At 46.4% G+C, this 576,716-nt stretch overlaps 1 protein-coding gene across 1 annotated transcript; it reads left to right on the top strand.

Moving 5' to 3' along the window:
* The first annotated feature begins 126,731 nt into the window (after window positions 1–126,731).
* On the top strand, window positions 126,732–405,043 carry PATL1 (PAT1 homolog 1, processing body mRNA decay factor). The gene is made up of 19 exons (XM_085651893.1): window positions 126,732–126,948; window positions 156,158–156,266; window positions 196,424–196,668; window positions 206,642–206,719; window positions 221,554–221,757; window positions 223,955–224,059; window positions 234,735–234,824; window positions 235,063–235,280; window positions 249,554–249,640; window positions 253,326–253,506; window positions 272,237–272,360; window positions 275,775–275,872; window positions 301,134–301,193; window positions 340,161–340,309; window positions 361,285–361,444; window positions 362,235–362,399; window positions 398,552–398,643; window positions 402,511–402,660; window positions 403,281–405,043. The coding sequence occupies exons 1-19, from the start codon at window positions 126,934–126,936 to the stop codon at window positions 403,300–403,302; spliced, it is 2,352 nt and encodes a 783-aa protein (XP_085508019.1). The 5' UTR covers window positions 126,732–126,933; the 3' UTR covers window positions 403,303–405,043.
* The last annotated feature ends 171,673 nt before the right edge of the window (window positions 405,044–576,716 follow it).

The following is a 576,716-nucleotide window of genomic DNA, read 5'->3' as shown; positions in this document are numbered from 1 at the left end:
TGAGTCTGGCTGAGGCGTTCTGGATCCGCTGGAGTCTCTTCTGGAGCTTGGCGGTGGTACCGGCGTAGAGGGCGTTGCCGTAGTCCAGTCGGCTGGTGACGAGGGCCTGGGTGACGGTCTTCCTGGTCTCGGTGGGGATCCACCAGAAGATCTTCCGTAGCATGCGTAGGATGTTGAAGCACGCCGAGGAGACGTTGTTGACTTGCCTGGTCATGGAGAGGGAGGAGTCCAGGAGGAAGCCCAGGTTGCGTGCATGGTCTGTCGGTTTGGGTGCGGTGCCCAGGGCGGGAGGCCACCAGGAGTCGTCCCAGGCGGAGGGTGAGGAGCCCAGGATGAGGACCTCCGTCTTGTCCGAGTTCAGTTTCAGGCGGCTGGTCGTCATCCACTCGGCTACCTCTTTCATCCCTTCGTGCAGGTTGGATCTGGCGGCGGCGGGGTCGTTGGTCAGGGAGAGGATCAGTTGGGTGTCGTCGGCGTAGGAGATTATGCTGAGGTTGTGTTTGCGTACGATGGCCGCGAGGGGGCTCATGTAGACGTTGAAGAGGGTGGGGCTCAGAGATGATCCTTGAGGGACGCCGCAGGTGACTTCGGAGGCCTCTGACTTGTACGGTGGTAGGCGGACTCTCTGTGTTCTTCCGTCGAGGAAGGAGATGATCCAGTCCAGCGCCTTGTCCTGGATTCCGATGTTGCTGAGGCGCCGTACTAGGGTGCGGTGGCAGACCGTGTCGAATGCCGCAGAGAGGTCTAGGAGGATGAGGGCCGCTGTTTCTCCATTGTCCATCAGGGCTCGGATGTCATCGGTGGCGGCGATGAGGGCGGTCTCGGTGCTGTGATTGGCTCGGAAGCCGGACTGTGAGGGGTCGAGGGATCCGTTTGTCTCGAGGAAGGCGGCCATCTGCTTGTTGACGGTCTTCTCGATGACTTTGGCTGGAAACGGGAGGAGCAAGATGGGGCGGTAATTCTTGAGGTCGGTGGGGTCCGCTGTAGGTTTCTTTAGTAGGGCGCTGAGTTCGGCGTGCTTCCAGCTCTCAGGGAAGATGGTGGTGTCGAAGGAAGTGTTGATGATGTCTCGCAGGTGGGGTGCGATGACAGCGTCGGCTTTGTTGAAGACGTGGTGAGGGCAGGGGTCGGTCGGTGATCCGGAGTGGATGGAGTTCATCGTGCGGATGGTGTCTTCGGTGCTGATCGGGGTCCAGGCGTGGAGGGTGGTGGTGGGGGGTGGTTGTTCGGTCATGGTGTGCGTTGGTTGGTTGTTGAAGCTGTTATGTATGTCCGCGATCTTGTTGTGGAAGTATGAAGCGAGGGAGTTGCAGAGGTCTTGCGATGGGGTGATGTCGTTGTTTCCTGCGCTGGGGTTGGAAAGCTCTTTCACGATGTTGAAGAGTTCCTTGCAGTTGTGTGCGTTGTTGTCCAACCGGTCTTTGAATGCTGTTTTCTTGGCGGCGCGGATCAGCTGGTGGTGTTTCCGGGTGGCAAGTTTGAGGGAGGTCCTGTTGTCTGGTGTCGGTTCCCTTCTCCAGACTTTCTCGAGGGCTCGGCAGTTCTTCTTGGAGCTCTTGAGTTCGTCGGTGAACCATGGGGCCTTCTTGCTGCCGGGTCTGCTAGGCGGGGTCCTCAGTGGGGCGAGTTCGTCCGCGCAGTTGCTGATCCACTTCGTGAGGTTGTCGGCGGCTTGGCTGGGGTTCGCTGAGCTGGCAGGAGGGTGCTGGTTCAGGGAGGTGGCGAGCTGGTCTGCTGTGATCTTGTTCCAGCTTCTGCGGGCTGCCTGTTGCTGGTGTTGGTGGGTCGTCGTTCTCTTGAAGGTGAAGTGGACGCAGCTGTGGTCCGTCCATTGAAGCTCTGTGGCGTGGCTGAAGTCTATGTCTGTGCTGGATGAGAAGACTGCGTCGAGTGTGTGTCCGGCGAGGTGGGTGGGGGTGGACACCAGTTGCTTGAGTCCCAGGTTGGCGAGGTTGTCGAGCAGGGTGCTGGTGTTGCGGTCGTTGTTGTTCTCCAGATGGAAGTTGAGGTCTCCCAGGAGGATGTAGTCGGCGGAGGGGAGGGCATGCGGGCTGACGAAGTCGGCGATGTCCTCGCTGAATTGTGTGCGTGGTCCAGGGGGTCGGTAGATCAGGGGGCCTCTGAGGGTGGTGTTCGGGTTGGTGTGGATCTGGAAATGCAGGTGTTCGGCGCTGGTCAGGGTGTTGTCGGTGCTGGTCGTGAGACGGATGGTGTTCCTGTGGATGATGGCGATGCCTCCTCCCATCTGGTTGGCGTTTCGGTCCCTCCGGACGACCTTGTAGCCCTCTGGGATAGCGATGGCGATGTCGGGAGCTGAAGAGGCGTTCATCCAGGTCTCCGTGAGGAAGGCGACGTCAGGGGCTGTGGCGTCTAGAAGGTTCCAGAGTTCGATGGCGTGTCTGTGGACGGAGCGGGTGTTGAGCAGGATGCACTTGAGGTGGGTGCTGCTGGTGTTCGACTTGGTGGGTGCTGGTGCGAGGCTGGTCCGGATGCAGGTGAACTTGCAGGCGTGGCAGCTGAAAGGTCCTTGGGTACGTCGTGGAGTGGCTTGATGGCATTCTGGGAGTCGGCCGGTGTTGAGTGCGGTGAGGGTGGCGGCGGAGTACGTCAGGCGGGTCGGTCGGGATCTTCGTTGGCCAGGGGTCCTGGCGCTGGGCGCGGTCCGGTCGCGGACGGGCGCAGACGGGCTTGCCTTTGGCGCGCCTTCGGCGCACAATCGGCGCGCCCGCTGCGCGTGACCGCTGCGCGTTCGCACGGTCGCCATATAAGGTGCGTCACGTCGTGTGACTACCTGTGTTCACGAGGTGCGCCACGTCGTGTAACTACCTGTGTTTGCTTAATTGTCGAGCGCTGGTGCATGCTTCTCTACGTACCGTCGCGGTACATCTTCAGTGTCGCGTTGCTCCTTGCGCCGTGTGGTTTCTTATTGTGGTGGCTTCTTCGCGCCACTGCATCCTTGCCCGTCAGTGTCGGATACTTGCTGCGCCCATCCTCTTCAGTGGGTTCCTCTCCTGTAGGCGCTGCTGTGTACCTTCCGCGTCCGGGGTACATCTGCGCTGAGTCCGTTCGCTCTCTCGAGGGTTCGCTCCACTTGATGCGGCGACAGCGCAGTCCTTGCTGGGGTGGATGTGGCTTGACACCGTTTTTCTTTCGTCCTCCTTGTCACTGTGGGATGGCGCTGCATCCGTGGCACACTGTCTCTTCTTCCTTGCGCCGCAATCCGTCGGACTCCTGTGGCTGCTGGATTTCCTTGGCTTGCTGCAGGCTTGTTTATTTCTCTATCGCTGCAGTACCACTAGTGGCCACTAGATGGCAGTGTTGCTTTCATCTCCATGCAGCAGCACCCTTCTTGGCTGCCAGAACTTTCTGCCCTGTTGTCTTCCCTTTTTTTTCCAGGCTTCAACTCGGATAGTGGAGGGGAGCTGGAGCCAGACAGAACAGTGGAGTGCAGGACACCACCAGCCAGCAGGTAAGTCTCTTTTGCATTTATTTATTTGAAGGCAGGGGGACACAGGCATTGTCAGTTAGCTGCAGAGGTCCAGGCATTTCTTTGTGTGTGCACGAGTTGGGGGACACTGCTCCAGGGTCACGCTGGGTTTCCCAGCACATTTGGGACTTTTGGGGGCATGGTGGCAGTCAGTGCCGTCGCGCACATAGTTTAGTTGACTTTCGGCGGCGCTGGCCGCTTGCCTCTCTTGTGGGCGCTGCTGGGGGTCCTGCGAGGTGGGGCATGACCCTGCATGGCCGGCGGCGGCCATTGTTTATTTTGGAGATTGCCCTCCCTGCCCGCGGCAGCTTCCTTCAGTCCTCGCGCGGCAGGGAGGGGGCGGGGGTTCACTCGCGGTGCTCGCTCCTCACTGTGTCTATTTATTTCGTAGTGTGAGCGGCGCTGGCCGCATACAGTTCCTGGGCATCTCCCTCCCTCCCGCGGCAGCCTCGCTCACTTCTCCTGCTGCGCGGGCAGGGAGGGGAGGAAGAGTAGAACCGGTGTCTTGTGCTGCGGGTGGGCTCCGCTTTTGCTTCCACATCGATACCGCCCCCTCCCTGCAGCCGGTCTCCGCACTTCGCGGGCTGCGCGGGGAGGGGGTGCTGGTACCTCGCTCTTCTCTGGCCGCGGGGTGAGCACCCACTGGCCGGACTTTTCCTTTTCGCTGGTGTACGCAGGGTGGCCTCCCGCGGACTGTGCCACTCCCTGGGCAGGCCGCGCTTAGCTGCGGGGACTGGAGGCGCGGGGTGAGCTCCCGCTGGCTTCCTTGCACTTGGGGTTCTTCGTGGACCCCACAGCTCCTCCCTCACTCACTGGGCTCGTCGCGGCCGATGCGGGTGGGCTCCGATCGGTGCAGGCTGTTCCGGGGCACTTCCCCTCGCCGGGAATCACAGCGGCAGGCTTCCGGTCACTACTGGACATGCTGCGGGCTCCGCCTCGCCCTGCAGGCTTCTCGGCGCGTTCCATGCAGAGGGAGGGTGTCCTCACTGAGGGCAGTCCTCTCTCCCTCTTTGTTTTTTTCCTTCGTTGCGCAGATCGGGGGCTGCACACGCAGGTGGAAGTACCCGCCTCATCGCCAGTGTAATGTTGGGTGCTAGGCCCTCATGCTGGGTAAAGGACTGACACAGGACACCTGGCTAGTGTAGTGAGAATGGCCACGAGCACGTGCGCTCAGCCCTTTTATTAACAGCGTCACCTGACCCAGTGACGTCTGTGGTGGGTGGGTGTATAGTGTGATACACACATGTTAGAACACTAGAACGTGTCCATGCTAGGACACTACAATCCGTCACGCGCGCTCTCTTCCTCTGATCACAGCAACAGGCACTGATAACAGTGATTAAAAATTGTATTTCCGTTTCTGATTTATCTCCAAACTGCCCCCAACACCTCGCATTCTCACTTCAAACAAATTAGTTACTTTAACCCCTTGTGTGCCACGCCCTTTCCCCGCCCTGTGCCGGCCGTTGTATTAGCGGGCGGGGTTTATGACGAGCTGGACTCGTCATGGGCACAGCGCAACCGCGGCCCATGACGAGTCCAGCTCGTCATGGGCACAGAAGGGGTTAAGGCTCCGCTCCCCTTTGACTTCCGTTACAAACAAGCATTGAAAATGCTATAGGTCTCGCCTTTGATTAAGTTCAAGACATTTGCTTTGCTAATGGTATTGTATAGCACAGCAAATGGCTTTAACTTAATGAAAGGTGAGACCTATTGCATTTTTAATGCTTGTTATTTAGGCTGTTAGCGTAGAGCTCACAGGACAGTCGGGTCGTTATTATTATTTACGCTTTCCGCATAGAACTCCTGTCTAAAAAAGGAGCATGCTGCTGGGGTGTTATTAATATTTACGCTTTCAGCGTAGAGCTCACGCGAAAGAAACAGCAGGTAGCCAGGCTGTTATCATTATTTACACTTTCAGCATGGATCGCAGGTCCCAGAAAGCAGAAGACGGACGGTATGTTATTAAAAGTGGAACTTCACGGGCGCCGATATTTTGCGCTTTGCTTTTAGTGAGACAGATTAGCAGAGCCGCACTGTTCAAGCTTTCCTGATCATCTTTAATTAAATGCGGAGTCGGGGGGGGGGTGGGATTCTCAGAAGGCGTTTAGAGAAGCTGCAGTGAGCCAAAGTCATGCTGCTGTGTCAGAGTGGCATTTTTATTAATGAGAATACAAAAAGCTGACATATCTTAGCCCGGCTTGCATTTAGTTACCAGACATCCAGTGTATGGTAATTCATCCGCGAAATTTAAATCTTTGCGAGGGGAGCAGGCGTTGCGCAGAATGGTTGTGACCACGAGGAAAACAACCTGTGGGACCTGCTGAGGCGACTACCAGGCTGGGTGGGTCGGATGGGGAACCCGGGGGAGAGAGGAGGTAAAGAGAGGGAGAGACAGGCTGCAGAGAGCACTGGAGACAGAGACTGCTGCATGAGAAAGTGAGAGCGAGAGAGAAATGGCAGACACAGGAATATAGGAGGAAGAGTGAGGAGGTGAGAGGAGAGTGAGAGACAGGATATCCCAGGGAGAGAGAGGTGAGAGAGAGGCTGAATAGGGCAAATAAGAGGAGAGAGAGAGGTGGTGTTAAGTGAGGAACCACAGGAAGAAAAGATAGCTAAAGCCATAGAGTAATAGAGAGAAAGAGAGATTAAGAGGAGGATGGAGCCAGAGAGAAAGACGGTGAGAAGGGAGAGAAGATGTAAAAGGAAAAAGAGAGAGAGCGAGAAAAAGATAACAAGAAAACAATAAAGAGTTAAAGAGTATGAATGCGAAAAAGAGAAAGGGAGAGAGGGTAAGAGTGAGAGGCTGGCGAGAGAGAGAGAGAAAAGGACGGAGAGAAAAAAGCAAGTAAGAGCAGTAGAAGACAAAGCAGAGATTAAAAAAGCAAAAATAGAACAGGTAGCGAGAGGGGGTGACAGAGATCTAGGAGAGAGAGACAGGAGGTGAGAGAGGCTGATCGTGTGGGAGCGAGGAAAAGCGAGGAAAATAGGGCTTTGGGGGGCGGCCGACCAGCGGGAGGCTCGCCCTCCCGGGGGTTTTGGGCCGGGGGGGGGGGGGGGGGGCAGCCGGAGCACGGGGGGCGGACTTCCGGGACTTTGGCTCCTTGGGCGTTTTGGGCTGGTTGGGCTCCTTTTGGGCTGGTGGGGTTTATAGCCGGTCATTTTGTGTGGCGACACACCATTTCGGTGGATCGTGACACAACGGCCGGCTGGGTTTGGGTGCTGCGAGCTTTGTGGTCTCCCTATAGTGTTTAGTGTTTCCTTCATACTAAAGTCAGTAGGTGCTTCAGGGGCATAGGCTCTGTTCGGTTCCCTCCGCGGCTTGGGTCACAGATTTCCAGCGTGCGGTGAATACCGGCGATGGCGCGGCAAGACGATCCGAGGGTGGTGGAGGCCCTCCGCCTCCTCGCTGAAGCGGGCTGCACGGATTTGTTGCGGCCCGACGCTAAGGTGAGGCCTCAATGGCGCGCGGCGAGCGGAGTCGCCGTGGCGATCATCGCGTGCTTGGGGGGTACCGGGGGGTGGGGTGGGGGGATGGGTGTGGAGCGGGGGTGCGGGGCGGTACGGCGAGAATTGGAGGCACTGGAGTGGAGTGAGGGGGAGGAGGGTGCGGGATGGGGGGGTGGGAACTGGGGGCATGGCGGTCGTCCCCTGCGCGGCGGAGAGCTGCATGTGGCTCCAATCCGCCGAGGGGATGGGCCGGCTCTGTCTCATGCGGGCGGTCGCGCTCCAGCGAGGGACCTGGCAGCGGGGGCGCGAGAAAGGCGGGGCGGCAGGTCACCGCCAGCCCCACCCCAACGGGTAGATGCGGCCACTGGGCCACTGGGGGACGGGGGCAGCGGTCCGTCCGATTAGATCGGGACCCAGAAGATCGGCATACCAAGCGGCGGAGAGAGAGTGTGGACCTTAGTGAGCTGCTGCACACGTGTAGGGAGCGGGCTGGTCTGAGCAGGCTGGAGCCCGCGGAGCGCGGCCTGTGGCAGGACCGCGGGGTGGATGACGAAGATGGGAGAGTGTCACTGGATAATGAGGATGAGAGTAAATAGGAGGGGGAAATCCGGGAGCGGGGCGAGGAGCGGGGGGGAAGAGCGGAGTAATGCCTTGTCTAATACATTTCGCCAGGTAAGGCGGAGAACGGGGCAGGGAGGGGTTCCAGGGGGGACATGCGCACGTTAGCGATTGGCACGGAGGCGGGGGGGTGCGTCTGAACAAGGGCATGTACGTGTGCGACGCGGGGGTGGGAACGGACAGTGCGGTTCCAGCGGGAGGCTCCGCTGCTCCGGACAAGGATTGGGAAAAGGGGAAGGGTGGTAAGGAGGGGAAAGAGAGCCATGAGCTGCCGGTGCGTAAGCTGCCCTATATGGGCATTACGAAACCCTTGGAGGCGCATTTGTCGTTGGCCACTAAAGAAAAGATTTGGAAAGGGGACTACGTGGACATCCTGAAGCTCTTGCATAGGGAGCTGATGGCGAAGGAGGGGTCCAAAGAGGAGGAACAGGAGTTAGCCAAGCGGCCAAGAGTGCCCATGAATATAGAGAATTGGTCCGCGGGGTTTTTGATATTCGCCAGTGTTTACTGCGAAAAATATCCAGAATGGTCCGTTGCCCTTTTTAAGTACATGGATGTAGTCTGGAGGGCACAAGTTACCTATGGGGGTTATGCGTGGTCACATTACGATGAGGAGTTTCGGGCGCGTTTGGCCTGGGATCCGTAGGCGAAATGGGGGGAGATCGATTCGGATCTGTACCAGCAGACCATGGGGGGGCCAAGTTTGACAAGACGATCTATACGGCGAGCGGGTTGCCCCTGGCACCCCGCCCCTTTCCCAGCCGCCCCACCCGGGGGGGGGGCAAGGCGACAGTACCGGCGGGACCCCGGTGGGGGCATGCTGGGACTTCAACAAAGGTCTTTGTACGTGGCAATATTGCAAGTTCAGGCATGAATGCTCGAAATGTGGGAAACGTCACCCGGTGGTGCAATGCTGGGGGACGGGAGGCCACCAAGGCCAGCAGCCCGCTCCGGGGGGACAGCAGGCGGTCAGTCGGGGAGGTCAGGGAGGACAAGGGACTGTGGGAAAGGGCTCGTACGCCGGTTAGACTGGATCGGTTGGAACCCCTGCTGGCGTCTTATCCACGGACCGAGGACGCGAGGCTGTTACGGCGGGGTTTCCGTGAGGGTTTTCGGCTGGGCTACGAGGGTCCGCGCATCGCCCGGTGGGCTGAAAACTTGAAATCGGTCGCGGCACAGAAGTCGGTGGTCCGGGAGAAATTGGACAGGGCGGTACGGGAGGGGCGGATGGCGGAGCCGTTTGGTGGGGCGCCCATCCGGGATCTGATAATCTCGCCCATTGGAGTGGTGCCAAAGAAGGAGCCGGGACAGTTTCGACTGATCCAGCATCTGTCATGGCCGGAGGGGGCGTAGATCAACGATTATATTGCGACGGAATTGTCATCAGTTTCGTACGCATCAGTGGACGTGGCGCGGCGTTTGGTGACAGCGGTGGGTCCCGGCGCACTCATGGCGAAGTGCGATATAAAGTCGGCGTTCCGGTTGTTGCCCGTCCACCCGGATGACTATCAACTGTTGGGTATACAGTTCGACGGCGCCATTTTTGTGGACAAAGCACTGCCAATGGGGTGTTCGATATCTTGTGCTTTGTTTGAGCGCTTCAGTACCTTCTTACAGTGGGCATTTGCATGGCACACGGGGAAGGCGACGATGACACACCACCTGGATGACTTTTTCCTGGTGGGATTGCCCGGTTCGGCGGACTGCCAGCAGCAGCTGGACAGTTTTACAGAGCTCATGGGCTGCCTGGGTGTGCCCCTGGCGCCAGAGAAGACACAAGGTCCCAGCACGGTGCTGTCATTTTTCGGCATTGAGCTAGACTCGGTGGCCATGGAGGCCCGGTTACCGGAGGAGAAGAAGTTGGGCATGCTGGGTTTGGTGGACGACATGTTGGGGCAGCGGAAGGTGACGGTGCGGGAGGTGCAGGTTATTTTGGGACATTTGAATTTCGCTTGCCGGGTGGTGCGGGCAGGTCGTACGTTTTGTAGGCGGTTGGGGCGGGCCCTGGCGGGAGGTACATTGCCGCATCATCATATGAGATTGTCTGCGGGCACGAAAGAGGACCTACGTATGTGGCGGGCGTTCCTGGCGCAGTTTAATGGGATCCCGATGGCTCCCCCAGAGGATTGGGAGTGGGATGTCACCATCTCGTCGGATGCGGCGGGAGTGGGTGGTTTCGGTCTTTTTTGGCAGGGGAGGTGGTGCGCAGAGGAATGGCTGCCGCATTGCCAGGGCGGAGGGAGGAGCATTGCGTTTTTGGAATTGTTCCCGATGGTGGTGGCGGTGACGGTGTGGGCGCGGGAGTTGGCGCACAAACGCGTGATTTTCAAGGTGGACAACATGTCAGTGGTGCATGTCGTCAATCGGCAGTCCGCTAGAGATCCGCAGGTGCTCAAGTTGTTGCGGGTGTTTGTGCTGCGTTGTTTGGAGCATGATATCTTGTTTCAGGCACGGCATGTGCCGAGGGTGGACAATGACATTGCGGATGCTTTGTCTCGTTCACAGTGGCAGAGGTTCCATGGGCTAGCCACGGAGGCGGATGACTGCAAGACGCCAGTGCCAGAGGGGATGTGGTCGGTAGGAAAGAAAGGGTCGTACAACTGGTAAGAGGGTCGGTGGCCAGGTCGACGTGGAGGGCATACGAGCAGGCGTGGTGGGAGTTTGTGGACAGTGGGGCAGGGTGGCAGGGGGATCGGGGGGTTCGGTGTGAGCAGGTGGTGCAGTTCATGTTGACATTGATGGACAAGGGCATGTCAAAAGCGACAATTGCGGGAAAGTTGTCGGCCATAGCGTTCATGGGGAAGTTGTGGTGGGGCTATGCGCCGTCGGCGGGGGAGTTGGGCGCACGCTTACTGGAGGGTTGGGTGCGAGAACGGGGGGCCACGGCTCGTCAGCGTCGGCCTATCACAGGGAGCATGCTGAGAGGGGTGCTTCAGCACCTGCCTGCTTTCTGCCACAATCGGGAGGAGATTCTCTTGTTTCCACCCTTATGTCGTGGATGTATTTTGGGGCGTTCAGGGTGTCCGAGCTGGTGGGGCACAGGGGGAAGTCGGGGGTGTGCTGGGAGGCGGTGGAACTGCGGGCCGGGGAGGTGGCGGTTCGCTTGCAGCGCTCAAAGACAGATCAGCGGGGTGAGGGGACCTGGGTGTTTCTGGGGCCCGCGTTGGAGCAGGACATCTGCCCGGCGGTGTGGGGGCGGCGGTTGGCATCTCGGTTGCGGTCGGTGGAGGGTGAAATATTTCGCCGGGTCGCGGGGGGGAACGGGTGACGGCGGCCCAGTTGCTGTGGACCCTACGGCACGCCCTGCTTGGCATGGGGGTGGAGCCGAAATTGTTCGGGACACATTCCTTTCGGATCGGGGCGGCCACGGATGCGGCTCGCCAAGGGTGGGGGAGGGAGGACATTATGTGTCTGGGGAGGAGGAGGTCGGACTGTTACCAGACATACGTTCGGCCACAGGCTGCAGGGGGGGGGGAAGAGTAGGCGGGGTACTCCCTTTGTGCTGACATGTGTCTCTTTCCAGGTGCGGTGGCGGGGCCGGACGTGGCCGGGTTGTCCATCCTCATCCTGGGCCACTCTTTCATCAAGCAAGCGGAGCAATATGAATGGGACAAGAGCAGGAACCTGAATTTAGAGTTGGATCCTAGGTTGTTTCGATGTCAGTGGCAGGGGCAAGGGGGTATGAGATGGCATGAACTTTTTCCGGTATTGAACAGGTTTGTCAAGGGGGAGTGTGTCCTGATGTTTTGGTAGTGCATTTAGGGGAGAATGATTTGGTGCAGTGCTAGGGCCTGGCGTTGTTGAAGCAGATGAAAAGGGATCTGCTGGAGATTCGGTCACAGTGGTCAGGTTGCTGCGTAATTTGGTCAGAATTCATTCTGCGGAGAATCTGGAGGGGGGCTGCGCGCCCGTCAGCCATAGATAGGGCGCGTCGGAAGATTAATAGGGACATGCGGGTTTTTTGTGACAGGGAGGGGATAGGAAGGATGGAACACCCGGAATTGCGCTATGCGGCAGTGTACTTCTTTAGAGAAGACGGGTTGCATTTGTCTCGGTATGGCATGGAGCTATATATTATTCAGATGAAGGAGGCATTGGACAGGGCAATGGGTGTGTGCAGGTACCCGAGACATCAGGAGGCCTAAAGGGGGGCTCGAAAGCCGGCAGTTCCGACTTTCGAGTGGCGTTTTCCTAGGTCATGGGGGACATATACTGAGTTATGGTTACGGTGGGGTAGGACATAAGAAGTTACCTAGTTAGGTAGGGTAGGAAAGTTAGGAATTGTAAGTTGTGTTATGATTGTTGCAGGGGGGGGAACAATTTTAGGGGAGGGGGTGGGGGGTCAGATAGGAAGGCTATATTTAGTGAGGATTAGTTTTGTACGGCACAGGCCAAGGGATGTTTTTATGTAAGGTGCACCTGTTTCCAATAAAGTGGCCTTTTTCACCAACAAGCTAGCCTGTGGTCTGTGCTGCCCCCCCGGTAGGGCCCAATAGGGCTTTGGGGGGGCGGTCGACCAGCGGGAGGCTCGCCCTCCCGGGGGGTTTTGGGCCGGGGGGGGGGGCAGCCGGAGCACAGGGGGGCGGACTTCCAGGACTTGGGCTCCTTGGGCGTTTTGGGCTGGTTGGGCTCCTTTTGGGCTGGTGGGGTTTATAGCCGGCCATTTTGTGTGGCGACCCACCATTTCGGTGGATCGTGACACTACGGCCGGCTGGGTTTGGGTGCTGCAAGCTTTTCCCGGCCTCCCTCCCTATGAGCTGGTGGGCGCCCACCCCTCTTTTAGGGGTTGGGGGGGGTGTCGTTTTGGTTGGAAGCCGGGGTGGTTTTCTTGGGGACAGTTCATCGGGGGGGATGCTTTGTTGGGGATTTGTCGCTGGAACAGGTGCTGGTGTGCTGCGCTAGGATTTGGGGGCGTTTTCCTAGGTCATGGGGGACATATACTGAGTTATGGTTACGGTGGGGTAGGACATAAGAAGTTACCTAGTTAGGTAGGGTAGGAAAGTTGGGAATTGTAAGTTGTGTTATGATTGTTGCAGGGGGGGAAACAATTTTAGGGGAGGGGGTGGGGGGTCAGATAGGAAGGCTATATTTAGTGAGGATTAGTTTTGTACGGCACAGGCCAAGGGATGTTTTTATGTAAGGTGCACCTGTTTCCAATAAAGCGGCGTTTTTCACACCAACAAGCTAGCCTGTGGTCTGTGATGCCCCCTCCCCCCCCCGCCCTACGACCAAAGAAAAGGGAGCGAGGAAGGTTGGGAGACAGAAAGAAACCTAATGGGGTTATAAAACAGCAAGATGAAAAGAGAGAGCGCGCACTTGAAGATGAGATGAGAGGTGAGACATATAAAGGAGGGAGGAGAGACATTGAGCAAGAGAAAGAGAGGGACATCGAGAGAGGTGGATTTGAGGAGAGCGGAAGCCGGGGAGAGAGAATGTAAGAAACGTAGACGGAATCAATGAAGCAAGGGGAAGAGAGAGAGTGATGATGAAAGAGATGCAGAATGAGCGAGAATGAGGTCGTGAATGAAAATTAAATGAGAAATATTGCAGGAAAGAAAGAGAACAGCCCAACGAGTGAGAAGGTGTATAATCGATCACAGGCAACCACACATTTGAGCCAGCAAACACCAGTGAAAGCACACTTATACCTACTTTCAGGAAATGTGCAGTCCTTAACATTCACTAATAGTACTTAATCCCCAAGAAACGCAGAAACTTCGTGCGGATGAGGGAGCGGGTCGCGAATGGCGCGCACGCTGATGTGGAGCGAGTCGCTAAAGCCGCGCACGCTGAATATATGTAAAAGAACAATCATGCAAACACTCGCTCCTATGAGCACTATCAAAGATTGCCGACTCTTTTTTTTCAATATTTGAAGCTTTTAGTAAGCAGCGCAGCATGCCGCGTTGGTTATTAAAAGCATAAAATATTGAAAAATACAGTTTGACGAGCCCCCAAAAAAAGTCCCCAGAGTGTCACGCCACCAGTGAAGCATCCATTCCTACGCGTGCACATCTTCTGTCCGTCCGCGTGCACATCTAGCTTGGAAGCCGTATTGATTCAAAAAGGCCTCGCATGGCGAGGGCAGAGCATGATGCTAGGCGAGACCTAAAAAAAACGTACTGGCAATGATCACAATTGTGGAGAGAGGCGGCCCAGGCTTAAGCCACTTCGCATTAGTGAAAAACAAGCGTCATTGTGAAGGCACTTGTGAACAGGAATGACAGGCTGGTTGTGTGTCGTGAGTGTGGCACCCTCCAAGGAATGCGGCTGAATCTGTGTTCATGGATTAAACAGAGCTGCAGAATTATTTATATAAAGAAAATTAACACAAGTCTCATTTCTATCTTGTTATGACAGCACAAAACAAAAACCCAAGAAAGGCGTGAACTGTATTATTTTCTTCACTTCTTTTGAATGTACAGATCTGAAACAGCATCAGTGAGTGGGTGGCATGAATGTTCGTTTCTCTGATAAGACACTGCCGCCTTCTACTGCTTTTAACTAGTCACAAATATTGCAGGGGCAATGCAAGGCCAGTAGCCTAAGGGGTATGATAAAGAACCATTTCCAGAAAACACATTACTAAGGTTGTACACCTTTTCAAAGTGGGAGAAGGAAAAGGCTCGTAAAATAAAACATTCAAAACATGAAAATTGTGCTGGTAAACAAGCCCATGTTTTTTCCATAGTAAAGGTTGGGAGGTAAGCGTAGGAGGGGGAAAAGAGATGGAAAAAAAACCGAGTAAACCAGCCAGTGACTGTTGTATGCTTAATCACACAAAAGTGACGAGGTGGGGGCTTGAGGGGAGACGTCTCATCAATATGTAAAATTGAATGATGGGATGGAGCCGGTCACAGAAAGAACAAGCATTTGCAATGCAATAGGTCTCGCATGTACACAAGTTTGAGCTATTGACATTACAAATAACAATGCCTTGTATTTTAGTTTTAGTTTTTAAAACATAAATAAAAGGCATTGTCATTTATAATGCCAACAGCTTAAACTCGCATGAATGCGAGACCTATTGCATTGCAAATGCTTCTTCTCTCTCCCGTCTTGGACTGCCTCCCCGGAAGTCGACTTATGGCTTTGAGGCTACTGAAAGCATAAAGTTGCAAGGTACATTTAAAATAATTTTTCTACGCTAATTCTGATAGTGTTACATTTCTCAAACCCAGAAAACATGATAGAAAGCATTTTGTGAAAGTTTGGGCCACAATGGGCGTCGTGCACAACTGATGCATGCGTATAACATACAGGACACTGTGCTGCGAATAAACGTTTAGAACAACGCCTCCCTCTAGAGAGCTTCTTGCATGTACCCGGAAAACGGTCCTGGGCTGAATGTACTTTGCACAATGTATATATCCCCACAAAGCTTCACTCTCTCAAGCTTTTCCCAGGCAGTCGATTACATATCTCGGAGTGAAACGATGAGCCAAATGTATAAAACGTGCGATTCAATTAGAAAGCGCTATTTCCTGCAATGGTACCAAGGGCGCCCTAATGCAAGAAAGGAACACGTCTCCCTGTCATCTGGTTTGGTAAAAACAAAACAGCTATGAGTGGGATGCAGGGGGCCCCTAAAACCCCTGAGCCTCGGTGCTCTTGCACCTGCTGCGCAATTGATAGCTACACCGTAGAACAGAGGGCTTCCGAGGCCCCAGTACCCTAAGTGATGGAGAACACCATAACCACCCGTCATACAGCGCTGCCAATTTGCTTTGCCCGCTGCTCCAGGGCTGGCTTATGTGCAGGCACTGATACCGCCGGTCCGCTCTGCCGAGGTCATTGTAGTCCACTCAGAGACCCACGTCCTTGGGTCTTCCGGTGGGCCAGTGCCGGGTGGACACTGTGCTGTGTTTGGCGTAGAGCCGCAGGGCCCGGCCCTGCTGGAGGAGAGAGAGCAGACAGCAAAGGGCAAGAGCATCCAACATGACACGGCACAGAGGGCAGTGAGTGGGTGAAATGCAGTTTGTGAGGCGGCATAACATAACCCAGCATGTTCAGTGCCCGTAAAAACTGGTCCTACAAAAATAACAAAGAAATAACAACTAATCCACTAATTAAAATATGGAGGTTGGCAGCCGCGTCGTGCACAACAAAAGAAACGCGCTGCTGACATACTTAACGAAAAAGAGTATCGCGTGCTGCAGATGCAACAATTAGGGGGGAGGGTGTGGGGGAGGGCAGGGGGTAGCATTGCGGTCTGGGAGGCGGCATAATGTAGCATGAGCAGTGCTCGTAAAAACCGCTCCGAAAGAAATAATACCGAGCTAAACTTAAAGCGCGGCGCGCATATTGTGATTTAAATGCGGGCGCTGTGCTTTACATAATGTGCTATGCCTGTACATGTCAAAGCTATGAAGCGTCTGCTGGTGCTAAATCGTTACCATGAAATAAAATAAGTAGTCCTCAAAGGAACTAATAAACAAGTACAGCGTAAGTAAACTGTACTTAGTCGGTGCTGCCTCTGCAGAAAACGGAAATTACATGACTGATCGCCAGCCAACAATCAGCCACATAAGAAGGGCAATGCCAGAAAGACCCAATGGCAAGTGGCAGGACAAATGACCCTCCATATTTTGTTTACTACAGGTCTTGCGACAGCGCATGCGCTGTCCAGGCTCGACCTAAAAACATATCCGCCCCTGTGAATCTGCTATCGGAGGCCAGGGTGCAGCAGAGTTTAAATAAATATCTCAGAAAACCTCAGTATTCCATGCAATGCTTACGCCAAAGAAACCAGTAGGAAAACAAGCACTGACGACCGCCGGCCACGGCGGAAAGTAAAACATTCTCTTAAACAACAGAATAAAACAAGCAAGCGAAGGAACAAAGTAAACATTAAAAAAAGAACAATGGCGACGGCGCAAAGTAAATATTTAAAAGAGTTATTCCACACAACAGTTGAAGAACCAAAGCGCAGGGAAACTGTACTTTACTGGTGCGCCACAGCCTTGAAGGGAAGTGACGTATAGGCAAAGCTAACCAGCTAGGAGGCAGCAAAGGAGAAGGGCAGTGGAGTGAACCAAGGGTAAGTATGCGGTAAATAGCAGCGGGAAAAAAGTCAGAATTTTGATGACAGCAGGTCTTGCAGACAGCGCATGCGCTGTAGCTCGCCCTAAAAATAGCTACCCTAGCTGGAGACAGGCCAAACATCATATGATTAGCATGCTTGGCTGCTCTCATACCAAACAAATACATACTATCCCTCGTTCTTGAACACAAAAGACCCATAGTAATGCAAGTCCATCATGCCCTGCAAATCATGCTGTAGTCCAAATTGAATGTTACTGAGTTTATTGATGATTGTAAAAATCCTGGCCTTTAAAAAACAATAATAATACATGAAGGCTAAGTCATTTACAGAGAGGGCCTAGGAAATAAAACCGCAATTATTTGAATTATGGGAAATTTTGTAACTCTGTGGTGCGTTGATCAAAGGAAACAAGACCCTTTTCGTTTCCTGCGCCACGAGAAACTTCCCACAACAAACAATTACAAAAATAATTTGATCCGCACACACTACATGCAAGAAATTAGTTCCTCCAGGTGAAATAGTTCACATGATTCTTTATTCTTTGAGTCTTTATTTTCTTCTCTTTACAGTAGCCAACGCGTTTCGTCCTATTAAAAGACTTCTTCAGTGCTCATCAATCTTAATTCTTAGTCCAAATGGGTGTTCCCTCTCCTCTTGTAGAGCATACCTTATGGTCCTTCTTCTTGGCTTCCTCAGTCTGAAGTCATTGGTCGAAATGTTGTTATTGGAAAGTTCCTTGTATAATATATGGTCAATGTTGACACATGCCTCTTAACAGTATATCACCAGCGTGGCGTCCTTCACTGATTTACTACACCGTCCCGGTGTTATACGGGTGATATACTGTTAAGAGGCATGTGTCAACATTGAGCGTTTATTATAACAAGGAACTTTTCCAATAACAACATTTCGACTAATGACTTCAGACTGAGGAAGCCAAGAAGAAGACCATAAGGTATGCTCCACGTGAGGAGAGGGAACACCCATTTGGACTAAGAATTAAGAGCCCTGAAGAAGTCCTTTAATAGGACGAAATGCATTGGCTACTGTAAAGAGAAGAAAATAAAGACTCAAAGAATAAAGAATCATGTGAACTATTTCACCTGGTGGAACTAATTTCTTGCATGTAGTGTGTGCGGATCAAATTATTTTTGTAATACATGAAGGCTGCAGGGATCTAAAATTTCCCATCTCCATGTGTGACAATTCCGGTCAGATTTTTCCTTTACATTCGGGGATTTATAGTCTTGTTTCTCCCATTAAATAGTTGTATTTGCAGATCTCAGGATGAAAAGAAAAATCTTTGACAGGAGGAGCCACTTACGCAGGGACCAACAAATCTTGAAAGCTCTGTGGTTAAATATGAATTGGACCTTTCATCTGAGGGTGTGTTGCGACCAATACTGTAAAGGTCAAGGCAGAGCTCCATCTGACCTAAAGAGATTAGAACAAACTTGAACTGTTCTTGTCCAAGCAGGGTAACACTGCCATAGCAGTTTTGTCTTGTGAGCTGTCACCAACCCTCAGTTCTACTATCCAGTTTTTAGCCTCTTTACACACATGGGATTCCAGATATGTCAACCCTGGCAAAGTAAAGGTCACAGTGCTATGCTTGGGCAAGTGCCGTATACATACAAAAACCCTGTTCGGGTCTCTGCACCAGTCTCTTCACCATGACTATGCCCGCTGATGGCTGCCTGCTGGTGGCCGCCCATGGTGTGAACCGCTAGAGCCCAAAAGATGGTAATAAAGGATGCCATGGATGGGGACAAGGGCTTGAATAGGACACCAATACATGGCATGGCACATGATGGAGGGGTAGCAATCAGAGTGAAGATGGCTTGTAATGCTGGATCTTGGCTCCTGCAGCTGGGCTGTTGTTGCCCTCCTCCACAGACTCAGGCAGGATAGTGAAGAGCTCTTTATTGCTGCATTAGGTGAAGGAGGAGGTCCAGAAAACGTTACCTGGTGCAGGTGATTACATTTACCACGAAGCATTGGTCAAGAAGCACTATGCTGCACAAGAAAACTCAGACTATGAGAAGTAAGAACTTTTTCAAGCCAGGGCAACCCACAAGATGTCAACTCTGCAACACTGCATTATCTACTATCAAAGAATGACCTCCATAGATGGCAGGTATGGGTACACACCAAGAGGACTTACCGTGCCCCAGGCCAAGGGCATATAACACAAAAGAGTGGCCTTTCTGGTGCCCCAATGATCAACAAGCTTAGGCTGGTCGAATCAGAAGAGGGCCCAAATCCCATTAGGATGGGGACAAATACACTACTGCTTGCTGGTGAAGAATGTCTAAAAGCCCATCAAAGTACATCTTAAGTTAAAAAAAATCTAGTTTAAGGGCCAGGCGTCATTACTCTAGTTGATGCTGGAGTGCAATAGTAAACGTCATGGTGCTAGAGCAGTAATGCTGCTGCCCAAACTACAACTGCCAGATACCCGAAAATATGCCTATGGTGTCCTCTCATCCTTCCCACTACAGGACTGTTTTCATATCACTGTCTGCCAAGAACAAATAGAAGACCAGGCACTAATATTCTTCAAAAAAGCTGGTTCGGATATTATGCTGAGCTAGATCATGGCAGATGAACCGCCACCGCAAGGTGGGCGTTCATTAGGCAGGAGCTATGGTGGCTCAAGAAGAAGCAGATGAAACTTCACATCCACAGTACTGTGCAACTGGTGGTGCTCTGGAACTGAAGAATACATTTCAACATTAACCAATAGGTCGAGTGGAGGTGCCACACTTCAAGAGCCAGAGTAATTGAAAAGGTTCAAGACCACACTCCTTAGATTCCCCCCTTGGTTGTCAGCTTGAATGCCAAACAGAAAAATTAGAATAACTCTAAATGGATTTTAGAACTCCCAACTGAGTCATCTGCAGGGAGAAGCATGTCACTCTACTGTTAGATTAGAGCCAGGCAGATTACAATTGGCCACATGGTACTCGAAGTTGAAACCCTGTGCAAGGTATCACCAGTTTGAAATGCCCCATATTAGAGAAACATCACCACATTTTATAGCCACTTTGGGCTCCAGTGGCATTGAATACTCAGATTTGGACTACAATTTACAGCTGAGGTGTTCCAAAACATTAAGAAGGCCATGCAAGAAGTGTTAGCAGGACTCACAGGAGTCTTCAAGATAAGTTACAATATCTTGATTAATGGCACCATAAAGCATGACCAACCGCTATGGCTGAAGAGAACTCTGTAGCACCTTCAAAATTATGGTCTAAACCTCCTCCTGATAAATACAAATGTTTCTGATTCCAAATGGAATTCTTTGGACATGCCTTCTCAGAAAACTTCAAGGTCCACCCGTGGAAGATAAAGAACATCATAACAGCAGCAGAGTGTCTCTGAACTGCACAGTTCTCGCAGTGGCCAGTTACTGCAGACAGTTTATCCATAACTCAGCGGCCACAGTCACTGAAGGGCCCTCATTAAAAACAACATGGAGCGTATGTATAGACCTGTCAATAGGAATTATTCAAAAAGAAAGCCGCTCCCGTACACTAACGTTTTGCCTTCCCCTTCCTACTTCTTTTTTTGACCTTGTGTTTGCTGGCCTTAGGACTCTGAGCACTTTACTACTTCTAACCAGTGCTAAAGTGCATACTCTCTCCCTAAAACTTGGTAATATTGGTTCATCCCCAATTGGCATATTTCATTTAGTTATAAGTCCTAGTAAAGAGCACTACATGTGCCCATGGCCTGTACATTAAATGAAACTAGTGGGTCTCAGCACTTATTGTGTCACCCACTTAAGTAGCTCTCTAATTATGACTCACTCAATCAATCAATCAATCAATGAATTTGTAGAGCGCGCTACTCACCCGTAGGGTCTCAAGGTGCTGGGGGGAGGGGGATCCGCTACTGCTCGAAGAGCCAGGTCTTGAGCTGTTTCCTGAAGGAGAGATGGTTCTGGGTCAGTCGTAGGTGGGTGGGGAGGGAGTTCCATGTCTTGGCCGCCAGGTAGGAGAAGGATCTTCCTCCGGCGGTGGTCTTGCGGATGCGCGGGACGGTGGCGAGGGCGAGGCTGGCGGAGCGGAGGTGGCGGGTGGGTGTGTAGAATGTGAGGCGGTTTTTGAGGTATGTGGGTCCCATGTTGTGGAGAGCCTTGTGTGCATGGGTGAGGAGTCTGAACGTGATCCTCTTGCTGATGGGGAGTCAGTGCAGGTCTCTCAGCTGGGGAGAGATGTGGCTGAAGCGGGGGGTGTCCAGGATAAGTCGTGCAGAGGCGTTCTGTATGCGCTGGAGTCTTTTCTGTAGTTTGGCTGTGGTTCCAGCGTAGAGGGTGTTTCCGTAGTCCAGTCGGCTGGTGACGAGGGCCTGGGTGACCGTCTTCCTGGTGTCGGTGGGGATCCACCGGAAGATCTTTCGGAGCATGCGCAGGGTGTTGAAGCAGGATGACGAGACGGCGTTGACTTGCTTGGTCATCGTGAGGGAGGTGTTCAGGATGAAGCCCAGGTTGCGAGCATGGTCCGTTGGCTTTGGAGCAGAGCCCAGGGCAGGGGGCCACCAGGAGTCGTCCCAGGCAGAGGGGGATGTTCCCAGGATAAGGACTTCCGTCTTATCTGAGTTCAGTTTCAGCCGGCTGAGCTTCATCCATTCCGCGATGTCTTTCATTCCTTCCTGGAGGTTGGCTCTGGCTGTGGCGGGGTCGTTGGTGAGGTAGAGGATCAGCTGGGTGTCATCGGCGTAGGAGATGATGTTGAGGTTGTGTTGGCGTGCGATGGCTGCGAGGGGGCTCATGTAGACGTTGAAGAGGGTGGGGCTGAGCGAGGATCCTTGCGGGACGCCGCAGATGACTTCGGTGGCCACGGACCGGAATGGGGGAAGGCGGACTCTCTGGGTTCTGCCGGCGAGGAACGAGATGATCCATTCCAAGGCCTTTCCTTGGATTCCGATGTTGCTGAGGCGCTGTATCAGGGTGCGGTGGCATACGGTGTCGAAGGCTGCCGAGAGGTCCAGGAGGATGAGGGCAGCTGTTTCCCCGTTGTCGAGCAGGGACCTGATGTCGTCGGTGGCTGCGATGAGGGCGGTCTCGGTGCTGTGCTCGGAAGCCGGACTGCGAGGGGTCGAGGGATCCGTTGGTCTCGAGGAAGGCGGAGAGTTGTTTGTTGACGATCTTCTCGATGACTTTGGCCGGAAAGTGTAGGAGCGAGATGGGGCGGAAGTTCTTGAGGTCCATCGGGTCCGCGGTGGGTTTCTTCAAGAGGGCGCTGAGCTCGGCGTGTTTCCAGCTCTCTGGGAAGGTAGCGGATGCGAAGGAGCTGTTGATGAAGTTCCGGAGTTGGGGTGCAATGATGGAGTCGGCTTTGTTGAAGATGTGGTGTGGGCAGGGGTCGGTTGGGGAGCCGGAGTGGATGGTGTTCATCGTGTGGGTGGTATCTTCGGTGCTGACCGTCGTCCAGGTGCGGAGGGTGGTGGTGGGGGGCGCCGGATCGGTGGTAGGGTGGTAGGGTCTGTGCGCCGAAACTGTTGTGTATGTCGGCAATCTTGCCGTGAAAGAACGAGGCGAGTGAGTCGCAGAGGTCCTGCGAGGGTGTGATGTCGCTGTTGCAGGCGCTGGGGCTGGAGAGCTCTTTGACGATGCTGAAGAGTTCCTTGCTGTTGTGGGAGTTGTTGTCCAGTCGTTCTTTGAATGTGGTCCTTTTGGTGGTGCGGATCAGTTGGTGGTGTTTACGGGTGGCGTTCTTGAGGGCTGTCATGTTTTCTGTAGTCTGGTCGTGGCGCCAGGCTGTCTCGAGGGTACGGCAGGTTTTCTTGGAGTTTTTGAGGACGTTGGTGAACCAGGAGGTTTTCTTGCTGCTGTGTCTGCTGGGGGGGTTCTTCAGTGGTGCGAGGTCATCGGCGCAGTTGGTGAGCCACTGTGTGAGGTTGCAGGCTGCTTCGTTGGGGTCCGTCGTGTTGGTGGGGGGGTTCTGGCTGAGGGAGGTGGTGAGCTGGTCGGCGGTGATCTTGCTCCAGCTTCTGCGGGGAACCTGTTGAGGGTGGTTGCAGGTCGTGGTTCTCCTGAAGTTGAAGTGGACGCAGCTGTGGTCTGTCCAGTGCAGTCCGGTGGAGTGGCTGAAGGAGATGTGCTTGCTGGAGGAGAAGATGGGGTCAAGCGTGTGGCCGGCGATGTGGGTGGGGGTGTTCACCAGTTGCTTGAGTCCGAGGTTGGCGAGGTTGTCCAGCAGGGTGGCGGTGTTGCTGTCATTGTTGTTCTCCAGGTGGAAGTTGAGGTCTCCTAGGAGGAAGTAGTCTGAGGAGGTAAGGGCGTGTGGGCTGACGAAGTCTGCGATGGCTTTGCTAAATTGTGTGCATGGTCCCGGGGGTCTGTAGACGAGGGTGCCTCTGAGGGTGGTCTTGGGGTCGGTGTGTATCTGGAAGTGAAGGTGTTCGGCGGCGGTGAGGGTGTCGTCAGAGTTGGTCGTGATTCGGATGGTGTTTCTGTGGACGATGGCGATGCCTCCTCCGGCTTGGTTGACGCGGTCCTTCTGGGTGATCTTGTAGCCATCCGGGATGGCTATGGCGATGTCGGGAGCTGAGGAGGCGTTCATCCATGTTTCTGTGAGGAAGGCGACGTCTGGTGATGTTGTGTCGAGAAGGTTCCAGAGTTCGACGGCGTGCCTGTGGATGGAGCGGGTGTTGAGCAAGATGCACTTGAGGTGGTCGTTGCTGGAGCCTGGCTTGGTGGGTGCGGTGCAGGATCGGGTGCAGGTGAAGTTGCAGGCGTGGCAGGTGAATGCTCCGTGGGTGCGTTTCGGGTTGGCTTGGTAGCAGGCTGGCTGTCGGCCGGTGTTGAGTGCGTGGAGGGTGGCGGCGTCGTATCTCTGTCGGGTTGCCTGGCTCCGGCGGGGTCCAGGGGTTCTGGCGCTGGGCGCGGTCCAGGCGTGGACGGGCGTATACGGGCTTGCCTTTGGCGCGCATTCGGCGCGCCTGCTGCGCGTGGCCGCTGTGCGTACGCGCGGTCCCCGCCATATATGGCGAAGTGGGAGGGAGGAGCAGCTGGGAGGCGGGAGCGGGGCTGCGAATGGGGAGCGGGTGCCAAGAGAAGGGGGCGGGGCCACAGGAGAGCAGCGGCGGGGAGAGGAAGGGGGGGTGGAAAGACCGGGAAGACGGAGCGGGAGAGCGAGGGCAAGCCTGGGCAAGCCTGGAGAGCAGGGGCCTTAAGGAGAGGCGGCAGCAAGAGAGGCCAAGAAGGCAGCAGCAGCAGAATCTGGGCACACGGGGGCCGTGCGGAGTGGAGTGACCGGGTCAAGAGATTGCAGAGACTGTGTGAGCAGTTTATACTACCATTTTGACCTGGCAAAATAGAACTCTTGCCAGGCCCAAACTTTCCCTTTTTATACATATAAGTCACCCCTAAGGTAGGCCCTGGACAACCCAGAGGACAGCGTGCAATGTATTTAAAAGGCAGGACATGCACTTTTAAGTTTCACATGTTTTTGAAGAGATAGACTTTCCAAGTTTGGTGACTCTGGAATCCTAATTTAAAATCCTAATTTCATGGTGAAGTCGGATTCTAAAATACAGTCCTAAAAATGCCACTTTTAGGAAGTTGCAAAAAGAACAATTAATGGACAGAATGCAGAACAATGTTATACATTCACCCCAGTACAGAGATCTGGGCCTAAATCCATCGTTTTTTGCTCCCCATGCCATTCCAGTTTATACCCAGCCATATTCACATCAGTCTTAACCCTTCTCCCCATGGGAACAGTCCAGCCCTTACTGCCAAGTCATGTCCTCCCTGGCCTGGAAACAAGCATCCTAGACCGGTTTCAGGGTTTCACCCCTCATCAGCCAGAATAGCTTGACTCCAGTGGCATGGAGAGCATGCCTGGGCTTACCCGTCCCACTTGGGATGACAAATGCAAACAGAACAATTGATGGACAGAATGCATAACAATGCATCCATTCACCCCAGTACTTTTAGAAAGTTGGCATTTTCCTACTTTAGCCATTTAGTACCTGCTGCCTAGCTCTGGTCGCATGTCTGATGTGTGTGGCAGTCGGGCTTTGTGCAATCCCCCTAGTCAACCACACACAATGGGAAACAGGTGTGACCTGATGGGTTATCCTGGCAGGATGGGAGGGAGGAGCTAGAACCAGCATCACTTACACCTGAATAGGCTGTGTTCTGTCCTCACATAAAGGGCTGCATACCCCTTTTTAGTAAGTCTGGAGCAAAGGAAGGAAGGGAGGACCCCTGTGCACTTCAAAGGCATGTGTTTAAAACCTGCTCCACTTCAAAGGCGCAACTGTGTATACGCACTGGACCTCAGACACCACCACTTCAGTACACTTCTGGACCTGTGACAACTCTGCCAGGCAGAAGGACTGCTGTGCTGCTAAACGACACCCTCTTTGCTGCCTTGCAGCCTTGTTGCCTGCTGTTCTCCTGCCTGGGTGCGAAGAACTGGACCTAAATCACTTGAACCCAGAGTGACTTCAAGACTAGCTGGCTGGCATCCTGATCTGAAGGCTCAGGGACATAAAGACTTCTGCTTCTGCCATCTGTGAGTCTGTCCTGCCAAGTGGTACCACCCCAGTCCTGGACCCTTGGAAGTGGAACTATGGTGCTTGCTCTAGCGGAACCAAAGTATCCTCTGTCATAGGCAGTTCCTCCGTGGGAGCGGAGGAGTGTTCCATTTTATTTTTGACACTTTCTGTCAGTAAATGGAGTGCGAGGGCAGGGCGATGAGGGCCAATGATTGGTAGCAGTGAGGAGTGGCTACTTAAGTTTGCATTGCGCATGTTGGTTTGGCCGGCTACATTGCTATGGTCAAACCGACATGTGCAATTCAAACCTCTCCATCCCGGCTGTCTTGGACAGCTGGGTTGGAGAGTAGGCAGAAGCCTACAGTGACTTTTGGAGCGTGAAGCCAGCCCGCTCCAGCAAATCAAGGCGCCTTAGAACAGCGTCTTGATTGGGTGAGAGAGTCGGCTGTGGGCTTCATGCTCAGAGGACGTGCTCCAGAACAACGAGGACATACTGCAGAAAATAGAGTGGTAGTGTAAGGTAAGTGATTTTGTTTATTATTTGTATGTTAATATGTGTATTATTATGTATTTGTTATGTGTATTATCTGTTTGTTGCTGCTGAATGCATCAGATTCGACACATTGCTTTTGAACGACTACTCCTGATGCTTTTCCTGGTGCAAAGTATTTGCATGCTCATCAATGGCAGCCTCGACAATGATGCCTAAACTCCGCATAGCAGCTTCCCCACTCATCAGAGCTGTTGCCTCGCCTAGCCTACACAGTGCATCCTCGACAATAGTCTTTGCCCAGTTGATAGGATCCTTGATGTCAATGCATAAGGATCTCGCACCATAACCTGACTGCATCTCGGATCTGGTGCATTGCCTCTACTGCGGGGCGCATCCTCGACCCGAACCCATGCAATGCTTGGCAGCCTCGAATTAAGGTACTTTTGTTTAGCGGGCCTAACTAGGTCCCTGTATCTAGCCCAGACTCCATCGAGGTCAACCTGAACTCTTGACTTTTTACCTATCCAGCATTTTAGCTCTTTACACTTCTTAGCAATATTTTCGTTTAAAGATCAATATCACAAGTTCTACTTATTGGAGTTTTGTTGTTTTGGTCTTGTTTGATCTATTAAAGTTAGGACTATTTATCTAACTTGGTGTAGTATCTTTTTCTGTGCTGTTTTCACTGTTTTACTGTTTAAAGTGTTGCACAAATACGTTACACATTGCCTCTAAGTTAAGCCTGACTGCTCTGTGCCAAGCTACCAGAGGGTGAGAAGAGGTTAATTTAGGGTTGCCTGACACTTACCCTGACTAGGGTTGCGGCTGCTGTTTGACTAAGAGTCCCACCCTAGTCAACCAACAACCTAATTTCTAACAAATGGGCGTCTGGTAGATGCCAGTGCCTGAATTAGGAGTCCTCCAAAACCAAAGGATAGTACTGGAAGGATTTGCCCATTGTCTATGCTAGCTCTACCCTCACATAGATAGAGAAACAATACCCCTAAATAGAGAAGGAGATAGTCCCCATTCAATGGAAATACTGACATTTTCACATAGGACATGTACCAGGTAGAGACTGTCCTCATAACACTAGGCCCTTCACACACCTTCATCAATTCAGAATTGATACTACAACTTCAGCAATGTTAATTTGCCACACACTCTCAACCATAAGGGAAATATCCAGCTATCAACCTATCCCGACAACTCTGGCCAGCCATAGAGCAGGAGCAGCTGGAGGTCAAGATGAAGGAAGTGCACATGAGGATGATGATGGCCACAACAATACTGGCAAGTAGCAGTACGGAGGTGATTTCTGAAAACAACATCGACCCCCATCTTTCAACTAATAAACAAGGACTAAAAGCTGTTCTCAAAAACATTGCAATCCAAATGTGGAACACGACCTGGCTGTATTGCTTAATAAACACCAGGATATATTGTCGCAGATGAGAGTCTGATATTGAGTGGAAACAGAATGGGGCTACCAAGCTTTCTGTTGAAGAGCAGCTTCAAACCCACCACACATCAGTCACACAGGGATTGTGAAGATTAATGCCTGACTCTGGAAGATAGCAAATACAAGGAAATGATGGACGGAGCGCTGAAACTTTTCAGACACTCGGCCCCAATCACAGATCTGGGTTGAATCCATCATGGCTCTTTAGCTCACTTCGCCACCTCAGTTCAGATCCAGCTATATGCAAATCAGTCTTGACCCTGTGCCTCATGGGAAAAGACCAGCCCAAACTGCCAAGCTAGGTCTTCCCTGAACCGGAAACAAACATCTGGGGACTGGATTCAGGGTAACACCCCTCTTCAGCCAGGCTAGCTTGAATCCAGTGGCAAAGTGAGCAAGGGGCCCACGTCTGGGCATACCCTGCCAACTTAGGGCAAACAAAGAAAACACTAGGAAACGATAGACGGAGCACTGAAACTTTTCAGACACTCAGCCCCAAACACAGATCAGGGTTGAATCCATCATCATTCTTTAGCTCACTTTGCCACCTCAGCTCAGACCCAGCTCTATGCAAATCAGTCTTGACCCTGTGCCTCATGGGAACAGTCCAGCCCGAACTGCCAAGCCAGGTCTTCCCTGAACTAGAAACAAGCATCCTGGAACCAGTTTCGGGGTAACACCCCTCTTCAGCCGGGCTAGATAGAATCTAGTGGCAAAGTGAGCAAGGGACCCACTTCTGGGCATACACTGCCAACTTAGTGCGAACAAAGCAAACACTGGGAAATGATGGATAGAGCGCTGAAACTTTTCAGACACTCACCCCCAGTCACAGATCTGGGTTGAATCCATCATCGTTCTTTAGCTCACTTCGCCACCTCAGTTCAGACCCAGCTATATGCAAATCAGTCTTGACCCTGTGCCTCATTGGAACAGTCCAGCCAGAACTGCCAAGCCAGGTCTTCCCTGAACCGGAAACAAGCATCCTTGTAACATTTTCGGGGTAACACCCCTCTTCAGCCAGGCTAGCTTGAATCCAGTGGCAAAGTGAGCAAGGGACCCACGTCTGGGCATACCCTGCCAACTTAGGATGAACAAAGCAAAACACAAGGAAATGAGGGACGGAGCGCTGAAACTTTTCAGACACTCGGCCCCAATCACAGATCAGGGTTGAATCCATCATCGTTCTTTAGCTCTCTTCGCCACCTCAGTTCAGACCCAGCTATATGCAAATCAGTCTTGACCTTGTACCTCATGGGAAAAGTCCAGCCGAACTGCCAAGCCAGGTCTTCGCTGAACCAGAAACAAGCATCCTGGGACTGGTTTTTGGGTAACACCCCTCTGCATCCAGGATAGCTTGAACGCAGTAGCAAAGTGAGCAAGGGACCCACTTCTGGGCATACCCTGACAACTTAGGGCGAACAAAGCAAACAGAGGGAAATGATGGATGGAGCGCTGAAACTTTTCAGACACTCACCCCCAGTCACAGATCTGGGTTGAATCCATCATCGTTCTTTAGCTCACTTTGCCACCTCAATTCAGACCCAGCTATATGCAAATCAGTCTTGACCATGTGCCTCATGGGAAAAGTCCAGCAGAACTGCCAAGCCAGGTCTTCCCTGAACCGTAAACAAGCATCCCGGGACCTTTTTCAGGGTATCACCCCTCTTCAGTCAGGCAAGCTTGAATCCAGTGGCAGAGCGAGCAAGGGTCCCACATCTGGGCATACCCTGCCAAATTAGGGTGAACAAAGCAAACACAAGGAAATGATGGACGGAGTGCTGAAACTTATCAGACACTCCCCCCGGTGATAGATCTGGGTTGATTCCATCATCGTTCTTTAGCTCACTTTGCCACCTCAGTTCAGACCCAACTATGTGCAAATCAGTCTTGACCCTGTGCCTCATGGGAATAATTCAGCCCGAACTGTCAAGCCAGGTCTTCCCTGAACCGGAAATAAGCATCCTGGGACCGGTTTCGCTGTAACACCCCTCTTCAGTCAGGCTAACTTGAATCCAGTGGCAAAGTGAGCAAGGGACCCATGTATGGGCATATCCTGCCAACTCAGGCGGAACAAACCAAACAGAAGGAAATGATGGACGGAGCGCTGAAACTTTTCAGACACTCACCCCCAGTCACAGATCTGGGTTGAATCCATCATCGTTCTTTAGCTCACTTCGCCACCTCAGTTGAGGCCCAGCTATATGCAAATCAGTCTTGACCCTGTGCCTCATTGGAACAGTCAAGTCAGAACTGCCAAGCCAGTTCTTCTCTGAATCGTAAACAAGCATCCTTGTAACAGTTTTGGGGTAACACCCCTCTTCAGCCAGGCTAGCTTGAATCCAGTGGCAAAGTGAGCAAGGGACCAACGTCTGGGCATACCCTGCCAACTTAGGGCGAACAAAGCAAACAGAAGGAAATGATGGACAGAGCACTGAAACGTTTCAGACACTCACCCCCAGTCACAGATCTGGGTTGAATCCATCATCGTTCTTTAGCTCACTTTGCCACCTCAGTTCAGACCCAGCTATACGCAAATCAGTCTTGACCCTGTGCCTCATGGGAACAGTCCAGCCCGAACTGCCAAGCCAGATCTTCCCTGAACTAGAAACAAGCATCCTGGAACCAGTTTCGGGGTAACCCCACTTTTCAGCAAGGCTAGCTTGAATCTAGTGGCAAAGTGAGCAAGGGACCCACTTCTGGGCATACACTGCCAACTTAGTGCATACAAAGCAAACACTAGGAAATGATGGACGGAGCACTGAAACTTTTCAGACACTCACCCTCAGTCATAGATCTGAGTTAAATCCATTATCGTTCTTTAGCTCACTTCTCCACCTCAGTTCAAACCCAGCTATATGCAAATCTGTCTTGACCCTGTGCCTTATGGGAACAGTCCAGCCCGAACTGCCAACCCAGGTCTTCCCTGAACTGGAAACAAGCATCCTGGGAACGGTTTCGGGGTAACACCCCTCTTCAGCCAGGCTAACTTGAATCCAGTGGCAAAGTGAGCTACGGACCCACATATGGGGATCCCATGACAACTTAGGGCGAACAGAGCAAACACAAGGAAATGATGGATGGAGCGCTGAAACTATTCAGACACTCCCCCCAAGTCACAGATCTGGGTTGAATCCATCATCATTTCTTAGTTCACTTCGCCACCTCAGTTCAGACCCAGCTATATGCAAATCAGTCTTGACCCTGTGCCTCATGGGAACAGTCCAGCCCGAACTGCCAACCCAGGTCTTCCCTGAACTGGAAACAAGCATCCTGGGACCGGTTTCGGGGTAACACCCCTCTTCAGCCAGGCAAGCTTGAATCCAGTGGCAAAGTGAGCAAGGGACCCACGTCTGGCTTGGCAGTTCGGGCTGGACTTTTCCCACAAGGAACAGGGTCAAGACTGATTTGCATAAGGCTGGGTCCAAACTGGGGTGGTGTGGTGAGCAAAAGAATTATGGATTAAATCAGCATCCTTGTGACTGGGGGAATGTTTGCATTGTCCAGCATTCCGTCCATCAATTATTTCTTTTACATATGTTGCCCTAATTGGGAAGGGTATGCCCAGACGTGGGTCCCATGCTCACTACACCACTGGATTCAAGCTAGCCTGGCTGATGAAGGGTTATGCCCTGAAACTGGTCCAAGGATGCTTGTTTCCGGTCCAGGGAGGACCTGGCTTGGCAGCTTGGGCTAGACTATTCCCACAAGGAACAGGGTCAAGACTGATTTGCATATGGCTGGGTCCAAACACGTGTGCTGTGTTGAGCAAAAGAATGATGGATTAAACCCAGATCCTTGTGACTGGGGGGGGGGGATGTTTACATTGTCCAGCATTGCGTCCATCAGTTGTTTCTTTTGCATATGTTGCCCCTAGTGGGAAGGGTATGCCCAGACATGGATCCCATGATCTCTACACCACTGGATTCTAGCTAGCCTGGCTGATGAAGGGTGATGCCCTGAAACAGGTCCCAGGATGCGTGTTTCCGGTCCAGGGAGGACCTGGCTTGGCAGTTTGGGCTGGACTGTACCCACAAGGAACAGGGTCAAGACTGATTTACATATGGCTGGGTCCAAACTGGGGTGGTGCAGTGAGCAAAAGGATGATGGATTAAACCCAGATCCTTGTGACTGGGGGGGAATGTTTGCATTGTGCAGCATTGCGTCCATCAATTGTTTCTTTTGCATATGTCGACCTAAGTGGGAACGGTATGCCCAGACGAGGGTTCCATGCTCACTACACCACTGGATTCAAGCTAGCCCGGCTGATGAAGAGCCATGCCCTGAAATCGGTCCCAAGATGCTTGTTTCCGGTCCAGGGAGGACCTGGCTTGGCAGCTCGGGCTGGACTGTTCCCACAAGGAACAGGGTCAAGAATGATTTGCATATGGCTGGGTCCAAACCGGGGTGGTGTGGTGAGCAAAAGAATGATGGATTAAACCTAGATCCTTGTGACGGGGGGGGGATGTTTGCATTGTGCAGCATTCCGTCCATCAATTGTTTCTTTTGCATATGACTCTGGAAGATGGCATCGTTTCTCAGCATGGACCAGATAGTGAAACGAGTCAGAATCTGTCTCATCCATCAGGATGCACTAAAAAGACCAGTTCTACATCATTGATGAACCTCTATGCACCTCACCAGTGCTGACTTTTACTTATCTCCTGATAGAAGACACATTATGTTGATAGTTTCCACAATCTTGCTATTCAAGCTTGTCAGAACCACTGTCATGTTACTAAAATCAGAAAATCGACTGATGTGGGACCTATTAAAACTGGAGACAAGTAGCATCATGTCATTCCAGGGATTGGAAAGGCATCCATTAATTGAGCAGAAGAGCATCCACCACTGACTGAGCACCCTCTGGCTGCAGGGCAATGAGGAAGCGAAGTGCTTTATGCGCACCCTGAATAATAAGAATGACAGAATGATAAGAAACTCCACTGAACCGCAACAGGACCTGGAACAGGCAGTATACCAGTTCTTCAAGAGCACCCCAAAGCACCCCTTAGAAATCCCAGTAGAGGGCCATGGTGAGATTGGCAAAAAATGTGATGAGTAAACAAACCACTGGCCCTAAAAGCCTTCCTTACAGGGGGAGTCGATGAGGTACCCCATAACTTCCTGAGAGGTGTGTCTACCCTTGGGAGAACAGCCACAGGGAACAAACTGTTATTCCTGCAAGCTGAGACTTAACTTGATACTCTATGGGCCTGAAATGCATTGTGGGCTAAAGAACAGAATCAGAGACTGGTGCCTGGACATTGGTTCCCCTGCCCCTGTGTGACCTTGTCCCCCTGGTATCCTACAAGCCGAAGCCACTATGAATCCCAAGTTTTACTTTCTGGTGACAGGCACTCTCCTGCAGAGCCAGGTGTGGAGACCTGAGAGAATCTACTGGATGATCCTATGCTCCAGCAGGTGTCCAAAGTGCCAGGTTCCCACCCACAGTCTATTTACTGTCACCAGGCTCATCCGCGCCTGGCCCCACTGTGATCCCTTACAACCCAACAAGTATTTGCATGGTGCATTAATTGTATAATGATATTAATCTGTATAACAGTACCATAATGGATTTAGTACTACTGCCCCAGTGTTTCCAAAGAAACTGTCAGCAAACATACCTGGTTACTGACAATTGGACTTGGATGTAGTCTACAGTCATGACCAGAGGTTAGGATAGCATCAACAGTGCACAGATCTGCTTGCCCATAGCTGCTTTATATGTTCAAGGGGGTTTGGTAGTGGGAAATGATTTACCCATGTAAAGTACCTTGAATTTATTTTTACCAAGAAAAGGTCAAATACTTAGCTGCAAAGCACAGCTTAACTCTAGAGGGTGGAAGACATTAAAAGTTTCTTATACTAATTGTCAAAAACGGTCTCTCTCTTGGAAGTGCTTCCTGCAAATGGTTCTAGTGTGAACTGCGAGGTGTTATATTATTATGGCATGCTGCTAAGAGCTATAGTGGTTCTTAAAAGACCTAAACTTGAATATACAATGAAGGCAAAGGCCTTTAAGAATTGTTACAGCCCAAGGCAGAAGGGCTATAACCAGGGGTTCAGGTTTGTCTGTAAGATTGTGGGGTGTAAGCTTCAGATTTCACAGCAATCAAGCTGGAATATCTTGTTAAAATATATATTAAGAGGCAAGACATGAGGGGGGTTTAAGAGGGATTGGAAAGAGAAAGGAGTGTGGCTTGTTAGGACTACTTAAAGCACAACAGTTTTCAAACTAAGCAAGTTTGGAGGTGTGTGTGTGTTTGTTTTTGTAAGTGTGGCACGTACAAATCAAAGGTGAAACCCGACAGAGACCTCACCGTACCCGACTGGGGCACCGGCACCCAACTATTTACTACAGATTACATTTTGTAGGGGGGGTGTAACACCCAATACTTCCTTCTCCCTCCCAAAGCTATGCCCCTGACTATAATGCTATTAGAACATTCAACCCGGCGGAGGGTAGAATGTTCTAAATTGAAAAAAGAGAAACAGAAAGACAAAAATCTGAATGTTGGAGCAGAAGATCTATTCCATCCATTATTGGTCCTGAGACACTCCATTGTCTTCAATGTAACTTCCAAAATTCTAGTGTCCTGATATTAGTAATGTGTGCCATCGTCTGCCCTACCAACACTATCAAGAAGTCCCCTGGCAGGCAGTGGGGCTTGTGCCCTGAGATCAGAATTCCACACCGCCCACAGAGTATCCTTGTAGAGACCAACCCATTGCTCTGTTGTCTCCCAGTTAGGATTGCGATATAAAATTACCAATACAAACATACACTGAATGTAAGCTTCACTCACCTTCAGTAGCCTGAGGAAAAAGTGTGAATTCAATAACTAATAAAGAACTTAAAATATCCACACAAGTTTCAAATATAGTATAACATTCATGTTAAAGACACAACTAAAGTGGAACAAATTAGTTGGGTGATGCAAAATGATGACATCTGAATCTGATAGTGGTGATGGGACAAAGGAAAAAATGTAAGGTTCTTGTCACCTGCTGGGTTCTTGGTCCCTCCTACTGTCATTGCTCAATCCAATATCACCCTCCACACTCGCTACAGTCTTCCTTAGCTAACCTGTTGATCCAGGTTCCGTAAGACTAGAGCTGGAGACCGAGCCTTCAATCATGCTGTATTTGTAGAGCGCAGCTTATCACAAATGAGGGCATCCAGGTGCTGGTCTGCAGTTTTTAGTCGAAAAGCCAGGTCTTGAGCTTATTCCTGAAGTCAGTCAGTGAGGGTGATGTTAAGAGGTGTAGGGGGAGAGCGTTCCTGGACTTGGCCGCGAGGTGGGAGAAGAAGCATCCTCCGGTGCGGCAGCGGCGGATGCGCGGGGTATGTGCAAGGGCAAGGTGGGCGAAGCAGAGGTTCCTGGAAGGTTGGTGGAAGTTTAATTTGTGGTTCATTTATGCAGGTCCTTCGTCGTGAAGGGCTTTGCAGGCGTGGGTCAGGAGTTTGAAAAGGCATCTTTTCTAGATGGAGAGCCAGTGGAGGTCTGTCAGGTGCTGGGTGATGTAGGTCCTTTTGGGCAGGTTGAGGGTCGGTCTGGTTGCCTTGTTCTGTATCGTCTGAAGGCTTCTCATGAGTTTGCTGTGGTGCCTGTCAGGGTATGTTGCTGTAGTCTAGACGGCTGGTGATAAGGGCCTGCACCACTGTTTTCCTTCTGCTGATGGGGAACCTACGCAATCCTCGCACCAAAATTATGGAATTCTTTGCCATTCTACCTTCGATCTTTCACAACATAATGGCGTTCAGAAGAGCACTAAAAACCTGGCTGATGGCGTAGAGCTGCATTAGTGCTGTGCCTCTCTCCTAGCTTCATGAGTACTGTGCCTCTCTTCTAGCGCCGGGACGCCATCCTAAATAACCGCGTTCTGTATAAATTCATTATCCAAGCTGTCTTAGCAGACCTTCATGAGGTGTTTTGGCTGGTTACTTACTCCTAGTGATGGCAATGGTTCAAATTCTCTTCAAAGGCTTTAGAGAGAGTTACAAAGATAGAGTCTCCCGCAGTGCCAAACACAATCTGCTTTAAAAATCCAAAATGTGGTCATTCTTTCACATGAGCCAAATGTATTGGAATTTGCAAAAAAATATTTCCGCTTGGATTTGGTCTCTCCTGAGAACACTCTATGCCAGTGATACTCAAAGTACGGCCTAGGGGCCGCATGCAGCCCACCTGACCTTTACATGCACTGGACCACTGTTTAATCGACTCAGCACTTACATTTAAAAAGCATTTGTTTAAAGGTTAAGTGAAGTTAAAGAAAGGAAATAACTAGGGTGTCCTTCACCTCTTAACTTTAGGAACATTTTCATTTTTAAAACACACCTTGCAGAAAAAGTGTAAACACTTTATAAAGTCTCTTCAGTATTCAAAAAGTGTATTTCATTAATATGCAGAACCGTTTCTCCTTAGCACATCAGATTATATCAATGTGTTCAGTAGTATTTTTTGTTTAAAGTGATAATTTTCAAACATAAATTTAAAAACATTCATTCTCCCCCCACCCTGATGACAAACAATGCCAATATTGACCTAAAAGTTAAGTCAAATGTTATGTGCATCCTCGAAGTAGCCTGGGTTCCTTTTATACAAGAACCACATAATAATTTATTACAACAAACACAGCAGAGGATTTTGTAAGGCTCACATCCTGAAGTCATAAATGAATGTATAAAAGATCTTTATTTTATATCAAAGATATCCACATACAATATAAGACACACAATGAAGAATAAAAAAAGTTCAAATAAATAAAATTTGGCAGCAATCGGGTTAAGAACTTCACAACCCCAAGGTTAGAGTAGATAAAAAACTTTTATACTTCAGAAAAAAAAATCAACCCTCAGTTTAAAGACACTGCCGCACATTAAAAATTCATAGCTATGTTCCAGTATAAGGCGCTTTTCAAAAAGGAAGCAATCGCAAAAGATACAGGGGCATATGCACGAGGATGTAACGCCACCGCAGTGCCAATTTTTTGACTTTATGGCGGCTTTTTCTAATCGCCATTTCTACAAGTTGCCGCGAACCGCAGTAAGTGACAGTTTTCTGGCGAAAACGTTAATTTCCACGATCGCCCCTTCTGTTAGCAATAGCTAACGAAAATGAGATGCAAGGTAGGCGTTCCCATGCAAAATTGGCTGCTAACCCCAATTTGCAATATTTACAATGATTTCCCGGTCCGACGATACCTTCCAAAAACAGCGCGAAGGCCTGAGGGTGGCTGGTTTTTAAGACCAGAAAATAGCTGGTCTAAAAATGGTGCTAAGAAGACCAGTACATAAGGTAGACTACCCCAGACCCTCATTTGCTTACCTACTGATGCCATGGAGGTACTACTCTTGCAGCTTGGAGCCCCAAGAAGACCACAACCGCCACCAGGGCCACCACAGAGACAACTGCAAAGAAGAGAGTAGGTTTACTGCCAACGCATCCCCCTGATAGACCTCACGCCAGAGGATGTGATAGCCCTACTATAGGCTGAAAAGGATCTCCATCCTATGCATACTGACCCAGATAGCTCCCAGGCTGCAGGGACCATCACAGCATAGCACTAACATTCCTCCGCAGACAAAGCTACTAGCAGTACTGCACATGTTGGCCTCTGGTACCTTCCAACCAACCACTGCCAGAGTTGGTGGAGTCTCCCAGTCATCCTTCTCAAGGTTCCTCCCAACTGTCTTGGATGCTATTATCAGCCTGATGCCATAGCACCTACACTTCCTCAACACTGCACAGGAACAACTTGTGAACAAGCAAGGATTCTATGACATTGCTGGATTTCCGCATGTGTTGGTAGCAATTGACTGCACCCATGTTCTACTTGTGCCTCCTGCGGACACTGCACATATCAACAGGAAGCACACACACTCAATGAACACGCAGGCACTCGTGGACCACCGGGGCTCGTTCATCAATGTTTTTGCAGTTTCCAGGGAGTGTGCATGACTCCTACATCTTTGGAAATGCATCATCAATCAGCGGTTTGAGAATGGCACATATGGAAATGGACTGCTTGTTGGTAACTACTAACTGAACACACCACACACCTCAAGTCCCCAATCATGTAGCTCAAATATGTGATTATGCACATGTAGCATTCTTGAAGGATTCCCTTATTTAGAGTTGTAGCTGGTTTCTTTGCACATAAATTTTTTTTGTGTTTAGGTAGACCTATACAGACCCACGGACTCTGTTGTTGTCCTATTCATAGTACTTGGGGATTTGTCCGCGCTGGTCTCTAAACTCCCTTAGACCCTCTACTTACTTTTGTATGTCGGTATCTTGTGCAGCCACGGCTGCGGGTCGTGTGTGATTTACCACGCAGAAGTTCTGTCGTGTGTTCATTTGTGTACTTTAGCCTTCTGTCGGACTTTTCCGGATTGGCACTCTTACGGGATCAATATGGCTGAACTTACAGGGTTAGCTTTCGATGATGATATTGCCAGACTGATCTTAACTACTACCCCTAGTATTCTTGAAAATGTGGCTACCCCGGGAGGGGGAACAGGTGATGATTGGGCTCAACTCCTTATCTTGAAGAAGTCACACACTCGTACTGGTATCCATGGTGCTATTATGACCGAATATTTACGTAGTAATTGTGCACCAACTGGTCTCATTGTTACCAACACACCTCACCTCTTCCTACAAGACAATACCTTTTTAAGAGACTGGTCATTGATAGCTTGGCGGTGCACACGCGACTGGTTGATTTTAATCATCAGTACAGCGAAGCGCATCGCCGATGCTATCTTGATTGAGATCCAAGTACTGGAGGGTCAGATTAAGACCACTCTGTCTAACTCCCTCTATAAGAAAAATCTAGATGAGAGCAATAAATCAAATAAAGATTTTAGGGATGGTATTCTCTCTTCCAAAATCGAGAAATTTAAGAAAGACTTAGCTAAGTTCTCTATGGAGAAAGTGTATCCCTACACTCAAGAGAACTATGTACCACCAGCTTTCAATAGGAAAGGGAGACGCTATGGTTCCAATTACTCTTCCTCGGGGTCTGAGGATTGGTCCAGTGATTCCGATTCAAACACTCATGAACCATCCCATCCAAGAGGTAGAGGTTATAATTCCAGACGTAATTGGCGTGGCAGTCAACAGCCCCAATGGTGGCAACCTCCACTATGGCAATATCCCAACCCCCCCTTTCTTCCCAACATGATGCCCTTTAATCCACCACCACAGTTTTTTCATAACCAGCCTTTTTTAGAGGTCAAAACAATCAATCCCTGAACCAGGTACGGGTCCACTGGAGCCCTCCAACATCACCTCGCAATCTCCGCAGTGCAACGAAAGCACAGGCAGCGGCAGGACCAAGCAGCAGCTAGTGGTTAATCTGAGTTCACATACCCTGACGGACATGGAAAGTCCTGAATAGAGGCTTAGGTTTTGTGCCGACCAGTGCAGGAGATCCCTTTACCTTACAATCTGAGTTGGCCAATTTCTTCCGAAAAATCAGGCTACACTTCTTTTTTAAAGAAAAAGATGACGTCACCACAGATGCAGAACATGGTGAGAGTGATAGTGGTTTGAGGAAGAAATCCACTTTCAATCCACCGGTCCATCTGGTACCTGCGCATGTTTTGGCATTTGAGACAGCAGTGAATAAAGACACTGTGGCTCTCATGAGCGAACCTACGAGACACTATGTCAACTTACCCAACTCTGAGAAACAGGCTCTCACTGCCCTCTCTAAAAATCCCCATATCATCATTAAGCCCGCCGACAAGGGTGGTGCTACTGTGATCCTTAACATCCAGGATTACAGAACAGAATGTTTGAGGCAGCTCAGCAATGAGAGATTTTACAAGCGTCTGGAGGTAGACCCAACACCACGTATTAAAAAAGAAATCCTTGAGCTGGTCAATGAAGCCAAATTGGAGGGTTGGATTACAGTACGCGAAGCAGAATATTTGGTGACTGAACATCCGATCACCCCCTATTTTTATGTCCTACCCAAAATTCATAAGGAGCAGCGTCCCCCACCGGGTAGACCTATCATCTCTGGTTTGGGTTCACTCCTTGAACCTTTGTCCACCTTTGTTGACATCTTTCTCAGGCCTCTGGTGAGAACCATGCCTACTTTTTTGCAGGACACCAAAGATGTATTGCAGCTGCTTCCTGGTTTGGATTTCAACACTGACACTGATTTCCTTGTCAGTTTTGACGTAGAATCATTGTATACCTGCATTCCCCAGACAGAGACCCTTGAAGCCATCAGAGGGCTCCTCGAAGCTAACACTACTGGGTTGAGTTCGCCAGTGGCCTTTATTATGAATTGTGACTGAGAACTTTTTTAAGTTCGAGAATCAGTTTTACCTCCAAACATTGGGTACTTCTATGGGCAGTGTTTTCGCCCCCAGCCTGGCCAATCTTTATGTCCATCTATTCGAACAAGGTTCTGTTCTCAATGCCACTAATCCCTTTCGCGACAGGATAGTCGTATGGAAACGCTATATTGACGACATTTTTGTCATTTGGCAAGGGGATTTAGCCACCCTTAACACCTTTCACTGTTGGCTCAATGAACAAAACACTTTTCTTAATTTTACCATGGAGGCTAGCAAACTCAGCCTACCTTTCCTTGACCTTCGGGTCTTTCCTTCGGATGAAGGCCTGGCTAGCGAGTTGTACACGAAGCCGATGGCAAGGAACTCTCTTCTGTCCTTCGACAGCTTTCATCCCAAATCACTCCGTACAGGTCTACCCTTTGGGCAATTATTGAGACTTAGGCGCAACTGTTCCACCACTGACAATTTCAAGCAGCATGCGGCTGTCCTGTCTCGGAATTTGAAGGCCCGCCAGTATCCTAAAAGTCTGATTCGCCGTTCATTCAAACGGGCTATTAACAACAACCGAGAGGCTTTGCTTGAGCCCTCCATACCCACGCCCCCTATGGACAGACTTACGTGTGTACAGACGTTCAGTACCCGGTCGAACCAACTGCAGAAGATAATACGCAAACAATGACGTATTCTGAACGTAGGGCAGGTACATCTAGCCCCCCACTTTTTTCATTCAAGAGAAGCGCCAATTTGCGCGACACCCTGGTTCATACACGCCCAAGGGGCATACCGGCCCCCACAGCCAATACACTTTGGGGTTTGCCACCCGTCCAAGGCCATTATGCGTGTGGGAACTGTGGGGCTTGCGCTCACACACAACATACTACTGAAATTGATATCGACAGCAATAAACCCTGGAGACAACTGAAACATACTAATTGTAACAGTGAGAGAGTAATTTACCTGATCACCTGCCTTTGTCATAAGAAGTACGTGGGCATGACCATCAGGAAGGTCAAAATACGGATAATGGAGCATAAAAGCACCATAAGATGCCAGAGACAGGCGACGCGTCTAACCAAACACTTTCTGGACCTTCAACACAGCCCTGATGACATCAGGTGGACAGTACTGGAACAACCTCTGATTCCCCCTCATGTCACAGATGTTTCCAAATTCCTGTTTAGAATCGAACAGCGTTGGGTTTTCAAACTGAGTAGTGACCAGTCAGGACTTAACGATGCTATCCTGTGGACCTCACTGTGACTTGATTATGTTTTGGCCACTTTGATACACTAGGATGCCTCTCCTGTGTATGCCCGTTTGCCTTGTCTGACGCCGAATTATTGTTCATTGGCACTATTGTTATCTTCCTGCGCTGTTATTCTACTCGCATGATTAGAATATAATGTCTTCCATGCTTAGTGGCCGCGTTTGACTATGTACGGGATGGTCTGTCTTTTCTCTTGGTTATAATTAGGGATTTTGCAAATATCTGGCTCCCTACATCATGAGAACCACTGAACGCCTATTGGGGGCGCCTTACACTCTGTTACACTGACAAATTCCTGTCAATGACTGCCAGTGAGGTTGTGACCGCATTGCAAGCACAACCGGCATCTCTTCTCTTTGCGACTTTGCGGTGAATCGCAGTACGATCTACTTTGAGCGGCTCCGGGTGTTTGCCGACTACATTACCCGACACGCTCCGCTTTCCGCTGCTAACCTCACGCTTGGTGTTGAACACTCTCATATCACGTGTTTGGGGTCAGATACGCGATTGGTTTACACTTGAGGGCGTGTTTGTCTAGGCTTCAAAGGGTTTACGCTGACACGGTTCCGGCTACCACTCGTGACATTCAGGAAGGAGGTCCGGGGTAGCGACGGACAAGTAAGCGCACCCTGAAGTACTCAGTAGTTGTTCAGCTTCCTGTCGTTTTGATTTGCCTTCGGTGTGTAGACATGCATGCTGTTCAGTTTCGCGTAGCCAGTACGCAATCTGCCTTTTGTACTAGTTGGGGTTTGATGTCTGTTAGCGGTATCTTTTCATACCGAGCGACCTAGTGCCAAGTCTGCTACTTGCCTCCTTAGTCCATCTACATGAGCACATCCGCAGCATGAGGTTATCTACTCAGACAATTTGGCACCCGTGGCGCTGACTTGACACTTAAGCTCCAGTCTATATGGTCCGAATTGGGCTGGATTTTCAGTCACCGTGTGGGCGGGTTAACACCCGGACCCGCTTTAATTTAATTTTCTACATTTACCACCTTATAGATGATTTACCTACTAGTCAAAATGCTAACCTGGACTAGTCCTCGATACCCAGGTCTTTTTCAAATGTACTTGAGTTAGGTACTGGGCTTGCTTGTGGTCTTTGCCTCTAGTTATCGCAGGGCCCAATAACAATGACCCCCTACTAGGGATTTGTACATTCTTTGATCCACAGTCAGTTTATAAATAGTTTTACAATGTCAGAGTTCGTATAGCTGACCCTTTTTTACATCGACATCAGTGAGCAGATAATACCTTGCCGTATCTGTTCCTTTTGTCTTTTAGAGCGCTGCCTCACGCCCTGAGTTGTGACCAGGAGTGTGGGACGCTCCCCGATCTCTTGACGGGTAAGGAGGTACTTTATACCCTTTCCATGCAGACGTTTACTTGTATAACGTGTGTAATTGGTCTACCTTTATTTTTTATTTTCTATTTTGCCCAGCTCTTTCTATTTTGAACACTTGCCCCTGTTAAAAGCTGATATAAGTAGAAATTATTTTGTTTCTTTTAACAGGTGACCTTTATACTTCCCGACGGTGCTGTACATCTACCGTTAAGCAGGTACCACTGTTGGTTGTATCGTTCCCTTTATGTCCCTTAATACACTTGATCACATTGCAGTAGTGTGTTATGGTCCTGAAGAAAGCCATGGTCATCTTCTTGAGACGTTAGTTGGCTGAAACATGTAGACCCAAACTTAGAGTGCGTGTTCCTTATCTTTTGGTGTACACGTTTCACTCTATCATTTCTGCTTTTTTAATGTTGATATCACTGGATATTCAATAAAGCATTTTTTCCAGTGTTAATCAATTTTAACATCACGTTTTCACACACTGCACCTTATTTCACTACACTATAGGCAGCTTCCTCCTATTTTGGGAGTGATTCCCTCCTAGTTGTATTAGCTTAAACATCCTTGAGCTCCTCCTTCTTATAGTAACCTAAGGAGTTGTAGCTCTTTAACCGCACCAGGTGCAGTTAAGGGAGGTCCCAGATGATGAAGCATGCCATCTCGGTGGGTGATGGGACTCGGTCCTTCTTGAAGGATTCCCTTATTTAGAGTTGTAGCTGGTTTCTTTGCACATAAATTTTTTTTGTGTTTAGGTAGACCTATACAGACCCACGGACTCTGTTGTTGTCCTATTCATAGTATTTGGGGATTTGTCCGCGCTGGTCTCTAAACTCCCTTAGACCCTCTACTTACTTTTGTATGTCGCTAATGTAATACGACATGCCCTGTAACAGGTCCACCTACTATACACAAGCACACAATGCCAAATGATCAAGACATATGTCAGGCAGCACAACAAGGGAGTAGCCTACAAAATCCTACACAAACCAGTATGGCACACATGGAATATAGATTTTGCTGAACTCACTTGATAATGTTTCTCAAAAATATATGCAGCACGTGACACAGAACATGTGCTCCTGCTGTGCTACATAAACGTTGAAATAAACACATGTGCTATATGTACAAGAAGATGACAAATCCCCTGCACTCACATGTGAGTGTGCACAATTAGCTGACATGCAAAAACATAGTTAGCCAGCCATGTACCATGCATCATGTGTTTCTGCATCATGGTATTGCAAGTAGTGCTGCATGAGGGGAGCACCAACTGCACACAAATATTCTCCTAAGTATATTAAACATCACTCTGTGTCGACGCAGAATGGAGCATGCAATGGAAGAGCATGCAAACAATGCAAATCACAATCTCACTATATGTTCTGCATGCATATAACTACCAATTTGTGTGGATTTAATGTGCCTCAAGGGTCTGCAGTTAGTGGGGGTAGCCTTGTAGACAAACTTTCCTCAAAGGTCCTGCCCCTCCATCACACATTTGCAATGCCGGGAGAGGCGGGAACCAAGTAGGTGTGAGGGTGGATCAGGACCCTTGAGGAAAGTGTGAAAACAAGGCTACCCCCACTAACTGCAGTCCCTTGAGACACATTCAATCTGCATGAATAATGCGCACATAAAACACAACAGAACTGGATGTGAGATGAGTATACCTTCCACCTTTTCACAAGAGTGCAGCTGTCTGCACCGTCAATTGAGGACAAGATAGGGAAACACCCCAATTGAAGACCCAGGGAGGGCACTCCCTTTTGCCCTGAAGAAAAACCACGACCCATGTGGGCCACCTAATAGGGGGGAAACATGTTGGCATGGCATTAGGGTAATAGGACCATCATCTCCTAATGACACCAGTTTATTTTCTTTTTCCATATCTCCTGCAACTCCATTATTAAAGGGATACCTGGAGACGGAGGAGGATTTGTAATCTTCAGACCCCCTGGCCTATCTCTCTTAGGTGCACCCTGAAATATGTTTGATCCCACCCTGACCTTTAGGAGTCAGGGTGAACCCGATGATGAAGCATGAGCCTACTAGAGTGTATGAGGGATATTTAACAAAAATTAATTGCTTCCTACATAGCATTGGAGAAGTTGACACCAAAAGAGTTCAGTGTCGAGCTTTCATTACACTGGATGGGACACCTCTGGTGAATTGTATTTGATTTGGGAGGCCGTATACACATCCCGGAATACCTCTCTACCCTTGCGGCTTAGGTGAAGGGCTCTTCTACCTTAGCCTAGTATTACATGCATATGTCTACCCCGGTGAGGTGCAGCAATATGATGCACAAAAGCTGAAATAACAATGTGTGTTGATTGTAAACTGACACACACTGAAATGTTGATTTGCAGTGATGCTGGTCAAATATCTGAAGGTACACATGACACATATGACTATACACACTAACACAAATCACACATACCAAAATAGACACTCTGCAAACACAGCAGGCACAAATACTAATAGACACATCTCTCCATTATATGTTTCAGGTGATCAAGGATATGCACTCACTCCATGGCTATTGACGCCCCTTAGAGCAACACACAAACAGGCACAGAGAGAGTACAACGTTGCCCTTGGACTCACCAGGTCCATTGTTGAAAGGACATTAGGAGTGCTCAAGTCAAGGTTACGGTGCCTCGATGTATCAGGCGGCAGACTGCTGTACAGCCCTGAACTTGCCTGCAAAATCATCATGACATGTTGCATTTTGCACAACATATGTGTACGCATAAACACGCCATGGGCTGAAGAGCCGGAGGATCCAGACAATCCAGCAGATGACCAGGAAGAAGAGGCAGATGCTGTACACACCACAGCTTCAGTTTCTGCAACAGCACAGAGGGATCTAATAATCACACATTTCTTCACCTAATCACAATGTCCAAAAATGAACATGTGTACATTTGTTCATAAAAAGCACATTGTGAAACCTTAAAATCTGAATCTCTCATTTTCTAATTCAGCTGTGCTTCATCCATGCTCACCTTTGACCTGTTTTCAGCCTGACTCTATCCTTGACACCACACTTGCATAAACATTAGGTCACGATTCTAAGTTGAGACATTGTAGGCTGCGTAAACATGCAAAGTCAGCACAAAAGAACAGCTGGTGTCTGCACTGTGGTTTTCGTGTGTATTTTAAACAATGATAAAGCTTAGACAAAGTTTGTTTAGATAAGCCTATCTTGTTATGCAGCTTCAAAACGCGATAGTTACACAATGCACCAAGGTTGTTGATTCTTACCGATTGTCTCAATTGTGTGTTCTTCCCAGAGCTCTATGTATCTCTGGGCGTTCCTTGTCTGTGTTTTTCCCTATATAAACCCATGTAACCATTGCTTAGTGTGTTCTCTCCTTGGGTATCTTGATGGTATTTGTCGGATGGAGACCCATTCATGAATGATTAAAATAAATGACCTGTGATTTGACTTCACTCCAGTGTCCTTTCCTCCTTACTTGATAAGAACCCGTGGCGAAGTGGTGTGACCCTGCACCAGCAGATTATTAATAATTTGCTCCACAACATAAGCCTATTTGTTTTTGCGTTTTGTACCAAACCTTGTCGGGTGTCTGTCCAAGGGGTAAATTTACATTATTAATAGTTTCTGGGGTATAAATTTCGGCATAATTTATTTAGTAGTGGCTTTAGGTGTGTTAGGGGAGATGGTGAGTGTGGGTAGGGAGGGCAGGATATCAGAGAGGGCATTCGGAGGCTTCCTCTGGCTGGTAAAATTCTACCTGCCCTTGATGATTGAGAGTGGGGGCAGAATCCTGCAGGGATATTCCGCACGTGTGCAGAAGGTGAGGTGGGAGCATGTAAGGAGTTAGATGCTGAGGATCCTCGGTGTGGACAGAACTGTCCGACAATAATAGCACCGATGGCAGGATTGTGTGGGTCGAGAGGGTGACATGTTGGACCACCTCGGAGTCATCATTGGCTTACACGGTGGTAAGTACAACCTCATAATTGTTAAATGAAAAACTTTTGTAACAAATTGTAAATTGCAGTCTCTAACACAATGGGGGATATTCACACAACTGTGGAATGCACCATCAACATCAAGAAATGATTATGTCCATCCACTGTCCTTTTTGTAGAAACAAATTCTTTATTCTTCACAATCAGTAAAATAACCGCCAAACAGCCGACGCATTTCGTCCATCCATTGTGGACTTCATCAGGGCTTTGCAAATCATTCTAAATCCTATAGTATAGTGGATAGTGACCCGGATCACTATCTACGGAAGACACTGACTTGACCAGTCGTGTTCTCGTACTTGTCACGGCACAGGAGCCTCTTATTCTCAACTGTCCCTGGATCCAGGAGGGAACAGTTTTTCTTGATCATACGAACTGAACATCCTTCACAGATATCCCATTGAGCCAAGACTTCAAGTGCAGCCGCACTCGGGATAAGGCCAATACCAGAACAGTCCCACTCATGGGCCACTAAGGGACCCATTAGCTCGTCGAAATCCGGGTCTGAACATGACGTAATCGAGAGGCATAAATCCAACGCCCAAGTAAACGGACATTGTAGACACCAAAAGACTGGTTGCACGCAAGTGAAATATGCAAAGCAGAAGGACAACCCATAAGACACACTGAGAGTTGCCACAGGTAGTGTACCGAAGCATCCAAGCATATGGTCACGGAGCAATTGCAGTCGGCCTGGTCTGTGCAGCACTATAAGAGGAGCAGCCATTGTGCAGCAGACGCAGTAGAAGCAGGATTCCAGCAGCTACTGCCAGTATTAAAGGGAATCCACCAAAGACGCTGGAAAAGATAGAATGAATGAATGCAGGTATAACACTAAATATTGTCTGAAAAGAAGTCACAAGGCCAGAGCCAACAGCTTTAAAAGAATGTGCAAGGCCTCTTGTATCAGACGCATTAAATATGCGGTGTTTTAACTCCCCAAAATGTATTGGGAGGTTAGTATTTAAAAGCGTTTAAATTTCGCTAGCAGCGCTAGCCACCTACAGGCTGAAGGTTTCTCGTGCAGAAGTAAGACCGACTTCTTGTTGGGTGAAAAGCGACTTTAATCTGCTCAACTTGTTTAAATTTGCTTTCAAAGTTGGTATTGAAGGGCAAATTGAGCTATCGAGCTGCCCACGCAGGGAGGAGAAAGCACATTTTTACAACAAATTACAGGCTGTGAAACCGTTACTATGTATGGTATGCCAGCCAGTAAGCCGCATCATTCTTGGTTATTTAGAATAATTTAACTACCGTTAGTAAGCAGAGTGAATGTGGGAATTATTGCGGGAACTGGATTACCTTTTAAAACACATGCCAGGTTTGGAGCTGACATATTACATGCTCAGTGCAACTTTATATTTTTGCAATCAAGGGAATGACCTACTGTAGAATCACAGTCCTCCCCTGTAAGGAATACTTCTTTTTCTTCCCGCAAACATCGGTAGGTAAAAGGCAAAGACCACAGTTCATGCAGAAAAGCGCTACCCAGGGGTTCAAAGCGGCCTAGCGGGTAATGTTTCATACAGCTGCTGAATTGAAACAGTGAGAAAGGCAAAGATATAACCCCATGAATTAGCCAAACAGCAGAATCTCTGTTTCAGCTATAGAAAAGGGCAAAGGGTCTATTTTTTCTATATATAGGAGAGTGTATATTGCATCTTTCATGGACATAAACTGCTGGTGCTCAGTTAAATTAAACGGTAAAAACAAAGCAGAGACATTCAAATAATCCCATGGCACCTTCCCCATTTTCAGAGTTTGCAAAGTCCATGCAAATTGCACCACAGAACGCAATTGATTTTGTCCATGATATAATAGAGATACATCTTCTTGTACAATAGCTATAACAGAAGAAACAATATTATCTAAAGTGTAAATGTTGTCGACAACAGCAAGAACCTTTTCCAAGTTTGCTTGGTCAATTTCCCGCAAACGAGACACAGCCTCAATTTGGGAAATTTTCCATATTTCATTGTAAGTTGCGTAAATGATTCTCTTTGTTCTAGGAACTCTGGGTCCCAAGACAAAGTCGGCCAAATTAATGTTATTGGACAACAATGATAAATGTTGTTTAACAGACGATAGTGTAAAGTGCTGCGACCACTGTTGACATACTTTACCAACCGAATAGGTTGTTACCGAATGGATATCTGGAAACCTTGGGTCGGGTCTGTCTTGCATATCACCTAAGTTAGTGTTGTGAAAACGTAGTTGGCAGGCATTTAAATTTGTCTGCCAAACTAACCAACCCAATGGATCCAGTTCAGACGTATTAAACGTGTTATTTTTAAATACATTTTGTAATGTATCAAGGGTATAATTTGTGCATGAGCACCAATTGTTATATTCAGCTAAAGTGGGAATAGCAGGGGCGTTCATTTTCTTTGCAGTGGCCAAGCCAAAACAAGTTGTTTGGTACACTGTATCATTTAAAAACAAACTTTGTGCTGGTATAAGGCAGGCATGATGTAAGGCTTCAGTGCCTCACACCTGCCAGTTTTTTGAACCCCAGATCGATTTCAAATCAATAGTGGCCTTCCAATGATCATAACCCCTTACTGACAGCTCATGTCGGAAAGAATTAGAATAAATTAATTTAGTATGGGTTAACATGACCTTGGGAATTGAAGAAATATTCATTTTAAAATAATAGGACTCAGGAGCAGACATGTCAAAGTCTGTGAAGTATGTAAATTTACGTCTAAGTGTTTTCGAGCTTCCTTTCAACGGAGTAGAATAATGTTACTTACTGTGTGTAATTCACAACAGGTTGTAATGTATTTGTCCTATGTAGGAAATGATGCCCATAGTGTTGATAACAGAACAAAGCGATACAATTGGCAGAATTCAAATATAAATCTTCAGTATTAAAAGCAGTATAATACTTCAAATCTGACAACAATGCTTGTACTGCATGCACACCCCAATCATCTGAACGTATGTCCTGTGTTACCACATCAACCATGGAGACACGAAAAACGTATGGAACGTTGACGATTTCCATCTGCCCATGTACCTGGAAATCTACTTTATCCCAGATGATGCCATCAGCAACAGGAAACGCTGAAATGTTAACAAGAGTCTGGTCACGTTTCATGACGTGGGAAGATGAGTGGAGGGTCAAAATACCATCAACAAAGTTCACAGCATAGCGTTCGGACAAATAGTGCCCATTGATGAGCAGAATAAACACTGTGACAAAGCCAATTGTCATGAAGAGAAACATCAGGATGAGGAACAACCAGATGTATGTCCAAGGAGGGACCGAATAAGTCTGTTTAAACCAGGAGACAAAAACAGTGAATTTTGCAGGGCCAATTGAGGAGGTGGAGGAGGAGTCATAAGAAAAACTGCCATGGTGTAAAGGATTGTCGGACAATCTATGCAAAGACTCACTTGTGGGATATGCATATTCAACTTCCGCATTGCAGGAGGCAGCTGGGGGAACAGGCAAATGGTCAACAACAGGGTCCATCTAGATGAAAGTGTTGTTTGGTGAAGTGGAAGTTGCACCATCCCCAGGATTCCTAGAAATTGTGGGGCAAGAAACAGCAGGCGTCACACTATTCAGAATCGGCCAGATGTTGTAGCTTGACATTGTCAATGGAGATGTAGCGGTAGTCTATGCGACCAGGAAGTAGCGGTAAAATTACTATACGAGTACCCTTTAAGCCAAGCACAGAAACCGTTGCACGATAAGAGGGACCAAATTCTTTTTTGGTCTCCTACTTCTCTTGGACCAGATCTCCATCTTTCAGAAGCCAGCCGGCCACCGGAATCAGCAGTGCAGCATATGTTTCCGGAGGCAAATGTTCGGTAGCAAGACTGGCACGGGTCTCTTGTAGGTCCTGTAACATTGTAGAATGATTATATACGTCAAAGGTCGTGGCTGCCGCCACAATGTCTAGACCATCAAGGTCTGGCACAAACATTTTGATGCCAAAGAGCATCTCGTATGGGGTCCGCTCACCCAGAGGTCTTCTAGGAAGATTATTAAGTGCACGTTGGACTCCATACAAATGGGCTAGCCAGTTCCTGCCAGCACCTAAGACACAAGCTGTCAAAGATTGCTTTAAGTCACGGTTCATTCGCTCCACAATCGAGTTGCCCTCAGGCCTATATATAGACGAAAACTGCACCAGCACCCCCAAAGACTTCATTGCGTCCTTGTACACCCTAGAGGTGAATGCTGGACCTTGGTCAGAATGAAAGTTGCCACAGGCAAAAATCCCTACAAAGACGCAAATCCCTGACGTCATTTCGAGTGTCAGCACTGTGTTCTGGCCAAACCCAAAGGAATCTAGTGAACGAATCAACTGCAACCATAATGTATTTATATGCAGTATCTAAAGAAAATGGACCGCAGTGATCAAGATATACACAAGCAAAAGGGCAATCTGCAATGTAAAGCTGTGTTTGTGGTGGACGTGTTACCGTAGAAGGCTTGATTTTTTGACAGATGTCACAAGAAAGTACATAATTACGTGTCTGTTTATATAAACCACGCCACCAATAAGGTTTCTGCAATATAGAAACAGTCGCGGACACTCCAGCATGGGACGAAGCCATACCTTCGTGTGCGGCTTTGATTAAAGTGTGTCCGCGGTCCACGTTGGGAATCAGTCAATCTCCAACATCAGGTATTCTAGCAAAAGGAACTTGTTCGGGAGTTAACTGATAAGAATACTTTGAAGGAAACCCTGTGGATAATTAGAGCCCTCCGCAGTTGCAGTTATTACTGCCAAAATGTAATTATCAATCTTAGTCATGGACCTTGTAACAGCTGCTACTGAACACGTGGCTACTGCAAATTTGGCCGCTTCATCAGCCAAACAATTACCAAGAGTGTGTGCTCCCACACGCTGATGGCCAAGAGAATGTATAACATGTGTGAGTGGCGGACGGTGTTTCCTTTCCAAACCAAACATACACTAGGAGCACCCACTCTAGAGCTAATTCTCTTTGATAAAAGATCCGCCACTCGAACCCAAAGCGTTTTATGCTTATTTGTGCTGCCTTTACAATCTCGATAATCATTTTGAGCCCAAAAGAATAAGTTGTAATTGTAAGACTGAACACAGTAATAGGATTCACACACAATGAGTGTAGAAACACTCAGATCTGCAAACTCGAGAGCTAGAACCAGAGCGTGCAGCTTGGCCAATTGGGCGGTACAGTCTCCTAGCGCCTGTGTATGCACCATATTAGACTTGAACTCTCCATTCACCATTGTACCCGCCACAATAGCACAAGACGCTGAATAAGCATGATTAGAACCAGTGGTGGGTTGCGCCGAACCATCGTGTAGATCATAGGTCTTCAATTTTTTTACTCTGACCCCCCCCCCCCCCCTTTCCCCCTAAGCAAAATGTTTTGATATCGGGCCCCCCTCCAAAACGTTTTGGCAAGGATTGGGGGAGCGGGAGGGACATGGCTGCATGCAGAGAGCGGGGCTTATGAGATGATTTCAGGAATACTTTTTCTATAGTATATGAACCGCACTAAATATGAGACTTTTAAAACAGCAAATGCATCAAACAAAAACAGATATTATCCCAAAGAAACTGCTCCCCATAATTGGGGTGTTGTGAGCCCCTCATACTCTTTGATGTCAATCCAACCATACCTGCTGCACAAATGATAACTGCAGTCCTGAGTAGCAGGCTATCGCCCCTGCATCTTTTACCTCTTCCTCACCATGACGGATCATCACCTCGGGCCCTATGCTGGAAAGGAAAATAAGCTCCGATGCCCCTTTTTTGAAGTTAGACAGTCATAATTGTGATGCAGTGGGTCCTCAAATCCCTGGGCCCCAGTCCTGCTGCATCTGCTTCCTAATGATAACCAGCAGTGGCCACTTACACGCTTGGTAGCAGTACCAGCTTCACTAATGAATATCCCTTTAAAAAAAGCAAAAAAACACTTATATTGGCCCCTTCTTTGGGGTATCTCTCTGAAGAAGCTGCAGTTTCTGCAGCAGCAGCGTTTTCCACATAATTATCAGTTTACGGCATTTGCTACATAATCTGTAGATTTCAACAACAAAAAACTTGATTCTAGCTCAAACGGAACAAAAGTTACTTAATGCATGACAAAGTGTTCCAGAGTAGTGGAAGTTCCCTTGCACAGATTGACTGGTAATCTCGTAGTTGCTTACTGCTGTATTTGGGTGTTAAACTGATACTAATGAGGTGAAATATTTCCCCTAACAGTGTTACCTTGAGTAAAAATGACAAAATTATGAAGTAATGCTAACCACAAAATGTGGACCATTGTGCCGCATGTTTTAGTCAAACCCGCCGAATAATGTTGTCCTCTTATGCTGAATAATTCCAGTGGCTCTGCTTGAAGCTTCATGGTGGCAAAGATCTATTCTTTTTGAGATGTAATGTGAGGGTGTTATCAGCTAAGATCTGGAATAGTGGAGACACTTACAAAAATGTCTGCATTAGATACAGTTTGATTACTTATTACTAAAAAGTGTATTTTGTTTTATCTCAATCACTGCATCATTTTGCAGCAGCCAAGCTTTGAGTATGTAAATACTGTTTTAAAATAACGACTTACATACTTACAGTGTTTTCTGCCACAGACTGGGAGCTCATAGCACTACAAAGAGGGCCATTGGAATTATGCGGCAGGAGAAGGACAAATTATGCAAAATGGTTGACTACATTCTGCAGCAAGCAAAGGCGAATTATGCTGCACAATGCTGCATATTTTGTGATAGCATTACTGCATTATTTTACTATTTTTACACTTGTTAACACTGTTCTTGCCTTTATTGCCCCTCATAAGTACCACTTTAACACCCACTTCTAGCAATAAGCAACAGAAAGGTGACCAGTCAACCTTTAGAAAGGGCCTTCCACTGCGAGGTAACATGTGTTGCTGCATTTTTAGTAACTTTTGAACCGTTTGAGCTAGAAAAGAGTTTTTTTTTTAAATCTGCAAAATATGCAGCAGATGACAGATTATGTGGCAAATGTGGGAAATCCATAACTATGCGCTGTGAGTGCAAGGTGAGCGTAAAAGTGAAGTGTGAGAATGGAGTGAGTTGTCTGAATGCACTGTGCATTCCCAGACACTTGAAGTAAATCAGCATGTTATTGACGGGGGCGTAAGGTTTCAGATATAAGTTAAACTATTGCTATTATGGCATTATTCAGGGATGAAGGGTGAAGGAAATAATGTGCTGATCCTCCAACAAATTTCCAGTTTTATGATTAGGATTGCCAGCTCATTATTTTGATGTCCCAGATAGTACAATAATAAACAGTCACCTAAATCCATATTTTCAGCACTTATCTGTGCGTACTTCGAACAGCAAATATAAATAGGAAGCACTTTTAATTGTGCTCTAGGGTGGCCTGAATGATTCACAACAGAAAAGCCGCATTACAAATGAATACATACTTTTTTATTTATAACCCTATTTAGTGTGAAGACAAGGTCTTTGCAGGCTCTTTAAACGTACATGGCTTGTATTTTTGCTACTGGCAACCCTACTTATATTCCTTTTCGTGAAATGCATTTTCACACTACAGCAGTAAATACAAATGTAAGGAATAGGCAGAGTGGAGGCCCAGGGGGTAATGGAAACAGAAAAAAAACTAAGCCTCGGTAACCAGTTTACATAGGTATGCAAATGGTCTTTAAAGACCTGTGAAAAACTCGGGCATCGAGCGGAGATAAGACCTCCAGACACTGCCCAGCCGAGCCCACAGCAGCCCACTCACTGACCTCTAGCCCCACATAAATGAAGAGAGCCTTGAAGTGCAACAAATAAACATCACCGCACTTCCAGGCCATCTTCATTTACATGTACATGCAGAGGCCTTTGCACCCCCCTGGGAACCCATCCATGACCCCCCAGGAGGGCGCCCCCCACAGTTTGAAGACCTCTGGTGTAGATGATACATGCGTACTCCTCCAAGGGAAGCAAAGACAGAGGAGGTGGATGAACATGTTTGTACTGCAAGAACCCCTGTGTCTGAAGAGAGGGTCAAAAATAAAAGTGACATCCGGAGACATCAAAGAAGCGGCCCATTGTATCCAACGGGGATGTAATACTTTAGAGTTTGGTACACTCGCCTTTGTCACTGCTTCTAAGACAGGGTAAGGTGTAACCACCAGAATGTACTTCCCCTGTGCTAGTGCGCGTTCCTTCAGGTCTGCCATTTGCACAGTTGTCAAAAACTTTTCAACAGCGGATAATCGTATTTCGGCTGAAGTGTACAAATGCGATTTGTATGCAATAGGCACTGTGTCGCCTTAATTGTACGTCAAGTAAGTGAAACCCACTGCGCCCGGCACAATTCTTATCGCCAGGTTTGTGTGGTTATCACGTGCCAACAAGTATTTAGATTCAAGCAAATCAGACTGTAAAGAATGCAAAATAGCAGAACGTTACGGGAGCCAGCTGGCTTTTGAAAAGGTAGGTTGCATCAAAGCATAAAGAGGCTTGATATGCTGGGCATACTCGGGAATGTAAGATCTCCCGAAATTTTAAAATCCAAGCAAAGACTGAAGTTTTTTCAGGGTAGTTTGAGATTGAAAGCGTGCTCATTTCTCCAGAAAGTGGGGTGCCAAGCCCTGACCTTCATTATTGAGCTCATAGCCCAAAAAAAGCACCGCATAGCAAGCGATGTGTGATTTAGCAAAATTAAATTTGTATCCGTAGACCGCAAACTCAAGGATTATGCGGTCAACACGGCATAGATGTGGCCATAATTTTTTGTTTGTGAGATAAATATCGTCAACGTACGAGTATGCATCTGGGTCTATGCTGTGTAACAAAGAGACAACACGCACGGCGAAAACCATGGGGCTATTCTTGTACCCCATAGGTAAACGCCGTAATGTTTTCTGTTTTCCACCGGTGTGAATGCGGTACATTGACTGCATACAGGGGACAAGTTATGACTGTAAAAGCCATTGGAAATGTCAGATGTCGTTTTATATTTTTTACGAACAATACTGTCCACAAGGGCAGAGCTATGGGTATTCTGTACCGCAAAAGTACGACAATGAGAGTTCAAATGCCGGTAATCCAAAACTATGCCATAAAACCCATCAGATTTAGACACAGTAAAAAGAGGATTATTAATCGGTGACACATGTCTCAAACACTCCTTGATACTCCAACTCATTTAGAAACGGAACCTTTGTCTTCCCGCCGGATGGGATATTGAGGTTGAGGTTGAGGCATAGACCGCAATGGAATCTCATGTGGCGGAGAATCTTTACCCCAGCCAACTTGATTACGGTACACTGCTAGCGCCAGGGCCAAAGCCCACTCAGCTTCAAAAACCTCTGCATGCTCCTTGGGGACGTAACGCGGAAAACACGGAAGTATCATGTCCTCCCCCCTCGATGCAGCCAGTACAAACTGTGGGGGCCAATCTTCCTCTCCTAACAAAATGTCATAGGAAGCGGTCAGATTCTCCCCAAATATCCCTTTGATTACACGCACAATGTCACCTTCGATCCGAAGAACTATGTTATACAACCTATCCGGGGGGGCAACCCGGGTGTCAGCTGTCTCAACTGTAATGAAAGTTTCAAATGCTGTCACCTCCAAACAAGGACGCAGTGCCTCCCGCACTATGGTAACTTCCGATGTGCTGTCGAGCAGAGTCACTGCCCAAGTCCAATCCAGCAGTCGGGTTCTCACCCTCTGAAGCATATCTCGCTGTCAAAGTGGCAACCTTTTTCTTTTGAAACAAGACACGGAAGTGTGGCAGCTCCTCTTGTTTCTCCTTGCCGTCAAATTGACGAGGCTGATCAAGTCCCTGTGGCGCACGATGACTCTTGCCACGATCCTGGCAATCCCCACCACCTGCTTGAGAGCCAGATATGTTCTGTGAAGAACGAGGAGAATGCCGATCCGGGATCTGAAATCTATCAGGAGTCTTCATTTTCACGCGGTCGTGCAAGTCATAAGTACGCTCAGAAGTGTCAGGTGTCGGTGAACCAGCACACGAACCCTGCTTCTGTTGTTGCTGCCCCTGTTTTTTATTGTTCCAGTTCTTTTTAGGAAAGACTGGATGCCCATCCTTATCAGAATGAGCTTTCTGTTGTGTTTGAGATTGTGTTTGCGTTTGAGTAAAAGGCTTAACTCCCAAACTATTGCGGCCTATTGTTTTATAAGCTTTTGCAATAATCTTCGGTAATTCGAGTGATTTGTCTGCATCAGGTACAGCCTCCAAGCATTTAGCTACTTGAAAGCTTACTGCATCACCCTTGACATTGGCAAGGATCATATCAGCAACCACATCGAACACCCCCACCAGTCTCATCCCCAGCTCTACAGCTGCTTCAGCACCGTGTTCATCTTGAACACGTTTAATCACGGAGGGGATTACAGTCATCGAGGGAGTGCCGAAACACTTTGAATATACGGCTGCAAACACCCTGCCCCAGGTGTTACAAACAGCCATCTCATGAAGTAAGTCTTTAGGCAAACTAATCGTCAATATCCTGTGTTTCTCTACAGGACTTGTATTGGGAAAAACAGCTTCAAGCTGTCCAAAATTTTCAGCAAGCCAATAAGGTAAATCATCCTTATTTTGTGGGCACTTGCCCATTACGGAATTATCCATGACAGGGCTGATGGTTATACCAGCAGGTCCAGCAGGTTGCGCAGCAATGCCAGGTGGTTCCACCTGGTAGTTGCGCAACATGAACTGAATAATAGCTCTATGCACACGTATTAAAGAAGTGTGTAACACACGTAGTTCTGGCAGCATAGCTGTCGTAAGCCCACGCGGGTGAGGGGCGTATCCTGCCAAAACGGGCCATGTGGCCGCAACAATTGATAAGGGGCCCAAACGGACCGGCGTGAATGCGTGAGGAAGGGTGCCATTAAACCAAATTTGGTGTTGCCAAGCTGTGAGCGGAACCTCTAGAGCCCTATAGGGCTGATACTCATTAGGAACAGCCGTGGCAGTGTAGCTGTGAAACAGATTATATGCTTCGTCCACCGCCGGAAAGGTGACCCAAGAGTAAAACACTTCAAAGCGGTATGCTGGATCCGCTTCTACTACAAAAAGCAGCGCCACACCCGCATCAGGGACCCCATGTAGAGTCAAATATACCCTAAGCGGTGAGTGATTAGGTGGCAAAATATTAACCACCATCACAATAAGCAAAGAAGAACAACTCAAGAAGAGGCAGCGCAACAATGGGTTAAGAATAAAGAGAGAGAAACCTTTTTTAAAACTTCAAGCTTGAAAGAACCTATAAAAACATCAATATAGGAGGTTACACCATCACAGATATCTCCGGAGACAGAAGTGAGGGTATTGTGGACAAGCACAAGCACTACTCAAGCATCTCGTAGATAAGAACCAGACGAAAACGTTGGCGGCGCCATGTTGCAGGGATTCTGCACATATACAGAACTATACGCAGGAAAACAGGACCTCAGTGAATAGGGTAGTACCAACCTACCACACCAGTACCCAAAATCCCAAACCGACTAGCTATAGTGTCTCATTCGTTCTTTGACTAACAGCGAAGCTACCAATGATTACACAACCCAGAACATGTCACTCTCTCTTGGGAATCGCAGGAGCTAGACACTCTTTCGCGCACTCACTCATACTTGCCCACAGTGCAAGTAATCAGAGCCGCAGTTTAGTTTAAAATATTTATTTTAACTAACGCGTTCTATGGTACAGTACACATGCCGTTACTATCAGCAAAATGCATAAACACAATATAGCCAGCATTGTCACAATTCCATAGAATACAAACGGTGATATCATTTTATAAAGACAGTGGAAAAGGGCTACAATACCGAACCACCCTCCGCATTGTAAGAAATAGTTTATTATAAAAAAAGAAGACCTCTGGCCTTCGTCAGCAGACCCCATACCTCAAGGCCTAGATGAAAGGTTTATATCTCGGGACAAGCACAGCTCTTCTCTCCGGAAAGGTGTGTCTCCAAGTGTGTGAACAATATGATTAGCTTGCAATCTTAAAGCACACGATTTCCAGTAGTGCAGCTGTGTGTGTCATGTTATGTCTGGGTGTGTGGGACTGACCAGAACAGAATAACAAGTGGCATTGTTGATCGACCTTGTACATTGTGTGCAGACTAAACCTCAGAGCACTGCAGAAAATGCGAAAAGCAGACAGTTCTCATGTGAAAAGGACACAAACAGAGTCTTGCGAAATATATGCATGCAGTGTTGTGCGCAAAAGCAGCCTCATGTCAGCAAAGCTCATGCTAACTTACCAGATGTCGATAATGGACCTACTATCTGTACTACAACATGTACCTTGCCTCCAGTGTGATGATGTTTCAAAGAAGTGTGAAGTGTGAACAAATCAGTAAGTGAAGATGGAGCAATGCATATGTCTTCCGGATGTAACTTTGCACATCCCCAGTCTGTGGTACCCATGCAGGAAATATCAATGGGGTATGTCACTCCAGCACCTGCATGTGGATTACACACCAACCAGACAGGGGAGGAGACATGTGAGTTGTTTTGGTGATGACTATGACCAGACATGAAATGCGTGTACATCCTTGACTGAGATGACTGTCGATGATCAAATCTTTGTTGGACCAGGCGTCATTCACAGAAACCACTACAAAAGAGTCCGTCACAGCCACAATATGTAAGCTTGTGTCAGTGATTACAATTGTTTTGCTGCAGGATCCAGAGTCACACCTACTTTGTATGTGATGACATCACCGTAATGTAAAGTTAGGTCACAAGCTAAGATTGCTGCCAATAGTGATTGTCTTCCATCTGATGTGTCATATCTTTGCCATGTTGGTGCATATCGCAAGCACAGCATTTAATTATCAACGTCACATTTACAGCATTGTTGGAGCACGATTGCCTTAGCGTAGGTCACAATGCAGCGTTTAGCTGGCTGCCTGGGAATGAAGCACAAAAGGGCTCTACACCATCTTTTCACATCATATTTTGTGTGCCAAGGTTGGGCGTTGAATAAATGCACAAATAAACCTTTAGAAGTCTGGACACTCTCTCCAAGGCCAGCTAGAATGTTTTGGAGTGCGCAATGTGCGATACCCTTGGCATATTGTAGCAGTTCATGCACAGTGGTGAGGTTTCTTGATTTGGTTCAGAAACATGCTTGTCGAAAGTGCTCTGCGTTGTGCGGTACACCTGGAGAGAACAGGACGCCATTGATTGTTCGAGTGCTTGAAGGTACAACTTACATCACATGAACAATCATTGTTGATAATGTCATCATGTGAATTAAACATGTGCTGCATGAGGCAGCACGCTTTCCAGAAGTTGCAGGGCATAGCATTAAGCCAAGAATACCAATGGCACGCTCCCCAACCACCTACCAAAGATGGCCATAGATATGTAAGTGTTACGAGGCACTCACCTGTGCTCCAGATTGTTTCACCTTGATGACGATGCGAACGATGAGAGGAAAGGTCCCCAATCCCTCTAGAAACTAGCAGCGTGATACCAAGATATAACTTAGGATCAGTCGTTAGTATCAGGGGGGAAAAGGGGTTGGGATAACAAGAGAAGAGAAGAAGATTCCAGCGGTCTTCTTTTAGGGGGACCAGGGCTTCTGGGGGCTTGAGTACTCACAGGATACAATAAACAGGAATGTAACTGGATAGTGGCTTGAGTTTTCTACTAGACTCCTAAGTACAAAACACAGAAGATAAACAATGTGTATATCTGTGAGGCAGTATCTTCTTACAGTTATCATAAACTTGCAACCAAAAATGTCCAATAATTCTTACCTACAGACTACGTAGGTTTCAACAGAATTTTGGGTTGATCTAACAATCTACTTGTCGATTTATGCAATCTGCAATAAACAATACAATCATTAACATACTGTCAAATAAGTTTAACAATCATGATAGCATTTAGTTATGTTCATCAGCATAGGTACCTGAATCCTTATATGTCCAGCTTAGGATCAGATGCCTTGAGTGCACAGAAGTTTAAATGCTGCCAAAACAACCTTCTGCCATAAAGGAACAAAATACTGCATACAAAATAATAGTAGTCAAAACCACATCTGTGCTGTTGTGATTCTTAACCTCTTGTGTGCCACGCCCTTTCCCGCCCTGTGCCGGCCGTTACATTAGCGGGCGGGGTTCATGACGAGCTGGACTCGTCATGGGCACAGCGCAATCGTGGCCCATGACGAGTCCAGCTCGTCATGGGCACTGAAGGGGTTAAGGCTAACTTTGCTTTGTGATAACTATTTTCACACTTTTAAAAAGGCACAATCTTCTTTGTTTTATAAATGTCAATAGTTTCTGGGTACTACGGGAAAACTCGCCGTAACACTCGAGATGAAGTGTTTTCCTTCTGTCCAAGAAATGTAGTTCTAATATAATGCGCAGTTCAAAGAGCAATGTTCCAAGTTCTAAAACAAATGTTCCAAGTTCTAATGTAAACAGACTCACCGTGGGATAGTTGTCTTCCCAAAAATACCTTAAAGCATGTTTTCTCTGTGAGCTTCTTTTCAGGGAACACGACACGGAAGAAGACGTCGGACCGGAGACTCAGCCCGGAACCAGGAAGCCAGGAAATTGCTGATTCAAGGCTGTCAAGCAGGAGATGCCGATCAGAAAAGCTGGAGCCAGGTAAGTGTGTTGAAGCAACGAGGCCAAGCACTGACTAGTGAAGGGGAGTGGTTTAAATAGGCTCCTAAGCAGGTGCTTCCAACTGTCTTTCAGGCCCAGGGATTGCTGGGTGTGGTCCTGGGTGTGGCCCAACTGTCTTTTAGGCCCAGGGTTTGCACAGAATAACTACACATTATTCTATTACTTATGGCATGATAGAGCCACATTTTAAGAACATGACATGATACATGAAGATAATTTACAGTAAACACATATATGAACAGGATGGTATTCCATGAGTTGGAATGGAAGAAATCCATACATTAACAGGATGCCTTCTACAACATACCAGTGTTATATTACCATTTACTCTGTTTCTGCTGATATGTGTTCAAATCAAGGTGGACAGGGAAGGAGACGTGCATGGGACAATGCACCTGTAACAGTTCCCCCCGCAAAGGCCGCCTAACTGGACGTGGTTTATCAGGATGGAGGTCATGAAACCGTCTGATTGATCGATCAGCATGTACATGAGAAGCGGATTCCCATGATCGTTCAGAGGCATCATAACCCTTCCAATCAATAAGATAATGTAACTTTCCCTGTATTCTTTTTTAATCAAGGATACACCAAATCTCAAATTCTGGATGATTATTTATGATAATTGGAGGTGGAGGGGTATCTTTCCTTGTTGAGGGATGGTGTTGTTTCACTAAGGACACATGAAAAGTGGGATGAATTGTGAGATCATCTGGTAACTGTAATTGTATGGTGACTGGGTTTATAACCTGCTTCACTAAGAATGGTCCAATAAATCTGGGCTGTAATTTTCTAGGACCTTCTAACTATATATTTCGCGTGGACAACCAGACTAGGTCTCCTACTTTGTACACAGGCTTGGGTGACCTATGTTTATCTGCTTGGACTTTGGCCTGTATTTTATGCTTAGCAAGACATAATTTAGCTTTCTCCTGCATGGTTTGTAGTTGAGCGAGACGCTCTGAGACTGATGGTAGAGTTATCGTGGATGGCAAAGATAAGGTAGGAAGGGACCATGGATGCTGACCAGTTAAAAACATAAAATGGTGAACACCCTAGTGCAGAATGAATACTATTATTGTACGCGAACTCTGCTAACTGGAGGGCTTCCTCCCAACTTGACGTCAGAGTAGATGTTAAACAACGTAAACTTTGCTCCAAGTACTGATTAACCTTTTCAGTCTGTCCATCGGTTTGTGGATGGAAAGAGGAACTTAATGCCACATCAATTCCTAATTGAGTACACAGGGTTTTCCAGAATTTGGAGTTAAACTTGGGGCCTCGATCGGATATAATTTTACTGGGCAGACCATGCAACTTACCACGTGATTTAAGAAAATAGTACAAAATTCCACGGCTGTGGGTAATTTAGTGAGTGGAACAAAATGACTCATTTTGGATAGTATGTCTACAATTGCCAGGATGGTTGTGCATTTATTTACTTTGGGTAGGTCAGTGACAAAATCCACGCTAATAGTGTGCCCGGATACCGGTGGAATGGGTAAGGAATGTAGCAAACCCGCAGGTGCAATATCTTGGGTTCTATTTCGTGCACAAGTTGGACATGATTTGACAAATTCGTGGACATCCTCTTGAATGTTTTCCCACCAAAAGTTTCTTGTGCATAACTCCAACGTCTTGTGTGAACCTGGATGTCCTGCTAAACCTGAATCATGGTGCCAGGCAATGATTTGTTGTCTCAATTCTTTTAATGGAATAAACAACTTATTATTATGAAATAGATAGCCATTTGTTTTGGAATTCCTGGTGTTTTGCAACCATTTTTGTATATCAATTGTTTGAGATGCTGTCCGAATGTCTTGAAAGAACGAATCAACCTGAGTCAGGGCAACTATCTTGTTTTCAGGTATGATGCTAGGTGCCGTGGTGGAATTTCCTTAATTTTCTATTTTACTAATTCTGGACAGCGTGTCAGATAGCAATTGGTGTATACCAGGACGATAGGTCATAATAAAATCAAGCTCACTAAAGAATAGTAACCATCTCATCTGTCTGGGAGTTAGGGCCTTAACAGAAGTAAAAAATTGGAGATTCTTATGATCTGTGAATATGGTTATCGTAGGTTTGGCCCCTAGAAGATGATGTCGCCATTCAGTGAAAACAGCCTTAATAGCTAACAGTTCGCGCTCTGCTATTGTATAGTTTTGTTCTGCCTATAATAACTTTCTGGAGTAGTATGCTATTGGATGTAGGTGTCCTGTGTTAGGATTCTTTTGTAACAGAACTCCTCCCAAAGCAGTCTGGAAAGCATCCGCTTCCACAAAGAATGGATGATCAGGATCTGGATGACACAGAATAGGGGCTGAGGTGAATGCTTGTTTTAATTTTTTGAAAGCAGTTTCAGCATTGTCAGTCCAGCAAAATGTTTTTCCTTTTTTCAATAACTGGGTTATAGGTGAGACAATTTCAGAAAATTGGGCAATAAACCGTCTGTAAAAGTTTGCGAAACCCAACACTCGTTGAATATCTTTTATTGATTTAGGGGATGGCCAATTAAGAATAGCGTCTACCTTTTTTGGATCCATAGTGATCCCTTTAGGGGACAAGAAATAAAACAAAAAATCTACTGTGTTGGTGTGAAATATGCATTTTTCTAATTTAGCATATAGAGAATGTTCATGCAGTCTTTGTAGGATGGCGCACACATGTTGGATGTATTCTTCTTCATTCTTAGAGTAAATTAAAATATCATCTCTATAGACGATGGCGCAGACATCCAGAAAATCATGTAGCACTTTGTTAATAAAATATTGGGATGCCGCCGGAGCATTACACAATCCGAACGGCATTACTGTGTACTCGAAAAGTCCAAATTTTGTGCGGAAGGCGGTTTTCCACTCGTCGCCTTGTTTGACGCGGATGAGGTGATAGGCCTCCCGCAAATCCAATTTAGTATAAATGGTGGACCCCTTGACTTGGTTTAACAATACAGGGATCAGGAGCAAAGGATAACGATTTTTTATCGTAGCCTTATTTACTGCGCGGTAATCAATATATGCGCGGAGATCTCCAGATGTTTTTGCCACGAAAAAGAGTGGTGATGAGACAGGTGATGTGGAGTATCTAATAAAACCTAGTTGCAAAACTTTGTCTAAATATTTTTTAACATATTGCGTCTCAGGGTCAGTTAGGGCGTATATCCGACCACGAGGCAAAACTGCCCCTGGCACTAGATCTATTCTGCAATCATACACCCTGTGGGGTGGCAATTGCTTGGCCTGAACTGGGTCGAATAATGCAGAGAAGTCTCTATACTGTTCTGGTAGAGTAGTAATTTGTTCCTGCGTGGAAGCACAATATAATGGATGGATGAGGTTGTGTGTCTCTTTATAACAAAGTGTTCTACAGAAAGCAGAATCCAAAGTTACAGTCCTTTGGACCCAATCAATCTTTGGATTGTGCAATTCTAACCAAGGAATTCCTAGAATGACTGCAAATGTAGGGGTGTCAATAAGGTCAAACGTGGTTTGCTTAGTATGACCATTTTCTTCAACAAGTATCAAAGGCGGGGTATGGAAACAAATCAAACCAGAGGACATGGCAGAGCCATCAACTGCCCTTACAGGCTCTGGTTCTGCTTTTTGAATGGATTGGATGCCAAATTTTTTGGCCACGGCTATGTCCAAAAAGTTCCCTGTAGCACCAGAATCAATTAAAACAGACAAACTATACCTTTGTGGGTCATAAATAATAACAGTAAGTCGTATAGTCATATGGTGAGGGACACGATTAATGGTGTTTGCAGCATATTGAGAGATCTTGATGTCATCACTTCCCAAAGGCGCGATCTCTACATCCTTTGAGACATTTAGTTTTCCGCTTTTTAGGTCTCGCTGAGCCCCAGCGCTTGCGCTGGCTCGGAGAGACATTTTGTATTTGGGATTTTTAAAGTGCTGCCTGTGGCCTAAAGCTTGAGTGCACGCGAGCGTGCACGCGCGCAGCCGGCAATCACTGCTGCGCGCGCACCACTCGAGTGCTTGCCACACAGCGCGTCCCGTCCTAGCGATCGTGATCACTTTTGCTTTGACCGCGATCGCTATTACTTTCGCTTTCACGGCCGCGCGGCCGTTACTTTCACGGCCGCGCGGCCAATGCTTGTTTTTTATTAATTTAAGTTCCCATACTCCACTGCGCTTTAAACTGTGTGTACAGACGATAAAATTATATTTATGGGTATACAATTTGAAGTAATATGCCACACAAGCAGCGATTGTACGCTTTGCATTTGTTAGATAACCTGATTGAAAAAAAACCTCTGCTCTTGAAAGATGCCATATAATGTCACGCATATGAAACGTTAGGTAGAAAAAGGCATCAGTATGAGAAACCCATTTTCCCCAGCATATGCTTATTTGCACTTTTCTGCAGATGGACTGAGAAAAAGTTGAAATGCGAATCTTTTGTAAAAACAAATGTCATTCCACTTTGAGAAGGGCTTTTAAAATGTGACAGGATTTTCTGCAGGTTATTTCGTTCATGTGTTATCGGATACAGAAGCACCGCTGTAATTCGCTCGCTGCTCACTGACTGTAGTTTAAATTTTACACCCAGTCATGAGGGCTGCTCCTCCTACCACGGGGACTAAGAAGCCATAAAACTCTTCCCCGTGACCCTAAACCCTCGACTCAGACATCAACTGTTCAACAGCATTCCCTCCCTGGGCAGCCATGACAGACTAGAAACCTCCCGCGCCACCCCCCCCCCCCCCACTCTGTCAGACTGGTGACCTCCCACTCAATCTTTTAAACAATCCAAGGCTCACCTTTCTCGACAATTCCTGGACGAGGCGCTGTAAAAAAACTTTGGACTTAAAGCTAACCTGTTACGGCCAAGGCGAGTTTCAAAGTGATCTGCCCCCGCCCCCTCCCCCCCTCAATGTGATCGGTCCCTTGACAACACTGGTGTAATGTATAGCGCCTGGTGACAGCCGGTGCACGGGCGCTATATCAATGGATGAATCGATAATGAACAATAAATACATGCACCCAGCTCAGTTGGTGCTACATACTTTCCTAAAGATATATATGCGTCATCAATGATGGTGTCGGTGATCTAATATGTGACGTCATGAGCTGTGTGCGCACTCCAGGTCAAAAGGTACAATGGTGAATATATTAACTTTTACCTTTGATGTCGTTTTAAGTTTTGAGTTGTAAACGGACGGACAGACAGATAGACAGCGAGATAGATAGACAGACAGACAGACATACATACATACATGTTGGATGGATAGATGGATGGATAGATATGTAGATAGGTGGACGGACGGAGGCCCTCAAACGCTACAGGAGTTAAGGGATGAAAAACCCTCTAATTAAGCGCCCTCTCTTCACCTCCCCCAGACGTCTCCACACAGCCCAGGGTTGTGGAACTGTTTACTGAGGCTGTTTACACAGCAGGGTGACATCTCTCTGAGCTCCAGCGCTCTTAGTTCCTTTAAATGGCTGCGAGCGCACTGTGTGCTCCTCTGCAAGCTCCTCGCTGGTGATCGTACAGGTTTCTATGGGTAACCCTGTACGCTTTGCCCCGCCTGGGTAAACAGGCCTTCAGGAGCCTCTGTGAGGGATAGCTCGGCTGTGTGAAGCACTGACTAACATCTGGGTCACAGGGAGGTCACAGCAGGGATCCCCAGGAGAGACGCCCTCCATCTGTAGAGATGGTGTCGTTACTGGTGTGGCATTCATGACATGAACAGCAGGGTCCACAGAGTGGGGGGACAGCTCTTGAGACTGCTTACCTACCCATAGTGCACTGCTGCCCACGACACAAGAGGTGCCCTGCAAACACGACATCGGCGATGCGCAACAACACTGTAAACGCTGTGTAATACAGGCGCGGAACAATTATTCACCCTTCCTTTGTCGATATACCTGATTCACGCATTCATTCAGACCCTGCAGTGTAGAGTGTTTCCACCCCAGCTGCGCTGTCCTCCAGTACTGAGACCACCACCTCCATATCCCCAGGCCATGAACATCCCATTCAAGCCACTGCCAGCCTGTGACCTGCTAGAAATCATATCCAGTACGGGGAAGGTGAGGGGGGGGTTACTGGTAACCATATCCAGTGCCCTGAGACTGCCAGGAGTGAACCCCTAGAGGGCCAGCTCCCAATAATGGACTCTGCCCCCCCAAGGTCTCTGAGAGGCCTGTGGTTTGCAGCTCAGCTCAGCTCAGCTGCAGACACAAGCTCAGAATAACCAGTATATTATGGTCTGGATGGACAGTGCAGGGGTCACCAGACGTTTATGTGAGCATCACTAGACAGGGGCTCTGGCTCCGCCCACACGTTGGTAACAGGAATACATGTTCAGATTGGGCAGAAGTTGTGTGCTTCCACTAAACAAGCATTTGCAATGCAATAGGTCTCGCATTTGCTAGCGTTTGAGCTATTAGTATTGTAAATAACAATGCCTTTTATTTATATGTTTTGAAAACCCGCAAGCGGTGCGTAAACATGCACATTTCCAACTAGTCCTTGCTTACAAGAAGCAATGCTGGCAGTAAAAGAGGCGCAGTTACTGCCAGCTTTGCTTCTCGTAAGCAAGGACCATAAGTAGAAAGTGCATGTTTATGCACCGCTTGTAGGTTTTCAAACATAATTAATAAGCATTGCCATTTATAATGCCAATAGCTCAAAATCTCGCAAATGCGAGACCTATTGCATTGCAAATGCTTGTTTCTTTTGGGGTTTTATTGGGCACTCTCGAGCAAAGTGCCCTGCTTTGCCGCAATAAAGACAAAGATTTCCTATTCTTCGTCTATCTTTCTCTTCTGCAGTCAATGGGCCTTTAAGACCTCCTATTTGCATGGGTTCTGATTTGTCGTCAACATCTTTTTTCTCAGGCTTGATTGAAATGAGTCTTGTGTCAAATCGGGGTTTGTCGTGTTTTCTTTCTCCAAGTCTGTGATCTAGTATTACCACCAAATCCAATAATTCAGAGTAATCATCAGGTAAGTTTACAATATGGGCTAAAGAGTCTTTTAGATCATCTCTTAAACCTCTATAAAAAAGAGAAATATGTTTCTCTTCGGGCCAATGAGTTTCAGATAAGAGGCGATTAAAGGTGGTCATGTAAGTAATGAGGTCCTTAGAACCCTGTCTCAGAATTAAAAGTTTGTTGTCACTAGCTTGAATGAACGTATGATGTGCAAAGGGGCGGGACATGGCATCTTTAAACCGAGTGTAAAAGGGGATCATCATTTTCTATTAAGGGTATTGTCCAATTTGCGGCTACACCACCTAGGTAAGAAATAATAAATGCTATTTTCTCAGTATCAGATGGGAAAACCTGCGGCTTACATAAGAAATGCAACTGACACTGACTCATGAATGAAGCAAACCGGGAAGTATCACCTAAAAAAAGCTCAGGGTTAGCCAGGGGAACTGGACTTGGTGTAACCATTGTTACCTGGATATTTTGATCAGGACGTTGAGGACTAAAACCTATTGCTGCTACAGGAGTTTGACCAAATCTAGTTGGCGCTATGAATGGGCAAGGGTCGGTCTCTTCGGGTTCTCTCCATTGTGTGAAGCTTGCTCTACTCTTTAATAATTCCTCTCTCAGTGTATGATTTTCCTGTTTTATTTGCTGCCTTTCTTCTTGGAATTTTCTAATGATTTCTGCTAACTGCGCTGTTTGATCTGGGAGTTCCATACTGAATCGTTATCAGGATGAAACACAAGTGAGTGTTACGAGGCACTCACTTGTGCTCTAGATTGTTTCACCTTGATGACGATGTGAACGATGAGAGGAAAGGTCCCCAATCCCTCTAGAAACTAGCAGCGTGATACCAAGATATAACTTAGGATCAGTCCGGTAGTATCAGGGGGAAAAGGGGTTGGGATGACAAGAGAAGAGAAACAAGAAGATTCCAGCAGTCTTCTTTTAGGGGGACCAGGGCTTCTGGGGGCTTGAGTATTCACAGGATACAATAAACAGGAATGTAACTGGATAGTGGCGTTGAGTTTTCCACTAGACTCCTAAGTACAAAACACTGAAGATAAATAATGTGTATATCTGTGAGGCAGTATCTTCTTACAGTTATCATAAACTTGTAACCAAAAGTCTCCAATAATTCTTACCTACAGACTACGTAGGTTTCAACAGAATTTTGGGTTGATTTAACAATCTACTTGTCGATTTATGCAATCTGCAATAAACAATACAATCATTAACATACTGTCAAATAAGTTTAACAATCATGATAGCATTTAGTTATGTTCATCAGCATAGGTACCTGAATCCTTATATGCCCAGCTTAGGATCAGCTGCCTTGAGTGCACAGAAGTTCAAATGCTGCCAAAACAACCTTCTGCCATAAAGGAACAAAATACTGCATACACAATAATAGTAGTCAAAACCACATCTGTGCTGTTGTGATTCTTAAGGTTAACTTTGCTTTGCGATAACTATTTTCACACTTTTAAAAAGGCACAATCTTCTTTGTTTTATAAATGTCAATAGTTTCTGGGTACTAAGGGAAAACTCGCCGTAACACTCGAGATGAAGTGTTTTCCTTCTGTCCAAGAAATATAGTTTTAATAATTTGCGCAGTTCAAAGAGCAATGTTCCAAGTTCTAAACCAAATGTTCCAAGTTCTTATGTAAGCAGACTCACCGTGGGCTAGTTGTCTTCCAAAAAATACCTTAAAGCATGTTTTCTCTGTGTGCTTCTTTTCAGGGAACAAGACACGGAAGAAGACGTCGGACCGGAGACTCAGCCCGGAACCAGGAAGCCAGGAAATTGCTGATGCAAGGCTGTCAAGCAGGATATGCCGATCGGAAAAGCTGGAGCCAGGTAAGTGTGTTGAAGCAACGAGGCCAAGCACTGAATAGTGAAGGAGAGTGGTTTAAATAGACTCCTAAGCAGGTGCTGGGTGTGGTCCTGGGTGTGGCCCAATTGTCTTTCAGGCCCAGGGTTTGTGGCAAACCGGGTGTGGCTTCCAACTGTCTTTCAGGCCCAGGGATTGCTGGGTGTGGTCCTGGGTGTGGCCCAACTGTCGTTCAGGCCCAGGGTTTGCACAGAATAACTACACATTATTCTATTACTTATGGCATGATAGAGCCACAGTTTAAGAACATGACATAATACATGAACATAATTTATAGTAAACACATATATGAACAGGATGGTACTCCATGAGTTGAAATGGAAGAAATCCATACATTAACAGGATGCCTTCTACAAGATACCTGTGTTATATTACCATTTACTCTGCTGATATGTGTTCAAATCAAGGTGGACAGGGAAGGAGACGTGCATGGGACAATGCACCTGTATCAGTAATTGCCATGTTTTGGGTCTGCAATGGTGTTGTCAAGCTGTCACCTTGGGCTTATTATTCTGGTAGACTCAGGGGCAAATGTACAAGCCCCTCCCGCCACCACAACGTTACCCATTGTGAAGTTGTGGTGGCGAGAGCGGCTGTGACTCATGTGCAGGTCAGTGTTCAGCCACCTGAGGTTTTTAATGTGTGCTGCTTTGTGCAGCACCAATTGAAAAATACCAATTGTATTATTTCTTCCTGTACAGGAAGGTGTTCCTTCCTGTGCATGTACAAATAATTGGGGAAATGCAAGTTTGTTGCTTCAATGTGGGCTGCATGATGCAGCACGCATGAAAGTGACAGAAGGGTTTTTTCAGGATTGTCCATGTGCAGGGAAACCTTCCTGCACATGAAGAATTCTCCCCTGCACACAGACACCCTTGCACTCTTGTGCAAGGGTGCCTGTGTTGGTGCTGAGTTGATAAACTCAGTGCCATGGCAGGAGGACACGCAGGGCTGCTCCACATTACTGTTCATATAGTGCAGCCTTGTGTTTCAGAAGTGAAGAAGCAAGGCGCCATACCCAGAGGACTAATGCCTCTCTCCTCCACTTCCTTGTACATGTCCCCCTCAGTCAGGGTATGTGACAGCACCATCATTTGACATTGACAGTCTCATTGTGTTGTGACACTACATGTCACATGCCATGCACTGTCATGTCAGAGTCACCATCATGTTGTAGCTGATCCATAATTCAACATTGCATTGTCCATGGCACTTTTGAACTTCACAATCTTTTGTTAGAGTGTGGGCTCACATGTTTTACTGACCTTGTGTTTCATAGTTAAATGGAGAACATTGACATAGTCATCTGGACTCGCATATTGTCACTGCTTACAAACAACATGTCGCCTGAGGAGGCCCACACATTTCAGGTCCAGAAAGAACGATACCTGCACATAAGCTGGGTGGCCAAGGGTTATTGTACCATGGCTAGGAGGTACAGAGCTGACCGGGCAGCTGGGAGAGGGAAGTCTCTGACCCAAGTTCCACTGCAAAGTTGGCAGAGGGACACACAGGCCATACCTGGCCCTTCGGATGACAGATGTGAGTCCAGACATGGCCGAAGATCTGCCCATCAGACACAGACACCACACAGCCAACCTGCTGCTACAGAATCCGGCACACAGGCAGTTGCCCTCTCACAGCCAAGCGGACAGGGGACTGCCACAGTGCCATCTGCAGCACCGACTCATGCTGTGGGATTCAAAATAAGGGACTGTCAGTGCATGATAAACATGAATGTCAGACTGGACAGGATATAAAGGGAATGTCGGAGCAGAGCACCCACCTCCAGGACATCAAGGCTGCCCTGGGTCTCCCATTTTTACATGGACAAGTAGTGACCCATCCCCCATTTCGCCAGTCCCCCAATGTTTTTTTATATTTCTAATTAGTAACTGTGTAGGTTTTTAAGTGTTAGGTAGTGTAGTTGTAGTATAAGAATAGGTAGTGTAAGATTTTAGATTTTTTTTTCCCTCGACGTAGTATTCGGGGCTAAGTTTCCTTTTCCTTTGGGTGAAGGGTTGAGTATTTGTTGTTATATAAAAAATATATATTTGTGTAGGATAAATTTGTAGTTAGTTTATGTTTAGCTAAGATGTAAGGGTGGGGGGGTTGATGTCTCAGATATGTTGTTGCGTGTTTAGGAATAGTTAAGGTAGATAGTTTAGAGTAGCATACACTTAGTTCCAGTTAGTTAAGATTAGGTTTGTTGTAGTTGTGCTTAGTGTTAGTATAGGGTAGTTAATTTTGTGACGTTCTAATACATTTTTACTGTTTTTGAATTGAGGTTGCACTTATGTTGGAAGTGCATTGGTGGAGTGGTGCTTTTTGGCTTGAATACTATGTATTCAATCACAGAACAATCATGTGAATGTGTACCTGGTGTCATGACATGTAATTTAGCTGGACAGATAGTGTCAGGATTGAGTTGATTTGTACACAGGAAACATGCATGGATTACAGGATGGCTAATAGGAGTTATGCCCTAGGCTAGGGACACTTGTTTTAAAATGTTTAGGTCGAGCCTAGCGTTGCAGCGCATGCGCTGATCGCTTTGCGAGGTATGCAGTATTGAGTATGGCGTGGAAGCTCCGTGTAAGCTCCGCCCACTCTCCGCCCATCTTTTTTAAATGCTGCCTTCTCATTGGTTTTAGGCTTAATAGTTCCTCCTCCTGACGGCCATGTCGTCATTTGTATCCTTCCATGGCTACTTGCCCCTTTACTTTCAACACTATTTGTTCCTCTGCCTCCCCCCTCCCCTAACGCAGTCCGGGACTTCTCGGCCCACCACCACCCCCCCGCACTCCAGTTTGTGCCTTTTTGCCAGCCCACACTCCTGTTTCCAATGCAATAGGTCTTGTGTAAATGCAAGTCCTATTGCATTGCAAATGCTTGTGTTTATGGGGGAGATGTTTCATGACTGGCGAGTGTTTTTGTAGTAGATTGTGGTACATTTTTCTGGGGTGAAGTTGTGCAGTCGTTGGCAGGGGAACCAAACAGTTTTCAACCGCTGAACGGCTACTCCAACAATTCGACTGATGTCCCAGGAATGCACACAATCGGTTCCAGCGCAATGTGCTGCTATCTTGAAGAAAGAAATTGCGCGTCTTTCAAGTCTATTTGCAACCCACATGTGTCTACGCACGGAAGCCTGCGTACGTGCCACCATCTTCGGAGAAGAATTGGCATGCAATTTTTGTGAATTCGGCATTCTATGTGTGACACTTGGCACACGTTACGGACCATTTTTTCCCCAGCATCAGCTATTCATGCTGTTCACAGGGAAAATCTTCAGAGGCATTGAAGTGTCTCGTGCATCGATGGAACTGTTTGAGACTTTCTGGGCAATGTAGGTATTATTGAAAGATACATGATTAGTGACAGCGTTAGTCGAGCTATCAGCTGTTCCCTCCATAACCAACTTCATGTTTCCCATTGCCCTGCTCAGGAAGGAACTTTGTTTGGGTTCTGTTTCACTGCCTAGCACACACGGATGTGTGTTCCTCAAAATCTGATCCCTCCTCAGCTTTTCAACACCATGAGTGGGTTCCCACTTCCTGACCTCCTGCAAAATAGTTCTGGTGCATGTATCTGTTGATAGCCCTAATTCTAAACAAATTGTGACCACGACTCACTGATGTGGGCATGCGTGCCTCTCTTGCTGTGCTTCTTTAGTGCCATATTTCTTTGCTAGGCCCATTTCCTCAAACCATAAGGAAAACAAGCATTTGCAATGCAATAGGTCTCGCATTAACAAGCGTTTACGCTATTGGCTATGCAATAGCTTTAACTCTCACAAATGTGAGACCTATTGCATTGCAAATGCTTGTTCCATCTTATGTGTGACTCACAGACTTGTACACCACAATGTCGAACATTTGCAACACAATGTAGGGACATGGGCTTGAGCAAACATTGACATTGCAACTCTTATCCATCATGAAAATGGATGTATGTGCTGTGCTCCCCAGATTACAGCCTCACCCTGCATTTCACATGAGCCTGGCGCAGAGTCCATCTACCATGCACAGACACAGGCACACTTGCTATGTAGTGCAAGTGTATCTAAAGCAATGGGGTAACGCAGTATCCTTCAGAACCTGGGCATCTATGATACAAGTAACAATTGGTTCTGTGGGTTCAGACAATTTCTTTGTGGTTTTCAATACACAATGTAAATAAGGTAATTGAAATACAGTATGCACTTGAATAGAGAAAGAACTAATTAATCTCATTAGAAAAATATTTTACTTCATATTTGCAAAACATTTTTTTTAACAAAGATGAAGTTTGTGATGACATGAAGACTGTCCGATAACTTAATTAGGACAACAGCGCATGTGGGCGTGATTATTGTGACATGGTGAGTAATGTGACAGAGTGACAAAATTGGTGTCTTATACAAGAACGTGAACAAATACTGTACAATGAGTTACACAAAAATTATTGAAACAAAGGTCCAATTATCATGAAAGTCACCCTAGCATGGTAAGTGAATTACATACATTAATATATTAGGGAACTTAATGTATGGACACAGAAGCTGTCGACGTTTCGACCCTGACAATCTGCATTAGTTGAAGATGTCAAAGTGGGTCTTCTTTAGGACAAAATGACAAGAATGGACAGCCGATAATCTTGGAAATTCTACCACGTAGGTGAACCTCAACCCCACAAGACTTGGGGAGAGTGTTTCATAGGAACAGTGCAATAAATGGAAGGGCTGGGTAACCTGTTTACAAATTACAAGCAGCCGCGGAATTTCAATTCGTTCAGGGATTCTCAGTAATATCCTGGAGCGGCAAAATTAATTCCAGACAAGGTGTTCGGACACCAGGTGCATCGTTGTGGAAGCTCAAGGCTGCATGATGACTTTGATCATAAAAGTATCAGCCCAGTGTCAAATAGAGGACAATGAGAATGTCGTATAAGTGAAGGCAAGCGCCACTTCGAGATAAATCAGGGCTGCATTTGACTTGTGGGATAAATGCTGCCTGCCGCGGAAGGCAGCATTTATCCTTAGCGCGTCTGTTTCCGCAGCCCCGAATTCATTCCACGGATTACAGCCGTCAATCGGCTCCCACAAGTCAAATGTGTTAAAGGTTTACGACATCCTGTAAAACTTATTACATTGTTAGATTATTTAGATAGCAATAAAGCAGATATTTGCTTCATAGAAGAGACGCATATTGAAGATGAGGTTTTACATTTTATGAAAAAAGTGGGTTGATTCTATTACATCTTCTCCTGCTAAGGGTAAAAAAGGGTCAAAATGAATGGTGTTGCTATTCTTTTTTCAAAAAGGTTGCAATGTCAAATATTAAGTAAATCTTTGGATGCAGAAGGTAGATATGTCATAGCGAAAGTTAAAATTCAAGATACAGTAGTGTTTTTAATTAATGTGCATAGCCCAACAATTGATGACCCTAATTTCTGGTCCATTTTAACTGCTGAAGTTGGCTAATGTCCCACTTATAGTTGGAGGGGATTTCAACCTTGAGCATTTTTTACTCTAAAATCTTTTTTTTAAACGACTAAATTGGTGAATATTGACGATTACATTATCCTGCTGAAAATGTTGTCACTTTTTTCTCAAACCCTCACAACTCATACTCAAGACTAGATTATTTATTAGTTTCTCGGCAATTAATTAATTCAGCTGTTACTCCTAATATCTATAATATTGTTATCTCTGATCATGCTTTGATGTCTATGGTATTACAACTCAACTCAAACATTAAAGCTCAATCCAGATGGTGCATAACTACTAACATTGTTCTGAATGAGGAAAATAAGCCAAAAATGTTGTCTGCACTTCAAGAATTCTTCCAACTTAACCCAGAGAGATCTACGGCTATGGTGAATTGATGGGATGCTTTCAAAGCCTATATTAGAGGGACTTCCATTTCTCTTATAGCACATGAAAACAAAACTTTCAAAGTAAAAATTAAAGAATTGGACAAACAAATTGAAATATTTGAGAGGCTTTTTATTACTTTTAACGAACCCCAATTTAAAATAAAACTACCAAAGCTGTGAAATGAGTTAAACTAGATTTTAAGTAAAAGAGCTGGTATACAACTTTCTAATTCTAACGCCAAATTTAGTTTTAATGCTAACAGATCTGGTCGACTTTTAGCCAACTATTCATGTATAAAAAAAGATAAAACACAAATAAATTCAATCAATGCCCCAATGGAAAAATTGCATTGTCTCAAATAGATATTAATGAATTTATAAATTATTACTCTACCTTACATAATAAACCGCAACTTGATGATCCTTTCTTGATTGATTCCTTTTTATATAAATGTGGATTACCTAAAATTCCTCAGTTAACCAAAGATAAATTAGATTTACCTATTACTGAGGAAGAAATTCAATTAGCTATTAAATCCCTTAAACTAAATAAATCCCCAGGTCCTGATGGAATTCCAGCAGAATTTTATACAGAATTTAATTTTCAACCTTTTCCCCATTTGTTTTAACTTTTTATCTTTTTTAGTGCTACAGGATCAACTTCAGGTTTTTTTACTGAAGCTTCTATAGTAGTTATTCCTAAACCTAACAAAGACCCGACACTTGTTTCAAATTATCACCCTATTTCCTTAATAAATCAGGATTGTAAACTTTACGCTAAAATACTTGCATCCAGACTGACCTCCGTATTGGATTCCCTTTTCCATCCTGACCAATCTGATTTCATGAAAGATAGATATTCTGTCAACAACACAAGAGTTTTACTACATGCTACTGAACAGGGATCGACTCTATCCCTTCCATCTGGAGTACTCGCATTGGATGCTGAAAAAGCTTTAGACAAAGTACATTGTCAATTTCTATTTTGTACTTTAGCAGCATTTAATTTCGGTGATTTGTTTATTCGTATGATATCTGCTCTCTACTCTATCCCTACCGCTCGTTTATTTATTAATGGTCAAATTTCCAATAAATTTTTTCTTTTTAGAGGTACGAGACAAGGTTGTCCACTATCCCCGCTGCTATTTCTTCTGGATATTAAACCTTTGCTTGTTTCCTTTAGAAAATGTAATGATATCACAGGGATTAATATTAAAGAGGTCACCATTAAAACATTAGCATATGCAGATGATGTACTTTTGTTTATTAGTAATCCTGAATCCTCACTTTCTCCGTTATTAGAAATTATCTCTTCATATTCCCTGATTTCTGGTTATATGTTAAACACCAATAAAACTTATTATTTTCCTTTAAATCCTCATTGTACCCCAGATATGTTGCCCATAAAAGAAATATTTTGGCAAAGAGATAAGATCAAGTACCGTGGCATTATGTTCTCTTCGTCTATGAAAAAAACAATTACATTAAATTGTGAAAATATTGTAAACTACATTAAAGATAAATTATCTAAATGGTCTTCGCTTCACCTTTCATGGTGGGGGAGAATAGACTCAATAAAAATGACTATAGCGCCAATTTATTTTTATTTTCTAGCTATGATTCCTAGTCAATTCCCTTATAAAATTGTTGATCAGCATCTTTCTAAGTTTCTTTGGAATAATAAGTCAGCTTGTATTGCCAATAAAAAAATTAAAATGACTAAGTGTAATGGAAGATTTGGTTTACCAGGCTTTTTTAACTATCATAAAGCATTTATCTTCTCTTTGGTCTAATCATTCTCACCTTAATAATCTTCCTACATGGCTTCTTATAAAAAAGAGTTTGGTAACTCCATTTCCATCGTCTACCCTGTTAACCATGTCTAACAAGACAATTTTATTAAATAAGTCTATTATTTTGAAATCCACAAAGTTAATATTAAATGATTTAGACTCACTTTTTCAATCTACAATTTCAAATACTGTAGATATGTAATTATGGTACAATCCACGACTAAAACTTTCTTGAACTGTTACATTTTGGAATTCATGGATTAACATTGGTATATTTTTCCTAAAAGATATTTACCATAGTAACACTTTTATATCGTTTGATGTATTACAGGGAAAATTCCACTTACCCTCTTCAGATTTTCTCAAATATGAACTTTTATGTAATTCTATACTAGATTCCTTTCCTAATATTCCTTCAAATACAAATTCAGATTTAACAATGTATATTCAAATAGTTGCCTCTTCACCTCATGCTGTTTCATTAATTTATAAGAAGCTGAATGCATTTCAAGGTAACAATATTGATGTGATCTCAACATTCTGGAATAATGAACTCTCAATTTCTTTCTCATATGATACATGGAAAAAAATATGGAAGAATAATGTTTCAGGATGGTTACCTGTTTCACTTTATTAAACAAATTCTTACATTCTGTTTAATTGCTTAAACGTCTATTACAACTTGTTGGAAAGATGTGTCACTATTATCTGCTCATGCTTGGTGGTCATGGATTATTTTCACTAGAAGGGCTGTCAATTTATCTTTGTCTGGTATTACTCATAATTGTGACTCTTATCATTCATTTTGGAAACCGATTGATCATTATTTATCTTCTTAGCTATATTCCCTTATATTTATTGCCTACATTATACATTGCACATGTTTCAACTTATAGTAGCTCTACTCAAAATTGCTTTTTACGATATTAACTGCTTGTCTCTTCCATTCCCTTTTATTTTATGATTACTATTTTCATATTATATTGTACCTGTTTTATATTTAAGTATTGTTCTCTATAGATAAGTTTCCTATATGGATACTATATACGGTGCTCTTTTTTGTAATGTCTTTGCTTATTATTATAAAATCAATAACATATTTTGAACACAAAAAAAGAGAACTGTTAAGTTAGCATGATTGTGGGCCTTAAGATTACAGTCGATACATTTAATACTAATATGACTAATATGAAAGTTGTTTTTCTGCATGTTTTCTCCTCTGCAGGTGCAGACCAAAAGCGTTCATTAGTTAGTAAAAAGCACATTGTAGTTCTGAGATAGTGAGGCGAGGGAGAACTGGCAAGGTCAAATAATTTTAATGAAGAACAAAGGAAGTGTTACCAGTTGGTAGTATCAGACGAAGGGAGGAAATCTAGGATGCTTCTGAAGCAAAGACTGGGATATGGGAGTAGTGTTCAAGGCGCCAAGTTCTTTCTTGGGAACTGGAAAAGTACTGTAATGTGCATGAGGTCATATTGCTTGAATGTTCTTTGTGCATTTTAATTAGAGAACTCACCTTGGGGGTTAGTCAGATTCCCTTTAGACTTTGAGAGGTGCAGACCTCTCTTGACATCTCTTATTGTGTGGCTTTATGCTATACATGATTCCTTACCTGTAGAACTTCTCCATAGGTTCTGATGCTGACACCTTTCTTGCTTCCTTGATTAAATAGGGATTTCCCTATCCTTAGTTTAGTGTAGGGTTTATTATATTTTAGAAATGTTTTCCATGTATGGGGAGAAAGATAGAAACCATACGTCTAGTCATCAAATCCTTTTCCTTATTTTCTACATTGCTGTCAAAGAAATTCTTATAAGCTCTCTGCTGTTGAGGACAATATTGTATGACGCATTGGTCTTCTTTTGACAATTTTGCATTTTTATAGTATGTCTCTGAGATTGATTTATATTAGTCTGGCTTTGAGTTTGTAATACATTTTCTTACTTCAAGTTATTGACTCAGATTTTTATTGTGTGGTCTTAAGGGTCACACTGTACCTTGAGATCTAAATTGTTGTTAACCCCTTTTCCTCTCAGGCTACTACAAAGATGTATTGACGGGAGTTAGATTGGAAGAGACGGCCCAGAGCACTCTCAATCGGCAAGTGACCAAGCAGCCTCCTCCCTGAGCATCTCCACTAGACGGTGAGATTTGTCAGAGATTCCAAGGGCCTCCAGCCCTCCACCCGATGCTGAGCCAGGAGGTAGTAAAACATGACTCCACTGACTGTTCCCTGCTACACCCACTGTTCCTCTTCTGACTTTAGAACTAGGGAAACATGTTTGAGTCTCAGCGTTGGCGCAACATGCTGTGATTCTAGGCAAATCACGTAATCTATTCATGCCTAAAAAATGAATGTGACCTTGTGTAATGTTACTGGTGCACATGTAAACCGCTCAAATCCCTTCTGGTCGAGTTTGTGCTATATAAAACTGCAACAACAAAAAATAACCTGCCTCGGTCCCAACCCCCAAAAACGCTCTTAGTGGTTAAACACATATGACAAGCAATGCAGCACTCAAACAGTAGCTCCCAAGCAGTAGCCTGTTCCGTGGAATGAGGAGAGGAGGGTCAGGCACTAATAAACAGAATCCCCTCAGTGGCCTCACCAGTTATCACTAGTCCCCTTTCACACCCTCCAACCGAAAAGTCCTATTGGTGGGAGCCTGTTATGCCTCTGTGGCTCTGAACAGGGGGGCAGCAAACTAGCCCTTGGAGTCACTTTTTGTCGTCCTGGGTGCAGATGTAGATGCAGGGCCCAATAGTAGGGCTGGCGTCTGAGGGTTCAATGCTGGCTCCAGGCAGCAAAGCAGGCCTTCTAGGTACAGCAGCAGTCTGGCAGAGTGCCCAGCAGGTCACAGCAGCTGACAGTCCTCGGAGAGTATTTCCACAGGTCCAGTAGTGAACTGAAGAGTGGGTTTGAAGGTACTATTTTTATACCCTGGTGCCCTTCGAGTGGAAAATGGGAGAAGTTTCTTTGAAGTGCTTGGAATTTCCTGACTCCCCTGCCCCCAAGCTGGTTGCAGTGGCAATACAGTGTTGTTAGGCCTATTGTGAGAAGACAGGAAATAGCGTATTTAGCTGCAAGTGGGGCTGTGCTCAGCTCCACCCTCCCCCAGCTCCCAATCCTGCCTGTTTATGGCTAATTGAGGCAAACCTAAGCCCATTATTGTGTGACTGTCTGGGAGGAATTCATAAAGTCTGTCAGCTACACACAGTCATGTCACCCAAGGCTGCAGGCACAAAAGGCTAATCGCAGGAAAATACCAGCTTTCTAAAAGTAGCATTTTCAAAATTGTAATGAAAAATCTGACTTAAAGAGGGTTTAACATTACAATCCCATAGGTACCAAACATGATATATCAATCTCCTCTCAACTAGGAATTGATGGCTTAGTGGATTAATGTGTCCACTGTAGGGGCCTGTGTTCGACCTCATGGTCACAGGTTCAAATCCTGGCAGGTCCCCTCAGTCTTTCATCCTTCTGAGGCCAATAAAATGAGTACCATTGAGGTGGATAGCAATAAACATCTGTTATTGAGCGCCAAGATGCCCTTGGGTGAACATCTGCTTTACAAATACATGTTATGTTAATTACAGCTGATTAAATGAAATAACACATTCCCAATGTTATACTATGAGACGGGTAGGCCTCACATTAGTAAAAAACTAATTTAGGAGTTTTTCACTATGAGGACATGTAAAACTTAGAAGTTCATGTCCTACCTTTTAACTACAGAGTGCCCTGCCCTATGGGCTACCTAGGGCCTACCTTAGGGGTGACTTATATGTAATAAAAGGGGAGTTTAAGACTTGGCAAGGGGTTTTAAATGCCAAGTCGACATGGCAGTGTGACACTGCATTCAAGCTGCAATGGCAGGCCTGGGTCATGTTGTAAGGTGCTACTTAAGTGGGTGGCACAATAAATGCTGCAGGCCCTGGGTATAAGCTATGCCACTCTACGAGGGACTTATAAGACAATTAAATCTGCCATTTAGGGATATGCCAATCGAACCATGTTTAGGTGAGTGAGCACAAGCTCATTAGCACTGGTTAGCAGTGGCAAAATGCACAGAGTTCCAAGGCCAACAAAAACAAATTCATCAAAAAACGGCAAAGAAAAAGGCAAAAGAATTTAGGGGTGACCCTGCAGACAGAACCAGATCCAACAATGGAAGTGGGTACTGTGCACATGCGAGATTCCAGTTTCTTCTGCCCACATTATTTAAAGCGGCTTAATGGCATCAGTAGGTGTGTTGAGATCCTGCTAATGTTGATACCTGCTTGTACAGTGAGAATGGAGAACATTCTGAAAAAATGAGGCATATCTCCTCCCCTTCCTCCTAATTAGATTCATATGGAAGGTCCTGATCACATTCTCTATCCACCCATCCATCCAAGAAGAGGGATATGGAAGAGGAGAGAATTAAGAAGGTGATTTTGGAAACTTTTGCTTCTTTGAAAGGGAAGAAGAGTGAAGGATACACTGGATGCTGGCATGGATTCTGATGTTTCAAACTCTGAGGAATCATATGACTCTTCTGCTCTGGCACCTAATTTGAAAGGCAAGTACACTTCTAGAGAAGTACTTCCTGAATCATGTTAAAGAGAATATGGGGTTTCCAGTGGAAGAAACTCGTAGTTCATTTTTTAAGGCAATCAAGAAACCACCATGTGTATGAATGCCAATTCATGATTATGTGATGGACGTAAATCTGAACGAATGGAAAGATCCTGACAAAATTAATTTGCCACGATTTATGGCAAAACTTTAACCTTTTGAAAAAATGTAGAAGATTCTATTCACGCTCCGGTGGCAAATTTGGCAGGTAAATCCTCAATGGAGGAGAACATCGTAAAGGATCAATTGAGGAGAACCAGGATGTGTCTGGTGTTTTGGAACAAGCTTTAAGGCAGATTGAGCTAGTGTCAGATATTTCATTTAACAGTTAGGCCTTCTGATTTAGCTTGTAGTGCTTCGGTTGCGGATTATTGAAACTTGTTTTTGAATGAATAAAAAAATGGAAGCAACACAAAGAGCCTTTTGAGGGAAAAAGATTGTTTGGATCTTCATTGGAGGAAGAATTACACAAATGTTTTAAACAAGGAAAACATTCTTGCTCTTTTAGGAAGCAACACTCTAAATCATCTGGTTCTTCTTCTTCATCATTCTTCAAGAATATCAATTCCTTTCAACAGCCTTCAAGAAGACAGAATTACGATAGGGAACAGTCAGAAACTTTCCAGAGATAACCAAAGAATAGCAGGATAAGAGTGGGAATGTAAACGATCAGCGATTCTGTCTATGCCGGGGCCCAGGAGGTGGTTGGGCAGGATTTGCCAGTTGAGGGAAGGATCCAAACTTTTCCTGTATGCATGGACAATAACAACAAGAGATGCCTAGATTCTCAACATAGCAAAGCACAGTTACCAAACCAAGTTAATCTCCTGAGCCAAATAATCAAGGACAATTACAACTCCTGTCCCTCAGTCTTCGGAGAAGAACCTCCTTGCCTTGTTGTAAGGAGTACAGGCATACATGAACAGTGGGTGTTTGTTCCATTACCACCATCCTACAGGGGGTAAGGGGTGTACTCAATTGTCTTCCAGGTCCCATAGGTATCCAGGGGGTTCCGCTTAGTGATTGATTTAAAAGTCTTTTACAAATGCCTACGGACAATTCTGTTCAACATGGAGATATTACAGAGAATCATCCCCTTGGGTCAAAGGAGTCATTATATGATCACAATAGACTCGGTGGATTCATCAAAAATACCTCCAGTTTTGCATCCAGAGCAATATTTAGCCATTTTGGGTGCTACCCTTTAGACTTCACTCAGCCCCACGGGTGTTAACAAAAGCGGTGACACTATTGGTGGCCTCTCTGCACATCTAAGGGATTTCAGTCTATCTGTATTTAGTTGACTGGTTGATTTATGCCCAGTCACAGCAATTGTATTGCAAGTATTACAAGAGACAATTCTTACACTAAAATGCCATGGTATTTAGTTGAATCTTTTCAAATGCCACGACTCCAGAAAATTATTTGGTATTGATAGGAGCAAGGTTCCATACAGACTTGGACAAGGTATTTCTTCCACAGTAAAGAATGTTGCGACTCCAACATTTGTTAAATATTCTTTGTCATCAGAGGAAAGCTCCGATAAGGAACTGGATACAGATTTAAGGCCATATGGCTTCCTGTGTACTCACAGTCCCTTGGGCAAGATTTAGTCTCTGTCCTCTTGTATGTCCCTTGAACAAGTACAAGCAGCAAGGTGGTCAGAATTTGGAAACCCTTATTCTTCTACTCTGGAAATCGAGGAGAGTCAGCAGTGGTAGTTGAAGCCAAAGAACCTACTCTGTGGAGTTCTAATGCATTTCCCCAGCCAAGGGTTGTGACAACAAGTGTGAGCAGGAGAGGTTGTGGAGGAGTATGCATTACAAGGTAAATGGAATCTGATAGAAGCTGCTAGATTCTCGAATCGTAGAGAGCTTCCAGCAGTGTTTTGAGCCCTTCTCAAGTTCCAACCTTTTGTCAAGAAATACAATGTCATGGTAAGATCCAACATAACAGTAACAGAGGCATATATAAATCACCAGGGCAGAACACATTCACATTCAACAAAGTAGCTTGCTCTCTGGGAGTTTGGGTGGAGGAACATCTAGCAATTTCAGTGATTCATATCAGAGAGGAAAACAATGTAGATGCGGCTCACGTAAGCAGAGTGTTTTTTTCTTGCCAGAACATTCAACTTTCAAGGAAGATTTTTCAGAAGATCTGCAGGAGATTTGGTGTTCTGTATTTGGACTTCAAGAAAGACCATCTACTTCGAAAGTTCTGCTCCAGGTTTCTGGAAGCAGGGGCATGGGGAATGGATGCCTTTTTGATTCAGTGGTGAAAGAAGCTTCTCTACGCTTTCCTCTGTTTCTTAAGATTCCAAAGTTGTTGTTGAAAATCCAGAAGAAAGGGTGAATATGATCCTGGTGGATCCTTTCTATATGCACAGAATATGGTTTCCCCCTACTGAAGAGGATGGCCCTGTATCCTCCTTAGATTTGGATTCTTCTGTTGTTTCCTGAGTCATTGAGGGTAGCGAAGACTGGCAAGAATCTGAAGGCCACCCTCTCTTTTGGAGGTTGAGAGACTGAAGCTTTTACAGAATGTTCTACCCTCAAAGGTAGTTGACGCTATGCAAGTTCGAGAAGACCTTCAACTTTGAAGTCATTATCTAGGCATTAGTCTAACTTTAACTCTTGGTGTATACCTCACGATATCTCTGCAACTTCTTGTGACCTTTCTTCAATTCTGGAGATTTTTTAGAAGGGTTGCACAAAGGCATCTCCTTAGGAGCCCTTAAACTACAATGGTTTTCAATTAAGTCTTTTGGGGAGATGACCTTTCTTCTTTTGGTTCTGAGTCTCTTTTTTCCCGACTTTTCAGAATCTTCTCTATTTCTAGGCTTTTGTCTCGGAATAGGTCTCCTTCTTGGGATCTCCTGCTTGTTTTGAAATGTTTACAGCATCATCTTTTTGAACCTTTAGACACAGTGGATTTGAAATTTCTCTCTATTAAGGTGTCTTTTCTTGTGGCCATCACGTCTCTCCCATAATGCATTTGACAAAGCACACTATAAATTGGCTTCATCTAAATATCATAAAAATATAAAATATGCTAAAAAAAAACACATATTATTTCACTAATGGAGCAGGCTGGGAATTCTCCCAAAACTCTCCATTTGATACTTAAAACTTTTACTCACCCGGAGGCATGTAATAATGAGCTGGCATCATCGCAAGCCTTATGCCACAAAATAGCGATGCATTTCACAAAGAAAATAGATCTGATCTACGATACAATCACCCGAAATGGAAGTGGCCAACTCAACGCATCTGTCGATATCTCACCCACTCGAGCCCCCCTCCAGAAGCTGGAATACTTCCCTTTGGTTACACCCGATGCAGTGGAGACTCTACTCGCTACTGTTAAATCAGGCTCACCCCTCAATATAATCCCGGCCAGGACTACCACATTACTATCCAAACAGCTGGCTATCCCTATTTGCTCCATTCTTAACCTCTCACTAAATAAAGGTCATGTTCCTGATGAATGGAAGGCAGCACAAATCATCCCTATACAGAGAATCTTAAGGCCCCTATGGATGATTTAACTAATTATCGTCCTATCTCACTGTTACCTCTCCTGAGCAAGTTGTTAGAAAAATCCCTTAATAAACATTTTTCAGACTTTGTCGAGGAATCTGGCTGCTTTGATTCATCTCAGTCTGGTTTCAGACCCAGACACTGCACTGAGTCAGCCTTGATTGACGTCACAGATAATATCAGACAGGCTCTAGCCAATGGACAGGCAGTTATACTAGTGCTGCTTGACTTGTCTCACATCGAACTTTGCTCAGGAGACTCAGTGAGATTGGGATACAAGGAACAGCCTTACAATGGATGATGAGTTTCCTCTTGCATAGAACCTAGACAGTCAATCTGGGTCCCTTCCGTTCAGAGACTATGGAACTAACCAAAGGAGTACCTCAGGGATCCTGTCTCAGTCCCACTTTATTTAACGTCTATGTTGCCCCTTTGGCAGGTTTACTCAGGAAGCTAGGTTTTACACCTATTTCCTAATCTGATGACACTCAGCTCCTGCTATCCTTTGACAAACAAGATCCTAATGCCCAGTCCACCCTCTCAGAAGGTATGAACACCACTGCCAGCTGGATGAGACAAAATTTCCTCCAGCTTAACGCGGGCAAAACGAAAATTATGCTGTTTGGTGATGCTCCTTCGAGATGGTCTCCGAGCTGGTGGCCTACAGAATTGGGACCGGAACCCAAGACTGTGGTCTAATATCAAGGGGTTCGATTGGACCAGAAACTAATTATGAAGGAGCAGGTTTCTACCACCATTGGTGCTTGCTTCCATGCACTAGGTTGCTTGCGAAGTTGTATTTCCCTTCCTCCCTCTGTCCATTCGTAAAACCTTGATCCAGGCACTAGTCTTGAGTCGACTTGACTACTGCAATGCGCTGCTGATCTCAGCCAGCGAAGCATCACTGAACAAATTGCAAGTGGTCCAAAATACCGCTGCAAGACTGGTCTCGAATGCTCCGGCCCTCATCCCCTCTCTTGCAGAAACTGCATTGGTTACCTGCACGGAAGCGAATCCGCTTCAAGATCTGCTAGATTGTGCATAAAGCCCTAAACGGCAAGGGCCCCAGTTATTTAGCAGAGAAATTAAAAAAATATCTGCCTCCCAGGACACTACGCTCAGGGGCCAAATCTCTACTTGTGGTTCCACGCTGCAAGAAAGTTCGGCTAGGCGGGAAAGCCTTTTTCCACTTAGCCCCTACCTTCTGGAACCAACTTCCAATTCATTTGCGTGAATGCTCTGACCTCCTGAGATTTCGCAAGCTTTTGAAGAACTTATTGTTCTAAATTACTCCCTGTTTCTGTCCAACTATGCAGTTCGCAAGCATGGGGATACCCTTTAGGGGGTGATTCAGGAGCTTTATAAATCCTAAATCAAGTCAAATCAAATTTGCACATCATTTGGGTGATCTTTCAGCTCTTCTGTGTCACCCTCCCTTTTTGTGATTTTTGGATGATGAAGTAGTTCTAAAGCCTGATCCCTATTTCATTGCTAAGGTTCATTCAAGTTTTAACTTATCTCAGGAAGTGGTCCTTCCTTTCTTTTTTTCTCCTCCTGTTTCTGAACATGGAAAACATTACATTTACTGGATGTCAAACATGCTTTGTTTGTTTACATCGACATATACAGTCAGTACAGAAAATCAGACTCTCTCTTGTTCTCTTTCGGTTTACCTGATCAAGGTAAGAAAGCATCACAGATAACTATAAGCCGATGAATCAATGAGGCAATTTGTTTGGTTTATTCAACCCAAAATCTTCAGTGTCCCTGTAGCATTCAGGGTTGCTCTCCCAGAGGAATGGGGGCTCCTTGGGCAGAATTTCAAAGGGTTGCACTAGAGGAAATATGCAGAGCTGGAACTAGGACATGTGAACACATATTTGTTAGACACTATTGATTTCAAAATATGCCCAGAAGGGAAAGGGTTTGGTGATGGAGTTTTGCAAAAAGTTAAAGGTAAATCAATGTTGGTGCCTTTCCATTATATCTTGATTTTCGTTTATTTAATTTGTTTTCATGCATCTCATTAAACCACCAGGTTTTGCATCATATCTCTATTTTGTTATAGTCTGTATTTAAAGGTGTATGTTGGGTTTATATATAAAAAAAAAGAAAAACAAAGGAGAGTAAAGGAAATAGTAAAGTCAAAGAGTCTTTTTGTTGTTAAAGGCCTTGTTAGCTTGGTTATACCTTATCAAGTGATGACTGGGACGGGGATGAGGAGTGTAGAAGTAATGGCCTGTGCTAGAACAGGGGTTTCTGGTTGGCAGTTAGTTTGCAACCAGTCCAAGTAGGGACCCTCTCTCTAGTCAGAATAAGGGGATCACACAGCTAATATAAACCCTGCTCGCCCCCTTGGTAGCTTGGCATGAGCAGTCAGGCTTATCTCAGAGGCAATGTGTAAAGCATTTGTACATACACACATAGTAACACAATGAAACACTACAAAAGGAGTCCACCCCAGTTCAGAAAAATAGCCCACATCTGAATAAAACAAGACCAAAACGACAAAAATCCAACAATGGATTGCTGGTAGGGATGGTGATGCATTGGAATCCGGGCACGCAGCCTTGGTTCTTTCGGTGCCGTTTCGATGAAGAATCAGCACCGAGGGACGATGCATTGAAAAACCAGATGCGCTGCATCGATGCGGCAGCAGTGAAGCAGGTGCTGCGTCATTCCCACAGCAGCACACAGGTGACACGTTGAAGTCGGAGCAGGTGTCACGGACGTCAGTGACACAGGGCTCAGGTCTCAGCGATTTTGCAGCCGCACTGCAGGCACTGCATCGATTCTTTGGCGACATAGCAACGATGCAGCGATCTTGGGTCGCATCGATAAAACAGGCGGTGGGAGCTAATGCATGGATTTTCGTCTTAGATCACCAAATTCTACTTTCAAGGGCCCAGGAACTGGATTTGGCACCACTTGGCAATCAGGTTTCTCAGCAGAAGAGCCTAAGCACTGGTTAGTGAAGTCTTTAATGCCCCTGAGACTTCTCAACAGGAGGCACGCACACACAAGCCCTTAGAAAACCTTGAAATCTGGATACAGAAAGCTAAGTTCACTCCTTTCACTCCCAGGACAGAAGCAGCAAGCAGCAGGCCAGCACAACAAAGCAACAAGCAGAGTGTTAGTCCCTTCTACAGCATCCAGATCTTCTTCCTGACAGAATTTCCTTTAGTCCAGAAAAGTCCTGATCTGAGAGTATCAGAGGTCCAACATTTATACCTCTTTCAGACTTTGAAGTAGGCAAACTTCGAAGGAACGCCTTTGTAGTGCACAAGACCCTGTCCCTGCACTGGAACCAGACGCACTACAGGGGGTGCAGACATCTTTGTGTAAGGATACGCGCAGCCCTATTCAGGTGTCAGTGACAACTCCTCCTAACACTCTAGCTCTGGAAGGCCCATCAACCTGGTGATGGCCCATCGGGATATGCAAGGCACACCTCAGCTCCCTTTGTATGACCGTCTAGAGTGAATGCACAAGAGCCCAACTGTCATCCTAACCCAGACGTGAATTCCACAGTTAGGCAGAGGCCCAGAATGGTTGAGAGAGAAAATGCTCACTTTCTAAAAGTAATAGCTAGAAAGGGGTGTGGCGCAAGGTAGCTGGACTGGGCCTAATCGTTAAACAAGAGAAAAATGTCCTAGCCGTCACATTTATTTGCTGTTAAAGTGATTTAACAGACTAAAGACCATTAACATAATTAAACTGGACTTGACGCATTTATTTGCTAAGTCATTCACTTTTATGTAGAGACGTAAAACCCCATTATTTCTTTAGTCAGACACAAGTGGAAATGTATGAATTAGTATAGTATTGGTGATACATGTAAAAACACATGAAAAAAAGGATGAAACTTAAATCGACAATGTGATGTAACAGCACAACAATACATAGTGACAATAATAAACAAGTGTGCGAGAAAGCCAGTCGAAGTTCATGATACAATAGCAGCAACTTGACAATCATTAACCGTCTAATTGTCTACATTTTCAGTGCTGCTAAACACAGGGAAGAAGCTGTTATGCTAGTAGTTAAGAGTTTTGAAACATTTCTACTAGGGCAAATTTAATTAAATGAAAACAATCCCTGCGTTGTGTAGTGCAGACATGTTTCGACTCCTAGAGTTATTTACGGGATTCTCTTCAGGGCTTGGACTGGGTTATCTAAATAGAAAGGGTTGTGAAACATTAAGAAGAGGAAATTGATCTCTATTTCTCCTATGTAAAAAGCATACAGGTTTGCTCTCTTCTAAAAGTACCTGTTCATGAGAGAAAGATATTCCTAGGGTGCGAGGAAGTTGCGAAAAGCTCAGTCTGTAATAAAGAATGAGGTTTGTATCAATGTATTTGCTGATGATGTTTGAAACACACTGTTGCCAGGGATGAGAAGGTGTAACTTACTTTTAACGAGTCTTTGAGCACTTTCGTTTGTTAGTTGAAAATGACTGCTCGCATACAAATTCAAAGTTCAGTTTGGATCAAGGGCCTCCTGTGTGTAACAAACCGGAACAATGTAACTAGGGAAGGACCGTGAAAGGGTCTGCCAGTGTATAATTAGCGCCTTGTGAAAAATGAAGCTTACTTAGTTTATAGATCTTACTGGCGTATTTCAAGTCTGCTTCTCGTCGCACTGTAAGAAGAAAAATAAATGTTAATTTCAAGCGCATCTGGATGCTGTCGCAAGAAAAGATGAAAGTCAGGCGGCCCGTTAGGTTTACTTAGTTCAAGGAGGCGAGGAGCATAATCCCATCTTGTTTTCTCTTTGGAAATGCATGTCACTTCCGGGCTTCAGCCGTTAAAAAGCTTCTCCCGATCAGATGCATTCTGGAAAAGTGAGTTAACAGCTATATGTGTTGGTTAAAACGGTGAAAACGGCCTAACATAGTGGCCAGAGGAGAGTCTCCGCTAAATTTTTGAGGAAATGGCACAAGGCAGTGTCCCAGGTCAAATTATCATGATGAATACAGAAAACTGTTGTAGATTCCTTCCTCGGCTTGCCAGGTAAAACGAGCTGCATTCTGGATAATGGAGTTCAGATATTGAATGGACCAACAATTTCAATGTCTACCCAGTTCCGACATTTCATTAAGCCCTTTTGTGATGCTATTAAATCCTGCAATCCTATATGCCTCATTTCTAAGTAGCATTGAATCAGTGTCACCACCCCTCAGAGCTAGGCAAAAATTCAAGCGTCATTAATAGAGACCAATACTCGGTTCAAAGCTGAAACACAATTAGTTGGAATGTTCTTTGTAAAAACAATTTAGGTGCTAAAAAAAACTCACACACCAGCACCTGGATCCAGCAAAACCTATTTCTAACTGGTGAACTTGAATTTCATCTGGAGAGAAGAGTCCCTGCTTCTTGGTCTGCACCCACTGCCTGAGTTGTGGAGCTGATGAGTCTGTCCCACTCCATCAACATTACAAGGTTATTAAAAGTTCAACTTGTCATCTGACTGCTGCCCCACAACCAGCAGCAGAGGGAGCTGCGCAGCCCGGCTGGAAGGACACGAGCAGCAGGGAGAGGGAAGAGAGCGTGGAGACCACACGGCAGAAGCAGAGCAGGAATATCAGGATGGACTTCCTTGTACCTTTGGATTTGTGCGCATGTGGTATTTTTAACACATAGGATTGCACCACATCATCATGAATATGGTGATCGCTTACCTAAAGGGAAACCACGCGATCTGAGAAGGGCAACAATGGGTGTATGTGACCATCAGTCACACATTGGGAAAGGAGTGATTTAAACAAAACACAGCAGAGCGCTGTTTTAGGGAGCACTCTCTTTGGAATAATGCACAACTATTTTCTGGGAGTATTTCAGTGTTATTAACTTTCTTTATTTCAATTCGGATCCCATCAAATCTGCATGCTCCTAATTTAACATGTATGTTATATTTATGACATTCATCAATCATGACAGCAATAAATCTCTATTCATCGTTCCTAGAATTAGGCACACCCGCATGAGCGGTCGCGCCTTCGCTCTTGTAGCGCCAAAGTTATGGAACGCGCTCCCGGAATCTCTGCGATGCTGCACCGCTCTGCTCACCTTTCGGAAGGAGCTGAAAACCTGGTTATTCAGAGCTGCTCCTTAATCTGTCTTGCCCACTGCTCAGCGCTGGGAGACCCTCCAGGTAGCCATGCGCTCTACAAGATCTAAATAATAAAACATATTTGGAGTGTGGTAGACCTGAACTATTCGCAGTGCCGGCACAAGCTACTGTTTTGCCCGACTTGAGATTATTGGGGCACCCTTAATGAGGCTCTAAGCCTAAGGCCTTTAGCACGCCTGCCTTGGAGGGGTATCTGCAATTCAAAGCATTTATTAAAATCCTTCTCCTTGGGGTTTGAGACTTATCAGGTCAAAAAAACTGTACCTGTTCAGAGTTTTTGGGGAACAACATGAAGATTTATCAGCATGACAAAGTAACTACCATATTATGTTCCTCTGTTACAAATCTGGCAGATGCGTGTGGAGCTGTGTGGCTTTGAGTCGCTTCTGGCAGGGGATAACGTCCTTCCTTGGGGAGGTTCTTTCCAGTGTCGTCGCATTAGATCTTACATTACTTTTGCTTCATAGTTCTGAGGAATAAGAGGTAACCAATGTCAAAGACGTATTACTTTTGGGGCTCTGGTTAGCGAAAAGAGATGTTGCCACACTGTGGAGAGACACCGCATCACCCTCAGTGGAGGCCTGGAAAAGAGGGATGGACCACTGCATGGGGCTAGACGTTGTAGTTTTTCGGGCGCCAGGGTGCCCGCAAAAACACTCAAAGATCTGGCAACGGTGGGCCACTTACAGGGATCCTTTCCTGGCCTGTTTCCACCATGGGGTCCCAACTTGACGCTGAAATACACCAATTTGTTACCAGGTCTTTAGGATTTGCAGGGGGTGGTCCTGTGCTGTATTTAAACGATGATGTTATTGTTGAACTGTCGAGGCGGAGTGGTTGGGGCTTCGCTTCCATACTCCACTACAGTAGTCTCGCAGAGCAGCGCATGCACATGCGTGATGACTCAGGCTCGATCTAAAAAGGTATGTGAGCTCCAGCTTTAACCACAACCACCAATAGTTAGTCTCCACCTAGACTGCATAGTAAGGTCTTCCATACTTTATTAATATTACTAATATTAAATTACACATAAGGGTGCTCTATGCAATGTTTGTTAATTCCATTTTCTATTTCTTGTCAATTGCTACAAACATTTGGCTTGTGTCCAACTTTGAGAATTCCTTTGTAAATCGTTGTTCAAACTATTATATTAGTAAAAACTTATGACCACTGTCCGACTGGACAAGTCTCTGGAAAATAAGCACTGATTGGGTCCTTATTTACTCCCTTCTCTATCTTATTTATGCCTAGGGACCTTTGTTGTTTATAATCACTTGATTCCCATGGTCCCTGGTCGACCTTATATGGGTGCTCTTGTTGTCAATTATACAATGGAAAACAAAAGCATAGAATATAGCAGACTTTACAACAGACCGCATTGCAGGCAGTTATGCTACCCTAGATGTCGATGTGAGGACATGATTGAATCTGGCAAGCTTTTATTTAGTCCCTGTTCACTACAGTGGTTGCCATGACTCTTTTATGCTTATAGAGAAGCAAGATGGCCACCAGCAAGAAAGGTACTCACTCTCAAAAGAAACCATGTGAACCTATGTAATAACTCCACATTCAACATTCAAGCATAGCAAGATGGCAACTTTGCAGAACCACCTGGGGGACTTGTGTGACTGGTGTTTCTTTCACAAGCAAATATACACTGTCTATTTACTACATCCCTGAGCCCTGGTGTGCTACTGACAGCAAGGCCGGCCTCTCAAAATACAGTAAAATCTAGATTGATAGAAATGTTTACTTTTAAACTTTCATTTCCGATATTGTCTCAACCCTGTGGCCGCAGAGCCAATACCACAGTCATTGTTCGGTTTCAAACATAACCCGAAAATGTCAAGTAAAATCTGTTGGAAACCTGAATCATATCAGAGATGCATCTAGCTTCAATTTATTTGAACCTTTTCATACCAAATGATTTACAATTCTGTTTACTATACTTACCTTTTTATCATGAGTTGCCAGGATTTATTTTACAAAAATGTATTTATCGCAGTTATGCATTTCATCTACCTACATGTACAAGCACATTGTTTTTAAAGGAGAGCCATTTGCGAATCTTAATAGTGTGATTCCAAAGTTTATAATTGGAAGAAGGAAGTAGGCTTTCAAACACTCTTTCCCAGGTAAACGTGCAACTGTTTATTTGTCTTTTAATGCAAATAAGTCTCATATGAAATAAGGATATCCTTGAAATATGTTTGTTTGCACATTAGCGCACCCTTATTGCAGTTAGTTGCACCTGCAGGCCCTTTTAAACCATAGCACATACCTGAGTTTCAGGGTGGTATTCCGCTAAAGAACTTACTTTATCCCTCTGAAATGTACAGCGTGTGTTCTTTGAAGATGCCACCAGAGACAGCACCATCCATTCCCAAAGAGATGAGCGGAAGGCACTCCATTTGAAAAACAAACCACAATAATAAATATATAAAGTGGTTGCTGCGTTGTGTAGTGAACTCTCGTGTGTAGCATGAGGAAGCAGCATTTACACTGTTTAAAATAAACGTAATTCCTTATGTTAATTAGTACGGAAATAGTGAAGCCCGATCAAGAATAGCAGATATTCGCACCTTAGCCTCTGCCTGCGGCTGCTGAACGTCCAACTCTTGATTCCCAGACAACACTCACCCTCCATCACATTCCACACAGGCCTGGAGTAACACACAAAGCACAAGGGTCCACTCATTGGCGTAACGAAACTCGAGGGGGGCAGGGGGCCTCCCTGCAAGGGACGTGGAGGGGCCCCCTCCGGGCTCAATCAGAAGGTCTGCAGCCCGAGTGATGTGCTGAGGGGGCCCGTGGAGCTTGGGGCCCACCCGCACCGCGGGGGCAGCGGGGGCCTGTGTTACACCCCTGGGTCCACTCATTCTTCCCCTGACAAAACAACAGAGACAAACTATCCGCCTGAACAAACCAAATAAAACACGCCAGCTTCCCAAAATCCTTTTCACAACGTCAAGCTCACACAGATGTCAGGACCAAACAGAAAGTGAACTACACATATTAGACTACCCATTACCGGCTACTTCTCCTCGTCGCTTGGCTTCTTTTCATTGTGAGGCCTCCTGTGCCTACCCCAACATCCCTTTTCCCAAATAATTTCAGCAGAGCCTTATATTTCAGTTATAATGGCGCATGGTCCAGCGGCCGCGGTGCGGTGAGTGGGGCAGTGGCAGGGCCCTTCAACTGCTTGGTGCTGCAACCGGTTGTCTTAGAATTTTTTTAAACTTGATGTCACTAACGTGCATTTTTTTATTACGCTGCAAATTCTATGAGAGGAGTGTTGGGGGCATTTTAGTGGCTTACCCGTAGAAGAGGCTCACGGAGGCCTGGCCTCAGTCTTGATTCCTTCCCGCCCCGGTCCGACGCGGTAACCAGTACCGTTGCGCGGAGGGTGGGGAAGGTGAGAGCCAGGCACTTCCGGTCGACCGGTTAGCAGTCTAGTTGTGGGGATCAGGCAGTTATAAAGTCACATGCCTCAGCGACTACGCAGCGGACCTGTGCTGCCGGCACGCCAAAGGCAAGCCTGTCTGCGCCCGTCTGCGGCCGAACGGGGCCTGGGGCCACAGCCCCTGGGTGTTCTGGAGTAAAACTACAGTATAGCTCCCAGGAACTGCATGCTCTGTGCCCCGCAATGGCAGAGCTGTGCAAACACAGCATGGAAGGAGGAAGTATGAGATGGGACTGTAGGTATTGCCCATTTAAGTCTAGTGCGGGGAGGGGGGTGAAGGAGGCAAGCTCTGCTCTGCAATGTTGCCTGCTGAATTGTCGATCACTCAGGAAGCATAGATTAGAGATCTTCGACCTGCTTTTAGATGGTCAGATAGATGTGATGTTTCTCTCTGAGACTTGGCTGGATGAGGACTCCAGAGATCCTTGAGGCATTACCCAGTGGTTACGCGATCACTAGGATAGATAGGGATTCCGGAAGAGGAGGGGGAGTGGCAATCATATTTAAACACTCCATCCAAAGCTTCCTCGAGCCTGTCTTCATTGCTGATAGCGAGGCTGGCCTTTTTACGATTAGAGTGGCTACTAACTATATCGTGAAAGGGCTTCTGGTCTACAGACCTCCTGGATCCCCCACTCGCTTCTCTCCTAGCTTGATAGATTGTCTCACTCAACCAGCACTGTGTTATGATAAACTCTTAGTGCTTGGGGACTTCAATCTGTATTTTGAGGATGCTAAGAGTGCGGTGGCGGGTGAGTTATGTCAGGAAATGGCTACCTTACAACTCAGGCTAAAATCTGACTCCCCTACCCATCAGCAGGGCCATCTGCTTGACCCCATTTTCACGAACTGGGAGGACATAGCTGTTAACCCACCTCTCCCTATTGTATGGACAGACCATTTTCTGGTCCCGTTTGTTATGATGCTGCCTGGGCCAAAGGTACAGGAGGAATCTAAGAGGGGAAAAACATGCCGGAAGTGGGCTGGCTTCTCGCGGGAAAAGTTTAACAGTGCCCTTTCGCAGGGTGGGTTATCAGGAATAGATGCCGAAAGTGCTTGCGTAAATTTGGACAGGAGGATTGCGGAGGCACTAGATAGCACTGCCCCCTGGTCACAGAAAATACCAGGTAGAGCACAAAAATCTGCTCCATGGTATAACGCCACCTTGAGAATGGCGAAAGCAGACTGTAAACGCATGGAAAAGCGGTGGAGGAAAGACTTTTCGGATCAGGGGAGGAGGGAGTATAAAGATACGTTGAAGAGCTATCATGGGCTCATTAGAAGGGCTAAGGCATTTTACTATCTGGAAAGAATTGGGTCGACGGAAAATTCGACAAGGGAACTATTTAGGGTTTACAAGGAGATATCTTCCCTAGCTACAGCGGCAGTACCTACAACGGGCTCAGAAGAGCTATGTAACCGCGTGGCAGATTTCTTTTCAGACAAGGTGGAGAAAATCTATTCCACCTTCCCGGACTCCGCCTAGTAGGCTATGAAACATTGGAGGAGGCAGGGCGTGCCCGGGAGAGTGAAGGGTTGGATAGCTTCACCGTTCCCCCTCCAGAGCTGCTAACTAAAATCTGTTTGAGTGTTAAGTCGGGCTCTCCTAGAGACCCGGCCTCCCCTAAAGTGCTTAGAGGGAGCATAGAAATATTGGAGCCATACATTAGACATCTCGTGGAGGTTTCATTTAGGACATGCACAGTGCCAGGAAGATGGAAGGAAGCAGTGGTCCTTTGGTCTGCCACCCAAGAAACCGCACATAGGCCCAGACGAACTTGACAATCTGCGCCCAATCTCTTTACTGCCGTACTTCGCAAAGATTGCGGGGAAAGTGGTAAACATGCAACTTATGACGCATATTGGGAAATGTAACCTCCTGCATTCCACTCAGTCTGGATTCCGGGCGTTTCACTCCACAGAATCTGCCCTGCTTCTCGCCACGGAAACCATCAGGCAATATGCGGATGCGGGACAGACGGCGGCCTTGATCCTGTTGGATTTAAGTGCCGCCTTTGACACTGTTGCCCATCACACTCTGTTGCAGTGTCTGAGGAAAGGAGGTATGTCTGGCAGGGCATTCAGCTGGATGAATTCATTTTTGTCGGAGCGCAGTTTTCAGGTGAGGCTGACTATTCTAAATTCATCAAACTGAAACAGGGGGTGCCGCAGGGTTTGGCCCTGAGCCCGACCCTGTTCAATCTTTATGTGGCTCCACTGGCGGAGATTGCTGACAGTTTTGGGATCAGGGTCGTGTCCTATGCCGATGACACTCAGTTGGTGGTCTCCCTGACACAGGCACAGGATACGGCAGCCTCCAATTTCATGGCATGCTTGCAAGAGCTGGCATCTTGGATGGCTAACAACTGCCTGAAGTTGAATGACGATAAGACCGAGGTGCTTGTGGTGGGGAGAGCCCCGTCGGTGTGGTCGTCGGCTTGGTGGCCCCAGAGCTTGAGATCCACCCCGACGCCCTGCGCCCAGGCAAAAAACCTGGGGGTGTGGCTGGACACAAAGCTCTCCTTTGAGTACCATACCAGGCGGGTTGCAGGCGCCTGTTTTGGAGTTCTGAGGGGTCTTCGTAAAACTCTGGATATGCTGCCTAAATTTGAAAACTCATCTATTCCCTCCGGGATAATCAGGACTGGCTAGGTTAGGGTGTAGCATTCAGTGCAGTTTGCACCGCAGCGCGGGAACACACTGGCCGAGTGTAACCATGCGCTTTATAAATGTGCCTATTATTATTATTATTAGGGCAATCTACGGTGCACGCCCGCGATTAATGTGAAAAATACAAGCGCGGAGTGGGTGCACTTTTGAAAACAATTTCTTTGTTCATGTAAATACGGGAACCTATAAATAAAGGCCTGTAGTTGACAAAGTAAAAGTGCAGCATGGGTGCATTTAAAAAAAAAAAAATGCATTTGCAATGCAATAGGACTCTCATTTACACAATACCTATTGCATTGCAAACGGGAGTGCGGGCGGGCATGGGGTGAGAAAGCACGAACAACGGGAGTGCAAGGGGGGCGAGAAGGCACAGACTGCACGGGGGAGAAGGAATGGGCAACCTTATATTAAGAAAATAGTGCTCACAATCTATATAACAGATACTGTGCAAAACTCGAAGTATAGGGGCCAGTAGCCATGGACGGATCCAATGACAACATGGCCATAATAAGGAGGGACTATCAAGCCTCATAATCAGTCAGAAGGCAGCATTTACGAAGGACAATGGCACGAGCCAAATAAAAACATAGGCGGAGACTGGGCGGAGCTTCCACTCCATACTCCATTACTGCATGCCTCGCAGAGTGAGCAGCGCATGTGCGCTGCCGCTATAGGCTCGACCTAAAAAGGGGGATGCCCAGTTTATTCACTTTGAGATTTTCCCAGACATACTGAAGTGTGGGAACCCCTGGGTTTCTTCCGGTGCAGCCTTAGCTGAGAGCCTTGACCCGGAAGTCCATCTGCCACATCACTGTGGGGAGACAGTGACAGTCGCCACACCCACACTGTACTAAAGGTACAGTGATCATCCCTGGTGGGGACTGCCAAGCAAGGCAGGGAAAACAAACAGTGGACCTGACGCGGAGAAAACGCCAAGGCCATTATTTTTCTTTGTTTTTGTGTAACCTACTCACACTTTGGGAAAATTAAAAAATTGAGAGGATACATTGAGCAGACAGTTTATAATGTTGCCTGCATCCAGACAGACAAGATGGAAATATATTTCCCTTGATTCCAAATTGTTTAATATGAAGACTGCAAAACAGATGGTTATTTAGCTGAATCCTTAATACTGAGGTAAGTGTTTTATCAGATTAACTTTTTTTACTTAGAATATAATTAAACTACTTTAATTATTTCTATACATCACTCAATAATTATTGATGCATAATAAAAAAATACTGTATGTGGGAATATATTTTTTAATTCAAACTTCAGAGGAATATTGTAATTTTAATATGTTTAAATAAATAAAGATGAAATTCAAAATTAATTTACTACTGCTGTAGCATTTTTCGTTTGGTCTACATTTAAGATAAATATAATACAATTCATTTATAATACCATAAACCATAGAAATGTTTTTCTAAATTATTATACAGTTTAATAAACTTTTCTTAATGTTCACTATACTTTACCAAATGGATTTCTCCAACCCAACTGTGCCGTCTCTCTGTATTAAAGTAAAAAGAAAAGTGTTTTTCCCTTGAAAAAAAAACAGTCAAAATATATGCATGTTAAATATTAATGTAAATTATTGTTACATTATTTTTATAAATTCAAAAGAAGTTTGTTAAAATGTTTATAATTAAATAATAAATGTTTTATTTCTAGAGTTTTTTTAACCTAAATTATATTTATTTATATTTGTAACAATTCTAAGTAAATTCATAAAATTTAACATTATTTCCTATGCAATTTTACCCACCCTACTTCCGTTATTTTCTATGAGAGGGTGTTGCAGTACCAGTGGTAAGCCATGTCTGGTGCTGGACTTACTCCGGCTCTCAGCTGGAATAGTTTGCTATCATTTTGGGTCCCTTTTTGGTTGAAGTACTTTAGAAGGGCAGTTTGTGAATAGCAATAGGCTTACTCTTTTGCTCTGTACACCCCTCCTTATTTCTTCCTAATCCATATCCATTTAGTATAAACTTTATCTAGCCACTTATACTGTTTTATCAGCCTGGAGTTAATTTATTTATCTGTTAAATTATATCAGGATAGCGTCCATGTTATTCTTATTTTTATTTTCCCATGATATTTTTCTTGTAAGATCCTCTTTTTCTCTCACTGTGTGTATTTAATGGTCTATATGTATATACATGACTTTTATTCATTTATTTATTATTAATATAGCTATCACATTTATTTGCATGCTCAATAAAGCTGCCCAGATGAAACACGTCAGCTGCTCGGCTTTGTATTAACACGATATTGCAATATTAGGTAATATGTAATATACATTTATATAATGAGTGAAATATATGCTGCATTGCTTGAATTTGACTTTAATGTACTCTGTAATTTTGTTATAGTGAGTGCAGCCCATCAACCAAACTTCCCCCCTTTCAGACTTCTTAAAATTGAGCTTTTCAAGAGTTTGCCTAAGATCCACTCCTTTGGGAAGCGTGATCAAAGAATGCAGATTGACAGTCTTCACCTCATCCTGCTGGTCTCTAATCACTGTTTGCTGTATGCTGTTTGGTAGTATTTGACATCTCCAAAAAATGCTACAAAGTTATAGAAGAATGACAGCCAGCGATTTGCAAAGCATCTAAACAATTGGAACCATATGTTTTTTCCTTCATTGTTAATGTTCTGCATTTTGCCGTTTTAAATAAAGAGGTACAATTGGCTGCTGGCAAATTGGACTAATGCATCTACCCTAGGTATCTGTGTTTGACTTCAAGGTTGAAGGTTCAGCCCCTGGCAAGTTCACTCAGCCTTTCATTCTTCTGAGTTTAATAAAATGAGTGCCATTTAGTTGGGTAACAGCGAACATCTGTTATTCAGCGCCAACTTATTCCAAGGGGTGAACATGCACTTTGCAATTACATGTTATGTTTAAAGACATAGATTACACTCCTAGGGCCAGATGCACGTCCCACCAATTTCCGACTTGCAAATTGGGATGTATAACAGTGTTCCAGACACTGTTTGCGATTCCTAATGGGGTCTCAAATTGTAAGCCTCATGAATATTAATGAGTCAGGCGCAATTTGCGACCCCTTTAGGAATGGCTGGCACTCCCAGGGATGGTGGCCTGCTGGGGTCAGCAGACCACCATGTCTAGCACTGATTTTCAATAAAGCAGTCTTTTTTTTTTTTTTAATGCAGCCCATTTTTCTTGAAGGAAAACGGGATGCATTTAAAAAAGAAAAATGAAACTTTTTTTTTTTTTTTTTAAGGGAAGGGACCACTGCCTGTTCTTAAAATTATTTTCTCACATACTCACAGACCCCTTCCCATTTGTGATGGTTTTGCCACCTACTTGAAGTAGGTGGTAAGCTGCAAGTGTTTTGCGGCCGCAAATGCGGTGGCAAAACAATTGTACATGGCATGGTGACTCGCTATTAGGAAGGGATGCTCCTTCCTAATAGCATGAGTCGTAAATGCTATTTTACGAGTCAGTGACTCGCACAGTAGCATGTGTACATTCCATTACCCTTTTTTGCTGTCGCAAACGGGAGGGATCTCCTGATTGCAGCCGCAAAAAAGGGTCGTTCATCTGGACCTTAAACTTGTATCAGCAATCATGTAACTATTGCTCTTTTTACTCTTACTTCCTTCTATAATGTATAACGATGCGCCAATTCCAAATAAAGGTTTTAAAAAACAAAACCTTGCCACTGCTGTACATCAAAAATATTGTATTTCGGTTGTGCATATCATAGAGTATGTAGGCCTGCAAGTGAGCCAGGAATCACATCTACCAGGGCTTCTTAGAGACTTAATAGACATGCATACATGTGGCCCAGCTACCTACCAGGCTGCAAAAGAGTGAAAGAAGGAAGAGATAAAGAGGAAGCGAGAGACAGGAGAGGTTGAGGGCAGGGATTAAAAACAAAAGAAAAAGAGAACAATAGGGAGAGGCAGAGTCTGAAAAAGAGACAGCGAGAAGAGAAAATAGAGAGACAGGGAGATTGGATAAAAAAATACAGAGAGAGATAGAAAGGTGAAGACGTAGGGAAAGACAGCAGAGAGAAAAAACATGGAAAGGCAGAAAGAAGATGAGGTGGAGAGATACATCAGAAGAGACATGAAACAGCAGAGCCAGAAAAAAACTGGAAGAGAAAGTGAGATAAAGAAAGAGAGAGAGTGAAAGAAAGAGAAAGACATGTGGACAGAGATGAAGATCGGGAGAGACAGATAAAGGTGGAGTAAGATAAGGGGGAGGGAGAAATACGGGAGACCTAATAGTCAGACAGATATGACAAGAAAAAGAAAGACAGTTGTTAAACACGGGGACAGAGACATATGTGGAAGGCAAAGAGAAACAGAATGTGAGACCTGGAGAGACAAAAAGTGAGAGGGAGAGTCAATGATATAGACAAAGAAGGAGATGGAGAGACAACAGCAAGATTGAGGAAGAAACAGGAAGAGACATTTGTTTCCATCTTTATCTAGTTATTCTACTATCTAGAATATATCTACCTATCATTATTTGTTAATATAGGTCTGTATCTCTATCTTTGTCTATGTCTGTTCCGTTGTCGGCGCCTGTATCTATATCTATCTTTCTGTCTTTCCATCTATCCATCACTATCTGTCTACCTATGTATATGAGCCTGTTCATCATAATGATAGCCCCCAAACAACCCTCCAAGCTTTACCATTGTCAGGGCCACTAGATTTATTGGCAAGGTTATCTAAATTATTAAGCAAATAAGGTGAATTAATCTGCACATTTCTGTCAGAAATATTTTCACGCTTTGAGCGAAAAACAATTCTTGTGAAATATGCAAATTGGGTAAGTATGTAGCAAATTAAGTGCCAAAAATGGTAAATCTATAATTGTAAAAGCTGCTGCCACAGAATCGCAAAACTCCACTGGCCCTTCCAATTGTCTTATTAAGACTTTATTCATGAACTGTAAAACTTAGCATTTTATTTCCAATCAGTGCTTGCTGTTATATGCATTTTGAATCAAACAGATATTTCAAACTAACTCCCCAAAATATATAAGTGGTAACATGAGTAATATGGTCCTCTTTTACCATTGCAGGGTTCTGATGACATTTACAAGCCACTAGGCCTTCAACGTTGTGGTTTATGATGTTACCAGAACCCCTCAATACCAATATTGGCCCATATTACACGTTTCCCCCATATATATCCAAAAAAGGAAGCAGGGGAGTCAGGCCAGTTCCCATGCTTAGATGGAGATGTCTGTTTTCTAACAGTTTTTTAAGCATAGGATTAGCATAGTGCCATCCACAACAAGCTAAAAAGTGACAAGGCCTTTTGCCATTTTTACAGCAAAGTCTTTAAGCATAGGAGTAGCTAGTGCCATCCATGCCAATATAAAAAATGATAAAAGCCTTTTTCCACTGAAGGCACACATTTATAGCTATGGATTGGTAAAATACCATCCAAGCCAACCTGAAATTAATAAATGCAACCCCTTACAAGCGTTTCGCTCTTGTTACAACTATTCACTTCCCCCTTCCCCCTTCCTCTGTCTCTCTAAAGCATCATCTGCCGTAATATCTGTGTTCTGGGCATAATTTGCCCTCAGACCCCACACCTACGGTAACCGTAGTCTTGGTCTAACACAACTCAGGAGAAAAGATAGAGTGAATTGGTGACTGACTCCCATGTTTCAAATAATCTGCTTCCATCCTCATCCAGTGCATGGACTACGGTCTGGATTCAGGGACCAGTGTTCAGTCTTAGTGTTTAGGGCCCAAACAGGAGAGGATTTCCAGTCTTTAGAGGACACCTCTAGCATATTGTGTTTCAATCTGGTGACTAAACCACCTTTTGTCTTTTGTAGTACAAATCTAGAGTGTTTTTCAAGTTATAAGGGCCACGTATGATTTTTTTGTCCAGTTGCAAAGATCACCTCTGTCGCGTTTTGTCTCGGGACAATCTGAAGTATTGTTTCATGAGCCTGAAAGGATGCTTGGAACGATGGATGGATGGTGACAACAGACAATTCGGAATGATGTTGTGTGTGGTGAATTAATGTTAAATTAATGGATGCCTAATTGTGGGTCATGATTTGATGGATTGTGGACAGCCATCTGGTATGCATTATGGGCCATCAGTCAGATAGCATTGCCTCTCAGCACATACTCCATGATGCACAAAGCTCTCTCTGCTCATTGTGACTGTACAGATACCACTTGGTATTACTATTTGCTTACTGAATCTTCTAGCCCTCTGAAGCAACCACACAGTGACATGTTAGAGCTATGTAAAACAACTAATGAAAATAAAATGGTTGTGCCCTATGAAGGAGCAGAGTACTGGGTTTTAGCAGAACTCACTGTACAATATGGCAAATGAAAATGCCATGTAGGGTGACCAGATGTTGAAGATTTGCTGGGATAGTACTTTTTTCCAATTACATCTGTACTAGTATCCTGAAATGTTTCACTAAATGGTTTTCTGAGGTCTGAGGAGCACAAACTGGATGAGTCTCACACATCTATCAGGCCTGATCTCATATTCAGCAAGGAACAAAGACAGGTATCCCTCTACCAAAGCCCTACCTAGTTTCCCAAGTCTATGTTTGACAAGCTGCTCCAGTCTTTGTTTTTTCTTCGAATTCTGGTACTTTTAGTCCTGCTGATCCTTTTATAAACTGAGGGCTAGAAGTCCAAGAATGAAAAGGCAAAAACTGGTGTGTAGCGCCTAGTCACATCTGGACCCAGCAAACTTGACAGCTATGGTACGAGCAGAGATGCTTCCTTTTGTTACCATTGCTGCAAAAGAAGTGTAAAAGCTGAGCCTGTCTTACATTTGTGTCTATGCCTTTTTAAGTAATCCAATTGCAATGATGTTTTTGTTTCATGCTATGTTTGCAGCTTTCATTGCTATTTTGTAAAGTGAAGTGTCTAATGTGTATTGTCTTCGATGCACTACTAAGATGGCCAATATCGGGGATCTTCAAGACTGGAGAATTGTAGGAACAAACCAAATCTGAAACAGGTGTTTATTTTAGTTGATGAAAAAGGCAGGTGGGTGCCACCAAGGTTCACGCTCAAAAGGACAAGACCCAAATAGTAGCTCGTGACACAACCCAACTGGTGGTTACACCCAAGGACCACCTGGAATGAGACAAGTGTTTGCAGAAAGGAAGGGTTTGGTGCCTTCAAGATTTACTTCAATCTTAAGGTTGGTGTAATCTCAAAGGTTGAGTTGATATCAAAGCGACTTGACATGGTCTGTCATTGTGGTGTGCAGGAAGGAAGCAAAAATGTTGCTGTAATTTTAGTCCTTTTTAGGTCTCGGCTAGCGAAGGCTGCGCTTGCGCAGTCTCGCTCGCGAGATTTAATGACTTGGAGAAGAGGGGCTTGAACCCGCCCCTCTTCTCTCCTCTTCTCCATTGGCTGGCCTCTTAAATGCTGGCCAGCCATTGGAGAAGAGGTTTGTCTCGCAAAACAAGCCCCGTCCTTTTCGGATTCGGGGGCGTGTTTTTTCCGAGGTTTTCTCTGGGCGTGTTTTTCTCTCCTCCAGCCAATGGCAAGAGGAGAGAAAAAGAAAAACACGCCCCCGAATCCGAAAACGCCACTGCACTTCTCCGAGGCATTTCTGCTTCACCTCGGAGAAAGGCGGTGGTGTCTTCCGGTGCCCTCGGCTTGTAAACAGACTCCGTGTCACTTTCCCTTGCTCGGACATCACAGGGCGGCCTGTGTCTGCGTTTTTTTTCCCTCCACATTTGTTTTTTAATAAAAGAATCCACAAAAGGTAGGCCATGTGAGCTGTGGCGGAGTCAGTTGTGTGTGGCCCGACGCCAGCCTGCCTTCAAGAGGGCTATTCTGTGAAGTCTCCGGTTTCCCCGTCATACCCCAGATTGCATCTGCTCTGGTACACTGCGTGTAGTGTACCCAGTTCCCCTTCTGTCGCTTTCTTGCCTTCGTTTCCACCCCGTGTGCATCTGTCCAATATGCCAAGTCTGCATAATTAGGCGATCACACGTGGGCGTTGGATGTCATGTTCACCTGAATTGCTAATTTCAGGCAGGATACAGTGCGCGCCCTTTCCACCAGCTCGTGCGGCTTCTGTGGCAAACAGGAAGTACTCGGAGGCCTTCTCTTGAGTCCCAGCCAGCAAAACGTTCTTCTGAAATGAATGGCTCTGAGAGCTATTCATCAGAGCGCTGTGGGAAAACTTCACATGAGAGGCCTGCACAACCTGAGTGAGCAGAGGGCCCCAGGGCGAGGGGAGCTGCGGGGGCGCGTGGTCAAGAGCGTGCAGGGATAGTGTGCCTGTGCACAGCAGGAATTCTGGTAGCAAAGGTGGGTTCAGCACAGATGCTTCTGAGAGGAATGTTGCAAACTGTGTATCTTGTAGAGCGATGGAAGGCGAGCACCATATGTTCAGGGCCACAGCAATTATGCGGCCCTGGCGTTTTTTGCATAATTATGGACCTGTCGCTTTTGCCACGTAATCCGAAATCTGCATAATCTGCAGATTTTAACATAAAAATATGTTTCTAGGTTAAGCGGTTCAACAGTTACTAAAAACGCAGCAACATGTGTTGCTACACAGTATAGGTCCCTTTGCAAATGTTTAATTACTGCTCACCTTTCTGTAGCCTTTTCGGATTCGGGGGCGTGTTTTTTCCGAGGTTTTCTCTGGGCGTGTTTTTCTCTCCTCCAGCCAATGGCAAGAGGAGAGAAAAAGAAAAACACGCCCCCGAATCCGAAAACGCCACTGCGTTTCTCCGAGGCATTTCTGCTTCACCTCGGAGAAAGGCGGCAGGGGGCCTTCCGGTGCCCTCGGCTTGTAAACAGACTCCGTGTAACTTTCCCTTGCTCGGACATCACAGAGCGGCCTGTGTCTGCGTTTTGTTTCCCTCCACATTTTTTTTTAATAAAAGAATCCACAAAAGGTAGGCCATGTGAGCTGTGGCGGAGTCAGTTGTGTGTGGCCCGACACCAGCCTGCCTTTAAGAGCGCTATTGTGTGAAGTCTCCGGTTTCCCCTGCATACCCCAGATTGCATCTGCTCTGGTACACTGCGTGTAGTGTACCCAGTTCCCCTTCTGTCGCTTTCTTGCCTTCGTTTCCACCCCGTGTGCATCTGTCCAATATGCCAGGTCTGCATAATTAGGCGATCACACGTGGGCGTTGGTTGTCATGTTCACCTGAACTGCTAATTTCAGGCAGGATACAGTGCGCGCCCTTTCCACCAGCTCGTGCGGCTTCTGTGGCAAACAGGAAGTACTCGGAGGCCTTATCTTGAATCCCAGCCAGCAAAACGTTCTTCTGAAATGAATGGCTTTGAGAGCTATTCATCAGAGCGCTGTGGGAAAACTTCACGTGAGAGGCCTGCACAACCTGAGTGAGCAGAGGGCCCCAGGGCGAGGGGAGCTGCGGGGGCGCGTGGCCAAGAGCGTGCAGGGATAGCGTGCTTGTGCACAGCAGGACTTCCGGTAGCAAAGGTGGGTTCAGCACAGATGCTTCTTAGAGGAATGTTGCAAACTGTGTATCTTGTAGAGCGATGGAAGGCGAGCACCATATGTTCAGGGCCACAGCAATTATGCGGCCCTGGCGTTTTTTGCATGATTATGGACTTGTCGCTTTTGCCACGTAATCCAAAATCTGCATAATCTGCAGATTTTAACAAAAAAATATGTTTCTAGGTTAAGCGGTTCAACAGTTACTTAAAACGCAGCAACATGTGTTGCTACACAGTATAGGGCCCTTTGCAAATGTTTAATTACTGCTCACCTTTCTGTAGTTTATTGCTGTTTGGGTGTTAAACTGTTACTAAATAGGTGCAACCAATGAACAGTGTTAACAACTGTTCAAATGGCAAAATAATGGAGCAATACTATCACAAAATGCTGAATTGTGCTTGGCTTTTCTTGCCACATAATTTAGTCAACCATGCCGCATAATTTGTCTCTGCCCTGCTGCATAATTCCAGTGGCCCTTTTCTCCTCCCTTTCTCACCACTCATCCCCTTACTCTCTTCACCATGCTTTTCTTTGCCTCCTTCGGCTTTATTTATCTCTTTCCTCCCTCTCTGTGCCACACGGGCCTGTGCCTCCTAGAAAGGGCCCTGCTTGACACACGGTTCTTCCGGTTGCAACACACAAAACCTTTCCCTTTCAGTGGCAAAGACTTCGGTTTTGTTCCTGAAGCAAAGGTCTTGGGGGAGGGAGTGTTTGGGGGGGGGGCGGTGTTTGTGTGTTTTTGTCTCCAATCTGTATTATGTCGCTTTTATTTTTTTCAAGCTCTTCGAGCCAGCGGGGTGCGGAGACGCCGGCATCCTAAAAACGGGCCCTGAAATGATAGCTATAGAATAATGTCATGAGCAATGCCAATAGCTCTAACTTTAACAATGCAGAGACCGTTGCATTGTAAATGCTTGTTATTTATATTTTGCTCAAGGTGAGGGTAAGAACTGAAACAGTTGACACGTGTTTCGCCCGGTGGCCTGCTGGCCAGGGCTTCTTCAAGGCCAAGTGGTCATGGTAAAAGATTCGGCCTTAACATCCAAAAGTCATAGCAAATGGTTCAGACTAAACGTCAATTCTGTCATAGGATAAATCCTGGATCCCTCGGCGGTATGACAAAGGAGAAAAGTGCGAAAAATGCAAGCTGAGTTGGGTGGTATGCAAGACACCTACATTGAACTTGGTATACAAATTGTTTTGTTTTATGTTAGGCTCACATGATTAGTTTTTGTTTGTGGCCTTCGTTAAGTTTTTTGCATATTTTAATGTCTATTTCTCTTCGTATTCTGTGCTGCTTTAAGAAGGCAGACCTTTAGGCTCTCAGCGAATACTCATATGCATTGACGTAGCATATGGATAATCTCACGATGGTTTCTTGTAAGTATTTAATTGATGCTTGGACGAAATCTGGGTTTCGATATTGCCGAATACGCCGGGATTTCGGCAGTCCAGTTTAAATCAAACTGCAGAGGTATGACACTTGTACTGAAAAACTGTTGATTTTGTGCAAGTGTGCTTTCCACTCTCGAATGATGCAATATATTTAAGAGGGTGATATGGTGTATTCTTTGAATTATTCTTGAGTATGTAGAGAATTTTGTAAATTGTGATGTTATCCTGCTCCCTACTTTGGCTTCCTACTTCGAGTAACAATGCTGACATTGTCTTTAATAGTTTACTAGCAGCCTTGGTCAATTTGTGTGGGGGCTGGCCTCCATAAGAAGAAGAATGGCAGCATTGGGCCAGATGCTACTGCGAGCCTCGCCATTCTGGCATTAACTGTATAACTTTTCTCTAATCTTCTCCTAGAAAAGCCTGAGAGCTATCTTAACCACTTTACTATGGTTGTTGAAATGTAGCCCTTGTGGGTTTCTTTGGTTTTTACTTATTTGCCCTTTTTTTAAATGGATATGTATGGAAGTATAACTTTTCACTTGGTTATTTTTATTACCTATCACGGCCTAGGTCTCTACAGTTACCTGTGGGATAGATATTGTCTTGAGACATACTTGAAGTCTCTCTCTTCTGACCGCTGCCTAATATGGTACTATGATGGTACGCTGTCGTTCAGTAGCTAGATAAAGTACGAGAGGCCAGCGTTTGACAATTTTGGAGCGTGCGAAATAGTTTGAGCATTTCCCTTCTTGCAGATACACTGCTATGACTGAAAACTTGGGACTCTTTCTAACTGAACTGGGATTCTTTTCCCGTATGGCCAAAAAAACATTTGGTTAGTGACATTGGTCTTGTACTAGCAGGAACTAACTTTTTCGAAAAGTTTTAATTGTGTGTGTTATTCTGAAGTCCCGTATTTAGATTTTATTTGAGGAAAATTAATAAATACCAACTAACTCACGCATTTGATTGATGATTAATGAGGGGAGACTCAATATGTCTCATTATCGTTAGTTGGTCACCAAAAATGTTGTGCATAAAATAAGCTGCGTCTTTTATTTCTTTTGTTTTATCTATATGTGCTTTTCCTCCTTGTCCCCTATACATTCTTGTTTATCTACATTCAATAGATGAAATTCTCAGTGTACTATATTTAGATATACTGTTACATGAAATGTTCAGTTTTGTTTCAATCTTTGAATTGATGTACTGTCATTTTGTTATATACAATGTTGTTCTTTTTAACATTGTATGTTTGTGATTATAAATCTGTTTGTCAATATGGTTTGTATGTCTTTGTTTTGTATCTCTTTTTAACAACCCTGAAGAAGCCCCTATGTGCTGGTACGAAACACGCTTGCTGTACTTGTGTGTCCTTAATGTGAAAACATCATTAAAGGAAAGAATATAATAAACATACAAGTCAATTTGATGTCTTATATTGTTTGTTTCTCTCTAACATACTGTCTTTCTGATGGTTTCATTGACATTGAACAAGAAGTGACTTAAGAGATCTAGTTTGTCCTATTGATCATTTACTACTTTAATATAGTACTCCTTGCACTATTTGTTTTGTGATATGTTTACAGAGTGTTAGATGGCTGGTGAAAATGGCTAAATGTGAGCACACGAAAAGCCAGCTCTGATATACTATCCCAGGTTCAGTAGATCTCCTTAGCCCAGGTTCAATTACAACCTCATATGTCTGTGCTGAAATGAGCAATTTTGAAGCGGAGCCCCACATTTCCATTTAATTCTACTATTTCATTGCCACAAAAACAATAGCAATGTCTTTGGAGCTGTGTAATAACATAGTGCTGTCAGTGACTCATCTTTCTATTCCTATGCTAACACGTACTGCCAATCCTGGTTTTAAGAACATGGTGATCCTACATTTAGCAGAAATTAAATGAGATCTAGCCCTTCTGAGAGAGTCAATAACAAGATTGCGACAGGCAAACTCACCATACTTGTGCAACTTCTCCCTCACCAAGTGCGCAGGCATGAACCAGTCAGTGCTTAATTTGAGCCAGTGGTTGTAGCCTGGGCTCCCCAGTGCCATATCTGGTGACTGCCACGTATTTTCCCTCAACAGATTTTGACCCAGGCCAAGAGAAAGAAAAACACAAAAGTGCGAAAGAAGGATGAGATCAAAGATGGAAGAAGCAGGGATAAATAGAACTGACAAGAGTAGGGAGGGTCAGCTGGAGAATTAAAGAGGCATAAGATACAATCAAGACTACACAGCCTTTCGTATTAAGCACTCCAACCTGTGATAATGCCAGCTGTGGGCTTCTGAGCAAAACGTTGGTCCCCAGAACGTATTCATTTACAAATGATGCACTGGATTGAGCTAATATCAAAGAATTTATTTTGCTATACTTTTATAGCTGTACACACCACACTGAACACTTTGAAAATTGCACCAGTTAAGAAAATAGCAGAGTAAGCCATGGTGGGGCTGGACTTTGGCAAACAAGTCAGTGACACTACCTGTCGCTTCTGGTTGTAGTGGTGAGAAAATAGATGTGGCTGAGCCACTGAAAGTTTAAGCCAGATTTGTGCTGGATGACCTTTATTGTAGGTTCTACCAGCCACCCCTGCTCCAAGCCAGTCACCATGAATTAAAGTCAAAGTATTAGCCTTTACTGTAAATCTTGTGGGATAAACAAATACCTATTTAGTGGCTAATGTGAAACTACTCAGCATGTAAAGAATCTAAGCTTCCTCACCTGCCCAAATTAAGTGATTCTAGGCAAAGTCTTTGTTCACCATGCCAATTTTTTATTTATTATCACATATCAGAACACCTTCAAATATGTGAGCTCAGGATGTGTGCTGTATAAAAAGCTACTGTGCTAGATTGAATAGACTCTAATGCTGCTCCACACACAATAGGAATATAGGGCACACTTGACAACTGACCTACCTCTTAGTGTGAACTAATGGTATTGTCATCTGAGCATGGAGCAGGAATGTTTTTACGCTGACGTTTTAAAACTGTCAGTTTTAATAAATGTCTCTCAATCCAGTGATATAATCTGATATTCTGGTGGGAATCTCTTCCGCTGTCTAGAATTAAGAATGAAAGTCAAAGCATCAACCATTGATGTAAAACAGATATATGAGAGAAAGAGATTTCCATCTAGCTTATAAAGTGTACAATGTAAAACTATGAAACCTGAGATCAATCCCAGCTTTCCCGCTTGACCAAACTATGTGATTCTAGGTAAATATTTTATTTCCCCATGCCGCCTTAGTCTTCTTTATCATATATGAAAATCCCTTCAAAAATGTGAGCTCAGGTTGTGCACTGTACAAAAACCTCTTGTGTTAGATTTAATAGGCCATAATTTTGCTGCAATTAACTTGCCGCTTATAATTCACTAATGGCATTGTTGTGTTGGAGGGGGCAGGAATGTTTTTAAGTTGAAGTTTAACACGTTTTTCTAAATGCTTCTCAATGAAATGATATAATCTGACATTTTAAAATAAAACTCTTCTGCTTTCATGAATTCTTAAGTAGCAAAGTCAAATTGCTAACCTTTGATGAAAAACAGGAGTTAAAGACATTACCATCTAGTGAATAACTTCAATTGCGCATTGTGAAAAAATAAACCACAGGACAAATCCCAGCTTCCCCACTAAATAAATTGTGTGAGTCTAAGCAAAGGTTTTATTTCCTTGTACTTTCTTGTCTACAATATTGCATCTGAGAACACCTTTAAATATGAGAGTTTAGGGTGTGTGTTCTACAAAAACGTCACATGTTTGATTTAATGGGCTATGATGTTCTACACATAAAATTATAATATAGGGTACCCATCACAATTGACTTGCTGGTTTGTGTTCACTAATTGCATTGCCTAAGCGGGGTGCATGAATTTTTCTAGCCTGAAGTTTAAAACCACAAGTTTTAATAAATTCCTCTCAATGCAGTGATATAGTCTGATCATTTTAAGCTGAACCAGTTGTGCTTTCAGCATGTTTAAGAGATGTATGTTTTTGAAATTTGAAGAAAACTTATCATATTATTACATTGCTGCAGATATTTTCATGGCTCTCTTCTGCTAATTTATTGGCTCGCCACCTTTTATGAGAAAGTGGTTCTTTCTCGTTTTATGTGTTCATGACTTACTCGAAGAGCAGCAGACGACATCTGCTCACCAGTCGTACAGTACTGAGGACCTAGATACAGATTCTTTGTTCGGCTGGAGTGTCCTGGCCACCCATAGCTGCCCGGGTCATTGGAGCTCCAAGCAATACCATGCAGGTGCAGAGCGGGGTGCTGTAATTACTACAATGCCATGTCCTGTATCACTTAAGGGGTTCAGGCTTTGGCTGCTCTGCAGCTCTATGCCAGCAGAAAGCGATGCAGGGATGGCACATGCTGCACGGATAGCGGGCTCTGGCACTGGCAGGCTGGTGGAAGGTGGTGTGCTCCAAATGTGGGCCAGGTCACAGGTGCATTAAAAAGCAGCACCGACTTTGGGTTCTACAGGGAAGCTTATGGAACCTGTTCCTGAGCTCTGCAGCAGACTTGTACAGGTGTTGCCCCTCCAGGATGATGATATCATTGCAGGCTGGCAGAGTCGAGCAAGGGTCAGGAAGGGCGCGCCCCACGGCCCCTCCTCAGCCTCTCATCAGTTTTTATTCCATTCTTGGTCCAAAGGGAATTATTCGTGGTTGCACTGACCTTCCTCCACTGTCGGAGGCCAGTTCCCACCCAGCCTGGCCCCTTACCTAATACACAGAGAGCAATCTAGGAACAGGTCCCAAACCAAAGATAAAAATCATCTTGAGGCAAACAAACGAAAAGCAAGAACAAAGCCTGTATTTTTTGGGGCCACAGAAACATATTGCCGTGGCCGCCATAGCTAGTAACAGGGTGTTAATAGGATAGAAAAACACACACACATATATCTGCAACACATAAATTACTGCCACTTCAAAATGCCATTAGTTGGTTCCACACAAACTTCTTCAGCAGGGGCGCTCAGATGCCTAACTTACTGACACCGGAAAGTGTCACCTGCCGGTGACACTTACACATAGCTTTTGCAGTTTATTTAAACTGAAATAGAATCTTACTGGAATTAAAACTTGTGACCTATTGGTTACACAGACTCACACTAATTGACCTATCAGCTTAGTCCCCTTAGTATATGTTCCGAGGACTAGATATCAATGCACAGAGCGGATGTGAGAGTTGGTGCACTGTATGAGCTTTACTGTTGCCTTAGTGATTAGAGGGGACATCTATGCATTTTGGAGGTCGGATTAAATGCACATTCTAGGCTCGGAGGAGGTTTCATTTCTGGGATTTGGGCCAAAGTCAAAACAGATGATTTAACTATTTATTGGATATAAATTAGGATATGGATTTAGGGTTATCATTGCAATGCACCCATGGCATCACTGATGACTCCCATGCTGCAGCCCGCAACTGGTGGCATGAAGCAGAAGGTAGGGGGCCGGCTAGCACCTTCTCAGACTCGGACTCAAAAAGACCTCATAGCAGAGCAAATGCGATCGGACTCACTCCTGCAATGTTTCATATCTTTCTGCAACTGGACCAGCAGCTTACTGGTGTCTGTATACATAACAATAATATGCAAGATAGGATTCCTACTTAATTGCTCAAGTTCTGATGCTCATTCGCCTGCACATAGATAAAAATATCAAGCCTGTGGCTCAACACTTCAAAGGAATACCTTTCAACATTCAAAAGCAAACGTAAGTACAAATCAACAAGAAATCAACAACCTTTTTCAGCAGGATATCACTGAACCTGAGACGTGGCTGAACCCAAGGGTAACCCCCGTGGTGCCTGTTCCCAAAAGACAGTATGGGGTCCAAATCTGCATCTCTGTAAACATGCTTCAGAAAAAACTTACAGTATATAGAAAGCGACACTAAGCTCCCAGAATCGAAGACATAATTCACCCCCTCGATGCTCCTAAGGTTTCTCCAAGATTGACTTAAACAAGGGATGCTGTCAGCTCAGTTCTCAATAGATATCACCATGATTCAGTTGCAACTGGTTGAGCAGTGGCTTATTGTCTGCAGCTGAGGCGTTTCAGGAGGAGATGCACAAAGCGATTCATCAGAGTACTCTTAATACCCTGAAGTATAGCAAGGACACTTTATTTTTGACTGGGCACAGTAAGACCAATGTGAAGCGCTCATTGATGTTTTCAAGGACCTTGCTACTGCAAATCTTATCACCAAGCCAGAAAATTGCAGTCTGCTTCATTCCAAGACGAAACTCCGCCAAGACATGTTCTCTTGTGTAGGCAGTAAACTTGGCCAAGATAGTGCAGACCGCACTTTACTTCAACTTTCTTTGATGCATGGCATAGCCAGATGCTTTGCTATGTACATTTGAGATTTTGACACTATCAGTGCTTCCATGAGGGATTAGACCAGTAAGAAACATGATATCTGGTGTTACTGTCTTAACAATCTGGACACCATCAAGCACTGTATTGCTGAGTAGCAACGTGGACTTATTTGACTCGTCTCTGCAATCCACTGTTTTGTCGATGCCGGACAAGATAAATTGAGTGCGTTTTAGCTCAATGTCAAAGAAACACTCAGCTACATATTACAGTTACTGTTTATACCAGATACAGCCTTCCTAAACTGGAACTGGCATACTCTCAGGTTAAGAGTCTCTTGCTATTGTCTGGGCAGCAAAACTATTAGTTTCTGTATAGTACATATTTCACAGTTGTTACTTACCACTAAGCCCATGCCACTGTTTTTGACAAAACCAAAGGGAGAATGATGCTGTTCATCAAAATGCGAGGTTTTAACCTTCAGAACTATTGTTTCTGTGACATGCACAAATCTGGGGGAGAACTGAACCCATCTGACTTCTTCTAATGCCTGCTTTGGCCTGGCTTCTCCCTTTGCAGGGGAATATCTTTACTCTGCGGCTCAGCAGGCGCACCCAGTGGATCTAAAAGTGAAAACCATAATTTGTGTTGTCACTGGACTCACTGCTCCCCAAAGAAAGAGTAATAAGGGTGAACAGAAAGGGTCACCTTCGGGAACTGAAATCCTTTAAAAATACATTACAGCAAACTTTCTCAGAGCTAATTAGGCCTCATTCTAAGAGGAACTCGCTTAATAATTCCCAAGTTGCTGAGGAAACACGTGATTGCGCTTGCAAACAAGGGTTATAGAGGGACTGAAGCCACTTGTAGACTGATTTGCTGGTAGTGCGGTTCTCTTTTCTAACTCTCAGGTGAAACAAATGCTTGGTAACTGACAAATTTGTCAACCATATTCAAACACAGTCCTTCTGAACCTCACCTTTCTAGTCATCTTAATGATTTCTGGCCGACAGAAGATGGTTCAATTCTTGTATAGGCAGATTCCGTACGAGTTATGAAAGTACAACTAGACTTCAAATAGTAGATCGTGCAAAGAAAACATCTAATATCTTCTCTGCTCTTATGAGAGCTTTATGTAAAATCCTTCCACTGTCTCCAACCAGCTGGCATTCCTGCATCATCCATAGTACCATCATAAGCTAGATTGATTATTGTAATGCCCTTTTCATCGCTGCACCTGATAAGACAATAAAATGTCTGTCGCAAATTCAAGCTGCAGCTGCTAAACTGGTCCAATTTCTGCTTCGCTCTTATGAGAGCTTTACGTAAAATCCTTCCACTTTCTCTGACCAGCTGTCACTCCTGCATCATCCATAGTACCATCATAAGCCTGATTAATTATTGTAATACCCTTTTCATTGGCGCACCTGAGAAGACAATAAAGTGTCTGTCACAAATTCAAGCTGCAGCTGCTAAACTGGTGTTCGGATAGAACTGGAGTTCCTCCACCTGTACGACCCTTGAAAAAGAGAATGTCTTTTAAAGTAGCATGCTTGGTGCACAAGACGGTCTACCAACAGGCACCTTGCATCCTGGCAGTTAGGATTACTTTGTATCAACGAGGTAGATTATTCCGCTCAGCCGCAGTGCCTAAACTTTAGATTCCTAGGTAAAAGAAAGCGAGATCCGGAGGCAGAGCCTACTCAATTCAGGGACTCAAACTGTGGAATAGTATACCAACACACAATTGACTGACCCAGGACCAGTTATCTTTTTGGAAACTCCTGAAAACGTGGATTTACAGGCAGTACTTTCCCCTCTGGATGGTCAGGCTTGTGTCCCGCAGCGCCAGGATACCTGTGGGGTTGCAGTTGTTCTTAACAAATGTTTTATAATAATATTGGAGAAGTAGAGGGAACTGGGTTCGAGTCTCGGTAATGACGCTGAACATCCTGTGATTCTGGGCAAATCACTTTATCTCCCCGTGCCTAACAAAAAATGAATGTGTGTCCTCATGTAACGTGTGCTATGTAAAGCGCTCTAATACCTGATTGGATTCAGGGGTCAAGTTCGCGCTATATAAAACTCTGCAAAAAAAATTGTAGACATTGATTTCTTTGGTTCCATTCACTCATTACAGAAACTGTAGTCATGGATGGGTACTCCAGATTTGTGTCTTTGCCTCTGCCAAGCATAGCTGTTGACATCATGATACCTGCTGTACATTGCATATTCTTAACATATTGCCTTCTTGTTGTTGTCAGATCAGACAATGGCCCTGCATTCATTAGAAAAGTTTTCCATGATGTAGCCTAATACACAGCTTTCCAAAACAACAAGATAACGTTTTTATGTACTCAAACAAATGGCATAGTGGTGTCCTTAAACCGAAAATACAGAGATACTCCTCACATGATAGAACCCGAAAGCCCCACTCTTGAGCTGCTGTTCGGAAGGAATATAAGGATCGGAATTAAATTGAACTCCACATATCTCTTCATGGCCATATATTAAGGTCGTTTTTTTTATAATACTCACTTCCTGTGTTGAGCCTATTTCTAAGCTTTCCAAATTTTTCCATATAACAATAGACCTGACAACCCAAGAATATTTTTCACCATGGGAGCGTACCGGGGGAAAGGGTATTGGAAATGGGCAAAACGATTGCGATTGAAGCTTTGGGCCCCCTGCTGTGCTTAAAAATCCTCAGCTAGCCTCTCCTAAGCAATAATGAACTCATCTGGTAGCTGCCTCCCATGTCCTAGGGAGGATTTAATAGGACTCCAGCTGTGCAGTGTGTTCACATCTGCATACATGCCATTTAAGAACAGGACAGTGGGAGTTTAAAAACAAAATCTGGTGAATCCCCATTGACCTCTATTGACGAAGATGCGATTTTAGACAGGAGACAGCTAGACTCACACCATGTTTAGGTCGAGCTAGGGCAACGCATGCGCTGGTATGCGAGGCATGGTATGGAATAGAAACTCTGCCCATTTCCCGCCCATCTTTTCAATTGGTTCCTGTTACTGTACTATCAAAATTGCTGCTTTTGATTGATAAATAGGCTTAGTAGTCCCTCCTTGGTATCGCCGTGTCTGCATTTGTAACCTCCCATAAGGACTGGACTTTTTACTTGTGTTGTGACACGGTCTGCATTATCTTCTCTGTGAGCACTATTTTCTTTAATGATCTCCTAGTATTCTACCCATGACGTGCTTTCCTACAAGGCAGCACAGCACCCACTTTTATATTTTTAATAGTAATAGCTGCGGGTCCTCTTTAACTATAGCGGCCACACTTATTTATTTATCTAATTTACAGCGTGATCTTCTTTAAGTATAGCGGACGCGCTTTTTTATTTAATTTTCTAGCAGCTGGGCTACAGAACCTTTATGGTTAATATGTTTTTTTTTTCACTTTAATGTTGGCCGTGCCCCTTTCTTTAGACGCTGCTCACCAGAGGCGCAAATAGAGCCAAATTTCGGGGGGGGGGGGCTGAGCAAAAATTTCGGGGGGGGGGCTGAACTTTAAACAATAGGCAGAGTGGAGCTGCAGGGGCACTTAGAAGGGGTGAGCAATATGCAGAGTGGAGCTGCAGGGGCGCTTAGAAGGGGTGAAACAACAGCAAGGCCTCATTAACATGCAAATGGTCTTTTAAAGACCTGTGAAGTGCTCGGGTGCGGCTGCTTTTTCGCGCAATAAGACAGACCACACCAAATTTTGACTTAGCAAAAAAGGTCACTTTATTAGGACAGGTAACTAAGAACCACTTATTGATACAATGTAAATATTATCAAATTGCTTCCCAAACATTTTTGCCACAAACAATTCCAAAAATACCCCAACCAAAATTTACCATAAATTACCCCATGTACTGCCCCAATGGCATCATTTCCTTTTTGACCATTTTGGTTTACCTGTCCAGCTTTTCCTCCACCCTCCCCCCGCCCCAGAGGGAAGGATAAGCCCGCTCCAGACTATCCAAACCCTCAAAAAACCGCATGAAAGAAAAACACATGAACAGAAACAAAATGTCACCTGTCCTAAACGTGACTTAAGATCAAAAAATTCATCAATATATATTATATATATATATATATATATATATATATTTTTTTTTTTTTTATATATATATTTTTTTTTTTTTTTTATTTTTTTTATTATTACATTTTTTTTTTTTTTTTTTTTTTTTTTTTTATACAGAAAAAAGAGGGTGGGAGGGAGGGTCACAAAAAACGACCGTCTCCCTGCCTCAGCGATCGTTTCCCGCCTAAACGCCTTCCCAACGGTGAAAACCCTAAGCCCCGCCCCCTACCTAACACGTGATTCGCTGCGTGGTCTGTACCATCGCGCGAACCTTCCCAGGGGGACACCCGGCTCGCGCCGCGGTCCCCCCGGGTCCCATCGCGCAATAAGACAGACCACACCAAATTTTGACTTAGCAAAAAAGGTCACTTTATTAGGACAGGTAACTAAGAACCACTTATTGATACAATGTAAATATTATCAAATTGCTTCCCAAACATTTTTGCCACAAACAATTCCAAAAATACCCCAACCAAAATTTACCATAAATTACCCCATGTACTGCCCCAATGGCATCATTTCCTTTTTGACCATTTTGGTTTACCTGTCCAGCTTTTCCTCCACCCTCCCCCCGCCCCAGAGGGAAGGATAAGCCCGCTCCAGACTATCCAAACCCTCAAAAAACCGCCACCCAGGAAAACCCAAAGAGTTTTCCTGGCCCACCCCCAAAAACAAATATGCTCAAAAAAAAAAACAACATACTCTACTTTAAAAGATGATCACACCAAAGATTCTCATTCCAAAAACCCGCCAGCAAGTCCCGTAATTCCATCATATAGTAGGCTTGACCTAACTGGGATAAATGAACCCCATCCTCCTGAAAAAGATGATACTCGACACTGGTAATGTTATCATGAGACAACACCTGAATACCCATTGCATTGCAAAAAATCTTCATCGCACGGTTTAATTTTTTTGCGAGCTTTTTCCATGGCTGAATGATTGCGGGCCCCCCTCCACTGTTGTCTATAAATAAATTCGGTCCACACCAGAGACGTACCCACCCAATTGTTCTTGATGACTGCTAGATCCAATTGCATTTGTTTCAAGAGCGATAAACCAGATAAAGGTACAAGATCATTCTCACCTAAATGTATGATTAACAAATCTGGAAAACCTCTATCAGTTGATAATTCAGATAGCGTAGAAAACAACTTGCTCCACCTCATCCCACCGTTACCCTTCCATAGAACTTCGTGGCCTTTGCTAGGAAGTCCGAGCGACCTGCCGTAGATCTGACGTTCTGCAAAAACAGCAGACCACTTGACGAAGGAATGACCTATGATCCAAGTACGCATTTTTGAGGAAAAAGAATTGATGGCACGACCTAGGTAGAAAAGTAAAAATTAGCCTGTATCAAAGCAAACGGATAAGCCATCATAGTCTGACATAACGAGAACAACATGCAGACTTCCACCTACCAATCCTCTTAATGTCCTCCCAGTCCCAGCCCAATTTAGCCGCTTCCGTAGCTGCCCCGATCCTAAATGAGTGAGTCCCAAAAAGTAAGGGGTCCCTCCCAATCTTCTTCAAGGATTTGCGTAAAACAGCCAATAAATGAGCATCAGTAATTTTTGACCCATCTTGATGCAAAAATATGGGCCCATGTATGAACTCAGGGGAACCTACAAATGAATCCCATTCCCCAATCGGACAACATCCTTGAACCCCACTCCCACTCAACTTAACCCAAACACCTTTACCCAACTGGTCAGTTTTAGACTTTTTCAAAAATAACTTGATTGACACCCCACGTTGAAAATCAATTTCACTGGACCGAATCCCCATTTGTCCTCGCAGCCCCAATAATTCTGAAACCCGAAAGGCACCAAAAAACAGCCAAATCATACATAGACGAAAGCGCGACACTTCCCAATGGTCATAACAACAAAAAGGCAATTGAACTAGTAACTGCTGTAACAATCCAAAAGTAATAGGTTCTCGTAAAGGCCCGGACTGTGTCCGCTCCCTGCTCAAACCTTTGAGCATCCGCCGCAACACAACATCCCCAACTAAATCTTGACCCCACCATAGCTGACCATAAAAAGAAATCCCAGCCAATTTGCCAGAAATGGTTGTGTGTGATAAACCTTTATTGACTAAAGATAAAACAAACTGTAACATACAAAACTTGGAATCCAATAAAGGACCTTCAAAACAGTGTGATCTCATAAAAGTTAAAAATTCAGACCAAGCCTGCAGATAAGTGCGTCTAGTAGCAGGGGCTATCGATTTCTCGACCAAATCGATGATTCTCATTCCCCCAGCACCCAGATGTCTTGCGGGATTGGAGTTTTGTAGGTGTCTGCACCAGGCGCCAAGTTGCGGAATTTCTGCCAATTAGAACGAGACAAGGCGTCTGCAATTGAATTATTGACACCTGGAATGTGCTTTGCACGAAAAACAATATTGCATTTTAAGCTGAGCAACATGAAAAAACGCAAAAGCCTCAACACCCTTAGATCTTTGGCCTTCTGATTATTTATGAGCTGAACCACAGCCATGTTATCAATGTGGAACATTACACATCTGTTACTGAATTCCACACCCCAAACCATCAGGGCCACAATTAATGGAAACAACTCAAGGAAAGCAATACTGCGCCCTTGTGATAACCAATGGCGTGGCCATGCCTCCGCACACCAACGACCCTCCCAAAAAAGACCAAAACCGTGTGCTCCAGAGGCATCCGAAAAAATCTGTATCTGCCAAATAGTATTGTCACCAAGAAAATATAAAGAAACTCCATTGAAATCTGACAAAAAGGTTAACCACACCCGAAGATCTTCCTTGATGGCTTTGGTAAGACGAATTCTGTGGTGAGGAAGGTAGGCTCCGGACATCGCAAAACCCAACCTTCTGCAAAAAGTCCTGCCTGCCCTAACAACTCGACAAGCAAAATTCAAATAGCCCAACAGCCGTTGGACTTGCCGAAGCTCAATCTTATCCTTACCCAGCACCTCCAAAAGAAAAGACCTGATCTCTTCTACCTTTGCAGTTGGCAAACTAGCCATCATAGCTACTGTGTCTATCTCTATGCCCAAAAATACGAGCTTAGTGCAAGGACCTTCCGTTTTTTCAGGAGCCAGCGGAACACCAAACTCCTCAGCCAAGTCCTGAAAGAATTCGAGACCTTTAAGGCATTGTTTTAGTTGTGCATCGCCAATGAACATAAAATCGTCCAAGTAATGACAGACATGTGTGTGGCCACTCCTCACCGAAAAACACCATTGTAGGAACGTGCTAAACGTTTCAAACAAGGCACAAGACACTGAGCACCCCATAGGAAGTACTTTGTCAACGTAAAAAGCTCCATTAAAAAACATACCTAGCAATTCAAAATCCGATGGATGGATAGGAAGTAAACGGAAGGCCGATTGAATATCACATTTTGCTAATTCTGCACCAACCCCTACCTCCCGTACCAATCTCAAAGCGTCATCCACGGACGCATAAGAGACATTGGAATCCTCAGGGGAAATGAAATCGTTAATAGATTGGCCTTCCGGCCATGACAGGTGTAAAATCATTCTGAACTCACCAACCCGTTTTTTAGGGACTACCCCCAACGGAGATATTATCAAATTCTCCAAGGGGCATTGAATAAAAGGCCCAGCTACACGACCAGCTTTAATTTCAGCCTCCAATTTCCGTTGCACCACTTGAGGCAGTTCCTTAGCAGATTTTAGATTGTCAGCCCAACGGTGATCACGAGGCCCTTGGTAGCCAATGCGAAAACCTTCTTTAAAACCCCAAAACAGTTTGGACGCAGCTTCATAATCAGGATAAGCTTCCAACCAAGGCAGCAAACGCATCAGATTAATTGGGGTATGAGCCCTTTGACATAAGTTGAGGGAATCCCCCTCCACCCCTTGGAAAACTCCCTGAACCCCCTTGAGGCTGTTTAGCGAAGCATTGGGTGATGGCATGTCTACCGCCACATTGGGAGCACTCGTGTTTGAACCTACAGAATTGCCTAGTGCATGAGCCCCGGTTAAAATTCCAGCAGGCCCCTGGCATCGGCAATTGACCCCTTCCTGTAACCCCCGCCCCGACTGGAGCGGGGCGAGGCAGAAAGGGCCGATATATAATCGGCAGACCACTTGCAGTGTGCGTTGACGCAACCGGCTGAGCAGAGGACATCCACTGCAGCCAAAGCTCTTGATCTACTTCACCCCACGGTTTATCTTTAAACATACTGATCCTCGCTCTAAATTCTTCATCATAATTAAGCCATGCATAGCCCCCAAACTGCAAATGTGCCTTACGAATGGTGTCCATGTATTTAAACAATGAAATAGCCCTGTCCGGATACCTCTCACAATACACGCTAGCATATATCAAAAAAGCTGCAGTCCAATTTTCTATAGACTTTGGGACCCTGGGCCGCCTAGAAAGTTCCCACTCCTCCTCCTTGGACCCCTCTCTGGCTTGAATATCCCTATGAAGGAGTTTAAAAATATCGACAAATTCATGAAGCCAAATCTTATTCTTGGTGTTAACTGACAGATGTATGCCTAATGGCATGGCAAGACCCATATAAGGAAGCTTCTGCCGAGTCCCAGCAGTAGCCTTCACCTGACTTGAACCAGCAGGACCAACCTCAGCAACCCCACTACCCAACGAAGACCTTTTGCTGGATCCATCCGCATTACCTGAAATAGATGTTCGAAAAGCCTTGTCCCTTGTATCCCCACCAAAACCAACCCCCAACACCTTAGATGTATTTAACTCGTCCACCCCCACTGAGCCTGGCAAAATTTTGCCTACCCAAGGTTGAGACCAAGCAGCCCACCAATGAGGCTTACCTGACGTTAGTTGTGCAGCACGCTTCTGAAATTCCCGAGGATCATCACGACGCTGACAATCGCGATGCCGCTCTTGGTCCGCCGTGAAATCCGCACTTGACTTCTGTAAGACACTAGCAGAATTGGTTGCCCCCGCACCCGTTGAAGGCACGAAAGGAACATGTTCGGAACAACAATCATTACCCCCACGATCCTTTTCTGAAAAAACATCTTCAGTACCATCAAAATAACCCAGACCTTGAATACCCTGCACCTCTGGAGCTTCACAAACATCCTTGCTTGTACTTGGCATTTCGCCATCTCCCACCCCACCATCGTAAAACTCCCAATTGGTCACAGGCCTCCGAATAGAGAGCCCGGCCGCTATATTAAGATCCGCACCTGATCCGCTTGACGAAAATGGCACGTTACCAAAAGGCGAAACCTGTTTCTGAATTGCTTTTCGAGGAAAAACTTGAGCTGTCTGCTGGACTGAATAACCTACCGCCTCCTCGCCGCTCGTGCCAGAATGCGATAACTTACCATGACCAGAGACATGATTATAAGCATCCGCCTCCGAAGAGTCAGGAACAGCATGCTCAACCCAAATCCATTGACCACGTTGAGGACCAAAAGGAGAATCAAAATCCACCTGCGGGTGACAAGGAGGGGGGCGAGAAGCCGGGAAAATGGAGACAATGTCTGAAGAATTAATAACAGTATCTTCCTGTAAAGGCCCAGCATCTTCCGATGACCTCTGTATCACCGTAGCCACATTCTCTGACACATCTTCACCCAAAGGGAGACAAGAAGGAGTAACTTGCTCCAAGCCAACTGCTGATGTGAGAGCATACACACCTTTGGACCCAGGGGGGCCCCTAGGTAAAGGGGACACCCCAGAAACTGACAAACGCTTACCGCAATAGTTTCCCTTCTCTAGGCGTCCCCCACAAGCCTCAGAAGGGATAGAAAAAGATGACCTGTCTAGACAAACCTCCTCCTCCCCACCACTATCGCTGGGATAGTCCACCAAAGCTGCAGAGCGTCCCAATGACAAAACAGGAGGATCAATGTCAATATTATGCCCAGAAAAGTAACCGGGTCTGTTCAAAAAATACTCTGCGCCCTTCAAAGACGCCCGTTTTGCAGGAGAAGGGGACTCAATAAACATAATGTCAGCACCCTCACTAGACATTCCCCTCCCCTTCCCACCTGTACCTCTACGTGATGATGCAGGCAGGCTTCTAGAAACCGCGCCTCCCCTGGCGCTGACTCGACGACGGGCTCGTCCCACCCGAGTCACAGAGACCTCCCCAGACTCCCTCACCGTGACTGTTGGTGCAGAGGCGCAGCGCGCTGTCAGGAGCCGGGAATGGGAGCTCAAACGAGCAGGCCTGCCGCGTGGATCCTTAGCTGAAAAAGGGGCGAGTTCACCTCTGGTGGCCATCTCCTGCACACGTCCTTTGGCAGGAAGACAAGCTGCCACTGCGTCGCTCACACCTTTCGCCGCCAATCTCTTCGGGCGCCTCACAGCTGAAGACATTAAGTCAGGAACACCAGGGGCCAGTAAGTCAACCCGGCCTGCCTCATACAGAACACGGAGCGCATTCTGAACAGCTGGGTCGTCAGCCATGACCAGCTACTTTAGTTAAAAACCAATTAAATAAATAATGAGGCAAAAAACGGCACAAAAAACGACCGTCTCCCTGCCTCAGCGATCGTTTCCCGCCTAAACGCCTTCCCAACGGTGAAAACCCTAAGCCCCGCCCCCTACCTAACACGTGATTCGCTGCGTGGTCTGTACCATCGCGCGAACCTTCCCAGGGGGACACCCGGCTCGCGCCGCGGTCCCCCCGGGTCCCATTTGCCCGGGAAGGTGTCTCATCCCGGGCTGCCACACACGACGGGGGGGGGCTGAAGCCCTGTGAGTCCAATGGGTGTTGCGCGCCTGCTGCTCACTATAACCTGAATACTGCGAGCAGCGATTAAGAAAGGGGCATGACCATTAAAGTGGTCTCGCATTTGCGAAAGTTTTAGCTATTGGCATTATAAATATCAATGACTTTTATATGTGCGTTGGGTTTAACAACACATAAATAAAAGGCATTGTCATTTACAATGCCAATAACTTACCTCTCGAAATGCGAGACCTATTGGATTGAAAATGCTTGTTACTTACAACAATCCCTTCAAGACTCCTTCCTTAATCGGGTACTTTGGCATGTATGCATCTGAGCCAGAAACGCCTGCTATGCAAGGGTTTCCAGCTCATCGTGCCTCTTCACTCTGTGGCCGTGCTATGAAGCCTGAAACCATCTCATACAGTGGCACCTTATGAGTTGGCAGCTATGACGGGAAAAAGAAGTTGGATTTGCAACCTTTAAAAGCATCCGAGGCAGTACTTGGTTACTGGGCAGTATCCGTGGTGGAAATGATTATTAACCAATGGTGATTCGGGCCATAGCCCATTCCATTCAAATTGCGTTTATATAGTGCTTACTAACCCTGACGAATCGTTGTTAAAACACTTTGCAAAACTTTTATCTTCAAGGTGGCGAAAACAGCACAACGCTAACTACAAGAGCTAGTAAACAAACTCGAATATACTAAAACACTCTTGAATTTCAACGGATCCAGTCCATTTATGTCGAATAAACTCACCCTGCACCCAAGCAATGATGTTCTGGGGTCTAATTTGGATACTACCGCTGGGGGTAAACGGTCAGTTTATTCCATAAAAAGCATTGTATTCTCTTGTAGAATGATCGGAGTAGAAAATGCACATAAAATATGCCGCACAACCTTACTAACAATACCATAACATCAGTGTATGCCAGGATGTACCACTTAAAAATCTACGTAGGCTCTTAAAATAAAGTTATATTTTATTAAAAAAAAAAAACACGATGACTTGTTTACTGCCCTTTAACACCTTCTTTTATTTCTTTGACCAGAGGTGCCTCCCAGAGAGACAAGCTCATGAACTTCTAAAAAACACAATCACTGACATAGAAGACGGACCAAGAATGCCAACATTCTGACGTTGCGTGCGTCGTACGTCACCTTCACGCGCCGAAGAAGGGCGGGGCTATAGCCGCGGATGGTGATAGTGGTTGGTGCAGGACTCGAAAAGGGGTAGCCATCCACAGCTTCAACCGACGTGATTTTGCGCCTGCGCGGCAAAGGGACCGCGAGCCGCGCCCCGAGAACGTATCAGCGGCGCGAGCCACCGCCGCGCGGACTGGGGCCCTGCGCCCTTCAGGAAGACAATGTTCCGATACGAGGTAAGCGCATGCGCGCAGCCGTTCATCTCCCGCGAGGGCGGGAAAGAAGGGAGGGAGTGGCGTGTCTCTACGGCAACGGCAGAGCATAGAGTGGAGGTATAGGGAAGTGCAATAGTAGGATTTTAAGGGTTGGCCATGGAGTGACTAATAGAAGTAAAACAATTTGAGGAAGAAGCGAAAGTCTGTAGAAGTTTTCTGTGTGCACCTGTGTACCATTTTCATGACTTTGTGTGTGACATGTGTAGTTACGCTTATTACTACTGGAAGGAAGCTGTTGTGCACCCACGGCCCCCTTTTTACGTAGATCGCTGGCTTCTTCTTCGCAATTTCGTCTGAAAAGACTTTTGTAGTATTCAATCCCGTGGCATTTACTCTGTGCAAAACATAAGCGGTTTATCTTCTCTCACTTTGCTTAACGTCTGATAAAGTGTTCTTAATAATTCCTTCAGAAGCATCTGACACATCCTTTGCTATTTTCTTACTTTTTTTATTTATAATTTTTAAGTGGTGATGGAAACCAAGTACTTTTCTAACTGCTGAAATAGACTTTGAAATGTGTGCACTGTTCATTTAGAAGCTATTTAAATGTTGAGTGTAAGGGGAAAAAAATGACAGCCTACACACAGTTGTCAGTTAACTTTACTTGTCTTTATCGAACTACAAACATAGAGGAGTTTGTAAACGTTTTTGCCAAGTACCACGCATCGGGCGTTAGACTAACGCATTTCAGTATGGTGGTGCGTATCACTGCACTGAAATGGAAAGTCAAACATTATAGTGCCTCCTCATTCATCAAAGCGGGAGCGCTGTTGATGTACCATTACTATCTGAATTTAAACTGGAATGGAAGCACGTGGTCCAGGTGTGATTGCTGAGGTCTCCTTGCAGACTTGGGGGCTATCTTAGCTCCTCGCAGCTCTAGCTGCTGCTACAATCTAATACAGTCACCCACACCACACGCTGCCGCATTACTCATGCAACTCGAGACACATTTTGCAGGCAGGTTCAACTGCGCTGAGCGGGTGGCGTCACCAGTTCAGGAAAACGTTTTTGCTGCTGGCGGCAATGAATGGAATTGAGTGCAGCTCGCACCCCGGTGGAAAAAAAATTAGAATTAATTTTGGAAACTGACTTACCTAAGTCGATGACCCCACACCTGAGCAGCTTAGAGTGAAGCTAGCTGTCGTGTCAGCCTGTCCAGAGTACAACAGCAGCCCTCAGAATCTATCATGCCCAGAAGGTTGCGGGCGATGCTGCTGGGAGCGTCCGAGTGAGTCAGTTCTTGTAAACTGCAGCTACCAGCAGGCGCTATATCGTAATCGCCATTCGCTGCTAAGAGGTGGAGTGAGGTTTGTTACCTAAAGCGTATGCTTCTATTAATGTTTTGGTCACAGTCTAGCAGGGCACTAACTCTTTTTTGGGTTGGTGAGCCGCTGTCCACTGTGGTGCCCACTACCTGTCCAACAATCGAACTTCACTTTCTTGCAGCTCCGACCCGAACGCCTGCCTCACTTCAGCAGAGCTGCTCTGTACTAGTTCTGTGACAGGCTGGCTAGACCGTGCAGCTGGTATGATCGCCGGTAAGTGCTCAGCTCGTTAGAATTGAATTCATTTAGAGTAGTTAAAAAGTTGAAAGTAAAGCTTAAACTAGTCTAGTGTTTTTGAAATAATACAGGCAGGCCTGGCTGTGATCTATGTGTGCCTCAGTCTCCTGAGGAGTACCCTGAAGATAAATGCCCGGTTCTGTAGTCGACTGAGGCGGGTTGAGTCAGCTGAGTCATACTGTTGAGTTGACTCTCTATTTAATTTAATATATGCAGCTGAGAAGAGATCCATGTTTGGGGCCTATCACATTCTGTTTTGGGAGGCTCAAGTTGGCCGGGGATAGGCCCCGCATGGGACAGAGAGCGGACTTGAGTCCAAACTGATGTTCTGCAGCATGCTAATAATTGATTTTCAGAGCTTGGGGAGTCGGCGTAGGCTGGCTGAGGCAGGATGATTTGTTAATTGTTTTTCATTCCGGCCGCCTGGCAACACAGGTGTTTATCCTGCCTCAGCATGTGCCCCAACCCCTGGAATTGTTGCTTTCTCCTTACAACACTATACCACTCAAGCATAATTACTCTTGCACCATCAGTGAGCCTTGTTTGCATTATATTTAGCATCTATATATTGTTAAAATAATCTGGGTAGCAGCTAGTTCATTTGCAGTGACAGATTTACATAACCAATCTTTAAAAAAATCTACATTTTCAAAAAAAGGAATTGTTTTCTCTTTGGAAAGAGCTCAGTACTTAGATGACCACAACATGTCATAAATCAAAACCTTCTTTCTCTGAATATGTGCAAAACCAGTATAATATAATGTCCAACTGTTTTTAGGACTTCGCTTTACACCTTTGTGATAGTGCAATTTGTATTTATTTGCCCTATTGCATGTTTAGAGCAAAACACCTCCGGGTTTTGCGCTGGCACTTCCCAGCATTCTTTTTTACCTTATTGCATTAGCAACCAATAATGCATGAGACTGAGTGATGGTATAACCTCCTATTTGCACTTGCTATGCTATAAACCTTGCTTTTTTAGGCAAGTGCAGGTCCTGAATGAGCAGATCAATGAGATCATCTTAGCAGCTGCTGTGCTCTGATACTGAGAACTGAAGTCACACAGTCTGTCTCTGGTTAGTGTCCTTCAATTTCTGGTGCATTACAGAAGTTTTAAGATCTTCTTAGGGTTTCTTGTTGTTCTAATGGGGGTCATTTCTGATATTTAAATGTTTTCCTTGTCTTCATTGTTTGACTTTGCTCGTGAGAAAGTGTCACTCATAGTTGGAATGTCGCTCATAATTACTCTGAAATTATGACAATGTCACACATAGCAATCTGAAACCTTGGCAGCTATGTAAACACCAATCTCCAAGATAAAATAAGCAATTTGTAAGAAGACAAGCTGACATTTGACCTCTGTCTTTCAACACACAGCAAATGTGACCAGATATAAACAAGAATTAAAGGTATCTTTATTGCGCATTCACTTACAGATCACCTGCTCTTTGTCAGGAGCTCTCTCGCCAGAACAAACCAGTAGGCCCTTTAAAATAGCTTGCCCATAAAAAAAATCTGACTCGTCATAGCTAGTGAGCAAGCAGAATTATCGTGGCCTGGTATTGATGGTTATTGTTAAAGTACTCTTGGATTGTCCATTATAGGGGGACTAATGCAGTTTGAAGTGGCATTATATCTTCTTGGTATCGCTTATCCTGTGAACTACTGTATAAAAAAGTAGAACACTACATGGTATAAGCAACTTGGAGACTAGAGTGGTGCCCTGCTTTGGAATGTGGCTACTATGTGAGCAAGACAAATGGTGTTAAAGTTCTTCCTATATCGTGTCAAGACCTTTGGCACAGGGTAGAACAGTGATTTACAGCGAGTGGCATAGAAATTATTGTGAACAAGTACAAATTAGGTCATAAAAATAGAAGTTTCAGTATGGGTGTCAATCAAGCCATTTGGCAAACTATTACTTTGCAGGTCTCAAGGTCCGGGTATGTTCTTGATGAATAAAAGTCATATTCAGTACATTAAGGTTACCGCTAGGATAGGGTGTTGTGAACGACCCAATCAAAGAAATATATTTTAAAAAAAAGGCACAGTTTTAGAGAAAAAATAATCTCAGGCGGGGTTTCTAAGGCCAGATAATGTCCAACTGAGACGTGGAATTGGAGGTCATTTTGTGCAGACCATTTAGCCTCCCCCCTCCAGTCAGCTTATTGTTAATATTTATGCACCTCTTGTGCTTTTTTTAGTTTCTGATAATCTCTGCCAAAGAAGTGTGCATTTTTTCTCCAGTTGCAATCTTCTTCCATCTTGTTGTTACATTACAGCGACTCTAATTAAAGAGTTAGTATGGCTTGCTATTGACAGCAAATAACCTTGTAGAAGAGGTCATAGCATTTACTTGTTATTCACTACAAACCCACAAACCATGCCCAGCCCCCATCTCTCCTCTGTCTACCTTCAATACTTGGGTAAGGGCTTCTGAAAAGTATTGGTTGTCGTAAGCATCTTGGCAGTATTTGTAGGTGAAATATATAAATACTGTGACTAAACGTTCGAGTAGGTCGACCTCTTCATACAAAACCAAATGTTTATGGTATCAGGAATGAACAGCCTGTATGTATTGGTTGAGAGAGACGGTTACAGAGCATGCATATTTTTAATAAATTCTTATGGCAGTTTGGCCCTGAACTATTTTGTAATAATTCATTTTCAGTATTTGATAATTACTCCAAGTTGTTTTGAAAAAATAAATGTATTTCTTTGTTTAAACATTTTTTTTTAATTGATATTTTGATAAACCATACAGATCAGTTCATTTATAACGTTTATGATTTTATTTCTTATAATCGAATAAAGAATATTGATTGGGTGGTGTCTTTATCTTTCTCTCTCTCTCTTTCTCTCTCTCTTTCTCTTCTCTTCTCTCTCTTTCTCTTCCAATCACCTTTAATATCCTGTATTTTTAAGTCCTGTTGCTTGATCAAGGTTTGCAATTGAGGATTTCACAATTATGCATATTAGGTCTGAGTTTCAACCAAGTAGTGTACAGTTGACTTTCTCAAAAATCTAACCATATAAATATAATTAACGATCCATCACAAAAAAGCACACAGGCTAATTTGAACAAGTATATATGTACACTTGGAAAAAGATGACTATTGAACGTGAGTAAATATTTCTGTGTGTGTGGATAGTGACCTCCACATAATCCGGTAGCTCACATATATAACACCCCAAAAGACCTGTACTATTCAAAGCTATGTTCATTTTGCAGGGTATGAGCAAACCACTGGAAAGATTGTAATTGTGACCCTGCTGTGATTCATATAGACAAACACCTTTATACCCCTTCATCATTGGTTCAATTCATAACACCAATTGCATTTATTATCATGTGTTTGGATTACACGAGCAAGATGCTTTTTAATTCACAAAGGTTGTCTTGTGGACTGTTAGATTACAGCTACAGAGGATGTATTTCAAGGAGTAGTCTTCATTTTCTTATGAGAATTCCATTTTCCCTTGAACAAGCTTAAATGCTTAGATTTTTAGAAATATTCTAAAACAAGTAGAAGTAATAACATGTGAAAAACATTTTCCCCTATTGAATAATCCCTTCATCTACGCCGTCTCCAATTTTTAGTCTGATGCCTTCCACTTCCCACCCTTGAAACAGATTTAATCCGGCACTTGTTAGAAGTGAATCTCAGATTGTTCCCTGTGTTGGAATGGACTGAAGAAATGTTTGTATACAGTTACAATGCAACACATTTGCAGGCACACACATACTTTGCAGAGCAACAAAGCTCTGTGAAGGTCACTATCAACACACACACACAAATATTTACTCACGTTCAATAGTCATCTTTTTCCACGTGTACATATATACTTGTTCACATTAGCCGCTGTGCTTTTTTGTGATGGATCGTTGGATGGATGATGCATGTCCTATTGACCAGGCTGTATAGAACCGTTATTGGGATGGATAAGTGCACACATTTCCAAGGTACAATACGATATAGTTTTTTTTAGTTACTTAAGATCATACACATTACTAATACACAGAATAATGTCAATGGAGCTTTCTGTTACAGGAATATGTGATAACAGTAATTCACATTAATGTGGTCCTTTTAATGATGGCTAGATTAATATGCAGTTGTTCAATACAACATGATGTTACTGTGTGATAGACGAAACACACTTGTCTAAAATGCACCAAAATGTGTTGGATGAAAACACACAGTTATGACACACATCTTGATACGGTCCTCTCTGTGCTGGATAAAAACACTTTACTAATAAACAGCATAATGTTAAAAGAGTGTACTGTTAACTCCTTCCACGCGGGGGTAATTCCCCCGCAGGGCGTGAGGGCGGCGACGCTGTGCTCGTGACGAGCCCAGCTCGTCATGAGGCACAGTGGAGCTGTGCTCATGACGAGCTGAGCGAGTCACGACCCTGCCCACTGATTGATTCTCCCGCACAGGCGGGGAATCAACTGCGCGTGGGCGGGCCAGCTCCACTGTGCCTCATGACGAGCTGGGCTCGTCATGAGCACCGAAGCGGTTAAAGGAATATGCGATAACACTAAATCACATTAATATGGTACTTTGGGTGTTTACAGAGTCCAGAACAGACATTCATATGCTTGATACACACACAAAGTTGTGGCAGTGTCTATTATATGTTAAGAATCTCAACACAATTCTGTAACATGCACCATGATGTTCTCTTTTTTGCAATGCATAGAAGCTCACATACTATACACATGGTCACATGAATTGCCTACCACAATGTCCTCAATCTGGTGGATAAAAACACGCCAGTGATTTTTTTTTTTTTTTCAGAGTGCAGGTGAATAGCACACAGAGTTAAAACATGCACTTTGATGCTGTAATGAGTTTGATGGACTACAATTCATAAACAATTCATATTTACTGACACCAGAGGGGACCAGTCTCTCACTGGAACAAGTTTAGAGGCTTAGGTTTTTGGGACTATTCTGAAGCAAGTAGAAGTAACAACATTTTAAAAACATTTTCACCTATGGAATAATCCCTTCATCTATGCCATTTCCAATTTTTAGTCTGATTGTTTCCACTTCCAACCTTGGAAACAGATTTAATCCGGCACTTGTTAGAAATGAATCTCAGATTGTGGACAGTTACAAAGTAGCACATTTGCAAGCACACCAATAATTTGCAGAGCAACAAAGCCCTCTGAAGATCACTACCCCCACACACAGAAGTATTTACTCACATTCAGTAGTCCTCTTTTTGCAAGTATACATGTATACTTGTGCACATTAGCACCTGTGCTTTTTTTATGATGGATGATGCATGTCCTATGAACCAGGCCTGTATAGAGCCCTCATTGTGATGGATGAGTGCACACATTTCCAAGATACAATACAATATCGTTTTTTAGGTCTCGCCTGACCCAGCGCATGCGCTGGTCTGGCGAGACTTATTGAGAGGGCTCCAAAAAGTGCTACCAGGCCAGCCTAGAGCTACAGTTCATGTGCGCGGGCGCTGCGCTTTACCGCGATTACTTTCACTTTCGCGGCTGCTTGGCATAGCTAATAGGTCTCGCTTTTGGGACCATATATAATATTTAGTTATGCAACTGTTGCATGGCTAAACATTTATAAGGTCCCAAAGGCGAGTCCTACTGGCTATGCCAATGCTTGTTTTAGTTATCTAAGATCATACACAACTAATACACAGCATAATGTCATAGGAGCTTTCTGTTAAAAGAATATGTGATAACACTAATTCACATTAATGTTGTACTTTTAATGATGGCTAAATTAACATGAACTTGTTCAATTCAACATGATGTGACTGTGTGATAGAAGAACCACACTTGTCTAAAATGCACCAAAAGGTGTCCTCATTGTATTGGATAAAAACACAAAGTTGTTTACACATCTTGATACAGTCCTCATTGTGATGGATAAAAACACTTTACTAATACACAACATAATGTTAATGAAGCTTACTGTTAAAGGAATTTGCAATAACACTAAATCACATTAATATAGTACTTTTAATGAAGCTACATTAATATGAACGTGTTCAATGCAACATGATGTGACTGTGATAGAAGAAGTGCCGCTCGCAGGCTTTGGCATTCTTCTTCACCGGCTGGGCTTTTAATTGAGGACCTGATCGGCGGCTGCGGGCGACGACACGCTGCTCTCAGAGGAAACGGTGTTTTTAGTTTGAACCTTTCACATTCGGGACTGCGAGGACCAGGGCGCCTTGCGTACCACTCACCTGCTGCACCTGGTTCCTCTTCCCGACTCCTCCCCTGTCATCTACATCATGCCTAAAATGCACCAAAGTGTGGTCCTCATTGTGTTGGATAAAAACACACAATTTTGACAATCATCTTGATACAGTCTTCAGTGTGATAGATAAAAACACCACCATCTGTAATAGGCACCATAATATTTCTTGTGGCAGATAAAGGCACACAAACCTGTCTCACACAATTTAACATGGTCCTCAGTTTGACCTATAAAGTCCAAATAGGAGCATAAGCCACATTTATGCTTTACAATTGCTGCTATATAAAAGAGCACATTCTTGGGACACACAAATGAAGTGGTTTTCAGTGTCCAGAAGAAAGGTTCATATGCTTGATACACATGTAAAGTTGTGGCAGTGTCTATTACATGTTAGAAACACAAAAGAAAACTGTAACATATGCTTTGCTATGCTCCTTTTTGCAATGTATAAAAGCTCACAAGCTATACACATGGTCATCTGAATTGCATACCACAATGTAGTCCTCATTTTGATGGATAAAACACGCATGTGTTTTTTTTCCATCAGAGTGTGGTGTAATATCACATAGAGTTAAAACATACACTGTGATGTCGTTATGAGTTTGATGGACTAAAATTCTTAAACAATTCATATTTATTGACACCAGAGGGGACCAATCTCACATGAATACAGTCATAATGAGGAATTGGTCTACTTCTATTAAGAATCTTACGCTAGCCATATTATGGTATGCCAGCACATCACAAAGTCTCTGCAATGAATTACAAATGAGATAAACCAACATGCAGTTGTAGTGTACTGCATGAAATTGCCCTCCTGGTGATATTTAAAACATGCACATCCATGTAAAACACTATATGAAATTGTCTTCTATGATAAATAGATAGCATGATGTGCTCCTTAATGTGATGTATCAAAGCAAGCGATCTTGAAACCCGTCATGGCATCTAGTGCTTATTGCACTTGATAAACCCAAATTAATTTGTTACATACAATGATATAATCCTATTTATTATGGAAATATGTTAATTCTTGGTAACAGTACTTTAGGTACTAGCACAACTTTGCAACAGACCTAGTGGTGTGGTCATCACAGTGATAGGAAAAAGCTCAGATGTGTAACACACAACATCATGCGGTCCTCATTGTGATGGCTAAAATAAAACTGCTGTGATGCACACCATGACTTGATCCAAAGTATGATAATAGTAGCTCACATATATAACATATCAAAACACCTGTAACACTCAAAGCTACTGTCATTTTACAGGGCAGGAGCAAACCACTGGCAAGATTGTGATTGTGACCCTGCTGGTATTTTATTTTTTTTAAGGTTTGCAAAGAAAGTTTTATTCGGTTAACACGTTTCGACCAAACTGGTATTTCTCAAAACCAATACATAAGTGGTGATTGTGCCCTATCACCTATAAACACCAAGCTCACACCTGAGTAAACATAGTGAAAAGGCTTTGTTGGACCTTGTACGATGCCCAGAACCTTGGAAGAAAAACTGGCATTAACCGGTCTAGGCAACGTAGATAAATTAACATAATTGCATGATTTACCTTATGCGTTCACATGATCACAAAATATATATGGTCATAAAAAATATATAAAAATATCTTAACAGATAAACATTTAAGATCTAAGTTTCTAAACTTGCATAATTAATGAAAAGCACACACGACATGGGTACATCGTGAAATGCCACCCGAAAATAACAAATCCAATGCCTGTCATCTCAGCACACCCTGCGCAGCCGCCACGCCGCTCTGCAACCATGACCCTGTTGTGATTCATGAAGCTTTTTCAATAAAGGATTTAATAGCGCACAAAGTTGCAATATGAAATGTGATATAATCATTTTAATGGTCTAAACTATCAAAAACAACTCCTGCTTATCAGCACCTGAGGGGAACAATCTTTCAGGAGTGCACTCAGAATGGGGTACAGTTCTGCCTCTATCAAGCATCTTAAGGCAGCCTTATGACATTTCTGTGCAGTGTAATGCCGGCGGTGGGGAACGCGAGTCTTACAATGAAGGGCTCAGCTTCTCGAATTATGTATCAGTTCCCGATCGCGTTCCTCCTCTGCTGCCTCGTCTCTCCCTGGTATGCCAACAATGCGGAAGTCATGTTATGTTATGTTATGTTACGACTATTTATTGTGCGCACAGATACTCCAGCCAAGGAGCGTCCTGGCGCAGAGACAAGGTAGCACGTAACACAACCACAGGCTAAAAACAGAAACTAAGAAACAGCTAAAACAAGAAGGTTTTTATAGCCCTCCGAAAGGTCAGAAGGTCCTCCAGCAAGCGGATTTCAACAGGCAAGGAGTTCCATGCTGACGCAGCCATTGCCCTAAACGAGCGGCCTCCCATGCGGCTAAGCCTGAATCTGGGAACCACCGCAAGGGCCAGACCCTGAGAGCGAAGGCTACGGGCAGGGACATACAAAGACAGACAACTCGACAGGATTTCCGGGCCTGTACCTCTCAAGATTTTAAAAGCAAGGCACAAAACCTTGAAGAGGATGCGCTTCCTGACCGGAAGCCAGTGTAGGGAGCGAAGGACACCTGTCACTGAGCAGAATCTGGGCAAGCCAACAATCGCCCTCGCCGCATCATTCTGAACCCGTTGTAAGCGGGTTAGTTCAGCCTGGTTAGCCCCAGCCAGGAGAGAGCTGGCGTAATCCAGGCGGGAGATGATAGTAGCCTGGATCACCAGCTGCCTGGTCGGGGCGTCAAAGAACTTGAGAACAGGTCTCAAGCCCCTCAGGAGACCGAAACAACAGGCCGCGGTTCTTTTAGTATGGCCTACAAAGGAGAGGCCCGCATCCAGCCATACCCCCAGATTTTTCACTTCCGATACCGGAATCGGAGTAGGTCCCAACTCTGAGGGCCACCAGTGGTCACCCCACAGCTCCACTCCCTTCCCGACGACCATCACCTCTGTTTTAGTGGCGTTTAGCTGAAGGCAATTGCCTGTCAGCCAGCTAGCCACCGCCTTCAGTCCGGACTGAAACCTGGGGGCCTCAATCTCCGCATCCCCACTGAGAGTAACCGCCAGCTGAGTGTCGTCAGCATATGAGACCAAAGTAAGGCCCCACTGCCTAGCGACATCAGCCAGCGGTCTCACGTAAAGATTGAACAACGTGGGGCTCAGCGAGGACCCTTGCGGAACCCCCATGGCCAGTGGTTGGTAGTTGGACTTGAAGGGAGGGATGGCAACACAGAAGGAGCGGTCATCTAAAAAGGAGCGGAACAATTGCAACACCTGACCGCCAATGCCAGTCTCCTCGAGCCGACGCAGGAGGATGCTGTGGTCTACCGTATCAAAGGCGGCGCTAAGATCTAACAAAATAAGCGCCGCCGTTTGACCAGCATCCAACCTTGCCCGGAGATGTTCCACCATCACAAGTAGCGCAGTTTCCGTACTGTGCCCAGCACGGAATCCGTTTTGTGTGGGGTCGAGGGCATTGGTCCGAGTCAGATGTTCAGACAGGGCCAGGTTGACGTGGGCCTCCGTGATCTTGGCTGGCCAGGGTAACAACGAGATGGGGCGATAGCTTTCAGGCTTGGAAGGGTCCAGGGTGGGCTTTTTAATGATCGGGGACACCACAGCTTGTTTCCACTTAGATGGAACAGTTCCCGTTTCCAAGGAGAGGTTGACAAGGGAGCATACGGCTGTACGCCCCATAAAAGCTTGGTCTCGGAAGAGAGCAGGCCTTACTGGATCGGATGGGGACCCAGATTTGACTTGCAGCGCAAGTTTGTCAAAACCATCCAAGGTGAGGGGGGGAAAAACAAGCAGTGTAGTCTGATGGTGGACCCCATTTATACTTTCCTCAGTGAACCCTATGCTAGGGAATGTCCTATATATAGCTTGGACCTTCCCCAAGAAGTAACATGCAAGGGATTCACAATGGGAAAGGGAGCTCACGGTCGTAGAGGTAGTCCGCTTCGCTGTGAGATCTTTTACGGCCTTAAAGATAGCTTTTGACGGATTCGGACTGTTCCGGAATTCGGTGGCATAAAAAGCCGCACGGGCTCGGCAGATAGCTCGATGGTAGAGCTTAACGGACTTGGCGTATGCAGCTTTTAGATCAGCCCCATAGGTTTTCCTCCAAGCCCTCTCTGCTCGTCTACAGGCACCCTTTAGGGCCCGGAGAGTGCCATCATACCAGGGACTCGACTCTCTGGGATTGATTTTAGTTGAAAGACTCGTGTTCCCCACCGCCGGCATTACACTGTACAAAAATTTCAATACATCACGCATTCTGCCAGAAATCATCCGCTTCACATGGGATGTACATCGTACGTGAGGAGAAGAACCATGTGAGGCCCCCACGAGAACCATTCACAAAGCTCCGGATTGAAAGCCATTAACAAGTCCCCCCCCTGTCATCACCAAATTATTTTGAAGCGTGAATATCATATTAAAGCATAAGCAACCGCCACAGGCGTTTCTGGACACAAGAGAAAAAGGACCACACCTCTTGCGTTCATAAGGCATCATCAGCCGCGAGAATTCCCTCACCTCAAATGTGAATGACCAAGTCCTGGTCCTGAGGAGAACCCTGAAATCAAATAGGGTTCTGAAACGCGTTGACCCCACCCAGCTAGTAGCAATTACCACCAATGAACCGACCCATACCGAGTACAAACAGGACATTTAAGCCTGGTGTAACTGTTTAACTGCTTTGCTGGTTATGGCAGGTGTATGTATTGAAACACATAACTGAATTGTACCGCCATTGTTCTTTATGTTAAAATAAGGACTGGTCTATTGTTTTGTCATGTTTGTTCGTTTCCTAAGTATTTGTTATATGTCCAAAGTACTGTTACCATTGTGTTGTTGATATATGTTTGTACTAATTGTTCTTCTTTAAGACATGAAAGAAATGTCCATCTTGTTTGTTCCACAAATAAATGAACAAATAACAAGTGTAATGAAAACACTATAACTACTTGAGAATCTAAGGTGGTTATTTAGGAATGCATTTATTCCAAAACGTACGTCCAGACCTTTTTCTTGTTTCCAACTGTCTAAAAGTGGCACTTTAAAAATTGAGGCTTGAAATATGAATTTACCATTCAAGATGGTTTTAAATTACTGATACCATTCATGACTTTCCTACCTGCTCCCAATCAAAAATTAACACTTATTAAATGTAATAAGGTACCCAATGTTATGCTATGAAAGAGGCAGGCCTTGCAATAGTGACTACCAGGACATGTCAAATTAAAAACTACATGTCCAACTTTTTTTGTTAAATAATCTGCACCCTGCCCTATGTGCTTTTGAGGGCCTACCCTAAAGGTGGCTTATATGTACGCAAAAGAATGGTTTAGGCTTGGTAAAAGGTTTATTTTGACAGGTGGAAATGGCAGTTTACAATTGCACCCATAAGCTGCAATGGCAGACCAGGACAGATTCAAAAAAGGCTACTTAAGTGGGTGGCTCAATAAGTGCTGCAGGGACACTAATAGCATTTAATTTATAGGCCCTGGGTACATGCAGTATCACTTCACTAGGTACTTGCAAATAAATTAAATGTGACAATGGGGTGTGTAGTCTAATTTTATCATGTTTTAGGGGATGTGAACAAGCACTTTAGCACTCCTAAGGCCACCAAAAGCAAATTCAGAAATATAGTGGGGGTGAAGGCAAAAAGCTTTGGGGACGACTACCCTAAGGCTGACTGGTCTAACAAGCATTGACTTGTAACGCACTCTGTGATACTTTTCTCCTGGTAATGTTTAAAGCATGCACAACCCTGCAACACACAGTATGAAAATGTCCTCTGTGATGAATAGGCACTCGCTCATATTACTAACAAACACCATGATGTGGCCCTCAATGTGATGTATCGAAGAACAAAACCTTGTAACATGCCACATTATCTGTTTCTCAGTGTGAATGGTAAAACCACATGCAATTGTAATATACTAGATGATATAGTCCTTATTGAATAGAAAAAAATGTCATGCTTCATAACAGTAGCATTGATAACAGCACACATTTGCATCAGACCTAACGGTGAGGTCATTGTTATGATAGGAGAAAAGGTCAGATGTTTAACACACAATATCATATGGTGCTTGTTGTGATGGATAACAGATCACACTTTTTTGACACACACTAAGATATGATCCATAGGATGGTAATAGAAGCACAGACCTATCGGGCACCTAAACATATGTAAAACTCATAGATACAGAAAGACAAACACCTATGTATCCCCCTTTTAGAGGTCAAAATAGGTTCAGCTCTACTCTTACCTTCCAGGTCTTATCTGAGCGACCTCAAGTTCTTATGTTGAATTTGACGTTTAACCAGCTTTTCACAATTTATGGACAGAATTTACTTACAAATTGTCAAATGCGATGATAAGAGTTGGATGAATGGGATACTCTATCACAAACGAGATGGAGATCCCGTCTGCAGTTTTACAAGTGCTACAATGCCTAATCCGGGCCCTACATTTTTACCGCTTTAAGAATATAGCACATGTGGCTGGAAACTGAAAAGCAGCTCTTCACTTCGCAAATGTCCAAATTACCAACTGAATTGAGGATGCAGATCTACACAAATTCAAAGGGAAACACAGTGAAAGATGGATATTATAGCAGTCAGCAACTATTTTTTAAAGGTATTTTGTATATAATACACTATTTTAAATCCAGTATGGTCAGGTAAAAAAATATATGCTGGATGAAATAAGAAAGCCGTGTTTGCTAAATGCATATGTTTTTTTAACAAATATATACTGTACCAAATAGGAAGACGCTATATGTAAAATATAATCTGGTCCTCATAAGCAGACCTGTATAAAAAAACACACCGGTCCTGGTAAAGCTGTTTGCTGTCTTTATGTAGTGTGTAAATATAGTCTTCATAACTCTTGGATACGGGAAATATGCGGTCCTCATAAGGGGGTTATGTCAGAAAGTCTCAAAACGATTCCCATTATCGTTTATTGAAAATCTGATAACTTTCATACTGTCATTAAAGTATAAACATAAAATGTATGATCATTTTGATTCTCTGATGATCAGAAAGAGTGGCCCTCATAATGTAGGTTTTTTCACTGTTTTTCATAGAGTGATATAAACGTGTGTGTGTGTGTGTGTGTTTGTTACGTGTACGTGTGTGTGGGTTACGTGTACAAAGAACTGTAAAGTTGTGTACCCTGCCAATGCTTCCAGGCAGACTTCTAGCCTTCCCAGATGTCTGACCTTTCATTCACGGCTTAGGATACATTGCACTGACTCAGCATCTTATTTTTAACACTGCACCCACTCTGTCTCACATGTAATTTGACGGCATAATATGTGATTAAACTTCAGAAGGATATACTGTTGTCCAACAATTCAAAATGGCATGCTATTCTAAAGCACCAGATAATTTGTTAAATAGGTATTCATCTGCTTGTGCAGAAAATGATCGCCCAGGAATTGTTTCATTTTAACAAAGACTGTCCTCCCACTTATGAATTATTGATAAAATAGAAACGTTGCGTTGGAAAAAAATATTCTGGTTATAGGTAGTAGGTTTCAATTTATACAAAATGCTTAACAAGCAACATCAGTGCTAACTTCTGTCAGACACCAAACAGGCATAGCATGAGTTGCAGCAGTACAAGAGTTACTTAAACTCTTGGCTGATACAGTATGTAGAGCAGCAGAAGAAAAATCTCACACCTGCCCCTACTGTGTAACACATTAGCTTCTGTTATGTGGGCACGGTAGATAATGCAGGACGATCAGCTGTAGTGCAGGTTACAAATCTAAGGGCCAATTCAGAAAGGTATTTATGAGCATGTGTAGTAGTACTGCTTCACATACTCCATAAATGCAATTTACAAAGCTGTGGATATAGGCTTACAGTCCTATCCCTGATGTGCAGAGTTCTCTGTCACAAATACATGGAACTCTGCACTAGCAGTTGCATGTTTTAATTGTAGATGTGGCAATTGGAAGTTACTGGAAAGCAGGTAATACCTACTCAAATGTGGGTGGAGAAAATGGACAATTAAATCGCAGCACAGGACGGGACATACAAATTAAATAAAAACATACAAAAGAGTGAGTTGCAATTCAAAAAAGTTACACCAAAATCAGTATTGCAGCCCAAACAGGCTCCAATCTATTCCAGCCAATCAATTCTTTGAGTAAATTGCACATGGCCACTCACAATTAGTGCAAAGGAATCACACTTAAACCAAGGGAAGCAGGAAATAAAACTACCATCATAAATCCTAAAACCTTGAAAATATAAATAAAGAAAAGTCGTATGTCTTTAAACATTGCAGACACGCATATAAATCACATTGTACATTTGTTAAACGTTTACAAAATAAATAAACAGTATATAGCTTTAAACATTGCTGACACACACATCACACTGTACAAATGTAAGAAAAAAATATTAGAGTTGTTCCTGTATAAATTGCAGCCACCTATACAAATCACTTTGTAAAAATAACAGAGAAACATACTTGGAAAATTATAAATAGACATACAAGCAGTGAAGCACAACTGTAGCTGAGGTCTTGCTCCTCTGTGTCTGGTAGCACAATGGGGTGGGAGCAGAGACCCGAGTGTGGCTGCATCTGTCTGCTTTCCCTTATGATGATTGTCAGTTTGAACTTATTTTCTTTAAGTGATACTTGTTCCCCTGTTTTTTTTTTTCTTTTTTCTTGTTTTTTTTTTCTCGTAGTTCTTTATACTGTAAACAGAGATCTCTGCCTGCACTATATAGAATTACCTTTGTGTGGATATGGGCCTAAAATATTCTCTGGCAGGACGGTCACAGAAAGGTGTTAATTTTATCAGAGATCTATACAAGGGCACCTCTCCTAAACCCTTCACCGAACTACTAGCAGAAAAGGAGAATGAGCTGACCAACGTTGACATGTCCAATTATTTTAAACTTACAGTCCGAATATCTAAGCATTCAACAAAACTAGTTGACCCCTCTCTACCCCTCAGACTATCCCAGCTGCTCAAGAGCTGCCACATAGTGTCAAGCATATATAAACTTCTCCTGTCCAAACCGTATAAGAACCTTACAGTCAACGAGAAGTGGGAAGCAGACCCCAACACCCCTTTTATTGAAATTGATTGGGAACGCATACATATGACTCCCTTTAGGAATAAAGACTTGCATACACTCTCAAAAACAAGATTTATGATTCTAAATAGGGCCTACAGGACACCAGCGAAGCTCCACCAGCTTTTTTCTCATCCACTCTCCCCAATCCTGGAACAGTGACTCTCACACAGGAGATCTACCTACCACAAACGCCAATTCACTGCCCAATTTTGCAATCATTCTGGGACAGGGTCTTCGAATATAAAATACATATAATGCATATCACACCAAATAGAGATCTCATATATTTTGCTTTGATACCCAGATCCACAAATACAAAACTTCAGTGAAAGGGATTTACTTGATTTAATACTCACTCTGGCATGCAAAATAATCCTAGATAACTGGAAACCTTCAAGTTAGTCTCTTTCAAGATGTCGCAGGAGTAGCTAATCTTTTTAGGAGGCGTCAACAACTTACCCCGTGGCGTCCAGCCCACAGGAAAATGTGGAACGCTATGGACTCTTCCTCCTTCATCCTTAAACCCCCATGACCACCTTTAACATTCAATCCACCAAGGGACACATATGAGGGCTACCGTATTTTAGCAGAACAGTACACTATAACTGCCTCAAATGCACATCTCAGGCGCCCCTCAGTGCATCTTTCCGTCAATAGCACGAGCCATTAGTCTTATTATTTTCATTATTATTATTATTATTTGCTATAATTTAATGATGGTATAGAAAGAGCTAACTTTAAGTAAAATGTCTTATTTACTCACTAATAGGCACTTGTACTACAGTACCTCTGCATATGCAAATATTTATTTTACGATTTCTATTTCTAACGGGTCTGCCAACACATGTAGGACTCTGTCTTGATGTTACAATTGTATAGAATGACAGATTTGTGCACTAGTGTCCACCTGCTTTTTATTTCTTTTGTCAATTTTGTTAACCGTCTTCTTATTTCCTTTTGTTTGTATTTCTCTTAAATTCAATTAAAATTATTTGAACAAAAATATTCTTGCAAAGTTACTAGTCACCCTGTGAGAAAGTGCCATCTTTCTTGCATGGTATGCCACACTTTTTGCTGAATGTACTTTGACTGAGTGTGCCCTGGACTCCTGCCAATCAGGTGCCCAGGGCCTATGTTCCTTCCCTAAAACCCAAATTGGCAAACCCTGGCAACATGTCAGCCCCTGGTAAATGGTACCTTAGGTACCCAGGGCCTTGTGACCATGCCGCCTTTGTGAGCTTCTCCAGGCCACTTGCTGTACTCAGCAACTGGCCTCCACCGGTTCTGACTCCCACTCTGGCGGGAAGACTGGCCGGAAACCCCAAGTAAGGACAGGGGATGTGCCAGCCTCTGCCAACACCACCCCTCAGGTGGGGGAGGCGAGGTGAAGCGCATCTCCGGGCTCTCCCCATCTTGAAGATGGGAAGCCCTGCCCAATCAGGACTAGGCTACTGCCCCCCCCACCCCCACAGGAGAGTGGCAGGATAGGGGATGTACCCACCCCAGGGCAGGGACCCAATGGGTCCCTGCCCTTTACCTACCTGTAACGCCCCTAAAACTAGTATTTAGGGGCACCCTGAACCTTTCTTCTTTAGATTCCAGATTCCGAAAAAGCAAAGAAGAGCAAGAAGAAAGAAGACCTGCTATGCAGCTGCTAAGAAGAGGAAGACCCCAACTGCTTTGGCCCCAGCCCTACCAACCCTCGAACCTGCTCCTGCTGAATCCACACACCTCTTGTGGCCAGCAACCTCACAAACCTGGAAGACCTGGCTACCTTGTGACTCTGAGCACCTGGGACTCCCATGAGTAGTGGTACTGGGGGTGCCGTTCGCAGGCTGGGACTTTGCTCGTTTTAACTTTTTACATCTTCTTACTACCGAGGAGCTGGCCGGATAGTGGGGCGAAACGGACAGGTGCGCTCACCGCGGAAGGCTGCCATTGTGTAGGGACTGCGAGGACCAGGGTGCCTTGGGCAAAAATCATCGAACGCACCTGGTCCTCTTCCCGGACACACCTCCTTCTGCCTCCAACTGCTACAAAACGCCTAACGGCCCCCGCTTCGCGGGTGCCGTTCGCAGGCTGGGACTTTGCTCGTTTTAACTTTTTACATCTTCTTACTACCGAGGAGCTGGCCGGATAGTGGGGCGAAACGGACAGGTGCGCTCACCGCGGAAGGCTGCCATTGTGTAGGGACTGCGAGGACCAGGGTGCCTTGGGCAAAAATCATCGAACGCACCTGGTCCTCTTCCCGGACACACCTCCTTCCGCTACTTAATTCTTCTCAGTTCACGCGTGAGCGGGACGCGTGCGGGGCGCAGTCCGGGGCGAAGCACGGTCAAGACCGGACCGGGCCCCCTCTCTTGATTGTTTTGCCTGTGAGGAGAAATTATGGCCACACGGTCGAGAACACAGTCATCAACCTCAATGATTTCAGGTACACTGGACAATTTTCTTATTAGGGCAAACTCGGTGGTTAATAATGAATTGGTAATGTTGGAACAACGACTCTCGGAAGGCATTGAAAGTGCCAGGAGATCTTCTCTCGGCCTACTAGCAGCTGTAAGAACCCCGGAGAGATTGGATAACTCTCATACTGCCCTAATGAACAGCATTGATCAAACAATAGATTCGGTACTACATGATTTAAGATTTAGTTCAACTGTGGCACCGGATGTTCCTACAGACCAGGGGAAGGAAATACCTCCAACTGTAGCTCATGGTTCACGGGAGGGGGCGATACCCAAAAGGAAAAGTGTGAGGAAGTTGAAGGGTGGTAAAAAGCCTAGGCTAGATACTGACGCCTCATCTACTGAGTTATCAGGTATTATTGAAAACCAGACTCTAGCACCCACAATAAGTTGTAATCAAACTCCTCAACCCCCCCCCACCCCTCAACAGAGTTGTTGGATCAGAGCGAGACAGTGAATTGCTTGTTAGCTCACTAGTTAATGCGCTAAAAGTTTTAATTCAGCCCCTTTTGGCTAGATTTGATTCCATCAATGACACGCTTATAGAAATAAAAAAAGCTACTGGAACTATTACTAACTGTTTGTTAAACAAAGGAAGTTCTATCCCCAAAATGAATAATGATGCCCAAAAACAATTACCTGAGTCCTTGTCCCTTAGGGGGGAAAGTTCAGGAGCTCCACCCAAAAAAGCAGGAGGGGGGGTGGTTACTGACCAACAGGCCTTGGCTCAATCTACGAATCCCCAACAGACTTCTGTCGCTCCCCCCTACCCCATCCAGAATTGTTTATCTGCTCAATCTAGGCCTGTGGACAATGCTGAAGAATCGAATGCCTATAGTGGCATAATTGGAAACAACACCAGTGCGCAGGGTAAGCTGAGTAGGAAGGATGTGATTAATTTACCCCCCGAGGCGGCCCCTTATGTACTTGTGTTGGCTGGAATTCCTAAGTATACCAACTCTGATGTAGAAACCTATGACTCTCTTAAAAACAAAGTCACAAGTTGGTTAAATACCCACAGGCCACTTCCGCATTTTGTAACCACGGCTGTTTTGATGGTTAGGAGGATTAATTGGTTGGGAAATTCACCTAAACGTTATAAGGGCGATTGTGTCCTGGTGAACTTCAGAGACCCTAATATAGTAGCATACATCCTCAATTGGAGGGGAAAACACCGAGAGACCTGTATTCAACCTTTACCACTCTCCTATTTCTACCCCCCCTTAAATAACAATGCATATGCTGAGAATGCAGAGGGATGGACTAGGGTGGGCTCACTCTCTTCTGCTCCTCGTAATTGTGATAATTCCTGGCCATATCAGCCTACTGCTTATACTGTTCCATGCCACAATAGGTTTAGTCCACTCGAAGAGGTGGACTGACTGCAGGCTGGATCTACCTCTATTGTAGATGAATGTGATTCCGTATTTGTGCAGACTGAGGAGATTCCACCAATTGATATTACCAACAACGATCTCCGATGTATTTCAGTTAACGCTGGTATATCTGCCGACCACCCACGTCCTAGTTCATCACTAAAGATCCTTTCCTGGAATATAGCGGGTCTTAACAATAAACTTGATTGCCCCGAATGGGGCCTTTTTATAGATCAACATGACATATGTTGTTTCCAGGAAACATGTGCTAGGATTAATTATCATCGAGTAGGATTTGCCTCCTTTTTTATCCCGGCAATTTGGGGAGGTAGAGGCCGACCGTCTGGTGGCCTCATCATTTGGGTGGCATCTCATTTGGGTTGTACCGTTACCCCCATTAGTACTGGATCTGATGATGTTCAAGCCATAATAGTGAAATGGCACAGCAGGGTACAGATGGCCCTGGTTAATATCTACTCCAGACCGACTAGTATTTCTACAGAATCAAAAGCTGTGGAGGTTTTATCAACGGTACTGGCAGAGCTACCTGAGGGTATTCCTCTTGTGGTGGGTGGGGACTTCAATTCCCACTTTGAACCCTTAGAGGGTTTATTAGATCCCATAAACCAAGAAGAGGATGATTCCTGGGACATCCCACAAGTAGCTGGTCCCATAGTAAGATCATGGACCCCATTGGCACTTCAAATTACCTCTCTATCGTTGGCCCATTCCATCAGAGCGTGTAACGGACGCTCCAAATCCGATAATCCCCCGAAGTCGACCTTTAATGTATCGGGCAGAGAAGCCCATCTCGATTACATCTTTGTTAAGTGCAAGGAATGGAATCGAGTTTTGGACTTTCTGGTGTTTCCAAGGAGGGAAAGTGATCACAACCCTTTAATTTTGGATTATGCTCTGTCCGGTTTGGGTCCTATTGAACCCTTGATGACTCCAGACAGAACTGAGAATCTTGCCCTCTCCAATAATAGACGGAGGGTGAAATGGTCGAAATTGGTCAGCAATCCGGAGGACATCTCCAAAATTTATGGGAAGGTTAGCTTAGCTTTGGAACAAATTGCTGACCGTATTGAGTCCCAATTAGTTTTGGATATTAATAGTGAGATTGCTGTACATAATGATGCACTCTATGCAAGTTTAGGAGATATCTTGAATCCTGTAGTTCCCCTAAAGAAACACCAACCCAGGAAACATGCATGGTATAATCGAGCTTGTAGACTCGCAAAAGCTGATTTAATGACAGCATTAAAGGAAAATGCTGAGCGAGATCTAATCAAATACAAAAGGCGTGTGTATTGTTATTTGATTCACCACGCCAAACTTGAGTGGGCCAGTCAGAACTGGGCCGATCTAACATCTGCTTTGGCGGAACGAGACTCCTTTAGATTTTGGAAAATTGTCACCACCGGTTCCACTGATATGGTCTCTGCTATTAGCCCGAATATTGCCCCGCAAGTCTGGCAGGATCATTTTACACTTTTGTACAACAACCCAGCCCCTCGCCCAACTCCTCTTTTATCTGAATCACCACTGATTGATGATTCCACTTTTAATCCAATTACTTTTACTATATCTGAAGTCCTGACTGCTATCGCCGCACTCCCAGCAGGGAAGGCTCCAGGCCTTGACAAGGTCCCTGGCGACCTTTATAAACATGAACCAGAAGTCTGGGCTCCTTATCTTTTAATTATATATAATGGGATCGCAAGGGGTATGAAGATTCCTTCTACTTGGCTGGGCGCGGAGGTAGTCCCTATCTATAAGAAGGGATCGCCTCTCCTCCCAGTCAATTACCGGCCTATCAGCCTTATCGACGTAGCCCAAAAACTGTTTGCCAGACTAATTATCAATCGTATACTGGACTGGATTGATGAGGAGGAGATCCTAAGCCATTATCAGGCTGGCTTTAGGAAATCTGTATCTACTATTGATCAGATTTTTAGGTTTAACATGCTCTACTGGAAAACTGTCATGGTTGAAGGTGGATCCCTATACACAGTTTTTGTAGATCTTCGATCAGCCTTTGACTTGGTCCCACGTACCAAGCTATGGGCTGTTCTTCGTGAATTAGGAATTCCACCTTCCCTTCTGGACATCATAATCCGATTACACACTGAAAACTATGCTAAGGTTAGATGTGGGAGAGAGGGAAAATTATCAGCTAGTTTCCCTGTCAACAGAGGTGTCCGCCAGGGCTGTGTCCTGGCTCCCACTCTTTTCTGCCTATACGTAAATGGAGTTATCTCCTACCTAAACAAGGTTCCAAACAGAGATGCCCCAAAGCTGGCTGGAGTGGGGATTTCGGCAATTATGTTTGCTGATGACACCTTGCTACTTGCCAAATCCCCTATGGGTATCCAGCGGGTATTGGATGGGTTTGTTTCCTTTTGCCAGGACAGGGGCTTGGAAATCAATACTTCAAAAACAAAATTTATGATTCTGAACCCCCCAAAAAAATCCCGGCCAAACCCAACCATTGACGGAATTGGTTTGGAGAGAGTCCGTGTGTTTGAGTACTTAGGAGTGACAATAAATGAAAACTTCACATGGACTCAACACCAAACCAAATCACGATTAAAATTAACACAGAAAACTGGGGCGATTGGCAAACTTTGGAAAAACTCCTACATAAAACCAATTGGCCCACCTTTAGAAATTTATAAGGTACAGGCCAGAGCGGCAGTAATCTATGGGGCGGAACTATGGGGCAATAATTGCCTGCAATCATTTATGGTCGTGGAAAATAATTTTCTACGACAATTATCATCTCTACCGGCTAGCACCCCACTTCTTCCCCTTAGGCTGGACCTAGGAATTAGATCCATTAAGGAGGAATTAGCCTTAAAGCCTCTAACCTTTTGGCGACGTTTATGGGCAACCGCGGAACTCAATACCTATAGACAAGAACTTTCAGATTTACTGAAGTACCAAACTATACAAAACCTTCCTTGGTTAAGGTATATCAAGACAGAGTGTGATAGGTTGGGTTGCCCCTCCCTATGGAGTTCTCCAGAAACTGCATCCAAGGCCATATCACGTAAAGCCCTGGTAACATTGTTTTATGAAAGAAATTGCTCGGTCTGGCTGACCTCTGATAATTTGGGCTCTATGACAAGATCATTCATTTTAATGAAAGATTATTATAGGTTGGAGATGGTCTTGGATGATATTTACCCCACAACCTTAAGAAAAATGTATCTACAATGGAGATATAATTCCCTTCCCATCCGCGCTCTTACGAATAGATGGCGCCCCTCAACTGATCTTAATTGTCCCTCTTGCACCACTCACCCTGAAAATGACCTCCATGTAATTTTCTTTTGTCCTCTATACATAGAATCCAGGAAAAAATGGATTATCCCCCTATGTAAAAAATGGGGTTTTAGAAAACACATGGAGGCATATCGATTATTAAAAACGGATCTATCGCCTCTAACCGTTTTTGCAGTTAGCAAATTTTTAGATGCAATGTGGAAAATAAGGAGAAAGCATTGTAAATATGATACCATCTAGTTTTACACTTCTCTGCTAGAACGAATGATGCAAACTATGTCTGTTAACGTGATTAGTGGCTTTTCCAATCATAACTGTATGATGGATATACTCTTTTCTTTTTTCTTGATTGTAAAAACTATGAAATTTTATGTCCAATTGTGTTATAATTGTGGAATTTATGTTTTTTGTGTTATCTTTTATGACTCATCGTAGTCGAAATAAAGATTAAAGAAGAAAGTACTGCTCAAAACAAGTTTCTAACCCCTGGCATCAGCCTGGAACCGCGAACCCTGCACACTCTGCACCCGCCAAGCCTGGCCTGTGCCGGAGTGAACAAGACCCAGAGGACGTCATCCCCGGCGACTGTGACCCCGAATCCGGCACCCAAGGACTCACCTCGACGCTCCTGACGACACCTGCAGCCTCAGAACCAGGTACCCCCCAACCGCGATCAACAGAGGGAAAGATTTCCCGACATCAAAAGGCACCCCGGCGTCCTGCAGCCCACTGTGCCCAACTTCTGGGTACCTACCTATCATCCAACTACCCAGCTTACCTCTAAAAGTGGTGGTGGCACCTGAAGAATCTTCGTCCCGAGCTTGCAGCCTTTGTTCATCCTGGAGCTTTCCCATTGTGCACCCAGCCGCCCGAATAGACCTGGCAGTGTAACTTCTACTCCTACCTACTTCCCCATTTGCCCTGAGCAAGTGACCAGGAGCCCAGCTCCCAAAGCCGCGTGGCCTGCTAGTCAGCAGCCACCAACCAAGGCCCCCCTGCCTCCCATAGGATAACATTGGGCCTAACTCTCTCTGCACCCGGCTTCCCCTGTGCCGCTGAGGGTGTAACAACTGTACTTGCATGACCCTGGGAGACCCCTGAGTCTGTGCCCAGAACCTTAACTCTGCCAGTCGAGTACTTACCCAAAAGCCGATAACCAAATTTTCTTCCATAGGGTAACATTGACAGGTTTCTTCTGAAATTTCTTCTAGGTGTGGAGTTTCTAAAACTTAAAATATTCACCTAAAATCAACCGAGTAACGAAAACGAAAATACTCACCTACTATTAGGAGAGATCCCAGTGCTGGATCTTGGTGCCCAGCACTGACCCTGAAAAGTACTCACAACCGTACTTACCATTAACCCAATTTTCTTACGTAGGAAATCAGTGACTGTTTTTCTGTGAAATTTCTTCTAAGTGTTGATTTTTGCAAACTACAAATATTCTTTAAAAATCGTGCCAACTGTGAAAATGTAACTACTTACCTGTTTTATATAGAGGTCCCGGTACTTAGCCTAGGAGCCCAGTACTGGATTACAAAAGTAACGAGAACCAACTATACCTGTAACTTGAATTTTCTTCCATAGGGAATCATTGATTGTTTTTCTATGAAATTTCTTCTGTCAACTTTAAAATAGCAAAATATTGCCTAAAAATCACAACAGTAACTAAGTCGACTTTACTCGCTTGTCTCCAAGAACTGTCCCAGGACTGAATCTAGGATCCAGTCCTGGAGTTACAAAAGTAATCTATTACAAATAGCTTGAAACTTCCATTAAACTCAATGTATTATTGTGTTTGAAATTGTGTTGCCTATTGCAACAACCTGTACCTACTACCTACAAAAGTCAATTGCATACTGCAAAAGTATTTAATTAAAGCATCTCATTCTGAGAAAGTATATTTTAATACCTATTGTTGGTTCTAAAATAAAACAACCATATATTTTTATATACAAACCATTGGCCTAGAGTTCAGTTCTTGAGTGTGTGAGACCATTTGCTGACTGAGTGTGTACAATAAATGCTTTACACTGTCCTCTGATACTGCCTTCCTGCTCGACCAAGCTACCACTTTAGAGAGGTTATATCTAACTTTAACCTTTGCCAAACCTCTGGGGACTGTGGACTCGTGTACCTATTTGGGAACAGTATATACAGAACCACTTTCTCACACACCCTGAATGCAAAGACTGCCAAACCAGTGTCGGACCCAGACTGCCTCCATGAAGGAAAGTGTCATTCATTGAACGATTACACACATCATCACAGTGACTATCTGTCACTCTTCTTCACCCATTGGCTACGCAAAGCTACATTTTGTTTCAATATTACTGGGCACATTTCAGGTCTTAGTGTCAAGACTAAAGTACTTGTCACTTAGGCCGCTCTGTGAGCCAACATTGTTACACCGTGTAAAAGAAATGGAATGCTATGGGTGCTATACCAATGTCAGAATCTGCATGACACTTGCACTCTGCATTATATTGGCACCCCTGCATGTACCATTATCCACTCAATCTGCTGGCCCTTAATCTACATTGATATTCAGGAACAGATGTCTCAGTCTTCCTCCCAGCGGTAAAGCAGTTCCATCCATTCAGCGATGTGGTCATATTACATAGTCACAGAACCAGGTTTGTGTGTTCCAGCTATTTGGTAGCAACTTTTCCCCTGCACAACATACATTTACCTTCCATGCCTATTGAACTTCAGAGAGAGTTCATCCATTAAAGGCCAAATCATTTATTGTGGCTTGTAGGTATGCCACTTGATAATTGGAAATATGAGTGCTGTGGTATCAGTGTTTGAAATGAAATTCTGGGCAAACCATCATCTCAGAGCAGCGACCAAACAATTGCATTCCACTTCTGGAAAGAATTGTTGGAGACGCAGAACCGGATGTTCTGTAAAACATAAAGGACATTTGGATGCATAATGATTTTAGATACACCTTCTTACTCGGGAGTGACGGGGCGGTAGCCTCTTTGAGAGCTTCAAATAATTAGAAAACCTCGGTCTTACAATCGGTTTGTCCTTTGTTATCATAAATGACTTGGTATCTAAATTCCTGTTGTGTTATCTGCAAAGGACAATATAATAACAGTGATGGAAACCAGTCTGTCACCGAACTGATTTGTTACAAATAATTCGGAAAACTGAATATGTACCATACTCGCTGAAGATGTAGTCTATGAATCATTTGGTCAAGGTATGTGAAGCACTGACTTCTCTTCCCACAAGTTTGAGGTTTACGAGACTGGGTGAGTTAAAAAGGGGAAGGAGACATTCCTTTTGTGTACCCCCTTTTTTGGTGAAATTTGCGTGACCATATCCCATTCACCATGAACCTCACCAGTTGACTATTGTATAGCTAATTCATCTAATGTAATTCATCCTAGTTAATATGATCCAAAGTACATCACTTCAAAGACCCTAAACAGAAAAGGCTATTTCAGAGATTTTTGTTGCAGCTACAGCATGTCTGTACTAGCATTGGAGACAGTCTAAGCATATTCTATACAGTTATGAAGACAACAGAAATTCTTTCTCCGTGACCTGTTTGTTATTCATTGTGACCGGTGTGGGTATATGAGCCTTTTAGTGTTCCACTCGAGCCAAATTCCTTTGCAAATAATTAAACATTATTATCCAGTGCATTTCTTCTGATTTATCCCCACCTCCTTGTGTATGAGAGTCAGAACTGTCAAGAACATAGCTAGCATGTGTTTTACTTTAAACTTTAAAACATAAAACACCGGCTTGAATCCTTTAGGGCCCAGTTCTTTAACCAACTATAGGAGGATCAGGGCTTCTTTAACTTCATCCTTTGTCACCTCTTTCTGTAATGCATTACTTTCCTCTCCACTCAGCCTCATAAGTGTGAGCTCTTTAATAATTTCTTCCATTTGTTTACACCATCGTTGCAGTTTGCCTGGAAATCAGAATATTTTAAAGGGTTTAGTGAAAAATCTTTTATCTGCATGCACATCATGTAACGCTCTCTCTCTGTGGATGCACCCTTTACCTAACCCATCTGTGTCCTCCTTTCCTCCTGCTATGTCACTCAGCACTTACTAAATGTAATAATGAAACCAAATGTTATCCTGTGGGAGAGCTAGGTCCAAAAGTAGTGAAAAACTAATTTGTGGGTTTTCACTACCAAGATATGTAAAATTATGTACCCTGCCCATTGGGCTGCTTAGGGCCTTTCTCAGGCAGTGACTTGCGTGTATTAAAAGGGGAGTTTTAGGCTTGGCAAAGTGGTTATATTGGCAAGTCAAATTGGCAGTTTAAAACTGCAGTTTTACATGTTTTACAGAGATACTTAAGTGTGTGGCGCAACAAGTCCTGCAGGCCCACTATTAGCATTTGATTTACAGGCCCTGGGTGTATGGTATACCACTTTACTATGGACACATAATTAAATAATGCCAATCAGGTGTAAGCTAATGTTTTAGGGAGTGAGAACAAGCACTTTAGCACTGGTTAGCAGTGATAAAGTGCACATAGTCCTAAGGCAACAAAAACGATTTCAGGAAAATAGGGATGAAGGCAAAAGCTTGGATGTGACCTGCAGAGAGGGCCAAGTCTAACACTTTTAGTCTAAGGGCCCCAGTTAGCAATTCCACTTTCACAGACCAGCCCTGGGGCCTTTCCAGAACTCCAGTCTGGTGAATGTTGTTGCACCTGGAACGCCATTCTGACAGACTGGGATTGTGTAATTTGTTAGTGTTTTCGCTTCAGGCTTTAAACATATTTACATCAGCATTGATATTTGAGATCTCCTTCTCAGTGGTGCCATCCCTATCTGAGATGTTATTAAAGTCAACCATCCAAAACTTCACTACACATTGACCCCATCAGTCTTGCTTTCAAGTGCTTCCTTAGACTTGCACCACTGTAAACATGCTTCCGGCTTCCTTCAGAAATGCCTATTTAACAAGCATGCTATGCTGTTGCCTCTTTGTTAAGCCACGAAGGTTGGAACTAAGTATCCACCAAATGTTGACAGCAGCAGACTGCTTGCAGCCTTTCGAGGAAGAATGGTTGCTGTTCCTTTAATAGGAGGTTAAAGTTATGTTTTTGTTTATTCTAGTCCCTAGAGGACTGTCCTCTGGATGAAGAAGAAACATTTCAGGTGCTTGGAGAAGAAGATGACGAGATCGATCAGTTCAACGATGACACCTTTGGAGCTGGTGCTATTGGTGAGTGTTGTATTAAGTTCCTCTCTTCTTTGGGGCTCGGGCTGTTCATAGAGTACTACAGTACCAATGCTTGGACCTAGAGCTGGACTGAAAGCCAAAAGCTAGCCTGGCAAACATGTTTGAACCAGTCACACACTACAGGAAGTCTCGACTAGAATGAGGCCATAGGGGCTTATATGGCTGTCACAGCAGCCCGTCCTGCTCTAAAAGCAGCTCCCTAGCTTGCATCCTATAGTTTAAATGCCAGATGGCCATCATGTCTACCCCTAGTTGGCACAAACTAATGTCTGATGCAAAACCCACTGAAAGAAATGTAATGGTAGCTACGTTAGGACTGACCAGAGTCAAAATATTTATCTTGACACATTCATAGTGCTACATACAAAATGAAGAGAAATATAAACACCTACAAAAGTTAGTGTTGCACCGTACAAAATTGTGACGATCCACTGTTCATGAATCTGTATATCTATCTTCACTGAACCTTTCTCTTTCCACTGGTTATACCTCCTCCGCTTAATTCCCCATTCACTAAGTTCTTCCCAAGGATCGACAATGAGTGTGAAGACCCCCAAAAATGTCTGCTTATGTGTGTGCTTTAAGTAACCGGTCCTTGTTCATGAACCGCAAATCTTCAGATTATACCTCCCTCCTCACAGGAGTTTTTTGTGGCCCACCGTAAAATCATTATCACACCTCTTCTATAGAAACCAGTGGCAGACTTGAATGCTTTGCCTCCTTGCCAGCAACTGCTTAAAATACTGCTTAGCAATAGTATCTTGTAAAAGGCGTTCACTAGACACGTGATCAGGTTGCCATAGGTTCTATTTTATATCCAGCCTGGACTTTGTAATTGGTATGACCTAGGAGCAGCAGCATGTTTATTAAGCAAACTCTAAAGGATTCAAACCACTTTTTCCAGACTATTATTGCACTTTTATGCCTCTTGCCATATTTCTCTGCTAAAATAGGCTCTACATTGACTTCCAGCTGGCAAGCGGAGCTCCTTTAATTTTTTCAGCAGCCAGAAATTCAACAAGGGAGTTACGTAATATGCAGGACCATAAGTCCGAATGTGTAATTCATTACTGGTAGGTAATTGGAAGTTACCAGATTTTTCTATTTGATCTACTGTCAAAAGCTTAGTCTTCCCTCCACCATAGGCACTTAATTGTGATCTCTCACTATAAACCACCGCTGGAGTCTTTGATGCTGCATTCATGCACAAATAACTATATTCTTGGTTTATGCCTAAAAAACCAAAATGCCCTCTCTCGTCCACCCTATTTTTACAATGAACAGACTTCTCTTACACCAAACATTAACCTCCACATATCCAGCTTACTTAGGGTTTCCTGGCATAACAGTTGTTGTCCTTGATCCAACATTCAAGCATCCAAGATACCTCAACACAAATCGATTTTCAAGTAACATTTTTAGAGTCTCCTCTCTTCCAGCTAAGCCTCTGTCCCTCAACACCCACATTCTGATTGCCTGATAGAAAATGAGTTGCATGCTTTGGATGCATGTGTACTTCACACAAAGCTAGGTTGATGGATCTTCCTCTTTGTACTGTTAATAGATCCTCATCCGTGGAAGGGTTTGCATTGATGCTGTGAGACGTCTAATCCGGCTGCTAGCAGCTCAACCAACAATTGCCAGACTGTTATTAAACCGAGGTATGCCTAGCACCTCTATTTACAGAACAGGTACCAAACTCCCTGTCCAATAAGGCACAATCTTCTTTAAATGTTATCACGCTTACCGTAAATCTTGTCACAGAATGTGGGTGAAACCGGTCCTGGATTGCTTGTGTTCTGGCTCAGGGAGTGCCAGACTTGGCAGTTCAGGCTGGATTGTTTCCATGAGTAGCAGAGTCAAGACTGATTTACATATGGCTGGGTCCATATTGAGGTGACACATTGAGCAAAAGAACTATGGGTTGGAGTGCTATCTGGAGCGATTGCCAGTGGATCGAGTTATTGCAAGCAACCTTCCATCACCTTTTGTGTGTTTCGCTTATGCCTCCTAACAGCATGTATCCATAGTATTATAAATGTCCAGAGACTATGGAACCTGACTACAGTCAACTACCTGAATGCTATTTAGCTTACAACTGGCAGTGACTGCATAGGCACCCCACACACCCTTGGAAGCCACAAGCAACTACAAGTGGCATTTGATCATGCCACCGGTTTCTGTTTTGTTACCCATTATCCAACATCCAGGTATGCAGATGGCACTTAGTCATAAAAAGAAACCAAGGAACTAGTGTGCATTCAGCCACCTAGGGTTACATAAGAGTCAATCTAACCAGCTTGTCCCTTTGCAATTGCACACAGATGACCAATTCAGGTCACAGGGTAAGCTGGCAAAGCATCTACAATACTGCTCACTAATACCCTATATAAATACAAGCTGCTAAATCACTAATCAGTCAAACCATGCACAGTAGGCACTACGAAATAGTAAACTTATGCCTTGCGTATGCTACATTGGATGTATCTGGGGGTGTAGATTTATTTATGGCACTCATTGGCATACAAGTGTTGCTTGAATATGAATTGACCTTTAAAAAACAAAAGACGAGGCGTTTGGCAAAACATGACAGTTGGTTTAATCAAACACTTTGGCCGGTAGGACAGTTACAGAAGCGGGTTTGAGGACTGTCTCAAAGTAAAATCAATGTGAACACATTTGTATACACTTCTCTGGGTAGCATAAAGTAATTCTGTTGATCCTTCTTAGGTCTTGCCTTGGCAGTGCTTGCGCAGTCTCTGCGAGACATGCTGTATTCAGGATATGTGATTAATTCTCCTCTGATCTTGACTGTACCAAACAGAAGCTGAATGAATCTCTGCTTCTCCCTCCTTTTGATTAAACGAGTATTCAGGATATAGGCATGAAGCTCCACCCTTCTTTTTAATTGGCTCCTGTCACTGTCCTTTGTAAATGCTTAATCGTTAGTCAATACGCTTAGTAGTCCCTCCTTAGTACCATCTTTTCTCTTCTTGTACCCTCACATGAGAATACCCTCTGTTATATGTGTTGTTACTCTGTACGTTTTAATTACAGCATCGGAGCACTATTTTCTGAAATGGCTTTCTCCTGCCCACTGTTGCAGGCAGAACACGCTCTCCTGTAGCACTTTTTAATTTTTTATTTACCCAGCGCGGCATGCCTCAGCTGCAAAAATGGCAAACTGCGCTTTTCTTTTGTTCGTTGCCGAACGCGGTCGCATGCCTTTTTTTTTTTCTGTTTCTTTACTTTTCTTACAATGGCAGCATGCCCTGCTCTAGCTAAAAAAAAATGAATAAATGCGTCCCCACAGTTTTTTTTTTTCTCCAATTTCTTTACTTTTGAGACACTCGTGGCATCCGCGCTTTAGCTTAAGATGTTTAAAGCGAAAGTGTGGTTCCGCCATTGTAACAAAAGTAAATAAATAGGGAAAAAATGACAGCCAAATATTTTATTTTTCTATTTGTTCGCTTTTGTTACTAGCGCGACACCCGTGCTTTAGCTTTAAACATCTTAAGCTAAAGCGTGGGGGGTGCAATTGCTTCACAAGTAAAGAATTATACAAAAATGTTTTTGTCTATTTCATTTCTTTTGAAGCAATTGCAGCACCCCTGCTTTAGCTTAAGATGTTTAAAGCTAAAGCACGGGTGCTGCGTTTGATTTGCAATGCAATAAGGTCCCTGATAACAAATGCACATGGGCCTCGACCTTGGGTGGACGCAATGGGGGCCATTGAGTAATGTGTCCAGATGTCCTGCATGAGGGGCGCGTGATCACTGTGTGTGCTGTGTCCTGATTGGCTGTGTGTTCCTAACTTCATGGGGCATCTGACTTTATGGTGTTGTGGGAACGCGTGCACCCCTCCGGCCATGTGTGCTTTATTTGGACCAATCTCCCTGGACCATTGTGGTGTTTCTGCGCTTATCTGGGGTTTGACCTGAGTTTCCTATTCATGCGTTTGTCTGCCGGCTACATGCCATCCCACCTGTGACCTGTCAATCAGTGTCCATGGGCCTGATTCTCAGAGCCTGCCTGATCACGTATTTCTGAGTTAGGATTGATGGAGAGTTTGATTGGGCAAATTTGATAATAGTGATGCAAGTTTGTTCGTGTATGCGAGTACATCAATGTGCATGTTGACATTGAGTTTATCAGATTTAACATTAGCACATCCAATCACATCGTCCATCTACACACTTACAAGGAACCCATGTTATAAGATTTTGGGCCTAAAATGTTCTAAGTGTTGAACTGATGTTTGTACAGAGGTAAGAGAACTAAACTGCAAAGTATTAAAATTCTTACTTGCCGTGTATTGTAAGAACCCTAGGTGTGGTACTCAAAGTAATCCAAAAGTAATTAAAAAGTATTCTAAAAGTACTTGCGGTGTAATTCAAACTGCATTTTGAAGTGATATAAATCTGTAATAACTGCAAATCCGTCCTCAATTGCATTTCTGTGTAAAAGTTTATAATTGAAAGTATATGTTACCTACCTGTACCAAGTCCTGCTTGGTTCTAGAAATAAAATACAAGTATACCTTATTTGTACTTGCCCAATTGGTTTGGATTCCGAATCTGAGTGTGTGGATCAGTCTTGATTGAGTGAATCTAATAAATGTTTAACACACCCTCTGTATAAGCCTAACTGCTCGCCCACGCTACCACAAAGAGAGCTGTTAGTACTTATAATTGAGAAACAAATAGTATATTCTTTCCTTTAATGATTGTCATCAAAATGCATACAAGATAGTTGAACCTCCCTCAGTTTTAATATGGTCGTGAGTTTTGTGTTAATTGTGAGGTGAATATCGCATGTAGAGAAGCTGGCTGAATATATGATAGCTGACTTAGGAGTATATAATAGTACCCAAGCAAATGGAAAGCATGAAGAAAACGGCAAAAAATCTGAGTTTTGGAAAATGAGATTACAAAAGTGTGCATGGGGATGCTACAGAATAACAATGTAATTGTACTCTCATGAGGAGGTGGAATTGTGGGCTGTAGAGAAGGGGATGGAATTACAAGCTTATAGTGAGGGGGTAGATAAGGGACAAAGTAAGTAGGAGCTGGAAATGGCACATGGTCTTATTTTGTAGCTTCAGAAAATGGCTGGAATTGTGAGTCATGGAGTAGGACCTAGAATTGGAAGTGTCAAAGGAATAGCTGGGCAACAAATGAGAATTTCGATATTGAGCACATCGAGGTGGGGTTGAAAATAGCACACTTTAATTAATGGAAGTAATTTGCAGCTTTTGAATTGGCTCTAAAATTAGGCATTTGAAGGGTGGATTACAACTTTTTGATTGGGACTTAAAACGTCACAAGAAAGGCCACTCATTTAAAAAAAAGTCTATGTACCTTTGAAATCAACAGTTAAGTTCAGTCTAGGTGAGTCACAGCTGCTAGAAATTCCAGCAGCTCTTAATTCAGGACTAAATAACTGCTACGTCTTTCAACCACCCACTGCATATTCTGACTTGTAAAGAGAGGTAGCATTTTTAGGTATGTTTTTCAACAAATGGTTTGCTACTTTTTGTAATAAACATTTGTAAATATTTTGACAATCTCTGTTGCCCACAACGTTTTACTTTATTTTTGGCGACTTGCAATTACCTTGAATTCCTAATATCTTATTACCAGCACTCTGTATCCACATAGCCAGTATTTACAAATGCCTGAATCTTTTTTTCTTTTTCACAACAAGCTTTGAGTTTCGTGCCACAGCAAGGCCCAGAAGTGCAACGTAGAAATGCAAATACATACGTAAGCATGGGGCGTGGCTAACCGCCAAGCATGGAGGCCGCATCTTAACAGAGCTCCCGGCTGGGGCCCGTAATATCCTGTCTTTACAGAGGAACCTGGTGGCAGCCTACTGTAACTTCCCCTATACGACATTGGGGCAGCAGGGATCGATTGGCTGCACTACCAACCCTGTGGAGCACCGCCATCACCGGGAAAAGCCTTGAAAATCTGACTTTGCACTCCCTGGCCTAGCGAAGCTGAGGGTTACGGCCTACTAGGAGACGGCACCTGGAGGCCGCTCACCAATCGCGGTACTGAGCGGCTCTGCTCGACGGCGTAGTCTGCCCCCTGCGGACCGTGGACCTGCCCGAAGATGTCTGCACCATTGGCTGGCGGCGGGTGCCCCTGTACCGGACGGACCTTAGCGTTCCACCCGTGCAGTGTGACGCACTTTCCCTATTGTGTGGGGGACTGCTCCGAGGGTCACTGACTGAACACGGGGCCTACAGGCGGAAAACAATTGCTGATCCATCTTTGCCGGAGCCGCTGACTCCCCAGAGGTGCCTGCACATAGCCCGGTGACGTGCTGCCATCACACGCCACAGCAGCGGTGTGTTTCCTGCCTCCCCGCGGGCATTGGGGCCTGCGCACCAATACTGCCGGTTGGTCCTCCTTGAGGGGCAGGTCTGTCCTCTCTCGGCCCTTGCTCCTGGATTGCAGCGGCACACAAACGGAGTATACTCATTCACTGGCACTGAGATGAGGCAGTAAGTGTGAATGAAACACAAGGCGGGGTCTGGAATCCTTTGAAATGTAACTGCCGCTCTGGCCCCTACTATCGAAGCAGTTAGGTCCGGGTCCTCGTAATCTACTTGAAAAGTGGGCAGACTGAGACAAAGGATCTACCGCCTCATCCTTTAATCCGCAGCAGACTGCAGCGGTAATGACTGTGTCCCCATGCTTGGATTGACTGTTGGAATGCTTCTCTTGCCTCGGCCCCTTCAGGCTCTGTTCCACTACCGATCGGCGCTGTATGGCTGGCTGCTTGCCAACCCTGAATGGCCTGAGCAACGTGTCCCTCAGTAAAGCACATTCCTGACTATGTTGGCTATTGTCTGGGGTTATTTGGATCACCCGTTGTGGCGCTGTGGCCCCCTCTTGTTATTGCAAGGGACTCTTAGTGTATACCTGAGGAGTCGTTTGAGTGGATAACTGAAAGCATTGTGGTTCATGGTGCAGCACGTGGGCCGTTAGCTGACTGCTCTCCACCGGACCTGCCCTCCAGACTGGGTCTGACCGACTTCTGACATAGCAGCACGAGTGAGGTTCTCGTAGCCTAGTGTGTTATTTCCAGTGGCTGGTTGGAGCAACAAGTTAAATAGGTAGGTCACGGCCCTGTCTCTCCTGACCCTTAAGGACTACACCAGTTAGAGTATATGGCTTAACTCTTGTCACCCATCTACGGCCACACCGCCACTCTAGCTTGGCTCATTGACACAATCACTAGATCAGCCTCTCTGCCTTAAGACCGCAACTGGGCGGCCCTTCTTACTCTAGTACTGCACCACAAGTATCGTGATGGGACGTATAAAGGGGAAGCAACCTGACGTGCCTGCCACGGAAACACCACTTCAGGGGGATTCCGACTCGGCCTCTCAAACATCATCAATAAGTTGTGTCCCACCGACGGCCATGTCACCCCATCCTGATAAGTTGGACCAAATTCACCTTGAAATCAGGGACTGGGGCCAGTCTATCAAGCAACAACTTGGCACTCTCACCTCTGGCCTTACCCTCCTGCGTGCAGATCATAATAAACTCTCTGACACGGTCAAAGATCATGCACAGACACTTCTGGACCTCGTACCACAACATAAGGAACACTGTTTAGTTGTCACAAATGCAAAAGCAGGTGACTACTCTGCTCGACAGAGTTGAGGATGCAGAAGGGCAAGCCAGACGCAATAATGTTCGCATTATTGGTCTGCCGGAACGTTCAGAAGGCCCCAATGCGACCCAGTTTGTTGAAAAATGGCTGAAGGATCATGTAGCCCCAGAAAGTCTTTCTACCTTCTTCTGTGTGGAACTTGCATATCGAATCCCTACGGGCAGGCCAACTGCTGGAAGGCCACTTGTAGACTATATCCTTAATTATAGGGACTGTGACCACTTACTACAAAATGCCCAAGAAAATGCTCCTATTCAGTATGGTCTCTCTTTACCCAGACTATACAGTGCAAGTGCAACATCAAAGAGCTTCCTATCAACCACTCAAACGGAAACTTCAGGCCTGCAATCTGAAATATGCCCTTTTGTTCCCGGCACGATTGAAGATTTTTAACGATCAGAAAGCCCAATTTTTTGATTGCCCAGAGACAGCAAATGCTTGGCTTGAATCCACTCTACCCTCCCAGGCTCTGGACAATATATAACAACAACTACGATAAGTTCAGACACAAACAAACAAGCCTGGATCCCTTCACAGAAAGACAACGCAGACACTGTCTGCTAAAAAACCATCACCGGAGCAGGCCCTAATGAAACAGGAGTCGGTGCTGGCGGTGGTGGCCTCCATGCGTGACCCCACACAAGTCACATCCCCGGAACAATCTGATGATAACACGATGCCGTTGGACTCTGAGAGCAATGATATCCTGTTTCCCTCGATTACCCCCGCAAATTGTAAAGGACTTACTTGGCTGAAGTTGCAGATCGATCCCTGTGGATCTCCCGCGATTATGGCCTTATCTTGACCTGATGATGGGAAGTATGACATTAATAATGTACTGATTACAATTGTTTTTTCTTTTTCTCCCTAGGTTTGTTTAGTTTAACATACTACAGAGTCCCACCATGAGTGTACCTCTGTATGTAATTTTTAGGGCATGCACCGTATAGGACCCAACCCCTGCAGTTACTGCATTGTATGAGCGTTTGGAATTCGTACATTTCGGCATATGTTTGGACCAACGTAAGTTGATTGTTGGCCCTAGTATTGGATGTTATAGTTCATGGAGGGATTTTTGGTTTCTGGTCCACCCTATGTCACGCAATGTATTGTATTCCTCTAGGGCACTCCTTTGTATCAGTTTGATGCGGTATGGCAGTGCTAGGTAAATCCAAAATATTGACAATGAATGTGCGGAGAATGGGATCAGTCCACAAACGTCACAGAATTTATGCCCAGCTGAATAGGCGAAAAGTCCAAATAACTCTTATTCAGGAAACACATTTAACTAATTCAGAAGTCAGCAAAATGTGCAAAAAATGGAAAGGACAAATTTTTAACACCTCTTACTCAGCCTTTGCCAGAGGCCCACTTGTTTGGTTTCGGAATGGAGTTCCCTTTGTGTTAATGGAACAATGGATAGATACAGCAGGGTGTTATGTACTTTTACTAGGCAAACTAGATGGTGTCCCAATAGTAATTTGCAGTGTGTATGTCCCAAATTATGAACAGAATACTTACCTCGCTAACCTAAGCCCGATGTTAATGGATTGGGTAGGATACCCTTGGATCATTGGCGGAGACTTTAACTCTGTCTTGGAGGTCCACTTAGATTGTTCTCACCCTCCCCCCACCCCCACACACCGGTCAGAGGTGCGGTAACCACCAAAAAATGCAGAGTTTCTACATGCTTGGGCCATGGGTTGGACAATACAAGATGTATGGTGTTCACAACATCCTAGTGGTCGGGAATATTCATTCTACTCCCCACCACCAGTTGCACACTAGAATTGATAGAATCTTTTGTTCCATGTCCCTGTTGTCCCAGATTGTTGAGTCTACGTACCTCGGAAAAACATTGTCTGACCATAACCTGCTTGAAATAATACTTGAATAGGGGATGGTTCCTACTCCGGTCCCAACTTGGCGGCTATGGCCACAAACTCTGGAGGACGGGGTTTTCGACACACACTAGGTACAGCTATTAATTATTACTTTGCGGAAAATGACGAATCCGCATCCTCCAGCTTAGTCGAACGAGATGCATTTAAAACAGTGATTAGAGACACGGCTATAGGGGCCGCCATGGGAGCTCGGCAGGAAATGCACAAGAACCTAGCTTTAGTAGAAGACTCTCTCCATAAACTAGAAAACTTGGCTATTAGTCATCCATCTCAACAAGCACAGCTACAAGAAGCCAGAATTAAACCTGCTAAACTCCTTGAACAACTTTGCCTAATAGACTATAGTGCATACACTCAGTATAGTCATAAAGAAACAGATAAATCTGGGACCCTTCTGGCTCGCCTTATACGTGATGTTCCCTCCGCTTCCCCGATAACAGAAATTTCTCTCCCGCATGGTACCTTTGTTTCTACTCCAGCAGATATCAATTTGGCATTCTGTACATATTACAAAAGCCTTTACAGTGCTCCAACTGTTGTATCACATGAATACTTAGCTGTCTTTTTGGATGACCTTACATATCCTAAACTAACAGCTGCTCAATCAGAATTAGAAGCCCCTATCACTAAAACTGACATTGAAGAAGCCATCCAGGAATGCCCCAGAAATAAAAACTCCTGGTCTGGATGGTTTACCTGCTGAATATTATTCGGCGTATGCTGAGCAACTGACCCCACATTTAGAGAACCTTTTACAAGACGGCGCTAGAGAGGCGCACGCTTCCCTTGACAACCATGCAAGCGCTAGTTCCTTCTCGCCCCAAACCGAATAGAGATCCCTGTGACATGTCAGGCTACCGCCCCCTTTCTTCATTATCTACGGAGTATAAAATACTCAGTAAAATATTGACTAAGCGCCTCCTCCCCTACCTTCCAAAACGTATTCACACGGATCAATGTGGTTTTATACCGGGCCACAGTACCTCCCTAAATATCAGACGCCTCCACTATATAATGGAAGCTGCAGCGGACCTTTCTTGTAAAACTGGGTGCATCTCTCTTGATACGCAACAAACGTTTGATACACTGGATTGGACTTGCATGCTGGCTTCTATGGAAACATTTGATATTCCAAGAGGTTATTTGAGGTGGGTAGAACTATTATATTCCACTCCTACGGCTCGGACCAGGACTGGCTCTCGTATATCTTCTGTTTATTCTATAGCCAGGGGTACCCGGCAGGGATGCCCCCTGTCGCCGCTGCTGTTTGTATTAGCATTAGAACCCCTACTCATTAGGCTCTGCAAAGAGGCCATAGATCTGGGTATCCAAATTAATAATACCACACACATAGTGTCCGCATCTGCGGATGACATTATTCTGTATTTTAACTATCTCACTACAAACCTGGAACCCATCCCAACTATATATAAACAATTTGAATAGATATCGGGACTGGCCATTAATGCGTATAAATCATATGCTTTTGATATGTGCCATAAAGATACCCCAGACTCGGTAACCTTCCCCCGTCTTTTATATTTTTTTTTTAGTAATATACCAGTCATCATCCCAGCTCACATTTTTCGTACACTTGATTCACTCCTGTCAGAACTTATTTGGGGTAGAGGACGTAGGAGTGTGGGCCTTGCCAAATTGCAGCTGTGACCTGAAGAGGGAGGACTTTGAGCCCCAGATTTTCTAGCTTATTGCATGGCCAGTCAACTTCAGTGGGTATCTTATTGGCTAGCGGGACGACACATCCAGGAAATTGGTTATACACCTCAGCTTTTTAACCAGGGCACTCTTCACACATTACTCTTGCCACACGCCAAGATTCCACTCTCCGTTCCCCCTTTGCTCAAGACAGCATTAATGTACTGGAAGAAGGCCCTGCAATACACCAAAAGGGCCCCCCATACTCTCTCAATACCCCCTTGCTTGGGATACCAACTACGAATGGGTTAACCTCGGAGAGTTGTATCCCCATGGATACAGGAAGGTGTGTCATCAATTGGAGCACTCTTCATTGAAGGCACACTAGCAGATCATAATAATTGTATCCGTACTCAGGGGGTCCCCCCCGATATTGTTTCTTCTTCATGCCACTATCTTTCATTATGTCAAACTCCGTTGGTCCCCTGATGGGACTGAACACCCTAAGCATGAACTAGTATATGCCATATACCTAATGGGAGAGGGATGCCACCTTACCCGCTGGCTATATAGGGGTATTCAGGCACAGTGAGGAATACTGCTAACTTCACTCCGAGCAAAATGGTCGCTGGAGTTGGGGAGGGAAGTGACAGATAAGGAATGGGCCTGTATTTTAGAATTTCCTAAGTGTCCCGTACGCTAAATTCAAGTACATACAGTATATGATATTACATAGGGCATACCTCACACCGCACCACCTTAATCGCATATTCCCTAACACACAGCTTTCCTGCCCTAGGTGTTAGGAGGCAGACGCGGACCTACTCCATATGTTGTGGGGGTGCCCGCGCTTACGGGTGTACTGGCAAACAATCAGTTATAGAGTGCTGCAAGTTACTGGTATGGCTGTTTGATCTTCGGCGGACAATTGTCTATTGGGCCTGCATAAGCTCCCCAAGAGACAGAAGGTCCAGTAACTTGGCCGTGCTCGTAGCAGAACGTTCCATCACAATGAGGTGGAAGTCTTCTTCTCCCCCTACACCACTTTCTTGGAAAACTGAAATGATCCGATGGGGTACTGCAGAGAGTGCGACCGACTGTTAGGCAAGAAGAATTCCGAGGGCTGCGTAGGATTCCTATCTCTCTGGAATGGGACCAAATCCTAGAAACATTTAAAGCCATAGATACACTAACTCCTCCGACATCGCAGGTCGGGTCCATTCCACCCACATCTCCCACATCCCCTTTAGTTAATCTGACCGCGACTGAGTAACGCCGTGCTACTCCACGTCTCTTATTGCCTAGGGATTTATAAATGTTTATGCGCTATACTTATCTGTTTTTCATTGAATGAATACAATCTTTTGATATGTTACACTGTACAGTAGTGGACCAGTGAACCGTGGGGGGGGGTGAGTTCCAATTTTTTTTATAGTGTGGTAAGGTTTAGATAATACAAGTTTTCTAATATTCGGATATTCATTTTTACTAGTGAATTGTCAATTTCCTTTTATTTTTCTTAGGCCATATGGCAATGCATTATTTGGAGTTATGTACGATTATCCATCCGGTTGCTAAAAATTTGGATAAAACATTTGTATTCATGACTGTTACCTCTTCACTTGTACTGAATATGAATCATTTGTGTTATGACGGTAAAAAAAACTCAATACAAATTATCAGCATATTATAAGCATTACCATGTCATTTTGTCTGAGAATTAGAAGACAAAACAATTCAACATACTGCGTTATAACCCATCTGTGTGTCCCTCACCGGCAGCACTCATCACATCTAGTTAGTGGTGTGTGCATTGTGCCGTGCATCGTGGCTATATGATCTCATTTCCGCCTCTATGGAGTCGGTTATCTTCAACGGGGGCTCCAGAGTCCGACCCCTATAATCTCCCACTGCTGCCAAATTTTCTTGTTTCTGGGGGCATCCCAGGCATGACAAACTGGTATTTTAAGACCAAGATCAACCTGCCAGGCTGCCCTCAGAGCCTCAAAGGTTGTAGTACTGTTTGTATTAAGAAATTGATATATCTCTTAGATTTTATGATTCCCCCTAAGTCGCCCATCAGCAGTTTGCCTTCCAGCAGGTCGGACACCGGGAGAGCTACGAGATTGTTTATGTAAGGCATGATAGCATGCCAAAACTGAAGATATTTGTAAAACTGACATCGAGGCATGGAAAATCGGATTGTTGTTCCTGGAAGGATCATTGGGTGTGGCCATGCATAACATTCCCCCAAAGAGTAGATACCAGTTTGCTCCCAGCCATTAAAGCCCCGAAGTGTGGCCAGCTGGGGGAGAAGCCTTTTATGCCACAGCTGGGACTGACGTGTATGGTGGCCCCACCACCCCATCCTGCCAAGGGACTGACACCATTTCAAGATCCCAACTCTAGTGGCCGGAGGGAGATCCTAGACATTTAACCCGCCCGGAAGAGGCTGGGCTTGGCCACCCCTTTGACATCTGCTTCTGAAGATTAGCTCGTGGAGCTACGGGGGCTGGACAAGTAACCCTAAGGTACAGCATTTTGTGCTGTATTCTTTTTCGCCACACTAAGCAAAGCTAACATTAAGTGTTGAGGATCTTGCCCGGCTCTCTAGCTGGGATGGGTGTTAGTGTAGGTTGTACCTCCACTGAATAGCATTGCGCAGATGTAGTGTTGACTGCTAACTCCAAGCACCTTGCAACACCGGGGAAACGGTTATGTCAGGATAAACAGCAAACTCTTCCCCAGCAACATCCCTCAACACTGCCTCCCAACTTCAATTGATAGGATGGCGATAGGAGCAGTGGCAACCGAAATCGAACTTACTAAAAGGCGGTTGTCATGAACTCCTGACCTTAATCTTTCTAAGACTGGCTTGGACTCCCTCCCCCTCACCACCACCCCCACCCTCCCCCTCCCCCTGTTTTGGAAATCAACCCTCCCAAGTCACAGCCTGCTAACTGCGTAAAGGCGAGTGACGCACCAAAAGTCTACCTCCATAAAGGGGATGCTGTGGTGTAGGCCCTGCTAAAAACGGGAACCTCAAGCAAGCGACTAGGGCAGGGGCAAAACGGAAGAAGCTCAATGATGGGACTTCGACACTGGAGAGCACTGGGGCGACACAGACTTGAATGTAGACTACACTGGCAGTACTTGAGTAGCCTTGGACTACCCAGTTTGGGTGACGAAACGTGTGGTGGACCTACCGGTCCAGTTTGGATCTATTGTAAAAGATTAGCTCAGCTCCTTGGTAGAACGGGTAGACAAGCTGGCAGAACTGTTCGAACTTAGGGTGGGAAAGCAAGTTCAGATCATGGGTGGGGGAGACTGATGCTAGCTGCCAGGTAGACCGATACTGGAACATTTGGAATAAGGCTTGAACCCCCACATGCCCACAATTCTATTCACACCACAGATGTCAACAAGGATAATATTGAGACTAGGAAGGGAGATCAGTACATCCCGATCTGGCAACTAAACAAGATAGTGTGCACCTGCAGGTGCCTAGACACAGGAGGGAATGGGCTGGGTATGAATCTGGATTAGGGCCCAGGGAAGAGTGGAGTGCTTTGCCCTCCATCAACCTCCCGCATGCCTCATCCCCGTAAGTCATTATCTTAGGTGTACCCGAGCTTACACAAGGGCAGGGGGAAACCCATTTTGATCTTGAGAATAAATGTTTGTTTTGGCTGGTTAAACAGAGGCAATTTGCTTATGAAGATGCAGATGAGATCCTCATGACTCGCAGGGTCAGATGGGTGGGCAGCAGGCCGAAAAATGTGCAAGCAGATTGCACAGTGATCAACTTTAAAAATCCAATGACTGCCCAAAACCTTCTGTGCTCAAACCATCATAGACAGGATGCAGGAATAAGGCCCCTAGGCTACTTCTACACCCCCTGTCAAGTACCAGCAACCAGAGCGCCAGCGAGTCATGGACAGGGGCTGTGGAATCGGAACCATCAGCAAATGAGACGGTGGTACCAACCCCCCGGACCCCTGATACACAGCATTCCCACTGAGAACAGATTTGTGGTCCTAGAAGAGGTTCATTGACTCAAAGTATTGCATCATTCAGAACAGTCAAACAATTATAAGGAGAAACCCAGGAAGAGGGACCTCTCAATCAGGTAGCCCCCCTACTCAAGTACTACATCAGGGTTGGGGCTGGTTGAGCAAGGGAGCGCACTAACAAAACTCGTATGAGACAAGCGTGTAAGTAGTGAAGGGTGCACCCTTGTGTCGCAGCCATTTGATGATACTTTAATATGGGATCGCCGCAAACTGTGGTGCAGGCTAATGTTTTCGTAACCACTGGGGACCCAAACCACCCTCTGTACACAGTAGTCAGTGTTGATGTCTCTATTAGACCCTCGCAAAGTGCGTAAATGGCCCCCTGTTCTGCTTGGGTCTTCGGATCAGATAGAACCCGCTCAGCAGAGCCTCTCTAACCCAAACCAGAACGTTACCCCCTCCCTAGGGCCTATTTACACCTAAATAACCACATATATGTACCACCTAAGGACAGGGAATTCCTACTATATATACCAAGACCTACAAGTCACAGCCTCGCGGTCCCAAACGGACCCAGGACTTCCTGCCCAGACGGCAGCCACAGACTTCCTGCCCAGACGGCAGTCACAGCCTCGCGGTCCCAAATGGACCCAGGACTTCCTGCCCAGACGGCAGTCACAGCCTCGCGGTCCCAAACGGACCCAGGACTTCCTGCCCAGACGGCAGCCACAGCCTCGCGGTCCCAAACGGACCCAGGACTTCCTGCCCAGACGGCAGCCACAGCCTCGCGGTCCCAAACGGACCCAGGACTTCCTGCCCAGACGGCAGCCACAGCCTCGCGGTCCCAAACGGACCCAGGACTTCCTGCCCAGACGGCAGCCTTAGCACAGCCTCGCGGTCCCAAACGGACCCAGGACTTCCTGCCCAGACGGCAGCCACAGACTTCCTGCCCAGACGGCAGTCACAGCCTCGCGGTCCCAAACGGACCCAGGACTTCCTGCCCAGACGGCAGCCTTAGCACAAGTTCATCCTATAATTACCACGACATCAGTGTTACTATATATCAGATCACACAAAGACAGCTAGTTGAGCACAACTTGTTCCCTAGTTCGAAGGGCTCCTTTCTCCCTTACTCAGTTACCACCTACCTGATCAGGATTAACATCTGTTCATGTCAAGTCACAGCTGACTAGAAGAATAGGTTACCCTCTTACACAAGAACACGTAGCACATATTGCTTTACTACAAACTGAATACTTTATTTAGTTATTACATGCATACTCACGGAACATAATACATATCACATAACCTGCAAAGAAAAGTGAAAGATTAAGTTGTACACTCTAATAGTAAGGGGTTGACATCACCTTGGTCGTATGTAGCCTGCACTCAATGGTCATCTAGGTTCCCTTCTCGTCTGCGCCTCGGCTTCGCCTGGAAGTCACACCTCCGCAATCACGGGTTTACTCCCGTCTCCCTCTCCGAGTCACTGGGACCTCTTCCTCATCGACTACTCTCTTCTCTTTGGAATATCTATTTCTCGGTTTTTCTCCACCTCCAAGTTTGTCATCTGTCTTCCCTGGAATAAGTAGCAGCTTTACTACTAACTGCCAGGTGCCGCCTATGGACTAGAAGCAAGTGCCAGTATCTGCCTCAAACTTTTACTAATATAGACGTGCATTTCCTCATGGAAAATTCCAGCCCGTAACCTGCCGCCCACCAAATTCTTGTACCTCCCCGTGCCAAGGACACGTTCCCAGCCGGCCGGACTGATGTAGTGTCTTCGGCATGAAGAAAAATACAATCCTTCGATAAGGGCCGGCCTGAACCGGTTCTCTCCAAGCGAATAACACCTCCTAACTAAAACACTGCCTATGACCTAGAAACATCCAAGCTGCCAGAGCAGGAGGAAAGATGGAGTCTCTCCCGTTTAAGGCCTACCAGGCCTGCATTCAGCACGGCTCCATGAAATACCCTCACTACAGGACAGGTTATCCCTAATACTAACGAATCTATCCCCTAGGCTATATGTGCAAGCCCTGATCTATGGGGAAGAGCACAGAATCATGTCGAAGTGCCTAGTAAATAGGCTCCATTCACTACCCTAACCCTTAGACTTGAATGGAAAGAGACTGAAGTCACCTAAATCACCCTTCAACACAATAAGACCGGAAAAATCGAGCAGTACATTTCACCCTTGACTTCAGTCTATTATACATTCATTAAATGGAGCTAACATCTGTGGAAGAATAATATGAAACAAAGCTAACTGATCTATGTCTAGTACCAAGTGTGCAGAATTGAAATAATGAAGGAATACACTGAATAAAGCAACAGATAGAAATCAAAACAGCAACAGCAATCAAAATACCACCTAATATTTGGCGTAGCAAGTGTATATCAGGTAACCAATTAAAGAGCCAGTCAAACCAGCCCTGGTCAATGTGTTTTCTAACTTCTTCTGTTAAGTCACGCAACTTGTCGATGTGAGCACGAATGGATTGTGTATGGTCAGACAAGTTAAAACAACAGAGACCTTCAAAGTCCGAGCAATCATGTCCATGTTTAAGCAAAAGATAATCAATGGCTGCTCTATTTTGCAAAATGGCCCTACGTTCACCCTGGGCGTCTAATAGCATGTCAGACAAAATTGTAGAAGTATGATTAATAGATTTCACCATCCAGCAGGCCATTTTCCCAATAGATTTGGCATTATAAACCGCCAAAGCAGGAACACCAATAATTGAAACAGCTAAGCTAAGGTATTCAGACTTGGAATATAAATGCAAAGATGGGTCACAATCCTCCTGTAACATTACAGTATCTCGAAGCACACGAGAGTTGGCATTCGGATGCGATGCGAACATCAACAAACTGAGTCTCGTAATGGCACAAGGGCCTCCGGAAATGTTTGCAGGGACAAATGGCCAGGAAGTATTACCACATGAGAAAAGCCATCCGGCAGGTAGTAACATTGTGCGATAGTGACTGGGGGTAACTACCAAACTATTACAAGTCATATTGTTCTGAACTGAAACACATGTGGCCGGTGTCCTTTGAAAGCACAAAGTCCGTTCGTGGGTTGTAAACGAAGTGGCGCCTTTTAGTTTTAGGCGCAGACATTCAGAGATCGCACTAGGATTACACGTAAGAAAGAAGCACAAATCACCTTGTGTGATATTATAAGTAAGTATTTGGGACTGGATGGGCGTTTGCTCGTTCGGCAATTCAATACATAGGGAGCAATATACATGGGTAGCAAAATCACCCAGGAGAATATTGGGACGGGCCTTCGAGACATTAAAAATATGAGTTAAAGTTTCCAATGAGGCGGGGACAGCAACCAGGCAGGTCGCCAGAATGTCATGAACAGATCTCATCGGTGTCAAACAGAAGTGAGGGGCGTCAGTCACCCTCTTAGCGAGTGCGGTCCAAAAGTTCGATGATGAATCCCATGCAGCGAAGGAACGCAACACTCGGGTTCCCAGTTCATCCCGGGTTGATAGGATCCCTCCTTTCTCGTCGTACCAGTCCGAAAACAGTCCGGCTCCGACACATCCTGCAGCAACAATCCAAAGAATGATCTGAAAGAGAACCAAATACAGGCATTAATCATTCTCGTAAATAACATTTATCAGCCGGGACCGCTTCCCAGCTATCTTTCCCTGGTCTCATAACCAAAATGGTATTATCCTGACCGGTGGCAATGACCTCTGCTTGTTCAGGGGGATTCTTAGGCGACTGCACCCAAACTCTGGCCCCAGGATTATCCGTGGAGCCAAAACCTTTCTGGCCACGTACAGTTAGCAACGTTGGAGCAGTGCCTTTCATTAATACGCCACTGAAAACAGGCATTATGAGTAATTGAGCCACTCGGTCAGTGCGATGTATCAGTAAGTCAACCTCACTGCTATTTAGCAGGAGCACCTTAATCTCTCCCTGATAATCACTGTCGATAATTCCTCCAAGCACCTGAATGCCTTTTACAGCCAGCCCCGATCTAGGGGCGATCAATCCGAAATTTCCAGGTGGTATCTGAACACCAACACCTGTCTCTATGATGACTCGATCTCTACTTTTTATAACCATGTCATCCATAGCATGCAAGTCTAAACCTGCCGACCCTGGGGTCGCTCTACATGGAGCCAAAGCTCCGGGAGTAATTTCCCAATACATCACAGTTTCTCTGATTTCATTAGGCATAGCCTCAGCATTCGGGGGAAACAAACGCATAAGTGGAGATTCAGCATTTAAAAAAGGACGATTATTCAAAATCAATAGTGCTTGGGGCAAAAAATCTCGCCAATTTTTATACTTGTCATCCGTTAACTTACGCAGCTGGTCCTTTAGCAGGCCATTCAATCTCTCCACCAGGCCCGAGGCCTGTGGGTAGTAGGGGATATGGAATATCCATTCAATATTGTTTTCCGCACAGAATTCCTGTACCAATCTTCCACGAAAATGGGATGCATTGTCAGATTGAATTTGGAATGGCACACCATAGTACATCATAATTAATTCTAATGTTTTAATGTTATTCAATTGGGTAGCTTGCTTACAGGGAAGGGCTACCAGCAGGCCACTGTATGTATCAACAATAGTGCAAACATATTGACAATTCCTACTCATGGGAAGTGGACCAATGTAATCGATCTGCCAAATTTGAGCGGGCAGTTTGCCGCGATGTAGATGACCTTTAACAATTTGGGGCAACTTACGCCGTCTGATATGCTGACAAACGGGGCAGTGTAAAATAACATTTTTGATCAAATCTAAGGGAATATAAATTCCTCGATCAGCAGCCCACCTGCTAGTGGCCTTCTCTCCAAAATGTCCTGCCTTCTGGTGTGCCCATTTCGCCAATCCCGCAATATCAGAATCTTGCCTGTCCACCACTGCCTCAGCAATTTTAGACTTCTCATCTGCAATGTTATGAAAAAATTTGTCAAGAGAATCTATCGGGGTGTGAGCGTCCACATGGAAGATTGTAACAGTACTCTGTGGGAGCATCTCCCAAATTTCTTGCCATAACTCTTTTCCCCATAATTCTTTGGAATGTAACTTCCAATTATGGGAATGCCAAGTTGGCAACCAAACAGCCAGTCCATTGGCAGTAGACCAAGAATCAGTGAAAATATGACATGTACCAGGTAACTCTTGTTTCAAAACTTGGTAAACAGCGTAAAGCTCGGCAAATTGGCTGCTTTTACCTTCACCAGTTGTGCTCAACAATTTTTGTGTGATCGGATTATAGGACACCGCCTTCCAGTGCCGTGTCATCCCTATAAACCTCGCTGAACCATCAGTGAACCAAACATGGTTTCTTTCCGCTGCGGACAAATCATCAAAAGGCTTACCCCACTTGACAGGAGACTCCTGTGCTAAAGGTACGGAACATTCACTCTCAGTCTCAGTCGATGGCGCTCGCGCCACCTGCTCATGTAAAGAAGCAACTCCTTTCGGGCCCACACGTGCCCTGTCTTGTATGTACCATTTCCATTTAATCACACTCGCCTCTTGAGCGTGTCCAATTCGGTGAGATTTCGGCGAACTCAGAACCCACTGCATGATAGGAATCTCAGGTCGCAAAACTATATCATGTCCCAAAGTCAATTGCTCGGTATCCACCAGAGCCCAATAACAAGCAAGTAACTGTTTCTCAAAGGGTGTGTAACGCTCACCAGCATCAGGTAACTTTTTGGTCCAAAAACCTAACGGTACTTTACTCCTGCCTTGTTTCTGCCACAAACTCCAATTTGCATAAAGGCCCTGTACAGACACATTCAAATCCACGTCACCATCACGTACAGGCCATAAATCCAGAGCATGTTGAATTGCCTCTTTTGCCAGACTAAACGCATCTTGCTGTGGTTTATCCCATTCAAATGCATTCTTTTTACGCGTGACCCGGTACAAGGGGGCCAATATTTGACTCAAATGAGGAATATGCTGGCGCCAAAAGCCAAACAGACCAATGAAGCTCTGGGCTTCTTTCCTATTTCTAGGAACTGCAAAATCAAGAATCTTCTGTTTAACCTGAGGGATCACTTCACGGTGCCCTTCATGCCAATTAATACCCAAAAATTTTACAGCCTGGGACGGACCTTGCAATTTATCTGGGTTGATTTCCCAACCTTTCTCACGCAGGCACTCAATGACTCTGTCTAATTGGGTCTGAACTTCCTCTTGTGTTTCGCCTTGGATCAAAACATCATCAATATAATGACATATCTGAATTTGGGGATGAACCGGTACCTCAGCCAAATGCTCTGCCACCAGCCGGTGACATATCGTAGGACTATGCACATAGCCCTGGGGAAGACTTCTAAACGTCATCTGACGCCCGTTCCACGTAAAACTGAATTGTTCCTGACACTCTGGGGCAATCAGAATTGAAAAGAAAGCATTAGCAATATCAATGGACGCTTACCATGTACCTGGATGCTTTTGGATTCTCTCAATTAGTGTAATAACATCCGGTACTGCAACAGTCAAAGAGGGTGTGTGCTTGTTCAATTCTCGATAATCAACGGTCATGCGCCAAGAGTTATCACTCTTACGCACCGGCCAAACAGGATTATTCCAAGCAGAAGTAACTGGGGTTATGACTCCTGCATCCACTAACTCCTGAATAGTGGTACTAATCTCCTCATGACCACCTGGAATACGATACTGCTTCTGACAAACCACTTTTGTCGCATGGGGAACTTGTATGGGGGGCATTCTTAAACGACCAACCCGTATAGGTCTGGACGATATATAATGCGTTGTTCCAAATTGGTAACATCCGTCATCTAGATGCAAAGTCATTCCTCTCAAAATATCAATCCCAATTATGAATTCTAGAAGTGGCACTACTAGTACAGAATACTCTTTTCTAGGAATTCTACCTATTCTCATTTCAAGCAAAGTTTGAACTGCAGGGGTTTCTTTTCCACCTAATCCGGTAATAGTAAAAGGCTGACCTTTAAACTTCTTCGATTTTCCATGAATAAGAGTGGCCTCCGCTCCTGTATCTACCAATGCTCGGGCCCTTTGGATATTACGATGTCTCCAATAAATGTCAATATCTACATAGGGTCTATTATCTCTGTGAGCCCATCTGTGTACCGGAGCTTGACCTCTTTCCTAATCATTCTTACTGCATTCTGTATACCAGGATAAATCAGGATAAAGACTCTCACGCTTCTTAGGTATCGGTACCTCCTGTTCATATCCATTCCCAGTACGGAACGGATTCGTATCTTCTGCATTGTACTGCGGGTTACGATCGACCAAACTGTGACGATCCTCTCTCCTCCTCAACTCAGGGGATTGATCCCTATCATCTCTACGTCTGCTGTGAACATAGTCAGTTCTCCCCCTTTCTCTTTCCCCCTCTCTCTCCCTGTCTCTCTCTCGACGGGGGGACACATCACGTGCAGAACGTCGATCATCACGATGAACAGAGCGCCCACGGCGGTCGTCATCACCGCTACCGTCAGAACCACCACGATCACACTCAGTGGTCCGAACACGCCGGGCACCCTCCTTTCGATCCAAGCCACGTTTGCGAAACAACTCCCACAAACGAGCGGTAGTCTCACCATCAATGTCCTCCCTCCGCACACCATCAGCCAGAAGACCAGAAAAAATATCACGTCTAGTAAGTTTATTTTCACCAGGAGTACGAGTGTCAGGCCGGGACTGACGTTCAGGTTTAAACCACTCACCCAACTCACCGAGTTGGCGCACCGATTCCAAAACCGTAGATAACACGTTACCAGTCTGATTAATCAATAAAGTCATCATGACCTGCTTATAGGCAACAGGGGAAGATCGAATGATACGGTTCCGCACAGAATATGTCAACGAACCATCAAGCAACCTGTCAGCAGTACCCAGAAAAATTGCCGTTTTCATCACCTCCTCTTTGAGCCGTTGAGCAGCATCACGCAAAGTATACCACGGCTTGTCATTCACAGGCCAGTCAGATTCAGTAGGATATTTTAGATTACAACCCTCAGTCGCCAATTGGAGTAAAGAAATCTGACCAACACCATTATAGTTACGAAAATGATCCTGCACAGTAGAATCCAAACTCAAGGAACAGAACTTTAAACAATCGCCAGTATCCAACATAATACCAGCAGCGCCCAGTTCATAAAGGCGCACCATCCATGTGAGCAAGGACTCACCAGCTCGCTGCCGAAATCGCTGCAAAATATCACTAATTTCCTGCTGAGTAAAGTCTTCTAAACAGTCCAAAGAAATACCCTGCGGAGCATTGGGAGACTGCTCCAACTTCCGACGGAAAACTGGATGCGCAGAAACCGCGGGACGAGCATCACAAGGAGCCCGATCAGTACTCGTAGAGGGACAATCAGTGTAAGAAGCATTGATCCCACTCGAAGAACGAGCGTAATCACGGGGTGCACCATCAAAGGTGCGAGAAGCAGACTTACAATCATGGCGGGAGCGAGAAGACTCGCGCTTGGTAGACTCCTCACCCGAGGAACAAGAATCAGTTGAGTTCCAGATATTACCATCCCATTCATCAGGATTCCAATCCAGCCCGGCTGTCGCCACGACCAGACGCACCTTTCGCGTCGACACCCGACCGCGCCTGTTCTTGTATTTATAACGAGCAATTCGCACAGCCGCCCGTTCGGCAATAGTTTGGTAAGTCTCCAGTTTATCAGCAAGCAACTTATTTTGACACCGCAACAAAGTATGAGAATTCTGAATCTCAACAAAGTGCGCTTCCACATCTTTAAGAGATATCTGTAATTTCAACAATCTCTCATGCAGAATCCTGTATGCAGACAAAAGAATCCAACCTCTGCGCCCCAAAATGGGAATCTCCTCACCCTTCGATACGGGTGCCTTCTGCAAACAAGCAATCACATTAGCCGGCTCTGCCAGCTCCAAAGAAGAATTCCAATTCTCACTCAAACCAGTAGAATCAGCCCACTCACGGGCCAAGGCTTCATAAGGCGTTGAATCCCATCCGGGAATATCAACGGGCAACTTAAAAGTAGATTTAGACCTTTTGGAAAACATCGTGAAAAAGGAAAAAGAAGAAAAGAAGAAAAAGAAAAGAAGGAAGAAAAATAAAAACTATACACAGAAATATACAAAAATAAAATGCAAACAAAACCACGCACGCGCCGAAAGCAAACACAAGACAACCACAACGCACACAGGTTTCGTAAACGGTTCGTGACGCCAAATGTTCTGCTTGGGTCTTCGGATCAGATAGAACCCGCTCAGCAGAGCCTCTCTAACCCAAACCAGAACGTTACCCCCTCCCTAGGGCCTATTTACACCTAAATAACCACATATATGTACCACCTAAGGACAGGGAATTCCTACTATATATACCAAGACCTACAAGTCACAGCCTCGCGGTCCCAAACGGACCCAGGACTTCCTGCCCAGACGGCAGCCACAGACTTCCTGCCCAGACGGCAGTCACAGCCTCGCGGTCCCAAATGGACCCAGGACTTCCTGCCCAGACGGCAGCCACAGCCTCGCGGTCCCAAACGGACCCAGGACTTCCTGCCCAGACGGCAGCCACAGCCTCGCGGTCCCAAACGGACCCAGGACTTCCTGCCCAGACGGCAGCCACAGCCTCGCGGTCCCAAACGGACCCAGGACTTCCTGCCCAGACGGCAGCCACAGCCTCGCGGTCCCAAACGGACCCAGGACTTCCTGCCCAGACGGCAGCCACAGCCTCGCGGTCCCACACGGACCCAGGACTTCCTGCCCAGACGGCAGCCTTAGCACAGCCTCGCGGTCCCAAACGGACCCAGGACTTCCTGCCCAGACGGCAGCCACAGACTTCCTGCCCAGACGGCAGTCACAGCCTCGCGGTCCCAAACGGACCCAGGACTTCCTGCCCAGACGGCAGCCTTAGCACGAGTTCATCCTATAATTACCACGACATCAGTGTTACTATATATCAGATCACACAAAGACAGCTAGTTGAGCACAACTTGTTCCCTAGTTCGAAGGGCTCCTTTCTCCCTTACTCAGTTACCACCTACCTGATCAGGATTAACATCTGTTCATGTCAAGTCACAGCTGACTAGAAGAATAGGTTACCCTCTTACACAAGAACACGTAGCACATATTGCTTTACTACAAACTGAATACTTTATTTAGTTATTACATGCACACTCACGGAACATAATACATATCACATAACCTGCAAAGAAAAGTGAAAGATTAAGTTGTACACTCTAATAGTAAGGGGTTGACATCACCTTGGTCGTATGTAGCCTGCACTCAATGGTCATCTAGGTTCCCTTCTCGTCTGCGCCTCGGCTTCGCCTGGAAGTCACACCTCCGCAATCACGGGTTTACTCCCGTCTCCCTCTCCAAGTCACTGGGACCTCTTCCTCATCGACTACTCTCTTCTCTTTGGAATATCTATTTCTCGGTTTTTCTCCACCTCCAAGTTTGTCATCTGTCTTCCCTGGAATAAGTAGCAGCTTTACTACTAACGGCCAGGTGCCGCCTATGGACTAGAAGCAAGTGCCAGTATCTGCCTCAAACTTTTACTAATATAGACGTGCATTTCCTCATGGAAAATTCCAGCCCGTAACCTGCCGCCCACCAAATTCTTGTACCTCCCCGTGCCAAGGACACGTTCCCAGCCGGCCGGACTGATGTAGTGTCTTCGGCATGAAGAAAAATACAATCCTTCGATAAGGGCCGGCCTGAACCGGTTCTCTCCAAGCGAATAACACCTCCTAACTAAAACACTGCCTATGACCTAGAAACATCCAAGCTGCCAGAGCAGGAGGAAAGATGGAGTCTCTCCCGTTTAAGGCCTACCAGGCCTGCATTCAGCACGGCTCCATGAAATACCCTCACTACAGGACAGGTTATCCCTAATACTAACGAATCTATCCCCTAGGCTATATGTGCAAGCCCTGATCTATGGGGAAGAGCACAGAATCATGTCGAAGTGCCTAGTAAATAGGCTCCATTCACTACCCTAACCCTTAGACTTGAATGGAAAGAGACTGAAGTCACCTAAATCACCCTTCAACACAATAAGACCGGAAAAATCGAGCAGTACACCCCCCGAGAGAAATGTGCCCCCCCCAGCGATGATATTCCGACTCCCAATCCAGTCAAACATATTATGGGTTCCCGGAGTAGCGTGCTACTCGCCGAAAAAGTACTTGGACGCTTCGTCGGGTGTAGTAAGAGCTATATAAATGCAATTATAATAAAATACAGTATAGAACCAACTAAGCAGAGGGTCCTGTCATGGAATGTCGCTGGCCTCAGAAAAAATTGGACAACTCTGACTGAGGGGTATTTGTTGTCCAATTTGATGTCTGCATGTTTCAGGAAACTTGGGCTAGAGAGGCTATCCAGCGGTTTTGGTTTTCTCATTTAGAATACCCGCCATCACCAGGGGCAAGGGTAGGCCATCGGGTGGTCTCTATTTGGGTAGGCTCTCATTTCGGCTGTATAACTAAGCAGCTGGAGTTCTCCTTAAGTGATATTCAGTGCATTCTTCTTACATTCACATCAAAGACCAGAATTCGGTCTGGTTAATGTTTATTTCAGGCCCGTAAGCAACAGCCAAGAATCACCGACCATTGACCAACTATCTGCTTTTATATCCACCATTCCCAGCAATTTTTGGTTGGTTAATGGTGGAGATTTTAACTTCCAGTTTGAGCCCTTGAATGGTCTTCATGGAGGAATCCCTAGCAAAGAAGATTTGCACTGGGCAATTCCTGAGCCAAATATTTCACCAACCAGGGCCAGGACAACGCTGGTGCTTCAGCTCCACTCCTTCGCCCTAAACCACACCCTAAGGGCATGAAATGTCCTGTCAAAATCCGATTCACCAGGGAGCCTACTTTCAATAGAATTGGACATTATGCTATTCTACATTTCATCCTGGTAGACACCAGATGTAGTATAGGGTGACTGATTCTGTTGTTATGTCCCGTTGAGATAGCGATCATAATGCCCTGATTGTGGAAAAGGAGCTGCTGATCTTTGAGGTAGTATCTGGCTCAAAAACACCTCCAGATGACGGACTCATACTTACAAAACAACAGAAGAAGATTTCAGTGGTCAGCCATACCCCAATCCCATGATAGGCTGGCCTCCTAATATGAATCTGTCATCCCGTTTTTATTTGTAGCGGATTAGTCTATCTCCAGTGTTGGCTTACTCACTTCCCTTATGAGTATTGCTGAAACCCATGAAGTGCTGACATCCACTCTGGCCGATATATTCTTTCCATCTAATTGCTCAAGAGGGCATAAAAAGGCAAAGCACTCCTGGTTCACCAATAGTTGTCGGATGGCCAAGCTAGCTTTGCTAGATGCAATTAAAACCAAGGATAAACCCGTAATCAAACAAAAGAGGGCATTATACAAAGTTAGCACCACCGAAGCAAAAAAAGTGTGGGAGATGGACAAGTGGTATTCTCTAAAACAGGCCCCATCTACTCACAACTTGAAGGATTTTTGGAATATCAGCAACACAAGAACCAGTGAAGGGAAGCAGGCCATTGAACATAATATTGTGTCTGATGTCTGGAAGAAACGTTTTAAGGCCCTTTACGCAGGAACGGAGGTCGAGGGTACCTCTATAGCCAAAAATAACTCTATTGCAGAATGCTGAGACCGAGTCCCCTGATATAACCCTTGCAGAAATAGCCAGTGTCATAATTAAAATGGGCTGTGAAAAGCTCCTGGGTTAGACCAGATTCCAGGGAATCTTTTTCGCATTGAGCTAACCATTTGGGGCCTCCATTTGTGGATCTTATTCAACACTGTTCTGCAGGGAGTGGTGATCCCTGCAACCTGGGCTGGAGCGGAAATCCTGCCGATCTACAAGAAGAGGTCAACACTCATTCCCGTCAACTACAGACCCATAAGTTTAATCGATTTTAGCCAGAAAGTCTTTACCCGGGTATTGTTGGACCGTCTTCAGACCTGGATGGATGAACACAAAACTCTGAGTCCATATCAAGCCGGTTTTAGGACAAACACGTCCCTATTGACCAAATATTCAGGCTCAAACTCCTGTATTGGAAAAATGGTGATTATAGAGGGTGGAGGCCTCCATTTGATCTTTGTGGATCTAAAATCTGCATTTGATTTGGTACCAAGAGGTAAACTGTAGGCTGTTTTAAGTGATTTGGGTGTCCTGACCTATCTCTGCCACACTCCTAGGCCGTTACATGTACGCAAATATGCCCAAATCAGGTTTGGTTAACATGGAGAACTAACCACACCTATAGCAATAGACAGGGAGGTAAGACAAGGTTGCATCCTCGCGGCTACTCTTTTGTCCATTCATAAATGCACTTGTTGAGACATTGAATGCAGGGAAGGATATTGAGGCGCCCAGGATGGCGAATAGTAAAGTGCTGGCAATGATGTTTGCGGTTGATACTCCCTTGCTCTCAAAAATACCTATGAGCATACAGAGGATTCTTGACAACTTCAGTGCCTTTTGTAATAGCCGGGGACTCGAGAGTAACATCCAGAAGACAAAATATATGGCCTTCAATTAAATAAGCTCATATCGCCCAAATCTCTGCCTGCAATGCACCCCACTTGAGGGTGTCTGTATTCGAGTACCTTGGGGTCACTGTAACTAAAAAAAAAATGGATCAGAGGGCACTAATCGACAAAAGAAGCCTAAAGTTAACACAAACCATTGGGGGGGGGGGGGTGCTGACTAAGCTATTTAGGAACTCCATGTATAACCAATTGGGTCCTCATGGAAGTTTACACAGTGTAAACAAGGGGTGCTACAATGTACGGGGCTGAACTCTGGGGGCACTGTTCTCTTAGAAATATCATTAGAAATAACTTTTTTGTTAGCTGTTTCGTTCCCCCCAGCTCCCCCTTACACCGCTCTGCCTGGACCTAGGGGTAAGGCCTATTGCAGAGGAAACTGCTCTTAGACCCCTAACCCTCTGACACCGCTTATGGGTAACCCCAGAGCTGGCAGTATACATGGTTGAGCTAAAAGAGGTCTTGAGCTTGCATGGTGTTGGGAAACTACCTTGGCTAGCCCATGTCAGGGACGCACTTTTGGATATGGGTAGACCAAGCCTATGGCATAACCCTGATGAAGCCTGCCCCATAATCTCTTTCTATTGAAAGCTCAGCAACAGGTACATTAACAGTTATGTTCATGAGAATTAAAGACCAGTATATCCTAGAATCTGCCCTGGATGACATACAACCCACACTAGTGAGGAAACTGTACATACAATTCAGGCATTGGGTCCTGCCGCCTCGGGCATTTTCTAACAAATGGGCAGGCACACTCTCCGTAGGCTGTCCGGCCTGTATCAATGTAGAGGAGTTGGAGCTGCGTGTATTCTTTTTCTGCCCGGGTTATGCAAAATCCAGACACCATTGTCTGACTCATCTAACAGTGTCTCTAAGGGTGTAAGTTCATGGTCAGTTTTATCAGTAGCACAATTAATTGCTAGGAGCACAAGGGGTAAACGGGGAGAAAATGATTCAGAATGACAACAAAAATTTGTTGTATATATTACTTCATATATTTAGAAGAAAGACATGAAAAAGCACTGTGTTACATTCACTGGCATGTAACCTGTGTGATACTGTGTACAAGTGCTCGTGAAGTAGTGAACGTTGCAAGTGACACGTGAGGAAGTATATACAACGACAGGGAAGGGCGCAAAAACAAAACAATTAGTGTGCAGAATGGTAGATGGCAGAATGGATGGTAGAGAAGTAGAAACTGAAGAAATAGCTGGCTCTATAGGGTATATGAGCTACCTCCTGTAGTCTGATACTGGCTTACTCATCTATGCAGAAATCTGGGGATAAAGCATTGTGTAGAGGCATTTAGGCTGTTGAAATACGACACACAAACGCCTATTGTATTCATGGTGTTGCGTTTTTTATCATCCATGCAGTGTGTGCGTAAAACACTTCTGAATATTAACCCACAGGTCAAAGCTGATTTAAAAAAAATTATCTTTTTTTAGGACATGGACCACCTTCTATTAATCATTTTATATCTGGTTTCAAAGTGCGCTCTTTTAGAGTTTTACAAATATGAAATGCATTAATTTTATTCTTGCACAACACTGTATACATTTTTAACATGGCGTTTTGTATGTACTGTTGTGATTCTTGTTTATATAACGGGGTGTTGGTGCATAAATTGTAATAGTAAAACAGGATACTGAGTTATTGAGTAAGTGTACTGGTGGATTGTTTTAATGTATTGTTAGTTTATTGCATTGGCACTTTTATGGTCCATCGACCGAAATAAAGTATTTGAAGTGAAATGACCCGCCATACAAGTAAGTGTATAGAGTAGAGTCCCCCAGTAACCAGTGTGAGAAAGTGCCCTCTTTCTGCATGGTAGCACCCACCTTTTGCTGAACTGCTCATGTGCTTAGACTGAGTGTGCCCTGGGCTCCTGCAAAACAGGTGCCCAGTGCCTATGTTCTTTCCCTAAACCTGCATTAAAATCAAAACCCAATTGGCATCTCTGCCCACAGGTCAGACCCTGGTAAATGGTACCAGAGGTACCCAGGGCACTGAACAGGGAAGACCTCTAAGGGCTGCAACACTTATTGTGCCACCCTTAGAGGCCCTGTACCATTGCACTCACACACTGCCTTTGCAGGCTGCGTGTTTTGGTGCAGAACCAAGTGAAGAGTCGACATGGCACACATCCCTGTGTGCCATGCCTACAACCCACTGCCCTGGCATAGATCAGTCACCCCTCTAGCTGGGTACACTATACCTGTGGTGAGGTTACACGTGCATGAGCCCTGTACTCCTATAGTGTCTTTGTCCATTCTTAGACATTGAAAGTGCAGTGCTGCCATTAAGAGTATATGGTGCTGGGAGTATGTCATTACGAACTCCACAGCACTATAATGGCTACACTGGAAACTGAGAAGTTTAGTATCAAACTTCTCAGCACATTAAACCCACACTGATGCCAGTGTGGGATTTAATGACAAATGCACACAGAGGGTATCTTAGAGATGCCCCTTGAAAAACAACCTACCACTAGTGTCCAGGGTGAGTGGCTGCTTTCAACTGCCACCACCAGGCTTGTTTTTGGACCCCTGGGTCAAGAGCCTGCTGCTCTCGGAGGCCTGAAACAATGCACATCCTGGGACGAGGTGCCAAGCCTCCTCCCACAGGATGGGCCGGGTTCACGAAGGGGAAGCTTCAAAGGTTTGCTGCCTTTGTGAGCTTCCCCAGGCCACTTGCTGATTTCAACAGCTGGTCCCCACTGGTTCTGACCTTTACTTTGGGCAGGAGAGCCCAAGTGAGGAAGAGAGGTGTGCCCACTTCTGCCACTCCATCCCTCAGGTGGGGGAGGCGAGGTGAAGCACAACAGATTGGGGGACTCTACCAACCAGGGAAAGGCTTATGCCCCCTCCCACTGGAAGGTGGCATAATAAGGGGTGGGGAAGGGACTCATTGGTGTGGGAACTTTTTACCTACCTGTAACATCCCTAAATCTGGTATTTAGGGGCACCCCTGAACCTTGCTTCCTCAGACAAGAACCTGCAAGAAGAAAAGAAGGACCGAACAGCCTTGCCGAAGCTAACAAGAGGAGGATGCCCACTGACTTGGCTCCAGCCCTACTGGCCTGTCCCCACCTCAAACCTGCTCCTGCGAAATCCCAGTGTGTCCTGCAGCCAGCAACCTTGAATAACCCAGAGAATCTGCCTGCCTTCAATCCCCAAAACTCTGTTGTTTGAACAAATCCGGTGTTCACAGGAGACAGACTCCAGTTCTGCACTATTCTGCACCCGAAGGCCAGGACCTGAGTTCCACTGGCCCAACACCAAGAGGAGGTCCCCCCCAGAGATCCTGACCTGCGATCCGGCGACCCCTGACCTGCCTCCAGCTGACACCTGCAGCCTCAAACAGGAAGGGCCCCTCCCCAACCGCGACCAGGAGCTGGTAAGAAGATCCCAACTTGCCTCTAAAAGTGGTGGTCCCCGAGCCTGCAGTGCTTTTGCAAACCGGAGACTCCCCATTGAAAGCTACAGGACTTCTGTCGCCATAACAGCACTCTGCACCCGGACGCCCCAGTGCCGCAGAGGGTTCATCTTTTGTGCAGGGCCTCAACCCCCATTTGCCCTGAGCTTTAGTTCAGCAGCTTTGCTCCCGCAACCCAGTGGCCTGCTCGTCAGCAGCCACCAACCGGAGGCCCCCTATCCCCCATTGGATAACATTGGGCATCAGCACTCTGTACCCAGCCGCCCTAGTGCTGCTGACGGTGCATCAAGAGTGCACCCTTGACCCTGGGGGACCCCTGAGTCTAACCCCAGAACCCCAACTCCCACAACAAAGTACTTGCCTTTAAACCGATAACACTATTTACCTCCATTTGATAATATTAACTGTTTTTCTATGAAAAGTTTGGAGTTTGAACACCTAAAGAAATTCTTTAAAACTGTGCTAATTAACAAAAACGCTTTTACCTGTTTACAGGAAATGTCCCAGTGCAGTGTCCAGGCATACTGCACTGTGTAAGAAAAGTAATCTCAAAAGTAACTTACCTGTAATTTTACCAATCATCCTATACAAAGTATATGTACTGTATTCTGAAAAGCATTGCATTATCAGTAACACTACTATAATCAAAGTACATTTACAAATGCAATTCAAACTATTTACAAACTGCATTACTTCTGTAAAGTATTTATTGCCTACCTATGCCAGGCTTGCTTGGTTCTAGAAAATAAAATAACTAAAAGTATTTTTATACAAAACCAATTGGTCTGAAGTTCAGTCTTTGAGTGTGTGAATTCATTTGCTGACTGAGTGTGTACAACAAATGCTTAACATTGTCCTCTGATAAAGCCTTACTGCTCGACCACACTTCCACAAATAGAGTGAGGTGCTATCTACTTTACCTCTGCGTACCTTTTGGGTTCCACTGGACTCTGTGCACACTATACCTCACTTAGGTATAGTATATACAGAACCAGCTCCATAGAGCCAGTGCTTAACCAAGTATGCAGAGTCCTTTCTGGAGTCATACCACCACTCATTCAGCACTAAAAGGCGTGCTGCTGCATGATAGGACTGGAACTTTGCTGCTGCAATTGCTCCGCAATGGGTTGATTGAAAACAGGCACGCAGGGATACCCTAGGCGCAACCTCCCCCCCCCCCCCCCCCCCCCCTACACACATACACACACAAATACAGTCCCAGCATTGCATTTATCTGTCTGAATCACAACAGGGGGACAGGAAAGGGGTGATTTTGTAGGCGGGGAAGAGACACCATCTTAAAAATGACTGAACGCCCGTAGAGAGAGTGTGGTAGACCCGCCCATGATTTTATTTCACCCTTTACCCTCTCAGTCATGGATGCCAAATGGTGCTCCCAGGAGACGATTATTGGACAGGAATACACCTAGGTACTGCAGGCCAATTGTGGCTGTGGAAACCTCTGCTGTCCATTTGCCGCTGCCGAACGTCCCTCTCAGTGGCCATATAGTGGATTTCCCACATTCATGTGTAGGCTTGACGTCTCGCCGAATATCTTCATTATCTGGAGGACCCTAGGACCCGATCTATGGGGGTCTGTAAGAAAGAATGACATCTGTGTACAGGGCGATGTGGCCGTAGATCTCCATGGACCATTCAAAACTCCATACCAAAGCATCTACACGAACCCAGGTGGTTGAAGGCTTGATGGAAAGAGCAAGTAGGAAGGGGGACAGGGAACATCCCTGATGGGTTCCACGTCAGACAGGAAATGGGGGCGTGATGCTGCCTGCCACCTGCACCGATGCTGTCAAGTCTGTATCGAGTAGCTGGAGATAAGCCAAGAATCACGGACCCAGGTTCAGACGACATAGAAGTATGAAAAGATGCATACTACTAATCAAATATATTGTCTATATCGGGCGTGCCCACTGGGCATCAGGGTGGATTAGGTCCCCCATTGTTTGGGACATTACTTTATTTCTCAGCGCCTTAGCCAGTAGCATAACCTCCGTATTTAGTAGGGAGATCGGACGGTACAAAGAATGTTGTTCTGGTGGGCAACCCAGTTTCAAAAGCACCACTATTTCAGCATGTCTCCAGTCTGCAGGCATGCAAGACTTCTCGACTGCTGCCTGAACTGTTGCGAGATAATACAGACCCAATAAAGACGCATAGGCTTTAGAGAATTTGGGTGGGAACCCATAGGGGCCCACAGCCCCCCAGGGCCTCTGACAATGCAGCTGTCAATTTCTCAACCATGAGAGGGGCCTCCAGGGATTCCCGAGCCTTAGCTTACAGGACGCTCGGGGGCATATCCTCAAAGAATATTACGATCTGCGAGGCTGTAAGCACCTCCCGTTGGGCGTATAATGTCTGGTAGAACCCAGCAAACCTGCTTGCCACAGCGGCCGGATCAGTGAGCACTACACCATCTACCCCACAGATCTCAGGAATATGGGTATTGTCTTGGCCGGTTGAGACAGTCTATGAAACAATCTCCCTAATTTATCGCCCCATTGATAAATGCGATTCTGAGTGGCCAGCCACACGCAGCGTGCCTCCTCCATTAATTCCCCTTGATATTGCGGTTGGGTGAGGCTCAGTTGCCTGCGTGCCCAGCTGCCAGCCTCCGTCTGCCCCAGCCCCTCCAGCTCCATATTGCGGGCCTCTGCTCATATTAAATTCTGTTTGCGTCTCTTTGCTGCACAAAAACTGTCTACCCCATGGATGGGGGGCTTCATTACCTCCTACAGGATGTTAACCGAAGGGGCTGTGGCAATATTAAAGGTAAAGTAATCAGTCAAGGCTTTATGAATGTGGGTTCAATAGGACTGATCTTGTAGATGCCATGGAGACAGTCACCACAGGAGCGGCGGCCGGCATGGGCTGATCACGAGCCAGATAGCGACGGGGTATGGATCATGGCCTCTAATACCCTGTGTGCAAAGCCACACGGAATGAAGATGTAATCAAGCCTGGGAAAGACTCATGGGGCTGGGAGTATAAAGTAAACTGCTTCGTTAGGGTGATGCGACTTCCAAATGTCCGCCCACCCCACTAATTCTACTAGTGATTTCAGGCAGGATTCCCTTATGCTTCCTGGCACCCCAGAGGCCCGCTATCTGTCTATATCCGGATACAATACACCGCTCCACTCCCCACCAACAACCGCCAACACCTCTGTCAAGTGACCCCACACATCCACCACATAACTCTGACTGAGGTGCATAAATGCTGCCGATTACTACCTGTGTCCCATTGATCGTCCTGTGAACCAAGATATACCTACCATGTGGATCTGCCGACCGCTGCACCAATGTGAAGGGAAGTTTACGGTGCATCAGAATGCATCAGAATGGCCACCCACCTGGAGCCCCTTGTACAACCTGCATGGAATACCTGTGTGTACCCATAACAAGTCAAACATGGGGTCTTGGTACCCATAAGATGTCTTTTGTAAGAGCAGGATATCCGCCCCCAAGTGTTTTGCCTGTCGAAGCACTGCCCCCCACGCTTTACCTTATCCAACATTCCCTGTACATTCCAACTCACTATACGCAGTCAACCCGAGGCGGCTTCTACAACATTACTGGTCATTTTAGCACAGAAGTAGCACTGTTGGAATACACAGATCACGCAGTGAGTTCGAAAGTAAACCATAACTATAAAACATTCCCCCTCCCCGCTCAAAACTGTGTTGTGGTGGAAGCTCCATACCCACCCCAACAGGAGGCAGGGGTGGTGTCCGACCAATGGATCCCCACTCACCCCAACGTCATAATTCCAAACCAGGAAGGACTAGGTAAACCTCACCGGCTATCCAGCCCTTGAAACACATGTGGAAATATTCCTCCCCAAATGCTGCAGAGTTTGAGGGAAACAAGGGCCTCATGGCCCAAGAGCTGTGGCGCCCGCCATCCGAACACTAAAGAATTATCCTTTTGGGCTCTCTGTCTGCTCCCTGTTGCTTGGCTTAGAACACCACAATGACCAGGAACGATGCCTACGCTTCTCCTTCTGTTTGTTCAGCAGTTGTTGGGTTCGCCCGAAGAAGAGTCTGAGTCCCGAGGTGACAGCGTATGTGGCTTCAGGTGTCTGTGAGAAAGTGCCATATTTCTTGCATGGTATGCCCCCACATTTTGCTGAATTGCTGAATGTACTTTGACTGAGTGTGCCCTGGACTCCTGCCAACATGTGCCCAGGGCCTATGTTCCTGGGCGAGGTGCTAGGTCTCCTCCCCCAGGATGGACAGGGGGAAGCTTCAAAGGCATGCCGCCTCTGTGAGCTTCCCCAGGCCACTTGCAACCCCCTCTCTGGAGGGAAGCCTGGCTGGAAACCCCAAATAAGGACTGGGGATGTGCCAGCCTGCCAACCCCCACCCCTCAGGTGGGGGAGGCGAGGTGAAGCACATCTCCGGGCGCTCGCCATCTTGAAGATGGGAGGCCCTACCCAATCAGGACTAGGCGACTGCCCCCCTCCCACAGGAGAGTGGCAGAATAGGGGGTGTACCCACCCCAGGACAGGGACCCATTGGTCCCTGCCCTTTACCTACCTGTAATGCCCCTAAATCTAGTATTTAGGGGCACCCTGAACTTTCCGTCCCCAGATTCCAGATTCCGAAATACAAAGAAGAGCAAGAAGAAAGCAGACCTGCCCTGCAGCTGCTAAGAAGAGGAAGACACCAACTGCTTTGCCCCCAGCCCTACCGGCCTGTCGACCCTGGAACCTGCTCCTGCTGCAACCCGGGACCTCTTGTGGCCAGCAACCTCACAAACCCCAGAGGATCTGGCTACCTTCTGGCTCTAAGCACCTGGGACTGCCATGACCAGAGGCTCTGCTCAAACTCAGCATCTAATCCCTGGCATCAGCCCGGAACTGCGAACCCTGCACACTCTGCATCCGCCAAGCCTGGCCTGTGCCGGAGTGAACAAAGACTACGAAGGCGACCTCCCGGCGACTGTGACCCCGAGTCTGGCACCCAAGGACTTCCCTCGATGCTCCTGACGATGCCTGCAGCCTCAGAACCAGGTACCCCCCCAACCGCGATCAACAGAGGGTAAGATTTCCAGACACCAAAAGGCACCCTGGCGCCTTGCAGCCCCCTATGCCCAACTCCTGGGTACCTACCTATCCTCCAACTACCCAACTTACCTCTCGAAGTGGTGGTGGCACCTGAAGAATCTTCGTCCCCGAGCTTGCAGTCTTTTTCTAAACTGGAGCTTTCTCATCGAAATCAATTGAGCGCCCGACGGCTCAAAAGCACCCAGCACCCAGCCGCCCGAGTGACCCTGGCAGTGTGTCCTTTGCACCTATCAACTTCCCCATTTACCCTGAGCAAGTGACCAGGAGCCCAGCTCCTGTGCCGCTGAGGGTGTAACTACTGTACCTACCTGACCCTGGGAGACCCCGGAGTCTGTGCCAAGGACCTTAACTTTGCCAGTCGAGTACTTACCTCAAGCCGATAACTCAATTTTCTCCATAGGGTAACATTGACTGGTTTCTTCTGAAATTTCTTCTAAGTGTGGAGTTTTCAAAACTTAAAATATTCACCAAAAATCAGCCGAGTAACGAAAACGAAAATACTCGCCTGCTATTAGGTGAGCTCCCAGTGCTCTTGGTGCCCAGCACTGAGCCTGAAAAATATTCATAACCGTACTTACCAGTGACCCAATTTTCTTCTATAGGAAATCATTGATTGTTTTTCTGTGAAATTTCTTCTAAGTGTCGATTTTTGCAAACTTTAAATATTCCTTAAAAATTGTAAAAACGTAATTACTTACCTGTTTAGGATAAAGGTTCCAGTCCTGAGTCTAGGTACCCAGTACTGGATTACAAAAGTAACGAGAACATACTGGAACAGGAGCAGGAGCATGTACGGGATCTTAAGGTCTCAGATCCATGCTTAAGATCTGGCCAAATTGAAGATAGTGTCCTAGTCGTGGTAATTTCTGATCCTGGCAATAACCGTTCGCAGCCGAGCTCCCGTAGTTGGCCGCTGAAGTAGGTGTTTGTGGGTGCTCAATCACAAAACGGGGAGATAAGGCGTCTGATAGGATCCACGATGCGAGCCAGCGAGCTAGGATTTTCCCTATATCTTCACCCTGGTAGTTTTCTGGAAAACCCACGACTTGGAGATTATTCTTGCGGGCACGCCCCTCCGCATCTTCATCACACACGCCCAGGCTCCTGGTCAGTATCTCTAAGGTGTCTACTTAGCCTTAATAGTAGATAGTGTGTCCTAAACGCCATAGACCCTGGTCTCAGCCTCAGCGATGCGCTCCACTGTATTGCGAAGAGCCTGTCTCACTAAGGTCACGTCTGAGCCCACAGTGCCAATCCTAGCCTCTAGCATATCTCTGGACTACATAGTCACCGCCAGCAGGGCTGCGCTATCCGGCAGTGCCCCAGGGCCCCCTCCAGCTTCCGCGGCCTGGAACCCTGGCCCCCTGAAGCCATTCATTTGCTGTGTTTTGACATGGCAAAAGACACATAATTGATGGAAGGAATGCAGAACAAATCAAAACGTTCATCTCCAGTCAAGAGATCTGGGTTAAATCCATCATTCTTTTGTACTCTATGCCACCCCAGACCTGGCCATATGCAAATCAGTCTTGACCCTGTGATTCATGGGAACAGTCCAGCCCGAACTGCCAAGCCAGGTCCTCCCTGGACCGGAAACAAACATCCTAGGACCAATTTCGGGGGTTCACCCCTCATCAGCCAGCATAGCTTGAATCCAGTGGCACAGTGAGCCCGGACCCACATCTTGGCAAACACGGCGCACTTAGGGCGAGAAAGCAAAAGACACACACTTGATTGATGGAATGCAGAACAAATCAAAACATTCACCCCCAGTCAAGAGATCTGGGTTAAATCCATAATTCTTATGTTCACTCCGCCACCCCAGTTTAGACCTGGCCATATGCAAATCAGTTTTGACCCTGTGACTCATGTGAACAGTCCAGCCCGAACTACCAAGCCAGGTCCTCCCTGGACCGGAAACAAGCATCTTAGGACTGGTCTGCTGCTTTGAGATGGAGCCCTGCGAGGACAAGTTCTTCAGTCGGCCCGTGCACTGCCACAACGACTGCCTGGCTCTCCAAGGGCGCTGCACCGCCCCTCAGTACCACAATGCTGTTGAGTGCCGCTTGCATCACAGGAACGCCAGGTCTTGGTCACGGGGAGACAGCAACGCCCAGTGCTCAGCTCCAGATGCTTGCGTCCGCCGTGCGACCCTTTAGTCATGTTGGACAGCTAGACCACAACCTCCATGCTTGAATCTTTTAGAGTATTTAGAAGAGGGTTTACATGCCTATTCCACCATCTCTTCCTTTGTCTTCCAGAGTTTCATTTAAGCATAGATAGACTCTGCTAGTAAATATTGGAGAACTATCCCAATTGTTGGTTTGTGATTACTGCTAGTTTGTTAGTCACTTGGAGATTAAACTCTGTTAGTCCCATTCATGCAAACTTAATGTGCTGGAACAGAGAACAAACAGTGCAAAACCAGTAATTTCTATGCTACTTTTGTATGAAACTATTAGGGTACAAAGGCTGGAAGACATAAGTTATGCGCTATATTCAGATGCTCAGTCAGATTTCTTTATCCTGTTTGTCTTCACTTGTCGCATTGGTTATCTCATTGTTCTCTTTGTGCTGGAATAGGCTAATGGGGTTCACATTGGACTGTGACTGGTCTTCCACAAGTTTTCGCTACATCTGTGTTAGTATCAATCAATCAATCAGTGACACTTGTAAAGCGCGCTACATACCCGTAGGGTCTCAAGTATGGAGGTTTTGTTGCAAAGCTTATAATTACCCTCTCACCCCCACCTCTCTTCACCACCAAAGGAAACTCTCACCCTTCTTTTTCTCTTTTCTAGATGACGACTGGCGCGAGGAACACGAAAGGATGGCGGAGATGGAGGATAAGCCTTCAACAGTGGAGGTCATGGCTCCTCCCACCTTGAAGAGCGGAAGTGTCCCGATCCGTGAGGAGTCCGGAGGTCTGCTAGGGGGCCGAGGTGAAAACCTAGCCCAGAGTCTGCGTAAGCTTGTGATTGACAGTGACCTGGAAGATCCAGCCGTCATGAGTGCCATTCAGTCACGTTCCCGCCCTCCCATGCAGGTAAGCTCCACTCTGTAAGATTCTCCCTTAGATCTTCTGTTGTTCTACAAAGGTGAGCTGAATTGGCCACCCAATCAATCAAACCGGATTTGTAGAGCGCACTAATCACCTGTGAGAGTATCCAGAGGCAAGGTCCAGGCTGGTCAGGGGTTCAGTCGAAAAGCCAGGTCTTGAGTCCCCTTCTGAATACCTGAAGGGAGGGCAAGGTCCGAAGGTGGTCTGGGAGGACTTCTCGGGGAGGTAGGAGAAGGAACGACCTCTGCTGTTGCTGCCGTGGATTCAGGGGGCAGTGAGCGAGGGAAAATGAGGCAGAGTGCAGGGGTCTTTAGGGTAAGTGTAAGCTCAGGTGGTGGTTGAAGTACGCTGGTCCTTGCTTGTGGAGTGCTTTGTCGGCGTGCGTCCGAATCTTCAATTGACATCTATGCGGATGGGGAGCCAGCTGAGTTTTTTCATGTGGGTGTGATGTGGGTCTGTCTGGAGAGGTCAAAGATGAGTCTGGCTGCCGAGTTCTGGATGGTCTGAAGTCTCCTAAAGGGGATGTGATGTGATTCCCGTGTAAAGTGCATTGCCATAGTCCAGGTGGATTTTGAGGATGGATTGTGTGATGGTTTGGCTGGTTGAGACTGGAAGCCATTTGGAGATGTTTCAAAGCATGTGGAGGGTGAGGAAGCATGCAGAGAAGACTAGGTTGATCTGGCTCTTCATGGTGAGTTCACTCTCCAAGATGATATTTTGATTCTGGTTAGGTCCATGAGGGTCTGCAGAGGTCCTAGGTTGGTGCCCCACCAGGAGTTGTCCCCCGATGAGGCAGAGTTCTCAGAGACCAGGACTTTCTCTTGTCTGTGCTGAGTCCAAGGCAGTTATCTTACATCCAGTTGGCAACCCTGGTCCTGCGGAGGTGGACGTTTCCCTTAGTGGTGGAGGGTCTTTGGATAGCAAGAGGATGAGCTGGGCATTCTCTGCCTAGGAGATGATGTTCAGTCTGTGGTTACTGACAGTGTGTGCTGGGGTGTGGGGGGGCATGTCCTGTAGGTGTTGAAAAGGGTGGGGCTGAGGGATGATCCTTGAGAGATGCCAAAGATGATGCTCTTTGGCTCGGAGTTGACGGGAGGGATGAAGACCCTCTGATTTCTTCCGGAGAGGAAAGATGCGATCCATTTGCGGGCATTCTCAGGATACCGATCTGATGAAGCCTCTTGATCAGGATGTGGTGGGAAACCGTGCTGAAAGTCACAGAGTTCGATCAGGACGGCTGAGTCTTCTCGGTCAAGGAGGGTTCTGATTTTGTCTATGGCAGTGATAAGGGTGGTTTTGGTGCTGTGGTGGAGTAGAATCCGGATTGGGATGTGTGCAAAAGATCATTGTTCTCTAGGTATTCTGTGAGTTACTGGTTGTTGGAGTTTTCGAGGACTTGGGCAGGAAAGGGGAGCAGAGAGTCCGTGTTTTAGCTCATTGGGGTCGGCGGAAGGTTTCTTGAGGAGGGGTTGGATCTTGGCGTGTTTCCAATCCTCTGGATGGGTGGCTCATGTGATGAATGTCTTGAGTATGTCTTTGAGCTTGCTGCTGATGGTGTTGTTGCGGAAGTTGAATACCTGGTGTGGGCAGGGGTCTGTGGGAGTCCCAGAGTTGGCGGATTGCAAGGTGTAGGTGTTCTGTGTGGTGAATTGGTTCTGGATGGGGATCCTGTTGTTGGCGGGGGCGTTTTAGGTGTCTAGGCGGCTGAGGGGGTTGGCGGTGGTGGGTCGGGTTTTGACGTTCCTATTGATGGTGGATATTTTGCCATGGAAAAAGTCAGCTTGGGTGTCGCAGAGTTACTGGGAGAGTGTGATGATGTTTTCAGTTGCTGAGGAGCTGGAGAACTCCATGACGATGCTGAAGAGTATTTTGTTGTGGTTGGAGCGGACTTCGATGCAAATGGCTAGGGCATTCTTTCTGGTGTCTTTCACAAGTCTGTGGTACTGGCTGAGTGATGTCTTGAAGGTGGTCCGGTCAATAGGCTCCTTGGTGATTAGCCATTTCCTTTCTAGTTGTCTGCAGTTGAGTTACGAGGGTCTTTGTTGCGGGGTTTAACAGCTGGCTTGCTTAGCAGTTCTGTTGGGTTTAGAAGGTTTGCTGGGAGCGACTCTGTCTGCGCAGTTGGAGATCCAAGTGGTGGCATTTTTTATGGCTTTTTAGAGGTGTTGAGGGGTGGGGTTGAGGGTTTCAGTCCATTGGCTCTCTGATGCTCTGTTCCAGCTGTGGTGTGAGGTTCTGACCGGTCTGGTGACTTGCCTGGGGGCTGCTGTGTAGGTTAAGTGGAAAATTGCATGGCCTGTCCAGGGGAGCTAGTTGTGTGGCTGTTTTTGACTCTTGCTGGTGGTGAAAATCGTATCTAGCGTGGGTCCTGCTACACACGTGGGGTTGGTGACTATCTGAGTGAGGCCGATGTTGTTCATGCTGTCCAGAAGGTTGACTGTCTTGGTGTCGTCGAGGTTCAAATTAGGGTCTCAGAGGAAAATGCAGTGTTTGGTGTCGATGGCTAGGGGCGATGAATTTGGGGATGGCATTACAGAAGCTGGGGTGGGGCCTGGAGGTCTGTAGGCCAAGGTGCCTCTTATAGTTGTTTTGCCATTTATTCTGAGCTGGAAGTTGAGGTGTTCCATGGACGCGATGTTGTCGTCAGTAGTGGTGGTGCAGTGGACGGATTCCTTGTGGATGACTGCGATTCCACCCCTGTGTTTGGTAATGCGGTCTCGGTGAACAATCTTGTAGCTGAGGGACGTGGCCCTGGTGATGTTTGGTGCGGAGGCACAGTTGAGCCAGGTCTCGGTGAAGAAGACTCCATTGGGGGTGAGGGCATTGATAAGTAAGGAATTCCATCCTTTCTCCTCACTTCTGTTAATGCTGGTGAGCTAAATGCTGCCATACCCTTCTCAAAGCTCTACTGTGCCACATCTGTGGCAAATTAGTTCTGTCCTGCTCTTTTCACATCTACAATATACTTGATATTACATTTCACTGGAATTCTCATCTTAGTCCTCCATGTGTTCCTTGCACATTGTGACCTTTTCTTTCCTCCCCAGAGCTGTTTATAGGCCCTTATGGAGTAGAAACCAAATGTGCCATTTTTTTGTTGATAGATTCAAAATGACCATATTGATGGTCTTAGCACAAGCTGGGGAAATCAGTAAGTGTCCAAAATGATGATACTACCTTCTTTTTGGTATCCTAAAAAAGATTGCACAGATCTGGACAAACGCCTGTGCATCGTTGGTCTGGGTAGCCCATCACAACCAGCATTGGCTGGACAGAATATTACAATGCCCTGAATGTTCTGCCAAGGTGACAAGCCAAATTTTGTGACGTGTCTACCACTTTGCTACAACAAGTGTAGCTGTGTTTTAGTAACTTTTGATCTCTTTGATCTAGAAACAGAAGTTTTATTGTTAGTCTGCAGATTATAATGTTTATATGCGTTTAATTCAGTTTATTGCATATTCCCTCCTGCGACAATTGTATATTGTAAACAATGGCATATATACCACTTCTATGATGTGTACAAATGCTGCCCATGTTGTCTGTAAACAATAAAAATTAGTTGTGAAAAAAGAAAAGTCTGCAGATTAAGCCTCAAATTATAAATTGTGTAGCAAATGTGGCACATCCACAACTATGCAGAGAATGCAGTGGTCGCACATTTCCAAAATTCCAGTGGCCCTTATTATATAGAAAACATTCAACATATCAATGGCACAGTAACTTTATATTCCCAGTCAGTCATGCGACTGGGCTTTTTCCTAATAACAATTGTAGTTGTTAATGCTGCACAACTTCGGATTCTGATCAGAACCCAAGGTTCACACAAGATGTGCTTATAACACAGCAAGGCCCAAAAGAAATTTGTTACAGCACAGCTTTGAGGATGATAAATGTTCGCAGTACATAGGCGTAGGGTATACTATAGGAGCCCAACAGGAGTTCCATAATCCAAACAATATCGAAGTCTCCCTAGTTATCAATAGGATACAAGGAAAATTATACTGCAGAAGGAATTTTAAGAATGCCTCAGTGTATGTCTGGAGATCATGTTCTTTAGGTATGTCTAGAAGATAATCTCAATTGGAGAGCCAGGGATACAAGCAAATGGCGAAGTCCAAGCAGAGGCACATGGGTGAAGAGCACATCTCAAGCTGAAGAACACAGGTGAACTGCAGTGCCCTAGCAGAAGCTTCCTCTCATCAACAGGGGGGAAATCTAGTCACCTCAAAATGCCCTTAACTCTTAAAGTAGATCATTGAATCCTGAAGTAGATCCTCAAATCCACTGTCTTCAGCCTCCGAGGGACCAGGAGGAAGTTAGCCTTCCAACGTCCCAGTCATTGAGTTTGTTTCCACTGGCAGTCTGGCCTGATTATAGATGTATTATGGAAATACTGCAGAATGTGCCACTATTTCCTTCAATTCATTTGAAAGCCTAGGGAGAAGTTGTTGTTTTATGTGTAGTTTTAAGTGCTCCATCTTGCTTACCTGACCTGTCATACTATTTTCTTTTGAATAAAGTTTTTGAATAAAGTAAAGTACTGGTTGGACACTAATGTTATAATATGTTTACTGTGGTATACTGAATCTGAACTTATTTCCTCACCTACTTAGTATGTTGACTGCTTGCCCTCACTACGCCGCAAGTCAGTTACCTGAAGGAAGTAATTTAGCTATTCAATTCAAAGTTCACCAGTATTGTGACCTTTAGGATACCGGTGCCTAACAGTACATACAAAGGTTACTGTCAAGTAACCACTCACAGCCCAGGGGCCATACAAAACAGCTTCATAGTTGCAATAGAGGGGTTGTAAAAGAAACCTTAAAGAAAACAAGCATTTGCAATGCAACAGGTCTCACATTTGCGAGAGTTTGAGCTATTGGAATTGCAAATGACTGCCTTTTATTTATGTGTTGTTTTTCAAAACGGCTAAATAAAAGACATTGTCATGCCAATACCTTAAACTCTCACAAATGCGAGAACTATTGCATTGCAAATGCTTGTTACTTTTTTTAGTCCGTGTATATAAGTGCACGCACTTTAAGAATGTCAGATGGGTGGGGTCTGTCCCAGTATTTACACAAAAACACTATAAATAGCACTATTGTATTTTTTTTTTTTTATAGTGCTACTCCTCTTAATGCAGAGTCTTCAGTAAGGTCACCTCGTGGGATGTCATGCATCGTGAGGTCATGTGCTGTGTTGGCAAGCGTTATGTCACTTGCATACTGCCTAACTTGGTCAGTCTCCCCACTTCTTCTTATAGGACTTGTGCCCTGGAGAGGGGTGATGGATGGTGGACTGTAGATGTGAATTTATTTGGTTATGGAAGTGCGCCCATTGATGTATGCCAACTATCAAATGTGTTTGCTGAACTGGGAAGTCGGATGGGGAGGGGGGTGGCGAGGTCGATGTATGCCAGCTATGGATTTTGATTGGGCGGAGGGTCAGTGTTTGCACTTCTTGTTATTCCTATTGGCAGCTGTGTGTTCTTTTGCGGGAGTGCAGACACTTGGTGATACATTCCAGATATAGATTTTGTTGCAGGGGTGTGTGGAGAGGGGGTTTGTTTGTATGTGAACATTGATACGTAAAAGTGGTGGATTTCGTTGGGTGGGGGGTGGAATCAGGATAATAATGAATGCTAGCGAGAGATTTTTCTTGGGAGGAGGTATGGGTGATGTGGGCGCTATAGATTTTTGGAGGGAGGGCAGAGGACAACTGACTGTGTGAGCCAGCTGTGGATTTTCCTACACTCTGATAGCAGTGAGTTAATGAACAAATATGCGAAGCCAATGCTTGGGGGTATGCCATTATCCACATTTGCTAAACATTCTGGGTAATGGAGGTTACTGGGACTCCAGCTGAGCACACAGAGAAGGACGGGCATGGCAGAACCTCTCAGCCTGCAGAGGAGAGAGGAGGGCACTGCACGTGAAGTGCGATTTAAAAAAAAAAAATACTCAATGAAAGAGAGAGGCTGAAAGACAAACAGCAACAGAGTGCGCGAGACAATGTTGGGGAAATGTACGTAGGAAGGAAAGAGACTAAGACCGTGCACGTTAGAAACCATAAGCTAGAGAATTACCAAAAAAGATAACGAATGGGAGAAAAATTGAGTTAAAGGGAGGTAGAGAGGAAAGAAAGAAAGACCACGTGAAACGCAATGACAAAGGGAAGGAAGACACAGTGGGCATAAGGTCTATAATGTATCAAAGGGATTTGCGGTCGTAAAACTTGCGGTTTGCAAAACCACAGATTCTGAAACTAAAAACCCTAATCCACAGTGTGCAAAACGTTCATTATTAGTTCAAATGTCTTTGCATCTGTATATAGTATGAATCCTTGTATTTGAAAGGTGGAAGGGCATGACGAATCATAAGAAAATATACCAGTGCTTTGAGAATGCAATTGTAGTAACAAACGATTGATGATAGAGGGACGCCTGGAAGGGGGTGGGATTGCATTTACAAAATGGAAGCTGCTCATGAGTCACTCGTACATTGTGATAGCAGGCGCGGGCATTGGAAAGATAAAACGCTCCCACAGTGCACTTGACATTATTTGAACCGTCTTTTTCTTTCCAGCCCTTGTTTCTTTGATAGGCAGCGACTGCAGTTGAAAAAACAAAATAAAACAAGCATGGAGTTGTTATTGAGAGAGGGAGACAGAGACTTGGGAACGCTGAGATCCCGAAGGGGGGGGGGGGGGAGGAGGGGCAGGAGACCACGGAAGAGAGAGTCCAAGCGAGAGGGGAAAGTTAAGAAAGATGCGCCGGACTAGCAAGAATAGAGAAAGGGTGAAGGGAGGAGACCCGGACACGGAAGGGCAGGGAAAGAAGGGAGACATTGACAGCTGTTGAAAGGGAGAGTAGATGAGAAGATTGGGAGGCAAAGGATACGAGAAAGTGGCATATAACGAGAACAGGGAGACATAGACGAGAAGGAAGAGACAGGAGAAGACCAACATTGAAAATGTTGTTGATTAAGTCAGGTGCTGTTGCTGCCCTGAAGATTGTCATGAGTCCACTAGAGGGCAGCACATCATAAGTTAATCTGCATTCAAGTAAATTCTGGGCCGAAATTTAAACAAAATGGCATCTGCCTGTCCACATCTGCGTGCACATCTCTGTCCATCCGTACGCGTGCATATTCAGCTTTGGCTGAATCGATTTCAAAAGGCCCTCGCATGAGCTGCTATCGCCAGGCGAGACCTAAAAAGGTGTACATCTATATTTGCTTCTATTCTGATTCCTCAACGGCTCCCAGATCCCTGGTGCCTGAGAAGCCAGTAGTTGTATTATGTTTGTATATTTGAAATTGGAAGGTGAAGTATTCTTATAGTTTGAGTCAGACATGCGAGGGAGGACACTTCACCATGCCTGAGAAAGTGCCTCTTTTGACATGGATAACCCCTACTTTTTGCCTGGTATTTGATATGGTTTTGATTGTAGTGCACAGGGTCCTTGCCAACCAGGTCTCCTGTGCCAGTGCTTCTTCCCTAAAAATGTTCCATAATTGGCCCTTCAGGCACCTGCAAGTCCCTAGTAAATGGAACCGGGTTACCTAGGGCATTGGGACTGAAGTGGGTCCCCTATGAAACCCTCACCTAGGCCATGCAGACTGTCACTGCAGCATGTATGGCCTGGTGCAGACTAAACAACAAAGTCGAAATAGCACACTTCCTGTGCGCCATGCAAAATAGCATTGCCCAAGTTATAGGTAAGTCACCCCTCTCGCAGGCCTTCCAGCCCTAGAGCAGGGTTGCACTATTACACAGGTGTGGGCATATCCGCATGAGCAGATATTCCCCTACAGTATTTAAGTCCATTCTTCGATATTGTAAGTGGCAGGTAAGCCTTAGAGAGTGCATGGGCTGGAAACTAGACAACTCTAGTTCCCCAGCACCATGATGGCTTCTCTGAGCCCAGGAGTGTTTGTTACCAAACTACTCCTCTTAATAAAAGCACACTGAGGCTAGTGTGGGATTTATTGACACGTACTCAGAATGCACCTCAGAGGTGCCCCCTGAAAACCTACCAACCCAGGTGTGGCCACAGACTGGCTTTAGGCAGCCTGCCACCACTAGACATGTGTCTGGACCCCTGGGTCGAGAGCCTCTGCGCTCTCGGACCAGAAACAAAGCACATCCTAGGCGGAGGTTTCACAGTTAGTGCTTGAGAGGGAAGCTTTACAGGCCTGCTGCCTTTGTTTTGCGACCTCTAGCCTCTGCTGCTAGCAGCAGATGGCAGCTCCGGACTTACTCATCCACTTTGGGTGGGAAAACCTAGGAAGAATGGGAGGTGTGTCCACCTCAGCCAACTCCACCCCTAAGGTGAAGGAGGCGAGGTAAAGTACACCTTGAGGTCCCTGCCATCTTGAAGATCGAGGACTCCTCCAATCAGGGCTAGGACTATACCCCCTCCGCCAGGAGGTGTGGCATAATTGAGGATGTAGTCACCCCAGGTAAGGTGCCCATTGGCCCTAAATTTCACTCCTTTGAAACACCCCTAAATATAGTATGTAGGTGGCTCCCCCAGACCCTAAAACTAGTTCCAACGGACCTAAGAAGAAAGACGAAGAAGACGTTGTGCAGAAGAAGACTGAAGACGCCTACTGACTGAGCCCCAGCCCTACCGGCCTGTCTGCAGCCCTCGAAAATCTTGCAAAGAAACAAAGCCTGTCCAGCAGTCAACGACCCCAACAAGCCTTTGGAGGACTGCCTGCCTCTGAAGAAGACCAGAACTCCGGATGACAGTAGCTCTGTCCAGAAATAAAACACCACCAAGGACTCTGGTGCCCTCCAGATCCGCGATCCTTGACCTCACTGCACCGACGCCTCTAGCCTATGTCCAGATGGCTCACTGATCCAGAAAAGGTTCACCAGCGATCCTTAGTCTAAGTCCAGCATTGGCTGACCCCTCTTGAACTCCACTACGAGGCCTGGAGTGTGAATCCAAAGGCCCCCCCCGTCCGCGACTGGCTCTGTTAAGAAGAATTTGGCATCAAAGGACACCCCTGCACCCAAAGCTCCTGGGCCTTGGGGAGCTACCGACTGTGTCCCTACGACCCTCAACTTACCTCTGCTGTTGCTGGTTTCCTTCATGTAGCCCCTGGTTCCATGCCTGCAGCTTGTATGTCCAACCAAGTTCCTACATTAAAAAGTATTGGGCGCCCGACGCTGTATTTTTACCCTGCACCGGGCTGCCCCTGGGCCACTGGTGGTGTATGTTTGGTGAGATCTTGTGGACCCTCCACCCTCTCCCCTTATGAGCTTGCTCTAACCCCCGAAACTTGACACTTGCAACTGATCTACTTACCTGCAAGTAGCGTGGCTTTAAGCACCCACCGTTGGCATTAAAATGCATTGGGCCTATCTTCTAATTTGACCTCTACACCCGGTTCCCTCTGTGCCGCTGGTGGTGCTGACTTTATGCTTACCTGAACCTTGCCCTCTGCTTACCCTAAACCCCGAAGACTGGAACTGTAAGTTGGGTACTTACCGGTGAAACCGCATTGTTGTTTTCCTCCATAGCTTAACATTGTACTTTTTAAAGTGTGCCAGTTATTGGTCAAGATGTGAGCAATCAATGTCTTACACTGTTCTCTGTTAGGCCTAAGGCTGCTCGCCCACACTACCACTAAGGGAGTACTTTGGGATCACATTGAGCCCTGTACACTTCTGGGGAATCTCTGTACTCTCTGCACGGTATAACCAGCTAGTGGTATACCATATACAGAGCCAGTTTCCTACATCATGGTATTTTTTGTAATGCTGAATTCTATTTCCCATCCTACAATAGGGTTGTGCACCCTGTTCCCATTTAATTGATGATAGAAAGGAGTTTGTGTCACTGAAGATATTAGATCAGCCTCAGGAGAATTACTAACCTGAAACGTAGTCTGGAGCATAATTATGAAAATCCTCTGCTTATTTGTAGTTTTAATTTCCACAGCTCTCACGAAGCCTCAATTCCAGCATTTGGGACAGTCCAGCAATCCTCCGGCATATGAGAGCCCCAATGCTTTCTGAGGTATGAAGCCGTCTTTCTTTTCTGCAATATTTACTTCTTGTTGCACAAACTGAAAAAGCAAGACACAAGTTCCACATGGTGTAGGAAAGGAATGTTTAATTCTGAAAGCAGTAGTAATGTTTTGTAGACTGAAGAGTGTGAATTAGATTGCTTAGACATAAAGTTGATATTGCAGCTTTTACATGTCCATGCAATGAACTGAATTTACAGAAGGGGATGAAAAAAAAAGAGAAGAATGTAAAGCTAACAGGAAAGATGTTTTAAATATTGTCCTTGTTTCACTGCAAATCAAAAATTGCCCTGGTATGAGAAAATAATTTTTCACCCAGCCCCAGCAGAAAACATACATTTTACATCTATGTATCAATAATCAAATTAATTTGGTGCCATGCTTAAGTGGCATTGGGATCGAAATTGTGAACATAGATAAGCAGAAGTTCTCCTCCCATTAAAGCATGTCTATCTATATTGGAGTGTATTGCTTTTTAATAAGAGTTGTAAAAACCTGAATTTGAAGAGAAAGATTTTGGGAAAATTATTCTTGGCTCCTGAGGGGAAATTTGGTTACTCAAAAGAATATTAGGATGTTCTTTTTAGCGCACTTCTACCAGAAATAAGTGGTTTATGCTCTAAATATATAAAATGGCTGCACTAATACAGGCCCACTCAAACGCATTTCCTTAAACCTTAGTGGGGGACAGTTCCAGTTTACCTGGTTGGGCCTCCTGTCTATGTTGCTTTTAAAGTAAATGATGTTTTATGTTTTCATTTTACTCTTTTCAGCTCGGGAACAGAGCCTAGACCTTTTGTCACCTTGCTGGGCAAAGTTAATAAGCAGAAAGAACAAAAACCTTTCCACACAAAGGGAGCAATTAAGCGCTTCACTTGATTCCTAAGAAAGGTGTGGGAAAGAAGATCTGCATCTGTTAATAAGTTGTCACACTGTACCCGGGTTGAACATCCCAGGCCCACTGAACAAAAGAGGGAGCCCAGACCTCGTAAGCCAACACAGGAGGGGGCTCCTTTTTGACGATTTTATGGTAAAGGCCTTGTCAATGAGGGGCAGAGCTGAGGCCCCCAGAGGAGATTTAACCAGTGGCTCCTGGATGGGAACTTCTGAAATTGTCCCAGCATGCTGTGCAGGAGGGTTGGGACTGGGTGGGGAGGTAGTGTTGCTCCCTAGGGTGGGCCAGGGCTGTGTTGGTTCTGGAAGTTTCCGCCCCAACTTCACTGGTGCTCAAGGGGTAGAGAGTTTTTTTTTTTTTGTTGGAGCTGCATCCTGGGTCTGGACTGTGGCAGCCATAGACAACTGGGAGAAGGAACCCCTGATGCCCTCTTGGACTAAGGACACTGTCTACAGTTGACCCCAGGATCAGTGGTTCACTTTTCAGGACCAGGGAGACTTTAAAACTCCTAAGGACCAGTTGGGGAAAGAACTGGTGTTCTGGGCCCACACAGGAGGAGCGAAGCGCCAGAGGACAAGCAAAATGAGAAATACTGCCGCAGGAAGCAAGTGGAAGCAGCTCCCTGCAAAGTGTTCCGTCTTAGAGGCTAGGAGTCCTGAGAAAAAGCCTCTAGGTGGCTCGCCCCCAGGAGCAAAATGAACTAAGCATCGCACCAAACGGCCCAGTGGGGCCCTTTATATCGCTGGGAGATGTCCCCCCTCACCCCCCCAACCTCTGACCCCCCCCGTCCCCCTCCACCACCGCCAGCCGAGCACTAAAGCGAGCAGAGCTCTGCTCCATATCCTCAAGAAACCCTGAGGGTGAGCCAGGGCCGGGGGGGTGGGGTGGGGGTGAGTCAATGTAGGAGAGTAGGGTCTGCTATCCTATGGTCACCCCAAATTTTTGCTTCACTGGTTTTTGACATATTGAGGCTGTGGGCCTGCTAATCGGACCCCCAGCCTGCTGTTCTCTCTGCTAAATTGACACTATGCACTTTAGGTGCATAACCCATTGGAACTGGATCACCCTGTGAGCCCCTGTACCAGTGTACACTAGGTACCCAGGGCATTGGTGTATCTAAGGCCTACCAGGGGCTGAAGCATGTATTGTGCCACCCCTGGCCTGGCCTAGCAATTTGACACAATTGGCTGATCACTCAGCTGGGGTAAGTTGGTGTATCCACCTCTTACTTAGGTGTAGTATACCTATACCTAACCATGTTAATCTATAAGTCACTCCTATGGCAGGCCTTAACAATCCTGAAGGCAGAGTGCTTGGTTTCATGTGAGATGGTGCTCTGGCATGAGCTGAGCCTGTCTGCAGTGGTCGGAACAACTTCCTTCTACCGTTTCCCGATATCGCCATACCATATACTCTTAAGTGCATTATGAACCTCGCGGTTAAATGTTATCTTTGGTTTGGCTTTATCAAAACATGTCGAGTAAGGTGTCATACGAATTGGAATACTAACCCCTCGCCAATTCTGGCGACGGGGTTAGCATTGCACCCTTCTAGAGGGACACGACATGTACAGAACCTGAAACCCGGGTAAAATCAGACATAGCCTCAGCTCCACCAAATGGATGCTGCCACCACAGACACAAGTCTGCCCTCCTGCTGCTGGGAGTCCTTCCAGCTTGGGAGACGTGGACAAAGGGTTTCCTGCCAGGGGAGGTGCGAGCACCACCCCAGACAGGATTTTGTGTATTGGTCAGGTAGGGCTTGAAAAGAAACAGACATGCCTGAGGCTCACAAGGAGCCTCGGTGCATATGCCAGTTCAAACCGGTCCTGGGGCACACCAGCCCCAGACCTGGGGCGAGCTGGACAAAGGATTGGGGGTGTAACCACCCCCTTCCTGGTCCCACCCTCTGGGAGGGACCTAGCAGGTAGTCCAGCCCCTAGAATCCGCTTAAAGGTAGGAGCTGTGTCCTAAGACTTCAGACATCCTGGAATCAACTTGAAACTAATAAGAAGACGGGAACTTCGACGTTCTGCTGCACAGAAGACTGAAGGAAATCTCCCCTATGGTCAGGGAGTGACCATCTTGCTCACGCAAGCACCAACCAGCAAATCGACGTCTGCTTTGCCGCCACCTCCCGCCGGAGCCCGAGCCCAGAGACCGACAAGACCTGGACCTCCAGACCTCTCGCAGCCCGATCCACAGTCCCTGCAAAGAAGGAACCCGTGGAGGCACCGAGACACGTGGAGCCAGTCATCTTGGAAGACACTCGACAAGCTGCAAGCGCGACAACAGAGGCTCCCTCCGAGTTGTGCTTTGGGTCCTGAGAAGCCCAACATCCGAGCAGCATCTGCACCAAAGGTGAGCCCTCCAGCATCTCCACGATCTGCGTGGGGCCCCTCTGCACTTTGCGACTCGACGCGCCTGCCCGGTCCCTGGCCCGTTGGCTAGTGGCCATCTTGGCGACCTACTTTGAAAACTACGACGCTGGTCTGGTTGCTCCAGACTGGCCCCTGCTTCCCTCCAAAGGAGCAGCCCCTCTGACCTTGCTGGTCAGAGCTAACAGCTTTCTTCGATTCCTGCGACTCCTGCTTTTGCCAAGGCTTGTTTGCTTCTTTTGAGTCGCCGACACCGCCGACAGCGAGAGCCTGCGTGGGACAGCTCGTGAACCGACTCCTGGACGTCGTCGACCTTCAGGGACCACGTGGCTGCAGAGACAAGCTACACCTCTTCACCTGTTTGCACCCGACATCGCCTGGTACCTACCTGGTGCCACGCCGGTCACTGGCTAGTGACTGTGAACACTGTCCCCTCTGCTTACAGGTCTTCTACAACTCCGATCCATCCTTGGATCCACCGCATCTCTTCTGGACCGACCGCCTGCAGCATCTTTGTCATCAGGCTCCATTGAACAGATAGACGAAACCCGACGCACTTCGAGACCTATGCACCCGCTTCCTGTGGGTGAGGTAAAGCTTGCACTCCGGTGCACAAGTGTAGAGTAACATCTCTAATGTCTAGGTTTGAAGTCTTAAGTTCGTAGTCCATCCAGAAGACCCTTCTAGCAGTAACTTTTGAACATTTACGCACCCATTGAAAACCTATGGGAGCCCGCGTGTAACTTTCCTCACTGCACACGCGACCCGTGGACCTCCTGGTCACTAACTGAAGTTAGCTCATTGTAGGCCCAGCGATTCTAGAGTCCCTAGGCCTTTTCCCTTTCCTGTTCGTGGTACTTATACCACTATTTTAGTATATGGTTTGAGCGGCCACCAGGGCCTATCCATATAAAGTGCAACTTCTGTATATTGTGATACTTTCTTGTTTAACGATTTGTGCTCCTGTGCTCATAAAGAGTCTAGGGGATACTTTGAGTAATAAATACATATATATTTTGAATATATCTGTGTGGTGTCCTTTCATTGGTATAAAAGGGGGTTACATATGGTTAAACAGCTTGCTTCACATGCCTAAACGAGTTTAGCCTGAAAGACTGCTTAGCCTACGCTACCACTAGGGCAGCTGGTCCGAAAAGGTTGACTTACAACCACACCATAAGGGTAGCTTGGCATGGTACAAGGTGGTCACTTTAATTAGTGAACATCATATACCAGGCCAACTTCTCACAGTCAACAAAGGTGGCATTCCAAATTTGTGAGCCCTAGGAGGGGGTGTGCGTGGGGCCCCCTCGCCAGAGCTTCAGTGGCTTGGCATTTTCAACCCTTGAAGGGTTTATGTTCAAGGGGGGGGGGGTCCGGGAACCCTTCCAAGGGCCCCTGCCACAACAAGGAACCGAACACCCTATCTCCGGCTTAGTATATGGTGCACACTTAAAGGAGTGAAGCACATTGCACTAATCCAGTAAATGCTCCTCAATATCACCTGCGTACCATCTAGTGTTCCACGTACTAAATTATACCGGCCCTGCGGGTCAATGCATTGCTCCAGAGCTTTAAATGGGATCACGCCTCTGACCCAAATTGTCGCCCCCTGGCGAAGGCAGAATATGATGTGGAAAAGATTTGACCCTTCCACTTACGCATCTTTGTGGTTTCAGAGTCAGTAAGGTGGGATTCCTGTAGTAACACTATGTGAGCCCAGCACCTGTTTAATTGGGCATAAATTAGCAGCCTTCAGGCTTATCTTGTAAAGCAGCTTGATTTACCACATTTAATCAGTATTGGAGATTAGGTGAGAAAGAACCACATAATGTTTGTGAAAAATGTCTGTTTATTGACACCGCACAATCACCATAACTTGCTATGCCTCTTATTTGGAGATATCAAAAATACACATAATAATGACTTCAAATAAATCCGGTAAGTAGCACAAATATACACTGGTCTTCAGTGGGAGACCAAACCATATACTAAATAAGTTGAATGCAAACTGCAAAGGAGACCAGGACTTGGACCAAAGGACTTAAGAGCTTGGAGAACCAGGAACCACCCAAGGTAAGTACCCAGGAACCCCAAGGAGGTTGTGTGCAGAGTGGATACACAGCCTCGTGTTCAATAGAAGTCGCAGTTGCAGTTTTAAAGAAAAAGGACCCTTCCCAGAAGACCCTGAAGAAACCTTTTGGAGGACGGATGGTTGGAGAGCTACCCCACCCGTGGATGCACCAGGAACCAGGTTACCTGCACCGGTGAAACCGGGTGTATAGGGGTGAAGTGATGTCGGAACCTCTAATAGATGACAATGGGCGACTCGGGAAGAAAGGCCTCTGATTCCACCAGACATCTTCACAGACTTCATCAAAGGGTAGATTCTTGAAGAGGAGAACTTGTCAGCTGAGGTGACGGACTCTCTGCCACACTGAGGTGACTGGGAGGCACGGAAGCGCAATGCCACCCCTTGGCAGGAAGTTGAGAAGAGTTCAGGAGGACCTTGTTGCTGCAGCTGTGGGGACCCGGTAATGCTGTGGAAGACCAGGAGCTGCACACAAGCTGTCCCATGTCAGTATCCAGGTGGTCAGTGTCCGGCACCAACAAGCCTTGGTAGCCGCAGCTGGTGTGGAAAACGAAAAAGATACAATCTTTGGGACCAGCAAGGTCCAAACAAATGACTGCATGCAGGAGAGTCAGAGAAGGCCCCGAACAGGCAGGGGAGCCCATTCAAGCAGTAGAAGACCCAAAAGGACCCACAGGTCAACGAAGCAAGGAGGGCGCTTATCTTCAAGGAATGAGGTGCTGGAAGCTTGTGCTCCTTGTAGCCCATTGATCTCGGGAGTGCAGAGCCAACAAGCCTTAGCAACAGCAAGTCGACGCGGTTCACAGGGGTTTATTCCCAGCGGCTCTGATGAGGGATACTGTCCTTCAAGTTGCAGCGAAGACCGTTCAGACCTCGGGAGAACCACAGGACCACCACCTGTGTTGCTGAGTCTCGGGACGTCTGTAGGATGACAGGGGCAGCAGACAAGTCTGCTTCGATGCGGTGCCTGCAGATGCAGGAGAGTGACTCCTTCACTCCAAGGGAGATTACTTTGGATGTCCTTGATGCACACAGGTCCTTGGAGATCCTGACGAGGCAGAATACTTGAAAAACAGCAAGACCAGGAGCAGCATGAGTCTTCCTTGATGCAATCTAGGTTCCAGACAAAGTCCAAGTGTACAGACGGTCGAAGAGTGTCTTGGTTTCAGAGGTGAGTCTTGTTCCACTGTGAATCTGAGGACCCACCCACGGGGGGCCTTAACTACCCAAGGAAAGGGTTGGAAGGACTCTGTTATCCATCCCAGAGTTGGTGCTGGACAGAGGGGAGGATACTGCCCTGTCCTTTGTCCAGTTTTGCGCCAGAGCGGGAACCAAGGGTTCCTGAACTGGCTCAAACCAATGTATGCAAGGAGGGCACCAAATGTGCCCTTCAATGCAGCCTGGTAGTGCCGAAAAGCGCCCCCACCCATTATGCTAAGTCCTGTCTGGGAGGTGGTCACACCTCCCTATGACAGGAAACCTCTTCTTCTACCTTCCCCTGCTCATGCTTCGCTCAGCAGCCGGGAGGGAGTGGGGTGGGCGGTGAGAGAACAGTATCTGTGGTTGACGAAGAACTAGCTTTCTAGCAGACCATGAAAGGCTGTAACTGGGAGTGCAGGGAGCTCCTCTAAGGAGCTCCCCAGTACATAGGATCATACCTCCCAACACCAGAATCGGAGTATGATTTCAACATGTCTGATACGTAATATGACCACAAAACCATTCAAACAACAGTTTGAGCAAAGGCGCACTATCCTCCCGCCCTTTAAGGTGCGAATATTTAAATAAGTTTCAACAATACAGCTGTGCTTGATGTGGAATTATAAACGAACATCAATTGTTCCAAAAGAAACCAACACTTAGTAACAGTGTCAAGAGCAAATCAGTTATTTCAAGAGAATCGAATGTGAACCGAAAATGAAAATGAAGAAGTAAATATATCATCAATGCGGTTGAAATTGCTAATGCATATCAATGTTCTTCAACATTAACAGCAGAAATGGCTGTGAGGCTGAAATCAGAAAAAGGTCTTCTTTATTTTCTTATGCAAAAAGCATGGTGTGTTTTCATAAACCTCATGGAATCCCAATGCATTTCGGTGACGGGACCTTCATCAGGGGATTTCTGTAAGAGTATATATATGTATAATATTGTACAACTGTCATCTTCAAAGATGCAAAATAATTAAAGTAAACAGAACATATATCATATTGCTTGTGTGACATGGTTTAAACGGTTAACATCCAGTATTTTAACCAGCCAATAGCGTGTTACAATATAAATTGAACGGTAGTGTATACCAGAGCAAAAATGAAATTCACGTAGTGCAACCAATATATTTTTTGTCAAAAGGTAGGGATACACAGTGAGGGAGCACCGAAACCAAATAGATGAAACCGAAGTAAACGTGTAGTAAAAGCATAATCGTCTGCGCGCCTACTCTTTCAAGTGTCGAACTCATCAAGATAAGGAGGACTCACCTCCAAACATCTTTACATGCTTGAAAACATCAAAACGCGAGTGGATTATCCGTACAACAGCTGACATAAAACAAAAAAGATAAAAAGATAAGAGTTTATGACCCAACGTGACCGGACAATTAGTAGTGCGCAACAACGTCGTTAGATTTTGCAAAACGACCCAAAGGTAAAAGGCTTCCACTTACGTAACCGCTGTGCATTTGGCGTCTACATCCAAAACAGCTTAACACGAAGGTACGTAACGGCATTCGCCATTAAGTATCTGTGTAAAGGACGTATGAGACGTACTAAGTATGCGGATTAAAAACGCTCTATGCAGCAAAATAAATGAATCGTGTCCAGCGACTCAATTACCTGCATGCCAATAATTGTGCAGAGCCTCGACGGGGTTCAAAGTTCCAGCAACGACGGTGATTCATTATACAAGCACCATGTCGGAGTTAGTTTAAAAAGACGCACCATGTGACCTATAGGCTTAACATAGAAAGCGGACTAACAGAAACAGTATGAATGGGTAGGGAGTACTACACTATTGGAACTAATGGAAAGAAAGGACAGACACCACTAGAACCCCGTGAATTGAACAAGCGAACAAAAGCTCAAAATCATATGATATGACAACAACCTCAACAATACAATGCTATATAAAGGTTTTTACGTGAACATATAAAAACTCAGGCACATCATTCTATACCAGTATGTAAAAACAGAACAAGGAAAAGGTGCATGTTATACCAATAGTTTACACAATATAAGGTATACATGAACGTGTGACATTTTATGCAACCACATTGCATCACAAAAAATGAATTAATTCAATTTTGTCATTTAAACCTTCTGGATTCAGGGTTTTCAGGAAACGTATCCAGAAAGTCTCTCTTTGAGCCAAATGTCTGTTTGGGTCAACATGTGCAGGACACGACACTTGTTCAATCACTGTAAATTGTAGTTGAGGTATGGTATGTTTATGTGTGTGCCAGTGTGCTGCTAAACAAGATTTCATGTTTGCTGTACGAATTGCACTTTTGTGTTCAGTTACCCTTACTTTTACTTTCCTGGTTGTCCGCCCAACATAAACCAGTCCACAGGGACATTTAATGGCGTATATAACCATTGAAGTGTTGCAACCAAACAAACACCTTTTTTAGAACTGGGACGAACTTCCAATCACCCACCAGAAGGATTACCTGCAGACAGCATCGACGCACCAGGAGGGGACAAGGCTCCAAAAAAAAACAAATGGAAGTCGTCGGAACCCCAGGCGGAATTAGTCATGAACATTTCCAATGTCAAGCTGCAACCCAATGAACAAGCATTACTCAACAAAGGCATGTCCTTTGTCCCTACTTATCGGACCAACGCACTTGAAACTGAGATCTCTTTATTTAAATTCACACGAAAATTGAGATTACGGTGGTTTTTCCACCATATAATGCAAGATCAAACTAATGAACCTGCTACAGACACATCATCTCACACGTTTAGACCTAAAAGTAATTTCATGTCACCGATTACCCATAAAGCCATCGATCTCTTTGAAATACTGGTTAAGAAAGACCTTGCAAATATTCACCAAAGAGCAAGTAACAAAAGCAACCTAACTAGGAAGGAACAGGCAATACTTTTCAATCTAGCTTCCAGCAAGCATTTAACCTTTCAACCAGCTGACAAGGGCGGTGCTTTAGTGGTCATGGATACCACATATTACGAAGCCAAAGTGGATCAACATGTCTCAGACACTGATACCTACATGCTTTTGGATACAGATCCCACCGACATTTTTCAGAGGACTCTTTCCCTCATTTTGACCAAAGCCAAAGATCTCAACTGGATCAATGAGAACACATACAAATTTCTCACTAATGATTACCCACGAAGACCACATATATACATGCTTCCGAAGATGCATAAAGATATGGTGAACCCCCCTTTCCGCCCCATTGTGGCAGGTTGCGGGTCCTTGCACGAACCGTTGGGTAAATTCATAGATTATTTCCTACAACCCTTGGTCCAACAATGGGTCACATATGTACAGGACACCACTGACTGTTTGAATAAATTACAACACATTTCTCTACCCAGCACCGATGATGTACTGCTAGGTACCATAGATGTCACAGCCCTGTACACCTCAATCCCACATGGTGAAGGGATTGAAGCAGTTGAATGGATGCTTCTCAGACATAATTATGAAGAATCCCTAAATATTTTTTTGTTGGAACTGCTTCAATTCAGCCTATATCACAGCTATTTTTCATGAAAAGAACAATTTTACTTACAGAAGACTGGTACTTCTATGGGTTTTACCGGGGCACCCACGTACGCCAATATCTTTATGGCAAAGTTTGAGGAAACATACATTTTGCACAACAAGGTGTGGACTGATCATCTACTTCTATACCTTCGGTATATTGATGGTATCTTGATCCTGTGGAGAGGCACACAAGAGTCTTTGGAAAATGCCATTGCAACTTTGAATGACTGTCACCCACATATTAAGTTTACATTCACGATTAACTCTTCCATCATCAACTACCTGGATATTCAGATTGAGAAAAAAGGCTCCACCTTAACAACTCGGATTTTCAAAAAACCCACAGACAGAAATAATGTACTCCATTATCAGAGTTTTCACGCCCACACTCTGAAAAATCATTTACCCTTGTCTCAATTTATTAGGGTACGCAGAATCAGTTCGGATGATGCACAAGGTAAACTAGACACAGAGACTATGTTCCAAGAATACTTGGAGAGAGGATATCCACCATCAGTTTTAGAAACTGCCAAACTGAAAGCATACAGCATGGAGAGATCACAGCTTCTCAGAAAAACTGAAAAACCTGTGTCTACACGGTAAGTTTGCGTTCTAAAATACTCCACAGCCTCCATGGCAATTAAACGCAGCATTTTAAAAAGATGGGAAATCATAGAAAAAGAACATGATTTCAAAGATGTTTTTTCTGCAACACCTATTTTTGCATTTTCTAGGTCTAAAAACAAAGAGATCCTAGCTAAGAAAAACCAAGATTTGGTTACATCCAAAAAAACAGGGATGCATAAATGTTATAACTGTGGACACTGTGGGAATGTGATGGTTGGTGATACATTCAGACACCCGCACACGGGCAAATCAATTAAGCTCAAACATTCAGCAGATTGCAACACTTCAATGGTTATATACGCCATTAAATGTCCCTGTGGACTGGTTTATGTTGGGCGGACAACCAGGAAAGTAAAAGTAAGGGTAACTGAACACAAAAGTGCAATTCGTACAGCAAACATGAAATCTTGTTTAGCAGCACACTGGCACACACATAAACATACCATACCTCAACTACAATTTACAGTGATTGAACAAGTGTCGTGTCCTGCACATGTTGACCCAAACAGACATTTGGCTCAAAGAGAGACTTTCTGGATACGTTTCCTGAAAACCCTGAATCCAGAAGGTTTAAATGACAAAATTGAATTAATTCATTTTTTGTGATGCAATGTGGTTGCATAAAATGTCACACGTTCATGTATACCTTATATTGTGTAAACTATTGGTATAACATGCACCTTTTCCTTGTTCTGTTTTTACATACTGGTATAGAATGATGTGCCTGAGTTTTTATATGTTCACGTAAAAACCTTTATATAGCATTGTATTGTTGAGGTTGTTGTCATATCATATGATTTTGAGCTTTTGTTCGCTTGTTCAATTCACGGGGTTCTAGTGGTGTCTGTCCTTTCTTTCCATTAGTTCCAATAGTGTAGTACTCCCTACCCATTCATACTGTTTCTGTTAGTCCGCTTTCTATGTTAAGCCTATAGGTCACATGGTGCGTCTTTTTAAACTAACTCCGGCATGGTGCTTGTATAATGAATCACCGTCGTTGCTGGAACTTTGAACCCCGTCGAGGCTCTGCACAATTATTGGCATGCAGGTAATTGAGTAGCTGGACACGATTCATTTATTTTGCTGCATAGAGCGTTTTTAATCCGCATACTTAGTACGTCTCATACGTCCTTTACACAGATTCTTAATGGCTAATGCCGTTACGTACCTTCGTGTTAAGCTGTTTTGGATGTAGACGCCAAATGCACAGCGGTTAAGTAAGTGGAAGCCTTTTACCTTTGGGTCGTTTTGCAAAATCTAACGACGTTGTTGCGCACTACTAATTGTCCGGTCACGTTGGGTCATAAACTCTTATCTTTTTATCTTTTTTGTTTTATGTCAGCTGTTGTACGGATAATCCACTCGCGTTTTGATGTTTTCAAGCATGTAAAGATGTTTGGAGGTGAGTCCTCCTTATCTTGATGAGTTCGACACTTGAAAGAGTAGGCGCGCAGACGATTATGCTTTTACTACACGTTCACTTCGGTTTCATCTATTTGGTTTCGGTGCTCCCTCACTGTGTATCCCTACCTTTTGACAAAAAATATATTGGTTGCACTACGTGAATTTCATTTTTGCTCTGGTATACACTACCGTTCGTTTTATATTGTAACACGCTATTGGCTGGTTAAAATACTGGATGTTAACCGTTTAAACCATGTCACACAAGCAATATGAAATATGTTCTGTTTACTTTAATTGTTTTGCATCTTTGAAGATGACAGTTGTACAATATTATACATATATATATACTCTTACAGAAATCCCCTGATGAAGGTCCCGTCACCGAAATGCATTGGGATTCCATGATGTTTATGAAAACACACCATGCTTTTTGCATAAGAAAATAAAGAAGACCTTTTTCTGATTTCAGCCTCACAGCCATTTCTGCTGTTAATGTTGAAGAACATTGATATGCATTAGCAATTTCAACCGCATTGATGATATATTTACTTCTTCATTTTCGGTTCACATTCGATTCTCTTGAAAAAACTGATTTGCTTTTGACACTGTTACTAAGTGTTGGTTTCTTTTGGAACAATTGATGTTCGTTTATAATTCCACATCAAGCACAGCTGTATTGTTGAAACTTATTTAAATATTCGCACCTTAAAGGGCGGGAGGATAGTGCGCCTTTGCTCAAACTGTTGTTTGAATGGTTTTGTGGTCATATTTTGTAGCCTGTTCAGGGGTTGTACAGGAACAAAGGCAGCACCATTGATTATAGCAAGATTTACTGTACTTTAGTCGTTTCTAGACACATTTGAATATTGTATTCGGAGTGCAGGTTGTCCAACCCCCCCTTTTTTTCGTGATACGTAATATGACCAGATTCGATGCAGCCGCTATATAGTTAAACATCTTGTAATGACTGATGTTTACTATATGTTTTTAAAATGGCTGACCGCACTTACAAAGCCTGGAGAATCGACTCTGGGATTTGTAGGGGTGTCCTGCTCATGCAGGGGCACCCTCACACCTATAACCAATCACCCAGCCCTCCGGACTGAAGGGGCTACCATAGAGGTAACTAAGTTTTTAAGTGCTGTGACCTTAGATATAAGGAAATGTATCTCTCGTGAGGGGTGCAAGCGCCATCTCGCACAGGCTTCAGTGGCAGGCCCGTAGTCAGAGTTTAAGTGTACTCTCATGGGTGGCACAGTACATGCTTTAGCCCATGGGAGACCCTTGGTGTACCTACTCCCTGGACACCTTAGTACCGTTACTAGGGACTTATAAGGGTACATCAGTAGACAATTGTGAAGGTACTTATCAAAGCCATTTTCGGAGAGAGAGCACAGATGCTGATTAGCAGGATCCTAGCAAACTAAAGTCAAAACATACTGACAACAAGCAAAAAGTGGGGGTAACCATAATAGAAGGAACCTACTTTTCTACAACACCCCTAATATAGCAAAAAAGGAACAAAGGCGAAAAAGGAAGCTGCATGGCAACAACAAAGGAGTGCAGCCAGTCGCTCTTGAGATGTTCGCACTCACTCGACGGAGCACCTCACAATGACCTCTGGGGCTTAAAATTTACAATGTTTCTGGCTGTTAGTGGTGGCCTTATGATGGCAGGGGCCTCACCAATGAGAGAGTGTGACAGAGCTGCAGGAGTGCACCCTCTTCCCTCAAGGAAACCCTAAAAACGTACTGACCCACAGACTTCAGGGTCAGATAATTATGACCACCCTAGGATTTACATTCATCGTTCAGCAGTCCCAATGCTAGAGCTTTTGCTCTACAGCTGGGAGAGCTGCACCCTCTAGGGACTTGTTCTGTGGCTGCATTCTGTGTGGCCTAAGTTTGTTTAAGAAAGGCACAGACACAAGGTTTGTTTGTACAATGCTTTAGTTGCAAGTGTTATTTATAATGCATTATTTAGAGGTGTTATATTGATTTTCCTGAAAGGATGCAAGGTCTTCTTAAATATAATGCTCTCATGTCGGTGCAATGCTTTATTACTTATTTCGATTACATATTGATTATGGCTACTAAAATCAGTGATGGAGTGATGTATTATGATATGTGATTCTGGTCTTTAAGTGTGGTAATATTGACAGGATTTGAAGTGACGCCTTCCTAAATGGTTAGGAGCTACATTGTATGTGATTGTAAAGTCATGGCCCTTCAGGGGTCAACTGTTGTATTATTAAAGGTGATTTCCAACAGCCTTATGTACATTTTTAAATTGTGTTGCATTAAGGGGTGTGTGCATAATAAATGTTCTAAAGAAAAAGCACATAGCGGTCAATTATTTATTGAGTGTTATTATTGAGTGCTAGTGAATGGTGATTACTATCTCACTCTAGCTCTCCTGAGTATACCTTGGACTGCACTGCTTCGCTACTTTGAGAAAGTCCAGCGCTACATTGAGCTGTTTGATTCCCATAGAGGGGGGTAATTGTGAACCCATTACTTGTGCAGGCCACACTACTAATGGCCCTTTTCCTTACAGTATTGAAGTGGAAGACTATTTGATTATTCTTGGATATTAACCATGCATGACCATAACCAGCCAAAAGTCATTCCACAACGAAAACAAAGCTAAACTGTTGATTATGATTATCCCCCCCCCCCCCCCCCCCCCCCCGCAGGACATGGCCCCCTCATCTATCATGCAGGAGTACGACTTGGCCCATAAACTGCAGCAAAGCAGAGAGGAGCCGGAACGAGAACTGTCAGAGCGAGCATTGCCCAGGCGCTCGACTTCTCCAGTTATAGGAAGTCCCCCAGTACGAGCAGTGCCCATCGGAACCCCTCCCAAACAGGCAGCAATGGGACATTTCAGTCAGCAACAGGTATGTCATAGCAGAGGGTTGGTTTGCGTGTTTGAAGACATTATGAAAAGGGAGCAATGGCTGCTTACATAATAGGCTTTTGGTCTATTTTTCAGTGTATTTCACAGTTGTTTAACGTTTGTGGTCTATGATGCTATGTTATGTAGATTTTTATAGATCGATCAACACCAGTGAGGGTATCCAGGTGCTTGCCGATGGAGAGGCTGGGCGTGCCTGAAGATTATCGAGGTGCCAGGTCTTTAGCTTCTTGCAGAATTCGAGGAGCGACCTAGGGACCTGATATTGGGGGAGGTCATTCCAAATCTAGGGGCGATGTGTGAGAACATGGTCTGATCTCGTGTGTGTGCGGGGTGTGCACCAGTGATAGACAGGCTGAGCAGGGATGCCTGAGGGTTGGTTGAAGTGGATGCATGTGTTGAAGTAAGCAAGACCTATGTTGTGTAGAACCTTGTAGGTGTGTGTGAGGAGCTTGAAGTATGAATGGGAAGCCTGTGGAGTTCATTAAGATGTGGAGTAGTGTGGGCTTAATTGAGGGAGGTTGTGGACAAGCGTTAATCTTAAAGGTGTATCCAAGAACTCATTTTAATGTGGAAGTGACTTCCTAATGTCACACACGACACTTGTGCTAAGATAATTATTTACGCTTTCATTGTACATAGGCAACCAATAGAAAATGTAGTGTAGATTCATTTCAGATCAACACTAACATCGATCAAATTTGCAGTATGATTTGTTGGCTATTTAATGGTCGTCTCTGGCCTGTTTCATGTGCCTTTGGACAAAGAAAATCTGGCAATATTTTGTGTTCCATTATGATTGTTTGCAGCAGGTTATTTTCAATTGAGGAATCTGTCTGACCTGATTCATTGCTAAGCCTGATGTTTGAAATGTCATTTTCTCCCTTTAACAGTTACAACAATGTTAGTTTATTTGCCTAGTTGTAAATTGAGCTGCAGTAAGAGGTGGTTTAGGGCGTATGCTCAAGTTAGAAAATGTAAATGCACTTAAGATACAAAGATTGAGTAGAGTGGGGATGAAGTTTGTTGAATAGACTGTTTTATAGGTTCTTTTTGTATCGAAAGATGTCTGGTTTGCCTTAAAACCTGGGTATTCATAGTGTCTGGCTGTTGTCCCCTACACTCTACCTGCAGAATTGCTAAAAGTCCAGGTAGCTGTTGGAGGATCACTGGGTGTTTTGCTGGATGTGTTGAGTGATGTTTGGCTGGAAGTAGAATTGTTTTTTCTCAATGGAGGCCGAGAGGGTTGTTTGTGTGAGCCAGTGATATGCTAATTAGTGTGCTCTTTACATTGTAATATTTTGCTTAACAGTGTTGTCTTTAACCCTAAAACGCAGTTGAAATTGTATTCATTGACTTTGAGGTGATTGTGAAATAAAAAAAACATATTTGTATGAATTTGCAAGGGAAGAACCTTAGCAAATTTGTGCAATTGTAATGAAGACTCTGGCACTTATGAAGCCACCTAGTTCCTCTAAATGCTCATAGGGCCAATTGCCAGGCCACAAACGTTTTTGTTACGGAAATTGTTTTTCTTCCTGTGGGAATTCTAGTATTCTAATCTGTTCCCTGGACTAGGGACTTGATAACCATTCCCCTAAAATCCTTCATAAATCAGTCTGCATACAAAACAGTGCCACTAGAACACAATCTTAACATATTGTATACTTTCCAACTACGCCAGCAGTATTGATAATGTGCAAACGATATGCGGCTCCACAGCCCAAATGGCTTGGCATCAAGTGTCGCAAAACGTGCTCCAGCCATGCTTCATAATGTACTGAGGTTTGAGACTTGATTTGTTTGGTTTTACCCCTGTCCAAATCTTAAAACCTTTCTTTAATGACTTATTGTGATTTGCACCTTGTTCAGTGTGAAAGTCACAGACATCACTATGCTGTTTCTGTAACTTCTTATGTTGCTGTGCAGTTCTGTTTTATGCTCTATATTTAATGGGTATTCTTTTCAAAACCTAGCTTAACAGCAAAATCACCAAAAGGCCTTTGTTTGAAATACATTTTATAATGGTTTCTTCTGATGAAACTGCAATTGAACTTAATTGAGTGCATTAGAAATGTGTTGGTTTATATTAGGGAAGGTCATACTATCTGATGTTTGTGTGATCTATAATCTGGTTCTTAAACACCTATGCAATTGATGTACCTTTTCACTCTCTTTAGATCCTTTGTCCGAAAGCTGTTCATGTCCGTGCTCCTGTACAGCAGCGTTTCACCCCCACGTCATACAACGACCAGATGTCCCCAAACCCATTATGTGGCATCTCAGTAAGTTGCTTAGTACCACTTACACCTAAGCTACGTTTAAGGTCTTAGAAGTGATAGTTAAACTAGACCTACCTTAAATCCAGTGTCCTTCAATGACGATTGGTATGCCTTCAGTAGAACATTTATTTTCAGACATAACTTTCGTCCTCTGATCCACACTCAGGGCCTGATTATGAGCTCAGGCGTTATTTATCGCCCTGGATAAATAACAATCCCCATGTGTACATTATTTATTGGTGCAATAAATAACTCCTATTACGAGTTCATGGAGAATAGCATGTAGATTGTGGTGTTTAACTCCTCAAATTCCACATGTGTTTGGTAAATACCGTTTGTTTTCCCCTTTTAAATTTCGCCAGCTTTGACCTGCCGAAATTTAAAGAGGGTTGAGTTATTTGATGCATATGATAAATATCGGATGCGCTAAATACCTTCAAACTCGTAAGTCTGGCCCATGCGTAAGCAGGAATTTACACGTGGGCTGGAATATTATGAGGAACTTGTAATCAGGCCCTTGTATTCAGCAGCACCTCTCTATGTAGTGCTAATTACCACATATGAATTCCAGGAAATTCTTCCTCTCTAAGGAGCATGATACAGTGGTAAAGACCACATGATCATATATTTCTTGAACTCCAAAATGTTTAACTAGGGTGATGACAGTGGGGTTCAGGCCATTTATTCATTACTTGATCCATACTTTGTTTGCTACCTTGAATGAATCTGCACTAAATGTGCTAATGAATAATGTGTTCAGAGTTATAATTAATCCTCAAACTCCAAAGGCCTTGATTTCAGCGGTCAGTGAGCAACTTAGTTTCACTTCCACTGAGTTCTTTGTGTATATGTAGATGGCTCACTTCTGGTGCCAAGCGAGAAGTCTTTCTTGAAGTGTTTCAATGTTTGTGGAGGTCTCATCTTTGCCTCTGTTATTCTTACGCTTTCTAGAGAGCTTGTACTTGATGTGAGGGAAAGTAAATCTGTGCATATTCAGTTTTTGTTCGTTTAAAAATATATATTAGCAGTGGTTAAATGTCTGTAATTTCTCATTCACTCCTTTTGACTATTTTTACTGAGCTTATCCCTTGGCGTGAGGTGATGCGCTCTGTCTCTCTCGTTTTGCAGTACTTCCTTGGCCAGAGAAATTCCTTGACCTACATACTAACTCACTCTTTGCTTTCTTTACAAAATTAACCCCTTAACTGCTGCCCCCCCCTACTTATAAGGTCCCAAAAGCGAGACCTATTGGCTATGCCAATGCTTGTTCAAAATTACTTCTTTTTTTATCCATTGTCTTTCATTTGGAAGACAAAAATGCATTGAGAGCCAACCGGTAATAACAGTTGCTCTACAATCCTGCGTTACCCTAAGTCTCCCGATAAAAATGGTACCTCACTTGTGTGGGTAGGCCTAGTGCCCGCGACAGGAAACAGCTCAAAACGCAATGTGGACACACTTTAATTTTACAGTGAAAACTGACCCATTTTTTGTAAAATGCCTAGCTGTAGATTTTGAACTCTTGCTCTGCCGGCACCTAGGGAAACCTATCAAACCTATACATTTTTAAAACTAGACACCCAGGGAAATCCAGGATGGGGTGACTTGTCTGGCTCTCACCAGGTTCTGTTACCCAGAATCCCTTGCAAACCTAAAAAATTGTTTACAAAACCCCCAAAAAACAAATTTTCCTCACATTTCTGTGGTGGAAAGTTCTGCAATCTGCGTAGATCCGCAAAATTCCACCCACCCAGCGTTCCCCAAAGTCTTCCGAGAAAAATGGTACCTCGCTTGTGTGGGAGGCCCAAGTACCCGTGACAGGAAACAGCCCAGAACGTATTGAGGGTACATCAAAATTGCCTATCACAAAACAACCTTGTTTTGCAAGGGGGGTCAGCTGGGTTTTTGACCCCGTGCTCGGCGGCAAGCTAGGGAAACCTACCAAACCCACATATTTCTGAAAACTAGACACCCGGGCGTTCCAAGGAGGTATGGCTTGCGTGGGTCTCCCAACGTTTTCTTACCCAGAATCCCCTGCAAACCTCAACTTTAGCTGAAAAAATCACTTTTTCCACACATTTGTGTTGGAAAGTTGTGGCATCACCGGGCTGTCACGAATTTCCTACCACCCAGCGTTCCCCCAGGTCGCCCAATAAAAATGGTGCCTCACTCGTGTGGGAGGCCCAAGTACCCGTGACAGGAAACGGCCCAATTAACATCATCAATTAACATCATAAACTTTGAACGGATGAATGTGAAAGACGAGTAGTCCCTGACAACGTAGCATATGTCCAATCCACCGTTATGTGCAGTGACTGTAATGCACTTATCATACAGCAAACTGACCATCTACTAAGTTCTAATGGAGAATGAACATGGCAAGCAGCATTGACCCATAAGTACTATGTAAATTCAGTGTGAATGTGGCAGCAATGGATTTGAATCCATGGGTGAAGATGAATTCTGGACGTGTATCTATACTACCTTTACTATCTGCCTTCTACCTTTGCAATATTCCTCGGAAAGCGCACCTACCGTAAGTTGTTCTAACCCGTTCGTGTGTCTGTCCCCAGAGTCCTGACTAATCCTATCCAATTTTTAAGAGACCCTATACTAATGCCTTCCATCTCTAGCTACTTGAAGCTTGAGTGAACATTTCTGTCACGTGCTATCAATGCTCTCACAATGGTCTATCCAACTCCTTCCAGTTTGTGGATGCAAGTTGGGGGGTGCCCGAGTATGCCGCAAAAACATTCCTCGAGCTGAGCAAGCATATCTACCTTTGGAACTAAGGCAAACATGCTGGAAATTTTCATAAGCTTCCTAAAGAGAACATCATAAACTATGAAGAACAATTGAATGTGAAACACGGCTACTCCATGACAACGTGGCATATGTTCTGTCCACCAGTATGTGCAGTGTGGGGACTATAATGCACTTGTCAATGGGCGAACAGAACACCTACCACGTTCTGAAAGCAGATAAAGGTGTTGAAGTCCATGATTTCCTGAAGTAGAGGAAGAAATATTTTGCAGCTGCTTGCGTAGTGAAGGAGTGGCCCACAGACAGTAGGTATCCATTCACACCAATTGAAAGGTTTACCTATTGGCAGCTCCACCTCAGTCAATTTCCCAGTTTTTTGCTTTAGTGTGATACAACATAAAAAAAGTAGGAAAACAGAAGGCAGGCTTACTTGGGCACTGGGGACAGTAAACACGAGTCTACTGCCTCTTTCCCTGCATCGAGCACACTTTACAGACCCCCCAGGATATAGCGGCATGGATTAGCAAATTTAGCGGCACAAATATGGAAATTTAGCGGCACAAATATGGAAATTTAGCGGCAATTTAGCGGCGTTTTATTTGGCAGTTTATCCTACAACAAACGCAGATCTTTGTTTTTTGAGTTATTTAACCCCTTCGATGCTGCGCAGATTCCGCCGCTGTGCTGACGGAATCTTGCGCGGGTGTGCTCATGACGGAATGGTTCCGTCATGAGCACAGCTCAACCGTGGGTCATGACGGAACCATTCCGTCATGAGCACCGAAGGGGTTAACACCATGAAGCTATGTATATTTGGTTTATTTACAATGTAGAGACTTTGTTTGTCTTCAAGACTACAAATAGGACACAAACCTGTTACTGAATAAATGCCCAGGGTACCTGTATGCTTGTCGTGTTAATCTTGCAGTTCTTCTGAGCAGTCCAAATGTAGCCCAATATTGTGCTGCTGATTATAATGCAGGAACAATAATGCCCGGATGGATTGCTCTGAGAGGGACCGTCGTCTGGCTGACAAAATAATTTTGTAGATGCTGTTGCTCCTTTCAGCATCTGCAGAACTGGTCACACAGTCCTTGTACACAGCTGCAAGCTGTGAAAGGACTGGAATGCGGTCAGCCATCCCACACCAAAAAAGGTCAGTGTCAATCACCCCAGAAACAGATGCCTGTACTGCTTCTGGGCCTACATGTTCAAAGTAGAGGCAAAGCTCCTGATCGGGGACTTCGCTGAAACCAGGGATGGCAGAATATGCACTCTTGTCCTTAGGCAGGATGCAGAGTCGTGCAGGATTGAAAAGGCGCACTTGCTTCAAGAACCCTATGCCCGGTTGGGCCTCCCCCATGTATTTGCCCGCCTTTTCCAGAGAATTTTCAAAAGCTTCATTGAGCTGGGCTGTTATCTTTTTTTTTTGTCAGAGTTAATTTAGCCCCTGCAGTCGTCTGCAGAAATGGTTGTAGTGACTCCAGAGTGAGGACTGAATTGTTTGTTAGGTCTATGTGAAGGTCCTCCAAATAATCATACACCTTCATTGTCACTGGTGTCTGACTCTGGAATAAGTCCATCAGATGCAAAATGTTTTGGCATTTTTCGGCCACAATGTCCAATTGCACTTTTATGCAGTTTCTTTCGTCGCTGTTCAAAATCCTTTGCAGATTTTCAAGGGAATCTGGGGGGGACTTGCTGAGTTGCATCTCAGACTCAACAAACCCAGCATAGGCCTCAAAATGCTTGCAATGGTACTGGACAGCAGCAAACCAAGAATTCCACCGGGTACTGCAAGGATCAGGCGCCATCCGTGGTTTCATCCCATGGTTCTCAGCAAGATGGTGCAGGTACCTTCTCTTTCTGCTCCCGGCCATGTAAAAGATGCGCGAGAAGTACAGGAGGAAAGCATTTAGCTCCACAAAAGGCTTCCTAAATGACTCTCCAATAAGGTTCATTATGTGTGCCAAGCAGGTGATATGTATGGAGTTTGTGTACAGATTTCTCAAAACAGTGTTGTATGCCTTGAGCATGTATGCCGCATTGTCAGTGTTAAAGGAAATAACGTCCTGAAAGGCTATGTTGTACTATGTGAGCACCTTCACAACTGCTTGCGCTACAGTCCCATGGTTGCACTGTGAGAGGAACACTGTGTCCGCTAGGTGGGTGTGGATCTTACGGCCACCCTGCGCAGAGACAACCGCAAATAACACATTCAATACACACCGCCCTTCAACATCAGGTGTTTCATCAAATATAACACTGATCTTCTGATCTTGCAAGTGTTCTTTCAGCTCGTTCTTTGCTACTATATATCTCTCTGGGAGATAACGTTCTTGAAGCTGATGACTTCCAGGTATTGCTCCACCATTTCGCACTCGCTCATGGAGAAACTTGCGCAGCACAGGGTGGTCGGTTTTGCTCAGCGGAATGTTCAGCGCTGTGCAGACATTGACCCACTCACCTATAATTTCCTGGTTTGAGGCACCGGCAGCTGTACTCTTTGTGAAAAGTGCGTTGACAGTCATCTGACGGGCATGTTTTGGCGAAGAGTGAGGGTCTGGATCATCTGAACAGCGCTTCAAGTGTTTTTGGGACTTCACATGCATATCAACAGTGTGTTTCCGGATGTGATCCACCGCCACATTGCACACACTGCAAAACAGCACACCACCATCCGCATGCATCACAGCGCTGTACTCTTTGGCCCGATCTGCTGCAGTTATATGGGTGGGTAGATGTGATCGGTGCTTCACAGTCTTCAAAGGCTGCATAAACTTCTCCATCGGGCTTTTGTTGTGGTGGCTTGCTGGCCGCTTGGAATGCAAAAGATCTCTGGCTTGTGGCACACTCGCGTTACTCACCTACAAATATATTTGTTGTTACTAGATGTGTTCCAAAGGGGAAAATGACATTGCAGTTGTTGGGTGGAAAGTTAAGCAAGCATAGGGTAAACGTGGTTAGAAATGCATGGGACTCTGAAGCAAAGTTGCATACATGGCGCGTTAACATACAGGTAGGCAGAGGTCCTTCGAAGGGAAATGGCACACTTGTGTGGTCCCGCTCGCCAACTTTTAGTCTGTGGAGGGCAGTGGGGGTGCGAGATAAACATAAAAAACATAAGCATCACTTTTGGGCAAAAATGGGAAGAAGGGGAAGGAGCCACCTGCAAAGAAAGTGAAACCTAACCGCGCGAAACAAATTTGTACAAGTTTAGTTGCAGGAGCATCTCCCCGGAAGTATACAGAAACCAAAACTTAGTCTTACCAGTTCTGTGCAGCAGGAAGCAGATGTTAGTTGCCAGACTGCCCAATGACTCTTGAACCAGCAGCTCCTTGCCTCCGGGACTCTACAAAAGAAGAAAAAGGAGTTACAGCTGGATTTGCTAGCCCTTCCCATGGCACACCCCCCACTACGCTGCTCTAAAAACCACAGCACCCCCTTGTGCCCCTGGGCCCGCATAACCAGCTGGCCTCAAAAGAATGGCACCTGGACCTGCCGCACACCTTGTGCGCGGCGGGCCCCCAAGACCCCCAATGACAAAAATGCCCACTTTTCCCCCCACAGCCCTCCTTAGGTGGTTCAGGCTCGCTCGCTATTCTCGCTGGCTGGATAACACTTGGCGTCCAAGACCTTTATCGATTATGTTTGAAGTTGTAAAACAGAGATACCAGACAAGCATATCTCTTTTCCTGATGTGTGACACAGGTTACGTCATTAGGAATACTGCGACAGACCTGCCAAAGGTTTGGAAGGGATTTCTACAGGGATCTCGCAAAAGGTTTCAAAAGTAAGAATACAAGGTATATATTAAATATGTTTATTTTACATTATCCTATCATATGGAAACACCAATAACCAATATAGTTTTAGTTCAGAGACAACACAGGCAAACATGAAAACTGAATAAAGAGTACCTGTTTTCTGTAAGATCAGCCTCACTAAAACCACATTCTGTTAGACTGTAGGGAGGAAAACATCCCAAAGAATTCCACATCTTCGTCTTACGCAGTTTGCTTATATCTTACCCTCACATTCTATGTAGTCGAAGGTGCAGGGCATTAACTCATTTGCATTTTGTAGGCAGGCCCCACATAAATATCTCTGAATTGTGGACTTTTTGTGATGTTGCAAAATGGAGAAAAAAAAGACTAGTCCATGATCCCCAAGATGCTGTCGAGAATTCGTTGTGAAAATTGCACATGCATGAAAAAATGTATAAATGCAAATATAATGTAAATGCAGGGAAATTCTTCACACGGGAGCTGTGTATATGGTAGTATTACACAATATGAATGAACACGTGCACCCAGAAAACGAGTCATGGCAAGGCTATACTTTGTAGCTCTACTGTGCTCTTGCTGCAAAGACAAAAAGGTAAAGTCAGGTATTGGGATCCCCGAATTACAGGTCATAATGGTGAATTAATGACACAAACTGACAGGTTTGGATGTCTGGGCGAAGTTTCAAGGAGACGCCAGTAATTCGTTTTGAGGAACTTACAGACTGTGTCTTCGTGTCAGTGTTACAACCACTGGCATAGGTGTGGGAAGCTATTGTTAGTGGACAGTGCTGTGGACTGGAAAGTGTCTGAATTTTGGGCTCCAGGTCCTTATTGAAAGTAATTACCTGGGGGTCTCACGTTACAATTTCGAGGTGGGAAGTCCGAGAAGAGGGCAGAGACTCCTTTGGAGGTGGGCAGGGTGCATTGGACCGCATCTAGAGTTCCAGGTGCAAAAATCCTGGGGCTAGAAAGGACCATATCAGGGAGAAATGGTGATAAACGTTGCTGATAGCAGCTTTCGAGATCCGTAAAATAGCTTCTCACTAAAAGAACACGTAGGGTTGAATACACAATATGATCAGCAAGTTTAGTCCAACATATTACTCCTATTTCTCAAATATTGACATAGTTGAACTGTACTGCGCTGAATTGCATCTTAGAAAAGGCTCACGTGAGAGACTTTTAATTTGTGACCTTTATGTTCACCCGCAGCAGGCAATTTTACAAAATGAACTTTCAATCCGACCTCTACATTATCATGACCTGATCTTTAAAACCTGTATTCGGAGATAATGATTTAAGGCAGGGTACATTTAAAATTAGCAAATTTTAAGGGCGAGAGACGCCTCCCAGCTCACAGCAGCTTACCTGTGCCTCTGGGCCTCCCGAGACGACGATCCGACGATCCACCACCAGCACCAGCCACAACGATACGATGACGATCCAGACCAGCAGCGCTGCTCCAGACCAGGTGAGTCGCGTCGTCATCGAGTCGTCAGCACTGCCTGCTGTGAGGACCCCCTACCCCCCTTCTATTGGTCTATTGGACCCGTGGCAAGAGCCACTGGCCCAATAGAACAATAGAAGAGGAAGAGAGGCGGGTGATCTGCTGTCTGCTGCTGGATGGGGGTGGGATGATGCCAGGATTTCGCGGGCACTTTTGTAAAAATCGCGGCATTTTTACAAAAGTGCCGATTTCGCGATTTTTTTGCAAGTCACGAAATCCTGGAGGGTCTGACTTTACAACGACAACATGGTCGCTCCTTTTTGGGTGTTGTAGGAATTTTATCAGCAAAGTGTCGCTCCCGCAGCCTTGCCACGTCCTCCAGAACACATGAAGTGGAGGCTGCTGCTTCTGTAGCAGTGAGACTTTCAATCACAGACAACTGAAAGTCAAGGAAAGACATGAGTCTTCCTGTGGTGGTCTCACGATAAACAACATACACATTGTATGTTGCCATCTGGATCAGGTGCGTAAACAATTTCTTATACCAAGTGCGAGTTTTACGACTCTCATTGTATGGCTGAAGAACCTGGTTTTTCTTGTCCACTCCACCCATGTACTTGTTGTAATCAAGTATACGGGTGGGCTTGTGGACTTAGGCCATCTTACCCCAAACCGTGACAGGGGAAGTACTCTCAGCATGAATTGTAGAGAGCACATACACGTCACACCTATCTGAGAACTTGACTGCGAGCAGTTTGTTGGAACGCAACGCAGCGCTCTGGGATTTCTGGAGCTTCTTGCAAACAAGCTCCTGCGAGAATCCTTTGCGGCGACAACGAATTGTACCGTGAGCCATGGTGCCAGCTTTGTAGAACTCACTGAACAGCTCTACTCCTGTATAGAAATTGTCAACAAAAAGGTTATAACCTTTGTGAAGAAGTGGCTGGACAAGCTCCCATACGATCTTTCCTGTGACCCCTAGCGTGGGAGGGCAACCTACAGGGTTAAGAGTTGTGTCCTTCCCTGTATACACTCTCAAGCTGTACACATAGCCAGTCAAGCTCTCACACAGCATGTGCAGCTTGATGCCATAGTGAGCACGTTTGCTCGGAATGTACTGCCTAAACAGCAACCGCCCTTTATACAAAATCAAGGACTCATCAATGGCTATATTCTTTCCAGGAGTATAAACCTCTGGAAACCTGGCAGACAAACGTTCCACGACCGGCCGAATTTTGAACAACCTGTCATGGTCTGGATGGTCCCGGGGCAGTGCAGCAGAATTGTCATTGAAATGCAGCATGCGCTGCAATAGCAAAAAACAATCTCTGCTCATGTATGGTGCGAAGATAGGGGTTAACCAAACTGTGCGAGTAGACCAGTAGGATAGCAAGGTTGGTTTATGCACTACCCCAATTTTAAGCGTGAGGCACCAAAAAATCTTCAACTCCCCTAAAGTAGTGGGAGTCCACTTCCGCGCCCTAGAATGAGGGCCAAGAGTGCCTCCTTGCACCCTTAGAAATTGTTCGGCACGTAAATTTGTTGGCTGCACAATTTCGTCAAGGAAGTCAACAAACCCAAAAAGAGATGGACGTAGTCAATTGGTAAAAAATTTGCCGGATCAACTTTATATCCAGCGTCACCAGTGAAAGGCAGAATTTGGGGCTGAACTAAATTGGGAGGCTGCCAAGACAGCACTCAGTCTGTGCTTGCGGCCTCACGTGCTTGCACTCTGGGTTGCTCTAACCTGTTACTGGTGTCCTGCTGCACAGACTGTGATGGCAAAGGGACAGCACGACTGACATCGTCTCCTTCAGAATTGCTTGACGATGAGTCGTCGGATGGAACTGCGCCGACTGAAAAATCACTTCCAGATTCGGCTCCATTGTCCTCTCCCTCAGAAGCTGTCTCAGTATCTGCTTTCTCAGTCTCTGATCCTGCCTCAGAGCTGGACTCCAGAACCAGACTTAGGGCCTGGGCAGCAGTCATCCAACAATACGCCATCTCTGCTAGTGCCTAAAACTATCCTTTTAAAACACTATCCTACGTAGAAGGCAGATAGGTTGTTGGTGGGTTTTAAAGTGTAGGTGGGTGTGCGTGAGTGAAGTGTTTAACAGTCAATAATGACAGTCACCTTACCTTTGCGAAATCTGTACGCTCTCCAAAAAGACTAAGAAAGAGAAAAAAGACACAGTATTACTTTACCTTGCCACATACCCATCATCGCAGCCTTTTAGCGCTCGTGGCAGGATTTTCTCTTTGTACTCTGCAGCAGAACCAAACTTTACTGCCTTTCATGTAACTTCAAAGAGACTCAATATAGTTCTTTCACAGTCTCATATTTTCAGCACTGGGAAATCTCTCTGTAAATATATATATTTGGCTGAAGCAAGCACCAAAGGGGTTAAATTTGCCTGAATGGCCTGTGATGATAACTATGGAGCTTTAATTCATTTATGACCCTAGTTGATGGCTAGCATAGCATTAGTTCGCCCTGTGTGAGAGCTGAAGATGAGATACTGAGGTAAATGTATCCCCTTGTAACTTCTTGCTTAACACTGATTAATCCTGCCCTCTCCCTTACTACTGCACTTTACTGTCAGGTGAATGATTATATGAGTTAAGAGATACAGCAACTCCTGACCCCCTGGTTTGGTAACAAATGCTTTTCTCTTCCTTAGAATTCCTCGCTTCTAGGTCACCCATTCTCTGGCAGTGTTGCCCCTGTTCTCACATCGCTTCAGCGTGCACAGCTGTTAGGTGGTGCACAAGTAAGAATTCTGATATTGTTTTTCTTATCCTTGTTTCTGTCCCCTATTTTATTTCTCCATCCTTCTCATCTGTTCTCTGCAATGATTTTATCCTCTTTCTTTACTTATATGAGCTATTCCCATTTTTTTTTATTTTTGCTCCACCTTTCCTTGACTCCATTTTATGTTATTTTGCTTCTTTTCTGTTGACATATATAAGCTGTGTTTTTCTCACTTGTTTCCTTTGCATCTTTTCCAGCAACAGGCAGCAGTTGCAGCAGCTGGACGGATGTCGCCTAGCCAGTATGCTCGTGTTTCAGGAATGATGGGCACACCTCTTGCCTCTGTCAACCCTAAGCTTCTGCAGTCCAGAGTTGGGCAGATGATGGGACCAGCCCCTGGATTCCGGGCTTTCTTTGGTGCTCCCCCTCCACCTACTCCGTTGGCCCCTCCCCCATCTCACCTACAGAACTTGAGGTACTTCTGGCAGACGTATCACAAACTATCACTTTGCAGGGATATACTCTCAATGACTGTTCATTGGTCTACACAAGAGCACTGTGCTCATCTGTAGGATGGAAATTTATAAAGGAAGGAGTCTGCCTACTCTTCAAAACAAATGACTCTAAAGGACATGTTTGATATCGTACATAAGACGGAGAGCTTTGTGCATCAACATTATTAGCCATAAATATGCTGATGGTCATGATAGTGGAATAAGTATTTTACCAAATAGCTGTGTATTCCTTATAACTAGTCATAGTAAGAATGGCCTTCTAGTGATGGTCCTATATATGGATTCATAGTCTGGTTTAGAACACATCAGCAGTTGTGGTCAATAATGGCTGTCTCCTTTCTTTTCTGATTCTTGGGGCACTCTTGTGTTGTCTTCTGCTTCTAGTTTTCTGAATGGGTTAAGCCATTTTCTGAATTAATTTGTTTTGTTATTTGTGGTGCAAGAATTCTGGTTCCATGTGTTTACCATGATGGCTAAATGGCGCAACGCCTCTGAGATTTCCTGGTAGTAAACGTAAAGGCATTCCTGACCCCCTATACAACCATAAAGTACATATATGTAAAAACACTAAGTCGTTTGCATTGTTATAATCTTGTTGTGACTCTATATGATTAAGTGCATAGATTATCCAGCATGAATCCTGCTTAGATTTCCTGGTTTAGAACATTCTTCGTAATCTGGAAGCATTTTTTTTTGTAAACTTTAAGCGGACTTCAGCATGGCTTTGTTCTATTAAAGATCCAAGCTTTGCGGCTTAATGTTCCAAGATGCCAAACACCAACTGCAGTATTTTACATCCACCCCCTTTGTACTTTGTTTGAAAAACTCAGAAAAGTACTGTGCATTGTTTGCCTTTTTGTTGATTTCTTTATTGCCTTCTTCTTGTCAGCTTACAAACTCTACCACACCTGCTTTCTTTTTTTCGTTATAGACTGTTCAGTTATGCTGCCATTTGACATGCTTCAGAAAGAAAAATGCTATATTCTTGGAGTGGCATAGACCTGTTTTCCATTCAGTGCTCTGACCATTCTCTGTGCCCTCCTTAAACAAAATTCTACGAAAAATTGAAAATGGGAATGTAGACTGATTTTCCAGGAGTCCTAAACATGCTTGGAGATCTTAAAGACACATTCTTCTTCTTTTTTACCACCTTACTGCCTACTCTGTTTCTCCATCTTCCTCAACTCATCTTTCTTTTTTGCTGTAGGGTGCCCTAAACCCAGTTTCAACCTTTATCCTGCTTGTGTCTACTTGGTAGGACAAGCTGAATGAATAATACAACAGACTACCCAGAAATGTGCATTAGGCCTCACAAGCAGTATGGAAATACTTTGTAAGGCCCTGTACAGTAAAATATTCAAGTACTCGCTGTAGGAAAGCGCCCCTTTTAGACATGGGCACCCCCACTTTTTGCCTGATATTTGATGCAGTTTTGACTGAAGTGCACTGGTTTCCTGCTAACCGGGTCCCCAGTGCCAGTGCTCTTTACCTAGAACAAGGTAACTGTTCAATTGTACCCCAATTGGCAACACCTTTAGCATTTCTGTAAGTCCCTAGTAAATAGTGCCTAGGGCATGGGTAATAAAGAGGGCCCCTAAGGTCTCCAGCATGTATTGTGCCACCCTAAAGACCCACCTCCATACTCCTGCAGACTGCCATTGCAGGCTCAGTGAAATGGCCAAACAGTAGTGAAAACACGACTTGGCACGCACCCTGTGTGCCATACCCACAGACACTGAATGCAATATATGCAAGTCAGCCCTATAGCAGGCCTTCTAGCCCTAAGGCAGGGTGCATTATATTACATGTCAGGACATAGATCCATGAGCAGATATGCCCCTGTACTGTCTAGTGCAGCTACTCGATAGTGCAAGTGAACAGGGAAGCCATCTTAAGTATATGTACTAGGCACTGGTCATTACGAGTTCCCCGGCTACATGATGGCTTTACTGAAACCTATGGTGTTTGGTATCAAGCATCTTCTCTCATTAAATCCATACTGATGCCTGTAGTAAATTTATTAAAACATGCACCAAGGTGCCCCCTGAAAACCTACCGGCCTCTTTGTGCTGGCTGACTTGTTTTTGATCCAGTCTGCCACCACAGACATTTTTCTGACCCCATGCAGGCGAGAGCCGACGCTCTCTGATGCCGGAAATAATAAGGTGTCCTAATGCAGGATAGCTAGTCAGTCAGTCAAAAAAACTTTATTCGATTGTAAACAACAATCATAAAAGTGTACATAGAGGAAAAAACATTAAATCATAACAACTGCAATGTAAAAGTTTCATATTATCCAAGAATTACAGAAAAATACATTATAAAATACATTATAAAATCATCCTTTTCCTGATAAATATCACTTTTTTCAAGTACAGGGTAATTGTTGCAACACAAAGATGATTATCCAGGCGTTGAATATCATACATGGCACGGCGACATTGCCGATGCCCAATCACCCTTAAAAACGGCAATAAAATAGTTTGTCTAACTTGATGATAAAATTTACAAAACATGCATGGCACTTTGGGGAGAAGATTCATCACAAGGACAGGGAGACAATTCTTAAGACCCATCGTTGATTGTGGGAAAACTAACCAATCTATGAAACAGTCCAAATCTAAAACGGGATAATAGAAATCTATCATAGTTACCCGGGACATGACTCAAGTAGGGTTGAATATTAAAAGATGTTAAAATTAATTGATGATGTAAAACAGTGGGATTTAAGACCTCCACAGCGCCTCTTGTTGATTCTAAAAAAGCCAGACCCTCTTTTTTAAACTCTTTCCGTGATATGGCTGAGATAGTAAGGGGATTTAAAAAATAATCTAGCTTATCCATATCAGTCAAAAACTTTCGTACACATCTCAGCCAAGGTATCCTCATATATCCTTCTAACTTTAAGACATCTGACAATATATCTCTGTTAAGCTTAGGTTCTTCTTTTGACCACACCCTGTGCCATAATAGCACGGGTTCTAGCTTAATAAGGTCCGATATAAAGGAGAGTCCCAATTCTGCATGACCATTATAGTTCGAGGAACTCTTGGGAACTGCGAGGATAAACTTCAGGAATGAGTTCTCAACTACCTGGAGCAGGATAGGATCCACAAACCCCCAGATCCCACTACCATACATTGCACCAGATACACATTTAGCCTTGTAAATTTTAATTAATTCTGCAGGTGGTCTGGTGCCTAATTTTCCCGAGAAGGACCTAAGGGCAGCAGTCGAGTGTATCATCGCCTGTTTTTTTGCTTCCATTGACTCACCCCATACGTCCTTCTGGTTAAACAAAATACCTAGGTAGGAGAATTGCTTGGTTAGAACCAACCGCTGTCCTTCAATAAAAATGGCCTTCTTAGTTTTTACATTTCTACCACAGTGCATGATGAAAGTTTTTGCAATATTAACTCTTAAGCCCAATTCTTTCTAAAGAGGGCAACACTAACCACCACGCGCTGTAGACCCACTTGCGTGCGAGACATTAGGACTGCATCGTCCGCGTACATTAATAGTGGAATTGGGCGACCAGCTACGTATGGGGGATCAAAACTCTTGTTGCACAAGGCTTTCTCCAAACCATTAATATACAAATTAAAAAGGAAAGGGGCTAGGACACAACCTTGCCTAACCCCACTCCTGATTGGGATTTTACCAGTGCATCCCCCTTTGCGACCATAACATACGCGACAAAAGCTCCACTATAAAAGCGTTTAAGAAAATAAATAATATTTTCTTCAACCCCAATTTGTTCCAATAACAACCATAGTTTGGAATGAATCACACAATCAAAGGCGGCTGAAAGGTCAACAAAAGCCACAAACAAATTCTCCCTCTTAGCCCTAGTATACTTCCCAGTCAACATCAGGAAGTTTAAACCTTGTTCCACTGTTCCTAAACCAGAGCGGAAACCATATTGTAAATCAGATAAAATAGAGTTATCTTCAGCCCACAATAATAGGCGGTCCAGAATTATTCGCCCAGCTATTTTTGTAAAAGAATCTAAGAGGGAAATAGGTCTATAACAGCCCGGGTCATGTCTATCCCCTTTTTTATATATTGGGACAATTATGGACTCCACCCAAGTGGGCAATAATTCCGATGCACAACTGGCATTTAACACTTGTACCAGAAGGGGGGCCCACAGAGGCATAGTTGACTTGAATACGTCTATGGGTACACCGTCTGGGCCAGGGGCCTTCCCGCCCTTACTTGCGTATATTGCCTTTTCAACCTCTGGCAAAGAAAACTGCATATTTTTCAGAGATAAATAGTCAGCGGGATTACAAGGGGAGAGAGACATCTATCTCCCTCATACACTCTAGAAAAGTGATTGATCCACTCGACCTCAGGGATAGCTATTTCCAGAGTCGGACAGGTCTCTTCTCTAAATAAGGGATTTCTAATGATCTTCCAGAAACCTGCACAATCGTTAGATACCGACGCTTGATGCAGCGCTTCCCAGGGTTCTTTCCTTAACTCATCTTTTCTATCTTTCACAGCGAGCGTGTACTCTTTCCTAGATCTACGAACGTCTTCTATACACCTAGGTTGGTTATGCAATGCTTTCTTTAAAAGAGAGTATGCTTTAGTACATCTAGTATTAAACCAACCACCCCGCTGAACTTTATTATTTCTACGCTGTCTTGTTAAGGAAATTCTAATCTCGTTACAAATTGACAAGAAGGATGCGAGTATGTTTTCAGAAGTGGCATCCTCCGCCAGACACGTTGAAAAATCAGAGGCACAGTTATTAATCGCACTATTAAGCATATTATTTTGATCTACCTTATCCCATCTAAGCGTATAGCCATTTGTACTTCCAATTGCAAGATTTTCCCATAGTCTGTCTCTATCAGTACTATTTTTTGAGGCAGACCTCTTTGGGATAAAAATGGCTAAGCAAAGAGGAAAATGATCACGTAAAGCGATATCAGATACGTTAAAGGTGGCGATACTTTCAGCGTGCCTGTTTGTAATTAGAGCAAAATCAATAGTAGAGGTACAACCTCGCCCATTAAAAGTTGGAGGAAGAGAAAAAGGTGTTGGGCAAACCTCGTTTATAAAACCCAAATCGAGTTGACCAATTAGTTCATTAAATTGTTCACCCAAAGTAGAATGATTAAAGTGTGACTGATTCACTCCATCTTCTCGTCCCATACTACATCTATTATGTGCAGACATGTTACAGAGAGTGCAATTGAAATCTCCCAAAAGAAGTGTCATCATGGTAAATCCCCAAAATTTTTCTTGTGAGAACATTACTTTGGCCACTTTCTTAAAGACAGTAGAGAGTTCTCCAGGGGGGATGTTGTTGTATAGATTGAGCAAAGCAATCGGGGTGGCTAGATCTAAAACTATTATCAAAATCTGAAAATAGGGATCTTTAACTGGCTCCATTATCTTTATAAGATTTAGTTTATTAGATGCGTAAGTCATCAGTCCCCCTTTAGCTCTTCCATGAGAGGTATCCACAGCTGGAGTATGGAACGTTTTAAACCCGTTTAGATGAACCGGGTCACTGGTCCAAGTTTCTTGTAAACAAATAAGGTCTTGCATTTGAATAAAGTCTTGCCAGAGTGGATTACCAATTTTGGATTTAATGCCAGCAATGTTCCATGAACATATGTTACAAGGCAGAGTACCAAATGGGGGACAGCCAGGAGGAACTGAAGAGGAATCTACCAACAAAGGCAGAGATCTACTCTCTCTCTTCTCCACTAGTCCTACCTCAGATACCACCAACCCCCATGCGTTACCCTCAGTCTCTAATAGGCAACTGACTGGCCTCTTACCTCCCTTAATATTATCCGAAAGAACACTAATCGGCGTAGGCTCTGAGACAAAAATTGAAGTGTTTAGGGAAGAATAAATTTGCTGTCAGTCATTATTATCTAGGCCACTAAGAATATCAAACTGATTGGATGTTGGTATACTATATCTTTCTCCCTCAAGACGCCCCTGCTTGGACAATTGGGAAGAAAAACCCCACAGCCTTTGCTGTCGTAAGGGGTAATTAAAGAAATCAAGGGGAACAATGTTAACATAATCAGTAGCTAAATGGCCAGTATAACATTTCTCAAGTATATCATTAACCAATAAGGGAGACCGAAACGATACGATCACACAGTCCCCTCTTAATGATTTAACTGTAGAACCAAGCCAACCAACTCTTCTAACCATCTTAAAATTTGCGAACAAAGCACTATTCTGGCCAAATTTAATAGACAAAAAATGAAGGGCCTTATTCCTCAGGGTTGTCCAATGCTCATAAGCATTAGGAGAGAGAGATGGAACGTTTGCTAACGCCACAGTGTAAGGTAGAGCCTCGGGGGGTAAATTAAACGTTGGTAAACTAGGTTTAATATTAACCTCCCTAGTGTCAGCACCAATAATTAGAGTAGTTAAGTTTTTATTTGAAGTTGAAACAGAGGGACCTAATACATTAATTCCCACAGATTTTATGCCTCTTGAGCCACTTGATTCCTGCTGATCACAACTGCCAGATACCTCTGATACTTGTTTTGGATTTCTTTTCGGATCAGGCAAAATTATTTGTGATACAGCAGGGGGTAGGGTAAGTAGTGCATTACCATGTGAACTGTGTGAATTGCCCACAACTTGTTCTTCCATATTATTAACCCTAGTTTCGATGTTTGTTAATTTTTTCATGATGGGTACAAGAAGAGTAGTTAGCATGTTCTCCATTTTTCCCCAAAAGGACTTTCCTATTAACGAGTCCAAAGGGGCAGGTAGTGATTTATTATCCTTTTTCCCTTGATCCACATTAGGTTTACTAGTGGTTTTGCTAGATTTATAGGATCTCTTTCCTTTAGCTGTAGATAATTGTGGCCCTTCTTTGTTATTATATTTTTGTTTACATTTAGCCTTCTGGCCTCTGGTTGTCATTTGGGGTGTATCATTATTGATACTTTGCACTGAACCAGTGATGGAAATTAGGCTTGAAGGTGAATCTAGTCCCACCTCTACTGTGGGGTTTTCAGGCAAAGGTGGAAACTGAGGTAAACTATTACGGGAAAAGATGTCCGGGGACAGAGATAATCTAGATCGTGTTGACGTAGAGTTTCCATCTGACTGTTGCTGAGGAATTACAATTTTCCCTATTTCTTGTAATGTTCGAACCCCTGGGAGACCAATAAAAGATGGTGCCATTAAAGAATCCTGGGAGTTGGTGGTAAGAATCGAAGCATTATTAATAGATAGAGGGGGGGAGGGCATACCTGCTGGAAGCGAGAGACGCCTTTCAGTACTTTCAATGGCAGATACAACCACCCCAATAGTTTTTTGCAGCATACGATCGATTGCTGTCAAGGTTGGTAGTGAAGTATTGGCAACATTAGTTTGCTTTGGATCATTATGAACCTGAGCGATCGTATGCTTCCCCATATCTAATATCAAGCAAAAACAACGATGACTATCTTAGTGAGAGAACAATACCATACACAAATATAACACCGAGGATACAAGAATAACAAATGAAATAAGACAAAACCAGAAAAACAACGTTACATATAGTATTAGCTATCGGGGCACAAGCGGCTTGTACGAGTTCAATGTCACCACCAAGAGATGGGGCCCAGCCCAGCCACGTCCAGCCCCGGACGGCCACAGACGGCCCGCCCTTTGCCCGGGCTTAGCCCGCGCGCGTCCCGCAACGCGGAGGGAGCCTCCTTCTCTTAAGCGCCTCCGGGCGCGAAGATTCGTATCAGCTGGGGAGCGCTAAGCCCACTGGGAGCTGTAGTCTCCCCCTGTGATGGCCGCAGTCTCCCCCTGCGATGGCCGCGCGGTGTCAGATAGCGGCAGCAGGGGAGACACACAGCGTCAGGGACCCAGGAGCGAGATGGCAGGTAAGACTGAACTGCTCGTATTCCCTTCAAAGCAAAGACAGCATCTGAGTTGGATAGCTAGTCATTTAGCATATCAATACCAGGGACTTAAGAGGCCCCTACTGCCTATTATATGCAAGTCTTGCTTCCCCCAGACCTGGGAGATGCCACCCCCAGCCCTGAGGCCCATTTGGTGACAGGAAAGGCGGGAAATTAGCTATTCAAGTAGGCGTGTTACACTACCACGCCAGTCACACCCCTAAGGAGGACTTCATTATGTGCTCCACGGAAGAAGGATTCCACAGTCTTGTTTTTGGTGGAATTAGGAACTCTTGGAGAGGGTTCTGCCCTCTTCCCACAGGAAGTGGTCCAATAGGGGGTGGAGCGACCCCAAGGATAAGTAGCACATTGGCTACTATCCTTCACTCCCCTTAAAGCCCCTAAATTCAGTATTGAGGTGGTCCCCTTACACCAAGAACTCCGTTTAGGCAGACTCCAAAGGAAGGACCAGGAAGAGCTGAAGAGCGCAAGAACAGAGAATTAGCTGTGGACTTTGGTGCCAAACTTTGCCAGCCTGCTCCTGTCCCGACAATCGCCCCAACCTGACTCTTCCTGCAGCTGCGCATCTTCCAAAGCCTCAGAAGACTGCTAGCACTTCGTCAACCAGCTGGCATCTCCCTTGAAGTTAAGGAGTCACTTGCTCAGGCACTGACCGTGACGTTCGGTAAACCTATCTGCTGACTATCGGGTCCACCGACTCCGCAACCATCCAGGAAGTGGTTACTATGCTCCAGGAGGTCAGCTTCATCTCCCAACCAAGTTTGGAGATGCCAGGAGGCGCCCTACACCAATACCTGGGGTGCCGGAGCCTGTAGCAAGCACCAAGGCTTGTATGTATTCAGTCCGAACTCCACCGCCGTTAAATCCGACATGCACGTCGCAGGACTTACCCAGAGTCCAACTCCACGCCAGAAGTAGTCTTGCTGTGTTTCTTCTCCCTCTTCTGCAATGCACCGAGAACCGTGGGAGCCTCAAACTCAACGACCCGCTGAACAAAACACCTATGCACCCAAGCCCCCCCAGCCCAAGTCCATTGAAACTGATGGTGTCTCTATGGCCCCAAGACCCCCAAGAATGTAACCCCCTTTTGGGTTCTGCCGGATTGGCCCCCCCAGCACCCCCAGCAGCCTCTTTCCTACAAGTGCTTTTCCCATTGACTACAGTGTGTAGCGTACGAGGCTACCACCTCTGGAAGCACTTCTGCACCGGGACTGCACAGGGCAGGTAAATTGTCTCTTGTTGCTTTCTTGGACCTTGGCCCCCTACTCACCTTAAGTCCAGAAGAACAGTCCTGTAAGTCGTTTGCAAGTGATCCTATGCAGTGAATGTTTCTCCATTGGATAACATTACTGCCTTCTATGCTCAGTCTCAAATCTGACAGCTGTCATTTTCTATTGTTTTACTGTAAAATGTGAATATATTCTAAAGTATTTACCCAATTACGAAGTTCTTGGCGTCTAAAATTCTATAATAATGATTTTCTAAATTGGTCTTGTGCTTCTTCTTGTGTGTGTCTCATTTAATGACTGTGAGTGCAACAAATGCTTAACACTGTGAGAAGCTGTGTTTCTGTTGCAGTAACCCCCCCCCCCCCCCCCCTTTTTGCCAGACTACTGATGCACCTTTGACTTGATGTGCCCTGGGTCCCTGCCAATCAGGTTCCCAGGGCCTGTGTTCTTTCCGCAAAACTGTACCCTAACCCAATTGGCATCTCTGGCCAGAGGTCAACACCTGGTAAATGTTACCACTTGTACCCAGGGCATTGTGACCAGGGAAGACCTCTAAGGGCTGCCACACTTATTGTGCCACCCTTAGAGGCCCTGTACCTTTACACACTCGCACTGCCATTGCAGGCTGCGTGTTTGGTGCAAAACAGTGAAGAGTTGACATGGCACACATCCCTGTGTGGCCTGCCTACAACCCACTGCTCTGGCATAGGTCCGCCATCCCTCTAGCTGGGTGCACTATACCAGTGGTGAGGGTACATGTGCACGAGCCCTGTACCCCTACAGTGTCTAAGTCAATTCTTAGACATTGTAAGTGCAGTGGTGCCATAAAGAGTATATGGTGCTGGGAGTTTGTCATTACGAACTCCACAGTACCACAATGGCTGCACTGAAAACTGAGAAGTTTGGTATCCCACTTCTCAGCACATGAAACCCATCCTGATGTCAGTGTGGGATTTAATGAAAAATGCACTCTGAGATTATTTTAGAGATGCCCCCTGAAAAACGACCAGCCTCTGGTGGGTTCCCTGACTGGTGCACACCAGCCTGCCACCACAAGACATGTTTCTGGAATCCTAGGGTGGGAGTCTGAGCTCCCTGAGCCCAGAAACAAAGCCTTTCCTGGGCAGAGGTGTTCATACTTCCCCCAGGCCAGGAAGAGCCATCTGTGACAGGGGAGCTTCAAAGCCCTGGCAGCCTTTGTAATGCGACCCCGAGCCTTTCCTGCTGTCAAGAGCAGGCCCCCTTCCTGTCTCCCCTCCTTTTCGGCGGGAAGAATGGCGGGGAAAACTAGCCAGCCCAGAAGGTGTGCCCACCTCTGCCAACTCCACCCCTCAGGTGGGGAGGCGAGGTGAAGCCCACTCTTCAGTGCCCGCCTCTTGTAGATGGCAGGCACTCCCCAATCTAGATTAGGGATTGTGCTCTCTCCCTCACGTGGGGTGAGCACACCAAGGGTGTAGTCACCCTATGGTCAGTAGCCCATTGGCTATTGACCTCGAGACCCCTAAACTGCCTTCTAAATACAGTATTTAGTGGGCAGCCCGTAACCAAGAAGGTAGACCAGAAGAAACTACAAGAAAAGGAGGACAGAACAGCTGTGCCAAAACTTACAAGAGGAAGATGCCCACTGACTTGGCCCCAGTCCAACCAGCCTGTCTCCACCTCGAACCTGCTCCTGTGAAATCCCGATGTGTCCGGCAGCCAGCAACCTCAAACCCCGAAGGACCTGCCTGCCTTCAACCACAAAGACTGTCTCCTGTCAACACCGGATTAGTTCATCTCCAACCTCTGGCTCTGGCCGGACACAGCAAATCCGCACCACTCTGCACCCGCCGTCCACGACCCGAGCGGGCAAACACCACGAGGAGGGCCCCCCCCCCGGCTATCATGACCCGAGATCTGGCAACCCCTGACGTGCCTCAAACCTCCAGCCAACGCCTGCAGCCAAAATCCGAAAGGTCCCTTCAACCGTGACCAGGAGCTGGAAAGAAGATCTGACCCTAAAAGACACCCCTGCACCCGACGACCTACGGCCTTTGGTGGTCCAAAGGACAGTGCCAGGCTTGCTTGGCTTTAGGAAATAAAATAAATAAAAAATATTTTTTTTTTATACCAAAACAATTGGTCTGAAGTTCAGTGTTAGAATGAATTTGCTGCCTGAGTGTGTACAACAAATGCTTAACACTGTACTCTGATAAAGCCTTACTGCTTGACCACACTACCACAAATAGAGAGTGAGGTGCTATCTACTTTACCTCTGCCTACATTTTGGGTTCCTCTAGACTATGTGCACACTATACCTCACTTCGGTATAGTATATTCAGAGCCAGATTCCTACTCTGAGTTAACTGTTCTAGGAGATTGCAGATTCCACAAATTGCAGACTTCCTGATAGACTCAAACTCCTCTGGAGTTGCTTATTTCCCTGTGAGATTGTGTTAAATCTTCCTCATGGCTGTGTATTCTCTGATCTGTAGTTCTACCTGGGTTAGTAATCTGGTGGAGATTTTGTTGATTTCTTTCCTATGGAACTGACCCTCCCGTCCATACTCGTCAATTTAACTTGTGATAATATTGGAATTTTCAGGAAGTAAAAGTGGAAAGAGGGTAAAATATTTTTGGCCACAATATCTGAGAGTTGGGATATATATTCTTGTCCTTTCTCTCAGCTGGTCCACCATACTAATGGAGGAACTGTGACACTTTCCTTTGTTTGTTTTTGTACATGATTTACTCTTGTAGAGATAGAAAAAAAATAGATTTTTCTTCTGCCTGGTTTCTGATTGGATCCTGTTTTTAGAGAATGCATTAGTGAAGTTTCTGATGCATATGACTTGGAATATTTAGGACAATTGTTGAGGAGCATCTTCATAGCAATGTAAATAATAAAGGTAAACTCAGAAATATTGGTTCCATTATTGAAAAAAATACAACTTTGGACCTGCCTTCATAAGGATTGTAGAAAAAGAAGTAGAATCAGTTGATGGCTGCATAGGCATTGCAATATTAGAGGTATCTGCGGAGGGATGGTAATAAAGGCAGTGTATTGAAGCGATTAATTGCCTACTTCGATAGGAAGTGGTCATAATGGGGATGTAGTCACCCTAAGGGCAAGTGACCCACTGGCTACTACCTGTCACACTCCTTAACATCCTAAAATGGAGTATGTAAGTAGCCCCCCTGATGCCAGGAACTCTGATTTGACGGATCCAGAAGAAGAAGACAAAGAAGAAAATGAGAACTGAAGACTGCTGCGGACTTTTGGCACCAAACCCTGCCTGCCTGCACCATTCTCGACAATCGTAACCAAGTGACTCGTCCTGCAGCTGTACGTCTGCCAAGAACCCCGGTAGACTGCCAGCCCTTTGCAAATTGCCAGCAATCTCCCTTCAAGTAGAGGAGCTACTCATCTGCAGGCACCTAAGAAGCAGTGTCAGGTTTACCGTGTTGCCACTCCCCGGCCAGCCCAATGCAGCAGCCTCTGTCCCTCCACCAAGTGAGAGGACACCAGGACCAACCAGAGCCACACAGCACCAATACCCGGGGTACTGGACACTTAGCAGCAACCAAGGCCTGATTAAATCCAGTTGGGACTCTTAACAGCACCGAGACCAAGCAGCCATCGAGGGACGTCGGCAAGGCAGAGACCGACTTCCAGAGTGGCCTAGCTGTCTTCATTTCTGCACACTCAACCGACAACTGCGAGTGCCTTGGATGCACAGAGCTCTGCCGACCTATCAACACTCCACCTGAGCATCTCAGCCCACGTACCAGAAAACCGAATGTGCCCCCGTGACCCCCAGCACCCCTTTGGGAGCTCTTGGACCTGTCCCCAAGTCCCGCTTTGCCGCCGGTTTTTAGGTGACTGCCCTTCTTTCCACCGGCGTAGCGGGCTAAGCTACCAACTCGACCAGCACCTCTGCACCCGGATGTCCTAGAGCAGGTAACTGCTAGTGATAATTTGGACCTTGGCCCCCTACAACCTCAAATCCTGAAGGGGACCCTTTGAAACCGACAGTAAATAACTGTATGCAACATATGCCTTTTTCCCATAGGAAAGCATTTCTGCTTAAAGGCGCATTTAAGTGAACATTTTACTTTCGGGTAAAAATCAATATTTAAAAATGTACTTACTTGATAGCGAAGTTCTTGGTATCAATATTTATATAAAAATAAGAGTTATTTTTCTAGATTGGTCTCGGATTTATTCTTGAGTGTGTGTCTCATTTATGGCCTCAGCAAGTCCAAAAAATGTTTAGCACTACCCTCTGATAAGCCTAAACTGCTCACCCACACTACCACATCATCATATTTGCCTCTGTAAACCAATAAGGGTTGCCTGAACTCTCTACACAGTGTACCTCATTTTGGTTCACCGTATAGAGAGCCAGCTTCCTTCATTTCCATCCATAATACTTCGGTGGAACAATCATTTTTGGCACCATAGTTTCCTAAAGTCTCTAGCCACATAAGTTACCAGTCTTTCTCAGATTTCAATAAATGCCCTACAGGGACCATATCTTAATATACCAAGAGGCCACTGTAGTACTATTGTTTCTCTTTTAAGCGCAGATTTGCTATAAGCTTGCTCCTACTAGTGTGTGGCGGGTAGGCGCCCTCCAATAGGCTCCCTAATAGAATTGCCTTTTAACACTTATCTATTTTGGGTGGATTCCTGTGATAACCTTGATAACTCCCCAATACATTGTCACAGATCGCTGTAATAATTGGGCACAGCCACATTAACTGGGCTATGCTAGCACCATTCCCTCAGCCTCTTTAATTTGTAATAGAATCATGTGGTATCCATTGAGTTTAGTTGCATCTGCATTAAATCCCTTCCGTGTAAGATTTTAAATGGGGATTTTCTACCTTTGGCTCGCCTGGCATGAATAGCGTTTCCTGTAAGTAAGACCTTGGTTCATTGTTCTGCCATTGATATCCATTTAACTGCAACTGTAGTCCCTGCTCCCAAAAAGTTTGCTGTCCCACCTGTTTAGTCTTCAGGGCTCTAAAAATGTTGGAAAAGTCATGTGATCGTTATCTTTTACAGAAGTGTTGCCTCTCACACATGCTTGCATTTTTTTTCTACAGACCACAGCCGCAAATGTTCCGCCCGGACACAACATATCTTCATCCTCAACATCGACGCCTCCTAAGCCAAAGGCAGGAGTATCGAAAGTGAGTAAATATGCGTATTGATAGAGATCCCTAGCAGCACTGTTGTGGTGTGTGTTGTGTTGTGTTATGTTGTGTGTTATTTTATGTAAGTTCCCCTTTTTTGACATGTTCACCCCCACTATTTGCCTGGTAAATTATGTGATTTGGATGGAAAGTGCACTGGGTTCCTGCTACCCAGGTCTCCAGTGCCAGAGCTCTTTCCCAAAACTGCACATTTGTTTCCCCAATTGGCAAAATATTTAGCACCCTCTGTAAGTACCTAGTAAATGGTACCATGGTACCTAGGGCCTGAGGCGCTAAGGAGGGTTCCTAAGGGCTGCAGCACGAATTGTTCCACCCTAAAGGACCCTTCACCAAGCACATGCAAGACAGCCATTGCAGGTTGGGTGTCTTGACGCAGACAAAACTGAAGACATCACATGTCACACATCCCTGTGTGTCATGTCCCCTACCACAGCATGTAATATTTGCAAGTCACCCCTACATCAGGCCTGACAGCCCGAAGGCAAGGTGCTGAATATTACATTTGAGGGCATGCCTGCATGAGCAGATGTGCCCCTGTGCTGGTCAGTCCTATTACTGCCAGTACAAGTGACGAGGGAAGCCATCGTAAGACATGTGCTGGACACCGATATAAACAAGTTCCCCAGCTACATGATTGATACCAAACATCCCTATTTTCAGTTAAGCAAACATCTTGTATTGGTAAACCCACATAGGTGCCAGTGCAGGCTTTACCAATGTATGCACTCAGAGGGTACCTTAGATGTGCACCGTGAAAACCTACCAGCCTCTGGCATGCTTGCTAACTGGTGTCTACTAGCCTGCCACCAAAGATGCTGTTCTGACCTCCTAGGGTGAGAGTCGTTGGTCCCATGAGACTCAGAAAAAAAGCATGTACGGGAAGAGGGTGTAACACCCCCTCCTACAGGATGACCTGCTGATTAACCTTCTTGGGCTGGCATGCTTCAAAGAAGCTGCCGCCTTTGGAATGAAAAGCTGGCTCCCCTAACAGTAGAGGAAGCCGCAATCCTTGTCCAGAGCCCATTGGCACCTGGACAGATGGGAAAATTAGCTAGTCAGGTAGGCGTGCCACCTCCAAGCTAATACCACCCCTAAGATGGGGTACTGTGAGGTGGTCACGATTTTCCAGAAGTAGCTATCTTTGTGATGGCATACTTAGGCATTCTTTGACAGGGTTATGCCCACTTCCCACAGGAAGTGGTCATACAGGGGGCGTAGTGGCCCCAAGGGTCTACCCTACACTCTCCTAACACCCCTAACTTCAGCATTTAGGGGAGCCCCTGGCACCAGAGAATCAGACTCTAATGACCTAAGAAGAGAGTGGACACCAAAGAGCCGCAAAAACAGAGAGGAGAGGAGAGGAGAAGTAGTAGACCTGGTAAAAACCCTGCCGGCCTGTCTGCATCCATTGTCGAAACCTGCACCAAATTGGACTCATCCTGCAGTTGGGACTCCAGAACCTTTGTAACACTGCCTGCCTTCAATAAAGACCAAGTCCTCCCTTGAACAGCAGATCTGTTCCCCCTGTATTCTGCGGAACTCTAAAAGCAAAGACTCTTGAGGCCTCCGGACCCACCAAAACCAGTCTCCTGAAGCCACCACTGCACCTGTCTCCTCCAGCCCGAGTTGAAGTGGGCCATCTTTGTCAACAAGGTCCCCTAGCCCTCCAGAGCTCGAGTTCATCGTGGTGTCATCCCTCTGGACTTTCCGACCTCGACGGCAGCCTCTGCACACAGGCCCCCTCAACTGCGACTCCTCCCGGTAAGTTAACCCGATGCCTGAAGACACCTCTGTATCCCCCGGCCTGTGGAGAACAGGACCCCAGGTGTCCCTAGATCCACGGGCATTGCAAGCCTTGGATTCCCCCCCCCACCCCGTCTCCCAGTTGGTTCACCCCAACAGGCCTTCCAGCTAGAGCCTGCAGCCTCTTCCCACAGTGACCACTCTCCATAGAAACCTATTGGGCTCACAATGCTGTTTTTCACCGCTGTGCCACTGGTGGTGTACTGTTAGTGTGATCCTGGACCTTACCCACCTCTCACCCTAACTCCGAGAGATTGGTCTTGTAAGTGGCTGTACTATACCGGATAACCTTTCAGAACTCAGAATTTGCAGTGTAAAGTGAAAAGAATTCATATTTAAAAACGTACTTACCTGAACGGTTTCTCTCTGATGCCTTAACATATATAAAGATACCTGCTATTTTTATAAATTGGTGTGGATCTCCTCGATGTGTCTTGTGTATCATTTATTGATCATTGTGTGTATTTGCAAATGTCTTGCGCTCCTCTGTGTTAAGCCTAAGGCTGCTCGGCCTCACTAACCCCTAATATAGCACTTTGGGATTATGTAGTAAGTCAGCTTAAAGTTTTGCTCCAAGCTTGCATGGCTTATGTGGTATGTGTACTACCACATTGTTTCTGGTAATCTGGCCTCAAAAAATAATAGATGGCTCTAGTAAAGTCCACAAACCCAGTGTGAAAAGACTACTTATGACCATGAATGTTTGACTACTGATAGACCTTTGTAAACAAACTTTAGCAGCCCCAAAAGCAGCATCCACGTTAAAACATTAGAAATACTCTTGTTTCTTAGCACTGAAATATACTGTCTTATTCTCTGGTTCGTCGAGCTCAATTGATGCTGTTGTGCATGCTTGATCTGCGGATGTGTGTAAGAGATGTTATTTCAAAGATCTGAACTTGCTTGTTCCCTAATGTCACCCTCTGCCACAATTGACAATACTTTCATGTTTTCTTTGTGGAGATGTCTGTGAAATGAGCTGTCATGCTTGCCCATTGAGCCTCGTTATGCATTTTGTGGAGGATATTACAGTGATGTGGAATATGCACAAAATGTTTCAAGGCTGAGGGAGTCACAATATTCTCTTTTGGGGGAAGAAATGTATTCTTTCAATCCTTGACAATGTTGCTAGTTGTAACAAGGAAGTAGAAAAACAATAGGTGATGTGATTAATTTTGGAGTATTATTTTATGTTGCCTATTACAACATGACTATATTACAGCAGGTTAGGATGGTATACTTCGAAACATGTGTGAATGCCTGCGTCACATTCCCTATATGAACAGTTAAAGGGAGGCACTCCACACTGCACGCAACCATTTAAGAATCGCATGACTTGTGTTCTTAAAGGGTCTTTGAGAAAAAGAAAGCCTTTCTCCAACTCCTACATCTTATTTGATTAGGTGCAGAGCTTTTCAGGATGGTATAATCATTTCATCAGTGAGACTGTCAAAAAGACTGACTGCTTTAAATAATATAAAAGGGGACTAATCCAGAGAGCGTGAGACTCTGGGTCGCCCAGTGTACTAAAAAGGAGCACTGATATAGAGTGTAGCTATAAAATGATGGGATGCAGGAACACCTTGAGCACAGAAAACCGTTCTACATGGACTTGCAAGATCCGTGAAAGCAAAAAAAAGTAGCATCCATCAATGGTGTTAGGTGGACAGCATCATCAAAAATTAATACAGTCCTGCACTGATTGCTGGGTTGGGCAGAATGGTAGGGAGATACTCTGTGGAGAATCTGCTGAGTTTTCAGCGCGAGAGGAGCTTTAGCATTGAATGTGAAATTTCATGTATGTTTCAGGGTCATTTAAATGTAGTAACATTGTGAGTATGATCTTCTCTCTGGTCAGTCAGCACCGAAACCTGAATGGAGCTGGAGGGGATAGGGGACACTGTGGATCTTACCTGGACCAGATACGGAAGGACCCCTACGCCAACCTCATGATGCAGCGAGAGAAACTATGGGTATCTAAGATCCAGATGATGCAGCTGCAGAGCACTGACCCATACTTAGACGACTATTACTACCAGGTGGGTGCAGCTAGAGGTGGAATTTCCCATAGCGACATGGTCGTTTTTAGTCTGTCACAAGAGGTCTGCTCCCAGAAAATGTCACTGAAGGGGAGGTGAAAGCAGGAGCCAAGAGTGGGCTGGGACTTGCAATGCCCATAATTTTGCTAATGTATGCCATGGGTAATGTCCGTTTCTGATGGATACTTCCACCTACAGATTGCTCAACTGCGAATTCTCCCCCAGCATCCACTGACTTTTCTGCAACAGTGCTCTAGGTGGTGCAGCGAGGCTCTGTGTTGGCTCCGTAATTCCCAAGAAGTGACTGAGTAGAGCCACATATGCGCCACCCCTGTGCGCTGATGTCCATTCCTTTCTTTCTGTGCCTTCTAATGCAGATCCAGACCTCTGCTTCCAATTTCAGATGACTTCTGATGACTATAAACTTAACCCAGTGTGCTAAAGAACAATGTCCCCTCCTAAAAAAAACAGGTTATAGAGCATGCTGTGACTATAGGAAGCAGATGCTGGTCACAAACCCACACCCGGTGTGTCTTTGATGTATTTGCTCAGGACAGGACTTGAAGTAGTGTGATAAATGTAACATCATGCCTTCATAGGCGATCTGGGACTGAGTAGCGAAGCTATATGTTGCTGAACATAAGAATTTTACCATCTGTCTTGATTTACACTCCCAAATAAAAGAAATTCAGTACTCCCTAGTAGAGGCATTCGGCAAAGCAAGAATAAACCTGGAAAGGGGCTTTACCTTCACCAAATGAGGCACATCAAGGGAAAGTTTTCAGAATAAAGTGTGGGGTTTGTTAGTGCAACACTCTCTAACAGAAAGACTTTCCCAGATGTCAAATGAAAACAACATGCAAATAAATGTATTACAGGTTCAAATGCATGAGATCAAACACAAGCAGATAATTATGGTAAAACACATGCTAATAATGATCACTCACAAGGCAAATAATAATAATGAAGCAAAACATAAGCAGATTATAATAAAGGAATACTCCTAAATTAAATGCAACAGAGCAAATATAATAATAATGGATGTTCAATGCAAGAAACAAGCTCTGATAAAAACAAGTAATCAAATACAAGAAATAAGCACTGTTAAACTAAAGACTCCAATATAAAGAGCATGCATACACAGAATGGAAGTGTATAAAATATGTACACAGAATACACCAGATAATGCCAATGGACAAGAACCAATGAATAATACATACATATATCTCAAAACCAAGGATCAGACAAAATACCTCGCCGGCTGCATTATCTTCATGTTAGCCCACACTAGACTGGTGGATTCCAAATAAGAGTCCTGGGGTCAAGAGAATCCTCAAGCTGGGAAATGCATCACTGAGCACATGCGTCCATCCCTCAGGAGAGATCTGGTTTACGAGCCAAGAAACCCAAGTTTTATAATAATCACAGTGCACAAGGAGTTTTCGAGAAGACATCCTCTACAGCAAGGAAACTTACTGGTGCTGGCCAGGCGCCATGCAAGTATTCGTAGGCAAAGGAGTCCACATGTTTTCTCCTTGAGCTCCCAAGCAGGTTTCATCCCCTTATCTTAGTTAAGCTTGCGAAATTAGAAAATATCTCCAAAAGTACAGAAAACACCCTCAAAGAAGAAAACTATCTTAGACGCATATAACCTAAATAATCATGAGTAACCTGGGGGCCTGTGTGTGTGTGCAGAGCTCAAGCTAGACAGTCCGAATTCATGATTGAGTTTAGGACACATTAAAGCCCGTAAGTAAAACTCAATTTTACAATGTACAACTTAATGCACATTTGCCCACCACTGCCTACAGCACTATACTCTGAGACAGACAAGTACATTCCAAACATTTCTCTCTTTCATGCTTTCAAATGCACATCCCACACATTCTGTTCCTGGCAAGTCTATGGCTGTCCTAATCTGTGAAACACTCCCACTCTGAAGCTACAAGGAGACACAAAATGAAATCACAAAGCAGAATGCAAGTGAGAAACAATTATGTTGTTAAAATACTAGTAAATTAAAACACATAGTCCATTAAAACAACGGTAGTCAAAGGTCATCACATGGTCCCAATACATAGGATTGAATCCAGCAATACACCATCTCCCTGCTCTAGATGGTGGGCGCTGACTCAATCTCATTTCCAAGGCTGTAACCCTGAGAGGTCTACTTTGCGTTGAAAGTCCTCCAGTAAGTCCATGTCGAAGTCTAAACACAAACAGTAAAAAGTGAAGTGGGACTCAACCCGATCCTGGCACCCTGTTTCTAAAGTGAAGACGCAAGGGCCTTCCAATGTACAGTTGATATCTGGCATGGACCTTGAATGCCAGAGTACACAAGCTGAGCAACGGTGTCTAGCAGATCACAAATTACATCTTCATCCCAAGGTGGCACAGGGCATCTTCTTGAAATATGGAGAATCCTGGTAGATACTTTTGCCGCCACCTAGAAAGCACAGTGTTGAGAATTGTGTGTTCGACAGTCAAACACGACTGGACTCCGGACTGGGCCAAGGGCGTGTTGTACACAGAACTTCTGAGTATGTGTCCTCCAATCAGGCAACCAGTTAGGGAAGATCTTATGTCGCAGCAGGGCAGGGTCCCCCCCCTTGAATTCATACAAACTGCACCTCTATGCATGGAGATTAGGCACCAGCATGTTGCTGCATTTGATCTGTTGCCAGAAGTGGTAGGTGCCCTCCGCGACACCACGTGTCCTTCCACAAATTCCTTTTATGCCTAGCGCTGGGACCTATTTATGGCCTGGTGTTCTGTCCGTGAGATTGACCTTTTCAAGCCAAGCTATTGGATGTTCTTTTGTGCCATGGTGGCACTTAAATTGGTCTTGACATTTCTCATGTGTCCACCCGTCCGGGCAGATGCATAACTGCTCATTGTATCTTCATTTGAAAGACTGTTTTCCTCATTTTTAATACTTCAGCTTGTCAAGTGAATGAGCTTCAGGCACTGTTGGTGCAACCACCCTACACCACCTTTATTTCAGCCAGCCTGGTGCTAAAGACCTGGTCAACCTTTTTGCCTGAAGGTGTGACTTCTTTCCACATTAGGCAATTCCTCATTCTGCCAGCATTCTCTGCCTCCCACTCACCCCTTGAAAGAGCAGATGGCGCTTCATCAGTTGGACCTCAAAAAGGCTTAAAGCTTTTATATTGGTCGTCCCAAAGACAAGTGTGTGGGTGATCAGCCATGTGGTGAAAGGGCAGAGGCTGTGAAGAAGAGGACCCTGTCCAAGTGGATAGTCCTCTGCATTAGGAACTGCTACATACTGGCCAAAAAGAAGCCCCCAAAAGGCTAAGGCTGCCACTACTGCGTTGGCTTGCAGAGTGTCTGTTTTTGACATCTGCCACGCTTCAATGGGTGCATCATTGCTTACGTTCACGAAGCACTACTGCCTTGATAGCCAGGTTCTATGAAAAAGCCATTTTGCCTACTTGGTCCTGCAAGATATGGTAGTCTGAGCCCACTTTACAGACCCTCCATATTGGGGAGGTACTGCTTTGGTATCTATTTTAGGGTAAGGAATATGCAGTTCGAAGTATCCATGAGACTTGTTTTTTAAGATCTAAAAAGGTCCCAAATTACAACCCTGCACAATGGTACCAACAATTCTCCATGCGCTGTGTCTGACGGAACGAAAAGGTAATAATAAGAAACTGACGTCCATGCAGATCCACTTTGAAACTTCTGGGTGGTATAGAGGCAACGCAGAGCTGCATGACACCACCTAGCAGCAGACAGGAGCATTGCTGGAGAAAAGTTTCAGAATTGTCGTGTGAGAAAGTGCCATATTTCTTGCATGGTATGCCCCCACGTTTCACTGAATTGCTGAATGTACTGTGACTGAGTGTGCCCTGGGCTCCTGCCAATCAGGTGCCCAGGACCTATGTTCCTTCCCTAAAACTGTGTTGAAGCCTAAACCCAATTGGCATCTCTGGCCACATGTAAGCCCCTGGGACATGGTACACTAGGTACCCAGGGCCTTATGACCAGAGAAGGCCCCTAAGGGCTGCAGCACTTATTGTGCCACCCTTAGAGGCCCTGTACCCTGACAAACACACTGCCCTGGCAGGCTGAGTGTCTGGGTGCAGAACGAAACAGAGTCGACATGGCACACATCCCTGTGTGCCATACCCACAACACACACTGCCCTGGCATACATCAGCCACCCCTCTACCTGGGTGCCCTATGTCAGTGGTGTGGGCACAGGTGCATGAGCCCTGTGCCCCTACAGTACCCAGGTCCATTCCTGGGCACTGTAAGTGCAGTGCTGCCATTAAGAGTATATGGTGCTGGGAGGTCGTCAACACGAACTCCACAGCACCATGATAGCAACACTGAAGACTGAGAAGTTTGGTATCAAACTTCTCAGCACATTAAACCAACACTGATGCCAGTGTGGGATTTAATGTACAATGCACGACAGAGGGCATCTTGGAGATGCCCTCTGTCGTGCATTGTACATTAAATCTTAATGTACCTAACCTACAATCCACGTCTTGTCTGAGGGGCTGCCTAGGCTGCCACACAGCAGACATGTTGCTGGACCCCTGGGTAGAGAGCCATCCGCTCTCCTGGGCCTGCAACAATGCACATCCTGGGCGAGGTGCAATGTCCCCGTCCCCCCGCACTCCCCTCCCCCAGGATGGGCAGGGGAAGCTTCAAAGGCATGCTGCCTTTTGTGGGCTTCTCCAGGCCACTTGCTGTACTCAGCAACTGGCCCCTAACGGTTCTGACCCCCCACTCTGGCGGGAAGACTGACGGAAACCCCAAGGAAAGAAAGGGGGTGTGCCAGCCTCTGCCAACCCCACCCCTCAGGTGGGGGGGGGTGAGGTGAAGCACATCTCTGGGCTCTCGCCATCTTGAAGATGGAAAGCCCTGCCCAATCAGGACTAGGCTACTGCCCCCCTCCAACAGGAGAGAGGCAGGATAGGGGGTGTACCCACCCCAGGGAAGGGACCTATTGGTCCCTGCCTTTTACCTACCTGTAACGCCCCTAAATTCAGTATTTAGGGGGCACCCTGAACCTTCCTTCCTTAAATCCAGATTCCGAAACAGCAAAGAAGATCAAGAAACTAGACCTGCCGTGCAGCTGCTAACAAGAGGAAGACACCAACTGCTTTGGCCCCAGCCCTACCGGCCTGTCGACCCTCGAACCTGCTCCTGCTAAATCCCGGCATCTCCAGTGGCCAGCAACCTCACAAACCCCGGAGGACCTGGCTACCTTGTGACTCTAAGCAACTGGGACTCCCACAAGCAGTGGTACTGCTCAAAGCAAGTAACTGACCCCTGGCATCAGCCAGGAACCTCGAACCTGCCTGGCCTGTGCCGGAGTGAACAAAGACCACGAAGACGTCCCCCCAGCGACTGTGACTCCGAATCCAGCACCCAAGGACCCACCTCGACGCTCCTGACGATGCCTGCAGCCTCAGAACCAGGGACCCTCCCACCGCGACCAGCAGAGGGTAAGATTTCCCGACACCAAAAGGCACCCCTGTACCCGGCGCCGTGCGGCCCCCTGTGCCCAACTCCTGGGTGCCTACCTATTCTCCAACTACCCAACTTACCTCTTGAAGTGGTGGTCACACCTGAAAAATCTTCCTCCGCCTTGCAGCCTTTGTTCGTTTTTGAGCTTCTCCATTGCAATCCATTGAGCGCCCGACGGCTCAAAAGCACCCTGCACCCAGCCGCCCGAGTGCCCCTGGCAATGCAATCTCTACTCTACTTCCCCATTTCCCTGAGCAAGTGACCAGGAGCCCAGCTTCCACAGCCGCGTGGCCTGCTAGCCAGCAGCCACCAACCAAGGGCCCCCTGCCTCCCATAGGATAACATTGGGCCTAACTCGCTCTGCACCCGGCTGCCCCTGTGCCACTGAGTGTGTAACAACTGTACTGACCTGACCATGGCAGACCCCGGAGTCTATGCCCAGAACCTTAACGCTGCCAGTCGAGTACTTACCCAAAAGCCGATAACTCTCTTTTCTTCCATAGGGTAACATTGACTGGTTTCACTTGGAAATTCTTCTAAGTGTGGAGTTTCTAAACTTTAAAATATTCACCTAAAATCAACCGAGTAACGAAAACGAAAATACTCACCTGCTATCAGAAGAGATCCCAGTGCTGTATCTTGGTGCCCAGCACTGATCCTGAAAAGTAATTACAACCATACTTACCTCTAACCCAATTTTCTTCCATAGGAAACCATTGACTGTTTTTCTGTGAAATTTCTTCTAAGTGTCGATTTTTACAAACTACAAATCTTCTTTAAAAATCGCACCAACTGTGAAAATGTAATTACTTACCCGTTTTAGATAGATGTCCCAGTGCTGAACCTAGGAGCCCAGCACTGGATTACAAAAGTAACGAGAACATACTTTACCTATAATTTGAATTTCCTTCCATAGGATAACATTGCCTGGTTTTTGCTGAAACAGTTTGTGTCAATTTTGCAAACTTACAAATATTCGTTAAAAATCGCCTGTATAACCAAAACACATTCTTTCAACTGTTTACAGGTGATGCACCAGTGCTGGATCCAGGATCTAACACTAAGTTAGAAAAAGTAACAATAACCCCACCTAATTTCTCCCATAGGATAACATTGGTGATTCTATGAGAAAAAGTTTCTAAGTGTCAACTTTTAAAATACCAAAATATTGCTTAAAAATCACTACTGTAACCAAAACGCTTTTACTCAACTGTTTACAGGAAATGTCCCAGGACTGAATCCAGGATCCAGTCCTGTGGTTAGAAAAGTAATCCTTAAATTAACTAATTGCATTTAACTAGAAATTCCCATTGAGCTCAATGTATTATTCTGTTTGAAATTGTGTTGCCTATTGCAGCAACTGTGTCTATTGCATTCCAAAGCCTATTGCATATTGAAAGTATTTATCTAAAGCCTTTCATTCAGAGAAAGTATATTTTGAAATCTATTGTTGGTTCTAGACTAAAACAACCATATATTTGTATACAAAACCATTGGCCTAGAGTTCAGTTCTTGAGTGTGTGAGACCATTTGCTGACTGAGTGTGTGCAACAAATGCTTTACACTGCCCTCTGATACTGCCTTACTGCTCAACCAAGCTACCACTCTAGAGAGTAATGTTGTATCTAACTTTAGCCTCTGACAAACCTCTGGGAACTGTGGACTCTGTGCACACTGTAACTATTTGGGATCAGTACATACAGAGCCACTTTCTTACAAGTCTTCTAAGGAGAGGAATCTGGGGTTAGCTATAGTATACATCAGAAAGGGCGTTTTCAAAGGTAAGTACCTAGTTAACATTTCTCGCAGAGGCTGAGCTTCTTTCTACAACTCTATGCCCTTATCTCCTCTATGGCATGTGAGCATTTTGCATTTATTTCAGATGTAGTATGTTAGACCTGTCAGCCCTTTGGGTGGTCCCTCCTCATCATTATTTATTTTGTCCCACTTTTGCCTCAAACCCTGTTTGAATTTTTCCTTTTTGGGAACCACCAGACTTTTTCGTGTTGCTGCAGATTCAGGGAGCCATTTTAGCTACCCCTGAAACTCCTGTCTGAGGGACTGGAGCACAAGATGGTGGCCACCTGTGACATCACCAGCATCCACTGGAACCTACCAGCACCTTCCAGAACATTCCAGGAGATTCCAGAACTCTGTGACAGTTGGAGACCGTTTAGAATGTTGGGAGGATAAGAGAGGCAGTTGGCAGTTGGAGCTGGCAGTTGGCACCTGACTGGTGAAGAGAGAGGAGCACAACAGTGAAGGAGGAAGGAGTGAAGCAGCAGGGGTGGAAACTTGTGCCTGGAGTGGGGTCCATAAACCCACCCTTGATACTTGTCCCTACTGATGGATCCCAGCCTATAGCCCTGTGTGGGAAGAAGACAGAAAAACTCATCCTAAGGACCTGAACAGCAGGAACAGGCCTTAGAAGCAGAAAGCAGCAAGATCCTGACCTGAGAACTGGTTTCCCTGGAGTCCGGCGTCGAGTAGCCTGAAGACCTGGAGCCCGAGGTGGAGAAGCGGCGCTGACTGAAGTAGCAGACGTCGTACCCGGAGCCGCCTGAGGTCGTGAGAGGGCGCCGACGGAGGTCGTGAGGAATACCAGAGGTCGAGGAGGAAGTGAACCGAGGTCGAGCGAGCGGCGTCATCGGAGGAGTGAAGTCCGCCCTCCGGAGTCGTCGGAGACCGAGGTAGAGGAGCACCGGAGGTCGGGAGTGAGGATCGCACTCCGGAGTCGCCCGGAACCTGTGTGGAGGAGCACCGGAGGTCGGGGGTGAGGATCGCACCCCGGAGTCGCCGGAAGTCGACATCGAGGCCAGGCCGGCTGACGTCATCGGAGCCGAGAGCGCCATCGGACCGGAGCCGCCCGAAGTCGACATCGTGAGGAGACTGCCCGACGCCGTCGAATCGGAGGTCGAGATCGAACCGAGGCCACCGACATCGGACCGGAACCGCCTGCCGGCGTCGTCAAAGAACTGACATTGTGCCGAGGCCGCCGAGACCGAACCGGAACCGCCTCACGGCGTCGACACGACTCCAGCGGCGTCGGAACATCAGAAAAAGGGCAGTAAGTGGAGTAGAGGGCGCCTAAGGCCCTGTGGAGACCTGAGAGACTGCTCTAAGGGGCTAGGGAGGTGCTGAAACCAACCTGACTGTGCAAGGGGTGAACTGGGACTAACCTAGAGAGGTTGTGTGGAGAGAGAAAGCCAGGGCACTGGTATTCCCCCCCTTTGATCTACCTCAGTTTAGGCCTCAGCCTTGTCCCAGCCAGGGAGTAGCCCCCCTCAAGCCTTCCACAACCCTACAAGCTGTGCCTGGGCCAAATCAGCCCTTAAGAATTGAAGTGTCATCTGATTACATGAGTGTTGCTGTATACTTTTAATTATTTATTGGGGATACTGTATTTATTGAGTTTTTACCTATTTATTGCTGCACTATATTTATAGGTCCACAGGACTTGTTGGTGTACAATATTTATTGGTACAGTATTTATTGCCTCAAAGTATTTAATTGTCTGTATATATTGCACTTGTATTTATGCCCTGTTATTTATGATCACCCCTATTTATTTCATCAAACAGCCAATATTTATTTGACCTGCACTAATTGAGACTTGTATATTGTGATTGACCTATTTATTTTTCCAATCAGCAACTAAGAGAAAAAGATAAAGAAGAATATTTTCATAATTTTTACGGTGTAGAGTCGTTTTTGGAACGGATGCACGCATGGTTGTTGTATGGGTATATTGTATGCTTAGCACTGTGCCTGTTTCCTGACCACTCGAGCCAAGCTACCACAGTGTGTTCGGGGAGTCCACCACCACCCTGCGGAGTGGGAGTGGGCTGTTTCCAACATAAATTGGTGTTCAGTGGTGGGATAGAGCTGTGCCTACATATACTCAACAATAACTGTGGGTAGTCCATAGGCCTACACCGGGAGTTTTCTCACAGCGGCCTTCCTAATTGTGGGTTTTTGTTTTTTCCAAATTTACTCTGGTGGTGGGAGGAGGTATTACTAAAAGTACCACCCTACATTGTTACTGCACAAAACCTGTCCTCTAACCTGAGTGGGCAAGATGGAGTTTGTACTAGAGAATCTAGAAACGTACACTGTGGCCCAACTCAGGGAGTTTTGCCAGCGGGAGGGGGTGTACTGTCCCCCAGGAGCAAAGAAGGGTGCACTCCAAACCAGCTTAAGGGCTTGGGGGGAGGCACGCCGAGAAAGCAAGGCTGAGGAGGAAGACAGGGATGGAGAGCCTGACCCCGAGGGGGCTGAGATGTACCAACCTGAGGTGGGGAACCTGTCAGCAGGGCCCAGGACACTTTCTAGGAAGGGCAGCACTGTCTCTAGCGGGGGCTTATCCAGCGTGGAGTTAGCAGATCGGAGAGAGAAAAGACAGCTCACATGGGATTTAGCAAAGCTGGAGAAGGAGAAGGAGGAACAGAGGTTGGCTCATGAGACGGAGAAAGAGAGGATGGCTCATGAGATAAGACTGAAAGAGATAGAGCTTCAGATCTTAAGAATTGGGGCACCAACTGTTCCTAATGGTGGCAGCAAAGACCAAGAAATCACCAGGGAATCCAAACCTTACCTGCCAAAGGACATAGTAGCTAGCTATGGGGCGGGTGACGACATCGCCAAGTGGCTAGCAGCCTATGAGGTCTCGTTGAGGGCCCATGGGGTTCCAGTGAAGTATTGGGGAGGAGGATTGTATAGGTACATGCCTCCAGCTGGTAGGGATGCTTTATTGGCCCTCGAAGAGGATGAGCAGACCCACTACCCCACCATGAAACTGGCGCTCATCAGAAAGTTTGGACTAACACCTGAAAAGTACAGACAGAAGTTCAGGGGTAGTCACAAATTGGGCACACAGAATTGGGTGGACTTCCTGGACTATGCAAAGAAGGCAATGGAAGGTTGGATTCAGGGCAGTGAAGTGAGGAACTACGAGGAGTTGTTTGACCTAGTACTGAAGGAACACCTGCTCGAGAAATGTTTCCCTGAACTGCGGCAACACCTGGTGGATAGCAAGCTGACCAGTCCCCGGAAGCTTGCTGAGGAGGCGGACATTTGGGCTAGTACCCGGGTGTCCACAAGGGGGACTGGAGGGGATACTCAAAAGGCCGGACAGGGCGCCCCCCAGAAGAAAGAGGGAGGGGAAAAGAAAAAGGAGTTCTCCAAAGGCCCCCAAAATAACTTCCAAGGGAAGGGAACAGGATTCACCTCTAAGGCTAACCCACCCAGAAACCCTAATCCTGGCCAGAGTCAGCAGCCAAGGGTTGTCCATTGCTACGAGTGTGGTGGCGTTGGACACTATAAAGGAGACCCGAAGTGTCAGAAACGATCACCCCCTCCCACTGGAGGAAAGACCCCCGGAGTAGCTAGTGTAGTGCTCGGGGAGGAGATGCCCTTAACTAAGGGAAGGGAGTGGGCGGGTGTCACTTTAGTGTCCCTGGGAGAACGGGAGATGGTTCCTAAGATCCAGGTGCCCGCAAAGTATGGGCAGTGGATCACCATCAACGGCCAAAGAGGGGAGGCTCTGAGAGACACAGGGGCCAGTATGACTATGGTGCGTAGCCAGCTGGTGTCTCCAGAGCAGGTAATTCCCGATGTACTCCACCCAGCCGCGATGGCTGACGGCAGAACAGGCCACTATCCCGTGGCCGAGGTTCCCTTTGAATGGGGGGGGGGTTGCAGGTTCACTTCGAGTTGCCGTAAGCCCTGCCGTGCCAGTCGATTGTCTGCTGGGCAATGACATGGAGCACAACGCTTGGAAGGAGGTGGAATACCGGACTCACACCGAGATGCTGGGTACACCTGACTGGGCCTGTGTTAGCACAAGGTCCGAGACTACCCGAAGAGGGAGTTCATTTCGGCTGGAGCCTGGAACAAAGGCCCAGCCAGCTGCCAGTCAAGGGAAGAACCGAGGACAGGAGGAGCCTGCCTCGGCGTCTCCACCCCGTAGGACGGATAGGCCACCGGAGGTGGTGGGCCAGGAGTCTGCGGAGGGGGACGTTACCAACCTGGAGGACTTACCCATCCCGGCCGAGTGGCACGTGGAGGGAGGGCCGTCCAGGGAGGAATTCTGCCAGGGCCAGAGGGAGTGCCCTACCCTTGAGGGGCTGAGGCGACAGGCCGAAGCCCAGGCAGCAGGGAACGTTGAAGGGAACTACAGTGTTTACTGGGAGGATGGCCTCCTCTACAGTGAACCCAAGGCACCCCTACATGGATCGTCACGAGCCTTGGTAGTTCCTCAACGTTATCGAGCCTTCCTTTTGGAGTTGGCTCACGAGATACCATTGGCAGGACACCTGGGGCAAGACAAGACCTTCGCCCGTCTTGTCCCACACTTTTATTGGCCTCAGATGAAAGTGTCGTCCGATACCTACTGCCGGACATGTGTGTCTTGCCAAGCCAGTGGGAAAACGGGGGTGAAGCTGAAAGCTCCCCTGGAACCACTTCCTGTCGTTAGCACCCCCTTTGAAAGGGTGGGCATCGACATTGTGGGTCCATTAGATCCACCAACTACAGCTGGTCACAGGTTTATCCTGGTTCTGGTGGATCATGCCACACGGTACCCAGAGGCAATACCTCTGAGGACCATAACAGCACCTGTTGTGGCTAGGGCCCTGATGGGAATCTTTACCCGAGTGGGTTTTCCCAAGGAAGTTGTGTCTGACAGGGGGACCAACTTCATGTCAGCATATATGCGGGCAATGTGGAAGGAGTGTGGAGTGACCTACCGGTTCACAACTCCTTACCACCCCCAGACCAATGGTCTAGTGGAAAGGTTTAACAAAACCTTAAAAGGCATGATCAGAAGTCTGCCTGAAAGCCTGCGGAGGAAATGGGACGTCCTCCTACCCTGTTTACTTTTTTCCTACAGGGAAGTGCCACAGAAGGGAGTGGGCTTCAGCCCCTTCGAGCTTCTGTATGGGCACCCTGTACGTGGACCTCTTAACCTGGTGAGAGACGGATGGGAAAGAACTCCCAGAAAGCTCCCCCAGGATGTGGTGAGCTACATGCTGGCCTTCCGGAGCCAAATGGCTAAGTTGTGGAAGCAAGCTTCTGACAACTTGGAAGCCAGCCAAGCAGTGATGAAGGCGTGGTATGACCACAACGCTCACCCGGTGGAGTTGGAGCCTGGCCAGAAGGTGTGGGTGATCGAACCAGGAGAGCTTAGTGCCCTCCAGGATCGCTGGTCAGGACCCTTTGAGGTGTTGGAGAAGAAGGGTAAGGCTACCTACTTGGTGGACCTGAAGACCCCTCGTCAGCCCCTGCGGGTGCTGCATGCCAACCGCCTCAAACCCCACCACGAGAGGCCCGAAGTCATCTTGATGATGGTGACTGACGTGGAAAGCGAGCCTCTCCCTGATCTGTTTGCGTCTCAGGAAAAGGATGGGTCGGTGGAGGGAGTGATTCTCTCCCCATCTCTAACTCCTGAACAGCAGGAGGACTGTCGCCAGGCCCTGGGGCAGTACTCTGCGTTGTTCTCCCTTGTCCCGGGTAGGACTCACCTGTGCGTCCATGACGTGGACACAGGAGACAGCCCACCTGTGAAGTCCAAGATCTACCGGATGTCAGACAAGGTGAAGGCCAGCATTCATAGTGAGGTCACTAAGATGCTGGAGCTAGGAGTGATTGAACCTTCTAGCAGCCCCTGGTCCAGTCCGGTGGTGTTAGTACCAAAAGCTGCACCACCGGGTGCCCAACCAGAACTGAGGTTCTGTGTGGACTACCGGGGACTGAATTCAGTGACAAAAACTGATGCTCATCCGATCCCTAGGGCGGATTAATTGATTGACCGGCTGGGAGCTGCCCAATATCTAAGTACCTTTGACCTTACTTCGGGGTACTGGCAGATCTCTTTGACTGATGGAGCAAGGGAAAGGTCAGCCTTCTCCACGCCCAATGGCCACTACCAGTTCTGTGTGATGCCCTTTGGGCTCAAGAACTCACCTGCCACGTTTCAGCGCCTGGTAAACCAGATCCTCACCGGAATGGAGAGTTTCTCTGCTGCTTATCTGGATGACATAGCCGTCTTCAGTAACAGCTGGGAGGATCACTTGCGTCACCTGCAAGCTGTTCTCCAGGCCCTGAGACAAGCTGGATTGACGATCAAGGCCAGCAAGTGCCAGATCGGGCAGGGGTCGGTAGTGTACCTTGGACACTTGGTGGGTAGGGGAACGGTGCAACCCCTCCAGGCGAAGATCGAGGCCATCATGGCCTGGGAACCCCCCAAGACACAGACTGAGGTCCGAGCATTTTTGGGCCTCACGGGATACTATCGCCGCTTCGTGAAGGGGTACGGTACCATCGTAGCCCCTCTCACGGAGCTCACGTCCAAGAAACAACCTCGACGGGTAGTCTGGACGGAGGCTTGTCAGCAAGCCTTTGAGAAATTGAAGAAAGCCATGTGCGAGGCCCCGGTCTTAAGGGCCCCAGACTTTTCCAAGAAGTTCATTGTCCAGACAGATGCATCAGAACATGGCATTGGGGCAGTGTTATCGCAACTCAACGAAGAGGGTCTGGATCAACCCGTGGTCTTCCTATCCAGGAGACTACTTCCCAGGGAACAGAAGTGGAGTGCAATAGAGCGTGAAGCCTTTGCAGTGGTATGGGCTCTGAAGAAGCTGCGGCCATACCTGTTTGGCTCGCACTTCCTTGTTCAGACCGACCACAGACCCCTTCGTTGGCTGATGCAAATGAAGGGGGAGAATCCCAAGTTGTTGAGGTGGTCTATTTCCCTACAGGGGATGGACTTTCAGGTGGAACATCGGCCTGGAGTGGACCACGCCAATGCAGACGGTCTCTCAAGGTATTTCCGCCTTAGTGATGAGAACTCCCAAGGGGTTGGGTAGCTCTCCCCACTTTCAGCTGGGGGGGACGCGTGTTAGACCTGTCAGCCCTTTGGGTGGTCCCTCCTCATCATTATTTATTTTGTCCCACTTTTGCCTCAAACCCTGTTTGAATTTTTCCTTTTTGGGAACCACCAGACTTTTTCGTGTTGCTGCAGATTCAGGGAGCCATTTTAGCTACCCCTGAAACTTCTGTCTGAGGGACTGGAGCACAAGATGGTGGCCACCTGTGACATCACCAGCATCCACTGGAACCTACCAGCACCTTCCAGAACATTCCAGGAGATTCCAGAACTCTGTGACAGTTGGAGACCGTTTAGAATGTTGGGAGGATAAGAGAGGCAGTTGGCAGTTGGAGCTGGCAGTTGGCACCTGACTGGTGAAGAGAGAGGAGCACAACAGTGAAGGAGGAAGGAGTGAAGCAGCAGGGGTGGAAACTTGTGCCTGGAGTGGGGTCCATAAACCCACCCTTGATACTTGTCCCTACTGATGGATCCCAGCCTATAGCCCTGTGTGGGAAGAAGACAGAAAAACTCATCCTAAGGACCTGAACAGCAGGAACAGGCCTTAGAAGCAGAAAGCAGCAAGATCCTGACCTGAGAACTGGTTTCCCTGGAGTCCGGCGTCGAGTAGCCTGAAGACCTGGAGCCCGAGGTGGAGAAGCGGCGCTGACTGAAGTAGCAGACGTCGTACCCGGAGCCGCCTGAGGTCGTGAGAGGGCGCCGACGGAGGTCGTGAGGAATACCAGAGGTCGAGGAGGAAGTGAACCGAGGTCGAGCGAGCGGCGTCATCGGAGGAGTGAAGTCCGCCCTCCGGAGTCGTCGGAGACCGAGGTAGAGGAGCACCGGAGGTCGGGAGTGAGGATCGCACTCCGGAGTCGCCCGGAACCTGTGTGGAGGAGCACCGGAGGTCGGGGGTGAGGATCGCACCCCGGAGTCGCCGGAAGTCGACATCGAGGCCAGGCCGGCTGACGTCATCGGAGCCGAGAGCGCCATCGGACCGGAGCCGCCCGAAGTCGACATCGTGAGGAGACTGCCCGACGCCGTCGAATCGGAGGTCGAGATCGAACCGAGGCCACCGACATCGGACCGGAACCGCCTGCCGGCGTCGTCAAAGAACTGACATTGTGCCGAGGCCGCCGAGACCGAACCGGAACCGCCTCACGGCGTCGACACGACTCCAGCGGCGTCGGAACATCAGAAAAAGGGCAGTAAGTGGAGTAGAGGGCGCCTAAGGCCCTGTGGAGACCTGAGAGACTGCTCTAAGGGGCTAGGGAGGTGCTGAAACCAACCTGACTGTGCAAGGGGTGAACTGGGACTAACCTAGAGAGGTTGTGTGGAGAGAGAAAGCCAGGGCACTGGTATTCCCCCCTTTGATCTACCTCAGTTTAGGCCTCAGCCTTGTCCCAGCCAGGGAGTAGCCCCCCTCAAGCCTTCCACAACCCTACAAGCTGTGCCTGGGCCAAATCAGCCCTTAAGAATTGAAGTGTCATCTGATTACATGAGTGTTGCTGTATACTTTTAATTATTTATTGGGGATACTGTATTTATTGAGTTTTTACCTATTTATTGCTGCACTATATTTATAGGTCCACAGGACTTGTTGGTGTACAATATTTATTGGTACAGTATTTATTGCCTCAAAGTATTTAATTGTCTGTATATATTGCACTTGTATTTATGCCCTGTTATTTATGATCACCCCTATTTATTTCATCAAACAGCCAATATTTATTTGACCTGCACTAATTGAGACTTGTATATTGTGATTGACCTATTTATTTTTCCAATCAGCAACTAAGAGAAAAAGATAAAGAAGAATATTTTCATAATTTTTACGGTGTAGAGTCGTTTTTGGAACGGATGCACGCATGGTTGTTGTATGGGTATATTGTATGCTTAGCACTGTGCCTGTTTCCTGACCACTCGAGCCAAGCTACCACAGTGTGTTCGGGGAGTCCACCACCACCCTGCGGAGTGGGAGTGGGCTGTTTCCAACATAGTAACATTGCTGTTTCGTCCAGATTTAAGTGGCAGAGACCTGTTGCTTTAGTTAAGAATACAATTAATCGGGCTTAATAAAGTGAAATTAATGCATAGATTGGAGGAAGGGATTTCTTCTGTCTCGCTCACATCTCACCATACACCCTCCCACCTATTCAGAATAAGGATTGTGTAATTATTTACAAGCTGTAAGTTGGACCGGATCTATTCAAGTTGCTCACGACACATAATCCAGCCAGAACTGTACATGTCTGCTAAGCTCAACTTTTAATGGAATGGCCAGTCCGGGTATAGTAAACCATGTTTACTTTCCCTGACTGTAGTGTCAAAAAGTAAAGTATGTGAAATTAAATGGAAAAACGAACCCCCTCATTCAACCTAAAATATCCCATAACCATGTTCCAGGTTCTTACGTGATGTGTATTAAGAAAACCATCCACTGGTGTGCTATGTGGAGTGGCTAGAGAATCCTAAATTTGATTTACACTGGATTCACTACCCTTATAATGTCACTTCTACTGGTCTATGTGGTTAGGATCACATTTCCTCAATTATCATTGATCTTTGATCATTTGATGAGCTAACCATCCCCGTCTTGCTTCTGTTGGGTCCCGCTGTCTTATTAGGGTAGTATGATTTGTGTGCTGAAAAATGACCCATTTTTACTAAGGAAGAACAAGTTGTTGCAAGTGATTTGGCTAGTTCACAAATACTACACAGCCAGTTCAACTGAACGACGGTACTGTTCAACACAGGAGCGAGATTCATACTGACCAACATGTAGAATTTAATTGAATCCTGTCCCTTCAGATGAACTTGAATGTGGAACAAAGTTGTTGGTGAGAGGTACAGCCCTAGCCCTGTGAAGCATATATTTTGCAATGCTTTAGAGACTCCGTTCATAATCATCATCAGAAATGTTTATTCGGTCTTAGTTGGACCATAAATGTACATAATGGCATCAGTACATTCAACAATCCATAACACAATGCATCAACGTTTTAAAAACAATGTATGTATGTGTGTATATATATATATATATATATATATATATATATATATATATATATATATATATATATGCAGAATACAAGATAGTACAATAAGTCAAGAGTGTTCATACCTGTACTATACGTAGTTAAAATCAAAACAAACCTATTGTGTAAATTAACCAAGTGTAAAAGCCATCTAAACAATTAAAGGCCAGTACAATACATACTTAACTAAAGCCCTTTTAAAATATGTCATAAACGCAGCAAATCACATTAAAATTCATAACATTTGGTATTATGTAATTTGGCAGGGCACAAAAACAATCATTAAAAAAAATATAACCGCAGTAAAGTGCATACTAATATAACTGGTCAATTGGCCCAGATCCTGCATCTAGCGCCTTCCTCCGCCTTCGCGATGAGACCAAAAAGCAGGTAACAGCATAGGTTACATGAACATGCGGGAGTAACAGAAAATGCATAAGAGCAGGCTTAGCCGGACAAAATTAAGAATTTTCAACTAAGGTACCAAGAGAATCTTACGAGGAACATCATAAAAGCCACAGAAAAACATAAAATACCTGAGATTTTGAGCAGAACAATGATCGCATATGCAGGGTCTCCACTGCATATTCCCAGTAGTAGGCCTGGGTAAGATCATCAACAGAGGAAATGGATTAAACCGGAATCTGGTAAGAAGGAACCGGTGATGACCGCTGGATACATTAAGCAAATAGTGTTCAACAATTGGACTGTTAAGATCTGCGCATGACCTTGCACCGATGGTTCTCAAGTTCTACACTTGTCTCACTGCTTTCCGCCATGACAAAAATGTATATTGTATCCAAAGAATGTCTGCCTTCAGAATAGTTTTGGGAGTCAAACTGAGCTACTCTACCCTGCTTAAAAAAGGTATCCCGTATGCTGGCAATTTGTTTGACCTCCTCCCTTGAAGCTGCATGCGGACTCAATTCAAAAGCGAGCTGAAAATGTGGCTCTGTGAAAGTGTTTTCGTCTAGTTGTTCACTTGTTTGTTGATCCGGTGCTGTTGTCTAGAGGCTTAGCCAATATTGTAGTCCATTAAAAACCCCAAAGGATTGAACTGTTCTAGTGAGAGACATTACTGCCTTCTTCCTAGTAGTATTCACTTCTTCCGTTGGCACACATTTTGCACTATAATTTTGGGATGAGTAAACATGTCCCAGTCTTTCATAGTAGACCTGTCTTCTCATATAATCCTCTTAGATGGAGTTAGTGGGTACTTTTTCTGTTGCAGTGAAATCCACTTTACAAACCTTTTATATTGAAAGAAAAGCTTTCTGTAGTCATTTACACTGGTCAAAATGAATATTTTCTGTTGCCTCTTCAGAACTACTTTGAGAAACTTGAGAAGCTGGCAGCCACAGATGACAGCCACAACGAAGGTCCAAAGAAGGAACGAACAAAGCTCATTACCCCGCAGGTGGCTAAGCTGGAACATGCCTACAAACCAGGTAAATGGGGACATAGATGATTAGTCAATTGTCCTGTTGGTGGACTGTCCATGAGGATGGGTGTCTGACGTTAAATGTTGCCCTGGTTAATCAATTCTTGTGCATTAATGGTTATACAGCACATTATTTAATGTAGTGCGAAGCTTAGTGACCTCGCAAAATGGTCTGTAAGAAGCTGGTGCTTTATGTGATATATCAAGAATCTGATATACTGTGTGAGTCGAGGGGTTCCCTTATGAGTGGACATGGGCTTGATATGCAATCCCAAAGTGCTCTATTGGGGGGGGGAGGGGGAGAGAAGTATGGTCAAGCAACTTTAGGCTTAACACGGAGTGCCAGACATTTGCAAATACACACAGTGATCAATAAATGACACACAACTCAAGGGGATCCACACCAACTTATAAAAACAGCAAGTATCTTTATATATGTTTAGGCATCTGAGCAATTCAGGTATGTACATTTTTAAATATAAATTCTTTTCACTTTAAAAAGTTTGAGTTCTGCAGTGTTATGCTATAGAAGGAAGGACAAGTTCTGCAAACCGGTATAGTGCAGTGACTTACAATAGCAATCTCCAGGAGTTGAGGTGAGTGGTGGGCAAGATTCAAGGCAGCACCAACAGAACACCAGCGGCACGAGGCTAGCCGGGTGCAGGGTCCAAGACAGCGTCTGGAGCCCCTATGGTTTTCTACTGAGATTGGTCACTGCGAAAAGAGGCTGCAGTCTCTGGCTGGAAGGCCAGTCAGGGTGAACCAACAGGGAGGTTCAAGGCTTGCGATGCTCGGGGATGTAGGGACACCTGGGGTCCTCTTCTCCCGGGCACAGGGGTGACTGATGCAGAGCCGTCAGGTTTACTTACTGTGAAACCACGATGGACTCCAGCTCTGGAGGGCAGGGGGACCTTGTTGACACCAGTGGCCCACTTCAACCAAGTCCAGAGGCGACGGGTGCAGTGGTGGCCTCAGGCGTCGGATTTTAGCGGTTCTGGAGGCCTCAGAGTTTTTGCTTTGGAGATTCTGCTGGATGCAGGAGAACCGGTCCATTGTTCACGGGTGTGTTGGGTCTTTATTGAAGGCAGGCAGTCGTCCCACGGTTCAGCAGTCAGCAGCTGCAGGATGAGTCGATTTAGGCGCTATTTTCAACGAGGGATGCAGACAGGCCGACAGGGTTGGTCCCAAGTCAGCTGCTTCTTTTCTCCTCTCTGCTTTTGCGGCTCTAGGGTGTCCTTTCTGTTCTTAGGTCGTCAAGATCTGTTTCTCTGGTGCCAGGGACTCCCCTTAATACTGAATTTAGGGGTGTTAGGGTAGTAGCCAATGGGCTACTGACCCGTGGGGTCACTATGCCTCCTATATGACCACTTCCTGTGGGAAGTGGAATAACCCTGTCTCTAAATTTCTAAGTATGTCATCAAAAAGATGGTTACTTCTGAAAGATTGTGTCCACCTTACAGTAGTCCACATTAGTGTTATTAGCCTGGAGGTTGCACGCCTACCGGACTAGCTAATTTTCCCTTCTGGACAGGTGCCAAGGGGGTCCTTGACAAAAGGACCTGCTTCCTCTTCTGTGAGGGGGAGCCAGCTTTGCATTTCAATGGCGGCAGCCCTTTGAGGCTTGCCGCCCGAGGAAGGCTAATCAGCAGCTCATCCTGTGGGAGTTGGTGTTGCACAGATCTTTGTTATGGGTCTCCTGAGAGCACAAGGCTGTCACCCTTGGAGATCAGAATTGAGTCTTAGGTGGCAGACTGGCAGAAACTAGTGTGCAAGGGCACCAGAGGCTGGTAGGTTTTTAGGGGACACTTCTGGGTGCATGTATTGGTAAATCCAACACTGGCCTCAGTGTGGGCTTTTCAATATGAGATGCTTTATACCATCCCTATTTTCAGTGAAGCTATCGTGTAGCTGGGGAACTCTTTTTCACCAGTGCCCAGCACATGTCTTAAGATGGCTGCCCTGGTCATGTATACTGGCAGTAATAGGACTGACCAGCACAGGGGCATATCTGCTCATGGGATGTCCTCAAATGTAATATTGACCCTGCCTTAAGCTGTCAGGCCTGCTGTAGTAGTCACTTCCAAATATTATATGCAGTGTTAAGGACATGGCACACAGGTTGTGTGACATGTCGTGTTTTCACTTTTGTCTACACCAAGAGACGCAACCTGCAATGGCACCCTTGCATGTGCTTGGTGAGGGGTCCCTTAGGGTGGCACAATTCATGCTGCAGCCTTTAGTAGGTCCGGCCCTAGGCACCAGGGTACCATTTGCTAGGAATTTACAGAGGGTGCTAAAGGTTTTGCATATTGGGGGAATCAATTGTACAGTTTTGGGAAAGAGCTCTGGCACTGGAGGCCTGGTTAGCTCTTACTGATGTGGTAACACCCTGACAAAGCTAGTAGGCCTGCTTTATGGATATTAACACCCCCTTCTATTGTGATGTTTCATCTAGTATAGGCAGGGTGGAGGATGATTTTGATTATATGGTTCAGGACTCTCTAGGGATGTAACATGATATGAGGGTTTACCAAAGATATTTTGATTTATTTGAACATGTATATGTGTAATTAAATGTGTAGTATTTAGTGTTTATGTGTAATAAAAGTACTTTCCCATTTCAAACGAAAAAGCCCTGACTGGACAAAGATGTATTGAGTGTTATTGCACACCAGTGAGCTAGGGCTCCTAACCCACATCACTTTTCCTGAATGGACCTTGGCCTGCTCTGCTTCGCTACCCTGAGAGTCAAGGGTACTTGGTTCCCAGTAAAATACAATTGCAGACTTATTACTTGTGAAAGACTTGCGTCTTCCATGACTAATTTCTTGCAGGTGTCATGGCCATTATTTGATTTTAGATATGTTACACATGTATTAGGGTACAAAGTCCTTAATGCGCATGAGAATCTGCTGTATGTGTAATCATTTTCCTTTACATAATTGGGTACAGTGACCATACTATACAAGTGACCCCGCTATGCTTTTATACGCTTTCCATTTGTGTGGGATCACAATGTATTCACAGCACTTGAAACCATAAATGATGTTTACAGAAAGAGTAGTGGATGATGCATGAACATATTTTTAAGCTGCGACCCTGCAAACAATTAATTTGACATGATTTGGAGAAATTCAGTGCCCTACAAGTGTGACAAAAGGTTCAAACGCCTTTGTGCCCTATTTAGGATTGTACATGGCATGAGTGACAAAGTTCTTTCCATGTGTCATCTATAAGACAGAGACTTGGTGAGTGAAATTGAATGCAAGTACCTGATTGTATGACTGCTTCTATTGACTGGGTAATAATGACATGCTCATGGTATCTTTTGTATTTGTGGAAATCTGGTATTGTGCTGAAGCAGTGTTCACTCCTAGTCATTATATTGTCAGCTTCATAATAAGACTCATTTTGTCTTCAGTGCAGTTTGAGGGCTCTCTTGGGAAGCTCACAGTCTCCAGTGTTAACAACCCCCGCAAGATGATTGATGCTGTGATATCATCACGTACTGAAGATGATGTGAGTACGCAGTGTGACGTGACGGTTCTATGTACCAAAAGGTTCTTGTTGTATTCTCTTTGCTTAATTTCTTGCTATCATTTTTTTCTTATTTTATAACCACTTCCATTATATTAAAAAAGCATGCAAACAAATAACACTTGGGATACAAGAAATAATTGCAGCAAAAATATTGGTAGCAGCATGAATGTCTAATTAAATGGACCAGAGCCACAAATTTAAGCAATAGGTATGTGGATGAAAAATCGCGCACTGATTATAGTTCTACTTGGAATACATTTCTAACATGACTTTTTGAATCCATGGGTGAGTACTTGGATGGATGGCCTAGGAGAGCTCAGTTAAGGCACATTGGTATGACCTGTCGTAGGAAGCTGGATCTGTATATGTATGCCACTAGGTGGTTATATCATGAAAAGAATCCAGAAATTCTCCAAAAGCGTACAGGGCTCAATGCAAACCGAAAGTGCTCGATTAGTGGTAGTGTGGGTGAGCAGCTTTAGGCCCAAAACTGAGACATTTATTGCACAACATTGACCAATAATCGACACACGATTCATAAAGGAGATCCACACCAATTTTATAAAAATAAGCTTTGTTTGTGTTTTTATTGTAAGACCAAGATCTTCCCAATAAGGTAAGTACGTTTTTCAGGAAAAATAATTTAGGGGCAGATGTTCGCCCCTAAAATGCGGTTGCAAATGGGCAATCTCCCATTTGCGCCCGCAATTTAGGGCATGGCCATGTACAAACTTCATTTTGCAAATGGGTAAATTTTACAGATTCACAAAATGAGGTGTGCGACTCGCTTTTAGGAAGGGACGTCTTGGCGTCCCTTCCTAAAAGCAATTTGCATTTGTATGTATGAATGTTTTGCAGTCGCAAAACACTCGCAATTTACCACCTACTTCAAGTAGGTGGTAAACCATTCGCAAACGGGTAGGAGTCCCTAGGGGACCCCTTCCCCTTTGTGAATGGGTGCAAAAATATTTTTTAAGAGCAGGCAGTGCTCCCAGGGACCACTGCCTGCCCTTAAAGAATGAAACTGAAAAGTTGATTTTTTCTTTTTTAAATGCAGCCCGTTTTCCTTTAAGGAAAATGGGCTGCATTTAAAAAAAAATTAAACTGCTTTATTTAAAAAGCAGTCCCAGACATGGTGGTCGTCTGTTGACCCCAGCAGGCCACCATCCCTGGGAGTGCTAGCCATTCCCAATGGGGTCACAAATTGCGCTTGCCTCATGAATATTTATGAGGCATGCAATTTGTGACCCCATAGGGAATCGCTAACCGTGTCTGTGACACTGTTGTACATTGCATTTTGCGAGTCGCAAAGCGACACAATTTGCGAGTTGCAAAATGGAAGGGTCCTATATCTGGACCGTAGTCTTTTAAAAGTTAACACTTAGTGCAATTTTTTACCAGCTCAATGTTATCGTATGGAGGGAAAAAATAATGCGATTATACAGGTAAGTATCAGACCTACAGTTCCAGTCTTCAGGACCAAAGGACAGCAAGAGTAAGATGAGTACCACAACTGCACCACCAGCGGCACAGGTGCGGCTGGGGACAGAGGTCAAAATCAGAGTTCGGCCATATGTTTCAATGGAGACTGGGGGTCCTCGAAACCACACTGCTTGCAGGTAAGTAGATCTGTTGCTGGGGCCAAGCTTTAGGGGTTAGAGCAAGCATGGGGGGGGGGGGACACAAAACAGCACTAAACATGTGGCACAGGGGCTGGTGGGTGGAGGGTGAAAATGTAGCATTGGATGCCCAATGCTCTTCAATGGGGAACTTGCTCCAGACAAACAGGTGTCGCATTGGAGGTTGCATGATGGAGACCCACGAAGACAGAGGTAAGTAGAGGTAGTAGGAGCACCGTCTGTTCAGTTCACCAAGGCACAGGGTCTTTGGGTGGTGCAGGGGTGACTTTAGACGTTGGATTCTTCTTACCGGGGCTAATCGGGGGGGAGCCTCTAGATTCAGGTGGCAGGCATCGTCATGGAGTTCAAGAGTGGTCAGCCAACGCTGGAATTGAGTTCAGCTGGAATTGAGTTCAGGATCACTGGGGAACCTGCTCTGGATTGGTGGGTGAGTTGGTGTATGAGTGGCTGTATTGGTAACTGAGTGGATGTGTCTGTAGACCTATGAATCAGTGAGTGGGTATGTAAGTACTAGTATGGGTGTGTCAATGGTTTTGAGAATGCTAGTGTAGAAGTTGGAGTGGGTGTATGAAAGATTATATTGGGGTGCGAGTGGGTCCATCAGAGAATCTGTGGATGACGTCATCACTGATGTCGCTGACCAGGTCATGAGTGATGCAATATGGGAGGTCATATGCAGAATTTCTTTGGTTTTGTGCGTGTTAAATCTGAGCTTAACTATAATGTCCCTGTAATCTTTGGGGCAGTGTGGGCAGGACTCGCGTATTTGGAGGGCACCGGAGTCCTTGGTATAGATTTCTTGGGGACAGAGCTTCGCTCCTCTGAAGTCTCTGGTCTTTGTCTAAGGGCAGTCAGTCTTCCTCTGTACTGGAAGTCTCTGGCTGCAGGACAGGTGGGGTTGTCTTGTCAGGGTCTTTGGCGCTGGAGACAGGCTGGTATGGGTGGGGCCAAGTCTGCAGTCATCTTCAGGCTTTGCTGCATGGGGTCTTTGTCGTCCTTATGTCAGCAGGGAACTAGTTTCTAGGTCTGGGGGAGCCACCTAACTACTAATTTTAGGGGTGTTTTAGGGGAGTAGCAGATCGGGCCAACGGGCACCTTACCTGGGGTGATGACACCCTAGATTATGCCATCCTAGTGTGGGAGGGGGGATAGCCTAGTCCTGATTAGAGGGGTCTCCCTATCTTCAAGATGGTGGGGACTGAATATGTGCTTCACCTCGCTTCTCCCACCTTAGGGGTGGAGTTGGCATAAGTGGGCACACCTCCTATTATCCTTCGTTTTCCTGGCTAAAGTGGGGATGTAAACCAGGGGCTGCCATCTGTTGCTAGAAGCAGAGGGTGGGGGTCACATTACAAAGGCAGCGGGCCTTTGAAGCTTCCCTGTCGAGCACTGTGCCTATGCTGGGGGAGGAGGTGTGACACTTCCGCCCAGGATGTGCAAAGTTTCTGGTTCCAGAAAGCAGAGGCTCTCAACCCAAGGGTCCAGAAACATGTCTGGTAGTGGCAGGCTGCCTGACCACACCAGGGTTGGTAGGTTTTCAGGGGGCACCTCTGAGGTGCCCGCTGCGTACATGGCTTATTGAGTTTGTTACCAAACCCTCCTGTGTTCAGAGAAGTCATCATGGTGCCGGGGAACTCGAGTTGTCGAGTTTCTATGGCTTCCTTGGCACTTACAATATCTAAGAATGGACTTAAATATTGTTGGGGCATATCTGCTCAGGCATATATGCCCACACCTGGAGTATAGTGCACCCTGCCCTAGGGCTGTGTGGCCTGCTCAAGGGGTAACTTACCTATACTTTAGGCAGTGCTAGTTGGCTTGGCACACAGACAGTGTGCCATGTCAACTTAGTCGTTTTGTCTGCACCAGGCCATGCATGCTGCAGTGGCAGTCTGCTTGGTCCAGGTGAGAGGTCCCCAGGGGACCCTCTTCAGTCCCAAGGTACCCATGTACCATGTACTAGGGACTTACAGGGGGCCTGATAGGCCAAATGTGGAATAGTTTTAAGGAAGTAGCACTGACACGGGGACCTCCTTGGCAGGGACGTGTGCACTACAATCGAAACCACATCAAATACCATGCAAAAAGTGGGGGCTAACCATATCAAAAGAGGCACTTTCTCACAACTGCCATGAGTAAATTGGTAGAAGAGTAATATTATGCTGAAATAGTATTTTGTTTTGTTGTTTTTATTTTTTTAAACAAAACGTTTCCACCCTGTCTTATGGCTGTTAAATCCTTTTATTGGGATTCTATTCTAGTCTGCTACAATTCTGCTTTTTTGTGATAACAGAATGTTGTATCTCATACATTTAATGAGGAAGATAGTCTTTTTTCGCGCTGGTGGGCTACAGTCTGAAAGGAGCCATAGCGCCTTTGCAAAGCATGTCTATCCTTCTTTGAGAGTAGGGACATTGCCAAGCATGTGTCCAGGCCCAACAACTTCCAGAGTAGTCCTTTGCTCTGCAGTAAAGGTCAGGAATCTTTTACTGAATTAATGTCCACATTACTTCTCATCTGTTTGCAGTGTTATTCTGGTATGAGGAATGTCTGTTTCCAAACCTGCCTGCTTTAGCCCAGTCTGTTTCATTACTTGTGGGACAACTACCTATGCCACAGAGAGAGCTTCAGTGTGGTTTGTTTTTCCCAGAATCTGTTGTCCACAGTTACTGTTTCTAGAGCTTTGAGATCTGTCATCCTATACCCTTGTGTTATTAGGAAACACTTGTTTAAATCAGTTTCAAAGCAACATAAACCTATTTTTGGTCTTGCCCACTACCCAGCGCATATGCTGTCGGTTGCCGGACAAGACCATACAGTGATTTGGAGCCTGCCCATTGCTTAACATGGGTTGGCTTTTTGTCACTCTTATTTGCCTAGTTCTTATTTTTGTCCCAGCTTGTAAATCTTGTGTTTGTCCCTCCTGTTAAGCCTCCTTACTATCTCTTATGATTGGCTGGCTTGTGTGCTTCCACTGCTTACTTTCAAGCACTACTTTTTTCATTTAGTGTTAAGCACTCCATGGGAGTGCATGTGTTTTTCAGCTGTCTTGCTTGTGTACTTCTCTCCCCGTGCACTACATGGTGTTCTCTGTTGCCCATGTGCTTCTCCCTGTACCTCTCCATTTTGCATTTGTGTACCCCAGGTGTGTTCTTACCTGTGTGATTCTACCCCACCCACTCCTAGTCACTTAAACCCATTTTCTCCTCCTAGAACTCCACTTTATACTCTCCCAGTGAGAAAAGGGAGGAGAAACAGAGTGGGAGAAGAAACATAAGGAGAAGGAAAGAGAGCTGAAAATAGCCCTTGAAAGAGAGAGAAACTTAGGATGGCGAAAAATAACAACTCCATTTGGGATAAGTGACTCTACATCCAACTCAGCCCTGGTGGTCGGCTAGGTTTCCAAAAGATCTTGTGCATGTGTATGCGGAAGGCCAGGATATTTTGGAATGGTTTGTGAGTTTTGAGGTAGCTTGTAAGACTCGGGCCTTACATAAAGTGTCTAAGGCAGCTGCCATAATGGATGTGCATGCCACTTGAAGGGACAGTTGTCTTTGGGAGAATGCTTGTGGCAGACCAGATGGTCTATGAGCGAGTAAAGAAATCTCTCAGGCGATTTGGGCTGAAGCCAGCTCAATTCCATATAAGATTTTGTGACTTGAAGAGATTGGATGGTGTTACATTTGAGACTTGGATTCATTGTCTATTGCGTGATGGGAATAAGTAGGTAAGAGGGATGGAGTCCAAGGATTTTCAGTCCCTCAACCAGTTGATGGTGACCGAGTGACTAAAGGAGGAGTGCTCTACCCCACTTGGGCAATACTTTTCTGATCTGACAAAGAGATCTAACAAAACTTGCAGTGTTAGCCGATAAGTGGTTAGCTACCAGGGTTCACAAAGAGCTAAAAGCAGCACAGTTCCTAACCAAAAGGGGAGAAAAACTCTCCACAAATTGGTTGCATGCCAGAGTAATTCTCATGGGACTCGAGTAAGGCCCAGGAAATATGGGAATGGTAATGGTGTATCCGGAAAGGAGCATCAGGAGAAGGGAAGGCAAGGAAGTCCTTCCATGTTCAAAGCGATGACTTGCTTCAAGTACCATATGGTGGGACATTTTAAGAGATTGTCAAGATACTCCCACATTCATTTGCCTTCGTTTTTAGCAGTAGTCTGCAGGTTCAGGGGAGACTGGTCCTCGCAGACAGAGGTTGCTGGACCTCAGTTTATATTTGTAGTTTTCCTCACCTGTTCTTTCTTCGTTGGCTCGTGCTGCAAGTTTGAGCATTGCCACGCCCCTCTGACACACCCCTCTCATGACCGGCTTGAGGTAGCTCACAGCGTGCTGCTGGTGCACCCAAAACAAGCCTGTCTGCTCTCATGACTGGCTTCTTGAGACAGCTGGCAGCGCGTCTGCGCTGTTGGCGCACCCAAGTCAAGCCTGGCTGCATCCGTGCCCAGCGCCCGTCCTCTGGGTTGTTTCAATCCAGATTTACACCAGTTTCTTAGCTACTCAAGAGAATCACTCCTTGATCTCAAGTCTACTGCTAAGTCAGCCAGTTGCCTGCCAATGAGCACAGTAGCCTTATTTGAGCCTATATCTACCTCGTGTCTGACCTGCAAAAACAGTCTTGCGAATTTTAGTCCCCCCTACGGAGGGTAAAACCTCTGAGCTCTTTAAATAGAAAGAAATTGGCCACAGACAAGCCAGTTATTACATTTGCTCTCATGAACACCAGATCTATTGTTAAACATTACTTTGTAGTGGCCGAATTCATATTAACCTACCAAATAGATTTGGAGTTTGCTATGGAAACATGGGTGGACGATGTGAGAAAGTGGCTCTGTATATACTGTTCCTTAATAGGTACAGGGTGTACAGAGTCCACAGACCCCAAGGGTTTAACAGAGGTTAAAGTTAGATATAACCTTACTCTCCAAAGTGGTAGCCTGGTCGAGCAGTAAGGCAGTATCCGAGGACAGTGTAAAGCATTTGTTGTACACACTCAGTCAGCAAATAGTTCCACACACTCAATAACTGAACTCTAGGCCAATGGTTTGTATAAAAAAAAATATATGCTTGTTTTATTTTAGAACCAACACTTGGAATTAAAATATACTTTCTCGACAGGAGTTGTTTCATAAAAATACTTTTGTATATGCAATAGACTTTTTAGTAAACAGTTACAAGTAGTTGCAGTAGGCAACTCTATTTCTAAACACAATACATTGAGCTCAATGATAAATTCAAATTATATGCAACAGATTACTTTTTAGATTACATTTGTACTTCCGAGCTTGGATCCTAGATCCAGTCCTGGGTCAGTTCTCAGAATCAGCTGTTGAAAGTCGACTTTGATACTGTAATGATTTTTAACTAATATTTAGCTATTTCAAAAGCTAGCACTTAGAAAATATTTCAGAGCAAACAATCAATGATTCCCTATGGAAGGAAATGTAGGTTACAGGTACAGTAGGTTATCGTTACTTTTGTAATCCAGTACTGGGTGTCTAGACTCAGTACTGGGACCTTTATCCAAAACAGGTAAGTAATTACGTTTTCAGATGTTATACGATTTTTGATGAATATTTAGAAATTGCAGAAATCAACACTTGGAAGAAATTTCACAGAAAAACAGTCAATGGTTTCCTATGGAAGAAAAATGAGTTAAAGGTAAGTATAGTTGTGGGTAGTTTTCAGAGTCAGTGCTGGGCACCAAGATCCAGCACTGGGAGCTCACCTAAGAGCAGGTGAGTAAATTCGTTTTTGATACTCGGCTGATTTTTGGTGAATATTTGAAGTTTTGAAAAGTCCACACTTAGAAGAATTTCCAAGAAAAAGCCAGTCAATGTTACCCTATGAGGAAAATGAAGTTGGCGGTTTAATGGTAAGTACTCGACTGGCAGAGTTGAAATTCTGGGCATAGACTCAGAGGCCCCCCAGTGTCAGGTAGGTACAGTCAGTTCACCCTCAGCGGTTTCAGGACGGCCGGGTGCAGAGAGAGTTAGGCCCAATGTTATCCTATGAGGGATAGGGGGGCCTGGGTTGGTGGCTGCTGTCGGGCAAGCCACGCGGCTGTGGGAGCTGGGCTCCTGGTCACTTACTCGGGGCAAGTGGGGAAGTAGGTTAGAGTAGAGTTTTCACTGCCAGGGCCACTCGGGCGGCTGGGTGCAGGGTGCTTTTGAGCCGTCGGGCGCTCAATTGATTTCTATGGGAAATCTCCGGTTTGGAAAAAGACTGCAGGCTCGGGGACGAGGACTCTTTAGGTGCCACCACCACTTCGAGGGGTAATTTGGGTAGTTGGAGGATAGGTAGGTACCCCGGGATTGGGCGCAGAGGGCCGTGGGGCGCCGGGTGCAGGGGTGCCTTTTGATGTCGGAAATCTTACCCTCTTGTTGATCGCGGTTGGGGTGCAACTCTGTTCTGAGGCTGCAAGCTTCTTCAGGATAGTCGAGGGGGGTCCTTGGGTGCCGGACTCGGGGTCACAGTCGCCGTGGGGTCGTCCTCGTGGGTTTAGGTCACTCCGGCACCGGCCAGGCTTGGCGGGTGCAGAGTGGGCTGGGATCGCGTTTCCGGGCTGCTGCCAGGGGTGAAAGGTAGGTTCTGAGTAGAGCCTCTACTCATGGGAGTCCCAGGGGGTCAGAGTTCAAAGGTAGCCAGGTCCTCCAGGGTTTCTGAGGTTGCTGGCCACAAGAGATGCCGGGATTGGAGCAGGAGCAAGTCCGAGGTCGACAGGCCAGTAGGGCTGGGGCCAAAGCAGTTGGTGTCTCCCTCTCCTTTGCAGCTGCAGGGCAGGTCTTCTTTTCTTCTCGCTCTTCTTGTAGTTTCGGAATCTGGAATCTGGGGAAGGAAGGTTCAGGGTGCCCCTAAATACTAGATTTAGGGGCGTTACAGGTAGGTGAAGGCCAGGGACCAATGGGTCCTTGTCCTGGGATGGGTACACCCCCTATCCTGCCTCTCTCCTGTGGGAGGGGGGCAGTAGCCTAATCCTGATAGGGTAGGGCCTCCCATCTTCAAGATGGCGAGAGCCCGGAGATGTGCTTCACCTCGCCTCCCCCACGTGAGGGGTGGGGTGGGCAGGCGGGCACATCCCCTGTCCTTGTATGGGGTTTCCGGCCAAGCTTCCAGCCAGAGTGGGGGGTTGCAGTGGCCTGGGGAAACTCCAAGAGGCGGCATGCCTTTGAAGCTTCCCTTTGCTCATCCTGGGGGAGGAGATTTATCACCTCACCCAGGATGTGCATTGTTGCAGGCCCGGGAGAGCAGGGGCTCTCCCACCCAGGGGTCCAGCAACGTGTCTGCTGTGTGGCAGCCTGGGCAGCCTCAGAGCAGACGTGGATTGTAGGTTAGTTGTAAGGGGGCATCTCTAAGATGCCCTCTGGGGTGCTTGGTACATTAAATCCCACACTGGCATCAGTGTGGGTTTAATGTGCTGAGAAGTTTGATACCAAACTTCCCAGTCTTCAGTGTTGCCATTATGGTGCTGTGGAGCTCGTGTTTGACGAGCTCTCAGCACCATGTACTCTTAAATGGCAGCACTGCACTTACAGTGCCCAGGAATGGACCTGGGTACTGTAGGGGCACAGGGCTCCTGCTCCTGTGCCCACACCATGGGCATAAGGCACCCAGCCAGAGGGGTGGCTGATATATGCCATGGCAGTGTAGGTGATGGGCATGGCACACAGAGATGTGTGTCATGTCGACTCTTCATTTTGTCCTGCACCCAGACACTCAGCCTGCAAAGGCAGTGTGTGTGTGTAAGGGTACAGGGCCTCTAAGGGTGGCACAATGAGTGCTGCAGCCCTTAGAGGCCTCCCCTGGTCACAAGGCCCTGGGTACCTAGGGTACCATTTACTAGGGGCTGACATGTGGCCAGGGTTTGCCAATTTGGAGTTTGTGTGGTTTAAGGAAGGAACATAGGCCCTGGGCACCTGGTTGGCAGGAGTCCAGGGTACACTCAGTGAAAGTACATTCATCAATTTAGCAAAAAGTGGGGGCATACCATGCAAGAAAGATGGCACTTTCTCACAGACGATAATTCTGGCCCAGAAACTTCGGCATAATTCCCAATGGCTACACCATCTTTCACCTAGATAGACCAAAAGAAACGGGAGGAGGGTTAGCAGTAATCTATCGATCATATGCTAGTGGCCTTCAGCCCGGTTTCTATTGAAGGAGTTGAAGCGGTGCTATGTAATATTGAATTTAGAAAAACTCAATCTTTTAATAGCTTGCTCAGTTGTTGGCCCCTCCTCCCTCCACCTTGAACAAAGAGCAACATTTGTGGACAAGCTCAGACAGTTACTGGAATCGCACATGTTGAAATCCGATTTCACAGTCCTCGTCTATTTTAATTTCCATTTAAAAAAAATCGCTCCGAAACAGAATACTTACTAGATACCCTTTCAGGTCTAGATCTTATCCAAAATAGTGAATGGTTCCACACATCGGGCAGGCCACTTATTAGATGGGATAGTCACAATAGTAGTTTCACTCACTCTCTCCCTCTGACCTGAACGGATCACCATGCAGTGATTTGGCAGTTAAACCTGCAAGCTAGGCCTTTCCCAACAACACGTAAGGCACATCAGGCAAGTCGTGCTTGGCATAAGATACAAATTACTGATCTTAATCATCTGTTAATAAAAATCACTACCTACAATAGACACTAATTTAGACCAGATGGCAGAGAATTATTATTCCAGTTGGATTAGCTCTGCCCTAAAAGACATTTCTCCAGTTAAAGGTCTTGCCAATAATAAAAAATAAAAAATGCCCCAGCCGTGGTTTGATGAAAAGCTCAGGGCTGCCAAATAGAACTGTAGAAGTCAAGAGTGTAAATGGCGCATAGAATAGAATAAGGAAGAGCGGGGTATATATAAACTGTGTCTAGCAAGTTATAAAAAACTAAATTCTTCTAGGCCAAGTAAAGATATTTTACAGAACAACTAAAAACAGAAAAATCACGCTAAGAAAACACTTTTCTAAACTATAAAAAAAAAACGATTACCCCACCTCAAACAATCTAAAAGTTAAGAATCAAGAGTTCTGTGAATGCTTAGCTGGCTTTTTTCAGCAAAAAGTTCTTTATATCGCCAGTTTTGCACAATTTATAGTCCTTTCAGCAAAGCAGATGGCAGAGATCATTCCCTGTATTAAAGCAGGATCTCCCTATGATCCCTGGCCTCCCAAAATAGTACATTTAGTACCGGAAGTTATAGCACTCCATCTGACTTCCATCTTTTATACCATGTTTAAGACAAGGATATTTCCCACCCCTTGGAAATCAGCATTAGTTCATCCTCTTGTAAAAAAAACAACCTTAATATCTTAGATACAAACAGCTATCGGCCCATCTCTAGGCTACCATGCCAAGCCAAACTGGTAGAAAACATAATGAATTTACAATGCTCTCCCTTTATTGAGATCAATCATCTCTTAGACGAGACTCAGTTTGGCTTTAGGTAAAGTCATAGTAGTGAAACGGCTCTGATGACAGCAACAGAAAAAATCAGAGCGTCCCTGGACAGAGTCAGTAGTGCGGTCCTCATTCTGTTGGACTTGTCAGCAGCCTTCGATACGGTCAAACATGAGATATTGGTTGACCGTATGCCGGACCTCTGTATTGATGATCTGGCACTGCCCTATTAAAATCCTTTCTCTCTGGACATTGACAAGTGGTGGTGTTGGGCGAATTTAACTCAGACTCTTAGTTTTTTACCTTGTGGTGTCCATCAGGGATCAGCTCTATCCCCCACTTTGTTTAATCTTTGTCACTCCGCTGGCCACCTTTGTAAAATCTTCTGGCTTGTCATTAGCGCCATATGCCGATGACACACATATTATAGGTTCCCTTGCAAAAAATGATAGCCACTCCAGTGGCATATTCAGAAACTGCATGAGGGTGGTTAACAAGTAGATAGACTGTAATTGTCTGAAATTAAATTATACAAAAACAGAGTTCATCCTGTTTAGCAATAACTGTCCATCTGGTCTCCAGATTGGTTTGCCGTCCTAGCTCCTGACACCAACCACGAAAGTAAAACATTTATGATACTGATGGACAGGGATCTAAAATACAAAGATCAAGTTTACAAGGTTACTTCCAACTCCTTCTACTCACTTAGAATCATCAAGAAAATTAAATAATTCTTGCCCATGGATCTCTTTAAAAACTGTAGTCATTGCTCTAGTTTTAACACGATTGGACTATTGTAATAGCCTGATTGTAGATCTGCCAAATGGCCCACTAAAGAAATTATAAACCCTTCAGAATGCCGCTCCTCTGTTTCTACTTAAGATCCCATTATCTCAATTTGCCAAATCAGGCAACTTCACTGACTCCCAGTTAGTCACCGCATCCTCTTCAAGGCACTTTGCTCAACCTATAAGACCCTTTATGGAAAGGCTCCACCTTATTTAAATTAAAAAAAACAAAAAAACGTAAATGGTATATCACTAGCAGAACACTCCACTCCAGTTCAGCAAGATATATAGAGGTCACGGGTTTTAAACGTGCCTCATGGGGTGGAAGAAGCTTTTTCACATCCACGGCCTTACAATGGAACCGTCTTTGATTTGAACTGAAAACAGCACCATCACTTCTCGTTTTTAGAAAACCACTTAAAACATGATTTTTTTAAAATCATCGATAAGTTACTTAAATCCAAGATCTTGATCGCTTCATCTTTGTTTCACACCGCGCCAAGACGCCTCCAGCATTTGTTGCACTTTATAAGACATTTCATTCATTGAAGAGAAACAACTTGACCCTGCGACATCTTTGTTCGCAAGCATCTTACACGTGTGAAGGAACTAGAGAGGGACTAGTTGCACTTAACCTAGTAGCTATGGACATTTAGGAGAGAGACCCAGATGCTCCTAAGCACATTCATTCCAACTCAATGGGATTTATGCAGGAAGTTAGTCTCAATGGGAGCAAACTGCCTGCCCTGAGACACTATGGTTGAGTGTGTGAGAAAGTGCCTCTTTTTGCATGGTTAGCCCCAACTTCTTGCCTGGTTTTGGTGTGGTTTCATTTGTAGTGCACAGCGTCCCTGCCAACCAGGTCTTCTGTACCAGTGTTTCTTCCCCAAAACATATTCACAATTGTTACTTCTGCTCCCTGTAAGGCCCCTGTAAGCCCACTGGGACCATGCCACCGCCCTTGCAGCTTGCATGCTCCTGTGAAGGAGAAAACAACAAAGTCGACATTGCACCCTGCCTGAGTGCCGTTCCAGCAAGCCAGCACTGCCTGAAGGTATGTGTAAGTCACTCCTGTAGCAGGCCTCACAACCCTAAGGTAGCGTGCACTATACCAGAGGTGAGGGCAGATCTGTCTGAGCAGATATGCCCGTACAATATAAGGGTTTATTTTTTAATAGTGTAAGTGCCAGTGAAGCCATAGAGAGTACATAGGCTGAAAACTCAACAATACGAGTTCCACAACACCATATTGGCTTCCCTGAACACACGTGTGTTTGGTACTAAACTACTCCTCTCAATAAATCCACACTGATGCCACTTACAGGGCACCTCAGAGGTGCCCCCTGAAAACCTACCAAGAGTGGTGTTGTCTCTGACAGACTGTAGACAGCCAGCCACCACCAGACATGTTTCTTGAACCCTGGGTGGAGAACCCTGTTCTCTGGGACCAGAAATAAGGCACATCCTGGGCAGAGGTGTCACACCTCCTCCCCCCAGTATGGGCCAGTGCTCGAAGGGGTAGCTTCAAAGGCCTGCCACCTTTGCCATGTGACCTCCAGCTCTGCTCCCCTTAGTGGGGGGTGGCAAGGTGAAGCACATATTTCAGTCCCCGCCATCTTGAAGATGGGGAGACACTTCCAATCAGGGCTAGGTCTATGCCCCTGTGAGAAAGTGGCTCTGTATATACTGTTCCCTAATAGGTACAGGGTGTACAGAGTCCACAGTCCCCAAGGGTTTGACAGAGGTTAAAGTTAGGTATGCCCTTACTCTCTAAAGTGGTAGCTTGGTCGAGCAGTAAGGCAGTATCAGAGGACAGTGTAAAGCATTTGTTGTACACACTCAGTCAGTAAATGGTCTCACACACTCAATAACTGAACTCTAGGCCAATGGTTTATATATAAAAAATATATGCATGTTTTATTTTAGAACCAACACTTGGCATTAAAATATACTTTCTCAGAATGAGATATGTTATATAAATACTTTTGCAATATGCAATTGACTTTTGTAAACAGTTACAAGTGGTTGCAATAGGCAACACTATTTTAAACACAACAATGCATTGAGCTCAATGGAAATTTCAAGTTATTTGCAACAGATTACTTTTAGGATTACGTTTGGAATTCCAGGACTGGATCCTAGATTCAGTCCTGGGTCAGTACTTAGAATCAAGTGATGAAAGTCGACTTAATTACTGTGATGATTTTTAAACAATATTTAGCTATTTTAAAAGTTGACACTTCGAAAATATTTCAAAGAAAACAGTCAATGATTCCCTATGGAAGAAAATTCAAGTAGCAGGTACAGTATCAATCAATCAGTCATAGCATTTGTAGAGCGCGCTACTCACCCGTGAGGGTCTCAAGGCGCTGGGGGTAGGAGGGGGGGAGGTGATGCTACTGCTCGAAGAGCCAGGTCTTGAGTTGCCTCCTGAAGGTGAGATGGACCTGGGTCAGCCGAAGGTGGGTAGGGAGGGAGTTTCAAGTTTTGGCTGCTAGGTAGGAGAAGGATCTTCCTCCGGTGGTGCTTCTGCGGATCCGTGGGACGGTGGTGAGGGCGAGGCTGGCGGATCTGAGTTGGCGTGTGGGTGTGTAGAACGTGAGGCGGTTGTTGAGGTATGTGGGGCCCAATTCGTGGAGGGCCTTGTGTGCGTGGGTGAGGAGCCTGAACGTGATTCTCTTGCTGACGGGGAGCCAGTGCAGGTCTCTCAGGTGGGCAGAGATGTGGCTGTGGCGAGGGATGTCCAGGATGAGTCGTGCGGAGGCGTTCTGTATGCGTTGGAGTCTTTTCTGTAGTTTGGCTGTGGTTCCAGCGTAGAGGGCGTTCGCGTAGTCCAGTCGGCTGGTGACGAGGGCTTAGGTGACTGTCTTTCTGGTCTCGGTGGGGATCCATCGGAAAATCTTACGGAGCATGCGCAGGGTGTTGAAACAGGACGATGAGATGGCGTTGACCTGCTTGGTCATCGTGAGGGATGAGTCCAGGATGAAACCCAGGTTGCGTGCGTGGTCCGTGGGGATGGGGGCGGTGCCCAGTGCCGGGGGCCACCAGGAGTCGTCCCAGGCGGAGGGGGGTGTTCCGAGGAGGAGGACTTCCATCTTGTCCGAGTTAAACTTCAGACGGCTGAGCTTCATCCATTCCGCGACGTCTTTCATTCCTTCTTGGAGGTTGGCTTTGGCCGTGGCGCGGTCGTTGGTGAGTGAGAGGATCAGCTGGGTGTCGTCAGCGTAGGATATGATGTTAAGGTTGTGTTGGCGTGCGATGGCTGCGAGGGGGCTCATGTAGACGTTGAAGAGGGTGGGGCTGAGCGAGGATCCTTGATGAACGCCGCAGATGATCTTGGTTGCCGCTGATTGGAAGGGAGGGAGGCGGACTCTCTGAGTTCTGTCTGTAAGGAAGGAGGTGATCCAGTCCAGAGCTTCTCCTTGAATCCCTGCGTGGTGGAGGCGGGTTGTTAGGGTGTGGTGGCAGACCGTGTCGAATGCGGCTGATAGGTCGAGGAGGATGAGGGCAGCTGTTTCCCCGTTGTCGAGCAGGGAACCTGATGTCGTCGGTGGCTGCGATGAGTGCTGTGGTTTGCTCGGTATCCGGACTGTGATGGGTCGAGGGAGCCGTTTGTCTCGAGGAATGCGGTCAGCTGTTTGTTGACTGCTTTCTCGATGACTTTAGCGGGAAAGGGGAGGAGCGAGATGGGGCGGAAGTTCTTGAGGTCCGTGGGGTCCGCGGTGGGTTTCTTTAGGAGGGCGCTGATCTCCGCGTGCTTCCAGTCCTCCGGGAAGGTGGCAGATGCGACGGAGTTGTTGATGACGTTCCGAAGTTGGGGTGCGATGATGGTGTTGGCTGTGTTAAAGAAGTGGTGTGGGCAGGGGTCGGCTGGGGAGCCGGAGTGGATGCTGTTCATCACGAGGATGGTATCTTCAGTGCTGACGAGGGTCCAAGTGCGGAGGGTGGTGGTGGGGGTGCTGTAGGGGAGTGGGGTGCGTGGTCTGGTTGCCGAAGCTGTTGTGAATGTCGGCGATCTTGCGGTGGAAGAACGAGGCCAGCGAGTCGCAGAGGTCTTGGGTGGGCGTGATGTCGTTGTTGCTGGCGCTGGGGTTGGAGAGCTCTTTTACGATGCTGAAGAGTTCTTTGCTGTTGTGGGAATTGTTGTCCAGTCGCTCTCTGAAGGCTGTTCTTTTGGTGGGGCGGATCATTTGGTGGTGATTGTGGATGGCGTTCTTGATGGCTGTCATGTTTTCAGTTGACTGGTCGTGGCGCCAGGCTTTTACGAGGGTTCGGCAGGATTTTTGGAGATTTTGAGGTCGTCGGTGAACCATGAGGCTTTCTTGCTACCGGGTCTGATGGGGTGTTTCTTCAGTGGTGCGAGGGCGTCTGCGCAGTTGGTGAGCCACTGGTTGAGGTTGCGGGCTGCTTCGTTGGGGTCCGTAGTGTTGGTGGGGGGGTTCTGGTTTAGTGAAGTGGTGAGCTGGTCGGTGGTGATCTTGCTCCAGACTCTTTAGGGGGCCTGATGTGGGTGGTGGTGGGTCGTGGTTTTTCTGAAGCTGAAGTGGATGCAGCTGTGGTCTGTCCAGTGTAGTCCGGTGGAGTGGCTGAAGGAGATGTAGTTGCTGGAGGAGAAGACGGGGTCAAGCGTGTGGCCGGCGTAGTGGGTCGCAATGTTTACCAGTTGCTTGAGTCTGAGGCTGGCGAGGTTGTCCAGGAGGGCAGCGGTGTTGCTGTCATTGTAGTTTTCCAGGTGGAAGTTGAGGTCCCCTAGTAGGATGTGGTTTGGTGAGGTGAGGGCAAGCGGGCTGATGAAGTCTGCAATGGTTTCGCTGAATTGTGTGCGCGGTCCCGGGGGTCTGTAGATGAGGGTGCCTCTGAGGGTGGTCATGGGGTCGGTGTGTATCTGGAAGTGGAGGTGCTCGGCGGCGGTGAGGGTGTCGTCGGAGTTGGTTGTGATGCGGATGGTGTTTCTGTGAACGATCGCGATGCCTCCTCCAGTTTGGTTGGTGCGGTCTCTCCGGGTGATCTTGTAGCCGTCGGGGATGGCTATGGCGATGTCGGGGGCTGAGGAGGCGTTCATCCAGGTTTCCGTGAGGAAGGCGACGTCCGGCGCTGTTGTGTCGAGGAGGTTCCAGAGTTCGACGGCGTGTCTGTGGACGGAGCGGGTGTTGAGCAGGATGCACTTGAGGTGGTTGCTGCTGGGGCCTGGTCTGGCGGGTGCGGTGTAGGTCCGGATGCAGGTGAATTTGCAGGCTAGGCAGGTGAAGGGTCCTTGGGTACGTTTAGGGGTGGCTCGGTGACAGGCGGGGGTTCGGCCGGTTTTGAGTGCGATGAGGGCGGTGGCGTCGTAGTTCAGTCGGGTGGGCTGGCGACGCGGGGGCCAGGGGTCCTGGCGCTGGGCGTGGTCCAGGCGCAGACGGGCTTGCCTTAGGTGCGCCAGCGGCGCGCACGTTGCGCGGCATCTATTATGAGGGTCTGAGGGAGGGAGGGGCAGCTGGGAGGCGGGAGCGGGGTGGCGAATTGGAGCGGCGGGGGGGCGGGGCCGCAGGGAGCAGCGGCGGGAAGCAGAGGGCGAGGCGGGAGGTCACAGAAGGCAAAGGGGGGCGCGGGAAAAAAACTACGGAAGGCACAAAATAAGCAGAAAATGCAGATACAAGGGAGGAAGTTAACACAGAAGGAAGAGGCACAAGTACAAAAAAATGCAGTAACAAAATACAAAGTACAGTAACAGGTGCAGCCAAAATGCGGACTGGGAGAGCAGAGCGCTGGGCACAGAAGGCAAGAAGGGGGGCGAGGGAGAAGAAGGGTTGAAGGCACAAGAAGCTAGAGACGGGCTGGGTGGTCGAAGCACGGAGCCCAGCAGCAAATCAGCACAGCACCGCAGCAATCACGGGGAGGACCGTGCGATGGCTAGGGGGGGCAACCTACCGAGCAACAGGGTCAGAGGTCGCTCCCGTTCTCATTACTCCGTACTGGGACCTTTATCCAAAACAGGTAAGTAATTACGTTTTCAGATATTATACGATTTTTAAAGAATATTTAAAGATTGCAGAAATTGACACTTAGAAGAAATTTTACAGAAAAACAGTCAATGATTTCCCATGGGAGAAAATTGGGTTACTGGTAAGTACGGTTGTAAGTATTTTTCAGAGTCAGTGCTGGGCTCCAAGATCCAGCACTGGGAGCTCACCTAAGAGCAGGTGGGTATTTTCGTTTTCGTTACTCGGCTGATTTTTGGTGAATATTTTAAGTCTTGAAAAGTCCACACTTCGAAGAAATTTCAGGAAAAGCCAGTCAATGTTACCCTATGGAGAAAATTGAGTTATCGGTTTAAAGGTGAGTACTCGACTGGCAGAGTTAAGGTTCTGGGCATAGACTCGGGGGTCTCCCAGGGTCAGGTAGGTACCGTTGGTTCACCCTCAGCGGTACAAGGGCGGCCGGGTGCAGAGAGAGTTAGGCCCAATGTTATCCTATGAGAGGTAGGGGGGCCTTGGTTGGTGGCTGCTGACTAGCAGGCCACGCGGCTGTGGGAGCTGGGCTCCTGGTCACTTACTCAGGGCAAGTGGGGAAGTAGGTAGGTGTAGATGTTACACTGCCAGGGCCACTCGGGCGGCTGGGTGCAGGGTGCTTTTGAGCCTTCGGGTGCTCAATTGATTTCAATGGGAAATCTCCGGTTTAGAAAGACTGAAAGCTCGGGGACGAGGATTCTTCAGGTGCCACCACCACTTCGAGAGGTAAGTTGGGTAGTTGGAGGATAGGTAGGTACCCCGGGATTGGGCACAGGGGGCAGCGGGGCGCCACGTGCAGTGGTGCCTTTTGGTGTCGGGAAATCGTACCCTCTGTTGATCGCGGTAGGGGGGGCACATTGTTCTGAGGCTGCAGGCTTCTTCAGGAGTATCGAGGGAGGTCCTTGGGTACCGGACTCGGGGTCACAGTCGCCGTGGGGTCGTCCTCGTGGTCTTTGTTCACTCCGGCACTGGCCAGGCTTGGCTGGTGCAGAGTGTGCTGGGTTCGCGGTTCCGGGCTGCTGCCAGGGATTAGAAGTAGGTTTTGAGTAGAGCCTCTACTCATGGGAGTCCCAGGGGCTTAGAGCCAAAAGGTAGCCAGGTCCTCCGGGGTTTGTGAGGTTGCTGGCCAGAAGAGATGCCGGGTTGGAGCAGGTTCGAGGGTCGACAGGCCGGTAGGGCTGGGGACAAAGCAGTTGGTGTCTTCCTCTTCTTAGCAGCTGCAGGGCCGGTCTTCTTTCTTCTTGCTCTTCTTTGTATTTCGGAATCTGGAATCTGGGGATGGAAGGTTCAGGGTGCCCCTAAATACTAGATTTAGGGGCGTTACAGGTAGGTGAAGGGCAGGGACCAATGGGTCCCTGACCTGGGGTGGGTACACCCCCTATCCTGCCTCTCTCCTGTGGGAGGGGGTCAGTAGCCTAGTCCTGATAGGACAGGGCTTCCCATCTTCAAGATGGCGAGAGCCCGGAGATGTGCTTCACCTCGCCTCCCCCACCTGAGGGGTGGGGTTGGCAGGCTGGCACATCCCCTGTCCTTATTTGGTGTTTCCAGCCAAGCTTCCCGCCAGAGTGGGGGGTTGCAGAAGCTCACAGAGCCGGCATGCCTTTGAAGCTTCCCCCTGCCCATCCTCGGGGAGGAGATTTAGCACCTCGCCCAGGATGTGCATTGTTGCAGGCCCAGGAGAGCAGGGGCTCTCCCACCCAGGGGTCCAGCAACATGTCTGCTGTGTGGCAGCCTAGGCAGCCTCAGAGCAGACGTGGATTGTAGGTTAGGTTTTAAGGGGGCATCTCTAAGATGCCCTCTGGGGTGCTTGGTACATTAAATCCCACACTGGCATCAGTGTGGGTTTAATGTGCTGAGAAGTTTGATCCCAAACTTCTCAGTCTTCAGTGTTGCCATTATGGTGCTGTGGAGTTCGTGTTTGACGAGCTCTCAGCACCATGTACTCTTAAATGGCAGCACTGCACTTACAGGGCCCAGGAATAGACCTGGGTACTGTAGGGGCACAGGGCTCCTGCTCCTGTGCCCACACCACTGGCATAGGGCACCCAGCTAGAGGGGTGGCGGATGTATGCCAGGGCAGTATAGGTTGTTGGCATGGCACACAGGGATGTGTGCCATGTCGACTTTGTTTTGTCTTGTACCCAGACACTCAGCCTGCAAGGGCAGTGTGTTTGTGTTAGGGTACAGGGCCTCCAAGGGTGGCACAATAAGTGCTGCAGCCCTTAGAGGCCTTCCCTGGTCACAAGGCCCTGGGTACCTAGGGTACCATTTACCAGGGGCTGACATGTGGCCAGGGTTTGCCAATTTGGGTTTGAGGTTTTTAGGGAAGGAAGATAGGCCCTGGGCACCTGATTGGCAGGAGCCCAGGGCACACTCAGTCAAAGTACATTCAGCAATTCAGCAAAAAGTGGGGGCATACCATGCAAGAAAGATGGCACTTTCTCACACTCTCCTGCTGCCGAAAGTGCACTTGTGCTCCGGAAGTGCGCCCATGATTTGCTGAGAAATTACACCTGATTGATTGACTACAAAGCCATGCGGGGGCTGCCCTCAAATGCTTCCTGATTGCCTTTTGTTCGCTGCTCAGTGTGGGAATCCGAGCTTCGAGACGCTTGTAAAGCGACCCCCGAGGCCCGCCCCCATGCCTTTACATTAAACCCAAGTGCAAAAAGGCCCTCTTCAGAGTGGGCTCTTATAGCCCTTCAACAAATCCCACCTTCTCTTCCCAACCCCGGCCGAAAAGGGGTGTATTTGCTTTACTGTACAATATTGAGTGGTGATATGACTACCACAGTAGCTTATTTTCGGCTTCTTATTTGTGAATTTTGAAAGCCATCAAAGCTCCTCCGTCAAAAATATCTAGCGAAATAAGCAATAAATATCCTTGTAGCAAACGTTATAAATTGATGTACACAGCATCGTCGGCGCAGTACCACAAATAATATATATTTTACCTGTGCCAACAAAAGTTTGAGTGATAACTGAACGAGACCTCAGACAAAATATCCATTTAAAGTACTTCAAGACTGGATTGATCACTGATGCAACTTTTGTTGGCTGCATAACATTTAAGACAAATGTTTTATATATTAACTTCTTTGCAAGGTGTAGTTCAATGCATGCATTTGTAGTGATTGATTTGTGCCTACGGTCTGATTATTAGCCTTGTTGACCTTTTTTCGGGTCTTCATTGTTGTGACCAGTTGCTGGTGCTTATTAGTATTGCATACAATTAGAGTGAGGTGGGGTGGGGTGGGGCGGTTTCCACACTGTTAACAGTGGTGAATACTGCTGGTATGTTTGAGAGGGAGCGGTGTTGGGTTAATAGGAAGTTGACCTCAACTTAGAACAAGCATTAAAAATGCAATACGTCTCGCCTTTCATTAAGTTAAAGCCATTTGCTTTGCTATTCAATAGCATTAGCAAAGCAAATGGCTTAAACTTAATCAAAGGCGAGACCTATTGCATTTTCAATGCTTGTTAAGAGGAAGCAGTGGAGTGGTCACAACCTCGACATAAAACTTCAAAGACACAGACCTTAAATCTCATTTGGTGTCTGGAAATGGACTATAAGAAGGGGAGTTTGAGACCCCAAAATGTTGTCATATGACAAGCAATCAGACAGGCTTTGTGCGGATGGGAAACTCTGTAGGACTTCTGCCTGGAACCAGAAGCCTCCTAGCCTCCAGGCTGGGCGAGGGGTCATCACCCAGGGAAACAAGAGTGCCAGCTCTGAAACCTGGAGCACCAGTGTCTGCCGCCTTGCACCAACCAGTGTGCCTTGCGAGGAATAGGAGAGTGTTGGAGGTGTAGTTGGGAGCCCAGCCGAATGGCCTCCCAGTGCAAGGTCACAGCTACTGCACCGTGTTGGGTCAGTGCCCATGTGCAGATTCAAGTCTGCCACCCCTGAATGCGAGGAGAGGCTTGCTGGTAAGGCAGCCATGAGCAGAGTGCCATGCAGGGCAAGTGAAGCCTGTGCAGTGCTGGTTGCGGAGCCCCCCGTGTGCCAAGAGGGGCCGCTGTGGAAGTTATTGCCGGATACTGTGGGCCTCCTCCAGCATGGGTAACCCCGTGAGTGGCCCTGCACCGCCGGGGCCTTTGTTACATTCCTGCTGTGAATTTGCATGACCCATAGGTCACAAGGAAACATTGAGGATTGCACCTGAAATGCCCCAGTGAACTGACGGGGAAGCTGTGGGTGCATTGAGATCCCCACCCAAGAGCCTTGATCCCTTGGGGAGTGCAGAACTTCCCATAGAGGAGAACACCAGAGCACCTCCGATCTCTGCTAAAGCCAGCGGTGTAAGCTCAGAGTAGAGCACACGTGTCCGAACAGGACCAAAGCATTGCGAGTGACTGTGGACAGGGCACCCTCTGAGGCGATGCAAGCTTCCTTACTGCTGGAGCTGTTAGAGATTGGTTTCAGGACTATCAGGCCAGAGGGACTCGCTGCTAAAAGCACTGGGGCGCCAAGACACTTGACTATTTTGCTCAAAATTGGAGTGGACTCTTGAGTAAAGGCCAATTAGTGAGCATTTCGAAGCACAAAACCATTTTAATGAAAGGGTGGGGGAACAAGAGGCAACGGGGTAAACAGGGTAAGCTGGCCTCCAATCTACATGTACACACAAGAAAAAGCTACCCTATTTGCGGAACTGATTTCTAACACATATAGGGGCACATTATGCCAATGATTTAGGTGGTGTTGGACATTACAGAAATTGTATGGACTCGCCTCACACACCACCAGGTGTCATGCTTCATCATCGGCTGTCCTCCCCCTTTAAAAACCACATTTGATAAAGGGCGGGCCTGCACCTGGAGACAGGGAGGCACTTTATTAAAAATAAGTAGTGGAGACTCGGGGGGTGGGGGGTGGGTGGGGGGGAGAGTGGGTGCTTGGGGAGGGGTTAGTACCTCATTTCCATCTGTGTTGCCAACATGTTTCTGCCTATACGGCCCGGAGGGTCCATGGCATTCATCAGGGCGTGAAGAGAAAAGGGCTCCTATCTCGTCTCAGGCTGTAGGTTGGCACTAATCCAACTTTTTTATCTACATTTCAGGACACCCTATTTGAGGTATGGGAATGTCCCATGGAAAGGGGGTGGGGTTGAGGGGCCCCTGTAGTAAAACTTTCGTCAAGGTGCGTCCCTCGCCTTGTACCTAATGTCCGTCCTCGCTGCTTCCTTGGTGATGCTTACCGCCCCCCCCCCCCCCCTCGCCCCCCCCCCGGCTGTCCACTAATTATTTTTAATATCGAGCACAAGCTGCATCATTAAAATATTTTTTCCAGCACGGGCCTCCACTTAGTTTTAGAAGTGCCTCCCTGTCTCCAGGTGCAGGCCCGCCCTTTATCAAACGTGGTTTTTAGAGGACGAGGACAGCCGATGATGAAGCATGACACCTGGTGTTGTGTGAGGCCAGTTCATACAATTTTTGTAATGTCCACCACCACCTAAATCATTGGAATAATGTGCCTCTATATGTGTTCGAAATCAGTTCGGTGAATAGGGTAGCTTTTCTTGTGTGATACAATTAGTGAGCATTCCCTAGATGCGGCCACCAGTGAATGGGGAATAACCCCTACCACATTATGAAGAGCAGGAAGGACAGTGCCAGTGGAACACTAGAGCCGCGACTTAAAGGAGAAATGTGTTAATATTGTCTAAGTATGTCGTAATATTGCTTTGCATGCATAAAGTTAAAAATAAAATGCTACTTTTCATTACAAAAATAATAAGTATTTGACTGGACATTGATTTATTGGCGCTGCTGTTCACTTTTTGAGGAATGAGTTGTGTTCACCAACCTATATTCCTTGCAGTGTTACCCAGTGTAGAGAGGTTACAGACGTAAGGGGAAGCTTGCTCCTAGGTACTACTGAGGCAGTTCTAGAGAGAAGCACTCCTCCATTCCCCAAGGAGCGAAAAATGTGTACATTGTATTGTATGTTCTCTTTACCCCCCACTATTCTGACCCTGCTAAATTAATACATTTTGAACTTCACTGTACATCTGGCTTGAGACCTCGGAAAGGGTGATGATGTTTCATGTAAATGTCTGGTATGAGCTTTGCTTCAATTTACCATAATGGCCCAGTCGAAGTATGGAACAGACCCCGTCTGCCACACTTACACAGGGCAATAAAGTGGATTCCCCATGACTTGCAGTACCTTCCAGCTTTTTGGGACTGTTCATGTGGGACATGCTTTTAAGAGTATGGTATTTCTTATTGTAGAATACGATCACACAATTACCAGACGTCAGGGTGTTTATACAGATTCAGAGAAACGTCTCAACCTTATTATGAAGTCCCTTATTTGATATGCAGCATAAATAGTTTGTGCTTTAAGTGTATGGCCTCACTCATTCTTTATTTCTGGCCTGCTTCTATTCAAACTCTCACCCTTCTTCCCAGATCCTCATCTCTTTTGCTTTGCTCCCATTTTGTTCCTCCATCATCTTTTCCTACTTTTCTTCTTTCTCTTGTACCAGCCCACACAGCCTATTTATTTGCCCTGTGTTTTAACCAGCTCTTTTTCCATTCTGCCATAGGCTCTTCCACGTTGTGTATTTTCATAAATGTACAGTGGGGTGGGGGAGGCAAGGGCTGACGAGCAGAGGGTGGTGTCCAGAAAACTTTAACCCCCAAAATAAGAACCATCAAAATCTGGGAAATGCCCCGTCCTCTGTAAACCAAGTGCATGTCCATGCCAAGGGTTTCTTTTTGTGCCCTTCCAAAATTGGAGCTATGGTGATAGAAGTCCCTGCGTTTCTGGTACAATCTTGGTGTTATTTTCTCCACTTACCAAGGAATATTTCAATTGTGCTCTCTTGTGTTTTTCCCTTTCATCTCTATCTTATGCATTATTTTCTCTTCTCTAATCAAAATTATTTTTCCCTGAATTTTTTTCACTAGCCTTGTGTTTGCAACATTCTCTTTCTCTGGGTATTTCTTGAGGTAATAAAGAACCTTTGTTGTAGAATATTGTCCGCTCCTGCTCCATTGCCTTCAGTACCGTTGGCACAGTTCTTGTTTCCAAGATTTCTCTGGCTGTCACCCCCCAAACTCCAGATTAGAATGACTCGAGCCAATCTGCCATCACCCTTCCTGTGAAGGGGAAGGAAGATCACGACATATGTTCTTGAGGATCCTTCGTGTCGCACCTAATTCTCAAAATTCCAGTTAATAAAACAAAAACTACAAGTGTGACCAGTTAGCTCTTATTTAAGTGTATTATCTCCCCCATGTCCTTGATGTCATGACTTTGAATTATGTAGTTGGCATTACCTTACTTCCTATAAAGTTTTCTGTACCCTGTATTGCTGGTTTCCTGTGAGAGCTGCCTCACTTTGCCGTCATAGTAACATGTTATATGATGAGCTTATTTGTTTTCTCTTCTTAAATAGGAAACGAAGGAGAAGCAAGTGCGGGACAAGAAACGCCAGACCCTTGCCATCATTGAGAAGGTGAAACTGCATGCCCCCCAACTTCATTGTTTATAATAGCTGTCTACGAAGAGCTGTACAGGAAGACCATTGACAATAATTTATAGTAAACGTGGAGAGAGTTGGGAGGAGTCGGGAGAGATTGAACTGGCTTAGTATTGTAAGATTCCTTTTGAAGTGATGACTTGGTAACTCTAAGGATTAGGTGCAATTATCTTAAGCATGCTTTCTTATTAGATTTGCCAAGATTGATTAGTGGTATATGTAGGAAGCTAGCATTTTATATAGTGGACCACAAAGAGGTACACTGTGTAAAGAGTCTAGGCAAACCCCAAAGCAATTACAGAAACACAAATGACACCACATGCTCTCTTTTGGGGTAGTGTGGCAGAGCGGTTAAGCATATCAGAGGGTATTGCTAAGCATTTATTACACACACAAAAGCAGTAAATGAGACCACCCTCAAAGAAATCTGGCACCAATTTATAAATATAACACATACGTTTATGTACATTTAAATACCAAGATCATCGAAATTGGGTAAGTACTTTTCAAGTTATACATTTTTACAGTTTTCAGAAATGGACTTTTAATGCATTTTCTGGATTGCTAATGTAATCCTATGGAGGAAAAACATGTTTTGCATTCGGGCACTTGTCAGCGACTTATGGGACTGTTCTTCAGGACTAAGGTGAGTATGGGGCAAGTTCCAAGGTCACTGGAGGTTCTGTAGTAGCGGATCTCTGTGTATAGTCATAATCTAGTGAATAGTCCCGCCCATGTGCGCGGACCCCGGAGCAATAAAAATAATCTCTTAAGGTGTCAAATCATGCAGACCTGCATCCACCTTTAAGAGAGAATTTAATTAAAAGACAGATAATGCAGCCTATACCCACAGGCTACACTGTCCAGTACTTCAACTAGAATTCCACCAACATCCACAAACCGCACTGCCTGTTCAGCTTATCTCCACACAGGAAAAAACCCTGCCTCTACCAGCAAAAGCCTCTGGAATGATAGAGAGGAAGGAATGGACAGACAAGCCCCATAGGCTGCCATTATGTGGCTGAGAACAGGATACTGTGCCTTTAAGAAAACTTTCCAGATTTCCAGAACTTTCCCAGTATCCCAGAATGCACAGCAGGTCCCTTCTACCTTCAGTTCTTTTTTCCGGCTCCTGCTAGCAGGACCCTGGAGCATTAGCTCTTCATTTTTTGAGCTTTTATTCATTTTTAGTGATTTTTTTTTTTTTCTGGATTTTGAAGTTTCACTCGACGTCTTTGGCCTTTTTCTACATTCTGCTGTGGTTTATCTGAAAGAAACACGTTAGTTAGATTCCTCACCTTAGAATATCCCCAGGCGTCAGACTGGATCCGGAAGATTTTTCGTCAGCAATACCCCTTGCGCGTCGCTAGGCGTCGTCTGTGGCTCCGCGTCCGTCGTCGGCGTCGTGCGCCGGGATGACGTCGTCGGAGTACTTAGACGCCGCCCTCGCGCGCTGACGTCAGTTCTTCTTTTTTCCGCGCCAGTAAGCGCAGATCCGGGAGAGCTACCCCTTTTAGTCTTTTTTGACTAAATCTTTTTGATCATTTTTGATCCTTGTCTGTCGACATCTGGTGCCGGTAGGATGCCTGGGTTCAAGGCTTGTGAAGATTGTCATCGACTGATGTCGGTGACCGATCACCACCGCCGGTGCCTCTACTGCTTAGGCCTCGACCACGACGCGGAGTCGTGCAACGACTGTCAGGCCCTGACTTCGAAGGCTAGGCGGGAGCGGTCCCGCAAGCTTCTGGAGCTTCGCCACTCGGCTCCGCGTCGTGCGCGATCCCGGTCCAGGAGGAGGTCCAAGGATCGCTCGCGGAGCCCTAGCCGACGCCACCATCGCTCGTCGGGCTCCAAGTCGTCGGGTAAGTCTAAACACTCTAAGAAGTCGAAGCGGCGACATCGCTCTTCGGACTCCCCTCGCCGGTCGCGCGACTCGGCCGAGGGTCCAAGTGGTTCCACCCCCGCGGCTCCGGCGGAGCCGCAGGTGCCGCGTCCGCTCCCATACCTTCCGGTCCCTGGGGCTGACGCGGCGCCGGCGGAGATCAGTGCCTTCCTCTCGGCCATGAGGAGCCTGGCCCCGCCGTCGACGCCCGCTGGCGCGCCTTCGGGCCCCGCGGACTCGACTGGGCGACCTCGCGTGCCGGCGGCTCCGGCCCCGGCGCCGTCGACGACTCCGGTCTCGACGCCGCAGGTCCCCGCGGGGCCCTTGCCTGGGCCCCAGTCGACGCCGGTTGACCTTGTCACTCCTCCACCGGCGCCGACGCCTGAACCACCGACGCCGTCACCGGCGCCGCCGACGCCTGTGACGCCGACGCCCCGGTTTAGCCCTCATCCGGACCCGACGCCGGCACGGCGTCCGCCGACGCCGCATCCGACGCCGCTTGAGACCTACCATCTCTACAGTCCGGTTCCGATCATTCCTCCTGTTTATCAGGAATCGGAAGAAGGGGGCGACTGGGAGGGGTTCGAGGACCCTCTGGCTGTTCAGTCACAGCTTTCTCAGGACTGGGCAGATGAACTGGGGGAGGCCAGCGGACTGGACACCTCGCCAGACGCTGGATTCACTTCTCCTCCGACCGTGGCTTCGGAGGAGGGTGCAGCATTTTCTGTGGTGCTGCGCAAGGCGGCTGAGGCCCTTGGGCTCAAGTTGCCTGCCGTGGCTGTGAGGACCAACATCCTCACTGAGGTGCTTCAAACCTCAGCAAGCTCCACTGAGCCTCTGCTGCCGTTCAACGAGGCCCTCACTGACGTTCTGCAGGGCACCTGGTCCAAGCCCTCCACAGTTCCTCCTGTGGATAGGAACGTTGCCAGGCGCCACCGCCCTGCTCCGGGCGACCCCAGTTTCCTGTCCCAACACCCCACCCCCGAGAGTCTGGTTATCCAGGCCTCTACTTCCCAGTCCTCCTTCCCGACCGCTCCGCCGGACCGGGATTCCAAGAGACTCGAGCAGTTTGGCAAGAAACTGTTCTCGTCCCTTAGTTTGGGCCTGCGGTCCTTAAATACCGCCTGTCTCTTGGACCGTTATTCCCATTCCCTGTGGGATACGGTGGAGGACGTGCTGCCCCTGTGTCCGGAGGAGGTCCGGACGCGTCTTACCCAGGCTTTGGCCGATGGGAGGGATGCAGCACGGCACGCCATAAGATGTGGGCTTGACACCACGGACTCGCTAGGTCGGGCGATTTCCACCACGGTGGCGCTCCGCCGCCACGCCTGGATGCGGTCCACGTCATTTTCCGGGGATGTCCAGAACACCCTCATGGACATGCCCTTTGATGGCACTCGCCTGTTTGGTGAGAAGGCGGACAGTGCGCTGAACCGTTTTAAGGACTCCCGGGCTACGGCCAAGTCCTTGGGCCTCTCGGCTCCGCGGGCGCACACCTCCGCTTTTCGCCCCTTTCGTGGCCAAGGAAGGGGCGCCTCCTCACGTCCGCAAAGCCACCAGCCGCAGAACCAACCTGCGCGCGGTCGCGGACGTGGCTTCTGCCGTGGCGGAAATGGAGGACGACGTGGTCAGCCCACATCCACCCCGGCAGCATCCGCCTCAAAGCCTTCCTAGTCCGAGCTTTCAGGCCCATACCACGCCAGTGGGCGGCAGAGTTCGCCATCACCTGCTCCACTGGCGGTCCATAACATCGGACAGGTGGGTGCTGCAAATCGTCCGAAGGGGCTACTCCCTCCCCTTCGAGACGACCCCTCCAGCCATGCCACCACAGCACCACCGTATCTCGGGGGATCATTTGGATCTTCTCCGCGAGGAAGTTTCGGCTCTCTTGGCCAAGGGGGCCGTCGAGCGCGTTCCGAGTCCAGAAGTAGGTCGTGGTTGTTATTCCCACTACTTTCTGGTTCCCAAGAAGGGCAAGGGGGGCCTGCGCCCTATCTTGGACCTCCGGAACGTCAATGCCTTCCTCCGAAAGGAAAGGTTCAAGATGCTAACGTTGGCTCAGGTTTTAGCTGCCCTAGACCCTGGAGACTGGATGGTAGCGTTGGACTTGCAGGACGCATATTTCCATATCCCCGTCCTGCCGGCCCACCGGCGTTACCTGCGGTTCACGGTGGGCCAAGAGCACTTTCAGTTTACCGTGCTCCCCTTCGGCCTCACCAGTGCCCCTCGGGTGTTCACGAAAGTGATGGCAGTGGTCGCAGCTCATCTGCGCAGATCAGGGGTCCCAGTCTTCCCCTATCTCGACGACTGGTTGTTGAAGGCGGGCTCGCCCCAGGCAGTCGTCTCCCACCTCCAGACTACGGCGGATCTCCTGCATTTGCTGGGGTTTTCCATCAACGTGCCGAAGTCACACTTGAGTCCCTCTCAGAAGCTCCTCTTCATCGGAGCGGTTCTCGATTCGGCGCAGTTCCGGGTCCATCCTCCGGAACAGCGGGTCCGGGATATACAGGCCCTGATTCCCATCTTTCGGCCTCTATCCCGGGTTTCGGTCAGGCTAGTGTTGCGGCTTCTGGGGCTGATGGCCTCCTGCATCCTACTAGTGCATCACGCCAGGCGGCGCATGCGGGCTCTGCAGTGGGACCTGAAGTTTCAGTGGGCCCAGCATCACGGCAACCTGTCCAACCATGTCTTGATCTCGGAGGGTACTGCACAGCAGTTGCAGTGGTGGCTCACGGACCGCGAGTGGGTCAAGGGCAAGAGCCTCTCCCTTCCCCAACCGGAGCATGTCGTAGTGACGGATGCGTCCCTCCTGGGATGGGGTGGCCATATGGGAGAGGCGGAGATCAGAGGCCTCTGGTCTCCGGCGGAGTCTCGTCTCCACATCAACCTGTTGGAGTTGAGAGCGATCCGGCTTGCACTGAAAGCCTTCCTTCCCTCTGTCAGGGGAAGTGTCGTGCAGGTGTTCACGGACAACACCACCGCCATGTGGTACTGCAACAAACAGGGCGGGGTGGGGTCGTGGACCCTTTGTCAGGAGGCTCTGCGCCTCTGGACATGGCTGGAACACCAGGGCGTCACCCTGGTGGTTCAACATCTGGCGGGCTCTCTGAACGCCAGAGCAGACGAACTCAGCCGCCGGTGCATGATGGATCACGAATGGCGTCTGAACTCCGAAGTGGTGCAAGGCCTCTTTCAGCAGTGGGGAGAGCCTTGGTTAGATCTATTCGCCACCGAAGAGAACGCGCAATGTCAGCAGTTCTGCGCGTTGGAATTTCCAAGGCGGCACTCGCTCGGCGACGCTTTTCGTCACGAGTGGAGTTGCGGTCTGTTGTACGCCTTTCCGCCTATACCACTTCTGCCCAGAGTGCTGAAGAAGATCAGGCGCGACCGGGCCCAAGTCATCTTGGTGGCTCCGGATTGGGCACGAAGATACTGGTATCCCGAGCTACTCAGTCTGTTGACCGATCCCCCGATACGTCTGCCCCTTCGGGAGGATCTTCTGTCGCAGCAGCAGGGGACGGTCCTCCACCCGAACCTGTCCAGCCTCCACCTCCATGCGTGGAGATTGAGCGGCGGCAGTTGATGCCATTTGACTTGCCTCCTGAAGTCTGTGATATCATTCTGGCAGCCAGGCGTCCCTCCACAAAGTCGGTATACGCCTGCCGGTGGAACAAATTTGTGGCATGGTGCACAGCAAAGGCTGTGGATCCCCTTTCCGCCCCTCTTTCTGAGGTTCTCCTCTTTCTTCTTTCTCTGGCCCGGCAGGGCTCTGCCCTGGGCACCCTGAAAGGTTATCTTGCTGCCATCTCCGCCTTCTTGCGGCTTCCTGATCAGCCTTCTCTTTTCAAGTCCCCTGTGGTTACACGCTTTCTCAAAGGCATTACACACACGTTCCCTCCTGTCCCTTTTGTAATGCCTCAGTGGGACTTGAATCTGGTTTTGACATTCCTGATGTGCGCTCCCTTCGAGCCTCTTCACAATTGCCCTCTTCGTCTTCTAACTCTAAAGACTGCTTTTCTGGTAGCCATCACCTCGGCTAGACGGGTGAGTGAGCTCCAGGCTTTATCTTCAAAGCCTCCTTTTCTATCTGTTCATCCGGACAAGGTTGTCCTTCGGCCTCGTCCCTCCTTTCTTCCTAAAGTGGTGACTCCATTTCACCTTGGGCAGTCTGTCACCTTGCCCACCTTCTTTCCGCCTCCGCATCCTTCCAAAGAGGAAGAGAGGCTCCACCGTCTGGACCCAAAACGTGCGCTCTCCTTTTATCTGGACCGCACAAAACAGTTCCGGGTGGACGACCAGCTTTTTGTTGGGTACGTGGGCGCTAAGAAGGGGAAAGCTGTGCACAAACGAACCATCTCTCGGTGGGTCGTTTTGTGTATAAAAATCTGCTATTCCTTGGCTAAAAAGGACCCTCCTGTTGGGCTGCGCGCCCATTCTACTCGGGCCACGGCGGCTACTACTGCCTTGGGACGGGGAGTCCCTTTGCAGGACATCTGTCAGGCGGCGACGTGGGCTTCGCTACACACGTTTGCCAGGCATTATTGCCTTGACAGCCAAGTCCGGAGGGATGGCTTCTTTGGCCGTTCTGTCCTCCAGGACTTTCTGGTGTGATCTTGGTTCGCAGACCCACCACCGGGGATGGTATTGCTTGGGTATCTATTCTAAGGTGAGGAATCTAACTAACGTGTTTCTTTCAGATGAACAAGTTACTAACCTTCGGTAACGATGTATCTGTAAGAAACATTAGTTAGTTAGATTCCTCACCGACCCACCCATCCTCCCCGTTCTGCGAACTGACATCTAGGGTTAAGGTTGTCCTTTCAGGCCCCTAGATTTTATTTTTGGCACCAGTGTCGGTCTTTGCATGGCTCTGCGTTCCTGGCGCGGAAGGCTATGTACAAGAACTGACGTCAGCGCGCGAGGGCGGCGTCTAAGTACTCCGACGACGTCATCCCGGCGCACGACGCCGACGACGGACGCGGAGCCACAGACGACGCCTAGCGACGCGCAAGGGGTATTGCTGACGAAAAATCTTCCGGATCCAGTCTGACGCCTGGGGATATTCTAAGGTGAGGAATCTAACTAACTAATGTTTCTTACAGATACATCGTTACCGAAGGTTAGTAACTTGTTCTTTAGCAGAATTTCTGCAGTTTGCTTGTCTCTATACAATCTGGCAAGGGCTTTGACTGCGGTAGGAAATAAAGGCCACAGCTGAAGCTCACAGAGTTTGTCTTCTGTGCTTGCCTGTGTCTTGTGTCTTTGACACCTGTCTAGGCATCTTCTTCAGCCTCTGGGTAAGGAGAGGGTAGCTCCTCTACCACGTCCCATGCTGTGGCCACGGGGGCTTTCCCCAGTAGGAACGCGGCTGTAAAACTACGCGATTCCGGTCAGCATCGAGGACGGTGACGTCGAGAGCAGGTATGACACCGAATGCTCTCCATCGCCCCAAGAAAAAGCCCACGTCAAGGAGTGACGTCGAGGGCTTGACGTCGAGGGCTCGACGTCGATGCTATGACGTCGACGTCGATGCTTGACGTCGACGTCGATGCTTGACGTCGACGTCGATGCTTGACGTCGACGTCGATGCTTGACGGCGACGGCGATGCTTGACGGCGATGCTTGACGGCGATGCTTGACGTCAACGCCGATGCTTGACGCCGATGCTGGACGTCGACGGCGATGCTTGACGTCGACGCCGATGCTTGACGTTGACGCCGATGCTTGATGCTTGACGTCGACGGCGATGCTTGACGTCGACGGCGATGCTTGACGTCGACGGCGATGCTTGACGTCGACGGCGATGCTTGACGTCGACGGCGATGCTTGACGTCGACGGCGATGCTTGACGTCGACGGCGATGCTTGACGTCGACGGCGATGCTTGACGTCGACGGCGATGCTTGACGTCGACGGCGATGCTTGACGTCGACGGCGATGCTTGACGTCGACGGCGACGCTTGACGTCGACGGCGACGCTTGACGTCGATGCTTGGCATCTACGCGATGCTTGACGTCGACGGCGACGCTTGACGTCGATGCGACGCGATGCTTGGCGTCTACGCGATGCTTCACGTCGATGCTTGACGTCGAGGCGATGCTTCACGTCGATGCTTGACGTCGAGGCGATGCTTGACGTCGAGGCGATGCTTGACGTCGAGGCGATGCTTGACGTCGAGGCGATGCTTGACGTCGAGGCGATGCTTGACGTCGAGGCGATGCTTGACGTCGAGGCGATGCTCGGCGTCGAGGCGCAGTGATGCTCGGCGTCAAGGCGCAGTGATGCTCGGCGTCAAGGCGCAGTGAAGTGAGGGTCGACACCGCTGTGGTGGTGACGTCGCAGTGATGGTGATGTCATGGGGAGGTCCCGTTCTGGACCTCGCTCCATAGGGAGCCTATCATCATAGGCGGGGACTTCGTTTTCCCGGCAACGTCGACTCTCGACGCTGAGCTGGGGTTGGACGCCGAGGAACCCTTCGGAGTCGGGGGCTACTTATACGTGGTCCGCTCAGAAGCGAGGGACTTTGGTCCCTTCGCTTAGTTGGGAGTGTCTGCGTACCGGCTCACCATCTAGGTCGCCTCCTGCTCCGCCCCCACGGGTGATACCACGGGGATGCCGCAGAATTCTCTCCGGCTCCTCTCCCATTCTCCGAGGGGCCTGTGGCTCCTCAGCCGGCATCGGTCCCATGGACTCCGCTGTCTTCCATAAGGTCCCGTCGTCACCGTTATGGAAAGTCTCGGGTCAGGCATGCCAGGGATGCATCTTACGTGAGTAGGGAGAGGGGCTCTCCTGCTCTTACGAATTTCCCCCTGAGCGGGTTGTTCACTGGTGTGTGGTACTTGACTTCCAGTAAAGGAAGTTTTGTATGCGGTCACCGGCCAGTAGATTCTGGCTTCGGAGCGGCCTGTATAGTTGACATCAGTGAGGCGTAAGACTCTACAGATGAAACCTCTAGCTGGGCCGTTGTGATAAATCCCTGTGTGAGGTCCTTCCCCAAAGGGTGGATCTCCTGCCCAGAGACAGGGATAGTCTAGAGGGCATGATGGTTGCGGATATCTTCTTCGGCTCTGCAGCAGATATTTCGCTTCAGGCGAAACCTGGGCGTCGCCCTGGTTTTGTTCTACGGCGACATGCTTGTCTTCGTCTGACATCTCTGAAGCCTGCGGCACAGCAGGGTGTTTCTAATCTCCCGTTCTCTGCCGCAACTCTTGTGCTCCCATGCGGATAGCGAGGTGGCCCGCATGGAGGCCGAGGCAGAGGCTTTGAAGGCTGTAGGTGGAGAGGGGCATGGAGAACGGCTTAAGGCCGCCTGCCCTCTCCAGCGGCGTTATGCCTCCCAGATTTTGTTTCTGCGGTCTCGGGCCGCCATTGAATCATTCAGCTGAATGTCGTGCGACTCTTCCAGTTCTCCTCCAGCCCCTCCAACTCAATCGCGCTAGATGCGCGAGTTGTAGAAGGAGGCCACCACCCTCTTCCAGTAAAGGAAGATAGGATCGGCTCCTCGGGGACGGAATGGAATGGGATGGTACTCGCTGTTCCTTCTAGTGTGCAAGGGAGACATGACCGAGTTTGGACCAGTGTTCGGCGTGCGACAAGCCGACTCGTGGGGTCAAAGAGTAATAAATTCCGGTGGAGGTCCCTGCATTAGATTTCCCCTCAACTTCATCAGGGAGACGTACTATGCGCATTAGATCTGGAGGCCACGGATTCTCACGTACCCCTGGCCGGGAAATTATCGCGAGTTCCTGCTTTTCACAGTGGGCAACGACCATTATCATTGCGTTGTGCCTCCTTTCGGCCTGAAGCCAACACCTCGGAATGTTCCATACGCAAGGACGTAGTGGCTGCGCATATGAGAGTAACAGTGTCTTTGTCTATCCGTTTCTGGACTACTGGTTGATCAAGGCAGCTCCTTTCAGGTAGCGCGCCTGCATTTCACTCGGACTTTCTCTCTCTTACTTCGTTTGGGCTGCCGCACCAACCTCACGAGGTCTGTCTTGGCTCACCGACTGTGTGTCCTTCGGAGGGGAGACACTCTTCGATCCTTCGGAAGGCTCGAGTTCTCATAATCATGCCCTCCCCAACGGTGGGGCCGGTCTCGCCTCTGACGATTGGTTGATCAAGGCAAACTCCTTCTCGGAAGCACAAGCGCACTTCCAGAAGACGTGCGTTCTCTTGAACAAGCTGGGGTTGCACGACGACGTGTCCAAGTCTGTCCCGACGCCGGTCCAGTGCATACCGTACGTGGGGGCCTCCATCTCTACGCTGTCAGTAAGCATGTCTCCTTCGGAGGAGGGACGATTGTCACTCCTTCGGAAGACTCAGGCCCTTATGACCGCTCCATCGACAACAGTGAGGAAGGTGTCTTCGCTGCTGGGATCGATGGCCTCATGTATCTTCCTCACACATGGCTGCACATGAGGCCACTGCTGGAGGGCTTGGAGGATCAGTGGGATCAGAGGACAGGTTCTTGGGACGACAAGATACGGCTGTCGCTACATGCTCTTCAGTCTCTGAAGTGGTGGTGTTCGGCGGAAAACCTCCTCAGGGGGTTCCCTGCCACAAGGTCATTCCCACGAAAAGTGTCGTGACGGATGCGTCTCTCCAAGGCTGGGGAGCGCATTCCGGGGACTTGCAGATTCAGGGAACGTGGTCCCCGTTGGAGTCGACGTACCACATCTATTTCCTGGAACTCAGAGCTGTCTTCCTGGCACTGAAGGCCTTCCTGCCGTCTTTCCAGACCAACTCGCTGCTGATACAGAAGGACAATACAACCACTATGTATTACCTCAACAAGCAGGGGGGGGTCGACATCGCGTACTCTGTCGCAGGAGGCGCATGCGATCTGGCACTGGCTTCTGGCCCGAGGGCTGACGATTACGGCCACGCATCTGCCAGGGGTGCAGAATGCTCAGGCGGAAGCACTGAGCAGGCTGCTTCAGGAAAACCACGAATGGGTCTTAAACGACGAAGTACTAGGAGAAGTCTTCGCAAGGTGGGGGACTCCAGACGTAGATCTGTTCGCCACCGCCGAAAACAGCAAATGCCGAGACTTCGCATCCAGGTACTACCAGCGGGAGACGCTGGGGAATGCGCTATGGATCGATTGGTCGAACAGCTTTCTGTACGCTTTTCCACCCATTCCCCTGATTCCGGCAGTGCTCATCAAGCTGTCCCAGTCCAGGGTGCGGATGATCCGGATCGCCCCGGAATGGCCCAGACAGTGGTGGTTCACGGACCTACTTCACCGGTATCTCCTTCCTCGCATACGGTTGCCGTGCAGGCCGGACCTTCTCACGAAGTTCGGGGGGCGGATGGTGCACCCCAACCTCTCGTCTTTGAGTTTGGCGGCATGGCTCCTGAAATAGCGCGATATGGCCATCTGAATCTGCCAGAAGATTGTATGGACATACTGAAGGAGTTTAAACGGCCTTCCACTAGGACGTCTTATGCCTATCAGTGGAAGAGGTTCTGTATCTGGTGTAAGTGCAAGAACTTTGATCCTACGACATGTAAGGAAGATGTCATCCTTCCGTACCTTTTGCATTTGGCGCAGTCTGGCCTTAATTTCCATTCCATTAAGGTTCATCTGGCTGCTTTGACTGCTTACAGGAAATGCCCTTCACAGACTTCCTTCTTTCAGATCCCTGTGGTCAAGGATTTTTTTGGAAGGCTTGAAGAAAGTGTTTCCTCCTGTCAGACTTCCCTCGCCTTCCTGGGACTTGAATGTGGTGCTGTCCAGACTGATGAAGGAGCCTTTTGAACCCGTTCACAAGGCTTCATTGCAGCACCTATCCTGGAAGGCGGCGTTCCTAGTGGCCATTACATCGGCCCGCAGGGTGAGTGAACTTCAGGCATTATGTTGTCAAGAACCTTATACTGTATTTCATGCTGATAAGGTTGTGATGCGTACTCACCCTGAAATTTCTTCCTAAGTTTATCTCTGATTTTCATGTCAACCAGACCATAACTTTGCCTACGTTCTTTCAGAATCCCTCGTTGCCAGCGGAAAGGTCTCTCCATTCCCTGGATGTTCGGAGGGTGTTGAAATTTTATCTGGATACGACCAAGGATATTCGTAGGTCAGACCAATTGTTGGTTAATTATGGATCAGTCGGGTCCAGTCTCGCGACCTCTAGCAGTCCATTTCTCGGTGGATTGTGTCCTGCATACAATTGTGTTATCAAAAGGCTAATAAGACCTTAGGGGGGTAAACCTAAGGCTCATTCCACCAGGGGCAAAGCGGCCACGACTGCTTTGCTGCGTAATGTTCCGATTGCAGAAATATGCAAGGCGGCCACTTGGAAGTCGGTCCATACCTTTGCTGCGCATTACTGTCTGGACGTGGATGCCAGGGCAGATGCTCAGGTTGGGCAGGCTTCGCTGCGAAATCTGTTCGCACAGTAGTGGTATTGTCTTGTTTCTTCTCCACCGCCGTTGTTGTATGGGGATGGGCTTGCCATTCTATTCACTAGATTATGACTATACACAGAGATCCCCTACTACAGAAGGAGTAGTTTCTTTTCTGTAACTCCAGTTCTGTAGTAGGGGTATCTCTGTGATAGTCATAAGCGCCCGCCCTCCTCCCCGGTGGAGAGATAATTCTTCATGTGAGGAATGCTACAGGTCTGGCGTGCTACGCCTTCAAAAAGAACTGAAGGTAGAAGGGACCTGCTGTGCATTCTGGGATACTGGGAAAGTTCTGGAAATCTGGAAAGTTTTCTTAAAGGCACAGTATCCTGTTCTCAGCCACATAATGGCAGCCTATGGGGCTTGTCTGTCCATTCCTTCCTCTCTATCATTCCAGAGGCTTTTGCTGGTAGAGGCAGGACTTTTTCCTGTGTGGAGAAAAGCTGGACAGGCAGTGCGGTTTGTGGATGTTGGTGGAATTCTAGTTGAAGTACTGGACAGTGTAGTCTGTGGGTATAGGCTGCATTATCTGTCTTTTAATTAAATTCTCTCTTAAAGGTGGATGCAGGTCTGCATGATTTGACACCTTAAGAGATTATTTTTATTGCTCTGGGGTCCGCGCACATGGGCGGGACTATTCACTAGATTATGACTATCACAGAGATACCCCTACTACAGAACTGGAGTTACAGAAAAGAAACTACTCCTTCTCGGGCGTCCTGGTGAAGGGGTGTGGCATGGCATTGGTTGTCCCATTCACTTCGATAGGAGAACAGTCTGGTTACAAGGAGTCTGCAAGCTGGGCCTTGGGGACCAGTCGGAGAGAACCCACATGGGTTTGAGCCTTGAGATCCTCACACACACAGGGCCACCCTTCGGCCACTTCTCCTCCGGCTGTGGGGCAGGGCAGTGGTATCTTTTGGTGTCTGATTCCGGTGCAGGAATCTCTCGCAGTTGGAGGGGGCCTGCAGAAAGAAGCTGCAGGCAGTGACTTTAAGTCCAGTCTGGGCAAACCCAAGAATGGGCATAACTCTAGCCACCCCGTTTACACCATGTGGGAAAGTGCTTCTTTTGACCTAGTTAGCCCACACTTTTTTTTTTTTTTTTTTTGAAAACCTTTATTGATATTTCAATCAATTACACGTATGGGCCTACAACCCCCGGGGCCGGCCGCTAAACAGTCAGAATAACAGAAAGCAAGTCTTATCACAAAATCTCGACGTTAGCATACTCTCAGTCTCTGAACGGCCCAAGTAGGAGACAAGGATAATAAAGGTTTACATTTTATAATAGAAGAGGATGGAAGGATCAGGCGCCAAACAGTTTCCCAGCAGCGAAAAATGGCAGGCAGAATGATGAACGTAAACAATAAACAGTAGTCTATCTAGGCAATGGCGCTGAAACAGGAAGTTCAGGATGTGAAGGATTGACACGGCCATTTGCACCTGCAACCCCCCTGCCCCAAGACCCAGGAAACTCCACGGAAATTATGGCACTCCGGAAACAGCAGTGATTAACAACAAAGGAGTTCTACCATGCTGATCCCAGAAAAAGACAGAGAAGAATAAGAGAAGAAAAGGAGGCCATAGAAAAAAGGGGTTAAAGACTAAAGAATCCCCCCCCCCCCCAACCCCCCACCCTGCACCTCTGCAGATGAGTACGGCCCCCCCCCCAGCAGTGTGCCTGTCGCCCCTGAACCAGACCCGAAATATAGAAGAAACAGAGAAAAAGAGTAGGAAAAGAACCCCCACCAGACGGGGGGGGTAGAGAAAGTATTAATAAACTGGAGGAGGGCCTGTAAAACACGCCCCCGGCTTCTCCCTCCCGCACCATACGTTTTCCCGCAAAGCATACAATACAGAACACGAAATCGACCCTGTCAAAGTGAAGTAAGGAGCATTACGCACTTGGTACACTAACAGTTATGCCGTGAGAGCACACAACGCCCGAGCCCGCCCGCCTAGTAGATGACCATCTCTGAAGGGTCAGCCTCATCCTTGGCCACTCTTTGCAAACCCACCCATGCATACCCCTCGTCCCAGTGCCATGTCCAGTGTTACCAGGAAGAAAGGCGTCCAATAAAGATCAGGAAGCGACACACACAAGTAGGGTAGAGGGCTCTGAAGGTCGACACAATCAGCTCTATGGAGGGTCGTCTTTCCCAGTGCTGAGCCAGGATTTACACTGCACACCAGGCCCAGGAAGGCGGAATCAGGCAGAGTAGGCGACCGTTGCTTGGATGTTGCCTGAGTCGTCGGAGGCCGCGCACGGGACAAGGCCACCACCCCCCACTCAGGTCCGAGACCTCCGGAACAGACCAGATCCACAGCCAGCTGATCGCACGTTAATATACTGTCCGGAGAGTCCAGGCGTGCACTATTCACAGGGGCGGCCACTACACTGTCCCCTCGTGCGCGGTGTAAGAAGTCCCAATGTACCTGGGGATAGGCAGGCGGCAACTGTTCCAACGCTGATGTCACTCCATCGAGCTTGCTCCCCAACACCCAGGCGCCGTGAACCAAGGTGGAATGAAGGGCACCGAGGGCCTCGAGAAGGTCACCGTACCCCAGTACAGCTCCCGGCGCTTGCTCCGCTCCTCAGAGGCGCACCCTCCCAATCCTGCTGCAACCCAGTGTACAGGATAGGGGACACTGTCCTACCAAAATGGCCGCTGGGTAGATCCAACCCAGATCGGGACCGGGACTCAGGCCCAAGCGCCTCGGGTTCCATGTCGCTGGAAACAGGGTTCCGGGGGCAGGCAAATGATGTGTCCGGTGTGTGGTCACGGGCCACAGTCGTCCCCACCACGGACCAGTGCCCGCGAAAATCCGGGAGCAGCCCGCGAGAATCGGGGCGAGTTACGGGCGGCGTCCGGGCAGCTCACCGGCGAAGGCTGAGGCAATCACTGGAGAGTCTTGGAGTTGCCACCTCGGGCACGCACCCGTTCCGCTACGCTTAGTGGTAGGAACGACCACGGCGAAACGCAGGCCGACATTCGCACCACTCCGGCAGTCCGACTCCACCCAGTCACCGAAGGCCGCTGTTGTTGCACTGCCGCCCGGCCACGGCGTCCACTCGAGGTCCCGGCTCCAGGGCTGCACAGGCCGCAAACTTCAGACGGACATTTCTCCGGCGGTACCGCTGCCAGAAACTTCGGGGTCACACGGTCGGTTGCCGCTCGCGTTCACCAACACGGGCAGATAGCGCAGGCTAAGGATCTCGTGCAGGATATCTGTGCGGGGTGCGGAGGTTCACAGAGCCGGGAGCCTACGCTGCCATCCCGGTCGCCATCTTGGCTCCTCCTCCAGCCCCCACTTTTTTGCCTGGCACTTGATCCTCTCCATCCTTCCCCCTCTGAGAGGTCTTCACCATTCTCAGAGGGATGGTCCTTAGCATACCCTGCCAACAGCTCGTGGAGCTTTTGTTTGGAGGGATGGGACTCCATGTTAAAATGTTTTAGTTTACATAAAGACCTTAACTCCCTGAATTCCTAGTGGAGATGAGGGGTGAGGTTGAGCTTCTCAACTCTATCCTCTGTTATTAGTTATATTTTCACTAAGAGCTGGGTTCTTGTTAAGAGCCATTGTAAAAGAAAAACGTCTAACCCCTCTTACCCCTAACTAAAGTGAGCTGTTATTTTTCTAAAATTTTAAAGGGACTTAATCAAGGCCCTAACAAGACTTTTAGTAATTTGGAAAAAATAGTGAATTCGGAATTTCTGTAGACAATATAGGAGTTCTGTCGTGTGATCATGTGTTGACCAAGTCAGTCCAACAAATGCAAAGTTTTATGTCCCGCTGCTGATCCAGCAATGTAGGAAGCTGGCTCTGTATATACTATACCAAAGTGAGGTATAGTGTGCACAGAGTCCAGTGGAACCCCAAAGGTAGGCAGAGCTAAAGTTAGATAGAACCTCACTCTCTATTTGTGATAGTGTGGGCGAGCAGTAAGGCAGTATTAGAGGGTAGTGTTAAGCATTTGTTGTACACACTCAGGCAGCAAATGATGTCACTCACTCAAAGACTGGACTCAGACCAATTTGATTTGTATAAAAATATTGTTCAATTCTATTTATTTTCTAGAACCAAGCAAGCCTGGCACAGGTAAGTGTAAATGGTACTTTTCAAGGCAGGTTGAACAATACAAGCAAACTGAATGAAAATATATTTGTTACAGGTTTGTAAATACTTTCAATACAGTGGAAATTACTGTTAGATTACTTTTCAGATTACTTTTTGGATTACTTTGTCTACTCAGTGTGATATGCCTAGACATCACACTGGGACATTTCCTGGAGAAAAGGTAAGTAAAGCAGTTTTTAGATATTTGTGGTTTTTCAAGCTCTCATACAAAACCAACTTTCACAAGAAAGCAGTCAATGCAGTCCTATGGGAGGAAATTAGGTTATCGGTTTAAGGTAAGTACTTGGGTTTGGGAGTTGGTTTTCTGGTGTTAGAACCAGGGTTCCCCCAGGGTCAAGGATGAACTCTCAAAGCACCCTCAGCTGCACTAGGGCGGACAGGTTTAAAGTGCTGAGCCCCAGTGTTATCCAGTGGGGGATAAGGGGCCTCCGGTTGGTGGCTGCTCATGAGCTGGCCACAAGATTGTGGGAGCAAAGCTCCTGGAGTTAGGCTCAGGGTGAAGGGGAATCAGATTTGGCACCCAAAGAACACCTGCAGCGACGCAGGGGCAGCTGGGTGCAGGGTGCTCTTATGGCGTTGGGTGCCCTGTTGATTTCAATGGGGATTCTCAGGTTGCAACAAACACTGCAGGCTCGGGGACGAAGATCTTCTGGAGGTGACCATGGGTTGGAAAGGTAAGTTGGCATGTCTCGGGATGCTGGGCCACGGTCGGTTGGGCCACCCACGGCACGTTGGGTGCAGGGGTGTCTTTAGGCGTCTGGTCTTCTTACCAGCTTCGGTCAGTGGGGTCCTCCAGAAAGGGGCTGCAGGCGTCGATTTGGAGATTCGAGGCAGGTCAAAGATCACCAGATCTCAGGTCAGGAGAAGACCTCCTCGCGATGTTGAGCCCTTTGGGCCGTGGGCGTCTGGTGCAGAGTGGTGCAGTCGCGAGGATTTTGTCAGTCTTTTGTTAAGCAAATCCGGTGCTCACTGGAGATAAAGTCTTGGTTTGGGAAGGCAGGGAAGGTCCTTCGGATTCTTGAGGGCTGCTGGCTACAGGACACACCAGGATTTCGCAGGAGCAGGTTCGAGGTAAGGACAGGCCGGTAGGGCTGGGGCCAAGTCAGTGGGCATCCTCCTCCTCTTCTTGGTTCAGTACAGCTTCTTTGGTCCATCTTCTCCTTTTCTTCTTAGTTGGTTCCTGACTTTGGAGGCAAGGTTCGGTGTTGCCTCTAAATACTAGATTTAGGGGCATTCGAGGTAAGAAAGTCTGGACCAATGGGTCCCTTCCTTGGGATGGGTGAACCCCCTATTATGCCCCCCTCCAGTGGGAGCGGGGCATTTGTCTCTCTGGTTGGCTGGGTCCCCCATCTGCTTCACCTCGCCTCCCCACCTGAGGGTTGGTGCTGGTAAACGTGGGCACACCTCTCTTCCTCCGGTTCTCCCATCCAAAGTGGGGGGCCGAACAAATGGGGCCAGTTGCTGGAAGCAGCAAATGGCTGGGGTAGCTCACAAAGGCGCCAAGCCTTTGAAGCTTCCGCTTTGTGAACCCTGCCCAGCCTGGAGTAGGATGCTTGGCACCTTGTCCCAGGATGTGCATCGTTTCAGACACTAGAGAGCCGCAGGCTCTCGACCCAGGGGTCCAGAAACATGTCTGGTGGTGGTAGCTGGCAAGCAGCCCCTCAGCCATGACACTAGTGTTAGGTGGTTTTTCAGGGGGCATCTCTAAGATGCCCTCTGAGTGCATTTTTCATTAAATCCTACACTGGCATCACTGTGGGTTTAATGTGCTGACAAGTTGGGTACCAAACTTCCCAGTTTTCAGGAAAGCCATTATGGTGCTCTGGAGTTGGTAATGAAAAACTCCCAGTACCATATACTCTTAATAGCATTACTGCACTTATAATGTCTAAGAATTAGCTTAGACACCGTAGGGGATACAGGTCTCATGCACCTGTACCCTCACCACAGGTATAGTGCACCCAGCTAGAGCGGTGGCTGATCTATGCCAGGGCAGTGGGTTGTAGGCATGGCACACAGATGTGTGCCATGTCGAATCTTGGTTCTGCACCAAAACACACAGCCTGCAATGGCAGTGTGTGTGTGTGAGGGTGGCACAATAAGTGCTGCAGCCCCTAGAGGGCTTCCCTGGCCACAGTTCCCTTGGTAACTATCTTACCATTTACAAGGGACTGACATGTGGCCAAATAATGCCAAATGTGTTTTATTTTAATGTGGTTTTAGGGAAAGAACATAAGCTCTGGTTGGTAGGAACCCAGGGCACACTCAGTCAAAGTATATTAACAGTTTGGCAAAAACTGAGGGTGACCATGCAAAAAGAGGGCACTTCCTTACAAGTCTGTGCAGAGCATATGCATCTACAGGCACACACGCCATGAATCAAAAATGTTACCCTGTAATTATTTGTTTGTATTGTATAGTGCTGTAGATTCACATGCACCTACCGTCCTCCCAATAGCCTTTGTCTTCTAAAGTTACTCCAGTATTGGAGCTTTCATAGATTCACATACTTGAATCATTCCCATGTCGTCATGATGGGAGTTCCTGGTTATTTAAAATAGCAGTAATAGTATTAATACACTAATAGGTATAAACTAGAAAGGCCTCTTAGTTTATTAACCCATCATAGTCGTTATTACAAAAGAGACCAAAGTTTTGCCCTAACCAATCAGCATAAACTACCCTCTAGAACACTTCAGAGAGAAGTTCAGTACCTCAGATTTTCTACCTCCTGTTGTGCTAAGGGAGTGTCCTCTGAGCTCTGCTCGACTTTACTCATCTACAGTGCAATTTGGATGTCTTTCTACACGAAAGAACATTTAATTTGATTATATTTTATAGATCGATTGAAATTCTTACTTTACATCTACTTTTTGGTAAAATAAATCTGACTGGACTGTGGCTGAGAAAGGCTAAGAAGCCTGTCTTCATGGAGTGTGCCGCCTGCTTGAAAAAGAGATTGTATATTAAAGCTCCCCATAAAGACTGTATTAACCATCTCTATCCTTCAACTAAGGCCTCAGATTGTAAGATTTGCCGCACTTTTTCAAACAAATCCCTCAGATAGGGAAGGTCATCTTCTAATCTGGCTCTAGTAATTAAAAACCAGGTCTGATTTGGTGTCCGATTCCGAGAGTGGGCAGGCTACCTCTTCTGAGACTTCAAAAATATCTGTGAAGAGGGTGAGGAATTTGTCGCAATCTGATAAAGAACCTGCCAGTAAATGCGCCAAGAATTCCTCTCACAAATCTTACTCTGAGCGCAAAAGTTCTCACAAAAAAGAACACAGATCTACTTCTGAGCCAAAGACACCACCTACGGAGCTCAAATTGTCTTTAAAAAAACCTGTCTTTGACAAGACGTCGACAAGTTCTCAGTCTGTGAAGAAAACTGTTCCGACTGTGTCGACGACTAGAGGTTATGTTTTAGCCACATCAACGTCGACAACTTGCTCTATGGCTCTCATATCATCGACGATGTCCTTGACATTGTCGACACAAGGTCCGATTTCGTCCACTATTCCTTTGACATCGTCTCTTAAGGATGTTGACCCATCGTTGACATTGAAGTCAACGAGGACACCGTCGTTGTCGAGAAAAGTACAGTTGACGGAAGGGTCAGCGAAGCTGCAGCGGTCGACTAGGAAATCACCATCATCGAGCCTACCACTGTCGACAAAAACACTACCGTAGACTAAGGTGCAGTCACTGGCGTCCACGAATTCTTTGCGGTCGACAAAGGTTCACCCGTCGCCTAGGTCATCATCGTTGACGACGTTGACAACCGATTTAATGGTAGTTGAAGAAAAAACATTGTCGTTGACGCTATTGTCGATTTAAGGTGATTTCTGTAAAGCTTATGTCATCAGCAAAGTCACAGGAAAAGGAAATTACACCAGAACATACCTCACCCAGTAAGATTACACCTCTTTTACCCACTCATCTTTTGGAGGAAGAAGAGTCTGAAAAGGAGGAAGGCCCTTTTGGGGATGCTCAAAGCCCTTCTTAGTTGCACAATAAGTGTCAACCGGATAATGATGATTATCAGCAATATTATGGACAAGCGTATTATGTACAATCTGAACAATGACAGCAGTACCATGAAGATATGGTCACAATGCCCTCTGCTTTGTTATCGGCTTTACAGTTCATGTGGCAAGATTACCAGCAGCGTTTTCCTCCTTGAGAGCCGGCTACCATAGCTCCTCAGTTGACTTCTCCAGTACGATTGAATACTTCTACCGTACTTTATGAACCGCATTCTCCACAGTTTGGTCCTCTACAAGAACCCGTCTCCTCCTCCTCCGAAGGAGAGCTTCATGATACAGCCTCGGAATGGGACGACTACAGAGTTTTTTCTCCTACCTCTCTAGCACCTCCTCCGGTAGATTCCCCACCAGGGCACATTGGGGGATTCCACAATTTGTTAGAACGTGCTGCGAAAAGATGTGCCATACCAATGCCTTCTAAGCAGGCTGACTGTTTCCTGTACGATTTTTAAGAGCTATTTGGCAAGTCTGTTAGAGTTATTCCCATTATCAATTACATCTTGGATGAAGGTATTAAAAAAATGAAAAACCCAGCCTCTGTACCAGCGGTTCTTCCATGTCTGGATAAAAAAATATAAGACCACGGATGATGCCCCAACGTGCCTCACAGGTCACCCAAAACCGGACTCTGTTGTAATGCAGGCCGTTCAACTCCGCTCAAAAAATCCAGCAGCTCCTCTTTCTGCACCTCCGGACAGAGAAGGCATACGTCTTGATTCAATTGGGAAAAGATTCTTGTCAATGTTGGCACTAACAGTAAAAGCAACAAATTCCCTTGCGATGTTAGGGCGCTATGATCACCAAAAGTGGTCGGACATTGCTTCTTATATCGACCAACGACCAGATGATGCCAAGGAGGAAGCAAAAAAGATATTGCATGAAGGGGAGAGGGCATCTAACAAGATCATTGATTCAGCCATGGATGTTGCAGTCACAGGTTTTAGACAATTAGCTGGAGCAGCAGTTTAGAGAAGATAGGGATGGTCCAAAGCCACTTCATTCCGTCCTGAGGTTCAGTATAAGATATTGGACTCTCTTATGATGAAGTAATTTTTGGCAGCCATGTAGAGGAAGCCCTAAAAACCATCAAAACAGACACAGACACAGATACTGGCATGTCTTTGGGTACTTTGCATTTTAGAAAACCTCCTTTTTGAGGATCAAAGGGAAGAGGTCGGCCATCCTACAGAGGAGGCCCTCAACAATACCGATATCCGGTATATTACTCGGCATATCAGTCATATCGACTTCAATTCCAACAAAGACAACCACCTCAGACATCCTATGTCAGAGCAAATAAAGGGAAAACACTACAGGCTGGCAAGGATGCTATTCGCCGACAATGATGTATCTCAGGCTCTGACTCCAACTCTTATACCCACCCCTTTCCACCCGCTTGGGAAGCAACATTTCTCACTACCCCCCCTCCCCCCCCCCCCCCCCCCCCCAAGCCATTACTATGGACTGGTGGGTTCTACGCCTAGTGCAATATGGACACACCAGAATTTATCCAAAAACCTCCTTCAAACCCATCTCAAGGCACTTAAGCCAGAGGTCAAAAACATGCTCTGCATAGGGGCGATAGAGAAGGTCACATTATCCAGCAGGGGCAAAGGTTTCTACAGCCGTTGCTTCTTGATCAGAAAGAAGTTAAAGCAGTGGAGACCAATTCTGGACCTCCGGCATCTCAATCTATATCTGATTGGCAAACTCCTTCAAAAGAAAGTCTCTTTCGGTCTGACTCTTCAAATCTCTTTTAGGAATGATGTTCTGTAGTAGGGGATCTCTGTGTATAGTCATAATCTAGTGAATAGTCCCGCCCATGTGCGCGGACCCCGGAGCAATAAAAAATAATCTCTAAAAGGTGACAAATCATGCAGACCTGCATACACCTTTAAGAGAGAATTTAATTTAAAGACAGATAATGCAGCCTATACCCACAGGCTACACTGTCCAGTACTTCAACTAGAATTCCACCAAAATCCACAAACAGCAATGCCTGTCCAGTTTTTCTCCACATAGGAAAAAACCCTGCCTCTACCAGCAAAAGCCTCTGGAATGATAGAGAGGAAGGAGTGGACAGACAAGCCCCATAGGCTGCCATTATGTGGCTGAGAACAGGATACTGTGCCTTTAAGAAAACTTTCCAGTTTTCCAGAACTTTCCCCAGTATCCCAGAATGCCCAGCAGGTCCCTTCTACCTTCAGTTCTTTTTTCCGGCTCCTGCTAGCAGGACCCTGGAGCATTGAGCTCTACCTTTTTCAAGGTTTTTCATTGAGATTTTGGCAATTTTTGTCACTTTTTCTTGTGTTTAGTAGCTGGTACTGTCAACATGCCTGGCTTGTTCGACAAGTGCCCGGAATGTGGTCGAAAGAAGGCTAAAACTGACCCACACGAGGTGTGCATAGCTTGCCTTCCCCAGTCCCACGTGCCTGAAAGCTGTACCATCTGCCACTCGTTTTCAGCAAGAACCCTGAGGGACAGGATGAAGAGCAGGCTTCAAGCTCTGGAGGAGCGAAGACTGAAGGCACCAGGTGGGTCTGGAGGGGCTGATTTGGCCCATGCTGAGGCCTCTGGGGGGCTCCCCAGGGGCAGGAAGACCAGTAAGCGCTCCCGCTCCCCGTCGAGGGCGTCGACGGCGACGTCGAGGAGGATGACCACCGTCTGTTCGCCGTCTCCCCAGGGCTCTGGGGAGAAACGGCGTCGACGATCGCCGTCGAGGGACCTGAATAGGCCGCCGTCGACTACATCGGCGTCGTCGGCGACGACGCCGTCTTTGACTGCGTCCAGCGGTCGACGTCGAGAGAGGGCCCGGCGTCGGCGTTCGGCGTCGAGGGATCGCAGCTCGCCGTCGAGGAAGAGAAGGAGATCGACGTCGAGAAAGCGAAGGTCGCCGTCGAGGCGAAGATCACCGTCGAGGCGGAGATCGCCGTCGAGGCGAAGGTCGCCGTCGAGGCGAAGGTCGCCGTCGAGGCGGAGGTCGCCGTCGAGGCGGAGGTCGCCGTCGAGGCGGAGGTCGCCGTCGAGGCGGAGGTCGCCGTCGAGAAGATCGCCGTCGAGGCACAGGTCGACGTCGAGGCACACGTCGACGTCTAGGAAGAGAGAGTCGCCGGGATCGGTGTACTCAGTGGTGTATACCCCGCCTCGGAGGTCTCCGTCGCCTCCTCCTCTCCCACCTCTGCCACCGCCTCCTCCACCACCACCGCCACCTCCTCCACCACCGTCTCCACCTCCGCCGCCTCCTCCGCGGCCGCGGACTCTGTCTCCGCCACCCCGGCCTCTGTTGCTGCCAAGCACTCCTGCGGTGCCGCCGCCGGTCCCCCCGAGGTCGGTTTCCCTTCCACGGTACCCGACTCCGCCGCAAGGGACCCCGAAGCCACGACGCCCACGGTCGCCTGGACCAGCGAGACCGGCGGACAGGCCTAAGCCGAAGAGGTCGCGCTCCCGCTCTCACAGGAGGCGACGATCGCGGAGCCGAGGGCGATCCTCGTCAGACTCTAGACGACGCCGCAGAAGGTATAGGTCCAGGTCGCGCTCCTCGGACAGGTACCTTTTCCCGACGCTGTCGGACTCCCCGGGGACTAGGGTGTCGCCGGTGGACGACTTGGTCTCGTTCCAGGAGGTGCTGTTGCGAGGGGCTGCGAAGCTGAATATCACGGTGACGGTTCCAACACCCACGACGTCCGTGATATTTGAGACGCTTCATAAAAGACACTTGTCTCGCCCCCTCCTGCCTCTCGTGCCTGGACTGGTGGAACCAGCTTTGGAACTGTTCCTCACTCCCGCAACAGCGAAGGCCGCTCCGTCCAGGCTCATGAAGAAATATAGGGCCCCGGAGTCGGATCCGTCATTCTTGAGAGGGGACCCGAAACCGGATTCGGTTATCGTGACGGCGGCGAGAAAACAACATGCGACCGCCCCGGCCTCCACGGTGCCACCGGACAAGGAAAGCCGCTGGCTGGACTCTGCGGGCAGGAAGGTGTGTGGTACCGCCGCCACCACGATGAAGGCGGCGAGTGCAGGGGCGTTGTTGGGCCGTTACGACTGGGCCCTGTGGGAATCCCTGCAGCAATATGCGGACCTCCTGCCACGAGACAAGAAGGAGGACTTCTTGGAGACGGTGCGCGAAGGCATGCTGGTTTCTAACCAAACGATCAGCGCAGCAGCGGATATATCGCTATTGGCCGCCCACGCCTACTGTCATGGCGTCCACCAGCGGCGCCATTCCTGGTTGCGCCTGACGTCCCTCAAGCCGGAGGCGCAGCAGAGAGTGGCCAACCTGCCCTTCTCGGGGGAAACCCTGTTCGGGAAGCATGCGGACGATGAAATGGCCCGCATGAAGGCTGAAGCGGAAACCCTGACGGCCGTCGGGTTAGAGAAGGCCGAGAAAAAGAAACGACCGTTCCAGAGGAGGTTCGGGTCGTCGGGCCGAGGGCGTGGGCAGGGCTCGGGACAGCAGCAGCCACAACAGCAGCAGTTCCGCAAGCCCTTCCAGAAGCGCCAGAGGGGTAGAGGTGGCCAGCAGGCTACTACCACAAACAAGGGCCCGGCCGGGTCTCGGCCCTGAGCTGTTACTTCCCCCTCAACCGTTACCCACTCCAGTGGGGGGAAGCATTCGATTTTTTCCGGCAGAGTGGAGAAAAATTACTCAGGACAAGTGGGTGCTGAATATTGTTTGCAATGGATACAGTCTTCGGTTCATCAGCCCGCCTCCAGCGATTCCGCCGGTCAGCTCTCGCTTCCAGCTGAGGGAGCTCCAGGCGGAGGCAGACATCTTGTTGAGAAAAAAGGCGGTAGAAGAAGTACCTTTGTCTCAAAGGGGAAGAGGTCTGTACTCTCGGTTCTTCCTCGTTCGCAAGAAGGACAAGAACGAGTTCAGGCCCATTCTGGATTTGCGACAAGCAAACAAGTGGATTCGCAGAGAAAAGTTTCGCATGCTATCGTTGCACCAGATTTACCCTCAGCTGCAACGGGGAGACTGGCTCTGTGCCATAGATCTACAGGATGCGTACTTCCATGTGCCCATAGCACAGAAGCACAGGAAGTTCCTGCGATTCCAAGTCAGCGCCAATCACTATCAATACACAGTACTGCCATTCGGGCTAAAGTCTGCTCCCAGGACTTTTTCGAAGTGCATGGCGGTGGTGGCGGCACACCTGCGGAGGAACAAGGTGTTTGTCTACCCGTATCTGGACGATTGGCTGATCAAGGCGTCATCCTTCGAGGAAGCGCAAGAACACTTCCGTTGGAGGTGCGAGCTCTTGAACAAGCTGGGGTTACACGTCAACATGTCCAAATCGGTCCCATCTCCGGTACAGTGCATACAGTACCTGGGGGCCTCCATAGATACGCGGTCAGCAAGCGTGTCTCCTTCGGAGGAGAGACGGTTATCACTCCTTCGGAAGGCTCAGGACCTCAGGACTGCTCCATCGACGACTGTGAGGAAGGTGTCGTCTCTACTGGGATCGATGGCCTCCTGTATCTTCCTCACTCCGCACGCACGTCTACAGATGCGACCACTGCAGGAGTGCTTGGAGGATCAGTGGGATCAGAAGACAGGCTCTTGGGACGACAAGATCCGACTGTCTCTACATGCTCGTCAGTCTCTGAAGTGGTGGTGTTCGGCGGAAAACCTCCTCAAGGGGGTTCCCTTCCACAAGGACATTCCCACGACGAATGTGGTGACGGATGCTTCTCTCCAGGGCTGGGGTGCGCATTCCGGGGACCTGCAGATTCAGGGGAAGTGGTCTCCTTTGGAATCGACGTACCACATCAATTTCCTGGAACTCAGAGCTGTCTTCCTGGCACTGAAGGCTTTCCTTCCGTCCTTCCAGACCAACTCGCTGCTGATACAGACGGACAATACAACCACGATGTATTACCTCAACAAGCAGGGGGGGTCGAGATCGCGCACTCTGTCGCAGGAGGCGCAGGCGATCTGGCGCTGGCTGCTGGCCCGAGGATTGACGATCACGGCCACGCATCTGCCAGGGGTGCAGAATGCTCAGGCGGACGCCTTGAGCAGGCTGATTCAGGAAAACCACGAATGGGTCATAAACGACGAAGTACTAGGAGAAGTCTTCGCAAGGTGGGGGACTCCAGACGTAGATCTGTTCGCCACCGCCGAAAACAGCAAATGCCGAGACTTCGCATCCAGGTACTACCAGCGGGGGACGCTGGGGAATGCGCTATGGATCGATTGGTCGAACAGCTTTCTGTACGCTTTTCCACCCATTCCCCTGATTCCGGCGGTGCTCATCAAGCTGTCCCAGTCCAGGGCGCGGATGATCCTGATCGCCCCGGAGTGGCCCAGGCAGTGGTGGTTCACGGACCTTCTTCACCGGTCTCTCCTTCCTCACATGCGGTTGCCGTGCAGGCCGGACCTTCTCACGAAGTTCGGGGGGCGGATGGTGCACCCCAACCTCTCGTCTTTGAGTTTGGCGGCATGGCTCCTGAAATAGTGCAATACGGTCATCTGAATCTACCAGACGATTGTATGGACATTCTGAAGGAGTCTAAGCGACCTTCCACTAGGACATCCTATGCTTACAAGTGGAAGAGGTTCTGTATCTGGTGTAAGTCCAAGAACTTTGATCCGACAACATGTAAGGAAGATGTCATCCTTCCATACCTTTTGCATCTGGCGCAGTCTGGCCTTAATTTCCATTCCATTAAGGTTCATCTGGCTGCTTTGACTGCTTACAGGAAGTGCCCTTCACAGACGTCCTTCTTTCAGATTCCTGTGGTCAAGGATTTTTTGGAAGGCTTGAAGAAGGTGTTCCCTCCTGTCAGACTTCCCTCGCCTTCTTGGGACTTGAATGTGGTGCTGTCCAGACTGATGAGAGAGCCTTTTGAACCTATTCACAAGGCTTCATTGCAGCACCTATCCTGGTAGGCGGCGTTCCTAGTGGCCATTACATCGGCCCGCAGGGTGAGTGAACTTCAGGCATTATGTTGTCAAGAACCTTATACTGTGTTTCATGCTGCTAAGGTTGTGATGCGTACTCACCCTAAGTTCCTTCCTAAGGTTATCTCTGACTTTCATGTCAATCAGACCATAACTTTACCTACGTTCTTTCAGAATCCCTCTTCACCAGCGGAAAGGGCTCTCCATTCCCTGGATGTCCGAAGGGTGTTGAAATTTTATCTGGATAAGACCAAGGATATTCGTAGGTCTGACCAATTGTTTGTTAATTATGGCTCAGTCAGGACTGGTCTTGCGACCTCTAAGCAGTCCATCTCTCGGTGGATTGTGTCCTGCATACAGTTGTGTTATCAAAAGGCTAATAAGACCTTAGGGGGTAAACCTAAGGCTCATTCCACAAGGGGCAAAGCTGCCACGACGGCTTTGCTGCGTAATGTTCCGATTGCGGAAATCTGTAAGGCGGCCACGTGGAAGTCGGTCCATACCTTTGCTGCGCATTACTGTCTGGACTCGGATGCCAGGGCAGATGCTCAGGTTGGGCAGGTTTCGCTGCGAAATTTGTTCGCACAGTAGTGGTTGTGTCTTATGTGTTCTCCACCGCTTTTGTTGTGTGGGGATGGGCTTGCCATTCTATTCACTAGATTATGACTATACACAGAGATCCCCTACTACAGAAGGAGTAGTTTCTTTTCTGTAACTCCAGTTCTGTAGTAGGGGTATCTCTGTTATAGTCATAAGCGCCCGCCCTCCTCCCCGGTGGAGAGATACTTATTCATATGGAGAATGCTACAGGTCTGGCGTGCTACGCCTTCAAAAAGAACTGAAAGTAAATGGGACCTGCTGGGCATTCTGGGATACTGGGGAAAGTTCTGGAAAACTGGAAAGTTTTCTTAAAGGCACAGTATCCTGTTCCAAGCCACATAATGGCAGCCTATGGGGCTTGTCTGTCCACTCCTTCCTCTCTATCATTCCAGAGGCTTTTGCTGGTAGAGGCAGGGTTTTTTCCTATGTGGAGAAAAACTGGACAGGCATTGCTGTTTGTGGATTTTGGTGGAATTCTAGTTGAAGTACTGGACAGTGTAGCCTGTGGGTATAGGCTGCATTATCTGTCTTTAAATTAAATTCTCTCTTAAAGGTGTATGCAGGTCTGCATGATTTGTCACCTTTTAGAGATTATTTTTTATTGCTCCGGGGTCCGCGCACATGGGCGGGACTATTCACTAGATTATGACTATAACAGAGATACCCCTACTACAGAACTGGAGTTACAGAAAAGAAACTACTCCTTCTCGTGCATACCACTTATCCCTTCCTGTCGCCTCAGGATGTGCCCATTTCAGGAAGAACTGGACAAGCAGTGGGTACAGTCAGTAGGCTCTTTCGACAACATCATCAAAGTAACTCCACGCATGGTGCAAGCCTTAGACTGGTGGTTGGACAAAAAACATCTGTCAATAGGCATCTCTTTGCAGCAAGAGGCTGTGCCATTAATGATCACAACAAATGTGTCTTTAGAAGGATGGGGAGCTTTCCTTCAGGAGCTCCCAAGTAAGCGGCAAATGGCATCCGGCTCAAACTCAATCCCACATAAATCTACTGGAACTAAAGGCTGTGCACCTAGCCCTCCAGGCTTTTCTTCCCAGGATACGAGAGTCATCAGTTCTAGTCCGGACGGACAATATCACAACGATGCACTATATAACAAACAAGGGGGGGGCACAAAATCTCGCCATCTTTCCAAGAAAGCACAAAAGTTGTGTGAATGGGCCATAGCTCACGGAATCGGTCTTCGACCAGGATATGTTCAGGGACGTCAGCACACAATTGCGGACACATTAAGCAGGCTCACAACATCGTGCCACGAATGAGAGCTACACCATCAAACCCTGCAGAACACATTCCAAGCTGGGGCACTCTGGACTTAGACCTGTTCGCAACTCCTCAGAACCGCAAATGCGGGTAGTATTCAAGTTGGCATCCCCAACAGAGATCATGGGGGAATGCCTTTTCAATTGCATGGTCCGTTATCTGTGCTTACGCTTTTCCTCCCATCCCTCTTCTTCCATGAGTCCTGAGAAAGATGAGGATTGAACCATTCAAATTGATCCTCATTGCTCGGGCGTGGACACGCCAACATGGGTACACAGAGCTGCTCCTTCTATCGCAGGTTCCACACATCAAACTGCCAGTGTTTTCCTTTTTTACCATGAGTCAGGGTCAGATCCTACACCCAGATCTCAGGAATCTGCATTTTTCGGCATGGCTCCTGAATACAATGAGTTCCGACACCTGAACAGTTTCAACGAATGTCAAAATATCTTAACCAAAGCTAGAGCGGACAGCACCAACAGATCGTACCAACTCAAATGGAAGCGTTTCTACATCTGGTGCCAGAAAGAAAGTTTACATCCACTGTCGTCCTCTCTGTAGCAGGTCTTACCCTGTCTCTTACAGCTCGCATAATCAGGCTTAGTGCATAACTCAAAAAAGGTTCACTTAGCAGCCATTTCCCGTTACAGAAGATCACTTTCCTCGCCACCTTTATGGTCTGCTAGAGTAATTAAAGAATTCCTCAAAGGACTATTTCCTCCTGTGAGACCTTCATCTCCGGCCTGGCAGTTCACAATTAATGAAACCTCCTTTCGAACCAATTCCTACAGCAAAAATTAAGTTCCTGTCTAGGAAGTTGGCTTTACTCCTTGCTTTGACCTCAGCCTGATGGGTCAGTGAGATTCAGGTCTTTGTGATAGACCAACCTTTCTTTCAATTCAAAACTGATGAGTTTCTGCTCTTCACGAATCCTAAATTAATTCCCAAGGTTTCATCTGACTTCCATCTTAACAAACCAGTCATACTAAAGACTTTCTTCCCAAATCCGATGACATCTGCACAGAGAACTCTACATTCATTAGACGTCAGGCGTTGCCTAAAGTTTTATCTAGACAGAACACATAAGACTTCCCAATTATTCGTTGCATACAGTGCACCAAGGAAAGGTTTTCGGCTCTCCAAACAGAGTATTTCGAGATGGATTGCAAGTGCCATTCAATTATGTCATCGCAAGGCAGGCAGACAGCGATCTTCACGAGTCCGAGCCCATTCCACGAGAGCTCTGTCAACATCAGCAGCCTTATTTGCGCAAGTGTCTCTTCCTGAAATTTGCCGTGCAAGAACTTGGAAGGACAGACACACATTTACTCGTCTCTTTATTGTCATTAATGTAACCATCATGTTTAGTGATTACTCGCAAATTTTTATTGATGCTTTCTCCTGTTAATCGGTCCAAAACTGTTATGTTATGGTGACTTGTAGAGCGCACGGCTGCCCCAGCAAAGGGGCGTCCTGGTGCTGAAAACCGAATACTGCACAGCTTGTAACTGAAGACCGCTTATAACGGAGGGAAGAGAAATGTTTTCACAGCTTCACAGAAAGACAGATAGGTCTCTATACTGCGGATAGAAGTGGGCAGCGCATTCCAGGGTTTAGAGGCCAGCACACGAAAGGAGCACCCTCCTGCACGGACCCTCTTCACCCTAGGGTCAGCCACAAGATTCTGGCCCATAAGAGCGAAGTTGGCGGGAGGAGATGTAAAAAGTATGCAGATCGCCCAGAATACATGGAGATGAAAAAATTAAGGATTTCAAAAGTAATGCAGAGGGCCTTGAACTCTAAACGTTTGGCCACAGGCAGCCAATGGAGGTGCTGAATGGCATTAGATGTTCTACACCTCCTCGGCAGGCCAAGGAGAGCTCAAGCCGCTGCATTCTGAACCCTTTGTAGTCTGACAATCTCAGACTGGTTGACCCCCAAATAAAGGGAGCTGGCATAGTCCAAGATCAAGGCCTGGACGATAACCTGCCTGATTTGGGTATCGATGAAGCCCAATAGCGGTTTGAGCCCCCGACTTAGTGTCGTCTGCATACGACACTATTGTGAGCCCTCTGTTCTTAGCCACTAATGCCAGTGGTTGAACATACAGGTTAAAGGGGGTAGGGCTCAGAGCTGAGCTCTGCGGTACCCTCTGCTTGGTGGCATACACTCTAGACACAAATAGGGTGGCAGCTACCTGGAAGGTCCTCCTGGACAGAAAGAAGGAAAACCAATCCAGGGCAGAGCCCGCTATACCCACCTCCTCCAGCCGCCTCAACAGGATCTGGTGGGAGACCGCGTCAAGATGCTATTGACGTAGGCCTCAGAGATTTTAGAGACTCAGGGCAGGAGGGAGATGGGCCGGAAACTCTCCAGCTTGGTCGCATCCAAGTTAGGTTTTTTTAGCAGGTAAATGTGCTACTCAACTGCTTGTTATTCTGATTCAAACATGTGAATCTATGAAAGTTCCAATACTGGAGTAAGAAATAAGTTACTTACCTGTATCTGTAGTTCTCCAGTATTAGAAGCTTTTATAGATTCACATGCGACCCGCCCTCCTCCCCAGGAGAAGCTCACCTTAGTCTAGCGCAGTATATTAACTTTAGCACTAGTGCTCGAAAATCTGAGGTACTGAGCTTCTCTGAAGTGTTCTAGAGGTTGGTTTATGCTGATTGGTTAAGGCAAAACGTTGATCTCTTTTTTAATAATGACTATGATCGGTTAATAAACTGATGCTTAGTCCTTTCTAGTCAATACCTATTAGTGTATTAATACTAATTTTACTACTATTTTAAAGTACCGGGGATGGCCATCATGATGACGGGAAATGATTCAAGCATGTAAATCTATTAAAGCTTCCAGTTTGAGGCATGTGGGCTGCTGAATTCATATCTGTGCATAGATCGCCGCCTAGTGTTGGGTCCGGTTGATTGCACATTGTTGTCCTGGAAGAGTCTTCGAAGTATCACGAGATAGGTGGCTCCTCCCCTGGACTACAGTGCGCATGGGCACATCCTTAGATTGTTTTTTTCCGCCATTGGGTTCGGATGTTCTAATTTTAGCTCTTAGAGTATGTAGGCCTTTTATTCGTCGGTATTGTTTTCGTTCGGCGCCGAGTAGTTTCATCGAAGTTAGCCTTTTGCCCTTTGACGTCCGAGGCCCGATCAAGATCGACGATGGAACCAAAAACATCGAATAGCCCCTTAAAGCGTTGCCCTCTTTGCAACGCTAAGTATGCTCGCTTCGACGTGCACCCGGTGTGCAACAAGTGCCTCTCTCCTAACCACGACGAAGCCACCTGCATGGCGTGCTCCAGGTTTCGATCGAAGAAGACCCTTCGCATTCGTCGAGCAGCTCGGCTCGAGGCGCAGAAAGCGGCGCCGCACCCGGACAACATCTTCGGAACCGAAGATGAGGAGGTCGTGGACTTTAAGGTTCAGGGAGAGATGTCGGATCCGGTGTCGGAGCGTGAATCCGACTATGATGCCGAAGACTAACATATAATAGATGAAGAGGAGGATGACGTCGTCGTACAGGTAGGAGACGACGAAGAGGCCCTTGGGGCCGAGGAGGATGGCTCGGAAAATGAGCTAGGCCCTCAGGTCGCCACAGGGCCAAAGGAGACACTCGATAAGGCTCAGGTTGCGGGATCGCCACAAGGCCTTACCCAAGATCATTCCTCTCGTTCTTCCGCCCCGCATAAACGCCCGGCGTCGAACTATCCTAAAGAGCCATCGGTATCCAAAGCGCCATCACTCGATCAAACGGAAACGAAACTGAAGGCAACGGCACCGAAATCGAAACCGAAAGTAAAAGAGTCTCTCCACGGCGCCAAGGCCTCGATGCCCTCGGAGCCGAAGACACACAAGACGGCTGTCGACGCCGAGAGAGGTCATGGGGACGTCGAGCCACGGGCGGCACCGACACTCAAAGCCAAGGTTGCCGACCCGAAGGTATCGGCGCCAAGGAGCGTCAACACAGATATGGAGAGCGGCCATCGAGAGCCAACCCATCCCACTATTCGTGTCCAGAATACGACATCTGGTACGGGGTTTGATGCCACAACGAAAAAGGCGTCGAAGGACCGTGTCCAATCCACGACACCATCTCCCTTTGTCAAGCAGAGGGTGTCGGAGTCGTTATTACGCATCCACGACAAGGCTTCCATAACTGGTGCGAAGACAGCCCCGCAGCCGAAAACGGTCAGCGCGGTTCACGTCGCGTCGACGCATATAAAGTTCGGCCTCCCACCAGCGGTGTGACCGAAGATGTTCGACGCCAAGAAGGGTCTCGACCCGCAAGAAGCTATCGACCCGAGGAAAACTGTCGATGCACCAACAGGAATACAGTTGGGACAGAGAGCTGTTGCAGTGCCTCACGAAGATGAGGTTCCAAGGCAGTTTATCGACGCCACCACTGGTAGACTTTCCATATACAAATGAAAATCGTAACAGAGACACCAATGGAGCCATACAAGATTCCATTGAAAAAGAAGAGAACCACATCACCAGTTCTGGTGGAACATATGCAATTTGGCACCCCAGAAACTTAGTCATTCTCACCCACACACTCTGATACGGATGCTGGAGATGATGGTGATGTTGAGGGCACTTATCCTGTGGATACTGACCCTGAGGACCAAAACCAACCTTGGGGGGACAATACGGATGCAGGGGACACACATACTGCTCCGGACACACAGGCATATGTGGCAAAAACGTCTCCTACAGAGGACACTGCTGCTTTCAATGCCTTAATTGAAAGAGCCGCCAACAATCATGACGTACAGCTCCACACTGATCCTATTGAGGACGACTTTCTAATGGATACCTTCTCTACCTCAGAAAGATCTGTGAAAACTCTGCCCATGCTGAAGGGGGTCCTTAAACAGGCTAATGACTTTTTTAAGGAGACCACTAGGGCGAGAGTCCTTAACCCTAGAATTGAAAAAAAATATAGGCCAGCTCCAGTGGACCCTGCCTACATAAAAGGACAGTTGCCTTTAGACTCATTGGTGGTTTCCAATGCTCGGAAGAGAGCCAACTCACAGACAACGGGTGATGCTCCTCCCCCCGACAAGGAGTCTAAGGTCTTGGTAACATCGGGAAAAAGGGTTGCTGCACAGGCGGCTAACATCTGGAGAATTGCCAACACTCAGGCACTTCTGGCTAGATACGACAGGGCGCATTATGATACCCTAGAGACACTGCTGCAGCACCTCCCAGATCAGTATAAAGAAGGAGCGGAGACGCTTATTAGGGAAGGGAAGCTCATAAGCAACGCTTGCATTAAATGCGCTCTTGACGCAGCTGACACTGCAGCTAGGGCTATCAACACCAGCGTCATGTTAAGAAGGCATGCTTGGTTGAGAATCTCTGGATTCAAACCAGAGATACAAACTACTATACTCAATCAACCGGTCAACCCTAACTCCCTCTTTGGCCCTGAAGTTGACACCACCCTAGAAAAACTCAAAAAAGATACAGAGACTGCAAAGTCTATGGGGGCTCTGCAATCCCAGCAGTTTCGGAGTGGGTCCTTTCGTCGCTCTAGCAACAGAGGACCATCTAGAGGCCAGAACTCCCAACAGTCGCAGTACACTAAAGGAGGTCCACAGCCCACCTATAACAAAAATAAGGTGGATACCGTGGAAACAACATCAAAGGCAGAGGCCGAGGAAACAGCTCCAGGTCCTCCGCCGCCAACAAACAGTGACGCCTCGTCACTGCCCTCCGACCACGTAACACCTGTCGGTGGGAGACTCCAGAAGTTCCTGCCAGTCTGGGAATCCATTACTACAGACAGGTGGGTGAGAGAAATTATCCAGTACGGTTATTGTCTGGAGTTCACGTCCACTCCACCCAACATACCACCAAGGCACCGTCATATGTCCGCAGAGCACTTGCACTTATTCCAACAGGAGGTTCTCAGTATGCTCCAAAAAGGAGCCATAGAACTCGTGCCTGCAAAAGAAAAGGGATCAGGGGTGTACTCACTGTATTTTCTGATCCCCAAAAAGGATGGATCTCTCAGACCCATACTAGATTTAAGACCTCTAAACCGTTACATTCTGTCAGAGCATTTTCACATGCTCACTCTGCAACAAGTGCTGCCGTTGCTCAGTCAGGGAGACTTTCTCGCAACACTGGACCTCAAAGATGCGTATTTCCATATACCCATACACCCCTCACACAGAAAGTATCTCATGTTCACTGTTCTAAATCAGCATTACCAGTTCAAAGTCCTCCCTTTCGGGGTAACAACGGCACCCAGAGTGTTCACCAAGTGCCTGGCAACAGTGGCGGCACACTTAAGGAGACAGCACATACATATATATCCTTATCTGGACGACTGGCTTATCCAGGGAAAGTCGGCCCAGCACTGTGCCAGCCACATGTCCCACACCATTCACCTTCTTCACAGCCTGGGCTTCTCACTGAATTATCCAAAGTCCCACCTTCCACCCAACCACGTACAGCAGTACCTAGGCGCACCCATAGACACTCTGGCAGCCACGGCACAGCCAAATTCAGTGAGGATCGACAGCATTCAGTTGCTCATAAAGAAGTTCAGACCTCAACACTCCCTCCCAGCGAGAGTGTTTATGCAGTTGATAGGCATGATGGCCTCCTGCATCTTCATAGTCCCACACGCGAGATTACATATGCGCCCGCTTCAGGAGTGCTTAGCACGTCCGTGGAATCAGGCCCACGGACAATTAAAAGACCTAGTGTTGGTGAGCGGTCGGGCATACAACTCTCGGCATTGGTGGAATCCACAAAACCTTTGCAAGGGCCGACCGTTCCAGGAGCCTGTTCCACACATCATACTGACAGCGGACGCGTCTCTCCAGGGATGGGAAGCTCATGTACTCAATTACACAGTGCAGGGACTATGGTCGACACAGCAAAGGAGGATGCACATCAACCTTTTGGAACTAATGGCGATCTTCCTTGCAATGAAAGCATTCAAAGTACACTTGTGCAACAAGGTCGTGTTGATCCGAACGGACAACATGACCGCCATGTACTACATACAGAAGCAGGAAGGAACACACTCGCCACAGTTGTCTCATCTGGCTCAGAGCATGTGGAAGTGGGCCATTCAGAGGAACATCTTCCTCATGGCGGAACACCTCCCGGGCAAGGACAACCAGTTGGCAGATCTGCTCAGCAGGCACAGCCACCAAATGCACGAGTGGGAGATACATTCATCAGTACTCCAACCGTACTTCCAACAGTGGGGTCATCCAGAGATAGACCTATTCGCCACAAGGGAAAACGCAAAAAATGCCAAAACTTTGCCGCCAGGTTCCCACATCCACAGTCGCAAGGCAATGCGATATGGATGAACTGGTCTGGCAAATTTGCGTACGCTTTTCCCCTAGCACCATTAATACCGCTGGTGGCACGCTAACTCAAGCAACACTAGATGACGCTCATCCTAGTTGCTCCAACGTGGGCACGCCAGCCATGGTACACCACTTTTCTGGAACTCTCCGTGGTACCGCATCAAAGGCTACGGCTCACACCCACTCTTTTAACGCAGAGCCGTGGCGAGATTCAGCACCCAGATCCGCAACAGCTGAACCTGGCGATCTGGCTCCTGAGATCCTAGAATTTGGCTACCTAAACTTGCCTCCAGACTGTATGAATATCATCAAAGAGGCAAGGAGACCCACTACCAGAGCATGCTATGCGGCCAAGTTGGAGAGATTTGTCATGTATTGTAAAAATGACATAAATCCACTGGATGCGTCAACCCAAAACATTATCTGTTATTTATTACACTTACACAGATGCAATCTAGCATACAATTCCATCCGTATACATTTAACCGCACTAGCAGCTTACCTTCAGAACAGGCAGCACCTCTCACTCTTCAAAGTGCCTGCCATCAAAGCTTTCCTGGAGGGCCTCAAACGTGTGATTCCCCCTAGACACCCCCCGTCACCAGTCTGGAACCTAAATGTGGTCCTCACCAGACTGATGGGACCACCTTTTGAACCTCTACACTCCTGTGAGATTCAATTTCTAACCTGGAAAGTAGCTTTCCTCGTTGCCATTACTTCCCTAAGACGAGTTAGTGAACTTCAGGCACTCACCATTCAGGAGCCATTTATACAGGTTCATGCAAACAGGGTCGTGCTACGCACCAACCCTACTTTCATGCCCAAGGTCATTTCGCAGTTCCATATGAACCAATCTATAGAACTACCAGTGTTTTATCCTAATCCTGAGAATGTGGCGGAGAGAATGCTCCACACACTTGATATCAAAAGAGCTCTCATGTACTATATTGATAGAACACGAACTTTCAGGAAGACAAAACAACTGTTTGTTGCCTTTTCCCCGCAGCACAAGGGCAACCCCATTTCCAAAGCAGGGATAGCTAGGTGGATCGTTAAATGTATACAGATTTGCTATGAAAAAGCTAAGCGCACACTAACGATTCCTCCGAGAGCCCACTCCACTCGAAAGTTGGGGGCCTCCATGGCTTTCGTGGGAAATATTCCCTTAGAGGAGATATGTAGAGCAGCCACATGGTCCACTATACATACCTTTACCAAACACTACTGTGTAGATGTACACTCAAGACAGCAGGCTGCTGTAGGACAGGCTGTTCTCAAAACCCTTTTTCAGACTGCTGCAGCTGGCACGGGCAGCCGCCGCTAAACGGAGGGACTGCTATAAAATCTATGCACAGATATGAATTCAGCAGCCCACATGCCTCGAACTGATTATGCTACTTACCAGTATGCATCTGTTCTTGGCATGTAGGGCTGCTGACATTCATATCGCCCACCCTCCTCCCCGGCGCCTGTAGCAGCTGTAGCATTCAGTAATTTCTAGTTAGCATGGTCATCATTCACTGTATTACACTCCATCTATGCCACAATGGCGAAAAACAATCTAAGGATGGAGGGGATGCCCATGCGCACTGTAGTCCAGGTGAGGAGCCACCTATCTCGTGATACTTCGAAGACTCTTCCAGGACAACAATGTGCAATCATCCGGACCCAACACTAGGCGGCGATCTATGCACAGATATGAATGTCAGCAGCCCTACATGCCAAGAACAGATGCATACTGGTAAGTAGCATAATCAATACTGGAGAACTACAGTTACAGGTAAGTCACTTTTTTAATTTCTACTCCTATAACCTATTTTTCACTCTTAAAATACGCATGGTCACCATACCATGTTCGCTCTCCTGTCCATATATACTCTCATCTGTTGTGTAAAAACGTTTAAACATTGAGTCTGTGCCCATCCTCATTGCCCACTAAGTGAGGAGTCACCGTACATCCTGTGACTTCAAATACTTCCTTTAAAAAAGACAACTAGCAGACATACAAGCGGAACACTAAATGGCAGGAGTATGCAGAGCACTACATGGCACAAACAAATGCTTACAGGGTAGGTAACATTTTCAATCTATCTACATGCGGTGGGTACACAAATGATATTGAAGAGAAAATGGATTCTGTCTCCTATAATTCTCTCCTATAATTCATATTCTGTTCTGTCACTTTACCTTAATGCTGAGATCATAGACGCCTTTCCAACCCATTCTAATACGTTTTTCTTTCCATAATAAACCAGACAAAATGCTTAGACAACCTTTGTGGTGTGCCTTTTTATACAGGCTTTCTCTCTCCCTTAGACCTTCACTCTCCTCTTGGATGTTGAGGACTATGAACGGCGCTACCATCAAAGTCCCATGGAGGAGCAGCCTGGATTGCTCGAAACGCGAAAGCACAAAATCCTTGAGATGTACGAGAACCTGAGGGGGAAGTCTTTGGGACATGAGAGGTGAGCCAAGCTCAATGAGCATACAAACGAAGTAGCTGTACAGGTGCAAGGTAAACAGATGTCACAATATGTGAGGACCTGATGAAAAGCAAAACGGAGAGGAAGGAGCTGCAAAAGATAAATGATGAACAAAAGGCAAGAAGTTTATGATGGGTGCCACTGCTGAGGCACAAAAGGTGAACAAAGGGCAGAAAATCTGAAGGGTAAGGCAAGAAGTATATGATGGGTGCCACTGCTGAGGCACAAAAGGTGAACAAAGGGCAGAAAATCTGAAGGGTGCTACTTCTGGGACACAGAAGGTAAATAAAGGACAAAAGGCATGAGAACAACTGAATGAGCAAAAGTTAAAGTTCTCTGTTACTCCTTGTGATGGAGCCACACAATATAAACTTAAGAAAATGAAGAGTTTGGAGTGGGGAGATCCGGCAAAGGTATGAGTTTATTTGAGGCTTAGTACAGTTGGGATCCAACATGAGAACTGTATGACGAACATACTAAGTTTAAGTGCAGTTGGACACAAAAAGAATGTATTGTGAGAAAGTGGCTCTGTATATACTGTTCCCTAATAGGTACAGGGTGTACAGAGTCCACAGTCCCCCAGAGGCTGATAGAGGTCAAAGTTAGGTATGACCTTACTCTCAAAAGTGGTAGCTTGGTCGAGCAGTAAGGCAGTACCAGAGGACAGTGTAAAGCATTTATTGTACACACTCAGTCAGCAAATGGTTTCACACACTCAATAACTGAACTCTAGGCCAATGGTTTATATATATAAAATATATGCTTGTTTTATTTTTAGAACCACAAAGGGGATAAAAATATACTTTCTCAGAATGAGAGGTTGAATATAAATACTTTTGTCTTAAGCAATAAATTTATGTAAACAGTCACAGTTGGTTGCAATAAACAATCCTATTTCCTAAACATAACAATGCATTGAGCTCAATGGTAAATTCAGGTTATTTGTAATAAATTACTTTTGGAATTCCAGGTCTGGCTCCTAGATCCAGCCTTGGGTCAGTATTCAGAATCAAGTGATGAAAGTCGACTTAATAACTGTAATGATTTTTAAATAATATTTAGCTATTTCAAAAGTTAGCACTTACAAAATATTTCAAAGAAAACATTCAATGGATCTCTATGGCAAGAAATTCAAATTGCAGGTAGAGTACTTTATCGTTACTTTAGTAATCCAGGACTGGGTACCTAGACCCAGGACTGGGGTCCTTATCAAAAGCAGGTAAGTAATTTCGTTTGCAGAAATGGTACGATTTTAAAAGAATATTTCAAATTTGCAAAAATAGACACTTAGAAGAAATTTCACAGAAAAGCAGACAATGGTTTCCTATGGGAGAAAAATGAGTTAGAGGTAAGTATAGTTGTGGACACTTTTTAGAGTCAGGGCTGGGCACCAAGATCCAGCACTGGGAGCTCACCTAGGAGCAGGTGAGTAAATTCGTTTTTTGTCACTTGGCTGATTTTTGGTGAATATTTGCAGTTTTGAAAAGTTCACACTTAGAAGATTTTTGAAGAAAAAGCCAGTCAATGTTACCCTATGAGGAAAATGAAGTTTAGCGGTTTAAGGGTAAGTACTCGACTGGCAGAGTTGAAATTCCAGGCATAGACTCAGGGGTCCCCCAGTGTCAGGTAGGTACAGTTGGTTCACCCTCAGCGGTTTCAGGACGGCCGGGTGCAGAGAGAGTTAGGCCCAATGTTATCCTATGAGGGATAGGCGGGCCTTGGTTGGTGGCTGCTGTCTGGCAAGCCACGCGGCTGTGGGAGCTGGGCTCCTGGTCACTTACTCAGGGCAAGTGGGGAAGTAGGTTAGTGTAGAGAGTGCACTGCCAGGGCCACTCGGGCGGCTGGGTGCAGGGTGCTTTTGAGCCGTCGGGCGCTCAATGGAAGTCAATGGGAATGTTCCGGTTTGGAAAAAGGCTGCAAGCTCGGGGACGAGGATGCTTCAGGTGCCACCACCACTTCGAGAGGTAAGTTGGGTAGTTGTAGGTTAGGTGGGTACCCCGGGATTGGGCACAGGGGGCCGCAGGGCGCCGGGTGCAGGGGTGCCTTTTGATGTCGGAAATCTTACCCTCTTCTTGATCGCGGTTGGGGTGGCACTCTGTTCTGAGGCTGCAGGCTTCTTCCGGAATGTCGAGGGGGGTCCTTGGGTGCCGGACTCGGGGTCACAGTCGCCGTGGGGTCGTCCTCAGGGTCTTTGTCCACTCCGGCACTGGCCAGGCTTGGCTGGTGCAGAGTGTGTTGGGTCCGCGGTTCCGGGCTGCTGCCAGGGGTTAAAAATAGGTTTCTTGAGTAGAGCCTCTACTCATGGGAGACCCAGGGGCTTAGAGCCAAAAGGTAGCCAGGACCTCCGGGGTTGGTGAGGTTGCTGGCCACGAGAGATGCCGCGCTGGTGCAGGTTCGAGAGTCGACAGGCCGGTAGGGCTGGGGCCAAAGCAGTTGGGTGTCTTCTTCTCTTTTTAGCAGCTGCAGGGCAGGTCCTTGTTCTTCTTGCTCTTCTTGTAGTTTTCTATCTGGAATCTGCAGAAGGAAGGTTCAGGGTGCCCCTAAATACTAGATTTAGGGGTGTTACAGGTAGGTGAAGGCCAGGGACCAATGGGTCCTTGTCCTGGGGTGGGTACACCCCCTATCGTGCCTCTCTCCTGTGGGAGGGGGTCAGTAGCCTAATCCTGATAGGGTAGGGCCCCCCCATCTTCAAGATGGCGAGAGCCCGGAGATGTGCTTCACCTCGCCTCCCCCACCTGAGGGGTGGGGTGGGCAGGCTGGCACATCCCCTGTCCTTGTATGGGGTTTCCGGCCAAGCTTCCCGCCAGAGTGGGGGGTTGCAGTGGCCTGGGGAAACTCCAAGAGGCGGCATGCCTTTGAAGCTTCCCTTTGCTCATCCTGGGGGAGGAGATTTATCACCTCACTCAGGATGTGCATTGTTGCAGGCCCGGGAGAGCAGGGGCTCTCCCACCCAGGGGTCCAGCAACGTGTCTGCTGTGTGGCAGCCTGGGCAGCCTCAGAGCAGACGTTGATTGTAGGTTAGTTGTAAGGGGGCATCTCTAAGATGCCCTCTGGGGTGCTTGGTACATTAAATCTCACACTGGCATTAGTGTGGGTTTAATGTGCTGAGAAGTTTGATACCAAACTTCCCAGTCTTCAGTGTTGCCATTATGGTGCTGTGGAGCTCGTGTTTGACGAGCTCTCAGCACCATGTACTCTTAAATGGCAGCACTGCACTTACAGTGCCCCGGAATGGACCTGGGTACTGTAGGGGCACAGGGCTCCTGCGCCCACACCATGGGCATAAGGCACCCAGCCAGAGGGGTGACTGACATATGCCTTGGCAGTGTGGGTGTTGGGCATGGCACACAGAGATGTGTGCCATGTCGACTCTTCATTTTGTCCTGCACCCAGACACTCAGTCTGCAAAGGCAGTGTGTGTGTGTAAGGGTACAGGGCCCCTAAGGGTGGCACAAGGAGTGCTGCAGCCCTTAGGGGCCTTCCCTGGTCACAAGGCCCTGGGTACCTAGGGTACCATTTACTAGGGGCTGACATGTGGCCAGGGTTTGCCAATTTGGAGTTTGTGTGTTTTAAGGAAGGAACATAGGCCCTGGGCACCTGATTGGCAGGAGTCCAGGGTACACTCAGTCAAAGTACATTCAGCAATTTAGCAAAAAGTGGGGGCATACCATGCAAGAAAGATGGCACTTTCTCACATGTATTAATAGGAACATGCAAGAGGTATGAAAGTGACATTCTCCGATCACTCATAGACATGTATTATGGTCATAGTTAGCTATTTTTCACCTCTTTGGGGAAAGCTCCACTTCTTCTGGGGATGGGTTTATGGAATGGAAGTGCTAGATCCAAAGAAATAACTGGATTGATGAGCAGAAATGGCAGGACCTTTATGACATTGGTGTGCAAGTTGAGAGCAATGAGTAAGAGATAGAATGATTTCCCGGATAGGTTGAATGCTGAAATTTCGGAGACCTCATTGACTGAGGCGAGAGCTAGGCAAAATCAAAAATTACATTTCAACAGAGAATCTAGTATAAAAGAGTGAGCAAAGGCACTTAAAACTTCCACTTGTCAAACAGTGCCGGTGATGTAAGTGAAAGGGGTGGCACCTGGTTGAAATGTACTATAATGTTGTACTTGTGAAGCACCAGCATCACTTCTTATAAGGCTTCAAGATCATGGTTTCATCAAGGGGAGTGATGGGCACTGATCTAGCAGGAAAGGTTCTGTGTAACAAGACTTTTTCAGAATTGGTGTATTTTAAGCTGTTTCTGAACGTTTACACCGTAAGCACACTCTAAAGTGCTCAGACTGTTTTTATACTCAGGGATGTATGCCAGTATTGGATCTAAGGATAGAACTGCATGGTGGTTTAATATAAAGTTTCTCTCAGTGAGATGGTATGTGGTGAGATGAATGAATGGAGCATGTAATTGAAATGGCTAAAAAGCAGTGGCAATCGAAAGGCTGAATGTCCAAAATGAGTGGTGCTTTGTAAGTATGCATGCAGGCCTCGGGCGAGTGATGTGACAGGGGGGGACGTATTATCATGCCTTTTGGTGTTCCGGCCTTCTTTCTCCATCAAAAGTATCATGCGCTGCACTAATCGCAGATATAAGGATAACAGCAATCCTTTTCAGAAAGTCATTCGTCAGCTAACCTAATAGCCTTACAATGAAAGCTCTAAATACTGAGTATGTGAGCAAAAATAGAAATATTGAGGGAGAATGAAGGACACTGCATAGAGATTGAAGAACTCCAAAAGAGGGAAATATAACGTGTGATACGGTACTTGGGGAAACTCTGCACAGGCTGCATCTGTTTGTACGTTGCACCAGTTCTGCGAGTTTTTCTGTTGCCACAATGTGGAAAGTTCCGTCATGGTACTGGGGTTAATGGCACTGTCTTTACTTTCTAGAGCTAACTGTGAGCAGGAATGACCATTATTTTTCACAGTTATTCTGAACATGCAGGTGGGTAATCCCTTTTAAGTCTATGGTCTTTTAAGTAGCCATAGTGATAAACATGCCTTGTAAATAACAAATACCAACTGTCTGTTGATCTGAACCTCTGGCAATTTGCTCTGAATTGAGCCAGCTTCAGAAGAGAAATTGTGTCTACCTCACATGAAACAAAGGAAACTTCCTGGACTATCCTCCCAGTGATGCTGCAAGTGAGATGTCACCATCTAAAGCTCCTCATAATTTTCTCATAGTAATAAAAGACCACCATCTAATCCACACCCACCACAACAACTCTGAATTCAGACTATAGATTACAAGGGTATTTGATTAGCATGTGAATGACATCCTTTACAAGATCATCATGATTTATGCAGTGGAGATGATGTGGCAAACCTGAGTTAGCCGAATAATGCCTGCATAAAAAGAAAGCCTCGTGAAGCAGTCGACATCCCAATGACCATAGACCTGAGAACTATGTATGGAAGTGTACTGTGAAAAAGATTGTTGGGTAGGAAGCATTGCAAGAAATGTGGTATGTAAACAAACTGACAAGATTCAGAGAGGGAAATTCTTATATCACTGCACCAGGGTTACTTGTACTTCCATAAGTAGTAGGCTAAAACACATCACCCAAATCTATATCAACAACTACACCTATGGAAGGCATCACATTTTGTGACATCCATTAGGCTGACCAACACAATATGGCTTCAGAATTACTTGTGTAGCCTGATGCTACAGCTTTTACGCATTCAGATAGACTTGCCAAAATCTCTCTTTTTGAAAGGTGGTAAACATCCTCTTAAATATGAATTCACCCCTCAGTAGGTCTTGGAGCCCACAAGGTAGGGTACCTAGTATTTAAAAGTGCAACATGTAAGTATTTAAATTTGGCATGTTCCTACAGTGACTAGACACTAAAAGCTATTGGTATTGTACAGATGGTGTGACTTTTTTAAAAAGAAAAGCTTAAGTACAATTAAATGCTATTTTCCTAACTACCAATCAACCAATGTTTTATACATTTATTAAAAACCCAATTCACTGGTGAAGCTGAGTTTGTAATAAATATACAAGAAAGGTGACTTTTAGAAAATTATGCTTTTCGTGCTGGAAGTTCCAACCGGCTAATTAGCATTAACCTATCTGCAGCTGCTTTCCTCAGCCCATGATTCACCCTTGAGCAGGTGTGAAAATTGCTCCCAGAGCGGAGATAATGACTTAGGCCTTTTGGCAGGATGGACTGGTTGTGAGGTATATGATTCAGCCCAACCCAGAAATGGCACATGGGTAGGTCACAAACGTAATTAATTTGACAGAGATTAATGAGGTCGACCCATTTATAGTTTAGTGTGAAGTGAAACCTGGGGAAAAGGGGTGTTTGAATTCAGGAGACACTCTACCCATCCTGACCACACCAGTTTGGTGTGAACAGCTGGGACGACAAAACTCATTAACATGGTGCTAAATAATCTATCATCTTTTTAGCCTTTCTGCCAAGGCGAATGTGAAATGCACATTAGAAGAAGTGCACTGGGATCCCTCTCATGGGCGGATCTATTTAGTGCTTATGATTTCGGTGGCAATTCCCAAAAGGAGAAGTAGGATTACAGGTAAGTAACCATTTGTTACATGCCATCAGTATGTAGCTTGTGCCTAATGAAACGGCCTCATAAGTCAGAAAATGCTGAAGCATCAGGACTTAATATCCACTTTGCAACATGGACAATTAATGATCTATGTACACCTATATCATTAAGATTTCCGCGTACCAAAAACTCTGAGCATGAGAACTTTGTTATAGATTATGACATAATCCGAAGGGAGGGTGTAAGAAACTGGCTCTATATATATACTGCACCAAAGTGAGGTACAGTGTGTATAGAGTCCAAGAGTCCCCAAAGGTAGGCAGAAGTTAAAAGTTAGATAGAACCTTACTCTCTAAAGTGGTAGCTTGGTTGAGCAGTAAGGCAGTATCAGAGGACAGTGTTAAGCATTTGATGTACACACTCAGTCAGCAAAGGAATTCACACACTCAGGAACTGAACTCTAGGCCAATTGTTGTTGTATAAAAATATATACTGTTTTATTTTTCTAGAACCAAGCAAGCCTGGCACAGGTAGGCATATAAATACTTTGTGGTAATATGATACTTTGTTTGTAATACAGTTCAAAAATGCAGTAGAAATTATACTGGTTTTGGTTTATTGATAATGTAGCAGATTGCAACACTTAGCAGGTGTAGTACATTGGAAGGAATGGACTTTTTCAACAAATTGCAGGTAAGTTACTTTTTGCGTTACTTTTTCTAACTCGGTGCTGGATGCCTAGATTCAGCACTGGGACATTTCCTGAAAACAGTTGAGAAAATGCGTTTTGGTTATTTCGATTTTTAAGGAATTTCAAGTTTTCAAAACTCCGCACTTAGTCGTTTTTTCAAAAGAAAATTGTCACGGTCATGCTATGGACCAAAAACAGGTTATCGGTTTGCAGGTAAGTAAACGACTGTGGAAGTTAAGGTTATGTGGTTAGACTCAGGGGTCCCTCAGGGTCAGTGATGCACTGAGATTGCACCCTCAGCGGCAGAAGGGCGGCCGGCTGCAGAGTGTTGAGGCTCAATGTTATCCTATGGAGGATGGTGGGCAGATAGCAGTTGGTGGCTGCTGGCTAGCAGGCCACACGGCTGTGGGAGCAAAGCTCCTAGGGTTTAGCTCAGGGCAAGTTGGGGACCAATGTAGCACCAAAGGTGCACCCTCAGCAGCACTAGGGCGGCCGGGTGCAGGGTGCTGTTTTGAGGTCGGGTGCCCTGTTTTCAATGGAGAACCTCCGGGACAAAGAAACACTGCAAGCCCGCGGACGAGGATCTTCTGGGTGCGACCACCACTTCGAGTGGTAAGTTGGGATGTCGTCGGTTGGTTAGGTACCGTTGGTTTGGGCACACAAGGCCGTGGGGCGTCGGGTGCAGGGGTGCCTTTTGCAGTCTTACCCGCTCTGGTAGGGGGGGGGAGGGTCCTCTGGATTGAGGCTGCAGGCAGCATCTGGAGGCTTGAGGAAGGTCAGGGGTTGCTGAATCTCGGGTCTGGATCGCCGGGGGGACCTCCTCTTGTTGTTGGTTCACTCGAGCTCGGGCCAGGGTCGGCGGGTGCAGAGTGTGCTGGATTCGCGGTCTCAGGCTGGCACCAGAAGCTGCAGTTTAAACACGTCCGGTGTTCTCGGGCGATAAGAGTCCTTGCAGTGAAGGCAGGCAGGTCCTCCGGGGTTGTGAGGTTGCTGGCTGCAGGACACTCTGGGATTTCACAGAAGCAGGTTCGAGGGGAGACAGGCCTGTAGGGATGGGGCCAAGTCAGTGGGAGTCGTCCTCTTGTTAGCTCTGCACGGCTATTCTGTCCTTCTTCTTATCTTCTTTTCTTGTGGTTTCTAATCTGAGGAAGAAAGGTTCAGGGTGCCCCCTAAATACTAAATTTAGGGGCGTTACAGGTAGGTAAAGAGCAGGGACCAATGGGTCCCTTCCATGGGGTGGGTGCTCCCCCTATTCTGCCACTCCAGTGGGAGGGGGGCAGGAGCCTGTCCCTGGTTGGCTGAGTCCACCCATCCTCAAGATGGCGGGGACTCGAGGTTGTGCTTCACCTCGCCTCCACTACCTGAGGAGTGGAGTTGGCAGAGGTGGGCACACCTCTTTTCCTCACTTGTTTTTCCCGCCAGTTCTCCTGCCCAAAGTGGGGGTTAGAACCAGTGGGGACCAGTTGCTGAAAGCAGCAAATGGTCTGGAGAGGCTCACAAACGCGGCAGGCCTTTGAAGCTTCTCCTTCATGAACCCTGCCTATCCTGGGGGAGGAGGCTTGGCACCTCGTTCCAGGATGTGCATTGTTTCAGGCCCCCCCCCGAGAGCAGCGAGCTCCTGACCCAGGGGTCCAAAAACATGTCTGGTGGTGACAGCCTAAGCAGCCACTCAGTCAGGTCACTAGTAGTTGGTCGAATTTCAGGGGGCATCTCTAAGATGCCCTCTGTTGTGCATTTTACATTAAGTCCCACACTGGCATCAGTGTGGGTTTAATGTGCTGAGAAGTTTGATACCAGACTTCCCAGTCTTTAGTGTACCATTATGATGCTGTGGAGTTTGTGATGACAAACTCCCAGCACCATATATTCTTAATGGCAGCACTGCACTTACAGTGCCCAGCAATGGACTTGGGCACTTAAGGGGTAACGGGCTCATGCACCTGTACCGTCACCACTGGCATAGGGCACCAAGCTAGAGGGGTGTCTGATGTATGCCAGGGCAGTGGTTTGTGGGCATGGCACACAGGGATGTGTGCCATGTCGACTCTTCACTTTGTTCTGAACCAAGACACTCAGGCTGCCAAGGCAGTGTGTGAGTGTCTGGGTTAAGGGCATCTGAGGGCGGCACAATAAGTACTGCAGCCCTTGGAGGCCTTCTCTGGTCACAGTGCCCTGGGTACCTGTGGTACCATTTACCAGGGGCTGACATGTGGCCAGAGATGCCAATTGGGTTTGTTTTTGGGGAAAGAACACAGGCCCTGGGAACCTGATTGAGGGGCCCAGGGCACACCAAGAACAAGCATTTACGATGCAATAGGTCTCGCAATGACATTGTTTTTAGCTATTGGCATTGTAAATGACAATGCCTTCTATTTGAGCTATTGGGATTGCAAATGGCAATGTGTTTTATTTGTTTTCGTTTTTAAAACAAATAATGGGCATCGTCTTGTGCTTAAAATACAACAAAATAGATGCTGTCTAATTAAACAATAGCTGGAGAAGGCTACACTTGTATACAGACGCATATTTGGAAGACCCATAGTCTGTAAGTACCACCCACCCCTAGATCTATTTGCTTGGAGTAGGTATTATGCATTGTAATAATAATAAGACTATCTAAGTAACGCAGTAAATAATGCATTAGATTTACGGACATATGTATATTTGGACATATTATATAATCTAATCCAAACGTGCGGGCATTTGCCATGCATATGAGCTCTTTGGACTATGTTTACTCAGGAAATTTTCTATTTTCTTCTTTGCCTTTAAAGTTGGACTCAGGGTGCTTCTTTCTAAACATGCCTTTAGCAATTGCAAGGTGAAAAGTTAATTATAGGGAGGACAACGGGAAATGCTCCCACGGGTCCAGTTCCCACCAGATGCTCTGGTTTTTAAACGGTAGTAATGTAATTAGGGATATAAACTTTATATTCTGGACTATGTTTGTTTATTTGTGCTCTCAGATATGCTTCTCTGGGTGGCAGACAGATGGTGAAAGGTTAACCAGTGTTTTTTTACAAAACCTGAAGTGCTCCAGGTCATTTGTTTATTTATTAGAGGCCTTTACACACAGCTCTTATAGGAAAATGCAAGCTTACCTAAAAACCAATAGATAACCAGTGTCCACTGTTTAAAACGCAAATGTGCGTAACTGTGCTTGTCTACATATGGGTACTGACATGTTATATGCACATGTGTGTGCTTATAATACATAACACACAATATTTATCTAGAACTACCCACAGCTGAAGGCGAATGGAATGAACATCTCCGGTTTGTTAGTTTGCGTTCTTTTTTCCATCTTGGTTGAGAACCAAGGCAGCGGAAAGGAGAACAGAGTGAGCCCACTGCAAGAGACCGGGCCGCAAGCAGCGTCTAGGCACATCACACTAAACGTTTTGTTTAATAGGGCAGTAATTGGGTAAAAGAGAATAGCTAGATCTATGCACTGTTTGCCAGGACTTGCAGAAAGAAAGTGCTTATGCACATTAAATAATTCTGTCTATCCTTAAAACCATGTTTAAGACAGCCCCACAAACACCTGACCAATGCTGTACACTCTGTCTGTCGTGTTCAGTACATGTTTGTTACTTCACGTAGTTAATTTTTTATTTCCACCTGGGTGGTATTACGCTACTTTTTACTGTGTAGTTAAACGTTAGTACTGCATTAGCTCCTGCGGTGTTGTGGACGCCTTTTGAAAACAGAAAATACAAAATAGGGGGCACACTGCAGGACACTTCGCCGCGGGTAGCGTGTAACCGCGGGCAAACTTTTGTTTAATAAGCAGTATGTAGGTGAAAAAAATACCATAAGTGTGTGCGCTTTCTGCAGGAGGTACACAGAGAAGGAGCCTATGCACATTGTCTGATTGTGCGAATTCAAACAAAATGGTATCCCTTTTTCCACCATTGTGGTACTATGGTACTTTTTTTTTGCTTTATAGTTAAGGTTTAGCTATGCATTGGGCACTGCGATGTTCTGGATGCTTTTAGAATACAGAGAAGCGAGCAGAGGGCGCCCACTGTAAGACACATAGCTGCAGGCAGTGTCTAGAGACATCCTGTAAACTTTCATCCTCCCTAACACCAACCTGCTACCTATTCCAACACATACTTCTTACGGAAAAGACGCATGCCCTCCAGAATTTGTTTACTGTCTGATAACCAAGTGTTTGCCATTTGTTAGTAATGAATTAACAGTCGCTGAACACAGCACGACACCAACAGAGCCCTCAGGGCCAACGTCCTCCAGCAGCAAATGCAAACTCCTGTACGAAAGTACCAGCATCCGTTCGTCACTACCTATATTAGTGATCAAAGCACTATTTCTAAACTTACAGCTGTTTATATTTTCTTTTATTTTCAGCTCTACTTATAATGCCATCTGAACATATCTCTTATGTGATGTTGTGTTAGGCTAGGCTATATTATGTTGTGTTAGGCTAGGCTATATTATGTTGTGTTAGGCTATGCTGTGTTATGTCGTGTTAGGCTAGGCTGTGTTATGTTGTGTTAGTCTAGGTTGTGTCGTGTTGTGTTGTGTTTTGTTATGTTATGTTTTACTGCTAAAATGATATCAGCCTGGGTTTTGTTCTTTTATGTTTTGGCAACCAGGTGAGATGGGCAGGGAACAAGACCCACCAGATGAGTGTGTTCAGAGTATCTGTAGGCTTTCAAACTCATACCTTGTACTGGGTAGTTTGAGGTGAGCTCAGGGTTTTGTTGGTCTCTTTATTTCCCAAGTTCGAGGCATGTGGGCTGCTGAATTCATATCTGTGCATAGATCGCCGCCTAGTGTTGGGTCCGGATGTTTGCACGTTGTTGTCCTGGAAGAGTCTTCGAAGTATCCTGGGATAGGTGACTCCTCCCCTGGACTACAGTGCGCATGGGCATCCTCTCCATCCTCAGATTGTTTTTTTCCGCCATTGGGTTCGGATGTGCTTATCTTGACTCAAGTTAGGAAAAACTTTTTCCAGGCCAAAAGGCCTTTAGTTCGCGTCGGTACTGTTCCCGATCGGTATCGATAGTATCTTTGTTAGTTTACTAACTTCAAGAACAACTTTTTCGCATCTTACCCGACCATCGACCCGACACAGACGATGGAATCGAGGACACCATTCAAGCGGTGTCCTGTATGCAATGCGAAATATCCCCATGTCGACGTCCACCCGGTGTGCAACAAATGCCTTTTACCGGATCACGACGAGTCCACATGTATGGCCTGTGCCCGATTCCGATCCAAGAAGACTCTCCGGAATCGACGAGCAGCGAGACTCGAAGCGCAGCAAGCGGCACCGGCCCCGACCAACATCTTCAGCGCCGAGGACGAAGATGTCGAAGACGTGGAGAACCTACCCTCCAGCCCCGCTTCCGAACACGACTCCGGATCGGAAGACATCGAAGAACGACTCTTTCACAGAGATGAAGCCGACACCGAGGTAGGAGACTACGATGAGGCCTTAGGGGCCGAAGAGAGTAGCTACGGTGACGAGCAAGGCCTACCCGTACAGACTGAGGATATCCCAGTGCGCCAGTCTATGGCTCCGGTCGAGGGATCGCCTTCGGGCCTTACCCAAGACCTATCCCGCAGTTCTTCGGCCCCGCCCTCTGGCCCGGCCTCGGACATTCAGCGGCAGCCATTACTACCCAAAACGGCTGGTTTCCCTTCTTCGAAACCGAAAGCTGGATTGGTTCATCAAAAACCGAAACCAAAAGTGACGCTGGTCGGATCGAAGCCCACCACACCTTCGACGCCAGCCAAACCCGTCGGCACCGACCGCACCAAACGAGACTTCGGTGCCGAGCTTGCAGCAGCCGACGTCGGCGCCGACACACGGAAAAAGACCTTCCTTGCCGCCAAACCTACTCGGCTCCCGGCACCGAAACAATCGGCTCCGGCCACAAAGGTCAAACTGGCTGCTGCGTCTCACACCGCTTCGACAGCACCACCAAAGGCACAATCATCGACGGCGTCGACGGCTACTACCGCTCCTCGACTCGATGACCCAGTGGCGCCGAAGAAGTCCACGCCCGCCTCTACAGAACCGGTCGGCGCCAAAGAACCGATGGCGCTCCAGGTGCGGCCAATTGCTGCGTCCTTGCAACGCATCAAACACAAGGCAGTCCTCCAGGACACGTCAGGCTCCGAGCCGATCAAAGCTCCAACAGCCTCTCCGGCACCGGCCAACATCACTTTTGGCCTACCGCCGTCCACGGCCCCAAAACTGTTCCAAATCAGAACACGTGTTACCCACACCACGATCACGCCTGCCGAACGCTCTCCTGCAGAGACGTCACCATCACACATCATCAACGCTGACACCGGCAGAATGATGCTCCACAAGAGGAGAATAACCTCCGAGCCAGCTTTGGACTCCTACCGGATCCCGCTTAAGAAAAAGCTGCCAGTGGCTTCGGAACCAGTTCTTTACGAACCTCTCCATTCCTCTTACCAAGATCCACAGTCCTTCTCTCCCACACGCTCCGAAACAGACGTTTTGGAGGACTACATAAGTGACCACGTCCCCTACCCCGGAGAGATGGACCCTGAAGGCCAACAGGACCCTGACCAAGCTTGGGATGACCCTGTAGACCCGGGTGCACCTATGGATACACAGGACCCGCAACTATATGGAGCGAAAACATCTCCCACAGAGGACACTGCCGCATTCAACGCCCTCATTGAACGTGCTGCGGCCAATCATGGTGTGCAACTCCACTCTGACACCGTCGAGGACGACTTTCTCATGGATACTTTCGCATCCTCAGAAAGGAATATAAAAACTCTACCCATGTTGAAAGGTGTCCTCAAACCAGCAAAGGACATCTTCAAAGAACCCACCAGGGCAAGAGTAATAAACCCCAGGATCGACCAGAAATACAGGTCGGCGCCTGGGGACCCTACCTACATTAGAGGCCAGTTACCTCTGGATTACATAGTAGTTGCGAATGCTCGCAAACTGGCACACTCGCAAACGGCAGGGGATGCTCCTCCCCCGGACAAAGAGTCCAAGGTGCTAGAGACCTCCGGCAAACGGGTTGCGGCCCAAGCAGCTAACATATGGCGTATTGCCAATACTCAGGCGCTCCTCGCTCGCTACGATCGAGCACACTACGACACATTAGAAACATTACTCCAACATCTCCCTGACCAATTCAAAGAGGGAGCAGAGATCCTCATCAGGGAGGGACAACTCCTCACAAACGCATCCATTAAGTGTGCACTGGATGCCGCAGATACAGCTGCCAGAGCCATAAACACTAGCGTCATGTTGCGACGACACGCCTGGTTACGAATCTCCGGATTCGAACCTGAGGTACAAAATAACATCCTCAACCAGCCTGTCAACCCCAACTACTTATTCGGGCCAGAGGTTGACACCACCCTAGAGAAAATAAAAAAGGACACAGACACTGCAAAGTTCATGGGGGCTCTCCAAACGCAGTCCTTTCGGAGCGGCTCCTTTCGTCGCCCCGGAAATAGAGGAGCAGGTAGAGGACAGGGGTCACAGCAAACCTACAACAAGGGAAACACACAAAGTTCCTACGATAAAAACACCCGGGGTGGATATCGTGGCTCAAGCACAAAGGGCAGAGGACGCGGATACGGCAACACCAGGTCCTCCCCCAAGAACAAACAGTGACGCCCTCTCCCTTCCTCCCGACCACATAACACCTGTCGGGGGAAGGCTACAAAGGTTCCTGTCCACGTGGGACTCCATCACCACGGACAGGTGGGTCAAAGATATTGTCAAACACGGTTACTGCCTAGAATTAACCTCAACTCCACCCACAATACCTCCAAAGCACCATCCTATGTCCTCAGAGCACTTAACGCTCTTACAGCAGGAAGTGCTAAGTATGCTACTAAAAGGTGCAATAGAGGTCGTACCCGTCCACGAGCAAGGTACGGGGGTGTACTCCCTGTACTTTTTAATACCGAAAAAGAACGGGTCACTCAGACCTATACTAGACCTGAGACCCCTCAACCACTACATTCTCTCCGAGCATTTCCACATGCTCACCCTACAGCAAGTCCTCCCGCTGCTCAAGCAGGGAGACTTCCTGGCCACACTGGACCTCAAAGATGCGTATTTCCACATACCCATTCACCCCTCACACAGAAAATACCTCAGGTTCACTGTTCAAGGGCAGCACTACCAGTTCAAAGTCCTTCCCTTCGGCGTGACAACAGCACCCAGAGTTTTCACAAAGTGCCTAGCTACTGTGGCCGCACATCTACGGAGGCAGCACATACACATCTACCCTTACCTGGACGACTGGCTTGTTCAAGCAAAGTCAGCCCAGCAATGTGCCAGCCACATGTCCCGCACCATTCACCTCCTTCACAGTCTGGGGTTCTCACTAAATTACCCAAAATCACATCTCCAACCCGCACACGTACAACAGTACCTAGGTGCGACCATAGACACTCTGGCGGCCACAGCTCAGCCAAATTTAGTGAGAATCAACAGCATGCAAATGCTGATTTCCAAGATCAAACCACAACACTCCCTTCCCGCGCGAGTGTTCATGCAGTTGATAGGCATGATGGCCTCCTGCATTTTCATAGTCCCACACGCGAGACTACATATGCGCCCGCTTCAGGAGTGCTTAGCACGTCAATGGAATCAGGCTCACGGACAACTAAAAGACCTAGTGATGGTGAGCGGTCGGGCATACAACTCTCTGCATTGGTGGAATCCACAAAACCTTTGCAAGGGCCGACCGTTCCAAGAGCCTGTTCCACAGATAATACTGACAGCGGACGCGTCTCTCCAGGGATGGGGAGCTCATGTACTCAACTACACAGTGCAGGGACTATGGACAACACAACAAAAGAAGATGCACATCAACCTTCTAGAACTGATGGCAATCTTCCTGGCTATGAAAGCATTCAAAGTACACTTGTGCAACAAAGTCGTGTTGATCCGGACGGACAACATGACCGCCATGTACTACATACAGAAGCAGGGAGGAACACACTCTCCACAGTTGTCTCATCTGGCTCAGAGCATGTGGAAGTGGGCCATTCAGAGGAACATGTTCCTCATGGCGGAACACCTCCCCGGCAAGGACAACCAGATGGCGGATCTGCTCAGCAGACCGTTGATACCGCTGGTGGCTCGCAAACTCAGACAACACTCACTGACACTCGTCCTGGTTGCTCCAACGTGGACACGCCAGCCATGGTACACCACTTTTCTCGAACTTTCCGTGGTGCCGCATCAAAGGCTGCGGATCAAACCCGCGCATTTGACGCAGAACCATGGAGAGATTCAGCACCCAGATCCGCAACAGCTGAACCTGGCAATCTGGCTCCTGAAGTCCTAGAGTTTGGCTACCTAAACCTGCCACCTGACTGTATGGACATCATTAAGGAAGCTAGAAGACCCACTACCAGAGCTTGCTATGCAGCCAAATGGAAAAGGTTCGTCCTTTATTGCAATAATAATGACATTAACCCGCTAGACGCATCCATCCAAAACATAATTTGTTACCTCTTACACCTATACCGATGCAATCTGGCGTACACCTCTATACGTGTCCATTTGACCGCAATATCAGCCTATCTCCAGAACAGGCAGCACCTCTCTTTATTCAGAGTGCCTGCCATCAAAGCATTCCTGGAAGGACTCAAACGAGTAATTCCTCCAAGCCACCCACCAGCTCCGATGTGGAACCTCAACTTGGTCCTCACACGCCTGATGGGTCCACCCTTTGAACCTCTACACTCATGAGAGATTCAATTCCTTACCTGGAAAGTAGCTTTCCTAGTAGCGATCACTTCTTTAAGAAGAGTTAGTGAACTCCAGGCACTAACCATTCAAGAGCCATTCATACAGGTTCACGCCAACAGGGTCTTACTACGTACCAACCCCAAATTCATGCCCAAGGTAATATCGCAGTTCCACATGAATCAAACTATTGAACTGCCTGTTTTCTTTCAAAACCCACAAACTGTCGCAGAAAGAGCACTCCATACACTAGATGTGAAGAGAGCCCTCATGTACTATATCGACAGGACTAAGATCTTTAGGAAGACTAAACAACTTTTCGTTGCCTTTGCCCCACACCACAAAGGTAACGCTATCTCCAAAGCAGGTATAGCCAGATGGATCGTTAAATGTATTCAAATTTGCTATCAAAAGGCTAAACGCACATTAACGATTCCCCTACGAGCCCACTCAACACGTAAGTTAGGGGCCTCCATGGCTTTCCTGGGAAACATCCCTTTGCATGATATATGTAGAGCAGCCACCTGGTCCACTACACACACATTTACCAAACACTATTGTGTAGATGTGCAATCAAAACAGCAGGCAGCTGTAGGACAGGCTGTTCTCAAAACTCTTTTTCAGACCGCTGCAGCTGGCACTGGTAGCCGCCGCTAATAGGAGGTACTGCTATGTATTCTATGCACAGATATGAATTCAGCAGCCCACATGCCTCGAACTGAATATGCTACTTACCAGTATGCATCTGTTCTTGGCATGTAGGGCTGCTGACATTCATATCGCCCTCCCTCCTCCCCGGCGCCTGTAGCAGCTGCAGCTCTCAGAATTACTGTAAGCATGGTCATCACTTTCTGTATCTACTCCATCACTGCCACAATGGCGAAAAACAATCTGAGGATGGAGAGGATGCCCATGCGCACTGTAGTCCAGGGGAGGAGTCACCTATCCCAGGATACTTGAAGACTCTTCCAGGACAACAACGTGCACACATCCGGACCCAACACTAGGCGGCGATCTATGCACAGATATGAATGTCAGCAGCCCTACATGCCAAGAACAGATGCATACTGGTAAGTAGCATATTCAATAGTTAACTTCCAGAAGGAGCAGTGGTGGGTGGGGGTCATTGAACTCTGCATATTTTCTTTGCCTCACCAGGTGTATCGCAAAGATTGCTTTATATTTATAATGTTTGCCCTGAGTCTTTGTCGTTCACTCTCCAGTTAGTCAGTGCAATTATCACTCTTGCTCTGGTTGGTTAGAACAAACGCCGCTGCAAAACTGCCCTGCTGTAGTGCAAATGTAACTAATCCTGCCCCTCAGTTCAATTATTACCAGGGAGGTCGTTAACCGACCAGGAAGGCATGGCAGCCTGCCAGATAGGAGTGTTCTGTTACTGGGAGCCTCTGGGGTCGGACCTCGACCCTCCCTCGAAAGGATGCACTTGGTTAAAGTTTGCCTTCGACACAGAGAAATTTCAGGGAAGAGGTCCGAGTTTCACACTTGGCAACACCAGGGCAGGGCCGGTGCGTCTTTACTGGGAAACCAGGGGAAATCACTGGAGCTTGTCCCCATGGCCCCACTGCAATTAGGAAATCTTTGATGTGGGGTGGTAAAGGAACGGGAGGGGTGGGGTGGCAGCATCAAGGAGGAGGGACATGGATGGAGAGGACGGAAGGCTGTGATCGTTCCTCAATGAATTCCTCTATATATATGTTTGTGTGTTTTAAGACATGACACTGTTTATGGAACCCAAATAATTAACAAAACACTGGTAAAGCATATAAGAAAAAGGCGGGAAACTGTGTCAGCGAGTTAAAATCTCTTGTGTGCAGTCACAAGGTCAAAGCCTGGGAGGGCTAACTCCGCTTTTGAGCTACACTGTGTTGATTAACTGAGCGCCAATAAGCATACAAGAACAAGCATCCTCTGCGGACACTCAATTCAACTTATATATTCCTGATCATTTACATTAATTTATCTAGAAATTAAACTATTGCCTAGCATTCTCCAAATACAGTTTTGATATGATTATCCAGTGCGCAGAATAAATTCATTTTTGTTTACACTCCAGAAATTCAAAACTGTACTTTATTTAACACAATAATTAAACGCTCGTGTCACAGCAATATGGAGCCGGCTTTAAGTTGTTGTCACCCCTTATAAACATATTTACCATTGGGCCATTTTGCAAAGCGCCATCATAAAAAATTATCGGGGCAAAAGTAAACAGGAAATATAAAACTCGCTGATGTGAAGCACAGCTCAGAAAGCCGCCGCCCCACTCCGTAGTACCTGCCTTTGCAGGTTAATTAAGCGTGCATTACCCCGCAGTCTGACCTACCGGAGTGATTCTAAATACGGCAACAAAATGGCGCCTGGAAATTTTGAGGGAAGGGAATATGGAGACTCGCACTGAGCGGTTCAATGGCCAAATAGCCCAAGAATGGAGCCCCGGCCGGGGCTTGTATTTACTGGCGGCAGCGGTGCCTGCCTTTCGTGCAAGAGGAGGAGGAGAGTGGTTATCGCCTGCCAGGGCTGAAAAGATAGACGCCGGCCGCCTGATAGGAGAAAGCGATCAGGAGTTCTCGCTAGAAACAACACACGTCTTGTGAAAGATTCCCAGCCTGGCGGAAGCTGCCATGCCCAGGGAGGGGGCATTGTGGAGAACCAGCCTACCGTTGCCATCACCCTGGGCACGGCTTAGAGCCCACACAGCCACCACGCAACGTTTGAGTGCTAAGACAACTGGGGCTTCGTCTGCATTAGTGCGTGTGCAGAAATACAAGAGGGGCTCAGCTTATCGAAATGTGGAGAAATAGGTCTTTTTCTATGTAACTGTTTAAAAATAAATGAAAAGGTGAATTTGTGGAGGGCGTGCACAGGAAAGAAGCAATATACGTTTGGGTCCTTTTACAAAGAAGCTGTCGCCGGTAATCACAGCCGCAATGACAACCCACTATCTTCTCACTGCACTCACTCTTTTATCGGTGTGATTATACGATGTTTAAATTTGTGGCTGATTTACGCCCTGTCTCTCCAGTTGCCTTTCGTGGGCACGATAATTGAAACCGAGCGCGTAATAGACACCAATAGGCCTTGGGCGGAGCAATGCACCCGCCTTTGGCCAATTGCATGCTGTCTTTAATAAAAAGACGCACGCAAAGGCCAATAGTGGGCCACAAAAGGAAAAGCACACATGTGCAATTCCAGGCTCCGTTTTCAAACCCCGGACAAAAGGGCTTTTGCCTGCGCGAGCTGTGCTGCGCACTGCAACTCTAGGGCGCGAGCCCTAAAAGGTGCATCAGTAGTCTGGAAAAAAGTGGGGGGGGTTACTGCAACAGAAACCCACTTTCCAAAAGAGGGTATCCACTTCCAATTTTAGTTAGATTTTTCACCAATGAGAGCAAATTCCAAGATGTGCAACAGGCTTCAGTAACACTATTTTAAGAACTGGATTTTAAAGTAGCCCCGCAAACATTTAATTAGGAACTAGCTAAACAATTGTTTAGTACAATTCAAGACAGTAAAAGAGCTGTTGCTTTCTGTTTTTTAAAGCGGATAATGTCTCTAAAAGTAGTTATAGCCCCATTTCTCATATCCACATAGTTGACAATGAGGAAAGTATACATTGTTGAGTTTTAGTGATCAGGCATGTAGTTATTGACGCAATTACACCCCTGCACCAAAAATAGTCTTGCTATGAAGAAAGGGTGTACAAGAAAGGAGTATCTTTTGTTTGGCCCCTTATGAGATGGGGGGAAATAAAGGCCTGCCATGATTCACCACTAATTATGTGTATTGGAGAATGTTTCAACATAGAGCGGAGACCTAGGCCTCGAGAGAAGGCACACTGACAGCTGGGGGCTAGCCACATAAACATTTGCCAGGTTCTGGAAACTGTGATAGGATTTCATGTAGTAGAACCATTTTCCATTGTACTGTCTATTTACATCCACCTCTTGCCACAGGCCAAATGATGACCTCTTTGTCCAGATAATGTGTATCCGGAAAGGAAAGCGAATGGTGGCCCGAATTCTTCCTTACCTTAGCCTAGAACAGGCTGCTTCACTCGTCAGCTCCACAGCACACAACCTGTCTTTCTTGATGAAAAAGGATGCCCAGGATGAGGTAAAGTGGATGAGATTAAAATGAGGTTAACATTTTCAGTTATATCTCATTGTGGAAAGGATATGCTACATCATTGTATTGACATGGAGCACCCTTAATAGCTTTCCTTTTGCAATTGATGGGTGGGAGGCTTTTCTGTGCTTTATAGCTTACAAAGTTTTATCATCTCTTCTCCTAAAATTTCATGGCAGGCATATGCTCATGAGCCATGTGACACTCTGGATAATTCCTGTTTTATTTGATTGGAGCGTAGATTGGCTACCTGTAAGATTTACTGCCTGGGATACGTGCACACAGGAGCTCTTATGTATTTGTTTGCTAATTTGTAGAAGAAAGTGAGGCTTGATGGATGATGCTTTGAAAGCTGTGCCTTCTTGTAACCAAAGAGCATACTACTGGATTTTTCAACTTAGGCATTTTCCCTGGTTGTTAAGTAGAAACTTATTGCATTCTGATAAATGGGGGTATATTTAGGTGTAGCCCATGGAATGTTGAGCTAGGTTCATTCTGCATTTTCCTGTGATGTTAGTTTCATTCATGTTCCTTTGACACAACAAACTGTGAAGATTCTGCAAACTATAAGAGTCACTGTTGAAAAGAAAAAGCATCTTTTGGCTACGGGGGGCATTGCTTTCCTATCTTATAGGATTTCCTTAGGTATTTGCAATGTTACCGTTTGCTTAGGTCCTCCCCTCACCCTCTCTAGCTGGGCACCAAGTGATCTCCTCTGTCCGGAATTGCACTGAACTCTGGTGTCTCTTTAGTTCATTAATCTCCTCTTTGTTTTCAGGTGCTGCCCTGCCTTCTAAGGCCGTGTGCTCTTGTTCTCTCTCAGCTGCCCTCAGATGCAGTCACCAGCATTCTTCAGCAGATCATGAATCTACCTCAGAACACAGTTTCATTGCAGCAGCCAGAAACCTCAAATCCTCACTTCATATCAGTACTACAAAACAGGGTACAGTATGCTCACTCCTCATTAATCTCCTCCACATGTGTTGCTGACAGCTCGTTTACAACACCATTCCTTCCACTGAATGTTTTCTCTCCTTCCCTCCTAATCTTGCTTTGTAAGACCATATCTCTTTAAGGTTTACTGTCGCTTTTTTGAGAAGAGGGCTGCATGTAATGGAACCCTTTTACCTTGTAATATCTATTTACATCCACCGTTTGCCACAGGCCAAATGATGACCTCTGTGTCTCTTATGAGCGGACAGAGGCTTGCTATGCAATCCCAAAGTGCTCTATTAGGGGGTAGTGTGGTCGAGCACCCTTAGGCTTAACACCGAGAAATGCAAGATATTTGCAAATACGCACAATAATCAATAAATGACAAACACTACTCAAGAAGGAGATCTACACCAATTTATAAAAATAGCAACTATCTTTATATATGTTTAGGCATCAGAGAAAACCATTCAGGCAAGTACAGTTATAAATATACATTCTTTTCACTTTAAAAAGAGGACATGGTGCAATTTATGTGTGCAACTTTATCCTATGGGACAATTTCTCCAAACTGGTATAGTACAGCGACTTACAAGACCAATCTGCAGGAGTTGGGGTGGGTGGTGGGCAAGGTCCAAGAAAACACCAGCAGTACACCATCCATGGCACAAGGGCGACCTGGTGCAGGGTACAAAACAACGTTGGAAACCCAATAGATTTTTGAGTAGATGGGCCACTGCAAAAAGAGGCTGCAGGCTCTGGCTGGAAGGCCACTGCGGTTGAACCAACAGGGGTGTTCAAGACTTGTGAGGGTCAGTGTCACCTGGGGTACTCTTCTCCATGGCCCGGGTGCAACAAATGCAGAAGTGACTTTAGGCATTGGATTTTCTCACCTTGAGCAGTCGCAGTCTAGGGGGCCTGCGTGCAGAGGCTACAGACTACGCTGAGAAGTCCACGAGGGGTGAAACCACAATGGACTCGAGCTCTCGAGGGCGGTGGCTCACTTCAACTCTGGCTGAAGGCAACAGGTGCAATGGTGGCTTGAGGTGTTGGGTTTTTGGCAGTTCCGTAGGACTTAGTCTTTTCTTTTGGAGTTTCTGTAGGATGCAGGGAACTGTTCTGCTGGTTTTTGGGAGGACTTGGTCTTTATTGAAGGCAGGCAGTCCTCCCAGGCACACAGCTGCAGGACGAGTCGTCTTTGGTGCAGGTTCGACAGCGAACGGCAGATCAGGCCACAGGGCTGGGGCTAATTCAGGTGCTCTCTTCAGTTTTCTGCTTTTGCGGCTCTTTGTGTCCTTCGCAATTCATCAGGATCTGCTTCTCTGGTGCTGGGGGCTCCCCAAAATACTGAATTTAGGGTGTTAGGGGAGTGGAGGTTAGTAGCCAATGGGCTAGTGACCCTTCAGGTCACTCCGCCCCCTATATGACCCATATATGACTAGTGGGTGTAGGAAGCTGGCTCTGTATAGACTATACCAAAGTAAGGAATAGGGTGCACAGAGTCCAGTGGATCCCCCAAGACTTTACAGAGGCTAAAAGTAGATAATACTAATGCTCTCTTTTGTGTTAGTGCGGTCCAGAAGTTAGGCTTATCAGAAGGCTGTGTTAAGCATTTGTTGTACACTCTCAGGGAAGAAATGATTACATACACTTATTGACTTAATCAGAGACCAATTGTTTGCAAAAATATTACTTTTTGTATGTTTATTACATAGAACCAAAGATACTTAGTAAAATAAGTTTTTCAATATCACAATTTGTAAGTATAAAAAATATCTGATAGAGACATCTAGCCGCAGATTCTTTAACTTGGAATATCCCCAGGCATCAGACTGGATATGGAAAAAACTTTGCAGCAGGACTGCGCGCTGACGTCAGTTTCCTTCTTTTCCACGTGCAACGCGGATCCGGAGTGAGCAGTTCTTCTGGCCTGTTTTCAGGCCTTGTCGACGCTTCGCGTCAGGGAACAGTGTGCGATGCCTTCGTGCTTTAAAACTTGTAATTCCTGTTCGCGACAAATGTCCGCGATGGACCCGCATCTTATTTGTATGTGGTGACTGGGCGAGCACCATGACTCCACGGACTGCGAGGCGTTCCAACACCCGAAGCCCAAGTCTCGGCGCGAGCACCGTATGAAACTTCTCTCCACGCGGTTGTCCAGGTCGGAGTCACCTCACCCCCTGGCTTCTTCAACAGCAGGTCCCTCACGCCGTAGTTCGGCCTCCGGGGTCCGGGGCCTCCGTTCGCCACTTGGTAAGTCGAGGCGCTTGTCGCCAAGGTCTTCGACCTCCCCTTCTTCTGTTGTCAGGAACTCTGGTTCCCGGAACGTTCCGGACGTGCGCTCCCAGCAGTCTCCCTACCCACCCTTTCCAGGTGTGGGGGCGACTCTGGCCCAAATGGAGGCATATGGCGCAGCTTTGCAGGCCTCCCTTAGGCCCTCTCCCATCCCTGGGGCGTCCTCGGGGCCTACACTTATTGTGGGCTCTCCGACGGAGATGGGTTCGCCCTCGGTGCCAATTGAGCCTCTAAGCCCCAGGGACGTCGGAGGTGTGGTACTGTTAGGGCGTGGCCCAGTTGGGTCCCCCTATGCCGTCCACATGGAGTCGTTAGGGCACGGCTCGCCAGGGTCCCCTTCTACGCCTCGCCGCATAGCCCCGCTGGGTTCCCTGTGGCGCCGCAGGTGGTTGCCGGTGCTCATAGCCCTGCTCTGAGCACACCCCAGGCTCCCGGTCAGGCGGTCGCCTGTCCGGAGCCTCCATTGCTTTCTCCGGAGTCTGAGCCTGTTCATAAGACCCGGGCCAGGCAGGCAGCCGCCTGTCCGGAGCCGGGGTTGGCGCCGTACCGGCGTCGGAGGCTCACCTCCTCGGCTCCGCCCCCACTCCTTTCCCCGGAGTCGAAGCCTAACATGGATAAGGCTCCGGCGTCGATGCCAGACCTAGCCGAATCTGCGTCGAATAACGCGGGGTTGGAGCCCACTCGCGTCGCTTTGGTGCCGTGTCGGCACAGAATTATGGACTCTTCGCCAGAGGCCTCGGGAGGGAGTTCGGTGCCGTCTTCTCATCCGCTATCACCGGACGTTCTGTTGCCTGTGCCACCCTTGGAATTTGTTGAGCTTCCTCGGGAGCTCCCAGATCCAGCAGGCTCTTTGCCTCCCCAAGATCTGGTAGGCTGTTCACCTCCCCCAGATCCGGCAGGCTCTTCCCCTCCCCAGGAGCGACGTCAGGATCCTCATTCTTCAGTGGAACTCCCTTCTCTGGAACATTGGTCGCACCCTCACTGTCTGGGGAGGGTCAGCTTACAACCCTCCCCCACTGATGAGTTGTTGTCTCCTCCACGGAGGGCTACCGAGGCTGGTGCGGCTTTTTTAAGGGTGGTCTCATTGGCCACCCGCATTTTGAGCATGCAAACCCTTTCTGCCCCTTATCTGTCGACCCCTTGCTTGAAATCCTTCATCAGGGGTCCGGGACTGTGGAGCCACTCCTACCCTTTGAGGCTTCCCTTTATGTTACCCTTTTAGGTACCTGGGTCCGGCTGGCTTCAGGTGATCCGGTGGCTCGTTCAGTGTTGCACCGCCACTGTCCAGCTCCGCATGAACCTGTCTGTCTTTTTGTCCACCCTTCTGTGCAAGGGTTTGTGCTGCAGACTGCTTTCCCCTCCCTGCCTCCTCTAATGCTTCCTCCCTCTCGGGAGTCCCGATGGCTAGAGTCATGGGGCAGGAACGTCTTTGCCTCCACTAGTGCGGCCCTAAGATCCTTGAATACAATGTGTGTTTTAGCACGGGCTACTTCTGCACTGAGAGACTCTGCAGAGTCTTTGCTTTCGGCCACCTCTGAAGGTGCTCGGGTTGATCTCCTTCGCCTCCTCCGGGATGGCCCGACATTGCTGAATTCACAATCCGCTTAGCTTTAGATAGTGTTGATTCTTTGGGACGTGTTATGGTATGCTCTGTTGCCTTAAGGCGTCACCCTTGGTTACGCGACAGTGTCTTCCCCGAAAATATCCGGGAGCGACTGGTTGACTTAACCTTTGATGGGGTTTTGCTGTTTGATGCTCACGCCAATACGGTGGTTCATCGGCTCCTTGCGCCATGGTTATCCTGCCTCTTGCCCTCTCCACCTCCTTGGGATGTTTCTTACTCTCCTCTTCACAAACGGCTCCTACCTTACTGTACTAGGTATGCTCCAGTATGGACATGTTCATGCTCCTGTCTCTACATAATTATACATTTATGTACATGTGCAGTTTGCTTTGGTATTCCTCTTCCTACATCGCCACCTCTTTTCAGGGTTGCAATGTGTGGGGGAGCTTTTCTGACTTGTTGCAAGTTGCCCATAGGGTCCTCCTTGCTTCCGCTTCCTGGGGTGATTTCCCCTTTAAGGCTCCTTTGTTACAGCTGTGGGACAGCTCTTATGATGGCCGTGGTCCTTGACTACTGCCTGCAAGTCTATATTGTGGGTTGTTTCCCGCTTTGGCTTCATACTGCCCGGTCAGGCACTCTTAAGCTTTTTGTGTACGCCACCTTAAGGTCTCTGTCGCCGTTTGCCTGCTGCGTGTTTCTACCTGCTTCAGCGGGTTTAACATTACTGCGATTTGCCCCTATTTCCCCTTTTTGGGATAGGGTGTGCACTTTGTGTGTTTCTCGTCCCATCGCCTATTCCAATCACATTGCTCTTGTTTTTGGGCCTTCCTTCTATGGCTAGTCTGTTAGGCTCTGGTTGCATCTCTTGTGGTTCTTTTGAACAGAAGTCTGTGTCCTGATTGGGCACCATTAAGCGGACAGTGGTCTTTCTTTCTGTCTCTCTTTCTTTGCTCTGGCATATGGCTCAATCCAAGCTACCTGGCCCCCTTTTTTAATGTGGGTATGGTGTAGCGCCATTTAGGCATTTTTAGGATATCTGCCATCCCATTATTTCTGCTCTTCCGAGCTGCTTGGGTTGCTGTTGGGCTGTTCCGCCACAGTCTTCTCCCCCCCCCCCCCCTCCCCACCTTTATCCGTCACTCTGTTGCCAGATTGGATGCTTGGCGCTGTCTGTTAATTTGTAGCAGACCCACCTCCCCTTTGGGGTATGGCTTTGGTATCTATTCTAAGTTAAGGAATCTGCGGCTAGATGTCTCTATCAGATGTACGAGTTACTTAGCTTCGGTAACAATGTGTTCGAGGCATATGAGCTGCAGATTGTACACTTAGCATAGATCGCCATCTGGTGTTGGGCCCGGATGTTTGCAGTTTGTTTTTCTTCTTGGACAGTCTTTGGAAGTCACGAGTTTGGTGACTCCTCCTTCGGTCCCTACTGCGCATGGGCTTCGGCTCCATCCTCAGATTGTTTTTTTCCGCCATCGGGCTCGGATGTGATACTTCGTGCTCCGGCTTCGAACTTCTACGGTTCCAGCCTCGACGGAAAATCCTCGTTCTTCGAGTTTCTTCATCATCATCTTCATCTCTCGAAGCGGCACTTTCTCCATCCCGTACATCGGCACCGGCCTTCGGGCCCTCCTCGACTCCGGTCCCGGCCGATGGAAAGGACTCCGTTCAAAAAGTGCCCAAAATGTGGGTCTAAATTTCCCCACACCGACCTCCATCAGGTGTGTAACCTTTGCCTCTCTCCAGAACACGAGGCTAGAGACTGCCCCGCCTGCAAGTCTTTTCGATCGAAGAAGACCATCCGAGATCGAAGAGCTCGACGCACCATGGCGCACTCATCCTCTGCAGCTCCACCGGACATCTTCGGAGACGGCGCCGAAGCTTCGGGGCAAACACACACCGAGCAGGAGGAAGACATCGTCAGCGCTTCCGAGGCCGACGACTCCGACGTGGAGGACGTTACACCGGCGCAGCGGGCCGTGAGTACTATACCCCCTCCCACCCCCGCGCCGAAAACCAAAGAGACTCCGGTTACTCCCTCGCCTGCCGGCCTGGGCAAAACCAAAACCAAAGCTTCTATCACCCCACCTACGGGCCCGGTGTCGAAGCCTCCAAAGTCTCACGGCAGCTCGGGATCGAGCCAGCCGACGCCCGGTGCCGAAAGACAGCATCCGGCACCGAAGAAAGCAATATCCAGCTCGACTCCGAAGCCACCGGTGCCGAAGCCTGGACACTCGGTGCCGACCAAACACAAACACAAATCTGTCGGCACCGACGCCCCGGCGCCGAAACCTCATTCGACGCCGAAACACCCGGAGACCTCAAAAAAGCATGGCGCACACAAACCATCGAAACCCTCGGTTCCGAAATCACCGGTGCCAACAGACGATCCGGCACCATTGGCTCTGTTTACACCAGACCCTCTACAAAAGACTCTGTCCAAAGATCCAAAGACTGGGCTTTTGACTTTAATTACCAAGAAAAGACGCCTTGATACTCCGGCTCCTCCTCCTCCACCCAAAAGGAAGGACTCTGCTACTTCTCCCCTCAGAGTGCCCTCCCCACTACCGCCTCCCCTACCTCCTCCACCACCTCCACCCCCTCCCCCTCCCAGGTCTCCTCCACCTCACTGCGATCCGGCCCCATCCCCAGATCCGGATGACGGGGACCCGGACAATTACCCGGCGGACGCCCCAATGGATCCCACTCCACCAGGGACCCCAGACCCATGGGAGGATTACAATAACCCTGATATACCAGATATACCTCAGGACGACCTATACCCATCCAGGCCGTCTCCTCCAGAGGACTCCTTAGGGTTTCATCATTTAGTGCAGAGAGCAGCACACTACCATGGGGTGGACATGCACAATGAACCAGTGGAAGAAGACTTCCTACTGGATACATTTGACATACAAGACAAATCCACTTCTATTTTACCCATGCTTAAGGGTGTCACCAAGCACGCTACAGAGGTGTTCAAAGACCCTGTCAGGGCCAGAGTACTGAACCCTAGAATAGAGAAGAAGTACAAAGCGGCACCCACAGACCCTGCATACATTAAGGGCCCTGCTCCCCTAGATTCCCTAGTTGTCTCCACAGCTAGAAAGCGGGCTAACTCCCAATCCACAGGAGAAGCCCCACCGCCAGACAAGGAATCTAAACTTCTGGACGCGTCTGGTAAACGCACCGCCTCCCAAGCTGCAAACATGTGGCGCATTGCAAACACACAAGCACTGCTTGCGCGATATGACAGAGCACACTATGACGAACTAGAGGCTCTTATGCAGCACCTTCCAGAAAAACACAAGCGCAAGGCTCATGACCTAATACAGGAGGGTAAACTAATTACAAACACCTCCATTAAGTGTGCCCTCGATGCAGCCGACACTGCTTCTAGAGCCATAAATACAAGTGTCCTGCTTCGTCGCCATGCCTGGCTCAGGATCTCAGGGTTCAAGCCTGAAGTCCAGGCGTCCATACTCAATCACCCCTTTGACCAGCAAACTCTCTTTGGGCCAAAGGTAGACGAAGCGTTGGAAAAGATGAAAAAGGACACAGACACAGCAAAGTCTATGGGGGCACTCCAAACACAAGCCTCTAAACGTTCCTTTCGACGCTCGTCCTTTCGTGGCACAGGCAGAGGCTCCTCCACCGATAACGCCTCTACCTCCTACAAGTCCCCTCCTCAAAATACCTTTTCAAAGGGCAATCAAAGGGGCGGTTACAGAGGCAACAACAATAAGGGCAGGGGCAAAACCAACAACACCCGTTCTGCCACCCCACCCGCACAATGACTCCCCTCCGCTCCCCCCAGACCATCCCACTCCGGTCGGGGGCAGATTACAAGACTTTACCCACACATGGGAGTCCATAACATCGGACAAATGGGTGACCCAAATCATTCGGTCAGGGTACTGTCTCGAACTAACATCTACCCCACCCAATATCCCACCAAGGCACCGTCCAATGTCTCAAGAACATTCCACACTGCTCAAACAAGAGGTACTCTCACTCCTCCAAAAACACGCTATAGAGCAGGTCCCCGTCAATCAACAAAATCTAGGGGTCTACTCCCTATATTTCTTAATACCAAAGAAAGACGGGACCCTCAGACCCATTCTCGACCTCCGGCCTCTAAATGCCTACATACATTCAGACCATTTTCACATGGTCACCCTACAGCAAGTCCTCCCACTCCTCTGCCAGGGAGACTTTCTCACAACCTTGGATCTGAAAGACGCATACTTTCACATTCCAATACACCCCTCTCACAGGAAATACCTCAGGTTCGTGGTGGACGGGCAACATTACCAATTCACGGTTCTCCCCTTCGGGGTCACCACCGCACCACGGGTGTTTACCAAATGCCTAGCAGTAGTAGCAGCACACCTCAGACGTCAACATATTCACGTCTTCCCTTACCTAGACGACTGGCTGATAAAAGCCGCGTCCTACGACCAATGTGTGCAACATACAAACAGCACCATCCAACTGCTCCACCGGCTAGGCTTCACGGTGAACTACCAAAAGTCCCACCTCATACCATCTCACACAAAGCAATATCTCGGGGCCACTATAGACACCTCCAAAGGTATTGCCTATCCAAACTCAGCCAGAATCACAAGCATTCAAGCCTTACGCAAAACATTCCTTCCTCAACACTCTCTTCCAGCAAGAGTGTTTATGAAGCTCATAGGAATGATGGCGTCTTGCATCTTCATAGTGCCCCATGCAAGACTCCACATGCGTCCACTTCAAGAGTGCCTAGCACAACAGTGGAACCAGGCCCAGGGACAGCTGACGGATCTGGTGTTGGTGGACGGCCGCACACATCACTCTCTGCAGTGGTGGAACACCACAAACCTTTCCAAAGGGCGACCGTTCCTGGACCCGGTTCCTCAGGTGACTCTAACAGCGGACGCATCGCTCTCCGGCTGGGGAGCGCACCTTCTACACCTCACCATGCAAGGTCTATGGACGCCACAGCAAAAATCGCTCCACATCAACCATCTGGAGCTCTTGGCGATCTTTCTAGCCCTAAAATCTTTCCAAAAACAGATTTCGGGCAAAGCAGTCCTCATTCGCACAGACAATATGACTGCAATGTATTATATCCAAAAACAGGGGGGGGACACACTCTCCCCAGCTCTCCCGCTTAGCCCAGAGCATATGGAGATGGGCAATTCCCCAAAACATCTTCCTCCTGGCACAGCACGTTCCAGGCGTACAAAACACCATGGCAGATCTGCTCAGCAGACAAACGCAACAACTACACGAATGGGAACTGCATCCACAAGTTCTTCACCCAGTCTTCCAACAGTGGGGGCATCCTCAGATAGACCTCTTCGCCACCCACGAAAACAAAAAATGCACAAGCTTCGCCGCCAGATACCCACACCCATTGTCCAAGGGCAATGCGATATGGATGAACTGGTCAGGCAGATTTGCATACGCCTTTCCACCTCTCCCACTAATTCCATTAGTGGTCAGGAAGCTACAACAGCACTCCCTCACACTCATTCTGGTAGCTCCGACGTGGGCCAGGCAGCCGTGGTACACCACGCTACTACAACTGTCAGTGGTACCACATCAAAAACTGCATCTATCCCCATGCCTCCTAACCCAGAACCATGGAGAAATCAGGCACCCGGACCCAGCTCAGCTCAACCTGGCGATCTGGCTCCTGAAATCCTAGAGTTCGGATACCTTAACCTTCCCCCTGATTGCATGAACATCATCATGGAAGCCAGACGTCCTACCACTAGAGCATGCTATGCCGCAAAGTGGAAAAGATTTGTAATTTACTGCCGTAACAATACAATCAACCCTCTAGATGCATCCATACAGCACATCATATGCTATCTGCTCCATCTTCACAGGTGTAACCTGGCATATTCATCCATACGCCTACACCTAGCAGCGATCGCTGCTTATCTACAAAACAGACAGCATTTATCACTCTTCAGAGTGCCCGCTATTAAAGCCTTCATGGAAGGCCTTAAACGAGTAATTCCTCCCAGGGCACCACCTTCCCCTGTATGGAATCTAAATTTAGTTCTTACACGACTAATGGGTCCGCCCTTCGAACCAATGCACAAATGTGAGCTACAGTTTCTCACCTGGAAAACAGCTTTCCTTGTAGCTATCACTTCCCTTAGAAGGGTTGGTGAAATACAAGCGTTCACCATACAGGAACCCTACATACAAATGCATCACAGCAAGGTCATACTTCGCACAAATCCAAAGTTTCTGCCCAAAGTCATTTCCCCCTTCCACCTCAATCAATCAGTGGAATTACCTGTCTTCTTTTCGCAACCCCAATCTGTTGCAGAAAGGGCCTTACACACACTTGATGTGAAAAGGGCGTTGCTATACTACATACAAAGAACGCAACCCTTCAGGAAGACTAAACAATTGTTCGTTTCCTTCTCTCCACCACATAAAGGCAACCCCATTTCTAAATCAGGGATAGCTAGGTGGATTGTAAAATGCATACAAATTTGCTATCAAAGGGCAAAGAGAACATTATCTGTTCCTCCTAAAGCCCACTCTACAAGAAAGTTAGGGGCTTCTATGGCTTTTCTAGGGAATATACCCTTAGATGACATCTGCAAAGCAGCCACATGGTCTACACCGCACACCTTCACAAAACACTACTGTGTAGATGTGCATTCCAAGCAGCAAGCTAGGGTGGGCCAGGCTGTACTAAAGACACTTTTTCAAACAGCTGCAACGGATACCGGTGGTCGCCGCTAAGGTTGGGTACTGCTATATAATCTATGCTAAGTGTACAATCTGCAGCTCATATGCCTCGAACGGAATATGCTACTTACCAGTATGCATCTGTTCTTGGCATGTAGAGCTGCAGAGTTGTACACGCCCACCCGCCTCCCCGGCTACCTGTATCCGTTCCAGTACATCTTATTTAGATACAACACATGGGTTTCTCACTGTTATTACTACGCTCCATCATTTCCCTGTTGGCGAAAAACAATCTGAGGATGGAGCCGAAGCCCATGCGCAGTACGGACCGAAGGAGGAGTCACCAAACTCGTGACTTCCAAAGACTGTCCAAGAAGAAAAACAAACTGCAAACATCCGGGCCCAACACCAGATGGCGATCTATGCTAAGTGTACAACTCTGCAGCTCTACATGCCAAGAACAGATGCATACTGGTAAGTAGCATATTCCATCTGGTAGAGACATTGTCTAGCTGCAGATTCCTTAAAGCCCACCCAGCCTCCCGGTTCTGCGAGGGCCTTGCCAAGTGGGGTTTTCCGCTGGTCCCCCTGTTCCGGGTGACATTAGTTTTTTCTCTCATACGTGCTTACATTGTTGCGTCTCTTTGAGACTTGCCATGATTCCATTTACTCCCTCTCAAGGGTTTCTGTCACAATTCTACCGTTGCCTCCCTCTCAAGGGTTTCTTATCTGTAGAATAAGGCCATTTCGATTGTCCTTCAACATTTCGATTGTCCTTCACCAGGAGATTCCTCTTCCTTTTCTTCTTCTCTTGCTGTCTTCTGCCTTCTCTGTTGGCTCAGGGTTCTGGGCTCCTCTACGGTAGTCTTCTTTGGGACTCTGTTCGCCTGTGTTTCAGACCTCCGTAACTACAGGGGCAGTGCCAGACTTTTCATTCCTGCGGTGGACTGTTCTCTCTGTGCTCTGTTCTTGCTGGACGGCCAAGCATTAGATTGATTTTCTTACAGTATCCAGATGTCAGAGAATATGGGCCACGGTTTGCAGTGAAAGCTGCCCGGTGTCAAAATGTCTGTCTTCTTGCAGCTGGCCACTCTCCCTTTCCCACCCAGAATTAGCAGTGGTGAAGGACACATCGGAGTGGGACTGGTGGTGGGCGGGTCATATGGGGTAGATGGAGACCAGAGCTCTCTGGTCTTCAGTGGAGGTCTGGCTCCATTTCAACCTTCTAGAGCAAAAGGCCATTCTTGAGGCCCTGATAATCTTTCTACCGTCTGTCAAGAAGCAGTTGGTGCAGGTTCTCACAGTCAACATCACCGCCATATGGTACAGCAACAAGCAGAGCTGCATGTGGTCTGGGTCCTGTGCCAGGAGACCTTGTCTCTGGAGGTGGGTAGTGCCAATCAGCTGGTGGGGTCCCTAGAAAACTGAACAAATGTAGTTGGGTGAACCATAAATGGTGTCTCCATCCCAAGGTGGGCAGGATGTTTTTCACCAGTGGGAATAGCTCTAGCTAGATCTTTTTGCAACTGCTTTGAATTTCCATATGAGCAGTCATTAGGAGAATTCTGGCTGGCATGGAACAATAGACTTTTGTATGCCCCACCCCCGCCCGACAACTTCTGTTTCGAGTTCTGAAGAAGCTTGTCATCTTAGTGGCGCTCGACTGGCCCATGAAAGGGTGGTACCCGAAACTCCTGAGCAGAAGCATGTGTCCTCCTAATAGGCTACCGCATCTCTGCTACTTACACCGTCGTGCATGTAGACTGAGCAGCAGCAAAATTTGCTGCTTTTGATTTGCCATCTGAATTGTTCAAAATCAGCCTTTCCACCAGATGCCCTGCCACAAATTCGATTTTGTTTGTTTCATCCTTAGCCCAGCCCATGTCGCACAGTGATTACTTTTACTCTCAAAATTTATCAGTTGGCCCATTCGGCTTTTCCGTGTTTCTCAAGTCAACCTTCCTTATTTGAATCACTTTTTGCGATGGGGTTTATTAAAGGGTTGACACGTGTTCTCTTCCTAGCCATTTGTGATGCTGCAGTAGGACTTTATCCTGGTATTGACCTGCTTCACGTGTATGCCTTTCGAGTGTGTGCTTAGCTGCTAATTGAGCCTGCTGAAGTTGACTCTCCCTACTTCATTGTGCGTTCATCAGCTCATTGCATGAGTCTGGTGCAGGCCCTTTTTAGTTTAACCACCTTACACCACATTTGTTATGGATGGCCTTCTTAATGAAAGCTGTGACTATTTTCCACGTTGGCAACCGATCACTCCTCCAGCGCTCTTTCCTCATCATCCCTTGAAAGAGGAGAGGCTCGATCAACTAGACCTTTAATGGACTTAAATCCTCTAAATTGATCATACCTAGTACAATAGAGTGGACAATCAGCTTTTTGGGGGAGTTTCCAGAGCAACAACTGGGAAGGCTGTGCAGAAGAGGGCCTTATCAAGGTGGATAGTCCTTCGTGAGAGCTCACCGCACCTGGAGAGGTCAATCTGACAGGCTGTGACATGGATGTCTGTGTATACTTTCAAAAGCACTACTGCTTTGACAGCCAGGTTCTGCAGGACGAACACCTCACTTGTTTGGTTCTGCAAGACATTTTGGTTTGAGTCAACTCTACAGACCTTTCAACTTCGTTACTGCTATGATATATTTTCTAAGTTGAGGAATCTGTGGTTAGAAGTGTCCATCACGTTATCCACCTGAAAGAGTGTTACCAATTGCTCGCCTGGCAAAGCTATCCTATTCTTCCTTCTTAAGACCACTTCTAACAATTTAACCTTGCTCCCTTTATTTTCCAGCATCCAGCTTTGCCTGTCTGACATTGGTTTTGCAACCCAATTTCCCTTTTCATTCTTTTCGTTTTCCTTGTTTTCTCATATTTTCCACCTCTCTTCTGTTTTCTCTACCCTCCTATGTGTCCCATTGTGCATATTTCCTGCTTAACTGTGCTGCTCTTTAAACTTAAGTGCAAGGCATATGTGGCTTTAGATACACATGCTTAGCATAATCCTGCCATCTAGTGTTGGGCTCGGATGTGTGCTCCTCTGTTCTGTCTCAACATTGTTTCCTACTATTTAGGCCTTAACATCAGTATTGTTTTAGATCGTGGTTATTTCTAGATCCTCTTGACATCGGTCTCATCGGAGTGACTCGAGCCTTAAGCGGCCCAAGACAGTCGCCCTTCAGGGCCCTTCTCCACTTTTGACATCTCGTCCCCGCCATGTCCATCTGGTGATGGAATGGATGCCCTTCTGTTTCTGCCCTCGCTGCCACACCAAGTTTCACACACTGACCAACATCAGGTGTGTAACATGTGCCTCTCTCCGAAACATCGGGAAGCTACTTGAGAGGTGTTAGAATGGGGAACCTCTGGTTGGCACAGGTAGGTACTTGTGACAAGCAGCGGTCCCTTCTTCTATTCAGGGCGAGAGAATTACCCCTTCAGAACAACCCCTGCTCACCCTATAGGTAGTGTGGCGCGAGCAGTCAGGGCTAAACTTCAGGGCGCTAGTCAGTTAAGCATTTATGATCACACACACAGTAAACCACAACGATCCCCCACAAATGGACACCAGGCGTAAGTTGTATCAAAAATACGGATGCTTTATATAAAAGATTCTTTGTTACGCAGGTATGTACAAGACCATAAATAACGGTTGCGAAATGGAAGCCACAAGATGATAATTAGGCACTGTTCTTTTCTTCGGTCACTTAGTCTATCACGCAGGGCTCGGTTGGGTCGGTCCAGTCACGGTGATACGCAGTGCGCCCAGGGTACAGTGATACGGGGAAATCAGAACGTTGCGGACCCAGAGTCCGATAGAGAGTTCACTGTACCTGGGAACGTGCGATGTGCTTGGACGAGTCTTCGGGGGAGATGCAGGTTCTGCACCTCGAGGGTCTCCGGATCGAGAATCAGCGGGTGGCTCTTGGTAGACAGGTGCGGCCCCAGGCCTCCGGCACGGACTGTGCGGGAGGTTACTTCAGCAGGCGGCACGGTCAGACTCTGGCTGGGGGTGAAGCGGGGCGGCCGGATACGTTACGACGTACGGGCGGCCGGCCGAGGCTGGATTTCACTTCCCAACTAGAAATCCGGCGGGAGGGCGAGAGGGCACCAAGCGCGCTCCAGTAGCAGGCAGGTGACAGGGAAGCGGGACGGCCAGACTTGATGGGTCCAGAGCGACTCAGGTAGAGCGGGGCTCTCGGCGAGTGGAGGCGGCCAGGCTTCTGGGTGTCACGGCCCTAGGAGGGATGCGAGGGTGCGCAGAGCACTCCGGTGGGAGAAAGCACACGGCTCGAATTCTCAGACGAGCGGAGACACGGTGAACCCACTGGTCCTGGGGTTCAGTTCAGGGGGCAAGCTCTTCTTCCAAGCCCTTGGAGATAGTTGAAAAACAAAGTGTAAAGTCTCTTTCAGTCTTTTCCTCTCCTTCCTCAGCAAGGCACCTACTGCAGGCCAATCCCTCAGGTCAGGGAAAGTTACTCCTCCTTCAGCTTCTTCCAGGTCCTTCTATTTGGGCAGAGTTCCTTCGTGGTTCAATCTGGATCTGATCTCTTAGGAGCAGGGCTCCTGCTTTTATAGCACAATTCTTTTGTTCTTTAGCGCCAGGGGGCCTGGGCCTGGCTCAGTCCAGTCCTGGAGTACTTTGTTTTGGTGACTCGGCTCTTTCCTTTCAGCAGCAGGGCAGAGACATCAGCCGCTCAACAGGGGGCGGAGCCGGCTTTGTGGTGGCAGAGCACAGGTCTATTCAAGAGTCAGGGTGTATTCCTCCCACCCATCCTGGTGCGATCTCTCTACCCACCACCTGGCAGCCAACCTGTCTCCTGGAATCCCCCAGCCCTGCTCCTGTACTGTTGCTAGGCAGAACACACACCCACAGCAGAGGCGGACTGAGATGGTCAGGCACGCAAAGGCTAACTTTCTAAAAGTAGCATTTGCAAACCCAGGATATTAAAATAACCTTTACTAAAAGATGTATTTCATTATCCCGAGTTCAGGCATACTAAACATGACTTTCTACCATGCTCTCTGAGTCCACTGGGGTCACAGCGTGTAGCGATCCCAGCAGCCCATTCTGGCCTATGGAGAGCAGGTAGCCTTCAATAGTGAAAAACGAAAATGGCTGTAATTCACTATTAAGACATGCCACACACATCAGGGCATGTCCTACCTTATGCCTACAATGCACCCTGCGCTTAGGCCTACCAGAGGTGTGACTAACATGTAGTTAAGGGAAGGTTTAGGGACTGGCAAGTGGGGACACTTGCTCGGTCAGCACGACGGTACCAGACCGCGCGCAGGTTCTGCAGTGGCAGATCCTAGACACATTTTACCCCGCTGCTTCGGTGGGTGGCACAATCAGTGCTGCAAGCCCACTAGCAGCATTTGGATATACAAGCCCTGGGCACCCCTGGTGCACTCTACTAGGGACTGATAGTAAACCAAATATGCCAAACGTGGAAGTCAATTCACATAATACATTTTACCATCGGGAGCACTTGCACTGTCGCACTGGATGGCAGTGGCACAGTGCCCTGAGCAGCTAACACCAACACAAAAACACATTGAGGCACAGACAAAAATGGAAGGGTGACCCACACCAATGGTGCCAGGTCTAACAAGAGGCCTGCAAGTCCTTTCGGTATAAAAATACACTGCCTGACTGCAGAGCTATATGGCTCCATGTCCTACCGCAGCACTAAAGACACACCAGACCTTTTTGGTTCCAAAGAATCTCAACATAAGGTTCTCGCCTAGGTGTCAGGAGCAGATCAGGTTACCTACTTGCAGGAAGACAGCTCAGGATCTGAGTTTGAGGTGCAGGACCTCCCACCACTCCACAGCAAGGAAAAGGGCAAAGTCACAAACATCTGGTGGGGTGCCCCCACCACATAAAGAAAGTAAGAAGATAGACTCTACAGGTAAGAGGGTGCCTGCCCAGTGTGCCAACCACTGGAGAATAGCCAACTCCTTTGGCCTACACTTACGCTATGGCAGAGCACACTGGGATGAGATGGAGTGGCTCCTCCAATATCTCCCAGGTGAATACAAAAAGAGGTTATGAGATTGCCTCAGAGGGCAAACTCATTGCAAATATGTCTATTTGCTGTGTCCTCGACTAGACTGAAAGAGCCGCGTGAGGCATTAACTACAGCATTCTTCTTTGACAAAATGCCCAGTTTAAGAGTCTCAGGTTTCAAACCTAAAGCGCAGCAAAACATCCTTGCACTTCTCTTTGACGGAGAACACCTCTTTGGTCCTCAGTTAGATACTCTACCTGAAAAAGTTAAAAAAAGACCACCAAACAGTCAAAGCCATGGGAGCGTTGCAAACACCTTTGTAGCGCAGTTCCTTTTAGTGCACCGTTTACAGTAAAGGAGCGAAACCCACCTCTACAGACACCGCCACCTCCTATCGGCGTACTCCGCCCCAAAACACCTTGCCTAGGGGATACTACAAAAGCTCCTAAAGAGGCAACAATTCAGTTTCTCTAAACCATCCGCCGCAAAACCTTGAATCACCAACCACCCATCCGCCGAACATACAACACCTGTAGGGGGTAGAATACAAGGGTTTCGTCCCACCTGGAGGAGTATCCCCCTCAACCAGTGGATGTTTGATATTATCCAACATAGTTATTGCCTGCATCACACTTATACACTGCAAGAACCTAGGTTTCTGTTGCAGAACCCCCACCCCCCCACACACACACTTTTTGCCCGATCTCTGATGCACTTTAACTTGATGTGCCCTAGGTCCCTGCCAGACAGGTTCCCAGAGCCTTTGTTCTTTCCCACAACTGTACCTTTGTACCCCCAATTGGAACCTCTCTGGCCAAATGAAAGTCCTTTCTTAAAGGTACCATGGGCTCTGTGACCAGGGAAGGCCTCTAAGGGCTGCAGCACATATTGTCACCCTTAGAGGTCCTGTACCTTAACACACACACACACACTGCCGAGAAAAGTGGAGCGTCGGCATGACACATACCTGTGTGCCATGCCTGCAACCCACTGCCTATGGTATAGGTAAGACACCCCACTAGCTGGGTGCACTATGTAAATTGATACTTGTATAGCGCACTACTCGCCCGCAAGGGTCTCAAGGCGCTTGTACGAATACCGCTGTGGAACCTATCCTAGCTTTCCCTGTGAGGCGTCCACTCCTGGGCACCCCCAAGGTGGAGGCCAGGCATCCTTAGCGTTGTGGGGGCCGTTGTGGAGATTAAGCAAGCTATTGCCCAGAGTTGCAGAGTGGGACTCCATGATTGGAATAGGCACCGAGGCGAGAATTATCAGGTCCGTGGAATTTTTGAGCCCAAGACCCGCCGAGGCGGGGAATTGAACCCTGGTCCCGGGCTAGACCTCTGCCTCAGGGTCTGCCGCTCTAATCATTGAGCAACACTTCTCCACTATACCACTGATGAGGGTACAGTTGCATGAGCACTGTGCCCCTACAGTGTCTAAGTCCATTCTTAGACATTGTAAGTGCAGTAAAGCCATAAGAGTATATGGTCTGGGAGTTTGTCATTATGAACTCCACAGCACCATAATGGGTTTACAGAATTCAGGGAAGTTTGGTAGCCAGCTTCTCAGCATAATAAACCCACACTGATGTCAGACCTCCCCCAGGTCAGAAAGAGCCATTTGTGGCAGGGGAGCTTCAAGGGCCTTGCCACCTTTGTAACAAGACCCCCAGCCTCTCCTGCTATCGGGAACAGGCCCCCTTCCTGTCTCCCCTCCTTTTCGGCGAGAAGACATGTGGGAAAAATTAGAGCCGCCCAGGTGTGCCACCTCTGCCAACCCCTACCCTCAGGTGGGGAGGCGAGGTGAAGCCCACTCTTCAGTGCCTGCAATCTTGCAGATGTCAGGCACTCTCCAATCCGGTTTAGGGATTGAGCCCACTCCCCCACGTGGGGTGAGTACACCAAGGGTGTAGTCACCCTAAGGTCAGTAGCACATTGGCTACTGACCTCGAGACCCCTAAAATGCCCCTGAAACAGTATTTAGGGGGCCAGCCCTGAACCAAGAAGGCAGATTCCTGCAACCTACGAAGGACAAAAGAAGGCGCTCTGCAGAGGAGACTGCAGAGAAGAACTGACTTGGCCCCACCTCTACTGGCCCGTCCGCTGCTTTCATAGATCCCGTGCCAAAAGTCACGTTGTCCTGCAGCCAGCGACCTCTAGAACCCCTGGGAAGACTGACTGCCTACAATAAAGACTGGATCTCCTGTGAACAGCAGCTCTGCTCAAAAGAAACTCCCAAGACAGGCTCTGAACCTGCTTAGGACAAAGAAAGCCAACGCTTGGAACCACCACTTCACCCAACGTCTACAGCCCGAGTTTGAGTGGCTCACCTGACCCAGCGAGGTCCCCCAGCGCTCCTGAGTCCGAGTCCACCGTGGGTTGAGCCCGCCAGGGCTCCCCGACGTCGCCTGCAGCCTCTGCATGGAGACCCACCCCCCTCTACCCCAACCGCTAGTGGCCCGGTAAGGTGAAATCTGCCCTCAAAATTCACCCCTACATCCAGCCCCCCTACGCCCTGGAGAAGAGGACCTCAGGTGCACCTACGTCCCTAGCCCTCCAACTTACCTGCCCAGTTGTTGGTTCTTCCTAGAAGACTTGTTGGACTGAGCCTGCCGCTAAAAAACAAAACCGTCAATCCCCATTCAAAACAGGGCACCCAATGCCAAAACAGCATCCTGCACCCGGCCGCCACTGCGCCGCTTTGGTTGCACCTTGTGTGCTAACTCGGATCCCCCTTTGTCCTGAGCTAAACTGTAGGAGCTTTGCTCCGTCGTCCAAGTGGCGTGCTCATGAGCAACCACCAACTGGAGGCTCCATATCCCCCATTGGATAACACTGGGTTACAGCACACTGCACCCGACAGCCCTAGTGCCGCTGAGTGTGCTTTGAGAGTGCATCCTGGACCCTGGGGAAACCCTGGTTTTAACCCCAGTAATAGAACTCCCACAACCAAGTACTTGCCTGTAAACCAGTAACTTCATTTCCTCCCATAGAATTGCATTGCATGCTTTTCTTTGAAAATTCTTGTGTGGAATTGGTTTGTATGAAACCTTGAAAAACTGCAAATGTACAAAAACTGAATTACTTACCTTTTCTTTAGGAAATGGCCCAGTGTGATATCTAGGCATATCACACTGAGTAGAAAAAGTAAATTAAAAAGTAATCTGAAAAGTAATATACAAAGTAATCACAAAAGTAACTAACTGTAAAGTAATTTTAACTGTTAACCTTGACACAAACTAATTGCATCCAACTGCATCTTAATTGTATTTCAAATGCAATATACCTGCAAGTATTGTTTCACTTGCCTGTACCAGGCCTGGCTTGGGTCTAGAAAATCAAATCTAACTACCCTCTGATAAAGTCTTACTCGCCCACACTACCACAAATAGTCTGGTATTATCTACTTTTACCTCTGCCTACCTTTGGGGTTCCACTGGACTCTGTGCACACTATACCTTACTTTAGTATAGTATATACAGAGCCAGCTTCCTACACACATACCTCCAAACATACCACCTCGCAAACACAAACTTTCACCACTAAGTATACAATTACTCAAGGAAGAGGGTCAGACACTTCTCACCAAAGGAGCCATAGAACCAGTACCATTACACCAACAACGCACAGGAGTTTATTCACTCTACTTCCTTATTCCTAAAAAGAACAGGTCACAGAGACCAATATTGGTTCTCAGACCCCTAAACCAGTACATTCTTTCAGAGCACTCTCGTATGGTCACTCTTAAAGATGTCATCCCATTGTTAAAACAAGGTGACTAAATGGCCGCCTACTTTCATATTCCTATTCATCTGGCACATTGCTGATATCTCAGGTTTATAATCAAAGGTCAGCATTTCCAGTTCAAAGTGCTTCCCTTTGGGGTCACAACGGCCCCCAGAGTCTTCACCTAATGTCTCGCAGTATTAGCTGCTTACCTGCTAAATATTGGACATCTGGCTCATCAAAAGTGCAACTTGTCAAAAGTCCTTGCAAACACTTAAGCCACCATAAACCTTCTTCATCAACTAGGCTCTACCATCAGCACAATTAAATCTCACCATCAATCCCTTCTAATACAACCATTCCTGAGAACCATCCTTAACTCAAAAAGAGGGATGGCTTACACCAATGTGCTCCTTCCCTGTTCCAGCCTCATCAGCAAGAAACAGTGAGGACCGTCATGCGTCTCCTAGGTATGATGGCTTTATGAATAGCGCTTACCTCATGCCAGACTAAACATGTGCGCACAGATAGTCTCAGTCGGAGGGTCAATGAGAAGATCTAGTGTTGATCAGCCGTCAAGCTTACCACTCTGCAGTGGTGGATTTCCAACAATCTCCTCAAAGGAGTGCCTTTCCTACACCCAGTCCCGCAAACAACTATAATACATGCCTCCCTCACAGGTTGGGGAGCACATTCTCAAGATCTAACTATCAAGGGACTTTGGACACTCCGACATCTCGATATCAATCACCTAGAGCTTCTAGCTGTTCATCTACCGCTAAAAGGTTCCCTTCCTCTCCTCATTGGCAAGGTAGTCCTAATCAAGACAGACAACAAGACTGCCGTGTATTATCTCCATAATAAGAGGGGCACCAGGTCCTCTCGGCTTTCTCACCTAGCCCAAAACATTTGGGAGTGGGCTCTCCAGTACAACATTCACCTGTTAGCGGAATACCCCCCAGGATTGGACAACAACTTCACAGATGTCCTCAGCAGGAGGCACCAATAATTCCATGAGTAAGAACTCCACCCTAGTCCTTTCCCCATACTTTCATCAATGAGGTCAACCAGACATAGACCTTTTCGCCCAGACATAGACTGTAACAAGCATTGGCATAGCCAATAGGCCTCACCTTAGGGACCTTATAAGTGTTTAGCCATGCAACAGTTGCATAACTAAATACTTATAAGGTCCCAAAAGCGAGACCTATTGGCTATGCCAAGCGGCCGAGCAGCCGCAAAAGTGAAAGTGATCGCGATCGAGATCACGATCAAACATCAAAGCGGCTGTGCGGCCGCGAAATGAAAGTAATCGCGGTCAAGCGCGGCGCGCGCCCGCGCGCATGCACTGTGGCTCTAGGCTGGCCTGGTAGCACTTTTTGGAGCCCTCTCAATAAGTCTCGCCAGACCCGCGCATGCGCTGGGTCAGGCGAGACCTAAAAAACTAGCTCTGTACATACTGCACCAAAGTGAAGTACAGTGTGTATAGAGTCCAAGGGTCTTCAGAGGTAGGCAGAGGTTAAAGTTAGATAGAACCTTACTCTCTAAAATGGTAGCTTGGTCGAGCAGTAAGGCGGTATCAGAGGACAGTATTAAGCATTTGATGTACTCACTCAGTCAGCAAATGAATTCACACACTCAAGAACTGAACTCCAGGCCAATTGTGTTTGTATAAAAATATACTGTTGTTTATTTTTAGAACCAAGCAAGCCTGGTACAGGTAAGCATTAAATACTTTTCAGTAATAAGTTAATGGATATAGAACAGTTCCAAAATGCAATAGGTTCGAGGCATGTGGGCTGCTGAATTCATATCGGTGCATAGATCGCCGCCTAGTGTTGGGTCCGGATGATTGCACATTGTTGTCCTGGAAGAGTCTTCGAAGTATCACGAGATAGGTGGCTCCTCTCCTGGACTACAGTGCGCATGGGCATCCTCTCCATCCTTAGATTGTTTTTTTCCGCCATTGGGTTCGGATGTGCTTATCTTAGCTCAAGTTCGGAAACTTTACTTTAAGGCCAAAAAGCCATTAGATCTCGTCGGTATTGTTCGCGTTCGGTATCGACCAGTTCATTTTGTGTTTTAGTACCTTCTTCACGCTTTTCGGATCCGCTTCGGTCCGAACATCGATCACCGCTCGACGATGGAATCGAGGACTCCTTTCAAGAGATGTCCTTTATGCCATGAGAAATACCCACACGTCGATGTCCATCCGATGTGCAACAAATGTCTCTCACCGGATCATGATGAGTCGAAATGTATGGCCTGCGCCCGGTTCCGCTCGAAGAAGACTCTGTGGAATTGACGGGCAGCGAGATTGGAGGCACAGCAATCGGCGCCTGCTCCGGTCAACATCTTCAGCACCGAGGATGAGGAAACCGAGAGCGTAGAAGACATAGACTCCAGCCACGCTTCCGAATATGAATCCCGATCGGAAGACGATGATGAGGTGATCTTCGAGGACGAAGACGTCGTCGACGAGGTAGGAGACTACAATGAGGCCCTTGGGGCCGAGGAAGATAGCTCCAGCGAAGAGCTAGACCAACCCGTCGATACGGAGGCCGAGAGACAAAGTCGTCATAAGGCTCAGGTCGAGGGATCGCCTGCGGGCCTTACCCAAGATCAGTCACACAGTTCTTCGGCCCTGCCTCAAGGCCCGGCCTCGAACATTTCACAGGAGCCATTAATATCGAAGACGACTGGATTTCCTTCAGTGAAACCGAAACCGTCCGTCGCACCGGTTACAACGAAACCGAAAGTGAAACTGGTTGCGATCGGATCGAAGGCCTCGAAGCCCTCCACTCGTTCGACGCCGGCACAGGTCATCGACACCGAACACACCAAAAGAGATTTCGGTGCCGAGCTCACCACGACGGGTTCCGGCGCCGAGCCAAAGAAGAAGGCCCTCGGTCCCCACAAGGCGCCTCGGCCTATGGCACCGAAGATTACGGCCCAACCCACCAAGGTCAAGGTGGTCGATCTGTCTGCGTCGACATCAAAGGGTGCGGCGCCTGCCAAATCATCGGCTCCAAGGAGCGTCGATACCCACCTTCGGATCGGCGACCCAAAGACTGGGAATAAATCGGATACCGCTTCGACGCCTGCCTCCAAGGTGCCTATCGGTTCCAAAGCGCCATCTGCGTTCACCTTGCAACAGGTCTCAGCGTCGTTGCAACGCATCAGGGACCGGGCAACCCTCCAACCTACGTCGGGTCCCGAAACGCACAAAGCCGCAAAAGCACACTCGGCGCCGGCGCACATCACATTTGGATTGCCGCCTAAGGCACCGAAAATGTTCGAAATTCGGACACTTGTCCACCAAACACAGACACTATCCACTGGACAAATCAATATCGAGCCTTCACAGGCACACTTTATCGACGCCGACACTGGTAGGCTGATGCTCCGCAAGCGGAAAATCACACCAGAGAAGGGTTTGGACTCATACAAGATTCCTTTGAAACAAAAACTGCCGGCAGGTTCCGCACCAGTGCTTCATGAAACCTTTCAACCCTTCCTTCAGGACTCACCGTCTTTTTCTCCTACGCATTCAGAGGCAGATGCCGGAGAGGACTATATAGGGGATGATACCACCTACTCAGTGGATATCGATCCTGATGATCACATGCAAGACCCAGATCAGGCATGGGATGACCCCACCGACCAGGGTAACGCACCAGATACTCCTGACACGCAGCTTTATAATATAAAGACATCTCCCACAGAGGACACTGCTGCCTTTAATGCCCTCATAGAATGGGCTGCTGCCAATCATGGAGTGGAACTCCATTCTGACACTGTAGAGGAAGATTTCTTAGTGGACACGTTCGCCTCCTCTGAGAAAACCGTCAAAATTCTGCCAATGTTGAAGGGAGTTCTGAAACCTGCAAAAGACATTTTTAAAGAAACAACCAGGGCACGGGTGTTGAACCCCAGAATCGAAAAAAAATACAAGCCTGCACCCGGAGACCCTATCTACATTAAGGGTCAGTTACCATTAGACTCCATGGTTGTTGCTAATGCTCGCAAAAGAGCCCACTCACAAACAGGTGATGCTCCTCCCCCAGACAAGGAGTCCAAATTGCTAGAGACATCAGGCAAAAGGATAGCAGCGCAAGCGGCAAACATCTGGCGCATTGCCAACACCCAGGCACTCCTGGCCCGTTATGATAGGTCACACTATGACACACTAGAATCACTGCTACAACACTTGCCAGATGAATACAAAGAGGCAGCAGAGCTCCTTATCAGAGAGGGACAACTCCTTACAAATGCGTCCATCAAATGCGCACTGGATGCAGCCGACACTGCAGCAAGGGCGATCAACACAAGCATAATGTTGAGGAGGCACGCATGGTTAAGAATCTCAGTCTTCAAACCTGAAATTCAGAACAATATCTTAAATCAACCGGTCAACCCAGACTTTTTATTTGGCCCCGAGGTTGACACTACCCTCGAAAAAATTAAAAAAGACACAAACTGCAAAATCAATGGGGGCTCTGCAGTCGCAGCAGTTTCGGAGTGGCTCCTTTCGTCGCCCCGGGAATAGAGGAGCAGCTAGAGGTCAGGGGTCCCAGCAGCAGTACAATAAAGGGGGTACGCAAAGTACCTATGATAAAAACAATAGAGGTGGATATCGTGGATCCAGCACCAAAGGCAGAGGATGTGGGTACGGCAACACCAGGTCCTCCCCCAAAAACCAACAGTGACGCCTTCTCCCTGCCCCCCGACCACATAACACCTGTCGGGGGGGAGACTCCAACAGTTCCTGTCAGTCTGGAAGTCCATCACCACAGACATGTGGGTCAGGGAAATTATCCAGTACGGTTACTGTCTAGAATTAACGTCCATTCCACCCAACATACCGCCAAAGCACCGTCCTATGTCCGTAGAGCACTTGGCATTATTGCAGCAGGAAGTACTAAGTATGCTGCAAAAAGGTGCAATAGAAGTTGTGCCCGTAAACCAACAAGGGACAGGGGTGTACTCTCTGTACTTCTTAATCCCAAAAAAGGACGGATCTCTCAGACCTATACTAGACCTGAGACCCCTCAACCACTACAGTCTGTCAGAGCATTTCCATATGCTCACCCTACAGCAGGCTCTACCGTTACTCAGTCAGGGAGACTTCCTAGCCACACTGGATTTGAAAGATGCGTATTTCCACATACCCATACACCCATCGCACAGAAAATATCTCAGGTTCACTATTCAGGATCACCATTATCAGTTCAAAGTTCTCCCCTTCGGAGTAACAACGGCACCCAGGGTCTTTACCAAGTGCCTAGCGACAGTGGCTGCACATCTACGGAGACAGCACATTCACGTCTTCCCTTACCTGGACGACTGGCTTGTTCAGGCAAAGTCAGCCCAGCAATGTGCCAGCCACATGTCCCTCACCATTCACCTTCTTCACAGTCTAGGATTCTCACTAAATTACCCCAAATCACATCTTCAACCCGCACACGTACGCCAGTACCTGGGCGCGACCATAAACACTCTGACAGCCACAGCTCAGCCAAATTTAGTGAGGATCAACAGCATGCAACTACTGATCACAAAGTTCAAACCTCAACACTCCCTTCCAGCACGAGTGTTCATGCAGTTGATAGGCATGATGGCCTCCTGCATTTTCATAGTCCCGCACGCGAGACTACATATGCGCCCGCTTCAGGAGTGCTTGGCACGTCAATGGAATCAGGCTCAAGTACAATTAACAGACCTAGTGTTGGTGAGCGGTCGGGCATACAACTCTCTGCATTGGTGGAATCCACAAAACCTTTGCAAGGGCCGACCGTTCCAAGAGCCTGTTCCGCAAATAATACTGACAGCGGACGCCTCTCTCCAGGGATGGGGAGCTCATGTACTCAATTACACAGTGCAGGGACTATGGACGACACAGCAAAAGAAGATGCACATCAACCTTCTGGAACTGATGGCAATCTTCCTAGCCATGAAGGCATTCAAAGTACACTTATGCAACAAAGTCGTGTTGATCCGGACGGACAACATGACTGCCATGTACTACATACAGAAGCAGGGAGGAACACACTCTCCACAGTTGTCTCATCTGGCTCAGAGCATGTGGAAGTGGGCCATTCAAAGGAACATGTTCCTCATGGCGGAACACCTCCCAGGCAAAGACAACCAGATGGCGGATCTGCTCAGCAGACACAGCCACCAAATGCACGAGTGGGAGCTACATCCATCAGTACTCAAACCGTACTTCCAACAGTGGGGTCATCCAGAGATAGACCTATTCGCCACAAGGGAAAACGCAAAATGCCGAAACATTGCCGCCAGGTTCCCGCACCCACAGTCGCAGGGCAATGCGATATGGATGAACTGGTCAGGCAGATTTGCGTACGCTTTTCCCCCAGCGCCATTAATACCGCTAGTGGCACGCAAACTGCGACAACACTCACTGACACTCATCCTAGTTGCTCCAACATGGGCACGCCAACCATGGTACACCACCTTTCTAGAACTTTCCGTGGTGCCGCATCAAAGGCTGCGGATCACACCCGCACTTTTAACGCAGAACCATGGCGAAATTCAGCACCCAGATCCGCAACAGCTGAACCTGGCAATCTGGCTCCTGAAGTCTTAGAATTTGGCTACCTAAACCTGCCACCTGAATGTATGGATATCATCAAGGAGGCCAGAAGACCCACAACCAGAGCTTGCTATGCGGCTAAATGGAAAGGTTTTGTCATTTACTGCAACAACAACGACATTAACCCGCTGGATGCGTCCATTCAAAATATCATCTGTTACCTCTTACACTTATACCGATGCAATCTGGCATACAGCTCCATACGTATACATTTAACCGCGATAGCAGCCTATCTTCAAAACAGGCAGCACCTCTCTTTATTCAGAGTGCCTGCCATCAAAGCCTTCTTAGAGGGACTCAAACGAGTGATTCCCCCAAGACACCCACCGGCACCAGTGTGGAACCTCAATGTGGTCCTCACCAGATTAATGGGCTGTGAGAAAGTGCCATCTTTCTTGCATGGTGTGCACCCACTTTTTGCTAAATTGATGAATGTACTTTTACTGAGTGTACCCTGGACTCCTGCCAACCAGGTGCCCAGGGCCTATGTTCCTTCCTTAAACCACACAAACTCCAAATTGGCAAACCCTGGCCACATGTCAGCCCCTAGTAAATGGTACCCTAGGTACCCAGGGCCTTGTGACCAGGGAAGGCCTCTGAGGGCTGCAGCACTCATTTGTGCCACCCTTAGAGGCCCTGTACCCTTACACACACACACACTGCCTTTGCAGGCTGAGTGTCTGGGTGCAGGACAAAATGAAGAGTCGACATGACACACCTCTCTGTGTGCCATGCCCATCACCTACACTGCCATGGCATATATCAGCCACCCCTCTGGCTGGGTGCCTTATGCCCATGGTGTGGGCACAGGAGCAGGAGCCCTGTGCCCCTACAGTACCCAGGTCCATTCCTGGGCACTGTAAGTGCAGTGCTGCCATTTAAGAGTACATAGTGCTGAGAGCTCGTCAAACACGAGCTCCACAGCACCATAATGGCGCACTAAAGACTGGGAAGTTTGGTATCAAACTTCTCAGCACATTAAACCCACCCTGATGCCAGTGTGGGATTTACTGTACCAAGCACCCCAGAGGGCATCTTAGAGATGCCCCCTTACAACTAACCTACAATCCACGTCTGCTCTGAGGCTGCCCAGGCTGCTACACAGAAGACACGTTGCTGGACCCCTGGGTGGGGGAGCCCCTGCTCTCCCGGGCCTGCAACAATGCACATCCTGGGTGAGGTGATAAATCTCCTCCCCCAGGATGAGCAAAGGGAAGCTTCAAAGGCATGCCGCCTCTTGGAGTTTCCCCAGGCCACTGCAACCCCCCACTCTGGCGGGAAGCCTGGCCGGAAAACCCATACAAGGACAGGGGATGTGCCAGTCTGCCCACCCCACCCCTCAGGTGGGGGAGGCGAGGTGAAGCACATCTCCGGGCTCTCGCCATCTTGAAGATGGGAGACCCTACCCTATCAGGATTAGGCTACTGCCCCCCTCTCACAGGAGAGAGGCAGGATAGGGGGTGTACCCACCCCAGGACAAGGACCCATTGGTCCCCGGCCTTCACCTACCTGTAACGTAGGCACCCTGAACCTTCCTTCCCCAGATTCCAGATTCAAAAGACTACAAGAAGAACAAAGACCTGCCCTGCAGCTGCTAAAAAGGGAAGAAGACAACAACTGCTTTGGCCCCAGCCCTACCGGCCTGTCGACTCCCGAACCTGCACCAGCGCGGCATCTCACGTGGCCAGCAACCTCACCAACCCCGGAGGACCTGGCTACCTTTTGGCTCTAAGCCCCTGGGACTCCCATGAGTAGAGGCTCTACTCAGAAACCTATTTCTAACCCCTGGCAGCAGCCCGGAACCGCGAACCCAGCACACTCTGCACCAGCCAAGCCTGGCCAGTGCCGGAGTGGACAAAGACCCTGAGGACGACCCCACGGCGACTGTGACCCCGAGTCCGGCACCCAAGGACCCCCCTCGACATTCCGGAAGAAGCCTGCAGCCTCGGAACAAGGTGCCCCCCCCCCAACCGCGATCATCAGGGGGTAAGATTTCCCGACACCAAAAGGCACCCCTGCACGCGGCGCCCTGTGGCCCCCTGTGCCCAATCCCGGGGTACCCACCTAACCTACAACTACCCAACTTACCTTTCGTAGTGGTGGTGGCACCTGAAGCATCCTCGTCCCCGAGCTTGCAGCCTTTTTCCTAACCGGAACTTTCCCATTGATTTCCATTGAGCGCCCGACGGCTCAAAAGCACCCTGCACCCAGCCGCCCGAGTGGCCCTGGCAGTGCACTCTCTACACTAGCCTACTTCCCCACTTGCCCTGAGTGAGTGACCAGGAGCCCAGCTCCCACAGCCGCGTGGCCTGCTAGTCAGCAGCCACCAAACCAGGCCCCCCTATTCCTCATAGGCTAACATTGGGCCTAACTCTCTCTGCACCCGGCCGTCCTGAAACCGCTGAGGGTGAACTGACTGTACCTACCTGACACTGGGAGACCCCTGAGTCTATGCCCAGAACTTCAACTCTGCCAGTCGAGAACTTACCCTTAAACCGCTAACTTCATTTTCCTCATAGAGTAACATTGACTGGCTTTTTCTTGGAAATTCTTCTAAGTGTGAACTTTTCAAAACTCAAAATATTCACCAAAAATCAGCCGAGTACCAAAAACGAATTTACTCACCTGCTCTTAGGTGAGCTCCCAGTGCTGGATCTTGGTGCCCGGCACTGACTCTGAAAAGTACCCACAACTATACTTACCTTCAACTCATTTTTCTTCCATAGGAAACCATTGACTGCTTTTCTATGAAATTTCTTCTAAGTGTTGATTTCTGCAATTTCTAAATATTCCTCAAAAATCGTATAACATCTGAAAACGTAATTACTTACCTGTTTTGGATAAATGTCCCAGTACTGAGTCTAGCCACCCAGTACTGGATTACAAAAGTAACGATAACCTACTGTACCTGTAACCTATATTTCCTTCCATAGGGAATCATTGATTGTTTGCTCTGAAATATTTTCTAAGTGCTCACTTTTGAAATAGCTAAATATTAGTTAAAAATCACTACAGTACCAAAGTCGACTTTCAACAGCTGATTCTGAGAACTGACCCAGGACTGGATCTAGGATCCAAGCCTGGAATTACAAAAGTAATCTAAAAAGTAATCTGTTGCATATAATTTGAATTTAGCATTGAGCTTAATGTATTGTTGTTTAGAAATAGAGTTGCCTACTGCAACTATTTGTAACTGTTTACTAAAAAGTCTATTGCATATACAAAAGTATTTTAATGAAACATCTCCTGTCGAGAAAGTATATTTTAATTCCAAGTGTTGGTTCTAAAATAAAACAAGCATATATTTTTTATATACAAACCATTGGCCTAGAGTTCAGTTATTGAGTGTGTGGAACTATTTGCTGACTGAGGGTGTACAACAAATGCTTTACACGTCCTCTGATACTGCCTTACTGCTCGACCAGGCTACCACTTTGGAGAGTAAGGTTATATCTAACTTTAACCTCTGTTAAACCCTTGGGGTCTGTGGACTCTGTACACCCTGTAGCTATTAAGGAACAGTATATACCGAGCCACTTTCTCACATTGGTCCACCTTTTGAACCTCTCCATTCATGTGAGATTCAATTCCTCACCTGGAAAGTAGCTTTCTTAGTGGCAATCACTTCGTTAAGAAGAGTTAGTGAACTCCAGGCACTAACCATTCAAGAGCCATTCATACAGGTTCACGCAAACAGAGTTGTACTACGTACCAACCCCAAATTCATGCCTAAAGTGATATCGCAGTTCCACATGAATCAGACTATTGAACTGCCTGTTTTCTTTCCAAATCCACAAAATGTCGCAGAGAGAATGCTCCATAGACTAGATATAAAGAGGGCCCTCATGTACTATATAGACAGAACAAAGGATTTTAGGAAAACAAAACAACTTTTCGTTGCCTTTTCTCCACAACACAAGGGAAACGCCATTTCCAAAGCAGGGATAGCCAGATGGATCGTTAAATGTATTCAAATTTGCTATCAAAAAGCTAAACGCACATTAACGATTCCCCCACGAGCCCACTCAACACGAAAGTTAGGGGCGTCCATGGCTTTCCTAGGAAACATTCCTTTACAGGAAATATGTAGAGCAGCCACATAGTCCACTATACATACATTTACCAAACACTACTGTGTAGATGTACACTCAAAACAGCAGGCAGCTGTAGGACAGGCTGTTCTCAAAACTCTTTTTCAGACTGCTGCAGCTGGCACGGGCAGCCGCCGCTAATGGAGGGACTGCTATATAATCTATGCACAGATATGAATTCAGCAGCCCACATGCCTCGAACTGAATATGCTACTTACCAGTATGCATCTGTTCTTGGGATGTAGGGCTGCTGACATTCATATCGCCCGCCCTCCTCCCCGGCGCCTGTAGCGGCTGCAGCACTCAGAATTACTGTATAGCATGGTCATCACTTACTGTATCTACTCCATCACTGCCACAATGGCGAAAAACAATCTAAGGATGGAGAGGATGCCCATGCGCACTGTAGTCCAGGGGAGGAGCCACCTATCTCGTGATACTTCGAAGACTCTTCCAGGACAACAATGTGCAATCATCCGGACCCAATACTAGGCGGCGATCTATGCACAGATATGAATGTCAGCAGCCCTACATGCCAAGAACAGATGCATACTGGTAAGTAGCATATTCAAAATTGTACTTTGTTTGATTTACAGGGGAGCAGTAGTCTGCAACACTTAGCAAATACAGTACATTGCAATGAATAGGCTTTTTCAGTAAATTGCAGGTAAGTTACTTTTTACGTTACTTTTCTAACTCAGTGCTGAATACCTAGATTCAGCACTGGGACATTTCCTGGAAACAGGTAAGAAATTACGTTTTGGTTATTCGCATAATTTTTAAAGAATATTTCCAGATTTCAAAACTCCATACTTAGAAACGTTTTGGAGCAGTACATTGAAATAAATAGGCTTTTACAGTAAATTGCAGGTAAGTTACTTTTCACGTTACTTTTCTAACTCAGTGTTGGATACTTAGATTCAGCACTGGGTCATTTCCTGCAAACAGGTGAGTAAACACGTTTTGGTTATTTGTTCGATTTTTAAGGAATATATTTAGATTTCAAAACTCCACACTTAGAAACGTTTTAGAGAAAAAGTGTCGATGTTATCCTATGGAGGGAAAACAGGTTAACGGTTCTCAGGTAAGTAATCGGCTGTGAGAGTTAAGGTTCTGGGGTCAGACTCAGGGGTCTCCCAGGGTCAGTGATGCACTGTTGTTGCACCCTCAGCGGCACTAGGGCGGCCGGGTGCAGAGTGTTGAGGCCCAATGTTATCCAATGGGGGTTAGGGGGCCTACAGTTGGTGGCTGCTGGCAAGCAGGCCCCTGGGTTGTGGGAGCAAAGCTCCTAGGGTTAAGCTCAGGGCAAGTTGAGGAATAAAGTAGCACCAAAGGTGCACCCTCAGCGGCACTAGGGTTGCTGGGTGCAGATTGCTGTTTTGAGGTCGGGTGCCCTGTTTTCAATGGAGAACCTCCGGGACAAAGAAACACTGCCGGCTCGGGGACGAGGATCTTCTGGGTGTGACCACCACTTCGAGGGGTAAGTAAGTTGGGATGTCGTGGATTGGCTAGGCAACGTTGGCTTGGGGATACAAGGCCGTGGGGCGTCAGGTGCAGGGGTACCTTTGGACAAATCGGATTTTCTTACCAGCTCTGGTCGCGGTAGGGGGGTCCTCTGGATTGAGGCTGCAGGTGTCGTCAGGAGGCTTGAGAAAGGTCAGGGGTCGCCGGATCTCGAGTCGGGATCGCCAGGGAAACCTCCTTGTGGTGTTTTTCCACTCAAGGCCAGGTTAGGCGGGTGCAGAGTGGGCTGGATTTGTGGTTCCTGGCTGGCACCAGAAGCTACAGTTTAAACACGTCCGGTGTTCACGGGAGAAACAGTCTGGAAAGTGAAGGCAGGCAGGTCCTCCGGGTTTTGTGAGGTTGCTGGCTGCTGGACATGCTGGGATTTGGCAGGAGCAGGTTCGAGGGGAGACAGGGCTGGGGCCAAGTCAGTGGGCATTGTCCTCTTAGCTCTGCACGGCTCTTCGTCCTTCTTATCTTCTTTTATTGTTGTCGCTGGATCTGAGGAAGGAAGGTTCAGGGTGCCCCTAAATACTAAATTTAGGGGCGTTACAGGGCAGGGACCAATGGGTCCCTTCCCTGGGGTAGGTACACCCCCTATTCTGCCACTCTCCAGTGGGAGGGGGGCAGGAACCTGTCCCTGGTTGACTGCGTCCCCCCCCATCCTCAAGATGGCGGGGACTTGAGGTTGTGCTTCACCTCGTCTCCCCCACCTGAGAGGTGGGGTTGGCGAGGTGGGCACACCTCTTTTCCTCACTTGTTTTTTCCGCTGGTTCTCCCGCCCAAAGTGGGGGGTAGAACCAGTGGGGACCAGTTGCTGAAAGCAGCAAATGGTCTGGAGAGGCTCACAAAGGCGGCATGCCTTTGAAGCTTCTCCTTCATGAACCCTGCCTATCCTGGGGGAGGAGACTTGGCACCTCATCCCAGGATGTGCATTATTTCAGGCCCCCGAGAGCAGCGAGCTCTCGACCCAGGGTCCAGAAACATGTCTGGTGGTGGCAGCCTAGGCAGCCACTCAGTCAGGTCACTAGGAATTGGTCGAGTTTCAGGGGGCATGCCTAAGATGCCCTCTGTTGTGCATTTTACATTAAATCCCACACTGGCATCAGTGTGAGTTTAATGTGCTGAGAAGTTTGATACCAAACTTCCCAGTCTTCAGTGTAGCCATTATGGTGCAGTGGAGTTCGTAATGACAAACTCCCAGCACCGTATACTTTTAATGGCAGCACTGCACTTACAGTGCCCATGAATGGACTTGGGCACTGTAGGGGCACAGGGCTCATGCACCTGTACCCTCACCACTGGCATAGGGCACCCAGCTAGAGGGGTGACTGATGTATGCCAGGGCAGTGATTTGGGGCATGGCACACCGGGATGTGTGCCATGTCGACTCTTCACTTTGTTCTGCACAAAGACATGCAGCCTGCAAAGGCAGTGTGTGAGTGTCAGGGTACAGGGCCTCTAAGGGTGGCACAAGAAGTGCTGCAGCCCTTAGAGGTCTTCACTGGTCACAGTGCCCTGGGTACCTGTGGTACCATTTACTAGGGGCTGACCTGTAACCAGAGATGCCAACTGGGTTAGTTTTGGGGAAAGAACACAAGCCCTGGGAACCTGATAGGCAGGGACCCAGGGCACCCCAAGAAAAAGTGCATCAGTAGTCTGGCAAAAAGTGGGGGGATTACTGCAACAGAAACCCACTTTCCTACATAGACCTTTTCGCCTCAGCAGAAAATGCCAGTTGCCCAAACTTCGCCTTCAGATACCCACACTCCCAGGCCAGGAGCAAAGTAGTATGGATGAGTTGGTCTGGGATATTTACTACGCTTTGCCACCTCTCCCACTACTTCCGTTCATGGTCCGCAAACTTCGGCAGTCCTCTCTCACCCTCATCATAGTGGCTCCCACATGGGCACAGCACCTATGGTTCACCACTCTCCTAGAACTTTCAGTGGTTCCCCATGAGATACTTCCAAACAGACAGGACCTTCTCATGCAGAGCCATGGAGAAATCAGACGCCCAGACCCCAGGTCCCTCAACCTTGCAGCCTAGCTCCCGAAGTCGTAGAGTTTGGCTATTAAAATCTGCCACAACCCTGTGTGGACATACTCAAAAAAGCACGTAGGCCCACTACTCGTTCCTGTTATGCTGCAAAATGGAAATGGCTTGTTCACTATTGTCTGTCCAAACTCCTTGATCCTTTAGGGGCCAAGGTTCAAGATCTCGTCTGTTATTTATTTCATTTGCACACCTCTGGTTTAGCTTTTGCATCTATAAAGCTACATTTAGCGGCTGCTGCATATCTACAAAACCGACAACGCGCATCTCTCTTTAGGATTCCAATCATCAAGGCCTTCCTTGAAGGTCTTAAAAGTCATTCCTCTTAGGATACAACCTGCCCCAGCTTGGAATCTCAATATTGTATTAGCCAGATTAATGGGCCCTCCATTGGCGCCCCTCCACTCCTGCCCTCTTCAGTTTTTATCCTGGAAAGTATCATTCCTAATTGCATTCACTTCACTTTGGTGTCTCAATTCCACCATACACATCTATTGAGTTACCATTTTACCCCCCAACCTGATTTGGTTGCGGAAAGGGCCCTACATACCTTAAATGTTAAACAAGCCCTTATGTTTTACATCGACAGAACCAAAACGTTTGGAAAAAACACAACTCTTTGTTGCCTTTTCAAAACCATACAAAGTCAGGGCCATATCTAAAGCAGGTATTGCCCTTTCGATTAGAAAAGGAACTCTGCCCAGCCCTCCTAGAGCTCACTCCACTTGTAAAAAAGGAGCTTCAATGGCTCTTTAGGCAATACACTTCTAGCTGACATATGTAAGGCAGCTATATGGTCTACACCACATACATTTCCAAAGCCTTACTTTTAGATGTGCTCGCCCATCAACAAGCGAATGTGGGCCAAATGGTTTTATGTACATTATTTCAAACATAATGTAACCTCCACAGGTTAGACACCGCTTCTGGGGGTTGACTGCTTTACAGTCTATGCTAAGCATGTATATCTACAGCCACACATGCCTCGAATGGAAAATGTTATTTAACCAGTAAGCCTCTGTTCGTAGTATGTGGTGCAGTAGATTAACATGCACTAGCCCTCCTCCCCGGACACCTATGCTATTTGCATACAATCTTAAACAGTATCTCAACTTTTTACAGCATCTGTATCTCACTTTACTACACTGCTCCACATTCCATTCTCACCCGCCTTGCGGCAAAACAGTCTAGCAGTGGTGCCAATAACCATGCGCATTACCAGCAAGTGGAGGAGTCCCCATATCTCGTGACATGAAAGACTTTCTTTGAAGAAAAACAACTTGCACACTTCCAAGCTCAACACTAGATGGCGGGATTATACTATGCATGTGAATCGACAGCCACAAACAGATTCTACTGGGTAAGTAACATTTTCCTTATCCAACTACCCTTGTTTCCTGCCTTTTTCTCTTTGCCTTTGCTTGTATTTTCTTCTGCTTGTCTGCCTATCTTCTCTGCTTTCCTGTCATAAAAACCCTTTGTTTTTCATGATCCCCACCTTTCTCTCTTGACGTGCCCGCTAGACCTATGCTTGAATGTAATCTCATAGCTTCACTTTTTCTTTCTTTGTAGTTTGGGCTATCATTATTGTACCAGATCCTGTCCAGAGGGGAGCAGATTCTTAGTTCTGTGACTGCTAAAGACCTAATGCAGGACAACCTCTGGTAAGAACTGAGCTGAAGTCTCCTTATTTCTTTTTTTCGCTTCTGCTTTCTGGTAACGAACAGCCCTACTTTGCTATGTCTGAATCCAGATTACAAATAGCACCGTTTTAAAAGCGAGCATTTGAGATTCTTCATGTGTTTAAGACTTTCCATCCACCAAAGCTTTTTATGTTACTATAAAGAGAGGGAAACTGCCTTACTGCTGGCAGTGGTAGATTGATGGTATATGATTTAAGGTAACCTAGTAGACCACGTTAAAGTGGGACTCAACCTTATTTTTTTGTATTTGTTTATTTAACTTACATTTTGAAACTTGTGTACTAATAACCAACCTGCTGAGGTTTGCTTTTGGTACTGGATAGTTGTTAAATTAACTCCTAAATTTAAGCACCCTTAACCTTTGATTCTCTCTGGCCTGCTCCTAAATTAGTCATCACTGAAACTTCGATCTCAAGGACTTTCAGTGCTTGGATGTTATCTTGCCCATAACCAAAGCAAAGAATTCCACAATCTCACAAGGGTGCTCCCTTGTTTTTTGCCACAGCTCAGTTTAATAAGCCACTGCAACTTGCTTCAGTCTGGAGAATGTCACATTCTCCAACACTCTGCCATGATCCTACTGTGCTTACTATGGAATATAGTTACCCAAGTATGGCTTGAATTAGATTAAATGTTTAAGGTCTCTGGAAAAGTGAGGCACACAAATCGTCTATTTTGATGCATCAGACCATTGCTGTCTTCTATTGAGACCAGTAAAGTAGCAAAGCGAGGTGGCATTTGAGTTGCCATGCCCGTTTTCCTTGCCTGCGCAGCAGTTGATTCTCGATAGAGGGCGATTTGGGAGTAAAGACACATCAAATAGCTGTTTACAAAACAGGGTGAAACTGTCTGATCTTCCAGCTCAAAGACAGTGGGTTTTCAGTTGCTGTTTTATTAACTATTTCGTAGGAGAAAAATAGACTAGTTCACTAGAGTTACAAGGTGTTTACCTTTACATATACATTTATTTGCAAACAACCATTTATCATTTCTACAGAAAATTGACCCCCATTATAAAAAATGGGTGAGATACATAGTTTATTAAAATTATAATACTTTATCCCAGTGTTACTTAGACTTTCAACTTCTGTGGACCCCCACTTAATACTGGAATCTGAGGGCACCCATTGACCCTCAATTTCAATGATTTGAACCGCAAAACAGTGCACAAAAAGAGGGGACCAAGCATTTGTCAAACAAAACTCAAATGACTGAATGTTTTATTTAATTCACAAATCTAAAAATAATCATTTTTTGAAGGGAAGGTGGGAGCTTTTCTGAAATCCATTGAGGCCACCCGTCGACCATGCTACATTCTGTGTGATGCACTTGCACTGCTCTCAGAAATCGGTCTTAGGATACCACTTTAATTTTTTGCATCTAATTTCAAATTCCTTTATATTTACAGAACATTGAAAAACTTTTAATGTTTGCTTCTTTATTTATATTCACCTTACTAATCTGTTCATATTATATAATTTCCAAGTAGTTGTGGACCCATTGAGCAGGCGTCGAGGACATCCAGGAGTCCCTGGACCAAAGTTTAATACTGATGCCCTATTACTGTCCAGTTTAGAGCCTTGATCAAGCTATCCTGGCTTAAGAGGGGTGAAACCCCGAAACCGGTCCTAGGATGCATGTTTCCGGTCCAGGGAGGACCTGGCTTGGCAGTTCGGGCTGGACTGTTCCCATGAGGCACAGGGTCAAGACTGATTTGCATAAAGCCAGGTCTAAACTGGGGTGGCATGGTGAGCAAAATAATGATGGATTTAACCCAGATCTCTTGACTGGGGGTGAATGTTTTGATTTGTTCTGCATTCCGTCCACCAATTGTGTGTCAGTTTAGAGCCCTAACCAGTTCCTCAAAGCGTTAAAATGATTGCAATTTATTGTGTTGCAGAGAAAAATGAATAAGTGCGCACTAGACTGATAAAGTATCAAGTAGCGGGATGGCTAAGGGAGTAGTCCTTGCCTATCGCTTCTGCATTACAGGTCACAGCTCAAATAACCTTCATTTTGCCAAGATCAGTATATTGAGTACTGTTCCAAATGGTACCAGAAATACCAGTTATTTACAGTGCTACCCAACTACAAATTGTCATCCGAAACACCTATCCCTGTGAAAAGCCATCATGTACTCCCCCACCCCAGACTGGCCCTTCTAGCTCTCCCCTCTACCAAAATACAGTCAAGCAGCCTACTAAAAGCTGGGTCTTGAAAGTAGTTCTGCCCATGCTGATGCACAAACTCTTAACACTCGTTGATTCCTCTCCCCCTCCCCCGAAGCTATTTTCGTAGAAGGCTGCCTTTTAGGCTACCTCTTTCCCTGAACTGTATACAATGTTCGATCCAGACTACGTGGTGGGATAAATGTCACCTTTGTTCCCAAAGTGTTGACAGAATTCCTCCAAAATGCAGACTGTGTTTTTTGCGAAGCTCACTCCGTCCGGGCTCGGCTGCACGTCTTTTATGCCTGGAGAGCTCTACATTTTTACCTCTATATAAACAGTGTTTTTCCTTCAAAAGAGCAACTGTGACTTTTTGTGGGAGCAAACTGTCAGAGCCATGTCGAAGGTCACTGTTTCCAGACGTAATATATCCTTCAATACACTTGGTCATGCATGTGATGATCATCCATCCCGTTTATGAGCACAGTTCACAATGAGTAGCTTTCGCAATGAATGCTTCTGTCTTAGATGTGTAGCGAAGCTCCATGGGCCCATATTTGGCCAACTTTCCGATCTTGAAGCTTCATTCTGGAGTGATGGGTAATTTGAGGAAAAGAATGAATGAATGAAGGGAATTTATAAAGTGCACAGCTACTCCCAGTGTCAAGGAGCATGTGTAACTAAAACCTTAACTGTCCAACAGAAAAAATCTAGGTTTTTAGTTTTTTACGAAATGTGTTCTCAAGGAGATCTGACACTATTCAAGTGGGAGCTCATTCCAACCTTTGGCAGCACAAAAAGAAAAGGCTTTGCCACCCCTTCGAACACACTTAAAGCTAGGAATATTCAGCAGTGAAGCAGAAGCTGAACACAGTGTTCTGGAGGGGAGGAAAGTAACAAACATATTTGCTAGATATACAGGACTGGAAAAGAAACACTGCCCTATGAACCAAGACCAGGGCTTTAAAGAAAATCTGTTTACTGGCAGGGATTTCAAAACCGGCGACATAGAACACCTAGGCAGGTGCAAGATGAGCCTGGCAGTGGCATTTTAGACAACTTACAGGTGGTTCACCAAAGCCGCCACCACTCCTAGATGGAAAGCATTTGTGTTATCCAAGTGCCAAGTTCTCAGCCAATAGATCCCAACTCTCCTTGACTCCAGAGGAAAGAGGGAAATAAATGTCTTCAGTGTGCAAAGGATTGGCCCCCCACTTCAGAGATCTGCAGCCGCATAGAAAGTGCATTGTCCAGCTTCACCCCTAAGTTTTTAACCACCTTAGGTGGGGGAGGCTGTGCCGGCAGACCGGGGTGCAAATAATATTCCCACCAGTTTGACACAAGTGATCTAAACGATATCATTTTCATCTTTCCTGCGTTACATTTGAGTTGGCTGCCCTGCATCCACTCAAATGTTGCACGCTTATCATCTGTAAAGGATGCTGCACTTGAGGCCTGGGAGTCATCTGAGGCAAAGAGTTATGCATGAAATAGGTGGTCTGTGAGATGAAGGAACTTTAGTTCAACGACTTAGTGATTCTAAGCTGGTCCATTTTGGGGTTCTAAAGTTACTGACTTGTCCTTGTTTATGCCTGCCAGCATGGAATGTAAAACGCCTACTTCTCTGTGACCTGTGCTTTGTTTCTGTCCCCATGCCCAGGACTGATCTTGTATTTCGAGTAACCCGGGAACTCCTTCGTGTCCCAGCAAACTCTTTGGCAACAGCGCTGTGCATACCCTCAAACCTCCAGCCCCTCTTTTCCCGCTATGTGGACAGGCAGAACCTGAACCTGCTGGAAGCCAAGCTCAAGTAAGCAAGTGGCCACAATTTAACTTTCTAGTTCACAGGCCATCTTTGCAGACTATTAGGTGTGGGTGGTTTTGATAGTGTTGCAGATTAATGTAAATGTGCCTGTTCTCTGGTAACATAGGTTTGCCCTGTCTTTTGCTTAAGAGTCTGTTGAGGAGACAGTTTGTTTGTGATGACTTAGTAGAACTTTCCTGATAGGGCAAAGCCCATTGTTAAACCGTAATGTCCATTAGACAATACTTGGCATTAGGGATAATTAGTCGGATAGAAATGTCCAGTATGAAACCTTTCCTGGTAGGCTAATGTGAGTTAAATATCTTCTGCTTTTAGGCTAATAAGTTGCACCCATTCTTACAGCTTTGCTGATAGTACGATAGTGACACCCTTTGCGAAACTTTTCCTAGTTGGATGATAGTAAATTTCCATTGTAAAATAGTTTCCACTAGGCTGATATTGACGCCCGTTTTAATTTTTTCCTGATTGGATAGTAGCGATGCCCATTTTAAAATCTTTCCAAGTAGGATGAAATAATTGTCACTTGTAGAACGTTTTTAAGGGTGTTAATAATGCCTATTAGTGCTTCTTGTAACACCCTTGTTGTTTCTCTATCACATTTGCAGGTTGGTGCCAGGAACACTTTAAAGACCTTGCCCATCACAAATACTGCCTTCGTTTTTGTGCTGGTGCCCCTGAGCCCTCCGCAGGTCACTAGAAGAAGAGAGAGTGGCTTGTGATGGTCGTCGTGGGATTATTGCCTTCTTTCTCTCGTCTTGGAACATTTTAGGAATGTTTTTACTTCTGGGTAGAAAATGTGGCCTGGTTCTTGCTAGTTGACCGCTGCCCCTCAGCTGGCCCCTCATTTGTGTGGACCAGTGTTGTACGTTAATGGTTTTGGCTGTGCCAGCCTCCCATGCTTCATCGTGGGAGTGACTCTGGAGAATTCCTGCAGCGACTGAGGAGAGGATCGGTCACAAACTTCAAGGAGCCATCTTTGTTGAGGAGCAGGAAGCTCTTGTTGGAGAAACTTGCCCAAGCCCTGGATGTTCTCAACCCCCGTTTCCTTTCTCTCCCAAAGATGCAAAAAAATTAATGGACTTCTCAGATGAGAATTGTTTTTAAACCTAATTTGTTTGTCCTTTCTCACTCCACTGCATAGCTGTTGGGGCTGCTTTCTGATGTTGATATCGACCAGTTTCCTCTTATTAATCAGTGAGGAAGATGGGTTTGTTTCTGACCCAGATAATCTAGTTCTCCTTACACAGACTCTCCAGCCTCCACTCTCTCCCTCTCCTCCAAAGCCCCTATCCCTCAAACTTATCATAGCTTTAGATCATAAATCATATATAAACGTATCAATGGCGGTCATGAAATATGCTGATACTGTTTTTCACCCTCTTGTCTCCACTCAGATCCACCACAGGGACAGGACAACGTCTCACTACCCTAAGTGAAGTTGTCCTGCACACTAACTTAAAATTGCCTCCCTGGTAGGTTGTCTAGGCTGTGATCTGACACCATCCTCTTACTTCATTTTTCACCAAACTCAAATCGCTGTATGAAAATGTACTCCAAATTAGAGTTTGAAAATCTTTATGCCTTCCCCGAGGCTCTGTTGCCCCCATGCTCACACAGATTTGTGTCTTTTCCTGCACTCATGCTTCTTTACTCCCCTTTCAAAAACTCAGTCCTCCCCTTGCCACCTTCTAAATACATTGAGGCTCCATACTCACCTTTTCCAGGCCCTCAGGCCCACTCCGGTGCCATCTGATCTCTCCCCACTCCTCTCCAGATAGTCTTTCCACAATACCTTATTAGGATGCTCCCCGTCTGCTAGCTCCTAGGTTCCTTATCCCTCTCTCCCAATCACTAAGCAGGTGTTACACACATCCTCTTCACCTATTCTCCAGTTACTCAAAACCAAAGAGGGCAACATTGAAAACTAAGCAGTCTAGTTTTGCTTGCACCTACCTTCCACAGGATGCTCTTTCCTCCACCATGAACTGCGTTTAGAACAAAAGGTATTAATTGCTGACAGAGGTTTTGAATCATGTTTATGAAAGCAAAGACCTTATTGTTGTGACACACTATTGTATTGCACAAGTAAATCCCTATGGATTCCAAGGTGGTCACAGCATGGATTGCAGGTGTATTTTCTCCAGTCGAACAATGGCACCGTCCTGTGGCCACTGTGTATTATGCACTTTAATATTCCACATGGATTTCTTGGTGCAGTCGTGACACCTTGTCAGTGTCTCTATTTCATCAGACTGTGAATCTTGAAATGGTGCCGTTTTCTCTAAAGACAGGTCTGCGTGGGAGAAAGTGTCTCATCAGAATTTATTTTCCTATCACTTTTAAAATAAAAATACCAACAAAGATTTCATATGGCATTCTAAGTTTACTTTAGCCCAGTTAACAACCTTTCCTGCTCCTGCCATTTCCTGTGCATCACTTTGCTTTTGTGCATTTTCTTTTTACAGCTTGTGTCAATATAGTTCAGGCATGTTTCCTCAGTGTTATCCCTTGTCTGTTTCTATTTCATAGCATCTCCCTATATCCGGTGCATTGTTTCTATCTATTGCCTTTTCACAGCTATCTAGTTCCTTTGCCAAACTTCTCCTATTCCCCCTTCCTTACCTGGCCTCTTTTTGGTGGGTGCTATCTATTTCTTTTGCACATTATATCTATCTAACTGTGTTTATGACCTCCTTCCATTTCCCTTGCATTGCTTCTGCATGTTAGCTTTGCATCACTTCTACGTATTTCCTTTTTAGAGCCTCCATTTTTTCCTTTACATATTTAATTGTGTTTTCTACCTCTTTACTTGCACAAATTTTGTCTATTCCTTTGCAAAGCTTCTACATGCTTCCTTGCATTTCTTCTAACTTTACTTTCCAGGGCTTCTATCTGTTCCTTTACCTATGCTGTACATTTCCTCTGCATAGCTTCTTCCCTTTTCACTTACATTATGTCTGGCTATTTTGTGGTTTTTGAACATTTCCTCCGCACGGCTTCTGCCACTGTCTATGACGATGGCCATTTCCATAATCTTCAGTGCAACTGGAGAACAGTTAAGCTTGGTCACATTTCCAAATATATCCCATAGTCGAGCTAGCTGGTTAGTACAACTCTCGAGTGAGCACACACTTTCACTTGTTAAGAAATGTGTTTTTATCTTTTCCCTTACCAGCACAGCAGCCATTCGCCGTTTGGCCAGTTCTGTACAATTTATATTCACAATTTATTTTGCCTGCACGGCGGGACTGAAGGCCTTCATGTTGTATACATAGGGTTAATGTTCCTAGGGATAAAATGGAGAGATAAACGATTGTGGTAAGTGCAGCAAGGGTCCTCGTTCATTGTAGTTTATCAGCAGGGAAGAGGCATTTATTGGGCGTATGCCCTGTAAATTTCCTGGAGTGTGGTAGAAGACAGCGGAAGGTCCATAGGACTAGAATACCACTTATTGCTAGAAAGAAATTAGTGGTTAACTCCATTGAACATGCAGATGTGTACATACATGTCACAGAATCACGTGTTAGCCTGTCTCTCAGGCCAAGCACACCTGCGTTTCAGGACCGTGACTGCTGTCAGTCACCAGAGACATGGGTTTCACATTGCGTTTCCCCTACCAGACTTGCCTTGAGAACTGCAAGATCATAATCTTGGCGAAGGAGGCACCGACGGTTCACCTGGCTGCTTGAGGTTGACTAGAGACGAAAAATATTGGAATACATATGATTCGGTTAAGAGTACAGAGGTTACAATAGTCTATAAACACCGCAATAAATATTATTAGAAATGAGATTTTAATTTTTAATTTTTTTCAATAGAATTTAGGGGATCACTAGACTGATTGTAGAACCCAGTAGTACCAGACTGAATTGTTCCCTCATGAGTTATTTTGGAACTGTATCATAGTGTAACTACAGCCAGGTAGCTGGGTGGGAGTCACAAGCATATAGAACTTCTGACACTGTGGCGGGATGTCTGGGGTCCATTTACATTTGGTTGGGCTCCAGTGGGGTTTCCAACCTTGACAGACCAGACGAAACTCAGTAATAGTAAGAAAGCAACCTCCGATCAGTCTCTTCTGCTGTGCGGGCTACTGGCTAGAGTGTTGAATACCAGTGTTCATCTGGGGATGCCTTGTTATTATAATACAGGAAAGCTGAAGTAGTAGCCAATACCATGTTAACAGGGGTCTAGTAACCAGTCTGGGAACCTTCAGCAAGAACTCATTCTGCTGCTAAATTGTTTTCTTTTATTATTCATTTTTTACTGTTATTTGCTGTGCCCAGGTTTGTTTTCTTCCTAACATAAGGCCGGATTTAGAGTTTGGTGATGAGATACTCCGTCACAAACATGGCAGATATAACATCCGCCATATTACAAGTCTATTATAACCAATGGCACTTTCAATACGGTGGACTGGATATCTGTCACGTTTGTGACCGAGTATTCCGTCCGCCAAACTCCTAATCCGGGCCATAGTGCTATGCACAACTTCAGTCAAACACCAGTTTCTACCAGCTGTCCAGTAGGGAGTTGAATCTGAGGCGGCACATGAATTTCGCGCTTTTTACTTTCTCCCATCTTATCATTGTACTGTCACCTTGCTGCATTCACTGTACATGTCTTATGCATTTTTAGGTCACAATTAAACGTTTCTAAATTTACATTTTTATAGTGCATTGTAAATAAAAAAAAAAGAATGTATGATAAATTATGACAGTGTTTGACTTTCTAAAATAAAAACAATGCAAATTTCCCTAGATCTACCTGAACTAGGCTTAACCTTACCCAAAAACGAAGTACATCTTAAAGATGGTAATCCTCTTCAAGTCTGGGATTTACTAACCAGAGACCTTGTTGAGGTTAACTGCTCTGCATTCCTCCAGATATCCTTCTTTGTATTAAAAGCTGATCAATGTGATATTTGACTGTCGAATTTGAGATGGTGAATCTGCTGTCCAGTGTAACAATCAAAAGACTCAAGAAAACGAAACTTTTGGAATGTGAATCCTTTTCTGGATTCACATGCTGTGCATCATTCCGCCATCTAGTGGTTGGGTCTGGAATAGTCTTCGTTTTTGGTTTGTGTTCGTTTTGGGCATTGTCGACCACCATTTGGTGCCAGGTATGTCTCCTGTGTGGCGTCAGATAGCGCCTTGGAGGTTGTTGTGGTCGGTGGCCATCTTCAGATTCTTTTTCGCCGTTGGGTCTGGAAGCATTACAGGACGCCCCAAAGTTTTTCAGGAAAAATTCAAAGTTGAGATTTTGAGTGGAAAACCAACATCGACCAGCGACATCACTACCGGAGAGCAAGGCTTAACTCCGAGAACGACACCCCCAATACCGAAGACATCAAAGGTCGACAAATGGCTAAGTAGGGGCCATGGAAAATAACCCTTTCAAATTCTGCCCGAGTGCCAGAACAAATTCGCACAACGCGATCCACACGACGTGTGCAACCTCTGCCTGCCCAAAGACCAGAAGGATTAATACTATGAGGCCTGCGCGGTGTTCCAGCCGAAAACTCTCAGGACATGCTGAAAGCAGAGAGGCCCACTACGCAACGATGCCCCAGGTATCCAAAAAACCTTCCTGAAGGACCTATGTTTTTCCAGCGACAAAAAGGACCAGGGAGTTCCAGCAGAATTGATGCACAAAAGATTGCATGTCTAAATTCTAGAGGGAGACTCCGAAACAACCGACGCCCACAAAAAGAGGGCAAAGCATACAGAAAAGACTGATAAGGTAAGACACCATACACATCCATCGGAGCCAAAGGGCCACGGTAATAAGGCACAGCCTAAGGCAGCCCCGACGCCTAAGAAAAAGGCGATCAAAGGCTAGCTGCAATCCGAAGAACCCCATGGAACCCTACCAAGGGACGCCGGTGAGGGAAAATCGCCCAAGGCGCCAAAAACAAGGGTCGAACATGAACCCCCGAAAGGAACCGCAACACCATCGAACCTAGAGGCAAGTGCAAGCTTGAAAAGAAAATCTGCGGCCTCTGACACCCAGAGGGCACTCTAAGTCAAGAAGAAAAAGAAACTCCTCGAAGACTAAATGGAGAAGCTCCTCCAGAAAAAGGAGTTCAACGCCTCACTCAAAGATTTCTGAGTTCCTAAGATCCCTGTCACCAAAGCGGACAATGTCGACACCGAAGGGGCAGAAGATGCCGAAGGGGAAGAAGATTCTCTAGTCCCCTCCAAGCCCTGTACCTTGCGAAGAAGATCTCGAGGAAGACATTGAGGGATAAGAAGACGAGGAAGCCTCAGAAAATTTCGAGGGCACAAGGAATGACCTTGACACAAAGCCCAGAGGAAGAGAGATGCTGTTATCCCTCGAAGGCATCCCCACCAGATGACCTAGCCTTCTACAACGGCCTAGTAAAAGGAGCAGCTGACGCTTTTGCAGTTCCCATCGAAGAGGAAAAAGGAGACACATGCTTCATTTTAGAGCCACTAGCCCCAGCCAACAAGGGGACACATTACCTACCAATGTTACCAAGCATCCTGTACCAAGGTAAAGAGGCCCTTAAGGAGCCAGCCTGAAGCAATGGGGTAACACCAAGGTTTGAAAAGAAGTACAAATCCTCTTCCAAGGACCCTAAGTATATCCAGGGAAACAGTGCCTGACTCCATCATTGTTACCACTGCCAGCAGATGAGCAAATGCCCTCTCTAACAGTGGACCGCCCACAGATAATGGAAGCAAACGTATGGATATGGTAGGCAGAAAAATGGAAAAGGAAGCAGGGACGCAGTTGCGCATCGCAAACTCTAATGCTCTGCTGAACAGGTACAGACACGAGCAATGGGATGACTTCGAGAAACTCATCTACAAGCTCCCAAAAGAGGACAAGAAAAGGGCTAAATCTGTTGTCCAAAAAGGCAAAAACATCGCTAACACATGCCTTAAATCAGCGCTCGATGCAGCAGACACTGCTAGTAGACAGATGTGCACAGGCACCACTCTAAGAAGGCATGACTGGCTTAGAATATCAGGTTTCAAGCAGGAGGTTCAAACCTCCATCATTAACAGACCATTTACAAGGAAGGCACTTTTTGTGAAAAGAAATGGATGAATCTCTCCAGCAGATTAAAGAAGATAACGAAACTGCAAGAGCCATGGGAGCCCTACAACAAAGAGGCTCCTTCAAGAAAGGAGGGTTTAACGGAAGAAAGCCCACAGGAAGAGGAGCCTTTGTTCAAGGACAGCAAATGTCACATCAACAACAGGGCCAAGGAAATGGTTAACAAACAAGCAAGCACACAGCGTACGAAGTTTGGCAACAACAACCAAAGCAGTCCTTTGGAGGAAGAGGCAGGGGCAGAGGCCAGCCCTCTAGAGGAAGAGGGAATGGCTCTAATTGGCTCCTGCGAAGGAAAAGACCCACACACAACACTAGTGGAAGGCACAATATCACAGTACCTACAACAGTGGTGAAACATCACCACAGACAAGTGGATATTAAATTTGGTAAAATACGGGTATTGCATAGAACTGACAAAAACCACCAGCAAACCCACCAAAAATAAGGAGGTACCTCAAATCAGAACTCATACAGTTAAATTCAGAAATCAAAGACCTTCTTCAAAAACAAGCAGTAGAATTGGTACCAGAACAGGACTTTTTCAAAGGAAACTACTGCCCATGTTTCCTAGTCCCAAAACAAGACCTATCACTAAGACCAATCCTGGACCTAAGGTTCATAAACAAATTAATCTTGACACAGCATTTCAAAATAACTACACTCCAGGATAATCCCACAAATTCAAAAGGAGACTACATGGCAACAATAGATCTCAAGGACGCCTATTTACACATCCCCATGAACAAAAACCGCAGAAAATATCTCTGATTCTTACATAGGGAAACACCCTACCAGTTCAAGGTACTCCCTTTTGGGATAAAATCAGCACCAGGTGTATTCACCAAGTGCCTAGCCGCGGTCGTGGCACACCTGCGAAAGGATGGAATGCCTGTCTACCCTTACCTGGACAACTGGCTTATAAAGGCAAACACAAAACAAACATGACTCGGCCACGTTCAAACAGCAATCCACACGCTCCAAAGATTAGGATTCTCAATAAATCACAAGAAATCCTCCACAGAACCAGAAAGGGAAAACTTTCTTTGGTGCAAAACTAAACTCGCGACTCGCACGGGCTTACCCCATGCAAAAGAGAATACAAGCGATCAAACAAGAAACCTCCCTCTACTAGAAGGGTCAATCTCTGACAGTGAGAAGAGTCCTGAAGCTCATGGGCATGATGGTGTCATGCATCCCACTCATTCCTCATGCCCGCCTGTGAGAAAGTGGCTCTGTATATACTGTTACCAAATAGTTACAGGGTCCACAGTCTCCAGAGGTTTGGCAGAGGCTAAAGTTAGATATAACCTTACTCTCTAAAGTGGTAGCTTGGTCGAGCAGTAAGGCAGTATCAGAGGACAGTGTAAAGCATTTGTTTTACACACTCAGTCAGCAAATGGTCTCGAACACTCAAGAACTGAACTCTAGGCCAATGGTTTGTATATAAAAATATATGGTTGTTTTATTTTAGAACCAACAAGAGGTATCAAAATATACTTTCTCAGAATGAGATGCTTTAGTTAAATACTTTGCATGAGGCAAATGACTTGAAATGCAATAGTTACAGTTTGTTGCAATAGGCAACACAATTTCAAACACAATAATACATTGAGCTCAATGGGAATTTTAAGTTCTATGCAATTGATTACTTTCAGGATTACTTTTCTAACTCCAGGACTGGATCCTAGATTCAGTCCTGGGACAGTTCTTGGAAACAAGTGAGTAAATGTGTTTTAGTTACTGTTGTGATTTTTAAATAATATTTTGCTAGTTTACACTTAGAAACTTTTTCTGATCAAATTACCAATGTTATCCTATAGAAGGAAATTCACTTAGCAGGTAAGTGGGGCTATGGTTACTTTCTCTAGGTCAGTGTTGAATCCTGGATCCAGCACTAGTGTACCACCTGTAAGCAGTTGAGTAACTGTGTTTAAGTTATACAGGCGATTTTTAAGGAATATTTATAAGTTTGCAAAATCGACACAATAGAAATATCACAGAAAAACAGTCATTGGATTCCTATGGAAGAAAATTCGAGTTACGGGTAAAGTATGTTCTCGTTACTTTTGTAATCCAGTGCTGGGCTCCTAGGTTTAGCACTGGGACATCTATCTAAAACAGGCAAGTGATTAAGTTTTTATCGTTGGCACGATTTTTAAGGAATATTGGTAAGTTTCAAAAATCGACACTTGGAAACTTTTTCAGCAAAAAGCAGTCAATGATATCCTATGGAAGGAAATTCAAGTTACTGGTAAGTACGGTTAAAATTACTTTTCAGGGTCAGTACTGAGCTACAAGATGCAGCACTGAGGTCTCTCCTGATAACAGGTGAGTAAATCGGAATTCGTTGTTCGGCTGATTTTAGATGAATATTTTAAAGTTTCAAAACTCCACACTTAAAAGAATTTCCAAGTGAAACCAGTCAATGTTAGCCTATGGAAGAAAAGTGAGTTAACGGCTTTTAGGTAAGTGCTCGACTGGCAGAGTTAAGGTTCTGGGCATAGACTCAGGGGTCTCCCAGGGTCAGGTAGGTACAGTTGGTACACCCTCAGCGGCACAGGGGCAGATGGGTGCAGAGGTAGTTGGGCCCAATGTTATCCAATGAGAGGCAGGGGGCCTTCGGTTGGTGGCTGCTGGCGAGCAGGCCACGCGGCTGTGGGAGCTGGGCTCCTGGTCACTTGCTCAGGGCAAATGGGGAATTAGATTAGGACATAGGTTGCACTGCCAGGGGCGGCTGGGTGCAGGGTGCTTTTGAGCCGTCGGGCGCTCAATGTTATTCAATGGAGATCTTGGAAAGTGAACAAAGGCTGCAGGCTCAGGGACGGAGGATCTTTAGGAGCGACCAACACTTCGAGGGGTAAATTGGGATCTTGGAGGATAGGTAGGCACCCAGGAGTTGGGCACAGGGGGCCATGGGGCGCCGGGTGCAGGGGTGTCTTTTGACATTGGAAAATCTTACCCCCTGCTGGTACCGGTTGGAGAGGTCCCTGGTTCTGAGGCTGCAGGCGTCTGGGTCGTCGAGGAGGGTCCTTGGGCACTGGATTCCAGGTCAGAATTGCCGGGGGGACGTCCTCAGGGTCTTTGTCTACTCGGGCACAGGTCGGGCTCGGCGGGTGCAAAGTGTGCTGGATTCGCAGTTCCTAGCTGGCACCAGGGGTATTGCTGTTTGAGCAGAACCACTGCTCGTGGGAGTCCCAGTCTTGGTAGAGTCTCAAGGTGGTCAGGTCCTCTGGGGTTTTTGAGGTTGCTGACCACCGAAGGCGCCAGAGAGCAGGTTCAAGGATCAACAGGCTGGCAGGGCTGGGGCCAAGTCAGTTGGTGTCGTCCTCTTGTTAGCAGTTGCGCAGCGGATCTTCTGGTTTCTTGATCTTCTTGCTTGTTTTCAAATCGGGATCTGAGGAAGGAAGGTTCAGAGTGTCCCTAAATACTAAATTTATGGGTGTTACAGGTAGGGTGAGGGCAGGGACCAATAGGTCCCTGTCCTGGGTTGAGTACACCCCCTATCCTGCTCCTCTCCGGTGGGAGGGGGGCAGGAGCCTAGCTGTGATTGGGCAGGGCTCCCCATCCTCAAGATGGCCGAAGCCCGGAGTTGTGCTTCACCTCGGCTTTCCCACCTGAGGGGTGGAGTTGGCACAGGCTGGCACACCCCCTTTCCTCACGTAGGGCTTCCCGCCAGAGTGGGGGTCAGAACCGGTGGGGCCAGTTGCTGAGTACAGCAAGTGACCTGTAGAAGCTCAAAAAGGCGGCATGCCTAAGAAGCTTCCCCTTGCCCATACTGGGGGAGGAGACCTAGCACCATGCCCAGGATGTGCATTGTTGCAGGCCCAGGAGAGCGGGGGCTCTCCACCCAGGGGTCCAGCAACATGTCTGCTGTGTGGCAGCCTCTCAGACAAGACGTGGATTGTAGGTTAGATTTCAGGGGGCATCTCTAAGATGCCCTCTGTAGTGCATTTTACATTAAATCCCACACTGGCATCAGTGTGGGCTTAATGTGCTGAGAAGTGTGATATCAAACTTGTCAGTCTTCAGTGTAGCCATTATGGTGCTGTGGAGTTCGTAATGACAGCCTCCCAGCACCATATACTCTTAATGGCATCACTGCACTTACAGTGCCCAGGAATGGCCCTGGGTACTGTAGGGGCACAGGGCTCATGCACCTGTGTCCTCACCACTGGCATAGGGCACCCAGCTAGAGGGGTGGCTGATGTATGCCAGGGCAGGGGGATTGTGGGCATGGCACACAGGGATGTGTGCCATGTCGACTCTGTGTTTAGTTCTGTGCCAGGACACTCAGCCTGCAAAGGCAGTGTGTGTGTGTCAGGGTACAGGGCCCTTAAGGGTGGCACAATAAGTGCTACAGCCCTTAGGGGCCTTCTCTGGTCACAAATCCCTGGGTACCATTTACCAGGGGCTGACATGTGGCCAGAGATGCCAATTGGGTTTAGGCTTTAGTACAGTTTTTAGTGAAGGAACACAGGCCCTGGGTACTTGATTGGCAGGGACCCAGGACACACCAAGGAAAAGTGCATCAGGTATCTGGCAAAAGGTGGGGGGGTTACTGCAACAGAAACCCACTTCCTTACACCGCCTACATATGCACCCCTTCTAGGAATGGCTTACCAACAACTGGTTACAAGCCACAGGGAGTTGGGAGGATCTAGTGGTTGTTGCGCACAGTCTGCAAGCAGAAATAGAATGGTGGGTATCCAACAACATAGCACAGGGGAGACCTTTCAAAAACCCAACTCCTTCTGTGACAATCGCTACAGACTCATCCCTCAACGGTTGGAGAGTGCACCTCAAACAACTGAAGGTACAAGGTCAGTGGAACAACCAGACTCCATCAAACAGATAAATTACTTGGAAATGAAAACGGCGTTCCTAGCATTGAAAGTGTTCCAGAAACACATTCGCACAAATACTATCTTGATTCAAACAGACAACACCACCACAATGTTCAACCTCAACAAACAGGGAGTTACGAAGTCATTTCCGCTAAGCAAGCTAGCTCAACAGATCGGCAATGGGCAATTTCTCAATGGATAAATCTGCAAGCAATACATCTGCCGGGAGTATACAACACAATAGCAGATCTTCTAAGCAGACAGAACTGCTTTCACGAGTTGAAATTGAAGCACAAGACAGTACAATACATCTTCAAACTCTCTGGAACCCCAGAGATAGATCTGTTTGCAACAATACAGAACAAGAAATGCCAGTTATTTGCCTCGAGGTTTCCTCACCACCTGTCAAAAGGAAATACCCTGTCACTAGATTGGTGAGGGACATTTGCATATGCTTTTCCACCAATACCTCTAATACAAAGAGGTCTGGAAAAAGCAAAACAACCAGGGACAAACTTAATTCTCATTGCTCCACAATGGGCCAGACAAACATGGAACTCAAGTCTGCTAAAACTGTCCGAGACCATCAAAATCAGAGTGGACAAGGACCTACCTTACACCTAGCGGCCTGGCACCTGAATATGTAGAGTTTGGCCACCTCAACTTGCCTCAACGAACAAGGGAGATTCTAAAGGAGTCAAGAAAACAAACTACAAGACAATGCTATGCCGGAAAATGGAAACGGTACACTACTTGATGCACAGCTAACAACTGAATTAACTCACTCAATACACAAACCGTGATCCTATATCTAACTCAACTTCTTTACAGTCACATCAACTACTCAAGCATAAAGGTACATCTCCTTGCCATCGTAGCTTACTCCAGAGGAAAATAATGCAAAATCTTTTTCAGAAGACCTGTCATAAAACGGTTCCTAGAGGGGTCTAAAAGAATTGAGCCCCCTAGTTCAGCTCCAGTCCCCATGTGGAGTTTAAATTCAGTGCTCACACGACTTATGACAAAATCATTTGAGGCCATGCATAAGGCAGACCTCAAACACATCACTTTAAAGACAGCATTTCTTATTGCCATCACATACTCCTGGAGAGTGAGTTACAAGCGCTAACCATACAAGAACCATATATGCAAATCCATAAGTACAAGGTTATTGTAAAAACGAGCCCACAATTCCTACCAAAAGTGATATCCAAATAACACTTAAATCAAAGTATTCTCCTTCCGGTCTTCTTCAAGGACCCAAAAACAAGAGGGGAAAGAAGCCTCCATACCCTGAATTTAAGGAGGGCACTACTGTACTATCTACAGAAAACAGAACAAACTTGTTAAAGCAAACAACTGTTTGTTGCCTACTCACATACTAAAACAGGAACGCCTGTCACAAAGGCAACAATTGCACGTTAGCTAGTTCACACCAACCAACTATGCTAGACCACCACAAACCAAGAATTAATCGTACAACCAACAGCTCACTCAACTAGGAAGAAGGGAGTGGCTGGCATTTATGGCCAATGTGCCTATAGATACTATATGTGCAGCAGCTACGTGGGCACCACCACGTACCTGCACCAAACATTACTGTGTAGCCATACAAATAAATAAGGATGCAGAAATGGGACAAAAGGTACTTCGCAAAGTCTTCCTCTTACCAGAGCCTCCCCAAAAAGGGAGAAAACGCTACGTAATCTGATGCACAGCATGTGAATCAAGTAAAGGATTCCTGCTGCAAAGCGAAATGGTTACTTACCCTTAAAATTAGTTATACAGCTTGAAGAGTTTTCTGGATTCACATGCGACCCACCCAGCCTCCCCTACAAGGAATACAAACCGGTGGGAAATCCTATTTCTAACAATTCACTAAAGGACCATATAAAGGACTAGAGACTAAAACACAGGAAAAAGATTCAGAAGATTGCTACCGTGCACAACAACCTCCAGGGTGCTGTCTGACGTCACACCTGGAACCAAATGGTGGTTGACAATGCCCAAAACGAAAAACAGACTATTCCGAACCCAACCACTAGATGGCGAGATGATGCACAGCATGTGAATCCAGAAAAGTCTTCAAGCTCTAAAACTACTCCGAATGGTAAGTAAACATTTCGTTTTATCAGGAGCCAACCCAAGAACATGGGTGAAGAATAAAGCCATAGATAATGAAGTTAGTCAGACTCGGAACCTCCTCCCTGCCTCTGCCTCACTTGTGCTTCCATTTCTCTCTTGCTTCGTTTTCCTTTTGCATCTATCACTCTGTTGCCTTTATCCTGTTGTCCTTATTGTGCCTGACATTGTTTTTCCGTTTTTATCCTTCCCTGTTCTTATTGTGCCTGATGTTTTTTTTTTACCCTAATTGTGCCTAACTCGATTTCCATTCTGCAGTTATCTTTCTTTTGCCATTATTGTGCTAGTGTTGCTGTGTTGTGTCCATTATTAATTGTTGTTTTATCAATATTCTGCTGCCTTTTCTGCCCCGCAGCCTGCCTAGTTTTCCTGCCGTAGCTGCTTTTCTTTCACCCTCCCACTTCCCACCTCTACTAGCCCCTCCCAAGACCTACTTAATAGATGCAGCATCACAGCCTTGGACCCTAGAATACACAACTGCTGCGGCACTTCTCCACACTCAAAAGTAGTACCTATCTCATGCTGCTACTGCTTCTTCTACAACACTGAAGCACCCGCTAGTGCCACCACCACCCCTTCCACAACGTTGTCAGGACAACTCCACTGCCTCCTGCTCAACACTAACCCCGGGGCTAGTGGACGTAGCGGGGCTATGCAGAGGGCCATGGAGTTAAGAACAAACTGTGGAGATACGCCACCCACCTCCCACCCCCCCATTAACAATTTCTTAAAACTTAAATAAAAAGACTTTAAAGTAAATAAAAACCACTTACCTTGGCTGCCGCATCCCCGGGCTGCACTCCTCCTCATGGGCATCTCTGGGGAAAACTGCGCTCGCTGGCACATGCGCATTTCTCGCGAGACAAATCTCTGCGGGCAGAGCGGAGGTCTCCGCCCGGCTTACTCAACACCAGATCACTCTGTAAACACGCCTCTGGGATGGGGGACATCCACACTCCTCTCACCCCAACGCCGTCGTCCTCACCGAGACTTGGCTCGACCCTGCATCCACAGCCCACATCACCTCGGCTACACCCATCAGTTACAAGCTAGCACACTGAGACTGCATCAACAAACAGGTGGAATCGCCATCATCCACAAACAAACCCTCCAGTGCACCACCACCGCAGATGACACCCCCCCGATCATGGAACACCTTAACTTCTAACTCAAACAGCCATAAACAAAGAAATAGGCAGTCAGGGATGAACAGCTGCACCACCTTACTATACACAAATTGTAGACGTACTTATAGGTTCAGGTTGCCCACCTCCCTGGTCCACTGCCTTAGGACCATAAGAATCAAATAGATTTAAAAAGCACACAGAGAGGCAACACAAATATTAAAAAAATGTACAAGTGTACAGTAAGTAAATCAATCCGGACTCTTCAATGATATGCGGTGTATTCTTTTTTTAATGTCGCAAGAAGATCGAACAAAGCAGTCGAAATACAGCCAGCACGTTTCGCCCCAATGGGGCTCCCTCCGGGCACTAATCAGAATCCTCCAATCTTATGATCGCTCACGTATCGCGATCACTACTTCTTACACTTAGTAAAAATGCAAAATCTTTCGTCAATTCCCAATATTAGATACGAAAAAATCCTCAATTTTATTCCACACTTAGTATCAGTGGTCTACAGTTGCTTAAAAACACATAAAACTCCTCAATTTATGTGGCGAAATCCAGATTCAAATTTCCCTTGTGTTCACTATGATAGGTGAAAACTCCAGAAATTAAAAGTTACTTCACTTATGGCCCCAGTAGGACGCCGTGCCTCTCGACCTGCCGCCAGCCTTCGAACATCAAACGGGATGTTGAGGATTTTTTCGTATCCATTATTGGGAATTGACGAAAGATTTTGCGTCCGGATTGATTTACTTACTGTACACTTGTACGTTTTTGTAATATTTGTGTTGCCTTTCTGTGTGCTTTTTAAATCAACTCAAACAGCCAGCAAACCCACAATCAGAGGTTCTCTCACCTACGGACCTCTAGGACAGTGGCACGACTTTTGCGACGCAATGCCAGAGTTCTTTGCACCACAAGCCATGGAGCCTGAACACCATATATTCCTCCAAGACCTCAACTTTCACCTTGATGACCCACACGTTGCCAGCCCAGCCAACCTCCTTGAAAGCATGAACATCGGCCTCAACCAACTAGCCACTGACCCCCCACAACTCTGGACACACGCTTGTCCCTATTATCTCAGCCAGTGACATAGTCCAGTACAGCCATGTCATTGAACGTACCTGGATGGACCACTCCATCATCCTCTTCACCATCATCACAGTCTCTGGCACCCCCTGCCCAAGCCATCCAGCACTTCACACCACAGCTGGAACAAAGTATCCGAAAGCCAATGGACCGATGCCCTCAACACCCCAGCCACCCCGTAATACCACAACGAACCAAAAACAGGCTGTCAAGAACTTCACCGCCTGGATCACGGACTGTGCTGACCGTCTCCCCCATCACACCCTCCAGACTCAAGAGAACCACTGAACACTCCAGCTGGTACCCCACGGAACTAAAAACTACACCATGCAAATGCAGGCAATTGGAAAGGAAATGGTGCACCAGAAAGGAAGCCACAGATCGCACCACATACCACCTTTAAGACATTGCTTAATAGGTACCAACAACTCCTGAAAAAAATCCCTAGCCAACCGCATCAAAGCCAGCTCCAACCACAGCAAAGATCTCTTCAGCATCATGTAGGTGAATGACTGATTACCCGCTGCGCATCCTGAAATCTGCTTTAATTAGAGAAATACCGCTGATTTTAGTATGTGCCGGTTTTAAATTTGCTCACAATTTTTAACTTATAGGAAGTGTGTTTTAAAATTACCTCTGAAAGTCACTTCTGCACTTAGCCACTTTAGCATTACTAGCTCACACCTGCACTTTAGTTTTCCTAGCGCTACCAAGGTGTGCTGGTGTACTCCGCCTGTAAGAGCGGGTCACCGGAAGCCACGCCATCTTGGTTAGCACTCTAGTTGTCAGCTGCACTCCTCCCTACCTAAGGAGACGTTATGCAAGTGCGCAGCGGGCACGCCAACGGCTCGCCAAAGGCAAGCCCGTCTGCGCCCGTCCGCGCCCTGGTCGCGCTCAGCGCAAGCCATGCTGCATCTTCTACCTCATGTCTCACTTAGTCTAGAGATGAACTTATTGCTATAGGTGAACAGAAGCATACAGCCCTTGACAGCAGGGGACAGACTTGCGGTAAGGATATCCTTAAAGACGCTATGTCAAAAGTTCTTAATTGTGGTATGGTTAACGTGATATCCCTTGTAAAGCACCACTTGGAAATGTATTTATTGCTAGAAGATTAGAATATGGATGTTCTGTTTCTAACAGAAACTTGGACACGACCAGATAGGGAAGTTGAGCTAGGCTTGGCCTGCCCTCCGGGCTTTAAAATATTTCATAAACCTAAGGTGGGTGGGAGAGGTGGAGGGGTAGGAATTATACATAAAGAAACTTGGAATCTTGCCCCAATGTGTGTAGAGGAAGTACAGGGTTTGAGTAACTTGGGTTCTCACTCAAGGATAACAGTGGCCATTTGTGTTCCGGAATACTCTGTTCTAGACCACTTGGAGGAGTTGCTCCTCATTATCAAGATTTGATTGATGTGATATATAATCTTTCACACACTCGCTCCAAATTAATGATCCTCAGAGATTTTAATCTCTGGGAGAAAGGAAACCATGAGACTGCTTTTAAAGAATATGCCAAGCTTGTGAAAATAACAACCTACAGCAGCTGGTGTTGCGTACAACTCCTCAGGGAGGTCATGTGTTGGACCTAATCTTCGCCAATGAAACAGATGTAGCTGTGGGGGAGAAACTCCCACTATGTTGGACAGACCACTTTCTGGTCCTTTTTTCACTAAGGTTAGCCACTACAAATAAACAAATCCCCAACCCGGTCAACACTCGACTGGGAAGGGAATGGTCTAAACTATCAAAATCTAAAGAGCTCCCACGACTTATTAATGGTAGTAGCTTTGATATTAACAAATCGGTGGATGAGAACTATAAGAATCTGTGTGATCAGATTTTTAACACATTAGATCGGGTGGCCCCGCTGAAAAAAGGTAAAAGCAAAAAAAAGCGGTCAGCTCCATGGTATAATGGCTGAGGGTGATGAAGACAATATGTAAACAGGCAGAGAGAAAGTGAGGAGGAAATATGAGGAGACAGATAAAGCCGTTTTGAAAAAACTATTACATACCTATAAAGAAATGATGGGTAAGGCCAAAGCTAAATATTATGAGGAAACTATCCTGCAAGCGCCCAATAAGTCCAAAACCTTATTCGGCATAGTAAGAGACATGTCTTATCCGGATTGTGCAAAGAACAAGATCCCAGCCTCACAAAAGCTTTGCGATGGTTTGGCAGTGTTTTTCGAGGAAAAAATCAATAAAATTATAAAGGGTTTAACCCCTTCAGTGCCCATGACGAGATGGTCTCGTCATGGAGCACGGTTGCGCTGTGCCCATGACGAGACTATCTCGTCATGAACCCCGCCCGCTAATGAAACGCCCGGCACAGGGCGGTGAAAGGGCGTAGCACTGAAGGGGTTAAATACCCTCAGAGAAGTAGAGATGGACAGTGAAGATGATATGTATGTATCACTTAGTTGCAGAACTCTACATGAAGAATCTGCCAGAGAAATTATGACCACTCTGGAGTTCTTCCAGGTCCTTTCACAAGAAGAATTTAATATAATTGCATCTGGCATCTCCTCAGGCTCTCCCTTGGACCCGATAGTGTTTGGAATGGAGCTCTTCCCGTATCTCTACCGAATCTGCTGCCAGTCTCTAACTAATGAAGCAAAACCAAAGGGGATGATGGAAGGAGTGTTGAACATTGCAAGCACTTACCCCCAGTCAACTGATCTGGGTTTAATCCATCATCATTCTTCAGCTCACTCCGCCACCCCAGTTCAGACATGGTCATATGCAAATCAGTCTGACCCTGTGCCTCATGGGAACAGTCCAGCCCGAACTGCAGAGCCATGTCTTCCCTGGACTGAAAACAAGCATCCTGGGACCGGTTTTGGGTTCATAACCCTCATCAGCAAGGCTATCTTGAATCCAGTGGCAGTCTCTAACTAATGGCACAGTCCCAAACTGCTGGAAAAAGACAGTTGTGTCTCCTTTATTAAAGAAAGCTACGCTAGACCCCCAATGTCCCTCTAATTATAGACCTATTTGCCTGCTACCTTACCCGATAAAGATCCTAGAAAGAGTAGTGAGTAAGTCCTTCTCAAAATATGCGGAAGAAAACCATCTCCTAGATGAAGTTCAATTTGGGTTCTGCCCGGGACATGGCACCGAACCTGCCTTGGTGACAGTCCTTGATGACCTTAGAATGTGGGCTGACAATGGCCAAACAGCCATACTAGTGTTACTAGATATGTCCGCTGCATTCAACATGGTCAATCATAAGATCTTGATCAAGAGACATGAGGAGAATGTTATTGTGGGCTAGGCTTTGGACTGGCTGCATGCCTATCTTCTAAACAGGCAGCAGGCAGTGACCATGACGCCATTTCTCTCTCAGAATAGCCCCGTAAACCCTGGGGTTCCGCAGGGTTTGGCTACAAGTCCAATCCTTTTACATTTTTATCTGAGCCCACTTATCTACCTTATAAAATCCTTTGGCATTGAAGTTGTAAACTGCAGATGATACCCAACTTGTCTTGAGAACAGGAAGAGCAGTTCCTATGGGTAGCTAGTTAGGGAGGGAGAGGAAGTGGGGAAGCACAGGTCTTTTCTTCGTAATGCCCTCACACACCCCAAGGGATGTCATGCTTCATCATTTGGGCATTTGCCCCTCGTCAGGCCGGCGCTGCAATGCCTGACGGGCTCCCGAAACCGGGGCTCTTTGTCGGGGATCTTTTGAAGAAGCCGTATGGGTGCGTGTGGGTGTGAGGACAGGGTAGTGCACGAGGAGTGAGATGTTTTAAAAAAGGTATAGGGCCGTCCTACTTATTTAAGTATTTTTATTAATGAGGTAGCTCTAGCCTTGGTAAAAAGAGGTATAGAAGCCCTATTTAGGAGTGATGGTCCGTAAGGGCTAATCATGTGAGGGTGTGGTCAACATGTTTCGTGCCCCAGCTGCCCCAAAAAGGGTCAATGGCACTTCGTCAGGACCAAAAGTAGAACGTTTAAAGGTGAGTGCACTACCGTTTTAGCACTAGTTGCTTGGAACGGTAGGGGGTGAATAATAGGGAACTGGTACTGAGATGAGGATAAACCTGTGGTAAAGGAAACAACAAAAAGGGGGGGGGAGGGGGGGGGGAAAGAAGGTAACAATAACCAGCGAATAAAACCAGCCATCGACATATAGTGAATGCACTGGACATTAGTGCGCCTCAGTGAAGAAACAGAGTACACAAGTCTACTTATAGTGCACTCTAGGTGTTATAGGTATTTTGACCAGTGGGTGGTGGAGAGACGGGGAAGATCCGTCATGGACCTTCTAATGGTAGGGTGTCAGACGTCGTGATCGTACCGACGGTGCCGTGCTACGTGGACGGACTATAGAAGGTCTCGAGTGACTAAGTCGCATACCAGTTTATAAAAGGTACTGTGTGATGCTATAAAATCCTGTGCTGTGCGCGTGTGAATCCATCAAACCGGTTTCCAAAGGCAGACAGGAATGATTAGGAATAAAAACGATAAAACTAGTGACATAATGTCAACGTGAAAACGAAAGAGAGACATTAATACAACGATCATTTACCGGTCAGGGAAGGTGAAGGTTGTTTGTGAACTAGTTCGCATACTAGTGTGAAGGCATGCCACAACGCGCTGATTTTCGGACATCCTACACCGTAAGCGAAGCAAAATTTAGATGGACTCACCCCTCACGACCTAGTTCCGAACAGACGGGGATAACAACGGAGCACAATAGTTGCTCCGGTTTCTATGGAGAGGCCAAACACAGATGGGAGGAACAGGTAGGAGAGAAAGGAGGTTAAAATTACGTTTGCATACTAACCAAACTGACGAACAGGCTTACCAACGAGATCCAGTCATACGTTCACGGTACTCACGTAGGTAGACTGGCAACTTGCTGGCGTCCTACCCTCGCTCTGGGCCCCGTGCAGGATACTTCCCTGGTGCATCTTAAATAGCGTTTGTTAAAAAGACGTCCCTCGACGTAGTGGCCATGTTGGAATGGGCTCTACTAGCGCACATGTCATGTGACATCCGGCGCGTGTGGAAGTAAACGGCGGCCATGTCAGAACGGGGCAACTACAGTTCTGGGATAGTAACTGAGTCAAAAAGGGTTAGAAAAGGGGGGGCGGGGAGGGTAGGAGTGATTGCAGCAACTCGTCGTGTATATTGACACGTGTAGTTATATAAGATACCTCTCTTGGAAAAGAATATATGTCATTATTTTTATAGAAAAAAATATAAAAATAATAATTTCCTTTTCTGGTAGTGATCCCTGGGGGTATTGCACATGTCGGTCATAGAAACCTTAGGGCACAACCCAAGATGAACAGGAGGTAGGTGGAGTAAGGGGGGTAGGTTGATGCGGACAAACCTTCAGGATAGCATAGGAAGGGCTAGTTTTAGTGATTTATTTCAGCCAGAATATTAATTTCCTTTTCTGGTTGTGATCCCTGGGGGTATTGCACATGTCGGTCATAGAAACCTTAGGGAACAACCCAAGATGAACAGGAGGTAGGTGGAGTAAGGGGGGTAGGTTGATGCGGACAAAACTTCAGGATAGCATAGGAAGGGCTAGTTTTAGTGATTTATTTCAGCCCAAGGTATGTCATCGTTCAGGCCCCTCGTGTGTGACGCAAGCTTGAACACCCAGCATTGTTCCTTTCTAAAAAGGGCTTCTTTGGTGATAACTGGGAAAGCCTCTAAAATAGTCCAATTTAGCTCATTTGGTGTATGATTATGTGCCGCATAGTGAGAACACATCTTGGTGTTAGTTTTTTTGCAACGTACATTGCTTCTGTGTTCGGTTAGTCTTGTCTTCACTGGGCGTGTGGTCATCCCAATGTATTGCAACGAACACGGGCATGTAATTAGATAAATGCAATTGCGTGTGTTGCAATTTGTGTGTTTCTTCTGGGTCCAAATCCAGTTGGTAGTCAATTGGACTGTTTTACTTACTCGGGTGAGTGGGCAAACCACACATTGGCCACAGGGGTAATGCCCGCTTACCGGAGGCAAGTTCCACAAGGTATTGGAGACTGTAGGGGTCGGTGGTTTGGGTCTAGTGTTAATTAGGAGATCCTTGATGTTGGCTGTGCGTTTGAAAGCAAATCTCGGTTTTCTTAGAGACAGATCACCCGAGTCTAGTATTCGCCAGTGTTTATTGATGACCCTTTTTAACAAGTTAGACTCTGGAGTGAAGGTGGTCACACATGTGATGAGGTCTGATTCTGGTTTTGTCTGTGATTCGAGAAGGGTTGACCTATTGGTATTGCGTGCTCGTTTTTTTGCATTGTTGATAATGCGGGCAGGATATTGTCTCAGAGTTAGATTCCTACCAAGTTCAGATGCTTGCTTATTGTAGTCATCTATCTTGCTACAGTTCCTACGGATGCGTAAGAACTGCCCGTAGGGGAGATTGTCTTTTAGTGCCTTGGGGTGAAAACTATTGTATTGTAAAGGACAATGGCTGTCGGTGGGTTTTTTGTAAGTTATCGTCTCCAAGGTACCCATGTTTTTAATGATCATCAGATCGAGGAATGGTAGTTCCTGTTGGGAACAGGTTGCAGTAAATTTGAGGAAAGGGTTCAGACCGTTCACCCATGACAGAAAGTTCGGGATAATATCCATGCTGCCTTTCCAAAAGATTAAAATATCATCAATGTAACGTCTCCAAAGGAGAACGTTACTCAAGAAGGGATTGGTGTCAGTGAGCACATGTTTTCCCTCAAAGTCTGACATGTAGAGACATGCCAGGCTCGGGGCGAAGGTGCTGCCCATCGAAGTTCCTTGGGTCTGATGGAACAGTTGATCCTCAAATAAAAAGAAATTCTCAGTAAGAGCAATATTGGCACATTCCATAATAAAGCTCACGGGGGTTGGTGAATCCCAGTTGGTATTGAGCAGGATCGTCTCCACCACCTCAAGAGTGTTAAGTTGAGGGATATTGGTGTAGAGGGCCTCCACATCCAGAGTGAGAAGTACATCTGGATGTGGGCCCTCCTGGTTAGTAAGTTCAATCAGTTTTAGAACATCTCTGGTGTCTTGGAGAAATGTGGGGGTGGTTTTCACCAATGGGCGGAAAAAGTAATCGCAAAATTTGGATAGAGGTTCCAAGAGGGACCCTATGCCGGACACAATGGGTCTCCCGGGGGGTGGGGAGACCCCTTTGTGAATCTTTGGCAAAGTGTAAAAGTAGGGTAGTCTAGGGTTGATATTGACTAAAAAGTCAGCTTCGTTTTTTGAAATCCATCCTTGGTGGAGTGCCGCCGTGACCATGGAGTTGATTTTGGTGGAGAGGCGTGGTGTAGGGTCTGTAGTGAGCGGTGTATAGTAATTAGTATTTTGTAGTTGGCGTAGACATTCCGTCCGGTAGTCTGTGCTAGCCATGATAACTATAGCACCACCTTTGTCAGCTTCCTTGATAGTAATAGAGGCGTCATTAGCTAAGGTTTTTATGGCTAATGTCTCAGCTTGAGTGACGTTGGAAAATTTTCGAGATTGAAGTTTCTCAGAAATTTCTTTGAGAACTGCTTTCTCAAAAGTCAAGACTTCTGGAGGCACCATACTTGAGGTGGGTGTAAAGGTCGAGGGTTTACGTAGGCCAGTATCCGTTGGAGGTAGGTTGGGTTGGTTGCCAAAATGGGCCTTCAGCCGGATTTTTCTGAAGAGATTTTGCACTTCAAGATTAGTCCGAAAGACATCCACTTTGGGGGTAGGTACAAATCCTAGGCCCCTTTTCAGGACGTTAGTTTCTGTGTCAGTCAGAGAATGTTCTGACAAGTTGACAATTAGTTTCTCTTCTCCTGGTGGCTCCGTAATTCCATATGTGGTGGTGGTTGCTGAGCCTGGTCCTGCCATTGTACTTGTTTCTGCTGGTTTTGTCCGCCTCTTCTTCTTCTGCCTCGCCCCTTGCCCCAGCCTCTGCCTAAAAAAGGTTGTGGTTGGTAGGGAGGAAACAGGGGTGGTGGTCCTTGTGGATATTGCCACATCGGTGGTCCATGAAATGGAGTGGGTCCCTGGTAGGGGGATGGTCCTTGGAATGGTCCAGGTCCTTGATAAGATTGTTGACCATATCCGTACATGGTATTGGTCGGTCTTCTAGGATATTGGTTCTGATGGTAGGGACCTTGCGCCTCAGAACTGGAGTTACTTCCTGAGGAATTTGTACGACGGCGAGAGTTAGTACTTTCGTCGGATAGGTAATCATCTCCAGAAGGCACAAAATCATCTTTTAAATAAGGATATACCTTTTCCTTGCTGAACCGCGTGATGTCCTTTTGAAGTTTCGTAACTTTTTGTCTCATCAGGTAGTCTTTATTGTCATTGATCTCTTTCGTGATGTCGGCCAGCTTAGCCTTGAAGGCGGCGTTAGCAATACTGGCTTTGATATTGCCTTCCGCTAAGGTGATTTTTTGTAGAAGTTCATCTGCCAGCCTTTTGGCGGTCTTAATAATAAGTACCAAAAGATCCCTGGTACATTTCCATGACACCAGGGACCATTCTTCCTTGAATTGTTTATCTTCTAGAAAAATCCTCGGGGTACTTGTCTTCTCATTTGAGGGCAACAATGTAGTCCCCTTGGAAAAATTCATAGCTGTATGCGGGAAACAGCAGGCTGGCTCAGAGATAACTCTGCAATTCAATGGCGATAAGACGGAAGTATTATGTTGTGCTGCAAGTAAAGCTCCCCGTCCTCTGCCAGCGGATTTATGGCCAGTCCCTGCAAATAATCCCCCGCTGCCTGTTAAAACAGCCCGTAATCTAGGAGTACTACTAGATAGTAACCTACAACTGGACTCCCAAGTGAATAAAACCGTGAGCACTTGCTTATCTCTGCTCCGAGCTCTTCGAAAAATACTCCCTTTTTTACCAGCTTCAGCTAGACCTCAAGTGGTAAGGAGTATTATAAGCAGATTAGAATACTGTAATGCCTTGCTCCTGGGAGCCCCAGTCTCCTTGCTAAAAAAGCTGCAAAGGATACACGTAATCGCAGCTAAGCTTGCATTAAACAGACAAAGCAGAGCCTCTGCCTCGCTTGCTCTAAAAGATCTTCACTGGTTACCCATCGCGCAGAGAGTTCAGTTTAAGGCACTCTGTATTGTTTATAGGGCAGTACATAAAATGGGGCCTAAGCTCTTACAGAGGAAATTCCTCTGGTATTCCCCAGCTAGAAGCCTCCGTTCTTCAGCCAATTTGATATGTATTCCACATTTTAACAAAGCTCAACTGGGCAGCAGATCATTTAGTCTTGTAGCTTCCAGACTTTGGAATGCACTGCCAATCGAGCTCAGACAAATTAACACCCTGTTGTGGTTTAGGAAGGCATTGAAAACCAGACTTTTTCCCAGGGAATAATATTTCAGTCCCCTCGGCCTGACTCTTATGAATTTCAGTTACACACAGTGTCGTTTTACTGGTAATCTCAGCGCCAGGATACCCGTTGGGTGGCAGCCGCGCTATAGAAATGCTACTTACATTACATCACATCATCAAGTTGCTCTCCAACCCCTCAGCAACAAAAAACATCACCACCACCTCGCAAGAACTATGCGACAAACTTGAGGGCTTCTTCCACAACAAGATCTCCACCATCTAGAAACATGTTGAACCTCAACCCCCAAACTCGGACATCCTCAGCCTCCTTGCCCCCACAGATTTGAATTCCAACTGCCAGGTCTCCGCCTTGAACCAGCTCACCACTCGAAACACCCCCACCATCAGGCATTCTGTCCACTCGGGTGCACCCAAAGACCCCCCTGTCCCCACCACAAGTTCAACCTCGAAGACAGGAATATCAACCACAGACTCACCGCCATCTTCAACACGTCCATCACCTAGGCCATCTTCCCTGAAGCTTGGAAATGCGCTGAAGTCAAATGCCTCCTCAAGAAACCGCCCACCAACCCAAACGAGCTCAATAAGTAGTGGCCCATCTCACTGCTCCCCTTTCCCTCCAAGTCTTCGAAAGGGCCATCACCCACCAAAACAGAATACCTGGAGAAAAACAATCTGCTGGACCAATCCCAATCAGAATTGCACATGAACCACAGCACCGAAATAGCCCTGATCGCAGCCACAGTCAAAATCAGAGCTCTCCTAGACCGGGGAGAAACGGTCGCCCTGGTTCTCCTCAAGCTCTCAGTGGCCTTAAACACCATGTCCCACCACACACTGATTAAGAGACTCCATCATATCCAAGAAGACACTCTCAAATGGATTGCACCCTTCCTCACCCGAAGAACCCAAAGAATCCACCTCCCTCACTTTACCTCGGAGCCCATGAACATCATCTGCAACATTCCTCAAGGCTCATCCCTTAGCCCCAAGCTGTTCACTGCCTACATGACTCCTTTTCCAAAATCATTAGAGCCCATGGACTGAACATCATTTCCTATGCAGACCATACCCAGCTCACCCTCTATCAGAAGACCCATCCACCTCGAGTGCCAACGGTGCATGACCAGCATCGCTTACTGGATGCTAAACAACTGCCTCAAACTCATCACACACAAAATAGAAATACTGATTTTCAGAAACGACTACTCCCTGTGGAATGACACTTGGTGACCCACGGAGCTAGGACCCTCACCCACTCCTACAGACCACGCCCAGAACCTCAGCATCATCTTGGACAGCAAACTCAGCATGAAAAACCAGATCAATGCAGTCTCCTACACCTGCTTCTTCATGCTTCGTTTGCTCCAAAAGATCTTCAAATGGCTACCCATCAGCACTAGATGTAACATCATGTAAGCCCTCGTCACCAGCCGCTTGGATTATGGCGATGCGCTTTTCGCAAGTCACTACTCGCCTCCTGAAGAGACTACAGACCATACAGAACTCAGCGGCCAGACTCAGCCTCGACTTCGGACCCACATCTACCCCCACCTCCGGAAACTCCACTGGATCCTCGTCCACAAAAGAGGTCAATTCAAGATGCTGACCAACGCCTACAAAGAACTGCAGAATCAAGGATCGGCACTCATCAACCACCACCTGAGCTTTCACCAACCCACCAGACACCAGTGCTCACATCCCTTGCCTTCACCCAAGCAACAGTGGAGGACCCTCTTCCCTCTACCTCACGGAAAAGTCCTGGAACGGCCTTCCCCTCCATCCCTGGATCTCACCCTTTCTTCAGGAATTCAGAAGTGAACTCAAAACCTGGTTCATCTGATTCCACCTGAGCAGATTGACCCTCAGTGTCCTGGATACCCTTGAGTGTGGTTAGCAGGCTTTAGAAATCAAGTTTGATTGATTGACAACATGTCTAATCATGAACAAGAATCTTTGTCAGTGCCCTCATGCCTATCAATGATGAAGCTGCAGCAAAAAACGACGGACATGAAATGGTGGCATATGTCCATGCAAGACCTCAACACCCTCAGGGGCATATTATCAAGGGCCCATCGCCGCTTTAGCGGCACTTTTTTGCCATTAAAGCGGCGATAATTGTATTGCCTTATTAGCAAGCTGCAGCTAATGGTCCTTAGCCTGAGTTTTGGGGCGATAGCGGCCTGTTTTTTTTATCTCAAAGCATGTTAGCGTTATTTATCGCTAATGACAAACAAAGTAGGCGTTCCCGTGCAAAAAGGCACACAAACACCACTACTCCATATTATGAAGGGGCTCCTTGAAATTCTGAAGAGCCAAAAAACTGGCTCTAATTGCAGTTAGAGCCAGTTATTTAAGACCAGAAAATAGCTGGTCTTAAAAATGGTGATAAAACTTGGGCCCATATCTCTGCATGTTTTGGCGCTGGCCAGCGCTGCAAGCAATGTTGCAGCGCTGCCCTGCGACAAAACTACAGTGCAGAAATACACGCAATCAATAAGATAGTGCACATTCCTGTGCCACAGTCATGAAAAGTGTTGCTGCGCTACGACAAGACAGCGTTGCAACACTTCTCACTACACCCTTCTTGCGACAGCATGGATGCGCTGTAATCACCGAACATCGCTCCATGACGCAAGTAATGAAAGATACGTAAGGACGTATCTGCCTGAGCGAAAGTCACGCATTGCTGCAGTCGTTTCACAACCATGACACAACTCAAGCAATGCATGGGGCCAGCCTATCCCTGTGGCACTGCCTCACCCTCATACCTGCCATCAGGCAGGTGGAAGGTACTGACGCAGTGCTGTTCATGAGGGGTGCACAAATGTCGGCGCTGTTGGAGATCCATTAGTGGTGGTTGCGTGCTGCGGTGTTCTCGTTTGGAAGCATTGGTGGAGTGTTGGTGCGGAAGGAGTTGACGAGACATTCTTTGCTGGCCTTGATCCAGCTGCGAGGGGGTGCGATGATGGTGGCGTCCGGTGGGCAAGGTGAAGACGTCATGTTACCAATAGTGGTCGGTCCAGGAGAGTCCGGTGTTTTAACTGTAGTTGAAGTACCCGCTGGCGGAGGTGACGTGCCCAACTGTGTGTCCTGCTATGTGGCCTGTTGAGGTGACTTGCTGCTTGCGTCTGATGTCGGTGACCCTCCCCAGGAAGGGGTGGTGCTCTGGTCACTGGGGTTGTCCAGGTGGAACTTGAGTTCAACAAGTTGGATGTCATTGATGGATGGGAGACCCTGAGGTGCAATGAGGTCTACAATGGTATTTGAGAATGGGGGGCTTCTACATGAGGGTGCCACAGTGGATCTTCTTGGGCTTGGTCCGGATCTGGAAGTTGATGTGGTCCATGGTCATCCTTGGCACATTAGAGTGCGTTGTCAGTTGGAGTGTGCCTCTGTAGGTGGCGGCAACGCCTCCTCCTTGATGCTCAGGGTGCTCCTTGCGGGTGATACTGCAGCCGTCAGTGATGGCGAAGGCGATGTCTGGCATGGAACAGAGGTTGGTCCTGGCAGGCGAGGTGGCGTCCAGGGTTGATGGCGAGGAGGGCGCTGGCGTCATAGTGGTGGAGTGTCCAAGAGAAATGCTCCTTGGTGCTGAGCGACGTCCAGGGGCAGACGGACGCAAACGGCGTAGCCTATGGTTTGCCTTTGGCACGGGAGACGACCATTACAATGCAGGAAGTACATTGTTAACAGCGCAACTCCGACAACGCGGGTGCCTTAACATCGCATTTGATGACAACGCATTGTGAGGGCCGTAATGGGGTAATTTAAAGTTTCTCAGGTGTGTAAGGGTTTTGGGGTAAACTTTGAAAATGTATGTTTGTCTTGGGGGTAAAATATGAAAAATGGGGTGTTTGTAGGGGTAATATATGAAAAATTGGGTGTTTGTTGGGGTAAAATATAAAAAATTGTGTTTTCTGGGGTAAAATATGAAACATCGGGTGGTTTTTGGGGTAAAATATGAAAAATGGGGTGTTGGGATCAAATTTGAAAAATGCGGTGTTTTGGGGGTAAATATGATAAATGGGGTGTTTGTTGGGGTAAAATATGAAAAATGGGGTGTGCATTTGTCTCAAATGTGATTTTTGTGTGTGTATTGGGGGCTCAAAAAAGGAATTCCAGGGTTCACGGTTTGGTTTGTGGTGCAAAGGTTAGTTTTGGGTTGCACTCACTGAAGTGGGAACAGTGATCTTTATGTCTCCGCTATGCAACACCCACTCTACTGTTGCAATGTGCCAAGTATTAGTATGCATTGGAAGGGAATGCGAGGTGATGGCATGCGTCGCAACTACGTATGTGCCTTTAGCACACGAGTGGTACGCCCGCTGTGCATGGGCACCCAGCGGCCACCATTGAGAAGTGTGGGGTGTGCTGGACAGCTGTGAGGTGGTAAATGCCGAAAGTAACACTGGATGATGCGTAGATGCGGGGATGTGTGTGTGTGAGCGTGTGTTGTTAAAAATGTATTGAGGTAAGTCTTACCTCGAAGCTGTGTCCTGACTTTGTAGCTCCTGCTCTCCTACGTCTGCTTTCAGGAAAAGGAAGTAGGCAGCCAGGCTCCCTCCCCTGAGTCAATCACAGCGCTGCGATGCAGCAGTGGGATTGGTAATCGGCAACGGGACAAATCATGAAGCCAGGGGCCGGAGGGGTGGCCATGTTCTCCATGCAGGCTGTAATGCAGCCTGCAGTGTGAACAGGGAAGTGTGCATGACTGCTTCGGACGGCCTGAGTGGGCTGACCAAACAGTCATTGCGCACTTGAGTGGGCATGCCAATCCACCCATGCCCTGCTCTGTGTTTGGAGCTGTCCTAACCTTAGGATACATAGCATGATTACATCAGTTAGTTATCACTTGATTTTATCTTGTGATCTGTTTTTTTGGCTTCTCGGAGCCCGCACTTCCCGCTTCCTGCCGCTGCTGCCCCTGTGGCCCTGCACCCCTGTAGTCGGCCATTGCCGAGTCCCAGCTGATCGTTTCTCCCCCCCTCCTAAATGGCAAACGCTGTGCGGTCGCGCAGGAGACATGTGCCTCTGGCGCGCAGAAGGAGCGCCTAAGCCAAGCCTCTCTGCGTCTGTCCGTGAACTGACCACGGCCAGGAACCCTGGAACTCGAGCCAGTCACTGCTACAGCTCAGCCACCCTCCACGCACTCAACCACAGAAAATTCAGAGACTGACAACAGGCATTGCCAAACACGACTTACGGCCAGTTCTCCTGCCTCCACTGCCGCCAGACCTTAACCACCACCTCGGCCTCCAACACATCCGACGCCAGCGTCTCAGCCAGAGAACTCCACGCATGGATCTCCAACTGCGCACACAAGCTCGCCCCGCTACGCAAGTCCAACAAACCACACCCCAGGAAAGCCGCCTGGTTCACCACCGATCTCCAAGAAGCAAGATGCACCTGCAGATGCCTGGAGAAGAACTGGAGAAACACCAAGACACCCGAAATCTACACCACTTACAAGGACGCCATGACGGACTACCACAACCAAATCCTCAACAACTCCACCAACTACAAGCAACTCTTCAAAGTCATTCATGAATTCACCAACCCACGCAGCAAAGCCACAGACATCACCCTGTCCCAAGACCTCTGCGATAAGCGTGGAACCTACTTCCACCTAAAGATCAAAAAACTCTACAACAACTTCGCCGATTCACCAGATGCTACAGCCGGCCCCCCGCCCCCTCCCCCCTGACACACCAGCCAGCCCACCATCTCCACCTGGACGCCGGTCACGACCAAATACACTGCCTCGACCATGAAAGGCATCCACTTGGGGTCCCCCACCTACTCCTGTCCTCCTCACATCTACCACAGCACTGAGATCGCTCTACTCGCCGCCACAGACGACATCCGCACCCTCCTGGACCAAGGCCACTCCACAACCCTCATCCTACTCAACCTTTCAGCGGCCTTCAACACCGTCTCTCACCGCACAGTAGTCGCTAGACTACACGACGCCGGCATGCAAGGAACAGCCCTAGACTGGATCCGATCATACCTCACCGGAAGAAGCCAAAGGATCAGACTGCCACCCTTCCTCTCCGATCCCACGTAAATCACCTGCGGAGACCCACAGTGGTCATCTCTGAGCCCGACCCTCTTCAACATCTACAAGGCCCCCCTCGCTGACATCGTCCGACAACATGGCCTCAACATCGTATCCTACGCTGATGACACCCAGCTCATCCTCTCCCTCACCTAAGACCCCACCACCGCCAGACTCAACTTCCAGAAAAGAATGCATGATGTTGAAGTCTGGATGACCAACAGCTGCCTGTAGCTCAACACCGAGAAGACAGTTGTCCTCGTCCTTGGAACCACCCCTTCACCATGGGACAACGACTGGTGTCTGCTGCCCTCGGAAGCCTACCTACCCCCTCGGATCACGCCAAAAACCTCGGCATCGTACTCGACTCATCCCTCACCATGAACCGACAGGTCTACACTGTCACCTCCAGGTGGCTGATCTTTCTCCCACATTGTATCCAAGACCTGAAACGAGCTGCCGGCAGACATCAAACACGCCCCCTCCCTGAACACCTTCAGGAAGACCCTCAAGACCTGGCTCTTTGGCTAACAGTTATGCCCCCCTCAGCGCCTTGATACCCTCACGGGTGAGTAGCGCACTTACAATTCCCCTGATTGATTCATTGATTGAGTTATCATCATGTGATGATTGTTCCTTTTCTGCACTGCTTGAGGCGGTGGGGCAACACTCTTCCGTCATAGCGGAAGAGTCGCCATTGGGGGGGTGTCATCTACGTGTGTTAGGCATGAGCAACTCACCCCCCGGCCCTCTTGCGCTACGTGTCCCACCTTCTCCTTACCTGGACATTGACACTGTGGCACAATCCACTGCACGCTCCCCAAATCTGTGACTCAGCCAGCAGGAGCCTCAGTCAGGTGTGATTTCACTTGGCTGGGTACAGCAGTCGCCGCCTAGTACGCTGGTGGACCTCCCGATGCAGTTGATGCAGCAGGGTCCCCTTAGCCGTGAATGCACAGCACTCACGCCACACAAGTTCACTGTAGTACAGACGCCTCAGCCTCCACAGCTTACGGCCAGCCCAACATCATCCGGCCTGTGATGCAGGGAGACTGCGCACACCGTTGGTAATCCCCTCCGTGCACCCCGGTGTAGTGGTGGATTGTAGTATGCGATGCGAACCTCACTACGTTGGTGCGCAGGAGCACCTCTACCATTAACTGCTCCAAGGGTCGCAAGGCATTCTTCTCACACAGGTCAGCTCCATGGGTCCATGCGAACTGCCAGACTTCACCACTCGGGACTGGCGATCATCATGCATCAATGTCTCCTGCCATGGCCCATCTACTGCACAGCTCCGCCACATCCCACTCCAGGCGCAGGTCCAGCAAGGCATCCAGGGTCAAGACTCAGGTCCAGCAAGGCATCCAGGCTCAAGACGCAGGTCTTGCGAGGCATCCAGGCTCCAGACGGAGGTTCAGGGAGGCATCCAGACTCCAGGTGCAGGTCCAGGGAGGCATCCAGGCTCAAGACGCAGGTCCAGTGAGGGCTCCAGACGCAGGTCCAGTGTGGCATCCAGGCTCCAGGCGCAGGTCCAGCGGGGCATCCAGACTCCAGACGCAGGTCCAGGGAGGCATCCAGGCTCAAGACACCGGTCCAGCGGGGCATCCAGGCTCCAGACGCAGGTCCAGCGGGGCATCCAGGCTACAGGCGCAGGTCCAGGGAGGCATCCAGGCTCCAGATGCAGGTCCGGGGAGGCATCAAGCCTCAAGAGGCTGTTCCAGCGGGGCATCCAGGCTCCCATCCTGGTCATCCTGGATGTTGGGTGGCTTGAGGAGGTTGTTGATGTGTGCTGCACTTGGCCCTGGCTGCTCCAATCTGCATTAAACTTTTTTTTTTGGGGCATCTTTTCTATGGGAGGTGGACTGTTAGGCTATTTTTTAAGTTAGATGGAAAAATCACTCATGTTGGGCTGCCTAATGTGTTTTTTTTATATCGCTAATGGGCTTATCACCACTTTTTTAACATTAGCGCGAGGATTTTTATCGCTGTCCCGCTAATTTTATCACCGGACATTTCAGCCGGTAAGAGAAACTATCACCTGTTAGCGGTGTGTTGTTAATACACGCTAACACGGCGATAATTTCCCGTGGTAGACGGCGATAAAAAGTCACGCTAACGGCGGTTAGCGATAATTATCGTCACTTCTTGATAATATCCCCCTTAGAGTCGAAATCAAGGAAAATTAACGTAATCCATACCAAAGCAGCACTTGATGCACATATTGGTTCTTCAAGGAACATGTGTTGGGCAGAATAGGTCTCTACTTTAGCCCACCATTATTCCTCACACACTAAAAAAAATTATTGGTTGTTTTTTGGTAGGAAACCCCCACAAGAGCAGAGGAGCGCTGTTGGTCACTGTACCCTAATACAGCATTACGATCTTTAAGAAAATGCCCAAAGTTTGTCTGGGTTTCAACTAACCATCAACAATGAACCATCTGAAAACGGACCCGCTGGGCCGCTACGCAGTGCTCACAGGAATATGGGAGGGCCGCACGCTTAACCTGGTGACGGTGTATATTCCACCTGTTCTCCAGAATCAATCTTATCAGGACCTGGGGGAACTCCTTCTCTCTCTCCCCGAAGGGCAACTCTTAGTTGGGGGGGACTTCAATGCAGTGGCATCTGGAGACTTGGATAGACATTCGCCACGCAACATCACACCGGGGCAAATGTGGCTTGCCGATTTCCTGGAAGCATATGGGCTGGTGGACCTCTGGCGCTTACGCCACCCCACTCAGCTACAATACAAATTCTTTTCAGGGCCGCATCACACATTCTCCAGGATAGATTACCTTCTTACTCTCCTGCAGCACGACACTGTGATTCAAGAAGTTAAACACTTGGCAAGGGGTATATCAGACCACTCCCCGCTGTGGGCACATCTAACGATCGGAGAGCAGAGGGTGGAATGTGTGGCGCCCATAAATCCCTGGTTGCTGCGCAACCCCGAAATTAAGAAGGCACTCTCGCGGTCCATAGATCACTATTTCACTGAAAATGTTGGGACAGTGGATGGTCCAACTACCCTCTGGGAGGCATTTAAGACTGTTGTGAGGGGAGAGGCCCTCTAAAAATTGCCGGACAGCGTAAGGAAAGGGAGGCGCAGATGCTCGAGGTGTAGCGGGACCTTCTCGCATTGGAAAGAGAGGTGCAGGTATGTGGTACCTTAGAGGCCCAGCATCAAATGCAGTTGAAAGCGGCTGAATATAAGACCCTAGTCACGAAGGCTGCAAAGACACTAGCTAGACACAAAGGAGGCCGGCTATACGACCAAGGGGACAAGGCGGGTAAATTAAACGCTTGGTTGGATAAAAAACAAATGGCGCAGAGGGTGGTGGCCGAAATCCATTCTGCAGGAGACCTCCCCCTGACCGAACCGCAGGAGATAATAGGCAAATTTGCAGCGCATTTTAAAGGAGTGTATAGCAGAGGCACGGACCGGTCGGAAGAGGACTCAGCTGCGCTCCTGAAGGATATCAGGTTGCCTGTGCTCTCCGATGAGGATCGCGAGGTGCTGGACGGCGACCTTACCGTCGCCGAACTGGCCAAGGATATTAGGGACCTGCGGACTGGGAAGACCTTGGGCCCGAACGGCTTACCAATTGAGCTGTACAAGCTCCGGCCCGACTGCCTGTGTACACATCTCAAAAGAATGTTCGAAGACAGCAGGGCGCTGGGGAAATTACCAAGAGACCAACGAATTGCCACCCTGGTGGCTAGCCCCAAAGAGGGGAAGCTCGGGGACCGCTGCTCCTCATACAGGCCAATATCACTGTTGAATACAGAGCCTAAGATACTGGCTAAGCTCCTTGCGAACCGGGTCAAACCGCTAATCACTAAACTGGTCCATCCCGACCAATCGGGCTTCATGCCGCATCGGAGCACGGCTCTGAATCTGCGGCGGCTCCATGGTGTGATGGGACGCCGCCATACAATCCAGGAAGACGCGGTGGTGGTATCATTGGATGCTGCTATGGCATTTGATACCCTGGAATGGCCTTATATGATGGCGGTCCTCACAAGATTGGGATTTGGCCCCAACTTTGTTGGGTGGGTACGCCTCTTATACGCCGAACCATTGGCACAGGTGGTGGTTAATAATAAAAGCTCTGAGGTTTTTACACTTGAGAGGGGGACAAGACAGGGTTGCCCCTCTCACCCTTACTGTTCGCACTCTGCCTAGAGCCTCTGGCAGCCTGGATAAGACAAGACCCCTCTATACGAGGGCTGAGATGGGCCGGGGGGTGGGAGGACAGGATCTCGCTATATGCGGACGATATCCTGCTATACCTTGCTTCCCCCGCCAAATCGCTCCGGGTGGCCTTAGACATCCTTACAAGCTTTGGTTAAAACTCCGGTTATAGCATTAATTGGGGAAAGTCATTGCTTTATGTGTTGCATGGGGCCCCTCCTCCTGTTCCTCGTGGCTGCCCGATCCAGATAGCCGCGGAAGGGTTCAGATATCTCGGAATCTACATCACCGGAGATGAAAAAACACGCTTTGAAAAAAACCTCAGGCCACCTTTACAGAGGTTCCAGAGAGACGCGGCAACCTGGAAGAGGCTCCCGCTTTCGCTGCTGGGTCGTGCGGCCCTCTTCAAAATGATGGCGCTGCCGAGGTTTTTATACGCGCTCCAAAACTACCCGGATCTTGTACCACACAAATACTTTGCAGATATTGAGACCACTCAGCAGGACCTGCTGTGGAGTGGCACTCCGTGCATGGCGCTCCCAAAACTTACCTTGGGGTGGTACGATGGGGGCATAGCTTTGCCGGACACCCGTAAATACTACTGGGCAGCACATCTCGCAGGCATCAATCAGGCCACGTATGGTAGTGGGGATGACCCCAGGTATGGGATGGATAGGTGGCTCCTCCCCGGAGGGAATTTTGAGGCTGCACTCTATGTGCGACCTAATAAGTTTTGCCTCACGGGGCCTACAAAACACTCGGTCCAACTGTTGCATATTGTGAACAGGAAGTTGGGGTGAGCTGACAAGCTTACGAAGGCAACCCTGCTCTAGGTGTCAGAAAGGCTCAGGTCGTTGGGACGCTCAAAGGGATTCCGCAATTGGGATCTGATCGGTATATCCCGTATAGGGGACCTCTGGGGGGCGGGGGAGAGGTGCCCGTTGCCTCCCTACAGCGATCACACGAGTTGGCACACACGGAACTCTTCCGTTAATGCAGGTTCGGCACTCTCTTCAATCGAACATTTCGCCGGGGACGACGCTCCTGGAATCCTCCCCCCTAGAGGATAGATTACTAGACGGTTACTTACCAGAAAGGGCGATATCCCTCACATACAAGAAACTCGTACATCACTCCCCGGATCCACTGGGCTCCCTCAAGGGGAAGTGGGAGGCGGATGGCCTGGAAATTGATGAGGAGGAATGGAGAGAGGTGCTCTCCTCCCCCAGAGAAGTGGCGATATCGGCAAAGTTGCGGCTGATACAACTCAAAATACTACATCGGGTATATATCTCGGTCACCAGATTAGTGTTGATGGGGAGGGGTACAGATGGTCTCTGTCGGAGGCGGTGTGGGGAACTGGGGATGTTTCTTCACATATTATGGGAATGCCCGCAAGTTCGAACATACTGGGCAAAGATACATGACTGTATGAGCAAGGTTTGGGGGGTAGGGTTGCGGCCTGAGGCTAAACGAAGCCTCCTAAACATTTGGGAGCCCACGGACCTGTCGGTAAAAGGCAGATTGTGGGCAACACTGGGGCTGGTGATTGCAAAGTGTAACATAGCGCGTCTGTGGGGGGCGGAAGCATTGCTTGGTGCATGGAAGAAAGATATGGACTAGTGCATGCTGCAGGAAGAGATAGTGTATGTTTCGAGAGGGTGCCCCGGGAAATGGATAGCGCTCTGGTCTCCCTGGAATACGTACCGCAGTAACATCTGTGAGCCCCCAGTCTCTCCCCCCCCCTGAGGAAATGTTAACACAATAAAATGACGAGATTTTCTGATACTACTCTGCTGTACCATATTGAGTTGATGGACCGTCTAAGGGTCCAAGGCTGAACCACTGTAACTCCAAGGGCCTAAAACTTTGAAGTGACCAATATGTTTATGTTTGTTAATAAAAAGAATTTTAAAAAAACAATGAACCATCTGGGCGTGGCTACGCAGCGTAGCTCAATGGCCGCTGTTCTGTAGAGCTCCGGAGCCTCAATTCTACCCCACACATCCGAGGCAATTATCCGATTACTCTGCGGCGACAATTGGCAACCGGAGTGTATTCTAACTCCGTGGCCGAAGAAACGGGACCGGCGGCTGCATTCCAAGCCGAAATATCCCATCTGAAGAGCACGGCCGGCAGCTCATGGAAAGCCGGTAACTCGCGTAAGGAGAGCCGGGGTGTGTGTAGTGACGCCGGTGGCAGGGCTCTGGGCGCAGCTCCTGGTGCATCATTCCTAATTCAACCCCCACACAGTTATCGGAACAATAGCGACGGGAGCTCATTAGTGGGATTGTGAACCTCAGCGAGGAATGGAATTTTGGATTATAAGACAGCAGACCGGAGGACCACTGTACAGGAAGTGAAGCGCCCGACACCGAGAATTTGGCCGGATAAGATTTAAGTTCCAGTAATTGGAGCTTCGATAAGAGTCAATCAAGTGAGGAACCCACGCTGGGTCTGCAGTCACTGATTGGCTGACAAGCTTTTCAGGATCCCCACAACCACGGACCAGAGTGGGAAGCACGTTGAACGGAGCAGTAAGGCGTCGCAGGAACCTACAATGGCGACCACACGGGCCCCAAAGCAGTACAGTCCAACAAAGTGGAAAAATTCGCATTCTCGAAAGAAGGTGTCTCGGAACCTTCTCCTAAGCATGAAGCAGCACGGAACAATGTGAGCCCGGGCAAAGACCCCACCCTGAAAGACTTTATGGCCGCTATCGCAGATATAAAAACCTCACTCGAACATAAAATAGACGCCATAACTTTAGAGGTGAATCTCATTCATGTAGATCTCAACAAAAACAATGAACGACTTAAACAAGTGGAGCTCAAAACTAACAGTCTGGTAGAGGACACCTCACAAACACAGACTGATATTACCGAACTGCAGTCTTTCCGAAAGTGCGCTGAAAATAAACTGGACGATTATGATGGGCGCCTCAGACGCAACAACGTGCGGATATTAGGAGTTCCCAAAAAAGCGGAAGGAGAATCAGTGGATCTGTTCGTTGAGGATCTCATTCTGTGACACCTCAAACCCAAAGGCCTAAGTAACATCTTTGTCATTGAAAGAGCTCATAGAGTCCCAGGGGGTCGACCGAAACCCAGCCCCCCCCGCACCCGATCCTAGCCAGGATCCTCAACTATCAAGACCGAGACTTTAGCGATATCTCCCCTGAGGCGGAAGCCGGGGTCCATATTTTCCCTGTTGTTACTTTGCATCATAAAGATTGAATTGTTGGCAGCGCTTTTTAAAACTTTTAACACCTGTGAATATTTTAAATTGCCTTTTTAGACCGGACACTTGTGTGCGCGATATAAGACGCAACGAGGCTCCTGGTATCCGATCCTTCACTCCCGGCTCAGCCGATTGAGGGCTGACGCAGTGGGGCCAAAGGGCGCTAGCCGCCATCTTACGGGGACAAAACAGGTTGCGGTCTAGCTCTAGGATGCTTCCCGTCCTCCCTGGGTACTTAAGGGGCGTGTACCTCGCAGCGCGCAGACTTTAGCGATATCTTCCCTGAGGCGGAAGCCGGGGGCCATATTTTCCCTGTTGTTACTTTGCACTTTGCATCATAAAGATTGAATTGTTGGCAGCACTTTTTAAAACTTTTAACACCTGTGAATATTTTAAATTGCCTTTTTAGACCGGACACTCGAGTGCGCGATATAAGACGCAACAAGGCTCCTGGTACCCGATCCTTCACTCCCGGCTCAGCCGATTGAGGGCTGACGCAGTGGGGTCAAAGGGCGCTAGCCGCCATCTTACGGGGACAAAACAGGTTGCGGTTTAGCTCTAGGACGCCTCCCATCCTCTTCTGCACAGTATAAATTCCCATGCCTTCCCGACCGCGCAGCGGGCGGGCGCAGCGGGCGCGCCAAAGGCAAGCCCGTCTGCGCCCGTCCGCGCCGGGTTCGGGCCGTGGGCCAGAACCCCTGGTTCAACCACGCAAGGGGCCCAGATCACCTATTCTTCGGACTCCTTGTTCCAGCTCAGACCAGGATATACTAATGGATGTACCCACTACGACCCTGAGTCGGTGATTAGAGATGCTATCATCATATGTCCAGAATGTAAGTGCGTCCCTCCATTTATAAATAATATAAGATATGGAAAGAAGGGAAATGAAACTAAAAATATTGTTGTGGCATTAATCAATGCGCGTTCAGTTGGTAGGCATAGACATGAAATAGCGTATTTAATCCAGGATCATAATATAGATATTTTATTTATGACAGAAACTTGGCTGAACGATTCTTCTGACCCGGATCTAGTGATTGCAGTCCCACCGGATTTCTCTATTCAGAGAATGGACGGGCTGGGAAAGAATGGGGGTGGCGTAGCAATAATATCGCGGTCTCAGTTCCCTATAAGAACTAATCCCATTCACTCCTCGTCCTGTGAAGCTCTACATTTTAACATCTTGCTCACACCTACATTTAATCTCAAAGGTATACTATACTTATATACCGGCCACCGGGCCCCCGCAATGATTTTCTGTCTAATTTTTGTTCATTGCTGGAAACCCTAGCTATTGAGGACTTGTGTATGATACTAGGGGATTGGAATTTCCATTTAGATAAAATTAATGATACAGACACGCAAACGCTATTGGCAGACCTTGATGCCTTTGGCCTTTCTTCAGAGATTACCTCATCTACACACGAGGCTGGCCACACGTTGGATGCTATTTTTTCTAATATCAATGGGCTAAAGGTCTCTGATATTCTGCCACTTGCGCGTGGTCCGACCATCATGCCATATTGGCCGGGATTATCGTCAACACTGTACATTGTAGGAAGCACGTGCCAAGAAATCAAGAGTATTTTAAAATTTGGAAAGATTTAAACTATGTCGCTTTTAAACAGCACCTAGAAAGATCACGTCCCAAGATTTCCCCAGAAGCTAACACAGCGGCCAATCAATATACATCCTGGATTGGAAATGCGATTGACACCCTTGTACCTATAAAATCTATATCTAAAAATAGGACCACACCATCTGCCCCATGGTTTAATGAGGAATTAAGAAAAAAAAAGCAGCAATGCAGAGCGCAGGAGCGTTGTTGGCGTAGATCCTATGACAGTGAGAGCAGAAGGAAATACAAAGACACTTTACATTACTATAAAAAAAATGATCAATGAGGCAAAGAAAAAGTTCTATGCACAACAAATAGAGAATGCGAAGAACTCTAGTAAACAACTGTTTGGAGTAGGACAGCAGTTGGCCGGTAAAGTGGTAGATCTAGCCCCCCCTCCTCGCAGAGCTTTTGCAAAATTCTTTTTCACTAAAGTAAACGATATTTATGTAGAGTTCGCATCTAAGGTTAATGTAGACTATAATATTTCTAATCACGGGCGGTTGCACTGTTCCTTAGACCAATTTAAAGATATAGATACTGCACATATGAGGACCATCATACAGCAGATAAAATCGGGATCGGCACTGGATCCCTGCCCTCCAAAGATTCTTCTCCCAGTCTTGGAAACGATTATAGAGACGGTCACCTTAGTCTGTAATACTGTATTTAAAACAGGTATCTATCCAGATAGCCTAAAAAATACGACAATTAAACCGCTTCTTCAGAAACCCTCTTTGGATAAAGAGGAACTTAAGAACTACAGACCTATTGCAGGACTACCATTCCTGGCAAAAGTGCTTGAGAAGGCTATGAATTTCCAACTGGCAGAATATATAGAACAACATAAATTGCTCGATGATACACAATTCGGCTTCCGGAAGCTGCATGGCACGGAGACGGCCTTGATTAAAGCCGCAGATGACATCAGAGTCATCAAAGACCAATTGGGGACAGCAGTATTAATACTGCTGGACCTCTCGGCGGCTTTCAACACGGTCAACCATTCCATCTTGATTGACCGTGTCGGAAATCTAGGCATTCAAGCAAAAGCCAGGGACCTGCTTGCCTCCTTCTTATCAGGCAGAACACAAGCGGTAACACTAGGCCCTTTTAAATCTGCTAGCCTGGCGTTGCCCTGTGGGGTTTCGCAGGGCTCATCCCTAAGCCCGACACTATTCAATATCTATGTGTCGGACTTAGCTAGGGTTATTAAACAACACCGGATGAGCCTGACCTCTTATGCGGATGATACCCAGCTTGTGCTTGCCATTAAGAACGATGGGGAGGAGGTAGCGGTAAGGTTCCAGGATGGTATGCTGGCAATCAGAGACTGGATGGCAGCAAATTGCCTGAAATTAAACTCTGAGAAGACTGAGGTGATCATCTTTGGGAAACTTTCCCCAGGGTGGTCATCCGTCTGGTGGCCTCCATCTATGGGAACGCTGCCGACTCCGGTATCCAAAGTTAGGAACCTAGGTATCATCTTCGATGATAAACTTAATTTCGCCTCTCATGCAAATCAGACGGCCTCAACTGCGTTTCAGAAATTAAGGATTATTAAAAAAGTCATTCCGTTCCTACCTGACAACGCGGCTAAAACAGTAGTGAGCACATTAGTTCTATCTTCTTTAGACTACTGCAATGGCCTTTTCGCAAATGCTCAAACTCGGGTGATAGCGAAAATGCAGTCAATCCAGAATGCGACGGCAAGACTGCTTTCTAAAACCCCCAAATTTGATTCTATCAGTCAAACCATGAGGGATTTTCACTGGCTTACAGTCAGGAATAGGATCAAATTTAAGACCATATGTCTTACTTTTAAAGCCCTAAATAAGCAAGGTCCACAAGTTCTTCAAGATCAATTAACCTTATATCAACCCACCAGATCCCTGAGATCGATGATTGGTTTACAAATCATTGTCCCGCGCACAAAAACCGTGTCTTGGGGAGACAGACGCTTTGTGGTATCAGCAGCTAGAATGTGGAATATGTTACCACTACACATCAAACTAAGTCAAACTCTTCTTCAGTTCAGGAAATTACTGAAAACTTGGATATTTAACCAATAACGATGCCCACTGTTTTTGCTATAATTCCTCCCCTTTGACTACTGCTGAAGTTTTACTCATCCCCTTTGATTTTGCCGAAGTCTTAGTGCCAAGACACCTAAGGGCAAACGTTGCGCTTAATAAATTGTAAAAATAAATAAATAAATACTTCAGCGCGCTAGATCAAGTCCCCCGCTCAAACTTGGAAATGCTGAAGTCACCTTTTTCCCGGACTTTACTCAGATGGTCCAAAAACAGCGGAGATCCTTTCTAGGAATCAAGAGAATGCTCAGGGACAAAGGCCTCAAATACGCAATGTTTTTCCTGCCAAACTCCGCATGGAAGCAGACGGGAGAGCTTGGTTCTTTGACCGCCCGGAAGTACCTGTTGACTGGCTGGAGACCCGGAAAGCTTGATCCCAGGATAATGCTATTAGAAAGAGGAGGTCCAGAGCTCTGTGGGAACAAGTAGAAACTCAGGAGAGGCTGGACCCGCATGAGCGTCACAAGGGGCTAGACTGTAGCAGCCGATGGACCGGATGGAACATAAGACCAGTAACGGGGATGCACCAGACCTAGTACCCAGAACACTCAATGACACTCCTTTCTCACTCGCAGGGCTATATAACTTGTTTATTTGGGGGTCGGAGGGGGCGACGGGGCACCACGCATCCCGCCTTTCTACTTGTAGTATTAAAGTGGGGCGACAGGCACTCTGCCAGGTTAGAATGGGTAGTTTTAAGTCCAGTGGGCAGGGAAGCAGGGAGGGGGGCTGTTGGGAGGGGGTGTTGTATTTGTTTTTTGTTCCAGTTGTTTCATCGACCAGCACTGTAATTGGCATGACTGAGGCTGTTGATTTCTCCATTATATTTGATGTCTACGCAGTGGGATAAGAGTGCCAGAATCCTGACCTGGAATGTCAATGTGCTTGGGGACAAAGTTAAGCGCAGTATAGTTCTTCAGTATATCAGGAAACAAGCCCCTGCCGTTGTTCTGCTTCAGGAGACGCACTTGATAGGAAGTTCGTGTAAGGCTATGTGCAGGTTGGGATAAAAGCTTGTGGCGCATGCTGGGTTCACAACAGATTCGAGAGGAGTGTGAATCATGTTAAAAAATACATTCCCCCTTAGCGTAGATTCTACTTGGACCGATGACAGGGGCCACTCTGTAGGTATCACTGGGTCCTGGAAGGGACGAACCATAACGTTAGTGTCTATTTATGTCCCACCGGGCCTCCAAGCCACGACATTCCAGTACCTACGCACCACTCTCCTTTCACTGCCAGAGGGAGTTTTGTTGCTGGAAGGTGATTTTAATTCCGTGGGATCGGGTATGCTAGATCGCCACCCACCACGCGAGTTAGGGCCTACTAATAGATGGCTGCCGGACTTTCTGGAGGCCATGGGACTGGTGGACGGATGGCGTGCCTACAACCCTGACAGCATTCAACACACTTTCCACTCTGGGGACCACGGCAGCCTGTCAAGATTAGACTATATACTGATCCCTAGCCCCCAAGTCTCCCATATTCATGAAATCAGACACTTGGCTAGGGGCATATCTGATCACTCCCCAGTATGGGTACATATACTCCTGGATCAAGTGAGGGTGGGCAGAGTGGTCCCCATTAATCCCTGGTATTTGCGAAACCCCAAAATCCGTAAGGAGCTCACTAGGGCATTTGACACATATTTTAATGAAAACTCAGGCACGGTAGACTTCTCCCAAATACTCTGGGAAGCCTTCAAGGCAGTAATTAGGGGGGGAAGCTCTATCCCTAATTTCGGGACAAAAGAAGGAACAACAAAAAGAAGTGTCCAGTATAGAGGGTGATATTTATCAACTGGAGAGAGACTCAGAAATAATAGCCACACCAGAGAAGCTACATCTGCTACGTCTTACACAGGAGGGATACAAGGCACTGGTAGAGAGCTAGAGCCCTGGTGAGAGAAAAACTTGGGAGAATTTATGACCTAGGGGAGAAGGCCGGAAAACTGATAGCCTGTCTTGACAGGCGTGAGTGGGCGAACAGATTGGTCCTAGTATTGAACGACGCTAATACTACCAACATTACTGACCCCCAGGAAATAGCGAATCAATTTGCAGAACATTTTCGTGGGGTGTACACTGCGGCAGCACCCTATACCGAGGAAGACTCTGCTGGATTGTTAAGGGATATTGCACTCTCCACCCTTTCCGAGGAGGACCAGCAATTAATGGATAGCCCCTTGACAACAGACAAAATGGCACAGGCTATCATGTCACTTAATTCAGGGAAAGTCCTTGACCCTAACGGCATTCCGATCGAACTCTATAAACTTAGCCCTGACAAATTATCTCCTTATCTCAAGAACATGTTCGAAGAAAGCAGAGAAGTAGGTGAGCTGCCAATAGACCAACGCATAGCTAACGTAGTAACCATACACAAGGAAGGCAAACCCAAAACGGATTGTGCCTCATATAGGCCGATCACCCTCCTTAATGCTGAGCTCAAGATCCTTGCCAAAGTCTTAGCTAACTGCCTAATAAAGATAATCTCAGACCTGGTACACCCAGACCAATCTGGTTTTATACCGCACCGGAACACGGCGTTAAATTTGCGCAGAGTACATGGGGTCCTAAGTAGGATAGATACTATCCTTGACCCGGCTGTCCTTGTCTCCTTAGATGCCACCATGGCATTCAACAGTATTGAGTGGCCCTATCTCATGGCTGTCCATCGAAAGCTGGGTTTCGGCCAGAAATTAATTCAGTGGGTCCGCCTCCTGTATTTGAAGCCGCTAGCACAAGTCGTGGTTAATAATAAAATATCAGCCACATTTGTTCTGAGTCGGGGCACTCGTCAGGGGTGCCTGCTCTCCCCCTTGCTATGTGCTCTAGCTTTGGAACCCCTGGCGGCGTGGATCCGCAGAGACCAAGCCGTTCGTGGTATAAGTTGGTCACCTACATGGGAGGACCGCATCCCGCTTTGAGGATGATATTTTACTCTACTTAACCCACCCAAAGAAATCTCTAATTGCAGTTTTGGACATCTTAGCGGTGTTCGGCAGATATTCTTGGTTTAAAATTAATTGGACTAAATCCCACCTATACGTCCTTCAGGGAGGCTTGCCTGCCCTGCCCAGTGACTGTCCAATACAGATCAGTACCATGGGATTCAAATACCTGGGAATATTTCTCTCCTCAGACCCTACACTTCGCTACAAAAAAAACCTCCTTCCTCCAATGCTTCGCTTAAAACGAGATATAGCCAGCTGCAAATCTCTCCCCCTCTCTCTTGTGGGCAAGGCAGCACTTTTTAAAATGATGTCCCTCCCTCGTTTTCTCTATGCCCTACAAAATTCCCTTGACCCTGTCCCCCCGAAATACTTTAAAGAAATTGAACACCTCCAGAGAGACTTATTGTGCAATAGAGCACCACGCATAGCCTTGAATAAACTCACACTGAAATGGTATGATGGTGGCATCAGTCTCCCAGACATAAAGACATTTTATTGGGCTGCACACCTTGCAGCTATCAATCATGGCACATACGGTGGCCTTAGTTACCCTGGCTACCAGATGGACAGGTGGCTCCTCCCGGGAGGAAATTATAATAGATCACTTTATTCAAAGCCCGACTGGTCTAGACTGACAGGCCCCACCGGCCACTCAGTCACGTTATGGCACGCTGCAAATAGGTCCCTTGGATGGGAACGTAAGCTGACACTCGCCACCCCCCTATGGGATTCTGCACAGTTGGGTGATCTGTGGACATCTAAGGGATTTGATAAGTGGGACTTAATTGGCATCTCACAAATTAAAGACATTTGGGAGAGGGAGGGAGTGAAATCCTTTGCCACTCTCCAGAGTCAACACGACCTAACCGATATTGAGATTTTCTGTTACAGACAGATTAGCCATGCACTACATTCCATCATCCCAAAGAACACATCCCTTCCTGAATCATCCCCGTTGGATGATAGAATACTGGATGGCCACATCCCAGATAAGACTATTTAATTAATTTATATAAAAAATTAATACACAATATGGAAGACCCTCTCACAGTACTGCGACAGAAATGGGTGGCAGATGGCATAGAAATAGATGATGAGGAGTGGCAGGAGGCGATATCTTCTCCCCGGGTGGTGGCCATTCCAGCCTGACTACGACTAGTTCAGCTTAAGATCCTACATCAGATATACATAACCGGCTCCCGATTGGTTCTGATGGGGAGAGCAGAATCAGGAGCCTGCTGCAGAAGATGCGGACAAATTGGTACACTTATGCACATTATATGGGAATGCACTCTCATTCAAGTTTATTGGTGGGAGTTACATACAGTGATGAGAGCGATCCTTGTAGACGACATTTTCCCTGAAGAACGTACATGCTTGTTGAATATATGGGAACCGACTGATCTTAACACTTACCATATACAATGGGCTACTTTGGGATTCATGATTGCCAAAAGAAATATTGCACAGGACTGGGGAACGGCAACCCCCTCCCCCTTGCCCTCCCCTGCCCTCCCCTGCCCTCCCCTTCCCTCCCCTCGCCAACCCCCCTTCCCTCCCCCCTACCTCTAGAGGTATGGAAGACAAGTATGGACTGGTGTATGTTCAGAGAAAAGACCGTGTATACTGCCCGAGGCTGTCCTAAAAAGTGGTCCCGCATATGTCACTGTGGAACTTGTATCGAGGAGACATTTGTGCCCCCCCCACAAAGTACTGAAGAAGATGATTTGCTCCCGCCTTGAAAGACCCATACTGTGTACAATGTTAGGAGACACTGCCTCTATTTGTCATGCCTGTAAAGAGTCTAAGCTGATTTGCTTATATGTCGATGTTTATTAATAAAAAGATTTATTAAAAAAAAAAAAAAAAAAAACATCTACGGCGATCAATTACATGTGATATCCAGTATTGGGACCTTGCTGTAAAAGTCATTGAACAGGCTAGGAGGAAGTTTGCTTCAAATTATCAACTCTTCATTGAAACAAGGTGCATTTGCTAATTTCTTTAGTCATTCAGGTTAACCTTCTGCTGATTAACTCAAGTTAATCCTGCGGATCTAATCAATGTCCGTCGACTCACTAGTCCTTGAAAGAATTACAGACGACAGGATCGCTACGCAACTAGGAAAGCCCATTTTAAAAAACAACCTGATCAGGAAACCCCAATCTTGTGTCTTGGACCAAATGACGGATTCTAAGGTGCCACTGTTCAGTTATTATGTGCCACAGATCCCTGACAGAGGGGACGTATGCTTACTTACATTTATCAACATTTGAGCGATGTTGGAGACCGTGAATTACAAGACACTCATTACTATGAAACTTTTTTTCAGTTCCGTCCCTTGCACAACGAATCAGTAACGGCAAAAGTCAATGACTGCATAGTGCAGGTACCACAGCCCCTGGAGTCACACAAGGATTACAGGTACCACAGCCCCTGGAGTAACACAAGGATTACAGGTGCTACAGCCCCTGGAGTCACACAAGTATTACAGGTACTGCAGCCCCTGGAGTCACACAAGGATTACAGGTACCACAGCCCCTGGAATCACACAAGGATTACAGGTACCACAGCCCCTGGAATCACACAAGGATTACAGGTACCACAGCCCCTGGAATCACACAAGGATTACAGGTACCACAGCCCCTGTGAGTCACACAAGGATTACAGGTACCACAGCCCCTGGAATCACACAAGGATTACAGGTACCACAGCCCCTGGAGTCACACAAGGATTACAGGTACCACAGCCCCTGGAGTCACATGTGATTACAGGTACCACAGCCCCTGGAGTCACGCAAGGATTACAGGTACCACAGCCCCTGGAATCACACAAGGATTACAGGTACCACAGCCCCTGGAGTCACACAAGGATTACAGGTACCACAGCCCCTGGAGTCACATGTGATTACAGGTACCACAGCCCCTGGAGTCACGCAAGGATTACAGGTACCACAGCCCCTGTGAGTCACACAAGGATTACAGGTACCACAGCCCCTGTGAGTCACACAAGGATTACAGGTACTTCAGCCCCTGGAGTCACACAAGGATTACAGGTACTACAGCCCCTAGAGTCATACAAGGATTACAGGTACTACAGCCCCTGTGGGTCACACAAGGATTACAGGTACCACAGCCCCTGGAGTCACACAAGGATTACAGGTGCTACAGCCCCTGGATTCACACAAGGATTACAGGTACTGCAGCCCCTGTGAGTCACACAAGGATTACAGGTACCACAGCCCCTGTGAGTCACACAAGGATTACAGGTACCACAGCCCCTGGAGTCACACAAGGATTACAGGATTACAGGTACTACAGCCCCTAGATTCACACAAGGATTACAGGTACTGCAGCCCCTGTGAGTCACACAAGGATTACAGGTACCACAGCCCCTGGAGTCACACAAGGATTACAGGTGCTACAGTCCCTGGAGTCACACAAGTATTACAGGTTCTGCAGCCCCTGGAGTCACACAAGGATTACAGGTACCACAGCCCCTAGAGTCATACAAGGATTACAGGTACTACAGCCCCTGTGGGTCACACAAGGATTACAGGTACCACAGCCCCTGGAGTCACACAAGGATTACAGGTGCTACAGCCCCTGGATTCACACAAGGATTACAGGTACTGCAGCCCCTGTGAGTCACACAAGGATTACAGGTACCACAGCCCCTGTGAGTCACACAAGGATTACAGGTACCACAGCCCCTGGAGTCACACAAGGATTACAGGATTACACGTACTACAGCCCCTAGATTCACACAAGGATTACAGGTACTGCAGCCCCTGTGAGTCACACAAGGATTACAGGTACCACAGCCCCTGGAGTCACACAAGGATTACAGGTGCTACAGTCCCTGGAGTCACACAAGTATTACAGGTTCTGCAGCCCCTGGAGTCACACAAGGATTACAGGTACCACAGCCCCTGGAGTCACACAAGGATTACAGGTGCTACAGCCCCTGGATTCACACAAGGATTACAGGTACTGCAGCCCCTGTGAGTCACACAAGGATTACAGGTACCACAGCCCCTGTGAGTCACACAAGGATTACAGGTACCACAGCCCCTGGAGTCACACAAGGATTACAGGATTACACGTACTACAGCCCCTAGATTCACACAAGGATTACAGGTACTGCAGCCCCTGTGAGTCACACAAGGATTACAGGTACCACAGCCCCTGGAGTCACACAAGGATTACAGGTGCTACAGTCCCTGGAGTCACACAAGTATTACAGGTTCTGCAGCCCCTGGAGTCACACAAGGATTACAGGTACCACAGCCCCTAGAGTAACACAAGGATTAGCACTTGTTTTCCCACTGTTTACCATCTACTTGGTGCTCCTGAGCAGTGTCGATAACTTCACACCAGTCCTCGGGCACACATGTAAATTAAGTCCACCCCAAAGCAGGATGTGCAGCCGTGTGCTGCTTTCCAAGAGCAAATTTCAAATTGGATGAAGCACAACGCACTGAACAATGAATACCTACGGCTCCTTTACATTGTCTCCAACAGCAGAGGCCTGACACTAGAGGTAACCCTCAGTGAATGTTTAAGTTAAGTTTCCACATAAAGTATTGAACTAGCGGAGTCCATTTGTGACTCCTTGAAACCATAAAAAATAAGTCTCAGGAAGTTTTCCAACACTTGGTAGTACCTCTGCTCCTTTCAAAGCTGGAAGTGCAGCTCTCCTGAGAAGCAGAGTGGCTCTGCTTTCCATATCGAACATATCTTATGCTGAGTTCCCTCCCCAGGAGACACACATACATATGTTGTATTTTTAAGTTTGTCTAGCCTACAAAGTCCTACAGGTAAGGTCCCCATCTGCTTAGCTGACAGACATTCAATATCGGAGTTACCGAGCTCTATTTTGGCAAGAGCACTGTGACAAAGTGCCATCTGAGTTACCAATGAGATACAAAGAGGTGAAGATAATGAGTCTATTTGGGAAAGAACACAGGGATACTCCGCCCACAGTTCTCCTTTTCCCAGTCAGTCGCGCATCTCACATCTGTACATTATAGAACCTTGGGGCAGGGCAGGTCCAAGTCATACCTGTGGGACAGGGGTTCTGGCAGATACCACGCATCTTCCTTTCTATTATTTAAACAAATCTATTTTAGGAATGCATGCTAAACACGTAAGGTTACTTGTAACCATGTCAGAAACAGATAATAAGAGACAAGAATAACATTATGGATACGAGTTAGCAGAGACTACACATTGATAATTTCTTTATACTATGAAGCATATAGATTAGACAGATCATACAATTACAGTTTGTTTGAAATTAATCATGGTGTGATGTAGTCTTTCAAAGACTGGGGCGGTCTTGTGATGTTACCATTCATATTTCGAGATGCTTTTCTAGGGTGAGCTTTATCTGTTTTTCATTTGCTATATCCATGTCACCTCCGTTTCTGCCTTCACTTGCCTCTAAATTTGAGGTGTCCTGAGATTCAATGTTTTTGCAGTTATGGTTCTTGACCACCCTGCTTGACTTCCAAACCCTTCCATCTGGGGTCTTTACTGCATTCTAAAATGGTCTTACTACTTCTATAGGTCTTGTGAATTTGACCATCTGTGGCAACCCGTTGGGGCTTTAATTTCTACCCAATCTCTGATTGTCACTTCTCTCGGTGTCGTATGGAGATCAATATTATATTTTCTGTCCGGCTTTTTTGTAGTCTCAATTATTTTTGTCTCTCGGGTTGTCTGTTTACTTCAACCCATCCTTTCTGCCACTTCATCTATCTGGGGACAAGTTTGGTTGTTTGTTGAGGAATCTGTCTGAAAGCTATCAATCTCCAGCTCACTTCGTTCCAATTTATACCACTGGCCAGTTTAATTCCTTCTTTGTGTTTTATTGAATCTTTCTACCATCCTGTTTGACTCTGGGTAATACAGTGCACATAGGCGCTGCTTGATGTCATGTTTCTGCTAGTAATTTTGCATTTTTAGGAACAAAATTTTACTTGGTTGTCAGATAGTATTGAGTTGGGTAACTCTTCTCTTCCAAAGACCTCTTCTATGAAGTTCATGATTCTTTTTTTTTTTATATAAACATATGTTTTTAATTTCCTTGATATAAACATTTCCTTCATTTTGGTGTACATTATATCGCTTCAATGCCAATAAAATATAAACATACAATTATATCAAGTTCTGGTTCATCAATAGTACAATTCATTAATTTTCGCCTGTTTACTGTCCATTCTTTATAGTATCCGTTATGATTCCAGTAGTCTAGTACATATAATGTATTATAAATTTAATGATTCTTTTAGAGCTAATATCTGAAGTAAATTGTATTTCGGCCCATCTGGAATATTTCAATCAAAACTATTATGTATGGGGAATGTAATTCACCGCTCAGGTGTCCAAATATGTCTAGGGCTGAATCTGCCCATTGTTCTTTAGGGAGTTTACAAGAGACCATTTATGCTTTCCGAGTGTCTAAAACATTATCACTCTTGCACCATAGGGCACATTCTCTAGCTCCTTGGTGGCCTGGTATGGACATACAGGTCGAAAGCATTATTAGCCTTGGTTTTTCTCCTTAGTTTCTGTGAAACACCCAATCCACAACTGCCAATTAATGCCTAATCATCCAAAAAGGTCTAATATTTTCCCAATCATCACCTTCGCGTTTCCATTTGGTCTCTAACATTACTAACTTTTTTCAGAATTTCGTTATTATTCATCTCTCCCTTCCTATTTTCTCTGTTATTGTTCCTCTTGTTATTATGCATACTCTCCATTGGAAAGTTCGTAATCTTCCAGTCTTTTCTCCTCGTTTGTTGACGCTGTATCTTTTAACTTGAAAAAACAGTCAGCAGCTTGTTTTTTTTTTGTCCAAGTAGGTATTCAATAGCAAATGTGAATTCTTGTAGGTTAATTACCCATCTTTTTATTTGTTGGAAGATGGTTTATTAATGGGTGTAGGTAGGGACTTACCACTAGCAATAATGCCACAATAACAATATAAGATCCAGTCAAGATCTAAAAAAACTATTCCCTTGCTCAACCCTTGCTATCTAGCAACAAGCAGGCAGGCGCAACTTAGGAGACAGGTGCGTAAAGCATATAAAAACATCAAAACATTAAATAAGTATTTAAGACACAACACACAATAAAAATCCAACACCAATTCATAGCAATAGGGAGAATTATCTTTAAACTGACACCAAAATGACAAAAATTCAATGTAGGCAACCGGAGATATGAATTTTTAATGTTTAAAAAAGAAGTGCCAACTTAAGACATCTGGTCGAACTCCACCAACACAAAGTCAAAGTAGGAGGCCAACTGTGATGGAGTGTGGGTCCGATACACTAAGAGGGAGGCCTCGGTCAAAATTTCACCTTCGCACTTAGAAACTTTTTCGAAACTTTTTCTCTTCATGTTGAGGAAGGCACTACGTCAGGACGGGTTTGCGTCTACGTAGTCGGCTCGGTCCAACACAGGCCCTCGGTCAAAACTTGGACTTCTGGAGCTTTGAGTGGGATGAACTTGAAATCCATACTGTGTCGCGGTTTGACCTCGGCAGCTTGACTCTGGACAACGGCTCTTTCACCTCATGGAGCTTTGTACCAAAGTTGCTCCAAACTTCTAAAAAAGTCAAGAACTTCTTCCTGAAATTCCTCTTGTGGGTTCAAAGTGTCCAAAACACCAATCTAGAAGCTCTGAGATGGTCTGTGGTATGTTGCTACAATTCCCACAGTGCACCTGGCCAGATCATTAAAAGTCCACTGGACGCACTTCAGGCTGGGTATGTCATGGTGGAGATGATGCAGGTGAGCTCTGTTAACTTAGGGCTGTAGTTCCAGATCATGCGACAGGTGCAGTCCTTCAGAGTGCAATCCCTGGGGTGCAGATTAGGGTTCTAGCAGAGCAGTCCTTCTCCTTGTTGTTTCAGGCAGGGATCTCTTGTAGCTCATTTGTACCTGTCGCTTTCAGGAAGTCATTTCCTTAATCCTTTTGAAGTCTGGCAAAATCCATCTTGGGGCACCCCAAGGTGTGCAGCAGGGCAGTCCTTATGAATGCAATCCTCTTGGGTGCAGACTAGATGTTCAGCAAAGCAGTCCTTCTTGTGAATAATTCAGGCAGGAATGTAAGTTGCTGGGCAATGCTCCCATATTTATTCACAGGTCCTGGGTGACAAGCAGGTGTGCACCCCTGACTAATGGGGTGCCGGTGCCACCCTCAGATATGACAAATTCCTCCAAAGTGTGGCATTTTCATGACCCAGAAAGCACTGTTCTTCCAAACTGGAGAAACTCTCCTGATGGTTATGATCTGGCTAAGCCATACCACTGGTGTGGCTATGTTTACCTAACTCTCCCCTTCCAGCCCTCCTGTTAATCTAATGACACTGGCTCCTTTTTGGCTCAGGGTGCAGGATATAGGGGTAAGTGAGCCTGTGCTGCCCTGAACTGTCAATCTCCCTTTGAAGATCAATTTGGCTACTCCATCCCCGTTCTGCCTTTTGCTCTGTAGCTTGCAGTTCTCCCAACTGAAATCCTTTGTCTATAGTCAGGGCACTTCACACCTCATTAAGATAGCTTGGGTCTGATCCAGCAGTAATTACCTGGTAATTTCCCTATTCAAAACCTCATTACCTATGGTTTACTGCTGTAAAGGGTGAAAGGATGGACCTCTTGATGACCGTGTTTCACCAAACAGGAGACTTTACATAAATACAAAAATTAAATGCAAACAATATTTATTATGAAATAATGAGAGTGGTGAGTTATTTTAAAGGGTTTTATGTTTAAGTCAACAGTTAAGGTTCTCTGACTTTTTATTCATTAGTCCAATATCAATCCGGTTACAGAATTGAAAAATAGGAAAAATAGCATTAATACAGAACATATTACAGTCTGCATATAAGCATCTCTCAAAGAGTTTCTAAAAAAAAGAGTAAGTCTTACAAGGTTAATGAATAATTAATAATGGCAACAATCTCTCACAAAGAGAAATAAATGCAGTTTAGCACCTAAAATCTAAATCTGTTCTGATCCTTTCAGCTCTTTCTCTGCCTCTGCCTCGGTGTGCTAGTCTGTGTCTCTGTCTCAAGCTGCACAATAGCCCCCACAGAATGCAGCCCCTTCTTTCTCCTCCCCGTCTCTGTGTCCAGTACAGAAACTGGGCCTGGCCCTCCGAAAAAATGAAAAAAGAGGCACTCCTCCCACTTGTAGGCCATATTTCAAGCAGAAGTTCACGTGCTCGGTCCTCATAGCTGATCCAATCAGAGCTTCAAGATGCATCATCTCCCCATGGGCTGACTGGATATGTCATTAATCAGGCGTGTTCTTGTTCAAATTTCGGTCTTCTGATTTATGAAAAAAAGTGTGCTCTTCTCTCCACGTTTAAACAGGCTACAAAAATATGCAACATAGTGAAGGTCGAACGGAAACCGGAGGTCGTGATTTATTAACAAAGCCCTTTCATTGAAAGTTGGTAGGGAAGAGGAGCACATTCCATTCTAATGTTCAAGGGCAAAATCTGCAGTTAGCGGAGTCCACTAAAGCAAACTGAAATCACGTGGTTTTCTACACTGTGAAACACAATTCAGCACATTTCTACTCTTGCAAACCTACATGTTAATTCCGTGCAATTATATGCCATTTTGAAAGTACAAATGCAATTTCTAAATTAATGTGCATTCTGCAGTAAGATTCCATATTGATTAATCACATATAAACATGGCTGTTCAACTAATTGAGCATGTTTTCACATGAAAGCACCTCCAAACTGAAGCATTCTGATCAGATGTTTTCATCTTGCTTGCGCCACAATCTGCGTGCCATTTTAGAACTCATGTCTGCAGCTTTTTGTCATATAATAATGCATACATTTTATAGGTGAAATCTAAGCTCCATCAGGTACGCCTGGCAGAGGCTGGCCAATCAGAGAAGGGTTGCTGGGTGCTGGATTTTGGCTCATCCGAAAAGCAAGTTCTGTAACTTCTTTTCTGGGATAGTAATAATAAATCAAACAGTGGCAAGTTGTTGGATTTATTCTATCATTTTGATACTTTGAAGTATATCTTGAGCTTCTTTCTTTCAACAGTTATACTTTAAGAAAGTATTGCCATATTAGCCTATGGAGCCTTTGGGCCTCAATAGGGAAAAACAGAATTGGCCGTTTTTCCCTCACTGGAGTATATATAACACCTTTTATAATGTCCCTGCTTATAGTTACCCATGGGGCACCTAAGGGAGACCTTAACCGAGGACGTATTTGTTTATAATAAGGTGTGAGACTTTGGGAGTACTTTTATTTTTCTTATGACTGCATGGTTTTGATTCACAATTGTGTTTGAATTGTACACTTGTTTTTCACCGTTTCTCCTGCAGTTGTTGTACCCTATACCATCTATGTCTTTTCTGATTCACTCAAGTTTTATCCCACGCCCCCTCTACCGCTTCCATAGCCCCCAGCACTCCCGCCTTCCTGACAGCCACTCCCACCCCCCAGGGCTACTTAATGGAGGCCGCAGCATGACCACCCAGCAGACGCACGCAGCAGGTGGGCCAAAGGCAAGCCCATCTGGCCCTGGACCGCGTCCAGCGCCAGAAACCCTAGCACTCCCACAGGTGCTCTGCCACAGTGCTCCGTGCCCTGGACCCCGCACGCAACAACTGCTGCCTCGCATCACCACACTCTACAGTGGGACCTTTCTCCTATATCCACTGCCGTTTCACTGCCACTCTATCACTGATCAACCCCTCATCGAACAACGCCACGCCAACCCCAGATGCCAACACCCCACTGGTCCAACTTAATGGCCTCCTGATGAACGCAAGGTCACTGCAAACACGCCACCAAAATCTGGGACACAATCTCCTGAAGTGACCTTCATCACGGAGACCTGGCTCACCCTCATATGAGCCCCTCACATCACCACAGCAGTTCCCAGCTGCTACAAGATGAAACACAGACTGCACCAACCGACATGGTGGGGGCATCACCATCGTAAACAAGTAATCCATCACCTGCACCATATCCAACAACAAACCCACGCCAACCTTGGAACGCATGAATTTCCATCTTTAGGCAGATGCCAAAACCACCATCAAAGTCACCCGCGCATATAGGCCTCCAGGACCACGTACTAGCCTTAGTGACGCTGTCGCTGAATTAATCACCCCTGCTAGCTGTCTACTCCGAACACTAAGTTTTCCTGGGAACCTCAACTTCCACTTGAACTACTACATCGTTACCAATACCACGACCTCCTGGAAAGACTAGACCGCATCGGCCTCAAGCCCCCACAAAGAGCACGACACACGCTAGATCCCATCTTCACTTCCAGTAACAGAATCCTATACAGCCACACATCAGAACTCACCTGGACAGACGACTCCATCATACACTTCACCCTCACTACTCCGTCAGACCCAACACAGTGCTCCTTAGCTCAGCTGGACCAAAGTAACTCAGCAGCAATGGACCGATGCCCTCAGCACCACTCAGCCAAACATCACCACCAACCTGGACCAATCAGTAGGGAATTCAACGCCTGGATCATAAGTGCTGCCAACCAAGTCATCCCCACCAAACTAGCCAAAGCGTACAGACCTACCAAACGAATCAGCTGGTACATGCCAGAAGTTTAGCACATCAAAATGCTCATGTAAACAACTAGAAAGAAGCAAGAATGAACCCGACCCAGTCGCCTACCAATGTCAGAACTGAGCACTCTCAAGTGCGGCCCCCTCAGGAACAGTTGACCTTACCCCAGATCCCCCTAACCAAAGCCAGTGACAGGAGATAACTACGATCACTGACTTCAGCCCAGGGGAAAGGGGATGTGGAAGACAAAACAAAAGAGACACGCCTCTGGACACTAGCTCCTTCTTTCTGGATCTTAAAGATGCTCTGAAAAAATAAACACAAATAATAACTCTTCCTGCAATGCCCTAATCATCTAAACTTCCTCAATGTACCTCAATTGGGATTTCTCTTACCTATGTCCAATTAGAAGCTAACCCCTCTCCATACAGTTTTGTCTAAAATGCTCAATGTACTGCTGATTAATTGGAAGGGCTCTGTCTGTTCTTGTTTCTTACAGTTGGTTATAATAGTTCAATCTGCTAGAGCCCATCCATGTAAATGTTTTTTCTTTGAAGTCTTTGGTATTAATTTCCCTCAAAAACGTTCCTCAGAGGGTCATGAGAAATCTTTTTACAGGTTCTAATTAAAAGAGTTCTCTTTTAAGTACTAGTGGCAAACGTATATCTGTTCGTCCTCAATAACGTGTTTTTCTGGAATACAGTTTTTATTTACCAACAATGTACTCTTACTTGTCCCTTTTGTTTTAATTCTCAAGTCTCTGTTTCCATATTTTTTCCACTCGCAACTTTCTCTATCTTGTCGTGTGCACAGCGAGTGAAAAAAAGTACTCAAAATAATAAGACACGCTTACTTGAAAAACTTAGGAGTACTTCTCTTGACTGAAGTTAACTCCCTGAATCACCAACTCCTTCTCATTCCCAGGTCCAGCGCACTGAGTGAAGAAGCGGCAATCATAACCTCGGAACCTCCGAAGTCGAAGACGGGTGAGGAAGAAATTACGTGGTTAATTAACTCTTCAATTTACACTAGCATTCAAAAATATGCTACTCTCCTGCTCCGAAGATAAATGGCAGCCAAGACTCCTTAATTCTCTGCACGGATAGCTGGTTTGACACGGAGCGCGAAGAACGACACTCCTGTCAGAATAATTTCCACAGTTGAAGTGCGCCGCGCGATAGCCGCGCAGGCGCGTTTTCAGTCAACATTGTTTCTGGGCAAAACAACTAGACCGCGCACCACTATAGGAAGTGGGAGCGGGCCGGTCTTTTCCCAAAATGGCGGAACGTCGTATTTCTTGCAGGACAAAGCATAGGGAGGATCTCCAGCAAGGATTCAGTCTTTTCCAACGCGGATATTTCCAGTCAGGTGATTTAATGGAAGCAAAAGCATCTTTATCAAGGTTCCTGGCAGTACCCCCCACCAAGAAACATCCCCCCAACCTGGGTTTTGTAGGGTTAGTCTTGTGAAATTCTCGAATGAGTCTCGGAGCATGAATGTTGGTATAAGGCTCCCAAGATCTCTCTTCAGGACCAAAGTTCTTCCAATCAATCAGATAGTACAGTTTGCCCTTCCTATAGGTTGAGTCTAAAATCTTGTGCACTTCAAATTCTTCTACAGAGTCTACTAAAACAGGTTTAGGTATAGGATGCGTTCTTAAATTTGGCTGACTTTTCTTTAGTAATGAGACATGAAATGTTGGGTGCAACTTAAGATAGGAAGGTAAATGAATTTTAACTGTTACTGGATTTAACATTTTTTCTACAGTAAATGGGCCAATGAACCGAGGTTGAAATTTCCGGTTTTCTTTTAATTTAAGGTGGATAACGTAACCTTATCTCCAGGATTAAAAACTGGCCCTACTCTCCTTTTTTTATCAGCTTGCTTCTTGTAACAAGCCTTTGCCCTAATTAGATTTTCTTTAACTCGTGCAAAAGAATCCTGTACTTCTGATACAAACTCTTCGACTGCTGGATCTGGACTTTCTTCTTTCTCTAGTATTAAACTTGGATGTCTACCATAATTTAAATAGAAGGGAGTGTTCCCAGTGGAAGAATGCTTCGCGTTATTATAAGGGAACTCTGCTGCCCAAACTAACTCTGACCATTCAGTTTTTTGATCCAACAAATCAAGTCGGAGATACTGCTCAAGCTCTTGATTAACCCTTTCTGTCTGGCCATCAGTTTCAGGATGGAAGCTAGTGGAATACCGAGTGTCTATCCCTAATCTTTTTGTGAAAGCTCTCCAAATGTGTGAAACAAATTGTGTGCCCCGATAAGAAATCTCAATTTTGGGCACCCCATGCAACCTCACAATTGGTGGGGGGGAAAAAGCTGAGCTAATTTTTGAGCATTTGGAATCTTTTTTTAATGGAACAAAATGTGCCATCTTGGAAAAAACATCCACCAACACCAAAATGGTATTAAACCCTTCACTTGGAGGAAGATCTACAATCAAATCCATAGATACCGTGTGCCACGAGTGTTGTGGGGTTGGCAGTGGCATTAATTGCCCCTGTGGGGGCCTCCGATCAGTTTTACCTCTTAAACATCTATCACAAGTGGTCACAAATTGTCGTATCTGCGGTCTCATACCTGGCCACCAGAAATTCCTTTCCACTATCTCCAAAGTTTTGTGAATTCCTTTATGACCTGCAAGCAGATTATCATGACAAGATTTAAGTGCCTTTTCTTGAAGTTCTGCTGTGGGGAGGAATAAACGATTGTCTTGATAAGGAAGGCCATTCTTGATCTCTCTGCCTTCTGCTTCTTGAGTCCATTCTTTCATTTCATGAATTGTCATTGCCTCCTGAATCTTGACTGCAAACCCTGAAGTATTTGTGGCTAAAATTATCTTTTCCTCTGGGATGATGTTTTGTAACTCTCTAGAAGGTTCCAAAGAATCGGAATGAATTCTAGAAAGTGCGTCTGCCTTTGCATTACTTGCTCCTGGCCGAAAGGTGATTACAAAATCAAAGTCAGCAAAAAACAAAGACCATCTTAACTACCTAGCTAGAAGTGAGGTCCTGTGCACACGTGTTATGATAATAATCTGGATGTGCCCGATAAAGATCAAACAGATATCAAGTATTTCATGTTTTCGAAATTATGGAGGTCGACATCAGGTGTATCACAAGCAAAGATTTCTTTATATACGTAAATTCAGACCAATACAGAATGAAAACAACTCAGCCGACACGTGTTTCGTCAAAACGTGTTAAAGTTGTGACTCTTCAGGACTGTTTGTAAAGTGTCGTTAAACAAGTGGGTGTAGAGCCGGGTTGCGGCACGGGTAATGCCGAAACGGGGAGGGAGGGAGGTGAGAACCTCCCAAAATAAACAAAAAGGGCGATGAGCCGAAGCCGGACGGGTACGTTTGGGTTTCAAACGGGACTGTGTGAGTCAGATTCCGTGTAAGGAATCGGCTTTACCCGTGCCGCAACCCGGCTCTACACCTACTCGTTTCACAACGCTTTACAAACAGCCCTGAAGAGTCACAACTTTAACACGTTGTGAACAACTTCTGCCACCTGCTCAAAACCGCAAAATGGGGGCCCTGACACACCAGATCAAAACTAGTGACAACCAATGTAAGGAACACATCACCATTGTCAAAGAATCCACCTGTCCTTCAGCCACAGAAAATGCAAGGCCTCCCTCACAAGAACTCTGCGAAGCCCTCGCAGACCACTACCACAACAAGATAGCAACTATCTACACAAACTTCAATCCCCAACCGCCTGACATCCACTGCAATCAATCAACCATCCACTCACTGCATGGGAACAAGTCAGTACAACCCTGATGAACTCCATCCATTCAGGAGCACCCACCTACCCATGCCCCCATCGACTCTTCAACCTAGTAAGCAACGAGATCACCCACGAGTTTACCACCTTCTTCAACACCCCCATGACTACAGCCACATTTTCCAACGCATAGAAACACACAGAGGTTAGACCCCTCCTCAAGAAACCTTCAGTAGATCACAGAGACCTCCAGAACTACTGTCCCATCTACTTCCTCCCGGTACTCGACAAGGTCCTCGAGAAGGCCATCAACCGACGACTCACTGATCAACTGGAAAGAAACAAACTGCTGGACCCAGCCCAATCAGGTTTCACACACTCATTGATCGAAAACACCAGATTGGAATCACAGACTCAGATGGATGGCATCCTCACTCACGGGATGCACCCAGAGAGTCCACCTCCCTCCCTTTACCTCGTCACTTAAGCACACCATCTGCGGAGTACACCAAGGCTCATCCCTCAGCCCTACCCTCTTCAAAATCTACACAACACCATTCGCAGACAACGTCAGATCACATGACGTCAACATAATCTCCTACGCAGATGACACCTCGTTCTCTCACGCTCAGCAAACCTCACCCTGACGAAGACCAACTTAAACAACTGCATGAAGAATGGCACAACTTGGATGAGAGACAACTGCCTCAAACTCAATACGGATAAAACAGAAGTCCTGATCTTCGGCAGACATGTCGAACTTTGGAACGTCTCCTGGTGCTGGAGGAGCTCAGACCATGCCCCCCCATACCGAAAGACCATGCCAGCAACCTCATCATCATACTGGACAGCAAACTCTCCATGAAACATCAGGTCAACACCTTTGCCTCAGCCTGCTTCCACATGATCCGCATGCTCTGCAAAATCTTCAGATGGCTCCCTATCAGCACTAAGAAAACCATAACACAGGCCTTCATCACCAGCCGGCTATACTACGGTAAATCACTCCATCCCGGCACCACCTCCGAACTCATGCAAAGACTCCAGACAATCCAGAACACAGCAGCCATACTTATTCTTAACCTGCCCAAGAGGAAACGCATCATCCAGTATCTGAAAGAACTCCACTGGCTACCTGTCTAGAAGAGATGCTAGTTCAAGCTCCTGACACATGCCTATAAAGCCCTCCACAACCAAGGACCACACTACATGAACCAGCACCACCAGGTTCGCCTCGTGCAGACTTTCAGGCACTTTAATAGTTCAACCACCCAGCCCCAATACACTAAACCCTGTCTGGGAGGTGGTCACACCTCCCTGTGACAGGATGCCTATTGTCCTGCCTACCCCTGCTCGAGCTTGGCACAGCAGCAGGAGTGCAGAAATGTGTCTCTGGTCGGCAGCAACCATTTTGTGTTGCCCGGGTCAAGAAGGCTGGTACCAAGAAGACCAGGGACCCCACGAAGATTGCTACAGAAGAGTGGAATCGTACCTCCCACACCGGTTACCGGTGTGGAGGTATGATTCCAAGGTGTTTGATAGCATTTTACGCAAGCATGTAATTCACCTCTATCTATATGTCTGGCTGCGTCACTGACAACCCGGGAGAATGGTCTCCAAAGGCTACAGGGGTGCTCTGCTCATGCACACACTCACGTAAAACCCAGCACCCTGCCTTCAGGATTGTCAAGGCCTGCAAGAGGGGTGACTGATAGGTTTCATGTGTAGTGAACTAATAGATACAGTAAACCTATATCTAAAGTAAGTGGTGCATGCACCATCTTACACAGGCTGCACTGGCAGGCCTGTAGTTCCATTTTGCATGCCCTCTCATGGGTGACATAATACATGCTTCAGCCTGTGGGAGGTCTCTGGGGTACCTATGCCATGGGTACATGGGTACCATATACTGGGGACTGACAAGGGTACCCCAGTATCCAATCTGGAGTGTACCTGAATACATGGCATAACATTTTAAGTAGAACACAGATAGACGGGGTCCTGATTAGCAGGATCCCAGTCAGACTAGTCAAAAACAGTGTAACATCAAGCAAAATGTGGGGGTAACCAAAAGAAGCAGATCCTAATTTCATACAAGCCTGCAAAGCAGGGCTGCCTTCAACATGACAGCAGGCAACACAACAGCAAACACTTCAGTGCATTAAATCTACTGGGCCTCTCAACCTACATGCCCTACTATATACTAGGGGCTTACATGTAGGTTGCCAGTACCAATTGTAATTATACCTGGTCTGGTTAACACTCAGAGTCAGAAAACCAGCATCTGGTAGTCAAAATGGGGGCAAAAAGTAGGGAGACACTGCAAACGGGTCCTGATTTCTTACACAGCCCCCACCATCCCCCCAGCTTGTAGCCCAGAAGACTCAGCCAGACCCTGGGATAGTTTCCATGGTCTGTCAGGTGAGGAAGAAAGTAAAGATACCAGACTGTACCATTGCAGGGCCTTCTCTGCTTTTGACCCTCCTGCTAAGGTCACTTCCTCTGGGAAGCTGACACGTCTCTAAAGTAACAGGAACCATTTTAAACTGAAACTTCATCACAGCTGTTTCATGTTCTTCTTCTCTTTTTAGTTTGGGTAGTGAGGTGCCCACCACCTCTATCCCTTACTTTGCTCGGGCAACACCTAGCTTACCCACAGAGGTTACCCAACACATGAGCAATTCCATCATGACCAACAGGTCAAGGGGCCTAACTTACTTTTGACCATGGGGTCTGCCTCCCATGGCAAGTACAGTTCTGCCATGAAGGCCAGACGCCAGCAGAGGCTTCTGACAGATGTCGGAATCTAGAACCACACCCTAAGCTCTCCACTGACGGGTAGCTGGGCTGCTTTTGGTGCAACTGTGCATTCCTGGAACCACTCATGCAGTTTAGAGTGGAGGCTACCCCATCCTGTTGCATACACCCTTCTTCTACTCTCCCTTCTGTCAGTGCAGAAGCAGCACCCTGCTGTTTGACAGCTGTGTGACTGCTCAGGAATTCCTTGAGGTCAAGTGAAGCCTCACCAGTGCCAACTTTGGGCTCTAACATTACTGGGTCAGAAAGTCTTTGGCTCACTGGAACTCCACTTAAGAGTGGCTTACCTTTCCTCTACTCTTCTAACTATAGGGAATGGTTCTCCAGGAACTTTGGGTTGGGGGTGCCCTGAGCGACCACTCCACTTAGGATCAGACCAGCCTCTAGGAGGTCATTGCTCAGGATACAATCTAAGGTGAAGTCAGAATACACTACCATCTAATACCAGTCAAAGGTACCCTTTGTCTCTAGGAGGACTAAGGCTACAGGTTTGGTTGTGACCACAGCTATGGCTACCCTGACTCTTTTGGTCTCTCCTGGCAAATACAGGTCTGTGAACACCAGCCTGTCACTCACTAGGGTATGACTAGCACTGGGGTCTCTCAGGCCAATGGCAAGGATCCCATTTATCTAAATGGAGTAAAAGTGCTCACTCCCACTCTTGGATCAACAGCTTACCATCTAGACCTGTCTCCCAGCACCATGTTAAGAGGACCTCTATGGCGACACTGGAAAACTTAGTGATAACCACTTTCTTGTAACAGGAGGGGTCATCCCTGAAGTGACCTCACTGCTGACAGTCAAAGCACACCCTGTTGTCCAAGTACTTTTTTAGCCCTGGGCCCCCCTGTTTATCAGAGTGGGGGTGGGGGCTCTACTCTCCTCCTTCCTAGATTTCTGGGGTACTGAAGGAGTCTCTGTGGTGGGCTTACCACCTCCCTCCTTTGGCTTTTGTGGGCCTACCCGCACCACCCCCCTTGGAGTTTCCCACCTGGCGCTTATTGAAAACACTGGTTGTCACCCACTCTAGGATGTCTCCCCCAGTTCCCTGGGACCAGGCAGCTTAGAGTCCATTAGATAATGGCATAAATTCTCTAGTACACGATACGGCAGGATGTGATTCTTAGGAACTAATTTGTACATCCCTTCATAAGTACTCATCTGGTTACTTTGACTCCAGCGCTCTAGTGCCTTCACAGAAATATCTACAAAGTCAACCCAAGACTGTGTGTTTATTTTCTGGATGTCCCTGAACTTCACCCGGTACTGTTCTGGGGTAAGACCGAATTTCCTTACTAGACATGTCTTTATGTGTGGCTAGGATTCTGCCTCATCCCCCTCTAGGGTCAGGAGCCTATCCCTCCCAGCAACTGGGATCAACTCCGATAGGAGAGAACCCCAATATTTAAAGTGGGCTTTTTTCATCCCAAAGGGCCCTTTCAAATTTCAAATTCAGACAGCCATTTATCAATGTCACCCCCCTCTACATACATGTGAACTATTCCCTTGGGAAGCCTGGGAGCAAACCCACCACCCCTGGACATCTCCGCACAGTCTTCATTTTCACTCCAACCATTTCTTCTTTCTTCCTCCCTTGCCCGTTTCTTCTTTTCTAGTTCCAGCTTCTCGTTCTCTTAAGATATGGATGCTAGCTGAACCTCCAGCTGTCTCTCTTTAAGGGACACTCTGGCTCCTGTGTGTGGGAACCTCCTCTCCCTCCACTAGCTGGGAGAATGAACCTGGTACTGAAGGAAATGGGTATTTTGCCATCATCCACCTCTTGGAGGTGGTTGGAGGGGCCATTGTTCCCCTCCCCTTCACTCTCTGGAGCAGACTGCCCAGGCTTTAAGGGACCTAATCATCTCTGCATTTGTAATCTGATTAGCAGCTAGCAGCCCCCTAGCCCTACACTGTACCCTATGCTCAGCTACTGTGAGTTTAGACAGGTTAGCCAGCTCAAGCTCCATGGTATCCCTAGTTTTGGGTCAAAAAGAAAAGTTGCAAATCAAATATAGACCAATTTTAGAAAAATTGAAAATGGAACAAAAATAATTTAGCCCAAATAAAAAAATAAATCGAACATCAAATGTTGTTCTAAGTCAATTTGCTGGAATTTTAAAGCTCTTGACATAATTTACCGTATGGTGTAGTCCAGTGGTTCCAAAACTTTTGACTCCTGAGGACCCCCATTGAGTCACCACTGGAAGCCGGAGACCCCCAAGCAAGTTGTGGGATTTAAATTTCAAAAATTAAAACAGTAATTCGAAAAAAATAAACAAACGTGTGCACACAAAACAAATACTCAAATTACTAAGGATTTTAGGGGCATATTTACAAGTCCCTATCGCCATGGGAACGTCACTTTTTGCGATGTTCCTGTGGCAATAGGGGCTTTGGCTTATTTACAAGGCAGCGTTAAGCCACTTATTGTGGCTTAACGCTGCCTTGTAAATAAGGCCCCCTTTCACGCAATGCTTAGCGTGAAAAAGGTGGGCAGTGGGAGTTGCAGTGGGCGTTTCACTCCAACACCCATTGATTTTGACGCTGCCCTCTATTTACAAGGTCAGTTTAAATAGGAGACTGCACCAAAATTAAGACCATAAAAAACCTGGTCTTAACTTGGCGAAATGAGGAGAAATCCCTTATTTCTCCTCGTTTTTGCTTTTTCCAACGGAAAAAGCAAAACACCTTTGATTGTTTATGTTCAGGATGGTGACCCTTCGTGCACATAAACAATCTTTAATACAAATGACGTTTTATAACTTCCATGTGTGCTGCATTAGGCAGCACACATAGAAGTGACACAAAGGCATTACAAAATTGTTCATGTACAGGAAGTGGGAACATAGCAGCATCAGGATAATGATAGACTGGGAATAAACATATGTTGCTAACTTTTACCATGCAGTTTGCAAGCAGCTCTTTGATGACAGTTTATAGGAGACTGTGCTAGATTACATTTGTCCCTTATGAATTGCACAGTGACAAAAGAATCTCTGTGACAAAATCAGTAGCCTACTGACCTATGCACATAAAATACTGTTTTTTAAAATGCATTGTACACGTTCTTTGCAGTAGGCATATTAACCCTCTGTGTCACATTAGATAAGTCAAAACTGCCACTAGACAAAATGCTCATCTCTCTCCAGCAGGTACATTAATCACTGGCATTTTCTTGACACTGTTATAGTTGCTCGAAAACTGCTAATTTTGCAAGGAACTTTGCAGTGCTTTTAAAACTGCTGCCTGCGGACCCCATGGGAATGTGCCACGGACCCCCAGTTTGGGAAACACTGGTGTAGTCTAAACACAAATATGTATCTTCACTGCTGAAAACCAAATGTTGAAAGATGGTTTATTATTGGGTGTAGGTAGGGACCTACCAATAGTAACAAGGCCACAATCGCAATATAAGGTCCAGTCAAGGTCTCCATAAACTATTCCCTTGCTCAACCCTTGGTAGCTAGCAATGAGCAGGCAGGCTTAAATTAGGAGTCAGATGTGTAAAGCATTTTAAAATGCCAATACATTACATAAGTAATACACAACATACAATAATATTCCAGCATCAATTGATAAAAATATGAAACATATATATATTACAAGCATTTGCAATGCAATAGGTCTCGCATTTATGCGAGTTTGAGCTATTGATATTGCAAATAGCAATGCCCTTTATTTTTGTTTTTAAAACATAAATAAAAGGCATTGCCATTTATAATGCCATTAGCTTAAACTCGGGTAACTGCGAGACCTATTGCATTGCAAAAGCTTCTTTTTGCTGGTGCTGCCATTGATGCGGCCTTGGGGGGCTGTGCGCTTGGTCTTCCGGATTTGCTGCTGGTCGCATCTTAGTGTGGATTTGAACATCTTTGTCTGCAGATCTTGGCTCACTCTCCGTGTGTGCTCCAGTTGCTTCCAGTGTCGTTTCGTCAGCCTGAGTAGGCGACAGTCATATAAACTTTCACTGGAGCACAAGCTACAGAATGCAAATGTTGCTTTGAAAGGCTGTGCACTTCAGCTGGCACTCGGTGTGTTAGCATCAGTGATGGTGAAAAACAATTTAAATCTATTCTTTCCCATGTTGTCCAAGTACCTCTCACTGTAAATCAGTGATTAAGGAAATACATGAGTCTGTAACGGACAGTGTTTTGTGAATGCGATTACTATAACTTTGTATGTGCGTGAGTACAGATGTGTGTACACACACACACGTGCAGAAACACCCTTCACGATTTCCCATTATAGATGGCTCCACCAATTATATTTGTGGCCAGTTGCATCTCCTTCCCCTGTCCCCAAGCCCCTAGAAATCACTTCTAGAGATACCACTGTGGCTGTCAACATCTGCGCTGTTTCAGGTCCAAATCCCACTGAGGTCTACTCTGCCTTTCATCCTTCGGAGGTCCATAAAATGAGTGCTCTGTCTTTTATGCGAGCGTAGCTCTGCAGCACCGTTTGTAAAGCGCCTAGGCAATTTGGAAGAGTGTTTCGTGGCCCGTGGGAGTTTCGAGTATTAATAAAATGCCCGTGGGTATTGAAAAGTAGTATGGTGACTCGCACGTGCAGGGTCCTAGATTCCTTCCCACTGGCCTTTATGTTAGCATGACATAAGTCGCCTAGGAGCTTCGTACAATACAGGGCACGGGTCCTAATGTTGGCAGGGCTGTTACAGCCTTTCATCCTTCCACTGTCATGTGGTTGCCATTTCGTTACGGAACAGCCTACCCATTGTCTAAGTGTGCAGCCACATTCCGGTTTGGCGATTACTCCTCTGCTATCAGAGACGCACAAAGGAGCTGTCACATTCCGGACCCTAATGAGTCACTCAGGAAGAAGAGGGGGAGCAGTGAGAGCCCCCCACGAGGAGACGCAAGCAGGGCTACTGTACACCCTGGCGGGGGCTGAAACCACTCACTTTTGTGACGGGCCGGTGCGTATGTATTGTGGGGGGTAGGGAGGTGGGGGCATTGGGGGATTACACAGCAGGTGTCGACTCCCCAAAAGAAGATAATCTGTAAAGAATAGGCTTTCTTTACTTTGAATAATATAACAACCCCCCCGCCACCAACCCCCGACTCCTTTCACCCCAAATCTTTTATGTAGCGCTTAGAGCAGGGCTGAGCGCTAGTTAGATGCCAGGGCCGTGGAGGAGGCCCAGCCGGGTTGGGAGGAGAGTGACGGGGTTGGGGGGGCAGTGGACTGTATTCCAACCATTGCTGCTAGATGTAAACCTTTGTTGTTTGATGGTCTGAAGTCAGTCAGGGACAGCAGAGCTTGTATAATCTTAAACCGAGGCGGTCTTTCCATTTTGTGTTCACTGCGGTTAAACGCTCCCTGCTGACCTGGCTCATAACAGACCGTGGGACCCTGGCAGGGAGGCTGCATGAGGGTCTCTGCCCATGTCACCGTCTGACAGCAGCTCCAGGCCTTGTAAATGTGCAAGGCCACTCCATCTCCCAGGTTACTCATCACAATTGACAACAAGCCCTTGTGACGCAGCACGTAAGGATCAAGTGCGCCCGCCGTAAGGCGTGCCTTGCTCTGCGCATGGCGCATGTGTGGTATGGATATTTGAGTACACAGCTGACAGTTGGGGCAGGTTCAGAGACCCAACTATAGCGGACCTAACACTAGGAGCAGTGGAGAGGGCTTGAGAGCAGTACCGGGGCAAGTCAGATCACTGTATTGGATCGAAGGAGGTAGCACCTGGGAAGCCTTCACAGCAGCGAGAAAAAGACACTACTGCCGCCATGTACGGGCACTTGGACCCGCGGCGCTCCCCGTCCCGGGATTTTAACTGCATTGTCCAGATCTGCAGCGCCAATGTACAGGAGCCGGTAAGTGGGGCATGCTGTACGTGTATAGCGCGCCGAGTTTGGAGCGTGCGTGCACATTAAAAAAAAAAATTGCATGAGGCTTGCGAGGATGGAAGGGGGACAGGAGATGTGCACATCACGTGTCTGTACATGCACGTTCACAACCTCCAGTCAGCCCTGCACGTGCCCATCTCCTGTCTCCCTTCCGAAGCAAGTCAGTACGAGGTGTGTGCGCGCGCTTTAGGCAGCCGCGGATGCGGTGAGGGGGGTCGGCAGCGGTGGGGTGTGTGCGCGCGCGTGTGTCTGTGTGTGTGCATGTGCGTCTGCGCAAGCGCGTCTCAGCAGCGCGTCCACAGACCCCGACCCCAATTGCTGCGCGTGCCCCGGTCTGTCTTCCTTGAGAGGCATGTCGGCGTGGACTTTGGCCAAACAAACATCTAGGCTATGGACATAATTTAGAATTGAGTGGTAATGGAAAATTCTTGAATTTTTGTAGGATGTGCTAAATCCGTAGGATAATACACCTATTGAATTTCCACGGTCTATGGGCAGAGTGACCAAGCAACTAAGCGAAAAAGGTCATTATCACAGCATGCCGACAGGCGCCCCACGCTGCAGACCTATAATTAACTCAGCAGGTCTTCCGGAGAGGAGCACTCAACGCGCAAATGCTGTTCATGTGAAGCGCGTTCACAGACAGCAATCACAAATCACAACACTCTGCGCGTGCCAGCAGGTCTTCCGGAGAGGAGCACTCAATGCGCAAATGCTGTTCATGTGAAGCGCGTTCACAGACAGCAATCACCACAACCACAACACTGCGCGTGCCCCAGTCTGTCTCCCTTGGGAGGCATCTCGGCGACAATAGGTCTCGAGAGCGAGACCGAAAAAACGACACCAAAACAACAAAAATCCAATGTAGGGACCTGGAGATGTGAATTTCTAAAGAATAAACACTTGCTTAAAAACCGAAAGTGCCAACTTGGGACATCTGGTCATGCTTGACTGCAACAAAGTCAAAGTTTGAGGCCGACCGCGATGGAGTGTGGGTCGGATACACTACGCAGGAGGCCTCGGTCAAAATTTTACCTTGGTACTTAGAAACGTTTTCAGAGCCTTTTCTCTTGACGTCGAGCATGGATCTTGGTTAGGCCAGATTCGCGTCGGCGTGGTACAGCGTAAGCCCTCGGTCAACTCCTGGAAGCCTTGAGCTCTGGAGCTTCCAGGGGATGAACTTGAAATCCAGGCAGGGTCTCCCTGAAGTTCCTCTTGTGGGTTCAAAGTGTCCAAAACCGAGTCAAGGGTCTAGAAGCTCTGAGATGGTCCCTGGGATGTTGGGACTGCAGTTCCCACAATGCACTTGGCCAAATCCTTAAAAGTCAGCTGGACGCATTGCAGACTGGGGACCCTCTTGGTGGAGATGATGCAGGTGAGCTCTGTTAACCTGTTGCATTCATGGAGTCCACTCCGTAACCCTTGTGAAGCCAGGCAAAATCCTTAGGGCTGTAGTTCCAGATTGTGCAGCAGGTGCAGTCCTTCAGAGTGCAATCCTTGAAGTGCAGATCAGGGTTCTAGCAGGGAAGTTCTTCTCCTTGTTTCAGGCAATGTTCTCTTTAGTACCTGTCACCTTCAAGGAGTCCTTTCCTTAAACCTTTTGAAGCCAGGCAAAGTCCTCTTTGGGGAACCCCATGGCGTGCAGCAGGTGCAGTTCTTATTAGTGCAGTTTCTTGGGTGCAGACCAGGGGTTCTGCATGGCTGTCCTTTTTCTTGTGATCATTCCAGGCAGGGATCTAAGTTGCTGGACAATGCTCCCATATTTATTCACAGTTCCCGGGTGACAAGCAGGGCGGCACACCTGACAAATGGGGTGCAGTGTGCCTCCCTCCGGTATGACCACTTCCTCCAAAGTGTGGCATATTCTTGACCCACATTGGAGAAGCTCTCTCCTGGAGGTTAAGATCTGGATATGCCATCCTACTGCTGTGGCTAAGTTTCCCTAACACTTTCCAGCCCCTCTTCTAATCTAATTACAGAGGCTTCTGTCTGGCGGGGGATGCATCATGTGGGGTTAAACCTGTGCTGCCCTAAGCTGCCATTCTCCATTTGAACACCAGTTTGACTACTCCACCCCTATTCTGCCTTTTGCTCTGCAGCTTGCAGTTTTCCGCCTACAGGAAATCTTTTGTCTCTAGTCAGGCCACTTCCCATCTCATTAAGACAGTTCCCCCATAGGAATATTTTGAAATTTAGCAATGCCCAGTGCACAGCTATTGTTTCCTTCTCAATGACAGAATAGTGGGATTCTGCTCCTCTTAATGATCTTGAGATAAATGCTATGGTTTGTTCTACAATATAATCTTGAGCTAGCACAGCTCCTAATCATTTAGAGCTGGCATCAGTGGTGAAAATTAATTGTTTTCGAGGAATGTATCAACGTTATTTATGACCATTCATCATGAAATGTTTTATATTTTGAAATTCATCTTCCCCATGCTTTATTCATCTGAAAAGATACCTCATCTTTCATTAACTTTCTCTTGTTGAAAATTCTGCTGGCAAGATTCTTGATAAATTTGCTTTAGAATTCTATCAAGGCAAGAAAAGATCTTAACTCATCTTTGTACTGAGGTATCTTCATTTTTAGGTCAAGCCTATAGCAGCAGCGCGCATGTGCTGCTCGCTCTGCGAGGCATGCAGTAATGGAGTATGCAGTGGAAGCTCCGTCCACTCTCATCCCATGTTTTTAAGTGGCTCGTATCATTGTCTTTTGTAAATGCTGCCTTCTGATTGATTAAAGCTTGTTAGTCCCTCCTTATTATGGCCATGTTGTCATTTGCACCCTCCCATGGTTACTGGCCCCTTTACTTCGAGTGTTACACGGTAGGGTTTGTGTTATTTAGACTGTGAGCACTACTTTGTCCTTGCTTTTTTGCCCTCTTCAACCCCCTCCCCCACCCGCACTCCCGTTACCTGTGCTTCCCTGCTCCCGTTGTCCGTGATGCAATGCAATAGGTCTCTCGTAAATGCGAGCCTTATTGCATTGCAAATGCTTGTTTTTTAAGCACGCGATCTCGTGCTTTACCTTTAAATATATATTTTTTCTTCAATAGGTGCTGTTACCCACTGTAGCGTTGTCAGGCCCCACTCCGCTGGACTCCTCCCTCTCCCCCCTTGAGTCAACTCCTCTCTCCTCCTCCTTGGCTCAGCGCTCTGTCCTGTCCGTCTGCACCAAACGAGATTTGCTCAGACTGTAAACCTTCTTAACGGAGGCTTGGGTACATGTTTAAGTGCTTTTTAAAATATTTCCAGAGACTCTGCCTGGGAGCAAGAAAAGGTGACCGGGTTCTATTGTCTCTGGAGTGCTCACTCGCTCTGAGCTGCCTCCCTGATATCAGCCCTCAGCCAGGGAGGCCACAGAGAGGGACGACTTCGCTGTGACCTGAGATTAATTGCTGTACCCTGGATGACTTCAGCTCGGTTCAATATTTATCGAAAAAAAACACCACTGAGTGAGCCTCGACTGGTCACTTCCAGGGCAACAGCGGCCCATGTAGAAATTATCTGAACTCGCACATACACCCTGTGATAATCATTCATGGACGCCGGCATCCGTCCGCGCTCCCAGCATATATATTTTTTTCTTAGAACATTGCTGAATTTATGTGTCTGAATTCAGTTCTTGCGTTCTGCAAATGTACATTGCAACTTGCAGAGCAGGCTAGGAGCCTGCTACGAAAGCCACTGCATTTTCGAGGCTAATTTCCATTGGACATCAAGGAAGTAACGGTCAATAGAGCAGCAGGTGCGCCGAGTGAGGCCAAAGTGAGATGCTCACTGCACCCTAATTAATGGCTTATACTTTTTTGCTACCAAACCTGAGGATGGCGCCTGTTTTCCATGATTGCAGTTGGTCTCATTGCATCCTTGCTGCACCACTGCTGGACACACAAAAGTGCAGGAGGAATTGCTGCTTAAACAGAGTGCACTCCTGAGGAAAAGGTCACAGCCTCCTATTCACTGTGCACGAGAATGTTCTCTTCATGGCACACATTTTTGCTTCTACACTGATTACATACATAGTGGTGTGCAAAATTTGCATAATTTCCAGAAATTTGAAAAACGAAGTGAAACGTGAATAGGCATTTTATACGATATGTTAGTGTGAAAGTCATCCTTTCGTCACATTTGGAAGTATCGTTATGTGCATCAGCTAATGTGAAATGTATGGGGTCACCGAGAGGTAATCCGCATAAGAGTCTGAGTTTGGTGAGTTCGAGTCTGATTTGGGTGAGTTTGAATGTTTGCTCTCTGAAGAAAGCGCCTAGACGTTTTTGCACCACTGGTGGAAGAGGAGGTGTGCGCTTTCACTGTGGAAATGCGATAAGTTACGCATTTGCAAGAGTTTGAGCTATTGGCATTATAAATGACAATGCCTTTTATTTATGTGTTTGTTTTTAAAACATAAATAAGTCATTGTAATTTACAATGCCAGTAGCTTAAAATCTCGAAAATGCGAGACCTATTGCATTGCTAATGCTTGGTAGAATGGTGTTGACTACCTCTTCCTTGGCACTATATCTGACGCGCTCACTTTGTACCAAATACTTGATCTCCCTTCACATCTAAATTTACGTTTTTCAGACTTTGAGATGTATTTGACCAAAACCATTCCAACCATTGTCATGCTGAGCTATATAATCTCCACATATCACCACAACATCTTGATAATAGAACACATCAGGAATTGATTCTAGCATATATGAGATTGCAATTTGAAACACGAACTCTGCTGATACTAATCAGAAAGATAACCGTTTGAACCTGCATGCTCCCATAGATGTGATGAAAGCTGTTAGATCTCATGATTCAGTGTGTAAGCGTACTTGATAATAGGCAGAGGTTTGATGAACTGTAATGAAAACTTTGGCTCCAGACATTTTTGTTACTATTTCAGTGATAATGGGAATCTATCAACTATAACTTATTGCTTTAAAGCTCTTAAATCAACACATATTCATATTTTTTTAAAATCAGGTTTGCCGGCCACCACTATGGCTTCCAACCATTTTGTGGCTTTTACAGGTTATATTATGTCTAAGGTACACAATTTATTAATTTCTTACTTTATGGTATCTATCCTACCCATAGGCAGTCTTCTAACCTTAGAAGCTATATTTGATCCCCGTTGCAATCATACAGAGGTATGGTAGAGGATGCCTTTGAGAGTTCTAGAGTCCATAACAGGACACACTCTAAATTCTGTCTCATGATTATTTCTGGCTTTGTTTCTGTATCATTCTTTTTGATTGTGCATATGCTACATGACCAATCTATTGATGTGTTGCCCCCTGTGGGCCATATGTTTATGCTGCACTGCATTCTACATGTGTTTTTCATGAAACTCAATAAAACGATGTATTCATTTTTTTTTTAAACACCTTAGAAGCTATGGGGACTTCTCCCTTTCTGATCTTTATTTTGTGTACATATACAAGATTTTCATTAAGAACTTCAAGAAATTCAGTTTCAAAGTTTGTATGCATTTCTATACTCTGTACTTGAATTTGAGGTTCGGTATTGGGATCCAAGTATACTCCTAACCCATTCTAGACTAGCCTAGAATGTTGTCTCCTTTTTCAGATACTTAAATTTTAAAGACAGCTATCTTATTTTTGTACTCAATAGTACCTTCAAACTAACCTCTTATCTTTATAGATTGACCATCATAGCCCCATGGCCTTATGTCCATTCTTTTGGGTTTATTTTGATGACTAAATAATGCATCACATACAACTTCTGATGTTATAGTAAGTCTCAAGCATGAATCAAACATAGTTTCTATTCCTTTTTCATCATTTTTACCATATCTTTTGGATTTCCTGTATCTGAATAATTTATTTGTAACAAGTTTTATCATATACCTCTTTAACATGCTGGTTGTTTCTTTGTGTATTTATGACTTCTACAACAAGCCATAGTGACCTCTATTTCCACATTTGTTACATTCAGCTTATATAGCAAGGCGCTATTTTGAGTTGGCCATGCGACCCATTTTACCACAACCAAAACACTGCCCTTTAAATGTAATTTAACTACCTTTGTTTGTTTCTTTATTCTTCTCTTTAATCACATTTCAAGTATATTTAATCATACTAGTATTACCTGAGCAATTGTTTATTACTTTCACACACATTAGCATATGCTCATCTTGCTTAGCAACTATCAATACTTCATTCAACAGTGGATCGTCCTTTCACCATAACTCATCTTATTCTGTCTATATTGTGGGTAAGAATTTGGTTGTCATTGCGTTCGCCATTGGCAGCTCCAAATTTACATGTCACAGCTTATTTTCTTAGTGCTGATACTAAATCTTCTATACTTTCACCTTCCTATTTTGATCTTCTGCCGAAATGATATCTTTCTAGAATTGTACTTGTGTGTTAAGAAATTAATATCTTATTTTTGTAATGCAAATTTCAAAAGCATCGAGACCTCTTGACTCATCTGCAGACAACTCAGGGGAATGTTCTAAAATGTCGTGTTCCTCTGCTCCTAAACAGTGTTGTAATAATGCAAATTTCATTTTCATAGCTAAGTTCCAGCAAAATACTGATACATAATCATGAAATACCTTTTTCCATTTGTTCCATATCATGGGAGGGTCACCTGGATTAGACATAAAAAATGGTGGGGAATTTTTTTTTGCATTTTTAGCGAAGTGAATTAATATGTGTAGATACAAATAACCAGAATATAATAGTATTTCCTAAATAATTTACAATATTTCTACTTGGGGGGGGATCCACAGAAAGTATGTAAATCACTGATTAAATGTATACGAAGAATCTTAATATATATGTAAAGTGAGGCTCTTAAATATTGTGCTAGTATGTTCTGTGCTTCATTCCATCCACTGCACTGCAGGGAGTGGCACTAAGGAGATACACTTCGGCGCACGATGTCAGCGTGTTCTGGCCTGATCTTTGTCACCCTAACTGCGATACGGGGAGTGGCGCACGGAAGATTACTTGTTTAGGCGTGAGCTCCAGATGTCAATTCAGCTGTACCAAAGGGGATTGGAGTTTCAGATGAATATCCAAAACAGTTGTGCCAGTAGTGGAGGCCAAATCAGTTATTTGCCACTTCTAATCACAAATTAGTACATGCCTTAACGTTCTCTGCAGGGCTTGTTATTTTCAATGTGGAGCCTGATTCTTAGTACGTCATGTTTTATTATGCATTCCGATCAGAACTTCAAACATACTGCTTTCACTCCTCAAACAAACCTTATTTCTTTATTTTATCGTCAAATCCATGTTTTTTGCTACAAGAGCACTGCCTTGGTGGTGTTCCTCTTCCTTTAGATCAATTATAAGGGATAGGTCATGTACCTCAGATCAGTCTGCTCATGCTTTACCACGGAGCCAGGTCATTTAATTTACTCCGTTGGAGTGTCTTCTCATGCGATCCCATCCTTGTCGCCAGTGTGATAAAGTGCTGTCTGAATCACCAATAGGGCACGAGGTTAGGATAATGCGTCTTTATTTAGGAAACAACGCAGTGACACCTCATCCACCGCTCTCCCCTTTCCAGTCAGCTGTGCATCTCTCACCTGTACATTCTAGAACCTTGAGTCCAGGCAGGTCCAAGTCCTAACTGTGGGGCAGGGGTCCAGGAAGATACTATATTTTATTGACGGTTATTTCCAGACAAAGCCAACTCCTCTTCCAAAAGTTCCTCGTACACAGGGCCTAAATTCAGTCCCCATGGCTGTCACCAACACACATCCCCAGAAGCCTCAGTGTGCTAGCAAGTTCCACTTCTCCTTTTAGTTGTCAAGAAAATCACTACCACAATGACTAAACATATACATACGAAATTCCAGAGTTGATCCTGTGCATGCTGACCCTGTCTTTGAAGTGTTGATGCCACCCACAGTCCTTTGCCCCTCATGCTGACAATATGAGCCCTTCCTCTTAACCCACTCATCTGTGTTTGAATGGGGACTCTGGATATGACCAAAAATAGAGCTTCACAGCAACAACTTACTGCTCTCTGGACTTGAAATGGAGCATCCCAACAGTGTACGAAGTCATAGTTGAATGGGTTCTTGCACAGAGCTTGATCCTACAATCACATGCTTTGCATCTGGAGCCTAGAGGTTTGTTCCTTTTCCAGAAAAGAGAATATCATGTAGAGCTCGCTGTTACAATTAAATAGTAGTTGCAACCTATGGACATCACTACCCTCGCTGTATGACAAATACTCTCTGTGCTGCTGAGATTCAAGACGCTGCAGGACAAGCTTCATCTCCATTCAATGACGTCTTATGTGACAAGTTTGCTGGTGCTTTTGGAAGTTTATCCATTGGGTGGGTGATTGGATAAACTTGAGGCTACTAGTATACATACATATTTAGTTTATCCTTTTCTTACCATTCTTGTTCAAGGTTTCTTTAATCATGTGTTGTCACTCCCTGTTTCCGTCTTGTTGATCTTTATTGGTTCTCCCACTGATCCGGTTTGCTGCTCCAGTGGGATGCATGTGTAGTCTTTTGGTTTCAGTATATGGTGATGCTTCATTGGCAGTTTGGTACTGTGCAGCGAGTGAAGTTAAGCCTTGTGAGCCTCCTCTCTCTTCCACCTCCCCACCATTCTAGATAGCATTCCAAGCCAGCAGTCAGTTCTGTTACACGTGATCACTGGTTTTAACACTGCATGATGTCCCAGGAGAATTCTCAGTCCCTTTAAACAGAGACTGCGCACAATAAGGCAATGGTGACTACAAATTTGCAACATATGTGTCTGTCATTTTACAGGTATTCTACACATGCTAACCTTTGTTCAGTACAAATACTTTCTGCCACAAATGATACGGTGTTTCAGTACTACCCAATGCCACTTGATTTGGTTTAGATCGACGTGGCACAATATTTTAGGGAGGGGTGTGGCAGAAAGTGCCCTCTTTTTGCATGCTTGCCCCCACTTTTTGCTAAACTGCTGATGTACTTTGACTGAGTGTGCCCTGGGCTCCTACCAAACAGGTACCCAGGGCCTATGCTCTTTCCCTGAACTGCATGGAAGACAAAACCCAATTGGCACTCTCTGGCCACAGATCAGCCCCTTGTAAATGGTACTACAGGTACCAAGGGCACTGTGGTCAGGGAAGGCCTCCAAGGGCTGAAGCACTTATTGTGCCACCCTTGGAGGCTCTGTACATATATAAGCACATGCACACGCACACGCTCACACACACACGCTCACACGCTCAGGTGGGGGAGGCGAGGTGTAGACAACTCTCAGTCCCCGCCATCTTGCAGATGGGGGGACCCAGCCAACCAGAGTGAGTCATATGCCCCCCTCCCACTGGAGGGTGGCATAATAGAGGGTGTACCCACCCCTAGGAAGGGACCCATTGGTCCCAACCTTTTTATTTACCTGTAACACCCCTAAATTTAGTATTTAGGGGCACCCCTGAACCGTGGCTTCTCAGACAAGAATTGACTAATAAGAAAAGAAGGACCGAAGAAGCTGTGCCAAAGCTGAGAAGAGGAGGACGCCCACTGACTTGTTCACAGCCCTGCCAGCCTGTCCCCACCTCGAACCTGCAGAAGCGACATCCCAGTGTGTCATGCAGAAGCGACATCCCAGTGTGTCATGCAGCCAGCAACCTCAAGAACCCCAAGGACCTGCCCTGCCTTCCACAGAAAAGACTCTGTCTCCCATGAGCACCAGATTTGCTCACCAACAGACTCTGGCTCTGGCCAAATCCGCGAGTCTGCACCTGACGCCCACGGCCGGAGTACGAGTGGCCCAACACCACGAAGAGGTCTCCCCGGTGATCCTGACCGAAGATCTGGTGATCTATGGCCTGCCTCGAAGCTCCCAGCCTCTTTCTGGAGGGTCCCCCGACCGTGACCAGAGATGGTAAGGAAAACCCGACGCCTAAAGACACCCCTGCACCCGAAGCTCCACGGCATTGGGTGGCTCAACCTATGGTGTCCCAGCATCCCCAGCCATCCCAACTTAGTTCTCCAACCAGTGGTCACCTCTAGAAGATCTTCGTCCCGAGCCTGCAGTCTTTGTTGAAACCAGAGAATCCCCACTGAAATAAACAGGGCACCTAACCCCAAACCAGCACCCTGCACCCAGCCGCCCCAGCGCCCATGTGGGAGCACTTTGTGTGCTAAACCGGATCCCCCCCTTTGCCCTGAGCCTAACACCAGGAGCTTTGCTCCCACAACCGCTTGGCCTGCTCGTGAGCAGCCACCAACCAGAGGCCCCCTAACCCCCCTTTGGATGACATTGAATCTCAGCACTCTGCACCCGGCCTCCCTAGTGCCGCTGAGGGTGCTTTGAGAGTGCATCCTTGACCCTGGGGGAACCCTTGTTCTAACCCCAGAAACTCAACCCCAAAGAGCAAGTACTTACCTGTTAACTGATAACTTAATTTCTCTTCATAGGAATACATTGACTTTTTTTTCCCTTGAAAAATGTTCTCTTTGGCATGGAATTGTATGAAATTATGAAAAATTACAACTGTGCAAAACTGATTTGACTTACCTTTTCTTTAGGAAATGTACCAGTGTGATATCTAGGCATATTACACTGAGTAGAAAAAGTAACTTAAAAAAGTCATCTAAAAAAGTAACTGAAAAGTAATCTATGCCATAATTTCAAATCCTTGATTTACCTGTATTTCAAATAACTGCATTAAAACTTGCAATCAATTGTAAACACTGCATAATACTTTGCAAAGCATTTATTTGTTACCTGTGCCAGGCTTGGCTTGGTTCTAGAAATAAAATAATAATATTTTTATACAAAACAAATTGGTCTGAGTTCAGTCTTTGAGTGTGTGCAATCTGCCTTTGGGGTTCCACTGGACTCTGTGCACACTATACCTCATTTTGGTATAATATATACAGAGCCAGCTTCCTACAGGGTGTGGTAGTTGTGTGTTCGTGCGGTGTGCTGAGTTAAGAGAGTTTCTGAAAGATACTTCTTCCCACATATTCTCATCCCCTTGTAAATATCCTGCAGAAGTCAGACTGGATCTGGGACCTTTTCCCGAACTACAGCTGTCGAGCACCACCAGGTGGGGTATATGAAGTGAGGAGGTTGAACGAGGAAGTGATGACATCAGGGTATATAAGGCGCCAAGTAGTGTGCTGGCATCAGTTCCCGATACCTTTTCTGTGCACCAAGGCATGCACAGAGAAGTTGAAAGAACATCAGTGACCACGGAAACACAGTAGATAATATGTTTGGATAAAGTTGGAAGATCTAGTATTCCCCAGAAATTTTGCTACATGAGGTAAGTAACTTCTGATAGATAAAGCAGCCTGCAGATTCCTGATGTTATGCTTGAGTCAAGTTTCAAGTTTATTTTATTATGATAAGGAACTCTTTATGAGGTCCACATAAAACAACATATACATACAAAACAAGAAATACATAAAATATTATTCCATCACAATTACACGAGACATCTTAATACAGGTCCAAAAAACATTTAAAAAAGTTGTACAGTTTAAAAGCAAACATTTCATTAGGTGGGTTAATCAAGGCTGCCTTAAATGAAGAAGCAGATAATATGTTGAGTTGTAAGCAAATTGGTCTTAACCATCTACGCCTGCAAGACATCAGTGCAGGACAAACAAACATGACATGATCTAAGTCCTGATCATACAATTGACAAAGATCACAGCATGCCGAATGACCATACCAGCTGGCATGTAGAACTTTCAGCGGAAGCAAATTATGTCTTAATAAGTACACAAGGCGTCTGACGCCATGGGAGATGTTCCAATACATATACGGTTGAGCTTTCCGCAGGGTATAAGATTCGATAACAGGCGTACCACCTTTTTTCGCTAAACAGAAGTCTCTATCCTGACAAAACCCCAATTCCCAGGAGGCTGACTTCAGAACAGTTTTTAATTGATGAGAGGATAATAAAAATAAAGTCTCCTCATCCAATTTCAATTGCAGCACGGCAAATCTGAAGTTTTTTACAATCAGGGAGAAATCATTAAAAGATCCTAATAATTCATTTTTTATAAGATCTCTTAAGGTATTAGGTTCACCTTTAGATAAAGCTACTACCCAACGTATGATACTTGCCAGACCTTGAACCCAGCTGCTACGTAAACCCAGTTCCTGTCTCAAGGAAGCAGTCGAATTTGCTGTACCTACAGACATTAAACTGCGTAAAATTTTCCCTTCCGCAGAGTTTAAAAAACTCCACTTTTTTACATCAATTAACTCAATTCCGTATAACAGGGAGGCCGGAACTTTCGCTCTGAAAACATCTAAAAGAATAGAAAAATGCCTTCTACCTGTGGCTTTATACAGGGAAACTAAACTCTTTCCCTGAGAAATAGCCTTCCGAGAGTTATTGTCAATGTGTAATTTGACACTTAAATTATAAGTGACAATTTTACCTAGGAAGGTGTAAGATTTCACACATTCCAGTTTTTTCCCCCCCACAACCCATGGATAATTAAGGCATTTAGGCTTCTTTCTACCAGAGAAGCAAATCACTTTGCTTTTTGCCGTGTTTATTGATAAGAAATGACTTTCCGCATATTCAGAGAGTGCTTGCAACCGATTGTTCAGGCCCTTTGGGGTGAGATCCAAAATCAGGATGTCGTCTGCATACATAAGGCATGCAATTGGAACTCCACCCAAGGACGGGGCAATACCGGCGCAAGCAGAAAGTGTGACGGGTAAATCAACTGTATATAAGGAAAATAGCAATGGAGCCAAAAGGCAACCTTGCTTCAACCCATTGGAAGTGGGAATTAATTTAGATACACCACGTTCACCTCCAAGTAGAACTCTGCACCAGGTGTCAGAGTAAAGGGCGCAAATTAACTTAATCAGGAATGGGGGCATACCTAAGTTAAATAACTTTCTCCACAGCAAAATTCTATCTACTTTATCAAAGGCGGTGGAGAAGTCAATAAAGGCGCCATATACCTGACCACCACGGACTTTCACATATTTTTCATTAATAACTTGCAAAGCAGTCAGGTTGTCTAAAGTTCCATGATTTTGTCTGAAACCTGTTTGCTCCATGGGAAGGATTTTATGTTCAGATACCCATTGATTCATTAAAGTAAGCACACATTTTGCGAAAACCTTACCAATGGCATCAAGCAAAGCGATTTGACGGTAATTTTGCGGTAGATCTCTTGCCCCTTTTTTATATAAAGGGACAATAATACTTCCTTTCCAGGAGGGGGGGACTGTTCCACTAGAAAAACAAAATTTAAACACTGGAAAGAGTATTTTACTCCAAAGTTCACTCTGGTGTTTTAATACTGAAATTGGGATTTTATCAGGACCCATCGCACCAGAGGAGCGCATATTCTTAATGGCACATTCAATTTCCTTTTCCGTTGGACAGTCAAGTATACGTGAGACATTATCAGATTCAACATTAAAAACTTGAGAATTATTGTTACTGTACAACTTCTCGATATAATGAACCCACACCTGTTCCTCAATGGCAATAGGCGTAGGACTGGCTCTGGTACCACAACCTTTGCCGATTAAGGACCAGAATGTCTTGGCTTGGCCATTATAAGAAGCTTCCCTCAGTTGAATCCAGAGGGCATCTTCCTTAGAGCGTTTTAAACGGGCCTTAAGCCTACCTCTCCTTCTTTTTAAGATAAACAACTTAGACTTAGCTTCTTGGGTAAAGAATAAAAATTGTCCCCTTACCACTTTGTTTATTTCTCTATTTATAGCCCGTAGAGGATGAGGGACTACGAGGGATTGATTCACACCTGGTTTCTTTTTTGCACTAGCAGTTACAGAATCTAAAAAATTAATAAAACTCAACAGCTCTCTCCCTTCCCAGAGGGGTAAATTCTCAACAGTAAAATACAAAAGAGGCACCACATTTTCAACAGTACAAGGGTTCCAAAAACATTTCCCTGAGCTGGAATCAAAATTCACAGAATCTATATCCAGACTCCACGGATCCACTTTCTGAAGATTAACGGAGACAGAAAGCATCAATGCATTATGGTCCCTAAGAATAGACTCAATGACCTTCATATCCTTCAGTAGGTGAAAACCGGCATAATCTACCATGATAAAATCAATAATAGATTTTCCCTTATTAGATTTACGAGTATAAGCTGCCGGGGTGTCAGACGGAAGCCTCCCATTTACTATTAAGCATTCAACTTTAAGTAAACCATCTAAGATAAGTTTACCTCTTTTGTTAGTTTTAATTTTGGAGGGAAACTGGGCAGATGGTATATTCAAAGACTCTTCCAATTGAATATTTCTAAACAACTCCGACCCACAGTTAGATATATTACAATTTAAGTCCCCAAACATTAACACATGCGGAGTTGGGGAGACATCCAACGCTTTAGTTAAAAAAGTGAACAAAGTTTTTAAACCAGCATTAAAACTACAATTGGGGGGAATATAAATGTTAACCACAATCAACAATCTATTAGGGCAATCCTCAAATACATCTTTTAGGGTTATTGCTTGAAACAGTTTCCCTGGATCTGGATAGTGTGAATAGTTCCATTGCAATCTGTTAGATAACAAGCATGCTAACCCTCCCTTAGCATGGCCTCTTCTAGTGCTGGTTGCGCTGTATTCCAAAATAAAATAGTCTTTTTCCAAAGCTAATCTTCCTTCAACCCAGGTTTCTTGCAAACAGATTATATCTGCCTTTTGAGAATGCAAGAAACCCAATTTCTCCTTATAATCCTTGAATCCGGCAGTGTTCCATGAGATAAATTTCAGCTCTCTGTTAAAAATTGGAATGTTGTTTAGAACAGGGAGCAGATTTACTCGCTAGAACTCCAGGTAACCAACTCCATTTAGATTGGTCATCCTTCACTGTCTGCTTAAGGGGAGGGTTTTTGTATGAAACTAGCCTTTCATTCCTAGCCACACAAATTTTTAGGTCCTCTGATCTGAGATTAGACCAATCCGACAACAGCACACCCGTATTAGAGGGAAGTGATAGTGAAGAATTGGCGAGAATACTTTGAGTACATTTTTCCCCAAAGTGTGGCATGACATCTATCCCTCTAACTTGTAATTCCTCTGCCCACTGTAGAACAAGATTTAACACAACTTTCGAATGGAATTTCACCCTTGTTGATCTTATTGGTTTCCCCACGAAGGAGTTAAGGAGAAATACAATATCTAAATCGGACGTTTGAATTAATTTCAAACTTTCGATCTCTTTAAAACAGATCAGTAGGGCAGATCTATTTAAAATTAAATCTGGTTCAAATAAGGGAGAAAAATCAAGATATAAAGTATCCACATTTATTTTTTCTTTTGGGAGAATAACTGTCATTGAGGATGGAACCTGAAAGGGTCTTGCTGAAGGATTTAGGGAAGTAGGGGACGGGATGACAGAAGAAGAGGTAACCTTAGAAATAACTTGGCAAGATCCTGCTTTAACATTACAATATGCTGAAAAAGGATTGGCGGAAGGGTGGGAAACCTTGGGGAGGAAAGGATTGGTAAAGCTTATAGGACCTAGACCAGAGGAAGGGGCGTCTTCTTTAGGCGAGACAACCCTAGCTTCTACATGAGAGGTAGGAGACTGCTCCACCTGCGGAGAATCTTCTAGACTTAATTCAACATTCTTATCAAAAAGAAGTTTCCTCTGTCTTTTTTTAGCGAATCTTCGGATGGGTTTCCTCTTCTTCATTCTAATCTTTTTGTGTTTCAGGGGACTCACTTTTCCCATCAATCCAGTATTTACTTTGGGAATCTCCTCTTCTTTGCTTGATGGCAAGGAGAATATCGGAAAGAGAGATGGAATTTCGGATTTGGGAATGAGAGGAGATGTTACTATTACCTCTATCTTGTCACTGATTGGGGCTATACAATTAGCGCCAGCCGAAACCACTTTGGAAGGATTGGGGACAGCAGGAAGAACTACAGGCTTCTTTTCCCTTTGACCTTCTGTCAAAGGAGAAGATTGAGCTGAATCCAAAACTGCCGAAGCGGAAGGAGCGCTTATTTTTGGGGGCACCAACAGAGAAGCCGATGGTATGGGAAGATCTGACACTAACTCATTTTTACTTAGCAAGAGAACTTGCAAAATTTGCGTTACAGTGTCAAAAATACATTCCGAACCTCCCATAAACTTTTCAAGTAAACTCAAAATCGAAGAAAGAATTGATTCCAAAGAGGACAAAGAATTAGAAATTAGCCACCCATTAATATTTGGAGAACCCTCAGCTAAATTGTTCAACACTGGACCTGAACAAGATGTAAAGTTTAATTGTGGAAGGGAAAAATCTAGTTTATTAGAAGGTGTGCTACTTAGAGGACCGGTACTCGAAATAGTTATTGCTTCCTCCAAAGGCACACCTTTAGGGTTCCCATGTAACGATCCCACCCGCGCCCTATGAGCTGTTAAATCAATGTCAGGCAGTGTAAAATCATTCCCTACTACAGGGGATTTAACTAACGCGGCTGACAAAAGATCAGTATTCACTGAAACTTTAGGAACATCCATTAGTGCAACTTGGGAGGGGACAATTTTATCAGATTTTAAGGGCATATTACCCGAAGATTCAAGGGGAGCATTCTGTTTCAGATGTACATTGTTTGACGCCGAAGGCGAGCCCCTTAGTACTTCGGGACTAACTAGAATAGGCAAAGATTGACTAGCAACCAAGCTTAAACTAGAGGAAACATCAATGACCCCATTAACAGGCACCGAATCGCTAAACCCTGGGATTTCATTCGGGGGCTGCAGATCAGTGGGTTTATCTTTCCCTTTGTCCCATAAATTGAAAAGCTGACATTGACCTTTCAATTGCATAGAAGTTGCAATTTGGTTCCGTAGGGGGTTAGATTTGGTTTTAGACCCAAATCTCCCTACAATCACTCGCCCAGAGCGTAGTTTTTTAGCCGTCATGAGACTGTATTAGAAGGGGAGTAAGAATCAATTAATAACAATTGTAGAATAAGAAACCTAAGAATCCTAAAATACAATACAAATCTATAGAGGCAGTGTCACACAGATTTAATACCGGAGAACCAAGGGAGGGGGCCCAGCCCAGCCTTCTTCAGCCTCTGACGGCCTCAGACGGTCCCGCCCTTGTCCCGGGCTTCTCCCGGCGCGCTCCCGCGTTGCGGTGTCACAAGGGAGGGTTATAGCCGCGCTGAGGCGGGGGAGGAGCCAGCAGGGAGAGCGGGTCAGCTGCTGGTGATGCCGAGGGTCAGGCGCTCCTGGGACTTGAAGTCCTCGCCTGACCACGCTCGCAGCCCTGCCCACACCACCGCCACAGCCCTGCCCACACCACCGCCACAGAGGCTCTGTCTGATGAAATACCTCGCAGTCACAGCGCACTTCCAGCAGCGCTAAACAGAGAACCAGAGGCGAAGCGGGACCCGCGGAGCGGGTTCCGCGAGGAGTTGATTGAGGAGATTAAAGGAAGAGCAGCTCCAGCGTGCTCGCAGTCCAAAGCTCCCTCTTCAGTCCACACAGGCAACAGGTGAGAAAACCAACAGTGAAACTGACGCGCTGGTTTTAGCCGCGCTGAGGCGGGGGAGGAGCCAGCAGGGAGAGCGGGTCAGCTGCTGGTGATGCCGAGGGTCAGGCGCTCCTGGGACTTGAAGTCCTCGCCTGACCACGCTCGCAGCCCTGCCCACACCACCGCCACAGCCCTGCCCACACCACCGCCACAGAGGCTCTGTCTGATGAAATACCTCGCAGTCACAGCGCACTTCCAGCAGCGCTAAACAGAGAACCAGAGGCGAAGCGGGACCCGCGGAGCGGGTTCCGCGAGGAGTTGATTGAGGAGATTAAAGGAAGAGCAGCTCCAGCGTGCTCGCAGTCCAAAGCTCCCTCTTCAGTCCACACAGGCAACAGGTGAGTCCCAAAGCAATACCCTCAGAAATTGAAAAGTGCCTATTAATCAATGAAGTCCTGCAAGGCCTCATCACTGTGTGCTTGACCTGCGTGGTAACAAAGACAATATGCACCCAACAGATGTCAGCCACTAGAACGCAGTCCAGGATACAACTGTTTTCCCTGCGTCGTTGTCATGTTGATGCCTTCCACCAGGCCTTGCTGGACATCTTCTGGATGGGCACATTTCTCTCTGGGCTCTTTCCAGGAGTGGGGTGATGATGGTGGTAGGCCCACCCCTGTGGGCTTGGCGTGTCTGGTCACTCACACTCCAAGGCTTGACAACTCTGCACTCCACAAGCCTTACAGATCTCAAGTGGCCTGGGTACATCTCCAAAATTGAGCATTTCTTATTTGGGGTCTCCTTGAGAAGAAGTTTCTTCACCTGGGTGATAGGAAAAGCAGCAGAAGCGTTGGAATTAACTTTTCCCACCTCTGAATCCAACTATAATATTTAGATGGAAATATTTCAGCCTGCCTCTGCAGCCCTTCAGTGCTCCATTTCTTAGGCATAGACTGGCTGCTTGGGGACCAATTATTTGATGACATATGTCTGCACCTTGTGACCCCAGATTTGTGTCATTAAGTTTAGTAGTCCAACCTTCATCTGCAAAGTTGAACCCGAATGCCTTTCCAATGGCCCCTACAAACAGAGTGTAAGGGGCTGGACTGAACAGGATGGAAAGCCTTTGCCTCTGGCAGCTTCACCCTGCAGGCACCACATAAATGATCTGGGACAATATGTCTTTGGATCAACTGGTGACTGATGAGGCATGACTGTTGATGAGATGAGTGTTTATATTCCTTTTCCCTTTTGTATTGGCCCTCTGATAACGTCCCTTATGTCAAAATCAATAACATGTTTTTTAAAGGCTCCACTATAGGAATCTGCACACTGGACACTGGTGCTACCTATTATTCGGCAACAAGCAAGAAAGTTATGTCAGTGCACATGAGTGGTGCTCATATGCGGCTCTGCTCCTTCTGGTGTGGAATGGAATCAACGCGAAGTCACACAGCGCCACCATGTGGCCAGTGGCAGCATTGCTGGCGGAAGCTTTGCAAATCAGGCTGCCACGTGGGTGGATTTTAAGGTGAGGAATTTCTGGTTAGCTAGAGTATCTAGCAGAAAGAGCATTGCCAAAGGTAAGTAAATTGTTCTTTTGAGATGTAGTCAACAATATATGTTTCTAAAACAAATTCTGAAGAGTGGCTTGGATTCAGTGAACTCGGGTTCTCACCAATAGACATGGCTGGATTCTGTGTATATATCTAAGCAGCCCTCATGGGCATGTCCTCTGATAGAGAGCGTTTGTTCAAAGAGAAGGCCAACTCTTTCCTGCAATGCTTCAAACGTAGCCAAGTCAATGCTCAATTGCAGAAACTGTGAAGCAAATCCACCAGCACTTCTGAAAATGTCACTGTTACTCCAGATCACAACAGCCCCGTTAGCTTCAATCATTGCAGCGGGTTCAGGAGTCCCAACATGTGTATTGCTCATTCTTTGGGCAATGGAGGAAAAATTGTGGAAGCATAACAATTATATTCCAGGTACTGAAGTCCACTAATGCTGAGAGGAAAGGAAAGACACAGGAAAACCCCAGAGGGTATAGGGACAGTGGAGCAGTGGAGAGAGGCAGGCAAGAGCAACTTTGCCGCAAAATAATTTTAAAACAAGCATTTGCAATGCAATAGGTCTCGCATTTACGCGAGTTTGAGCTATTGACATTGCAAATATCAATTCCTTTTATTTTTGTTTTAGTTTTTAAAACATAGATAGAAGGCATTGTCATTTACAATGCCACTAGCTTAAACTCGCGTAAATGCGAGACCTATTGCATTGAAAATGCTTGTTAAATATTCCAACCAAGCTTACCTCCCATTTGGTTTAACACGTTGTCACTTTACCTAAGTTATAAGGTCATCTATTCCTTAATATGCAGAAAATGTTGGAATGTTTCCAATGCGCAAAATAACCTTTACAATTTTCCATGTTCTTGTTATATTTCCATTTGTGAAATCTAGCTTATCGCTGTTTGCATGGCAATCACAGGCAGGAGACTGCCTCAGAGTGCTAATAAAAGACGCGATCACAAAGTCCTAAGCTCCCTGCATGTACAGCTCAGCTCATGTCCCCAGAGTACTTTTTATTTTACAATTCCTCTGAAAATAAGAGCATTTTACATCACTCATCATTATTGATAATTACTTGATGAGTTTCAAACATAAAGCATAAGAGCATTGCTCAGCTTCATAACAGGACATTTCCATTCATCGGCTTGCAATGCAATAGGTCTCGCATTTGCGAGAGTTTAAGCTATTGGCATTGTAAATAACAATGCCTTTTATTCATTGGTTTTAAAAATAAATACATAAATAAAAGACATTGTCATTAACAATGCTAATAGCTGAAACTCTTGCAAATGCGAGACCTATTGCATTGCAAATGCTTGTTCTATTTGGCAGGAAAACAGTCAGATTTTAGAACTTTTCTTGAGCATTAAAGCCAGTGAAGGTGCAATAGAATCGGCTATATCGTGCAACACTTTAGTGGGGCAAGGGTCCGAAGGAGCTTCGGAGTTGAATATTTTTATACGTTTGATCATGCGTTCAGTGGAAATTGTAGGAAACTCACAAAGAGCTGGGCGGTTAGGATCTGAGGGAGTGGCAACTGGGACTGAGTGATCCGTCCCATTGATAACTTATGTAGGCCTGAATCTCCTAAAACCTCTAAGGGCAAGACCTCATTGTCGTTCTTGTAGGACCAAATGTTTTCTACATTACAGGTATTTGAAATTGTCACCTTCAACTTCTTAAATTGAGACAAGTCCAGTGGGGAGCTCCAAGATCCATCTAGGGGCTACTTCTCTCCCGATTCAACCCGACGCACCTTGGAGAAATATTGAATGGGTTACATACAACCACTGGCTCAAATTAAGCACTGCTTACAACAGGCTGTACCGTGGACCCTGGCGAAGATTTCAAAATTAAGGATGTGGAAAGAGACATATTTTTGGGAATTTGCAGTTATTTTAAGATAAGTCACGTTTACAGTCTAAGGCACAGGGAGGCAAAGAGGTGCTCCCTGAATCACACAAATCTTGGACAAATGTTGAAGCTGGGATTATTGTAAGTAGGAAAACCAAAGGGGATGATGGACGGAGTGTTGAACATTGCAAGCACTCACCCCCAGTCAACTGATCTGGGTTTAATTCATCATCCCCTTTGGTTTTGCATTATTGTAAGTAGGTCCAAATGTCCCAGGGTCAGCCATTAGTGTCTGCACTCTGCATTCCCAAACGTCATGGAGCAGCACACCCTCTCTTAAATGTGCTGTAACTCGGTCCTCTTGCGGGTGTTAATCTCTGGCATCTGTCGCCTGACTGTATTTATTTTGCGCAACACGCTATAGTGTTGCCACATTTATTTGTAACCCTGTCTCCTGCCTGGAACGTTTCTTTTTTCGTCTCGCATTGAGAGTTTCTTATTGTTGATTTAATGGATGTCTGGTATGTGTTTATTGCCAGCGGTTTTTATTGTTGCATAAAAGGGCAGGTATTTGGTCTGCGGTATTTGAATAGTTGAACAGCAACTGGACAGGCCTTTCTTGGCAGAGATTCCCTCAAATATGAGGGGGTGGGCGGGCCGTTGTCCCCCCGGGGCACTATGTAGGTAAGATACCATTGGGTGAACTCCGGGTGCTGCTCCTGTTCTAATAAGAATACCAGAAATTGTTGGTAGAGAAGACCAGCTTGGTGAGTTCGAAATATATTTAAAAGATTGAACAGATTCTTAAACAAACTTTGCATCCTTAATTTGTGTTTGAATACATGACAGACACCTTTGCTTACCATTCGACAACATTCAAAAGCATGGCTCAGCGAGCCATAAATAGGTGGTCCTCGGCAGGTCACTGGGTTAATCCTGGCCCTTGCAGGCCCATCTTCCCAGGGTTATTATATTCGATGATACAGACACCAGTTACATACAGTGCTGCAAGCCGACGGAAGTGTAGAATGAACCGCTACGTTAAAACAAGTCAATATTTATTATTTGAGCACTTAAGTAGAGTAATTAAAATAGGGAGCAGCAGCCAGGATTATACATCAGGGACAGCTCGAAAGGACAACTTTCTCTCTGTCCTCGAGAAGAGAACGGGCATGGTGACATATCAGCTGGGCCAGCCTCCTATTTGCATATTCTGGAGGGCTTTGTGTAAAAATAAAGTATTAGCAGCTGTTAAGATGTGCATTTTTAGCCGCTCCACGTGAATTCTAATGGCGCTGGAGGGCTTGGAAGAGGGAAGACCTCCTCGCGGTGAGAGCCAGGCGCTGGCGACGGCAGGGGAACAGATTGGGAGGAGAGGGGAGATGTGGACTGGGGCTGCCAGCGAAGGAAAGGGGTGAGGGCATCGGAGAGTGCCAGGGGTCGGCGCCAGGACAGAGCGTGTAAAAGAGCTCAGTGGACACCTCCGAGGGTTGCATTAAACTGTGGAAAGGGGTGAGGGCATCGGAGAGTGCCAGGGGTCGGCGCCAGGACAGAGCGTGTAAAAGAGCTCAGTGGACACCTCCGAGGGTTGCATTAAACTGTGGAAAGGGGTGAGGGCATCGGAGAGTGCCAGGGGTCGGCGCCAGGACAGAGCGTGTAAAAGAGCTCAGTGGACACCTCCGAGGGTTGCATTAAACTGTGGAAAGGGGTGAGGGCATCGGAGAGTGCCAGGGGTCGGCGCCAGGACAGAGTGTGTAAAAGAGCTCAGTGGACACCTCCGAGGGTTGCATTAAACTGTGGAAAGGGGTGAGGGCATTGGAGAGTGCCAGGGGTCGGCGCCAGGACAGAGCGTGTAAAAGAGCTCAGTGGACACCTCCGAGGGTTGCATTAAACTGTTAATTGAGAGCTGAGGGAGGGCGAGAGAGAAATAGAAAGGGGGAGGGAGATAGAGAGACTTGATGGAACGACGGAAGCGGGGAACGCGCTGCTTTAAAAAAGCTGCAATAATAACATGCGCTCCCATTACATAAAGTTGTCTCCAATCCGTGAAATAACCGCAGTGTAACATAGCGTCGTGCTTAATATCAGTGCCTGCAAAGTAGCTTAATCCTATGTTATCCAAACATCAAAGCGGTGAAAGTGAAAGCAATGGAGCAGAGCATCAAAGGGCTGGGTGAGAAGGGAGGGGGGAATGCAAGGGTCAAAGAGGCAGGGAGAGCGACGTAAAGCCATATGGCTGCTTTGCGCGCGTGCACGCCTCGTGCACTGTAGCTCTATGCCGGGGAAGCACTTTCAAAAATCCACTTACAAAATGTCTCAAAGAGACAGCTTTCGCTGTCTCAGCGAGACCTAATGATATTAAAACATATAAAATCGAGATCAAAAGAAGAAAAACAGTAAATGCAAAGCATAAGAACATACATAATAAACCAGTTGACAAACGGACTATGGTGAGCAGATAAATCAGATATGTACATAAATGAGCAATTAGAATTTAGAAAAGAAAACCAAACTTGCCAGTGTGAACATGGAGGAAGACAAATGGGGTGGTATGAAAGTAACATAAGGGAGGGTATTACATGAGGAGTCCACAGAAGGTTTCTATCTAAAAACTAAAAAAACAATTCATTAATAAAAAAGTGAGAAAAGGGGAAACTGTAAATATATAATAATTGAATAACAGTAAACGTTAAACTGAGATAGAGAAAAAAGGCATTACAATAAACAATCAAGCAATCGAGGAAGATCCTAAATCCATAGCTTCAGATTTATGTTGACTAATGAAGATTTGTAAGTCTGCAGGTTCTTCAAAGTAGTAGGATTTATCCCTGAAAGTGAATTTAAAGAGGCATGGATGGAGAAGTCTGTATCTAATGTTCAAAGATTTCAGTTGTGGGCATTGATCAAGGAATCGTTTCCGACGAGCTGCTATGGTGATAGAATAGTCTTGTGAAAAAAACACCTTATGACCTGACCATTGAAGAGAATCTGCCTTGTTGGCCCTTAGATAGTATCTGCATTAGATATCTAAATGGACGAAAAACAATAATGATTCATCTTGGCCGAGAATTAAGGCCAGACATAATCCTCAGACCGAGACGCTGCACCCGTTGAATAGATAGGGTAGAAGCAAAAGGCAAACGTAAAATTTCAGATATCACCGTTTGCAGAAAGGCAATCATGTTGGAGCCTTCTGAACCTTCTGGAATACCCAAAAAACGGAAGTTACAAAGTTGTGCATTTCTGATGAAAATCAGGCTCTAATCCTGTGCCCTCGTTGGATAGTTCATATCCAAGTCACTGTAAAGTAGGTTATTGTAGATTTTTTAAAATTAATTTTATATCCGTGTGACGTTAAAATGGTCCACCATTATCAGATGGGCGTCTAGATTATCATCTGCAAGAAACTTGTCGTCAATATGTGATAAGTCCTCAGGATATGGTTGTAAGATCTCTATTATTCATACTGAAAAAAAGTCCAGGACTGTAATTATATCCCATAACCAAATGTTAAAATTAGTATTGATCTCTGTAGAATCTCAAACCCTTTAGATACCAACTTTCAAGCATTATATTCTGACTTAAAAAAAACCACTGCAAATATCTAGGGTGATTTTGTATTTTTCCGGCCTAGATTTGTCATTAAATCTGTGCTGTGGACGTTCCGCAATCCTTCTGTTTTTGTGAGTGAATTCAGATTTCTATAATCTATAACTATTCTAAACGACCTCTCTGGTTTTGAGATGGGAAGAACAGGTGTGTTCATAGGAGAAAGGCAAGGTGCTATATAATGCCTTGAAATTGTAGTTGTTCTAAAATAACTTTTATATTGCGCTTTGCTTCTGGCTCCAAAGGGTATTAAGCGTGTGCTTCAGGCTCAATGTGCAAGGCAGTGAAATGTGGTATGGAGTGTTTATCCCATCCCGCTTGATTTCTGTTTAATGCTGGGGCCTATTTGAGGGCCCACTCTGAGGTTTATATTTTCCGAACAACTTCTGGTACTAGAGAAGAGAAGGCTACTCATGTTACCGCCTCTCCCTGGGGTAGTTCCCTAACACAGACAGAAAGTCAGTCATCCTCTGCTATTATCATATTGTATTTTTCAGCTAAGACTCTGCTATATTGATGCATAATATATCTCCTTCAATTTGTATGTTCAGTCTTATAAACTCTATCAGGAGTCTTAATTTGCAGGTATTCTTCAGTTGGACTCACCACCAGATCGCCCTGGAGAGTCTGAGACATGAATGTTACTTCTGCCAGGCTGACTAGGAGCTCTCTCGCCTAGGTCTCGTTCTCCAGAAGTATATCGATTGTTCTGAATCGTGTTTTACAATCTGTGTCTTTCTCTTCCTTCTTTACGCTGCTCACAGCCTCTCGCCCTGCTCACTTTTCTGCTTGCTTTACTCTTCTTCTGTACTCAGTTCAGCCCCTTCCCTTTTACCAGTTTATTGTCAGAGTCGAAAAGAATACTGATTCCGGTTCGGCTTTCAATCTTGTTGCAGTCCCTTAAATTTTAACCATACCTACTAAAGTACCTGGATACAGGGGATCCAGTCCATCTTTTCCATCCACCCCTCTGCTTTTTCTTACTTTCCATTAGAGGTTTTTTCTGTTACAGAACACTCAGCATCACTTTAGGTTTCAAATGGGGTTTAAGGGCTATACGTCGCATTGTGAGGCAATTGCTTTATTTCTCTGAGTGGCAGTAACTTATTGTGTTTTCTGTATTGGTTTTTGCATTAAAATATCAGGGACCTCAAAGGACACCAATTAATACATATATAGTGATTGTTTAGATTGAGTTAAAAACATTTTGGCTGGCACAATAAATTATGCTAAGTAGAATAGAGCCCTCATGGGACCATTGACCATTGAGTATTGTCTCTTCTGCTCTGGTCAGATGGCTTCACACATATCCTGTAGATGGTGCACATCTACATGTCAATGTCAATGTCAAATATTCTTATAAAGCGCACAAATCACCAAAAGGTCTCAAGGCGCTAGCAGCAAAAAGACAGAGAAACAGACAGTAACCTGAATACCCAAAGCAAAAACTTATTGTGAAAAGAGCCAGGTTTTCAGCCTTTTACAAAAACATGGATGATCTGCTATGGATAAAAGTTCTGATGGCAATTTGTTCCAAAGCATGGGGGCAAGGTAAGAAAATGAACGGCCACCATTACGAAAAGTTCGAATTCGCGGCTGAGCAAGGTGTAATTTAGTACCAGACCTTAAGGAACGTCCAGGTACATACCATTGCCATTTTTTTGCTAGGTAACGAGGACCGATACCATACATTATCTTGTGTGTGAGACTTAAGATTTTATAATGTCCTCTTTGACGCTCCAGGAGCCAATGCAGAGTTCTAAGAATCGGAGCGGAAGGAGATCTGGGGGGGAGATTGAGAATAAGTCTGGCGGCGGTATTTTGAAGAATCTGGAGCTTGGAAAGTAAATCTTGATTAAGTGCCGTAAACAGAGCATTGCCATAATCAAGATGACTAATGACAAGAACCTGTACCAGAGGTTTCCTTGCTTCGATGGGTAACCACTTAAAAATTTTACGAAGATTACGCATAATCCCAAAACAGACTCCTAAAACCTGGTTAATGTGGGCTTTCAAGGACAAAGAATTGTCAATGATAATGCCTAGGTTGCGTACTGCTAACTTGGGAGAAGGACAGGTACCCAGCTCCAGGGGCCACCAATCCTGCGTCCAGAATTGCTCGGCTCTTCCAAATAGAATAATCTCAGTCTTGCTGCCATTTAGCTGTATCTTATTTAAACTCATCCAGTTGTTAATTTGGACCATGCAGCTCTTAAAGCGGGATCGTGCGCCATCATAATCAGAGCCCTATGTAACTAGCAATTGGGTATCATCGGCATAATACAGAGTCTCAAAGCCATATGATCTAATGATACCCGCTAAAGGTGTTAGATATAGATTAAACAGCATGGGACTGAGAATAGATCCCTGAGGGACCCCGACCATTACTGGGTAACTACGCGAGACCATTTCATCTACATGAACGGTGGTGGATCAATCAGCCAAGTAATTCTCAAACCAGTCCAAGGCCTTCCCTCTGATACCCACCTCCCACAGTTGATGTTTCAGAATACTGTGGAAGATGGTATCAAAGGCCGCAGACAGGTCCAAAAGAACCAAGATTGCAGATTCTCATTTTTCCAAAGCAAGGCTGATGTTGTCCACTATCTCAATAACCGCAGTCTCCGTACTGTGAGCAGCACGGAAGCTTGATTGCGAGGAATCAAGGAGGCCGTGGTTCTCTAGATGGGCGGTAAGGCGTTTATTAACTAAGTGCGCCAGTACCTTCCCAAAGTAAGGTAACAGTGAAATGGTGCGGTAATTTACTGGTAAATTGGGATCAGCCAAAGGTTTTTTAAGAATTGGCTTAACCTGATGTCACGGGGTCGACGGGACAGACGGAACCAGATCGGAAGGTGATTGTCGTTCTCGTCCACAGGGATGGGACGGGCCCTTTAAGGACGAGCCAGACCCGTCGGAGGTGGAGTTCGCCCCCGTGACGTCAGCCTTCGCCAGCCTATCCCACGCATCGCTGGTGGAGAAAGAGGTGGATGCGGAAGACGCCGGCGCGAAAGCCTGGAGTGAAGACGGAGAAGCGGAGAGAGGGAGAGAAGCAGAGAGAAAAAGCGGTTGTCGGCCAGAGGAGGTATCGACTGGTAAAGAGCGTTGTGGGAACCCAGTGGAGGGAGAGCCAGGAGGCCAACGACAACACTCATCGCCCCCCCACGCTTCAGGAGAAGCGTGGCTAAAACAGGTACGGAGGAAACTCCGGGGACTTCTATACACCACGGGAGGGAACAGGTAGCTGCAAGCGGGTGGTCACATTGTGTTGCGGTGACCTTAACTCTCCCTTTTGGCTGGGGTACGAGGACTGCCGCCCTTCCTACATCTTTTGGTTTACAGATGGTGCCGGCCAGTGCATGTTTGCAATACCCACACTCCCCTTCCCCTTAATGGTAAATAGACCGGAGGACAATCGACTAATCCCGTTCTCATCTTTCTTTTTGGGCTGAGCCTGATGACCTAGGAGACGAGCCGGGGACTCTGACGAGAAGAGGAACGTCGATGCCCTTCGTACTCAACCTGGTGTTGCTGTCTGCCCTTATATCTGTAAATAAAGGACGCAAACGCAGTAGTCCTTGAGTCTGCCTTCTTGCTCAGGCCTACCCTCCTTGCACGTCCTGCACGGCGACACCTGAGCATGTTTCCACCTATTCAGAACCTTGGCTTGCTTTAGTGACATATTAAAAATAATAGTTAAGGTATTCGCGAACAGGGGCGTAATCTTAGTACAAGATCGAGGAGGAAAAGAATCAGCTGGAGAACCGGATTTGATCCTAATTACACCTTCCACTACTTCGGTTGAGGTTATGGATTCAAACTCCATTAACAGGGGAACGTTATCTATTTCCAGCAGAGGAGGTGACTTGATCATATTACTGGTAGGGTAGTTATGGTCATTGTCCTGGTGAGGAAAAGAGGCATAAATAGTTTTAATTTTCTTATCAAAAAAAGAGGAAACAGAATCAACCCACTCTTGAGTAGGAGAAAAAGATGCAGCGACGAGCCAAGGATCAACAGAGATGTACACCTGTATTTGCAATGTGGGATTACTGCACTATTTCTATATGTTTTTCTGCAGTTTTTTCTAATTGCCAACAAAGACCAATTATAAAAAAGTATCAAAATAAAAAATTTCACAACCCAAGCATCACTTGACTCGGTTAGCGCCATATCGAAAGATGTAACTTAATTTAGACAACATTCATAGTTGAAAGTGCAACAATATGAGAAACCATGGATGCATCAGTGTTATAGCAGCTATACATGTATAACACACATGTCAAAGGCTGAGCCTCTATTCCCTCTACAATTTTCTACTGTACTTGTTACCAACACACCGTACGTTGTGGGTATAGATGATGTTAGCACAATTGACTATATGTAGAATTTCTCATTTACAGTTCTGGAGTATAATAACTTAAGCCTAAAACTAATACATTTTAAAAATGTTGAAACAAAGCTACAAAAAGTGTGTGTGTTTCGCTTGCACTCCTTTGTATCAATCACCCAGTTTATTCATAATATATATGTTTTTAATATCATTTTGAAAAGATTTATGGGAACATACGTTGGAAAACGAATGGGCAGTGCCATGTTTTAGACATTTCTAATGGTCAACTTAGTTTCAGTAAGCCTGGTTACTGATATTATAAGCACACTGGATCACAATTAGCATTTTTTGTACGTGAGCATGATTTTCATCATACTTTTGATAGTTGGCATTATTGATATCAAATAATATCTCTAATGTAAAAACTTATATTTATATTGTGAAGTCACTCCCAATCATTTTGCATCAATAAGACATATTATGGTAGCCCTTTACATGTGTGGACCTCACATGAGTTTCTGCTGGATCATACACCTGACGGTAAAATTCTTCCTCAATTTGGGGCCCCAGGCACCTTTGCCCTGAACTGTGGTGAGTCTCTGCAGGAGAAAATGAGCTGCATCCGGTGAGGAGGTCTGCTACACTTGAAGGTTTGGAGGCAAGTGACAAAATGACCCCCAAAAGCATGTACATCGACGAGATGGATAATTACGTCAGCATACACTTACGCGTCTTGGATGTTTTCTATCAATCCTTTCCCATTTTAACCAATGCCATATGGCGGAAGTCCAAAAAGGTAGGTACTCAAACGTGGAAAGTTTCATCCTCCTTCACTGCTTCTTGCTGCAATAATGAGATTGTAACTCTTAGGGTGAACATTCTGGTTATTTTTATTTGTTTTCCTTAAATGCAAATATAAATATACTTAAAGTAAAGGTAGGTACAGACTACACTTATTAGTCCATCATTCATGACAGATATGTGAGCCATCCATCATGTTACGGCTACCAATATAAACCTACATTTTCAGACTTGGTTATGTCTGACAGTATAGCAGACTGGAATTGCAAATTTGAGGCAAGTATTTGCCATTTGTGGCATTGCTTCTGTCAAAATGAACAAGACGTCTCCCGTACAAAATATACAATTACACTGCCCACAGTGTAAGGTATGACTAATTTGACAGACGTAAATTAAAAAAAAGAAGTAACTAAATAAAAACATAAAAATATTAGCTAATATTATTGTTTTAAAAATGAATTTTGGTATATTGATAACCAATGTGCAGATTCCAAATTGAATTTTAATGAATCAATAAATGTTTTACTAGAGTTAATATTTTTTGCGTAACTAGTTTGTAAGACATAAGAAAAAATAATAAATTTGGAAAGAGAATATCTTAAGTATGTGAAGAAGAAGGTTACATATTATATTCTGTGTGTCTTTTGATATAATATATTTATTCATGTTTAATTTTGAATAATTGTGATATTATTTTTACTGTCTGTCATTCATCTGTAACACACAATATTTACACACTGTACTTATATTTTGCAGATATGTCTAACCACCAGTAAAGAAAAGATGACAAAAAAAACAATGTTAAGAAAGTTTCTACAAATCACTTCTTGATCTGGAAACACTGCAGGAAAGGCTGGAGCGTGCCACAATTCAAACCTTAACTCTACAATTTAAATCAGAACTGTTGCCAGACTTTAGAAATCCAACTGCCATTCCACCTATCCTGAAGATAACAATAGTGTTGCATTTCTGTACAACTAGCTCCTTCCCGTCCACCTTTAACAACCTAGAAGGGATGTCACAGCTGACTTTTTCTGCTGTCCTCAGTCAAGTACTGGATGTTATGGTGGGACGTGTGGTTGACTACATCTAATTTCTTCCAGATAATGCCAGACTGAACAATATTAAGGCAGAGTTCTATGGTTTGAGAGGCATACTGCATGTTGCTAGTGCCACAGATGGAACTCATGATGTTACATTGGTGCCACCTCATTACCGGGAGCAAGTGTAACACAGTAGGAAGCATTTCCACTTCATTGATGTTCAGGTGGTTTGCATACCAGATCTGCACATCACCAGTGTGCATGTAAGTTTTCCCGACTCAACCCATGACTTGCTAGTCATGCTGCCATGCAACAGCTGCATACCTCAACAGATGGCAGCAATGAGGACCTGACTTGTTCGCAATTGTTAACATTAGTGTTGTAGTGATATTATTTGTTCAAATGTTGCCATTCAGACATACTTAGTTATGTTTGTACTTTGAATTGTGTTTTTCAGAGGACTCTGCTTGTCCCAGCCGCACATGACATTTTTCACACTGCTGCACAATCCAATTAGTCTGGGGAAGTCTGCTTCAGGGGGGCCCGTGGAGCTTGCCTTTAGGTTCCTGAAGGTCTGTTTCCAGTGCCTGCAGAGATCTGGAGGGTTTGTCCTCTACTGTCATGGAGAGGTCTGCAAAATAGTTGTGTTGTATACTGCACAACATTGCCTTGCAACTACCATCATCCCTGATGATGACTGTCAGTTGGAACCCCGGGGTGATGTTGGTGAGATGCATCCGCAAGATGACAGTGATAAAGATGAGAGACATCATTGGAAACTTTTTCGCCTGATGATAAGGTGTTAGACCTGTTTTATCAAAGAGAACTAGCTCCAGAGTGGGTGCTCCTAGCGTATGTTTGTTTTGGAAAGGAAACACATTATGTTTATAGTAAGGCCCTCACTCACTAGCCTAGTTGGTGTCATGCTTCATCATCGGGCCCCACCCAAGGCACCAAGTGCACCTTGAGTGTGCTGCGACGCCTGGATACAGTGGAGCTGGTATTGTTCCGTGAAAGGAAGTGAGTGAATGTTAAAAAAGCTGTCCTAAGGGTCCCTGGGATAAACAATGACTATTTTATTGAGTGGGCCCTGGGTAGGTAATAAAAACGAGAGTTGGATATTTAAGGCGATCTTAAGGTAACTCCAATATCCTAGTCGGTCAACATGTTTCAGCCATGCTCTCTCAGTGGTATGGCTTTCTTCAGGACCTATGTGTAGTGCAGAGTGAGTGGTCTAAAAATGTGTTATTAAAAGACCATATATTTGACACACACGCTAAGGTGTGATATGTGGTAGAGAAGAATCTCCTCTAGTGGCGCTTTCCTGTGGGGAAGAAAAAGACAAACAAACATACAGAGAAACATTTAACATACTGGTACAGTTGTTTCAGGAGCGGAGTGTGGAGAAGGAAAAGACAAACAAACATACAGTGAAACATCTAACATACTGGTATAGTTGTTTCAGGAGCGGAGTGTTGGTGCTCTTATGCGGTCCAAGGCACAGTGAGGACGGGGTCTGTTGTAATTAGTTATAATAGACGCCTGGTAATTTATGCGGTACCAAGTGGTAATCAAGATGCGCATAACGTGGTGCATCGTGTAACTTAAAAACGAAAAGTGAAAAAAGCAAAGTATCTTACTCAGAAAATATCCGTAAAGTGCCCCATGAGTTCCATGTGGGGGCCCGACCTGTAGTCACACTCTATGTGACAAAAATTAAAAGAGGAGACAAAAGCGATTTAAAATGGTGCAGTGTCATTCAATTTGAGCCCAGTCCTTCCTGAAGGAAGCATCCTCCAAGAAGATCTTGGGCGCATTGGTCACTAAAGTGACCAACACTAAAGTGATCACTGCACCAGGGACTGGTTGGTGCTCATTATCAAAACCACCAAGCGCCTCTCCGATGCAATGATCATAGACATCCAGACTACTGAGAGCCACTTTAAGACCACAATCACATCCTTTAAGAAAAAACTGGATGAATCAAACAAAGACCTAGCTGAATATAAGGAATATTTGACCCAGGCCAAAATCAACAAATTCCAAAAAGACCTAAAAAGATTTGCCTACAACAAAGAGTACCCATATGCGGACAACAACTATACTGTTCCAAGCCGGCAAGACACTTCTTCTGACAGCTCACACTCAAGCGGCTCCACATCTGGCAGCACATACAAACGAAAAGGCTGGGGTAGAGCACCTAAATGGCAGCAACAACCCTGGGGCAAATACCAACACCCAGGCCTCAACTATGGCCCACCAGTGTTCAATCGCCCCCACACCAGATCCCTTCATTGGATGGCCACCGTTTTACCCCCCTGGACAACAAGCCTTTTTCCAACCCAACCAGAGGCCGCCTTTTTTAGGACAAGGCCGCTCAGCATGAAGATGGAGACGGGTACTTGGTTTTATGTGAGAGGGTGCCCATGAGGGTGCCCATGCATGAGCAGAGCCCCTCTGCAGCCTTCAGAATCTATTCTCCGGGGATGTCTGTGATGCAGCCTGACCATATACTCTTAAAGTGCATTATAACCTCGCGGTAAATGCTAACTTTGGGATGGCTGCACGGAAACATGTTGTGTTTGGTGTCAAACACCTTGGAATCATACCTCCACACCAGTAACAGGTGTGGGAGTATGATCTCACCCTTCTAGAGGTAGAGACATGACAGCACCAGTATACCCGGTACCAGATAACAGAGCCCTGGCATCACAAAATGGATGCTGCCAGCCACAGACACAAGTCTGGGCTTCTGCTGCTGACCGAAACTCCAGCAGGGGAGGCCTGGACAATAGGTTTCCTGTCACAGGGAGGTGTTATCACCTCCCATACATGCTTTAGTGGATTAGGGCTGGGTGCGAGCACTCCAAGAGTGCTTTGACGTCTGCACTGGGGACACATTTGGTGTCCCTGTGCATAGTCCAGCTCAAACTGGTTGCAGGGGCTACCAGCCCTTGCTCTGGCACGAAACTGGACAAAGGAAATGGGTGTAGCCACCCCTCTTTCTAAACCCTCCCATAGGTGGGTCCCCTGAGTTAGTCCAACCCATTCCTTGCATATAAAGAAGGAACCCCTGACTACAGAACTTTAGATATCCTGGAAGAAAATCTGAAACTGAATCCTGGAACTTCAACGATCTACACGACGCTAAATGACTGAAGAATCTTACCTGCAGTAAAGGAGTTACTCCCCTGCTTGGCAGGCACCAAAGACGCAATAGTCCGGTTTGCATCTCTGAAGCGCCTGAGGACTCCGAAGAATTTTGCAACACAGGAGGTGGGTTCCCGTGGTTTCTGAGGTCGATCTGCATGCTCAGTAACTCTGAGGCCTGTTTCCCTCGTGGAGACCGTGCAACCCGAAACCTGGACACCGTGATGATTTGGAGAAGCATCATCTTTGAGGCGACCTCTGCAGCTGAGCTTTGGGTTACTTGTAGCCCTGACCCCGAGCAGCATTTGCACTGAAGATTTCCCACCTACACCCCATGAGTGTTCCGTGAGCTGGCCCTTTGTGTTTTCTCTCAGGGTCCCTTCGCGATCCCTGGTCCGTTGACTGGTGGGTCCCTGTGAAGGCAACTCTAACTTTAATTGGGCTTCCCTGTTTGCTCCAGATGTGCCCTGACTCTCCATCACTTGGGGAGTCCCCAGGATCTTGCTGGTCCGCACCGAAGTATCTTTCCTCTTCCTGCATGGGTTGCAGTTGCCAAGGCTTGTTGTGTCCAATCCGGGCACCGACACTGCAGCACTCGACATCCTTCGTGGAACAGCTTGAATCCAGCTCCTGGTCATCGTCGACGCCTCCTGGTCCTCGTGGCTGAAGAGTCAAGCTTCCCCTCTTCGCACCTGAAGCACCCGACATCGGTGGGCATTCGTCTATCTTGCCCCTGGTCACTGACAAGTGACCCAGACTCTGTCACCTCTGCTTTCAGGTTCTTCACATCTTTGATCCAGGCTTGGATCTCCTCGGACACTTCTCCTCTTCCGGCAGCAGCACTTTGCAGCATCTTGCCATTGAAATCGACGAAGACGTCCGACACCATTTGACACCCGGCTTACCTGGGTTAGGTAACACGAGTACTCCGGTGCTCCCGTGGGTGTTGGCCTAGAACCATCTAAGTCCAAAAGAATTTGTTCCTAGTCCACCTCTAAGTGTCCTTAACCTTTAAATTTCCAACCGCGACTTTCCCATAGAATAGTACGGGGCTCGCACCTGTGTTCTCACACTGCACGCGTCCCCGTAGGTCTCCTGTGTCACTACCTTGGGTGGTTCTTTGGGGTCCCAGCGATTCTACAGGCTCTAGGCCTTGTGTCTAGTCAAGTCGTGTTTCTTATACCACTTTCTTAATATAAGGTTTGGTTCGCCCCTAGGGCCTATCGTATATTGTGCTAATTTACTGTGATATTTTAATTGTAATATATGTGCTTTGACCTCTAGCCTCATAAAGAGACTAGCAGGGTGTATTTAGTAATAAATACATATATTTTATATATATACCTGGTGTGGTTCTCCTTTCATTTAGACATTCAAGAGATTATAGACTCGTAAAACAAGCTGCTTTACATTCCTTCAAGACTTAGCCTGAAGGCTGCTCTCCATAGCTACCACCAGGATAGCTTTCAAATAAGGTTGTCTTTAACCTATCATCAATAAGGGTTTGTTTGGACTGGTGCAATGTACCCACGATAACTAGTGGACAGCATATACCAGGCCAACTTCTCACAGAGTGTGAAATGACTTACAAGTTCTCTACCCCCTACCATCTACAAACCAATGGGCTTGTTAAAAGGTTCAACAAGAACCTGAAGGGTATTATCAAATGCCCACCAGAGGCATTGAGGCATCATTGAGACGTCCTCTTGCCATGCCTTCTCTTTGCTTACAGAGAGGAGTCACAGAAGGGGGTTATCTTTAGCCCCTTGAGCTTCTGTATGGGGACCCTGTAAGAGGTCCTCTGAGTTTGGTGAAAGAAGGGTGGGAGCAAGCTCCCAGGAAGATTCCCCAGTATGTAGTTAGCTACATGCTGCCCTTCAGATGCCAAATTCCTAAGTTGTGGAAGCAAGCTTCAGACAAATTAGTAGCCAGTCAGGTAGTGATGAAGCAGTGGTATGACCAAAAGTCGACCACTGTGGAATTGCAACCTAGGCAGAAAGTCTGGATGATTGAACCTGTGGAGCAAAGTCCCCCCAACACTGTTGGAATTGGCAGTATAAGACTGATGAAAAGAAGGGTGAGGTTACCTAAATAGTGGACCTTAAGACCGCTAGGCACCCCCATAGGGTGCTCCATATGAACCATCTCAAACCCCACTTTGAGAAGTCTGAACTTACCATGCTGTTGGTGGCAGTTGAAGGGGAGGAAGAGGAGAGTGAACCTTTCCCTCACCTCTTAGCCATCAAGGAGAAAGATGGATCGGTGGAAGGAGTGACCCTTTTCCTGCATTCTGACTTCTGAACAGCAGAGAGACTGCCACCATCTGTAGGGGCAGTACTCCTCTCTGTTCTCCTTTGTCCCTGGAACTACCCACCTGTGTACACATGATGTGGACACAAGAGACAGCCTCCCTGTCAGTAATACATCTTACAAGCTGTCTGGCAAGGTGAGGGCCAGCATTAAGGTTGAAGCTTCTAAAATGCTGGAATTGGGGTTGATAGAACCCTCTAGTATCCCCTAGTCCATTCCTGTGGTCCTGATACCAAAAGGTCCCCTACTGGGCACCACATCTGAACTCAGGTTCTATGTAGATTACATGGGCTCAATTCAGTCACCAAGACTGATGCTCATCCCATCCTCAGGACTGATGAGCTTATTGATAGGTTAAGGGCCGCACAGTACTTAAGTACCTTTGACCACAAATGTTCCCAATCTTCTGGACTACTACAAGATCTTGCTGCAATTAAATAAACTCAAAAAGTGTCCTGCCCAACACATGAAAAAGGTCATTTGATTGACCCCATCTTTAGTAATGGCTCACACTTGAAATGCCTGGTCCTGCTACCTGTGATATGGCTAGACCATTAGATGATCCCCATAATGATAAGCACTCCATGCTTCATTCCATCCCCTAGGTCAGTTACTTGGAGAAATCGCAGCTGGGTGAAATTAAATAGTTAAAAATGGGAGTCTGCCCTTAGTAGTTCAGTACCTGAATTGGGTGAGGACCACTTATTAGCTAATCACAAGGTCACCTAATGGGTCAAACAGTCTCTGGAACTAGTTATCCCTTTAAAACCCATAACTGATGTGCCAAGGACAAATTCTCTCCATGGTACACACCATACCTATTACTGCAAGGCAAATATTTCAACAGATGTAATGAGAAGTAGAGGAAAACCTATGATGATCTTGGTAAATTCAATTATCAAGAGGCTATGAGCACATACCATGCTCAAATTAAATTGTCCAAGTGGCCTCCTATAAATTAAAAATTAACAGCACTTCTACCTCTCATCGGGAAATGTTTCAAATCATTGATCAAACCAAAATCGGATAGCTGCACACTTGAGCCCACAGAAGCTCGCTGTACCATTTTCTTGTGCAGGATTTGTTTCAAAAGAAATCTTCAACATCCACTTCTCCTTTCAAGTTTCCAATAGAGATTTCGAATCCACCAGATATAGTGCCGAACAAGAAAAGGGAAGAGCCTGTCTTTCAGATTTCCCTAGCGTCAATATGGATAGCTTTGCAGTACAATTTAATAAAGTGAACCAGAATCCCCGCTTGATCCATCCGCCCACCCTATATCCTTGTTAAAGCGGCAGAGCAAATTTTTCTGGTTTTGCTGGACATATTAAATCTTTCATTAATAAATGGAGCAGTACCACCTGCATGGAAACATGCAGTGGTTAAAGACCTTTTGAAAAAACCTACCATGGACGCTCTCTGCCTAGGTAATTACAGAACCATCTTGTTACTTGCTGGACTAAGGAAGGTACTGGAGAAGCATGTTAGCCAGTCTTTATCTGGATTCATAGAAGCGAATAATGTCCTGCACCCAACCTAGATGGGTTTTTGACTGGAGCACAGCATGGAATCCGTCCTCCTGGCGGTAGTCGAGGAGTTGATAATGCTGTTAGATCAAGGAGGTACATCAGCCATCATAATCCTTGATCTAAGCGCAGCATTTGACACTGTAAATGACAAAATTCTCATTAAAATAATTAGTAATGCTGGAGTCACAGGAACAGCCCCGTAGTCACCTCAAGTCCTGAAGAAGAGTCCCATAAGTTACTGCTAAGTGCCCGAATGTAATACATGTTTTTCCTCTATAGGATAACATTACTGATCCAGAAATTGCACTGTCTATTTTTGAAAACTGTACAAATTCATTACTTGAAAAGAACTTACACGATTTCAGTGATCGTGGTATCTAAATTTATATAAAAGTATGTGTTATTTTTATAAATTGGTTTCGGATTTCTTTATTGAGTGTGGTCTCACATACTGCCATTGTGTGTGTAATAAATGCTAAGTAATACCATCTGATCTGCTCGCCCACACTACCACAAAAGAGAGCATTTGGGGTGTAATTTGTGCCTCTCTAATTGCTCTGGGGTTTGCTTGGATTCTTTACACAGTGTACCTTTTTTTGGTCTACCATATGAAGACCCTGTCACACACACACACACACTCAGCCAAGTAGTGAACACGCCCCGAGTCTCGGCACAAGGGGCCATTCTGACACCAAACCCATTCTTCCCCAGTATAGGGAGGCATGGTCCTTGCTAGTGGGGTGGTTGTCCGGTCTAGACGCCCCATGCCAGCAACCAAACTTCCTTCCCAGTAGCCAGTAGCCAGCGGCCAACGCGAGGTAGGAAGAACCGAATGGAACTACAACTCCCATAAGGCAAATCGGAAGTCGCTGCGTATGCTTAGGAGACTTTGACCTTTGACCAGGAAGAAGAGAACCGTATTTAATGAGCCTCCGGGATGAAAGACACAGCTAATTATTCGGCCGAGCAGCACGCTTCGCACGCTGCCATTCCTGTTCCTCTCCAGTAAGGGTGCACTTGCACCGAATCGCACAAGACTTCTCTTGTCTGATTGGCGTTTCCGCTGGGTGTGCCTGGATTGAGCATCGCTCGGAACGCCTATTACAGAGCCATTCATATTCCTTCTCCAACCGAGCTTTCATTGGTTTGGCAGATTGATAATAAACGATAACTGTGCCTTAACTTTCCAGTTCTGAGAATTATCGTTAAGGTGCCTTGGAATAAGATGTGACATTATTCTTGGGAGGAACTCTTTTTTAACAATGTCCCCTACAAAGAATACTTACATTATCCCATGGAGCCAATGGGTTGTGAAATATATTGAGGCATTGTTGTGATTGTTATTCCGCTTCCTCTTAGCAGGGGGTTCAAGAGGCGGCATCCTGCTCTTCCCCTTTGAAGCGGAACCTTCCGCTTATGATGGTGTGTACGCTTACCTGCAAATGTATATATGCTGTATAGTGAGTCATAACCAAAACCCTTAGGAAGGGAACTCTAAAACCTCTCTTGTTTGACCTTCATTTCAGAACAAAACCTACCTTTGCTGAAATTGTTAGCGTTGATGGGATTTTTGTTTACAGGTATGAAAGGCCATTGTAGATCACGTTAGGAGGGACATTATAGAGAACCACTACTTACCAGTAGTGTTTGCCTTTCAGATCTCCCTCCCTGAGGACCCTACCCTTTCCTTCCCCTGCTTGATCATCCCAAATACCTGTGCTATTATAGTACTCAGGGTTGGGACTGTCGAGAGGTGGACTCCTTTTGGCATTGAACTGCTCCTGAGGAATCACCTGGCTGACAGAGCCAGCTTCCTACATACAGCTCCTGGGCTCAAGGCCCCTGACTTTTAGAGAATTTATTCTACAGACAGGTGCCTCAGAGCATGTTTTAGGTGCAGTACTTTCACAACTTAATGAAGAGGGCCTAGAACAACCTGTAGCTTTCATCTTCAAGAAGTTGCTTCCAAGGGAACAAAAGTGGAGTGCTATTGAGAGGGTAGCCTTTCCTGTGGTCTGGGCACTGAAGAACTTAAGACAATACCTGTTTAGTATTCACTACCTGTTTCAGACAGACCACAGGCCCCTCGGGTGGCTGATGCATTAGGGTTGAGAATCCAAAATTGTTGAGATGGTCCATTTCCTTACAGTGTATGGACTTCAGGGTGGAACACAGACCAGGGGTAGACTATGCCAGTGCTGAAGGTTTTTCTGCCTTAGTGATGAGAACTCCCTAGAGGGTTGGTAGCTCTTCCCACTTTCAGCTGGGAGTGGGGACACGAGTTAGACCTGTCAGTCTTAGGGTGGCCTCCCACCAAACCTTTTCCCTGCTTACTTCCTCTTTTTGCTAATTCTTTTTGTTGGCCTTGGTACTTTGAGCACTTTACCACTGCTGACCAGTGCTAAAGTGCATGTGCTTCTCCCCTAAACATGGTTACATTTGGTATATCCACAATTGGGATATTTAATTTAGCTGCACGTTACTAGTAAAGTGCACTACCTGTACCCAGGGCTTGTAAATTAAATGCTCTTTAAACATTTCTCAGGCTTGCCACTGCAGAGCCTGGGGTACAGTTTACCTTTCATTTCGACTTGGCATTTAACAACCTTTGCCAAGCCTTAAACTCCCCTTTCATTACACCTAAGTCACCTCTAAGGTAGGCCCTAAGTAGCCCATAGGGCAGGGTGCTTTGTAAGTAAAAGGTAGGACGTATGCTCTTAAATTTTGCATGTCCTGGTAGTGAAAATCACATAAATGTGTTTTTCACTACTGTGAGACCTACTTCTCTCATAGGTTAACATTAGTGATTCATGATTACACTTTTAAGCTGTAATACCTGATGTAGCAGATGTGCAAAAGTGCCCTCTTTCTGCATGGTATGCCCCCATTTTTTGTTGCTGATGTTCCCAGGGCCTATGATCCTTCCCTAAAACTGCATTGAAGCCTAAACCCAATCTGCATCCCTGGCCACAGGTGGGCCCCTGGTAAATGGTACCACAGGTACCCAGGGCACTGTGACCAGGGAAGGCTCCTAAGTGCTGCAGCACTTATTATGCCACCCTTAGAGGCCCTGCACCTTTTCACACATACACTGCCTTTGCAGGCTGCGTGTCTTGGTGCAGAGCAAAGTGAAGAGTCGACATGCCACACATCCCTGTGTGCCATGCCCACAACCCACTGCCCTGGCCTAGATCATCCACGCCTCCAGCTGGGTGCACTATGCCAGTGGTGAGGGTACAGGTGCATGAGCCCTGTACCCCTACAGTGCCCAAGTCCATTCTTGGGCATTGTAAGTGCAGTGCTGCCATTAAGAGTATAGGGTGCTGGGAGTTTGTCGTTACGAACTCTACAGCACCATAATGGCTACACTGAAAACTGGGAAGTTTGGTATCAAACTTTTCAGCCCATTAAACCCACACTGATGCCAGTGTGGGATTTAATGTAAAATGCACAACAGAGGGCATCTTAGAGATGCTCCCTGAAACTCGACCAACTTCTCGTGACCCGACTAAGTGGCTGCTTAGGTTGCCACCGACAGACATGTTTCTGGACCCCTGGGTTGAGAGCCTGCTGCTCTCGGGGGTCTGAAATAATGCACATCCTGGGAGGAGGTGGCAAGCCTCCTCCTCCAGGATGGGCCAGGTTCACGAAGGGGAAGCTTCAAAGGCATGCCACCTTTGTGAGCCTCCCCAAACCATTTTCTGCTTTCAGCAACTCGTCCCAACTGGTTCTACCCCCCACTTTTGGCAAGAGAATCGACGGAAAAACAAGTGAGGGAAAGAGGTATGCCCACCTCTGCCAACTCCACCCCTCAGGTGGGGGAGGCGTGGTGAAGCACAATCTTGAGGATGGGGGGGACCCAACCAACCAGGGCCAGGCTCCTGACCCCATCCCACTGGAGGGTGGCACAATAAGGGGTGTACCCACCCCTGGGAAGAGATCCATTGGTCCCTGCCCTTTACCTACCTGTAACGCCCCTAAATCTAGTATTTAGGGGGCACCCTGAACCTTACTTTCTCAGATCCAGAAACGACGAGAAGAAAAGAAGAAGAAGGACCAAACAGCAGTGCAACTGATGGAGATCAGGGTGTTCAAAATCTCCCTACTTCCACGGATAGAGTAATTTCACAGTTACACGCACATACACTCACCATACACTAGGGCCCATTTCACTAACATACACTCAAATACTCTACCAGCACTGAACCTGTGGAAAGAAAACTCCTAAACACCCTGCATCTACACTGAGGTCGATAAGACCTAGTTATTGTAACTGTCCTGAATCATGATCTTAATAATCTATACAACAATAATCAAAATAGAGTACTCAATAATTGACAAGAAATAATCACCAACACCGTATTTAAAATTATGATGCTTTATCTAAAATTAGTCAAAGAAAATCAATCAGAATAAATCATTTTTCTCATAATTACCTATTCTAGCTAAATGTCAGAATGGGTCAGGACAGGTCTCTCAGTAGAAGTCTCCCGAGTTGCCGTCCACACAGCGTAGATCCTCACCAACGCAGATTTGGGAAGAAGTGGCCTTAGACCCTCCCTAGACTAACAATATTTATAGTATTTTAAACAAAAGAAAGCAACATAAGAAGTTCTAAACGTCCGCTGAACCGCTGAGCAGAGCGAGAAGGAAAGGATGTAGCATCGCTACATTTGGAAAATCTCCGCTCAGAAAAAATCACAAAAATAAAAAGACAGAACAGGAACCAAATATTAAAAGTATCTTTCGACATCCACATTTCCTCGGAACTAACATGATGAGCTCAGAGTTCATTCATTATGGCTCCTTTGTCCTCCAAGGCTATTCGGATGAATCTGGAGACTTGCCCAGAACTGCTGCTGTCCTCACGGAAAATTTTAACCAGGCGAAGACTGTGGTAAGATGACTCGCGACCATATTCAGCAAGGCCCTCTCATCACAAATCTCTCACTCGAGGCCAGGCTGCAAACGGCGGCCATTTTATTCTAGGCCAAAATAGACCATCTTAATTGAAAGAGACAAAAACAACGTTACCACAGCATAGTGATTAAACAGTGTTAACCCCACTAATACCCTTATGTGTATGTAATTATCTAGCCTTTGCAACACAGAAAAGCATTAATTCAAAAGCGTTTTGTGCTTTAAAATAAACAGCACTCAGCAACGTTTATTTAATAAAACATGCACATTGTCAATAAGCAAAACGAAAGCATTCCCACGTGTCGTTTTTCTTCTCATTAGTACATGTTGATAAGTTTAAAACATTTACACAAAACAAATAATTAGTAATTAATAATTAATAATTTTAATTATGACAAATAGACAAACCAGAGCTTAAAAACCCAATAGATTTTCATCAGAAAACTCTGCTCCAGCAATCCCCCCTTTGGTGATTTTATCACCAAATAACCCCCCAAAAAAAAAAAATTTGTGAAATTTAGTCCCATTTTAGGAGAAATTGGAAATGTCTTTTTCTCCTTACACAACACTACACACCAGACACTCTTTCATCATCCCTCTTTGTCTCCAAGTAGACACTCTCCCTCAATTCTTCTAATTCAATTTCTTGTGGTTCTCTTTTCAACCTTTTATTTCTTTTTTCATTATTTCTTTTAATTAATTTCTTTTTCCCTCCCCTGTTTTTACAACACAAACACACCAATCTTAATATCAATAGAGCAACAATTATACAAGTTAAAGGAAATAATATCTTACCTATAATAGTACTACCTATTTTTGCAATAAAACTCTTAACAGCTATCACCTTATTAGCTAATTTAGTCCAGATACTTTCAGCTTCAAGTGGTACTAATTCTTCATGCAAATCAGTAATATTTTTGATATAGACCTTCAGGTCTTTGCTTTCATCTGGAATGTAAGTGCAGCAATGTTGAACTTTCAGCATTCCACAAACTCCACCCTCCTTAGCCAATAGAATATCAAGGGCAAGTCTATTTTGCATAGACATGCCAGACAGCCAGACATTCTATCACGGCGCTTTGTACTCGCTAGCGCTTTGCTCGCCGTAACGCAATTTACTAAGCGTTTTTTAAAACAATATTCTTTGTTTTGTATTTCTGTTACTTACCTGATTATACCTTGCTTTTAACTGCATTCTCAGTTGCCCACACTCCCGCACTATAATTTGAGATTTCACCGCTATTTTAGCGGATTGCTTCACTGTATCCTTGCACCCTGGCCGCCATCTTGGGGGAATGGATTAAGCGGGTGGTGCCATTGCACTGAGCGCTCTAGTGATCACCTCTAGTGATCAGCTGGGCGTGTGGGGAGTCATTATTTAAGCTGACCGCTTGGTCTCGCGTACTAAGGGACAGCCAGACATTCTATCACGGCGCTTTGTACTCGCTAGCGCTTTGCTCGCCGTAACGCAATTTACTAAGCGTTTTTTAAAACAATATTCTTTGTTTTGTATTTCTGTTACTTACCTGATTATACCTTGCTTTTAACTGCATTCTCAGTTGCCCACACTCCCGCACTATAATTTGAGATTTCACCGCTATTTTAGCGGATTGCTTCACTGTATCCTTGCACCCTGGCCGCCATCTTTGGGGAATGGATTAAGCGGGTGGTGCCATTGCACTGAGCGCTCTAGTGATCACCTCTAGTGATCAGCTGGGCGTGTGGGGAGTCATTATTTAAGCTGACCGCTTGGTCTCGCGTACTAAGGGACAGCCAGACATTCTATCACGGCGCTTTGTACTCGCTAGCGCTTTGCTCGCCGTAACGCAATTTACTAAGCGTTTTTTAAAACAATATTCTTTGTTTTGTATTTCTGTTACTTACCTGATTATACCTTGCTTTTAACTGCATTCTCAGTTGCCCACACTCCCGCACTATAATTTGAGATTTCACCGCTATTTTAGCGGATTGCTTCACTGTATCCTTGCACCCTGGCCGCCATCTTGGGGGAATGGATTAAGCGGGTGGTGCCATTGCACTGAGCGCTCTAGTGATCACCTCTAGTGATCAGCTGGGCGTGTGGGGAGTCATTATTTAAGCTGACCGCTTGGTCTCGCGTACTAAGGGACAGCCAGACATTCTATCACGGCGCTTTGTACTCGCTAGCGCTTTGCTCGCCGTAACGCAATTTACTAAGCGTTTTTTAAAACAATATTCTTTGTTTTGTATTTCTGTTACTTACCTGATTATACCTTGCTTTTAACTGCATTCTCAGTTGCCCACACTCCCGCACTATAATTTGAGATTTCACCGCTATTTTAGCGGATTGCTTCACTGTATCCTTGCACCCTGGCCGCCATCTTGGGGGAATGGATTAAGCGGGTGGTGCCATTGCACTGAGCGCTCTAGTGATCACCTCTAGTGATCAGCTGGGCGTGTGGGGAGTCATTATTTAAGCTGACCGCTTGGTCTCGCGTACTAAGGGACAGCCAGACATTCTATCACGGCGCTTTGTACTCGCTAGCGCTTTGCTCGCCGTAACGCAATTTACTAAGCGTTTTTTAAAACAATATTCTTTGTTTTGTATTTCTGTTACTTACCTGATTATACCTTGCTTTTAACTGCATTCTCAGTTGCCCACACTCCCGCACTATAATTTGAGATTTCACCGCTATTTTAGCGGATTGCTTCACTGTATCCTTGCACCCTGGCCGCCATCTTGGGGGAATGGATTAAGCGGGTGGTGCCATTGCACTGAGCGCTCTAGTGATCACCTCTAGTGATCAGCTGGGCGTGTGGGGAGTCATTATTTAAGCTGACCGCTTGGTCTCGCGTACTAAGGGACAGCCAGACATTCTATCACGGCGCTTTGTACTCGCTAGCGCTTTGCTCGCCGTAACGCAATTTACTAAGCGTTTTTTAAAACAATATTCTTTGTTTTGTATTTCTGTTACTTACCTGATTATACCTTGCTTTTAACTGCATTCTCAGTTGCCCACACTCCCGCACTATAATTTGAGATTTCACCGCTATTTTAGCGGATTGCTTCACTGTATCCTTGCACCCTGGCCGCCATCTTGGGGGAATGGATTAAGCGGGTGGTGCCATTGCACTGAGCGCTCTAGTGATCACCTCTAGTGATCAGCTGGGCGTGTGGGGAGTCATTATTTAAGCTGACCGCTTGGTCTCGCGTACTAAGGGACAGCCAGACATTCTATCACGGCGCTTTGTACTCGCTAGCGCTTTGCTCGCCGTAACGCAATTTACTAAGCGTTTTTTAAAACAATATTCTTTGTTTTGTATTTCTGTTACTTACCTGATTATACCTTGCTTTTAACTGCATTCTCAGTTGCCCACACTCCCGCACTATAATTTGAGATTTCACCGCTATTTTAGCGGATTGCTTCACTGTATCCTTGCACCCTGGCCGCCATCTTGGGGGAATGGATTAAGCGGGTGGTGCCATTGCACTGAGCGCTCTAGTGATCACCTCTAGTGATCAGCTGGGCGTGTGGGGAGTCATTATTTAAGCTGACCGCTTGGTCTCGCGTACTAAGGGACAGCCAGACATTCTATCACGGCGCTTTGTACTCGCTAGCGCTTTGCTCGCCGTAACGCAATTTACTAAGCGTTTTTTAAAACAATATTCTTTGTTTTGTATTTCTGTTACTTACCTGATTATACCTTGCTTTTAACTGCATTCTCAGTTGCCCACACTCCCGCACTATAATTTGAGATTTCACCGCTATTTTAGCGGATTGCTTCACTGTATCCTTGCACCCTGGCCGCCATCTTGGGGGAATGGATTAAGCGGGTGGTGCCATTGCACTGAGCGCTCTAGTGATCACCTCTAGTGATCAGCTGGGCGTGTGGGGAGTCATTATTTAAGCTGACCGCTTGGTCTCGCGTACTAAGGGACAGCCAGACATTCTATCACGGCGCTTTGTACTCGCTAGCGCTTTGCTCGCCGTAACGCAATTTACTAAGCGTTTTTTAAAACAATATTCTTTGTTTTGTATTTCTGTTACTTACCTGATTATACCTTGCTTTTAACTGCATTCTCAGTTGCCCACACTCCCGCACTATAATTTGAGATTTCACCGCTATTTTAGCGGATTGCTTCACTGTATCCTTGCACCCTGGCCGCCATCTTGGGGGAATGGATTAAGCGGGTGGTGCCATTGCACTGAGCGCTCTAGTGATCACCTCTAGTGATCAGCTGGGCATGTGGGGAGTCATTATTTAAGCTGACCGCTTGGTCTCGCGTACTAAGGGACAGCCAGACATTCTATCACGGCGCTTTGTACTCGCTAGCGCTTTGCTCGCCGTAACGCAATTTACTAAGCGTTTTTTAAAACAATATTCTTTGTTTTGTATTTCTGTTACTTACCTGATTATACCTTGCTTTTAACTGCATTCTCAGTTGCCCACACTCCCGCACTATAATTTGAGATTTCACCGCTATTTTAGCGGATTGCTTCACTGTATCCTTGCACCCTGGCCGCCATCTTGGGGGAATGGATTAAGCGGGTGGTGCCATTGCACTGAGCGCTCTAGTGATCACCTCTAGTGATCAGCTGGGCGTGTGGGGAGTCATTATTTAACCCTCCCTCAGCTCGCGCAGCGGTAACGCGCAGCGGTCGCGCCTGACTCGTGCCTGAGTCAGGCCAGAGTCCTGCCCGTCTGCGCCCGTCAGCGTCACGGAGGCGTGGAGGTGGACCTCTATCGTGAGTGTTTAATCACTGCATTTGTTGTCTTGTGTATGCCGAACATGTTGCCCAGGGATGCTTCGCCACCTCTCGCGCCCCATTGGATGCACTCTAAGATTCCTGCTCACTCAACAGCACTTCGAGGTGGCCTCATCAATGCCCGTTCCATCTGTAAGAACGCCCAGAATATTCATGATTTGATTTCTGAAAATATGCTAGATTGGGTGTTGGTTACCGAAACTTGGCTGAAGCCGTGGTGTAATCCTGACTTAGCCATAGCCTTACCGCAGGACTACTCCATTCAGCGGTTAGATAGACCCATACAACGAGGTGGAGGCATTGCTATTATTCACCGCAGTACCTTAAAATGTTCTTCCTATGAGCTGGTTGACATCAAAGGGGCCGAAGCTTTAGTCTTCTCCCTGACCATTCACGACTCGTCTACCTTCTCTGGGATATTGATCTATCGCCCCCCTGGCCCAGCGAAGGAATTCCTTGACAGTTTGGGAAACATATTAAGCGATTTAGTGCTTAGATTTTCTAATTTTACTGTGTTAGGAGATCTAAATTTGCACCTTGATACTCCTTCTGCGCCAGGAGTTGATAGCTTCATGGAGACTATCAATGTTCTGGGACTCACTTTATTGACCCATGAAAGTACCCATTCAGGAGGTCACGTTTTGGATTGTATTTGCTCCAACTCCACCAGTCTTGTTGTAAATTCACCCTGCCCACAGATCTGGTCTGACCATTTTTTCATACCTTTTTATATTTTAGTAAATCACAAAACTATGAGACCGAATCGTCACAAGACTCCCACTTCTAAGTCTATGTGTAAACCTAATTGGAAGAATTTATCTATGAGACCCGAGCTGATCGAATCGCTTATAGCTACTGCTCCTAGGACAACAGGGAACACTACTGGAGACAACCAAGGTTTTTGTGATTGGTTAAATAAGATAGGCCACCAATTAGACCCCATTAGACCCCGGATCTCAAGTTCTAGTACCAGAACAACAAAGAGGAAAGCCCCTTGGTTCTCATCTGCCCTTCGGTTAGAACTGACAGAGCTAAAAAAACTGGAACGGAGATGGCGCAGGTTATATGAAGCCTCTGCGCGGGACACCTATAAACAAGCAAGAAGAACCTATCATGCTCATATAAAATCAGCTAAGAAAGCCCATTTTCTCCAGGCCATTTCTATGGCAGCTCAAGGCAACAAGGAGAAAGAAATTTTTAAAATAGTTAAAGATTTTACCAATCCGTTAGTTCTTCGGCAGGAAATCCCGCCATCCCAGAAACTCTGTGATGAAATTGCACTGTATTTTGAAAATAAGATCGTGGACATTGTTAAGACCTTCCCCCAAACTTCGTCCACGGTAGAATCCACAGATATTATGGAGAACATTGAGAGCAAGGAAAGCACTGCTTCCCTAGAAACATTCTCTCACGTAACGCTAGAAGACTCTTTAAAGGCTATTCTTGCCTGCAAATCGGGCTCACCTTTTGATCCATGTCCCGCATTAGTCCTACATACTCTAGCCACAGTAATGAATCCCATTATTAATGGGATCATTAATTCATCTCTTGCCACAGCGGATATTCCAAATGACTGGAAACTTGCTGCTCTTAAGCCTCTTCAAAAAAAAGCACTGGCCGACCCGACCACCCTCTCTAATTTACGGCCAATATCCCTGCTCCCCGCTCTATCCAAAATGACTGAGAAGTTCGTGAATTACCAGCTCACGAGTTTCTTGGAAGATAATAACATTCTGCATTCCAATCAGTCAGGGTTCAGATCTAATCATTCCACTGAATCTGCCCTGCTGTATACAGCAGAGACCCTTCGGATGGCCTTGGACCGGGGTAAGAAAGCCGTATTAATCCTACTTGACCTGTCGGCAGCCTTTGATACGGTTTCTCATAACATCCTTCTGAACCGTCTGGCTGCCGCAGGAGTAGGTGGGGCGGTTCTGGCCTGGCTAAAAAACTTTCTTACTAACAGACAACAAGTTACAGTGCTTGGTAATTTTCAATCGGAGGCCAGACCCCTTTGCTCTGGAGTTCCTCAGGGATCAAGCTTGAGTCCTCTGCTCTTCAACTTATATATGGTCCCCCTGATGAAACTAATTACAAGCTTCCAGATTAGTAGTGTTTCATATGCTGATGATACTCAGCTTATTTTAGTACTAGATGGTGACCATTTAGAAAGTGAGGACAATCTCAGACAGTGCCTAGCTGCTACTTTTCATTGGATGGCGGACAATCACCTTAAATGCAACGCTGGCAAAACAGAAATTATCCCTTTTGGTAAACAAAATCTGTTTTCCCCAACAACTTGCTGGCCTGAGGATGCTGAAGCTCCCCCTATGACCATCACCTCTGCCCGGAATTTGGGCATTAGGTTTGATTGCCAGCTATCCTTCAAACAACAAGCGCTGACAGTAGCAGGCTCATGCTTTGGTATAATAAAATCACTGAGGAAGTTTTTTGACCTCCTGCCATTGCCAGCTAGGAAGACAGTCGCAGTTGCTCTGATTACCTCCAGGCTGGACTATTGTAATAGTTTATACGCTGGAACCACTAAAACTGTTCTACGTAAACTACAAATAGTCCAGCACGCTGCGGCTCGTCTAGTACTACGCTGGCCTCGTAAATCATCTGCATCAGCCGCACTGAACACACTCCACTGGCTGCCTATTGGTAAAAGGATTCTTTTTAAGATCCTTCTACTTACTTTTAGGGCCTTCCATCAGCAAGGCCCGAAGTATTTGTGTAATGGCTTTAAACGTTACCATCCGGCACGTTGCTTGAGATCCTCAGGATTGAATCTGCTCACCATCCCTAAATTCAAGCTAGCCACCAAGGGTGGCAAATCTCTCTTCGTCTTGGGCGCTAAGGCTTGGAATGGTCTTCCCTCCTTCATTCGTTCCTTGTCGCAGGAGGCTCAATTCAGAAAGGCTCTGAAAACATGGATCTTTTCTCTTACTGATGCGGCTTGCCTGGCAATGGTGTAGTCTTGGTACCTGTGTGAATTATGTCTTCCCCCATCAACTTTTCCAGCTGGTTGATTTAGCGCCATGATGCTCCTTGGAGTGGTAGCCGCGCGGTATAAATTCACCTTTACATTACATTACATTACATGGCACGTACGGCAATTAACTCCGTATTCACCAAAAGAAACCCTCCAGCGGTATTTGTCGATAAGCGATCCACCACTGTTGACAGTTTCCGAATCCCATAAGCATTCAAAGAAATTCCCACTGCTGGAATTAAAGCTCCAAAAATGTCACCCACTATTTCAGACCAAGTTTCTCTCTTGAAACGCATTAGTAAATTAATATGTTCTACATCTTCTATTCTATCTATATGAAAAATCTTTGGAAAGACCAGGCCCACATAACACGTGCCATACCAATGGTCAGGCAGCTTGTAATAAGCCTTGTTCCCACAAACATAGTACACTCCTGGAAAAATTGTATCTTCTCCACCTCTGAAACCCCATCCTGTTGCAATGAAGTATGTATCATGACATTCACTAGTCCCAACAAAATATGTATCATATTGGGATTTCCTTCTTGTAATGCACAGCTTACCCTTCTGTGGTGCATCTAAAGCTAAAGTTGGACTAGCCCCATTCCTCAATTCTTTTCCCATCTCAATGTCCCAAATTGTCTCACTCACTTTATATTTCCCTACTTTCTCATGCATGCTCAATCTCCTTTCCTCCACCATATTTAGGAAAGCTTTCTCCTCTTCTTTCAGACTGCAAGTTAAATTATTCTTAAAAATGTAATCTAATGTTAATTCTTCTTTTTCAATAAAAATCTCACCAAAAATGTTAGCTTCTTTAGCTGGATTCAGCTCTTTGTTCATTGGCAAGTGCCCAAAAATACTATCTTTGTTAGACATCTTATAATCTATTTTCCCTAACAAATAAAAAACACTACTTAATATACTACAAGAAATTCCATACGTAGCTGGTAAATGGTGATAAGTAACACCCTCTGAAACGGATGCAGGTAATTGCATACAAACGTAACAATCCATTGTTTTCACATATTCGTACAACAGCTTTGAAAAAACATTACTAGAAAAATCATTAATTGACCTATCTTTATGTATGTAAGTATTACTAATTCTAGTTGGAACTACTTTTTGTGAACTCTCCTCTGCATTTGTCACATTCTCTGTATGCATCTCAAATGTACCTATTGTAACTTTAAAAGTAACTAATAAAGCTAAAACACCCCATAGTAGCATTAATAATCCAGTACAGCAGCAGCACATTTTACACCATCTTCTTAAGAAGGCACATCTACTTTGGTTATTCTCTATGTTAGCCATTTCACTACTTTGACCTTGTCTTTTGACTTAGCCTCTACTACTCCACTACTGAAATTACTTGAACTTTGGATTTTTTCAACAATTAATTTTCAGACTTTCTTCTTTCACTTTTCTCCAAGTGATTTCTTCTGTTCACTCAATTTGGATACTTGTCATTCTTCACTTCATTTTCTTCAACATCAAACTGTATTAGATCTTCAACAATATCCTCAGTATCTGACTTCTCATCAATGTCAGTCAAGATTACTTTCACAATTTCACCAGTATCTTCCTCAACCACTTCTCGTACGGTCTCCTCTGGATTTCCCTGACTTTCTGCCTCTTCACCTTCAGACAGTGCCACGTACGTCCATTCCGGCGACCTATACTTCTGGTTAGGTTTTCTTATCCTCTTGATCTCCTCTGGTTCTTTTGACTCTTTTCTCTTTTCACCTCTTGCTGGATTTTGACTCGACACCTCATTCACTTGTTCAGCTTTCGAGGTACTTGCTCTTTTCAGTCTATATCTCAGCCTCTTTATTCTGTTGTTAGGCCAAAGATCTCCTCTTATAACCTTTTTCGGTCTTGTTTCTGTATTATTTCTCTCTCCAATCCAAGTTCTCTTTCTCAGAACTCGACCCTCTGATTTCTCATTCTCACTTTCATCCGATTCTGTTTCAAATGCCTCTGGTTCTTCAGCAGTTTTCTTTTGCTCCACAGTCTTTTTCACCACTATTTGAGACTTCCCTACTTCTGTCCCTCCTCGGGTCTCCGACACGCAATCTTCTTGCTGTCTACTTGTCCCTTCACCTAGCTTCTCAAGAATGTTCCCTACACCTCCTCGGGGGTCTTCCGCAATCTGTCCCTCTCTATCTTCTTCTAACCCTGCTTCTTCAGGTACAATCTCAAGTGGTTCTTCGATCTCCTCCTCTTCTGATTCAGGAGTAATCTCTGTGGAATTGCTCTTTTCTTTTTTTTTTCCTTCACTGCTTTTCGGAACTTCAGGCTCTCTTACAGAATCTGATCTCCTTTCCAAGACTCTCAATGGTTCTCTTGAAGCCTTTTCTGCTTCTTTTCTCACTGGTTCTGTATCTTCATCATCACTGGAATCTGACTCTTCAAAGTATTCCTTACCAGTCCCATCCTTTGGGTTTGGAACTCTCAGAGTATGACTCGCATGTACCCAGTTTTTCACACCAGCACACTTTACTGCAGTTGTCGTAGTTAGAATGACTTGTCTCGGCCTTCCCCACCTTGGAACCAAGCAATTTCTTCTTCTGTGCACCTTAATCCTCACCCAGTCCCCCGGACTCAGATCATGAGCTTGCTTCTTCTCAAGTGTGGTAGCTTCTTCTCCAACCTGGTGAAACACAGAATGAACTGCGTCAGCCAGGCCTTTACAGTAATCCAAAATCATGTCATCAGTTATTGTCATCAACTTATTGACAGGTACATATGCATGTCGCATTGCACGTCCCATTATGATTTCGTGCGGACTTAAACCAGTAGTTCTATCTGGAGTAGATCTAATAGTCATTAGCACTAGAGGCAAGACATCGGGCCATTTCATACCAGTGGCTAAACACATCTTACCAATCCTGTTCTTGATTGTGCCGTTTATCTGCTCAACAACACCAGAAGCCTCTGGTCTGTATGCACAATGTAGCTTCTGCTGTATGCTTAATGCTTCACAAATCAAACTCATGAGTTCATTATAGAAGTGTCCACCTCTATCAGACTCAATCGTTACTGGAAACCCGTACCTAGGAATCAACTCTCTTAACAGTAACTTTGCCACTGTTACTCCATCATTTCTCCTAGTCGGATAGGCCTCCACCCATCTTGAAAACAAACAGACTACCACTAGAACATACCTCAGTCTGTTCACTTGGGGCATTTCAATGAAATCAATCTGCATTCTTGTAAAAGGACCTCCTTCTCTACCTATTGTTCCCAGACTCACCACTGTCTTTTTCCCAGTGTTAAACTGCTGGCAAATCAAACATCTCTGACAGATGCTTTCTGCAATTGTCCTGAACTTTGCATTGTACCAGGTTTGCTTAAACGACCTGATCATCGCATCCCTTCCCAAATGTCCCTGGCCATGATACATCCTTGCCATTGTCGACAGTATGGAGTTCGGCATTACTGGTCTACCATCTCTATAGACCCAAACATGGTCTGTCTCTCTTGGGGCACAACCTGCCTTGATCCAGTCTTTCTTTTCTTCCTTTCCTGCCTCATCCTGCAACTGTTTCACTTCATCCCACGTCTCTAAGACATTAGTAAACATCACAGAACAAAAAGACATTTCACATTCTCGTTCCCGATTAATTGACTGGTTGTTTTTAGCGCAATATTGAGCAATGTCATTTGCGTATCGATTGCCAACTGTCACAAAATCATCTCCTTGTCCATGAGCAGCACACTTCACAACTGCTAACTCTTTAGGCAACTGTATCGCCTCAAGTAATTTTCCAATCACTTCAGCATTCTTTATTGGAGTCCCACTCAAGAAACCTCTTTGCAGCCAAAGTTGGCCAAAATCATGCACAACTCCAAATCCATACTGACTATCAGTTATCACAGTCGTTCTCAAATCTTTCCCAATTTCATAAGCTTTTGTCAATGCCACTAATTCAGCAACTTGCGCAGATTTCACTCCTTTCAATGGTGATGCTTCCATAACCTCTGAAACCTTGCACACTGCAGATGCTGCACATAGCACACCCTCATCATTCCTCAGGCATGATCCATCCACAAACAACACATGATCACTCTCATGCAAGGGAAGATCCCTTATGTCTGGTCTCGGTTTTGTACAGTAATCAAGCACATCCAAACAATTGTGATCATCTTCTGTTTTCACACCCACATTTTCAATATCCGGCAACAATGTCGCTGGATTCACATTCACACATCTCTCAAGAGTCACATTTGATGCTCCCAGAATGACTTTCTCATATTTAGTCAGCCGACTATGTGACATGTGCTTCTTGTCAAAAGAATTGCCACATTATGAGGTACGAATACCCTTACAGGATATCCCATTATGATTCCCTCACTTTGTTCCAGGCTTCTGCATGTTGCAGCCACAGATTTCAAACAACCTGGTAAACCTACAGCTACATGGTCAAGTGTCGATGAGAAGTACGCAATAGGCCTCCTCAGCTGTCCGTGCTTCTGAATTAACACTGAAAGTGCACATCCATTTCTCTCACTGCAATACAACTCAAACTCCTTTTCATAGTCTGGCATACCCAAAGCAGGGGCTTCACACATTCTGCTTTTCAGCTCTTCAAATGCTGCCATTTGTTCTCCATCTAGTTCCAATGGGTCTGTCATCTCACTTTTTGTCAGCTTAATCAGTGGCTTTGCTATCAGAGAAAAATTAATTATCCACTGACGACAATAACCCACCATACCCAGGAACATTCTCACTTCCCTCTGAGTCTTTGGGGCCTTCATTCCCCTGATGATTTTGATCCTGTCACCAGTCACCTTTCTCAGACCTTTTCCAATATTGTGTCCAAGATAATGCACCTCTTTCTTGCAGAATTGCAATTTGGCTGGAGATACTTTTAACCCTCCATCTGCCAGATGATTCAGTAAAGCTATAGTATCTACTTCACAAGCTTCACGTGTCTTTGATGCCACAAGTAGGTCATCAATATACTGCCCTAGTACTGAGTTTTCGGGCATGATTAAGCTCTCCAATGATTTTTTTAATAACTGATTGAATATCGAAGGACTCTCTGTATACGACATCTGTGGGATACGACACCATGCTAAAATACGCTGGCCAAACCTAAATGCAAAAATCGGCTGGCTGTCATGATGCAATGGAATTGAAAAGAAAGCATGACACAAATCAATCACTGTATACCACTCAGCATCATGTAGAATCTGATACAAAATCACAGACGGATTTGGCACAATAGGACAACATGCCACCACAATTTGGTTAACTTTTCTCAAATCTTGTACAATCCTGAACTTCCCATTAGGCTTCTTTAGCCCCATTATCGGTGAATTACACGGGCTACTCAGTAGTTCTCTCAGAACTCCCTGCTGAATCATTTTCTCAATTATAGGAGTTATTCCTTCAATTATTTCTGGTGTCATTTTGTACTGAGGAATGTTAGGATACGTAATTCCCTCTTTCACTGAAATTTTCACAGGATCTACATTATTCATCAATCCCACATCCTCTCCAGTAAAATCCCAAACTGTCCTTTTCACTGTATCTCTCAGCTCTCGAGGCAAATCCTCCGGATCAAACACAGCAAATGCACCAACCATTTCACTCTCTCTATTTCCTAGAGTCATTCGGTACAAAACATCCTCATCTGGTGTCTCAAAAGCTATTCCATCCGGTGTACAGAAAATTGTACAATTCATTTTACATAACAAATCCCTACCTAACAGGTTCACTGGACTTGTGTCACAGACGATAAATCTGTGCATGTCTGAAAATTTCCCTATTTGTACTCTTACTGGTTCAGTAAGACGTGTCCTGATTTGTGTATTGGCTACACCAACTACTTGGATTGCTTCATCCGAGAGAGGAAGATTTCTGATATCTGTTGACCTGACAGTTGATCTTGTCGCACCTGTGTCTACTAAAAAAGTAACACTTTCTTCATTTATTTTCCCATCTACAAATGGTCCTGCCTGGTCTATTTCTAGAGTTGCACCAAGTATGCACTCTTCTTCCTCCCTTCGGCACCATCAATAATCACCCTCAGACTCACTCCCTTCATTCTTTAACAAGTACTGTTGTACCTGGTTAGAACGCCTTGGTTTGTTTACCTGCTCATCATTGTAGAATCCTGAATCCTGATTTTACTTTTGTGACCCTCTATTCTGCGGCAAGGGCGGTTTTGGCTCTTGACTCTGCTGTCTCACAACTTTCTGTTGTTGCTGCTGTTGATTATTTCCCTCGTTCTGCACCTGTTGATTTAAGGGTTTTCCTTCATTATTCACTAATGGTGGATTGGTACACTCAGATCTCCAATGTCCCAGTGGGCCACAGTTGTGACATGGGAACTTCTTTTTGGCTTCCTCAAGATTCCCCTTTCCTTTCCCTGCATACCTAGGTCTATTCCCTGCATTATTTCCTGCATTATTCGCCTGTTCCACTAACTGTGCTTCCTGTCTTTCCGCCACTTTCACTTGTGCCCAAATTGCTTTTTCTTTCAGCTTTCTCTGTTTTGCTTCAATTTCATCACTGAAGTATTTTGCATGTCTCAGAATCTCATCTATTTTCTTACTCTGCCAGTCCACTGTGTGCTCACGAATTCTCTCACTAATCTCAGGTCTCAGGCCATATACAAATCTGTATACAAAATGACTCAAATCTTTGTCACCCAGGTGTTCATCTCCACTGAATTGTTTAAAAGCCAGTATCAGCCTCTCGTAAAAAACATGAACTGATTCTTTTGCTTCCTGTTGTGTTTGATCTATTTTAACCCAGTCTGTCTCTTTTGCAGGTACTTTACTTTTCAGGTATACCATCACCTGATCATACTTTCTCATTACCTCTGGATCTGGTGCTCCTGTTCTCTGATCTCTTGAATATTCCTCAGTAGGCCAACTCACAACTATTTTACACTCAGTCCACAAGTCTGCTGGAACAATTATATCAAACAGACTATTCAGGTCAATCCACAGCACTTTTGACAATTTCACAAACCTATCTACCTGCCTATACCACTCGACGGGCTTTTCTCTCAATCGAGGGAAATCATTCGTAAATGATAAAATATCTTGTCTGGTCCATGGAACATGTACATATCCTCCTCCAGGTATTTCTCTCATAGGATAATTATCCACTGGTTTCTCCTTTTCTCTCACAGGAAATGCTGAATAAGTTCTATCTCCTGATTCTTCTCTTTTCTTGTACCACCTATCCTTCCACTTCTCTACATCACCCCATCTTCGCAATAATGCGACCATTTCTTTAATCTGTCCTGTTCTACCAGTACCATTCAAATTTTCAATGTCTTTATCTGTGAAATCCATCCTGTAAGACTTCTGCAAAGCTTTCACCTTATCAATGTCAACTCCCTGTTCATTCACTATTGCTCTTAACCTGTCATGTGTATTTCTTGCTCTCCAGGTAATATTTTTACACATAAACAACAATTCACCATCATGATGGTTTTTAAGAATTTCTGTTGGAACTGTCCCTGCAACAAGCTCTTCTAGTTCTACACGTAACCTAGCCACATCAATTGCTTGTGAATCTTTATCCCTCTTTTGAAGAACTTTCATCCAATCATTCAAATCTTCAGCTGTTATTTCAGTAGTTTTTCTTACTGGAACCACTTTCTTTTGCGGTTCTAAAATCGGCATCCCTGAACAACTAGCTTCACTAGCATCCAGTTTCGAATTAGACTGTACCTCTAATCCTTCACTACATGTGTCATGTCTGCTTTGTCTCAGATCACTACTTTCTGTCCTTCTTCCTGAATCTCCTGAGGGACCAACTAAACTTGTTATCTTATTCCCAACATATGGAATCACCAAACCATTTTCACCTGTCCTCTGCTTGTCAAACACAGGCATAACCGGACCTATGGTTACAGGCACCGTAACAGCTTCCAGATTCTTTGTTAACTCCCTAATCTTTTCAGTCAGCTCTGTTGTAGTCCTGGCTAATTCTCTTGTATTCTCGTCACCACATCGATTCTCTCTCTCTCTGAAAGGATTACCACTTCTTAACTCAGGTGTCACATTTTCTGTCTCAATGATACGCACTGTATCTCTTATCGGAGAAACAACTGGTGTACTCTCGTCTGGTTCTGGTCTATATGGAGGTGGTCTTTTGTAAATCATGTCATTCAAGACCTCATCCTCATACTCATTAACTCCATACCTTCTCACTTCTGCCTCAGGAACCCTTTCTGCTCCCTCTTCAACTGTTCTCATAGGATATAATCCCTCTGACATGCTAGCATCTTGCCATCTCTTCATTCGATCATGATGAGTTTCACGATCATGTCTTCTCCCAAACATGTACCTGTAATGTCCTCCAGACCTCTGCTTTTCTCGCTCATGCACTTCTTCTTCCCATTCCACTAAAGCCGCAAACTATGTCGGCCTTGGTCTTGGGTCAAGACATAACATCTTTTCCCGTAAATTTCTCAACACGGCCAGATTAAATGAACCATGTTCTGGAAATGCTAGAACACCATCCTCCTTGGTATACCTAACCCAATTCTCCAACCATATACAGGTATGATACCCATATCTCGCAGCCATGAAGGATGCAGGTGTTTTCGCTGGAGGTAACAATTCACCCTCTCTTGTTTTAACATCTTTATCCTTGTCGAACCACTTTTTGATTTTTCCGAACAATGTTTTTTTCTTTTTCTCTTCTTGGTAATACATTTTAGCGTTTACCAAAACTTTCTAATTCCTTCCGTATTACAAATATACAATATGATTTTCCAACCAATAACAGCGCGACTCACACTAACGCACCAATCCTGGAGCGTCTACGTCACTAGAATAGCTCTTCCAATCCTTGCGCGGCTCACACCAACGCACCAATCCCAGCGCAAACACTATTCTGATCCAATATCCAATCAGAGCGCGGTCTGTTTGACGTCAGCAGTCGCTGCAGTCGCTTCTGTCTCCTGTCTCCTGTCACTCGTCTACCCCTCCTTTACAAAACTCTTCAGTAGACTTCGTGTCAAATTTCTACAAAATCTATTAGTTACAACATATAAACATCTCCATTGTCTGCTTCGCTAACCACAGAATAGTAAAGAAAATCTATTTCACAAGAATCCCGTTGACACAGTAGCACATCTACTCTACTCTGCCCTTCTAACATGCATTCATTAACTGTTTCCTCTAGGACTTGTCCAAAGAGTTTTACAATCAACTAAATGCTTATACATTCACGCACATTCATACAAGAAAAATATAGTACATACACACAGAATCCTGCTTCCTGAGAACAGCGAACAATCTGTCCCACTACAGAATTATAACACACGTCAACCAAGCAGCTTACCTCTGCCCAGTCCTTCAAACAAGCTCAGAGAATACCTATTACTTCTCCCGCGATAAGCTTTAACGGTGAACCTTACGGATCCCTGGGACTTAAGACCAGAGTTTCACAAATAACCTTCGCTACCATACGCACTCCTTATATACCAGAAATATATTCTAATAGTAACGTACGACGATGTCACTGATTCCGAACCCAGACAATGTGACGCGCAACTTCAATTGTCACACGTTTTTCCTTCCTACAATCCCGTCTTTCCCGAGAGCAGCATATACTTCCCTCTGCCCTACTACGGAACTGCTACTAGCTCCCAAGTTCCAGAAGCACTACATATAACTCAACATGACAACTCCAACATATAGTATTAGTACATATATCAACATCAATCAATAATCAATAATCAATAAACTAATGTACAAGCAATCTAATCAGATCAAGACAATCATCAATAACCATCCTAACTCTGCTACCAGGAAATTGATGGAGATCAGGGTGTTCAAAATCTCCCTACTTCCACGGATAGAGTAATTTCACAGTTACACGCACATACACTCATCATACACTAGGGCCCATTTCACTAACATACACTCAAATACTCTACCAGCACTGAACCTGTGGAAAGAAAACTCCTAAACACCCTGCATCTACACTGAGATCGATAAGACCTAGTTATTGTAACTGTCCTGAATCATGATCTAAATAATCTATACAACAATAATCAAAATAGAGTACTCAATAATTGACAAGAAATAATCACCAACACCGTATTTAAAATTATGATGCTTTATCTAAAATTAGTCAAAGAAAATCAATCAGAATAAATCATTTTTCTCATAATTACCTATTCTAGCTAAATGTCAGAATGGGTCAGGACAGGTCTCTCAGTAGAAGTCTCCCGAGTTGCCGTCCACACAGCGTAGATCCTCACCAACGCAGATTTGGGAAGAAGTGGCCTTAGACCCTCCCTAGACTAACAATATTTATAGTATTTTAAACAAAAGAAAGCAACATAAGAAGTTCTAAACGTCCGCTGAACCGCTGAGCAGAGCGAGAAGGAAAGGATGTAGCATCGCTACATTTGGAAAATCTCCGCTCAGAAAAAATCACAAAAATAAAAAGACAGAACAGGAACCAAATATTAAAAGTATCTTTCGACATCCACATTTCCTCGGAACTAACATGATGAGCTCAGAGTTCATTCATTATGGCTCCTTTGTCCTCCAAGGCTATTCGGATGAATCTGGAGACTTGCCCAGAACTGCTGCTGTCCTCACGGAAAATTTTAACCAGGCGAAGACTGTGGTCAGATGACTCGCGACCATATTCAGCAAGGCCCTCTCATCACAAATCTCTCACTCGAGGCCAGGCTGCAAACGGCGGCCATTTTATTCTAGGCCAAAATAGACCATCTTAATTGAAAGAGACAAAAACAACGTTACCACAGCATAGTGATTAAACAGTGTTAACCCCACTAATACCCTTATGTGTATGTAATTATCTAGCCTTTGCAACACAGAAAAGCATTAATTCAAAAGCATTTTGTGCTTTAAAATAAACAGCACTCAGCAACGTTTATTTAATAAAACATGCACATTGTCAATAAGCAAAACGAAAGCATTCCCACGTGTCGTTTTTCTTCTCATTAGTACATGTTGATAAGTTTAAAACATTTACACAAAACAAATAATTAGTAATTAATAATTAATAATTTTAATTATGACAAATAGATAAACCAGAGCTTAAAAACCCAATAGATTTTCATCAGAAAACTCTGCTCCAGCACAACCAGCTAACAATAGAAAGACACCCACAGACTTGGCCCCAGCCCTACTGGCCTGTCTCCCCTCGAACCTGCTCCTGCGAAATCCTGGTGTGTCCTGCAGCCAGCAACCTCGAAAACCCCAGAGGACCTGCCTGCCTTCACTTCCAAAGACTGTGTCAAGTCTCAACTATGTTTCCGCAGTAACGTCATGGACATGAAGAAAGGTCCGCAACTTCCCTAAATCACCTATTGCACCCAACAAAGGTCAAAGTGACAATGGTAACCCGGGGAAGAAGGGAAACAAAACAAGGAGAGATAAGGGTCCCACATCGAACCCCAGGCTGCAACAAAACCAGGCAGGGACAGGGCCTTAAAGCTGCAGACAGAGAGGAGAACAGAGAACTGGTAAGTATGTAGAAAGGTACACCTTCTATTCCTATTTCTTTCTAAAGATGCTATCTCATGCCTTAGGATTCCCTTCTTCTAAATCATTCAAATTACTGTGATTGACAGGCATATGTCTAGGTCTGGAGGAAAAAACAAAAGACTACTAGTAAGAGGGAGACTAACATATATGGAATGAAACAGTAGAAATACCTATGCTAATGAACCCACCTTGCTACAAAACTTCTGCATGAGTAATGTAAATCCAAAATAAAAACGTTTTCTAATGGTCAAACAAAATGGTGTCACCTTATCTTCAGGTGTAAATAACTAAAGTTCTTTTTTCTCCTTTGTAACAGATAGCCGTCCAGACAGAAAGAGTGGATGACCACAGCGTCAGAAACACTGGATCAGATAAGTATACATAGGGGAACAAACTATGAAAAAGAATGTCAGCGCAAAGCGCTGTTATCATCAGTACAGTAATGCAGCCTTTTTTATCTTCTATTGTTTTGTAGGCACCAAGTATTCAATGAAAACAGAGTCCACCGAACGGAGGAGGAACACGGTACAGGAACACCGAGGAGAGGAGGAGGTCCGGGTAGAAAAATGGCACCGCTACTAGCAGGACGCGGATGAGGAAACACGACGACCTGGAAGCGCTACGAAGAACCAGAAGGTAAGTTGTGCTCTCCCGCAGCTAGAACGCGAAGCGTCACTGCTCGGGGACGGCTGAGGGTGCACCTTGTGTGCTACTTTGTTTCCCCATTTGCCCTGACCTAAACCCTAGGAGCTTTGCACCCACAACCTAGTGGCCTGCTTGCCAGCAACCACCAACCGGAGGCTCCCTATCCTCCATTGGATAACATTGGGCCTCAACACTCTGCACCCGGCCGCCCTAGTGCCGCTGAGGGTGTAACAAGAGTGCATCACTGACCCTGAGGGACCCCTGAGTCTAACCCCAGAACCTTAACTCCCAAAGTCGATAACTTACCTGTGAACCGATAACCTTTTTTTCCTCCATAGGATAACATTGACAATTTCCAAAAAGTTTCTGTGTGGAGTTTTGAAATCTAAAAATATTCTTAAAAAATCGCACGAATAACCAAAACGTACTTACTTACCTGTAGGTAAGTAGGATCTAGCATTACTGTTTTTAGAAATGCCACTTTTAAAAAGCAGACATTTATCCACTCCTAAAGATCTGTGTGCTTGCAGCCTGTCTCCAATACACATCTGGGGTGGGCGACTGCTTGAATTTTTGCATTCCCTCTAGACAGCCACATACAAAGGACGATTAGGTGTGTCTGAGTGCCGATCTGCATCTTGATGGCTCATCCTGGGCAGGGTGGGAGAGAGGAGCTGACACTTACACCTGAATAGGCAGTGTCCTCTCCCCACACAAAGGATTGATTACCTCCCTGTAGCGAGCATGTACCCAGAGCTGGAAAGAAAGGACCTCTATGCACTTCAGAGGCCTTTCTTTGAAGTCACCCACACTTCAAAGGCACAACTAGGTATAAGCAATGGGTCTCTGATTACACCAATTCAGTCACTTCTGGACCTGTAAAGAACCTCTTTCAGAAGAACTGCTGTGCTGCTACATGAACTGTCACTCTGCTGGACTGCTGCTCTGGAAGAACTACTTTTCTGCTGTGCTGCCCTGGTGTTCTCTGACCCTGCTGAGGGAGAACTGAGATCTGCTTGAACCCAGAGTGATCTCCAAGGGCCTGTTGGCTTGCCTCCTGTTGCTTGAGACTGAGGGATAGCAAAGTATCGCTTTCTTCAGTGAAATCGCCGCATCTCCAGTGTGCGTGTAGCAGAACCGACGCATCGTCCCTGTTGCAGGAGCAGAATCAGTACATCAAAGTCGGAACCAGCGCATTGCCTTAAAGAACTGACGCATCAGAACCAATGCATTGCAGGCGCTGCACTGTGGGAAGATCTATGCATGCCCTCGACTGCATGGAGAAACCCAGTGAATCATCTACAGAACCAACGCCTCTCACTTTGGCACATCATCTTTGAAATGTATGCATCGCCATCACTGCATGAAGAAAATCGACGCATCACCTTGGCTGCGGGGTCGACACGGATGCATTGCTCGGCTGCACCCCGTATCTCGTTGGTGCGACCAGGATCAAGGTACTGTGTTCACCTGGGGCTGCGTGGCTCCTGTATCCAGCCTGCGCTCTATCACGATCAGCCTGCACCCTTGACTTTGCCCCGGTCCAGTGTGACCAAATAACCTCCTTTGGTGATTATTGCTTCTAAGCCCTACAGACATTTTTATTCTTTGTAATGTAATATCTTGACTTCTACTGATTGGATTTTTGTCGTTTTAGTCTTGTTTTATTTATGAAAATCATATCCATTTGTAAACCTGGTGTGGTATTTGTGGTATTTTCATTGTGTTACTGTGTGTTGTGTTGCACAAATACTTTACACATTGCCTCCTAAGTTAAGCCTGCCTGATCAGTGCCAAGCTACCAGAAGGTGGGCACAAGATAATTTATGGTGTGTGGCTGACTTACCATGTCTAGGATTGTGGCCCCTACTTCAACAGGGTGTATACCTCTTCCAACTAGCGACACAGTTTCTAACATAAGTGCAATCACAATACATAATGCAGTGTATAGAACTAATGTTAATTGTTTTATTTCTTACAGGTTATGTTACAAAACTTTGTTCACATAACTGTACTTCAATTAACATGAAATTATATCAGGGCCCAGCTCTTCCTCCTGTCATCTAGCAGCCCCCATAAGGTTAAGCCAGAGGTGCTAACATTTTTAGCTAAACCCTGAGCCTCCCTCCCTGCAGCAGGTCCTGCTCCAACCCTGTCATAACTGCCCGATGACCTTGACTGGGTAGCTGCAGATGTTGTCTGTCCTAGCTGCACAGCAGGTGAAATGGCTGTGTTCGTCACAAGAGCCAGAATAGGGGAAGCCACAGTTGATTTGTGGGCACATAGGGGTCTTGTGGGGGCACAGACATTTCTAATGGGAACAGGACTATGCTGCCTGTATTATGTCGAGAGTCTTGTTGGAGGAGGATAGTCATATGGCACGGGCTACACAAACCAAATCAGATTCTTCCCACATGTTCAGTCAACCCCTAATGGGTTTACCGTTTGATGGACCCAAGGTGCTGGGGACACAACCGACTACACCCTGGAGGGATTTAAAGAAGACCGGTTGTTTGTTCTGCAGCCTGCACAAAGTGACTACAGACAATTTCACAAGTCATTACTCACGCAGCACTCTGGAAGGTGGGTATGACAAGCTTCTCTTTCTGCCGGTGAACACAGAATCCTGCAGTTGCACCAGCTCTTTTCCCTGACAGTGTATGTGATCTAGGGCCATATCCTTGAAGCAGGCTTCAAGGGGGAGCTTTGCGGCTACTGCAGCTAAACATTGGACCAGGGCTCTGACCAAGTGGTGGCCCAGCCCACTCCTGGAGAGCTAGGCACGAGTAGAAGCACCTTGACACCGTTTTGTGTACTAGGGTGGCAAACACCATTCCACACTGGTCAGCCTGATGATTCATGGCGGCTTCCTATGGAGTGAGACAACAGGGGAAGTAGACACTAGTACAGATTTAGGCAGCTGTGCCAGGCCAGCTAAGAAATTATCTTTGGCAGCAGCGGAGGGGATCGACCAGACACCAGATGTGAGGGCTAACGCAAAAGGTAGACAGCGTTTATGACTGTGCCCTGGTGCAGCTTCCATTGTAGAACCAGATAGAGGCCCCATACTATAGGGCTCTGAATTCGCACTTGCATTGTGATTCTTTCTGGGATGGGTGGTTAGCCAACAGCCCACAGAGAAGCAGAGAACATTTTTTGTCACTGTCCTGGAGGATCTAGCACAGACGTTACTGGACAACTGGACACTAGCAGAACAAGAGTGAGAGGGATGAAGGGAAGGGCAGCTGCACAAGTGCAGCGACTGCTCCTTTCCCCCTATCCTTCGTCCTGATGGGGCCTCGTCCACTGGTGGGGATGCCTTGACACTAATGCCACATATATTGCACATGATCTGGCTTAGATGTTGCTGAGCTGTGTCCCCCCTCCTCTAGTTGGGTTGGCGGTGGATCCAAATAGAAATATAATCTGCCCTATTTGGCCCAAGGGCCTCTTTGGTAGTTACGCTCTCTCAACAGCAAATTGGAGCACTGTACCAAGACATCTCATGGTGGGAGTGGAGCTGCTTCAGAGACTCCCCAAGTGATGAGTGGCTGTTTTCTACTGCTGAGACTATACTGTCACTGTGGCAGAGTTCATTATCTCTGCTATGAGGAAATAGGCCCAGACCATGCAGACAACACTCACCTGCCTTGAGGAGGTCTCCAAATTGTTGAAGAAGAGGATTGACCATGCTGACAGAAGAGCCTGAAGTAAGAATTTTAGGATTGTCGGCATTCTTAAAGACACAGAGGGTACGCATAAGTCCTGGATTCCCCCAGATACACTTTTGCATTGTTTTATCAGTGAGAGAGCTCAGAGAAGCCTGATATTCAAGCCTCCATCTGGTCCTCCTCCAAGACCCAGCACGATTTCTCAATTAATTTAACAGAGATGCCACCTGAGAGCAGCTTGTACCATTGGTGCACTGCAATTTGAAAATAAAAAAAATCATGATCTTTCCAGGCTATCCCACTCTGTGCACAGTGGCGTAAGGACACTTGAGGCCCCCCTGCAAAGTACATGGAGATTGCCCCTCACGCTCCAGACCCAACCAGGAGCTCTCAGCCCAGGATCCTGCTGCCCATGCATAGTGTCGGCGGGCATCCCATGAAGCTCAGGCCTCCTGATCGCAAGGGCTGTGAGGGGTATCGTTATGCTACCGTCTGTGCTTGTTCATGGCTTGTTAAGCAAAAACTTAGAGCCCTATAATTGGATTATGTCTTAACGTTACCCACCAAGCTGCAAGTCCATTTCAAAGGCAAAAACCTCTTCTTTGACACACAGGAGACCAAACGGGACTGTGCAAAGCAGATAAAGGCATTGAAAGCCTTGACAACACACCCATGACCCATGTCTGGTGTGACGAGTGTGGTGGCCAGTCCTTGACGCCATAGGCAAAGATCAAAATCTACATTGATGACAACTCTTCTCAGCTCAGTATCAGCAAGGAAGTGACTAATTGTGTAGACGCATCAGTTCTAGTGGCGGAAACAATGCATCTGGTGATCTGGCGTACCCCCACTGCTCCCTAAATGCATGCTTCTGCCTCTGAGTGCGAGGACTTTGCCCTGCCTGTGAATCATTACCCTCACATAGTTCTCGTCATTACAGCCTTACTACTTGATGTGGGGTATAGGGTAAGGCCGACAAACTGTGCTCCTGGAACTTGTTAGTGCTAAATGATTTGTATGTACAGTACCTGCTGTATCATGTCATGACACACGAATGGGTTAAACAACATGATTAAAAAAGGTGTGGTGATGCAATTTGTCACAAAACATGCCCAAGGTGACCTCCTTCTTCAGGAGTCTAATTTATTGGGCACTAAGGGGCATATTTCTGAGATGCTTGCGTCACATTTGTCACCACCCAAAGTGGTACATGCATGATGCAAGCCTCTAAGTAAGATTTATGAAGCCACGCAACGCCACATTGCGTGGCTCTGGGTGGCTTCATAAATCTGGAGTAAAGCAATGCAGCGCAAATCACTGCTTTGCGTTACTCTGCACTAGGAAGGTGTTCTATGGGCGTTGCAGTGGGTGTTCCCACACAACTCCCATGGATTTTCATGCATCCCAGATTTACAAGGACTTTTGAACCTGGGAATGCATCAAAATATTACGCCTCCCCAGGGGAGACATACAGAGGAGAAATATCTTTTTTTCTCCTCGTTTTTTTCTCTTTCTATGTGTGCTGCAACCTGCAGCGCACATAGAAAGAGGAAAACACCTCTATGGATTGTTTTTGTGCAGAAAGGTGTCCTTTCCTACATAAAACCAGTCCTGTCTTCAACACAAGTACCCTTGCACCATGATGCAAGGGTGCCTACATTGACGCTAGGCTGCCAAAACTATGCCAGCACAGGGAGAAAAGAGAGGAATTCACCCTGTTGGATAAATACGGTGCATTCCTGCCCTTTCTATGTGGCGCTGGGCAGAGCAGCAAGGTAATATGTTGCGTTGCGCTGCCCTGTGCCACCATCCGCGTACATATGCCCCTATGTGCACTGAATCCATTTATAATACTCAAAGGAATGCTGGGCGGACACACGTCGATACTGCTTTGTGTATACAAAGCTCCTGGGTTGTTAGATAGCACACTCACATGCATATCCAACCTACTGCTAGACTCCCCACACAGGATGAAAGTCATTGGAGGTGACTTGAATCCCTCACTGAATGTACACACCACAGCCTCATTAAGTATACATATAACCCTGTCTATATGAGCGGCCAGCCCAGGAGTAAATGGAATGTAGTGAAACGACTTAGCACCTTTCCAATTTCTTTCATGTACAGATTACATTGTGCCCCAGCATCTGAGCTGACCAATGTGTTAAAAGTGCAAATACTCCCCTGGGAACTATCAGGCACATGCATCAAGCAAAAAATGCCTCGCAAAAATTGCGAGTCGCAAACAAAGGCTGTTTGTGAGTGCAATTCAGCCCTTCCCAATGCAGGAACCCAATTACCATAAAACAAACAAATTCGCAAAATTAACGAATTGCACATATTGCGAGAACCAATTATGCGAATCCTTATCTGCGAGTCCAAACCAAACCAAATCGCAAACCAATGCATGTAAACTCGCAAATAGCGATTTGTAGGAAAATCGCTATTTTGCAAGTGCAGATTAAGGAGAATCACTATCAGGTAGTAAAGTGGAGAAAAAAATATACCACAGGTGCAACTACTCAGAAACCTATTTAAACTGACCCAGAAGGCCCCTGAAGCTTTTCACAATGGCAGCGCTCTATGTGATCGCGAGGAGGATGAGGATCCATACAGCAGCCCAACGCAGAAGGAGAATACAGGAGCGGATTTTCAGAGTGCGCATCACATTGCTGGGACAAACAGAAGATGAAATCTATGACAAGTACAGCCTGAACGGTTCAATGATCCTACATCTAATAGCAGAATTGGAACTCCTAATGCAGCGCCAGACCCGTAGGACCCATGCCATCCCCACTCATGTCCAGGTCCAATGTTGCCTGCACTTTCTTGCCTCAGGCAGTTTACAGGGAGTAGTAGCTGTAGCTGGAGAGGCATCACAAAGCTCCCTTTCACGTTTCTTCAAATCCTTCCTGGACGCCATGATGACAAGGATCCACACCCACATCACCTTCCCCAGAACCCAACAGGAATTGAACAAGACAAAACTGGACTTTTACCAGGTAGCACAGTTCCCTCATGTGATCTGTTGCATAGATTGTACACATGTTCCCATTTGTCCCCCAGCAGCTAATGAATACATTTTCAGGAACAGGAAATCCTATCATTCAATTAATGTGCAAGTAGTGTGCAATGCAAACCATATCATAACAGACATTGTTGCGCAATACCCTGGAAGCACACATGACTCCTATATATTTCGACACAGTGGCATCCACACCCGCCTGCTCAGGGGTGAATTTGGCGAAGGACATCTGCTTGGTAAACACACATACTTATTCTCACCACAAATTGACAAAATGTCCATGCATAACTGTCGCTAACCCTTTGCTTACTACCCTGTAGGTTACAGCGCATACGCCGTGCAGAACTACAAATTGACGCCATACCTCAACCCAGCCACACCACATGAGCAGAGGTGCAATGCAGCACACATCAGCACACAGAATGTAATCAAACGCACATTTGGACTACTGAAAAGTCGTTTTCGCATCCTACACAAAACTGGTGGAGCAATGCAGTACCGGCCAGAGACCTGCTGCCGGATTGTGGCTGCATGAGCCATGTTGCACAATATTGCCACCAGGGGAGGTATACCCATTGAAGTGTCCGACAGTGACAACCAGCCACCGGCACAACTTCAACAAGCGCATGGGGCAAGCTCAGCAGAAGGGCAAAGGAAACATGCAGACATCACACAACATTATTTCTGAGGTATGTAAGGATGAGACAAGACACTTAAATTCCGAACAGAAAAGTATTTACTAACATGAGCCCATTTAGTATTGTGTAGCCACACAGAGAATGGTGCTAAATAGTACAGTGATTGCATTAAAAAAACTGCAAATTATACTTTGGTTTTGTCTATGGTTACGTCACCATGGGCAAATGCAGAAGGACATGAGAGTCTAGCGCTTCCTGCCACGCACCCCCAAACGCCTTTCGCCTGTATCTGCAACATCCCCCTGGTGTACACCAGAAGAAGTTGTGCTGCGGGTACTGTGCCTCCTGGCAGTGGTCACTGCCACCAACAGGCTGCTAAGGCTGGATGCCTCCTCACTCCCCTCCTCCCCCGTTACATTGCTGCCACCAACAGTAGTGTACCAGCCCGGGGTTCCGTTCGGCCGGGCCCTGGTGACTACCTTTGGAGAAAGAGGCTTGTCAGAGACACGACAGAAACAAGTGCTGTTTTTAGAGGTGTTGCTTCTTTTTAATTGGTTTGCCTTTCTCAGCTGCTGGGTCAAAGTACACATAGGGTTCAAAAGGGGGAACAGGGTGGAACGTCAGGAGGAAAGTGTCCCGTGTGGGCCAGAGTCTTCTTCCTTTGCGAAGTCCGTTGGCTGTTCTCTTTGTCGCTCCTCGTGGTGGACTCCGGGTCTCAGCGACATGCAAAAGGACAAATACACGGGGTTACTGGTTTGCTCAGACGCTTTGGGTGCCACCGTCACCAGGGATTGTGGGGGGGGGGTTTAAGTATGCTTTGATGTGACTAAAGGGAACTGGTCGAGGTGTGACGGGGTGCTGGTAGGTCAACGAAAGGCTAGGGCGACACAAACTTCCTCCAACCCTCTTGTGCCCCGTTTCACAGCCCCATGCAGCTCTGCCCAGCCCACCACCACAGTGAACCCCGAGCGGTCACTTGCCTTGAGCCACGACCCAGGAACTGGGCCGCGGCGCTGGGACCTTGAGCGTCCTGCGTTGTCTCTGCACTCCCGGACCCTCCGGTCTTCGGATCTGCCGCCTTCCTCTCTCCTGGGTCACCGCTGGGCTCCTCACCGCTGGGCTCCTCTCCGCTGGGCTCCTCTCCGCTGGGCTCCTCTCTGCTGGGCTCCTTTCCGCTGGGCTCCTTTCCGCTGGGCTCCTCTCTGCTGGGCTCCTCTCCGCTGGGCTCCTCTCTGCTGGGCTCCTCTCCTTCTCTCCCGGGCTCGTTCGCTTCTCCACTCTCGCCGTTCTCCGTCTCGCTTGCAGTCTCTTCCGGTCGGCAGACAGCGCTTCCTTCATTCCCCGCCTCTTTTCTACTCAGGACTGCCCCTCTCTCCGCCTCCTTGTGGTCGTTGCACCAATCCCATGTCCGTGGTGCTGGTGACGCAAGGAGGTGGGTCTGGAAGGCTCGGGCCACTAGACCGCTCCGAGCATCCGGAGCGGATTCGCCGTCCCCCTCGCCTGGATTCCGGGTTCCGGAGTCATCGGAGCTCTCACAAGTAGCAGCCTGGATCTGTTCCATGGCAGTGGCTACTTGGCTAAGGGCCCTGGCCACATCCCCACAACAATGACCCATTTCAATTTGCATGGCCACTGAGTGACGTGACAGCAGTGCAGTGGTGTTGCAAAGGTTGTTGCTTGACCTGGTGTAGCCAGCCATGCGCATCATGTACTGCTGCCGATGCCTTCTCCTCTGTGTGTCGTGGCCCTCAAGCATCACCCTGGTCAGCTCCTGCATACTTGCGTTGGTCTGCCTATTTCCCTCCACCACTGCTGCAGTTAGTTCCCACACACTATCTGTCATGACCGTGACATTCCTGGCCAATTTCTTTAGTTGCAGCTGGATTGACCCCATGTGTCTTGCTTGCAGGCGCTGCACCCTCAACATCTGGGACTCCACACCACCCCACACATTTGGAGCCTGGTCATCCTGAGCAGCAATGCGGGCCCTTGAGCTGCGTCTCGGTCTTTGTCGGACCTGTGCCTGGGGTGTAGGTGTTGTGTTCACACGAAGCTGGCTAGTCACAGGAGCTGGTTCAGGAGCCAGCTCAGATTCCATGGGCTGCAGTGATGGAACTTGGGCCCTGCGTTTTGTGGGTGCGGGGGGTGTGCCTGCTGGGGCAACAGGTGTCGCCACGTCAGTCTCTGCAGGAGTCTCCAAGATGTGTAGACATTCACTGTCTTCAGAGTCTCCTTCTGCTGCATCTGTGATGTGAAAAAGTGCAATGTTAATTTGTGTTAAAGCTACTGTTGTGTGACATTAAGCATACTTGGCTCACATTAAATCACTAGACAAACAATTGATGGGCGGAATGCAGAACAAATCACAACATTCACCCCCAGTCAAGAGATCTGGGTTTAATCCATCATTCTTTTGCTCACCATGCCACCCCAGTTTAGACCTGGCCATATGCAAATCAGTCTTGACCCTGTGCCTCATGGGAACAGTCCAGCCCGAACTGCCGAGCCAGGTCCTCCCTGGACCGGAAACAAGCATCCTAGGACCGGTTTCGGGGTTTCACCCCTCTTCAGCCAGGATAGCTTGAGTCCAGTGGCACATTAAATCACTGACTGTGATGCAGTGTTGGTGTGTTTTACTTGCCATTGTTGTGTTTGACTACCCACTTGCCTGACATGCCTACAACTCCCATAATGCATTTGGCGTATGAGGGAAGACGTGGACTGGAGTTTGACCGGTACACTGATGTTGGACTGAGGGGATGTGCACAATTGAACAGTACTGTAAGTGTATCGTTGCATGCATCTTACCATGCGAGGTACTGGCCGCTCCGGATGTGTCCAGCTGGGTCACTCCCACCACTGCTTCTGGCTGGATTGTGGACTCTACCAGGTCCTCCAGGGCTGTATTGTTGGGAACTGTAGATGGGCCCCCTCCAGTACTCCTGGCCTCCTTCAGCCTGTCTGCTCTTCGCTCCTTGGCACGGCTACGCAGATCGTACCTTCTCTTCTTGAGGTCATCTATACTGCGGTGTGTGATCCCCCACAGCATTGACCTTGCCCTTGATACAAAGCCATATCCTGCGTTTTTCAGCCTCTGGCACTTTCAGTGACAGTTTCCCAAAGATTTTGTCATGGCTCTTGGCCACCTCCTCAATGAGGTTTTCCAGTTCCCTCTCGCTAAATTTCAATTTGCGCTTCCGCGTGGCAATCTCCTCTGATGTTGGTTGATCCATTCTGGTGCACTGAAAGTTACTGCAAACCTAGGGGCATATTATCAAGCACGGCGTTAAAATTATCGCCGCTTTGGCGGCAGAAAACTGCCGCTAAGGCGGCGATAATGGGCTTGATAATATGCCGCAGAGAATTCCAATAGAAGCCCATGTTGACACCAGAACATGGGCTTCTATGGGATTTCTCAAGGGCATATTATCAAGCCCATTATCGCCGCTTTAGCGGCAGTTTTCTGCCGCTAAAGCGGCAATAATTTTAACGCGGTTTCTTGATAATATGCCCCAAAGTTGGATGGTAAATCTGCTCAGCTCCAGCACTCTGCTTCCTCCTTTCACTTTCTCTGGGCACTGAATGAAGCATGGGCTGGATGACTTCCTGGTTGTGATGTCATCAGCATGCTTCTAATGCGACGCGCTGTTAGCGATTTCCCAATTAGCGATTTCGCTAAAAGCAAAATCGCAAAAGGTCTTTTTCGGGATTTGTGCGTCTCTATTGTGAAATCGCTATTCACGATCGCGATTTTTACCGATTCGATAAATATTCGCAAGGGGGTTCATGCATTGCAGATAGCGATTTCTAAATAGCGATTCCTTAAAAATCGCTATTTAGGAATCGCTAAATCTGATTTTGATGCATGTACCCGTATGTGATCATGTCCCAGTGGATACTATTCCAAGGTCCAGATCAAGGTACTGGGGGATGCATGGCGTCCGAATACCTGGTGGATTCACAATGAACAGCTGACAGCCTTTCTTAGGGATAACATTGCATAATTATTTGAACTGAACACTGGCTCGGGCCCTTTGCTGGTGACGCTTTGAGAAGCATTAAGTCAGTTATTGGGGGAAGGGCTATGTCTTCTCTCTTGGGTCAAGGTAGCATGAGACTGAGTGCCTGGAGGGGCAAATTAGGTGCTTAGATGTTGCTGCACAGACAGAGGTGATGTTGCAAGCAGCTCAATGAGACCACCCTAAATCAAAAACACTACTAAACACTGCTGGACACACCTGGTTGCTCTCTCAGCATAGAACACAGGGAAGCTGTTATAATGGCTTGAAGTCAGAGGGACTGAAGCAAGAATTATGAATTGCTGACAATGTGGGGAGTGCAGAAACATTTGCCTCCTATTAGGAAAAGCTCCATTCAAGCCGGCAGCTGAGAATTGAAATGGACTGCCCAATAGTCATTGACCTTATTTTCTTGACCTTGTCAGATGAGAACTGAATTTAAATTGACCTATCACAGCAACAGAGATCCAGCAAGCAATCACAGACATGCCTACGGATAAGGCCCGGGCACAAATGTATTTCGGCTGAGATTTCTCAAAACGTATGCTTCCTTCCTGCTGTCCCACTTGCCGCCATTTGGTTGAGTAAGTCTTTGGTACAGGTCCACTGCCCTATGTCTGGGCAATGGGGGGCTACCAGCTGAGTGATCCAGAAAGTGTGCAAACTGCGAAAATCTTATCAGCAAAAATCTTTCTTGAGTAATATATAATCGCTGGGATTCCCCGTAGCGTAAAGGAGGTAAGGTCTACTGAGCAAATATCTTCCGTCTTCTTGCCAGTTGTCTATTTGTGAGTCGAGTTGGGGTAGACGACTGGCAAGAAGACTGAGGATATTTGCTCAGGAGACCTTACTTTCTTTACGCTGCAGGGAATCCCAGCGATTATATATTAATCAAGAAGGATTTTTGCTGATAAGATTCAACTGCATCTATTTATCAACGTAGAATTTCAGCAATAGGCATCTCAAAGTCTGCATTAACAGTTCAGGGACAGTATGGCTGTTTTTAAACAAAATGTATGGGAATTGTTTTGACAAAGTTAAAAAATCATGGACATGTGGCCCCTATAGATCCCGTTGGCTTCCATCTCTGTTTACATGCAGATTTTCCCTGCTAGCATTTAGGTTCATGTCACCCATGCTAGGGAACAAGCAAATGAGGGGTGAGTTGTGAGGATTTCTCCCCTCATTTTAAATAGGGAGCAGACATACTGTTTGGGTCTTAGGCCTACATGTGAGAGCCGGAGGAATGGGCAGAGGACATAACCTTCAAGTATCATTGGTGGTGCAGTGGCTCCGGGACCCAGGGGTGCAAAAGGCCAACTACACCCCAATTATGTTTTTTTTAGGTCGAGCATTCGAGATCTCTTGTATAAACTTTAGTATATACTTATATGTGTATGTACTTTGTGGGCTCTGGAGATCAGCCTTAGGACTTGTCTGCTTCCCCTTAGGGACTTTTATTTCTGTTCAACTGCCTCTATTTAACTGTCTTGATCGAAAATTACCGTTAGAGGCCAGTAAAATACCAGAATTGCTATCTGCTTGTTCACCTGCCTCTATTTAACTGTCTTGATAGAAAACGACCAGTAGAGGTCAGTAAAATAACAGAATTGCTTTCTGCTGAGGGACTTTATTTTTTTATTTTTTTATGGCAACTGCCTCTTTTGAACTTTCTTGATAGAAAACGATAAGCAGAGGTCAGTGTGAGGAAGACCTTGGGGTACACAAACCCCGGACTGAGGCAACTTGGACACCTTACCGTTTCGACGATGATACAACATCCCTGCTGGAATTAAAGACAGACTTCTCCCTTCCGCAGGACGCGTACCGTAACCCGGAAGAGGAAACCCCGGGTGGAGGCGGACCGGAAGTGACGACCAACCAATCCACAACGCGGGATCCAGGTCACGGAGGGCAGAAAAGCGGGACTGTGAACAGCGAAGGTGTGTCAGCCCGGAAGAGGAGTCCAGAAGCAGGAGACGCGGACTACGGGAGAGACGCCAAGACACCGTGAGACGCCGCCGGAAGCATTGAAGACGGGACCGCTGACGAGGAAGACCACGAGGCTCCTGAAACCTGGTCGGAAGACTGGTGGATCCCGGAGGGCGCACAAGCCGCCACAACTCAGGAGAGTTGTGGCTTTTAGGGGTACGTGGCTGAACAAAGGTGGGAGGGTGGGAACAAGCATAGAAGGAGGGTAAAACCACAGAAGAAACGTTTTGTTTTGGTGATTACTTCTCCACTTCGTTCTTGACTCTTTTGTCTTCAGGCCACGGCCATTAATCCCCTCTCCTAGCCCCTGAAACAACCCCCCCCTCAACCGCACTCCTCTTCCCCAGGAAAGAGCAAGACAGACGTCAGGGCATACACTGTCTATACCTAGAAAAGAAATCCGACGGGCAGTGACCATTTAAAAACATAGTTAGTTTTTTTGTTGTTGATTTTCTTTTACCTCACACCTTTAAAAGAAAGACCACCGATTGTGTGTATTCCCCTTACTTATGCTCTTGGTGTGGTGACGGTAGACTAAAATGTCGCAATGAGACATTGACCGCTTCTTCTCATTTGTTTTCTTTTCTGAGTGTATTCCGGGACCACGTCTTCGTTCCACCATGGCCCAACAGCTGAACCTCTAACGAAGAACCACCCAGGAAGATGTTCGTGAAGTTCCCTATACCAGAAGAGAACTTATTGAACTGTTTTGTTCCTCAAGAATATCCTCTGCTCAACCCCTTTCTTACTCTCGCCACCCCAAAATAAATATCCCAATATTCACCCTATACGGCCTCCTCGCTTCTGTTTCCGACCGTCCCTCCGACAGTCAGTAAGATACCAGAATCACTTTAGCATTCTCTAGATTCCAGTTCATAGAAAATGTCTTCCACGAGCACCCGTAGACAATAATATTTTTTTCAAATCTTGTATTTTTAGTGATATGACCTCCAAAGGCCCTAATTTTATGTTAAAAAAAGAGCTTTGGACTATACCATTTCCAGCTGAAAGGGAATATTTCTCTCCATGTGATCCCATACCTGGCGTGCCACACAGTTTGGTGCTTACATTCCCTCCATGTTAAAGAACAGTAGATGTTTTAGCACCCAGGCTAATGTGCTGCATAGCTAAATACATATAAGGTCCCAAAGGTGACACCAAGTGCATTGCAAATGCTTGTTTACTATTGTTCCTAGCTTGCATTGCATTTGGGTCCACTGCACACTTGCAATGTCAAACTTGTTTTGGGTCTTGGAGCAATGGCCCAAGGGAGGGGAATATTGATGCAGAGGAGAAACCTTAGCTTGGACCTCAAAGAATTAACAGGGGGGGACGGGGCATGACAGGGGCCATTTTTGTTCAACAAAGGGCAGACTGCAGATCCCAGACCTATCTCTCTCTCGTACTGCTAGCCCTACTTTTGCCTCGCTCTTCCTGTCCTCGCCTGTTGTGCTTTCTCCCTGACCCTAGTACCTCTTCTCTTCTTGTGTCTCCCTCCTCTGGGATCTCCTGATTGACCTGCTGTTGCTGTGACCACTTGTGCTCCTGTCCGACTCTTTTTGTGCCTTCTCCACTAGCTACCCCTTTGTGCCTCTTCTTTCTTATGCTTCCTGTACTTTTGATCTTTATTTGACTGTTGTGCCGTCTCTTTTTCACCTTTTTTGGACTTTTGTGACTGTTTTTCACGCTCCTCTTCCACTTCTTCTGTAGCTGCTCTGCCCATTTCCTGCCTCCAGGCAAGCCCAGCCAGCCGTCACCCAGTGCCTCTCCCTCCTCCCAAGACCTATTTAATGAAGGCCGCATTGCAACCCCATTGAGCAGGTCCCAGACCCATCTCACCTTCGTGCTCCATATTGTTCTTCTTGCCTTTGCTTGCTGTGCCTTCTCCCTGACCCTAGTATCTCCTCTCTTCTTGTTCCTTCTTCCTCTGCGAACTGCTGATTGTGCTGCTGTTGCTGCGACCACTTGTGCTTCCCCACTCCTTTTGTGCCGTTTGCTTCAGCTACCAATTTGTGCTTCTTCGTCCTTTTTGCCTCCTGTGCCTTTTCTCTTTATTTGCTTGTTGTGCTTTCTCTTTTCTCCTTTTTTGGCCTTTTGTTGTTTTCCCACTCTTTTCCTGCTAGTTTTTCTGCCACTCCACTCTACCCATTTATCATCTCCCTCCAAGCTCTGCACACCGCCACCCATCGCCCCTTCCTTCTCCTAGGACCTACTTAATGGAGGCAGCAGTGCGGACACGCTGCTGGCGCACCAAAGGTGCACCAAAGGCAAGCCCGTCTGCACAGTCCACACCTGAATCATGCCCAGTGCCAGGAACCCTGGTTCCAGCCATCCCGCAGCTACACCGCCACCGCCCTCCTTGCCCTGAACACCGGACACCTAAACGAGCACTGCTGCTGCACCGCACTCTACGGTAGGGATGTTTTCCTGCACCAGCTGGACCTTCTCTTGCACTGGCACACCCCCATCATGCAGCAGAGCTCCACGCTGACCTCTTGACACACCGCACAGTCAGAGGACAAACCAGGTCCACTACTTACTCTTCAGCATGCGCTCAATGTACAAGCACTCCATGTCCGGTTCTTGGTCCAACGACAGAGAGTCCAATATCCACGGGAGCGAAGATTATATCTATTCGCTCTCACAGGGTCCAATCCCCTATAGGTATAGACACACTACAGGAAGACATAGACCCCCCAGAGAGCGAAGAGACCAGAAAGGACCACCAGGTCTTTTACCGAGGTGTCAGGCAAGGGTGTCAGGGTTCCTACAGGGAGACAGAAAACAAAAAGGAATTTGTAAGTCTTAATCCCTCGTGACCACCCACACAGTATTCCTTACATTCTATGCCTTCTCATACTCACATAACCAGACCTGGAGAATGTGGACTGAAGGACTCTTCTTGTGCAAAGGAAACGAAGGAGTACTCAAAACATGAAGAACCTGCGCCTCTCTGTGAAACCAGTGCGAAGAGGACAGTCTAGAAATCAGATGGGGGTCTTTGGAAGTATCACTCCCACTCAACGAAGGATGCCTACAGCGTCTTACAATGCGCTGTTTGTAGTGTTCATCCACAAGATAGGTATATACAATAGTCCTTTCTCCTTGTCGATGCTGTGCTTTACACTGCGAGGCTCTGATAATTAAAGAAATAGGACTGTCTGTCCAGGTGAGGCTTCGAGCCTTTTAATCCAGTCATAAATGATATGGGACGTTGTGGGGCCAAACAAGAGGGCGTTATGGTGGATTTCAGCACGAGTCTCCAATTATAACGCCTACCAGCGTTTGCAGCAATCGTTAGTTCAACAGCGCTTCCCGGCGCTGGGGCAATAGGAGAATCACTTAGCGCTTTTCCAGCGCTGACGAAAAAGGCAGGTAAGACAGCAGCGCTTCCTCGCGCTAGCGGCAAGAGACAGTACACGAGCGCGATTCCAGCGCGCGTGTAAAACAAAGGTCCGGAAAGTCTTCGATTCCGCAAGCCGCTCAACTCACGGTACTCAGGCTCACGGTGAATAGTTCAGGTTCCCTCGATTTGGCTCAGCAAACAAAGCAGAGGAATGACGCGTAGCCGGTCCGGGAAGGATCCAAACAGGAAAAGGGGGCGTGGTCCTAATGCAGGAAGTAAGGCCAAGCACTCGTGGTTGTGAGCAGGCAGCCTATATGCCGGCAGCAGTCACATGATCTATTGTAATGCAGCATGGGAAGGCATACAAGGTACTCCCTCTGGCAAAGCATTCTGGGATTTGGAGTTTTCCTGCGCTTTGCAGACAAAAAGGGTACAGGAAGCGCGACCTCTAACAGTTCTCCCCCCTAACGGTCTAATCACAGGTCTGGGTTTGGAGGGATACAAGGCGTGAAATCTCCTGACTAAGACTGGGGCGTGTACATTCTCTGCAGGTTCCCATGTTCTGTCTTCGGGAGAATACCCCACCCAATCTATTAGGTATTGTAACCTTCCTCGATGTCTGCGAGAATCAACAATGCGTCTGACTTCAAACTCTTGCTCACCGTTCACAGTGATGGGAGGAGGTGGAGGCTCCGGACTAGAGGGAGGGATGAAGGGTTTAAGGAGAGAAATGTGAAAAACGGGGTGTATATGCATGTCCGTTGGGAGATCGAGTTTCACGGCTACCAGATTAATTATCCGAGTTATGGGGAAAGGTCCTATATACCTGGGCCAGAATTTACGCGGTCCTGTTAGTCTGAGGTTTTTCGTGGATAACCATACTTGATCCCCCTCAGAGTAGACAGGAGCCGGGCGCCTATGTTTGTCCGCCTGTTCTTTCATGTGTTGTTTGCTTTCGAGTAATTCTCTAGTAGCTTCTTCCCATATGGATTTAAGGATCTTGTGGTGTTCATGTACTGCAGGAATGTTTAGCATTTCAGGGGGTAGATTTACTCCATTCACTGGTTATAGTACTCAATAAACATCTCAAAAACTGTTCAAGAGTTTGGTTTGTCCTCTCCGTTTGTCCATCCGTTTGCGGATGATAAGCGGACGAGAGTCTGTGATCTATATGAAGTGTCTTACAGAGTCCTTGCCAGAATTTAGAGATGAATTGGGGTCCTCGGTCTGACATAATGACCGAGGGTAAACCATGCAATTTCACTACGTTGTCGATGAAGATGTCAATGAGTTCAGTGGCTCGTGGAAGTCTTTTAAGAGGAATAAAATGTGCCATTTTGGATAGCATATCAACCACCACCAGGATAGTTGTATACCCTCTACTCGTAGGTAAATCAGTGATAAAATCCATACTGATAGTGGACCAGGGACACTCAGGGACAGGTAAAGGTCGTAACAGACCAGCGGGAGCACAATGCATGGATTTCTGTTGTGCACAGGTGGAACAGGCTTTGCAAAATTCAGAGATGTCATGATGCATATCTTTCCACCAGAACCACCGTTGACAAGTTTGACGAGTCTTGTCACTTCCGGGATGTGCAGCCAGGGGTAAAGTATGACACCATTTCAATACTAGTGAACGAGTTTCAGGTGGGGGAATGAACAGCCTTCCTTCATGATAAAACAAGCCGTTCACTACGGTATTCAATGGCTCTGCTAACCATGTCTCTTGCCCTAACTTTTTATACTCAAGTTCTAATCGGGCAAGAAAGGAGTCAGACGTCACCTCCTCGTGTGTTTCCAAAGCAACGATCTTGTTTTCTGGAATGATGGGCACGGGTTCTTCCTCCATGATACTGAGCTCTTTTCCTAACCGGGATAAAGCGTCTGCTTTTCCATGCCTTGCACCCGGCCGAAAGGTGATAATAAAGTCGTATTCACAGAAGAAAGACACCCATCTCATCTGTCTGGGGGTGAGGGCCCTAGCGGATTGAAAGAATTGTAGATTTCGGTGGTCAGAATAGATCGTAATAGTATGGGGTGACCCTAATAAATAATGCCTCCACTCCTGAAAAGCCATCTTTATGGCTAACAATTCTTGTTCCCCGATCGTGTAGTTCTGTTCTGCTTGTGAGAGAGTCTTTGAGAAATATGCCACGGGATGGAGAGTACCTGAACTCCTGTCGCGCTGCGACAATACTCCCCCCACTGCATATTGAGAGGCATCCGCTTCTACAAAATAAGGTAGGGTCTCATCGGCGTGTCTGATTATGGGGGCAGAGGTAAATCTGTCTTTTAAGGCCTGGAAAGCCGCTTCAGTGGTGTTATCCCAGTCAAACTGCACTCCTTTCTTTAGCAGTCTAGTAATAGGAGACACTAATTCAGAGAAGTGGTGTATGAATCTTCTATATAAATTAGCGAATCCTAAAAAAGATTGTATTTCTCTCACGGTCTTGGGGCTGTTCCAATTTTTGATAGCAGCGTCCTTAGCTGGGTCCATATGAATCCCCTCTGGCGAGATAACAAAACCCAAGAAGTCAACCTTTCGTATGTGAAACAAACATTTGTCCAATTTGGCAAACAGATGGTGTTCTTGCAACCGTTGCAGTATTAGCCTCACATGCTCTACATGGTCTTGCTCATTTTGTGAATAGATTAGGATATCATCAATATAGACGATGCCAAAGAGATCTAAATAATCTCGTAAGATTTAATTCACAAAAAATTGGAATGCTGCTGGAGCATTACAGAGGCCAAACGGCATCACACAGTATTCGTATAAACCGAATTTGGTACAGAAAGCCGTTTTCCACTCATCTCCTTCTCTTACTCTGATCAAGTGGTACGCACCTCTGAGATCTAGTTTGGTGAATATTTTCGCCTTACGTACTTGATCCAAGAGAGTGGAGATGAGTGGAAGAGGGTATTTGTTTTTTACCGTAGCTTTATTTAATGCACGGTAATCCAGGCATGCTCTCAATCCTCCTTCTCGTTTGGGGATGAAGAAAATAGGTGAGGAGACAGGGGAGGTAGAATGTCGAATAAAACCTTTCTTCAACATCTCCTTCAAGTAGTCATAAAGATATTTAGTCCCAGGTTCAGTCAACGCGTACACTCGACTGATGGGCAGTTCAGCTCCAGGAATTAAATCAATCCTGTAATCATATGCTCGATGCGGTGGTAGGGCTGTCGCCTTCACCTCATCGAATACACTAGCAAAGTCTTGGTATTCAGCAGGCAGACTCGTGGAGTAGGAGGACGCTGTAGCGCAACATAAAGGCGTTTGCCAAAGCGCAGTTTCTCTGTAACAGTGTAGTGTGCAAAAAGAAGACCTTAACGTTACTGTTCTAGAGACCCAATCTATATGGGGATTGTGTTGTTGCAAGCACGGTACTCCTAATATGGCCCCAAACGTGGGAGTATCGATGAGATCGAAAGAGATTACCTCTGAGTGTCCGTTGTCACACACCATGATAATATCTGGAGTATGATGTTTAATCAACCCCGATGACAACTCTGACCCATCCACTGCTCGAACCCTTTCGGGATGTGGTTTTGTGATAAATTGCAACCCAAGGGCTTTAGCTACCGTTATATCTAGAAAATTCCCAGTAGCTCCAGAATCTAGTAAAATAGCCATAGATTTTCTATGTTGAGAGGGCAGAATAAAGACCATCGAAATGATAAAATGTTTGGGCACAGGAGACAAGTGGTTAGAGACAGACTGCGAGATCTGAGACACTGAAGAACTTGGGAAATCGATCTCTAAACTTACCAAGTCTTTCAGTTTTCCGAAACAGAAACTGCCCCGGATTTGTTTATGATACTACTACCTAATTTTTTAGGCTTCACGGGGCATTCTCTGGCAAAATGCCCTCCCTTACCACAGTAGAGGCATAAATTCAAACGTCTTCGTTTTTCTCTTTCTTCAGCAGTTAAAGGGCCTCTGACCCCCCCGATCTGCATCGGTTCACTCGAATCCTTGGGATCTTTTTTGTCAGGCCTTGAAAGAAAAAGACGTGGGTATTCTCCTTTTGTCTTCTCTCCCTTCCTTTCTGTCAGCCTATGGTCCAATTTGACCACTAAATCAATAAAGGACGCACAGTCTTCGGGAGGATCTACAATCTGAGACAGAATGTCTTTTAAGTCATCTCTTAACCCCCTATAAAATAGGGAAGTTCTTTTCTCTTCAGGCCACTGTGTCTCAGTGACTAACCTGTTGAACGTGGTTATGTACGTAAGAAGATCCTTCGTACCTTGTTTCAGGTTCAGTAACTCGTTGTCGCTGGCCTGCAATATAAGAATGGCGAGCAAATAAACTCCGCATCCTTTCCTTGAAATGGGCTAAATTATAGAGAACCGGATCGTCGTTGTCCACTAACGGTACTGCCCAAAGGCCTGCATTCTCACTCAGATACGATATGATGAATGCTACTTTGGCGGCATCATCGGGGAACGCAGCAGCTCGACAAAGGAACTGGAGATGGCACTGGTTCATGAAGACTGCATATTTAGTGCTATCCCCATTAAACCGTTCAGGCATGGCCAAGGGAGTATGGGGTGGAGTGACAACAGTTACATTAACCAGGGCAGACGTGGCAGCAGGAGGCACGGATGTGTCTGGGGATGGGAGGTGAAAATGACCTGGCTGAATATAACTACGTTCTGTTTGGGAAGTGTTCCTGTTCCTACAGTCTCTAACAATGTGTGTGTTTTTAATATCACTAATTCTGTTACCAAACGCTGATTTTCTCCCCTTAAAGCTCTAAGTTCTGACTGTAAGGTGACTACGGTACTCGCTAATTCAGACAGGGTAATGTCAGGGTTTTCAAGGCGCAAAGGTTCTACACGGGACGCATCATATGAAGCGCCTTGATCCATCTTCGCTCAGAGGATGTTAAAAAACTACGTGGGCTTGGCCTTTCGGTCCGGTTCTTGGTCCAACAACAGAGAGTCCAATATCCACGGGAGCGAAGATAATATCTATTCGCTCTCACAGGGTCCAATCCCCTATAGGTATAGACACACTACAGGAAGACATAGACCCCCCAGAGAGCGACGAGACCAGAAAGGACCACCAGGTCTTTTACGGAGGTGTCAGGCAAGGGTGTCAGGGTTCCTACAGGGAGACAGAAAACAAAAAGGAATTCGTAAGTCTTAATCCCTCGTGACCACCCACACAGTATTCCTTACATTCTATGCCTTCTCATACTCACATAACCAGACCTGGAGAATGTGGACTGAAGGACTCTTCTTGTGCAAAGGAAATGAAGGAGTACTCAAAACATGAAGAACCTGTGATGCAGATTGGGGTGTACAAAATCTCCCTACTTCCACGGATAGAGTAATTTCACAGTTACACGCACATACACTCACCATACACTAGGGCCCATTTCACTAACATACATTCAAATACTCTACCAGCATTGAACCTGTGGAAAGAAACCTTCTAAAACTCCTAAACCCCACATCTACACCGAGGTCGATAAGACCTAGCTATTGCAATTGTCATAATCTAAACAATCTATACATCAATAATCAAATAGAGTACTCAATAATTGACAAGAAATAATCACCAACACCGTATTTAAAATTATGATTCTTTATCTAAAATTAGTCAAAAGAAATTAATCAGAATAAATCATTTTCTCATAATTACCTATTCTAGCTAAATGTCAGAATGGGTCATCAGGACAAGTCTCTCAGTAGAAATCGCCCAAGTCACCGTCCTCACAGCATCGATCCTCACCAACGCAGGTTTGGGAAGAAAATGGCAAAGTGGCAAAAACCCTCTCTAGGCTAACAATTTTTATAATATTTTAGACAAAAGAAAGCAACAAAAAGTATTCATCGCATCCGCTGAACCTCTGAGCAAAGCGAGAAGGAAAGGATGTCGCATCGCTACATTTGGAAAATCTCCGCTCAGGAAAATCACAAAAATAAAAAAAACAGAACAGGAACCAAAAATAAAAATGTATCTCTTTACAGTCCACATTTCCTCAGCGATGACACAATGCTCAGAGTTCTTTCTTAACAGTTCCTTTGTCCTCCAAGGCTGTCCAATACAGCTGGAAACCTGACCAGAACTGCTGCTGACCTCACGGAAAGTTTTAACCAGGCAAGGACTGTGATCAAATGTGTTCAGCAAGGCCTTCTCATCACAAATTCTCACTCGAGGCCAGGCTGCAAACGGCGGACATTTTTGGTTAGGCCAAAATGGACCATCTTAATTAAAAGAGACAAAAACAACGTTACCACAGCATAGTGATTGAACAGTGTTAACCCCACTAATACCCTTATGTGTATGTAATTATCTAGCTTTAGCAACACAGAAAAGCATTAATTCAAAAGCGTTTCGTGCTTAAAATAAACAGCACACAGCAACGTTTATTTAATAAAACATGCACATTGTTAAATAGCAATACAAAAGCGTTCCCACGTGTCGGTTTTCTTCTCATTAGTATGTTGGTAAGTTTAAACACACACTTACACAAAACAAATAATTATTAATTAATGATTATTAATTTTAATCATGACAAATAGACAAACCAGAGCTTCAAAACCCTATAGATTTTCATTAGAAAATCCTGCTCCAGCAATCCACCCTTTGGTGATTTTATTACCAAATAACCCAAAAAAACAATTTAGTGAAATTTAGTCCCATTTTAGGAGAAATTTGAAATGTCTTTTTCCTCCTTACACAACACTACACACCAGACACTCTTTCATCATCCCTCTTTGTTTCTAAATAGACACTTCCCCTTAATTCTTCTAATTCAATTTCTTGTGGTTCTCTTTTCAACCTCTTAGTTCTCTTTTCATTGTTTCTTTTAATTAATTTCTTTTTCGCTCCCCTGTTTTTACAACACAAACACACCAATTTCAATATCAATAAAGCAACAATTATACAAGTTAAAGGAAACAATATCTTACCTATAATAGTACTACCTATTTTTGCAATAAAACTCTTAACAGCTATCACCTTATTAGCTATTTTAGTCCAGATACTTTCAGCTTCAAGTGGTACCAATTCTTCATGCAAATCAGTAATATTTTTGATATAGACCTTCAGGTCTTTGCTTTCGTCTGGAATGTAAGTGCAACAATGTTGAACTTTCAGCATTCCACAAACTCCACCCTCCTTAGCCAATAGAATATCAAGACATAGCACGCACGGCAATTAGTTCCGTATTCACCAAAAGAAACCCTCCAGCGGTATTTGTCGATAAGCGATCCACCACTGTTGACAGTTTCCGAATCCCATTAGCATTTAAAGAAATTCCCACTGCTGGAATTAAAGCTCCAAAAATGTCACCCACAATTTCAGACCAAGTCTCCCTCTTGAAGCGCATTAGTAAATTAATATGTTCTACATCTTCTATTCTATCTATATGAAAAATCTTTGGAAAAACCAGGCCCACATAACACGTGCCATACCAATGGTCAGGCAACTTGTAATAAGCCTTGTTCCCACAAACATAATACACTCCTGGAAAAATTGTATCTTCTCCACCTCTGAAACCCCATCCTGTTGCAATGAAGTATGTATCATGACATTCACTAGTCCCAACAAAATATGTATCATATTGGGATTTCCCTCTTGTAATGCACAGCTTACCCTTCTGTGGTGCATCTAAAGCTAAAGTTGGACTAGCTCCATTTCTCAATTCTTTTCCCATCTCAATGTCCCAAATTGTCTCACTCACTTTATATTTCCCTGCCTTTTCATGCATACTCAATCTCCTTTCCTCCACCATGTTCAGGAAAGCTTTCTCCTCTTCTTCCAAACTACAAGTTAAATTATTCTTAAAAATGTAATCTAATGTTAATTCTTCTTTCTCAATAAAAATCTCACCAAAAATGTTAGCTTCTTTAGCTGGATTCAGCTCTTTGTTCATTGGCAAGTGCCCAAAAATACTATCTTTGTTAGACATCTTATAATCTATTTTCCCTAACAAATAAAAAACACTACTTAATACACTACAAGAAATTCCATACGTAGCTGGTAGATGGTGATACGTAACACCCTCTGAAACGGATGCAGGTAATTGCATACAAACGTAGCAATCCCTTACTTCCATTGTTTTCACATATTCGTATAACAACTTTGAAAAAACATTACTAGAAAAATCATTAATTGACCTATCTTTATGCATGTAAGTATTACTAATTCTAGTTGGAACTACTTTTTGCAAATTCTTCTCTACATTAGTCTCATTCTCAGTATGTATTTCAAATGTACCTATTGAAACTCTAAATGTAACTAATAAAGCTAAAATACCCCATAGTAGCATTAATAATCCAGTACAGCAGCAGCACATTCTACACCATCTTCTTAAGAAGGCACATCTACTTTGATTATTCTCTATGTTAGCCATTTTACTACTTTGACCTTGTCTTTTGACTTAGCCTCTACTACTCCACTACTGTAATTTCTCAAACTTTGGATTACTTCTGTAACGCCCTGAACGTCTCAGGATCGTTTAACAGACACGACAATGAGGACGCAACCACTTGTGAACGGTTAGTTCTTTTAATGAAGGCAAATAAAATACAAAGAACAAACAAAAGTTATAGTCACTGGAATCCTCCAGGCTAAGTACGTTACCAGCCCACAGCACGGATGGTCCTAACCGTCCTCTGCATATACGCCGATCCCGGCGTATGCCAACAGAGGGCAGAAATGAATTGGCCGACAATGCCAATCGGTAGGCTGTGAGGGGCACGAAGAGTGTTGGGGAGAATCGAGGAGTCAGGGAAACACCCAGCCGGGGTCTCTACCTGAAGGGAGCAGCCGCTCAACCTCTTCCTCAGACTGCACCGGGACGCGGAGTCACCTCCTGGTGATGCGTCACCGATACCCCAATCACAAGCAAGAAGACTGAACCGAGAGCAGCCGCTCGATCGATCCTGTGGACTTCCGAGTCTGTAACGCGGCAAACACCTCCTGGTGTGCGTTACAGCTGGCAGTCCCTGTGTCTCTGGTCGGGCTGGGAGTTACGACTCCAACCAGCAAAAGCGCCACTGCGCTTGGACTCAGCCGAGTCAAAAAGCGAAGCTCAATGGTTGACCGGTAGAGCTTCCGGGTCCTTCACAGGTGACGATGGGGCAAGACACGGCCCAGGGAGTAACGACTCGACCTACCTCCGTTCTTGCCTTACTGGAGCACCACTCCGGAACACTGCTCTTCACGAAGCAGGTACGTCGGTGTAAACACATTATCCGACAGCCTTGTACCTCCCGGTTCCTCCCTTTATAGGGCGTGTTTTCCTTGAGTTATGTAACAGCTCTCCTGTTTACATAAGGGCGTGTTTCCCTTGAGTTATGTAACAGCTCTCCTGTTTACATAAGGGCGTGTTTCCCTGTTTCCCTTGAGTTATGTAACAGCTCTCCTGTTTACATAAGGGCGTGTTTCCCTTGTATGACAGGAATTCTTGACAGTACATCCTCCCTCTCAGCGGCTCCCCACGGGTCCAGCGCTGGCAGGAAAACGCCGATGGAACAAGGAGACCAAGCGCGGAGCATGAACCCCTTCAGCCGGTTCCCATGAATGCTCCTCCGGGCCATAGCCTTTCCACGCAACCAGGTACCACAGCTTCCCCCTGCGCCATTTGGACGCCCGTATGCCCGACACTTCATACTCCACCTCCGACTCCACGCATACCGGCCTGGGTGTCCCAGACGGCTTGGAGGGTGCTGGTTTGAGCAATGATACATGAAAGACAGGGTGTATCCGCAATGACTGGGGCAAGCACACCTTCACGTTCACGGGACCCATACACTTGGTAATTCGATAGGGGCCCATGTACTTGGGATGGAACACACTGTTCTTTCGAAACCTCATGTTTCTTGTGGATATCCAGACGTAGTCTCCAGTGCGGTACAGTGGCCCGGGCCTTCTCTTCCTATCTGCCGCAGCCTTGTATCTTCTCTTGGCCTCTATTAGGACAGCCCTTGAGCGCATCAACGTGTCTTTTATGTGTGCCACCCTGTCCGCTGTAGCGGGAATCTTGTCCTCTCTGAACGGATGTAGAAATGGCAAGAACCTGGGATGTTGGCCATAGTTGCTATAGAACGGAGATGACTGTGTGGAGCTGTGAGTGGCGTTGTTATAGGCTATCTCTGCAACCCATAGCAAGTCGACCCATTCTTCCCTGCCCTGGTCCACAAAACATCGCAGATACTGTTTGAGCGTTTGGTTCAGGCGCTCGGTTTGGCCGTCCGTTTGAGGGTGGTAGCTGGTGGACAGGGCGGTCTTAACATGCAGCGCAGTGCACCAAGTCTTCCAGAATTGCGCAGTAAACTGCGACCCCCGGTCCGACACGATCACCCCAGGTAATCCATGCAGTCGTACCACATTCTTTAGGAGTAGTGACGCCAATTCCCCGGCCGTAGGGACTCTCTTGCAGGGGATGAAGTGCCCCATTTTCGTCAAGTAATCCACCACCACCAGTATTGCCGTCATCCCCTGGTCTACCGGTAGGCCCACCACGAAGTCCAGTGATATGCTATCCCATGGTCTATCCGGGGTCGGAAGTGGATGTAAGAGCCCTTGGGTTCGGCCATGGTCGGCCTTCATGGTAGCACACGTAGGACACTCCTGTCCCCACCTCCTGACATCCACTCTCATGGTTGGCCACCAGAAATGCCGTCCCATGCTAGCCACCGTTTTTTCAAAGCCCAAATGACCTGCGCATGGAGAGTCATGGCACCAGATGAATGCTTGTTTCCTTAGCCTAGGCGTGGGTATTAATAGGCACCTGCCCTTCAGGGGTATCCCGTCCTTCAGCTGCCATTCTCTGTGACTGAGGAGCCACCTCCGCCATGCGAATGACCTGATCCCTCTCTTTATTCCCCTCAGGAAAGTATCCGGTTGGATAACCCCCAATACCATCCTCGGGGAAATGATGGAACGCTCGGTTGCAGGCAATGGTTCCTTAACTGCAGATTGACGGGACAGGGCGTCCGCCTTCCGGTTTTCCGTCCCCGGCCGATATGTGATGCGGAAGTTGAACCCCGCAAAGAAGATCATCCACCGCAGCTGCCTGGGAGAAAGGTGTCTAGTGGCCGTCATGAACTGTAGGTTCCGATGGTCCGTGTACACCGATACCACATGTCTTGCCCCCATCAACCAATGCCTCCATTCGGTGAAGGCGTCCTTGATTGCGAGAAGCTCCTTCTCCGCAATATGGTAGTTGCGTTCGGCGTCGTTGAGTTTGCGGGACATGTACGCAACGGGATGAAGCACCCCTGTGTCGTGGTTGCGTTGGGACAAGATAGCCCCCAGCGCCACATCCGACGCGTCCGCTTCCACCACGTAGGGGAGATCCGGATCGGGGTGAGCCAACACCGGCGCCTTACCAAAGGCGCTTTTTAGGGCCTCAAAGGCTTTGTTCGCTTCAGGGGACCAGACAAACTCCTTGGACTTCCTCAGTAGCTGTGTGATTGGGGCCACCACTCCTGAAAATCCATCTATAAACCGCCTGTAAAAGTTGGCGAAGCCAATGAAACTTTGGACGTCCTTCACGCTTTGGGGCACCGGCCATTCTTTCACCGCCTTGATCTTTCGTTCTGCCATCTCCTGTCCCTCTGGACTCAGCATCACTCCGAGGAATTCCACGGATGTGACGTGGAAGTCACACTTGCTGAGTTTACAAAACAGCATGTTTTCCCTCAGCTTTTGGAGCACAGCTTTGACGTGGTGTACGTGCTCCTCCACACTGGACGAATAGATGAGGATGTCGTCGATATATACGACCACGTAGATATCCAACTCCTCTCTGAATACCTCATTCAAAAAGTACTGAAAGGCTGCCGGGGCGTTGCACAGACCGAACGGCATGACGAGGTACTCAAAAAGGCCGAACCTGGTCTTAAAGGCGGTCTTCCACTCGTCTCCGTCCCTCATGCGCACCAGATGGTATGCCCCTTTCAAATCCAACTTGGTGTAGATACGAGCTTTCTTGACCTGTTCCAGAAGTACACTGATGAGAGGCAAGGGGTACCGATTTTTTATGGTTATCGCATTCAATGCCCTAAAGTCCACACAGGCTCTCAGCTCCCCATTAGCCTTCGGGATGAAGAAGAGTGGCGAGGCGGCCGGAGACTTGGACGGGCGGATGAATCCTAGCTTGAGGAGTTTATCCAGGTAACCCCGGAGATGCACGTTTTCAGGCTCCGTCAGGGCATACAGCCTGCCGCTGGGAACGCTGGCCCCTGGCACCAGGTCGATCTGGCAGTCAAACTGTCTATGTGGTGGTAGCACTTCCGCCTTCACCTCATCAAATACATCCTCAAAACTGTGATAAGCCTGGGGGAGAGCCACATCTTTTTCTGCCGCTGTAGCCACCGTCTGACTCCCGCTCTCATCTGCGTCAAGGGATTCCGTTCTTATTCCACAATGCAGGATGCAATACGGTGACGTCATTTCGATGCGATGTGTTGGCCAATCCACAAAGGGGTTGTGTTTCTGTAGCCACGGCAATCCCAATATGACGCCATATTGGGGCGCTCGGATGATGTTAAAATCGATTTGTTCCAAATGGTTCCTCCCATATCTCATCGGAAGGACCCCCGTGTGCTGTCCGATGGGCCCCGTCACCAATCGCCTTCCGTCTACCGCATAGACGTCTTCGGGTACTGCTTTGGGAAGAAGCACTAGCCCTAGCCTGCATGCCTCGTTGTGGTCCATAAACATGCCAGTGGCCCCTGAATCCACCATGGCCACAACAGGTATCCACTGGTCATGCACTCCCACGTGCACCGTGATAAACAGGTGTCGTTGTCCCTTAGTGACCGAGTTGGAAAGTGAAGGGATGGATGAGTGACTCCGAGATGCCCCTTCTCTGGTCTTGGAGTCCTCTAGTTTTCCGCCGGTATGTCCACCACGGCTGTTACCGACCGGTTGGCCCGATAACGTGACGTCTTCGGTTTGGCAGGGCATTCACGTACGTAGTGGCCTTTTTTGCCACAATATAGGCACAATCCTTGTTTACGGCGTGACTCTTTCTCCGTGGCTGTGAGGCTCGCTCGTATTGCGCTGATGTCCATGGGTTCTCCCTTGGATGCGGTGGAAGTTTCAGGACTTCCCACCGTCACATAGGATGGAAGGGATTTTCCTTTTCTCCCATGATCCCCCTTTCTTTCACTTAGCCTATGTTCCAGCCGTAATACCAGGTTGATAAGGCCCTCACATGTCTTGGGTTGAGGGTCAATATGAGCCACGGCGTCCTTGAGCTCATCGCACAGCCCTTGATGGAAGAGCGCCGTCTGTTTAGCAACAGGCCACTTGGTTTCCGCAACCAGCCTTCGGAACGCGTTGAGATACTGCACCAGGTCGTTGGATCCCTGTCTCAACTCAAGCATTTCACAGTCCGCCGTGTACGAGTCAGCCCTTCTGTCAAATACCTTCAGGAATTCCTCGCGAAAAGCACCCCAATCACATAAGAGGGGGTCGTCCCTGCTCACCAGAGGTACGGCCCATTGTGCCGCGTTTCCAGCCAAATAGGATATAAGGAAAGCCACACGAGCCTGACTCGTGGGGAACGCCTTTGGTTTGCACGATAAATGTAGCGCCACTTGTGTGAGGAATACCTGCACTGTGTTAGGATCCCCACTGTACCTCTCTGGTGTTGCCAAGGGGATGGCTACCGGCATTTCCACTACTACCGCAGGGGTCTGGTTCGTGAGGGAGGTGCTGGGCGTGAGCGGGTCCAATTGGATAGCATCCAGTCTGGCTTTTACATCGGCTGTTTCTTGCCTAGAGGCAGCCACTTCAACTTGCATGGCCGCTAAAGCAGCCAGCACATCATCAAGTGTTGCCATGTCTGTTATCGACCGGGAGACAGTTAGTGTTATTAAGGTCGGATATTTTGTAACGCCCTGAACGTCTCAGGATCGTTTAACAGACACGACAATGAGGACGCAACCACTTGTGAACGGTTAGTTCTTTTAATGAAGGCAAATAAAATACAAAGAACAAACAAAAGTTATAGTCACTGGAATCCTCCAGGCTAAGTACGTTACCAGCCCACAGCACGGATGGTCCTAACCGTCCTCTGCATATACGCCGATCCCGGCGTATGCCAACAGAGGGCAGAAATGAATTGGCCGACAATGCCAATCGGTAGGCTGTGAGGGGCACGAAGAGTGTTGGGGAGAATCGAGGAGTCAGGGAAACACCCAGCCGGGGTCTCTACCTGAAGGGAGCAGCCGCTCAACCTCTTCCTCAGACTGCACCGGGACGCGGAGTCACCTCCTGGTGATGCGTCACCGATACCCCAATCACAAGCAAGAAGACTGAACCGAGAGCAGCCGCTCGATCGATCCTGTGGACTTCCGAGTCTGTAACGCGGCAAACACCTCCTGGTGTGCGTTACAGCTGGCAGTCCCTGTGTCTCTGGTCGGGCTGGGAGTTACGACTCCAACCAGCAGAAGCGCCACTGCGCTTGGACTCAGCCGAGTCAAAAAGCGAAGCTCAATGGTTGACCGGTAGAGCTTCCGGGTCCTTCACAGGTGACGATGGGGCAAGACACGGCCCAGGGAGTAACGACTCGACCTACCTCCGTTCTTGCCTTACTGGAGCACCACTCCGGAACACTGCTCTTCACGAAGCAGGTACGTCGGTGTAAACACATTATCCGACAGCCTTGTACCTCCCGGTTCCTCCCTTTATAGGGCGTGTTTTCCTTGAGTTATGTAACAGCTCTCCTGTTTACATAAGGGCGTGTTTCCCTTGAGTTATGTAACAGCTCTCCTGTTTACATAAGGGCATGTTTCCCTTGAGTTATGTAACAGCTCTCCTGTTTACATAAGGGCGTGTTTCCCTTGAGTTATGTAACAGCTCTCCTGTTTACATAAGGGCGTGTTTCCCTTGTATGACAGGAATTCTTGACAACTTCAGACAGCTGAATTTCAGACTTTCTCCTTTTCACTTTCTCCAAGTGATTTCTTCAGTTCACTCAATTTGGATATTCATCACTTTTCACTCCTCCTTCTTTAGCAACATCAAATTGTATCAGATCATCAACAACATCCTGTGCATCTGACTCTTCTCCAATGGCAGTCAGAATAACTTTTAAGATTCCAACAGATTCTTCCTTTTCCTCAACCACTTTTCTCAAGATCCCCTCCGGATTATCTCGAGTCACTGTTTCTTCTTCTCCTTCTTCAGACAGTGCCACATAAGACCATTCCGGTGATCTGTACTTTTGGTTGGGTCTTCTAATTCTCTTTATTTCCTCAGGTTCTCTTGACTCCTTTTGCTCCTTCCTTTTTACTTAGTTTTGACTCGATACTTCATTCACTTGTTCAGCTTTCGATGTATTTCCACTTATCAGTCTGTATCTCAGCCTCTTTACTCTGTTGTTAGGCCAAAAATCTCCTCTTACGACCTTTTTCGGTCTTATTTCTGTATTATTTCTTTCTCCAATCCAAGTTCTCTTTCTCAGAACTCGACCCTCTGATTTTCCACTTTCACTTTCATCAGATTCTGTTTCAAATGCCTCTTGTTCTTCAGCAGTTTTCTTTTGCTCTTGTTCTTCAGCAGTTTTCTTTCGCTCCACAGTCTTTTTCACCACTATTTGAGACTTCCCTACTTCTTTCCCTCCTCGGGTCTCCGACACGCAATCTTCTTGCTGTCTACTTGTCCCTTCACCTAGCTTATTAGAAGTGTTCCCTACACCTCCTCGGGGGTCTTCCGCAATCTGTCCCTCTCTATCTTCTTCTGACCCTACTTCTTCAGATATAATCTCAAGTGGTTCTTCAATCTCCTCCTCTTCTGATTCAGGAGTAATTTCTGTGGAACTGCTCTTTTCTTTTCCTTTTCCCCCACTGCTTTTTGGAACTTCAGGCTCTCTTTCAGAATCAGATCTCCTTTCTGAAATTCTCAATGGTTCTCTTGAACTTGAAGCCTTTTCTGCTTCTTTTCCTGAACTTTGATTCTTTCTCACTGGTTCTGGGTCTTCATCATCACTGGAATCTGACTCTTCAAAATACTCTCTACCAGTCCCATCCTTTGGGTTTGGAACTCTCAGAGTATGACTCGCATGCACCCAGTTTTTCACACCAGCACACTTCACTGCAGTCGTCGTAGTTAGAATGACTTGTCTTGGTCTTCCCCACCTTGGAACTAAGCAATTTCTTCTTCTGTGAACTTTAATCCTCACCCAGTCTCCTGGACTCAGATCATGAGCTTGCTTCTTCTCAAGTGTAGTAGCTTCTTCTCCAATCTGGTGAAACACAGAATGAACTGCGTCAGCCAGGCCTTTACAGTAATCCAAAATCATGTCATCAGTTATTGTCATCAACTTATTGACAGGTACATATGCATGTCGCATTGCACGTCCCATTATGATTTCGTGCGGACTTAAACCAGTAGTTCTATCTGGAGTAGATCTAATAGTCATTAGCACTAGAGGCAAGACATCTGGCCATTTCATGCCAGTGGCTAAGCACATCTTACCAATCCTGTTCTTGATTGTGCCATTTATCTGCTCAACCACACCAGAAGCCTCTGGTCTGTATGCACAATGTAGCTTCTGCTGTATGCTTAATGCTTCACAAATCAAACTCATGAGTTCATTATAGAAGTGTCCACCTCTATCAGACTCAATCGTTACCGGAAATCCGTACCTAGGAATCAACTCTCTTAACAGTAACTTTGCCACTGTTACTCAATCACTTCTCCTAGTCGGATAGGCCTCAACCCATCTTGAAAACAAACAGACTACCACTAGTACATATCTCAGTCTGTTCACTTGGGGCATTTCAATGAAATCAATCTGCATTCTTGTAAAAGGACCTCCTTCTCTGCCTATTGTTCCCAGACTCACCACTGTCTTCTTCCCAGTGTTAAATTGCTGGCAAATCAAACATCTTTGACAGATACTTTCTGCAATTGTCCTGAACTTTGCATTGTACCAGGTCTGCTTAAAAGACCTAATCATTGAATCCCTTCCCAAATGTCCCTGGCCATGATACATCCTTGCCATTGCTGACAGCATGGAGTTCGGCATTACTGGTCTGCCATCTCTATAGACCCAAACATGGTCTGTCTCTCTCGGGGCACAACCTGCCTTAATCCAATCTTTCTTTTCTTCCTCCTCTGCCTCATCCTGCAACTGTTTCACTTCATCCCATGTCTCTAAGACATTAGTAAACATCACGGAACAAAAAGACATTTCACCCTCTCGTTCCCGATTAATAGACTGGTTATTCTTTGCACAATATTGTGCAATGTCGTTAGCATATCTATTGCCAACTGTCACAAAATCATCTCCTTGTCCATGAGCAGCACATTTCACAACTGCTAATTCTTTAGGCAGCTGTATCGCCTCAAGCAATTTCCCAATCACTTCAGCATTCTTTATTGGAGTCCCACTCGACGTCAAGAAACCTCTTTGTAGCCAAAGTTGGCCAAAGTCATGCACAACTCCAAATCCATACTGACTATCAGTCATCACAGTCGTTCTCAAATCTTTCCCAATTTCACAAGCTTTTGTCAATGCAATTAATTCAGCAACTTGCGCAGATTTCACTCCTTTCAATGATGATGCTTCCATTACTTCTGAAACCTTACACACTGCATATGCTGCACATAGCACACCCTCATCATTCCTCAGGCATGATCCATCCACAAACAACACATGATCACTCTCATGCAAGGGAAGATCCCTTATGTCTGGTCTCGGTTTTGTACAGTAATCAAGCACATCCAAACAATTGTGATCATCTTCTGTTTTCACACCTACATTTTCAATATCCGGCAACAATGTCGCTGGATTCACATTCACACATCTCTCAAGAGTCACATTTGATGCTCCCAGAATGACTTTTTCATATTTAGTCAACCGACTATGTGACATGTACTGAGTTCTGCTTCTCGTCAAAAGAATTGCCACATTATGAGGTACGAATACCCTTACAGGATATCCCATTATGTTTCCCTCACTCTGTTCCAGGCTTCTGCATGTTGCAGCCACAGATTTCAGACAACCTGGTAAACCCACAGCTACAGGGTCAAGTGTCGATGAGAAGTATGCAATAGGCCTCCTCAGTAATCCATGCTTCTGAATTAACACTGAAAGTGCACATCCATTTCTCTCACTGCAGTACAATTCAAATTCTTTTTCATAATCTGGCATACCCAAAGCAGGGGCTTCACACATTCTGCTTTTCAACTCTTCAAATGCTGCCATTTGTTCCCCATCTAGTTCCAATGGGTCTGACATCTCACTTTTAGTCAGCTTAATCAGTGGCTTTGCTATCAGCGAAAAATTAATTATCCACTGACGACAATAACCCACCATTCCCAGGAACATTCTCACTTCCCTCTGGGTCTTTGGGGCTTTCATTTCCCTGATAATTTTGATCCTGTCATCAGTCACTTTTCTCAGACCTTTCTCAATATTGTGTCCAAGATAATGCACCTCTTTCTTGCAGAATTGCAATTTAGCTGGAGATACTTTTAACCCTCCATCTGCCAGATGATTCAGTAAAGCTATAGTATCTACTTCACAAGCTTCACGTGTCTTTGATGCCACAAGTAAGTCATCAATATACTGCACTAATACTGAGTTTTCAGGCATAATCAAACTCTCCAATGACTTTTTCAATAACTGATTGAATATTGAAGGACTCTCTGTATACCCCTGTGGGATACGACACCATGCTAAAATACGCTGGCCAAATCTAAATGCAAAAATCGGCTGGCTGTCATGATGCAATGGAATTGAAAAGAAAGCATGACACAAATCAATCACTGTATACCACTCAGCATCATGTGGAATCTGATACAAAATCACTGATGGATTTGGCACAATAGGACAACATGCCACCACAATTTGATTAACTTTTCTCAAATCCTGTACAATCCTGAACTTCCCATTAGGCTTCTTTAGCCCCATTATCGGTGAATTACACGGACTACTCAGTAGTTCTCTCAGAACTCCCTGCTGAATCATTTTCTCAATTATAGGAGTTATTCCCTCAATTATTTCTGGTGTCATTTTGTACTGAGGAATGTTAGGATAAGTAATTCCCTCTTTCACTGAAATTTTCACAGGATCTACATTATTCATCAATCCCACATCCTCTCCAGTAAAATCCCAAACTGTCCTTTTCACTGTGTCTCTCAGCTCTTGAGGCAAATCCTCCGGATCAAACACAGCATATGCACCAATTAACTCACTTTCTCTATTTTCTAGAGTCATTCGGTACAAAACATCCTCATCTGGTGTTTCAAAAGCTATTCCATCTGGTGTACAAAAAATTGTACAATTCATTTTACATAACAAATCCCTACCTAACAGGTTCACTGGACTTGTGTCACAGACGATAAATCTGTGCATGTCTGAGAATTTCCCTATTTGTACTCTTACTGGTTCAGTAAGACGTGTTCTGATTTGTGTATTGGCTACACCAACTACTTGGATTGCTTCATCCGAGAGAGGAAGATTTCTAATATCTGTTGACCTGACAGTTGATCTTGTCGCACCTGTGTCTACTAAAAAAGTAACACCTTCTTCATTTATTTTTCCATCCACAAATGGTCCTGCCTGGTCTATTTCTAGAGTTGCACCAAGTATGCACTCTTCCTCCTCTCTTCGGCACCGTCAATAATCACCCTCAGACTCACTCCCTTCATTCTTTAACAAGTACTGTTGTACCTGGTTAGAACGCCTTGGTTTGTTTACCTGCTCATCATTGTAGAATACTGAATCCGGATTATACTTTTGTGCTCCTCTATTCTGCGGCAAGGGCGGTTTTAGCTCTTGACTCTGCTGTCTCACAACTTTCTGCTGTTGCTGCTGTTGATTATTCCCCTCGTTCTGCACCTGTTGATTTAAGGATTTTCCTTCATTATTCACTAATGGTGGATTGGTACATTCTGATCTCCAATGTCCCAGTTGGCCACAGTTGTGACATGGGAACTTCTTTTTAGCTTCCTCAAGATTCCCCTTTCCTTTCCCTATATACCTAGGTCTATTCCCTGCATTATTTCCTGCATTATTCGCCTGTTCCACCAACTGTGCTTCCTGTCTTTCCGCAACTTTCACTTGTGCCCACATTGCTTTCTCTTTCAGCTTTCTCTGTTTTGCTTCAATCTCATCACTGAAGTATTTTGCATGTCTCAGAATCTCATCTATTTTCTTACTCTGCCAATCCACAGTATGCTCACGAATTCTTTCACTAATCTCAGGTCTCAGGCCATATACAAATCTGTATACAAAATGACTCAAATCCTTGTCACCCAGGTGTTCATCTCCACTGAATTGTTTAAATGCCAGTATCAGCCTCTCGTAAAAAGCATGAACTGATTTTTTTGCTTCCTGATGTGTTCGATCTATTTTAACCCAGTCTGTTTCTTTTGGAGGTACTTTATTTTTCAGGTATACGATCACCTGCTCATACTTTCTCATTACTTCTGGATCTGGTGCTCCTGTTCTCTGATCTCTTGGATATTCCTCAGTAGGCCAACTCACAACTATTTTACACTCAGCCCACAAGTCTGCTGGAACAATTATATCAAACAGACTATTCAGGTCAATCCACAGCACTTTTGACAATTTCACAAACCTGTCTACCTGCCTATACCACTCGACTGGCTTTTCTCTCAATCGAGGGAAATCATTCGTAAATGATAAAATATCCTGTCTGGTCCATGGAACATGTACATATCCTCCTCCAGGTATTTCTCTCATAGGATAAGTATCCACTGGTTTTTCCTTTTCTCTCACAGGAAATGCTGAATAAGTCCTATCCCCTGATTCTTCTCTCTTTTTGTACCATCTATCCTTCCACTTTTCAACATCACCCCATTTCCGCAATAAAGCGATCATCTCTTTAATCTGTCCTGTTCTACCAGTACCATTCAAATTCTCTATGTCTTTGTCTGTGAAATCCATCCTGTAAGACTTTTGCAAAACTTTCACTTTATCAATGTCAACTCCATAGTCATTTGCTATCGCTCTTAATCTGTCATGTGTATTTCTCGCTCTCCAGGTGATATTCTTACACATAAACAATAATTCACCATCATGATGATTTTTTAGAATTTCTGTTGGAACTGTCCCTGCAACAAGCTCTTCTAATTCTACACGTAACCTAGCAACATCAATTGCTTGTGAATCTTTATCCCTCTTTTGAAGAACTTTCATCCATTCATTCAGATCCTCAGCTGTTATTTCAGTAGATTTTCTCACTGGAACCACTTTCTTCTGCGGTTCTAAAATCGGCATCCCTGAACAACTAGCTTCACCAGCATCCAGTCCTGAATTAGACTCCTCTAATCCTTCATTACAGGTGTCATGTCTGAATTTTCCTGCCCTTTTTCCTGAATCTCCTGAAGGACCAGCCAAACGTGTCAATCTATTCCCAACATATGGAATAACCAAACCATTCTCACCCTTCCTCTGCTTATCAAAAACAGGCATAACCGGACCTATGGTTACGGGTACCGTAACAGCATCTAGATTTTTTGTCAGCTCCTTGATCCTTTCAGTCAGCTCCGATGTAGTTCTGGCTAATTCTCTCGTATTTTCGCCACTGCTTCTATTCTCCCTCTCCCTGAAAGGATTACCATTTCTTAACTCAGGTGTCACATTTTCTGTCTCAATGATACGATGCGTATCTCTTATCGGAGAAACAACTGGTGTACTCTCTTCTGGTTCCGGTCTGTATGGAGGTGGTCTTTTGTAAATCATGTCATTTAAAACCTCATCCTCATATTCATTAACTCCATACCTTCTCACTTCTGCCTCAGGAACCCTTTCTGCTCCCTCTTCAACTGTTCTCACAGGATATAATCCCTCTGACATACTAGCATCTCGCCATCTCGTCATTCGATCATGATGAGTTTCACGACCATGTCTCCTCCCGAACATATACCTATAGTTGCCTCCAGACCTCTGTTTCTCTCGCTCATGTACTTCCTCTTCCCATTCCACTAAAGCCTCGAACTGTGTCGGCCTTGGTCTTGGGTCAAGACATAACATCTTTTCCCGTAAATTTTTCAACACGGCCAGATTAAATGAACCATGTTCTGGAAATGCTAAAACTCCATCTTCTTTGGTATACCTAACCCAATTCTCCAATCATATACAGGTATGATACCCATATCTTGCAGCCATGAAGGATGCAGGCGTTTTCGATGGAGGTATTAATTCACCCTCTTTCGTTTTAACATCTTTATCCTTGTCGAACCAATTTTTAATCTTTCTAAACAAAGATTTTTTCTTTTTCTCTTCTTGGTAATACATTTTAACGCTTACCAAAACTTTCTAATCCCTTCCGTAATACAACTACACAATATGATTTTTCTAACCAATAACAGCGCGACTCACACTAACGCACCAATCCTGGAACGTTACGTCACTAGAATAGCTCCACCAATCCTTGCGCGGCTCACACCAACGCACCAATCTCAGCGCGAGCCCTATTCTGATCTAATATCCAATCAGAGCGCGGTCTGTTTGACGTCAGCAGTCGCTGCAGTCGCTTCTGTCTCCTGTCTCTTGTCACTCGTCTACCCCTCCTTTACAAAATTTCTCAGTAGACTCCGTGTCAAATTTCTACAAAATCTATTAGTTACAACATATAAACATCTCCATTGTCTGCTTCGCTAACCAAAGAATAGTAAAGAAAATCTATTTCACAAGAAACCTCTCATTGACACAGTAGCACATCCCTCTACTCTGCCCTTCTAACATACATTCATTAACTGTTTCCTCTAGGACTTGTCCAAAGAGTCTTACAATCAACTAAATATACGAACATTCACGCACATTCATACAAGAAAATATAATACATACACACAGAATCCTGCTTTTCCCGAGAACAGCGAACAATCTGCTCCACTACAGAATTATAACACACATCAACCAAGCAGCTTACTTCTACCCAGTTTCTCAAACAAGCTCAGAGAATACCTATTACTTCTCCCGCGATAAGCTTTAACGGCGAACCTTACGGATCCCTGGGACTTAAAACCAGAGTTTCACAGATAACCTTCACTATCATACGCACTCCTTATATACCAGAAATATCTCTAATAGTAACATATAACAATGTCACTGATTCCGAACCCAGACAATGTGAATTTTCCTGCATACGTACAGGACCAACAATCCCGTCTTTCCCGAGAGCAGCATATACTTCCCTCTGCCCTACTACGGAACTGCTACTAGCTCCCAAGTTCCAGAAGCACTACATATAACTCAACATGACGACTCCAACATATAGTATTAGTACATATACCAACATTAATCAATAATCAATAAGCTAATGTACAAGCAATCTAATCAGATCAAGACAATCATCAATAACCATCATCACTCTGCTACCAGGAACTTGATGCACATTTCACTAACATACATTCAAATACTCTACCAGCATTGAACCTGTGGAAAGAAACCTTCTAAAACTCCTAAACCCCACATCTACACCGAGGTCGATAAGACCTAGCTATTGCAATTGTCATAATCTAAACAATCTATACATCAATAATCAAATAGAGTACTCAATAATTGACAAGAAATAATCACCAACACCGTATTTAAAATTATGATTCTTTATCTAAAATTAGTCAAAAGAAATTAATCAGAATAAATCATTTTATCATAATTACCTATTCTAGCTAAATGTCAGAATGGGTCATCAGGACAAGTCTCTCAGTAGAAATCTCCCAAGTCACCGTCCTCACAGCATCGATCCTCACCAACGCAGGTTTGGGAAGAAAATGGCAAAGTGGCAAAAACCCTCTCTAGGCTAACAATTTTTATAATATTTTAGACAAAAGAAAGCAACAAAAAGTATTCATCGCATCCGCTGAACCTCTGAGGAAAGCTAGAAGGAAAGGATGTCGCATCGCTACATTTGGAAAATCTCCGCTCAGGAAAATCACAAAAATAAAAAAAACAGAACAGGAACCAAAAATAAAAATGTATCTCTTTACAGTCCACATTTCCTCAGCGATGACACAATGCTCAGAGTTCTTTCTTAACAGTTCCTTTGTCCTCCAAGGCTGTCCAATACAGCTGGAAACCTGCCCAGAACTGCTGCTGTCCTCACGGAAAGTTTTAACCAGGCAAGGACTGTGATCAAATGTGTTCAGCAAGGCCTTCTCATCACAAATTCTCACTCGAGGCCAGGCTGCAAACGGCGGACATTTTTGGTTAGGCCAAAATGGACCATCTTAATTAAAAGAGACAAAAACAACGTTACCACAGCATAGTGATTGAACAGTGTTAACCCCACTAATACCCTTATGTGTATGTAATTATCTAGCTTTAGCAACACAGAAAAGCATTAATTCAAAAGCGTTTCGTGCTTAAAATAAACAGCACACAGCAACGTTTATTTGCGCCTCTCTGTGAAACCAGTGCGAAGAGGACAGGCTAGAAATCAGATGGGGGTCGTTGGAAGTATCACTCCCACTTAACGAAGGATACCTACAGCGTCTTACAATGCGCTGTTTGTAGTGTTCATCCACAAGATACGTATATACAATAGTCCTTTCTCCTTGTCGATGCTGTGCTTTACACTGCGAGGCTCTGATAATTGATGAAATAGGACTGTCTGTCCAGGTGAGGCTTCGAGCCTTTTAATCCAGTCATAAATGATATGGGACGTTGTGGGGCCAAACAAGAGGGCGTTATAGTGGATTTCAGCACGAGTCTCCAATTATAACGCCTACCAGCGTTTGCAGCAATCGTTAGTTCAACAGCGCTTCTCGGCGCTAGGGCAATAGGAGAATCACTTAGCGCTTTTCCAGCGCTGACGAAAAAGGCAGGTAAGACAGCAGCGCTTCCTCGCGCTAGCGGCAAGAGACAGTACACGAGCACGATTCCAGCGCGCGTGTAAAACAAAGGTCCGGAAAATCTTCGATTCCGCAAGCCGCTCAACTCGCGGTACTCAGGCTCACGGTGAATAGCTCAGGTTCCCTCGATTTGGCTCAGCAAACAAAGCAGAGGAATGACGCGTAGCCGGTCCGGGAAGGATCCAAACAGGAAAAGGGGGCGTGGTCCTAATGCAGGAAGTAAGGCCAAGCACTCGTGGTTGAGAGCAGGCAGCCTATATGTCGGCAGCAGTCACATGATGTA

The sequence above is a fragment of the Triturus cristatus genome, chromosome 4_1 (assembly GCF_964204655.1).
Source record: "Triturus cristatus chromosome 4_1, aTriCri1.1, whole genome shotgun sequence".
Taxonomy (NCBI): domain Eukaryota; kingdom Metazoa; phylum Chordata; class Amphibia; order Caudata; family Salamandridae; genus Triturus; species Triturus cristatus.
Note: the sequence above shows the minus strand (reverse complement) of the source record. Positions and strands in the feature narration are given on the sequence as shown.

What these genes read in the sequence shown, in the direction of transcription:
- PATL1 (XM_085651893.1), top strand. An exon ending in CTTTGGAGCTGGTGCTATTG is followed by an intron (nt 156,267 to 196,423) that starts GTGAGTGTTGTA and finishes TCTCTTTTCTAG; the next exon opens with ATGACGACTGGCGCGAGGAA. An exon ending in CTGCTGGAAGCCAAGCTCAA is followed by an intron (nt 402,661 to 403,280) that starts GTAAGCAAGTGG and finishes TCACATTTGCAG; the next exon opens with GTTGGTGCCAGGAACACTTT.